The 459,080-nt window shown below is 39.7% G+C and overlaps 7 protein-coding genes and 1 long non-coding RNA gene across 57 annotated transcripts; 4 read left to right on the top strand and 4 right to left on the bottom strand.

Moving 5' to 3' along the window:
- Positions 1 to 8,857: 8,857 nt before the first annotated feature.
- SESN1 (sestrin 1) lies at positions 8,858 to 117,349 on the bottom strand. Of its 11 annotated transcripts, none has more exons than XM_081526769.1 (11): positions 116,242 to 117,349; positions 56,555 to 56,608; positions 23,584 to 23,649; positions 22,585 to 22,789; positions 21,530 to 21,705; positions 19,257 to 19,499; positions 17,110 to 17,257; positions 14,510 to 14,622; positions 12,227 to 12,417; positions 10,694 to 10,838; positions 8,858 to 10,030 (listed from the first exon to the last, which is right to left on the bottom strand). In XM_081526769.1, the coding sequence occupies exons 4-11, from the start codon at positions 22,757 to 22,759 to the stop codon at positions 9,944 to 9,946; spliced, it is 1,278 nt and encodes a 425-aa protein (XP_081382895.1). In that variant the 5' UTR covers positions 22,760 to 22,789; positions 23,584 to 23,649; positions 56,555 to 56,608; positions 116,242 to 117,349; the 3' UTR covers positions 8,858 to 9,943. The 11 variants fall into 11 exon arrangements, with proteins under 11 accessions (XP_081382895.1, XP_081382893.1, XP_081382887.1 ...); XM_081526767.1 differs by having other exon boundaries at positions 21,530 to 21,712; positions 22,589 to 22,789; XM_081526761.1 differs by lacking the exon at positions 56,555 to 56,608.
- A 271-nt stretch (positions 117,350 to 117,620) lies between these two features.
- On the top strand, positions 117,621 to 203,848 carry CEP57L1 (centrosomal protein 57 like 1). Of its 23 annotated transcripts, XM_081526791.1 has the most exons (13): positions 117,956 to 118,008; positions 151,186 to 151,392; positions 166,709 to 166,834; positions 170,852 to 171,017; positions 172,578 to 172,712; positions 175,547 to 175,668; positions 192,637 to 192,753; positions 196,735 to 196,812; positions 197,567 to 197,653; positions 198,595 to 198,672; positions 198,788 to 199,029; positions 200,027 to 200,171; positions 202,348 to 202,771. In XM_081526791.1, the coding sequence occupies exons 4-13, from the start codon at positions 170,855 to 170,857 to the stop codon at positions 202,564 to 202,566; spliced, it is 1,386 nt and encodes a 461-aa protein (XP_081382917.1). In that variant the 5' UTR covers positions 117,956 to 118,008; positions 151,186 to 151,392; positions 166,709 to 166,834; positions 170,852 to 170,854; the 3' UTR covers positions 202,567 to 202,771. The 23 variants fall into 23 exon arrangements, with proteins under 23 accessions (XP_081382912.1, XP_081382911.1, XP_081382913.1 ...); XM_081526786.1 differs by lacking the exons at positions 117,956 to 118,008; positions 151,186 to 151,392; positions 166,709 to 166,834 and adding exons at positions 117,621 to 117,791; positions 203,365 to 203,848 and having other exon boundaries at positions 172,578 to 172,757; positions 202,348 to 202,497; XM_081526785.1 differs by lacking the exons at positions 117,956 to 118,008; positions 151,186 to 151,392; positions 166,709 to 166,834 and adding exons at positions 117,621 to 117,791; positions 203,365 to 203,848 and having other exon boundaries at positions 172,578 to 172,757; positions 202,348 to 202,538.
- On the top strand, positions 203,365 to 378,074 carry LOC145520425 (uncharacterized). Its single transcript, XM_081526707.1, has 49 exons — positions 203,365 to 203,507; positions 203,889 to 203,981; positions 204,821 to 204,923; positions 231,286 to 231,449; positions 233,529 to 233,601; positions 233,985 to 234,095; positions 239,355 to 239,468; positions 241,957 to 242,151; positions 243,299 to 243,452; positions 244,785 to 244,942; positions 247,642 to 247,794; positions 249,598 to 249,699; positions 255,375 to 255,524; positions 262,824 to 262,936; positions 263,299 to 263,434; positions 263,683 to 263,886; positions 276,444 to 276,636; positions 278,411 to 278,538; positions 284,177 to 284,377; positions 285,093 to 285,214; positions 286,711 to 286,939; positions 290,229 to 290,431; positions 292,984 to 293,139; positions 295,407 to 295,500; positions 296,167 to 296,304; positions 302,976 to 303,133; positions 304,256 to 304,367; positions 305,835 to 305,884; positions 307,898 to 308,074; positions 313,552 to 313,669; positions 316,620 to 316,785; positions 321,450 to 321,588; positions 329,575 to 329,728; positions 331,418 to 331,513; positions 332,519 to 332,674; positions 336,553 to 336,782; positions 337,709 to 337,847; positions 339,006 to 339,126; positions 351,876 to 351,985; positions 360,399 to 360,548; positions 361,122 to 361,175; positions 361,848 to 362,015; positions 363,890 to 364,042; positions 364,288 to 364,419; positions 365,015 to 365,167; positions 366,378 to 366,587; positions 368,321 to 368,441; positions 373,741 to 373,865; positions 377,885 to 378,074. The coding sequence occupies exons 4-49, from the start codon at positions 231,313 to 231,315 to the stop codon at positions 378,008 to 378,010; spliced, it is 6,582 nt and encodes a 2,193-aa protein (XP_081382833.1). The 5' UTR covers positions 203,365 to 203,507; positions 203,889 to 203,981; positions 204,821 to 204,923; positions 231,286 to 231,312; the 3' UTR covers positions 378,011 to 378,074.
- A 5,141-nt stretch (positions 378,075 to 383,215) lies between these two features.
- Positions 383,216 to 395,856, bottom strand: CD164 (CD164 molecule). Of its 4 annotated transcripts, XM_081526810.1 has the most exons (7): positions 395,582 to 395,856; positions 392,353 to 392,427; positions 391,079 to 391,150; positions 389,594 to 389,629; positions 386,781 to 386,837; positions 385,614 to 385,709; positions 383,216 to 385,005 (listed from the first exon to the last, which is right to left on the bottom strand). In XM_081526810.1, the coding sequence occupies exons 1-7, from the start codon at positions 395,763 to 395,765 to the stop codon at positions 384,959 to 384,961; spliced, it is 567 nt and encodes a 188-aa protein (XP_081382936.1). In that variant the 5' UTR covers positions 395,766 to 395,856; the 3' UTR covers positions 383,216 to 384,958. The 4 variants fall into 4 exon arrangements, with proteins under 4 accessions (XP_081382936.1, XP_081382934.1, XP_081382937.1 ...); XM_081526808.1 differs by lacking the exon at positions 383,216 to 385,005 and having other exon boundaries at positions 385,040 to 385,709; XM_081526811.1 differs by lacking the exons at positions 383,216 to 385,005; positions 386,781 to 386,837 and having other exon boundaries at positions 385,348 to 385,709.
- A 339-nt stretch (positions 395,857 to 396,195) lies between these two features.
- LOC145520439 (uncharacterized) lies at positions 396,196 to 414,366 on the top strand. 2 transcript variants are annotated; one of them, XR_014064472.1, is made up of 5 exons: positions 396,196 to 396,266; positions 396,625 to 396,794; positions 397,059 to 397,140; positions 403,019 to 403,162; positions 413,765 to 414,366. It is a non-coding gene; the product is annotated as an uncharacterized LOC145520439 (long non-coding RNA). The 2 variants fall into 2 exon arrangements; XR_014064471.1 differs by lacking the exon at positions 413,765 to 414,366 and adding an exon at positions 404,405 to 404,765.
- Positions 405,257 to 440,960, bottom strand: PPIL6 (peptidylprolyl isomerase like 6). Of its 8 annotated transcripts, none has more exons than XM_081526806.1 (9): positions 440,571 to 440,960; positions 436,880 to 436,975; positions 433,038 to 433,226; positions 428,841 to 428,903; positions 428,596 to 428,743; positions 427,593 to 427,721; positions 422,203 to 422,259; positions 410,427 to 410,562; positions 405,257 to 405,458 (listed from the first exon to the last, which is right to left on the bottom strand). In XM_081526806.1, exons 3-9 carry the CDS (start codon positions 433,185 to 433,187, stop codon positions 405,347 to 405,349), a joined length of 795 nt encoding a protein of 264 aa, XP_081382932.1. In that variant the 5' UTR covers positions 433,188 to 433,226; positions 436,880 to 436,975; positions 440,571 to 440,960; the 3' UTR covers positions 405,257 to 405,346. The 8 variants fall into 8 exon arrangements, with proteins under 8 accessions (XP_081382932.1, XP_081382925.1, XP_081382926.1 ...); XM_081526799.1 differs by having other exon boundaries at positions 440,801 to 440,960; XM_081526800.1 differs by having other exon boundaries at positions 440,861 to 440,960.
- Positions 440,961 to 441,013: 53 nt separating this feature from the next.
- On the top strand, positions 441,014 to 444,371 carry SMPD2 (sphingomyelin phosphodiesterase 2). Of its 2 annotated transcripts, none has more exons than XM_081526797.1 (10): positions 441,014 to 441,580; positions 441,819 to 441,915; positions 442,015 to 442,091; positions 442,438 to 442,531; positions 442,671 to 442,760; positions 442,999 to 443,081; positions 443,211 to 443,343; positions 443,438 to 443,542; positions 443,716 to 443,869; positions 443,969 to 444,371. In XM_081526797.1, the coding sequence occupies exons 1-10, from the start codon at positions 441,531 to 441,533 to the stop codon at positions 444,355 to 444,357; spliced, it is 1,272 nt and encodes a 423-aa protein (XP_081382923.1). In that variant the 5' UTR covers positions 441,014 to 441,530; the 3' UTR covers positions 444,358 to 444,371. The 2 variants fall into 2 exon arrangements, with proteins under 2 accessions (XP_081382923.1, XP_081382924.1); XM_081526798.1 differs by having other exon boundaries at positions 442,999 to 443,085; positions 443,272 to 443,343.
- Positions 444,372 to 444,511: 140 nt separating this feature from the next.
- Positions 444,512 to 455,895, bottom strand: MICAL1 (microtubule associated monooxygenase, calponin and LIM domain containing 1). Of its 6 annotated transcripts, none has more exons than XM_081526714.1 (27): positions 455,616 to 455,895; positions 454,215 to 454,297; positions 454,009 to 454,079; positions 453,600 to 453,905; positions 453,299 to 453,506; positions 452,918 to 453,022; positions 452,474 to 452,578; positions 452,208 to 452,363; positions 451,474 to 451,574; positions 450,709 to 450,966; positions 450,323 to 450,438; positions 450,003 to 450,129; positions 449,732 to 449,813; positions 449,044 to 449,191; positions 448,428 to 448,618; positions 448,152 to 448,240; positions 447,970 to 448,011; positions 447,681 to 447,764; positions 447,408 to 447,561; positions 447,015 to 447,091; positions 446,445 to 446,721; positions 446,227 to 446,327; positions 445,851 to 445,964; positions 445,630 to 445,723; positions 445,361 to 445,460; positions 445,173 to 445,246; positions 444,512 to 444,787 (listed from the first exon to the last, which is right to left on the bottom strand). In XM_081526714.1, the coding sequence occupies exons 4-27, from the start codon at positions 453,855 to 453,857 to the stop codon at positions 444,639 to 444,641; spliced, it is 3,210 nt and encodes a 1,069-aa protein (XP_081382840.1). In that variant the 5' UTR covers positions 453,858 to 453,905; positions 454,009 to 454,079; positions 454,215 to 454,297; positions 455,616 to 455,895; the 3' UTR covers positions 444,512 to 444,638. The 6 variants fall into 6 exon arrangements, with proteins under 6 accessions (XP_081382840.1, XP_081382841.1, XP_081382839.1 ...); XM_081526715.1 differs by lacking the exon at positions 455,616 to 455,895 and adding an exon at positions 455,245 to 455,338 and having other exon boundaries at positions 454,215 to 454,292; XM_081526713.1 differs by lacking the exon at positions 454,215 to 454,297.
- Positions 455,896 to 459,080: the final 3,185 nt, after the last annotated feature.

The following is a 459,080-nucleotide window of genomic DNA, read 5'->3' as shown; positions in this document are numbered from 1 at the left end:
TCTAATAATTAGTGATATTGAGCATCTTTTCATGCCAGTTGGCCATCTGTGTATCTTCTTTGGAGAAGTGTCCATTAAGGGCTTCTAAATAGATTGAGCTGTTTATTTATTTTAATTAATTTTTTTATTGAAGGATAATTGCTTTACAGAATTTTGCTGTTTTCTGTCAAACCTTAACATGAATCAACCATAGGTTTACATATATCCCCTCCCTTTTGAAACTCCCTCCCATCTCCCTCCCCATCCCGCCCCTCTAGGTTGATACAGAGCGCTGTTTGAGTTTCCTGAGCCATTAAGCTGTATGAGTTGTTTGTATATTTTGGAAATTAATCTCTTGTTGTCACATTATTTGCAAATATTTTTTCCCATTCCATAGGTTGACTTTTTGTTTTGTTTATAATTTCCTTTGCTCTGCAAAAGTTTTTAAATTTAACTAGTTCCCATTTATTTATTTCCATTACTGTAGGAGAGGGATTAAAAAATATTGCTGCAAGTTTCCTCTAGGAGTTTTATAGTATCTGGTCTTACATTTAGGTCTGACCTTATGTCTTCAATCCACTTTGAGTTTATTTTTGTCTATGGTGTTAAAAAATGTTTTAAATTCTTTTTTTTTTTTTTTTTACATGTAGCTGTCCAGTTTTCACAGCAGCACTTGTCAAAGAGACTGTCTCTTCTCCATTGTATATTCTTGCTTCCTTTGTTGTATGTTAATTGACTACAGATGTTAGCATTTATTTCTGGGCTTTCTATTCTGTTCCACTGATCTATGTGTCTGTTTTTGTGCCAGTACCATACTGCTTTGATTAATGTAGCTTTGTAATATAGTTTAAAGTCAGAGAGTGTGATTACTCCAGCTCCATTTTTTCTTTCCCAGGATTGCTTGGTTATTGGAGTCTTTTGTGTTTCCACAGAAATTTTAAAATTTTTGTTCTAGTTCTGTGAAAAATGCTGTTGGTAATTTGAAAGGGATTGCATTGAATCTATAGATTGTCTTGGTTAGTATGGTCAGTCTATAACATTGATTCTTCCAACCCAAGAATATGGTATATCTGTCTATCTGTGTCATCTTCAACTTCTTTCATTAGCATCTTACTGTTTATGGAGTACAGGTCTTGTATTGGGTTTGCCAAAAAGCTCATTTGGGTTTTTCCATAAGAGGTTACAGAGAAATCAAAAGCTTTACAGACAAGCAAAAGCTTAAAGAATTCAGCATGACCAAACCAGCTTTATGACAAATTCTAAAGGAACTTCTTTAAATAGAAGAGGCTACATCAAGGGACCTCCCTGGTGATCCAGTGGCTAAGACTCTGCACTCCCAATGCAGGGGACCTGGGTTCAATCCCTGGTCAGGGAACTAGATCCCACATGCTGAAACTTAAGAGTTCACATGCTGCAATTAAAAGATTCTCTAGGCTGCAATTGAAGATCCTGCATGGTGCAACTAAGACTCAGTGCAGCCAAATAATTTTTTTTTTTTAAGACCACATCTAAAATCAAGAAAATTATGAAACAGAAAAGTTCACAAGTAGAGGCAGACAATACAGTAAAGGTAGAAAGTCAACAGACAAAGAAGTTAAGGAAACAGTTCCATATACTATCACATCAGAAAGAATAATTAAGAATAAACCTATCTAAGGAGGTAAAAGACCTATATTCTGAAAACTCTAAGATATCTATTTTTTAATCAAGCTATTTTTTTTTGTGGTAGTCATTGATTTAAAGGAGTTATTTATATATTTTGGATTAAGACTTTATCAGATACATGATTAACAAATATTTTGTCCCATTTTGTAGGTTACTTTTTTTTTTTTTTTTACTGTTGATCATGCCGTTTGGGTTTCCCTGATAGCTCAGTTAGTAAACAATCAGCCTGCAGTGCAGGGGACCTGGTTGGATTCCTGGGTCAGGAAGATCCCCTGGAGAAGGGATAGGCTACCTACTCCAGCATTCTTGGGCTTCCCTTGTGACTCAGCTGGTAAAGAATCCGCCTGCAATGCAGGAGACCTGGGTTCGGTCCCCAGTTTGGGAAGATCCCATGGAGAAGGGAAAGGCTACCCACTCCAGTATTCTGGCCTGGAGAATCTCATGGACTCTATAGTCCATGGGGTGGCAAAGAGTTGGACATGACTGAGTGACTTTCACTTTCATGCCGTTTGATGCACAGAAGTAAGTTTGATGTAGTTCTATTTGTCTGTTTTTTCTTTTGCCTTTTGGTATTATGTCCAGTAAATCATTGCCAAATCCAGTGTCCTGAAGCTATGCTGCCTGTCTTTTCTTCTAGGAGCTTTAATAGTTTTAGTTCTTACACTTAGGTCTTTAACCCATTTTAGTTAATTTTTGTGTATGTTTGTAAAATAAAGGTCTAACTTCATTCTTCTGCATGTGAATATCTAGTTTTCCCAGACAGTTCTTTTCTCATCGAATAGTCCTGGCATCCTTGTTGAAGATCATGAAGGCTTATTTCTGGGTTTATGTCTATGCAAGTACCGTACTGTTTTGATAATGTAGCTTTGGAAAATGTTTTCAAATTAGGACATTGTGAGACTTACAACTCTGTTCTTTTTCAGGATTGTCTTGGCTATGTAGAGTCTTTTGAGACCCCATGTGAATTTTTGGATGGATTTTTCTATTTCTGCAGGAGAAAAAGGCATTGAATTTGTAGATTGCTTTAGGTAGTATTGACATCTTAACAATATGAAGTATTCCAGTCTATGAACACAGAATGTCTTTCATTTGTTTGTGTCTTCTTTATTTCCTTATAATTATGTTTTGTAGTTTTCATTGTCAAGTCTTTCAACTCCTTTGGTTAAATTTATTTCTAAGTATTTTATTCTTTTTGATGCTATTGTAAATGGAGCTGTTGCCTTAGTTTTCTTATTTGATTGCTATTAGTATATACAAATGCAACTGATTTTTCTGTGTTGACTTTTATAGTTCCAGCAGGTTTTTTTGCTTTTGTTTTTTGGTGTGGAATCTTCAGGGTTTTCTAATATAAGATCATGTTATTTGCATACAGATATATAATTTTACATTTCCTTTCTATTTTGAGCAATTTTTTTTCTTGCCTAATTGCTTAGATAGGACTTCTGGTATACTATGAGTGGTGAAAGTTGATATTTTTCTCTTGTTCCTGATCTTAGAGGAAACAGTTTATCTTTCAGAGTATGATATTAGCTATGTGCCTTTTACATATGGCCTTTATTACACTGAGATGGTTTCCTTCTACTTCTGGTTTGTTGAGTATTTTTTTTTTTTTAATCATGAAAAGAGTACTGAATTATGCCAAATAATTCTTCTACATCAACTGATATGATCGTGTGTTTGTTTTCTCACCCATCATTCTGTTAGTGTGGTATATTACACTGATCAATTTTTATACACTGAATATATATACTTGCATTTCAGGAATATATCCCTCTTCATTTTTTTAAAAAAGTATTTTATTGATTTATTTATTTTACTTTTGGCTGCACTGGGTCTTAGCTGCAGCATGCGGGCTTAGTTGCCCTGCAGCATGTGGGATCTTAGTTCTCCAACCAGGGATGGAACCCACATCCCCTGCACTGGAAGGCAGATTATTAACCACTGAACTGCCAGAGAAGTCCCCCACTTCATTTTTTAAATGTGCTGTTGAGTTTTCTTTACTAGAATTAAGGATTTTTGCAACAATATTCATCGTAGATATTGGTCTGTAGTTTTCTTGCGGTTGCTTTGGCTTTGGTATCAGGATAATGCTGACCTCATAGAATGAGTTTAGAAACATTCCCTTGTCTTCAATTTTTTGGATGAGTTTGGTGTTGACTTTTCTTTAAATGTTTGGTATAATTCAGTGAAACCATTTAGTCCTGGGCTTGTTGAGTTTTTAATTACTGATTCCAGTCTCCTTACTAGTTACAGTTCTTTTCAGATTTTCTATTCATGATTCATTTTTGGTAGGCTGTGTGTTTCTAAGTTATCCAATTTGTCAATGTACAGTGTATAGTATTCTCTATCCTTTTTTTTAATATTGGTTGGGAATGTCTCATTTTTCATTTCTTTTTTTTTTTCTTAATGCAGTCAAAGGTTTGTCAATTTTGTTGATCTTTTCAAACAACTTTAATTTTGTATTTTTTCTATTGTGTTTTTTATTTATCTCTGCTTTGATCTTTCTTTCTGCTAGCTCTGGGTTTGGACTGTTCTGTCTAGTTCCTTGACAAATGAAGTTACAGTGATTTGAGATTGTTTTTGCTTTTATAGTCTAAGAGTTTATGGCTGTAAACTTCCCTTTTAGCATAGCATCTGTAAATATTGGCGTGCTGTGTTTTTACCTCAAGATATTTTCTGAGTCCATTTGTAATTTCTTCTTTGCAGTGGCCTTTTAAGAGTATGCTGTTTAATTTCTACATACTTGTGGACTCTCCAGGTTTTCTTTCTGCAATTGATTGTTAGGTTCATTCCATTATGATCAGAAAAGATACTTTGTGTGATTTCAATCTTTTAAAATTTGTTAAGGCTTGTTTTGTGGCTTAATATGTGGCAATCCTGGAGAATGTTCCATATGCCCTTGAGAAGACTATATCCTACTGTTGGAATTTTCTGTTTACGTCTAATAGATACAACTAGTCTGTAGTGTTCAAGTCTTCTTTTTCCTTGTTTATCTTATGTTGGCTCTATTCATTTTTGGATGTGAGTTATTTTTAAAAATATTTGGGTGCGTTGGGTCTTAGTTGCAGCATGCAGGATCTTTGTTGTGTCATGTGGGCTCTCTAGTTGTGGTGCATGGGCTCCTGAGTGCGTGGGTTCGGTAGCTGCAGCATGCAGCCTTAGTTGCTCCATGGCATGTGTGATCTTAGTGCCCCAGTTCAGTTCAGTTCAGTCGCTTGGTCGTGTCCGACTCTTTGCGACCCCATGAATCGCAGCACACCAGGCCTCCCTGTCCATCACCAATTCCCAGAGTCTACCCAAACCCACATCCATCGAGTTGTTGATGCCATCCAGCCATCTCATCCTCTGTCGTCCCCTTCTCCTCCTGCCCCCAATCCTTCCCAGCATTAAGGTCTTTTCCATGAGTCAACTCTTCGCATGAGGTGGCCAAAGTATTGGAGTTTCAGCTTCAACATCAGTCCTTCCAGTGAACACCCAGGACTGATCTCCTTTAGGATGGACTGGTTGGATCTTCTTGTGATCTTAGTGCCCCAACCAAGGATCAAACCTGTGTTTTCTGCATTGCAAGGAGTACTCTTAACCACTGGACCACCAGGGAAGTTCCTGGAAGTGGATATTGAATCTCTTACTACTATTGTGTTGCTGTATATTTCCTGGGCTTCCCTGGTGGCTCAGTGGTAAAGAATCTGCCTGCCAATGCATGAGATGTGGGTTTGATTCTTCGGTTAGGAAGATCCCCTGGAAAAGGACATGCCAACCCACTCCAGTATTCTTGCCTGGGAAATCCCATGGGCAGAGGAGCCTGGCAGGCTACAATTCATGGGGTCACAAAGAGTCAGACACGACCTAGCTACTAAACAACAACAAATCTGTTTCTTTCCAGGTCTATCAACATTTGTGTGACATGTTTAGGAGTGTTAGTATTTGATGCCTATATATTTAATAACTGTTTTATCTTCCTGGTGAATTGACCATTTTCTCTGATATTCATATAGCCACTTCTGCTCTTTTGGTTACCATTTGCATGGAATGTCTTTTTCTATCCTTTCACACTCAGCCTGTATGTGTTCTTAGATCTAAAGTTAGTTTCTTATAGACAGCATATAGTTGGATCCTCTTTTTTATTTTAACCATTCAGCCAATCTGAGTCTTTTGATTGGGAGATTCAATCCATTTATTACATTTGATATAATTAACAGGGAAGGACTTATTATTGCTGTTTTGTTTTCTGCAAGATTTGTAGCTTTTTTGTACCTCAGTCCCCCTCTTCCTCCTTTGTGTTTCATTGACTTTTTTGGAGTTACATGCTTTGATTTCCTTCTCATTTCTTTTTGTGTAAATTCTGAAGAGATTTTCTCTGTGGTTACCATGGGGATTATGTTTTAAAATGTTAAAGTTATGTTTATTTTGATAAGAAGTTGATTTGCATACAAAGCTCCATTCCTTTACAGCTCTGCACACTTCCTACTTTAGGTCCCCACAAGTCCCTTAGGCTCTCTTCACTTTTCATTTTTATCCCTGACTTGATAATATCAAATAACCTCTGAGGTTATTATTGATAATATCAATAACTCTCCAACGTCTTTCTTCCCTCTGATCAAATTGCTTGTTGTAGTCAATTTTTTCCTTATTCAGTTATTGTATTTTTCAGCTCCAGAATCTGATTCTTTTTACTCTCTTTGGTGATATTCTCATTTTGTTCATGCATCAGTTTCCTGATATGTCAGTCTTGTTCTCTCTTTCTCTTTAGTACACTGAGCATCTTTAAGACAATTGTTTAAAATCTTTTTTTTTTAAAGGTTTTATTGAATTTATTACAATACTGCTTCTGTTTTATGTTTTGGGAGAGGGTCTTGGCCCCGAGGTAGGTGGAATCTTAGCTCCCTGACCAGGGATTGAACATGCACCCTCTGCACTGGAAGGCAACTTCTTAACTATTAGACTGCCAGGGAAGTTCCTAAAATTCTTTGTGGGGTAATTCAAAGTCCTACATTGCTTTAGGGTTGGTTTCTGGGGATTTGTGTTTTAGATTTTGCCACATTCTTCTGCATAGATTTTGCCACATTCTCCTGCACGCACGCACGCACGCATGCACACACGCACACACACACCTTGCAAAGTTTGTTGTGATTTGGGCATTTGAAAAATAGCTACCATTTCCAGGGATGCATCTTCTTTGGACAAGTGTGTATGTTTTTATCCCAGGATATAATATCTGCTGTTAGCTGTCTTAATTTCCCTAAGAGGCTTGCCTCTTTCTTCTCAGGAGCTTCCTGTTCCAATTTCTGTTTTATTCCTATCTGTATTCTTTTGGATCCCCTGCACCTGCCTACATAACTGTAGATTCCCTGCTGTTCTAATGCACCTCTGTGCTCACTTCTGTGTTCAGTGATCTACAACCAGCATCCAAACCATTCTACCTCTCCTACTAGCGCTCCAAGTCAGATGAGATAGAATCCAGACCCTCAAACACAGAAGTTCACTGTTTTTCTTTCGGTCCTGAGGGAGAAGCTGGGAATTAGGAGTTTCCTCTCAATTGCTGTCATGCTGTACACCAGGTTAGGACAAGCAAAATGCCCCCAATTTACCTACACCTTTTGGTGCAGCCTCCTCATGGTTTGTGTATGCCTGAGCTGTAGCTTCCCAAGTGGTTTCTAGAGTCCTCACAAAGATATTTGGTCCTTACATTGTTGTTAGCTCAGTGTCTCCATTGGGAATAAGGACCTGGTACATCGTAAGTAATGTCACTCCCCATCTACCTGCTTTTGCTTTCCTTTGATATTCACTAGCCACAAATATGTAACAAAATTTCAAAGTATCTTAATGAGTGAAAAGTGCCTGGAAAACATTCTTATCCAACAAGTTTTATTTACTTATCTACCAATGGTCTGTTATCAAAGTAATTTGAAATAGGTAAACTGTTAAAAATTCATTTAAAAGCCAAGATTTTATTCCTCTAAGTTAAAAATATCATCAATATTTTTATGGAGTTAAATAACTGTGGTAAATATGTTTCGAATTTAATCTCATTCTTAAAGAGATACTGAATTAAGTGTTGCCTAATAAAAAAGTTCCCTAATTTTTACTAAAAAAGTGATCTAAAAAATTGAATCTTGGAAACCTCAACCAGAAATCTAGTCATGGTTATTTAAGAAAAAAAATTCCTCTTGTGGGGAAAAGTTTTGATATCCCATATTCTATTTTACCACCTTCAATTATTTTGGAAACTATTAGTTTCAAAGATAAGTAGCAATATTAAAAAAAACCCTGTATGTTTAGTTTTGAGAAAACATTAACAGGAAACACCTGTTAAATTGGAGGTGTTGAAACATCAACTTTGTATCACAGGCATGCCTTTATTACTTTAGGTACAAGCATACTTTCTTACTCATTAAAATTTTCATTTCATCTCATGATTTCTAAGTGGAATAAGATAATAAACTCAGTTTTTCTTGATCATCCTACTACTGATTAGAACTTCTATTAGAAATGTTGTGTTTTTAAGAGGAAGTGCCAAGAACAAAGAGCAGAAGCAGAATGAGTAAAAATTTATCCAGTGCAAACTTACTTGTTGGATTCACCTGTATTGCTATGATGAAATAACCCAGCAGCAGACAGAAAAGGGTAGAGGCATGATGCAAATTCAACAGGTAAGACCATTTGTATATTATTGTAAGCTAACTAGAAATGGGCTGATATATTTCTTTATAAAATATATTGAAGGCATTTTCTATCTAAGATGACAGTACTATCTTCTCACTAGGGTATGTAGCCATGAAGATAGCTATATCACCTCCATTCAAAATTATGCCTCCCAACTCCCACCCCACACTATAATTTTATAGGCACTATCTTGTTACTCATGAAAACATTTACTGAGCTCAGTTATCACAAAAGCTTTGATTAAATTTAAAACTAATTGTTTGACACTGTCATTTTTTGTTCTGTAGTGACTCCCTACTTTAGCCTGTTTCTCACAATTCTTAATAATTGATCTCTAAAACATCTCAATTCAAAATGGGCAAGGCATGGGACTGTATCAGTTATTTCCAAGATAAAACTTTTCTTTGTAGTTCTCAAAATGACTGCAAGAGTTTGCCATTATAAATAATAGTCTTACCTGACTACAGAATTATCTAAGTGTGATGGCTAATGAAAATCAATAGAAACAGAGAATAGTTACTGATAAGTCATGACTTTTTGAGACAGCAAATAAAATTGGAGAAAAATTATTCTTTATTGAAAAATACTAATAATACTGACAGACTTCAAAAGCAATTCACGCTTCCAGAGTACAAAGTACTTAATACATTTTTCAAGCCTGTTTGCATTTCAAAGTTAGCATTTTTGTAAATCAAATTTGATAACCTGACTAAAAATATTTTCCAGCTTTATTATTTAAGGAGCTGCACAATCTTTGAAGGGGGGACCATGAGGTGGGCAGGAGCAGAGGGGCAGAATGCACCTGGGACTGCGCAGCAGCTACACAGTATTTCCCATAACTTCGGTGCTGGAAACAAAAACACTACACAAGACAGCTGCCCTCCAGTGTCACAGAACCTTGGGAAACAGCATATCAAAAGGTAGCCAGCTTTTTCTTATAATTTATACATTTTTCATGTAAGATTGCTTTTTGAAGAAGTCTTTAAGAATGCCACTGTAATTTAATATCATCCAATAAGTGAATTAAAAGCTATATGAAAAAAATGAGCTGTTTCCATCAGAATGGTCTTTGCCGAGCTGTGAGTAATTTTAGATGCAAAAAAATTAACACCTATGTAAGTTTAATTTGAAACCACACAAATGTTATGTATGTATGTAGGCTCAGATAGTAGCAGTGTTCACCTTATTACTAATAGCTTAACCAGAACAGCCATTCTATTCATTCCACCAGCAGGAATAGCAGCACCAATATCTAAAATTCTTTATGTATAAAAGCTTACATCATTATCAAAGTCCCAGTCTTTGCATGCTCCAATTTTTATTTTTTTAACATAAAAGCAACAGGATTTGGAGAGATACTATTTGCTGTATTAAAACAGTTATACAGCATCTTGTACTGTCAAAAAGCAAAATACTGTGAACAGCAGCCCTCCTTCACAGCTCTAAACTTGAAGCTGCCAGCCACTCACTGCTTATGCCAGCAGTGGCGTTTCCACAGTAAAATAGCAGAAACTAAAGGAATCATGGCACAATGGATTTTGAATTCTTTTATCTACCATTGGTCCTGGGGCTGAGTACCTTCCCCTCATAGACTGTATCTGCTGATCATTCCATCATCTTTAATGGAGGAAAGGCATCAGGTCATATAGCGGGTAATGGCTCTCAGAGCATAAAGGAGTTCTGCTTGCATCCTAGCTTCTATAAGAAGCAGATTAACATGAACCTGAATATAAAACACAACATTATTTAAGATATGGTTATAAGCTTTTACAATCAGTTTCAATGCATTTAATAAACACCAAATATAAGTAATGTTTTATGTGTACCACTGAATAGCTTAACACAAGTCTTGGGTTTGTTGAACAGAATATCAATTTCTCAAAACAAAAGCCATCTGATCTTTCTTGGAAATTTGTTTTGAGCTTATATTTGATCACATCTCTTTTTGAAGGTTTGTTAGAATAATAAACTTTCCCGCCAAATCATCATTCAATAATATCTGTAAAGACAGTTCAAGGATTCTCTTCTTTCTCCTAAGCCTGCACTTTGAAAATAGGCCAGCAGATCTGTTCTCCCTGTCATTCTTCTTTTATGTTAAACCAACCTTTTTGGCATTGGGAGCCGATTTCTGCATGATTCAAGCTCGTTACATTTAATCTAATGCCATGCTGATCTGACAGCAGGTACCAGTCCCTGGCCTGCAAGTTGGGGACCCCTGCTTTAAACCATAATGAGGTTCCCTTCCAAGGCATATCTAAGACAGGTGTTGTGGAATGTTCTTCTCTGGGTCAGTAGAGGTGATGGAAAGGGCTGGAGACCCATTAGATTAGGTGAAGGAGAATAAGAACCACTGCTAAGTTACAGAGTAAACACAACAGGTACATACCTTCTCAGAGTGCTTGAACTGCCTCCAGAAGCTATCATACATTCTTTTGGTAACCTTTTCAGGAGTGCAAACAACAGTTTTGATATAAACTTTAAAGCTACGATCCAATAGCTGGTTAATTTCACCATAGTCATAGTCATCATATCTGTTAAAAGACAATATGAGAATTACTATATTTTTTGATGTTTAGTCTGTTTTCTTATAGAAGTACAGACATCAATAGTAAATGTTATATTCTTTTCTCCTCCTTATATAGGCAGTTGTCCCCTAAAATAAGAGCTTTATAATGTTTAATTGGGGGTGGATGAATGAGTGTAAAGGAATAAGAAATAGAGAAGTCAGGGAGATGAACAAAAAATGTGCTAGTGCCGAAGTATCAGTATATATTTACAATCATGAATAAGCAACCACACTGAGGAACAAAGTTTGGAAACAGTTTGAGTATTGATGATATTAATAAATTAACAAATTAGACAATAATAATGATATATCCCATGATATATAAATTAGCAACCACACTAAGAAATTTTGGAAACAGTTTGAGTACTGATGATATTAAGAAATTAACAAATTAGGCAATAATATTGATATATCCCATGATATATAAATTAAGAAATTAACAAATTAGACAATAGTATTGATATATCCTATGATATATAAATTATAATCTACTTGTATGAATAAATATTTTCTCATGTTTGCAGGAGTTCTTGAGGTCAGATGAGAAAAAAAGAGTAGAAATGTCTCAGAGGAAAGAATTGGTCTCTCAGATGGCCTCACAGTGTCTACACTTAGGCCATTCTGCTTTAGGCCAGGATGGTCACAGGCAGCAGCATCTGCTCTGCCCCACTGGAGAGTACTTTCTACAACATCCAAGGATCTTCAGTCTCCTATTTGGTTTTTAGTGGAAAAGGGAGAAGACTCTTGTAAAGTTGGTCCTATATAACCATTCGGGAGTCTAAAGTCAATAGTCTGGCTACTGAAAAAATGAATAACCAAGAGAAAGTCTGACTTTACAGCTAAAATAATCATAAAGGACCACAGTGTGGGTGTTTGTGTATGTTAGAAGGTGGTGTACAGTGTGTATAAATAGCATAATACTGATAAAGTTTAGCATAATACTGATAAAGTTTTGCATTTTATGAAGTATCATGGAGGTAGGTACTCTTTAGAAGGGCACTCTAAGAGTGCTAAGTTCCATGAAGGCAGAAGTACAAGTGTGTCAGGAGATAAAAATGATACAAACACATAAATGTTCAGAGACAAACTTTGCCTCTTCCTCCATGCTCCTGGACAACCTTGCTTGTCGTTTAACTCTTGTTCCTAACTCTCCCTCCTGTCTAGCTAGGCGAGAAGAAACACAGTAGGCTGCAAAAAGTCAAGTTTCTGAAGCATAAAAAGCATAAAAATAAGGTCTTAGGAAGGGGATGGTTCTGAGTATATTAACATGTATATCTGCATATGTGTTTCAAGCACCTGAATGATTTCCCTACAAGAAAATAACTCTTCATAAACATAAGAAAACAGACAAACCTGATTCCAAACATGCAGTGAATATAGTTCCAAATAGCCCGTCTGAGCATTGAGGTATCAACATCTTTGTGCATTGCCATTGTATTATACGTAAGATTGTAAGCAATGTGAAATTTTTCATCAATCAACTGTCCTACATCTGGATAAAGACGATTTACCAAAGAATAACCATGGTCTTCCCAACAATAGTCCTAAATACAGAGAACAGAACCAACGTGAATAATTAAAATGTGGTCAAATATAGTTCTATGTCTATTGCTCTGTGGTGCAGTGAGACTACTGGCAGTTGAAATCCACTCCCTTTCTAGAACATCCCTAGCTTTCTGTTTCATTTGCATTCCAGTTTGATGTTTTCAATTTCTATACTGCAACATGCAAAAGTTAAATTTTGCAACTCACCAAGTTTAAAAACCAGTGGAATCTCTTTGCCTTATACACACATCACCCGGATTCTGCTTTCTCTCACTGTTTGTTTCCCCTGTCAGCCTCCAGAGATGACTCATCTTGGGAGGCCACTCTCCTTTTATATTGCTGCAGGCATTCAAATGTCTTCAAATTGTGTAAATTTTTAATTCAACACATCCATCACTTATTCTTTTTCCTCCTAACCCCCCTTCCTCTTAGCTCTGTTAAGTCTTCTAATTAGTTTTCCTACGTTAAATCTGTTTCCTTTTTTCTATCTCAAACAAAACTTAATAAGCCTCTACTTCTACAAATATGCTCTCATATTTGTTTTCCTAAAACACCTCTTTGATATTATGCCATCACTGTGGTCAAAACCTACAAGTCTGATCAATTTTAAAGTAACTTCCAACTAATCAGAAAAATTCTTTGCTTGAAGCTTTCAGCAGCCCAGCCAGTTTATGATACCTTCCCTCACTCTGTCCTTCAACCTAGGCTCAATTATTGCCTACAGTCTTCTCTGCTTACAATGCTCATGCTTTTAAACTATTCAAATCCGTCAAATCCTAATCTGCCTCCAAAAAAATTTTCTAGTCCACATGATCTCTCCAATTTTAATTTATTATATTTCATGACACAACTTCACTACGAAGTAACATAGTCTTTATTTCTTCCTGTGCCTAATTTGCCTCCTTAAACAATGTCAGTTCCTTGAGCCAAGAAAAAAAAATCTCATAGTTCCCAAATATTTTCATAATTCTGCTAAAAGTTATTACTTAATACTAGCCCTTCACAATAATTGGGAAAGTTAGAACTATCAACTCATAACAGACTGTTTAAGAAATACATTTTAAATGCACTATGTGTCTACTGATGGATTGGAAGCAGTCTTAGAAAACTACAGCATAGAACAGATAAATATTTTGTTTCCTAATTGATAATCCTCAACTTTTATTCTGGAACTAGAAGATACAGCAATTGTTGTTCCTGCAATATATTTGCAAAGCACTTAGCTTCCTGCCAAAGCAAAAAGAGAGAAGGAGCCTGGTATCCTGGAGGATGACAAGGTCCCTAAGTTTCCATGGACTCAATATACACAGAATTGCACTGGGAATTTTTACTGTGTATTTAAAAGTCAATGATTATGGAACTAAACAAACTGGGTCTACCAACAATGATTTGACTCCCTACCTCACTGAAACTTTATTCTAAGAGATGGGCATTATTTAATTTTGGAATAAGATATATTTATATAAAAATCCTCTTCAAGATTTAAATTTGAAACTCTCAAAAATTCTCATTGCCTCAAATGACATTCAGTTCATATTTTACCAGGGAATTAGGTTATTGTAATCACCATGACTTATTTTATATATTTATAAGAACTCACCCAAATTAAAAGAAAACAAATTTGCTGTCCCTAAAAGTTCTAATTTAAGCACGTTTCACTCTGATTTTCTCATCCTCTTTCCTTCTACCCATACACACATAATGCCTGAAATGTTGTGAGGACATTTCTCTTGTCATAGAAATGGCCTCACTTTAACACTGATGCTCTGTTAAACAATGCTATAAATGCTAGCTAGGTTCAAACACCACTATTTACTGTTTAGTTATATTATGAACTTTGAGTTTTAGTATACCATCTGGGAACCTATTATTGTAATTTTGTTTTATGGGTGAATGTGTTTTGAATTCTGAGCAACTGATTTATGAACTTGAACAATATAATACATATATCTAAGGGACTGCATGTACATAGAAAAGTAAGTTATTTCTCTCTGCAATGCTTTCTGTTCTCAAATCCAGATGGTTCTTTCTAATTTTAAGTCAGATTGAGATATTTCTAACCAGTCATGTACATACAAGTTGTGATTTTACCTGGACTCGAAATGTTGGGACGTGCATTCCATGTCTAGAGAAGTCCTTATAGCCATAACTAGTATCCTCAAAGTGCCGTGATACATCTCTTGCTGGTGTAACTTCATCATCATCTGAAATAGTTTTTTAAAAAAGCTACTGAAAGCTTTTCAAAAACAGGATGCTAGTTAAAATTCATTTTACCTATAACAAGTAAAAATAGGATAACCCTTTTTCTGATACTTAGTAACCAATATCAACTAAAATAATGTCTTAAAACTTTAAAGAAATTGCTTAATAGTAAATGGAATATAAATATAAAAATAAAAAATATACTCATGGTTGCATTTACTGTGCTTTTCATTTCTCTCTTTCATAGATCCTCTCTTCCTCTGTGTTCCCTCTCTAGTTTATAGATGTTAGGTTCTACTTAAAACTATGTACTCCAAGTATGAATACCCTTTTGAAATTATCTTTATGGTACTAACAAATCAGCTGTATTCTAAACTTTAGCACTTGGACTATTTTTAGTTGAATATTAATGTCATACAATATGTAAAATGATCTCTTTAACAGCTTCCCTGATGCCTCAGATGGTAAAGAATCTGCTGGCAATGCAGGAGGACCTGGGTTTGATCCCTGGGTCAGGAAGGTCCCTTGGAGAAGGGAATGGCTACCCACTCCAGTATTCTTGCTTAGAAAATTCCATGAACAGAGGAGCCTGGTGGGCTATAGTATTCTTGCTTAGGAAATTCCATGAACAGAGGAGCCTGGTGGGCTATAGTATTCTTGCTTAGGAAATTCCATGAACAGAGGAGCCTGGTGGGCTATAGTCTGTGGGGTCTCAAAGAGTCAGACACAAATGAGCAACTAACACTAACAGTTCAAAGGTCTTAGAAACAATTCTGAAATGAATACAGGAAAGAGACTCACTACTCTAAGCCTTTTTAGATTATTTTCATGTTTAGGAGTTGATGAGATTATGGTTTCAAGTAAATAGAATCAATGACTTCTCCTCAGGCTAACATCAAACCTCCATTTCTACAAATTTGATTTTTTCTTTGCTATTAAGAAACTTGGTTTTAATATGTACTCTGTCCCACTGTATAATTGTCAAAATATATTGACACTATAACTTTTTTCCTTTAAATTACCTAGCTTACATATTAAATCCTATAGGTTACATTTGATAAAGGCCTAACAAAGGGTTTAAGCTGTTATCTAATAACAAAGGGTTTAAGTTGTTATCTAATAAGTAGCTCCTTTTCACAAATTATAGAATTTTAAAGCTGGAAGTACTATTAGGCCTTTATGAATGCAACTTCCTCATTTTAAAGAAAAAAAAAAGGAACACTCAATGCTAAATGACTTACATTCATAAAATTTATTAGCAGTGATTTTAGAACCTAAATCAAATATCCTTGCTCTTAGTCTATTTTCACTTTAACTTTCTTTTCTGGAAGTAGGACTACCTATGCAATAGCCTTTCTAAAGGGAAGACATATTCGAATTAAACTTAAAAGTTTTGCACAGCAAAGGAAACCATAAACTAAACAAAAAGACACCCTACAGAATGAGAGAAAATATTTGCAAACGAAGCAACTGACAAGGGATTAATCTCCAAAACATACAAACAGCTTGTGCAGCTCAATATTAAAAAACCAAACAATCCAATCAAAAAAAAAAAAAATTGGGCAGAAGAGCTAAACAAACATTTCCCCAAAGAAGACATATAGATGGCCAATAGGCACATGAAAAGATATTCAATATCGCTAATTATTAGAGAAATGCAAATCAAAACAACAGTGAGGTTATCACTTCACATCAGTTAGAATGGCCATCATCAAAAAATCTACAAACAATAAATGCTACAAAACTGTTGTTGGGAATGTAAATTCATGCAGTCACTCTAGATAACAGTACGTAGGTTCCTTAAAAAACTAAAAATAGAGCTACCATCTGATCCAGCAATCCCACTCCTGGGTATATGTCCAGAGAAAACCGTAAGTCAAAAAGATACACACACCCCTGTGTTTACAGCAGCACTATTTATAACAGCCAAGACATGGAAGCAGCCTAGATGTCCACTGACAGCAGTAATAAAGACGGGGTACATGTATCAATGGACTATTATTCAGCCATAAAAAAGAGTGAAATAATGCCATTTGCCACAACATGAATGGACCTGGAGATTACCATATTATGTAAAGTTAGAAAGAAAAAGGCAAATATCATACAATACAGCTTATATGTGGAGTTGTAGAAAACCTGTGGTTACCAAGGGTTTGGGATGCAGCTGAGGTTAGGGGGGAGGGGGAGGGGGAGGGATAAATTGGGAGACTGGGATTGACATATACACACTACTATATATAAAACAGATAACTAATAAGGACCTACTGTATAGCACATGGAATTCTACTCAAAACTCTGTATTGACCTGTATGAGAAAGGAATCTAAAAGTGGATATATGTATAACAGATTCATTTTGCTGTACACTTGAAACTAACACAACATTGTAAATTAACTGTATTCCAATAAGAAAAACTTATTTAAATTGTCTTTAAAAATTGGGCTCTTTTTTAAAAATAATAAACGCTGACTATTCAATGGTTGCTTTTACCTGAAGAGAAGACAAACATGCTCTCTCTTTTTTCTATTTCAAAACGTGAAGCCATCTCTTCCTGACTTGCCTCCTCTTCTTCTCGACATTCCTGTAACTGCTTCATCTTTTCCATGAGGGCTTCAACCTCAAAGAAGGAATCACTTACCTGAAACAAAAGTGCAGTTAAGGTTGTTACATATGTCAAACATGGAATGAATTTTATTAAGTCTATCTCATAAGAATTTGCATCTTAATACAATATAAGAAAAATAGATCTTATAACTTAAATGCACATGCATGAATCAAAAACAATTATTTTGGCCTATCATATATACAGATACATAAATTTTAAAATTTAAAACAATAGAAAAATTTTAAGAACACATTCTAATGTTTAAATTTTTATTTCAAAAGTTAGTAATATTATTAGTCATTAAATTTTAAAAATTAAAATTTAACACTACCTCTCAGTTTAAAACAGAACTGAGTTACACCTTTACTTGCTCAGTGAAACAAATAAGGTATACAAAATATAAAGTGGTTTTATATCAACATTGTACACTGGGCATATTGTCAATAAACAGGCATACCTCAGATATATTGTGGGTTCAGTTCCAAAGCATTAGAATAAAGAGAGTATAACAACAAAGCAAGTCAAGAATTTTTTTGGTTTTCCAATGCATATAAAAAGTTGTATTTATACTATACAGCAGTCTATTAAGTGTGCAGTAGTATTATGTCTAAAAAACAATGTACATACCTTAAAAAATTCATTACTAAAAATACTTAACACCTGGGAATAGAGAGCTTATCTACTAGAGAAGTTTTTTTAAAAATTGTATTATTTCACTATTATTTCATTTAATTGAGGGATAACTAGGAACAGTACTTCTTTTGCCTCATACTAAATCAAAGGTGGGGAAAGAATCCAATTCTCAGCATCCTAGCAACTGATGTACTCACCCTTAGTCCATCTTATAACCTTTAAACTTTGATAAATAATCAGTAGCCATATGCGGGCCTCTCACATGAACCCAGATAGCTCAAAAGAGGGTGAAACTGATGGTCTTGGGCCTTATCAGCACAGCACAGCACAGCCATCAACCTTGGGAAAATGATTTTCCTTCCTGTGCTAATCTCACCATATGTAAATGCTACCTCTTATTTAGTACCTGATAAATGCTAAGTACTGTACTGGGCCTTTTACCTCTCTAGAGACATTTAACTTAAACTTTGCAATAACCTTGTGTTTGATCTTTATTTAGAAATGAAAGAATGGGGGGTCAGGGAGGGTAGATAACTTGCCAACAGTCAAATAATATGTTAACAGTCAAGTATTTGTTAAAGTCAAACATATAAATTCAACCTGTCCAAACCTGTCTTAAAGGAATAATAAAACTGAGAAAATCTGTGTGAAGTATTGAGAAGGCTGTAATGTTGTTTCTACTTGGAAATATAAACCCTTGCTGTTTTACTACAGCTAAAGAATGCAGAGGGAATTTTGACACATCATATATAGGAGTTAAAACTTGCTTACAGAAAATTCAACTCATTGTGATCTGTTTCCAAGATTAACAAAGCTGAGAAAATATAATGCCAGAGAAGAGAAGGAATAGAGGTAAAAGCATTTTAATAAATTTACATTCACTTCTATATATATTTGTGAGAAGTTAAAACATGAAGAAAGTATTTTAAAAGTAGAAATTCCAGATCAAAGCTGATTAACTCTTCTAAAAGATAACAATTGAGATGACAGCCTGTTTCTTTTGTGCAAAAGGGAAGAATGGGATGTGATCAGCAGCAGGCAGTTTGTATCATGAAGTTCCTCTTTCCTCAGTCTTCCCTCCTCTCACATTCAGTAGCCATTCAATACTAGCTCGCTCTGGCACATCCTGGTGGCTTCCAATCCTGAAGTTATTCGAATGTAGTCTCCTGGAGGGTCTTACAATTATGTATAAGCCATATAATTTTGTATATGTCCCTTAGCATCAGACACTATAGTGCTCAGCTTTTGGAGGCAGTCAAATACTTGCTGAATGAATAGATCGGGGGCCTAATACCTTTTTGGACTTAACAGGGTAAATTTTCCTAAAAGCCAAGTAAAAAAATAATACAACAGCAATTACTGTGATTAGTCTTACGACAATCCTGTAACAAATACTTACCGAAACATTTCCTGCTGAGTTGACCTGCATCTCATCCACACTGTGATTGCCGTTTGTAATGTCACAGATGCAGTAGTTACTAACAGAAGGAGGTCTGAATGTGTGGCCACCATCACAATGAATTTCTGGACTGATTCCACAGCCAAATGTGAACGAGGCAAGAGAATGATAGTGTGTGAGTAGAACTACTGCATGTACCAGTTCTGCAAGGGACCAGCTATGCTCTTCAGCTTTTAAAAGTCCCTTGGGGAAAAAAATGAGAATATATTTTTATACTGGGGTATGGTGTTGGTGAAAGAATATAGTTCATCTTGGTATTTAATCTATTGAAAACAGGATTAGTTACTGTATAAAACTTAGGATAAAATGACAATTTGAGGCATGTAGAACTCAGAATTTGCTAATTTTTGTGAATATGTATTCAAAAATTGAGCTTAACATAATCTGATAATGACTAATTCATTATTATTTTGATTATCTGAAATCTTGATTTAAAAATGCAGTAGAATACCTTTTGTTTAAGGCAGTTGCTGTGTTTCAGACAATGGATTATGAATGCATTAACTATTTTGTTAGTGTGAAGTCTCAAACCAAATGTAATAAATTTGAGTTTAAAGTAGAAGCTACTGTGGAAGATATGTCTGTTTTTCTTTAATATCAGGCTTCCTCAAGGAATTTTTAAGATAGTGGTTTGAACAACTTGACTCTGAATATGTCTAAATCATCAAATTATATTTATTTTAAAAATTATGCTCAAGGTAAAGTCTACAATTCTTAAAAGTCTTACAAATCTGTTTCCATTCTGCTTCATTACCTATTTTATAGTATTGTATAATTTTATATTACTAGACAATATAACAGACATTGCATTAATCATATTCAAATCTTATATCTCCTTGAAAATAAGATGCTTAAATTATATAAAAGTATCTAAAATACTCTAGGGAATTCCCTGGCAGTTCAGTGGTTAGGACTCTGCACTTCCACTGCAGGGGGTACAGGTCTGATCCTTGGTTGGGGAGCTAAGATCCCACAAGCCTCGTGGCATGGCCAATAAATTATTAAAAAAAAAAAAGAAAATTTTAAAAATTTCTACTGCATGGCAGATTCTTTTAGAGAAAGTCAATCTACTTTTATTCTATAATCTTTATTATCAGAACAGTAAAGAATCTGCCTGGAATAGAGGAGACCTCGGTTCGATCCCTGATTTAGGAAGATCCCTGGGAGAAGGGAATGGCTACCCACTCTATAGTTTTCTTGCCTGGAGAATTCCATGGACAAAGGACCTGGTGGGCTCGAGTCCATGGTGTCACAAAGAGTCGGACATGAATGAGCGTTTAACACTTTCAATAAATAGAACCAGAAGAAACTAGTTTCAGATGGTATTTTGCAAAGATATACAAGATGCCACTTTACATCTATCAGAATGGCTAAAATCTGAACACTGATAACAGCAAATGCTGACAAGTATGTGAAGCAACAGCAATGCTCATCCATTGCTGGTGGGAACACAAACTGGTACAGCGACCTCAGAAGACAGTTTCACAGTTTCTTACAAAACTAAACACAGGCTTACCATACAATCCAGCAATCCCAGTTATTTACCCAACTGAGTTGAAAACTAATGTCCATCAAAAAACCTTCATGTGAATGTTTGTAGAAGTTTTATTCATAATTGCCAAAAACTGGGAGTAACCAAGATGTCCTTCAATAGGTGAATGGACAAACTGTGGTACATCCACACGTTGGGGTATTTTTCAGCAATAAAAAGAAATGAGCCATCAAGTCATGGAGGAACCTTAAAAGAAGCTAGTGTGTAAAGGTTATATACTGTATGACTCCAACTATATGACATTCTGGAAAAGGCAAAACTATAAAGACAATAAAAGGAGTAGTAGTTTCAGGGGGAAGGGAGAGAGATGAATAGGGGGAGTATAGGAGATTTTTAGGGAAGTGAAACTATTCTGTATGACACCATAATGGTGGATAACATGACATCATGCATTTGTCAAAACCCATAGAACTGTACAACACAAACAGTGAACCCCAAAGTAAACTACAGACATTATTAATTCATCAATTGAAGCAAATGTACTATGCTAATACTAGAAATTAGTAATAAAGAAAACAATGTGTGTGTGGGGGGGGTGGAGGGTTGAAGTGGGTAGAATATGGGAACTCCCTGTGCCACTTTTCTGTAAACCTAAAACTGCTTTAAAAAACAGTCTATTAATTAAAATAAAAAAGACACCCTAGATATACTCTCTGCTTACCTCAATATGTTCTTTGGTAATAAGCCAAGGTCTATGGGCTAACACTTTGTTAAGTTCTCCTAAATTCTGTAGTTTTTGAGGAGCATTCTCTAAACCATTAAGCCACTTGGGGTCTCCACCAACATGTAGGAAATCATTTACATGGAGATTCACTAAATAGGAGCACTGATGTCTTGCTGCAGCCTTAAGAGAAAACAAAAGATGATTCTAACTATACATATTAAAATCTTGAACAACTACAAGTCTTTTTTCTTTACAATGTGCAAAACAGTTAATTTTTTGATTAGTATGTTCTCAAATTTTCCATATACTACAGAAATGAGGTTTTCATATAAATATTCAAAAATTCACATATGCTATAGAAAGCACCTCAAAAATATCCCATGAACAAAAAATATCTGATAAAAGTATTTGAATTTTAGAAAAATTTTACACCTACTGTCAGAACCTGATTAAGAAGAAACTTCAATTAAGATGTCAACCATAAAACAATGGAATCTTATTTATAAATTGAACATGAGTAAAAACCATTATGTCAATCTGAACTATTTATATAGTAGTGAAATAATCTTGTTTTCTACTTTATTCTCTTATTTAGTTGAAAATGGTTCTCAATAAGGGCTTCCCTGGTAGCTGAGCTGGTAAGAATCTGCCTGCAATGCAGGAGACCCCAGTTTGATTCCTGGTTGGGAAGATCTGATGAAGAAGGAAATGACTACCCACTCCAGTATTCTTGGGCTTTCCTGGTAGCTCAGCTGGTAAAGAATCTGCCCACAACGCAGGAGACCTGGGTTCAATCCCTGGGTTGGGAAGATCCCCTGGAGAAGGGAAAGGCTACCTGGTCCAGTATTCTGGCCTGGAGAATTCCATGGACTCAACAAAGTGTAAATACATATTAGTTTTCCTATTATTTATAAAGAGGAAAAACAGATACTACGTAACAGGAATCCAATTAGAAGTTGGAATATAAGTATATATTCCTGTGTTTAAAGCATTAACCATATCTTAAAAAGATTAATAAAGCAGAGAGAAAGAATTTTTCACTGAATGTTTACAAACCATTATTCCAATGTAGTGCCGATAATGTAGGGGTAACGGCCCATCCATTTGCAGTAGATAGTGTTGAGTTTTTAAGAAACTTTCTAAATACTGTGGGTGAAAAACCATCACTAAGGTAATATTATCCAAACGACCCAAAGCAGCAAAAGAATCTGCAAATAAAGTATGCATCTGTGCGTCTTCACTCCCGACTTGCAGAATCTGTATGAAAGAGAGGAAAACCATGGTTACAGAAATTGTAGATCGGTGTTACAGAAAACACAGAAGGGGGAGAAATAAAGCATGCATGCACTGCATTCTGTGTGTCATTTAGGAAGCAGATTAAATTTGGCTTAAGAAAGGGAGGTTATAATTCTACAAATTTAACTCAACTGGTTGCAAGATAGAAGAATAAACAGTCACATATCATGTAGCAGGGGAGAAACAACAAAGGCCATCTAGATAGGCTGCTTGTAGGCTTGGCCAGAATCCAGATAAAGAAACAGATTTAGATTATCAAATTTGCAGAGCTTGCAGACACTAATGCCTTTCCTTTTAACAACACCTACTCTCCCACAATTTACAGAGAACCAAAATTAACTAACAGTAAACAATCCTTGTGAAAACAAAGCATAGAAATATTTACATATTTAGAATTAAAGATTTAAGCTAACATTGATACCCGCCTGTGGAGTTGGCCAAGACCAAGTAACTCAGCGTATGGGCACACTTAAACAACATCTAAATATAAGCAGGTGGCATATCATTGGTCAAAAACAAGTCTTGCCTTTGCTTAATTATGGGTGTTGGAAAAGTGTCATGAAATACTAGAAATCAAAGTGACTATAATAGCTTTCTAATCCCACAGATTCACTGCCAAAGCATGATGATTAACAATGATCAACTCTGTGTAAAGCATATTGTTGACCAACAATTGTTCAGATGCCAAGATGTGGGTCATGAAAGCTTTTCCTTAAAAGCATACAGTTCACTATGTACTTTCACAAACAACATACCTCCTTTTCTGGGATGAATCTGCTTGGTCCGTGTCCTAGTGGTCGAGGAATTCTAATTCCAAGTTCCTAGAAAAGAAAATTACACCATCTCAGGCCTCTAGCAGTAAACAACATGAACTGAGGCCACAGGCATGTGAGAGAAAAACAACCAGTTGAACAGAGCCTGGCTTGTTTTCATGGTTTGTCTTCATGACCATATATATATATATATCAGCTCCTCTTTTTGCATCACATAGCTGACAACAGTTTATAATAAGACTCTGGCTAAAAACAATAAAACCTGTTTCACTAAAACCAGAGTTTTGCATAAAGTACTTGGCAGAAAGTCTAGGACAGAAAGTTCAGTACATAGCAGCCAACCCTGTGGATTGTCAGTGATACAAAATAAGACCAATGTGTTTATACATCCAAAACCCAACCAACCAAAATATCAATCCCTGTGCATCTTGTCAGGAAATGAAAAAGTCATAACCTCTACCTAGATGTCTTAAAATGAAAGAAGTATAATTATTATTACATCTATAATACCTCACAAGAACAGAAATATTATGAAAAATAAAAATTATTTAAATCCACGAAAGAGAAAGTGCTGCAGGACATGGTTTCTCTGTGGTTGAGTAAAACAATTTTAGAGAAATTAATTTTGTGAGTTTTCCTTAAATTTTTAATTTATAGGATATCTTTGACTTCACTTATATTTTTGAGCTCAACTAATTAAGAAATAAACAGTTTTTTACCCTTTGACATAGGGAACCTAGAATTCTGTATTTTGTGTGACAATGTAGTATGGTTAACAAAAACTGACAATCTACCATACCAGCTTTTCCCTCAATGCAATATGCTTATAGAAACAAAACCAAAATGTAATTCAGCCTTTTTTTTTTTTGAGTTCATGTCCTATCTGTCTAGTCTCTAGGCAAACAAACCCCCACGTTCTTTAACAACTAAATATTAACCCTTGCTTATATAATTACATACAAATACTATTTCCACCCTCTCTTTACTGCTTCCAAAAGTCCTTCATGATATAAACCAGATGCTTTTCTTTCAAAGGAGAAAAAAAGTTTGGGGGTGGGGGGCGCAGTGATGCAGACAGAGAAGAACATATGGCAGTAATTCAAGAAATTTGGTCCAAGTGAATGGAAACCTTTTGAGCACAATTGATTTAGGCAGGCAGGAAAAAATCAAAGAGAATCTTAATCAGTAGGACTCGAGATTCAGATTTGAAGTAGGCTCTATTTGCAAACTAAATCTAAAATTTTATATAGGTTTCAAATAATTTTGTATTAGAGGTCAGTGATTTTTTTACTCTGATAATTACACACTCATACTGAAGATAGTAATGTCTAATAACCATATCCTTCACTAAGGAGGCACTAAATTTACTGGTCCAGCTATGTATGTGTCTCAATTTAATATCCTATAATAAATGTAAGGAAAAAAACCCACATTCCTTCTATTCAATACACAATCTTGGCACAAATGCAGCTATTTATATAAAATGATGACTCTGTTGGCGTTTCTAACTGCTGAATTTCTGATCTAATTACATACATTTCAAGTAAATATTCTGGGCAAGATTTCAAGGCTAAAATTAGTATTTACCATTTTTAATTTCTTTACTGTATTATTTAAACAAAATGCATTTTAGCAACACACCCCACTTTTCAGGGGTTTATTATTCATTTTATACATAAGACACTATTCTTGCAACTTTAGTATACAAAAAGATGTCATTTCAAAGGAAGAGAAATGGATTATTCAACAAATGATTTTGATACAACTGGAGACCCACTCAGAAAAAAGTGAAATTGGAGCCTTAAATCATACTTTACTCCATAATAAATCATATGTGAGTGAAAAAAAAAAAAACAGTATTAGAAGAAAATACATGTGGAGTTAGATCTAAAAATGCAACAAAACCCAGAAGTCACAAAATGTAAGACTGATAAGTTTGATGACATAAATATACTTTCATATGGAAAAAATAAACATATATAAAATTAAACAGAAAACTTGGAAATATGTTTGCAACTCACACAGACAAGGGCTTTTTAAAAAATACATAATGACAAATCACTAAGAAAACCCCCCAAGAACCTGATAGAAAAAATGAACAAAGGACATGAACAGTTCAAAGAAAAGGAAATATTACTGTCTGAAAAAATGATCAATCTTCACAAAACAACTGCTGTTCAACTACACTGAGATACAATTTTTCACCTAAAAGACTGCTTAAGATCAAAAAGTTTGATGATAGACTATGTTGGAGAGGGGGTGGAGAAATAGCTATTCAATACTTATACATCTCTGATGGGATTGTTTTGAAATCTAAGGAAAAAAGATCAAGAAATATATAAGAAGTACAAATTACTGCAACATCCAGGAGGGCAATCTGAAATACTGATCAAAATTTAAGAGTTACATACCCTAATCAATAATTCCATCCTAGATATTAACCTATGCTCACATTTTTGAAACGTCATATGTAAAAGTATAATCACTGTCACACTGTTTACAACTGTATAAGATATAAAACCACCTAAGTGCTCATCAATAGAGGACTGTTTCAATAAAGTTTATTATGACCATAGACTAGAACAGCATGAGGTCTTGACAAAGAATGAAGCAGCTGTATACAAATTGGCTTTAAAAGATCTCTAGGATATATTATGTAGGGGGAAAAAAGGCAAAATGTATATATTACTATTTTTAAGGAAGGAAAAAAATTAGAAATTCCATTTCTAGGACTTTATCTTACACATACATTAGCAGCATGTGGATTGTGTGTGTGTATTTTTTAAAATAAGACCAGATTGATAGTACACAGGCTTCAAAACAAAGAGGTTGAAGTATATTATTTTGGTTTTATTTCTATACCAAATAGATAGTTTATATATCAAACTATTAATATTACAACACTAGCTTTATAATTCTAAGCAAGTGCCTATCAATTTTTCAGAAATGGAATATTTTCCTATAGGTATGCCAAGGGTCTTTACCAGTGGTCCTACATAATTCTCAAGTCTTTGAAAGTCTATCCCTATAGCCAAATTTAGTAGCTTTATTGGTACCACTGTTTCCCCTCTTCTTTGCCTTCAAAGGTCAAATCTTTCCTTCCCAGTTCCTTTAGAAAAATTCTTAAGAGTGAAAAATTGTTTTAAAACACGATGTTAAGAAAAAGCAAACATTCTTAGGAATGGATTATAGACCTACTATACTAATAACCGGGCTTCCCTTGTGGCTCAACTGGTAAAGAACCGGCCTGCAATGCAGGAGACCTGGGTTCGATCCCTGGGTGGGGAAGATCCCCTGGAGAAGGGAAAGGCTACCCACTCTAGTATTCTGGCCTGGAGAATTCCATGGACTACAGTCCATGGGGTCACAAAGAGTCGGCCTTGACTGAGTGACTTTCACTTTTCATGCTAATAACCTCTCAGTGTTAAGATCACATTCATTCCTTGATGAGGTACCAGTCTAACAGGAAAGCAGGGGACAGAAAAGAAAAACTGAAGGAAAGGAATGGAAAGGAGTCTCTGATATTCAATACTCTAATTTCATTATTTTACTTAAGGCTAGTTCTAGGTAAAACAGAGTTTTATGAGCTCTGAGCTGTATCTCAATTTTTCCTAGTTCAGATTCTATCAGAAAGCAGATCATTGATTCCATGTAGCTTCCTGCTGCACACAAATTGTTCTCTTAACTTCTGGAAAAAGTAAACAGGTGACAATTATGTTGAAAACATCCATGAAGTCTGTTTCTAGAGTTGGTGTCTTTAATCACTCTCGAGAGTTTCTTTACGAGTTTTTGATACTTAAAGGTCCTTTTAGATACCACTGTTATTATACAATAGTATTCTCTACTTCTAAAAGGGTTACAAGTTTCAATTTTCTGGAAAACTCACTTTTGAAACACTTTTCCTGGTCACATGACAAAATAGTTGCTACCATGTTTTCTAGCAGGTGTTGATTTTTTTTTTTTAAAGGCACCATGAGTCTTCAATAGTTGGCTTATGGAAAGCCAAACCAAGTGCCTTTCATAACTTTCTAAAGGTTGCTTCAATTGTGCCTTCATATGTATCTAAGAAACTGAATTAAAGATTTAGAACAAATTTTGGCCATTTTAGATTCAAGGAGGCAGAAGTTGCCAACAGCTAATGACCTTGTTGTGAAGCAGATGTATATGCTAATCACAGCACAAAACCTCACTGGTTCTTGGTAAAGGGATGGCTGGGAAATCTAACATGGGAACTAACAGTCCTCTCCTCTCAACAGTCCTACTAATCCGCATCTCTGAGACAGCAACAGCTTCTGCCATCACAACATTTCTGCAAATCTCTGCCATGGTATCTGTTTCCTCTCCAGTGTATGATACTAACATACTAATTTTCACAACATGAAAATTCTCAGCAAATGTTGACAGTACCACAGAATGACTCATGTATGTAATATATTCACTGTGTAAATCTGTTTATGTACTGAATGTATTGTTCTAATCAGATTTTTCAAATTTGTCAGAGATAAATTTATGAATCTATATAAATATCTTTAAGCATAAGAATGGACAATTTGCCACAAATGGAAAATGAGAGCATTTATTGGCTTACACATCTATCCATTTGCAAAACTAGTTGAAAAGTAAAAACAATCAGATCTCTTGAATCATTTTATTTTTTCTCACTGCACTTGGTGCATTTTAAAACTATCTAGATGTCTTAATACTGATAACAGTAACAATGATGCTTTGATTTGTAAAACATTACAAAAGCAGTTCTTTTTGAAACACGTTTCAACAAGGCAAAAATACACTGTGTAAAAAAATAAGAGTTCCCATCCCACTCTCCCTTGTTTATGGGAGTCATTGCCTATAGCTGGGTGCTAGCCTTTTGACATTTGAAATTTTTAAATAGAAATGAAGAAATCCCAAAGCCTTATAAAGAAATCTCCCTATTATAACAAAATGTACTAGTGCTTCTTCTAAATTTGTCACTAACTCTTATAGGGAATTTAGAAATATTTAAAGTTCAGGTATCTCTTTTTTCAGTGTCTGGTCTTCTATGAACTATATCCTAAAAAAATAAAAACTCAACTGACTTCAAAGTACTGGATTTATAAGGCTGACTTAGGCTCTTATGTGTACCCTACACTTTAGTCAGGAGTTCCATTTCTGGAAGGTGTTTTAACTTAAAGGCACTGTCGAAGTTCGCTATTTGAAAGAGTTCTGTTATTAATTCTTTTGTAAAGTGAATAGTTTTCTTATAAAGCACTACTTCCTAATTTATCTTCCCACATGTTGGATGTTTAAAAAATGAAATACAACTACACAAAGCTTCCTGGTCTTCTGAACACAATCCCATTGGCTCTAATCAATGTGTAAGATAAAATGTATCTCTTTATCTTCCAGTTTACATGGCTATATTTAGAGATTCTAGATCTGGGCAAGAACCAGGATTCTACACACAAATACCACTAGAAAGAACAGATTCAAGCACAATCATGAGGCTCACTTCTCAAAATGATAAAAGATCTGTTATGGCCTGCAAACAGAAATTGTAAATGCTATTTCAACACTTTTGAACAGTTTTCTCTCTATAGTAAAGTTTCAAAGCAACAGCCATGAGACCATTTTTAGGTTGCTGTATTATCTGGAAACAAGGAGCACGCTATGTAAACATGAATGTTAAAATACAGAAGTGTTTGGTGTTCTACAACCTTCAGGAGAAAGTGTCTTCATTTAAGTTTACATGAATATATGTGGTATACTCATAGTGTAGACTCCATTTACAAAAAACATATAAATACTAATACAGTCATTTTAGTGGGCAATAGTGCAGAGAAATTACCTCGTATTTACATTTATTGAACTAAGTCAATACTTAAAACATTCTGATTTCAATTAAATTTTAATTACTATTTCTCTTTCTCCCTTGCTACCATTTGAATTAAAGGCTAAAATTTGAGTTAAAGTTGTACTAGTAACTTTCTGGTGCCCTATTTGTAACCACTTAGGAAAAATACAAAATGTCACAATTAAATACCTCTTTCTGAAGGCCAATTCAGACACAAAAGAAATGTTAATAAACAAGAGTAAACGCTGTGCATAACCTCATAGAGCTGGCAGTACATAGTTATTCTAGGCAAAACTGACTGAGATGCATTTTTTTCTTCTTTTTTAAAGTAAAAGGCAAAGAGTGAGGGTCACCGAATAATCTGTTTTGACGACATTGAGGGGGGAAAATCCACAGGCTGTTCTACCTCGGGACTTGAGTTTGTTCGGTTTCTGACTTGTGGAGACTTGTACAGAAGACAACGTTACTTACGTTTTGGAGACTTCCATTTAAATGATCCAGACAGCTTTCTCTTCCAGCCGTAGCACTTTCTGCCCGGGGACGACTCGCAGTGGCAAACGTCCCCCCAACCCAGTGGTGACTGGCCGTCCCTTCACCTGAGGGGCGCGGGCCAGCCCGCCACGCCCCGCCGGGCAGGGCGCCGGCCGGGCGGTTGCTCCAGAGGCGCCCTCCCTGGGGAGCGTTCTCCGAAGCTGTTAGGGTGCGAGGGCAGGGAAGCGACGCGACTCCATGCAGCCCAGACAGTCGGCTGCGTACCCGCCCTCTCGCCCGGTCCCTCGCCCGGGTACCTCGTCCTGGCCGCGGCTCCCACCACACTGCTTGCAGCCCAGCAGCTCCGAGACGGCCAGAGACGCTGTATACGCCTCGTTCGCGGCTGTAGCCAGGCGCATGTCGGCGCGGGGACAGTGGCGGACGCGCAGAGGAACCGCAGCAGCGCGGAGGAGAGCGCTGGGCTGGCGGCCAGCCTAGATCTGAGCTGCAGCCTCAGTCAGCACTGACTGCCGAGGCGGCGCGGGGCGGGACGGGGCGGTGCAAACAAACAAGCCACGCGGCCCCGCCCTCGCCGTCATTCAGCTCAGTCGGCGGCCGCGACCGCCAATAGGGGCCCTCAGCGCCGCGGCGCCCCGCCTCCTCGGCGCGGAGGGGCGGGCGCGGGCGGGGGCAGTCAATGCCGCCTGGCGAAAAACAACCTCTAGGGACCGACCATACTTCCCCCAAGGAGCTCAATCCTCTGGTCCCTAGTGGGCTTGGTCTGCCGGGATGTGAGCCTACAGTGTGGTGGAAGGTGCAGTCTGAACCGTCGAGCTTCAGTGAAAGAAAAATGTGTACCCCTGTCTCAGCATCAGCAGCCGAGAGCCTGCCCTCCATCCACCGTTCAGGTCCAATTACCTGCCAAAGGGCAACCAACCTCTAGGCTGACTCCGACACCACTGGGAGGAAATCAGATTTGCTTCACATTTTATGAAGTCTCGAAATTTCCCTTCTTTTTTTCCAAAAAATGCCCAAACAAAGCTGATTGGGCCATAAAGTGCAGAAACAAGCAGGAGACCATGACCTACATTCAGTTAAAAATTATTTTTAAGTAAGTATCAACTCTCCTACACAGATAATAAGGTTGGTAGCAGACCTCTGCTACCAATTTTCTTCTTCCCAAGTATATTCGAAAGCATTAAAATTTCTAATGTTTCCTCATAAGTGCCCTGGGTCTAAAGAAAGAATCTCTCTCTGAAACCCGATGAGGAACTTGAAAAAACAGATCATAAAGGAACACAACTGACATTGTTGGATCTGGAACACAAATCTCTCAAGTCTTCTGTCAACACTGTTTGCTTACAGGGCTCCATTAACTTCTTTAAAAAAAAAATCAACTCCTAAATTAGATCTCTTTTTGCATTGTTTGCCCTGTATTTTCAACCTTACATGCTCAGGTTAAAAAAAAAAAAGTTGGAACATTCTATCAGAAATAAGTGGAGTTTAAGTCAATGAATACTGACAGACACAGAACCAGGGCTCACAGCTGAATATAAGTTTCAGTCTGAGAAGAGAGGTTGTCTAGAATGTCTCAGAGAAGACTGAGTTACTTTTTTAGCCCTTAAACTGTCACATTTTAAAAGTAGAAGGTTAAAATGGTTACTTTTTATTTATCTTCTGCACATAAATAAGATTATATGTTCTCATATACTTTTTATAAATTGCCGAAGCACCCAAGTATCTGGTCAAGAAAAGCAATTGGAGGTTAATATTAATATAGAATAAAAGGCTACAGAGACTTCCAAGTGCAGAGTCACAAAACAATAACAACAAAACAGTATAATCTAATGCCCACTCAGCCACAAACAGGCAAAAATAAACACAGAAAATCATCCAATTTGCAGCAATATGACATACCCTCCAAGATAAACTGATTGTAGATGAGTAACTTGGAAACATAAATGACTTGATGTAGGGGTTGAGAGTGATAAAACTACTTAATGAGGGAAGTATGTGAAAAATGATGACTCTGGTTCTAGAAAAGTTGAGCTGTGATTTTATTTTCTGGAAAGAAAACAACAGTAAGGGTTAGTTGTCTAGTAGGGCATTAGCTTGTCTAGGATATTAAAATTATATTATTTGCAAAATGGAGAATGTTTGCCTTACTATTTTTTAATGAGAGGCAAGGGAAAAGCATGCATCTAGCTAATGCAAAAATGGTTTAAAACATTTAAATGCAAAGTAGAACTGCAAACTGTGTGTGTACATGTGTATATATTCATATGTATATATGTATACATATATGTTCATATCTGATACTTCATGCTTCATAAATTTTGAAGATACATATGTTGAAATTGAATAGGAAGCTCCCATTAGGATTTCCTTTTTTTTTTTTAAAATTTCAGTTTATTTTGATGCTGCCTTACATAAAAAGAAAAATAATTTTAATATATTCTAATTCAGTCCTACTGAGGCCCTTCAAGTCATGAGGTAGCACTAATTTTTGCTTTTTGATAGAGCAGTAACTGAATTAGTCACTCTCTTCTATAACATAAAAAGGTTGCCTCCAAATAAATCTAGTAACCAAGAGTTCCAACAACTGTATTGACCTGCAAATATTATGCAGATCTCATTTCTGAGATTTTTTACAAATCATTTAATAAAAAGTTTATATTTCCAAAGATTTCACTACTTGAGTAGGCCAGATATCCTGAAGGTGCTTCTTAATGAACTCCTAGTGACAAGCATGTAATAAACCTCCTGAACACCAATTAGTAATTGGAAAGGACTATGCTTTTGATATTTACCATAGGCTATCATTATAGGCTGACTCTTTGCAACTATTTACAAAGTCTGCTATTTAAACATTTCAACATTTTATTTCTTCAATGAAGAATCCTGACATCTAATCCAAGAAGTAATAGTAATCTGAATTTCTCCTTCTAAAAATGTTCTGGGAACTCCCTGTGGTTAAGTGGTTAGGACTACATGCTTTCACTGCTGAGAATGTGTGTTCAATCTCTGGTTGGGGAACTAAGCTCCTTCAAGCTGTGAGACACGGCCAAAAACTTACATACATAGATACATACATAAATGGGCTTCCCTTGTGGCTCAGTGGTAAAGAATCCACCTGCCAGTGCAGGAGACCAGGAGAAGTGGGTTTGATCCCTGCATCTGGAAGATCCCCTGGAGGAGGGTATGGCAACCCACTCTAGTATTTTTGCCAGGAAAATCCTATGGACAGAGGAGCCTGGCAGGCTATGGTCCATGGGGTCACAAAGAGTTGGACACGACTGGAGGGACTGAGCACACACATACATAAATGTCGGGGGTTAACCTACTCAACTCAACTGTATCAAAGTGAGGTTTTTCCACTTGACATTAGCAGTAGTGATCTCAATGCTAATTGCCCCAGAACAAGATGGTACACCCATGTAAAAAGCAACAGTGGTGTCAAATGACTTGATCTGAGCAGAGAACCATGAAGCATTAGAGTCCAGATTTGGAGTGGTGGTTCAAGATGGGCTTCCTGAAGTAAGTGATATCTGAGCTAGGGCTTAGAGGATTAATAGAGAGGCCTTGAAAAGAAAATTGGTGGAGTGTTTGGGAGAGTAAAGACAGAGTTCTAAGCAAAGAAACTAGCATTGTGCAAAGGCCCAGAGGCAGGGGAGAGGGAAGCTGAATAAAGGAAGTTCACTGGTGTCTGGTGGAGAAGGGAATGGCAACCCATTCTAGTATTTTTGCCTGGAGAATCCCATGAACAGAGGAGCCTGGTGGGCTACAATCCACGGGGTCGCAAAGAGTCGGTCACGACTGAGCGACTAACACAACAACAACTGCTGTCTGGAGGGCTTCCCTGGTGGCTCTGCTGGTAAAGAATCCACTTGCAATGCAGGAGACCTGGGTTTGATCCCTGGGTTGGGAAGATCCCCCGGAGAAGGGAACAGCTACCCACTCCAGTATTCTGGCCTGGAGAATTCCATGGACTGTATAGTCCATGGGGTCGCGAAGACTGGACACAATTGAGCGACTTTCACTCACTCACTCACTGGTGCCTGGAGCAGAGAGTATGGAGAGTAATGGATGGAGTTTAGGTCAAACAGTAAGGAGGGACCTTGTTTAAGATTCATTAAGGACAATAAATTTCATTCTTAAGAGTACTGTGGAATTACTAAAAGTTTTAAAGAGTGTAATGACATCAAATTTGCATTTCAGCTAAGGTTCAGGCAAAATTAGAGGTAGGAAGATGTGTTACAAACACTGTTGAGGCAACAGTGGCAAAGGCAAGATGGTGTTCTGAAGAACAATGGAAATGAAGCAAAGTGCAGGGATGAAGTAGATTTGTCTCTCTTGGGGCTACTCAGGTGGTACAGTGGTAAAGAATCCACCTGCCAATCCAAGAGATACAGAAGTCATGAGTTCGATCCCTGGGTCGAGAATATCCCCTGGAGTAGGAAATGACAACCCACTCTAGTATTCTTGCCTGGGAAATCCCAAGGACAGAGGGATCTGGCGGGCTATTGTCCATGGGGGTCACAAAGAGTTGGACACAACTGAGCACGCACCCACCACGCACTTGAGAAAGGAAATGATGCCTTATACTCTTGTTTTTGAAATTCAGGAGATAAATCTCAAATTGTGTGCTCTCCTGACCAAGTGGCTTCCCTAAACCCATTAGACTTTTAAAAATATAGTCAATTCATGAAAAAAAATAGATAAATTTTAATAGAATACTAGTCAAGGCAAAAGGTATAATGACACTTTCATTGGCCACATATTAAACCTTGAATTTTTTTTATTAACTAAAGAAATTGAAAGTGAATTAAAGTACTGTAGGTATGTAGATCTATTCTTCAGAATAGAAATATTTAATAATTGATTAGACACACATAACAATGATTTCAACCATTAAACCAAACAACTCCTTTAAGAATGGGAGTGGGATTTGTTAGATTTATGTAGTTTAAGCTCTTGAAAAAATGCCCTGTTGTCATTTAAAACATTTTTTATTTGGAATGAATTATGGTTTATAATATTACTTCTGCTTACTAATTTTGTCTAGATTTTCCTCGTCTAGTTGATATCTTCCTGTTTCTTATATATAGCTTGCCTGCTAGGCACTTTTTTCCTTTCAACATCATGTTTTGGGTACATTGAGATCCTTTCTCTTATTTGTCCTCTACTTTTTTCACTTCTTCAATTTAATTTTTAGAATTATACTACTTATAAAGAATCAAGAATGTTGACAAATCTTTGCTCTCTTTTCTCCTTTAGGGTTTCTTCTTTTAGAAATGCACAGTTTTAAATTTTTATATAGGGTTTTAGAAACAGACCAGCATTCATATTTGTAAACAAGTAATATTCCAAATAGTGTCAGTAGTTTTAAATTAGAAAATCACTTTCCTCCAAGAATAAGCATGCTAAGTCATGGTCAGGCTTTCCAGACTAATGACAGTAAGACCAAAATATCAGACACTAAGCATTTTACACATGTAAGGCAGAAACAATTATTTCTATTTTCAAAATCTGTAAAACAGAAACATAAAATATTGGTAATTCATCCAAAGTTGTAAAAGTGGTCAAACGTAGACTGAGTTTAGAACCTAGGTCTGTATGAATCCAAAGCAGCGGAAGCTAGGCTGCTGCTTTTAATGAATATTTAAAAAATTAGAATAATTGTGTGTTAGCCTAAGTTATTGATTCTGATAGCAAGAGAAGAAGGCAGGAAGAAAGAAAAATGTATCCCTTTTGTGAGATCTGTTTATCTCAGGGTGAGATATGGTTTTAAAAAAAAGAAAAGTAAAAAGCAATCATGGAATCAGTGGTCTTGGTCTTTGAGAGCTGCTTTCCTCTATTTCTCTATCCCTATCACTCGTCAGTGTCTTCCCAGACCTTTGGTGACTTCACGCTACCCCAAACTCCCCTACTACATAACTCACCTGAGCCTACCCAACCTCCTACCTGCTCCTCACATTACCACTATTTTTCTTAGAATAACTGGTAGGTGTTAGAAAGAGAATAGGTTTCTTAAACTAACTCATACATGTTATTGTGTAAGGGACTGACATCTCATGCTAATTTATTTAGTCTGTCTCAATAGAATGTAAAATTAGAATATTTGTCTTGTTCACTGCTGTATTTCCAACGTCTTAGTGCCCAGCACACAGTAGATCTTCAATAAGAATGTAATAAATGAATTCCACAGAGATGATTCCATTAACAAAGAAGTTTAACTCAACTGAAAGCTTAATAATGCATTTCAACATTCATACTATAAAAGATTTGGGCCATCAAGACAAACACTCTTGGAGGCTTTGGGGTCACTATTTAGGCAGGCAGGCAGGCAGGCTCTGCTTGGGAATCAGCTTGTCCTTTCCAGCTCTAACAGGCAAATTCTATTTTTCATTGTCTCTTCTCATCAGGAACCCCAGGTACTCCCAAGCTCCTTTGATTTTTCTGTTCCTTTTCTCCTGCACTACCAAGATAGAGGCTATGAAGGTTTGGGCAATGGTACACATGGCTCACTTGTTAAGTCAGGCAGGTACTTACAAGTCAGACACCGCCTGTATTCATAGCACTGTTTGACAAATTTATGAACATTTTAAAGCCCAAGTCTGGCTTTAAACATTCACAGGCTTATCTAAAGTGAAATAACAGGAAAGAAAGTGCCAGTTGAGATACCAACGTTAGATGGGAGAATTCATTCATTACAACTTTTAGAGGCTAATTACTTTTCAGCATTGTTTTGAGGTAAATAAGAAGGAATAGGTTTAACATGGAATAGGACAATGTTCAGGAAAAAGGTGAGTGTGGTGGGAAATTGAGAGTTAGGACTTTTTCCCATATGTTCTTAAGAGTTCAACTTGTGAACTTAAGATACCAACTTAAAAAAAAAAGAAGTAATGGAAGATGACATGTTCAAGTAGAAATGTTTCTCAGACTATGCATATATGTTATAGTTAAAGTAGTTTTTGAGGGGCCAGATTTCATCTGTACCTAAAAACATATGTGAAAATATTTTTTAAATTCTCAAAATGCTTCTGTTTGTGGGCACTAGGCAATAACTGGTTTAAATATGTAACCTATAGTTTTAAGTCCAAGGAATACATTGGTCTGGCATAATATAAAAAAATTATCTTTTCAAAACAGAATAAAATCAAACGTAGTGTCTTCAACTTATCCTGAGCCCACAGACTTTATGGAACTGAATTTACCCATAGTTAAAGAGCTGAGGCTAAATGCATATTAGTAAGTCATCAGCTTAATCATGTCTGAATTTTGAATGTTTTATTCATACCAGAGATAATTTTCATTCAAAGAAACAAAATCCTAACAACAATATTCTAAATCTTTTAATCAAGTTATGTTTTGTTTATAACAGCTATCCTGACCTCTCTATGCATGCCCCTTCACCATGATTAGTACTACCAAGCAGTGAAAAGAGTTCAATAATATATGTTTTTCTAACACAGCTCAAAGAACCCCCTACTCAGTTCCTTTGTGATAATCTTTAGTTGAAGGTCCTTTAATCCTTTAAATCACCTTTCTTTTCCTCCTTCTGAGATCTTCTGTTTTTCAAGAGGGTATTAAGTTGTAGATCTTTAACTTGGTCACAAAGTACAAGGCCACATCTACAAACTACTTGCATTGCTATTGAGTGTTTCAGAAATAATGGCATTTCACTGTACTTTCTCATCTGTTCTGCCCTCCAAAACCCTCACTGCACCTCTATGGGCCACTTCTGTTTCCCTTTGTCCAAAGGATGTGAGTACATTCAGGACATCATAGTTCAACAAATAAATTTATTTTCACGTGTTACTACTATCTTTCTGTTTAGCTAAAAATGCTCAAAAAAAGAATAATGCAACTTAAAAAAAATTTTTTTTACATGAGTTTAAGTTTGAACAGAATTCAAGATCATTTCATTTGTAGTGATAGAAAACCTGATTTTCCTAATCTTTGGCAAGTAATTGAGAAATATTAAAATAGGATTTTATTCAGATATTACAACTTGGAGAAGATAGTATTCTTTTTAAACTCATTATATCTCTAATTAAAAAAATATATTTGGGCATAGATTTATGTATGGATGTCAGTGCTGTTATTTTACCAATTAACAGAAATCTTAATACAATGTAAACACTTAGTATTCAGTCATTTATTATCTATATTTACTGAATGCCAACTATATGCATTTAGTTTCTTAAATCTGTGGGCAAGCAGAAATATCTTAATTTGAGATTGGACATCTATTTTATTTAGACTTAAACCTCTTGTGTAAGTCACACAGATTGGCAGATAGCTTGGGATTCTGTCAGGGAGCATTAAATAGGGAATCATCTACTTTACTGTCCAACTCTGGGGGGCGGGGTACCAAACAAATAAGAAAAACAAAAACCCAAAAGGTATGGCAATTTCTTAACAACCCTTCTAGTTTTAGTCTCCTCAAATTTAAAATGAAGGGCTCATGAACTTCATGAGCTCTCAAACTTTACTTCAGCTTTCAAGTTCTACTCTGTGAATATAATTCCTGATTTTATCAAGAATTATATGCTTTAAGCTAACCAGATCCTGGCCTCCTCCTATACCAGGCTTTTTTGTATATTACTAGTGATTTCAGAATTGTATTTCTTACAAGTACTTTAAAGATATTATAAAACATTAGATTTGAGCTTTTTTTTTTCAAGGTAACTTACAAACATATATAAACATTAAATGCACTGGGAACCATCAAAATAATAATTTGGATACTGGAGTAAATAAAACTTTTTCCATCTTCTCTGTGAGTATATGTTTGAACATTCTTATAAATTTGTCAGTGACAAGGAAGGGTCTAGTTTATGTGTTCTTGCCTTTAAAAAAAAATTCATGCCTGTCTGCCTCTGCTCAATGAGTAAAACGATAGTAGTAAGTGGGCTGCCACAGCATGTAGGTACTTTGCTGTATGAATACAGATTTCTCTGATATTATGAGTATAAGAAAATACAGAAATACTGTAACTATAATCCATAACTCTTTTATTTCAAATTTGCTTAAAACATAAGATAGCCTCATTGTTCTCGTAATTGGCTTAATAATGTAAATTATATGAACTTTAAAGAGATCATTTATTAGTAAAACACCAGTTTTAGATATTGTATACAAATCGGAATCCTAATAATATTGTTTCACTAAAGACTATGCTGACAAAAAAAAAAATCAGACATGTGAATATTACTTTTATATACATGCCACATCTCCTGTTCTGTACACTAGAACTCCCAGTAGGTTTAGAAAATCCATCTAGTCTGTAGCTCCCAATGTTGTTCATCCAAGGCTTGGATCAGGCTTTAAGGTTCAGAGAACGTTCCCAGGATTTATGCCAGTTCTAAAGGAGTACTAGGGGAAATCTAGTTCAAAGTCTCATTCCCGTCAATGCCAAATAGAGCCTTAGAGGAAAGGCTCTTATAACCACAATGGTTTGATTATGGTTTACTGAATGAAAAACCAAACCTGTCTTCCAGTAGAACTTTTATTTAGGCTGTCCTGGATTTGGTCTATAACTGAAAGGACCGTCAATCCTAGCCCTTCTCCAGAAACATGAATAAAGTCAGTCTTGCCCTTCAGTAACATACATGCCAATATGATCAATAGTAGTTTTTAACCTAAAACACAAAAAGTTGACCTACTAAATTTTTCAATGATGAACTTCGTAATTGTTTTTATTAACAATAAGGATATTATTGATCTCCAAGCTAATCTTTTGGGTTTGTGACAGGCAGGTCTTTAAATAGTGTATTTACTCTTTACAATGAGAACATGCTTTCTGACAGAAAATTCAACTTTCAAGTATTCAACCAGATTTAAAAAAATTAAACCATAGTAATTTGTGCATTATAAAGGTACAACTGAAATCTTAAAACCTTAAAATATAGAACACTAAATTTACAAATTGATGGGTTAAAAAAAATCTAAACTTCAAAAAATATCAGAAAAAAGCATATAGATCAGGAGGAAGGCAAAAGCAGAGTCAAAAGCAGCAGGATACAGTTCAAATAGGTCACACTCAACTTTTGACTTTCCCAAAGAACAAAAAAACAAGCTTAGCAACAGTTTTCAGCTGGTCAGAAAGCAGACTAACAGGTAAGGCCTCAACCACTCCAGATACCAAAGAAATCCAACCGTCAATGTGTCTTTTTTTGTTTTTAAATTATATAGTGTCAGAGCAGAGACAAATTATATAACAGATCAGACTGTCCTGGGTTAAAAGTAACATAAAGAAAGATAAAATCCTTTCATCAACCTGTAACAAAATATATCTGATTTTAATAATGTTGTGATAATTTCGTTTTCATTTTTATTGTGCCAGATACTGTATACATTAAAGTTATCTTGAAAATATTTTTGTATTTGTAATAGTATATAGAATTTTGTGGGAAATTTTCTTCCTTATTTGTAGATAGAGGATAAGGGTAAGAATATGTATAAGATTCTCTTTTTAAATTCCCTAATACTCAGTTTCTAAAGTTCATGAGGAGATTTGAGAGAGGGTATCTACCTAACAAGAAAATGCTGCAGTCCAGATCCAAAAATGTAAAATATGATTAAAAACAACCATATACAAATATAATCTTTGAAACAAGCAAGCAAACAACAAATTGTACAGTGGCATTCTATGTAAATTTTTTTCACTTCTATTACTCAATACATATCCTTGAGAGAAGAAAGTTTGAGGATTTAGAAGAAATTTTTCAGAGTTACAGATTTCACCATTGTAATGTTTAGATCAAACCTAAGGATTTGCTCAAATTGACAGTTACTTGAAGTAGAAACATAAAAACACAATGAAACAATAGTGAAGAATTTCCTTCATTCTGCTTTTGGCTTGCCAAATTTATAAAATATTCTAAGGCAGTTTCTAATATTTTCCCTAAAAATCTTCAAGAATGACTTTTTTGTTGTTGTTTTTTCCTTCAAGTACTGCTTAAATCATTTGCAAGTTTTAGTTCCCTAAAAAGATAGTTGCTTTAAATACATCAGCTTGACTTGCCATATCAGTTGTCTCCTAAACTTACCATGTACTAAACATAGGGAGATTTGCTACCGATAGTGTAGGGTGCTGTCGAAAATGTATATATGTATACTTCTCAATATTTCATTGTATTCTATACATCCCTAGGAAGTTAGAGGGAAATTAAAAAATGTTTGGAGACTAACTCTAGGTTTTGCTAAAGAATAGCAGAAAACAATAGAATGGGAAAGACTAGAGATCTCTTCAAGAAAATTAGAGATACCAAGGGAACATTTCATGCAAAGATGGGCTCAATAAAGGACATAAATGGTATGGACCCAACAGAAGCAGAATACATTTAGAAGAGGTGGCAAGAATACACAGAGGAACTATACAGAAAAGATCTTAATGACCCAGATAACCACGATGGTGTGATCACTTACCTAGAGCCAGGCATCTCTGAGTGTGAAGTCAAGTGGGCCTTGGGAAGTATCACTACAAACAAAGCTAGTGGAGGTGATGGAATTCCACTTGAGCTATTTCAAATCCTAAATGATGATGCTGTTGAAAGTGCTACACTCAGTATGCCAGCAAAGTTGGAAAACTCAGCAATGGCCACAGGACTGGAAAAGGTCAGTTTTCATTCCAATCCCAAAGAAGAGCAATGCCAAAGAATGTTCAAACTACCACACAATTGCACTCATCTCACATGCTAGCAAAGTAATGCTCAAAATTCTCCAAGCCAGGCTTCAACAGTACGTGAACCAAGAACTTGCAGATGTCCAAGCTGGATTTAGAAAGGGCAGAGGAACCAGAGATCAAATTGCCAATATCTGTTGAATCATCGAAAAAGCAAGAGAATTCCAGAAAAACATCTACTTCTGCTTCACTGACTACACTAAAGCCTTTGTGTGGAACACAACAAACTGTGGAAAATTCAAGAGACGGGGATACCAGGCCACCTGACCTGCCTCCTGAGAAACCTGTAGGCAGGTCAAGAAGCAACAGTTAGAACCAGATATAGAACAGTGGATTGGTTCAAAATTGGGAAAGGGGTACATCAAGGTTGTATATTGTCACCCTGCTTATTTAACTTATATGCAGAGTACATCATGTGAAATGCCAGGCTGGATGAAGCACAAGCTGGAATCAAGATTCCTGGGAGAAATATCAATAACCTCGGATACGCAGATAACACTACCCTCATGGCAGAAAGTGAGGAAGAACTAAAGAGCCTCTTGATGAAAGTGAAAGAGGAGAGTGAAAAAGTTGGCTTAAAGCTCAACATTCACAAAACTAAGATCATGGCATCCGGTCCCATCACTTCATGGCAAATAGATGGGGAAACAATGGAAACAGTGAGAGACTTTATTTTTGGGGGGCTCCAAAATCACTGCAGATGGTGATTGCAGCCATGAAATTAAAAGACGCTTACTCCTTGGAAGGAAAGCTATGACCAACCTAGACAGCATATTGAAAAGCAGAGACATTACTTTGCCAACAAAGGTCCGTCTAGTCAAGGCTATGGTTTTTTCCAGTAGTCATGTATGGGTGTGAGAGTTTGACAATAAAGAAAGCTGAGCGCCGAAGAATTGATGTTTTTGTACTGTGGTGTTGGAGAAGACTCTTGAGAGTCCCTTGGACTGCAAGGAGAGCCAACCAGTTCATCCTAAAGGAAATCAGTCCTGGGTGTTCATTGGAAGGACTGATGTTGAAGCTGAAACTCCAATACTTTGGCCACCTGATGCGAAGAGCTGATATTTGAAAAGATCTTGGTGCTGGGAAAGATTGAAGGCAGGAGGAGAAGGGGACGACTGAGGATGAGATGGTTGGATGGCATCATCGACTCAATGGACATGTGTTTGATTGAACTCCGGGAGCTGGTGATGGACAGGGAGGCGACATGCTGCAGTCCATGGGGTCACAAAGAGTTGGACATGACTGAGCTACTGAACTGAACTGAGTCCCCAGGGAAGCCCCTCAGAAACGAAAAACTGTGAGACAAAGAGGTTAAATAGCTAAGTTTACAGAGCAAACAAGGGTCTTGAGTGAAGGTTAGAATTTAAGTCTGTCTGCCTCCAAGGGCATGTTCTTTGTACTATACCATGATGATGTCTCATAGATTTATAGTATTCTTTTCACTGTTAATATTCCAGCGATTGCAATTAGGAAAGAGGTCAACGGACCATGAACTTTCCTCTTCATCTCTTCCTATCTTCCCTGTACTATTTTCTCTGCAATCTCTTTTGTATAACTGACTGTTCAGCCCACTCTCTGTGACCACCCAATTCATTAGAACATCATCCCTTTCCAGGAAATCTAGACTGACTCTCCACTGAGACTACTGCCAGAATAAAAATGCTCTATAACATCTAGAAAACATTATAGCATTTTATATAAAATGGAAAAATGAAAACATAAATGAAGACAAACTGGCACACTATCATTATCAGTCAGTATAAAAGACTTCAAACATAGGAGAATATGGTAACTTTTCTTAGTGGCTAAATATCGTATTGCCTACTGAAAAAAATGAAATATAGAATTCAGAGTGATTTATTTAGTAGGATTATATCTAGTGATTATTTATACATACACATCCCTTAAAATATTCTCTTCTACATTTGAAAATCAGTAATTCTGGCCAAAAAGGTGATTATTATAGACTATTGATACAGTAATATCTCTTTATACTTGAATTGACTTTTTTTGACAAGCTTGAGAATCTAGAATAAGCAAGAAAAAAGAAGTTAAACAGATGCCACAGAATATATATATTAATACCGAAGAGTATGTACTATACTCAGAGGAAAACCTTTGGTTTACCTTAGAGATAATTTACTTTTATTCTGTACAAAATTATAATTAGCTTATTTATTAGTTTCTAAGTCCACAGTAATTTAGAAGGAAGTAGGGACTACTGTTTGAACTGACAGAGAAAGAATGATAGTCAACCATTTGATCACAAGGCAATGGTCAGAAAAATTCTAAAAAGCAGAAATAAGAACGTGGGCAGCACAGTAGCAAGCCGTTTACTAAAAGTGCATTCTGACCTAAGCCTTAAAGAACTCTAATAGCACCACTCTCTGACAGATTGGGGTAATAACTAACCTCCAAAATAATGATTCTTTCTCATGTTGTACAAAACATCTACAAATATTTCTGTAAGAAATATAATTTAAAAGGTATAGCTGAACTGGCAAAGTAACAGAAATCTTCAGAAGTCAAAATTGACCAATATGAGGAATCCACGGAGATAAGGATTATTCATAGGCTGGGAGCTATAAATCCCCAGTAACCTAGAGCAGCAACATAGGGAACAGATGGCAAAGCCTAGGACTTGGGAAACTGGAGGGTGGGCAAGAGACCCCATCATAATGCCAACCTCAAAGGGCTAAACTATCATTGAAAGCATTAACTAAGAAAAACACCTCATCTACAAAAGGAAATAGAAAATTTTCCTGTTTAAACCTTTGTTCTTGATAGAAGGGGTGAAATCGCCCCTGAAAATTTACAAACACAAAGTGGCTCACACATGAGGAGCTGGGGCCTAAAATCCCTTTAGCTACCTGGACTGAAAACAAATGATCAAAAAAGGCAAGGATTCAGTTAAAGTGGATTGGTTATGTCCCCCAGGCTCCAGTCAGAAATGCAGATTATCTCTGAGGGAGATAAAATTCCAATGAATATGAGCTTATCATAATAAAACATACTGTGGAAAAAAACCATTATTGAGGTCTGAAGAAACAATGATCACCTGACAAACTTTCAAGACTTCAGGTATTAGAATTATAGATACAGAATACCAGTTTAATACATTTCTTAAATCTTTACAGGAAATGCAAAGTATGAGTGAGGAACAATAAACCATAAAAAAAGATGGATTTAAAAATGGATTAAATATAGATTTTATAACTGAAACAAAATTCAATGGATAAAGAGCATATTTATCATAGATGAGGAGAAAAATATTAATAAACTAGAAAATCTGAATATTCCAGAATGTAGCACACAGAGAGATGGAAAATATGAAAGAAGAAATTAAAAAACATGGAAGATGGAATAGAAGGTCTAATATAAATCTCACGAGTTCTTAAAGGAGAAAAGCAATATTCTAAGAGATGATGGTTGAGAATTTTCCAGAACTGATAAAGACACCAATCCTCATTTTTCCAGGAAGCACAATGAATCCCATGCAGAATAACTGAAAGGAAATATATATCTTTTGACAGAGTAAAATTGAAAAATTCCAAGAAAAAGGAAAGATCTTAAAGGTTATCCAAGAGAAAAGTCAGATTACCTACAAAGGAAAAACTAAACTGATAACCTAATTTTTAACAATGGAAGTCAGAAGATTGGGAAATAGCATCTTTGAAGCACCAAGAGAAAATGGCCATTCTTGAATTGTATTAACATATGAAACTATCTTTCAAGAAAGTGGATGCAAGAAACGCATTTTAAAAGAAAAAAAGTAAGAATCTACACCAGTAGATCCTCACTGAAGCAGCTTTGGTTCAGAAAGAAGTAAAGTGATCCTAGTAAGCAAAATGACCCTAGTAAGCAAAATGATCTTAGTAAGTAAACTATATGTCAACAAAGAAAAAACCTGTGAAATGAAAAGCCTTTCACCTAAGTAGGATAGTATATTCCTTAAAGATCTGAAATAGCCTTGTATAAATATATGTATTCATTTTCTTCACTTAGAGTGGAGTGGCCAGCTCATATAATAAGCAAGTGCATGTGTTAGTCGCTCAGTTGTGTCTGACTCTTTGCAACCCCATGGACTGTAGCCCCCTAAGGTCCTCTGTCCATGGGATTCTCCAGGCAAGAATACTGAACTGGGCTGTCATTTCCTTCTCCAGGGGATCTTCCCAACCCAGGGATCAAACCCGGGTCTCCTGCATTGCAGGCGATTCTTCACCCTCTGAGCCACCAGGGATGCAAGGAACTTCCAAACTGTTTTCCACAGTGGTTGTATCATTTTTAGGTTACTGCCAGCAGTGTACCAGAGAGTTCCAGAGGATTCATGTCTTCATCAACCCTTAGCATAATCAATATTTTTCATTTCAATCAAATGTATGTAGTGCAATAGTTCTTAACTGGGGGTGATTTTGCCCGGCTAGAGGACATTTGACAATATCTGGATACATTTTTGGTTTTCACAACTGGTAGGTAGATGGGCTGCCACTGACATGTACTTGGTAGAGGCTAAAGATACTGCCAAACCATCCTACAACACACAGGGCAACCCCTCACAACAAAGAATTACTGGGCCCAAAATGTCAAGTGCTGAAATTGAGAAGCCCTTATGTATAAGGCAAATTAAAATGTATTGTGATTTTAATTGGCGTATCTTGGATAACTATGTTGAACATCATTTCATATGCTTATTGGTCATTTATATATCTTCATTCATGAAGTGTCCGTTCAAATTTTTTGTTCATTTTTTAAACATTTGCCTGGGTATCTTCTTGTTACTGAGTTGAAAGTGTTCTTTATTTTGTATACAAGTGCTTTATCTGATATATGTGTTGTATATTCTTTCAGTCTATGTCTTGTTTTGATGATTTCCTGCTGCTGCTGCTGCTGCTGCTGCTAAGTCGCTTCAGTCGTGTCCGACTCTGTGCGACCCCATAGACGGCAGCCCACCAGGCTCCGCCGTCCCTGGGATTCTCCAGGCAAGAATACTGGAGTGGGTTGCCATTTCCCTCTCCAGTGCATGAAAGGGAAAAGTGAAAGTGAAGTCACTCAGTCATGTCTGACTCTTAGCGACCCCATGGACTATAGCCTACCAGGCCCCTCCGTTCATGGGATTTTCCAGGCAAGAGTACTGGAGTGGGGTGCCATTGCCTTCTCCCTACATTAACTCAATATGGCAAAAACTATAGTGATCTTTCTTCCAGAGACTAGAGCAGGCAGAAATTGGAGTAAGATTGGGTTAAGTAACACAGTTTTGCTTTTTAAATCCTTGGGTCATAAAAAAGCACTTCCTAAAAAGCAGTATTAGTTTATAACACATGGAAAATTGGGCAGCACATACCATAGGGACAAAGAATCTAATAATTAAAAATGATTCCCTTAATCCTAGGACCTGGGACAGAACAAACACTGGGGCATGTAAGCAGTATGTTGAACAAAGAGATACTTTTAAAAAGTCCCTAAACAATGGTTATTTGTATCAGAAAATAATACCACCAAAAATATTTCAAAAAACTCTGCAGATGAAGAAATGAAAAAATGGTACTGGAATGGCACAGTGGTGCCTATTGGCGGCATGAGAGAAGGCATCTTTAAACTGGGTTTGAAGATTACCTTGAAAATGTACATTGTCATATACATTTAGAGTCTAAATTCACTTGATAATCTAAAATTCTTACGGTTTCATGATTACTCAAACACATTTAGCATATGAAAATGATGAACTCAAGATACTTTCTATCCTCTCTGCTCAAGAAAATTATTTATTCTTAAACATGCACAATAATGTAAGCAGTAAATGGGGTACTAAAGTGGCAAAAATGGTCTTGAGTTCTATAAGGGATTTCAGAGGGCTACACTTCCTAAAGATTGCAAAGCTCCGTGTCCTAGGAAGATTTTTTTCCCCTAGCTGTTGATGACTAAAGACATTATTAGGAACAATGAAACCATGGTTTAAAATATAGTAATTGTCCAGTAGTCATGTATGGATGTGAGAGTTGGACGTGAAGAAAGCTGAGTGCCAAAGAATTGATGCTTTTGAACTGTAGTGTTGGAGAAGACTCTTGAGAATCCCTTGGACTGCAAGAAGATCCAACCAGTCCATCCTAAAGGAGATCAGTCCTGGGTGTTCACTGGAAGGACTGATGTTGAAGCTAAAACTCCAATCCTTTGGCCACCTCATACGAAGAGTTGACTCATTGGAAAAGACCCCAATGCTGGGAAGGATTGGGGGCAGGAGGAGAAGGGGACCACAGAGGATGAGATGGCTGGATGGCATCACCGACTTGATGGACATGGGTTTGGGTAGACTCCGGGAGCTGGTGATGGACAGGGAGGCCTGGCGTGCTGTGATTCATGGGGTCGCAGAGAGTTGGACACGACTGAGCGACTGAACTGAACTGAACCAAAAAGGTGGTCTCCAGACTAAGTGCACTTGATTCAGGGCAATTTTACTTTTTAGAAAAATTCTTATGAGCAGCAGGTTTGATTCTGCTTTATTAAATACTTTTGTTGAGAGTGAATTATTGCCTAAAATGCCATGAATGCTGAATTTTAAATGTTGCCATTTTTATAACACCTCCTCTCCCACTTAAACACTCCTTCTCCCCAATAATAAGCAGGTTTTTTAGTAAGGAAGGAAGTGTTCATTATTTTCCTATATAAATCTGCATTCAATTAAAGTCTATTTTCCTGAGCTTCTTCAATCCCCTCAGTAAAGTTCTTAGATATAATCAAAGACTGACAGAAAATATAAGCTCTTAGTAAGGTAACCAACATCAGTATGTTGGGTCCCTTCTTCCCCTCTAGTATTGTGGTAGGTAAAAATTAATAAAATGGCCTTTTAACTTGGCCACAGCTCTCCCTGACACTTGGGATTGGAGGCATGTGTCTGCTTCCTCGGATTCTGTCATTCTTTGGTCCTGCAAAAGCACAAACAAGATCCCTAGCTCTAGAACCCTCAGAATCTGAGCTTTAGTACCTGAAAAGAAGTTACTGAACCCTTTGATTTGAGAATCATCTGAGGAGATGCATAAAAATAAAAAATAATAATGGGTTCTGGGGAAGCAGGGATATCAGAAAAACTACTTAGGACTACGAATGCCCACAATGGCCTGAGCAGTGCTCTACGTCCAGAGCATTCATATAAAGGTGTGGATGCTAAGTAATTGGTTCTTATGCATGCAGTGTATGCTACGGGAAGAAGACAGTGGGAGATTTCATCAGTGTACTGATAAATTAGGAAACTGAACTTCTTCGTGTCTCAACCTATTTTCTTGGCTGCCTAAAGTGATTTCATCCGTAAGTTTGAGAACAGGGTAGAAACAGGTGAAAAAGAGAAAAAATAAAAATGGCCAGGACCTGGATTAGAAAGAAATCGGTCACAAAGGACATATTCGGGCTTCCCTGAGAGATCAGTTGGTAAAGAATCCGCCTGCAGTGCAGGAGACTCGGTTCAAATCCTAAGTTGGGAAGATCTGCCGGAGAAGGGATAGGTTACCCACTCCAGTATTCTTGGGCTTCCCTTGTGGCTCAGTTGATAAAGAATCCACCTGCAATGTGGGAGACCTGGGTTTGATCCCTGGGTTGGGAAGATCCCCTGGAGAAGGGAAAGGCTACCCACTCCAGTAATTCCCCAGAATTCTATGGATTCTACAGTCTATGGGGTCGCAAAGAGTCGGACACGACTGAGCGACTTTTACTTCACTCCTTCGTGTCACAAAGGAAAAATAACTGTCTGAAATTCTCAAGATCCAAAGTCTTGGAAGGAACCATAAAACCACACATTATATAATGACTATAACTCTATAGAACTGTGAAACAAAATGCAAGTGTATATAGTTATAGTCTATAAATTTCACATGGAGTGACTTGTGCAATTTCTCACAACAACCTTGTGAAATGGAGCTCATTATTCTTGTATTACCCAACAAGGAACCAGCCAACCTTTAAGTGGCAGAGATAGAGTCAGAGGTGGGTCTGTCTTACTTCAGGTCCAATGCCTCTTCCTTTCCCTTACTCAATAGTTTAAAATGTAGCTTCTGAGCCAGCTCTCAGGGAGCTTACAATCCAGTTGATGATAAAGACTCAAAACAATGAGGGCAACACTAGAAATATGCAGGAAGAGTGTCAGTGAAGGCTTGAAAGATGGGTAGAGGGGAATGGCATAGGGCAGAGAACAAGCTTGATGAAATCCTAAAGACTATAAGGAGACTGTCTTGTCCCTGGCAGGGGATATGAGTTGGCAAGCAGTGAGAAATAAGTTAGGGTCAGTTTTAGGGAGCCGACAAAGCCAGTGAAAGAGAAAACAAGAGAAAGCAAAAGGCAATAATGGAGCCCGAAAAGCTTTCTGAGTGGTGGCATGAAGTGGTGAAAGCAGTGTCTCTCATAAGTGTACAAAATGAGTGCAGGCAAAGGAAGCCTGTGCACATCTAAGGAAGAGGTAGTGAGACTAACCATCCCCTCCTTTAGCCTTACGACTTTACCAAACTTCATAGTCTGCCCACAGGGATCATTCCTAGACTTGTGCACATGCTCTTACCTCTGACTACAACTCTGTTCCCTCTAATCCAAGCCCAATTCTCACCATTAGTGTGAAGTTAGAAGTCACTGCCTTGGAGAAGGCTTCCCTGACCCCTCCATCCCTGGGGTAAAATATCTCCCTTAAATATTTCCCTTGTTAAAGCACTTATCTCTGAATTGTAATCCCTAGTGGGCTAGCCAGTCTCTCTTATTAAACTGAAAGTTCCAAGTGTAAGAAATGACCCATGTTGTCCAGCACTGAGTCCTTTGGCACATAATGAGTGAATTAGAGGAAGTAAGGAGGGATATAAGATCAAGAAACACATTTAGGGCTTACTGTCCCTAAAGTTTGGAGAAGGGAATGGCAACCTACTCCAGTATTCTTGTCTGGAGAATCCCATGGAGAGAGGAGCCTAGTGAGCTACTGTCCATGAGGTCGCAAAGAGTTGTACACGACTAAGCAACTAACACACACACATTTCCTTAAAGTTATATGAACAAGTAAGAAGACAGATACATGTATAGGCATGCTTAAATAAGGAAGAATGTAATTTGGAAGATAACCTCAATCTCAATAAAAGAGACATTCCAAGCCTTCTTTTCTTCTATCTTCCCAAACCCCTTAAGGAAGGAGAGGGTTGAATCAGGGTCAGGACAAAGGTAGGAAGAAGACACACTTTTTATAACCACTGCTAGAGGGAAACAGGCTGTAATTTTTTTAAAACCACATTTTGGCCTTAAAGGGAGCAAAGAATTTAACAACTTTCATTTAACAGCTCTCTACAGGGAGCACAGTGCTTTGCAAGAACCCACACAAGGTATTTCAGAGCATATTAAGATGAAAAAAACATAATTCCAGCCCTAAGGAGCTTTATAATCCAATAAAGAACTACATACGGTGGAATTAAGTTATAAGTAGTGCTATAGATTCAGATGAGGGGAAGAAGTCAAGAGACCATAAAAAAATCTGTCAAGCAGGGAGAAGAGATGATTGGTTTTCGATGTTAGAAGATCAGAAGCCTCTAAGATAGTCTGAGTTGTGAGGAGAAGCTAAAGGCAGGTAGACTTGAAGACAGTGTAATGGTCTAGTTAAGGGGTAACTGACACATAAGCCAGAATGATGAAAGTAGAAATGTAATGTAGGAAACATTCTGAAAGTCAAGAAGGCAGAATCTTAAAAATTGGTTATGAATGCCTTAAACTTATGAGTAAGGAAAATGAGTCAAAGTAATGCCTGAATTCTTACTGTTAATGTGAACTGAATTTTTGAGCAGGTAAAAATTCAGATTTTTATGTAGGGGGTCATCCCTAAGATGATGCCTCCTCAAAACTGGATTATGGAAAGAAAACATATCTCCAAAGAAACCTTTGCTTCTTTCCACTTTATAACTAAGCAAATACCATGTAAGACAAAGGTGGCATTCTCTAAGACAGTTTTGATGAGATGCTTAAGGATAGGATACTGAAGTTGCTTTTATTTGTGATGGTTCACTTATGAACAAATGCCTCCAGCTGTTTTTATTCCATAATATCTCTCTGCAATTATCTTTAGAACTTAAAGCAGTATGATTAAGTGAAAAGAATACTTTTTTTTTAATTAGTTTATTTTCTATTTTTTAACTTTACAATATTGTATTTGTTTTGCCATACATTGACATGAATCCACCATGGGTGTACATGACCCCCCCTCCCCCCGAACCACCTTCCTCCCCATCCCATCCCTTCAGGTCATCCCAGTGCACCAGCCCCGAGCACCCTGTGTCACGCATTGAACCTGGACTGGTGATTCGTTTCACATACGATAATTTACATGCTTCCATGCCATTCTCCCATATCATCCTGCCCTCTCCCTCTCTCATAGAGTCCATAATACTCTTCTATTTATGTGTCTCTTTTGATGTCTCGCATACAGAGTTATCTTTACTAATTTACTAAATACCATATATATGTGCTAGTATACTGTATTGGTGTTTTTCTTTCTGGCTTACTTCACTCTGTATAATAGGCTCCAGTTTCATCCACCTCATTAGAACTGATTCGAATGAATTCTTTTTAATGGCTGAGTAATATTCCATTGTGTATATGTACCACAGCTTCCTTATCCATTCGTCTGCTGATGGGCATCTAGGCTGCTTCCATGCCCTGGCTATTATAAACAGTGCTGTGATGAACACTGGAGTACACGTGTCTCTTTCAAGTCTGGTTTCCTCAGTGTGTATGCCCAGCAGTGGGATTGCTGGGTCATATGGCAGTTTCTATTTCCAGTTTTTTGAGGAATCTCCACACTGTTCTCCATAGTGGCTGTACTAGTTTGCATTCCCACCAACAGTGTAAGAGGGTTCCCTTTTCTCCACACCCTCTCCAGCATTTATTGCTTGTAGTCTTTTGGATAGTAGCCATTCTAACAGGCGTGAAATGGTACCTCATTGTGGTTTTGATTTGCATTTCTCTGATGAGTGATGTTGAGCATCTTTTCATGTGTTTATTAGCCATCTGTATGTCTTCTTTGGAGAAGTATCTGTTTAGCTCTTTGGCCCACTTTTTGATCAGGTCATTTCTATTTCTGGAATTGAGCTGCAGGAGTTGCCTGTATATTTTTGAGATTAATTGTTTGTCCGTTGCTTTGTTTGCTATTGTTTTCTCCCATTCCAAAGGCTATCTTTTCACCTTGCTTATAGTTTCCTTTGTTGTGCAGAAGCTTTTAATTTTAATTAGGTCCCATTTGTTTATTTTTGCTTTTACTTCCAATATTCTGGGAGGTGGGTCATAGAGGATCCTGCTGTGGTTTATGTCGGAGAGTGTTTTGCCTATGTTTTCTTCTAGGAGTTTTATAGTTTCTGGTCTTACATTTAGATGAGATCTTTTTCTATGTAGATACAAGATGACAATTAGATTATATTATTAAACATTTATAAAGAAGAAACAGTAAAGTATAATAACGAAAAGCACTGGCATTAGAGTCCAACAACCCTGGGTTCCAAGGAAAAATTAAATCTCTTTTAGCCTTGATGTCCTCATCTGTATAATGGGAATGATACTTCAGTGACTTTAGAAGGTCAGAGGATTACATGAAATCACATAACAGTGACTGGAATAGTAAGTCGTCAGCAAATATTAGCTTTCAGAACTACATAGTAAGAGCTACCAGAAGCCCTGTCTTATTGAGAATATAAATTAAGGGACTCTCCTGGTGGTTCAGTGGTTAAAATTCTACACTTCCACAGCAGGGGGGGGTGGGTTCAATTTCTGGTTAGGGAACTAAGACCCTGCATGCTGCACAGCATGGCCAAAATTTGTTTTTCAATGTAAATCATTAGTTAAATCACTCTTTAGCATGGCATTTGTGAAATACTCAAATTTATTCCTCTTTTTGGTGTTCTAGGCTAGAACAGGGTGTATTTAAGATTAAAATTACTAGGTATTGATACACTTTTAAAATTTAGTATCTGTAATGCTATGTTTCTTCTAATTGTAATGTTTACTAAATACCTGTAAATAATTTAACATCAAGCACAACCTATCCTCAACAATTTTACACATTAAAAGAGAATCTAGGGAGGAAATAATAGCAAACGAAGCAACTGACAAAGAATTAATCTCAAAAATATACAAGCAGCTCATGCAGCTCAATTCCAGAAAAATAAACGACCCAATCAAGAAATGGGCCAAAGAGCTAAACAGACATTTCTCCAAAGATGACATACAGATGGCTAACAAACACATGAAAAGATGCTCAACATCACTCATTATCAGAGAAATGCAAATCAAAACCACAATGAGGTACCATCTCATGCCAGTCAGAATGGCTGCTATTAAAAAGTCTACAAACAATAAATGCTGGAGAGGGTGCAGAGAAAAGGGAACCCTCTTACACTGTTGGTGGGAATGCAAACTAGTACAGCCACTATGGAGAACAGTGTGGAGATTCCTTAAAACACTGGAAATAGAACTCCCATATGACCCAGCAATCCCACTGCTGGGCATACACACTGAGGAAACCAGAATTGAAAGTGACATGTGTACCCCAATGTTCATCGCAGGACTGTTTACAATAGCTAGGACATGGAAGCAACCAATATGGCCATCAGCAGACAAATGGATAAGAAAGCTGTGGTACTTATACACAATGGAATATTACTCAGCTATCAAAAAGAATGCATTTGAATCAGTTCTAATGAGGTGGATGAAACTGGAGCCCATTATACAGAGTGAAGTAAGTCAGAAAGAAAAACACCAATACAGTATATTAACACATATATATGGAATTTAGAAAGATGGTAATGACGACCCTATATGCGAGACAGCAAAAGAGACACAGATGTAAAGAACAGACTTTTGGACTCTGTGGGAGAAGGCGAGGGTAGGATGATTTGAGAAAATAGCATTGAAACATGTATATTACTATATGTGAAATAGATCGCCAGTCCAGGCTCGATGCATGAGACAGGGTGCTCAGGACTGGTGCACTGGGATGACCCTGAGGGATGGGATTGGGAGGGAGGTGAGAGGAAGGTTCAGGATGGGGGACACATGTACACCCATGGCTGATTCATGTGGATGTATGGCAAAAGCCACTACAATATTGTAAAGTAATTAGCCTCCAATTAAAATAAATAATAAATTTTAAAACAGAGAATCTATATTTTAAAAACAATACAATGCTTCTTTTACAACTCTTTGTCCATCTTTTATTACTGATATTCTTCCAAGAAAATCCACTGGTCAATGTGGTAGAGATGGCTAGTTGTTCCTAGTGTGGATTCTCTGCTTCTTCTATGGTTAATAAAAACCCGTATCTTTAGTTGGGTATATTGCCACTCAGAATAAAGGTAAATTATCCAGTTTTCCTTGGTGTGACCAAGTTGGAAAGTTTTGGTCAATGTGATTATAAAGGAAAATGGAGTGTGCACAATAAATGTCACTAAAGTGAGGAAGCACATGCTTATTCTCTTGGTAAATTCTCCCTCTGTCTGGAACGTGGATGTGATTCTAGAGCTGGGGCAGCCATTCTGGACATCTGTCTTAAGAGATGGAAGCCACGTCTTGAGGCTGATGAAAAGGGCGCCTGACGATTATGTGAAGCTTCTAAATCAGTCCTGGACTACCTTCACTTATACGAGAAAATAAGAAACTGTCTTGTATAAGAATTCTTACATTGAATTTTCTAAACTGGCAACGTGATATAATCCAGTCCTAAAAAATACAGACAAAATGAAAGCCAAGATTTAAACTCACTTGTTTCCTTAACAAATTTGTTCTTATCTTATACATGCCTGGTCTTTTTATACCTCTTTTCTTCTTATTCCTTCTGTAAACTCCTGGACCCCTGTAGATATTACCTTGGATTCATTTCCATGGTGTGGATATTACCTTTGGTTCATTTCCATGGTGTTAAGGGAGGGAGGGAGAGAGAGTGAGTTCACTCGGTTGCTCTACCACCATCAGTTGTTATATTCCTAACCTGTCCCTTTAGTGTGGAAGCCTACCTTCTTTTCACCACCCTCAGTTACTATATTCCTTATCTATCCTTTAGTCTACCCCATCCACTCCAGACTCTAGTTTCCTCTTCATCCTAGAATTTCAACTCCATTAAAGAATTGTCCTCAGAAAGAGCATTTATTTGTTCACTATCCACTCAACAAATTTTGAGTATCTACTGTATTGTTAGTTGATGAATAAAACAGACCCAGACTTCAGAGAGCTAAGTCAAGCAATATCTTAAAATGCAGATTGAAATGTGTTTTATTATTTATGTATTATACCTCTATGGTCCCAAATTTTACAAAGGATCAAAGTGAAAAAGATAAGTTAATGTAAAAGATAGGGAGAAAGCAGATATATGGAGAGGGAGCAGGAAATAGGGAGGGATGGAGGAGAATTCTCAGGGACAAAAGCAAAGATGTAACTGTACAGCAAAGGAAGAAGGGAAAGGAACACACATTCACTGAATTTTACGGGGCTTCATATACCCTCACAACCTCTTTCATGTGTTAATGATTAACAGGGACAAGCTTATTGTTAAACTTCTGGAACCTTTAGAGCATAGCAACTGCTCTCCTTATTATATCTGCTGTGTGCATTGCTAAGGCAAAGACCTTCAGAAATCCTCAAAAGGCTCCCCATTATTGCTTCCCAATCCCAGCAACCTATTTAGAACTTCTATCCCTTCTCTCTTCTCACTGGAACCTTCCTCTGCCAGTGTGTCCTGAGGGAAGAAGTGATTCCGTAAAATGGGGAGGAAGTATTGTTGAAATCCCCAGTCAAAATTTAGGTTTGATTGGCTCATTCAAACGCTGCTAAAATAGAATGTAAACATCATTTTTGCTACCAACTCTTGTCTGGCAATAAAGCAGTTAAAATTGGCTTTTATGGGTTGTCTTTACGATTTGCCAGACTGAAAAAATAAGTTCAAAGTTTCAAATAATTAATATGAATTTTACCTTAGGACTGTCACCCCACTGTCAGATACAGAAAACCTGAAAATCATTCTTTGCCTGTAAAATAAAGATAGTACTATTGTTGGACACATGGTTCCAGAAACATGAAAAAACAAAAACAAAACACCAAGCAACTCAGCCACCAATGTTGGGATTTTGGTGCTTTTTGTTGCTGTTGTTATCTTAGGAAAAGTATATTTATTAAATACTACTAAACAAGTTTGTGACATTTAGTTCTTAATACTCTATAATATGACTTTATGAATTTTTTTCTTAGATTGTGGTTTTAACACTTCACAAGTAGTTTCTTTTCCTGTTAACTTTTCAGACCACTCTGCTTAAGCTTGAGCTAAATACCTGGAGGAAGTGCTACCACAATTTTAGCTTTTTTGTTTCCACTTGAGCAATATTATTCTCAATATTTCTCCATTTGTAAAGTATCATATGTTTACCCTCCAACCTAATAAAATTTTTTACAGTATATAAAAATTAATATGAAATAATTATGGTAAAATAATGAAACAATTATAAATCTGAAACAGAGAAAATAGGAACACTGTTCCACAAGTACTAGCAAAAGGCTTATAGGATGCTTTAAATTTTTCTTTGGCTTTTGTTTAGCACCTGAGTCAGGAAACTCTTACTGATCAGGGTCCCTTGCCTTTTTCTATAGGGCCCTTGTCCGTAACATGCAGCCAAAAAATAACAATTGTTATTAATATATTCCTGATACAGCATAAAAAAGCATGAAAACATTCTAAGTACTAAAGACAGTCTTTTCGTCCCCAATGGACAATAAGTTCAGAAAAACAAGTTTCCTTGTTTATGAACCATGCTATTTAAGACTCTGTGATGTGCACTGCTATTTTCTATAAAAATATTCTTTCAATGAAAATCTCAGCTCAAATGTTGGCCAGAAAAGTTTTGAAATCTAGTTTTGTTTTTTCTTATTCTTTCAAATTGGATTTAGGGAGTAGAAAAAAGTACGTCTTTATTTCACACAGTAAACCTCATTAGGCTCTAAAAACTATAAATCTCTACTAATTGGTATCTTTGCACAGCAAAAGTTATGGCAACCTTAACTCATGGGGATGATTTTGTAGTACTACAAGATGTTAAAATCTCCTCTGATTAAACAACACAATTGTATTCAACATCTAATCCACGTCTGATGTAATAATCATAGGTTTCAGAGGTAAAATAATTATAACCTGAACCCAGAATTGGAATTTGGAGAGTGTCTAAGTACAAACACTTTCATTCTACAAATGAAAAAATTGAGAACCAGAGGCAAAATACATAGTTTTAATGTTGAGGTATTTATCATATTATAGTTTTGGGAAAAACTGGGCACCTGTGTGTAAAATCAGGGTTGGTCTTTGGATTTTATAGAGTAAATGAGTGCTTACTTGGTGTAATTTTAGAAGTGCTATTACCAAAACAAAAACAAAAACAAAAACCCCAACCACATAAAAATGTGTCACCTAAATTTTCCCTCAAGATGAAAAGGGTAAAATGATATCTAGTTATCTTTCTTTTACATATTTAGTTGAGATTTAATAATTCTATAAGCAGATTAGTTCTATTAATTTCTATTAAAATGCAAATATAAAACTCATACAAAAGAAAAAACTCAAACTATATAATGGACTCAAACCTTACATAGACATGTAAGATGAAAATCATGTAGATAAAATTATCATTGAAAATCTCTTTAGAAGGTACCAGACTGAAGACAGATTAAACCACTTCTTACTAAGTCCAAAACAGGCAGTGTGTCCTTCAGCATTAGAGCTGATGACTGTTTATTTGGTTCAACACCTGCTGGAGTCATTGGTTTGTGTTTAGGAGCCTTCTATAAAAAAAAAGCCTCGTGTAAAAGATGTGTCTTTAACACTTGAAACACCCTCAGAATGGTCAGGTGCTCATTCTATAAGAAGTGAGCAGGAACTCAGACCAAGGAAGAACATAGCAGATTTCTACCTTTTATTTAATACTCACTCAGGAGTATATGCTCACTGAGTATCATGTTAGGCAGAATTGCCTATGATATTTATATTAAAATACATTCTGCCTCACATTGAAAATTCTTTTGATAAGTAAGAATAGTTATATTTACATAAGTTAAATGTATGAGTGATGTAATTCTATTTTAGGAGTCAGTTCTTTCCTTAAGACCAGGTTTTGATGGCCTATTAGGGCAACAGAGAAAAGAACAGGTTCTTCGTGAACAAGGAAAGATCTCATGGAGGGTGGATCTACTCCTTAGGAGTAGTAGTCAAAGGATCTACTCCTTTGACTGTGGATCTACCACAGTCAAAGGTAAATTTTGCCTACTTCACAAATCTGTTTAGAGTATAGGTACACATATGCTACATAAAGCTTTTAAGTCACAAGAGCTGACTAACCATAATACCCAATATTCTCAAACATGATAGATTACTGAGAATTTTTGCACACAGTAACTATTAGTGTGAATGTATCATCTTTATACTGGGGCTTCCCTGGTGGCTCAGATGGTAAAGAATCTGCCTGCAATGTGGGAGACCTGGGTTCAATCCCTGGGTTGGGAAGATCCCCTGGAGAAGGAAATGGCAACCTACTCCAGTATCCTTGCTTGGAGAATCCCCATGGACAGAGGAGCCTAGTGGGCTATAGTCCATGGGGTCACAAGAGTCGGACACGACTGAGCGACTAAGGACACACACACATCATCTTTATATTTTACTGTTTTCAGTTCAAGATGAGGTCCAATTTAAAAAAATCGAACTTGGAGGTGAGAATATCAAGTTTAGAAATCACAGTGTTGTCTTGTGGCTTCTCTATGGAGTACTGCCAGCAAGTGCTGGCTTCTTGCTGAGAGCTAACCACTGCTAAAGTGTCTGAAGAGGAGGGGTCATAGTCCTATCATTAGTAGTAAAAATCCTGTTACCAAATTAGATAAAGACAGTTTACATGTACAGATTCTAAACTGGTTGACCCAAAGAGCAAAATGAAGTTGACAGAAACGGGAAACAAGTATTTTCATGAATTTACAAACTAAGTTTCTATTAAGAGTTCTTTTGGCTACAAATTCAGTTCTTCAAGAAGCTTGTTGATAGTCCTCTTTTTTCTGAATTAAACTATTGTTCATGTAGAAGATAAATTCGTCAAGTGAATTATTATGGCTTCAAATCTAAAAAGGAAACCAGTGGCTTCCCTGGTAGTCCTATATTCAAGAGTTTGCCTGCCAATGCAGGGAACATGGGTACCATCCCTGGTCTGGGAAGACTCCATATGCCGTGGAGCAATTAAGCCCGTGTGCCACAACTACTGAGCCTGTGCTTTAGGCAACTACTGAAGCTTGTGCGCCCTAGAACCAGTGCTCCACAACAAGACAAGGCACCACAATTAGAAGCCCACACTCCGCAGCTGGAGAGTAGCCCCCCATTTACTGCAACTAGAGAAAGCCCACAGACATCAACGAAGACCCAGCACAGCCAAAAATAAATAAATAAATCCAAAGGAAACAGGGATGGGTAAGAGGAGAAAACACACTGAGAGGGATTATTTTGTGGCCATACACTGCACCATGGCTGTGACTGGGATTTCACAAATGCATATGTACCACATATGGCTGAACTCACTTAGGACCCATGATTGGGAAAATAACTACTGGAAACACATGACCAATTGATACCAGGTGTTATCTTTAGCATGAAAACCCCAGTTATGGGATTAGAGATTATTATGTGAATTGCTAGTCTTTAGCTACAGCACTAATGAAAATTATTTCAGCAACAAAAGTAACTCTGCCTTCCACAAAAGAAATAATTTGGTAGGTCTCCTATTTGATATCCTTTTTCATTGTACTCAGCTGAACTTCTTTAATTAGGCACAAAGGTATTAAACTGAAGGCTTTTTGTGATGGGTCTTCAGAAAGGATGAAAGGGTTGAATTTAATGTTCAAACTTCTGCTTTCTCTGTCAACTTAGTTGTTAAATGTGGGGAATTATTACAAATTTATCACTTTAGTAGTGCTACTTTATTCTTCATGTAAACATTTGTCCAAGGACTCTTAAAGCAACTCCAGCAAATTACATTAGGTGTTTTGCTACAATGATTAAATTAAAACAGAAGTCTTTGGTATCACTTCCTTGATTTTATTTTAGCTTCTTAAAAATAAATTAAAAAAAAAAAAAGTGGGGACTTTCCTGGTGGTCCAGTGGTTGAGAGTCTGCCTTCCAGTGCAGGGGATAAGGGTTCAATCCCTGACCAGAGAGCTAAGCTCCCGTAAGTCACAGGGCAACTGAAGCCATTACCACAACTACTGAGCCTGTGAGCTCTGGAGCCCGCACACCACAACTAGAGAGACACCCATGTGCTGTAGCTGAGACCCAACGCAGCGACATAAATAAATAAACACTTTTTTAAATGTTTAATAAAAAAATAATTTAAAATAAATAAATAAATGAAATGTTAAAACCACCTAAATGGCAAACTAGTATAAATTTTTTTTAAAATAACATATCCTCAGTTTGCAGTGTTCATTTTAATTTGAAACATAAAAATCTCAAACATTTTACCATTTCTTCCCTCTAAGGACAACCCAGCATTTACCCGTACAAGTACCTGTGCCACTAACAAGTAACTAATGATCCAAAAGAGGGATTTTGAGGGCAATGAAGACGTAGTAGTTTTCAGAACGTAAGAAATAAAGGTTCGATCACAAAATTCGTCATGTAATGGGAAAACAATAGAACCCATAATCAATATATGAATAACATAAAATACTTCAATAATGTAGCACTGATAAGTTCAGAATTGATTGCTTAACTAAGAATACTGGGATTTCTTCTCCCTTAAACATATCATAATTCCTGAACTATTTAAAAATTTCATAACAAAATATATCAATACAGCATTGAGAAATTATTTTTTAAATAACAGGAAAAAATGTGCTGACCTAAGTAACTTTGAAAACAAGTAGAGTTTGTAAGACTAAAGCAAAAGGAATTGTATGTAAGCACTGTACTGTCATTGCTAAAGTTGTTTTCCACATAATATGGGTCAACAATTCTATACTGCTATACATATATACTACAATTGAATAAGTAAATGAATTGTGACTGGTGTGAGCCAGATGTCCCACTGTTGGAGGAGGGAAATTACAGATAAGGGGAGAAATCTAGAATGGTCCATGTGGTAACTGATTAGAGTTAGAAATATCACTACAAACTCAAGTTTAGCTTAATACAGACATAGATGGTTATATACAGAAATATTTATAGATGTATATACATAGGGCTTTCTTGGTGGCTCAGACAGTAAAGAATCTGTCTGCAGTGCAGGAGACCTGGGTTCTATCCCTGGGTCAGAGGGTCCCCTGAAGAAGGGAATGGCTACCCACTCCAGTATCCTTGCCTGGAGAATTCCAAGGACAGAGGACCCTGGTGGGCTACAGTCCATGAGGTCACAGAGAGTCGGACAGGACTGAGCGACTAACACACACATACACAGGTGCGTACACACATATATATTTCCTTGCTCTGTCTGCCAAGAGGGCCTAAAAGCAATGAATGACACCCTAGTGGCAACAGGCACATCTCGCTGATGTCTCTCTGGTTATTTTAATAATCGGAAGCTCGTTCTTAAGTAGATTCTATAAGAAGTGACCATAGGAAATAGATTCTCTGAGGTTCTTTTCCCTTACATATTTATTTATTTGGCTGTGACAGGTCTTAGCTGCAGCATGCAGGATCTTCACTGCATCATGCAAGATCTTTCCTTGCATCATGTGGACTCCAGAGCCTGTGGGCTCAGTAGTTGCAGTACGCAGGCTTAGTTTTCCTACAGCACGTGGGATGTTAGTTCCCCAACCAGGGATCAAAGTCACATCCCCTGCATTGCAAGGTGGATTCTCAACCACTAGACCACCAGGGAAGTTCCAGCTCTGACACACTGAAAATGTTTGTTGTTTATGCTTAAAAGTTAGAAAATCCTTGGCTCACAATTTCTTTCCTAGAATATATTAAATATGCTGCTCTATTTTCTTTTGGTATTGCTATTGAAAAGTCTGATGATAATCTAACTTTTCCCTTATAAGTTAGTATGACTATGTCTTGGTAATGGTCATTCTGGGTTAATATTGTTAGGCATGCAATATATTCTTTCAATATGTAGCTTATTTCTTTTTAATTTCAAGAAAATTTTCTTGAATTGTACTTTTTAGTACTCATTTTTATGCCTTCCTCTGATTTTTTTTCCAGTGGCTATTATCTGTATGTTGGTTCTTCTGTCTACTCTTAATATCTGTCACTTTTCAAAATTCCTTAAAAATTTTTTTTCATCTCTTTTATATTTTTAAAGCTTCCTTATTTTTCACCTATTTCTCTTACGGTATTATTTATTTGGATTTATGTCCTTTCCAGTTTAATGCATTACTTCAAGTGATTTTTCTCTTTTTTGCAGAGTTATATTACCTCACTTCTGAGTTTTTCTAATTCTAATTTTTGTTGTTCTTTTTATTGTTTTCCTAATGTCTTTTGTTTTAAATAGTAGGTTACAGTATTTGACTAATCTTTCAAGTATGCTTTCATTGTCTATAGATAATATTCAACTCCTTATTCTTATTTATAACTTTATATGTTGCTCATTTTTATGTGAAATAAGCTTGAATGAGATAGGGTCAGAACAGATTTTTCTAACTACACAGAATTTTCTGTTGCTTCTGAGTAGTGTGACAACTTGCATTCTGCAATTTTGGGGGCTCCATTCTTCTCTCTCATAGACTTTCTTTTCCTTTTATCTCTGTTGTCCCTATTCTGTTTAATTGTTATTCCACTCCTAGCAACTGTTTTCCACAGAGGCATTTCTAATCTTTTAGGGGAGAGAACTCTTTCCATAGGGGATAAAGCAGTGACCAACCCAGGAGTAGTTGGCCCAAAGCAGGATAATTACTTATGTCAAACTTTGTATCTTAGTCCCTAATATAGCTATTCTTATTTTTAACCTAAAATAATGTTTAAAATTGCTTAACAGTTAAATTACCTATCTCTTGTTCAGACTAGTTCCCCCTGTAAATGCCATCCTACTTTAAATTCCAGGGAGATACATTGCATTTATTCTAGGTGGGAAAGAAGATATGCAGATTTCACTACAAGGTGCAACAGAAATATCATACTGGAGAGGATGGTATTGCTGGCATATGACTGGAAGTGGCACAATTCCAAGCATATGTTAGATGAGAGTACTTCATCTGGGAGAAACTTAAAATAATAATTTAAATGTTCATGAGGCAAACTAGGTTCCAACTTAAAACACTAAGAAACAGAACCATCAACGAAAAGGAAATCAATTGCCAAGTGTACCAAAAGGGTTGTAGGGTAAACAAGAGGAAAATTTGCATTTGTTGACATACAAATAGAAGTATTCTATAGGAGGTGCATTAATTATTAATGGCAAACCCTATAAACACAAAATAAAACCAGTATCACTGGTCACATAATTCAAAATTTACATGTAATAAAGGCAAGGCAATGGATTCAAGTTATAACTTGTCATATATATACTCCACAGACATATAGCCACATATCCTAGGCTGCAGTAATACTCCAATTTGTGAAGCTGAGAGCTATAAAAAATGAGGGGGTGAGTACTTAAAACATTTTAACTGTTTACTATTTTATCTCCTCCCCTAAATTGCTAGTCTCTTGAGGACAGGGGCTAGGACATAGTATTTCTCTTCCTTTTGCTTAGCATACTTCTCAGAGTTGCCTTTCAACAAACATCTGTAGAATGTATGAATGATTGAATGAATACGTGAATGATTGAATGAATACGTGAATGATAGCCAAAACGTCTGTAAAAATTGGAAAACATCTTGGCACATCAGAGCAGGAAACAGAGGAGAGTGGATATTTATTATTTATATTAACATGCTATACACTAATATTTAATATATAGTGTTTGAAGTCAATTATATATATTAACACATATTTTAATATAGAACTGAAAGGAAGTTAACTTACATAAGAACTTTTAATTTATTTTTTCAAGAAGAAAACTCCATCATAGCAATTAATATCTAATCAAGCATAAAGGGGAGAAAGTCTCAGGATGGCAGAGTAGAAGGACATGAGCTCACTCCTTACGAAAACACCAAAATCACAACTAACTGCTGAATAACCATTGACAAAAAAATGTTGGAACCTACCAAAAAAGATACCTTATATCCAAAGACAAAGAAACCACAATATAACTGTAGGAGCTGTGCAATCATGATAAAAATCAAATCCAATATGCACTGGGTGAGCAACATGTAAACTGGAAAATAATTATATCATGGAAGTTCTCCCACAGGAGTGAAAGCAAGGTTTGATCACAAGAATTCCACAGGATGGGGGGGCGCGGGCAGAAACTCTACTTTTGGAGGGTGCACACAAGGTCTCATGCACACTAGGACCCAGGGAAAACAGCAGTGACCTCATAAGAAAAGACCCTGATGCTGGGAAAGACTGAGGGCAGGAGGAGAAGTGGGCAACAGAAGATGAGATAGTTGGATGGTATCACTGACTCAATGGACATGAATTTGAGCAAACTCCAGGAGATGGTGAAGGACAGGGAAGCCTGGCATGCTGCAGTCCATGGGGTCACAAGGAGTTGTACATGACTTAGTAACTGAACAACATAAGAGACTGGGCCAGATCTATCTGCCAGTGTTAGAGGGTTTCCTGCAGAGGCAGGGGGCAGCTGTGGCTGACTGCAGAGACAAAGAGACTGGCAGTGGCAGTTCTATAGAATATTCATTGGCATAAGCCTTCCTGAAGGTGCCATTTTTCTCCCTAGGACCTAGCCTCAGCCAACAGCCTGCAGGCTCCTGTGCTGGGATGCCTCAGGCCAAACCACCAACTAGGCAGAAACACAGCTATACGCAACAGCAGACAGGCTGCTTAAAGTCTTCCTGAGCACTGTCCTGCCCAGCAGAGGGACAAGATCCATGTCAGCTTACCAGTGGGCAGGCATCAGTGTGCAGGAACCAGATACATACACACACACACACACACACACACAGAGGAAATCACACACAACACTAAAGTTAGTTTTCAAATCCCAAGAGAAGAGAACAAAAGAGGAAGAAAAAGGACCTACAGGAGCAAATCCAAAACAATTAACAGAATGGCAGTAAGAACACACATATCAGTAATTACCTTAAATGTAAATGGATTAGATGCTCCAACCAAAAGACACAGACTGGCTGAATAGATACAAAAACAATACTCATATATATGCTATCTACAAGGGATCCACTTCAGATCTAGGGACACATACACACTGAAAGTGAGAGGATGGAAAAAGGTATTCCATGCAAATGGAAATTAAAAGAAAGCTGGGGTAGCAATACTTACATCAGACAAAATAGACTTTAAAATAAAGACTGATTCAAGAGACAAAGAAGGACACTACACAGTGATCAAGGGATCAATCCAAGAAGAAGAGATGAGGATTGTAAGTTGTAAATATATATGTATCCAATATATGAGCACCTCAATATAGAAGGCAAATACTAAGAGCCATAAAAGGAGAAATTGACAGTAGCATAATAATAGTGGGGGACTTTAACACCCCACTTACATCAGTGGACAGATCATCCAGAAAGAACATCAGTTAACACAGGCTTTAAATGACACATTATACAAGATAGACTTAACTTATATTTACAGAGCAGCAAATGCACATGCTTTTCAAGTGCACATGTCCATTCTTTAAAATAGATCACATACTGGGCCACAAAGCAAGCCCCAGTCATTAAAGAAAATGGAAATCATATCAAGCATCTTTTTTGACCACAACACCATGAGATTAGAAATCAACTACAAGAAAAACACTGTAAAAAACACAAACATGTGGAGGCTAAACAATATGATAGTAAACAACCAATGGATCACTGAAGAAATCAAAGAGGAAATCAAAAATACCTAGAGACAAATGAAACACAAGCACAATGATCCAAAACATTTGGGACACAGCAAAAACAGTTCTAATTGGGAAGTTTATACTAATAAGATCTTACCTTAGGAAACAATACAAATCACAAGTAAGCAACCTAACCTCACACCTAAAGCAGTTTTAGAAAGAAGAATAAACAAAATCCAAAGTTTGTAGGAGGAAAGAAATCATAAAGATCAGAGCAGAAATAAATGAAATAGAAACAAACAAAACCAACAGAAAAGATCAATGAAACTAAAAACTGGTTATTTAAAAAGATTTTAAAAATTCATATATTTTTAGACAGACTCATCAAGAGAAAAAGGCCATAGGCTCAAATCAATAAAATTAGAAATGAAAAAAGAAGTTACAAAAGACACCACAGATATTCAGAGGATCATAAGAGACTACTACAAGCAACTATATGCCAATAAAATGGACAACCTGGAAGAAATGGACAAATTGTTAGAAATATACAATCTTCTGAGAATGAACCATGAAGAAATAGAAAATATTAACAGAACAATCAGAAGTAATGTAATTGATACTGTGATTTAAAAACTCCCAACAAAAGTCCAGGACCAGATGGCTTCATAAGCAAATTCTATAAAACATTTAAAGAAGAGTCAACACCTATCCTTTGGAAACCATTCCAAAAAATTGCAGAGAAAGTAATACTCCAAAACTCATTCTATGAGGCCACCACCACCCTGATGCCAAAATCAGATAAAGATAAAATAACAGAAAATTATAGGCCAATTTCACTGATGAACAGAGATATAAAAATCCTCAACAAAATACTAGCAATCTGAGTCCAACAATACATTAAAAGGATCATACACCATGATCAAGTGGGATTTTATTCTGGGAATGCAAAGATTTTTCAATATCTACAAATCAATCAGTGTGGCACAGCATATCAACCATATTAAGAATACAAATCATACTATTATCTCATTAGATGCAAAAAAAAGCTTTTGACAAAATTCAACACACATTTATGATAAAAACTCTCTAGAAAGTGGGTATAGAGAGAACATACTCCCAACATAATAAAGTCTATACATGACAAAGTGAAAGTGAAAGTCACTTAGTCATGTCCAACTCTTTGTGATCCCATGGACTAGTCCATGGAATTCTCCAGGCCAGAATAATGCAGTGAGTATATATGACAAACCAATAGCTAATATCAAACTCAATGATCAAAAGCTGAAAGCATTTCCTTAAAGTCAGGAACAAGACAAGGATGTCCACTTTCACCACTTTTATTCAGTACACCTTTGGAAGTCCTAACCATGGCAATCAGAGAAGAAAAAGAAACAAAAAGAATCTAAGTTGGAAAAGAAGATGTAAAACTGTCATTGTTTGCAAATGACATAATACTATACATAGAAAATTCTAAAGATGGTACCAGAAAACTACTAGAGCTCATAAATGAATCTGGTAAATTTGCAGGATACAAAATTAATATATAGAAATCTATTACCTTTCTATATACTAAAAACAAAAGATCAGAAATAGAAATTAAAGAGACAACCCCATTTACCATCACATCAAAAAGAATAAAATACCTAGGAATAAACCTACCTAGGAAACAAAAGAGTGGTACTCTGAAAACTATAAGATGCTAATGAAAGACATCAAAGATGATACAAACAGATGGAAAGATATGCCATATTCTTGGAATGGAAGAATCAATATTGTCAAAACACCTATACTACCCAAGGCAATCTACAGATTAGATGCAATGCCTATCAAATTATCAGTGGCATTTTTCACAGAACTAGAACAATCAATCTTAAAATTTATACGGAGACACAAAAATCCTGAATGGCCAAAGTGATCTTGAGAAAGAAAAACGGAGTTAGAGGAATCAGGCTCCCCAACTTCAGACTATGCTACAAAGCTACAATCATCAATACAGTATGGTATTGGCTCAAAAACAGACACATAGATAATGGAACAGGACAGAAAGCCCAGAAATAAACCCACACACCTATGTCAGTTAATCTATGACAAAGCAGGCAAAACCATACAATGGAGGGAACACTCTCTTCAATAAATGGCTGAGAGAACTGGACAATTACCTGTAAAATAATGAAATTGGAACATTCTTTAACATCATACAAAAAAAAAAAAAAAGCCACTCAAAATGGATTAAAGACCTAACTATAAGACTGGACACTATAAAACTCAGAAAACATAGGCATAACACTCTTTGACATAAAACTGCAGCAATATCCTTTTCAATGCATCTCCTAGGGTAATGGAAATAAAGACTAAAATAAATAAATAGGACTAAATTAATCTTAAGAGCTTTTGTACAGCAAAGGAAATCATAAACAAAATGAAAAGACAACCCACAGAATGGGAGAAAATATTTGCAAATGATGCAACTGACAAATGATTCATCGCCAACATTTACAAACAGTTCATGTGGCTCAGTACCAAAAAATAAAATAAAGGGAAGAAGACCTAAATAGACATTTCTCTAAAGAAGACATACAGATGGTCAAGAGGAACATGAAAAGATGCTCAATATTGCTAATTATTTGAGAAATGCAAATCAAAACTACAATGAGGTATCACCTCACACTGGTCAGAATGGCCATCATCAGGGTGTAGAGAAAAGGAAACCCTTCTACAGTGTTGGGGGGAATGTTAGTAGGTAGCCACTTTGAAGAACAGTATGGAAGTTTCTTAAGAAACTAAAAATAGAACTCATACATGATCCAGTAATCCCACTCCTGGGCATATATCCAGAGAAAAACATATTTCAAAGGGATTCATGAACCCCGATGTTGATTTCACCACTGTTTACAATAGACAAGACACAGAAGCAACCTAAATGTCCATTGACAAATGAATGAATAAAGAAGATATGGCATATATATACACAATGGAATATTACTCGGCCATTAAAAAGAATGAAATAACACCATTTGAAGCAACATGGATGGACCTGGAGATTATCACACTAAGTGAAGAAAGACAAATATCATATGATATTGCTTATATGTGAAATCTAAAAAAGAAAACAATACCAATGGACTTATTTATAAAACAGAAACAGACTCACAGACTTAGAGAATAAACTTATGGTTACCAGGGGGAAGGATGAGGGGTGAGGGGTAGATTGAGAAGTTGAGATTAACATGTACACACTGCTATATTTAAAATTGACAACAAGGACATACTGTATAGCACAGGAAACAATATTCTAACCTAAATGGAAAAGGATTTGAAAAAAATAGATACATAAATACATATAACTGAATCACTCTGCTGTACCCTGAAGTTAACAATACTGTTAATCAACTATACTCCAATATAAAATTTAAACAAAAAAACATAAATATCCAGAAAAGAGTACATATATAAATAAAACTACATGTCTGACTTTGGTTTGAAACCTAGGCAACAGCTTTAAATGAAATTTTGAAACGATGATTCATAAATAAAACAGTGTTGTAAAATACAACAAAAGCAAGAAAGGTAAGTATAGGAAAAGCTGATTTTTAAAAAAATTTTTATTGGAAGATAATTGTTTTACAATACTGTGCTGGTTTCTGCCACACATCAACATGAATCTGCCACAGGTGTACATATGTCCCCTTCTCCTTAAACCTCCCTTCCATCTCCCACCCCATGCCACCCCTCTAGGCTGTCACAGAACACTGGGTTGAGCTCTCTGTGTCACACAGAAAATTCCCACTGGCTATCTATTTTACATATGGCAATTTACATGTTTCCACGCTACTCTCTCAATTTGTCCCACCCTCTCCTTCCCATACTGTGTCCACAAGTCTGTTCTCCATGTCTGCATCTCCATTAAGCTTCTCTATATGTGAAGTAAAAATATTGGCCAATTCAGTGACAAAGTCAAATTGGTTATTAGGCATCTGACTTAACTACTTTTTCAATTTTCAACAGGTTTTGTGGCATGGCGCAATCTTTTTCTAATCACATGTTAGAGACAGCCAGTGGAAAGGAGAAACTTCAAATCTAAATGTGTCCAAATAAGAGTAATAACTGGTCCGCCCAAAGACTGATCAACTGTGCTATTAGCTGAGGTGGTGTCTGTCTGCAACAGTACTTTAGGTAGCAGTGAATACATCCCCAGCCTAGAAAAGACAAATGGATTTAAAAAAAAAATCATTTCAATTATAAAGACTCATAGATTTACCATCTTGCTAAAGAATAGAGACAGTATGGCAAGCCTTTAAATATTAAAAAGCAGAGTTTAAATTGCAAGAGGAATCAAGTTAGTTGGAATGATCTAAAAAATTGATGAGATGCACTTCCTAAGGGAAGCAGACAAATACAAAAGCAGTTTCCAACTTTCAAATACTCTGTCTATATAAGTGGGCAAGCAGTAGAAATAGGGGAAACACTGACTGAAACTGCCTACCCTGGCCAGGCACGAATAGTAACTATTTGCATGAGCTATTTTATGACAGGAGGTGAGGAACAAGGAACTGATAAGGCACCACCAACCAGAAGAGTTTGAGAAAGGTCAAAAGGAGATGCCATGTGTTCTACCACCTCCCAGAATCCTTGCTGTCATCCATCTTGGCTAAGCAATGCGTGCACCACAAGGACCCTGAGTCAGAACGACTGGCCAGAGGCAACCTGGAAACTAACCCCATCACCATAAACCCAAGACTGCAAGCCACATGGCAGAGCAGTCCTCCTGGGTTCCCTTACCCTCCTGCTCTCTGCCTAGGCGCTCCTTTCCAATAAAGTCTCTTGCTTTGTCAGCCCGTGTCTCCTCGGACAATTCATTTCTGAGCATTGGACAAAAGCCTGCCTGCTCTCGGGCCCTGGAAGGGGTCCCCCTTCCTGCAACAGTAGTAGTTCCCTCCCATCTCCCAAATCACCAACAGCAGACATACACAACCCTTAACCAAGGTTTCTAAGCCTAAGGGTAAATGCTCTGTCTTCCAGTTTCACCATAGGAAAAGCAAGTTTCCAAGAGAGCTATCTTCTTTTAGTAAGCATGTGGAATTAACAAAATACAAGTGTCAACAAATAATCACTCACCACTGGACTCCCTTCTTTTCCAAACCTTCTTTCATGTCTCTGTATCCTAGCCTAGAAAGGAAAGGGAAGAAGCAAAAGCACAGCTTCTATTGCCTAGGTAGGCGAGATGTGGTCCTCAAAACATACATTTCCATAGGAATAACGTAAGTGGTAGTTTGTTACGGTAAAATTGTTCAATTATCATAACTTTTCAAGTAAGAATGGGCTGAACACTTTGTGTGAGCTGATCCTTGAAACTAATCACCAAGTATTAATACCACTTATACACAGAAATATAAGGTGAGTCCTAAATAGCTGATTTACAAACTAGTTCCTGTTAAAAAACAGAGGAATTCATTTCAGAGATTAGTTTAACAGTTTAAAATTCTTTTGGATCAGTAGCTTTAAAGTTGGTTTTACGTAGTAGCAGGGTTTCAAGAAGTTTCAAAGAAAATTACATTCAATAGTTTTTTATTTACTGAACACTTGAACTGAGCCAGACTATAATGGGGCTACTTCAGTGCTACTTTAGTGATGATATAACAAATCAGCTGACCGTTTTTAACATTAAAGAAGTCAGATAAACTGCAACAGTGTATGCTAATAACTGAATGGATTCTTTGAAAGACAAAAGGTAACCCTTTAAGGAATGTTTAAATTGGGTCCTTCTTATCAACTTTACACAGGACTATTATTATGTCAAAGATAGGATTCCAAAGTATGAAAAACATTAGAAGGGTTGAAGAATTGAAAAAAGTTTAGAAATTGCAGTTATGGTTTTCTTTTTTTTTTTTTTTTCTGTAGCTGAATACAGGATGAAAATGATAAATCACTAATGTGATATCAGAAGTTTTTAGGAAAGATGTGAAAAATAAGTTTCAAACCAAAGCCACACAGATAGCTACGATATATCAGAATGGAAATTCCACAAAGACAAAGATTTTTGCTTATTCTATTATAAGCTCATCCACTTGGCTTAGAATAGTGCTTGGTACTTTGCACCTAACTCAGTAAATACTTGTTGAATAAACAACTGAATGAAAACTAATCCTCTACACATTTCAGAAATATTTAAGAAAGTTTTAAAGATAACTCTTGTTAATGTAAAGTTAATATTTTTGCTGTAAGAAAGTATAAAGTTATCTGTATGTACAAATATAAATGTTATTAAAACTGATCACAATTTAACTACTCAAACAAAGCTGCTGCCAACACACTGATATACTTACTCTCAGCTCTTTTTCCTATGCATATTTTTAGAGTTGAGATCAAACATTATTTAAACTAATCTATTTAGCCTTCCTCTTGAGAAATCTGTACGCAGGTCAGGAAGCAACAGTTAGAACTGGACATGGAATAACAGACTGGTTCCCAATAGGGAAAGGAGTACATCAAGGCTGTATATTGTCACCCTGCTTATTTAACTTATATGCAGAGTACATCATGAGAAACGCTGGGGTGGATAAAGCACAAGCTGGAATCAAGATTGCCAGGAGAAATATCAATAACCTCAGATATGCAGATGACACCACCATTATGGCAGAAAGTGAAGAACTAAAAAGCCTCTTGATGAAAGTGAAAGAGGAAAGTGAAAAAGTTGGCTTAAAGCTCAACATTCAGAAAACTAAGATCATGGCATCCGGTCCCATTACTTCATGGCAAATAGATGAGGAGACAGTGACAAACTTTATTTTTGGGGGCTCCAAAATCACTGCAGATGGTGACTGCAGCCATGAAATTAAAAGACGCTTGCTTCCTGGAAGAAAAGTTATGACCAACCTAGACAGCACATTAAAAAGCAGAGACATTACTTAACCAAAGGTCCGTCTAGTCAAAGTTACGATTTTTCCAGTAGTCACATATGGATGTGAGAATTGGACTATAAAAAAAGCTGAGCGCTGAAGAATTGATGTTTTTGAACTGTGGTGTTGGAGAAGGCTTTTGAGAGTCCCTTGGATTGCAAGGAGATCCAACCAGTCCATCCTAAAGGAAATCAATCCTGAATATCATTGGAAGGACTGATGTTGAAGCTGAAACTCCAATACTTTGGCCACCTGATGTGAAGAACTGACTCATTTGAAAAGACCCTGATGCTGGGAAAGATTGAAGGTGGGAGGAGAAGGGGACAACAGAGGATGAGATGGTTGGATGGCATCACCGACTCAATGGACATGAGTTTGAATAAACTCTGGGAGTTGGTGATGGACAGGGAGGCCTGGCATGCTGCAGTCCATGGGGTCACAGAGAGTCAGACACGACTGAACAACTGAACTGAGCTGATCTAGCCTTCGCCATACATTTACATTTTTGTAAGCCTTTTCTAATGATGAAAACAAGGGTCTTCTTTAACATTTTTAAAATATTATATTCAAAAAGAAGTGAAAACATTTTTTAGTGACAAGTAAGTTTTATGTAAGGTACTGGTACTAGCTTATTCTCTAGTCATTGGTGTTGACTTTGCGATTTATGGGCTTAAAAGCAAGATTATCCTACAGGAAACATTACCATCTAGTATGCTGTTTTGAGAGGAGACAAGATATATCTCCCATTCTTTCATTTGTTCATCCACTCAACAAATATTTATTATTGGCTTAGTCAGATTGACTATATTCTTTGTAGCTGAAGATGGAGAAGCTCTATACAGTCAGGAAAAACAAGACTGGGAGCTGACTGGCTCAGATCATTAGCTCCTTACTGCAAAATTCAGATTTAAATTGAAGAAAGTAGGGAAAACCACTAGGCCATTCAGGTATGACCTAAATTAAATCCCTTATGATTAAACAGTGCAAGTGACAAATAGACTCAAGGGATTAGATCTGATAGAGTGCCTGAAGAACTATGCACGGAGGCTTGTAACATTGTATAGGAGGTGGTGATCACAACCATCCCCAAGAAAAAGAAATGCAAAACGGCCAAATGGTTGTCTGAGGAAGCCTTACAAATAGCTGAGAAAAGAGAAGTGAAAGGCAAAGGAGAAAAGGAACGATAAACCCATCTGAATGCAGAGTTCCAAAGAACAGCAAGGAGAGATAACAAAGCCTTTTTAGGAAACAGTGCAAAGAAATAGAGGAAAACAATAGAATGGGAAAGACTAGAGATCTCTTCAAGAAAACTAGAGATACCAAGGGAACATTTCATGCAAAGATGGGCATAACAAAGGACAGAAACAGTATGAACCTAGATGAGGTGGCAAGAATACACAAAAACTGTACAAAAAAGGGCTTAATGTCCTGGATAACCACGATGGTGTGATCACTCATCTAGAGCCAGACAACCTAGAGCCAGACAACCTGGAGCATGTAGTCAAGTGGGCCTTAGAAAGTGTCACTACAAACAAAGCTAGTGGAAGTGATGGAATTCCAGCTGAGCTATTTCAAATCCTAAAAGATGATGCTGTGAAAGTGCTGTACTCAGTATGCCAGCAAATTTGGAAATCTCAGCAGTGGCCACAGGACTGGAAAAGGTCAGTTTTCATTCCAATCCCAAAAAAGGGCAATGCCAAAGAACATTTTCACTCATTTCACATGCTAGCAAAGTCATGCTCAAAGTCCTTCAAGCTAGGCTTCAACAGTATGTGAACCAAGAAATTCTACATGAACAAGCTGGATTCAGAAAAGGCAGAGGAATCAGAGATCAAATTGCCAACATCTGTCAGATCACAGAAAAAGCAAGAGGATTCCAGAAAAACATCTACTTCTGCTTTATTGACTACACTAAAGCCTTTGACTAGGTGGTTCAAAACAAACTGTGGAAAATTCTGAAAGAGATGGGAATACCAGATCACCTTACCTGCCTCCTAAGAAACCTGTATGCAGGTCAAGAAGCAACAGTTATAACTGGATGTGAAAAATCAAACTGGTTCCAAATTGGGAAAGGAGTATGTCAAGGCTGTATATTGTCACCCTGCTTATTTAACTTATATGCAGAGTATGTCATGCAAAATGCCGGGCTAGATGAAGCATAAGCTGGAATCAAGATTGCTGGGAGAAATATCAACAACCTCAGATATGCATATGATACCATATTAATGACAGAAAGCAAAGAGGAACTAAAGATGGCTCTTGATCAAAGTGAAAGAGGAGAGTGAAAGAGCTGGCTTAACACTCAACATTCAAAAAACTAGGATCAAGGCATCTGGTCCCATCGCTTCATGGCAAATAGATGGGGAAAAAATGGAAACAGAGACAGACTTTATTTTCTTGGGTTCCAAAATCATTGCAGATAGTGACTGCAGCCATGAAATGAAAAGATGCTTGCTCCTTGGAAGAAAGGCTATGACAAACACAGACAGCATATTAAAAAGCAGAGACATTATTTTGCCAACAAAGGTCTGTCTAGTCAAAGCTATGGTTTTTCCAGTAGTCATGTATGGATGAGAGAGTTGGACCATGAAGAAAGGCTGGTCACCAATGAATTGATGCTTCTGAACTGTGGTGTTGGAGAAGACTCTTGAGAGCCCCTTGGATGGCAAGGAGATCAAGCCAGTCAATCCTAGAGGAAATTAACCGTGATATTCATTGGAAGGACTAATGCGGAAGCTCTAATACTTTGGCTACCTGATGTGAAGAGCGGAATCACTGGAAAAGACCCTGATGCTGAGAAAGATTGAAGGCAGGAGGAGAAGGGAACCACAGAGGATGAGATGGTTGGATGGCATCACTGACTCAATGGATATGGGTTTGAGCACACTCTCGGAAATAGTGAACAACTGGCAAGTCTGGTGTGCTACAGTCTGTGGGGTTGCAAACAGTGTGACATGACTCTGTGACTGAACAACAACACTAGTGTAAGGATATAGTAAGCAAAACTAGAGTTACTGCTCCCATTGAGCTTATAAACTAGTTAATTAACCAATCAACAAATGAATTTAAAAGCACAATGGTGGTGAACTTTAAGTGTTAGGAATAAGACGTATATAATATGTCTCTACATATTAGCAAAAGAATTGGCCTAGACTGTTTGGTAGTGTGTGTGTATGTATCAGGAACTGGGAGTTAAAGGTGGGTTGGGAATACTTTTATCTACATTTATTGAGTACTTTATTCAATGTTAGACCCTAAATTGAGTACATTACATGGCTTATTCTCATTTTCTCATTTAATAATCATAATACCTTATGAGTCAATTATTTTCCCCCATTTTACAGATAAAGAAATTGAGTCTCAGGGAGAAGTCAAATGATTTACTTTATATAGGCAGGGACTTTCCTGCTGATGCAGTGGATAGGAATCCACTTGCCAGTGCAGGGGACACAGGTTTGATCCCTGGTCTGGGAAGATTCCACATGCTGTGGAGCATCTGGGCCCATGTGTCATAACTAATGAGCCCCTGCTGGAAGAACAGGCAGGACCCAGGCCGTGAAAGCCCTCACGGGCCACATTAAGAATACTGGCTTTAATCCTAAATGCTATGAAAAGGCACAAGACATTTTTATTTCTTTTATTTGAAACTTAAAAACTTAAGGGTGGAAAATTCACAAAGGCTGGATTAATGAAAGAAGGAATAGGACAAATATCTGCTCAGTTTTAAAAATATTTTCTTGTACCTATCATATCTGTATCAATAAGTCTGAATACTTTAGGAACAAAAGTAGGCTTTTAAATACTTTTAAAAATAAACTAAAATATGGACAAATTTAAAAGAGGTTAGTCTTTTTCCTTCTGCATCTGATGTACAACCAAAGAAAAGAATTTTATAAAGAGATACTACTAGAAAATGGCTCTGGTCTAGGTTGTAATAGATGAGGGTCAGTCAGCTGATACCTAATACAGAGGCATGTGGAGGCCCTAAGTCTGAGCTAGAAGCAGGGAAAAGTTGACACAGATTTCAGACTTAATAGAGTCAAGAAATGATGGTATCCAAATTATGAAAATGGAAACATACCATTGAGAATAGGCTGGAAAAACCTGGGCTATTCATCAGGTTGTGGGAAGTAGGGTAAAGGGAAAGTTAATAGTAAAAGGTATTTCCAAGATAAGTTTTAAAATACCCTCCCTATATGCCAACAATCTTAATATAACAAGATTGTATATCATATAGAAACTATATTACTTTCAATAAATTTGACCCTTGGATAATAAATCTTTTGTAATCTCCATTAACATGTAGATTAGTTGCTATATTCATTTACATAGTCCTTTGGATCCCACAGGTTCAGAATGTTTTGACTCTATCTTCTGAACTTTTATAAATTATGATGATAATAATCAATTTCATCTAGAGTATACTTTCTAAAGCAACTGAAGTCTATGAACAATTATCTATATAGTATAGTTACATTTGGATGAGATGGTTGGAAGGCATCACCAACTCGACGGACATGAGTCTGAGCAAGGTCCGGGAGTTGGTGATGGACAGGGAAGCCTGGAGTGCTACAGTCCATAGGGTGGCAAAGAGTCGGACACAACTGAGCAACTGAACTGATACTTACATTTTACCCAACTTTTTCAATTTCCTGAAATGACTTTCATTGAAATAAATTCTTTTACCATAAATTTTACAATGAAGATTTGATTCATCCATTAGATTTTTACAGTGTATTTTACAGCCTATTTTCTGAAGAGAGAAAATAGGTCTCTGGGTAAAACAGCATAGGATAACTCTGTTCCTAACCTCCCTTTAATTTACTTGGCATCCAGCTTCCTCCACCTTCCTCTCCAGTCCTTCCTGGGTCCCCAAGTTCAGATTCTACTCTCATGTTTTCAAGTTGTAGGGCATTTTTCAGGTGTTTAATTGGTATTAACTACTGAAAGAATATATGAAATACAACCATGGTTATTCCAATCAACAAAATGGTTCCCCCCAATTTAGTAATCAATAAAAAGGAAAAGATCACCAAGTGAAACAGTGCCTGGCAGAGATTACTTCAAATTTTCCAAAAATTTTATGTTACTAATCTAATTGTATATGCTATACGATAAGCCCTCAATGAATGTTTGTTGCAGAGAAACATTTATCTTTTTAGGTCTGAAAATACAGACACCAGGAATAATTTCAAATTTCAGAACTTTTAATGTCAGAACATTTTGTTCAAACAAATAAAAAACAATACAGAAGAGAAAATAACCTAAAATTTCTTCATAATAAACTTTGTTATGATTCATAATTAAGTACATATCTGATATTTTCTGGTAGCAAGCCACCAGTAAGAGCTTTATTTCTATAAAATTAAAGGAATCACTACATTAAAAAAAATTTTTAATTCTATAACCTTGTATGGTGATGAATGTCAACTAAATATATTGTGGTGATCATTTTGTAATATATTCAAATTCTGAATCATAACACTGTATATTTGAAACTACTATATAGCATGTCAAATATACCTCAATTAAAAAGTTCAAAAAAGTTTTTCAGGGTGCCACTTATTAACACTTTTATTGATTAAATCTCCTCCTGGAAAACTGTTAAACCTTAGAATAGGCAATACAGACAAATTAAAAGTAGTTACAGTCTTCAAATCTCCTGGTAGTGGCAGACAGTGGACATCAGGCCAGCCCAAATTCCATTTCTCACCCACTTCTCCCCTGGCTGTCTCTACAACAGAGGCTCTAAGAGCTAAACACTTGATTTCTCGGCCTCCCTCGAGAGGACCTGTTACACATTTCTGGCCAGTGAGACACAAACAGATGTCTGTTAGCATTGCTTCTTTCCTTTACTTTTTATTGACAGGAACATATTTGTGATGTGTAACAGGCAGCTTCGGTAATCCCTGTTTCTATTTATTCACACCTTTGTGTAGTTCCCTCCCATACTGTATCAAGGCGTGTGACCAACAGAATAAGGCAGAAGTGATGATATCTCACTTTCAAGTTGAGGTTATAAAAAGACTGCTCCCCTTCCCTTTTGGATCATTTGCCTTGGGGTAGCCCACTACCAGAGCTTCCCTGGTAGTTCAGTTGGTAAAGAATCTGCCTGCAATGCAGGAGACCCCGGTTTGATTCCTGGGTTGGGAAGATCCCCTGGAGGAGGGCATGGCAACCCACTCCAGTATTCTTGCCTGGAGAATCCCCATGGACAGAGGAGCCTGGCGAGCTACAATCCATAGGATCGCAAAGAGTCAGACATGACTGAGCGACTAAGCACAACACAGCACAGCCCACTGCCAAGTCCTGAGCAGCCCTATGACGAGGCCTTCGTGGTAAGGAACTGAAGTCTCCAGCCAAAAGTCATGTGAGTTCACTTGGAAGCAGATACCCAGCTCAGCCAAAGCTTAACTGGATGACAGTCCCAGCTGTTATCTGGACTGAAGCCTCATCAGAGACCCTGAGCCAGAACCTCCCAGAGAAACCACTCTCAATTCTCAATGCTCAGAAACTGTATGAGATGATAAATGTTTGTTGTTTTAAGATATGCTTTGGGGTAATTTGTTATGTGACAATAGATAAAAAAGCACAGTGATGCCTGAAAATATAATAGCTATTTGGTGACCTTGAGGATGAGAACCACATTCTATGGATGGTAGAGAGTCATCATTAATATAAGCACAATCATCAGCTCTGAACTACTTCAATTAAGATTTCTTACAGAGGAAGACCTCCATCTGTTTAAGCCACATGGTAAAGTTTTCTGTTATCTGCAGCCAAACACATTCCTAAGCAACACACTCAACAGTGCCCCAAACCCAATTATAATTTTCAAAGAGAGGTTCCTTTTCTTCAAAGTTATGCCTCTGCTCAGAAGTTCATACTTCTCTTATCTTCTGGAACCCAGCTGTTCATTCCCTGATCCAGAAAAAATATCCAGACTGAGTGGCAGATACTCCTAGTATCTGAAGGCAATGGTTAGAATTACCCCCTTCACTTAGGCAGTAATTACAGTTCTTTAGGTAGTATGCTAGTATGCCTAATCTTCAAGTAAATCTTTCCTTTGATGGATCCTTTTTAAAAATCCATTCAGCTACACCTCAAAACAGAGAATTCAGGAATGGATTCTATACTGCTGGATTCTATAATCCATAGGAACACTGGTTTCTCTTAGGATGCTCTGCTTCATCATATGAATTCTAGGACCACGTGTCAGCCAAAAAGTAGGGACTGTGCTGAAAAAGTGAGGACCAAGCTAAAACAAACAAACTCCTCTCCTAAACACCCCCATGCTCCCCTTTCCAAATGTAAGTTTCTTTCTAGATGCCAAAAGATACCCAAACTGTAACACATAACAGGAGGAAAGTTTCATCTGGCACAGAAGTGAAAGTAATTTAGATCCAGTGACCTTGCTTTTTCTTTCCAAGTGTAAAACTGCTCAGAGATAGGGGCAACACAGCCCCAGAAGAGGAAGAAAAATTACAGGAAATCCTGATTCACGCTTGTCCAAAATCAAAAAACCAGACAACCAGTATTCACTCATATGATAGCTTTTAAGTTGTCAGCAGTTCTTGGCAAATATAAGGACAGAAAGTAAGTTTGTCTACTGCCAACCACCCTGAACGCGCCCGATCTCATCTGATCTCGGAAGTTAAGCAGGGTCAGGCCTGGTTAGTACTTGGATGGGAGACAGTAGTATGTTCAACAACTCTGAGCTCTGAAAGGTTTAGCTTTCTCACAGGTCTCTTGCCTTTAAAAAAGGTAAAGCAGGGGAAGAACCCAAGAAAGGAAATTTAGCCAGAAAAGAAATCTTCTACTGTAAGAGAAAACATGATCCAAGATACTAGCATACTACATTTGAGGAAACACCAAATTTAGTTTCCCAAATTTCTTAAAATTTTATTTTAAGAAAATTTCATTTTCACTCTAAGATGTAAAAAGCATTCTAGGATGGTTGAAGCTAGCTGAAGTACATTCCTAGATTCTAATAGTATATTAGTGAAGTAAAGCAGGAACAAAATAGTGTTTCATAGACATGTGATAGTTACTATTTCAATGATCAGTAGATTTGCCTATAATGTTCATTCAATTGCATATGTTCAGAACTAATATGAAACAGATTGATTCCTTCATCCTAAAACATGATCACTTCTACAACATGTAAAAAAGCAGAATAGGCTGGCAAAATTTGAAATACTATTAATAATCCCCATTCCACACAGATCCACACAGCACTCCTTGTATTATACGTAGAGAAGCTATCTATTTATGCATATTTTTCCTTTTGATCTGTAAAATTTAGGGTTAAACTCAGTTCTAATTTTCATTCCCACCTATGCTGCCCCCATCAGTCCTGCCAGTAATTAATAACATACTATTCTAAAAAGTTACTTACGATAATTTTTTGAGATTCTTCTTCAATTTGATTTTTCTTCCATTAACAGGAAGACACATCTAGACCATAACAATGAAAGTGAACTCCAACAGAGGCAAGACAATATGAGTAAGCCTGGGGACTTCCCCTTTGCTATACCATGGTATTCTTTGACCTACTTTGGTTTTCTACAAATCACCCCTTTAGTTCTGAGCCTAAAAGCTCCCAAGCTAGGTTTCGGTTAAGCATTGCACATTAACAAAAGAGAACAACAACAACACACATGCACATTTATATTAAGGAGTCAATATCACCTAGTTTGTGAAAAAGCTCACACTACTAACAAAACATTAACAAAGTGTATTTTTTGAGTCTGTTTTTTTCCTGGAATAGATTCTAAAACAGTTAAAAGGAGACTTTTTAGGGAAGTATTATAAAGAAAGTTGTAATAGCATTTTCATACTAACATTTCATGTGTGGATTGCTGATTCGTAGATCCAATGTACGTCTACGTTCTTTTAATAAAGAGCCTGTTTATAAAACGTCACAATTTCTTAGTTCCCCAACTAGGGATCGAACCCTGACCCTTGGCAGTGAAAGTGTGAAGTCCTAACAACTGGACAGCCAGGAAATTCCCCAAACCTCACAATTTCTAATTGAAGTCAGAGAGGTCTGATCTGCCAAGTCTTTTTCTATGGGAGAAGATGCATTCTGCTTTTTCCATGGATTAGTTCAGTACTGTGGAGTTTTAGAAGGATTTTAGATAAGCGTCATGTGAAAATAAAGAGCAATAACAGTGAACTGATGTCTTTTAGAGGGAAAATCCTTGAAAGACAATTCCCTCCTTCATTTACCTTTTTAGCTCAGAAAAAGTAGGCCATTAATGACTATAATTAGTACAGTATCTGTTGGATGCTCCATCCTACTTTAATTACATAGAATACTTTAAATTATCTTATTTAAATTATGATTAAATGAGATCAGTACTAACTCTGTCATGGAGAAATTTAGTAAGCCTCAGAAAATTTGTTACTGGAAGGTAACAATTTTTCCTCCAAGACATGTGATCAAGATAATCAAAATTAATCACATGCTTTTCCTTCCCTCTTCATTAAATTTATGCCAGACACTTTCAATGTCTCAAAAGGGAAAGTATATACTAACTTCCCCTCCTAATTTTTCCATCAGGATAGACTGACTTCAAATCAAATAAATTTAAATAGTTGATTCAATAAATGTGCATGAGCCTTGATTTACTGTGATTAAAACTGCTATAACAAGAATAGAAAGTTAAAATTTTCTTTGAAATACAATCAGTTCTGAAATATTTTATACATATTATTCACAACTCAAATATGTAGCTGATTTTAAAATATGAATATAAAATCAAAGCAACAATAATTTTTTTTTAATTTAAAGTTTCCTTAGGAAAAAAGAACAATGAGCCAACTAGTTACACAGAGACTTGTGAGCCACATCTGAAGGCACAGATTAAACCTAAATAAATGAAAAGCATGTTATATAAGAAAAGAAACAGTCTTGAACCAAAAATTGTTTTTTCCAATAAATTTAAAGTCTTAGAACTTTTTATTTATGTATAACATAAAAATTCTAAAATTTTGGACACTTTGAATTATAAACCTAAATGTATTAATTATTTTAAAAATTAAATGGATATATCAGAATTGATTTTCCCTAAATATTTTGGGCTACATAGTAAACTTGACTTTGTCTTTCTCTTCCAAATTAATTAATCTAACAAATATTTATTTAACTTTTACTATGTGCCTAATGAGTGATGGATTTAGAAAAGGGAGAGGAACCAGAGATCAAATTGCCAACATTCATTGGATATAAAAAGCAAGGGAATTCCAGAAAACAATCTACTTATGCTTCACTGGCTAAAGCCTTTGACTGTGTGGATCACAACAAACTGTGGAAAATTCTTAAAGAGATGGGAATACCAGACCACCTTACCTGTCTCTTGAGAAACCTGTATCCAGGTCAAGAAGCAACAGTTAGAACCAGACATGAAACAACAGACTGGTTCAAAATTGAGAAAGAAGTACTTCAAGGCTGTATATTGTCACCCTGCTTATTTAACTTATACACAGAGTACATCATTTGATATGTCAGGCTGGATGAATCACAAGCTGGAATGAAGATTGCCAGCAGAAATATCAACAACTTCAAATGTGCAGATGATACCACCCTAATGGCAGAAAGCAAAGAGCCTCTTGATGAGGGTGAAAGTGGAGAGTGAAAGAACTAGCTTAAAACTCAACATTCAAAAAACTAAGATCATGGTATCCAGTCCCATCAATTCATGGCAAATAGATGGGAAACAATGGAAACAGTGACAGGTTTTATTTTCTTGGGTTCCAAAATCACCACAGACGGTGATTGCAGCCATGAAATTAAAAGATGCTTGCTCCTTAGAAGGAAAGCTATGACAAACCTAGACAGCATATTAAAAAGCAGAGACATCACCTTGCCGACAAAGGTCCCTATAGCCAAAGTTATGGTTTTCTCAGTAGTCACATGTGGATATGAGAACTGGACCATAAAGAAGTCTGAGCACCAAAGAACTGATGCTTTTGAATCGTGGTGCTGAAGAAGACTCGTGAGACTCCCTTGGACTGCAAGGAGATCAAACCAGCAATCCTAAAGGAAATCAACCCTGAATATTCATTAGAAGGACTGATACTGAAGCTCACTACTTTAGCACCTCATTAAGGTGAAGAGCTGACTCACTGAAAAAGACCCTAATGCTGGGAAATACTGAGGGCAGGAGGAAAGGGGGTGACAAAGGATGAGATGGTTGGATGGTATCACGACTCAAAGGACGAGTTTGAGCAGACTCTGGAAGATAGTGAAGGATAGGGAAGCCTAGTGTATTGCAGTCCATGGGGTTGCAAAGAGTCAAACATGAGTTAGCAAATGAACAACAACAACTGAGTGATGGAGAGATAAATGATGATAAAACCTGGCAGGATCTCTACCTACATGAAGCCTCACACTAGTGGAGGACAGACATTAATGGAAAGAAAGAAAGTGAAGTCACTCAGTCGTGTCCGACTCTTTGTGACCCCATGGTCTGTAGCCTACCATGCTCCTCTGTTCATGGGATTTTCCAGCCAAGAATACTGGAGTGGGTTGCCATTTCCTTCTCCAGAGGATCTTCCCAACCCAGGGATTGAACCTGGGTCTCCTGCATTGTAGGCAGATGCTTTACCGTCTGAGCCACCAGGGTGGGGAAAGGCCAGTAGGCTGCAGGAAGTAGACCAATTATTTGCCCCAATTCACCATGGGCCTTTCCCAGCAGGCAGTTCAATGACAATGATGGATGGAAGGGGATGAAGAGGATGTGGAAATGTTCATGAAGGAGAGGAGAACTATCAAGAGAAAGTTTAGGGAACTACTACTAAGGAACTCTCTATGCATCCTCACTCTCTTGCCATTTGCCTAATCTTTGAATTCTGAGGTCTCTGAGATTAATACTGCGACCACTGCTGTTTTCCCTTTGCATTTTTTGGGTGTACCTTTGCTGATTTAATCTTTGATGTACTTTTCATTGGGTGAGTCTTGTGTTATATCTTTAATCTGATTCTCTTCCCACCAGTCTGTAAATCCCTTATCAGGGGAGCTTTAGACATTTGTGTAGAAAGATATTCATTGTATATTGTGAAGTAAATAAAGCATTTTATGGAGGGGAAAAAAGAAACTTTCACATCTGGTATCTAAAAATACCTGAAAATAGTTATACTTTTAAAGAGGGAAAAAACCTTGAAAATTTTAGGTTTTCTCCTACTTCACCCTAACTTTCAACCTTTGGCTAAATTAAATAGAAGAAATAAGACAGAGCCATGTGCATAATTTTGGATCCAAAGGATTAACTGAAATTCACAACATGGAAATTAACAATGAATGGTCAAATCATCATGAAATAGTCTTAGGACCTTTGTGAACTAATATTTAGCCTGGTCATTCAACTGGCTTGATATCTGCAAACCTTTAGGATTCCTCTCCCGACCCCCTTTTTACCTATACGCTATGAACATTCCAAATAATTAAACAGCTATACCTTTATATTCTTGAATTATATGCTTAGAGTCAATAAAAAACCTAAAGGTGATTCAGGCCCTATATAAGGCTATACTTGGAGGTAGTATACTTGACCCCAAAGCATCATGGATTCAGCTATGCAGATAATACTCTGCCCCATGATGTACTAATTGCTAACAAAATGGAAAGTGATTTAAGGACAGCATGTAATACTTGAGAACAAAAGGCAAGATCTGAAAGCCACAAGCCATCATCAATCCCCAAATCAAAACATGGATCATAACCAGCTAGTTTTTTAACAAGCTTAGAGAATATCAGATATTAGAAAGAAAGAGAGGGAGGGAGGAAAGGAGGGAGGGAGGCAGAGGGAGAGAGAGAAAGAAAAGGAGAAGGAAAGGAAAAGAAAGCCAAGGAAAAAAGAAAACCACAGAGAGTATATCAAATGTAACAAATATGCATCACCGATAATATAATGTTGGCAAAATCTGTGTGTTCATAAACTAGTAACACTCTGTTCTCTACTTATGTAACAGAGGCAAAACAACAAACAGGCCTCTCTTTTATACTTCATACAACCATCTATCTGCAAACCTCAGATTACAAAATATGCTGTGACAATATAAAAAGTTACCAATAACAGTACTGCATGCTCTTAGTTTTTTCGTTAACTGTGACATACAGGTTACCTTTCACATATGCAACTGTGTTATTCGAGTAAGACACATGAATTAACTTGGGTAGTTTACCCTAATATGTATCCTAACAATTTCTGTTATTGAACCAATTTGCTCAGCTGCCAAACTTAATAGTTTATACTTATTTCAATATTTCTCCCTTTTCAGTCCCCAAAATTAATAGAGAATTAACCCTTTAAAATTTTCTTTCCCTATGATCTCTAATTTTCATATCAATTACCTTAATTTTCATAAGCTTTTATATTCCTTAACTATATAGACATATTTGAGAATCATTATTGGGTTGCCCAAAAACTTCATTCAGGGTTTTTGTACCATCTTATGGGAAAATCCAAAGAACTTTCTGGCCAATCCAACATTATCAGTGTTCTTACAGGTTTATAAAAATATTGTTTTCCCCTAATACTGTTATTATTTATTATACTGCCTCTCTCAGCCTTATAAGAGTGTTGGTATTTGGTAACTTCTTTTCCTATTTCCACTTACTCAATCTTCATAGACTTGTTTCTTTTTATTATTCAATTTAAAAATAGTAATCTACTGTGCTCTAAATAACTAAAATACAAACTCACTTAAGTTTTTAAAATCATTTAATTGACCCTCTCACACATTCCCTTCTCTATGATCATGGAGACAAGGGGAGGAAATTCTGAAGCAGAGTTGTTCCTTCTAAAGTAGTTTCAAAGGTAATATGAGATGACTAGAGGATTGAAAAAGAGAAAAAACAAGATTACTGGGCTTAACAGGGACAAGGCTTACAAACCAAAAAATAAAGTACATGTGTACTCAGGTGTAGAAAGGCTCTGAATCACACATTTGTCTTTCAGACATGTGTGGACAGAGTGATAGTAATTTTCTCAGCATCAAAAAATACTGTTCATTTATTAAAGAAATAAAAATATTAATAACAAAAGTTAAAAATATAATGTATTTTCTTTAAAATATACTAATACCTTTTTTCTAATACAAAATACTACCTATAATTATAGTCTAAAACCAAAACACTGAAGGTTTCTCATAAGAACTCCTTTTAGTCTAATGTAAGGTAAAGAGCCTAAGGTACTAAGAATGAGATTGCCCCTCAAATTCTGAACAAGACATTTTCCAAACAGATAAAAGAATTACTAATATATACAGAGTGGAAGGTAAAATTATGAAACTAAGATAATACTCTAGAAATTCTGCTTTTGCATTCAAATTAATTCTAATATTCATATTCACAGGTAATACTTTGTTAGATATCATATCTTGATTTTTAGGTTAATATATCTGTAAATTAATAAAAAGACACAAACCTACAATTTCTGTTCATATCTCTTTCTCCCTAGATCCTTTGCTGTAGCTTCCTAATACAGGGAAAAGCAAGCATAAGCCTGTTTAGGAAGCACAGATTAGTTACTATAGTTTTTTGTTGTTGTTGTTGTTTTGTTTTTGTTTTTAGGAGGGGGTAGAGGTTACTAGTTCTCTTTCTTCCCTGTAGTGAGGATAAGAAAGTCATGTGAAACCCTCTGGGATAGGATGAAAAAGAAAATAGGTATTATTCATATGTGGGTCTATTCTATTTCCCTTAGGAAAATTAAACCAATTTGGTAACTAAGATCTGGACATGTATCATAGCACTGAGATTATCTGATGGCCTTTAAAATTAATAAAAAATGAAGCCAAAGAAGTCAACTAGATAGTCTTCTATTTTCAGGAATGTGTGATATGATGTAAAGAAAATGAATTTATCTTGGAGGGGACTCTGAAAGAGCCACTAATGAAAAAAAAAAAAAAGACTCAAAGTGCTTAAATAACCCAGCAGCAGACTAGAAACCCAAGAAAATTATCAAATAGTTAATTTCAGGGGGAAAAAAAAAGCCAATGAGAATTTGATGTATGATGCAGGGAACTCAAAGCTGGTGCTCTGTGACAACCTGGAGGGACAACGTAACAAGATAAAATTGAGAATATCATATAACTCTGAAGAAGAACTAAAGAGTCTCTTGATGAAGGTGAAAGAGGAGAGTGAAAAAAAAACTCAACATTCAAAAAACTAAGATCATAACGTCTGGTCCTATCACTTCATGGCAAGTAGATGGGTAAAAAGTGGAAACTGTGGCACATTTCATTTTCTTGGGCTCCAATCAACATGGTGACTGCAGCCATGAAATTAAAAGATGCTTGCTCCTTGGAAGAATAGCTATGACAAACCTAGACAGCATATTAAAAAGCAGAGATATTACTTTGCCGACAAAAGTCAAAGCTAAAAAAAAAAAAAAAAAAGTCAAAGCTATGGTTTTTCCAGTAGTCATGTATGGATGTGAGAGCTGGACGATAAAGAAGGCTGAGCACTGAAGAATTGATGCTTTCAAACTGTGGTGCTGGGGAAGACCCTTGAGAGTCCCTTGGACTGCAAGGAGATCCAGGCTGTCAATCCTAAAGGAAATCAACCCTGAATATTCCTTGGAAGGACTGATGCTGAAGCTGAAGCTCCACTACTTTGGCTACCTGATATGAAGAGTTGACTCACTGGAAAAGGCCGATGCTGGGAAAGATTGAAGATAAGAGAAGGGAACGAGAGACGACGAGATGGCTGGATGGCGTCACTGACTCAATGGACACAAGTTTGAGCAAACTCAGGGAAATACTGAATGACAGGGAAGCCTAGTGTGCTGCAGTTCATGGGGTTGCAAAGAGTCAGACACAATTTAGTGACTGAACAACAATGTAACTCTAAAGTGGTTAACTTAAGTCTAAGGAACAAGTATTAAAAACTACCAAAAGGGGAACAGAGGTTGCAAGGGGTCCAAGAAGACATCTAAAATGGTGAAAGTTCTTAAACTCCTTGAATATCCAATAGATATAAATCAACTATTTTAAAGGATAAAAGAAGAAACAATGACTGCTTTCACAGGAAACACATTACAACAGTGAAACGGTGTTAAAAGTTTGAGAGTCCATGCAGAGAAAAATTGATTTCTTTGGGTCAAGCATCAATGAAGACTTGCAATACAGCAAACATAAATCACATATGTAGTAGTAAAAAGATACCAGAATACAAAACCAACAGATCTGGGGGCAGGGAACAAAAAGCTATTATCATCTCACCTCCTTGGACACAGTTATTCTGGTGCAATACTAAGAAAAGAAATTGTTCCCTTAGATAGATTTACTTAAAATATATTCTTTTAAATCTTCATCCTAATACCATTTAATCTAGCTGTGTTTCTGATGAATAAAAGATCATATGGCCACAAGAGCCTGCATTCTGGGTGTCCTAGCCTGCATTCTGGGTGTCCCACTGTCTTGCAGCCCTTATTATTCAACAAAAACTTGAATCCCAATGCCTCCCAAACTATGTAACTTCTGCTTCTCATCCACGGAGATCCAGTTTATCTGGGCACAAAGGAATTGCGTCACCTTTACTGCGGGCTCCTCCACAATGTGACACACTTCCTTGAGCTCTCATGGCCTTCCCCCTGCACAGTGCCCACCCCACCATCAATCTCCAAAACATCACTAACAGGTAGTCACTGAGTGTAAAAGTCTTGTAAGGATCGAGAAGCTCTCCTAAAACTAAATGCTAAATATGATTGTTCTCCAAATGCAAATAAGAATGAATGTAGGAAAGGGGAAAACATGTACACCCATGGTGGATTCATGTCAATGTATGGCAAAAAAAATTTTAAAAAAATTAAAAAAAAAAAAGAATGAATGTAAACACTTCAAAGGGATCCACTTCATTGGCAGACTTTCATTCCAATAGCTACATTCCAATCTTATCCTCCCTCTCTCTTCTCTTGTTTCTGAATCCTCAAATCTTAAAAAAAAAAAAAAAAAAAAAAAGCCTCCCAACTGCTCTCACCTTGACTATTCACCCGAACAACTTATTCTTGCTCCTGCCTTCTATCTTCTACCATTAAAAGATGCTTACTCCTTGGAAGAAAAGCTATGACCAACCTAGACAGCATATTAAAAAGCAGAGACATTACTTTACCAACACAGGTCTGTCTAGTCAAAGCTATGGTTTTTCCAGTAGTCATGTATGGATGTGCGAGTTGGACTATAAAGAACTGATGCTTTTGAACTGTGGTGTTGGAGAAGAATCTTGAGAGTCCCTTAGACTTCAAGGAGATCAAACCAGTCAATCCTAAAGGAAGTCAACCCTGAATATTCATTGGAAGGACTGATGCTGAAGCCGAAGCTCCAATACTTTGGCCACCTGATATGAAGAGTTGACTCACTGGAAAAGACCAATGCTGTGAAAGATTGAAGGCAGGAGGAGATGAGGACAACAGAGGATGAGATGGTTGGATGTCATCACTGACTCGACGGATGTGAGTTTGAGCAAGCTCTGGGAGCTGGTGATGGACGGGGAAGCCTGGAGTGCTGCAGTCCATGGGGTCGCAAAGAGTCGGACGTGACTGAGCGACTGAACTGACTGACTGATCTTCTACCACAGCACATCAGCCCAAAGTGCTACTCTTTTCACAGCCCCAATCCACCCATCAAGATGTCTGCCTAAACACCATGAAACTGATACAATATAGGCATGTCATATATTCTCTATTTGCCTCTCCAAATCATCTCTCTGACCTATGGACTATATCACTGAGGTTCCCTTGCCACCTGGCTTATAATTTCACTCTTCCAGTAAGAGGCACTAACAAATTGAAAGGCAGGGGGAAGAAGGTCAGGGTATTTATTCTTCCACTTACTCCCTGCCAAGCTGAGGGCTAGCAATGAATATATTCCTCTATGGAAGGCCACAATTCCTGTTAGGCGGGCAGACTTCTCCTATAGCTGTAAATTTCATGGAGTTCCAGTAACTTCTCCCAGACCTTGTCCCTTTAGGTTCATAGCTAGTTCAAAATGATTATCATCTTGTTGGTTTCCCTTAACTCTGCCCACACGTTCATTAAATTTTCTTCAGACACCCCATCTGAGTATGCCATCATTTCCTGCCAGAATCCTGGCTGATTCAGCAGGGAGGAAAAGAAACTAATTGAAAATTATATTGGCATCCTTAGAGAGATTATGGAGAATGAAATACTCATAATACAAGAAGCGGTTGTTCTGAGAAAGGAACAATCAGAGAATAAGAAAGAGTTCTTGAAAATTAAAAACATGACTACTGAATAAACAGGGCTTCCCTCGTAGCTCAGTTGGTAAAGAATCTGCCTGCAATGAAGGAGACCCGGGTTTGATTCCTGGGTTTGGAAGATCCCCTGGAGAAGGAAATGGCAACCCACTCCAGTATTCTCGCCTGGAGTATCCCATTGACAGAAGAGTCTGGCAGGCTACAGTCCATGGGGTTGCAAGAGTTGGACACAACTTAAGTACTAAACCACCACCACTGAATAAACACATCAGCAGAAGCATTAAAGAACAGAACCAGGCTGAAGAGCAAATTTATAATTTGGAAGACAAATTTGAGGGAACTCTCCAAAGTGTAGAGTAAAAAAGGACAAAGAAAAGGACATATGGGAAAAGATTGAGATGGAGCTCTAATACTTACCTAACAGTAGGTCCAAAAGGACAGATATAACAGAGATAATGAAGAAAAAGAATAGTTTGAGATTCAAATATCTATATTGAAAGACCTGAAGTGCAATAGATTAATAGTAAAAGATATGTAGAGAGAGACACACACACACACGCTCTAACATGTGAACGATTTGCTTAACGGTATACCAAGGAGAAAGTGAAAGTGAAAGTCACTCAGCCATGTCTGACTCTTTGCGACCCCATGGACTATATGGTCCATGGAATTCTCCAGGCCAGAATACTTGAGTGGGTAGCCTTTCCCTTCTCCAGGGGATCTTCCCAACCCAGGGATTGACCCCAGGTCTTCCGCATTGCAGGCGGATTGTTTACCAGCTGAGCCACAAGGGAAGCCCTTGCAATGATTAATAAAAAAAGACAGGTAGAGAGAGAGAGAGACACACACACACACACACACACACACACACTAACATATACTAACAGGATTTCAAAACTCTAAGGATAAAAAAAAAAAATCCTGAGTTCCCTGAACATCCTTGTCCTTAGGAAATATAGGATAAAGTATTTTAGAGGAGAAGTGCTTATAACTTTCAAGAAGTTCAGCAAAAGGAGAGAAAAAAAATTAGAGAAAGGCATTGTGGCAAAATGTTAATATATGAATTAAGGATACTTTGTATTTACTATATTATTCATTGATCTGTTCAAGAGTTGTTGTTTTTTTTTTAAGTTGGAGAAAAAGAAAAGGTTCCCAGAGAAAGGTAAAATAAAACAAACAAAAACAGGTTTCATTAAAAAAGAATGAGATTCAGACTGACATAAGATTTCTCACTATAAACACTAGGTGCTAGAAAATGATGGAACATCTCCACAGTTCTGAGAAAATGATTTTAGTCTAGTATTCTAATGAACCATAATAAAACCTGAGGGCAGAGTAAAAACACAAATAATCAAGGGTCAAAGGCTTAAGCCCAACACACTGCTGAAGAAAAAATAATACTGAGTTTATGCAATCTAAGCAACATAGCAGTGAAATACTCAAATGAAAAAGTAGTTGAAACTGCATCTTCATTACTATCCTGCAAGTCCAAGTGAAAATGAAAGTCACTCAGTCATGTCTGACTCTTTGCAACCCCATGGGTATAGTCCATGGAATTCTCTAGGCCAGAATACTGGAGTGGGTAGCCTTTCCCTTCTCCAGCGTATCCTCCCAACCCAGGAATCAAACCCAGGTCTCCCACATTGCAGGCGGATTCTTTACCTGCTGAGCCACAAGGGAAACCCAAGAATACTGGAGTGGGTAGTGTTTCCCTTCTCTAGCGTATCCTCCCAACCCAGGAATCAAACCAGGGTCTCCTGCATTGCAGGTGGATTCTTTACCAACTGAGCTATCAAGGAAGCCTGCTAGTCCAAAGCATTGTATCAGTTATTACTGAAACACTGCAATAGCTTTTTAACTGGTTTTTGTGCTTCCATTGCTATACCCCTCTTATCCATTCCCACACAGGAGCCCATGTAATTTTATTATGATTTAATATTCTATTTTATTTTTTAATGTAGATAATATATTCACATTGAGAAATACATTGAAAATAGAAGGTACAAAAAGGCATTACATCTTTGAGACCTAAACAGTGGTGTCCCTGCCCTTTAGAGGGCTCATTGCAGGCCTCTTTCAGGTGCACCCCTCCAGTAGGTGAAGAATACACAGAGTCAAGTACATATTCATCCAGACCATGCTCCAAGTACTTGAATTCTGGGACTCTCTGCCCAAATGGGCTAAGCCCTCTTCCAAGGCTTATGGCTTGTCCCCCTTTTGGCTGAACACAGGGCCCATCAGGACACCTCCAGGCCCAGGAAGTGGGCAAGTGGTAGCTATATGTGCAGTGTGCATAGAGTCCTGATATGAGGGCAGGTGTCTAGCCTTCATGGTATAAGTCAAAAGAGTGGAGTTGGGATAGAGTGAATCTGGGAAACAGTATACTGAAAAAAGCATCAGTCCCAACTCTGTGCCCAGTCAAAAGGTTTCCTTTTCCAAGACAAATACTGTTTCTGACCCAAGAGTGATCATTTTAAATAACAAATCTGAAAATGTAATCTCCAACCTAAAATGTAGGGGTTCTCCATTACTTTTCAGATAAAATCCAAAATACTTCATATGGTCAACATGGTGCTTCTTAGACTATAATATGCATTACAGTCACTTGGGGATTCAAATCTGATTCAGAAGGACTAGGGTGAGGCCTGAGATTCTGCATTTCTAACAACTTCCTCGATGACACAGATGCTACTGGTCTGTAGGCCAAGCAGAGGGCCTAAAGAGATTACTATTTCTTTTGAAGTTATAATTTCAGCTATGCCAGTTAGGGAAAGAGACATTCCTCCTGGTCTACCTACCTCATTTTGAAGCTGCAGTTGATATAGGCAGATGGGAGGGTAGACAGACATTGCCAGTTAGTAATAGTAGCCATTTATTCATTCAACAAATATTGGACATCTGTTTGTATGTGCTAACACTATCCTAAGGAGCCCAGAAATGAACAAGAAAAAGTTTCCATCTTCAAGGAGCTTACAACCTAGTAGGGCAGATAGAATCAACAAGTAAGCTTAAGTTAGTAACAATGTCAGGTAGTGTTTAGGGCTAAGAAGAAAAATAAATCAACATAAGGAGCTAGCAGGTAAGAAGACTCACTATTTTAGACAACTGAGTCATATACAAGGATAGATTTAATGTTTTTGCCATACTAAGTACTAAGGTAGGCACTATGCTGAGTACCTTAGAGATAAAGGTGCTATTATCTCACTGATATGAGGCACTATTGTCTTATTTTGCTGGTAATGAAACTGAAACCTAGAGATGTTAAGTAACTTGTCCAAGGTTAAACAGCTAGAAGAACCAGGATATGGACCCTGCCAGTATGACTATCTCCAACTTCTGTATTAATGAACATTTGTTGAGGAAAAGCACAACCCCCAAATTTCAGTGGCTGGCAACAGTGCTGCTGTGCTCAGCTGGGCTCACTGGGTCTTAACAGTGTTGACGCAAGACTTGAACTTTTAATGTCTAAACTGCCAGGTGTGGGTCTGCCCCAGTTTATGACAAACTTAAGTAACTCACATACCAATATCACCAGATACACCACAAGAGAATCAGCAGACCAAGAGGGATAAGCTAACATTGAATCAGCAAAATTTTCCCTTTGTTGGTTTAAAACTCCCAAATTTCAATCACTTGAACTTATCTCTAAAGTTTAAGAAAAACAAGTTTAATATGCAGTAGGTCACTTAGTTTTTGCAGTAGTTCTTAATCTTTTAGGGTTATAACCTCTTTGAAAATCTGATAAAACTTGGGCTCTCTTCCAAGAAATAAAGCTCATCAGTGTACACAGCTTTGCATTCAATCTTTGGGGCACACAGGCCCATAGAAAAGCCAAAATTCCCAATTTAAGAATCTGTAAACTGTAGCATTTGCCAAAATCAATCTCTTGTCCAAAAACTTCCACCTATTCCCTAGTGAACAACAGTGATTCTCTTTTACTAATTATTTCATTTAATTAAAAGATAGCGAAAATTATTAGCAATCAAAAACGTGTTATCATTAGTCATCAGTTGTGTCCAACTGTTTTGCAACCCATGTACTGTAGCCTACCAGGCTCCTCTGTCCGTGGGATTTCCCAGGCAAGAATTCTGGAGTGGGTTGCCAATTCCTTCTCCAGGGGATCTTCCTCACCCAGGGACTGAACACAAGTCTCCCACACTTCAGGAAGATTCCTTATTGAAGCCCAATCAAATCAAAAATACAATTTTGTAATCCAATACAGTTTTGCAGCAAAAAACAAAAGGTACCTCACTAGCTGTTAAGAACTAATTATTTCCACTTCCCTGAAGACAAGTTTTACTATCAATTATCTGTATATGAATTAGTCATCAATATTTTTATTCTGTGGTGGCTAACTTTCCCTCTACACTCAGTGGCTTACAATAAGTATGTTGTTAAATACAACTCTGGTCCTTCAGAAATACAAGTATAATTATAAATTATCCTAAGTTACATAAAATTCTTTTTATTAGAGGAAGGTAAATTTGCCCACTCCTCCCCAAAATCATGAAACTTTCATAGTGTACTGTTGGCCTTACTCTATTTTCTTTATCAACACAGTACTACTTAAATGTAAAACCAAATAGTGAAGTTGTAACTTTTGTCACTTGATGTCCCATGTTTCATTATACAACAATTGAATCACAATCTGATTAAGCTGTCATTAATACAACATATCCAAATTATTATATGGCAATACAGTTTAAAGTAAAGAGCTATAAAGATGCTTAAATATATGCTTCAACAAAGCCAGCTGTGTTTGTGACTTGATTGCTATTATCTTGAAAGAGAATTAATACTTTGATATTTGACCACAGAATCATTAAAAAATAGGCATTTTATTTAGCCCATTATTGTCAAATGGCAATATTTGAATTGGATAGATCTAGGGACAAATATGGGCTTCCCTGGTGGCTCAGATGGTAAAGAATCCGCCTGTAATTCAGGAGACATGGATTTGATCCCTGGGTTGGGAAGATCCCCTGGAGAAGGGAACAGCTACCCACTCCAGTATTCTTGCCTAGAGAATTCCATGGGCAGAGGACAAATATAAACAAACAGGTAAATTTATATTATTTACATTCAACAGAATTAATCATAAAATATTCTTTGGTTTTGAGAGTCAGAATAGTGTTGTGATGAATAAGCTTCAGAGACTTAAATGCTTGAATGTGAATTCTAGCTTTGCTGTGTATACTACTAGCCAGGTAAACAGGGGCAAGTTAGATAACCTCTTTGTGCCTAAGCTTCCTCTTATTCAACGGGTGAGGTAATGGATGAATGCAAGTACAGTACTTAGAATGGCACATGAAGAAAAAGTCCAAGCACTGAATGTAAGCTATATGAGGGTAGAGATTTTTAATCTCTTTTGCCCACTGATGTACATAGTGCTTAGAATAGTGCTAAAAACAGCAGGTGCTCAATAAATATTTGTGGAATGAAGGACTGATACCACTATTATCAACATGGTGATTTCTGGATAGATGAAAAAAAACAACTGAACTATTTAAGCTCAGCTACTTAAACTTGAAATTTTTCCCCTTCTCCCCAAACTCCCTCCCTCTAAAAACAAAAAGGAAACATAAGCATTCTTCAGTTGCACATCCAAGTCTTCTAAGGCTCACAGCACCAAAATATGATCAATAAGCTGGATTTCAGTTGAGTGAGAGTGCCATCTAGTGTTCATAAAAGCTACAAGCTGAGAATTCAGAGTACATTTTCAGTGTGAAGACAAAAAACCCTATAAATGCAAAATTCATTAAGAAAATCTGCTTTATCAACAGCCAAAGTCTTTAAAAGAAAGGTATTTCTATAGAAAATTAAAAAATTAAAGTTGTAAAACTTAGTATATACTATATTTGAAGAAACACTTCAGAGAGTATGCTCAAGTTCTACTTACCATAAAAGTCATCCTGCTATAAGTGGTGCATTGAGCTTATTTTCCTTTCAATGGCATGTGTTCACTGGTCTTATGAGAAGAAACAGAAGTATCCATCATAAAAATTTTGGAAAAATGTAGAAGAGTATGAACCACAGCCTAGAGGTAACTATTGTTAGCATTTGGAGATTTCACATATATATCCTTGATTTAAAATATACATGGAAAATATTTTAATTTTCATCAAATATTTGGCCAAAATATTAAAATATGAGAAAAATTATAAATAATCTTTTTAAACTTAAAATATTTCCCTACAATTAAAAATAAACAAACCTAGCCTCAACTTAACATTGTATTCAGTGGAGTACAATTTTTTAAAATTGCTTTCAGTTATGTAACCATTTTGGTCTGGTTTTACAATAGCCAAAATCTATAAGAATTGGGGCTTATAAAATGAAAAAAGAAATTATTTCATCTTTTCTCTTTCAGAAACTACAAAATTGATAGTAAAGCATACCAATTTGGATTTGGGAGATTTGAATAAAAATTTAGGTTTGCCATAATGTTTGTTATTAAATTAAATAATAATTATTTGTTATTCAATTAAATAATATTCAATAACAATATTCTTATTATTCAATTTGAGAATGCTCATAAAAGTTTTCTGAGAAACTGTATGCAGGTTAAGAAGCAACAGTCAGAACTAGTTATGCAACAACAGACTGATTCAAAACTGAGAAAGAAGTTAATCAAGGCTGTATATTGTCCACCCTGCTTATTCAACTTATATGCAGAGTACATCATTTGAAAAGCCAGGGTGGATGAATCCCAAGCTGGAATCAAGATTGCCAGGAGAAATATCAATAACCCAAGCTATGCAGATGATATCATTCTAATAGCAGAAAAAGAAGAGGAACTAAACAGCCTCTTGATGAGGGTGAAAGGTGAAAGTGGTGAGTGAAAAAGCTAGCTTAAAACTCAACATTCAAAAAACTAAGATCATGGCATCCGGTTCCATCACTTCATGGGGAAAAAATGGAAACAGTGACAGATTTTATTTTCTTGGGCTCCAAAACCACCATGGATAGTAACTGCAGCCATGAAATTAAAAGATGCTTGCTCCTTGGAAGAACAGCTATGACAAACCTAGACAGCATATTAAAAAGCAGAGACATCACTTAGCTGATAAAGGTCCTGTATACTCAAATCTATGGTTTTCCCAGTAGTCATGTATGGATGTGAAAGCTGGACCATGAAGAAGGCTGGTGTGTTGGTCACTCAGTCGTGTCCAACTCTTTGCAACTCCATGGATTGCAGCCCACCAGGCTCTGCCCATGGAATTCTCCAGGCAAGAATACTGGAGTGGGTTGCCATTTCGGCTGAATGCTGAAGAACTGATGTTTTCAAACTGTGGAGCTGGAGAAGACTCCCGAGAGTCCTGTGAGCTGCAAGGAGATCAAAACAATCAATCCTAAAGGTAATCAACCCTGAATATTCATTGGAAAGACTGATGCTGAAGCTCCAATACTTTGGCCACCTGATTAAGAGAGCTGACTCACTGGGAAAGATCTTGATGCTGGGAAAGATTGAGGGCAAGAGGAGAAGGGGGCAACAGAGAATGAGATGGTTGGATGGTATCAACAACACAATAATGTTCATGAATCTGAGCAAACTTTAGGAGACAGTGAAGGACAGGGAAGCCTAGCATGCTGCAGTCCATGGGGTCGCAAGGAGTTGGACATGACTGAGCAACTGGACAACAACATAAGTGTTTCTGGCTTTATTTTTAATTCTCTTTCCCCTCAAATCATAGACACAGCTGAGATTTGATTCATAACTTATTAGATAATCATTAAAAGATGAAAGAAAGCTGTCTGCCACTTTCTACCTTTTGGACAAATGCTGTTTTTATATTTAGGATAAAGAGTGGGAATCAGGGAATTTCCTAGGATCACACGGGAATAACAGGGTCAGAAGAGTCATGGGGTCTATTGAGATGGATGAAACTGAAGCCCATTATACAGAGTGAAGTAAGCCAGAAAGAAAAACACCAATACAGTATACTAATGCATATATATGGAATTTGAAAGATGGTAACGATAACCCTATATGCGAGACAGAATAAGAGACACAGATGTATAGGATAGTCTTATGGACTCTGAGGGAGAAGGTGAGGGTGGGACGTTCTGAGAGAATAGCATTGAAACATGTATATTATAATATGTGAAACAGAACACCATTGCAGGTTCGATGCATGAGACAAATGCTCAGGGCTGGGGCAATGGGATGACCCAGAGGGATGGGATGGGGAGGGAGGGGGGGTCAGGATGGGGAACACATGTAAACCCATGGCTGATTCATGTCAATGTATGGCAAAAACCAGTACAATATTGTAAAGTAATTAGCCCCCAACTAAAATAAATAAATTTATTAAAAAAAAAAAAGAAGAGTCATGGGGGAAGATGGAGGAAAAAAAGACCAAGAAGCTGCCAGAGAGAGGTGGGCGGGCCTCTCCAACTGAACATTGCTGGGCCTTGGGGTGAGGCTCCTTTATCTGGAGACTGGTTGCAAGGCTGAGGAGGGGGGCAGAGCCTGGCCTCATACTACCACTTGCTGGACTACACTCTCTTCTAGGCATTAATTACATTCCTGGACATATAACCTAAATCATAACTCTTCATAGTAGGCAGGGAGGTCAATTCTCCCCAGCATCTAGTTTAGGAGATAAGTTGTGGTGGCAGGTTGCTTTAAAATGACTCCCAAGGATCTGTGCCCTACCTCCTGGCATTCACTCTATTGTGTAATATGCTCCCCTTGAGTATGGGCTGAACTTGTGTTTTGCTTCTAATGAACAGATTAAGGTAGAAGTGATGGCATGTCTCTTCCAAGATTTGGTTACAAAAGACTGACTTCTGTCATACTGGGATTCATTCACTGGTACCTTGTCTCTGGCTCTTCTCAGGTGCTCTCTCTGAAGAAGCAAGTGGAGAGACCCACATGGCAAGGAACAGAGAGAGCTGCCAGTCAATTACCAGCAAGGAACTGAGGTTTTCAATCGACAACTCTCAAGGAACCGAATCCTTCCCATAGCATGTGAACTTGAGAACACATTCTTTCTCATTTGAGCCTTCAAATGAGACCATAGCCCTGGTTGACATATTGGCTGCAGTTTCGTGGGACACCCTGAAGCAAAGGTCCCTGCTAAACTGCAGCCAGATTACTGACCCAAAGAAATCATGAGATAATAAGTGTATTGTTTTAAAGCCACCAAATTTGTTATGAAGCAATAGATAACTAATTCAGCTGTTAAACAAAGAGACTGCTCAGGCCCACCTGAGAGACTATACCCTGAGAGTCTCTGTCGCTGGCTTATGGCAGCCTTGCTAGTCACACAAAAGCCTGGACCCGGCTTGTGCCTTTGGCACAATTGGGCACTTCTTTTGTGGGTTTACAGATTAGGTTCTCCTCAGTTCACCTGCTTGGTCTCTATTTCCCACCCAAGGGCTTGTGCACCTTCAACATCTGAAATAAATAACAGAACCTGAACAAACCTCCTAGCTCCATCTTTTAGTGACCAGACCAACTATGAATCCAAGGTGCATGGGTGGCTTTCTAAGACAAACACTCATCCTGACTATATATTAGTAGTTTTATTGCTTTCTGGAATTTGTTTACTATTTACCAACTAGTATGAAAATACTTTAGTGTTTTGACAAGTACTGCTGTGCCCGTGCATACTGACTGAACATCAGCTCTAGTTCATGCTGTAAGGTTAGATCATCAGATAATATTCAAGATCCTAGTTCTGTTTCCTTTAATGAGTTTTTAAACATAATTAATGTAGTTTTTACAACTCCTTTTAGCCAGCTCAGTCTTTATGTTATGATAGTATCACCACATGGAAACTGCCAAGCTAAAGGGGTTTTATTTATAATGCCCAACAGTATAGTGAGAATGAGCTTCGACAAAAGTCATAGTTACATATTCTTACATGCACTGACAGACAGCAAAGGGAAAAAAGGAGGGGGGAGCCACAAAAAGGAAACAAAAATGAGGCCAAAACTTAGTCTGTAGAAAAGAACAGTAGAACATTAGTTGCAGCCAGTCATGAGAGGTTTGGTTTGGGCATGTTGGGGATAGAAGCAGTGTGTACTTGTGTAAACAAACAGATAAGCTGAGAAGAAAAGTTAATTATTACATTAAAATTTATTTGCTCCACTAAGCTGTCTTTATGACCCAACACATCCTGATCTTTCCTTGCTCCGAATTGCTTTAACACTTTATATGTCATAAAATTTTTTCACATTGATTTTAAGTCATTTTCCAATATGAAAGTAATGTGAGCTCAAGAACAAAAACAAAAAAGCTATAGGAAAACAGATTAGTGCTTGAGGATGAAGAGTAAGACTTCACTTCCTGACTCTCAGTATTCACTACTTGAGTTAAGTTGCTTAATCTGTTTCCTCATCTATAAAATGTAAAACTCCCATCAGAGAATGGTTGTATCTACAAAACTAGATATTGCAGTGAAATGGCCCTTCAAGGGAAGTGCATGGGTAGTTTGTAAAAATTCTTCCAGAATGCGAATGTAAACTTCAAATACAAAAAGGCAATAATACAGTAAAAAGTGAGTTTTGCAGATCTGGTTTGACACAGGCAGTGTTACCAGCAGCTGCACCACCTTTAGGAGCACCAGCGGCCAGGGAAAGCAGCACCCAAGCTGGCTCTAAGTGCTTCTTCTCAATGAGAGAGCCTAGCTTTTGAGATGTTCCTGTTTTCTTAGCTAAATAAATCAGAAACTTAATCTAATCTCACAGCAAGCAGGGTATCCATATTTGTATATTTGTTTGGTTTGGGGAAGATAGCTTCCTAAAAACCTGTAACCCACTTGAAATCTTGCAAATGTTGTATGCCAAAAGCTTATAACAAAGGCTGGCATACAGTAAGCACTCAATAAAATTAAGTATTTATTAACGATTATTATAAAAAGAAAAAATTAAAACCTCCAACAATCCCACCTCTAAAAGAGAACCAGACTTTCAGTATCATTTTAGTACAAGCAGGTTTCCTGACATTTTCCCCGCTCTATAAATATATATATATATATATGTGGCCTGTTATTTTAAAAGTTGCTTTTCCACTTAAATATATGTATATATATTTTCTTTTCTTATACGTTCTAATGGAGAAGGAAATGGCAATCCACTCCAGTATTCTTGCCTGGAAAATCCCATGGACAGAGGAGCCTGGCGGGCTACAGTCCATGGGGTAGCAAGAGTCAGACACGACTTAGCGACTAAACCACCACCACCTCCATACGTTCTAAAACAACTTTCAATAACTGTTAAAGTCCTTTACATAGTGCACCATAGTTTAATAACTTAGTGATTGGATATTTAGGTTACCAACTTATATATAATAATGCATAAATATAACACATTTATATCATAAATGAGACTGTAGAGATTATTATACATAAACTTTAATTCAGATGATTTCTTAGATGTGGAATTGTTACTGTGCACATACAATCCCACCAAGAGTCACACTATTGTCAACACACTATCATAAAATTTAACATTTTTAGTGAAAGTCTTGATTTGTTCTTAATCTCTTTTCTCCAAACCATTGCAAAACTCTTGACAGTAGTGGTGTTTTCAACTTCTCTTTATATCTCATAACAGTGTTTGTTAGGCACAAAGAAAGATTTTAAATGAATTCTTACTTTAAAGAAGTATTTCCATTTCAGCTTTGAATGGAGAGGGAGGTCAGCTAGAGGTATACTGAGGTTCAGAAAAAAAAAATCCTGCTATTAATTATTTTATGAAAGGAAAAAGAACTATAATTTAGTTTCGTTCCAACAATAAAAAGCATTCAATACAAATATGTAGTACAGGTTTGACTTCACATTTGACTACTGACTACTTCCAAGTTCAAAGAAGAAGCCAAAGACAGGTATAAATTGGAATTATAATCTTAATCAGAACAATTACCACTAAGGATTTATTTATAATAATAAAATGCACTAAAGGAACTAATAATAATAATAAAATAAAGGTTAAAATACCGATTGCCTGATGGAAGGGCCAAACACAACTCTAGCTTGGAGTCGTTTTTGTTTAGAAATGTGTATGTTAGAATGAAAAAAGAAAGAAAAGGGCTTGCCAGACACCCATACTCCAATAGTCAGTACAGGCCCAATCACACAAGATTTGTTTAAATTTTCAGCATCTATGGAAGACGAAGTAAACTTTTAATGTAGCATTTAGGGGAAAAAAAAGCAAATGTAATCATTTGTTAGTAGTTGTCACACCAATGAAGGAAGTATAATATTTAGACTTTCCATCTTCTTTGATAAGATTTATTGCCATAATTATTATTTTCATCATGCTATACTGGGTTTTTAGTGCACATGCCATAGATACCAAAACTCTGACCTAATAAAGGGTATGCAAAAGTATACAAAATGGCACTTACTATTACAAGTTTGAAAATATTTTGTGCTTAACAGTAAAGTTATAATGGGGTTTACAATTAGAAAATATCAATGAAATATTTAAAAATCTAATTTATAACTTACAGGTAACAAAGAATGCCTAAACAATTATGTTAGTTTAAGTACACAGTTCAAATTGGGTAATTTCTTAAAATCATTTCATAACTCTAGTTCATAATTTGAGAAATCAAGATTAAAATGTTCCAATTCAATCAGATAAATGTTGAACTATGGAAAGGACAAGAAAAAAATACCTTTTACACTATTTAAACATAATCCTTAATGATTCTAATGATAATTTTCCAAAATAACTAAATAAAACAATCTAAAGACTTTAAAATATGCACATGAAACATACAAATGGAAAAATGATTTCTATTAATACATGAGCTCAAAGTAATGATATAATCTGGGCTTGATTTCTTAAAAAGACAATAGAGGCTCCTTTTCTTCTTAGCTGTAAACAACTTGCTGTATGACATGTAATGCAATACCATATTTTGGGAAATTTCAAACATTTATAATCCACGGGAAAAACACTCAACACTCCTACACTATTTTTTTTTAAGCCCACAATAGTGCAGTCTTTCAGCTACAAAGCCATAAGCCAGTTATAAAACCAGTACTTTTCCACTAGTTACTTGTGGGGCGGGGAAGGGGATGTTCAGCACTGCAAACATTAGGGTCTAAAATAAGATCATTGCAAGGAGTTACTACAACAGTTGCACTGCCAGCACTGTCATGGCAACAATGAACTAGCTAGGAGAATGCTCTTTTAACATTCAAAGCTAATCTTGAGTCTATTACCCATGGAAATATACCAAATTTTCCTTTAGGCAGTTCACTAAAGAAATCATCTTACTTGGTAATCTCTTAATGTAAAGATAAGCCTTTTATATATCATATTTCCAAGATCACAGTCTAGCACCTTCTTGCAATCAGTTGAAATTTATAATGACAACATAATTATGTGCCACAGTGAAACACAAAGATTCATCAGGATTCAAATACAATTTCAAGACGGGTCAGGGCTTAAATAAGAATTTGATATGCAATTTAATAATACCTGAAAAATGAGGTTTCACATTTCATTCTAAAGGAAAAATAATTTGGAAAAGAAAATATTATATATTTTTATTATTAGGAAGCTTATATTAAAGTTTTATTCAGATAATGCAGTATAACGGTGAAAAGCCTAGACTCTGGAGTCTCACAGCCTGGGTTTGAAACCTGGCTCCTCTTCTTACTAAGCTATGATACCTTGGGCAAGTTATTTAACCTATCTGAGCCTTGATTTTTTTTTTCCTGATGCATAAAATGGGGATAATAATACCTACTCTTACAGTGTGGTAAAGATTAAATGAAAAGGGTGAAGAATATATGAAGAGAGTTACGAAATAGGTTTCACATACAGAATGCCTATTCTTATTACATTCAAAAATATACATTCTTCAAAACTAGAAAGATTGAGATTGCTGAAGGAAAGATAACTTTGTGTCGATGTGTGGCAGAGTGTGGTGGGGAGCAGGTAATGGGAGCTCTGGAGGAACCTGAAAGACACCTGCCACACCCAATGAAGCAAATTCAAATCAAACAGGGTACAAAATCTCTTCAAGCCTTGTTACTTCTGGGGTATCTTTAAGGCAATGTAATCTTTGCTTAGTTACTTTGTTTCTAAAATCATATCAAGCTGTCTAGGCCGGGCCAGTTATCCCCCAAGAGTGAAAGGACTATTTGGGGGACTTTTTGGTTAATATCTCAAGCTCCCATTGAGGGATGCAGAGCAGGAACACTGATGGTGCAGCTTTAATCTCCTCAGTAGACAGACCTTCAAGGCAAGCAGTCTCTGCAGCAAACTTGCCTTAAGTATCAGACGTGAATGGACGAGGCACAGAGGATTCAGTTGCTTACTGACAGCACTGGCATACAAGCCATCATTTGCTTTTCTACATTTTATATCCTTGAAGATACATTGGAAGGTCAAATGTTCCTAAGTGAAATAATAAATGAGCATGATCTCAAGGGAGAAATCCAGTTCCCAAGAATGCTAAAGCAATATTTACAAAATCCTTACCTTGGTTCCTAGAGGTGTTATTTCTTCTAAGGTGTTATTCTATAGGGCCAAGTGCCCTGAAAGGTTAAAACTTTTCCAGTGTTCCAGAGACTTGGTCCCCTAAAGGGCAGATGGTACCAGAGGACTCAACTTCCCATCTCCTCCCCCCAATCACACTGTGAGGGCAGATCAGAAGACTAATAGTTAATATTCACTGAGTGCTTACTGAGTTACAGTAAACATTGCACATGTTACCTCATTTAATCCTCACAACTCTGTGAGGGGACTGAGGCTTAAGGAGGTTATATAACTTGCCCAAGGTCACAAAGTTTGGCAGAGTAGGATTTACAGCCAGGTCTGACTAACTCCAAAGCTCATGGTTTTGACCATTCTATTGTTGTACAGATATTAAAGCATAGGCCTTGGCAGTGAACCACCCGGATGACATGTGTAACTGCCTGCAACCCGTCCCTACTGGTGCCATGCTGACAAACTAGAATGGTAAAGAAGTCCAAGGAGGGGATGGATGCCACAGATCTGCCTCACTCATAAGGCAAACTTCTGGGTAAGTCTACCACTTACCCTGTGCAGTGGTTGGTTAGAAGCACTCTTGGGTAAAGTAGAGATCAGCATTAATCAGCTAATATATTAAAATTTACCATACAAAAGGCAATTAGAGGTATAAATACATGTGAACACAAAAGGTGGGATATATGATAGTCAATTACATAACAATCCTAAAGTAATGCCAGTCTGGAGTTTGACTCATGTTAAAAGACCTAGATCAAGTTCATCATCTTTACCTTCACTATCACCAATATTCATCATCATCACCACCAATATCTACTGAGCACTTACTATGAACCAGGCCCACTTCTACATACTTCATTGTTCACTTAATTCTTAAAACTACTGTGAGAGTGGTATTGTTATGTCCCACATATTGCAGATGAATAGTCTCAAAATTTATTTGCAATTAAGTTGGTACAGTATATTAAAGTTAACAAAATGCTTTACCAATATGATCTTTAATTTTTATAATCACATCATGAGGCATATATTAAAATTACGTCAGTTCACAGACGAAGAAACAGACTACAGAGGTTAATTTATTCATGAGCGTATAGCTAGTAAAGCAAATTCCTGATCTTTAAACCTTTTGAAGTAGTATCTCTGGTCAAAGTGAAACTCTTGTATATTTAAAATAGAAGATAAGAAAAGAAAAAATCAAGGAAAAGAAAGCAAAAGTTTCTCTTGTTTTTTAAGTCGAATCATTATTAAAATTAAGAGAAGCTTACAGCCTTTCCTCTGATATGTCAAAAGATAGATAAGCGCAGTGCTTGGCATATAACAGGTACACAGTAAATATCTCATGCATAAAATGAGAAGAAATCAGTCCTTAGGTTCAATGGTAAAATCTATACTGCCTCAATAAAATTTCAATTATTTCTTATACTCAGAATCTCTGTTATCAACAAAACTGAATATAGATTTTATCCTTTAAGTCTGTCAAATTATGCATTACTTGTTAGATGAAAAAAGAGACACACCTTAATTTGGTGAGGTGTAATCACTACTAATGACTTTGAGAGATCTTATTTTTTGAGAAAACCCATCTGCCTATCATTTAAATCACTTTTGAAAGGCTTCTCTTAAATATGTCCTTTAGTACCACTGAACATATCACCCTACCACTATTTTGCAAGGCTTGGTCTTTATCACATGATCGGAAGAATTTCTTACTGTGTTTAGGCTATGAATAGCATTTGAAAAATTACTCAGTTATAATTATAGACAGCTAACACCTGCCAACTTGCTAGAAAATGAAATCATGTAAAGTTTAAAGATGATTGTGCAATGCCTGTCAAACACTGAAGTGTCAAAACAGTAAATGCTCATTTTTACCAGTAAACTAAGATTCTAATTAGACTTTACTGAATCATTACACACAGAACTGACAAATTATCCTAGGTAACTTTTTAAAAAAACATACATATATTTAAGTTAAAACACTAATACTATTCATTTAATGAATATGTATATATGAAAGTTTATTTGGGTAATAAGACTAACAAAACTCACTTCATAAACTTTATTCTCCTTTATTCTCCTTTAGCAGGTTTAAAAGTTTAGGAAGTAGTTCGAAGGTAATTTTATAAGTAATAATTTATAAATCTATGAAGACCTTTCCTTTTTAAAATTAAAAAAGAGTAAAATTTAAAGAAAGCATAAAACTAAAAGTATCTCATTTTTTCCTAAGGTAATTCCATATTTCATTGCAGTCGAATTAGATTCTTTTAAGTAATTATATAAGAGATTAGAATACGAGAAGACAATTCTTTCACAGCCAAATTTCACAAGTTTTTTTCATATAAACTTTTCATGTCATAAATGGTGACAGTCCATTAGTAATGCACATGCTTTCAGCGATAAAAATGCCTACTGTGAAAATCCAATAAATGGTCCTAGCAGTCATTCTACAAAAACTCCCTAAGTATCTTCGGTGAAAAACCACTAAAAAAAAAAACAAACTGGAGTCTTTTAAACCACTTTTTTTTCTACACACAAATGTCATGGTAAATGTATCGTTAACAACATTAGTTTAACTTGCTATAGTAACCAACAGGAAAAAAAGCAAAGCATAAAATAATGTTCCATGTTTGTGTGTTAGCCACTAAGTCGTGTCCGATTCTTTACAACCCCATGGACTGTAGCCTGTCAGGCTCTTCCATCCATGGAATTCTCCAGGCTAGTATACTGGAGTGGGTAGCCATGTCCTCCTCCAGGGGATCTTCCTGACCCAGGGATCAAACCCGGGTCTCCTGCATTGCAGGCAGATGCTTTACCTCTGAGCCACCAGGGAAGCCCCAATGTTGCCATAGTTGACTTAAATTTCTAGTTTGCCCACTGCAGGCAGTAATACCATCATCAAATATTCTGAAGAATCCTCAGGTGCTCCAGAGTATACTGTGCCAGTGTCACTGAAGTACTAGGTCATATCATCAAGGTCAGTTAAAGTCTTTCTCTCTTAATGTAATAAATATGATCTAGAAAAGCTGGGTCAAAGTAAATCCTTTTTTCCATTGACTTCAATTAAAAAGCAAATATTTTACCATGGTGTGAAAAAAATAGACTGATTTGAGAAACTGTGACAAAGAAGATTATAACTTGTGGTGAGGCTTGCTCATACGAGCTGGACATACGAACTGATGTACGTCCAGTGTAACTTTCATCTCTTTATGAATTTTAGGTACTGCCTTCCCTTCACCAGCATCTCCCCTGTCCTTCCACAAATTTTAAAATTTCCCATGTCTCCGGTTCCTCCAGTACATGCTAATTTGCTACTTATAAGCACTGTTTTTAGATATGAAATTATTTATGATTAAGACATAACACCAAATAGGGCTCTGATTACTAACTCTTCATTAGACCCAAGAGTCTGCAGCTATTTTCTGTCACATGAAAGTTTCAACAAATGTTTAAGTTGGCTGTCTGAGTTATTATCTACTCAAATAGTTAAAAGATATCCTGCAAATTTCTAATGGCTTACCAAAAAGAAAATTAATATAACTCTAAAACAAAGAACAGCACATCTATTTGCTAAGTCTTTTACTCCATGAATGATCTGTACAGCACTTTAAGGGCACAAAGTGTTAAAGATAAAATAATTCTAATTAAGCTAAACTATTTTTTCAGGGAGTCCTCCTAATACAGACTATCCAAGAGCTTAAATTGAAATCTAATAGGCAAACGTTTAACATCCCCTTTTCCTACCAAACACTACATCCCATTTATAAACAAAACAATAACTATGTTAAAAAACTATTCTAAAAACTAATCATTCTGCCTTTTTGTTTCTATGCTAGAGACCATTTGCGGCACTAAAACAGGAATAAAATATTTGAAATCTGAAAACTTAAAGAATCCTTGTTAGTTTCAATCTTTCTTAAAAGTCAAAACAAAGAAAGAGGATAGGATGATTTATATATTTCAAGAGGACACTGAGGGTAGAGAGTGTAGATATTATTCATCCTTGTAAGTCAGTGGCTAAAAAAGCACAGGCTCTTCACTTTGTTTTCAAACCATTTAGGGAAAAAAGTTAAAGGTTTGCCTTTAATTTCTTTACATTTTTCATTCAAAGAAGTCCAGACAACCTGAGGGTAGATAGTGTTCTCTTCTGTGCTCAAAAGCAAAGAAAGTGGTCAGAGATAGGAATAAAAGGAAGCACAGAGGAGAGAAGCAAGCCAGGAGGCTTTCTGAGGGAAAGGGATTGAGTTCTCAGTGTATCAATAAAGTCAGTTCAGTTCAGTTCAGTCGCTCAGTCGTGTCCGACTCTTTGCGACCCCATGAATTGCAGCACGCCAGGCCTCTCTGTCCATCACCAACTCCCGGAGTCTACCCAAACCCATGTCCATCGAGTCGGTGATGCCATCCAACCATCTCATACTCTGTCGTCCCCTTCTCCTCCTGCCCCCAATCCTACCCAGCATTAGGGTCTTTTCCAATGAGTCAACTCTTCGCATGAGGTGGCCAAAGTATTGGAGTTTCAGCTTCAACATCAGACCTTCCAATGAACACCCAGGATTGATCTCTTTTAGGATGGATTGATTGGATCTCCTTGCAGTCCAAGGGACTCTCAAGAGTCTTCTCCAACACCACAGTTCAAAAGCATCAATTCTTTGGCGCTCAGCTTTCTTCACCGTCCAACTCTCACAACCATACATGACCACTGGAAAAACCATAGCCTTGACTAGACGGACTTTTGTTGGCAAAGTAATGTCTCTGCTTTTAAATACGCTATCTAGGTTGGCCATAACCTTCCTTCCAAGGAGTAAGCGTCTTTTAATTTCATGGCTGCAGTCACCATCAGCAGCGATTCTGGAGCCCAAAAAAATAAAGTCTGACACTGTTTCCACTGTTTCCCCATCTATTTCCCATGAAGTGATGGGACCAGATGCCATGATCTTAGTTTTCTGAACGTTGAGCTTTAAGCCAACTTTTTCACTCTCCTCTTTCACCTTCATCAAGAGGCTCTTTAGTTCTTCTTCACTTTCTGCCATAAGGGTGGTGTCATCCGGAAGGCCAAAAACCAGTGTATATGGAAGAGAGAAACTCAGTGTAGATATTGAAAGAGCACTGCCATATCTGCTGTGATACATAAGAGTCAGCAGTGAATGTTTCAGGTGGACTACCTTAAATGTGTGACTTTGACTAGTCACAGCAGTAAAACAGAAATAAAAACAAAATCATTTTAAAAGGCCAAATCTGCTTCTAGAATGTTCCCAGTCTGTTATATTGCATAGTATCATTATGAATTAGTTATATTCCTAATCTTACAGAATCTAAATTATAACTAGACCAAAGCAATATATTACCTAGTTAAGTGTAAGTTTTATTGACAGCCTCTAACTAAACCTATCTGCCATCCCTCTTCTTCCTCAAGAACAGAAATCTTTGTTCACATGATGGGGGCTCTCCCGGCTCTTAAGGGCTGGATGTGGATTAATCCAAACCAAAACCAGAAATGCCCAGTTTTGTTGCCAGTTACTGGCTTGGTAAAGGGCATGTGACACTGCTCAATAGAAATTGAGAAGTCTGCTGGAGGGTTTCTGGGGAAAGTGTTTCTTCCCTGATAGATACACAGGAAAAAACTCTCTTCCTCCTAAGCTGAAAATGTTCAATGACTGCACATGGTGCCTGGAACTGCTGTAGCAACCTTGCAACCATGAGCTAAGACAGCCCTTGCTACACTGAGCAAAGGTGAACAAGATGATAAAAGGCAAAAGGGTAATGTAGTTCAGCTAATGAATCAAACATTCAAGCTTGAAACAGCCCAACCTCCAGACTCACTATGTGAACAAGAGATTTATTAACCTCTATTGTTAAACCCACAAACTATATATTACCCAATGGATACCAACTGGATACTTCAACTGCAACTTTAACAACTATAAATGTGCACCATACTCAACAGTTAAAGTTTCATTTCTCCCTGGGCAGGTGGGGAGATGCTGGTAACAATCACTTCACTAAATGAAAGTCTCCTCCATCCCACATAACGAAGACAAATACTCTGTTGCATGGTCTAAATTTTCTACCTTAAGCCAAGTTACTTTCAGACAAAGTTCACTGCTGGCAGACATATAAGAAAATTTAAGTTTTCTTTTGTCATGGTACAGAAATGAAAAGGATCAAATGACTATTCTTGGAAAAGTACTTGGCTATTCCAAATACTCTTTATGACGTTTTGATGAATATATACACACACATTTTCTCCCTTAATTTCATGCATCATAAAGACCATAGCTCACAGGTAGACTATATTAGTAATAATGGGCCAGTCCGTTTCTTTGCTTAGGGAATCAAGCATATCCAAAAAGTATTATAGGTTTAAACAAACAGCACAACTCCTTCTATGAGAACAGAAGACCTTCTTCAAAAGCAGGGAATAAATCTAATTGATTTTTCACTCTTGAGCACACTGCTTGGCAAAGAAGAGCTCTCAAAAATGTGTTGAATAGATTTAAGTATGTTGACTTGAAATCAATAAATTGAGAACAGGAATACAAACAGAGAATGCTACTTCTCAAAGTGCCCATTTTTACACGTTTAATCATTTTGAGTTGAATCCATCCTACCATCTCTCCCTGACAACATGACCTATAGCAATTAAGAGCGCCATCAGGAATAGCTGCAAAAACTGCAAATACAGTTCAGCTTTTGCTGCTTACTAATGAACAACAGAAGGTCCTTGTGAAGCTAGTGTGAGAAGTGAAGATGCAGCATCAAGTACAGACCAGATGATGCTGGGCATTAAGAAGTTTAGATTCTAACCTAAGGGATTTTCAGGAGAAGAGAAACATGGTCAGATTTCTGTTTTAGATAAACAGCTCTGCAATTAAGTAGAGGATGGATAGAAAGGTGGAGGACGGGTTAAGTCTAGCAAAGTGAGAGATATCAATGTCAGAAGTAGAACAGTGGTGTCAGGGGCAGAAATCCCTTTAAGAGCTATTTCTAATCAGATTTATAAATCTCAACCTGTGTAAAACAGAACTCATCACTCCCCTAAATTAACCTTCTACCACTCTTGTCTCCTGAAATGACTTAATTATTCACCAAGGAGTTTAAGCTAGAAACTTTAGAGCCATCCTTCATTTTACTTCCTCATCTCCTATATCCAATTAAATACTATATCCAATGGTTTCTAAATCCTAACTACCTCCCAAACCTAGTCACCTTTTTCCACTTTGCCTACTACACCCTACTCCACCATTTTTGCTTTGGACTAGTGACCAACCTCCTTACTGTTGCACATTCAGTCTCGACCCCTGAAATCCATTCTCCAAATTTCTTCCAAAGTGATGCTTCTAATACACCATGTATCATGTCACCATCTTGTTCAACGCCCCTCAGTGGCTTCTCACTGTTCCTGGGATGAAGTCTGTAACTCTTAACATGGTCCTCTATTCTCTGGCTCCTGCCTAAAAACAGGAAGAATTCCTAGCTTTATGGTGTTTCTTATTTGCCAGGCACTTTGTAAGCATTATTTCATTTTATTCTCATTGTGAAGCAGGAACTATTCTCATCCTCATTCTGCAGATGAGGAAACTGAGTCAAAGAGAGATTATGTAATTTACCAAAGGTTGTAGAGTTAATAAAGTATTGGAGTCAGCTCTGACTCCTAAGCATGTATTTAAACTTTCACACTCTCCTCAAACTGCATTACTTTCCACTCCTCAATTCACCTGATCTCTTTTACCATGAGGCCTTCACATATACTATTCCCTACATCTGGAATGTCCCCCTCACAAACCCATTTTTGCCTGAATAATACTTATTCATTTCTGCTTAAGTGCCATCTATTCAGGGAAGTCTTCCTATATTATCTAAAATTACATTATTTGTTTACTACTTTATGGTCAGTTTCCCTTCAGGAGGATGTCAAAATTGTTACCACTGATTCTCAGTTCTTAGAATGGCATTCAGCAGGGGTTCAATTAACATTTGTCGAATGAAGGCAGGAATGAATGATGTAGGGATGGAAAATCCCTAATCTATTAATAGTAACTTCACCTATTCAGACTAAGATGTTTATTTAGTAGCTTGCAAGTCCCAGTCAATACTATTGAGAACTTATAGCCCTCCTAGGGGAGACAGACACATAAATATGTGATTATAACCCTATATAAGTAAAGTGCCTGTTAGAATTGTGGCTGGAATGATGTACAATAGATGCAGAGATGAAAATGAAGGTATAAATTGACAGGAAAACTTCATAGCAGAGATTCTTGATTCCTTTTGCAGAATGAATCAGTTTTAAAATACATATCACATAGTCCATGTATTTAATTTATGAAAGGGGAGAGGAAGGACTTCCCTGGTGGTCCAGTGGCTAAAACTCTGCATTCTCAATGCAGGGGGCCTGGGTTTAGGTACCTGTTTAGGGAATTAGATCTCACATGCTGCAAGGAAGATTGAAGGTCCTGAGTGCCACAATGAAGACCCATGCAGACAAATAAATAAATGTTTTTTAAAAAATAAGGAAGAGGACAGGAGCATCCATTACATATAGGGCATTTTACATCTCATTTGTAATATTAATTTACTATAATAACACACCTCTGTATTATTATACCCATTTTATAGATGTGGAAATCTAAGCTAAGAGAGGTCAAATAACTCATTCAAGCTTATACAGTATATTAATAAAGGAGGAAAAATCTGAGCCCAGGTTTGATACCAGTACCCATTTACTTACCATTATGTCAATCCTTTGACCTTGTAATCTCCAGAGCCTAATTAATTCAGTTTTCAATCTAACTGTTAACAAAATTGGCTATCTGGTTTCCCATTCTAGTGCTTTTTAAAAGTAGCAAAATAAAGCATTCAAGAAGAGGCTGAAATGAAGAATACTGACAGCAAGGGAAGGAACAGAAAAACTATAAAAATTGAACACACAAATTCAAAGTGGATCAGAGAGTCCTATACATACATTCCACCCTCAACTGTACAACAGTACGTACTTGATATGCAAAATGATGACCCCATTATGAAAAAAGAAATGGTTGTTGTAGTCACTAAAATAGAGAAATAACTTTTGATGCTTAAAAGGGTAAAATAAACTTCAAGTGCTAAAACAATAATTCCTCTCTAGTAACTCTGGATAAATAAATTGTAACAATTGTTTCCACTGTGTTTGTGAAAAGAAATATCCAAGATTTTAAAGAGTCTTTGTTTTATGCACATTATTATTTTTTTGTTGCTTTAAACTGAATTCAAACCAGAATAGAAAAACTGTTCATCTTAGCTTATATATATACATATATACCCAAGTAAATCATACATTTAAAAAACTTCTCGTACCATGACTTTGAACACATGTGAATTGAGTAATTTAGACAGAGAAACATAAAGAGCATTTCGACCGTTCTTAATTTCCAAAAAGCCTTATTCTTAAAAAAAAAAAACCTTCTAATAATAAAAAATAAACTGAATATGCACAAGCAAAAGGAAAACTGTAACATTCTTAATCTTTTACAACTTAAATAGAAATGTATGTGAGAAAGAAAACAATCAAACTTAGGCAAACACAGAGAAAGCTAGTTAAGTAATTGACCATAAGAATCTATCACTCACTCAACCTGGATCCAATTTTTCAATCTGCAGATGTCAGCTTCTTTACAACATGGGCTTTTATTATTTATATAATTCTTTCTTTCAGAAAAGAAAGGTTGCATTTAGGAAACAGATTCTGGGGGGTTTTGTTTTGTTTTTAAGAACAAGAGAAAATTGTTTCACCAGTTATCTCGAACAAGCTGACTAGGAAACATTTAATATCCTTTATCATTTTAGAAGCTTTTAAACGTGAAACCTTCCACATAGAACATTGCTTGTAACAATATGAAAAGCATACTGGCTACAGTTGCAACAACATGTAAAAATGAATGTAAAGAAAAGCAAGTATTTACTTGTAATTAACTGTAATTTTCACGTATTTTTCCCAGGAAGAATGCATTTCTGCTAAAACTCTCTAGAAAGAATAGTTATTTAGTTGTACTTGAAAAGTACTTTTACTTTAGTTCACCTTGTTCGATTTTAACCCCAAATTAAATGTTTTACAGAACACTCTAAATTTAAGGTAATTCAAATTATAACAACTTAAACTTACTTGAACCAAATACAAAGTGAATATCTGCAAGTAAACTTCACTGTACTAGATAAACAGTTGTACTTAAAATGCTCTTTCTTACCTGGACGCTCTTCAGAATAAACTCACTTTTCTCTCTTACATCTTTAAAGGGACACCTCTTAGAAAGCATAAGCAGATGAGCAAGAAGCTTATTCAATCCATCCAAAGAAACCGCATTTGAAAGGCCGTCTGCTGGACGATAAGGTGCCTCTTTCACCAAACGAAGACACTCGGTTTTTCTCACAATGATTTGCCTAATGTTTTCCAGAGCTGTCTCTCTAGTAGTTGAATCTCTACTGCACAGTCCATCCCATCTCACTTCATTCTCTCCTTCAGCCATGACAACGGTGGAGTTTTTCCTTTGCCGTCTTCAGTTAACTTTCAGCATGCCCCCCAAAGCACTTTATATTTTTAAAACGAGAAATGTAAGAATAAAATCAGAGAACTAGAATCGTCATGAAAAAATACGTCTGGGTGACATTTGGAACCAGAAGCGTCTCTTCGAGCTACAAGACAGAGCTCGCCCTCTCCTTCTAGCCGGAGGGGCAGTCTTCTGGCCAGAGACTGGAAAAAAAAAGTTGGCAAGTTGAAACCTTACAGCGCTGGCTTTGCTGCACAGCCAGTGTCGGGAAAGTGTTCTTCTGCGACCCGCGGGGTCAGCGGATATCCTCACGTTGGGGAGCTGTCAAACCCGTGCTCTGCCCAAAAAGGCTGGTAACAGTTGAACGCTCTCCAGCCATTTGGTGTTTTTTGTCAGTGCAGCCACGGTGTTCTCGGGAGCGTTCCCACCCCGCCCCTCCTCCGGCACCAGTCCCCGCCTTCCGCAGCTCCTCCCTCCCGGCCGGGCGCTGGCTGGGAAGGCTTGCCGAAGCCTGGCTCGCTGGCCGCCACGGCCAGAGACCCTGACGCTCCCGGGGGGCGGCAGCCTTGTGCAGCAGCTGTCTCGATAGCGTTGGAGGAAAAGCGTCTCCGGCCCTGTCGGTTCCGGGTGCCCTGGGCAGACGCCGCTTCTGTTCCAATCCTTGCGTCCTCGCCCACCGCCCTCCAAGCCAAACGGGCACAGGGCAGCCCCGCAATCCCCGAGCGCGGGGCTGGGCCGCGAAGCTGGCGGAGCGGCGGGGCCCGCGGCGCAGAGCCCGCCCCTTCGCCCAGCCTCATCTGTGGGGCTCGGCCCAGAGGGCGGGAGCGGGGAGGGAAGATGGGGGCCTTACCCCCCAGCCCCTCCCCTTTCTCCGCCCGGCACAAACCAGGAGCCGCCCCTGCCCCTGCGCCCTCTTCCCCGCCCTAGTAGACGCGACCCGCGGAGGCAAAGCCATTGGAAAAAGCCCCGCCCACCCACAGGCTACCTCCAGACCCCAAGTCCGCGCGCGGCCGCCAACTGCTGCCGGTTGCTACGCAAGCGTGACAGCGAGCAAGGCGCATGCGCCTTAAGAGGCACTTACTCTGCGCCGGAGAGCGTTTTCTATCCCCTGGCATTTGGATTCTTTGGGCCGAAAAAGGGGGAAAAAAGAAAGTAAGGGGAGGTTGAAGTACGCTATCACAGACAACACAAACAGGGAAAAGAAAGTGTGCACAGACGTACACCTGGGAGTGCCTGAATCTAAGTTTAAGGTCAGTCTAAAAATAAGAACGCTGTCTTTGTTACGCCAAACCCCAAATTTAAGGAAGCAAGGCGTGCTCCCATTGACTTCTGGGAAAGGTAGTTTGGGTGCTGCCTGCGCCTTTCGTTTGCGACAGAAACTACAGCCCCCAAGAGCCACTGCGACATTGCCTTTGGCGGCCTGCGAGCCAACGGTTAGCGCTGACAAAGATTGAGAGCGTCGGCTTGGTGAGCACTGTGGGCTTGGCTGCCACTTTACTTTGACAGGATTTTTTTTCCCTTCCTCCATTTCCTCTGGGATTTTAGAAACCGAGCCATCTAGGACTGTAAACCTTAGTCCAGGGACTTCTATGAGTAATCTACGTTGGGAAGGACTAGTCCGGGTGCCCAGTTCTTCCGCCTCGAGGCGAGAATTTGGGAATGGTCGCTATCCTGAGGGTCGGAGGGTGCGGCGTAAGGCTAGACAAGAGGGATGCTATGGAAACCGGTGCTCCACGGTGCTGCCTCTGCTTACGCCCTGTCAAGCGGACTCGCGCGTAATGGATTGGGTACCCCTGTGCAATTGCGGTCTTTGTTTGCCATTGTGCAGGGGTGTTCTGTGCTTTACTTGCTGAAATGACACCCCAAGCCATGCATTCAAAGAGAGCTGTCAAATCCATTTTGTATGAGACTGAAGGGGAAAGAATCCCTGGCATTCCTAAATATGAATTTTTGCAGGCCTTAAGGATACCTTTTGAAAAGAATCTCCAAAATTTAGTATGTTTAAAAGATTCAATCGTTTGTTTACAAATTACCATTTGAGTCATTCCTCTAGAGGAAAGTCAACGTTTGAAGGGTTGTCAGTGGTTGTTCAGTCGCTCAGTCTTTTTGACTCGGCGACCCTATGGACGTCTGCACGCCAGGCAATGGACTGATAACCAAATTAGATTTTAACTCTTTAAAGTTGCAGAATAGATGTGTCTCTAAACATTTAGCCTTGTTAGGTACTAAATATACAACAGTGGAAAAGACATCTAATTAATGGTTAAACACACAGTACACACATTAAACATACAGCACTATGACATTATTGGGATGGACAGAAAGAAGATCACTTAGCCAAGTTTTGGAAAGTTAGGGAAATCTTCATCTCGGGGAAAGAGGGCCAGAAAAACAGCATATGGTGAAGCCCTGAGTGAAAGAGAAGGTAATTTCAGAAAACTGCAATAAGCCGAAGTCATATATATTTTGGAAGATATACCTTTTTGTATATTGATGTATTTTCAAGCAGCAAGTAGAATGGTACTGTGAATTTTCCAGATGGTTTCTGAAAGTGACCTATCTTTGAAAAGATAGTTCTGATGAATTGGTTTAATTTGGAAAGCCTTCAACATTCTAAGATTACTGGTTTAAATCAAAATTTTTTAAAAATGAGAACTTATGAGTATGGTTCAGAATCCAAAAAAGCTGTTTTTTTCTCTTCTTTTTGAGGGACTCATCCTCCTTTGTCCAACCTACAAAGGGTAGGGTAGTTTCTTAACTCCAAGTCTCCTTTTTACTGTGTAATTGAATATGATCTCATTCGTAGCTGTGGTTTCACCACCACCTGTGACTCTTAAATGTATAGCTCCATCCAGCTTTACCTTTGAGCTTTGTTATATACATCTCCAAGATAGGTCTTGGATAGCTCACAAGCACTTCAAACGCAGCAGGCCTGAAACCAAATGCATGGTTATCACCTCTGATTGTTCTCCAGTGTTCCATATTTTACTTTAGGGTAACTCTAACTACTTGTGATGAAAATTTGAAATCTAATCTTTATTCTTGGTTTCTTAATGTGCTTCTGCCTCACTGTTACTCACTGTTTCACTGTTCACTGAACCCAGAGTAGGGAAGGCGCGAGCAGGAAAGCTGTAAGAAAGCTCAAGGAGCCATAGAAACTGCAGACATGTTTATTCTCTTTTAACTGGTGTAGCAACCATAACAGCAGACACACTGGATTCTCTCATGGTGGACCCAGTAGACACAGCTATACCATAGCTGCAATGGCTTTTCAGTTGGAGCTTATGTATGTTTACAGAGCAAAAGTGGCCAGTGGCCAAGCGGGTACATCTTGACGTGCATGCTCAGTGCTGTAAGTGATCTCAGCTGTTACATAACCATGTATTTACGAAACATGGGTCAATAGCAAGAGGCGTGGGGGCGAGAGAGCTTGACCACCACCATCTTGGTTAATTTGCTCCTACACCTTCATACATGTGTAGCCAGATTATTGTTAAGTCTTATCAATTTTATCTCCCAAACACCCATCAAATCCATCCTTTTCCTTGCATCTACATAAGCAGTCTTTTCTAAACTGCCATAATCTCTTGCCAAAACCACTGCAATAGTAATTATTCAGCCTGGGGTTTCTCCATTAATTCTCCACACACCAGCCAGAATAATCTTTTTGAAATGCAAATTTCTCTTCAAACTATGTAGTGATGTCCTATCTTAATCTTAAAGGCAAAATTTCTTTATAAAGCCTAATGTCATTTGGCCCCTTTCCACCACACCTAGCATACCACTCTCCAACTTTATGTGCTTCAGTCATGCAGATCTTTTAGTCACTGGTTCTCCTATTCCTTTTTATCCATTTGTTCACTCAACAAGTATCTGTTGAGTACCTACTATGTAATAGGACATTGATGTTATACTACTGAGCACAATATACAAAAGTTCTTACTCTCATAATTTTGCATTCTACTAAGGAGATATAGACAATAAATATGTGATATATTGGGAGTGAAGACAAATGTAGTGGAGAAAAAGAAGAACCAACTCAGAGTGGGAATAGAGAGTGCCAGGTTTTGGGGGGCAAGTTTCACTTTTAATGAGGTGGTCAGAGACGATCTAATCAAGAAGCAGACATTTGAGGGGATCTGAAATAGGAGAAAGTCATGCAGATGCCTGGAGTAAGAATGTTTCTATGAAGAGAACAGCCAGTACAAAGACCTGCAGGTCCTCACATTTGACAAATAGCAGTGTGGCAAGAGGGGAGAATAGCATGAGGTCACAGAGGAAGGAGGTCATGTAGATGACTGAAAGAAATTTTGACTTTTTTGATTGAGTCAGGAAGCTGTTAGAAGATTTTGAGCAGGTGGGTTGCATAATCTGACTTTTTAAATTGATTGCTTCTTTTAAATTGTGTTGATCGTGGACCACGGAGAAGCAAGGGTAGAAGCAGAGACACTTATTAGTAAGCTAAGATAATAGTCCAGGTGAAAGATGTTAGTGGGAGTGGGCCAGGGTAATGACAGTAGAGGCAGTGGGAAGAGGCCAGAGTCTGGATGTATTATGAAAGTACAGCCAACAGGTTTGCTGACAGATTGGCTGTGAGGTTTTGAGAGTACAAGAGTCAAAGATGATTACAATTTTTTAGCTTGAGCAACTAGAAGGAAGGAATTGCCAGTGTAATGGGAAAGTCTCCAGATTTGTGTTTGGGGGTAAATGGGTAGATCAGGAGTTTAGTTTGGCCATTTTATATTTGAGATGACTCTAAGATATTACAGTAGAGATACAGGGTAGACAGTTTGGTAAATGAGTCTGGAGATGAGGGTAAAGATCTGGCTATAGATACAATTTTGGATTTCACAGTAGTTCCCTGCCTGCCTGCCCCCCCACCCCCCGCCCATGCCAGTAGTGTTTTGATAGTAGGTAAAGACTGAGAATAGTTGATATCACAGAAAGAGGCACTCCATGGAGTCTGGGTCAATTTGGAGTTACCTGCAACTGATGACTATGCAAGAGTGGCCAGTGAACAGAGAGAAAAACCTAAAGCATGACATCCTAGAAGCCAAGTGAAAGTGGCTGAGGAGGAAGGAATGCTAAGTTATGTTAAATGCTGCTTTAAATCAAGTGGTATAAGGATAACTGATCCCTGCATACAGCAACATGGAGCTCACTGAAGATCTTGAAAGGCAGAAGGGTGTTTTATTTAAGAGAGAATAGAAGAGCTGGGCTTCCGTGATAGCTCAGTAGGTAAAGAATCCGCCTGCAATGCAGCAGACTGCACATCGTTTCCTGGGTCAGGAAGATCCCCTAGAGAAGGGATGGGCTACCCACTCCAGTATTCTTGGGCTTCCCTTGTAGCACAGCTGGTAAAGAATCTGCCTGCAATGCGGGAGACCTGGGTTCAATCCCTGGGTTGGGAAGATCCCCTGCAGCAAGGGAAAGGCTACCCACTCCAGTATTCTGGCCTGGAGAATTCCATGAACTGTATAGTCCATAGGGTCACAAAGAGTCAGACACAACTGAGCAACTTTCAGGAGAAGAGCTAGAGACACTGAGTATGGATGCAGCACCTCTGGTACCATTTTCTTTGTTCATACTAGTCTCTGACTCCTGTGCTGTAGATCTGTGGTAAAATATCACTTTCTCAGAGGAGTTTATGGGCTTCCTTGATAGCTCAGATGCTAAAGAATCTGCCTGCAATGCAGGAGACCTGGGTTTGATCCCTGAGTCAGGAAGATCCTCTGGAGAAGGGAATGGCTACCCAGTCCAGTAATCTTGGGGTTTCTCTGGTGACTGAGACCATAAAGAATCTGTATGCAATGTGGAAGACCTGGGTTTGATCCCTGGGTCAGGAAGTTTACCTGATTTGATTAAATGCCCCTGTTACATACTCTTACTGTGCCCTATACCTTTACTTGCTGCTGCTGCTGCTAAGTCGCTGCAGTCGTGTCCGACTCTGTGTGACCCTATGGACAGCAGCCCACCCGGCTCCTCCATCCACAGGATTCTCTAGGCAAGAATACTGGAGTGGGTTACCATTTCCTTCTCCACCTTTACTTGCTAGTAAGTTACAAATGTAGTTTTACAGTTGTTAATGTGATAATTTGATTGAAATATGTCTGCTTCTAAAGTGTTAGCAAGCAAGAGCAGCAGCTGTGCCAGTTTTTGCAAATCACCTCCAGCTGAGTACAGTACTGCACAGAATGAACTTTGTAAATATTTGGAAGAATGGAAGAAAAATGTTAATGTCAGAATTTTCAAAGGTGTTGCATATTTACCTGTTCACAAAAACATGAGATAATTAATGAATGGAAGAAGGTGTTTTATAATGAAACATTTTAGAAAAGTAGTCTTAACAGAGCAAACTTTTATTGCTAGTAAATTGTAGTGTTCACCCTTATGAAATTGGATTTGCTAATAATTTTTACCATGTTCCTACATATCTCATCCTGTTATAAGATAGTTACATGTATTTATAGTATAGAGTAGAGGATGGGGCTTCTCAGGTGGCCCTAGTGGAAAAGAATCCTCCTGCCAATGCAGGAGACACAAGGGATGTGGGTTCAATCCCTGGGTTGGGAAGATCCCTTAGAGTAGGAAATGGTAACCCATTCCAGTATTCTGGAAAATTCCGTGGACAGAGGAGCCTGGTGGGCTACAGTCCATGGGCTCGCAAAGAGTCCGGCATGACTGAACACAAAGTGGAGGATATATAGAGGAGTTCCTGCTTTAAATGAATAGTGCTCTAGTCAAGGAAAAGGCTGCTGGCTTTACTCCAACAAGAGGACTTCACTATGAAATTCATTGATGAATTAACTAAAAAACCACGGCTCCTAAGTCTTTTTTTTTTTAAACAGGTATACCTGTTTTTATTGTTCTACACAAGTAATGCTTTTTTTTGCAAATTGGACGTTTATGGCAACATTGTATTGGGCAAGTACATCTGTACCATTTTTTCTACAGCATTTGCTAACTTCATGTCTCTGTCACATTGTGGTAACTGTCTCAGTATTTAAAATCATTATTATTATATTTGTTATTCTAATCTGTGGTCATTGTTTTTTTTTAATAAATGTATTTATTTTAATTGTAGGTTAATTACTTTACAATATTGTGGTGGTTTTTGCCATACATCGACATGAATCAGCCACAGGTGCACATGTGGCCCCCCCATCCTGAACTCCCCTCTCACCTCCCTCCCCACCCCATCCCTCTGGGTTGTCCCAGAGCACTGGCTTTGAGTGCCCTGTTTCATGCATCAAACTTGCACTGGCCATCTGTTTCACATATGGTGATATACATGTTTCAGTGCTGTTCTCTGAAATCATCCCACACTCGTCTTCTCCCATATAGTCCGAAAGTCTGTTCTTTACATCTGTGTCTCTTTTGCTGCCTTGCATCTAGGATCGTCATTACTGTTTTTCTAAATTCCGTATATATGTGTTAAGATACTCTATTGGTATTTCTCTTTCTGCCTTACTTCACTCTGTATAATAGGCTCCAGGTTCATCCACCTCATTAGAATTGACTCAAATGCGTTCTTTTTTATAACTGAGTAAAATTCCATTGTGTTTATGTACCACAACTTCCTTATCCAGTCACCTGTCGATGGACATATAGGTTGCTTCCATTTCCTAGCTGTTGTAAACAGTGCTGCAATAAACATTGAGGTACATGTGTCTCTTTCAATTCTGGTTTCCTCGGTGTATCTGCCGAGCAGTGGGATTGCTGGGTCGTATGGCAGTTCTGTTTCCAGTGTTTTAAGGAATCTCCACACTGTTCTCTGGCTGTACCAGTTTGCATTCCCACCAACAGTGTAAGAGGGTTCCCTTTTCTCCACACCTTCTCCAGCATTTATTGTTTGTAGACTTTTTGAGGGTGGCCATTCTGACCAGCGTGAGATGATACCTCATTGTGGTTTTGATTTGCATTTATTTAATAACGAGTGTTGTTGAGCATCTTTTCATGTGTTTATTAGCCATCTGTATGTCTTCTTTAGAGAAATGTCCATTTAGTTCTTTGGCCTGCTTTTTGATTGGGTTGTTCATTTTTCTAGTATTGAGCTGCATGAGCTGCTTGTATATTTTGGAAATTAATTCTTTGTCAGTTGTTTTGTTTGCTATTATTTTCTCCCATTCTTAAGGCTGCCTTTTCACCTTGCTTATTGTTTCCTTTGTTGTGCAAAAGCTTTTAAGTTTAATTAGGTTCCATTTGTTTTATTTTTGTTTTTATTTCCATTACTCTGGGAGGTGGGTCATAGAGGATCTTGCTGTGATTTATGTCAGAGAGTGTTCAGCCTGTGTTTTCCTCTTAAGAGTTTTATAGTTTCTGGTCTTACATTTAGATCTTTAATCTGTTTTGAGTTTATTTTGTGTATGTTGTTAGCGTTCTAGTTTCATTCTTTTACACGTGGTTGACCAGTTTTCCTAGCACCACTTGTTGAAGAGATTATCTTTTCTACATTGTATATTTTTGCCTCCTTTGTCAAAGATAAGGTGTCCATAGGTGTATGGATTTATCTCTGGGCTTTCTACAAGGCTCCTAAGTCTTGTATACTTACAAACACAGTCTTGGTAAGTGCAAGATACACATACACACTTGACTGATGAATTCATTAGGATGCCAAATTATTGATATACTTTGAGATATTTGTCAAGTAGATAGCATACTGATTCTCTGACTAAGGGGTTTTCTCTATAGGAAAATTATATGAGAAATCACCAGGTTGCTTAGGAGCTTAGAATCGGAACAAAGGAAATTAGATGTATGTTGTGGTCACTTGATAGCATTAAGCTATGAGAACCTCTACAGCAGAACTTAAGATTGCCTCCAGTTTTCGCCTCTCTAGGCTGCTTTTTCCATTGTTTGACAACTCTTCTTTTTGATGAACACATTCTGTCTTTAAATATGTTGAAACATTTATATTGTAACCTAGTCTCTAGTCTTGGAGCCATTCTGTATCTATAAGCCAACTTTGCATATATCTGCTTTGGTCCATTATGTACGGATTGATAGTTTAGCCCTCAGAGGGTAATCTTATTTCTAAGTTTTCATAGGCCCCATGTGTCATATGGGGATACAGTGATTTTGAGCTCAGCAGTGAGGTCTGAGCTAGAGATGTATATTTGGAAATTATTAGAATATTTTGTTTTATTTTGCTTTTAGCCTACCATGTCTATGTGCTTCTATGTTTCAGGCACTATGTTAAATGCTTTGCACATATATTATTTTATCCTTACATAGCTTAAAAAAAAATGCTAGAGTTGATGCAAAGCTTACTCATAACCATTGTGTTAGTGTTATACTCTAACCATGGGAACAACTCAATTGGCTATGGTGAAAATGCAGAATAAGAGCCAGGATAGTCTGAAACTGGGCTTCCCAGGTGGCTCAGTGGATGCCCACTTTCACCACTACTATTCAACATAGTTTTGGAAGTTTTGGCCACAGCAATCAGAGCTGAAAAAGAAATAAAAGGAATACAGATAGGAAAAGAAGAAGTAAAACTCTCACTGTTTGCAGATGACATGATCCTCTACATAGAAAACCCTAAAGACTCTACTAGAAAATTACTAGAGTTGATCAATGAATATAGTAAAGTTGCAGGATATAAAATTAACACACAGAAATCCCTTGCATTCCTATACTCCAATATTGAGAAAACAGAAAGAGAAATTAAGGAAACAATACCATTCACCATTGCATCAAAAAGAATAAAATACTTAGGAATATATCTACCTAAAGAAACAAAAGACTTATATATAGAAAACTATAAAACACTGATGAAAGAAATCAAAGGGGACACAAACAGATGGAGAAATATACCGTGTTCATGGATTGGAAGAATTAATATAGTGAAAATGAGTATACTACCCAAAGCAATCTATAGATTCAATGCAATCCCTATCAAGCTACCAATGGTATTTTTCACAGAACTAGAACAAATCATCTCACAATTTGTATGGAAATATAAGAAACCTCGAATAGCCAAAGCAATCTTGAGGAAGAAGAATGGAACTGGAGGAATCAACCTGCCTGACTTCAGGCTCTACTACAAAGCCACAGTCATCAAGACAGTATGGTACTGGCACAAAGATAGAAATATAGATCAATGGAACAAAATAGAAAGCCCAGAGATAAACCCACGCACATATGGACACCTTATCTTCGACAAAGGAGGCAAGAATATACAATGGAGAAAAGACAATCTCTTTAACAAGTGGTGCTGGGAAAACTGGTCAACCACTTGTAAAAGAATGAAACTAGAACACCTCCTAACACCGTACACAAAAATAAACTCAAAATGGATTAAAGATCTAAACGTAAGACCAGAAACAATAAAACTCCTAGAGGAAAACATAGGCAAAACACTCTCCGACATAAATCACAGCAGGATCCTCCATGACCCACCTCCCAGAATATTGGAAATAAAAGCAAAAATAAACAAATGGGACCTAATTAAAATTAAAAGCTTTTGCACAACAAAGGAAACTATAAACAAGGTGAAAAGACAGCCTTAAGAATGGGAGAAGATAATAGCAAATGAAGCAACAGACAAACAATTAATCTCAAAAATATACAAGCAACTTCTGCAGCTGAATTCCCGAAAAATAAACGACCCAATCAAAAAATGGGCCAAAGAACTAAACAGACATTTCTCCAAAGAAGACATACAGATGGCTAACAAACACACGAAAAGATGCTCAACATCACTCATTATTAGAGAAATGCAAATCAAAACCACAATGAGGTATCATTTCACACCAGTCAGAATGGCTGCTATCCAAAAGTCTACAAGCAATAAAGGCTGGAGAGGGTGTGGAGAAAAGGGAACCCTCTTACACTGTTGGTGGGAATGCAAACTAGTACAGCCACTATGGAGAACAGTGTGGAGATTCCTTAAAAAACTGGGAATAGAACTGCCATATGACCCAGCAATCCCACTGCTGGGCATATACACCGAGGAAACCAGAATTGAAAGAGACGCGTGTACCCCAATGTTGATCGCAGCACTGTTTACAATAGCCAGGACATGGAAGCAACCTAGATGTCCATCAGCAGACGAATGGATAAGGAAGCTGTGGTACATATACACAATGGAATATTACTCAGCCATTAAAAAAAATACATTTGAATCGGTTCTACTGAGGTGGATGAAACTGGAGCCCATTATACAGAGTGAAGTAAGCCAGAAAGAAAAACAACAATACAGTATACTAATGCATATATATGGAATTTGAAAGATGGTAACGATAACCCTATATGCGAGACAGAATAAGAGACACAGATGCATGGAACAATTTTATGGACTCTGAGGGAGAAGGTGAGGGTGGGACGTTCTGGGAGAATAGCATTGAAACATGTATATTATCATATGTGAAACAGAACACCATTCCATGTTCGATGCATGTGACAAGGGCTCAGGGCCGGGGCAATGGGATGATCCAGAAGGATGGGATGGGGAGGGAGGTGGGTGGGGGGTCCAGGAGGGGGAACCCATGTAAACCCATGGCTGATTCATGTCAATGTATGGCAAAAACTCTTACCATATTGTAAAGTAATTAGCCCCCAACTAAAATAAATAAATTTATGAAGAAGAAAAAAAAATTAGCTATAAGCTCAGTTGTGTAAGCTTTAAAATTCATTTTGAGTAGAATCAGTTTCAAGAGAGGGTGTAAATCAACCCCAAACAAGGACAGCTCAAGAATTTCTCTATTGGATCTACTTTAAGGACTAGACAACTTGTGTTGCTTGCATAATAGACAACACTCTGCTTTTAATTTAAATATATGTGTGTGTGTGTGTGTATATATATATATATATTTATATATGACGTAGATATATTTATATTGTATGTGGGTATGGGAGGCCAACAAGGATTGTGAGTCATGCATGTGTGCATGCTAAGTCACTTCAGTCAGCCTGGCTCTTTGCAACCCTATGTACTGTAGCCTCCCAGGCTCCTCTGTCCATGGGATTCTCCAGGCAGGAATACTGGAGCGGGTTGCTATTTCCTACTCCAAGGGAACTTCTCAATCCAAGGATCGAACCTGAGTCTCTTGTGTTCCTGCATTTGCAGGTGGGTTCTTTATCACTAGTGTCACCATATTTATGTATAACATCGATATATAAATATTGTATGTGGTATGGGCTTCCCTCGTGGTTCAGTGGTAAAGAATCTACTGCAATACAGGAGACTAGCAGGAGACATGGTTTTGATCCCAGGCCAGAAAAATCCCCTGGAGAGGGAAGTGGCGGCCCGCTCCAGTATTCTTGCCTGGAGCATCCCGTGAACAGAGGGACCTGGTGGGCTGAGTTCATGGGGTTGCCAAGAGTCAGACACAACTGAAAGACTGAACAACAAATGGGAAGCCAATGAGGATCATGAGCCATGAGAATGTCTTAAAGGAAACTCCCTGATCTTTGGGCAGTACCATCAAATCTAGAACACAAGAAAACTGAATTTCAAGAAATGGATGTGATTAGAGTCCAGATGTTCAAGCTGTTTCTTTTTTTTTTTTAAATAAATTTATTTATTTTAGTTGGGGGCTAATTGCTTTACAATATTGTAGTGGTTTTTGCCATACATTGACATGAATCAGCCATGGGTTTACATGTGTTCCCCATCCTGAACCCCCCTCCCACCTCCCTCCCCATCCCATCCCTCTGGGTCTTCCTGACCTGCATGCAGGTTTCTCAGGAGGAGGGTCAGGTGGTCTGGTGTTCCCATCTCTTTCAGAATTTTCCACAGTTTGTTGTGGTCCACAAAGTCAAAGGCTTTGGCATAGTCAATAAAGCAGAAGTAGATGTTTTTCTGGAATTCTCTTGCTTTTTCAATGGTCCAGTGGATTTTGGCAATTTGATTTCTGGTTCCTCTGCCTTTTCTAAAACCAGCTTGATCAAAATCAAGCCAAGCTTGATCAAACCAGCCAAAATCCTCTGGACCATTGAAAAAGCAAGAGAGTTCCAGAAGAACATCTATTTCTGCTTTATTGACTATGCCAAAGCCTTTGACTTTGTGGACCACAGTAAACTGTGGGGAATTCTGGAGGAGATGGGAATGCCAGACCACCTGACCTGCCTCTTGGGAGGCCTGTGTGCAGGTCAGGAAGCAACAGTTAGAACTGGACATGGAACAACAGACTGGTTCCAAATAGGAAAAGGAGTACATCAAGGCTGTATATTGTCGCCCTGCTTATTTAACTTGTATGCAGAGTACATCATGAGAAACGCTGGGCTGGATGAAGCACAAGCTGGAATCAAGATTGCTGGGAGAACTATCAATAACCTCAGATATGCAGATGCCACCATCCTTATGGCAGAAAGTGAAGAAGAACTAAAGAGCCTCTTGATGAAAGTGAAAGAGGAGAGTGAAAAAGTTCCTAAACTGAGATACTGAGTCACATGTTATGTTCTTATACCTCTTTATTTGATCATATCCTTTTAGGCTCAAGTAAAGAGCTCAAATAATCACAAAAAAAAAAAAAAATGCTAGAGTTGATGCAAAGCTTACTCATAACCATTGTGTTAGTGTTATACTCTAACCATGGGAACAACTCAATTGGCTATGGTGAAAATGCAGAATAAGAGCCAGGATAGTCTGAAACTGGGCTTCCCAGGTGGCTCAGTGGTAAAGAATCTGCCTGCCAATGCAGGAGACACAGAAGACATGGGCTCGATCCCTGGCTCCTGCTTGGAGGAGGAAATGGCTACCCATTCCAGTATTCATAAACAGAGGAACCTAATAGATTACAATCCATGGGGTTGCAAAGAGCCAGACATGACTGAGCATGACACAAGCATGAGTGAGAGTCTGAAACTAACCAGAGAAGAAAGAGAATAACCCGGAAATGGGCAACCAGGAGTTTTAAAATTTCAAGAAGAAATGACTAGTCAGCTTGTAGAATGCTACTCACTTTTCTGCTGCAGCTGCTGCTGCTAAGTCGCTTCAGTCGTGTCTGACTCTGTGCGACCCCATAGACGGCAGCCCACCGGGCTCCCCCATCCCTGGGATTCTCCAGGCAAGAGCATTGGAGTGGGTTGCCATTTCCTTCTCTAATGCATGAGACTGAAAAGTGAAAGTGAAGTTGCTCAGTCATGTCCGACTCTTAGCGACACCATGGACTGCAGCCTATCCGTCCGTGGGATTTTCCAGGCAAGAGTACTGGAGTGGGGTGCCATTGCCTTCTCCGACTCACATTTCTAGAGAGCTAAAGTTGCTGAATGGTTTGACAGTAGGTAGTCTCTGTTATCCTGCAGTGTATGCATCTGGCACATATTCCCATAATAATATTGAATTATTAAGATTCAATATTGAGCTCAAGAAATATTGAGCTTCCCTGGTGGCTCAGTGGTAAAGAATCTGCCTGCAATGCAGCAGACACAGGAGATGCGGATTCAGTCCCTGGGTTGGGAAGATTGCTTGGAGAAGGAAATGGCAACCCGCTCCAGTATTCTTGCCTGGAAAATCCCTCAGGGTCGCAAAGAGTTGGACATAACTGAGCACGCACGCATGCTGAATTGAGATAAAGATTGATTGACTTGGGATGGCCTATAGGGTAAAACCATAGCAGCTCCCTGAATATAGGAGAGTCTCTCCTAAAGGACTGACATTTCCCTTGTTCAGCTCTTCCAAAAATGTAGGTTCCAGATCAGGAAAATACAGCTTGGATAAAATGATTTACCTAGGTGGGGATAGGTAACCCTGGATTCTTCTGGGCTTCTCTTTCCTAGGTTTAGTCTTTAAGGAGGGGTTATTGTAAGCATGGATTCTTATTCACCAGTTGTGGGTAGATCAGGAACTATCATAGAATAGGGCCTAAAAAGCCCAGAGAGAAAAATCCTAACTTTTAAGATTCACTGCCTGATTTCTTTTTTGATGTCTGTATTTTCTTCTCTTTTATTATCTTCTGGCCTTGGTAAAGTTTTATTTAAATATTGTAACTTTATCTTTGCTGTATCAAGATATATAAGGGAGTCATAATCGTAGATCTAACAAGGCACAAGCATTATAAGGGGAGCAACACTCTTCTCTCAACAAGGCTAGTGAAGAGGGACAGTGATAATGAGATCTCCAAGGGGAAAGTCAATATTGAAGACAAGAACTGGAGCTCATGGATTTAACTCATAAATTGCCTTTCTGCGTGTAGAGATTCTTCTTTCATTGTCAACCTTAGATCTCAGTTTTATTTATTAAAGAAGGCAATGCCATTTTCCTTCAGTGACCTTTTTCATTGTTAGGGAATGGAGGAATGAAAGCCCAGTATTTGCATTCATTTGTTCAGTCAACGAGAATTCGATCCCTGGATCAGGAAGATCCCCTGGAGAAGGCAATGGCAACCCACTCCAGTATTCTTGCCTGGAAAATCCCATGAACAAAGGAGCCTGGTGGGCTACAGTCCATGGAGTGGAAAAGAGTCAACATGACTTAGTGACTAAACAGCAGTTCAGTATTTATTGAAAACCTAATATGGCCACACTCTATGTTTGGCACTGAGTATACAGCAGCATGGGCTTTCCTGGTAGCTCAGCTGGTAAAGAATCCACCTGCAATGTAGGAGACCCCGGTTTGATTTCTGGGTTGGGAAGATCTCCTGGAGAAGGGATAGGCTACCCACTCCAATATTCTTGGATTTCCCTGGTGGCTCAGTCCAGAGAGTTGAAATAACTTTCCCCATAACACATAGCTAATAAATGGCAGGCCCAGGATGGAATCCATATCTATCTGCTTCCTGATAAAGAACTGTTAGTGGTAACTCTTTTCTCATTGCAGATTTTTTTTCTTTTTGGTCCTAAGTGTAGAGCTCAAATACCAAATTAGAGCTCAGATGTTCATTCAGCCTTCCCTGAAGAAAAACTTTCTGCTTTCTTGAGGTGCCACCTTATCAGTTCCAATTGTTTAGCCTCTTCTTTACAGTTGTGCTTAAAATGAAAGAATCATAACTTAAGCTGAGTTCTTTATCCCTTTGTACCCTTATTGTGTTTAATATCTCACTGTCAGAAAGCCTCAAGGGTCTTAACTTTTAATAGTAGCCCAGCTCAAGCTTTAACAGGGCTGAATTAACAACTTCTGATATCCATCACAGTGCAGTTTTTTTAATTTTATCCATAAAAACAGATTGCAGCTATGGCATGAGCTCTTCTTTTTTTTTGTAATTTTTGGCAAGTCTCTTGGTCTTTCTGGGCCTCAGAGACTTTGACTGTAAAATGAGGGGAGTTGGACTATATATTTTTTCTTTTTTTCTTAGCAAAGTCCATAATTTGCATTAGGGTTCACACTACATTTTATGGATTTTGACGAATGCATAATGTCATTTATCTATCATTGCAGTATCGTATAGAATAGTTTCACCACCCTAAAAATTCCCTGTGCTCCTATCTTTTCACACTTTCGTCTCTCTCCTTGAATAATCTGCCTGCAGTGCAGGAGACCTGGGTTCGATCCCTGGGTTGGGAAGATCCCCTAATAGAATGGAATGGCAACCCACTACAGTATTCTTGCCTGGAGAATCCCATGGACTGAGGAGCCTGGCGGGCTACAGTCCATAGGGTCTCAAAGAGTCGGGCATGACTGAACGACTAACACTTTCTCCCTCCCTAAACCCTTGGCAACCACTGATCTTTATACTATCTTTATAGCTTTGCTGTTTCAAAATGTCGTGTGGTTGGAATCATACAGTACGTAGCTTTTTCAGACTGGCTTCTTTCACTTAGCAAATATACATTTAAAGCTCCTCCATGTCTTTTCATGGCTTGATAGCTTATTTATTTTTATCACTGAATAATATTCCATTGTGTGGTTGTAGTTTATCTATTTGCCTGTTGAAGGACATCTTGGTTGCTTCTAGTTTTTGGCAGTCATGAATAAAGATGCTGTGAACATTTTGTGCAGGTTTTTGTGGACATAAGTTTTCACTTGTGCAGATTTTTTGTGGATATAAGTTTTTATTTGGATAAATAGCTAGGAGCATGATTGCTAGATTATATGGTAATCTTATTGTTGTTATTTTTGTTCAGTCACTAAGTCATGTTTGACTCTTTGTGACCCCATGGACTGCAGCATGCCAGGTTTCCCTGTCCTTTACTATATCCTGGAGTTTGCTCAAACTCATGTCCATTGCATAGGTGATGCCATTCAACCATCTCATCCTCTGTCGCTCCTTCTCCTTCTGCCCTCAATCTTTCCCAGCATCGGGGTCTTTTCCAATGAGTTGGCTCTTTGCATCAGGTGGCCAAAGTATTGAAACTTCAGCTTCAGCATCAGTGCTTCCAGTGAATATTCAGGGTTGATTTCCTTTAGGATTGACTGGTTTGATCTCCTTGCTGTCCAAGGAACTCTCAAGAGTCTTCTCCAGCACCACGATTCAGAAGCGTCAGTTCTTTGGTTCTAAGGCTTTTTTATGGTCCTATTCTCACATCCGTACATGACTACTGGAAAAGACCATAGCTTTGACTATATAGATCTTTGTTGGCAAAGTGATGTCTCTGCTTTTTAATATGCTGTCTAGGCATGTCATATCTTTTCTTCCAAGGAGCAAGCGTCTTTTAATTTCATGGCTGCAGTCACTATCTGCAGTGATTTTGGAGCCCAAGAAAATAAAATCTGTCACTGTTTCCCCTTTTCTCCCATCTTTTTGCCATGAGCAATGGTACTGGATGCCATAATCTTAGCTTTTGAATGTTGAGCTTTAAAGCCAGCTGTTTCACTCTCCTCTTTCACCTTCAACAAGAGGTTCTTTAGTTCCTCTTTGCTTTCTGCCTTAGAGTGGTATCACCTGCATATCTGAGGTTGTTGATATTTCTGCCAGCAATCTTGATTCCAGCTTGTGCTTCATCCAGCCTGGCATTTTGCATGATGTACTCTGCACATAAGTTAAATAAGCAGGGTGGCAATATACAGCCTTGAAGTACTCCTTTTCCCAGTTTTGAACCAGTCAGTTGCTCTATATCCAGTTCTAACTGTTGCTTCTGGAGCTGCATACAGGTTTCTCAGGAGACAGGTAAGTTGGTCTGGTACTCCCATTTCTAAGAATTTTCCACAGATTGTTATGATCCACAAAATTAAAGGTTTCAGTGTAGTCAATGAAGCAGGTGTAGATGTTTTTCTGGAATTCCCCCCCCACCTTTTTTTTTTCTATGATCCAATAGTTGTTGGCAATTTGATCTCTGGTTCCTCTGCCTTTTCTAAATCCAGCTTGTACATCTGGGAGTTCTCGATTCACGTACTGCTTAAGCTTAGCCTGAAGGATTTTGAGCATTCATTTGCGAATATGTGAAATGAGCACAATTGTACGGTAGTTTGAATGTTCTTTGGCATTGCCTTTCTTTAGAATTGGAATGAAAACTGACTTTTTCCAGTCCTGTGGCCACTGCTGAGTTTTCCAAATTTGCTAGCATACTGAGTGCAGTCCTTTAACAGCATCATCTTTTAGGATTTGGTATAGCTCAGCTGGAATTCCATCACCTGAACTAGCTTTGTTTGTAGTAATGGTTCCTAAGGCCCACTTGACTTCACACTTCAGGATATCTAGCTCTAGGCCACACCATGATCACTTATGGTTAGCTTTGTAATAATTTCCCAGCTATTTTCCAAAGTGACTCTTCCATTTTGCATTCCACCAGCAATGAATGAGAGTTCCTCTTCCTTTACATCCTTCTCAGCATTTGGCGTTTGTCATTGTTTTGGATTTTAGCCATTCTAGTAGGTAAATAATGATATCTCATTTTAATTTGCAATTCCCTAGTGAAATATGATGTTGAGCATTTTTTAATATGCTCATTTGCCACCTGGTATATCTTCTTGGTGAAGTGTCTGTTCAGGTCTTTTTAAAAGATTAGTGTTAAAACTGATTGGTTTGGTTTGTTGTTGTTGAGTTTTAGTAGTTCTTTGTATATTTTGGACACAAGTTCTTTATCATATATGTTTTGCAGATACTTTCTCCCAGTCCGTGGCTCATCTTTTCATTCCCTTGCCAGTGTCTTTTGTAAAGCAGAAGTTTTTAATTTTAATAGAGACAAACTTGTCAGTTTTTCTTTCATGGATTATGCCTTTGGTGTTGTATTTAAAAAGTCATTGCCAAACTCAGAGTCACCTAGGTTTTCTTCTGTGTTACCCTCTAGAAGTTTTATAGCTTTGTGTTTTACGCTACTGGTTTATGTTTCAAGGTAGAGTGTTTTTGGTGAAAGATGTGAGAGTCAGACACAACTGAACAACTTTTTTTTTTCTTATAAGATGTGTGCCTGATTCATTTATATTTTTATTGATAAAGTTCCTTCTGCTCTGAAATTATTCATTTTGATCAATAATATTAAACGGTGACAGAAATTTAGAAAGAACAAATAATATGCTGAATCTTTACAACTATGTAAGTTTTGTTCTTCCAAAGTATTCCTTGAGCAAGAGGCTTGAAGTCAACCCAAAGATGGGGTCAGGGGAAGCTTTATCTGGAACAATCAGGAGACTGGACTAACAGCTCCATTTCAGTACTCTACTGTTATATATTGTTAAGCTGGCTGAGTGGTGTATGTGCAGATTGTTTGGAAAGACTGCCTACAATTAGGAATATTTTGCTTCAATCAAACACCCCTGTTATTTGTTCATATTGAGATTTCTTTGCAACTTTGCCTAGTTGTCGTTTAGTCACTAAGTTTTGCAACTCCATGGACTATAGCCTGCCAGGCTCCTCTGTCAGTGGGATACTGGAGTGTTTTAAGGGTGAAAAGAACATAATTCAAATCACTCTTGTTTTAAACATATCTTCTCCAGAGGATTTTCCCGACCCAGAAATCATACCTGTGTCTCCTGCATTGTCAGGTGGATTCTTTACCATTGAGCCACCAGGGAAGCCCTTGCCTAGTCATATAGGCTTGCAAAAGCCCACTTGTGGTTTCTCTCCAGCAGTTTCACCTTTTTATACTGTGCAATACTGAAGCCATCTGAACCTTAAATATTATCTCTCTATATTTTGACTGACTTCAGTTTATGTTTTTAAAGGAAATTTTCCTAATCATCTATCATTTAGTAACATAAATAGATTTACTTCCAAATACTAGGTTTGTTTTTTTTTTTAATTTTCGCTTGTAGAAAAATAGTTTATCAACCATTTATTTATTATGTGTATGTACCTTGGTGTGTGTGTGTGTGTGTTGTCCAGATGGATCATAAAGGTTTTTAAATTTTGAATCTTTAGATTTTATTTTTAAGGTGTCTGTAACAAAATTGATTAGAATTCTTTCCTTAACAAGACTGATTTGAATTATGTTCTTTTCACCCTTGAAACACCTATTTCCTAAAACATTATCATACATACTATTCTTAGAAAAGCATTCCTTTTTCTTTTTTGTGTTATTTTGTTCCTATTTTTCAAGAATAAATGAATGAACCACTTAAATCAGATTTACTATTTCAGTACTTTTTTTCTTTTAGTATTTTCTCTAGTTCATCTGTCTTTGATGTTTACTATGCAGTATGTGTGAGTGCTTAGCTGTGTCTGACTCTTTGTGACCCTTTGAACTGTAGCCCACCGGGCTTCTCTGTCCGTAGGGTTTTCCAAGCAAGAACACTGGAGTGAGTTTCCACTTCCTTCTCCAAAGGATCTTCCTGACCCACAGATTAAGCATGCGTCTCCTGTGTCTCCTGCATTGGCAGACAGGTTCTTTACTCACTGAGCCATTGGAAAGCCTACCAGATTTACTGCAATATGTTTCAAATGTGTGAATCTCCTGTATTTCTGGCATACTTTAATAGATTTTTTTTTTAATTATTGTTTTTTTAAAAGTCTATATTCACTTTGCCCTTATTGAAATATTTGTGAGTCAACTCACTAGGCAGCTACATACAATTTATGACAAATTTTATAGACAAATTTCACTGTTGGTTTCATTTTTTTTTCTATTCTTGTTTTCCTTATCCAGATATTTTACTTGAATATATACATACGTAGAGGTAAGGTATTAAAAGTTTGTGTCATTTAAAAGCTAAATATTTCAAATGAAAAATAAGAATAGCATAATATTAATAAAACCCTTTCACCTACCTCTTGGAATGAAAAATTTGTTAACATTTGGTTTCATTTGCTTGTTGCTTGCCTCATCTTTTATTTATTTTCTTTTTTTATTGAAGTATAGTTGATGTACAGTATTATATGTTACAGGTGTACCATATAGTGATTCATATTTTTGATGGTTATACTCCATTAACTATTATAAAATACTGGCTTTATTCCCCATGTTGTACAATATATCTTTGTAGTTTATTTTGTACATAATAGGTTTACCTCTTAATTCTCTATCCTTATATTCCCCCATTCCCTCTCCCCACTAGTAACCACTAGTTTGTTCTCTATATCTTGAGGCTGTTTATTTTTTCTTATATTCACTAGTTTGTTGTAATTTTTAGATTTCATGTTTAAGTGATATCATACAGCACTTGTTTTTCTCTTGAGGTACATGTATGTTTTTGAATTTGTGCCTTTGTTTTATTTTTTTCAGATATATACCTAGGAATGTGGCAGTACTATTTTTAATTTTTTGAGACATCTCCATACTGTTTTCCTTAGTGGTTATACCGATTTACATTCCTATAACAGTGTATGATGGTTCCTTTTTCTCCATATCCTCACCAACACTTGTTTTTTGTGTTCTTTTAGTTGATAGCCATTCTGACAACTGTGAGGTAATATCTCATTGTGGTTTTGATTTGCATTTCCCTGATGATTAGCTATGCTGAACATCTTCTTTTTAGGAAAAATATCTGTTCATTCTTCTGTCCATTTTTTAATGGAATTGTTTGTTTGATGTTGAGTTGTATGAGCTGTTTATATATGTTGGATATTATTGGTCATATCATTTGGAGATATTTTCTCCCTTTCAGTAGGCTGTCTTTTTATTTTGTCAGTGGTTTCCTTTGCTGTGCAAAAGCCAAATATAATTTAAGGTTAAATCCTGGTTTCAGAGTAGTAGGATATATGCATTACATATATTAATGAATGTTTATTAATTATTAGATGTGTTTCATTTTATGTATTTCTACATTAATTGAATCACCGTAACAAATATTTACTGAATAACTATCATATAATAGGTCAGTGGATAATAGAAAAATAAAATGTCTCTGCTCTTAAGGAACTATAAAGGAAGGCAGATATGTCCAAATCTTGCTAAAATAAAGCTAAGTTTCTTAAAGCAACTTAAGTAAATTACACAAACTATAATTAACAAGTATGTTAAAGATAATGCTATATTATTGACAGTCGATGGCTTTGTAAAAGTTGAAAATCACCAATTAAACCATCTGTTGTTAATTTTTTTATTCTTTCATTGTTAGAGGCAGTTGGGGGCTTGGTGGGTAGGAGGGAAAAATGGAAGGAAATATTTATTTTTTGAGTATTTGTGTGTACTTTTTTTTAAAGGCGAGAATAGAATTTACTTTAAAGATATATTTTTCTCAGTTGTTATCTTCATAGTAGTATATTTGAAGGGAAAACAGTTCTGTTAGATAAAATGTTTGTTTTCTTTGGAAAAGAATTTGCAAATTGTATTATGCTCAGTCAGACATGTTTATGTGTGGATTTATACAAAGGAAAGGTGTTAACCTTAAGCTCGCATCTGTCTGCTCTCAACAGTTATATTAGGTACCTCCCCCTCCATTATCAGTGTGTGTACTCAGGGAATGCAAACTTATTTTAATATTGGCTCAAATAAATAACATTAGGAAAATCTGTTAATATTATTTGTGATCTGAGGACAAATATAGAGAAAATTAGATCATCTATGATTTATTGAAAGCAGTACAGAAACAGAAGGGCACCATATTTAGAGTCTGGAGACCTGATTTGAATACTGTTTTTACCATTTATTAGACAAGTCACTTAATCTTGCTTGTTTCTTCATGTATTAAAAAATAACTGTAATAAAAGTAGTGCCACTTTTTAAACTTGTTAGTACAGAATTTGATGTGTAAAGGCTTTGTAAATTATTGTAAATACTTTTCAAGTATTGCTTGATAATTTTTAGATTTTTGCCTTTTAGTACAGATATGAAGAATATATTATAAAAGACTATAAATATTCTGCAGAATTGAGTTTAGCAGTTTTGATTTATCTGTATTTATGAGTCCATGCAGTTGCAGAGAGTTGGATAGGACTGAATAACAACAACAATATGAGCTTTACTGTGAGTACATGCTCAGTCATCTGACTTTTTGTGACCTCATGGACTGTAGGCCTGCCAACCTCCCTTGTCCATGGAGTTTTCCACGCAAGAATACTGGAGTGGGTTTGCCATTTCCTACTCTAGGGGATCTTCCTGACCCAGGGATTGAACCCATGTCTCTTGCAGCCCTTGGGATTTCCTGGGGACTTCCCAGGTGATTTCCAAGGGGCTCTCTAGGTGGCACAGTGGGAAAGAATCCGCCTGCCTCATTGTAGTTTTGATTTGCATTTCTCTGATAATGAGTGATGTTGAGCATCTTTTCATGTGTTTAGTAGCCATCTGTAAGTCTTCTTTGGAGAAATGTCTGTTTAAGTCTTCTGCCCACTTTTTTGATTGAGTTGTTTGTTTTTCTGGTATTGAGCTACATGAGCTGCTTGTTTATTCTAGAGATTAATTCTTTGTCAGATGTTTCATTTGCTGTTATTTTCTACCTTTCTGAGGGTTGTCTTTTCACCTTATAATTTTCTTCATTGTGCAAAAGCTTTAAGTTTAATTAGGTTCCATTTGTTTATTTCTGTTTATATTTCCATTACTCTGGGAGGTGGGTCATAGAGGATCTTGCTGTGATTTGTCAGAGAGTGTTCTGTCTATGTTTTTCTCTAAGACATAGTTTTTATAGTTTCTGGTCTACATTTAGGTCTTTCACCATTCTGAGTTTATTTTCATGTATGGTGTTAGAAAGTGTTCTAACTTCATTCTTTTACATATAGTTGACCAGTTTTCCTAGCACCACTTGTTGAAGAGACTGTCTTTTCTCCATTGTTTATTTTTGCCTCCTTTGTCCAAGATAAGATGCCCATAGGTACATGGATTTATCTCTGGGCTTTCTATCTTGTTCCATTGGTCTATATTTCTGTTTTTGTGCTGGTACCATACTGTCTTGATGACTGAAGCTTTGTAGTACAGTCTGAAGTCAGGAAGGTTGATTCCTCCAGTTCCGTTTATTTTTCTCAAAATTGCTTTGGCTGTTTGGGGTCTTTTGTGTTTCCATACAAGTTGTAAAATTATTTGCTCTAGTTCTGTGAAAAATACTGTTGGTAGTTTGATAACAATTGCATTGAATCTATAGATTGCTTTGGGTAGTGTAGTTATTATCACTATATTGATTCTTCCAATCCAAGAACATGTTATATCTCTCCATCTGTTTGTGTCATCTTTGATTTCTTTCATCAGTGTCTTCTTATAGGTATCCTCTCACACCATTCAGAATGGCCATCATCAAAAAATCTACAAATAATAAATGCTGGAAAGAATGCTGTTGGTGGGACTGCAGACTGATACAAGCACTATGGAGAACAGTATGGAGATTACTTTAAAAAGCTAGGAATAAAACTACTGTATGATCTAGCAGTTCCACTACTGGGCATATAACTTGAAAAACCAGAATTGAAAAATACACATGTACCCCAGTGTTCATTGTAACACCATTTACAATAGCTAGGACATGGAAGGAACCTAGATATCCATCAGCGGGTGAATGGATAAAGAAGTTGTGGTACATATACACAATGGAATATTCAGTTCAGTTCAGTCGCTCAGTCATGTCCAACTCTTTGTGACCCCATGAACTGCAGCATGCAAGGCTCCCTGTCCATCACCGACGCTCAGAGCTTGGTCAAACTCATGTCCATTGAGTCGGTGATGCCATGCAACCATCTCATCCTCTGTTGTCCCCTTCTCCTCCTGACTTGAATCTTTCCCAGCATTAGGTCTTTTCCAGTGAGTCAGTTCTTCTCATCAGGTGGCCAAAGTATTGGAGCTTTAGCTTCATCATCAGTCCTGAATGAATATTCAGGACTGATTTCCTTTAGGATGGACTGGTTGGATCTCCTTGCCGTCCAGGGAACTCTCAAGAGTCTTCTCCAACACCACAGTTCAAAAGCATCAATTCTTCAGTGCTCAGCTTTCTTTATAGTCCAACTCTCACATCCATACATGACTACTGGAAAAACCATAGCTTTGACTAGATGCACCTTTGTTGGTAAAGTAATGTCTCTGCTTTTTAATATGCTGTCTAGGTTGGTCATAACTTTTCTTCCAAGGAACAAGCGTCTTTTAATTTCGTGGCTACAGTCACCATCTGCCGTGATTTTGGAGCCCCCAAAAATCAAGTCTCTCACTGTTTCCACTGTTTCCCCATCTAGTTGCCTTGAAGCGATGGGACCAGATGCCATGATCTTGGTTTCCTGAATGTTGAGTTTTAAGCCAACTTTTTCACTCTCTTCTTTCACTTTCATCAAGAGGCTCTTTAGTTCCTCTTCACTTTCTGCCATAAGGGTGGTGTCATCTGCATATCTGAGGTTATTGATATTTCTCCCAGCAGTTTTGATTCCAGCTTGTACTTCATCCAGTCCAGCATTTCTCATGATGTACTCTGCATATAAGGTAAATCAGCTGGGTAACAATATACAGCCTTGATGTACCCCTTTCCCGATCTGGAACTAGTCTGTTGTTCCATGTCCAGTTCTAACTGTCGCTTCTTGACCTGCATACAGATTCCTCAAAAGGCAGGATAAGGTGGTCTGGTAGTCCCATCTCTTTAAGAATTTTCCATAGTTTGTCGTGATCCACACAGTCAAAGACTTTGACATAGTCAATAAAGCAGAAGAAGATGTTTTTCTGGAACTCTTGCTTTTTCGATGATCCAACGGATGTTGCCAATTTGACTTCTGGTTCTTCTGCCTTTTCTAAATCCAGCTTGAACGTCTGGAAGTTCACAGTTCACGTACTGTTGAAGCCTGGCTTGGAGAATTTTGAGCATTACTTTGCCAGCGTGTGAGATGAGTGCAATTGTGCTGTAGTTTGAGCATTCTTTGGCATTGCCTTTCTTTGAGATTGGAATGAAAACTGACCTTTTCCAGTCCTGTGACCACTGCTGAGTTTTCCAAATTTGCTAGCATATTGAATGAAGCGCTTTCACAGCATCATCTTTTAGGATTTGAAATAGCTCAACTGAAATTCCATCACTTCCACTAGCTTTGTTCGTAGTGATGCTTCCTAAGGCCCACTTGACTTCGCATTCCAGGATGTCTGGCTCTAGGTGAGTGATCACACCATTGTGATTACCTGGGTCATGAAGATCTTTTTTGTATAGTTTGTCTGTGTATTGTTTCCACTTCTTAATATCTTCTGCTTCTGTTAGGTCTATACCATTTCTGTCCTTTATTGTGCCTATCTTTTCATGAAAGGTTGGGATGGAATATTACTCAGCTATAAAAAAGATTGCATTTTAGTCAGTCCAAATGAGGTGGATGAACCTAGAACCTATAATACAGAATGAAGTAAGTCAGAAAGAGAAAAGCAGATATCATATATTAACACATATGTATGAAATCTAGAAAGACAATACCAACAATCCCATGTGCAGGGCAGCAAAGGAGGCACAGACATAACAGACTTTTCAACACAGTGGGAGAAGAAAAAGGTGGGATGATTTGAGAGAATAGCATTGAAACATATATATTACCATATTTAAAATAGCCAGTGGGAATTTGATGACCTCCAAACTCCCAAGGAACTGAAAGCAGGTGCTCTGTGACAACCTGTAGGGTTAGGGTGGGGAGGGAGGTAGGAGGGGGGTTCAGGAAGAGGGGGACACATATATGTCTATGGCCAATTCATGTTGATGTACCGCAGAGGACATCACAATATTGTAAAGTAATTATCCTCCAATTAATATAAATACATAAATTAAAAATAATAGTCTGCCTGGAGGAGACACAGGTTTGATTCTTGGGTTGGGAGGATCCCTTGTAGTAGGAAATGGCAATCTGCTCCAGTATTCTTGCATGGAAAATCCATAGACAGTGGAGCCCAGCAGGTTATAGTCCATGGGGTCGCAGAGAGTTGCATGTGACTGAGCATACATGCACACATACGAGCTTTAGTTTTAACAAAGAAGGAAATTTGTTGTAGGTACTTTCTAGAATCTCATTTTCTCCTGTTTAAGCATTTTAGAGATACTTTTATTAACAATGTAGTAGGCAGATTGATATATATTACTCTATATATGTATAGTTTTTATTTTTTCTATTAAACTGATTTGTCATAAAGTTTTAATAAGAAGCTAACCAAGATAAACTTTGCCTAAAATAGAATATTATAAATTGGAGAAATAGTCTCAAGACATGGTGAGAATTGTGAACTGTAAGACTTTGTCTCAGTCTAAGCAACAGTAACCTCTTCATCTAAAATAGCCCCAGGCAATTTGACAGTATGTATCAGAAGCATCAAAACTGTCTTTAACTTAATACTATTTTCTAGACTGTATCTTAATGAACAAAAAAAGTAGTTTACATAAGTATTTATCTGCTGCTAAGTCACTTCAGTCGTGTCCGACTCTGTGCGACCCCATAGACGGCAGCCCACCAGGCTCCGCCGTCCCTGGGATTCTCCAGGCAAGAATACTGGAGCGGGTTGCCATTTCCTTCTCCAGTGCACGAAAGGGAAAAGTGAAAGTGAAGTCATTCAGTCATGCCCAACTCTTAGCGACCCCATGGACTGCAGCCTACCAGGCTCCTCTGTCCATGGGACTTTCCAGGCAAGAGTACTGGAGTGGGGTGCCATTGCCTTCTCCGAAGTATTTATCTACTGCTACTAAAAAAATATACTTTAAAAGAATATTTAATGATACAAGAAAATATTTATTATATATTATTAAGTAGAAAGGCAATTTACATAAACATGTTGTATTATATATACAATCCATGTTTAGAATCAAACCCCATACCCACCAGAGATGCTTGGAGGGCTCAAACAAAGCCTTGTGCACACCAGAACCCAGAGACCACACAGAGACTGAGCCAGACCTGCCTTTGAATGTTTGACTGTCTCCTGCAGAGGCACGGGTCAGCAGTGGCTTGCCACGGGGACAGGAACTCTGGCTGCAGCAGACCTGGGACACGCAGCGTGTGACATAAGCCCTCTTGGAGGAGGTCGTGATTAGTCCCACCATAGAGCCACCAAGCAGATGACCCACAAGCTACAGAACAATTATACCAAAGAAATTCTCGCACTGTTAAGAAAGTTCTAGGACCCACAACAGATTTCTCAACCTGGGGATCTGGCAAAGGGACTGAGAACCCCTAGGGAATTTGACTTTGGAGGCCAGTGGGATTTGATTACAGAACTTCCACAGGGCTAGGGAAATGGACTCTTGGAGGGCACAAACAAAACCTTGGGTGCACCATGAGAAAGGGGCAATGTCCTCACGAGACTGAGCCAGACTTGGCTGTGAGTGTCCAGGAGTCTCCGGCAGAGACATGAGTTGACACTGGCCTGCTGTGGGGTCAGAGGCACTGAATATAACAGTGCGGGCATAAGTCCTTTTGAAGGAGGTCACCATTACTGTCATTACCCCTACCATAGTTTAGCCTCAGGCCAAATTACAGGGAGGGAACACAGTCTCCCCAACAACAGAAAACTGGATTAAACATTTACTGGGTATGGCCCCGACCATCAGAACAAGACCCAGATTCCCCACAGTCAGTCTCTCCCATCAGGAAGCTTCCACAAGCCTCTTATCCTTATCCATCAGAGGGCAGACAGAATGAAAACCACAATCACAGAGAACTAACCAAACTGATCATCACATGGATCACAGCCTTGTCTAACTCAGTGAAACTGAGCCATGCCGTGTAGGGCTACCCAAGACAGACAAGTCATGGTGGAGAGTTCTGACAAAACATGATCCACTGGAGAAGGCAATGGCAAACCACTTTGGTATTCTTGCCTGGAGAACCCCATGACCAGTATGAAAAGGCAAAAAGATATGACACTGAAAGATGAACTCCCTAGGTCGGTAGGTGCCCAATATGCTACTGGAGAAGAGTGGAGAAATAACTCTAGAAAGAATGAAGAGACAGAGCCAAAACAAAAACAGTGCCCAGTTGTGGATGTGACTGGTGATGGAAGTAAAGTCTGATACTGTAAAGAACAATTGCTTAGGAACCTGGAATGTTAGGTCCCTGAATCAAGGTAAATGGGAAGTAGTCAATAGGAGACGGCAAGAGTAAACATAGACATTTTAGGAATCAGTGAACTAAAATGGACCAGAGTCAGTGAGTTTAATTCAGATGACCATTATATCTACTACTGTGGGCAAGAATCCCTTAGAAGAAATGGGTAGCTCTCATAGTCAACCAAAGACTCCAAAATGCAGTACTTGGGTGCAATCTCAAAAACAACAGAATGATCTCTGTTCTTTTCCAAGGGAAACCATTCAGTATCACAGTAATCCAAGTCTATGCCCCAACCACTAACGCCAAAGAAGCTGAACGGTTCTATGAAGACCTACAAGACCTTCTAGAACTAACACCAAAAAGAGATGTCCTTTTCATTATAGGGGACTGGAATGCAAAAGTAGGAAGTCAAGAGATACCTGGAGTAGCAGGTAAGTTTAGCCTTGGAGTACAAAATGAAGCAGGGCAAAGGCTAACAGAGTTTTGCCAAGAGAACGCACTGGTCATAGTAAACAACCTCTTCCAACAACACAAAAAACAACTCTACACATGGACATCACCAGAGGTCAATACCGAAATCAAGTTGATTATATTCTTTGTAGCCGAAAATGGAGAAGCTCTATACAGTCAGTAGAAACAAGACCGGGAGCTGACTGTGGCTCAAATCATGAACTCCTTATTACCAAATTCAGACTTAAATTGAAGAAAGTGGAGAAAACCACTGGACCATTCAGGTATAACCTAAATCAAACCCCTTATGTTTATACAGTGGAAGTAACAAATAGATTCAAGGGATTAGATCTGATAGACAATGCCTGAAGAACTATGGATTGAGGTTTGTGATATTGTACTGGAGGCAGTGATTAAAACCATCCCCAAGGAAAAGAAATGCAAAAAGACAAAATGGTCGTCTGAGGAGGCCTTACAAAGAGCTGAGAAAAGAAGAGAAGCAAAAGGCAAAGGAGAAAAGGAAAGATATATAACCATCTGAATGCAGACTTCCTAAGAATAGCAAGGAGAGATAAGAAAACCTTCCTCAGTGATCAATGCAAAGAAATAGAGGGATACAATAGAATGGGAAAGACTAGAGATCTCTTCAAGAAAAGTACGAAGGGAACATTTCATGCAAAGATGGGTACAGTAAAGGACAGAAATGGTATGGACCTAACAGAAACAAAAGATATTAAGAAGAGGTGGCAACAATACACAGAACTATACAAAAAAGATCTTCATGACCCAGATAACCACCATGGTGTGGTCACTCACCAAAGCCAGACATCTTGGAGTGTGAAGTCAAGTGGACCTTAGGAAGCATCACTACGAACAAAGCTAGTGGAAGTGATGGAATTCGAATTGAGCTATTTCAAATCCTACAAGATGATGCTGTGAAAGTGCTACACTCAATATGCCAGCAAATTTGGAAAACTCAGCAGTGGTCACAGGACTGGAAAAGGTCAGTTTTCATTCCAGTCTCAAAGAAGGGCAATGCCAAGAATGTTCAAACTGCTGCACAATGGCACTCATCTCACACGCTAGCAAAGTAATGCTCAAAATTCTCCAAGTGAGGCTTCAACAGTATATGAACTGAGAATTTCCAGTTGTTCAAGCTGGATTAAGAAAAGGCAGAGGAACCGGAGATCAAATTGCCAACATCTGTTGGATCATAGCAAAAGCAAGAGAGTTCAAGAAAAACATCTGCTTTGTTAACTATGCCAAAGCCTTTGACTGTGTGGATCACAACAAACTGGAAGATTCTTGAAGAGATAGGAGTACCAGACCACCTTACCTGCCTCCTGAGAAATCTGTATGCAGGTCAAGAAGCAACAGTTAGAACTGGACAAGGAACAACAGGCTGGTTCCAAATAGGAAAAGGAGTACGTCAAGGCTGTATATCGTCACCCGGCTGATTTACCTTTTATGCAGAGTACATCATGCAAAATGCCAGGCTGGATGAAGCACAAGCTGGTGTCAAGATTGCTGGGAGAAATATCAGTAACCTTAAATATGCAGATGACACCACCCTTATGGCAGAAAGTGAAGAGGAACTAAAGAGCCTCTTGATGAAAGTGAAAGAAGAGAGTGAAAAAGTTGGCTTAAAACTCAACATTCAGAAAACTAAGATCATGGCATCTGGTTCCATCACTTCATGGCAGATAGATGGGGAAACAATGGAAACAGAGACTTTATTTTCTTGGGCTCCAAAATCACCAAAGATGGTGATTGCAGCTATGAAATTAAAAAACTCTCCTTGGAAGAAAAGTTATGACCAACCTAGACAGCATATTAAAAAGCAGAGACATTACTTTGCTGACAAAGGTTTGTCTAGTCGAAACTAATGTTTTTCCAGTAGTCATGTATGGATGTGAGAGTTGGACTATAAAGCTGAGTGCCAAAGAATTGATGCTTTTGAACTATGGAATTGGAGAAGGCTCTTGAAAGTCCCTTGGACTGCAAGGAAATCAAACCAGTCCATCCTAAAGGAAATTAGTCATGAATATTCATTTGAAGGACTGATGGTTGAAGCGAATCTCCACTACTTTGGCCACCTGATGCAAAGAACTGTCTCATTAGAAAAGACCCTGATTCTGGGAAAGATTGAAGTCGGGAGGAGAAGGGAACAACAGAGGATGAGATGGTTGGATTGCATCACCAATTCGGTGGGCATGAGTTTGAGCAAGCTCTGGGACTTGGTGATGGACAGGGAAGCCTGGTGGCGAAATGCAGTCTGTGGGGTCACAAAGAGTAGGACGTGACTGAGCAACTGAACTGACTGAACTTTGGTTAAAATAATAAAGACTGATTTAATAGATACCAAAGAAAGTGAAAGTTGCTCAGTTGTGTTCAACTTTTTGAGACCCCCATGGACTGTTACCCGCCAGGCTCCTCTGTCCATGGAATTCTCCAAGCAAGAATACTGGATGGGTTGCCATTTCCTTCTCCAGGGGATCTTCCCAACCCAAGGATCAAATGCAGGTCTCCTGCAGTGCAGGCAGGTTCTTTACTGTCTGAGCTACCGTAGTTACCAAAATAGTATACAAATACCTTAACAGTCTTAGACTGCTTGAGTTTATAGTGATTGTTGTTTTCTTCTGTGAGTTCCAAATTTTGTAGAATGAGTATGTATTACTCTTGTAATCAGGGGGATAAAACAGTTTATGTGTTGTTTTTGGTTTTTTGTCAAACCTCTTTCCAGGTACTCTAATCTCTCAGCTAGCATCATAAAATATCATGGATTTATATATAATGTAATTATAAGAAGTTCTTAGCTATATTCATGTACATACTGCTGCTAAGTCACTTCAGTCGTGTCCGACTCTGTGCGACCCCATAGACGGCAGCCCACCAGGCTCCCCTGTCCCCGGGATTCTCCAGGCAAGAACACTGAAATGGGTTCCCATTTCCTTCTCCAGTGCATGAAAGTGAAAAGTGAAAGTGAAGTCACTCGGTCATGTCCAACTCTTCACGACGCCATGGACTGCAGCCTACCAGGCTCCTCCGTCCATGGGATTTTCCAGGCAAGAGTACTGGAGCGGGGTGCCATCACCTTCTCCGATTCATGTACATAAGAATGATATTGGTAATTATTTAACTTATCACTGCAAATAGTTTTGGCTGTGCCTTTTGGTTTTGCTGTGCTGCACCCCTTGTATATCTTTCAGTGAAATCTAGTTTGCAGCCAATAGAAAGTTTTTAGTTCAAAGATGAAAGTTTGTCATGTTAAAGGAAATTGAGTCTGTCTTAGGCAGAGCTCATTGAGCTGGACTGGCAAACCTGGTCAGTTACCACAATGAAAGCAGCATTGGAGGGTCAACCCCACATTTTGTGGGATGCCAGCTTAGTACTTCCCTTCATGGATCATAGCCTTGTCTGACAAAGGGTCTTGGGTAATTAAATGAAGATATAATCCATGCCGTGTACAGCTACCCAAAACGGATGGGTCTATATAGTGAAGAGTTCTGACAAAATGTGGTCCACTGGAGGAGAAAATGGCAAACCCCTCTAGTATTCTTGACAGGAGAACCCCATGAACAGTATGAAAAGGCAAAAAGGGCTTGGCGTGCAGCAGTCCACTGAGCCATAAAGAGTTGGACACAATTTAGCAACTGAACAACAACAACAGCTTAATACTAGCTTAGAGTAAGTTCAAAGGCCCATGTTGGTTCAGTTCAGTTCAGTCCCTCAGTTGTGTCCGACTCTTTGCGACACCATGAATCGCAGCACACCAGGCCTCCCTGTCCATCACCAACTCCCAGAGTTTACCCAAACCCATGTCCATCGAGTCAGTGATGCCATCCAATCATCTCATACTCTGTTGTCCCCTTCTCCTCCTGCCCCCAATCCTTCCCAGCATTAGGGTCTTTTCCAATGAGTCAACTCTTCACATGAGGTGGCCAAAGTATTGGAGTTTCAGCTTCAACATCAGTCCTTCCAATGAACACCCAGGACTGATCTCTTTTAGAATGGACTGGTTGGATCTCCTTGCAGTCCAAGAGACTCTCAAGAGTCTTCTCCAACACCACAGTTCAAAAGCATCAATTCTGCGGCACTCAGCTTTCTTCACCATCCAACTCTCACATCCATACATGACCACTGGAAAAACCATAGCCTTGACTAGATGGACCGTTGTTGGCAAAGGAATGTCTCTGCTTTTAAATATGCTATCTAGGTTGGCCATAACCTTCCTTCCAAGGAGTAAGCGTCTTTTAATTTCATGGCTGCAATCACCATCAGCAGTGATTTTGAAGCCCCCCAAAATGAAGTCTGACACTGTTTCCACTGTTGCCCCATCTATTTCCCATGAAGTGATGGGACCAGATGCCATGATCTTAGTTTTCTGAATGTTGAACTTTAAGCCAACTTTTTCACTTTCCTCTTTCACTTTTATCAAGAGGCTCTTTAGTTCTTCTTCACTTTCTGCCATAAGGGTGGTGTCATCTGCATATCTGAGGTTATTGATATTTCTCCTGGCAATCTTGATTCCAGCTTGTGTTTCTTCCAGCCCAGCGTTTCTCATGATGTACTCTGCATATAAGTTAAATAAGCAGGGTGACAATATACAGCCTTGATGTACTCCTTTTCCTATTTGGAACCAGTCTGTTGTTCCCTGTCCAGTTCTAACTGTTGCTTCCTGACCTGCATACAGGTTTCTCAAGAGACAGGTCAGATGGTCTGGTATTCCCATCTCTTTCAGAATTTTCCACCGTTTATTGTGATCCACACAGTCAAAGGCTTTGGCATAGTCAATAAAGCAGAAATAGATGTTTTTCTGGAACTCTCTTGCTTTTTCGATGATCTAGTGGATGTTGGCAATTTGATCTCTGGTTCCTCTGCCTTTTCTAAAACCAGCTTGAACATCTGGAAGTTCACGGTTCACGTATTGCTGAAGCCTGGCTTGGAGAATTTTGAACATTACTTTACTAGCGTGTGAGATGAGTGCAATTGTGTGGTAGTTTGAGCATTCTTTGGCATTGCCTTTCTTTAGGATTGGAATGAAAACTGACCTTTTCCAGTCCTGTGGCCACTGCTGAGTTTTCCAGATTTGCTGGCATATTGAGTGCAGCACTTTCACAGCATCATCTTTGAGGATTTGAAATAGCTCAACTGGAATTCCATCACCTCCACTAGCTTTGTTCATAGTGATGCTTTCTAAGGCCCAGTTGACTTCACATTCCAGGATGTCTGGCTCTAGGTGAGTGATCACACCATCGTGATTATCTGGGTCATGTTGGTTAGACATTGAGTTTATTTCCCCTTAGACTGTGATCTTTTTCTCTTTCTACCTCCATGTCTAGCACGAAATCTGGCACATTTAGGCACTTAGCAAATGGTGTTATAACTGAAGTGGAATGGAATCTGAAAATTATTCAGATTCCTAGCATTTGCTTTGCTAAAAAGTCATCTGAGTCTTAAGTGACTTATGTAGACACAGTCACAGGTGTGGGCTGTTTGGATGCAAGAAAACTTCTTAGGAACAATGAAGCTATTTTATGTTTAGCCATCTTAATAGGGTCTTCTCTATGCCTCTTGTACTTTGGCTGCTAGTGAAACATTGAGAGACCCTCAGCTCATCTACATTTGACTATATAGTTATAGTTAGCTAGAATAATATATATAGTTAGCTAGAATAAAGTATACACATTGAAAACTAATGAAGAATTGGAAATTTTAAGAGGAGGGTCATATAAATTTTCACAGATGTGTTTTAAGTAAAATGTATTTTGACATCTTAACTAAGCTTCTACCTCAGCTAGGCAGGAAAATCTGGTTTTGTCCTTTTGCCCTCTGTGTTATTCAGTAACATATGCTATTTCTCATGTTAAGACCTTAACAGTTGTGCCAACAAGTCCAGTTTGAAAAAAACATAAGGGCTTAATGGTGTCTCTTTACAGATTAGCCTGTCAACAACTCTGCCCTCAATAGATTACTTCAGCCCTTTAGAAGAGTTGTTCACTTCAGACATATGGGTTAAAAGTCGATGTGGTTAAGATACTGCAACTTGCTAATAGGAATAAGAACTAGAATTATGAATATTGAGCTCTGATGCTAAGGAGACAATCCTAGGTGTGTTACTTTTTGAAAGAATAACTCAGGCATTCCTGAGTCATTCAAACCCTCTTTTGTCTCAGTGGCATAGACATCGTCCTTTTACCTCATATTGAGATGACTTGTCAGTAGAATTTATCCTGGAACTCTGCATAGCTTTTAGGCTTTTAATTCATTTCAGTTTAGTAAGCATTTATTAGGTATTGAATTAGGTACTAAGGTCTTAAAGATGAATGAGACTTGATCCCTGTCCTCTCAGTTTTCAGTTTAATGGAGAGAACATAATCAAATTATTTCAATATAATATATTAAGCATATAGGTATGCAAAGGGAAAGCTTCATGGACAGATTAACTGATAAACTATGTCTTGCATAATAGGTAAGACTGTTCTAGGAAAAAGAACAATATGAACACTAGAAACATATGTTCATGCAGTATAGGCAGAAGAAAAGAACTTGATTGACAGAGAATGGGTTATGGAGGGCCCTGTATGCCCTGAGAACATGTATGATCTTTATCCTGAAAGCAGTGAGGAGTTATTGAAGTGTTTTAGACATTGAAGTGACATGGTGGTGGTGATGGTGATGGTTCGATCATTCCATCATATCTGACTCTTGAAACCCCATGGGCTGGAGCCCACCAGGCTCCTCTGTCTGTGGGATTTCCCAGGCAAGAATATTATAGTGGGTTGCCATTACCTTCTCTGAAGTGACATGACTGGATTATAATTTTAGATAGATCAGTCTAGAGGCAGAGAAGAGTATAGATTTAGAGGGACAAGATGAGTGACAGGGAAATCACTTTAGGAGGCCATTGTAGTCCAGGCAAAAAATGATGAAGGCCTAGGCTAAGACACCTAGTAAGTGGTGGTAAGAATGCGATGGTATAGATGATTCAAGAAGTGTTTTAGGTGTTGAAATCCTCAGGACTTGAGGGTTGAGGGGTAGGGAGAATGGTACCATTAAGTGAGATTAAAAACATAAAAGAAAAAGTTTCCAGGGGAATGATGATGTACTAAATTTAGATATCAGTTTGAGGTGCCTTTGGGACATCTGGGCAGATTTGAACTCTTAAAATTCAGAGAAATGGTGGTCAGTACTTGATAAGAAATAAATGATCATCTTGAGTAGAAATAAAAAACAAACATATTAGGACAACCCCCAAAGTAATATGGTTGTTTGAGGAGGACTGAATGTAGAGAAGGCTTTAGGTATAAAAATTGGATTTGTACAGCAGTATTGTAAAGTTACTACTATAAGTAAGTTAAATATTGTGGGAAATTCACTTTGTGAATTCACCTTGTGAAAAGTCATCTTATATACCATTTGTAGAGTACCTGTTGGCAAACTTCATAGTATGACATAATATTAGAATAAGATGGATATAGTTTAGGTTTTGATAGTTAAGAGGGATTTTTGGATTTTGTGGTTTCTCAGTATCATTATGGACATCAGTGATAATACTAACAAAATTTTAGATATAATATTCAAAATATAGAGGTTTTTAGATATCAATAACATTTATTGAGTGCTTCCTATGAGCCAAGCTGTATTCTAAGAACTTTGTATTGATTTATTACATATAATTCTCTGAAATAGGTATATAGACTTATTATTCTCATTTTATAGGTAGGGGAAACCATAGAAGATTTAAGAAACTTACCTCTGATCACACAGGATTCACCTCCAAAGAGTCTTGCTGCAGAACCCACCTCTTAGCCACTATGCCTTATTAAACAATACAGGTTATAGATACCTTTGCTCATTAGGGAGAATAGAAATGCATTGTATAAACAGAAGTCCCTATAAAAGTAATATTTCTAGAAATGTAAAATGATAAGAACCTTAGAACTAGTTTAGTGTCAAGACTATATATATATATATTTATATATATGTGCATATGTGTATGTATATATATACATACATGTATTAGTCAGGGAGAGGAATTACATTGCTAATTAGGGGCAAGGAAAACCTGACAAGTCAAAAAAATTTCTGAAATAGAAATACAGGAAACTCCCAAGAAAAGAATGATAAAGAGTTTATTATCACTGCTACTTCTACCACTGTATATTTACATAATATTTTATATTTTTCAAAGCTAAGAGAAAGGAAGTGACAACTAAGATTACTGGCTAGTTAAGTGTCAGAAACAGTAAAGAATCCAGGACATATGACTCAATCCAGAGCTCTTTCCATTACATATTCCTTAATAGAACCATGCAGATTCAGTCTTCAGATCCATAGAAATGGAGGGGGAAATGCCTAAGAAAAGAATTAGTCATCCTCATCAAATCCAAGAGTGTAGCATCAGCAACAAGGATGCAGTGTAAGGACTGAACCAGTAATAATATAGTTGAAAAGATGGCCAAGCTTCTAGAATCTGATGAATCTTTCCTGCTGATTGATGTATATGACAGGAGAGTCACAGAAAGAATAGTACTTAGGTATATGAAAAATATTTTTTCTTTCTGTTCTCAAGAATCTGCTATTGGTAGTTATCTTCAAAGAGGGGAAAGCAGTAAATGTGGTTGGGAATCAATGGTCCAGGAGTAGATTTTCTGTTGTGCTGTTTAAGTTTTGTTACCTGTGAACAGTATTACTTTAAAAAAAAAACATTTCCACAAATAGATGTAGAAACAGTATTTTTATGACATGGTTGGAATAGTAGTGGCACTATATAAAACCATTATTCTCTTTTTTCTGTGGGAAAGTTAATATTAAATTGTAGATAGAGGTGTCGGAAACTTCACTTTCTGCAGTCTTAGAAAATCCCTATATTCATGTACATACGTATATGTATACATTTGCTCTTGGGGAAGGAAGTAGCTTTCCTTAGTGAAAGTACTGTGATAGGGAGTGGCAAGAGTGAGAATCAGATTAGAATTCTTTTAGCAATTGCTCTAGATAGATTGCACTCTGAGAGAGATTTTTGAGGACCTTCATCTACTAAAAGCAGGGAGAAGGCAGCAGTTTGGCTATATAATTAGTGTATTTGTAAGTCACGCATTTGAATTGAGGGACTTCTCACAGTGATCAGTTAGTGCTTAACTTTCACTCTAAAGCCATTTAGTCCTCTAACAACCTATTTGGATGATATGCTTGCTATTCAATGAAATTGCAGTTTTATAAGATCCCAGAGCAGTCATGGGAAGTGATTTGTGCAGTGTTTTATACTATCCTTGGAAAAGATGAAAAGTGCATTGTCTGAACCAGGAATACACTCCTTTTCTGGAAAATTGTGAAAGTGCTAAAGAAATTTTTTTTCATGGTGGCTTTGTTGAGAAGTGATCAGCTTTTCTTAAAAGGGACCAGGATATTCTGGATATAATGAAAATATTAAGTTAGTATGTTTGTGGCCTGTGAGTGAAAGAAAGAACCCCGAGTGTTGGACTGGGACAGTAAATCATCTTCCTTGGCAGGAGCAAAGTTTTCTCTTCCTCCTGTCGTGTCTGGACAGTTACCAGGGCCTGTGGTGAATTTTGCAATCTAGTTCTCAAAGTTCCAGAGAATGTTGAAGCATTTACATGGACTCTGGGGTACAAGTTGTCTGATCTCACTTGTTGGTTGTTTGTTTAGTTTATATTTTTTTATGCATGAGACTTTTTATATTTAAAGGGATTATTAAAATGTTTGCTGCGATGGGGAGGAAAAGGATTTTTATAATTTTTAATAATCTTTTTTGGTAGTTCTTTTACAAACAAATCAACACCTATATGAAATTATGTGTGAAGTACGCTCGAGAGCCAGAAAGTAGCCACTCCACCGACACTCCACCCCAGAGTTTTTGGGCATTCGAAATAGTCCTTGGTTTACATTCCATTTACTGTATTTTAGTGATTCTAAGACATATTTTTTTCACATTTAAAACACTTCCAAAATAGGGGTACATCTTGTAGTCGTTATTGTCCTAGATTGAAATCAGATTTCTTCAGAAAGGACTTGCATTTGCCTTTAACAGTCATTTGCACTGCTACCTGCTGCTGTTGCTGCTAAGTTGCTTCAGTCATGTCTGACTGTGCGACCCCGTAGACAGCAGCCCACCAGGCTCCCTCGTCCCTGGGATTCTCCAGGCAAGAACACTGGAGTGGGTTGCCATTTTCTTCTCCAGTGCATGAAAGTGAAAAGTGAAAGTGAAGTCGCTCAGTCGTGTCTGACTCTTCACGACCGCATGGACTGCAGCCTACCAGGCTCCTCTGTCCATGGGATTTTCCAGGCAAGAGTACTAGAGTGGGTTGCCATTGCCTTCTCCGACTGATATCTAAAACTGTTTTAAATTAAATTCTCTGTTTGAGCATTACAGGTTTTTTTGTTTCATACCCTGCTAGTAGTGTGAATTCAGATCATAAACTTGTGTAAAAACTGTCTTTTGGATAAAATTCCCTCTAGCTGGTGCCCAGTACTTGAGAGGTAGAGACTTGAAAGTTTTCTTGCTGTCTCTTTTTGCATTGTGGTTTTAGTTTCCATGAATTCTACATTGTATTTGTTAGCCCTTCTGTTGTTCTGGCTTTACATGAGAGGTCTCCTATTTTTCTCTTCTTGTGGTATGTAAGAGACTAGTGCATCTTATAATACATGGTAGCTTAGATTTGATTAAAGAAAATGCATCAGATGCTTGCTTAGGCCCTTACTATACTTCTTCAGAACTTGTTTGCTTTCATTGTAGACATAGTTCTAATAAACTCAATGTCATTGTTACTCAGTTCTTTGCTCATTCCTATCAGTGATCTTCAAACTTTTGCATAAGAATCAATTGGAGAGTGAAAATTAATATTTCTGCATCTTATCCCAGAGATTATTTATATGGACCTAGGGGATGCCCAGGAATCCTCACTTTATAAAATATCCTCAGGGTGTTTATACCTAAGTGATTGAAGGACCATACTTGAAGAAAAACTGCACACTCTGTATCTAAGTGAATATTCATGGCTTGAGCTGCTATGTATACTGATGACTTTCAAATCCTATCTTTAGTCTAAGCCATTCTTCCTTGATGCCTCTATTAAAGGCAGAATACACTCTGATCTAGGATACATGGGCTTAAGTCCCAGCTCAACCACTTGTAACTGTGTGACCTTTGGCAAAGTTGCTTAACCTCTTAGTTGCCTCAAGTAAAATGAAATTAATATAAATACCTTATAGGGTTGTTTTGGTGATTCTGTGGATCAACACATGTAAATTTGACTAGTGGCTGGTATTAGCTCAGTATAAGTGGTAGCTGTTTTTATGTTGTTATTGTCCTACAAGGGCTTCGCTGGTGGCTCATATGGTAAAGTGTCTGCCTGCAATGCGGGAGACCCAGGTTCAGTCCCTGGATTGGGAAGATCCCCTGGAGAGGGAAATGACAACCCACTCCAGTACTCTTGCCTAGAAAATTCCATGGACGGAGGAGCCTGGTAGGCTACAGTCCATGGAGTCACAAAGAGTCGGACACGACTGAGCCCCTTCACTTTCTTTCTATTGTCCTACAAAGGGGGCTTCCAAGGTGGCTCAGTGGTAAAGAATCCACCTGCCAGTACAGAAGGTACAAACAACATGGGTTTGGTCCCTGGGTTGGGAATATCCCCTGGAGTAGGAAATTGCAACCCACTCCAGTATTCTTGCCTGGAAAATTGCCAGAACAGAGGAGCCTGGTGGGCTATAGTCCATGGGATCACAAAGAATTGCACATGACTGAGCGACTAAGCACGCGCACGCGCACACACATATACATTGTCTGACAAACACTTCAAACGTGTCTAAAATTAACCTTTTATATTAACCTTGACACCCCTAAAAATCTGTTTTCTGCTTTGACTAGAGCTATATTTAATTTCTCCCTATCATTAATTTTCCTCATCCCAGTCATGCTGCTAAGTCACTTCAGTTGTGTCTGACTCTGTGCAACCCCATAGACGGCAGCCCACCAGGCTCCACCGTCCCTGGGATTCTCCAGGCAAGAATACTGGAGTGGGTTGCCATTTCCTTCTCCAGTGCATGAAAGGGAAAAGTGAAAATGAAGTCGCTCAGTCGTGTCCGACTCTTAGCGACCCCATGGGCTACAGCCTACCAGGCTCCTCCGTCCATGGGACTTTCCAGGCAAGAGTACTGGAGTGGGGTGCCATTGCCTTCTCCACATCCCAGTCATACATTCTATAAATTCAATATCCTAATTATCTCTAATTTGTCCCTTTCTTTTCATTCCCACTTCTGTTGCTTTGGTTCAGATCTTTATTTTCACACATAGCATTCTAGAATAGTCTCCTATCTGGAAGTCTAACCTCTGGTTGTTTTTCTCCGTTCTGACTCTCAGAAATCTTTATCAAAGGCAATGTGATACTGCTACTCCTCTGCTGGGTGACTCTCATTGCCCATGGGATAAAATCCAAACACCTGTGCCTGGCTTACTAGGCTCCTCAGATCTGGTTTCTGCCCTCTCTTCTGCAATGCTTAGGCACATTTGCAATCTTCCAGCATTTCTTGTAGTAGCTCTTCCAAAACATCACATTCTCTCTAGCTTTCATAAAGGGAAGTCGCTCAGTCGTGTCCGACTCTTTGTGACCCCGTGGACTGTAGCCTACCAGGCTCCTCCGTCCATGGGATTCTCCAGGCAAGAATACTGGAGTGGTTTGCCATTTCCTTCTCCACTCTAGCTTTCATAACTTTGGATAAATAAGCAGTAAAGCATGGTGGTTAAAATTGTGAGGTTTAGAGTCAAGCTGCCCAAGTTCAGACTTTGCTACTTTAGTTGTGTTACCTTGCACAAAACAGTTTTTCATCTTTAAAATGAAAATAATTGTCCTCATAGAGTTGTTAGGTGGATTTTAGTAAATTAACCCCTCAAGTAATAAAGGTGAGGTATCATTATTTTTATTATTACCATGCTGTTTCTTTTGCTTGTACACTTGATCTTCCTTTCTATCCATTTTCTCACTTTCTTTTGCCTGTCAAATCCTACTTACTCATCCTTTGTTTTTCAGCTTAAGAACTAGCTCCTCCAGGAAACCATCTCTGAAACCCTCAAACTTTTTAGATGCCCATCCTCTGGGTTCCCATGGCACCCTTTTTAGTATAATTAAGCTGCGAATGTTTTAAGGACTGCCAGGGACTATGTTTTTCATCTTCGAATGGCTAATAAATGAAATGTGATTGTTTTATTGTTTCTTATTTGTTATAGGTTGGGAAAGTAATTAGAAAGGGAAAGGATATTCTACTTGCATCAAGTAGTTCATAAGAATACAGGAAGGGAAGAGATAGCAAGAGGTGAAAAGACAGAAAACAAAGCCTGTAACACTCTGGAACTTTCCAGCAAAAGAGCAAGGCAATTCAACAAATATCAGTGTGATTCTCTAAGTATCATCATGCATAATTAAAATGCTATTATGATATCCTTAAGTCATCCCAAAGGTTAAATTGTGTTGAGTATACTCTGCCTAAAAGGAAGAAAAATAGATTCAATATTTTAGAAATATTTCTTTTAAAACTAGTTGAAATAAATTTTGGCAATTAAATAGATAAGCTTTAGTTATTTATCATTGTCCAACAGCTCATTCCCCCTTGGGTTGCGTGGCTAATCGGTACTCCCATAATTAATTCCAAATATTGAGTGTGCTCAATCTGTGGGAGAGAAAAAAAGTAAAGGCCAAGGGAGGTTTATAGCAACTAACCTGAGTACTGTTAACTTTAAAATTCATTATTTGTTGACTCAATTTCTAAATTCTTTATACATTTAATAACTTTGCCATCAATCATTCTAAAGGGTGTTGACCCAGAAAAATAGACTGCCAGATATTTCTCCAGCAAAAATGGGTTTATTTGGGATCAGCACAAAATTACAATTTGGAGTCTGCAGTTGTGATGGGCCCTGTGCAAGTCTCAGCAGGGCAAGAGAAAGAGAACTCTTTTATAGAGGGGAAAAGGAAGTTGGGAGGGCTGTAGTAAACCAAGAGTCTGTGGCTTTTCATTGGCTGAATCCTTGCCAGGAAAGAAGAGTATTTTTCCTTCCTGTTGGACTTAGCCATGTCACAGAGCATGAGAGCTCCCTCTTCTGATCTCTCTATTTAATTGAAGTTTCTGTTAATTAACTTTTTAGAAGACAAATGATTAGAAACAAAGTTTGACAGATAAATATAATAAACATAAGAATGTTGAAACCCTTTCAAAATCACTTTTTTAAAAGAAAACTTTCTGAAGAAATATCACCAATAATACTTTAAAATTCTACACATGTACACCCATGGCAGATTCATGTCAATGTATGGCAAAACCAATACAATATTGTAAAGTAAAAAAATAGATAAAGAAGTTAAAAACAAACAAACAAAAAACAAAAAAAACTAAAATTCTAATAATTATGATTTACTTTCTTAAATAAAATGATATTAAATTAAACATTGTATGCAAAAGTATATACCAAGGTAAAGAATTGGACACGACTGAGCAACTGAACTGAATGTGTGATTTTTTAAAATGTAGGGCAGTATTTATAGAATTGTTCAGTTTAACTATGACAAACATTAGTGTAAGAAGGTAGGGAGACCTACCAAATTAGTTTCAGGGAATTCATTTTATAAGTATTTTTTGGATTTGGTCCTGAGAATACAGTGCCCTCTTGCAGAGCATGGAAGTTTAGATTGTAGGAACTCACAGAAGAAATAACATAACTGCCTTCCCTGAATTTATGTTGATTTAAGAGGCATAAGACCCTTAAAAATGAAAAGATATAAGTGCCTCCACAAATATCAATATAAACCATTGATTCTGTTTGTCTTCAGCTGTTTTCTACCTTTGCAGAAATCAAATTAAAAAGAAACTAGTAAATTTTGTTTCTTATTATAAAACTAATATGTATTTATTGTAGAGAATGTGTAAGAAAATAGAAATCAGTCAGTTCAGTTCAGTCGCTCAATCGTGTCTGACTGCAGCACGCCAAGCTTCCCTGTCCATCACCAACTCCTGGAGCTTGCTTAAACTTATGTCCATCATGTCAGTGATGCCATCCAACCATCTCATCCTCTGTCAAAATAACAAAATAAAAATCTGTTGTCCATTTAGTAACATTTAATATATTTGCAATTATTATTATTATATAATATAATGGATATTATTTGCTATTATTTAGTACATTTATAGTTTTTTATCTATGTTTATCTTTGTCCTTTTTAAAAATCGAGCTATAATTATATAATTTTATATCCTTTATTCACTTTATATTAAATCAGGAACATTTCTCCAAACTGAATATTCAAGATAAAGTACAGGTAAAGGTGATGGAGAGTCTAATCACTTACATAATCTCAGACATTGTTAAGTTTTAAACTTGCTGTATTCAAGTTCAGTAAGGAAAAATCTAACTTTCTACTTATTAGATAAAATGTTTGTAAGTCTAGATGTCTTAAATATACCAGTTGTTACATTTGCTTGGAAATTAGGTAGCACTTATATCATGGCATTGAGAATTAATTGTGCACATAACAATTAGGTGCTGTATTACAATTTATAAAAGATTGGCATTCCTTTGCACTCTTTAAAAAACTGGGTATTGTATTAATGTAATCATATTTCTTCTACTTAGACTCATTTAGGATAATTGAGTTGAAGAATGCTCAATAAAATTTTAATAATTATGAAATAAGCAAACTAATTTTATTGGATATACTGCTAGTGAACTTACCCCCTGTGTTTTGTCCCTACTCTCATTGTCTCTTACTCATCTTTTTTCAAAAGTGAGATTGCAGACTACTTGACTGCAGAAGCCATGCCCTGTTTGTTTTTTTCTACAAGGCATAGCATGTTACATGTGGATACTAAACAATTACCTATTCTTACTATGACTCTGTTACTACTTTCTCCAGCTTCTCCCCGCCGCCTCCATTTTTGCTCCTTCCTCTTTGATCTCCTTTGATTCTTCATTTGTCTCCTAAATGCTAGGTGGTCATCAGCATTTTGAGCTCAACTCATTTCTCTCCTAAATCTGTCATTCTTGACATTTTAAATTTTTGCCTCAACATGTCTGAAGGGCACCACAGTGGACAGATAACATTAGCTCTCTAATGGATAAAGGCATTGAATCTTAGCCACCCCTTTTCATGCATACACATGCTAATCTTTATGCTCTCCTTGGGTAATCTAATGGATAACCAAATCTATATCTCTAGATCTAGCCTAGACTGCTCACCTAAACTCCAAACCTGTATTTCAGTTCATTTGGTGGATAGCTCTTGTCTGTAAGCACCTCAAATTCAGCTATATCTAAAACAGAGTTTGTTGTTTTCATCAGACTTGTATCTCCTTTTATATTATTCCTTATTCCTGTTAATGCCACTACTATCTCTTTCCTTGCCCAAGTAAAATTTTGGAGAGTGTTTTTGATTTTTACCTCTCCTCCATTTCACATATCTAGTTGGTTCCCATGTCCTTTTGATTGTATCTTCCAAGAATCTTTCATGTTGATCTCACTTACTCCAGTCTTCATTCAGGCCTTATATTTTTCCTCATTTTACTTACTTCAGTAACCTCTTAATTTGTCTGTAATTTCTTCCCACTCAGGGCTATCTGAATAAATTTGTCAGAATACAAACCTGATCATGTTGTTCTCCTTTATTTCCCTTATTGCCTCCCCATTGCCTGATTCTATAAAACACAAACTCCTTGTGTGTTATACAGATCCTTTGTGGTTTGGCCCATATACTTTTTAGCCATTTCTCTCTCTCTTTATTTAATTGGCAGATAATTGCCTTACAATATTGTGCTGGCTTCTGCCATACATCAACATGAATTACCCACAGGTATATGTATGTCTCCTCCCTCCTGAATCCCCCTCCCATCTTCCTCTCCATCCCACCCCTCTAGGTTGTCACAGAGCACTGGATTGAGCTCCCTGTGTCACACAGCAAATTCCTACCTGCTATCTACTTTATATATGGTAATGTATAGGTTTCCATGCTATTCTGTCAATTCATCCCACCCTCATCTTCCCTCACTGTGTCCATAAGTCTGTTCTCTATGTCTGTGTCTCCATTGCTGCCCTGCAAATAGGTTCATCTTCCTAGATTCCAAATGCATGCATTGATATACAGTGTTTGTGTTTCTCTTTCTGACTTACTTCACTATGTACAATAGGCTCTAGCTTCATCCACCTCATTAGGACTGACTCAAAGGCATTCTTTTTTATAGGTGAGTAATAGTCCATTGTATGTATGTACAATAATTTCCATATCTATCTGTTGATGGACATCTAGGTTGCTTCCATGTACTAGCTATTGTAAATAGTGCTGCAATGAACTTTGGGGTACATGTGTCTACTTCAATTCTGGTTTCCTCAGGGTATATTCTTAGTAGTGGAATTATTGGGTCATATGGTAATTTTTTTTCCTAGTTTTTTAAGGAGTCTCCATACTGTTCTTCATAGTGGCTGTATCAATTTACATTTCCACCAACAGTGTGAGAGGGTTCCCTTTTCTCCATATCCTCTCTGGCATTTATTGTTTGTAGATTTTTTAATGATAGCCATTTTGGTCAGTGTGAGGTGATACCTCATTGTCTTTTTGATTTGCATTTCTCTTATACTGAGCATCTTTCCAGTGTTTGTTGGCCATCTGTGTATTTTCTTTGGAGAAATGTCTGTTTAGGTCTTCTGCCCATTTTTTTTTATTTGTTTATTTTTTATTGAAGGATAATTACTTCACAGAATTTTGCTGTTTTCTATCAAACCTCAACATGAATCAGCCTTAAGTATACATATATCTGCCCCTTTTGAAACTCCCTCCCATCTCCCTCCCCATCCCACCCGTCTAGGTTGATACAGAGCCCCTGTTTGAGTTTCCTGGGCCATACAGCAAATTCCCCTCAGCTATCTATTTTACATATGGTAATGTAAGTTTCCATGTTACTCTTTCCATACACCTCACCCTCTCCTCCCCTCTCCCATGTCCATAAGTCTATTCTCTATGTCTGTTTCTCCATTGTTGCCCTGTAAATAAATTCTTCAGTACCATTTTTCTAAATTCCATAAATATGTGTTAGAAATATGGTATTTATCTTTCTCGTTCTGACTCACTTCACTCTGTATAATAGGTTCTAGGTTCATCCACCTCATTAGAACTGACTCAAATGCATTCCTTTTTATGGCTGAGTAATATTCCATTGTGTATATGCACCACAACTTCTTTATCCATTCATCTGTCGATGGAAACTTAGGTTGCTTCCATGTTCTAGCTATTGTAAATAGTGCTGCAATTAACAATGGGATACATGTGTCTCTTTCAATTTTGGTTTCCTCAGGGTATATGCCGGAGAAGGCAATGGCACCCCACTCCAGTACTCTTGCCTAGAAAATCCCATGGATGGAGGAGCCTGGTAGGCTACAGTCCATGGGGTCGCTACGAGTCGGACACGACTGAGCAACTTCAGTTTCACTTTTCCCTTTCATGCACTGGAGAAGGAAATGGCAACCCACTCCAGTATTCTTGCCTGGAGAATCCTAGGACGGCGGAGCCTGGTGAGCTGCCGTCCATGGGGTCGCACAGAGTCGGACACGACTAAAGCGACTTAGCAGCAGTAGCAGCAGGGTATATGCCTGTAGTGGGATTGTAGGATCATATAGTAATTTTATTTCCTAGTTTTTTAAGGAATCTCCATACTGTTCTTCATAGTGGCTGTATCAGTTTACATTCCCACTAACAGTGCGAGAGGGTTCCCTTTTCTCCATATCCTCTCCAGCATTTATTGTTTGTAGATTTTTTTTTTAATGATAGCCATTTTGGTCAGTGTGAGGTGATACCTCATTGTCTTTTCGATTTGCATTCCTCTAATACTGAGCATCTTTTCATGTGTTCATTGGCCATCTGTGTATTTTCTTTGGAGAAATATCTGTTTAGGTCTTCTGCCCATTTTTTGATTGGGTTGTTTGTTTTTCTTTTATTGCACTGCGTGAACTGTTTGTATATTTTGTTGTTTGTCAGTTGTTTCATTTGCAATTATTTTCTCCCATTCTGAAGGTTGTCTTTGTTTTATCTTGTTTCTTGTTTCCTTTGCTGTGCAAAAGCTTTTAAGTTTAATTACGTCCCATTAGTTTACTTTTGTTTTTATTTCCATTACTCTAGGAGGTGGGTCAAAGAAGATCTTGCTGGGATATGTATCAAAGAGTGAACCGCCTACGTTTTCCTCTAAGAGCTTCTAGCCCTCTTTTATTGCCAACATTCATTTAGTGTGCTCCAACCAAATTCACTAGGATCTATCATGTCCCTCCTTGTTTATACTTCTGTCTCCAATAATTATGTATTTGCAAATTTTATATTCCTGTTAAGCCTCTTATTGTGTGCTTGTTTTGATCTCTGTCTTTCATATCTTTCCTCAATGTCTGGTAAGCCTTGGTTAAAGAACTTATATTTAAGAATGGAGCACTAAAAAACTTATTAGGAGACTTCCCTGGTGGTCCAGTGGCTAAGACTCTGTGCTGCCAATGCAGGGGGTGCAGGTTCAATCCCTGATGAGGAAACTAACATGCCATGTGCTGCATGGCATGACCAAAAGATAAAAAAATAATCATTTTTTAAAAATTGAAAACTCCAAATTCATCCAATCCATTCATATTGTTGTCTTTAGTATCTTTGTTAACTTGAGCTAGTCATAGTCCCTTGATAAGGACTTTCCTATCTCCACTTGGATGCGTAGACTACCAGTATTCTGTGAACTGAATCTTCCTGCTTTCAGTCTGGTTTCCCACCCTCACCTGTGCTGAGTGTCCCCCAATCCAGAGATACTCTAAAATTCCCTCTTTGTAAACAAAAAAACAAAACTAAACTTCTAATCTTCTTCCCAGATGGGGGATAAAGCAATCTCTGGTTATGTGGAGAAGCAAAGGGGATTTAGACATAATTTACTTCTAAACTAAACTTTCATCCTGTTCTCTAGTTCTCAGCCCTATCTTAACTTACAAGTTTATTTACAGTGCATGTGTGCATACTCAGTTGAGTCCAACTCCTTGCACCTCCATTGACTGTAGCCTACTAGATTCCTCTGTCCATGGAATTTTCCAGGCAAGAATTCTGGAGTGGGTTGCCATTTCCTACTCCAGGGGATCTTCCCAACCCAGGGATCGAACTCACTTCTTCTGCATCTCCAGCCTTGGCAGGCGATTCTTTACCACTGAGCCACCTGAGACTCCCATTACTTACAGCTGCTGCTGCTGCTAAATCACTTCAGTCATGTCTGACTCTGTGCGACCCCATAGACAGCAGCCCACCAGGCTCCCCCGTCCCTGGGATTCTCCAGGCAAGAACACTGGAGTGGGTTGCCATTTCCTTCTCCAGTGCATGAAAGTGAAGTCACTCAGTCATGTCCGACTCTTCGAGACCCCATGGACTGCAACCTACCAGGCTCCCCTGTCCATGGGATTTTCCAGGCAAGAGTACTGGAGTGGGTTGCCATTGCCTTCTCTGGTAGTATCTCTGATCGCTTCCTAAATGCTGTCTCCCTAATAGTCCTCTGGGATTATGCAAAGATGATGGCACCATCAGCTACCAGCAAGAACAGACATTGGTTGTTTAAACAGACCATTTTGGAATATTTGCTTCCCTCAAGAGCAAGTGAAAATGCTTTGCAGTTAAGTATTTGTGTCTAACACATTCTTCAGCTGGGGGATAGTTTCTTTATGCAGTGGTACCTCAGCTGCAGTCAATACCAAAATCAGGTTGATTATGTTCTTTGCAGCCAAAGAGGGAGGAACTCTATACAGTCAGTAAAACCAAGACCTGGAGCTAACTGGCTCAGATCATGAACTTCTTATTGCAAAATTCAGACTTAAGTGGAAGAAAGTAGGGAAAACCACTAAACCATTAAGGTATGACCTAAATCAAATCCCTTATGATTACAGTGGAGGTAACAGATTCAAGGGATTATATCTGGTAGACAGAGTGCCTGAAAAACTGTGGACAGAGGTTCATAATATTATGTAGGAGGCAGTGACTAAAACTATCCCCAAGAAAAAGAAATGCACAGAGGCAGAGTGGTTGGAGGAGGAGGCTTTACAAATAGCTGAGGAAAAGAAGAGAAGCAAAAGGCAAGGGAGAAAGGGAAAGATATACCCAACTGAATGCAGAGTTCCAGAGAATAGCAGGGAAAGATAAGAAGGCCTTCTTAAATGAACAATGCAAAGAAATAGAGGAAAACAATAGAATGGGAAAGACTAGAGATCTATTCAAGAAAATTGGAGATATCAAGGGAACATTTCATGCAAGGATGGGCACAATAAAGGACAGAAACGGTAAGGACCTAAATGAAGCAGAAGAGATAGCAAGAATACACAGAACAATTGTATAAAAAATGTCTAATTTACCCAGATAACCATGATGGCATGGTCACTCATCTAGATCCAGATATCCTGGAGTGGGAAGTCAAATGGGCCTTAGGAACCATTACTACAAACAAAGCGAGTGCAGGTGATGGAATTTCAGCTGAACTATTTCAAATCCTAAAAAAGGATGCTATTAAAGTGCTGCATTCAATATGCCAGCTAATTTGGAAAACAGCAGTGGCCACAGGATTGGAAAAGGTCAATTTTCATTCCAGTCCCAAAGAAGAGCAATGCCAAAGAATGTTCTGCCATACAATTGCACTCTTTTCATATACTAGCAAGTTATGCTCAAAATCCTTCAAGCTAGGCTTCAGCAGTACGTGAACTGAGAACTTCCAGATGTTCAAGCTGGATTAAGAAAAGGCAGAGGAACCAGAGATCAAATTGCCAACATTTTGTTGAATCATGGAGAAAGCAAGGGAGTTCCAGAAAAACCATCTACTTCTGCTTCATTGACTATGCTTAAACCTTTAACTGTGTGGATCACAGCAAACTGTGGAAAATTCCTAAAGAGAAGGAAGTACCAGACCATCTTACCTGCCTCCTGAGAAATCTGTATATATGTCAAAATACAACAGTTAAAACTGGACATAGAGCAACTGACTGGTTCCAAATTGGGAAAGGAGTAGACAAGGCTGTACATTGTCACCCTGCTTATTTAACTTCTATACAGAGTACATCAGCGAAATGCCAGACTGGATGAATCACAAGCTGAAATAAAGATTGCCAGAAGAAATATCAACAACCTCAGATATGCAAATGATACCACTCTAGTGGCAGAAAGTGAAGAAAAACTAAAGAGCCTCTTGATGAAAAGAGGAGAGTGAAAAAGCTGGCTTGAAACTCAACATTCAAACAACCTTAAGATCATGGCATCCGGTCCCATCACTTCGTGGCAAATAGAAGGGGGGAAAAAGTGGAAGCAGTGACAGGTTTTATTGGGCTCCAGAATCACCACAGACAGTGATTGCAGCCATTAAAATTAAAAGGCTCTTGCTCCTTGGAAGGCAAACTATGACAAACCTAGATTGCATATTAAAAAGCAGAGGCATCACTTTGCCGACAAAAGTCTATATGTTCTAAACTGTGGTTTTTCCAGAGTCACGTACGGATCTGAGAGTTGGACCGTAAAGAAGGCTGAGCACTGAAGAATTGATTCTTTCAAATTGTGGTGCTGGGAAAGGCTCTTGAGAGTCCCTTGGACAGCAAGGAGATCAAACCAGTCAGTCCTAAAGAAATCAACCCTGAATATTCATTGGAAAGACTGATGCTGAAGCTGAAGCTCCAATACTTTGGCCACCTGATGTGAAGAACTGACTCATTGCAAAAGACTCTGATACTAGGAAAGATTGATGGCAAAAGGAGAAGAAGGTAGCAGAGGATGAGATGGTTAGATAGCATCACTGACTCAATGGACATGAATTTGAGCAAACTCAGGGAGATCCTGGAAGACAGAAGAGCCTGGCATGCTATAGTCCAGAAGATTGCAAAGAGTCAAACATGACTTAGCAACTGAACAACAGTTTTTAAGCACTCGTTTATAATATAGGACTAGGTTGTAAGGCTTAAGCTGGAACACCTAGTACAGTGAGAACTCATGGCTCTTTTCTCTCATTTATTGTTTCCTTTCTTTTCATCATAACCTAGTGGGTTGTTATTCTGCTTATGCCTACTTTCAGATGTGTTTACACACTTAATTTAAATAAACTTTGGTCTAATTTTTAATTTATTGGTATCTTCTGAGTAAACATTTCATATACATTAAAACCTTTGAATTTGAAATTGTTGTTTAATTCATGCAAAAATTCATCTAGTAAAATAATACCATATTTGGGACAGAGGAAGCAGACACTCTTCCCAAGGACTTCAGTGTATAGTGACTAATCCAACATTTTATTCTTTTCATTATTGGAGAGACTCAACAGGAGCTGAAAACTAAATCAAGTATCTGTAACTCCAAGGTTCTTTGGATAGCTTTAAACACATCCCTCTCTCTGAAGATGTACAATCATGTTCAGAACATCTGCCCTTTGGGGCTCTACCTAACTTTGCTCTCTTATTTTTGAGGGAACAACAGTTTAGATAGATCCAGTCTCCCATGGGGAGCAGACAGTGTCTGAGGAGCAAGAACCCAGAGAGACAGAGACATGGTTAGTAAATGGTAGCCAGTGCTGATAACAGAAGAAAAATGATTGCCTTTTAAGATTTAAGAGCATCAAGTATTCTAGCAAAGCTTCCTAGGCTATATAACCTCTAATCTAGACTGATGAAGAATGTCCTTGAAGACAACACATTATGGCAGTGGCTAAGCAGAAAACCCCGTTGAGTGAAGTATGTTCCCTGACATCACAGAAAACAGTCATGGAAGTATCTTCCCTTGCCTTGTGAATTGGGAAGGAAGTGAAATCAATGAAAATTTGCAATTCTGAAAAATTAAAGTAGGTTGATTTATATAAAGAAATTCTAAATTTACATTTTAAAGCAACTTTATTTTTAAAAATTGTGCTGGTGAATTGTTTTATATATAAACAATTTTCTGTTTGTGGTTATTAATTAACATGACTATAATCTATTAAGTAGAATACATTTCTAAAATATTTAAATTACAGAAAGAAAAATAAAATGACTTAGGAAACTTTAAAAATTACCTGCTAAGATATTTAAAATGGCTCTTCAACAAACATACAAAAAAAACTCAAAATGGCAAGATAAAGCTTGCCATTTTTAGATTTGGAATCCTTCTAAACTAGCTGATTAGAATGCTAGTGCATTAAGTAGGGTTGTAGAATTCAAGGCTTAGATTCAGAAATTGATATATCCAAAATTACCCTTAAAAGTGCCTTAGGAAGTCATATTGAAGTCTAGAGAATCATATTATATGAGTGGCTTGTGTTTCAAAGCTATGTTGTCTTTTAGAATATGTACTTTATGTTTGAATGCTAGAGTCAAACTCTTTGTAGAGGAGTGCTCAGATGATGATCTTATAATCAAGTGAGAAACCAGCAAATTCACACCACTCATGTAATGCTCACTTCAGAGCATATACTCTTTGAGAATCAGGCAGAATTGTCTATGCTGTTTATAGAGTAAATCGTCATTTTTTACTGGTGAATTTATTATGGTTGAACTTGTGGTAATAAACTTATAAAGACACAATTCCACAGTATATGATTATATATTTATAAGTTCCACCTGAATTTTTTCTGATATTTTTGTTATTCACATAGGAAAAAAATGATGCTATACTATGTCTTTCCTTTATTCTCTACAGATAATGGATTCTGAATTAATGCATAGTATAGTCGGAAGCTATCTTAAACCTCCAGAAAGAGTGTGTGTTCCATCAGTCACCCAGAGTGATGAATCATCTCAGACTCACTGCCCTGTGAACTTAGAAGTTACATCTTCTAAAATGCTTCGTAGTCCAAATAGCCAAGGTAATGCTAATAAAAAATCGTATTTAAAATTAGGGGAATTAGGAAGCATGTTATATAAAATTTTTCATTTTTATGTAGAAAATAAGATGATTGTGTATTTAACTAATCTTAGTAAAAATGCTAATTTTGACTATGTTGCTTAAAGTTTCTGTAAATTTAAGTTACTTAACATTTTTTATTTTGGCTTCTTTGCTATAAGATGAAGATTAATATAACCAGCTAGATACATATTGCAGATTTATCATAAAAATGTCATTAAAAATAGGAAAATACCCTGAAGAATAAAAGGTCAGATTTGGAGAATCCTTCTAATGAATAAGATGGTTAGAATATTAAAGAATTAAGTTGATTTTAATCTTATTCAAGGATTAAATTCAGAAATTGCATATATCTGAAATTGCCCTTGAAAATTATTCATGAATCCAGGTCATTGGAGTAACTACAAAATACAAGTATTATAATTTTTAAAATATAAGTTTAGGAGAACCTTAAAATTGAATTAGAAAGACATTTATGATTCCAGGCATACCTGTACCATATGCATCGCTTTCTAAGATGCTGATAGTCATGTTTTTTAATCTTTTATAATAATGGTTGCCATTATAAATAGACTATAGCTTTGTGGAACAAAGCAACTACAAGAAATATTAATCCAAATCAAACAATAATCTCTAACAAACATCTTTCTAATTGGATATGAACTATATGAAAGTTAATCTTGAACATTTATTTATATTCCATTCATCTCTAGTTTTATAATTTAAAGTTGTAACTGAGAAGAAAATATAATATTTGAAAATTTTATAACTCGAACTTACCTGAATTATGAAGATATTAATATATTTGAATAAAAATCATAGTAGTATGTGTGTAACACAATCTTTCAAGCCTGACATCAGTTAAACCACTAGGTTGTAATTTTTTCTTAATGGAAGAAGCAATGTTCTACCTCATATGTCCTAATAATTAGCAGTTTATCTTGGACAAAGAAATAATAAATGTTTGTGATTTGACTGAAACTGAATACATCAAGAACTGAGAACAATTTTTAACTTTAAACCCAAATTTCCTTGTTAATTAGTGAACAGCATGTTTTAATTTTCCTTATCCATGCTCAGACTTGTATGCCTGAAACCTTCCCTCCTTTTTCCCTTCCTCCCTCTCTTCCTGCCTTCTTCACCCGTTTCTTCCCTTCCTCCCCACACTTCTGTCTCTCTCCCTCTCTCCCTCTCTCTATACACACACACACGTATACATATATATCTTTTTTGCATGTGTTTTGAACATATTTGCTTTGTTAAATTAAAATGTGATTATTAGCTTTCTCACATCTCAAATTTAGAAAATTACTGAATATAATCATAAATATATTATTTTTATAAGACATGGTAGAATTTGTCCCTCTTTAGAGTTTTAGTCATTTTTCTTTTTTATGAGGAATATAAATTACTTTTTTTTTTAACTTAACTAACAAAAATATACTGCTCACTTTTACATGCTGCTATGATTATAAGTGCTCAAAAATTCTCACTTAAAATATCAACCAAATTTTTTCAACAGCTCTTATTTTAGCATTAAAAACTCTTCAGGAAAAGATTCATCGTTTAGAGTTAGAGAGGACACAAGCTGAAGATAACCTGAACATTCTTTCCAGAGAAGCGGCACAATATAAAAAGGCCTTGGAGAATGAAACAAGTGAGAGAAATCTGGCACACGAGGAACTGATAAAGCAGAAAAAAGGTAAGAAAATTCAATAATTCTCAGAAGGAAGAGGTTACTAAAGTTTACAACTTGAAAATAAAAAGCTCAGTCTAAGAAGGTTTACTCAATATCTTTGTTCTTATATGCGTTCAATCCTTGCGGGCTTGTTCTCAGATATTTTTATATTTGCACTAAATGGATATAATTGTAAACTTGCCTGTATATTATCTGTTATCCCAGTTCATAAATTATTGTGATTAAAAGAAAAGTTAAGTTTTTAGGCAAGTTGTACTTAGGAATTATAATATTTTCAGAATACCAACAAAATTCCTATATTATTAGCCTGCAATATAATTAAAATGCTTCCTATTTTTATTAGTTTTTTAAAAATTTGAAAATACAAAGCAATACAGGTAGTTAAATAATATAAAAATAAAACAATAAAAATAACTTAAAAGATTAATTGGATGAAGTGGACAGGTAGGTGGTTTCTGAGGAAATTAGGAAAAGGACTTCTGGACACAAGTTTTAGAGATTTAGAACATAAGTTCTATATAAACTTCACTTCAAAACTGTGGCTTTTTTCCCCCCGTAACACTATATCACCCTCATAAACAAGATTCAAGTTTGTGTTTCAACTTAAAAATAGAAGAAAGGAGGAGGAAAAAAAAGTCCTGAGGTAACTGAATGAAAGTAGAATAAAGAGCCAAGGAAGGTAAAGAATTAGAATGAGGTTGCTTACATCTTAAAGAATTAACTATGTGATCAGTAGTTGAGAAATAAGGAAAATGGAAATGGTAGAATGCATATATCTGAGTTTTCTGAACGAGAAGAAATGTATTATTAGGGAAGAAACTTTCAGTCAGTCAGTTCAGTCGCTCAGTCGTCCCCAACTCTTTGCGACCCCATGGACTGCAGCACGCCAGGCGACCCTGTCCATCACCAACTCCCGGAGCTTACTCAAACTCATGTCCATAGAGTTGGTGATGCCATCCAACCATGTCATCCTCTGTCGTCCCATTCTCCTCCTGCCCTCAATCTTTTCCAGCATCAGTCTTTTTAGTTCTTCACATCAGGTGGCCAAAGTATTGGAGCTTCAGCTTCAGCATCAGTCCTTCCAATGATATTCAGGATTGATTTCTTTTAGGATGGACTGGTTGGATTTCCTTGCTGTCCAGGGAACTCTCAAGAGTCTTCTTCAACACCACAGTTCAAAAGCATCAGTTCTTCAGTGCTCAGCTTTCTTTATAGTCCAACACTCACATTCATACATGACTGCTGGAAAAACCATAGCTTTGACTAGATGGACCTTTGTTGGCAAAGTAACATCTCTGCTTTTTAATATGCTGTCTAGGATGGCCATAACTTTTCTTCCAAGGAGTAAGCGTCTTTTAATTTCATGGCTGCAGTCACCATCTGCCGTGATTTTGGAGCCCAAAAAAATAAAGTCTCTCACTGTTTCCATTGTTTCCCCATCTATTTGCCATGAAGTGATGGAACCAGATGCTACAATCTTAGTTTTCTGAATATTGAGTTTTAAGCCAATTTTTTCACTTTCCTCTTTCACTTTCATCAAGAGGCTCTTTAGTTCCTCTTCACTTTCTGCCATAAGGGTGGTGTCATCTGCATATCTGAGGTTATTGATATTTCTCCTGGCAATCTTGATTCCAGCTTGTGCTTTATCCAGTCCAACATTTCTCATGATGTACCCTGCATATAAGTTAAATAAGCAGGGTGACAATATACAGTCTTGACATACTCCTTTCCCAATTTGGAACCAGTCTGTTGTTCCATGTCCAGTTCTAACTGTTGCTTCTTGACCTGCATACAGATTTCTGAGGAGGCAGGTCAGAAGGTCTAGTATTCCCATCTCTTTCAGAATTTTCCACAGTTTGTTGTGATCCACACAGTCAAAGCTTTGGCGTAGTCAGTGAAGCAGAAGTAGATGTTTTCCTGGAACCCTCTTGCTTTTTCAATGATCCAGTGGATGTTGGCAATTTGACCTATGGTTCCTCTGCATTTTCTAAAACCAGCGTGAACAACTGGAAGTTCACCATTCACATGCTGTTGAAGCCTCACTTAGAGAATTTTGAGCATTATTCTGCTAGCGTGTGAGATGAGTGCAATTGTGCGGTAGTTTGAGCATTCTTTGGCATTGCCCTTCTTTGGGATTGGAATGAAAACTGACCTTTTCCAGTCCTGTGTCCTCTGCTGAGTTTTTCAAATTTGCTGGCATATTGAGTGCAGCACTTTCACAGAGTCATCTTTTAGAATTTGAAATAGCTCAACTGGAATCCCATTACCCCCACTAGCTTTGTTTGTACTGATATTTCCTAAGGCCCACTTGACTTCACATTCCAGGATGTCTGGCTCTAGATGAATGACCACACCATGTGATTATCTGGGTCATGAAGATCTTTGTTGTATAGTTCTTCTGTGTATTGTTGCCACTCTTCTTAATATCTCTGCTTCTGTTAGGTCCTTACCATTTCTGTCCTTTATTGTGCCCATCTTTGTATGAAATGTTCCCTTAGGTCCTCTGTTTTCCAGATGGTGTTATTTCCCAGGAATAGCCAGGTTTTTATTATCCCACAAGTCACTGACGTCCTTCCCTTTCAGAAGTATACTCTGTGGGTCTTTATGAGTCAATGTTAAATTAGTTATATATAATTAATGAGATACTCACAAAATGTATGTTAATAATTTCAGGAGAGTCATTATTTAGAAGTAAAGAAATTTTGAACTTCTGGCTTTTGATTGAATTCATATAATACATTTCTTGTGATAACTCTCTAATATGATTCATTATTACTTTTTCTTTTTCGTAGATATAAGTATGCAGTTAAGCTCAGCCCAGTCTCGCTGCATCCTCCTAGAGAAGCAACTAGAATATACAAAGAGAATGGTTCTCAATGTAGAACGAGAGAAGAATATGATCCTAGAACAACAGGTGACTATATTTTCTATAGTAATATAATATGTTTTTGAAGAATATTTAATATCATGGGAAAATTGTCATATTGTAATTTAAATAGGATATAAAGCTGTATATAGGAAATTTCCAGTTATAGTGATGCACACTAGGTCATTTGAGCCAATTTTTCTATAGAGGAAAACACAAACACTGGACAGAATATTAGAAAAGAGGGAAAGGGGGAGGGAGAAAGAAAGGAAGAAAAGAAAATACGCGGAAGTGTTGGAGAGTTAACAAGGTGATGAAAAGTCACCAATTCAGAAATCTGTGTGCATACTTAAATTCAAAGAAGATGACCTCCAGAGTGGTTGGTTTTGGGTCCCTTCCTTTTTAGGACATTTTAGATTCTAGAAGAGTCAGTTGAAAGGCTACATAGTGCTTTTGAAAGCCATCATTATGGGGCTAAAGAAGTTAAAGTAAGAGTTCAGGATCTGCCAAGGGTAGGAACCCTGGTAAATGTTCTGTGCTCTGAATGCTTTGTAATGATGAGCAAGAAGGAAAACAAGACAGATTGCAGCTCAGCTCTAGATTATCAGAGTAATCTAGAAAATCTTAGTCCCTGAAATTGGATTAAAGTGATCCTTGATGTCTAGTGTTACCAGGGCCCTCAAATTATTTCTGTAAATCTTTCTTCTACACAGTGAGAAACTTTTCAATGAAAGATAACCAGGCAGAAGGAGATAAAACACTATCAAAAGAAATAGCATACATAACAGACTATATATAAACACTCACAAGTTAGCTCCAGCTAGATCTTGGCTCTAGAAGATACAGACTTTAAAATAATTATACTTGCTATAATCAAGGAAATAGAAAATAGGATCAAAATTTTCAGCAGAACATTAGAAACCATAAAATGGCAGAGCAGATTTGAGAAAGAACCAAATAAAAATTTCAATATTGTAAAAAATACAATAAATGTAATTGAGAATTTAATGGTGCATCTAACAGCAGATCAGAAGAGATAATTAGTGAATTAGAAAATGAAACCATCCAGATCAATGAAGAGACAAAACAATGGTAAGTTTAGAAAAGAGAGCAAGAGGCATAAGTTAGAGTGAGGTCAAATTTATGTGTGATTGGAATTCCAAAAGGAAAAGAGAAAGAATAGGACGGAAACAATATTTGAAGAGATAATGGCTGGGAAGTTTAAAAAATTGACTAAAAAAAAAATCACACCACAGATTTAAGAAACCCTATAAAAACAAAGCAGGAAAAATAAAAAGAAATAAAATAAACAATAAGACAAGAATAAAATCCTAAAAGCTGCTGGGGAAAATAAAAGGGTTATGATCAAAAGGACAAAAATTAAATTGACAGCTGACTTCTCAATAGAAAATACTGAATCTGGAAGAAAACAAACTGATTATAATTAAGATATTAAAAGAAAATAACTGTCAGTCTAGAATCCAATGCCTGGTGAAAATATCCTCCAGAAATAAAGGTAAAGTGAAGACATTTTAAGACTGACCAAATCTGAGGTAGTTTGTTATTAGGAGATACATTTTAAAGGAAACACTGAAGGTATCATTCAGACAGAAGGAAGAGTATCTTAGATGGAAGGTCAGAGATGCAGGAAGGAATGAAGAACAATGAAGATGGTAAATATATAGGTAAATAAATACATAACATCAATGATTATGTTTTATTTTATATGTTTAAATATATATAAAGGATTAAAATTAATGAGAATAGTAACTTACAAATTAGGAACTGATAAATATAGTTTAAGTGTTCTAAGATCTTTGCTTTATGTTGAAAATGGGTAAAAGTACCAGTCAATACTGGATTTTACTGGGCCAAGTGTTTAATAGGTTTCCCAAGAAACTAGAAAAGTTGATTCTAAAATTCATATGAAAAGGAAAGGTCCAAAAGTAGCCAAGCTATTCTGAAGAAGAATAAGGTGAGGTCTTGCCCTATGACATATTGATACTATCAAAATTAACATGATATTTGTAGGGACTGACAGCCAGAATAAAGGAATAGGGTATAGTCAGACCCACTTATATGGAAAGTCAATATAAAACAAGGATGCCATTGCATAACATTGTTGAAATGCTAGACTTCAGTAAATGTTTGGGGGAAATTGATTATCTATGTGAGAAAAAGAAAAAGAAAGAAATTGAATCCCTACCTCACATCATACACAAAAATAAATTCCAGATGGATTAAAGACTTATATGTTAACTTTGGAATTTTTAGAAGCAAATACAGAACAATGCCTTTATGACCTCGGAGTTAAGAGAGATTTCTTAAGCAAGATACAAAAAGTACAAAGCAGTGGTAGGAAAATGGGCAAAGTTATGAAGAGGAATTTTGCAGGATAAAAGAAATCACAGGGAAATGCCAATTAAAAGCACAATATACTGCTTAACACCTAGTCATCTATTCACATTTTGTCTTATAAAATAATCTAGAAATTCCTATGCTGGCTAAATATTGTAGATGAGTGACTTTTAACCATTTTTAGAATGTTTTTATTAAATAATTTATAGCCAGTGAAATGCACTGGTCTTAAGTGTATCAGTTCAGTTCAGTCGCTCAGTCTTGTCTGACTCTGTCACCCCATGGACTGCGACATGCCAGGCTTCCATGTCCTTCACCAACTCCTGAGGCTTGCTCAAACTCATGTCCATCAAGTCAGTGATGCCATCCAACCATCTCATCCTCTGTCATCCCCTTCTCCTCCTGCCTTCAATCTTTCCCAGCATCAGAGTCTTTTCCAGTGAGTCAGTTCTTTACATCAGGTGGGGAAAGTAGTGGAGCTTCAGCATCAGTCGTTCCAATGAATATTCAGGACTGATTTCTTTTAGGATTGACTGGTTTGATCTCCTTGCTGTCCAAGGGACTCTCAAGAGTCTTCTCCAACACCACAGTTCAAAAGCATCAATTCTTCGGTGCTCAGCTCTCTTTATGGTCCAATTCTCACATCCATGCATGACTATTGGAAAAACCATAGTTTTGACTAGACAGACCTTTGTCAGCAAAATAAGGTTTCTGCTTTTTAATATGCTGTCTGCTGCTGCTGCTGCTAAGTTGCTTCAGTCATGTCCAACTCGGTGCGACCCCATAGACGGCAGCCCACCAGGCTCCCCCGTCCCTGGGATTCTCCAGGCAAGGACACTGGAGTGGGTTGCCATTGCCTTCTCCAATGTGCTGTCTAGGTTGGTCATAACTTTTCTTCCAAGGAGCAAGTGTCTTTTAATTTCATGGCTGCAGTCACCATTGCAGTGATTTTGGAGCCCAGGAGAATAAAATCTGTCAACTGTTTCCACTTTTTCCCCATCTATTTTCTGTGAAGTGATGGGACCAGATGCCATGATCTTAGTGTTTTGAATGTTGCATTTTAAGCCAGCTTTTTCACTCTCCTCTTTCACTTTCATCAAGAGGCTCTTTAGTTCTTCTTTGCTTTCTGCCATAAGAGTGGTGTCATTTGCATATCTAAGGTTAGTGATATTTTTCCTGGCAATCTGGAGTCCAGCTTGTGCTTCATCCAACCTGGCATTTCACATGATGTACTCTGTATAGAAGTTAAATAAGCAGGATGACAATATACAGTAGTTCAGTGATTATTGATAAATGAATATATGCTCATGTAATCTATAGTCCTACCAAATAACAGAACATTTTTATCACCCCAGAAATTTTCTTGTATCTCTGCCAAGTTATTCCCTGCTCTCTCCCCACCTCCCAACAGTGCAACTACTATTCTGATTTATTTTACTTCAGATTAATTTTACCTGTACTAGAACTTCATATAAATTGGATGATAGAAAATGTTCTTTTGTGTCTGGTTCTTTGGTTTAACATAAAGTTTTTTAGATTAATCTATGTTGTTATATGTATCAGTAGTTCATTCCTTTTATTGCTGTGTAGAATTTCATTATATAGATATGCCACAATTTGGTTATCCATTTTTCTTTTGATGGATATTTGACCTGTTTCCAGTTTGGAGGTGTAATAAGTAAAGATACTTCAAGCATTCTTGTACAAATTTTTTTGTGACCATATGTTTTCATTTCTCTTGGATAAATATCTAATAGTAGAATTACTGAACCACGGGGTAGGTATATTTTTGTAAGAAACTATCAAAGTATTTTCCAAAGTATTTTCTTCTAAAAACTCTTAATTTTCGTTTTGTTGTGTAATCCATCTGGGATTAATTTTGTATAGTGAGAAAAAATATTCAAGGTTAAAGTTTTTCCATGTGGATGCCCAGTTGTCCCAGCACCATTTGTTAAAAAATTTCTTTTCTTCCATTGAATTGATTGGGCACCTTGGTCAACAAACAATTGACAAAGATAGATCAAGTCTATTTCTGGAACTCAGTATTTTCTAGGGATTTCCTATATACATAATCATGTCATCTGTGAATAAATAAAGTTTTATTTTTCCTTTTCCAATTTTTATGGCTTTTATTTTTTGCACTTTCTTGCACTGGTTGTTGCAGCGAGTACAATGTTAATTAGAAGTGGTAAAGACTGACATCCTTGTTTTGTTTCTGATCACTGGAGAAAGATGCTAGTCTTTCACTAGACTATTATCTCGAGGTTTTTCATAGTTGTCCCTTATCAAATGTGGAAATTACTTTCTATTCTTAGTTTGCTGAAAACTCTTACTGTGAATGATTTTGCGATTTGCTTTTTATACATCTAGTGAAAGGGTCATATGATTTTTCTCATTTCTTCTGTTAACATGGTAAGTTACATTGTTTGATTTTCAAATGTTAACCAACATTGCATTCCTGATATAGGCCCCAATCGATCTTGATGTAGTATAGTTTTTCTATATTGCTTGATTCAGCTTGCAAAGATTTCACTTAACAATTTTTGTGACTTCGTCCTTAAGGGATCTTGGTTTATAATTTTCTTACAACGTCTCATTTTGGTATTATGGTTTTGTTTGACTTCATGAAATTACTTGGGAAGATTCCTTCTATTTTCTGAAAGACCTTATATAAGAATAGTGTTATTTCCTCCTTAAATGTTTGATAGAGTTCAAATTTGATAGTTGCTATCTGGGACTGAAGTTTTCTTTGAGTTCAGTTTATTTATAACAGAGATTTGGCTACTCAGATTATCTGTTTTTCCTTGTATCTTTAGAGATGTCCCCTCTTTCATTCCTGATACTAGTAAATTGTGTTTGTGCTCTTTTTAAAACTATCAACGTACATATCACTTTATAAATTTTATAGATTAAAAAAAATCTTTATAAAAACTTTTATTTTCTATTTCATTGATTTCCACTTCATCTTTATTATTTCTTTCCTTCTACTAATGTAGGATTTAATTTGCAATTTTTTCCCTAGCTTTCGATGTTGGAAACTTAGGTTATTGATTTTAAAACTTTATTATTTCTTTTTAAATGTAATATATTGTGATTAAAACTATCAAGTTCCCTCTAAACTGTGCTTTGCCTGCATCCCACAGGTTTTGCCATTTTATAGTTTCATTATCTTTCAACTAAAAATATTTTTTTAAGTTCCCTATTCCCTGGTGGTTTCTTCTTACATTTTGCTGACTTCTTTTTCTCCAGGTATTTTTCCCCTTCTCCTGTTTAGTAGCTACTGTATAGGTTAAAGTTATGTATTCTTAACTGACTACAGTCTATCATGAATTAGCATTAAAACATTTCACATGTAATATAAGCTTCTACTACATAATGATTCCATTTGTCGCCCTTTGTGCTACAGTTTTCATACATTTTATTTCTATGTGTGTTATGTAACTCACAATACATTGTTTCTGTTTCTCCTTTAAATGATCAATTTTCCTTTAAAGAAAATTAAGAAACAAGAAGTAATATATATTTATCCACATTTTTACTATTTCAAATCCTGAAAGATGATGCTGTGAAAGTGCTGCACTCAATATGCCAGCAAATTTGGAAAACTCAGCAGTGGCCACAGGACTGGAAAAGGTCAGTTTTCATTCCAGTCCCAAAGAAAGGCAATGCCAAAGAATGCTCAAACTACCGCACAATTGCACTCATCTCACACGCTAGTAAAGTAATGCTCAAAATTCTCCAAGCCAGGCTTCAGCAATATGTGAACCGTGAACTGCTAGATGTTCAAGCTGGTTTTAGAAAAGGCAGGGGAACCAGAGATCAAACTGCCAACATCCAATGAATCATCAAAAAAGCAAGAGAGTTCCAGAAAAACATCTATTTCTGCTTTATTGACTATGCCAAAGCCTTTGACTGTGTGGATCACAATAAACGGTGGAAAATTCTAAAAGAGATGGGAATACCAGACCATCTGACCTGTCTCTTGAGAAACCTGTGTGCAGGTCAGGAAGCAACAGTTAGAACTGGACATGGAACAACAGACTGGTTCCAAATATGAAAAGGAGTACATCAAGGCTGTATATTGTCACCCTGCTTATTTAACTTATCTGCAGAGTACATCATGAGAAACGCTGGGCTGGAGGAAGCAGAAGCTGGAATCAAGATTGCCAGGAGAAATATCAATAACCTCAGATATGCAGATGACACCACCCTTATGGCAGAAAGTGAAGAAGAACTAAAGAGCCTCTTGATGAAAGTGAAAGAGGAAAGTGAAAAAGTTGGCTTAAAGCTTAACATTCAGAAAACTAAGACCATGGCATCCTGTCCCATCACTTCATGGCAAATAGATGGGGAAACAGTGGAAACGGTGGCTGACTTTATTTTTCTGCGCTCCAAAATCACTGCAGATGGTGATTGCAGCCATGAAATTAAAAGGCACTTTCCCCTCAGAAGGAAAGTTATGACCAACCTAGACAGCATATTAAAAAGCAGAGACATTACTTTGTCAACAAAGGTCCATCTAGTCAAGGCTATGGTTTTTCCAGTGGTCATGTATGGATGTGAGAGTTGGCCTATAAAGAAAGCTGAGCGCCAAAGAATTGATGCTTTTGAACTGTGATGTTGGAGAAGACTCTTGAGAGTCCCTTGGAATGCAAGGAAATCCAGCCAGTCTATCCTAAAGGAGATCAGTCCTGAATATTCATTGGAAGGACTGATGTTGAAGCTGAAACTCCAATACTTTGGCCACCTGATGCAAAGAGCTGACTCATTGGGAAAGACCCTGATGCTGGGAAAGATTGAGGGCAGGAGGAGAAGGGGCCGACAGAGGATGAGATGGTTGGATGGCATCACCAACTAATGGACATGGGTTTGGGTGAACTCCGGGAGCTGGTGATGGAGAGGGAGGCCTGGCATGCTGCGGTTCATGGGGTCGCAAAGAGTCGGACACGACTGAGCGACTGAACTAAACTTATTATTTTTAGTGCTTTTTAAAGTATGCTGGGAATTCTCTTAGCATGTATTTGTCTGGAAAAGGCTTTATTTCACCATCATTGTTGAAGGATAGTTTTACTGGGTAAGAATTCTAGTTGATTTTTTTTTTTTTAGATTTATTTATTTACTTTTGGCTGTGCTGGGTCTTCTTGCTGTGCACGGGCTTTCTCTAGTTGTGGAGAGTGGAGACTACTGTAGTTGTAGTTTGTGAGCTTCTCATTGCAATAACTTCTCTTGTTGCAGAGCTCGGGCTCTAGGGTGCATGGGCTTCAGTAGTTGCAGTGCATGGGCTTAGTAGTTGTGACTCTTGGGCTATAGAGCACTGGCTTAGTAGTTGTGGTACATGGGCTTAGTTGCTCCGTGACATATGGAATCTTCCTAGACTAGGGATTGAACTCGAGTCTCCTGCATTGGCAGGCAGATCCTCAACCACTGGACCAGAGAAGCCTGATTTCATAGTTTCTAATGAGAATTGTTATCTTCATTCCTCTGTGCATAGTGTGTTATTTCTTAGGCTGTTTTTTCCCTTTTATCACTGGTTTTCAACCATTTGATAATATGCCCAAATGTGGTTTTCTTTGTATTCATTCTGCTTGGGTTATTTTTTGTTTGTTCATTTTAGATTCTTGAATCTGTCAGTTAATATTTTTCATCAGAATTGGAACATTTTTAGGGATTAACCTTCAAATAATTATTCTTGTCTGATTTCTCTCTCTTCTACTTCTGTAACTCCAATAGAATGTTAGACCACAGGTCACCAAAACTCTACTTATTTTTTGTTTCAGTTTTTTATTTCTAATAAACTATTTTTTAGAGCAGTTTTAAGTTTATAGAAGATTTGTCAGATAATACTGAAAGTTCTCATATACTTCTTGCCCCCTCACAGTTGCCCCGTCATTAACATCTCGCATTAGTGTGGTAATAAATACCATTACAAGACAATTCGTAGGTATGCATATATATGTGTAGAACTTCCCGAGTAGCTCAGCAGTAAAGAATCTGCCTGCCAGTACAGAAGACACAAGTTCAATCCCTGGATCAGGAAGATCCCCTGGAGAAGGAAATGGCAATTCATTCCAGTATTCTTGCCTAGGAAATCTCATGGACAGAGTGGCCTGGCAGGCTTTATACAGTCCATGGTGTCGCAGAGTTGGACACAACTTAGCAACTCAACCCCAACAAATATATATGTGTAACTTTCCTTTTCTCCAAGTTCTCTGTATGCTTTAGTCCTTTGATAGCTGCTTTTCTATGTTATAGTTAGAGAGAGGGTAAGTCAATAAGTAGGTTTGATCACCTTGTGAATAACACTTTGTTTATTTAATGTGTTTCACTGATAATGTTTTCCATAGTAGAAATGTTATATAAAGATACATAGAAGATTTTGTTCCATTGATCTAATATCTTTTTTTGCACAGTTTCTTTGTTTTTGAAAAGTATTTTATTTTCTTTTGTTTTTTGCTTGTTGCAGTACCTAAAGTATGTGCATGTTTGTTATGTGTTTCTTTTTTTTTTTTTTTCATTTTCTTGAAATTCTTTATTTTTTTTTTTTTTATTTTTTTAATAAATTTATTTATTTTAGTTGGGGGCTAATTACTTTACAATATTGTAATAGTTTTTGCCATACATTGACATGAATCAGCCATGGGTTTACATTTGTTCCCCTTTCCGGACCCCCCACCCACCTCCCTCCCCATCCCATCCCTCCGGACCATCCCACTGCCCCGGCCCTGAGCCCTTGTCACATGCATCGAACATGGAATGGTGCTCTGTTTCACATATGACAATACACATGTCTCAATGCCATTCTCCCAGAACGTCCCACCCTCACCTTCTCCCTCAGAGTCCATAAAATTGTTCCATGCGTCTGTGTCTCTTATTCTGTCTCGCATATAGGGTTATCGTTACCATCTTTCAAATTCCATATATATGCATTAGTATACTGTATTGTTGTTTTTCTTTCTGGCTTACTTCACTCTGTATAATGGGCTCCAGTTTCATCCATCTCAGTAGAACCGATTCAAATGTATTTTTTTTAATGGCTGAGTAATATTCCATTGTGTATATGTACCACAGCTTCCTTATCCATTCGTCTGCTGATGGACATCTAGGTTGCTTCCATGTCCTGGCTATTGTAAACAGTGCTGCGATGAACATTGGGGTACACGCGTCTCTTTCAATTCTGGTCTCCTCGGTGTATATGCCCAGCAGTGGGATTGCTGGGTCATATGGCAGTTCTATTCCCAGTTTTTTAAGGAATCTCCACACTGTTCTCCATAGTGGCTGTACTAGTTTGCATTCCCACCAACAGTGTAAGAGGGTTCCCTTTTCTCCACACCCTCTCCAGCCTTTATTGCTTGTAGACTTTTGGATAGCAGCCATTCTGACTGGTGTGAAATGATACCTCATTGAGGTTTTGATTTGCATTTCTCTAATAATGAGTGATGTTGAGCATCTTTTCATGTGTTTGTTAGCCATCTGTATGTCTTCTTTGGAGAAATGTCTGTTTAGTTCTTTGGCCCATTTTTTGATTGGGTCGTTTATTTTTCGGGAATTCAGCTGCAGAAGTTGCTTGTATATTTTTGAGATTAATTGTTTGTCTGTTGCTTCATTTGCTATTATTTTCTCCCATTCTGAAGGCTGTCTTTTCACCTTGTTTATAGTTTCCTTTGTTGTGCAAAAGCTTTTAATTTTAATTAGGTCCCATTTGTTTATTTTTGCTTTTATTTCCAATATTCTGGGAGGTGGGTCATGGAGGATCCTGCTGTGATTTATGTCGGAGAGTGTTTTGCCTATGTTTTCCTCTAGGAGTTTTATTGTTTCTGGTCTTACGTTTAGATCTTTAATCCATTTTGAGTTTATTTTTGTGTACGGTGTTAGGAAGTGTTCTAGTTTCATTCTTTTACAAGTGGTTGACCAGTTTTCCCAGCACCACTTGTTAAAGAGATTGTCTTTTCTCCATTGTATATTCTTGCCTCCTTTGTCGAAGATAAGGTGTCCATATGTGCGTGGGTTTATCTCTGGGCTTTCTATTTTGTTCCATTGATCTATATTTCTATCTTTGTGCCAATACCATACTGTCTTGATGACTGTGGCTTTGTAGTAGAGCCTGAAGTCAGGCAGGTTGATTCCTCCAGTTCCATTCTTCTTCCTCAAGATTGCTTTGGCTATTCGAGGTTTCTTATATTTCCATACAAATTGTGAGATGATTTGTTCTAGTTCTGTGAAAAATACTATTGGTAGCTTGATAGGGATTGCATTGAATCTGTAGATTGCTTTGGGTAGAATACTCATTTTCACTATATTAATTCTTCCAATCCATGAACACGGTATATTTCTCCATCTGGTTGTGTCCTCTTTGATTTCTTTCATCAGTGTTTTATAGTTTTCTATATATAAGTCTTTTGTTTCTTTAGGTAGATATATTCCTAAGTATTTTATTCTTTTTGATGCAATGGTGAATGGTATTGTTTCCTTAATTTCTCTTTCTGTTTTCTCATTATTGGAGTATAGGAATGCAAGGGATTTCTGTGTGTTAATTTTATATCCTGCAACTTTACTATATTCATTGATCAACTCTAGTAATTTTCTAGTAGAGTCTTTAGGGTTTTCTATGTAGAGGATCATGTCGTCTGCAAACAGTGAGAGTTTTACTTCTTCTTTTCCTATCTGTATTCCTTTTATTTCTTTTTCAGCTCTGATTGCTGTGGCCAAAACTTCCAAAACTATGTTGAATAGTAGTGGTGAAAGTGGGCATCCTTGCCTTGTTCCTGACTTTAGGGGAAATGCTTTCAATTTTTCACCATTGAGGATAATGTTTGCTGTGGGTTTGTCATATATAGCTTTTATTATGTTGAGATATGTTCCTTCTATTCCTGCTTTCTGGAGGGTTTTAATCATAAATGGATGCTGAATTTTGTCAAAGGCTTTTTCTGCATCTATTGAGATAACCATATGGTTTTTTTCTTTCAATTTGTTAATGTGGTGTATTACATTGATTGATTTGCGGATGTTAAAAAAACCTTGCATTCCTGGGATAAAGCCCACTTGGTCATGATGTATGATCTTTTTAATATGATGTTGGATTCTGTTTGCTAGAATTTTATTAAGGATTTTTGCATCTATGTTCATCAGTGATATTGGCCTGTAGTTTTCCTTTTTTGTGACATCTTTGTCTGGTTTTGGAATTAGGGTGATGGTGGCCTCATAGAATGAGTTTGGAAGTTTACCATCTTCTGCAATTTTCTGGAAGAGTTTGAGTAGGATAGGTGTTAGCTCTTCTCTAAATTTTTGGTAGAATTCCGCTGTGAAGCCGTCTGGTCCTGGGCTTTTGTTTGCTGGAAGATTTCTGATTACAGTTTCGATTTCCGTGCTTGTGATGGGTCTGTTAAGATCTTCTATTTCTTCCTGGTTCAGTTTTGGAAAGTTATACTTTTCTAAGAATTTGTCCATTTCTTCCAAGTTGTCCATTTTATTGGCATATAGCTGTTGGTAGTAGTCTCTTATGATCCTTTGTATTTCTGTGGAGTCTGTTGTGATCTCTCCATTTTCATTTCTAATTTTGTTGATCTGATTCTTCTCCCTTTGTTTCTTGATGAGTCTGGCTAATGGCTTATCAATTTTGTTTATCTTCTCGAAAAACCAGCTTTTAGTTTTGTTTATTTTTGCTATGGTCTCTTTTGTTTCTTTTGCATTTATTTCTGCCCTAATTTTTAAGATTTCTTTCCTTCTACTGACCCTGGGGTTTTTCATTTCTTCCTTCTCTAGTTGCTTTAGGTGTAGAGTTAGTTGATTTATTTGATTTTTTTCTTGTTTCTTGAGGTACGCCTGTATTGCTATGAACCTTCCCCTTAGTATTGCTTTTACAGTGTCCCATAGGTTTTGGGTTGTTGTGTTTTCATTTTCATTCGTTTCTATGCATAATTTTATTTCTTTTTTGATTTCTTCTGTGATTTGTTGGTTATTCAGAAGCGTGTTGTTTAGCCTCCATATGTTGGAACTTTTAATAGTTTTTTTCCTGTAATTGAGGTCTAATCTTACTGCATTGTGGTCAGAGAAGATGGCTGGGATGATTTCAATTTTTTTGAATTTACCAAGGCTAGATTTATGGCCCAGGATGTGATCTATCCTGGAGAAAGTTCCATGCGCACTTGAGAAAAAGGTAAAATTGATTGTTTTGGGGTGGAAACTCCTGTAAATATCAATTAAATCTAATTTGTCTATTGTATCATTTAAAGTTTGTGTTTCCTTGTTAATTTTCTGTTTAGTTGATCTATCCATATGCGTGAGTGGAGTATTAAAGTCTCCCACTATTATTGTGTTATTGTTAATTTCCCCTTTCATACTTGTTAGTATTTGCCTTATATATTGTGGTGCTCCTATGTTGGGTGCATATATATTTATGATTGTTACGTCTTCTTCTTGAATTGATCCTTTGATCTTTATGTAGTGTCCTTCTTTGTCCCTTTTCACATCCTTTATTTTAAAGTCTATTTTATCTGAAATGAGTATTGCGACTCCTGCTTTCTTTTGGTCTCCGTTTGCATGGAATATGTTTTTCCATCCTTTCACTTTCAGCCTGTGTGTGTCCCTAGTTTTGAGGTGGGTCTCTTGTAGACAGCATATATAGGGGTCTTGTTTTTGTATCCATTCAGCAACCCTTTGTCTTTTGGTTGGGGCATTCAACCCATTTACATTTAAGGTAATTATTGATAAGTATGATCCCGTTGCCATTTACTTTGTTGTTTTGAGTTCGTGTTGAAACATCCTTTCTGTGTTTCCTGTTTAGAGAAGATCCTTTAGCATTTGCTGGAGAGCTGGTTTGGTGGTGCTGAATTCCCTCAGCTCTTGCTTGTCTGTAAAGCTTTTGAATTCTCCTTCATATCTGAATGAGATCCTTGCTGGGTACAGTAATCTGGGTTGTAGATTATTCTCTTTCATTACTTTAAGTATGTCCTGCCATTCCCTTCTAGCCTGAAGGGTTTCTATTGAAAGATCAGCTGTTATCCTTATGGGGATCCCCTTGTGTGTTATTTGTTGTTTTTCCCTTGCTGCTTTTAATATTTGTTCTTTGTGTTTGATCTTTGTTAATTTGATTAATATGTGTCTTGGGGTGTTTCGCCTTGGGTTTATCCTGTTTGGAACTCTCTGGGTTTCTTGGACTTCTGTGACTATTTCTTTCCTCAATTTAGGGAAATTCTCAACTATTATCTCCTCGAGTATTTTTTCATGGCCTTTCCTTTTATCTTCTTCTTCTGGGACTCCTATGATTCGAATGTTGGGGCATTTCATATTGTCCCAGAGGTCCCGGAGGTTTTCCTCATTTCTTTTGATTCTTTTTTCTTTTTTCCTCTCTGCTTCGTTTATTTCCATCATTCTATCTTCTACCTCACTTATCCTATCTTCTGCCTCCGTTATTCTACTGTTGGTTCCCTCCAGAGTGTCTTTTATCTCCTTTATTTCATTATTCATTCTATATTGATTCCTTTTTATTTCTTCTAAGTCCTTGATAAACATTTCTTGCATCTTCTCAATCTTTGTCTCCAGGCTATTTATCTGTAACTCCATTTTGCTTTCAAGATTTTGGATCATTTTTATTATCCTTATTCTAAATTCTTTTTCAGATAGAGTCCCTATCTCCTCCTCTTTTGTTTGGCTTTGTGGGCATTTCTCATTTTCCTTTACTTGCTGAGTATTTCTCTGCCTTTTCATCTTGTTTAGATTGCTGTGTTAGGCGTGGCCCTTCTGTATTCTGGTAGTATGAAGTTCCTCTTTGTTGTGGAGGTTCCTCACTGCGGTTGGGGTTGGACAGGTGGCTTGTCAAGGTTTCCTGGTTGGGGGAGCTTGTGTCGGTGTTCTGGTAGGTGGAGCTGGATTTCTGCTCTCTAGAGTGTAATGGAGTGACCAGTATTAATTTTTGAGATGTCTATGGATTTGGTGTGCCTCTGGGCAGCCTGTATATTGATGCTCAGGTCTATGTTCCTGCGTTGCTGGAGAATTTGCGTGGTATGTCTTGCTCTGGAACTTATTGTCTCTTGGGTGGAGCTTGGTTTCAGTGAATTTATGGAGGCTATTGGATGGTCTCTTATTAATTAATGTTTCCCCTGGTTTTCAGTCTTATTCTTGCAGTAGCCTCAAGACTTCTCCTTCCATACAGCCTCAATAATAAAACTTTTAGGTTAATGGTGAAAAGATTCTCCACAGTGAGGGATACCCAGAAAGGTTCACTGAGTTACATGGAGAGATGAGGTGGGGGGGGTGGGTTGAGGTGACCAGGAGGGGAAGAGGGGAATTCAAATGTGGAGAGAGCAATCTAGCCAGTAAGCACTTCCCTCTGTGCTTTCCACAGTTTGGAACCCTCAGAGTGATTCACAGAGATACATAGAGAGGGGGGAGGAAGGTAACAGAGGTGAGCATGAGTAGAAAGGGAGGAATTAAGAGGGGAGAGAGAGATCTGGGCAGTATCCTGTTCCTAAAGTGTTCTCCGGTACCCAGAACACCCTCAGAGATTCACAGAATTGGGTTGAGAAGAGAAGGAGGAGGGTGGGAGATAGAGGTTCCCTGGGGGAGAAGAAAGAGCATCAATAGGGGGAGAGAGTGATCAGGCCAGTGATCACACTCCTGAGTAAAAATGGGTCCTAAAGATTGGGTTCTTAAATGTACAAAGTTGATATCAAATATGTAAAACAAAGATTAAAAATCTAGAGTAGAGGTCAGACTCTTATAAAACTTACAATCTAAAAAAAAAAAAAAAGAAAAAAGGAAACGGTGTAAAAAGAAAAAAAACAGTAAAACAGTAAAAAAAGAAACAGTAAAAAAATGTAGAACAGGAAAAAAACATTAAAAAAAAGAAAACACAAAAGGTATAAGATATATGTATGTAGTTTGCTTCAAAAATAGGTTTTTTTTTTTTTTTGCAAGTTAATAGTGGGTTATGAAAATGAAAGTTAAAGGTGTAATAGAGGACTTGAAGAAAAAGGAAAGAAGAGAAAAAAAAATTTTTTTTTAATTAAAAAAAATTAAAAAAAAAAATAATAATAATAGTAAAAAATATATATATCCCGGACTTTCTCTGGAGCTGTTGTGAGCAGTGTGGGATCTGCTCAGTTTTAGATAGATCCTTATTCCTGCTTATACTTTTCAAGATCTATAGGTCCTTTTTAATGCAGTCGGTATTAACTACAGGGATCTTAATCTGTTGGCCTGTCCCTTCCAAAGCGCTTCCCTCTGTTTATTTGGCTTCTGTTTGGAGATCTCTTCAGTATCTAATTTCCGCCCTGCAACAAAGCGGTGGAGGTGATCTCTTTAGGTTCGCTTGTTCAATCGTGCTGTGGGGAGGAAGGAACACTGCAATTCTGGCGTGTGTGTGGTAAGCTCGCAGTGTCTCGGCCGCACTGGGTTCGCCCCCGCTCACGGCGTGTGTGCTTTCCCCGTCTACCCTGCTCAGGCTTCAGGTTACTCGGCCGGGGAGCGGGCCCTGAGCTGCGTGCACTTCCCAGGTCTAAGCCGCTCAGGTTCAGGCTCCCGGTTACTCCACAAAGGCGCAGACTCGGTTTCGCCCGCGGCTTGTGCCGTTCCCGGTCGGAGCTGCCCAGGCGGCCAGGAGTTTGGCGAGGGCGCTGTCCCCTGTTGGGGCGGTGCGGCTTATCACCTCCCTGGTCCCCGCCTCGGTTTACGCGCGCGCCCGGCTCCGGTGTGCTTTGTGTCGGTTCTGGGGAGCTGGTCTCTGGCTGCGACCCTCCCGGCGGCTGTCGACCCTCTGGGATCTCAGGCAGTCTTTGCTTAGAAACTGGGAGCCTGTTTGCAGTTTGGTAGGGGGTGCCCTCTCTGGAGCCGAGTTTGCCCCTTTCCGGCTCTGGCGGGCCCCGCCTGCCCGCTGTGTCCGGCGGGGGATGGGGCGGTCCGCAGCCGGCTAGCTCTCCTCTGGTATCGCTCAGTCCTTTGTTCTGTGAGCGGGCCGGCAGTGCCTTAGAGTTGGGCTTTTCGCGGGATAGTTCTCTCTCTCTCTCTCTCTCGCTGTCCCACAGTTTAGGTTACTATCTCACGTTAGCTCCCTCAGATTGCCCTCGGGGCACTCGGGCCCGGTCCTTACCCTAGGCAATGCCGCCCGCTCCTCTCCGTTCAGCCCCCACTTGCTGGTGGCGGATGATGCGAGCGTCTGGGGTTCTTTGCTGGGAGTTGCTTTAGGCACGTAATCTGTGGATTTTATTTATTTTTTCCCTCCCAGTTACGTTGCCCTCCGAGAAAAAAAATCCTCCCCCACACCCGCCGATGAGAGGGTTTCCTGGTGCTTGGAAATTCCTCCTCTTTTACGACTCCCTCCCCGGGACGGGTCTCCGTCCCTAACTCTTTTGTCTCTCTTTTTATCTTTTATAATTTCTCCTACCTCTTTTGAAGATAATGCGCAGTTTTTGTGAAAGCCTGACGTCCTCAGCCAGCCTTCAGAAGTAGTTTTGTGAAGTTTGGTCAGCGTTCAGATGTTCTTTCGATAAATTTGTGGAGGAGAGAGTGGTCTCCCCGTCCTATTCCTCCGCCATCTTAGCCCCGCCCCCCTGTTATGTGTTTCTTATGACAATTTATATTGTGCTTTGAATACTCAGAAATTGTATTATTCTTGAGCAATTGGCTTCACTTGCCAAATTTAGGTTTTGTTTTTTTCCTTTCCAGGCCCAGCTTCAAAGGGAAAAAGAACAGGATCATATGAAGCTTCATGCAAAACTTGAAAAGCTTGATGTCTTAGAAAAAGAATGTTTTAAACTTACAACAACTCAGAAAACTGCTGAGGTAAGCTTCCACTTATTTCTTTCAAGTGGTGATACCAGGAATAAATCTTTAGTGTTATACGTAATTACCCTGTATATGAATATGCAATAAAATTAGATTTGTAAAACTTCATTAATAGCTTTTAGTAATCCAGATATGAGTTATTGCCTATAGATCACAGCATAAATGAGTTTGCTTTTTGATGTGAAATTGTAGTTTTACCTTCTTCTGCAGTGGTAGAATATTTTCGTTTGTTAGGTGATTTACCTAAAGGATATTGAAAAGATAGCCTTTCACCATTTGCAAGTAAATTATGCCTATTCTAGATCCTATCCTGGAATGCCCTCTCCTTTTCCAACCAAATCCTATCCATTTTGTTCAGTTCAGTTCAGTTCAGTTCAGTCGCTCAGTCGTGTCTGCCTCTTTGCAACCCCATGAACCGCAGCACACCAGGCTTCCCTGTCCATCACCAACTCCCTGAGTCCACCCAAAACCATCTCCATCGAGTCGATGATGCCATCCAGCCATCTCATCCTCTGTCGTCCCCTTCTCCTCCTGCCCTCAATCTTTCCCAGCATCAGGGTCTTTCCCAATGAGTCAGCTCTTTGCATAAGGTGGCCAAAGTATTGGAGTTTCAGCTTCAACATCAGTCCTTCCAATGAACACCCAGGACTGATCTCCTTTAGGATGGACTGGTTGGATCTCCTTGCAGTCCAAGGGACTCTCAAGAGTCTTCTCCAACACCACAGTTCAAAAGCATCAATTCTTCTGTGCTCAGCTTTCTTTATAGTCCAACTCTCACATGCACATGACCACTGGTAAAACCATAGCCTTGACTAGACAGACCTTTGTTGGCAAAGTAACGTCTCTGCTTTTTAATATGCTATCTAGGTTGGTCATAACTTTCCTTCCAAGGAGTAAGCGTCTTTTAATTTCATGGCTGCAGTCACCATCTGCAGTGATTTTGGAGCCCAGAAAAATAAAGTCAGCCACTGTTTCCACTGTTTCCCCATCTATCTGCTATGAAGTGATGGGAACGGATGCCATAATCTTACTTTTCTGAATGTTGAGCTTTAAGCCAACTTTTTCACTCTCCTCTTTCACTTTCATCAAGAGGCTCTTTAGTTCTTCTTCACTTTCTGCCATAAGGGTGGTGTCATCTGCATATCTGAGGTTATTGATATTTCTCCTGGCAATCTTGATTCCAGCTTCTGCTTCCTCCAGCCCAGCATTTCTCATGATGTACTCTGCAGATAAGTTAAATAAGCAGGGTGACAATATACAGCCTTGATGTACTCCTTTTCATATTTGGAACCAGTCTGTTGTTCCATGTCCAGTTCTAACTGTTGCTTCCTGACCTGCATACAGGTTTCTCAAGAGACAGGTCAGATGGTCTGGTATTCCCATCTCTTTCAGAATTTTCCACCATTTATTGTGATCCACACAGTCAAAGGCTTTGGCATAGTCAGTAAAGCAGAAATAGATGTTTTTCTGGTACTCGCTTGCTTTTTCGATGATCCAGCAGATGTTGGCAATTTGATCTCTGGTTCCTCTGCCTTTTCTAAAACCAACTTGAACATCTGGAAGTTCATGGTTCACGTATTGCTGAAGCCCAGCTTGGAGAATTTTAAGCGTTACTTTACTAGTGTGTGAGACGAGTGCAATTGTGTGGTAGTTTGAGCATTCCTTGGCATTGCCCTTCTTTGGGATTGAAATGAAAACTGACCTTTTCCAGTCCTGTGGCCACTGCTGAGTTTTCCAAATTTGCTGGCATATTGAGTGCAGCACTTTCACAGTGTCATCTTTCAAGATTTGAAATAGCTCAACTGGAATTCCATCACCTCCACTAGCTTTGTTTGTAGTGATGCTTCCTAAGGCCCCCTTGACTTCACATTCCAGGATGTCTGGCTCTAGGTGAGTGATCATACCATCGTGATTGTCTGGGTCGTGAAGAACTTTTTTGTACAATTCTTCTGTGTATTCTTGCCACCTCTTCTTAATGTCTTCTGCTTCTGTTAGGTCCCTGCTATTTCTGTCCTTTATTGAATCCATCTTTGCATGAAATATTCCCTCGGTATCTCTCATTTGCTTGAAAAGAGCTCTAGTCTTTCCCATTCTATTGTTTTCCTCTATTTCTTTGCATTGATCACTGAGGAAGGCTTTCTTATCTCTCCTTGCTATTTTTTGGAACTCTGCATTCAGATAGGAATATCTTTCCTTTTCTCCGTTGCTTTTCGCTTCCCATCTTTTCACAGCTATTTGTAAAGCCTCCTCAGACAGCCATTTTGCTTTTTTGCATTTCTTTTTCTTGAGTATGGTCTTGATTCCTGTCCCCTGGACAATGTCACAAACCTCCATCCGTAGTTCATCATGTATTCTGTCTATCAGATCTAGTCCTTTGAATCTATTTCTCACTTCTACTGTATAGTCATAAGGGATTTGATTTAGGTCATACCTGAATGGTCTAGTGTTTTTCTCCACTTTCTTCAATTTCAGTCTGAATTTGGCAATAAGGAGTTCATGATCTGAGCCACAGTCAGCTCCTGGTCTTGTTTTTGCTGACTGTATAGAGCTTCTCCATCTTCGGCTGCAAAGAATATAATCAATCTGATTTCAGTGTTGACCTTCTGGTGATGTCCATGTGTTGAGTCTTCTCTTGTGTTGTTGGAAGAGGGTGTTTGGTATGACCAGTGCATTCTCTTGACAGAACTCTATTAGCCTTTGCCCTGCTTCATTCTGTACTTCAAGTCCAAATTTGCCTGTTACTCCAGGTCTTTCTTGACTTCCTACTTTTGCATTCCAGTTCCCTATAATGAAAAGGACATCTCTTTTGCATGTTAGTTCTAGAAGGTCTTGTAGGTCTTCATAGAACTGTTCAACTTCAGCTTCTTTGGCGTTACTGGTCGGGACATAGACTTGAATTACCATGATATTGAATGGTTTTTCTTGGAAACGAACAGAGATCATTCTGTCATTTTGAGATTGCATCCAAGTACTGCATATCGGACTCTTTTGTTGACTCTGATGGCTACTCCATTTCTTCTAAGGGATTCTTGCCCACAGTAGTAGATATAATGGTCATCTGAGTTAAATTCACCCATTCTAGTCCATCTTAGTTCACTGATTCCGAGAATGTTGATGTTAACTCTTGTCATCTCCTGTTTGACCTCTTTCAATTTGCCCTGATTCATGGACCTAACATTCCAGGTTCCTATGCAATATTGCTCTTTACAGCCCATTCCTGCTTCCTCTGTGAAGCCTTCCTTGAGATTTCGAACACTCAGGAAGCTCTCCCTTTGAGATAGTACTGTCTTCCTATTCCAAACTATACCATGGATATAAGATGAAATACTTTTGTGTATAAGGTTATACATATATATTCCTGACCTGGGTCAAATCATTTTGTTTCATGTATATTAATCTTGTTTCCCTGGTGACTCAGATGGTAAAGAGTCTGCCTGCAGTGCGATCCCTGGGTCAGGAAGATCCTCTGGACAAGGAAATGGCAACCCACTCTGGTATTCTTACCTGGAAAATCCCATGAACAGGGGAGTTTGCAGGCTACAGTCCATGGAGTCGCAAAGAGTCTGACATGACTGAGCGATTTCACTTTCACTTTTCGCTAAGTACAGCATAGTCTTCTATTGTAAGTTGTCTATATTTTTAATGAAACATTGAGACTCAAGACTGTATTGTTTGACCTTCTAGACCTTTAAAACCTCCCAAATTTTCAGTATTATGGTTTTGTTAATGAAAATTAATAGAGCCTATGCATATGCATTCTTTGCTTCTCTTTGTCCTTCTTTTATAAAGTAGGTAAAGAATCATATGAAGAAAGCCAAGGAAAACTTGGCGTCTTTTGCCATTCCTTTTTCTTACTTTCTGCTTTAATTTACCAAACTATTAAGAATCAAGACCCTGAGGGCTCTATTTGGAAAAGGAATAAAAGATATTTGGCTCTAGGTTTTGTATAATAATCCCAGTTTTTCAATTCTTTTGTAGGACAAGATTAAACATTTAGAGGAAAAACTAAAGGAAGAAGAACATCAGCGTAAGCTCTTTCAAGATAAAGCTTCTCAGGTAAACAGAACACTGTGTCATCTGGCATTTTAAAATCACATATGTTTTATTATACTTTATTCGGAGAAGGCAATGGCACCCCACTCCAGTACTCTTGCCTGGAAAATCCCATGGACAGAGGAGCCTAGTAGGCTACAGTCCATGGGGTAGCTAAGAGTCGGACACGACTGAGTGACTTCACTTTCACTTTACCCTTTCATGCACTGGAGAAGGAAATGGCAACCCACTCCAGTATTCTTGCCTGGAGAATCCCAGGGACAGCGGAGCCTGGTGGGCTGCCATCTGTGGGGTCGCACAGAGTCAGACATGACTGAAGCAACTTAGCAGCAGCAGCATACCCTAGACTCTAATTTCTGCTTCCTAATATCAGTTTTGTCTTTTTTTGCTGTAATAATGAAATCTCAGTAAGTCAGCAAATATATTCATAGACTTGGATGTATTGCTAAAGATCTTTTGGTCTTTTGAAATTCTGAGAAACATATATATTCTCAGTTGAAAGAACTCATGCTATTAATTTTCAGTTTGAGATATATAAAATAACTCATTCTGCTATAAACAGAAAATGATTATAATTACCAATAGACTTGGTGACTTTAACACACAAAAAAATAATATTTGGGATTTTCTTTTCTTCTTCAAAAAAACATTTTTATCTTTATAAACTGATATATGATCCCTCATTATAATGTTTTTGAAGAAAAAGAAAATTTGTTAAAAGTCAAGTAATAGTAAAGGGTTTTTTTCACTATTATAGCTTCAAACTGGACTTGAAATTAATAGAATTTTAATGTCTTCAGTAACAAATCCAAGGCAGTTCAAGGAAAAGAAGAAATCTTCAAAGGTATGCAAATACTTTATTCTTATTTGCTAGTGCTTATTTCTTCATCCTTTTAGTATTTATACTTGTGCATTTCCAAAAAGAATTTGAAGATATTTATAATATAAGATATGAAATAATGCTATGAAATGGACCTAAAAAGTAAGTCAAGTAATGATGGTTTGGGGTGTGAGGACAGAAAATTCCATAAAGCCTAGGTTAAAGAAAGTAGCAACATTTGAGCACAAAACCTAGCTCTGAGTTTGCTTGACAACCAAAGCAAAAAGGAACATATAATGAACAATACATCTAAATTTGTGAAATAACAATAAGCATTCTAATTTTTCTGGAAAGGCAAACATATTACTTGTACTAAACTGTTAAAGAAATGTATTTTGGATACTTTATAAAAGAAGCACTAAACAATACAATAGATACAACACAACAGATTCTGGAAGCAGTTTTATATAATACATGCACAATAAAAAGACAAGATATACTATTAAATTATATTGTATTATAAATTATATTAAATTATAATTATAGTCATTTCTCTAGAGAAATTATTTATTTTTTATGCTGATGTCCTTTGGACTTGCCTAAAGATTGGGGAATGAGTATAGCTTTACCAAAAATAATTTGTTTTGATAAATTGATGTTTTGGATTTATTATATTAAACTTTTTTATTTATAATGGTAAAGAAAATGTTAGTCCCGTTTAATGTTATGATTCTGAAGTTATAGTTTTGATGACCATTATTACTGTTTATTCAATATGCGTGTAGTGTTTCTATGTGCTGGCCACTGCCAGCATTTGTTGTTGTCACTTTTTTCTTTTTTTACCATTCTAATAGGTATATAGTGATATTTCATTGTAACTTGCATTTCCTAATGTGTAATAGTGTTAATTTGATAAATGTGTTTTAAAATATTTTTTGTTTACTTTTTCCCTTGTCAATATTTAGAAAACTAAATGTTTAAAGAGAGGACCACCTCAGCAAATTTGTTCAAAATTTGGAACACTGCCTATTATGGCTGAGAAGGTGAGAAGGGAAAAATGAGGATACTTGTTGAGATAAATTCATGCTTTGGTGTAAGTGCTATTTAAATGCCATCAGTTATTTAAAATCGTTCTCAGCTATTTCTTTTCCCCCAAAGTCTGCCAGTGCAAGCCATTCTGCAAATGCAAGTACACAAAACCTCCAAACAGTGCAACATTATGGGCCACATATCCTTCAGAAACCAGCTGAAGTTACTGAGCTTAGATGTCTCTACAAGCCTTCTGGAACAACTTCTCAATGTAAAGCTGTACCTTCTGACTCGGAAAAGTCCATTTCTATTTGCAACAGTTTGTCTGAACTTCTGATGGCAATGCAAGATGAGCTGGACCGAATGACTATGTAAGTATTTATCACAAGAAGTATCAAGACAAATTTAGGTATCTTTTTTTCTTCTCAGTCTTTCAAACAATGTCACTTACAAATTCTTAAAAGCTTTACTTAGCCTTTTGAACTTATTTTGATCTGAAGATTACTACTTTTTTCTATTTAAAGTGTTTCTGTATTCCCAACATCTGAACTGATAGACAAATATTTCTGTCATTCTAACAAATGGGGTCTGTTGACCTTAAATTATAATTCACAAATGCTTTTCTAAGATAGATTCTCCTTTTGCTTTTTATAATCTTTTCAGTTAAGTGAATGATTTCATTAGACAAATAGGAATGCAAATTCTTGTTTTCCATTCTGGCTGGTCTGCATTGCATCTTTGAAGCATCCATATGCTTCAAAGATTCTGTATGGGATACATATTTTAAGCTTCAAGTTTAAATATCTTTTCAACAAATATTCCAGAAAATATGTGACTTGAGTGGCCAACTAGTTGAACTAAGACCTCTGTAGAAGATACAACTAGTTCTGTTAGCAGTGGTTTTTTCGAGCAGGCTATCACCAAATCTAGGAATTTCTCAGGCAAATACTTCTATAGCTGGAATTCTTCCAAAGATTCTACATTAAGAATTCCAAACTTGGAATGAAAAAGAGTCCCTTAATGCCTCTAGCTAAGGACATCAGAATATTTTACTACATTTAACTATGAACAAGTAAGAATTCAAACTTTTTTTAAGATTCTTTAAGATCCTAAGTCTGAGATATTTCTAAATATATCTAATCGCAAATCATAAGAGCCTGTTTATAATTACCATAGATTTAATTTGATAACTCTACAAAAAGAAGCTGTCTTTGAAGGTTAATATTTAACTCTGAAAAAAATTTATGATTGAGCAGAATATTGTTTAATTGTGACAAAGATTAATGTATAGTTTATATATATTATATGTATATATAGTTTGTATACTATAAACTGTAATAGTGCTTGATACTTGCTTTTCTTTCATAGGGAGTACCAAGACCTGCTGAATCAAATGAAAGAGACTGAAAGCCAATCAGTCTATGAAGATATAGAATGTGAACTAGAGCGTTTAGTCAAGAAAATGGAAATTAAAGGAGAACAAATTTCCAAACTAATGCAGCATCAAGATAGTGTAAGAAAGTTTTAGTAAAAAATTTTAATAAAAAGATAATATATCTGGGTTCAATGTTACGTTTCTCTAGACCTTCCAAATTTGAGGCCTGTATGTGTGGCTTAGTGAAAAGATGATAGATAGGAGTCACTTAGACTTATGATAAAATAGAGTCATCTGTACATTGAAATAACATGGTCTGCTACATAATTCTCAATATAATATAAAGAAAGGGGAACAGAGAAATTTAGTTATGGGGAATTCTCTGGCTGTCCAGTGGTTAGAGCTCTATGCTTTCATTGCTGGGGCCCGGGTTCAGTCCTTGGTTGGGGAACTAAGATCCTACAAGCCACACGGCACAGCCAAAGGGAGAGAAAAAAGAGAAAGTTTAGTTATGTATTCAGAAGTAACTTTGGGAAAATTAAGAGGTAGGCTAAATTTGCTTTACAGCTCTCCCAGCTGTCCTTTTAGCATTCTTTCCTCTTATCCCTCTCTTTCCTAATGCCTTACTGAAGCCCCTTAGGTCAACAGGTGTCTATCTCATATATAAACCTGGCTCCTCAAGCATACCCCCATCTCTAAAACCACTATTTCCAGTTTCTCAGAACAAGCCATGCTGTATTCCATTCCTTGGGGACCTATGCTTAGCTCACTCTAGTGGAGGTGATGAGGAGGACTCTATCCTTGTGTATAAATTCGTAATAACTAAGAATGGCATAATAGTCTTAATATTTTGACCAAAAAATCATGGAATATTATATTTTATCCCAAGACAATGAATTCACTCTTAGGACTGTTATGCTTCTAGAACAGAAAGCAGAGGGAATCTTTCCAGGAACCCTCAGGTCATATCATGTAGCTATCTGCTAATGGAATAATCAGCATTCATATAAGTTGGTAATATATTAACCTCACAATTAAGCCTTCCCCACTTTTATAGGAGAGTAATAAAGAATGCAGAATTTTACTGCCTTTATTCTTCTATAGCCAATAAAGAAAGACAGAAGGAAATGAAATTTTGAAGCAAACATTTTCACTTAACTGGCTTTTAAAGCTATAGTAAGTAAACTTTCTGTATGATTGTCTTAGGGTGAAAATTACGTAACTTGTATACTTTCTTAGAATCACATAGGAGAAACCTGAAAGGAATAGAAGAGTAGTCGTATTTTTTAAATTTAGGCAGTATGTACATAAATTATATTTTGAAAAATATTATATATATAATAGTTTATATAATATAATATATATATAATAGCTATAGAAGCAAATAGCTATAGAAGTAAAAATTTTTAAGAATTTTTAGGTAAACAGGACACCAGATACTTAGCCAATGTCTGGACCAGCTCTACAAATCAGGCTATGCTTAAGTGAAATAGATTAAGTAATGTGGGGAATTCCCTGGTGCTCCATTGGTTAGGATTCCACACTTCCTCAGTAGGGTACATGGGTTCCGTCCATGATTGGGGAATTGAGTTCCCACAAGCCATGTAATGCGGCCAAAATAAATAATTTTTTAAAAGATTCAGTAATGGACTAGACTTGGAAGAAAAGGGTTTAACTAGTTTATAGATTTTGTTTTGTTTAATTCCGTCAACCCAATCATTACTAGAAACTCCTCAATGAGATAAAGTTATTCCTTTGCCTTTAAAAACAAAATAAAACTGGCATTCAGTAGTACTTGAAATTCAGGAATACTTTAAAGAAAAAATATAGACTCTATAAACTTGATGTTCACTCCTAGCACCAAATTTTTGCTTTGTTGTTAATGTCACCAGAAAGGTCCTTCTCTCTCCTCCATGTTCTCCTGATTTTTCCCATTTCTTATCTTACAAAAACAAACATTTCCTTCTCTCAGATTCTCCAGCTCACATTGATCTTGTCCTTCTTTGTCCTTCTTAGACATACACTTTTTGTCCTACTCAAAGTTATTCTGGCTTGAATTATTCTCTAGTTGTCACATATGTGCTTTTTTTTCTTTAATAATAAGAACAATAAGCTCCTTGAAAGCAATGATTTTTTATTCATTATGTTTCTGTATAACTAGCACAGTGTTAGGTGTGCAATAAGTATTCAATAAATAAAGACTTACCAAACTTTTTAATTTCATGTAATCTTTAAACCATCAATCCTGTCCTCTATTATAAGGTATATTTTAAGTATATTTTTGACTGAAATATTAGATTTTTTTTCTTTCCAGGTCCACAAACTGCAGCAAAAAGTTCAGAATTCAAAGATGAGTGAAACTTCAGCTACTCAGCAAGAAGATAGCAACTGTAAAGGAACAAAGAATATAAAAAATAGCTCCAGAAAATGTTTGCTAACTAACTCACTTCAAAAGAACAGCAATGTTCGTCCAATACGAGTCCATAATCTTCAGATGAAATTGAGGCGAGATGATATTATGTGGGAACAGTAACACAATAGCCAAACTATCACCTTGAATGAACTTTGTCAATGAGATCTTGAACTGTCTAAAGTGGTTTTAATTTAATATACCTTTATGAAATTTTGAATTATGTTTCTAGCCTCTATAAAGTATCAAATTGTAGTATTTTATAATGACCTCCTAAGAAACCCAAATAATAAATGATTGCTTTCTTGTTCTTTTTTATTGACTAAAATACCTCAGCATACCATGTTTTAGAAACATTGTTCACTTTGCAGATACATTAAGCTAAGTTTAAAACATTATACTAGATTGATGATATTTAAAATTGAGTTGAATTTGAGATATAAGTGCCATTCCACTTTTTCATTTAGTAGGCTTGTAACCTTAAGAAGCTTATAAAGAACAAATATAAAATTAACAGAGTATGGACAGGTCTTTTAACTTTTCTGGTGCTTCTTTCCTGTCTTGTTTTAGAGCTGGGGAATGTTTTTCTTTTTTGGAAAGGGAAAAGCTTTATGAAGAGGCCTTTAGTCCGTTTTTAATGTGACAACTACAAATAGGAACTCATAGTTAACTACCTTTTAGATGACAGTAATCCAACTGTGAAAGCCTTTCTCTGCTATTACCATTTTCTTTTATAATAACTCTTGTTTTTTTTTTAATCTGACTCCTTTATAACTATATTTTTATGCTTTGATTAGTGATGCCATAAGATATTTCTTTGTACATATATGCTTTATAGTGAATTTACGTTTGTTGACCTGTCTTTCCAGAAACGTGTGGAAACTAGTACGACTCTACTGAACTTACTTTGTTTCTCACCAGAATCCTTTGGGGCAACTAGAGAATTGGAGTCATCACCTGAAGTAGAACTAGAAGACTGACACAAAAGGCAAAACAGAAGGGAGGAGCTCAGAAGATAGGATAGCAGTTTAAAAAATGGTGATTCCAAAGGGACAGATTTGGAGGTACATCTTTATCTATAGCTGGGGGATAGTCAAGCTATAGGTATGAAAGAATTAAAAGATCAAAATCTTGGGGAGCCAGGAAAAGCAATTTTTTAAAAGGTAGTCTTTATATCCTCTTAGGAAATCCCAAAGAGTATATGTAGGAGAAAGAGTAATTGTGAGCTCTCTGTGGGGGAAGGAGAAAAACTATGATAAATTCTTATGAAGAAAAAAAGAGGTGCTTCTCGAATACCTTTCCATACCTGAAGTGGAGATATGAATGAAAATGGGCAGATTTTTACTTGGATTTGTCCTTGAAAATAACTAATGACAAATAAACGTTTCTCTCCCTCTGGTTTAAATGTTGTCCTTCACCCACTTTCACTCCCTCTCCCCTTACAGCTCCTTCAATCCAAGAGATATTCCACAGACTGCTTCATCTAAACTCAGTTTCATCACCTTACCTATTTTTCAACTTTATCTTTTCTCAAGAATGTGAGTGCTGTAGTTTATACTTGGCAAAAAACTCACCAAGATATGCCTTTGTTTTCTGTGCACTTAAGACGGTGGCTGAATATTTTTAATTTATCAGTAGTAAAGTCATTACTTGTGGAAGTGTTTTACTAAAACAAATTACCATAAAAAATTAAAATCACTTAAGGAACACTTGAATATTTTAACTAAGAATTGTGAATTTTCTTGCAAAATCAGTGCAATGTAGTAGAAAAAACATAGATCTCAGAAATAGGAGACTTGGGTTCACATTGATTCTGCCACTTAGTAGTTTAGACAATCAAATAACTTTTTGGAACCTCTGTTTCTCATTTGTAAAGGTGGGATTGTATTACTACCTACCTCATAGGGTTGTTGTGAGATTAAATGAAATAACATGTCAAAGCACCCAGCAGAAGGGTTGGCACTGAATAAAGACTCAGTAAATGTTATATCTGAGCAGCCCAGAAGAGAAAAAATTGTCATAGATCCTGAGTTTGCAGGGGTTAAAGCCTGAAAGCAAGAACCAAAAGGTACTCTTCATAAAAGTGAGAATATTCTAAATTTACTTTTTTTTTTTTCTTTTTCTTCGTGCCTAGGATGAAATCGCTTTGGTTTGTTCCCTGGCTCAGGTTTCTAGTGGGGGTTGGGTAAAGAATACAATCCTACCATGATGTGGAAATATGTACTCACACAGCAACTTGATTTGAAGTTTGTTTGGGTTGTTGGGGTGACATGTACTAGGAAAGATGATAAAGAATGGTCTCCTGTTGCTCCGTCACAATTACTGAACTGAAAACGTGTCTCTGCTCACAGACTGCTGCTTACTTTTCACTCCTCAGGGGGTGGAGCAAATGATTTCCTTCCTGGATGGGGCTGTCTATGGTCAGTGTACAAGAATTGCTGTAGCAACCCTGAAGCTGTGCTCTGCCTAGCAGAAACTCGGTAGGATATCATAGATTTTGTTCACTTAAGTGAAAAACAGGTTTGTTTGTTTTTTATTTAATCAGAAATTGAAAAAAATGAAATTAGAACTTTTATCCAAGACAGGTCTCAACTTTAATGAAACTATGAAACTAGAAAGTTTGAGTGTTTGAAGCAGTAGGTATTGTGACTATTCTAATCCTGGAAATAGTAGTTGGAATCTTGAATTAACTGTGTCTGTGTGGGTCATTGGTAACATGACCATTTTTATTAAGTTGTAGCTAAAGATAGGAAGATTGAAGGGAAATGCCCTATTTTCAACAGTACAAGGTTAAAGGAGATATTTAATACAGTGTGCTAAATGGCTGGGATGGTATGCTTGAAAATTATTTTTTAGTTATGTGTAAAGCTTTCTTCCTTTAAAAATAAAATTTTAACTGTAGAGTAGTATTCTTAATCCATGATAAGACATCAAAATGTAAATCAAAGCTTGACTTGTGAGATATCAAACTAGGGGGAAAGGGTGGGTTGGTCATGAGCAATGGAAGGAGTGCTCAGTGTGGCCAAAAATGCACCAGCTGCTATTGTTGGTATAGTGTAAATAGTGAAACTCCTAATGGAGTTTTCCTGGAACTCTATTCATCTGTAACTAAAGCTGTACCTACAGAGAACATTTAATTGTATGTGAAGTTTAGATAAGTATAAGCTGACTCCCAGATGTACAATACAAACCTATCTAAGGCATAGCATCTTGAGATTTAAAAAAAAAACAACGAACTCTTTATGGGTACCATGACACCTTTTAATTAAAGTAAAATGAGGATAAATAAAAATAAGAATTGACTGTCACCGGTGTGAAAATAAATTCACTTCTTGGTAAATAGACCTTTCCAGTACCTCAGCCTTATTCTTCATAACCTGTGTACTTATTTAACTTTCCTCCTTTTTTTTTTTTTGGTGATTTGTTATATAAAGAGAATTAGATATAACAAAATGGTAAAGTTTAAAGTTTTAAAATATTGTCTTGACCAGAGTATATGTTGCTTCTTTTGCTTATAGTGTTTATGTAAAGAATCAGATCGATTTTTTCTCCTGATAGGTTTTTTTTTTTTTTTTTGCTACGCTGGGTCTTCATTGCTGAGAGGGCTTTTCCTTAGTTGTACCAAGTGGGGGCTGCTCTCTAGTTGCAGTGCATGGGCTTCTTGTTACAGTGGCTTCTCGAGTTGTAGAGCATGGGCTCTAGAGCACATGGACTTCAGTAATTGTGTCATGTGGATCAGTAGTTGCAGCTCCCGGGCTCTAGAACACAGGCTCGATTCTTGTGGGGTGCCTGGGCTTAGTTCCTCCACAGCATGTGGAATCTTCCCAGATCAGGGATCAAACCTGTGTCTCCTGCATTGCCAGGCAGATTCTTTACTGCTGAAACACCAGGGAAACCCTCCTGATGGGTTTTTGAGAGTGTTCTCCATACCAGTATAGTGTCATTGCGTCCTCAAAAGCCTATTAGATGCCATAGACAATCATTAAAATTATAAACTAGGACACCACCACTGAAGAAATGTATTTTTTGTTATATATGCATGATCTATTGTATTCATTGTATTATATCTGTTTAACAGTTTTAACAGAAAAAAAGTAAATTGATCTCTTATTACTTTACGCTCTGAGGTATTTTTTGTTTTTGTTTTTCAACCATGTAAGACTTATAAATGCCAGTTCGTCAGTTTGTAATGTTGAGAGACTGGATGAAGGCTGTAGGCAGAATGCTGGGCATTATGAATTTTCTATCAAAGAAAGATAAAAAAAAGTTATTTGGTATATTCAGCTTTCTAGAATAATCTTTTAAAATAAGTATGAAGTTATCCACCATACTTTCTGCCTAGATTTTGCTTATCTAGCTTCCCTTAATTCTTCAGATCTCAATTTACTGCTGCCTCTAAGAAACCCTCTTTAAGCCTCTTCTTCACATCCCTACCTGCTCCCAAATCTGGCTTAGCTGCCTTTTCTATGTACTTCCTCTGTCTTTGCACTTTGTACATTTTCTTGTTATCGTTTGTTTGTTTGTCTTCCCATAGATTGAAAGCTCCCTGAGGGCAAGATCATTTCTTGCTCACCACCGTAGCCAAGAACCTAGCATAGTACCTGGCCCATAAGTAGTCTCTCAATAAATATTTAATAATTACATTGCATGGAAATACATTAACCTTGCTTGGTGCTCTCATTTGGAATGAGCATATTGGATCAAGTACTGCTGTTTCAGGCACCAGTTCAGCTATTCTGCTGTTTCATCTTTTAAGGATATGTGACCATATTTTACATAACCACTAGTTAAGAATACTTAAGTATTTTATTATTTGTTTTTTTGGGAGCACAGACAACAGGCACTCAGAATGTTGCTTTCTTTGATATTATGATGCTAAGAGGAAGAGGTTTGAGAATCAAGGTAGTTCTTTACTTATATATTGGTGTGTTTGACATGTTCATTCAGCAAGTATTGATCTCTAATAATCAAGAATTTGTTGATCCTAGGATACTGTGCTAGTTGCTATAGAAGATTCAAAGAAATTATACATGAATTATGTCTTTAAGTTGCTTATAGTCTGATAGTAGAGATAAGACTTACACCTAAACATATAAGAAAGAAAACAGTAGGTGGCACAGAGGTATAATGATCAGCGCAGAGCAGATGCTCAAAAAATATTTGTCTACCAAACCTTTGTTTTCATCCATTCATAGATGAAGTCAGCCTGTTTGTATTTCTTTATTCTCTATCTTGATATATATAGCTTTCCTCTGCTTTATTTCCTCATGGAAGAATTGGTCTCAGATTCTTAATTTTCCGTAACTTATTGATTGAGGATACCAGTCCACCCAGTAGTCTCAAACAGGTACTGTCACATAACCAGCACTAAATTCAAAGACATGAGTCAAAAGAATGAGTGTGAAACCCTGAAGTATATGGGAAGAGAGTGGAGAGTCATTGGGGTGAAAGTCAAACATAAGGATTTAGACTGCAACAGAAAAATAATATAGTGGCAAGTTATATACTAGAGGCCAATTATTGATTTTCACAGAATTATGCAAGTAATTTCCAGTCACTTTCCTTATGAATTTAACCTTCTCAATTTCCTCATACTTCATCTTTTTTTATCACTTAGGACAAGTCAATGTTTTTCAAACTGTCGATCATATCCTATTAATGGATTGTGAAATCAATTTAGTGGGTCACTGTCAACATTTTGAAAATAATACAGAATAGCATTGAAACTGTCAGAGTGCTTCACACATAGAGAAGGTAGTGCTGTTTTATGAAATTTTGTGAGTACTAAATTATAATTTAAAATGCAAAATTATAATTTAAAATGTAAAATTATAATTTCTAAATGTTGTTTGGAAAAGAAAAAGCCAGATTTTAATAAATGTTCAAAGGGAATGAATTTGAAAAATGTTGTGGAGGAAAGTGAGATAGTCAGTATAAAATAGGAATACTCTCAAGTTCCCTACTATAACTTGTGGCAGTCTACTGTTGATCCCAGAAATACCATTTCAAACTTGTTTTGTATGTTCTACAGGTAAAAGTCCCACTTTAGTCAATACCATTACATCTGCAATGGCACCCCACTCCAGTACTCTTGCCTGGAAAATCCCATGGACTGAGGAGCCTGGTGGGCTACGGTCCATGGGGTCTCAAAAAGTCGGACATGACTGAGCGACTTCACTTTCACTTTTCACTTTCATGCATTGGAGAAGGAAATGGCAACCCACTCCAGTATTCTTGCCTGGAGAGTCCCAGGGATAGAGGAGCCTGGTTGGCTGCTGTCTCTGGGGTCGCACAGAGTCGGAGACGACTGTAGCAGCAGCAGCAGCAGCAGCAGCAGCAGCATTACATCTGCTAGTCTATAGAATACTCTTTTCAAACACTAGCCAACCTACATTAGAAAAGTGTTTTTCTAATGTGGATACAAATAAATATATTCACCATGAATTCCTTAACAAAAGGCCTCAATTATTCCTCAGCCATTGTTTCTGTCTTGTCACTGCCTCTGTGTGGAATCTAACCAAGCAGGGGTTTTATGATTAGGAAAGAAATCTTTTCTGTAGGTGCTTGAGACAGTTTTAAAATGCATAAAGAAATGAGATTTGTGAGAGGAAAAACTGTATGCATGTCTTGAATCTGAAATGAGCAAAGATTTATCCTGTGAGAAACCCTATTTGTCTGAGCATCAGCAGTCAACAACACTAAAAAAGTTTGAAACCTGAGATTCTACCAATAGGACACTCTTTAAAAGCATGTCATTTTACTGAACTGATAAAATATTTTGAAAAGAGTGAATGGAGTATATAAATATCTTATCTGAAAAACAGCTTCATTAAATGAAATAACTGCCAACTGAGAGGCTGTGTTTCTGTGACTTTTGATATCCTGTTCAACATGTCTCTTCAGGCCGTATCAGCTCTTGGCTGTGGTTAGAACATAGGAAGAAGTGCCATAAGGAAGCGAACATCAGAGTGATGTTCATTATAATAGGATTCTACTCACTTATAAAAGTTTGTTCACCACTACAAAGTATTAAAAGTGCTTAAATTGTTAAATAGATTTTAGTCTTTATGAAAAGAAGATTATAAAGTGAGCCAGACCTTCTAGTCATAGCTAAAATATTCTTTTGACCTAATTTTGCTTAATCTGATCAAGTAAATTTTAGCATAAGTTCTGAAAAACCTTGGAAGCTTTTCTTTGGTTAATTTTCTTTAAAGTTAAATGTACATTGACTTGTGGGATATTTCTTAGAAAAATCTATTACTGAACTAGTACAGAATGTGAATCATTTCTTGCTTGAAATGTAAGATTGTTGTTTACAAGGCAGTTGTCCAGAATCTTCTCGTTAAATTGGAAACTATTTCACTTTTCATCACTGTAGGTTCTTTTAACTTCACAACTGTGTTATTTAAAACATAAATCCTATTGGTACACAGGAAACCCATTTAAAATTAAATTTTAAAACACTCTTGAGAATTCCATGGAACATTTTTGGTTTTATAATTTCTAGCAAAAGAAAAAGTACCTTTAATACCTTAAAAATGTATTTTCAGAGATAGCTAAACCCAGCCTTTGTAACAATACATGTGAAAGAATAGCACTATTAATATCTTAAATATTGAATGCTTGAACACAGCACAAAATTATTACCTTCATTTTCCCCAAAATAAGCTAAGCCACAAATTTAAAACTGGGAAATTTAGTATCAGAATTAAAAGAAATATTTCTGGGTTAAGAAGTTCTACTTTTACTTTAATTTCAAAATGAACTTGTCTTTTAAAAGCTTATTCTGTGATTTTATGTATATAACTCTTTGATTTGATAAACTTGAAAGAATTTATATCAGTATTATATACTTTGCTTCTCTCTTGTGGCGTGATTTAAATATTGGACACCTAAGCCTAAACAAATTTCCAGAGAGGGTCATTTTCTCTTTGTTCTTTTATAGTATAGCTCTTAAGCAGAGTGAGAGCTTTGCCTTTGGTATTTGGATAGAATGTTTTCCTGTGATTTCTAATTCTCAGATCCACTTCTGAGCATTTCTATGAATATGCCACAAATAGTGGAATTTGATTCTCTTAACCAGTCTAGTAAAATACTACTGATACAAACTACCACTGGCTGAAGTAAAACATAAACCACTCAGAGATTAAAGCATTTAGAAAAGAAAAGGAGTTTATATGCCAATAAGATTTGTGAGGGAGTCCAAGATATAGAAGGATAGCTTTCACAAATTAAAGATATGACAAGTATTTGAAAGAAAAAAATAACTTACAAATATACCAAGCTCATCAAGTTTCCACTTAATCTTTTCAAGGTAGAAAACAGCAGCTTTTGGATATGACATATCCAAAAAGATCATCACATATCTTCAGACATTGGCATTGCCAAAATCAGGGATATTTTTGTTTCTATCAGGGAATATCTTATAGGAAGGACTCAAGGTTTCATATACTGAGGGAACAAGAATCAGACAATGTGACTGTTTTTGCTGATGTTACTTTATCTCGGTTGCAAATTTCCAAGGTCCCCAAGGTCACCTTTGGGCTCAGTGATTCACTGAAAGAATACATAGAACTCAGAAAAGCTATTACACTCATGGTTATAGTTTATTTCAACAAAAACATACAAATTTAAATCAGCACCTCAAAAAAGGACATAAGGTAAAGCTCAGGAAGCCTAGGGCTTCCCTAGTAGCTCAGCTGGTAAAGAATCTGCCTACAATTCAGGAGATCCCAGTTCGATTCCTAGGTCAGGAAGGTCCCCTGGAGAAGGGATAGGCTACCCACTCCAGTATTCTTGGGCTTCACTGGTGGCTCAGACAGTAAAGAATCCGCCTGCAATGCAGGAGACCTGGGTTTGAGCCCTGGGTTGGGAAGAGTCCCCTGGAGGAGGGCATGACAACCCACTCTAGTATTCTTGCCTGGAGAACAAGAGGAGCCTGAACAGAGGAGCCTGGTGGGGTACAGTCTATGCAGTCACAAAGAGTCAGATACTACTGAACAGCTAAGCACAGCACAGCAAAGTCCAGGAAACACCAGGCATGAACTACTACTTGTCTTCCAGTGAAGTCATGCAGATAGCACTTAATTCTAGCAATGATGTATGATATGCTTGGAGTATTGCTAACCAAGGAATCTCCTCTGAGCTTTGGTATCCAGTTTTTTTATTGTGGGCTTGTCACATAGCATGGCTGACTGCTCATGTGACTGACCTTCAGTCTCCGGTCCCTCTGGAGATTGTGAAAAAGTGAAAGTGATAGTCGCTTAGTGATGTCCAATTCTTTGCATTCCATGGACTGTAGCCTGCCAGGCTCCTCTGTCCATGGAATTCTCCAGGCAAGAATACTGGAGTGAGTAGCCATTCCCTTCTCCAGGAGATCTTCCCAGTCCAAGGACTGCTGCATTGCAGGCAGATTCTTTTCTGTCTGAGCCACCAAAGCTGGTACCAAATGGCTTAAAGCCCCATCATAAATCACATTGTTAGCGTAGACTATCTTGCAGAGCATGAAGCTCCTAGGTAAACTAAAAGTGTTTTTATCAGGCAGGCTATTCCGTGGTCTTAGAGGTTATCTCCCAGGAGTTCAGCAAAGGTGAAACCTTTCTTTGGAATGTGAAAGGTTAATCCTTTACAACACAAGGTTGTTGTATTTCATTTTCTGACTTTGGAATGTGATGTACATTTCTTACTCAGTTACAGTATCAATTTTGCCTTCAAATTTCCTCCTAAGGCATGACTTTGACTGCATAAATCTGTTTAGTGATTTTCTAATGCAGTATCATTACTTGGATATTTTGTTTTTATTATGTAAATGTGATGAAAGGTCACACCTATATACAAAAAACCTTCTTGTAATTTGGTTAATAAAATTAAAGTCACATGATACTAAAGGTTAGGAGTTATCTTTATCTGGAAACTTCGTAAAGCTCATAAGGTTGTCATTATTTTTAATGTAAAATATTGCTCTTATCAGCTCTTATACCAAGACAAGAAACCAACAACCATCCAGTTCATCTCAAGCAAGTTGCTTGGACCTTATTGTTTAATAATGGACTTTCTGTATGTAATTTAATGAGATTTGAGGCATAACCATGGTTACAAAAGCAATTATTAAATAACTGCCTTGCAGAAAGGAGAATATTTTTATTGAACCTATGTAAAGTAGCAAGGAAACATATGCACTATAGTCCATGGAATTGCAAAGAGTTGGACACAACTTAGCATCTGAATAGCAGCAACAATGTAAAAAAGCTACATGGCCATGAAAAGTAAAAGAGCTAAGGAAAGGTATTTTGTGTAATTTTAACCATTTTAACTATTTTGGGGTAGTTTTATATGTTTTCTCTAGAATCATAATTTTTATGTTTCTCCCTAACAATGTTCAAGCTACCACACAATTACACTCATCTCACACACTAGCAAAGTAATGCTCAAAATTCTCCAAGCCAGGCTTCAACAGTACATGAACAGTGAACTTCCAGATGTTCAAGCTGGTTTTAGAAAAAGCAGAGGAACCAGAGATCAAATTGCCAACATCCATTGGATCATCGAAAGAGCAAGAAAATTCCAGAAAAACATCTACTTCTGCTTTATTGACTATGCCAAAGCTTTTGACTGTGTGGATCACAACAAACTGTGGAATATTCTTCAAGAGATGAGAATACCAGACTACCTCATCTGCCTCCTCAGATATCTGTATGCAAGTCAAGAAGCAACAGTTAGAACTGGACATGGAATAGCAGACTGGTTCCAAATTGGGAAAGGAGTACGTCAAGGCTGTATATTGTCACCCTGCTTATTTAACTTATATGCAGAGTACATCATGAGAAATCCTAGGCTGGATGAAGCACAAGCTGGAATCAGGACTGCCGGGAGAAATATCAATAACCTCAGATATGCAGATGACACCACCCTTATGGCAGAAAGCGAAGAAGAACTAAAGAGCCTCTTGATGAAAGTGAAAGAGGAGAGTGAAAAAGCTGGCTTAAAGCTCAACATTCAGAAAACTAAGATCATGGCATCTGGTCGCATCACTTCATGGGAAATGGATGGGGAAACAGTGGCTGGCTTTATTTTTTGGGGCTCCAAAATCACTGCTGATGGTGATTGCAGCCATGAAATTAAAAGACGCTTACTCCTTGGAAGGAAAGTTATGACCACCCTAGATAGCATATTAAAAAGCAGAGACATTACTTTGCCAACAAAGGTCTGTCTAGTCAAGGCTATGGTTTTTCCAGTAGTCATGAATGGATGTGAGAGTTGGACTGTGAAGAAAGCTGAGCGCCGAAGAATTGATGCTTTTGAACTGTGGTGTTGGAGAAGACTCTTGAGAGTCCCTTGGACTGCAAGGAGATCCAACCAGTCCATCCTAAAGGAGATCAGTCCTGGGTGTTCATTGGAAGGACTGATGTTGAAGCTGAAACTCCAATACTTTGGCCACCTGATGCGAAGAGTTGACTCATTGGAAAAGACCCTGATGCTGGGAAGGATTGGCGGCAGGAGGAGAAGGGGATGACAGAGGATGAGATGGCTTAATGGCATCACCAACTAGATGGACATGAGTTTGGGTAAACTCCGGGGGTTGGTGATAGACAGGGAGGCCTGGCATGCTGCAGTTCATGGGGTCGCAAAGAGTCAGACATGACTGAACGACTGAACTGAAACAATTTTTGTTTTTCTGATTTTGGGTGAAGCAATCAATTTCACGAAGTCATCCGTTTCTGGATTTAAAGAATCCTAGAAATCCTGACTCTAATCATTTGGTAGTCTGACAGGTATCTCTTTGTCATCCTGATATCAGCTTACACTGAAAAGTCTGTTTCCATAGTCTACTCCATGTAGAGTCAACAGTTATGAGTATGATAAAAGTCTTTACTGAGGCTTTCACTATTTTCATGTTTCTGCGAGAAGACCCAATTTCTGGTCTTTGTAGCTCATAATAGGGACTTTAGACAGACAAATGTAAGGAAAAAGCAGAAACTGTCTATGGAGAAGACTCAGTGAAAGTGAAATTCGCTCAGTCATGTCCAACTCTTTGTGACCCCATGGACTATACAGTCCCTGGAATTCTCCAAGCCAGAATACTGGAATGGGTAGCCTTTCCCTTCTCCAGGGAATCTTTCCAACTGAGGGATCGAACCCAGGTTACCCACATTGCAGGCAGATTCTTTACCAGCTGAGCCACAAGGGAAGCCCAGAAAAGACTCAGTGACTCATGTTAATTTGTAGTAGCCAACAATGATAAATAAATGAAAAATAAAATCCCTTTTTTCCTGAAATAACCCATAATCATGTTATGAAGATTTACTTAATGATCACCTTGAGAGAAAAAATATATTCTGGACAGAGTAGGCAATAAGTAGTCTCCAGATTCTCTTTTTTTAAATTTCAGTTCAGTTCAGTCACTCAGTCGTGTCCGACTCTTTGAGACCCCACGGACTGCAGCACGCCATGCCTCCCTGTCTATCGCCAACTCCCGAAGTTTACTGAAACTCATGTCCATTGAGTTAGTGATGCCATCCAACCATCTCATCCTCTGTTGTCCCCTTCTCCTCCTGCCTTCAATCTTTCTCAACATCAGAATTTTTCAAATGAGTCATTTCTTTGCATCAGGTGGCCAAAATATTGTAGCTTCAGCTTCAGCATCTGTCCTTCCAATGAATATTCAGGCCTGATTTCCTTTAGGATGGACTGGTTGGATCTCCTTGCAGTCCCAGGAACTCTCAAGAGACTTCTCCAACACCACAGTTCAAAAGCATCATTCTTCGATGCTCAGCTTTCTTTATAGTCCAACTCTCACATCCATACATGACTACTGGAAAAATGATAACTTTGATGAGACAGACCTTAGTTGGCAAAGTAATGTCTCTGCTTTTTAATATGCTGTCTAGGTTGGTCATAGCTTTTCTTTCAAGGAGCATGTGTCTTTTAATTTCATGGCTGCAGTCTCCATCTGCAGTGATTTTGGAGCCAAAAAAAAAAGTCTGTCACTGTTTCCATTGTTTCCCCATCTATTTGCCATGAAGTGATCGGACCAGATGCCATGATCTTAGTTTTCTGAATGTTTTAAAATTTATTCATTTTTAATTGGAGGATAATAGTTTTACATTCTTGTGTTGGTTTCTACCATACAGCAATGTGAATCAGCTGTAGGTATATACATGTATCCTCCCTTTTGAACCTCCCTGCCACTTCCCATCCCATCCTACCCCTCTAGGTTGTCACAGAGCACCAGGTTTGAGCTCCCTGTCATACAACAAATTCCCACTGGCTATCTGTTTTACATATAGTAATGTATATGTTTCAATGCTGCTCTCTCAATTTGTCCCACCCTCTCCATCCCCCACTGTATCCACAAGTCTGTTCTCTACATCTGCATCTCTATTGTTGCCCTGCAAATAGGTTAATCAGTACCATTTTTCTAGATTCCGTATATATGTGTTAATATACAATATTTGTTCTTCTCTTTCTGGTATACTTCACTCTGTGTAATAAGCTCTGGGTTCACCCACCTCATTAGGACTAACTCCAATGCATTATTTTTTATAGCTGAGTAATATTCATTGTGTGTATGTACCACATCTTCTTTATCCATTCATCTGTCAATGGACATCCAGGTTCCTTCCATATCCTAGTTATTGTGAATAGTACTACAGTGAACATTGGGGTACATGTGTCTTTTTGAATTGTGGTTTTCACAGGGTATATGTCCAGTAGTGGGATTGCTGAGTTGTATGGTAGTTTTATTCCTAGTTTTTTAAGGAATATCCATACTGTTCTCCATAGTGGCTGTATCAATTTACATTCTGACCAACAGTACAAGAGGGTTCCCTTTTCTCCACATTCTCTCCAGCATTTATTGTTTGTATATTTTTTGATGATGCCCATTTTGAGCAATATGAGGTGATATCTCATTGTAGTTTTGACTAGCATTCCTCTAATACTGAGTGATGTTGAACATCTTTTCATGTATTTATTAACCATCTGTATATCTTCTTTGAAGAAATGTCTGTTTAGGTCTTCTGCCTACTTTTTGATTGAATTATTTGTTTTCTTTTATTGAGCTGCATCAGCTGCTTGTTATTTTGGAAATTAATCCTTTGTCAGTTGTTTCATTTGTTATTATTTTCTCCTATTCTGAAGGTTATCTTTTCACCTTGTTTGTAGTTTCCTTTGCTGTGCAAAAGCTTTTAAGTTTAATTAGGTCTCATGTGTTTACTTTTGCTTTTATTTCCATTACTCTAGGAGGTGAGTCATAGAAAATCTTGCTATGATTTATGTCAGAGTGTTCTGCCTACATTTTCCTCTAAAGTCTTACAGTTTCTGGTCTTACATGTATGTCTTTAATCCATATTGAGTTTATCTTTGTGTATGGTATTAGGAAGGATTCTAATTCCTTTCTTTTTCACGTAGCTATCCAGTTTTCTACTATTGTTGTGCTACTATCAATTTCCCCTTTTATGTCTGTATTTGCCTTATATATCGAGGTGCTTCTATGTGTTAGTTGCTCAGTTGTGTCCAACTCTTTGCAGCCCCTGGACTGTAGCCTGCCAGGCTCCTCTGTCCATGGAATTCTCCAGGTGACTGGAGTGGGTTGCCTATTCTTCCTTCAGGGGATCTTCCCAACCCAGGGACTGATCCAGCACCTTCTGTGTCTCCTGTATTAGCAGGTGGATTCTTTACCACTGAGCTACCTGGGAAGCCTCCAACAGATACATACTACCATATATAAAATAGGTAAGCAATAAGGATTTACTATAGCAAAGGAAACTATATTCAATGTCCTGTAATAACATATAATGGAAAAGAATTGAAAAATATATGTATATATGTATAACTGAATCACTGTGCTATACACCTGAAACTTAACTCAATATAGTAATTCACCAATTCTTCAATTAAAAAAAAATATTGCCACAGGATATTCACCCTAAAACTAGAAAAAAATATACCTCAAAGAACCCTTGAGTTGCTCCTCATGGACAATGCAGTTTACTTGGCTCTGGCTGATGAATACACCTCTGGTAGATAAATACATAAAATCCTGACAGAACCTCTAGAACTGTCAAAGGAATAGTCATATACAAGCATTTAGAAAAGTCTACTTCCAAGAAAAGTTTGCAAGAAACTCCAAGGATTTTTCTTTTCTTTTTTTTCTTTTTTTGGCTGTCCTGGGTCTTTGTTGCTGCACACAGGCATTCTCTAGTTGTGGTGTGCGGTCTACTCATTGCGTTGACCCCACTTGTTGTGGAGCACAGGCTTTAGGGCACATAGATTTCACTAGCTGCAATGCATAAGCTCTGGCGCGCATGGGCTCAGCAGTTTTGGCGCACAGGATTAGTTGCCTCACGGCATGTGGAATCTTCCTGGACCAGGGATTGAACCTGTATCTGCTGCATTGGCAGGTGAATTAACCACTGGACCACCAAGGAAGTCCAAAACTCTTAAGTTTTAGAAAAACTGGTTCATCAAATTAAAATATACAAAAAAGAGGGTGAAAACTCCACAAAATTACCAACAATACCAAGTTTGCAATTAGTCAGTCCATGGTAGAAGAGACAGAAATTTTCTCATACAGTTGTTATAGCCACAAAGATTATCACAGATCTTCAACTATCAATATTACAAAAAGTTGGTGACAAAGTTACTTTTTTTTTTTTAAGATTTTTTGATGTGGACCATTTTCAAAGTCTTTATAGAATTTGTTACAATATTGCTCCTATATTTAATGTTTTGGTTTTTTGGTCCCAAGGCATGTGGGATCTTATTAGCTCCTCAACCAGGGATGTCACCTGCACGCCCTGCATTGTAAAGCAAAGTCTTAACACTGGATTGCCAGGAAAGTCCCCAGAGTTACTGTTATTAGGAAGTCAGTTCTTATAAACAAAACCTAAGGATTCTTTTGTTTTGCAAAACTGTGCTAGACACAGTGACCCTGTTTGTGTTTGCTTATTTTAGTTCTCTCAGGGTACAGTTGTTTTATTTTCTGATTATGATAGACACATTTATTGATAATGGCAGTAAAGCATTTTGTCAGTCTTGCTTCCACACATGCTTCCTTTCTGCCTGGTCCTTGTACTTACAAATCCTTTCATGAACAAGTACTGAGGTGGTTTATTGTTACTTAAGGTGAAAAACAATAATACAGAGAGGAAAGCCAAAGTTTGAAGGAAGGTGCTTTAGATATGAGGGATCTCTTTTCTTGAAAGAAAATGTCATCTTGTGGACAAAATAATGGAAACTTAGAATGTAGGGGGTTAAAATACTAATGACCAAGACAAATCATAAGAATTTGATTTTGCTTGACAGAAAAGACTGGAGAAGGGGTAGAACAAAATTACATTTGCAGAATATTTCAGTAAGAAGGTTAATTCTATGCAAAAGCTGACCAGGTCATACTTCAAAGAAAAATATATGCAGAATTCTACACTTCAAGAATTTATGTAATATTAAGAGGATTGAAGTCCATTTAATCCATATCTATTAGATGAACTCTTCCAAACAGCCAGAGATCTATTGGTTTTTCCCAGAGATCTATTAGAGCAGTTTTTCTAAAAATGTAGATTATGATACATTAGTGGCTCCTAACATTGATTACTAGTGGGTTGTGACTAAAAGTTTGATTTAATGACATAGGATAGAAAAATCATAATACATTTGCTCACAAGTAAGTATTGAGACTTCTACTTCAGGTAAGATTTAGTAGAAAGGCCACATTCCCACTAAAACAGATAAATTACAAAGTCATATGTTTAAAGTCATTTGAAAATTATAGACACAATGAAAACTAGAAGAATGAAAATTCCAGAAAGGGAAGTGCCTTCCTGGGTCACTTGACAATCACGGTTTTATTTCTTAGAGCATTTACCAATTCTGGTCACAGTGACCCTGCTTTTGGCATGGGTACTCTCCTGGAACAAAGAAAAGCCAGGGGAGTTTTTGAAGGTCGTAGATACAGACATGACAGATTTGAATTTAAATTCTGAAAAGTACCACTGGTATTTGCTGAATGCTAGAGTATGAAAGAAACTGGAGAACTGTTCAAGAAAGTCAGAATAAGATCTGCACTCTCATGGTGAAGAGAAAGGCACTCTGCTAAAGAAAGGGCATAGACTTGGATTACTGTGATGTTGAATGGTTTGCCATGGAAATGAACAAAGATCATTCTGTCATTTTTGAGATTGCACCCAAGTACTGGATTTCAGACTCTCTTGTTGACTATGAGGGCTACTTCATTTCTTCTAAGGGATTCTTGTCCATAGTAATAGATATAATGGTCACCTGAATTAAATTCCCCCATTCCCATCCATTTTAGTTCTATTATATCTATTATACCATTATATCTATTACTAAGAATCCCTTAGAAGAAATGGAGTAGCCCTCATAGTCAACAAGAGAGTCCAAAATGGAGTACTTGGGTGCAATCTCAAAAACAACAGAATGATCTCAGTTTGTTTCCAAGGCAAACCATTCAACATTATAGTAATCCATTTTACTTCACTGATTCCTAAAAGGTCAGTGTTCACTCTTGCAATCTCCTGTTTGACCTCTTCCAATTTACCTTGGTTCCAAATAGGGAAAGGTGTATGTCAGGGTTGTATATTGTCACCCTGCCTATTTAACTTATATGCAGAGTACATCATGCAAAAGGCCAGGCTGGATAAAGCACAAGCTGAAATCAAGATTGCTGGGAGAACTATCAATAACCTCAGATACACAGATGACACTACCCTTATGGCAGAAGGCGAAGAAGAACTAAAGAGCCTCTTGATGAAAGTAAAAGAGGAGAGTGAAAAAGTTGGCTTAAAACTCACATTCAGAAAACTAAGATCATAGTATCCAGTCCCATCACTTCATAGCAGTATATGGGGAAACAGTGGAAACAGTGACAGACTTTATTTTGGAGGGCTCCAAAATCATCGCAGATGGTGACTGCAGCTATGAAATTAAAAGACGCTTGCTCCTTGGAAGAAAAGCCATTACCACCTATAGATAGTATATTAAAAAGTATAGACATTCCTTTGCCAACAAACGTCTGTCTAGCCAAAGTTATCGTTTTTCCAATAGTCGTGTATAGATGTGAGAGTTGGACTATAAAGAAAGCTGAGCACTGAAGAATTGATACTTTTGAACTCTGGTGTTAGAGAAGACTCTTGAGAGTCCCTTGGACTTCAAGGAGATCAAAACAGTCAATCCTAAAGGAAATCAGTCCTGAATATTCATTGGAAGGACTGATGCTAAAGCTGAAGCTCCAATACTTTGGCCACCTGATGCAAAGAACTGACTCATTGGAAAAGACCCTGATGCTGGGGAAGAGTGTAGGCAGGAGGAGAATGGGACGACAAAGGATGAGATGGTTGGATGGTGTCACCAACTCAGTGGCCAGGAGTTTGAGCAAAATTCGGGAGTTGGTGATGGACCAGGAAGCCTGACATGCTGCAGTCCATGGGGTCGCAAAGAGTCAGACATGACTGAGCGACTGAACTGAACTGAACTGAATTTACCTTGATTCATGGACCTAACATTCCAGGTTCCTAGACAATATTGTTCTTTGCAGCATTGGACTTTACTTTGAGCAGCAGACACATCCACAACTGGGCATTGTTCTGCTTTGGCTCAGCCTCTTCATTCTTTCTGAAGCTAATTCTACACTTTTCTCCACTAGCATATTGAATACCTAACATCTTTCAGTGTCACATGTTTTTGCCTTTTCATACTATTCGTGGAGTTCTCAAGGCAAAATGCTGAAGTAGTTTTCCATTCCCTTCTCCAGTGGACCACATTTTGTCAGAACTCTCCACTGTGACCCATCTGTCTTGGGTGGCCCTACTCTGCATGGCCCATAGTTTCACTGAAGTACACAAGGCTGTGGTCCATGTGATCATTTTGGTTAATTTTCTGTGATTGTGTTTTTCATTCCATCTGCCCTGTAATGGTTGTGGATAAGAGGCTGTACAAGCTTCCTAATGGGAGGGACTGGCTGTGGGGAAAACTGGGTCTTGCTCTGGTGGGCAAGGCCATCCTCAGCAAATCTTTAATCCAGTCTTCTGCTGATGAGTGGGTTTGTGCTCCCTTCATGTAGTTTGTCCTGAGGCAGCCCAGTTCTGCAGTATGTAGTCTCTATGGAAGGGCTATAGTCTCTGTGCTAAACCTAATGGCAACCTCCTCCAGGAGGACATGCCAACACACCATCTCCCAGGAATGCTGCTGCCAGTGAACCTGACCCTGAGCCATGCACAATGGACCTGTGCCTCTGCTGGAGACTTCCACTCACAGGCAAGTCTAACTCTTAATGGGGTCACTGCTCCTTTCTCCTGGATTGTAGTGCACACAAAGTTTTGTTTGTTCTTCCAAGAGTCTCTTTTTCTCCAGTCCTGTGGAAATTCTGTAACCAAATCCCGCTGACCTTCAAAGTCAGATTCTGTGGGGATTCCCAGTCCCTTTGCTGGACCCCCAGGTTGGGAAGTCTTGTTGTGGGGCCTAAAACCTTCACAACAGTGAGAGAAATTCTTTGGTGTAATTGTTCTCCAGTTTGTGGATCGCCAGCCCGGCAACTCTATGATGGGACTAATGGTGACTTCCTCCAAAGGACTTTGTCACACGCTGCGCCTCCCAGGACCACTGATGCCAGTGGCCTTGTCCCTGCATCAGGCCACTGCTGACCATGCCTCTGCAGGAGACCCTCAAACACTCACAGGCAGGTCTGGCTGAGACTCTAGTGAGGGGGTCACTGCTCCTTTCCCTGGGTCCTAGTGTACACAAGGTTTTGTTTGTGCCCTCTAAGAGTCTCTGGCAGGTATTTTGATTTTAAACATGATTGTGTCCCTCCTACTGTCTTATTGTGGCTTCTTCTTTGTCCTTGGACATGGCGTATCTATTTTGGTTGGTTCCAGTGTTCTCCTGTCAATTGTGCTTAGCAGCTAGCTGCAATTTTGGTGTTCTCGCAGGAGAAGATGAGTACACGTCCTTCTTCTCCACCATCTAGGTGGACAACCATTCAACATCACAATAATCCAAGTCTATGCCCCAACCACTAATGCTGAAGAAGCTGAAGTTGACAAGTACTATGAAGACCTACAAGACCTTCTGGAACTAACATCAAAAAAAGATATCCTTTTCATCATAGGGGATGCAAAAGTAGGAAGTCAAGAGATACCTGGAATAATAGGCAAGTTTGGCCTTGGAGTACAAAATGAAGCAGGGCGGAGGCTCACAGAGTTTTGCCAAGAGAACACACTGGTCATAGCAAACACCCTCTTCCAACAATGCAAGAGACAACTCTACACATGGACATCACCAGATAGTCAATATTGAAATCAGATTGATTACATTCTTTGCAGCCAAAGATTGAGAAACTCTATTCAGTCAGCAAAAACAAGACTGGGTGCTGACTGTGGCTCAGATCATGAGCTCATTATTGCAAAATTCGGACTTAAATTGAAAAAAATAGGGAAAAGCACTAGGCCATTCAGGTATGACCTAAATCAAATCCCTTATGAAAGTGACAAAGATTCAGGGGATTAGATCTGATAGACAGTGCCTGAAGAGCTATGGACAGAGGTTCATAACACTGTACAGGAGGCAGTGATCAAAACCATCCCCAAGAAAAAGAGATGCAAAAAGGCAAAATAGTTGTTTGAGGAGGCTTTACAAATAGCTGAGAAAAGAAGAGAAGCAAAAGGCAAAGGAGAAAAAGAAAGATATCTGAATGCAGAGTTACGGAGAATAGCAGGAGAGTTAAAGCCTTCTTAAGTGAAAAATGCAAAGAAATAGAGGGATACAATAGAATGAGAAAGACTAGAGATCTCTTCAAGAAAATTAGAGATACCAAGGGAACATTTGATGCAAAGATGGACACTATAAAGGACAAAAAGAGTATGGACCTAACAGAAGCAGAAGAGATTAAGTAGAGGTGGCAAGAATACACAGAAGAACTGTATAAAAATGTCTTAATGACCTGGAAAACCATGATGGTGTGGTCACTCACCTAGAGCCAGACATCCTGGAGTGTGAAATCAAGTGGGCCTTAGCAAGCATTGCTACGAACAAAGCTAGTGCAGGTGATGAAATTCCAACTGAGCTATTTAAATTCTAAAAGAGAATGCTGTAAAGTGCTGCACTCAATATGCCAGCAAATTTGGAAAACTCAGCAGTGACCACAGGACTGGAAAAGGTCAGTTTTCATTCCAATCCCAAAGAAGGGCAATACCAAAGACTGTTAAAGCTACCATACAATTGTGCTCATTTCACATGCTAGCAAGGCAATGTTCAGTATCCTTCAAGCTAGACTGCAACAGTATGTGAACCGAGAACTTCCAAATGTACAAGCTGGATTTAGAAAAGGCTGAGGAACCAGAGATCAAATTGCTAACATCCGTTGGATCATAGAAAAAACAAGGGAATTCCAGAAAAATACCTAGTTCTGTTTCATAAACTACGCTAAAGCTTTTGACTCTGTGGATCACAACAAACTGTGGAAAATTCTTAAAGAGATAGGAATACCAGACCACCTTACCTGCCTCCTGTAAAATCTATAAGTGGGTCAAGAAGCAACAGTTAGAACTGGACATGGAACAATGGACTGGTTCCAAATTGGGAAAGGAGTATATCAAGGCTATATATTGTCACCCTGCTTATTTAACTTACATGCAGAGTACATCATGTGAAATGCTGGGCTGGGTGAGTCACAAGCTGGATTCAAGATTGCCAGGAGAAATATCAGTAACCTCGGATATGCATATGACCCCACCCTAATGGCAGAAAGTCAAGAGGAACTGAAGAACCTCTTGATGAAAGTGAAAGAGGAGAGTGAAAAAGCTGGCTTAAAACTCAACATTCAAAAAAGTAAGATCATGGTATCCAGTCCCATCACTTCATGGCAAATAGATGGGGAAACAATGGAAAGAGTGACAAACTTTATTTTCTTAGACTCCAAAATCACTGCAGATGGTGATTGCAGCCATGAAATTAAAAGATGCTTGCTCCTGTGGTGTTGGAGAAGACTCTTGAGAGTCCCTTGGACTGCAAGAAGATCCAACCAGTTCATCCTAAAGGAGATCAGTCCTGGGTGTTCATTGGAAGGACTGATGTTGAAGCTGAAACTCCAATACTTTGGCCACCTGATGCGAAGAGTTGACTCATTGGAAAAGACCCTAATGCTGGGAAGGATTGGGGGCAGGAGAAGAAGGGGACGACAGAGGATGAGATGGTTGGATGGCATCACTGACTCGATGGACATGGGTTTGGGTAAAGTCCGGGAGTTGGTGATGGACAGGGAGGCCTGGCATGCTGCTATTCATGGGGTCACAAAGAGTCGGACACGACTGAGCGACTGAACTGAACTGAACTACTCCTTGGAAGAAAAGCTGTGGCAATCCTAGACAGAGTATTAAAAAGCAGAGACATCACTTTGCTGACAAAAGTCCATCTAGTCAAAGCTATTGTTTTTCCATTGGTCATGTACAGATGTTGGACCACAAGGAAGGCTTAGCACCAAATAATTGTTGCTTTTGAACTGTGGTGTTGGAGAAGACTCTTAAGGGTCCCTTGGACTACAAGGAGATCAAACCAGTCAAACCTAAAGAATATCAACCCTGAATATTCATTGGTAGGACTGATTCTGAAGCTGAATTTCAAATACTTTGACTACCTAATGCAAAGAGCCAACTCATTGGAAAAGACTCTGATGCTGGGAAAGATTGAGAGCAGGAGGAGAATGGGGCAACAAAGGAGTTAGATGGATTAGTGGCATCACCCACTCAATGGACACGAGTTTGAGGAAACTCAAGACATAATGAAGAACAGGGATGCCTGGCATGCTCTAGTCCAAGGGGTTGCAAAGAGTTGGACATGACTGAGCAACTGAACAAGAAAAAGGGACTGCATCAAACATATGACAAGTCACTCCTTCAAGTTTTTGCCAGATATTGAACTTGATGGAATGGGAGGCTAAGCCCAAAACTTTTGAAGGAGGGAATTTCAGGCATGAGAAGGAAGAGAAATGACCAGCTATGAATCAGAAGCCCTAGAAGGCCATATCCAAGAAATAAGGTGGACTGCAAAGTCATGGTGAAATCTATCCACAGTGCTTTGAAGACAAATTTCTACTAATGACAGAAATCAACATGAAACACTTGATAAATTTTCCTCTCAAGACTTTGCCAGATTTTCACGCTACATGAGGGTGGGAGGCTAATGAGCTAAACAAAACCTCCAAAAGGCAGACTGAATCTCCTATAATGTTTAAATGTTGAAAGGAAATAGACCTCCCAAGCTACCGATCAGAAATCCAAGTGAGCCACACCTTAAGAAAAAAAGCAAGAAGTAGGCTGAGTCTAACTAAGACTGAAACCCAGCACCAATTTAGTTCAGTTCCTTGTAGTATTAAGGTGATCAGCCCTTCAAATTATTCATCTAACAGAGGAAACGGAGAACCTTTATGAGGGAAAATAACATCATTACAAGTCCCGTTTGTTCATTTTACACCCAAAATATGGCATATAATAAATTACAAGACTTGAGAAGAGGCAAGAAAATGTGAGTGTTAAGAGAAAATGCAAATAATAAAAGCAGATCCACAGATGATCCAGATATTGGAATTAGCAGGCAGGGTTTTTAAAATAATTATGTGCAGGGAAGAAAAGGAAAGGATGGGACGAATGGATAAAATGATGGATAATTTTGACAGAATTGGAATCTATAAAAATTATTTAACATGCATTATAGATTTTAAAAATATAATAGCTAAAATTGATAATTCATTTATAGTTTTAACAATAGCTTAGACTGAGCGAAGAGTGAACTTGAGGACAGATAAGTTGATAATACATAAAACTGAAGCACAGAGACAAAAAGAATGGAAAGAATAAAACTAGTATAAGAGATATATGGAATATAGTGAAGTAATTAAATATATATTAATTAGAGTCATAGAAGGATAAATATTAGAGAAAGGGGTAGAAGCAATATATGAAAAGATAATAGTCAAGAAATTTCCAAAACTGGTGATGGACATCATTTCAAACATTAAAGAAGTTCAGTGAACCTTAATACACAGCAAAGGATTAAGTAAGTAATTTAGTGTATTGTAGCTGAACTGCTGACAAAGATAAAGTTTTTAAAGCAGCAAGAGAAAACAAGGCACATTACTTTATCACAAAGGAACAATAAAGCAGATGACTACTGTACTGAAATTATGGAAGCCAAAAGACATTTAAAGTGCTGAAAGAAAAAAAAATCTGTCAATTTTGTATCCAAATAAAATACCTTTGGAGATCATAGTAAAAATAAAGACTTATTCAGACAAATAAAAGTTGAGAGAATCCATCAACAGCAGACACACACTGTGGAAAATATTAAAGGAAGTTCTTCAGGGTAAAGGAAAATGAACTCAAATGGAAGCACAGATCTTCCAGAAAGAAGAACAACAGGAAAGACAAATATATGGGTAAAAATAACTGACTTTTGAAGTAGCAAGAATAAAATAGATAGTGGAGTTTTATGTAGAAGTATTTAAAGTAAACATTTGCATGAATTATAGGAAGGAGGTGTGTGGCTTAAATCATAAATAAGGTTTTCATTTGGATAGTAAAAGGGAGATTGCAAAAAAAAAAGTGCTAGCTTTAGAGTGGAATACAGCATGAATACAAAATTTTAAGGTTAAAGTAGGCTGTAATAAGGAATTATATTGGACTATAGAGGTGGTTGGTGTTCAGTTGCTCAGTCGTGTCCAATTCTTTGTAACCTTGTGGACTGTGGCACAAGCTTTCCTGTACTTCACTATCTCCCTGAGTTTGCTCAGACTCATGTCCATTGAGTCAATGATGCCATCCAACCATTTCATCCTCTGTTGCCCCTTTCTTCTCTTGCCCTCAATCTTTCTCATCATCAGGGTCTTTTCCAGTGAATAAGCTCTTTGCATTGTGTGGCCAAAGTATTGGAGCTTCAGTTTCAGCATCAGTCCTTCCAATGAATATTCAGGGTTGTTTTCCTTTAGGATTGACTGGTTTGATCTTGCAGGCCAAGGGACTCTCAAGAGTCTTCTTCAGCACCACAGTTCAAAAGCATCATTCTTTGGTGCTCAACCTTCTTTATGGTTCAATTCTCACATCCATATGTGACTACTAGAATAACCATAGCTTTGACTATACAGACTTTCATGAGCAAAGTGATGTCTCTGCTTTTTAATACACTGTGTAGGTTTGTCATTGCTTTCCTTCCAAAGAGTAAGCATCTTTTAATTTCATGGCTGCAGTCACCATCCAAAATGATTTTTGCAGTCCATGGAAATAAAATTTGTCATCGTTTCCACTTTTCCCCCATCTATTTGCCTTGAAGTGATGGGACTGGGTGCCATGATCTTAGGTTTTTGAATTTTAAGCCTGCTTTAACATAAATGCAAACATCCTAAACACCGTGGTAGCAAAGTGAGTTCATTTTTCTTTAAAAAAAAGATCATTACCATGTGGGATTTATTCCAAAAAAGCAGTTTTGCCTTTCACAATAGAAAATCTGTGAAATGCACCATATTAAAAAATGAAAGGAAAATCACATGGCAATCTCAATAGGTAACTCAGCTGTTAAAGAATCTGCCTGCAATGCAGGAGACCTCAGTTTGATTCTTGGGTCAGAAAGATCCCCTAGAGAAGGGATAGGCTACCCACTCCAGTATTCTTGAGCTTCCCTGGTGGCTCAGCTGGTAAAGAATCTGCCTGCAATGCAGGAGACCTGGATTCAACCCCTGGGTTTGGAGGAGGGCATGGCAACCCACGCCAGTATTCTTGCCTGGAGAGTCCCCGTGGACAGAGAAGCCTGGCAGGTTACAGTCCATGGGGTTGCAAAAACTGAGTGACTAAGCACACCACAGCTCAATAGATGCCAGAGAAACAATTAACAAAATTCAATACCCATTCAAGGAAAACAAAGCTCTTGGTAAACTCACTGGGAAAAATCCTGATGCTGGGAAAGATTGAAGGCAGGAAGAGAAGCAGGTGACAGAGGATGAGGTGGTTGGATGACATCATCAACTCAATGGACAGGAGTTTGAGCAAACTCTGGGAGATAGCGAAGGACAGGGAATCCTGGCATGCTGCAGTCCATGGGGTCTCAGAGTTGGACATGACTGAGCAACTGAACAACAACAACAAAAAAACTAGAAGTAGAAGCAGGTTAACCAATTCAGAACATCAAATATGTCTGTGTCCCTTCATCCAACTAAAGGTCATGTTCTATAGCCACACTAAAGAGAAAACACTAATATGTTTGTTTGAACAATGCCTAGGGGATGATGGCACTGACTTGGAAGGAACCAGGGTCATTGAATGTCCAAGAGGAGCAGACACATTATGTTACACACATTTTCCAAACACATTACATTAGACACATTTAATCAATTTTGTTCTTTAAGCCACTGATGGCTGTGACTTTTTGTTTTAACAGTCTTACTCCTACTGATCCAGAAGATGGCACATAATGTATAACAAGAGAAATTTCATCTGTACAGAGGAAGAACATGTTGATCAAAGATGACCAAGTATCAAAAGTGGTTTACCTAGGGAGATGAGTGCAGGTCTTCATGAAGAAGATTGAATTGCCCCATGGTGATACAGGAGAGACTTGCTTACAGTTTAAATTCTATTCTGGCACTTGCTAGAATAAAAATCATTGTTTTATTTTGGTACACATCACATTACCAAATGTTAGTGGCTTTAAAAATGTTCAAAACTGCTGATTCATATGTTTTGATAGATGGGCTTTAGCCATTTACATTTATCATAGTTACCAAAATATTTGACTTCATTTCTTACATACTTCTTTTTCTTTTTTTCTTTTTTCCTACCCTCTATTGGATTTAAAAGACCCATTTCCTATCCCTTACCGCCCCCACCTGCCCCACTAGCTTGGGAAGGTCTGTGTTGCATTTCCATTCTTTTTGTAGTCACTTTGAAGTTTTTGACATGCATTATACGTTTTCCTATAATACTCTAAAGTTACTAAGTATTTCTCTTCTAAACATCCCTGCTTTAACTCCATTGAAGCCCACTTTATGCACTGAACACCCTCACACCCTGCTCAAGCTAATCTTACCATCTTTTTCTTACAGCTTAGATTCTATCACTTTTTAAACACAGTTGATAAAGGGGATTTTGGTTTGTTTACAATTGATAGTTAGTTAAATGTATTTATTTTAAAAAAAAAACACTATTGAAACAATTCTTGAGAATCTTTTCTGAGACTTTAAATGAGAGCCCAGTGCCTGCCTCACACAGAGTAGGTGCTCAATGAAAGGAACCCACCTTTCCCCCTCCCAGAATAAACAGTTGTTTGTCTCTTTAACACTAGTCATGAGTGCTCAGCAGGCGTGGATTCCTCTGGGTTGGATGCATTTCATGGACAGTTGGCAATGACGAACCTCTCCTTCTGTTAATTTTGTGAATACTGTATTTGACTGTGTAGCAAGTTAAATGATGCAGGAATAAATGTTCTCATTTCTGAGCTGTGAAGTGTTGAAAATGGATCAGAAAATAAAAGCAGAATGTCCATCCTTTGGAAGAAAAATGTCAGTCTGTGTTGCTGCCACTCTTGGCCGCTAGTTGGAATGCAGCTGTTAAGGCAGCTGTTTAACTGTTTGCCCAACTTGAAAGGACACTCACTACCAACTGGCAAATATTTTTCATAACATTTTGCTTTTGCTGAGAACAACAACAGTGCATTTTATCGAGCTCCAGCAGTGTGCCAAACATGACAGATTTATAACTCCGCAGGTTCACAACCTCAACTGAACACAATGCTCATTTCCATTTTTAATATTTATGAAAAGAATATAGGCTTCCAAAGGTAGCCTCTACACACACAAAAAAACTTTATATCTTACATATTTTGAAAATCAAGCAGATTAACTTGAGGAAATACCTCTGAAAATGAAAAATGAAAATCTTAAAAGGAAGATTTAAAGATTTTAAACTTCCTTAAGGTGGCCCAAGATTGACTTTACCCCCTTGTCCAGGACAGAGGAGTGCAGCAGTAGCAGAGGAAACACATCATCTACTGAATCTCTTGTGATTGATATGTCTCATTCTGGGTCATGAAGTTAATCTATGTTGCTAATAAAAATATTGACACTAAGTACTTAGCATACAGTTGTATTGAATCTGACAGGCTGTGAACTGGGGTGGTGGTGGGGAGTAGGGAGGGGTGCAGTCATCAACTATTTTATTTATAAAAGCTATAGGACAAATATAAGCATTTAAAATTAAGAAAAAATTTTCATGTACATAAGCATGATTTTCTTCTGAGTCCAAAAATACATGGATCATGATCATGTTACATAGCTCTCCATCCACAGTCTATTCCCTCTGGTCAGAAGCTCATGCCTTCAAAAAAGTTATGGATATATGCTTTAGGCATGTAGAGGGATCCTGTACATACCTATTATTTGTTTCAGCAGAAGTGATAGAAAGCAGAAGTGATAGAAAGCAGAAGTGATGACCACTCAAACATTTAGTGTGTAAGCCCCACAAGCCTTTATGAAGACAATGGAGGTCAGGCAGGGGAGATTCAATCTCATTTAATAAACCCTCACAATCAAAGCTGGAATAGAGAGATTTCTAAAGGTGAACTGGGCTGAACAAAGATGATCAATGGAGATATAACCTATATTTTCTCTACTATTTACCAAACGGTGATTAACTCATAAATGATAGTCTAATCTAGCTGTTTCTCCAAATTACAAAAACATACATTTCCACAAAGTTGATGTGATTTCTTGGACAATGATAGACAAAGTCTTACACACTGGGTAATGGTCACCAAGGGAATCAGCCACGAGTTTTGTGCTCTTTTTTTCAGGGATCAGAAAATTAGTAATTGCAAACCATGGATGAAATTTATAAGATCGCTTCCACAGAAAGGATCCAGGTGTTGGAAAAAGAACTGGCTATGCAATTGACTGAACTGAAGTCTGAGATAGAAGAACGATGGACTCTCCAGGGGTCAGCTCATCAAACTTACAGGTAAATAGTGGCAGTGTGAAGGCACGGTCTTCAAGAGCTTCAACCCCTACTCACATCCCATAATCTCCATCAGAGCCCCCCTCTCCTTTTTACTTGGACAATTGGCATCATCTCAAGCTCAGGCTTGACTGCTGCCCCTAAGGCTTTCCTATATTCTAGAATCGTCAAGGCATTTAGAGGCAATGTGCTACCAAAGAAAATGAAAAAGTGCTCTTCCATCTCACAAATATCATTGTCTTAAGATTCCAGAAGCTATTATACAAACCACACTCAATGAAACTTTATTTTTTCCAATGATATTTTAACTGAATTGGACCTTGATTTTGATGAGGAATTTCAAATTGAAAATAATATGAAGTATTTGATAGTGAATTCTGCAAAGTGATGTTCTATTAGGAACTATTCTATAGGTAAATGCTGCCAATGATAGCAATCAAACTCTTTGGGTCATTCACAGACACTTTGAGGTTAACTGAGAGGAAAGGCATGATCTGAGCAAGAGAAAGTCAGAGAGCTGAACCCTGAATCCCACCCAAACTCCTAGCATGCCAAAAAATTAGAAGACAAGAGGGCAGGGAAAAAATGAGTTTCTTCTGTTTCCCTGACTGCCTGTTTAGTAGCTGGTCCCCTTTCTAGGTGATTACTGGTTTTCCATCTCTGTGAGGCTATAGCCAGGATACAGGTACCTAGTAATCACAGAAATTATACCTTTGATTTATTAATGCTTTTACCCTCAAGGCCCTTTCAAAATGTGTATCTTTTTTCATCAAAACCAAGACATGAGGAGATAAGAGAAGGCATTATTCCAACTGCAGTTGGGAATTCAACACAACTGGCTCATGGGTTGCTTAGTCCCGCATGATTGAGAGGCCTTCTGACTGTCAACCTGGTGTTCCTTTGAGAAACAGGACCATGATTCCAGTGGGGTGAACTGCTGACAAGTGTATAAACTAACAATCTATTTTCATCTTCCCTTAAAACTTATCCATGGAGGACTGATAAATGGTCACATGAACAATATTAATCTGATCTTTACTGACTACAATCCCCTTCAAATCTCGTTTCTCACATGCATTCCAGAACTATCTCCTGTGGTCCCCTTGCCAGTGTTTGCAGAGTTCTCTCATAATAAAGTAACATTTGCACCATGGTTGTAATGTTCCCAAAGCTGCCAAACCCTGGAGTGTATCTTACACCCAATGGGGAGAGGGCCCCTCTTTCTGACCCAGGATCCCACCTCTTATCAGGCCCCAGGGCAATGCTGCTTGTACTTCCTTATGTCAGAGTCCCTGATGCAAACACCTTCCTTATGGTTAGGCTTGGACAACAGTCAATGAGAGTGCTTAAGCAAGCACTTCTGTGGTGTTTTTCCTAGAGATGAATAAATTTTTTGAAGCACAAAGTTTGGTTAAAATAATTTCCAAAGTATTTCATGTTTGATATTCAAGGATCATTTTCAACCTCCAGATAACTGAGCTAGAACACAAAAGTAAAAACATTTTGTTTGAATAATACTGATTTTATGTGTCAAATAAAATCAATGAGATAGAGATCTGATAAGCACAGTAACTGTTAGAAATGAGATTACTGAAGGAACTATGGGTAGGGGTAAGAAACGTCCTCACCACTGTCCGTATTTCTAGAGAGATAAGTTGGGGTAAAAAGAAAGACTATGTATTTGTGAGCAGGAGAGGACAACTGGCCCAGGTTAAGGTTTAACAGGAGTGAGATGTAAAGAGAGATTCTGACTAAGACAGAAGCCTGTGGCCTTTACATGCCACCAATAATCCAGTATAATACATTTATTAAGAAATGAGCAGTTGTGGAGTTGCAGATTAATCAGGGAAGGAGGAGAAGTGGGTGACAGAGGATGAGATGGTTGGATAGCATCACTGATGCAATGAACATGAGTTTGAGCAAACTCCAGGAGATAGTGAAAGACAGGGAAGCATGGCACTCTGCAGTCTATGGGGTCGCAAAGCGTTAAGACTTGACTTAGCGACTAAACAATAACAACAGTCTTTGATCTGATTTATAATAGCTTCTATGATTACAACTTCTATTGCATAATTTCTGCAGCTCTGTTCGAATGCCAAAGGACATCTCTTACTTTAGAAGAGAAAGGGAACTGGCCCTAAAGAAAACTTTACAGGTGAGTAAAACACCTGTAATACACCTGGGCTATTTCAATACAACAGCAAATTAGGATTTGCTAAGTTGTTGGAAACTCTTGACAAGGAAAACTTCTTTTTGTAAACAAGCAGCTGATCTTATTGACAGTGTTTTCAAAGAAAAAACATTCAGCTCACTGCTGGACCAGAGAAGGCCAGTCCTTTGGAGAGATCTGATTTTTGTAGTGTGTTCAACTTTACAGTTCCTTGATTTATGATGTTAAAAATAATTATTTGAAATCTTAGGTATAACAGCATAACATATGAAAGCTATCAGAAATTGTACGTCATTTTCTGTCATAGACACTGATTGTTTTGTTTCCTTCTTTCCCTTTCTTTGGTTGCTCTGTTCTCTGGGGTTCAGGTGGCTGGGTCAAAGTCCCTTGTTATTCAACCAGATGTCATGCAGAGGGAGCTAGAGAGCTGCCTAAGGAGAGAGTACACTCCTGAAAATTTACCTTTGCTTCTGTTGCAGGTAAGAGTCATTTTGCAATTTGAAAAGCAGATTTGAAATTTAGTAGAAATGTATGAACAAAACTGGCTTTCTGGCATGTCCTCTGGCCAGGGTACAATCTTCTCTATATGTAGAGAATTTGCAGAATTTGGTTAATATAAATGCTCTTCTTTGCTAGAGACCCATGCCAAGCTCCAGGAAATAGTGAAGGACAGTGAAGCCTGATGTGCTGCAGTCCATGGGGTCACAAAGAGTCAGACATGATTTAGCAACTGAACAACAGTTACAACATGCCATTTAAGTTCAGCTTAGTTACAGCCACTAAACAATTGGCAAAGTTCCTAATAGTTACTCTTTGTGCTGGTATTATGAAGCAATACAACATTGACTAAGATAGTTGCAGACCTCAAAAACTGTTGGCTGACCTAGGGAAGATATTTCTGGAAATCTCTCTTAAGAAAATAGCTCACAACATGGGTATTGGGGGGAAGATATTCCATAAAGATCATTATTGCAGCGTTATAATAAAAGTGAAAAAATTGGAGTTGCCTAAATGTCTAATCATAGGAGAGTTAAGAAAAACAGTATGGTATTTGATAGATTATTGTTCTGCCTTTAAAGATTTTCTGCATAAGGAATTATTGTGTTATGTAATATAAGGTAACAAAAACGTGTGTGTAAGTATATTACAATAATGGTCATGTAGTGTACAGAAAAATCACTTGAAGAGCAGACATAGGCCAAAATGTTAGTAATTACTGTCTTTGAATGGCAAGATAATGAATTTCCTTATTTTGCTTCTATGTATTTTCTAAATTTTTTATAATAGAAATTATTTTTAAAATTTTATAATTTTTCTAAAATTAAAAAAAATTTATAATCATGTACTGTTTAGATTTTAAAAATTCATTGTTCTTTACTCTTGTGTTTTGAGTTACAACCTCACTATGCATACAAAGTAAATTATTAGCAACTAACTAATAAGTATTAAGTTAGCAATTAACTAATAAGTAAATCACAAAGAAAAATATTCAGATTTTGCTTGCAAGTCAAACTTATGTCATTATTTTCATCCAGGAGTCTCTTTTCCTAATATTTCTGGCACTCTTCATTCCTTTGTGTGTATCAGTGCTTCTCGTAGGAGAGAAGAGGAGGGGAGGGTGAAGGTTGGAGATGCTTGGCAAGACATTTTTGGCTGTCACAATTTGGGGAGGGGAGTGGGTTGCTACTGGCCTCTAGTTAGTAGAGGCCAGGGATGCTGCTAAACATCCTGCAATGCACAGGACCACCCCTTCACTGCAAAGAATTATTCAGTCCCAAACATCAATAGTGCAGAGGCTGAAAAAGCTTCAGTTCAGTTCAGTCGCTCAGTCATGTCCAACTCTTTGTGACCCCATGGACTGCAGCACGCCAGGCCTCTCTGTCCATTACCAACTCCCGAGGCTTGCTCAAACTCATGTCCATCAAGTCAGTGATGCCATCCAACCATCTTATCCTCTGCCGTCCCCTTCTCCTCCTGTCTTCAACCTTTCCCAGCATCAGAGTCTTTTCCAGTGAGTCAGTTCTTCACATCAGGTGGGGAAAGTAGTGGAGCTTCAGCATCAGTCCTTCCAATGAATATTCAGGACTGATTTCCTTTAGGATGGACTGGTTGGATCTCCTTGCTGTACAAGGGACTCTCAAGAGTCTTCTCCAACACCACAGTTCAAAAGCATCAATTCTTCAGCACTCAGCTTTCTTTATAGTCCAACTCTCACATCCATACATGACTACTGGAAAAACCATAGCTTTGACTAGACAGGCAAAAGCTTTGAAAAAGCTTGGTAGAATCCAAGTTTTCATATGTTATCATATATCTTCTGCCTAAAGAACTTAATTTAACATTTCTTGTGGTACAGATGTGCCAGGGACAAATTCTCTCGGTATTTGTTTGAGAAAAAAAAAGGCCTTTGTTTGCCTTCATTTTAGAAAGGTATATTTGTTCAATATGGTATTCTAGGCTGATATTTTTTCCCTTTTATCTCTTTAAATGTGTTGCTCTACTGTCTTTTCGCTTGCATTGTTTCCATTTCCTAATACTTTTTATTCTTTTGTTCTCTGGTTGCTTTTAAGATTTTCTCTTAATGGTTTTAAGCTATTTGATTATGATGTTTCTTGATGAGGTTTTCTTTGTGTTTCTCTTGCTTGGAGTTGGTTGAACTTCTGGATTGTGATTTTATCGTTTTCATCAATTAAAATTTTTTTCAACTGTTATTTCTCCAAATGTATTTTATATCCCTACTCGTCCTTCTGGGACTGCAGTGACATATATGTTTCGTTCGTGCATGCTTCAGTCGTGTCTGTTCTGCACTCTATGGACTGCAGCCTGCCAAGCTCATCCATCCATGGGATTCTCCAGGCAAGAATACTGGAGTGGGTTGCCATGCCCTCCTCCAGGGGATCCTCCCAACCCAGGGATCAAACCTGTTTCTCTTATATCTACCTGCATTGGCAGATGGGTTCTTTACCACTAGCATCACTTGAGAAGCCTGACATATATGTTAAATCAATTCATATCTTCCATAAGTCACTGAGGCTCTGTTAAATTTTTGTCTTTTTTTCCCTCAGTGCTTCATTTTGTATAGTATCTATTGCTATATCTTCAAGTTTATTAACCATTTCTTCTGCACTGTCTAATCTGCTGCTGCTCCTATTGTTGTTCAGTTGCTAAGTCTTGTCTGACTCTTTGTGACCCCTTGGTCTGTAGCATACCAGGCTTCCCTGTCCTTCACTATCTCCTGAGTTTGCTCAGATTCATGTCCGATGAGTCCGTGATGCCATCCAACCATCTCATCCTCTGTCGCCCCCTTCCCATCCTATCCTAAATCTTTCCCAGCATCACGGTCTTTTCCAATGAGTCAGCTCTTGCCGTCATGTGGGCAAAGTATTGGAGCTTCAGCTTCAGCATCAGTCCTTCCAATGAATATTCAGGACTGATTTCCTTTAGGATTGGCTGGATTGATCTCCTTGCTGTCCAAGGGACTCTCAAGAGTCTTCTCCAGCACCACAGTTTGAAAGCATCAATTCTCCTGCACTTAGCCTTCTTTATGGTCCAACTCTCACATCCGTACATGACTACTGGAAAAACCATGGCACTGACTATATGTGTATAGCAAAGTGATGTCTCAGCTTTTTAATGCACTGTCTAGGTTTGTCATAGCTTTCCTTCCAAGGAGCAAGCATCTTTAAATTTCGTGGCTGCAGTCACCATCCACAGTGATTTTGGAGCTCAAAAAAATAAAATCTGTCACTGTTTCCATTGTTTCCCCATCTGTTTGCCATGAAGTGATGGGACCAGATGCCATGATCTTAGTTTTCTGAATGTTGAGTTTTAGGCCAGGTTTTCACTCGCCTCTTTTACCCTGATTAAGAGGGTCTTTAATTCCTCTTCACTTTCTGCCATTAGAGTGGTATCATCTGCATATTTGAGGTTGTTGATATTTCTCCTGGCAATCTTGATTCCAGCTTGTGATTCATCCCACCTGGCATTTAGCATGATGTACTCTGCATATAAGTTAAGTAAGCAGGGTGATAATATACAGCCTTGATATACTTCTTTTCCAATTTTGAATCAGTCCATTGTTCCATGTCCAGTTCTAATCTGCTGTTAATCCTATCCAATGAATTTTTTATTTCATATATTATAGTCTTCATTTCTAGAAGTTCTATTTAATTTTTTGAAATATTTTTCATTTCTCTATTATGTTCACATTTTCCTTTCAATTCTTGAACATACTGAGCATAGTAATAAAAATTCTTTTAAAGTCCTTGTTTGCTAATTTTATCACCGGTGCCATTTCTGGGCCTGTCTCTTCATTAACTTTTCTCCTTCTTATGGATCATATTTGTCTGCTTCTTTGCATGTCTAGTAATTTTTCTGAACACTGGGCATTGCGGTTTTACATTGCTGAATGCTGATTTTTTTTTTTATATTCCTTTAAGGAAGTTATACTTCATTCTGGCAGGCAATTAAGTTATAGATCAGTTTCACACTTACAAGGTTTGGTCTTGGCAGGTTTAGAGTAACTTTTACTCCAGACATAGTTTATTCTTCTTACTAAATTGTCACCCCTCTTGTGTCTCTGCTGAACGCCCCAGGTATTTAGTGAGGACTTTTCACTCTGTCAGATTGAAACTTGAACATCTCCTAGTTCTGTTTGAACTCTGAGAAATGTTCAGTTTACAATTCCCTAGTTTGCTATTCTTTGCACAGCCTCGGATTTCCACCCTCTGCATGCAGTGCTTAATAGTCAGCAAAGAACTCAGAAATCTCTGTGTAGGTTTCTGGAGCCCCTTTTTTGCATAACTTTCTCCTCTCCATTATTCTGCCCTGCGAACTCCAGCTGACTCAACTTCCCAAACTTGATTTCTCTATCCTTAACTCAGAAAGACCATCATGCTCTGATTTCCTATTCTGGTTCAAAAACTGCCTTCTTCAGACAGAAAACCAGAGCTCATTTCATTTGTTTCCTTTCTCTCAAGGACAAGAGTCCTGCATTGCCTGTTGTTGCACATCAAAAAACAGTTGCTTCGTGTAATTTTCCCTGTTTTCTAATTGTTTATGATGGAAAGGTGCATCTGATACTACTTATTCCATCATAGCAGTATTATTTTTATCAGAAATAAATTTTTTTAAGAATTGGCTTATTTGACTACACTTAAGTATAAGTAAAATTCTTGACCTAAGTTTAAAAGGTATAATCATTTATAATGTTCTTTGTACTTTAGATTCATAAACTTCAGTTTTTAAAAAAATTTTAAGCTTAGCTTTAGATAATTTTATAGACTTTTATGTCACTGTTAAAACTTCAACAACTGATAGATGAAATTATAATCTGTTGGATTGACAAAATACCTATTTAAATTTGAATGGTATATTGAGCCAGGTTTCTTAATTTTATGACCTTCATGTAGAAAATATTGATAGATCCTTCCCAAACAGCCAAACTTATTTTCCTATCATATTTGTCCTTAAGGTTTAATCCAGTCTTCCCATGGTGCAGTTGGTAAAGAACCCACCTGCCAATGCAGGAAACATGGGTTCAGTCCCTGGGGTGGGAAGATCCCCTGGAGGAGGAAATGGCAACCCACTCCAGTATTCTTGCCTGGAGAATCCCATGGACAGAGGAGCCTGGCCGGCTACAGTCCATTGGGTCCCAAAGAGTCAGTCACGACTGGGAACACACTTCCTTCCTGTTATAATTGTATTCTAGTTAATTTTTATTGTTATTGTTGTTAAAGCATTATACAGAGAGAATTACCCAGCTGGCCCAGAGTAAATATTTACACATGCTTAGGTGGAAGAGATTTTGCCATCACAGTAAGATCATGGAGCAACTTTATCCTTTTTACAAGGTAGGAAGCCCATGAACAGAATCTATGGGCTATTTTCTATAATGAAACAAAATGGTCATTAAGCTTGTCATTGCTATTATTAAGTATAGTCATCATGCCTGTACATTATATCTCTAGACTTATTCATGCTACATAAACTGTAAATGTGTACCCTCTGGCCAACATCTCCCCTTTTCCCCTAAGCCCCAGCCCCTGGTTACCACTGTTCTATTCTCTGCTTCTCTGAGTTTGACTTTTTTTTTTTTTTTTAAGACTCCACATAAAAGGGATACCACACAGTTTTTGTCTTTTTCTCTGTCTGGTTTATTCCATTTAGCACAATGTCCTCCAGATTTATTCATGTTATTACAAATATTAGGATCCCCCTCCTCTTCATGGCTGAATAATATTCCATTATATGTATTTTTACCACATTTTCTTTATCCATTCATCCATCAGCAGACCCTTAGGTTTTCATATTTTGACTATTATGAATAATGCTGCAATGGAATATTGAAACACAGATATCGCTTCAAAATACTGATTTTGTTTTCTTTGAATATATACCCAAAAATGGGATTGCTGGATCATATGGTAGTTCTATTTTTTTTAATTTTTATTATTAATTGGAGGATAATTGCTTTACAATATTGTGTTGGTTTCTGCCATACAACAATAATCAGATATAAGTATACATATGTCCTCTCCCTCTGGAGCCTCCCTCCCAGCCCCTCATCTCACTCCTCTAGGTCATCCCAGAGCACCAAACTGAGTTCCCTGTGTTATACAGCAACTTCCTACTAGCTATCTGTTTTAAACATGGCAATGTATGTTTCAGTGCTAATCTCTCAATTCATTCCACCTTCTCCTTCCCCTACTATGTCCACAAATCCATTCTCTATGTTTTCGTGTTTATTCCTGCCCTGCAAATAGTTTCATCAGTATGATTTTTCTAGATTCTGTATATAAATATATGTGTTAATATATGATATTTGTTTTTCTCTTTCTGATTTAGTTCATACTGTGTAACAGATTTTAAGTTTGTCCTCCTCAGTTAAACTGACTCAAATTTGTTCCTTTTTTAATTGGTTGAGTAATATTCCATTGCATATATGTACCACAACTTCTTTTTTTTTTTAATTAGTTTATTTATCTGTTTTTTAACTTTACAATATTGTATTTGTTTTGCCATACATTGACATGAATCCACCATGGGTGTACATGTTTTCCCCTTCCAGAACCCCCCTCCCCCCACCCTCCCCATCCCATCCCTCTGGGTCATCCCAGTGCACCAGCCCCGATCACCCTGTATCATGCATCAAAACTGGACTGGCGATTCATTTCACATATGATAATTTACATGCTTCAGTGCCATTCTCCCATATCATCCTGCCATCACCCTCTCCCATAGAGTCCATAATACTGTTCTATTTATCTGTGTCTCTTTTGATGTCTCGCATACAGGGTTATCTTTACCGGTTAACTAAATATAGCCAGGACATGGAAGCAGCCTAGATGCCCATCAGCAGATGAATGGATAAGGAAGCTGTGGTACATATACACAATGGAATATTACTCAGCCATTAGAAAGAATACATTTGAATCAGTTCTAATGAGGTGGATGAAACTGGAGCCTATTATACAGAATGAAGTAAGCCAGAAAAAAAACACCAATACAGTATACTAACACATATATGTGGTATTTATTTAATCAGTAAAGATAACCCTTTATGTGAGATATCAAAAGAGACACAGATAAATAGAACAGTACCACAACTTCTTTATCCATTCATCTGTCGATGAACATCTAGGTTGCTTCCATGTCCTGGCTGTTGTAAATAGTGCTGCAATGAACAGTGGGGTATATATGTCTCTTTAAATTATGGTTTTCTCAGGATATATGCCTAGTAGTGGGATTTCTGGGTCATATGGTAGTTTTATTCTTAGTTTTTAAAGGAATCTCTATACTTTTCTCCATAGTGGCTGTTATCAGTATGGTAGTTCTATTTTTAATTTTTTGAGAAATTTCTATACTGTTGTCATATTATCATTAGATACACCAGTTTACATCTCCACAAACAATGTATCTTGTCAGTGTTTTAAGTGGTGGTTAAAGATGGGAAAGGAACTAACAGATGCCCTTACTTGCCATTTCTACCTGTGGCAGAAGATAATGGTACTATTTTTAAGAATGAGATTTGAGTGTGGCTTTATATTATAGAAAATTTATTTTTCTTCATAGGCTATAGCTAAAAAATCTAAGAAGCCAACTCCAGTTACTAAATTTCCTTATGCACTGACTCTTTGCTAGGGTCACTTTCCTTCAAAGTTGTGAGAATATGACTGATCGCTGTCCTTATCAGTCAAATTCAAAATATGGAAGAGTTTTAATATTACAAGAGCTTCTTATTTGGCTCCCAAACAGTAATACCCTATACTTGAAAACAAATGACACAAAGAATAAGGCTTGTGAATCATCAACTTCTGTCTTGGTATCTCTCGTAAACAGAAACAAGTTGTCTACATTATACAGGAATACAATGATGCTCTTCAGAGAGCTGATCGATTGTCTGTTGCACGAGAAAACTTCCTTATGGGAAAAAAGAATCCTCCTAACTTAGTGACACAGGAAGACCTGACTATTTACACAAATTGGTTAGTGTGTCACCTACACTCACTGAGGACTATTCACCACTATGTACAGGTACGTGAAACAGTTATATGGTGATGTAATGCCTTCCCAGAATGGTCAGGACATTGTTTTCTTCACACCTGTCACCTAATTTAGGGTTGTCGGTTTATGTATTCCATCTGCCTTACAAACGACAGGAAAAGAATGGGTCACTAGCTTTTTTCTTCGAGACCTTTGAAACTATTTTTCTTTTGGAACCTTGCTGTAATGAAATCACTCCATTTAGCTTTCCCAAAGATGTCTCTGTTACACTACTTTGTATTCACTCTATAATTTCTTGTTTTCAGCCTCTTGTTCTGGATTTATGCTCTCTAATGTAGATCCACTTTTTTATTCAGCAACCTCTAGTGAGGGTCTAATTTATGCCAGGGACATATCCTGGGCCATGTGGGGGTATATAATCTTTGCTGATGGTGAGGAACAGGGAGGCCTGGCGTGCTGTAACCCATGGGTTTGCAAACAGTGGGACATGACTTGGCGACTGAACAGCAGCAACAAAATGTGAGTCACAGGATGATAGCAAAAAGTGCAAGTAAATAGTCAACTTAAATACAATGTGATGAGTATAATCACAGAGTAAAGAGAGTCACAGAGGAGAGGCCCTACTGCAAGATACAGGCATCAGAAAGGAGTGATGTGACCACATTCTGTTTTAGAAAGATTGCTGTTTTGCCACCTAATGTTTTCTTACTCCACTACATCTCATCTTAGTGATACCACCAACCATGACTCCTGGCCATCATCGTGACATCATTCCTTCCCCAATCAGTCACTGTGGGGTCTACCTCTGAATCATCTCTCCCCTGTCACATGGCATAGTAATGATCTGCTCCTAAGTCCTGGTCCCCCACTAAACTGAACTCTTTGAATTTGGTCCATGTCTTACTTATTTTTGTATCTCTAGCCCCTCACACGATGCCCTGCTCATTATGGGTTATTGATCAAGGTAGGCCTGCCTGGATGTTAAGGTCACTTAGAGTTGGTGACAACACAAGATCCCTAGCTCCAGATTTAGCCCCTCATGATTGAGCAGATTACTGAGGCCCACCTCCACCTCCTTCCTCCTCTATCAAACCAAAGGGCTGCTCCTGAAACAAAGTCTGGAAGCTTCTTTGAGAACTGAATTGACACTTGGCCCCTTGGTTGTCCCCTTCTGTAGGCCCTCCAGTATTTACCCATCTCCAAAGCTCTGAGTGTAGCTGTTGACGAAGTCCCTGAGGTTGGTCAGGAAAATGAAAAGGCTCCTGTTAATGACATTGACCCTGACATACAGGGTTCTGCATCTCCAGACTCTATGAATACCAGTGTTTCAGGTAACAAGTCATCTTTCCCCTTGGGAAATGTGGAGAAAAGATTGTGATTTTGCATGTGTGCACCTGATCTTGCTTGAAATTTTTCTATGTACCAAAAAATTATATCTTTAAAAAAAAAAATTGGCCATGCCATGCAGTCTACAGTATCTTAGTTTCCTGGCCAGGAATCAAACCTAGGCCCTGGTGGTGAAAGCACCAAATCCTAACCACTGGACTGCCAGGGAATTCCCAAAAGTTTTATTTTCTTAATTAACAAATGTTAGTCTAATATTTTCTGGTGGAAAAAAATGACAAACACTTCTCTTAGAAATTATTATCTCCATCTTTATAGCTAGACAATTAAGAGAGGAGGAAAAGCAATAAACCTGAAATTGGCAGTCCTGGGCTCTAGGCCTATTCTGTTGTGGCCTCACTATGAGCCTACATGTTTAAGTCATTTCATCTCCTTGGGCCTCAATTTACTCATCTCCAAAATAAATCTTTTAGATTAAGTGATTGCTAAGGTCACCTTCATTTTTTTCCCCAGGGTTGAAAACTTTTCATTTCTATTTTTTTTTAACACCAAAAACATTTTGTATTGGGGTATAGCCAATTAACAATGTTGTGATAGTTTCAGGTGAACAGTGAAGACTTAGCCATACATAGGCATGTATCCATTCTCCTCCAAATCCCCCTCCCATCCAGGCTGTCACATAACATTGAGCAGAATCCCTTCGTTTTTAATTTTACATGATCTTTAAAGACGTCCCTTATCTGAATCAATTTAGTAGTCTTCTTACCCTTACCTTATGTTACAGATGACTCAGAAATCTGATCAGGTTTTTACTCTGAGTGAAGAATTTACCAGTTGCACCTGGAGAGGCAGCCAACCCAGTTGTGGGGAATCAGAGAAAGTATCTCAAATGGGAAGTCCAATCTGGGTGCTTAGAGATGAGTACAAGTGAGCCAGGTGAAAGGAGGTGAAGGTTCTCAGCTTCTCCTGATTTGTTTGTTAACTTGTAAGTCATATTCTTTGTTTACCCCAAAGGACTACAGGTAGTTCTGTTCTCACTAAGTCATTTCCCAAAGGGTCTGTTGGATTTCTCCTGCAGGCTACGAGAAGGGGAAGTCCTGGCTACCTCCCCCAAAAAACCAGCACCAGGAGTTTGTCAGATAGGCCTGGCTGAGTGTGTGCAGTCTACAAACTGTGGCAGAGAAGGCTGGGCATGGAGCAGAATGGCCCTCACCATCCATGGAAGAGGCCCTGTCTTCAGTTATCTCAAAGGACTCTCCTTTTTCCCTCTAAGACTGGTATTCATTGGTGTTAATGCTCTTGATTTTGGATATTTTCAGGGCCAATGAGAACAGAAACTGCTTTCATTCTGCCCCAACACACAACAGAAACAGAAGAACTGAAACCTCAGCTGAGGCTTCTGCTCTCCCATTTCAGTATCCCATATGACGTGGAAGAGCTGAGGGATGCTTCTAAGGAGACAGAACTTTTTGCCTTGGTACTTTATGGATTCTTTCTTAATGCAAATATAGGAATTCATGAAAGAAAATACTAGTATCTGCCATGAAGTTGGATATTCATACTGCCACAATTGTTTCTAGAGTAATAAAATATAATAGTAATAGGTGAGATTTAGACTAGCAGTTGAACTTTCTGTTAGAATTTCGAAACCCTTGAGTATCCAACCCAGAGGGATTGTAGGATCATTTTTCTGCAGAATTTAAAGAAAATGATAGGCTGTAGTCCATAATAGATGATGTAAACATAGCCAAGATTTGGCATTTTTTTAAATTAGTTGATTTTCTATTTTTTAACTTTACAATATTGTATTTGTTTTGCCATACATTGACATGAATCCACCATGGGTGTACATGTTTCCCCTTCTAGAATGGCATTTTTTTAGTATGGAGTTGTCTAGTGTCTAAAACCCTTAGATTCTCAGAAAGTGTACCAATAGCTCTTCAGTTGGCAAAATGCTTTATATTCAGTACAGTGTATATTGTGTAGTGATTTTTAAAGTCAAGCAGTCATAGTCTGCTATCTCATGGTGTTGCACTTCCTTGAATTAAAAAATCATATTATCAAAAGCCATATTAGAACTTGTTTCAAAGGGGAAAAAAATAGGATTATACATAGAGAACCTCAAATTTACAATAATAAACTTTTTAGCCAGAGTTTCAACAAAAAGATATTTTTCTAGATCTGGGTGGATAATATTTGTAAATGTATGTATTTTCTAGGTAAAAATAATAAGTTGATTAATCCAAAAAGGCAAAGATCAAATCTGTATGTTTTTGAACACCCTTTGTGTAAGAAGGAACCACTTACTTACTCACTTACTCACTCTATCACCATTTACTTTGACCTTGAAGTTTCACATCCATGTGTATTTGTTGCAACATTATTTTACTGGGATTATTTCTATTATTATGTAACACAGACTCTTTAAACTCACTGGAACCAGTGGCATCACATGTCCTCTGGTTTCTTTGAAGGTGAAAGCTTTTGTCTTTCTTTTCATATCAGTAGCAGCACTGTCTTCAGTAGAGAGTGCTTCTATGGGAGTATTCTCACCCTCATTCATTATCAGCAAGTATTATGATAGACCCAAACCAGAATCAGAACAAGACGGTGTTAAAAAGAGTCCAAATAAGTAAAGATAGGTTATGGCACAGTAGACTATCATCAGTGATAACAAAAGAACTTGAGGCTGCAGAACTTTCCCACAGAGCAGCCTCCTCCCCAAAGAACAGCTTGTCTTCTTCACATAGGGAGAGTTTCCACTTCTGATTTTCTTGTAACAGTATTATGTGCAGTGCTAATTGTGCTCCCAAGATAATCACATTACAACAAATTTTTTTTGTGTAGGACAAATTTCTATAAACAGGAAGAGTGTTTATTTTGGTTTTCCAAAGCCCTAGAGCAGGGTCAGCAAACTGCAGCCTGCAGCCCACCTCCTAGTGTTTGTTAAAGTAAAGTGTTATTGGAATACAGCCATGCCCTTTCATTTATGTACTGTCTATGGCTGCTTTCACACTGTAACTGCAGCACTGAGTAGTTGTAACAGAGACCATGTGGTTTGCAAAGTCTAAAATACTTACCATCTGGCCCTTTAAGAAAAAGTTTGCCACTCTAGCTTGGACTGGCACCATCTCATTGAACTTTGTGCACTGATGGGTATGATCTGTGTCTGTCTGATGTGGTAACCACTAGTCACATGTGACTGTGAAATATTGGGTAGTGTAAACGAGGAACTAAATTTTAACTTTTATCTAATTTTTATAAATTTGCATTTAAATGTTAAATAGCCACATATGGCTAGGAGCAATAGTATTGGATAGCACAGCCTGGAAAGTACCAGCATTAACTGGAAGAATCTTTAGCTCTGTGACTCAACACTGTGTCAGGTTCTCTCTCTCTCTCTCTGTAATTAAATATACATAAGATTTACCATTTTAACCATTTCTAAGTATACAGCTAAGTGGCAGTAAGAGCATTCACATTGTTTTGCAACCATCACCATGGGGGTAGATTCTTGAGATTCCCTCCACAAGCTCTCCTTGCACTGAGGAAGTCATGACGCAGGTGGCCGGTGCACTGATGAAGGCATTTGCACAGGCTCTGGAGGCCTGGGTCTGCCCGAGAAGGGAGGACGCAGTGTCTGCATCTTAGCAGTAGGCAGCTATATCATAGAAAGCACTGATAGCCTCAGTCTGGAACTGAGATGTGAGGGGTGTGACTGATGTACCATAAGGAGTTTTAACAGGTCCCAGCATCTGGACTCTTCTCTCTGGCAATATCGTGGTCAGGCTTCTGGGAGCAGGATTTATCTAGCCCTTAAATTTTCTCATTTACCAGCTGGTCAGGAAAAGGGAATGTATTCCCAAAGATAGACAGTCTACTGCCCATTGAGGATCCATTTAAAAATATATGTAAGTAAATATATTACATTATTTCCAGTCTTTGGAGCAGATATTCAGAACAAGTAACACACACATGATTATAGTAATAGACTGACTGAATGCATGTGCCCCTCAGGTATTTACATTTAAGTCCTATTCCTGTCACAGAATCATGTTTTATAAAATAGTTTGACTCCAAGACTCTTTCAGAGGCAGTCAGTACCTGTTCTTGAAACTGCCTCCAGCCTGAGACTATTTTTTTCCCCCGGGCTTCTCTTTTCTCAATCCTGTTTAGGTTTCCCAAAAATTTCAAAGCATCTTCATGGAGCAACAGAGAATGCAAACGTTTCCAGACTATAATGCTGGGCTAGCTAAAGTGGAAAATTTGGATTTGGCAGGACCTGGTAGGGCCTTGAAAAAGAGAGCCAACTGGACTTCCTTTATAAAGGTAAGGAGCCCTGTGGTGACGGTCACTTATGAATGATGTCAGCCATGTCACAAAGTGTCCTCCACGGAGGCCAGACAACCTGGCAGCATCAGGTCTGTCAGATGCCTATTATCCCGTCTCCTCAATGCCCTCAACAAACCGTGCCCTAGGAGCAAGGGTAGGTGCCTACCTGACTCAGAAGAGGTGGCTTAGAAAACCCGGCCTTGTGTACCACCATCCCCCAGCTCCTTCCTGCCTTGAGTCTGTTGAAGTTAGCCAGGCTGATCTACCTTTTCTGTAAGTTCTCACGTATTCCTTTGCCCCTCTCTATTGAGTCAGAGCTCCTTTCTTGTTGTTAGTGACCTAGGCTACTTGGCAAGAATAAAGAACATTCAAAGTTATAATTGAGTTGTGTAAATCCAGTTTTTTAGTCAAAATCTGTTTGCTGACTGCATTCTGTGTGTCATACATGGCCCTTGGTGCTGGATATACACAATGCACGATTATTCAAAAGTGAGTAGGTTAAATGAGTTGATTTGAGATAGTGGTAAATACAGTTGATTCTCATTGTTTGGGGGTAGTTGTGTTCTGTAACGTTGCCACAAACACTGAATTAACAAATCCTAAACCACTGCTCATAGGGGAAATAAAAGGTTATGTTCATCAATTGATCAATACGTAACTAGTTTTATGTGTGTTTCTATTTGAAGAGACTTTACTCAATATATGTTGTTGATTCATTAACATCAAACTCATGGCCAATAGCACTATAACTCATACCTGAACGAAGCTTTTTGAACACTTGTCCTTCTATAAGACACATCACAGCCTTCCTATACTTAGGAACACTAGATAGCTCTTCAGCCCCCTGTTGGAGGCCATTTTAAATAGTGAAGTTACTAATGAAAAGCACAAAAAGTATAAAAACCTGGCACTAATTAGGCCACAAAAAGAACATTTGTTTATAGTACACACTCAAATAAGTATTAAATAAGTGAATGTCACCTTGTTTGTCCTCAGCTGGGAATGTGGGGTTGGGTGACTTGAACTTTTTACCATTCTGTGCAATGTCCATGAATGTCCAGGAAAGTTCTGTATTGATTTGGGGATGACAAATAAGTTTCAGTGAGTAGGCAAATCCAAAAATACAAAATCCATGAATAATGAGGATCAACTGTGTCATGAAGGAAACATCTTATGTGATAAAGATGGGTGGAAGGAAAGCAGAGAAATCACAGATTGTTCCTAAATCTGGGGCTTGAGCAAATAGGTAGTTGGTGTAGGGAAAGCTGGACTTTCTGTTTTAGATTATTATACTTGCCATTCAAGTATAAATATCAAGGAGATAGTTGGATATAACAGGTTGGAGCTTAGAGCTGGATCTAAATTTGAAAGTTATGAGTACATTGAAGTATTTACAGCCATAGAACTAATTTTTGAAATACAGCTTGTTAATATGAAAGGTAAAGTTTTACATGTGGAGCCACAAGATTTTGTGGGCAAACTTTTCTTGCCCCATAAAGTTGGTGTGCAGTGCCCAGCACTGATGGATTTAGGGTCCCTTCTGCCAGCAAATGGTGCCATGTCATTCTAGATGGAGCTACTGCATCTCAAGCCAGGTACCAGCAGGAACTGCTGTTGCCCTCTCCCTCCACAGATCTGAGAATCCACACAGATCCTTTCCAAGTCTTCACATGCTCTAGAAAACTACCTAGCACTGAGGCCAGATCCCATTTCAGAAAGTCCTTGGTTCTCTTTATTTTCAACTTTTATTGAGAACCATTCTGTTATATTTAAGTTTGTATGTACGTGTTTGTCCACTAGATTAAGCCAAAACATGATCCTTGGCAAAAGAAGCTTTTGACCAAACTAAAAGAACTGAGAAGAATAGATGTATTAATGCAACTCCAAGCAAAGTTTCTGAAGGTAACAAAGTAACCATGTTTCCTTGTAGATAAAATTCTGTTCTCAGAAAATTGAATTCTTTCCACCTTTAAAAAATGTTAGCCATGGATTCGCTATGAAGGCTTTATTTGGAATTATCTAATCTAATTGCCAGGTTTTATATCCTGTTAGCTTTCATTAGTGACAGTTGTCAAAAGAGTTGGCTTTCACACTAAGTCTCTGTGTGATATTGCTCTAGTCACATACTTTCAGTTTTCGTTTCCTCATTTGTGAAACCAAACTGGTGGAGTAAACATTGAACTATCTTACTTTTACTATGGTAAAAAAATATATACACATAGCATAAAATGTATCATCTTACCCATTTTTAAGTGTGTGATTCATCAGTGTTCAGTATATTCACAGTGTTGTGAAGTAGATCTCCAGAACTTTTTCATCTTGCAAAACTGAAACTCTTTGCCTACTAAACAACTCCCTATTTCCTCTTCCTCCCAGCTTCAAGCAACCACCATTCTACTTTCTGTTTCTGAATTAGACTACTCTTAGATACTTCATATAAACAGGATATGCAGTATTTGTCCTTTTGTGCTGGCTTCATTTCACTTACCAGAATGTCCTCAAGTTCATCCATGTTATAGCATGTGACCAGATTTCCCTCCTCCTTGTTTTTCATGAACATTTATATCAGCTTTATTCACAATAACCAAAAACTGCAAACAACCTGGATGTCCCTTAGTGGGTGAATAAACTGAAGTAAGTTCATACCATGAAACGGCAATCAGCTGTAAAAAGGAACAAACTGTTGATATACCCAAAAACCTGGTTGAGTCGTCAGAGAACTGTGTGAATAAAAAACTCAACCCATAAAGACTGCATGAGTCCGTTTATACAACACTCTTCAGTTCAGTTCAGTCGCTCAGTCATGTCCGACTCTTTGCAACCCCACAGACTGCAGCACACCAGGCTTCCCTGTCCATCACCAACTCCCGAAGCTTGCTCAAACTCACGTCCATCGAGTCGGTGATGCCATCCAACCATCTCATCCTCTGCTGTCCCCTTCTCCTCCTGCCTTCAATCTTTCCCAGCATCAGGGTTTTCCAATGAGTCAGTTTTTTTTTTTGCATCAGGTGGCCAAAGTATTGGAGCTTCAGCTTCAGCATCAGTCCTTCCAATGAACACCCAGGACTGATTTCCTTTAGGATGGGCTGGTTTGATTTCCTTGAAGTCCAAGGGACTCTCAAGAGTCTTCTCCAACACCACAGTTCAAAAGCACCAGTTCTTCGGCACTCAGCTTTATCGCCGAACTCTCACATTCATACATGACTACTGGAAAAACCATAGCTTTGGCTAGATGGACCTTTGTCGGCAAAGTAATGTCTCTGCTTTTTAATATGCTATGTAGGTTAGTCATAGTCTTTCTTCCAAGGAGCAAACATCTTTGAACTTCATGGCTGCAGTCACCATCTTCAGTGATTTTGGAGCCCAAGAAAATGAAGTCTGTCACTGTTTCCATTGTTTCCTCATCTATTTGCCATGAAGTTATCGGACCAGATGCCATGATCTTAGTTTTTTGAATGTTGAGATTTAAGCCAACTTTTTCACTCTCCTCTTTCAATTTCATTAAGAGGCTCTTCAGTTCCTTTTTGCTTTCTACCATAAGGGTGGTATCATCTGCATATCTGAGATTATTGATATTTCTCCTGGCAATCTTGATTCCAGCTTGTGTTCATCCAGCCTGGCATTTCACATGATGTACTCTTCATATAAGTTAAATATGCAGGGGGACAATATACAGCCTTGACGTACTCCTTTCCCAATTTGGAACCAGTCTGTTGTTCCATGTCCAGTTCTAACTGTTGCTTCTTGACCTGCATACAGATTTTTCAGGAGGCAGGTAAGATGGTCTGGTATTCCCATCTCTTTCAGAATTTTCTAGAGTTTATTGTGATCCACACAGTCAAAGGCTTTGGTATAATCAATAAAGCAGAAGTAGATGTTTTTCCGGAACTCTCTTGCTTTTTCGATGATCCAACGGAGGATGTTGATAGTTTGATCTCTGGTTCCTCTGCCTTTTCTAAAACCAGCTTGAACATCTGGAAGTTTACGGTTCACGTATTGCTGAAGCCTGGCTTGGAGAATTTTGAACATTACTTTACTAGCGTGTGAGATGAGTGCAATTGTGCGGTACTTTGAGCATTCTTTGGCATTGCCTTTCTTTGGGATTGGAATGAAAACTGACCTTTTCCAGTCCTGTGACCACTGCTGAGTTTTCCAGATTTGCTGGCATATTGAGTGCAGCACTTTCACAGCATAATCTTTTAGGATTTGAAATAGCTCAACTGGAATCCCATCACCTCCACTAGCTTTGTTCGTAGTGATGCTTCCTAAGGCCCACTTGACTTTGCATTCCAGGATGTCTGGCTCTAGGTGAGTGATCACACCATTGTGGTTATCTGGGTCATGAAGATCTTTTTTGTATAGTTCTTCTGTGCATTCTTGCCACCTTTTCTTATTATCTTCTGCTTCTGTTAGGAATCAAACTGGGGTCTCCTGCATTGCAGTTAATCTTTATTAACTGAGCTATCAGGGAAGCCCTGCAAACTCTTAAAATGATAGAATTATAGAAATGGAGAACAGATTCATGGATTCTAGGGGTTAATAAGAGAATGGTGGGGAAGGAGATGAAGTATAATTATAGATGGGTAATATGAAGGATCCTTATGATGAATCTGTACTGTATCTTGACTGTCTCAATGCCAATATCTAGGTTGTGATATTGTACTATAATTTTGCAAGAAATTACATTGGGGAAAATGAAATGAGGGTTACATGGCATCCTTTTATATTATTTTTTCCTTCTCTTTCCTCAAATTGTGGTAAAATTATACATAACCTGAAATTTGCCATTTTAACCATTTTTCAGTGTACAATTCAGTGGTATTAATTAAGTTCATAAAGTTATACAACCATCACCAACATCCATCTCCAGAACTCTTTTCATCTGGCAGACTGAAACACTTTACCCATTAAATAATAACTCCTCATTGCTCTCTCCCTCTAAATTCTGCTCCTGCTGCTAAGTCGCTTCAGTCGTGTCCAACTCTGTGTGACCCCATAGACGGCAGCCCACCAGGCTCTGCCGTCCCTGGGATTCTCCAGGCAAGAACACTGGAGTGGGTTGCCATTTCCTTCTCCAGTGCATGAAAGGGAAAAGTGAAAGTGAAGTCGCTCAGTCGTGTCTGACTCTTAGCGACCCCATGGACTATAGCCTACGAGGCTCCTCCGTCCATGGGATTTTCCAGGCAAGAGTACTGGAGTGGGGTGCCATTGCCTTCTCTAAATTCTAGCAACCACCATTCTGCTTTCTGTTTCTGTGAGTTTGACTACTCCAGGCACCACATATTATGGAATTATACAGGATTTGTCTTTTTGTGACTGCTTATTTTACCCCTCATAATATCCTCAAGGTTCATTCGTGTTGTAGAATTTGTTAGAATTTCCTTCCTTTTTAAGGTTGAATATTTCTTTGTATGTATCCACCACATTTTGTCTATTCGTTTGTTGTTGAACATTTTGGTTGGTTTCACCTCATGGCTATTGTGAATAAGACTACTGTTAACATGGATATGAAAATAACTCTTTGAGATCCTGCTTTCAGTTCTTTTGTGTATAAACCCAGAAGTAGAATCTCTGGACCATAATATAATTCTATTTTTAACTCTTTCTGAGGAAGCGCCATGAGTATTTTCCATAGTAGTTTCAGCATTTTACAACCTCACCAATAGTGCAAAATGGTCCAGTTTCTCCATATCCTCATTAACACTTGTTATTTTCTTTCTTTTTTTAATATTAGTCATCTTAGTAGATATGAAGTGATGTTTCAATGTGTTTTTTTTTTCCTTTTTGAGTTTCTCTAATGATTAGAAATTTTGAGCACTTTTTCATATGCTTTTTGGCCATTTGTATATCATATTTGGAGAATTCCTTTGAAGTTCATTCTTTTTCCTTGAAGTTCTTTGCCTATTTTTTATTGAGTTATTTGATTTTTTTATGGTTGAGTTGTAGTTTTCTTTACATATTCTCGACATTACCCCCTTATCAGATACATTATTTGCAAATTATCCTCTCATTATTTAAGTTGCCTTTTCACTCTGTTAATTTTGTCCTTCAATACACAGAATTGTTTAAGTTTGATTGAGTCACATTTGTCTATTTTTTTTTTTTTTTGGCCTGTTCATTTTGTGTCATATCCAAGAATTTGTTGCCAAGTTCCATATCATGAAAATTTCTCCATTTTCTATTAAGACTTTTATAGTTTTAGGTCTTATGTTTAGATTTTTAATACATTTTGAGTTAACTTTTATATACGGTATAAGGATCCAACTTCATTATATTGTATGTGAATATCCATTTTTTCCCCAGCACCATTTGTTGAAGAGACTGTCCCTTCTCTTTTTTTCCTTAATTTATTTATTTTTAGTTGAAGGATAATTACAATATTGTGTTGATTTCTGCCATACATCAACATGGATCAGTCATAGTTATACATATGTCCCTAGTTCCTTCTCTTTTGCGTGGTGTTGGCATCTTTACTAAGATCATTTGATTAGGCACTCAAAAGTTTATTTCTAGGCTTGCTATTTTATTCCATTGGTCTGTATGTCCAATGTACACCAGTACCATGCCATTTTGACTAAGGTAGCTTTGTAATATGTTTTGAAATCAGGAATTTTGAGTCTTCCAACTTTGTTTTTCTTTTTCAAAGTTATTTTGGCTATTTGGGGCTTCCCAGGTAGCTCAGTGGTAAAGAATCCACCTGCCAGTGCAGGAGCCGCAGGAGATGCAGGTTCAGTCCCTGTGCTGGGAAGATCCCCTGGAGGAGGCAATGGCAACCCACTCCAGTATTCTTGACAAGACAATCCCATGGACAGAGGAACCTGGCGAGCTACAGTCTACAGGGTCACAAAGAGTCAGATATGACTGAACATGAGATCCCATATGCATTTTAGGATGAATTTTTCTCCTTTAGCCAAAAAAAAAAAAACCAACCGCTGAAATTTTGACAGAGATAGGATTAAACAATCTTTGAAGGTCCCTTGTGGTATTAAAATAATTGAAATATAGTAATATGTGTATCGCCTAAGTAGAAGTTCAGCTCTGGGACTGTTTGAGTTTTTACCTCTAGAGGAACATTTATTCAGCATCTACTATATGCCAAACGTTGCACCAATTCTGGGAGAGACTTCATTAGTGTTCTTATCCTGCTCTACATGAAAAGCCAGGATTTCAGCAGGAATATGAGCCCAGGGCTGTGTCCTTATAGAGCCTGTGCTTTTCTCACACTACCCAGCTGCCTCCTCCTCCATCTCCTGGCAACTTCCTAAGAGTAGACAAACCCAAAACTGATGAGAGTTTATCTTTTCATTGGTGCCACATGTGTAGGGGTGCTACTTGCTACTGTGTTTCAGGGGTTGTCACAGAACTTTTTAATTAGTTGCTTATGTATATTTGAATACTTAGTGTTCTTTGGAGGAACATGCCTCGGAGAACTATGATGTTTGAGTTTACTTTTATTTTTTTAATGAATAAAGTCCTACCTGGGACTTCTTAGTATTCATGTGTATGTGACCAAATTCTTGCTGAGAAGAAGGGAATAACCCTTCTCCCAACCATCTCTTCTCTGTGTTCCACTCGAGATTTCCAATCCTGAGAGAGTAATGCAAGTGCTCCAGGATCACGCTGCAAAGACGGTCTTGCTGGCTTCATCTCACCCACCATGTGTGGCTTCCCAGGGCAACTATGACCAAATTTGGGAGACTATTTATAGCAACATCAACCTCTACCAGGTACAAGAAGAAGAAATAACCAATATGCCTTTCTGTTCAACTCACCACCTGTTTGTAGACCTTAGAAATTTACTTTGGTAGGTTTTTAGAGATCCTCCCCCAAAAGAGGGAATATAATGAGGTGTAATACAATATGTTCTTGCTACCAGGGTTTATACTCAATGGATAAGTACCAATGCAGAGCTGCGCACTTTAGTCCTGAATACTAGTGAGTTGGACAGATGTTAAATATTGTGAGTGTTTAGAGGGAGTGTGGTCTTCACAGTGTTGGTTCTATTAGGGGAAATCTCTTGAAGGAGGAGGAAATTGAGCTGGGCTTGAAGGAAGCAGTCTTGCTGCCTTCATCTCATCCAACACATGTGGCTTCCCAGGGCAACTATGACCAAATCTGGGAGACTATTTATAGCAACATCAACCTCTACCAGGTACAACAGGAAGAAATAACCAACATGCCTTTCTGTTCAACTCACCACCTGTTTGTAGACCTTAGAAATTTACTTTGAGCCACTAGGGACTTCCCTGGTGGCTCAGATGGTAAAGCGTCTGCCTACAGTGCAGGAGATCCGGGTTCAGTCCCTGGGTCTGGAAGACCTCCTGGAGAAGGAAATGGCAACCCACACCAGTATTGTTGCCTGGAAAATCCCATGGATAGAGGAACCTGGTAGGCTACAGTCCATGGGGTGACAAAGAGTCGGACACGACTGACCAACTTTACTTTCACTTTCTGAAGGAAGCATGAGGCTTAGGAAAGTGGTGGTGGAGAGGGAAGTAGGCAGCCTATTCTAGAAGAGAAACTTGAGCAACAGTGCAGAGGAGATGCTGTATACGGAGTGTTCAAGCTCAGTTGGGTTGAGTGGAAGATTCAAGTGGAAATAGAGTGAAGAGAAGTTTTTTCAGCAGGGAGGAGAGAGAGGTACCTTGTGAATGCCCAGAATTCCAGACTAAGGAATTTGTGCTTAATCCTGTATATATATATATAGGAAGATTAATATGGCAGCTGGGTATTGGTTGGATTGAAAGAGGGAAAGACTGGAGGCAAGGAAGTCAGGTAGCTACTATATAGGATAGGCATGGAGTTTACAAGTGAAGAGAAGTTTCTATATAAGGCTAGTGGATACTTATCTTTGCAATGGAACTATAAGATTTTTTTTTAGTTTACTTATTTATTTATTTGGCTGTGTTGGGTCTTAGTTGCAGCATTCAGGCTCCAGAGAGCACAGGCTCTGTAGCTATGGCACTGGGGCTCAGTTGCCCTGAGGCATGTGAGATCTCAGTTCACGAATCAGGGATCGAACCCATGTCCCCTGCACTGCAAGGCAGATTCTTAACCATTGGACCACCAGCGAAGTGCCCCAGAGCTATAAGATTTTTTGAAGCTGTAATCAGCTATTATTTGTTTGTTGCTCTAAAAGAAGAGTTTTGTTTCGTTTGATATTTAAGATAGCGATACCAGTGTGTTTATAGTCTGAGTGGAAGGAGGAATGGAGAGAGATGAAAGACATGAAAGAGTAAATTTGAGAAGCAGATGACCCTGGGGAAAGAAGAGGGAATGAGATGAAGAAACCAGGCGGAGGTGTAATTTTGAGAAAGGGAGAATGGCGTCACTTCCCTTGAGGTGAATGAGGTACATAGAATTTTCAGGTGCAGAAAGGTAAGATACAGGAGCTTGTGAATGGCCCTGACTTGCTCAGAGAGAGGAGGAAGAGGTCTGCATTAGTAAGACAGAAGGTGTGAGTGACACGTGAGGAGGTGTGTCACTATGGGGAGGCCACAGAACACCAGTGAGAAAAAAATAGAAGGATGACAGTATAGTTCACAGAGCCCAGTCGAAGTAAGAGGGCATAAATTTATAGTGAGCCCATTCTGCATAATTATTACTTTCACCCCTAAAGATAATTATAGGGTGACTAAAAATTACACATAAAGTCACAGGTATAGAGAAGTTTAGTAAAATGCTAGAGAAAGAAGCACTATCATGGTCTACCATCTGGGGGTGGGCATGGGGGAAAAGTGAAGCCTGAAATGCATCTAATGAGTTGCAGGTTGACTGTAAGCAAACACAGCTGTAAGCATGCCCATGTCCACACACCCACCTTCTATACCTTTTCAATCTAGAAACTCTAGAGAATCTAATGAATAATGAGTTGGCCACACAGACCAGGAAGAGATGCAGCCTACCATATCATGGCTCTCCCTGGCCCCTGAATTGCCTGACAGGGTGTGCAGCTACCAGTGATAGCCCTTCCTCAGCTAATATCCTGCCAGAGTTGAGAAATTTGCCACAAGTTTCATATTCCATTGCCATTTCACACTGAGGTATATATCAGCATTCAAGAAGACCTTCTACTAACAATGGGACATTATAAAAACATCTGGCTCTTCTGCTTCTTGAACCAGACTTGTGAGGAAGGAGACAAGAAGTATGGAAGAAGGGAGTGGGGGTGAAGGCAGAGTCAGCTCAAGTATCTCTGAACAGGACCTCTGTTCCTAGGATCCTGGTAGTCAAAGATGCTGATGAAATTACCCAGGAAGTTCTGGTATTAACATTCGAGGGCCATCACCACAAATCTGTTTTCCTCCTTGGCTATGAGAGCAGGGGAAACTAAACTCCTGGGGGCCAATAGGATGAAAGGAGGGTGGAAAGAAGAGAAAGAATATCACTTTCTGTCTAGTTCAGTTCAGTTCAGTCACTCAGTTGTGTCCAACTCTTTGTGACCCCATGAACCGCAGCACGCCAGTCCTCCCTGTCCATCACCAACTTCCGGAGTTTACCCAAACTCCTGTCCATTGAGTCGGTGATGCCATCCAACCATCTCATCCTCTGTCATCCCCTTCTCCTCCTGCCCTCAATCTTTCCCAGCATCAGGGTCTTTTCAAATGAAAAGGTCTTTTCTGGCTAGTTACTAACTTGTAAAATTGTTCTTGAAATTGACCAAAGGAAGAGAAATGTGAGTGCTGTATTTTTAAGCTGATTTATGATAAATAGACCCAAAGAAACTTAGAATATCTATAGAGTCTAGAAGTGGAACATGGGAAGAAACATAACACACACACACACACATACACACACACACACAAATTACCCTACATATCAGTGTCATACAAGTTTTTCAGTTGCCTATTCATTTGTTCAGTAATAATTGCATGGGTACTGCTTTAATGCCAGGAATTGTGCTGGCACAAGAAGCAGAGGGCAGTGAGGTAGAGAGGAGCACCCTCTGGTAAGGAGATCAGCCAAGATCTTTCAAAAAAGGGGGCATCTGAGCTGAAATTTGATGAACAAGGAATCAGCCATGCACACAAGCTGGAAAAGAGGTATCCAAGTAGGGAACAGAAAATAGGACAGGGTTTAAAAAGTAAATCCTGAGGCAGCAACCAATAGGCAGCAGCCACCCTCCTTCATGTTTTCCTGTGGGTGTTACTTTGTGACCTCCTCCAGTATTTCTGCTTTGGTCAAGCACTTTATACAGTATCAGAGCATCAGTGGTAGTGTTGTTGCCATACTGAATGTTGAATACTAGTGAGATGAAATTAGGATTAAGTAAAAGGTGGCAATTGTGAATGTGGGTATGAATTTTAAAGCTCTGTTACTATTTTGCAAGCACATAGCAGTCAAGTATGAATATGCTTAGTGTATATATGCTGAGCAGCATCCTGATTCTGAACACTAATATTCCAAGAAAAATAACTTTCTTAAGGCCCTTCTGCATGAAGGAAGGCAAACCTCACAGGACTGTTCATTTTGACATTTCTGAGAGAATACAGGCCCTAACTGTACAGCAACTTCAGAACAGTTTTTGAAAAATTCTTAGTGAATACTGTTGGCCAATAACCTCTCTTTAGAGATTTTTTTTAATGTTGTGTTTTGTTTTGTTTTTTTAATGTTTGAGTAGTTTTAGGTATACAGAAAGGTTGCAGAGATAGTACAAAGAGTTTCCAAGTACAAAGAGTTCTCAGGGCACCACAATGCATTGGATTGTCACATTCCCCTAGTCTCCTCAGGTCTGTGTCTGTTTCTTAGCCTGTCTTTGTTTATCATGACCTTTACAGTCTTTAGCAGTACTGGCCAGGCACCCTGTAGAATGTTTCCTAATTTGAGTTTGTCAGATGTTTTTAGCGGTCACACTGGGATTATAGGTTTTAGGTAAGAACACCCCAGAGGTGAAGTGCCGTTCTCATCACATCATATCAGGGACAAACGCCATCAACAAGACATCACCGGGATGTTCATTTTGACCACATGGTTAAGCTAGTAATGTTTGCCAGGTTTCTTCATTGTAAGGTTACCATTTTTCTCTGTAAGGAGTTTCTAAAAAATCAACTTTAAACTACAAAAGTAAAATCTAAATGAACTAATAGGGACTCTAGTACTGGAGCCCCCTGTTTCCCTACCTCAGGTTTATACTGCTATTGTTTCAGGCCTTTTCAATGCATTTTCATCCATACATATGTCCCTATTTAAAGAATACATATATATATATACACAGTATAATTTTATATTTTAGTTTTCTATATGAGCCATCTGTCATATCCAATGGATATTTTTCTGCAATGTACTTTTTTCACCAAACAGTATGTCTTAGAGGCCTGTCTCTGCTGTTTTTTTTAATGGCTACATTGTATTTTCTTATATTCTATAGATCTCCCAGCCACCCTTCTATGGATGCTTGTTGTAATTTCCCCCTATTATTAATAGAAACCATGGTTACTGAATTTTCTTATTTATGCCTCCTGTGCAGAGATGTATCTCTTTTGCATAGATATTTAGAAGCTGATTTTCTAAGTTATAGAATGTGCACATTTGAAATTTTTCATAAATCCTGCCAAAGTGGTAATACCATTTTTACTAATTAGCAAGTTATAAGAAAACCTGTTTTCCCACATCCATTTTAACATTGAATATGCTTGTCTAAATATTGATGTTTGTCATGTTTCTATTACAGTGTAAATTGGCCTTTTAGGTAATATTAGCATGGAAGGCTGGCCACTCTTTTCTTTATAAACACAACTCTAATTCGACATTCATGTAAAGATCTAGGTTTGGGAGGTAAAGAAACAATATCAAAATTTCATGTCATTGTTAATTGACAAAAGTATATAACTAGAGATAATTCTGATCCAAATGGACTCCATTTTTGGATATTCTTTTGAAGAAAACTTAAAATAATTTAACTGTAGTCCTGATCAGAAGAAGAATCAGCTAGCCCTGCATGGATCCTCCCAAACCTATAATTGAGTCATTGTGTCCAATGCCGTTCTCTCCCAAAACACCTGTTTATTAAAATGGCTTTGTATGGACATTAAATACTGCTATTGATCATCATATTTATAAAGATATGGTTTAAATTGGTCACTGTTCTTTAACTTTATGGTAAAGTGGCAAAAAACACTGTATCCTTTGCTTCTTCTTTTGCTTCTTCTCACTGGCCACACCAAAGAGGGAGAAGAGGACAGCCATTTTCCCCTATTTATGTTCTTGCTCCCCTCCATCTCCAGCAATAATGTGTTACCATGAGTATGTGGTGTGCTCTCACAAAAGTGGTGTTGTATGTTCCCTGAACTTGTACAGGAAGTTCACGGAAACATGAAACACCTTTTTCCTGGCTTCCCTTATTAAGTTCAATAGAACATTTTAAAAAGAAACATTTTCTTATGACAATAGTGACATGTATTTATCACAGAAAATCTGGAAAATATGGAAAAGTTCAAGGAAGAATATACAGATCACCCATTATTTTATCACCCAGATATAACAACAGTATTGCTAGCATTTGGTCTATATCATCCTTCCAGTCTTTTTATTCTGTGGGTATACACAAGTAAACTGTAGAGATGTTTGGGCAGGTGGGAAATACTTAATAGGCTTACTTTCCCCCTAAATATTCCATCCACTCTACCTCCCACTCCACTGCCCCTGCCAGTTTTCCAGGAGAAAATGAGATTTGCAATCAGTGGAAATCTCAGAACTGTCAAATACATGAACTCAGCCATTCTGGCAAAGATCCAGACACAAGGTAGAGTAAATGTCAAAGAAGGTACCTACCCAGGAAGGGAGAAAGAACACAGTTGGTGGTGACGTCCTGGTTTCTCATCAGCCCTCTGCTAACCTGCTTTGTGTCCAGTTCTCTTAGGGAAATACACTTGTGGACTTTCAGTATTTCCCGAGCAGTTTGTTCTGTGGGCTATGGTTAGCTCATTGTTCCTGGAGGATGCTGGGCTCTCTGTCCTTACTCACCCTAGCCACTTCCTTTCTTCCCAGCCACCTGCCAGTCCAACAGTATTTTTGTAGTTTGTTCAGTCATTCCTTCGAAGTCATTCACTGTAACTTGACGTCACTTTCTATTCCTTCCTGTGTAATTCTGGGTAATTTTAGAAGCCTGAAAGAGTCACAAACCTATCACAAACCTATCCAGCCTACCCCCTGGAGCTTGGAAATGTCGTCTTTATCTGGGTGGCCATGTGCCAAAATAAATGTTCAAGTACTATGGGAAAAGAAGATGGATACTGGGGAGCAACCCAGTTTCTACCATAAGGACTTGTTGGAATTCTGAGAACCACTGTTAGAAAACAAGTAACCCAAGCAAGCCATTGACACTCAGTGTTTTCATGAGGATCAGTTCCCCTATAAAAGAGCACATATTATGAGAATGGGGTATATGCCCAGCGACAGGCAGAGAGGGCCTGCCCAGAGGGCAAGAGTGGGACCACACATCAATATCACCTTCTTCACAGTTTTCCTTAGGGCCTTGGGTTCATGACCTCACCCTTCTCGAAATTAGGAATGGTGACTGTGGAAATAAGTGTAAACCACAGGTTCTGTGATCAGTCCTACAGAGCTGACTGACTAATGCCATCCCTGGCCAGGAGAGAACTGGCATGTTCTGAGCACCTATGAGGTACCAGCAACCTATTTTCCAATTTTGTGCTATTTTATAAATGTGAAAAAAGGATCAGGACTTTAAATGATTAAGTCATATAGCTTAAAAGTAGAAGAGCTTAATCCACTGATCTCTGTCAGTCTGGGACAAGACTAGATTGGAGAGGTTCAGGGTTCCAAACATCTACAAATGCATGGGTCATCTTTTCATAAAATGAATCATAGTAAAAATAGTGACCTCTCGTTTATTTTAGAAACCCAGATTTTCATATTTCAGGTTGAAATGGATCATAATGCTCTTCTACTTGTTCATGTAAATATGCCTTGGATCAAGAGATTTACTTTTTTGATAACCCAACTTTGATTTTGTTAATAAGATTGCAAATGTTTATGTTATTCAACTAATGCTACTTTTTTCCTAGAATGAAAACACTAAGGAAGATGACCTTTCAGTGCAACGAGATGAAAATGACCCAGCACCAATAAATCTTAGCCAGTGTGCTAATAAGCCTATGAAGCAGAAGAAAGAGACAGGGTAAAATGAAATCATTTAATGGTGACTCAAGAAAATGGATTAAACACTGTGGAGAAAACTGAATGATTGATTAATATGTCAGTTACAAGTTAACTAAAAAATATTTAAGGCTGAAATAAAAGTAGTGTTACAGCCGACTAGATAACTAATGTTTCACCCTAGGACTGAATTTTTAATGAGAGTGATTGCTAAGAGAAATTTCTTTTAAATTTGTACATATAGAGGCATTATTTTCCTTCCAGTGGATTTTAAAAGAGTAGCTATTGTGAAATTAAATAAAATGACTTCAGTATGCTGTATACGAATTTTCTGAACCACTTTGAGGTAAAAGGTATTTGTTCTGTTTTTCCTGCCTGCTAAAGGTACAGTTATGCAGTGGCCCTACAGCTGCTGGGCTTGGATGACAGGACTGGGCCCAATGACAGGGATCCTGTCCTGATGAGGGGGACCTACTTGTCCTTTCTGTATCTACGTCACCTGAGGATCCGGGAGCTGCAGGTATGTGGGTGGTCTTGCATGCATCTGAATTGTTTGGTTGTCTGTAAAGGGGGCTTTCCTGCTGCTCCAGTAATGTGCATTTTTACACTTTGTTCTGATTCTTCCATGAAATCAGGCCTTTTGGAGGGTGGTGTGTTCCTCTCCCAGCAGTAGGGTTGACCTGCCAACTTCTGGGACCCCAGTAAGTTTCACTCTGTAGGGTGGGCCAGCAAAGGCAGGGTCATGACCCTATTCTTTCTTTGTTTCAGCGCATCTGCTTAGGAATTCTGAACTATTTTAGATCTGTTGAGCGAACGCTGACAATCAACACTTCAGGCCTTACCTTGGTTTCAGGGAGCCTGGTCCCTACCTCAGAAGACAGTTCCTGGGTAAAGAAAGCAAAAGGAGGCATGGGCGCCTCGCAAGGCCTAGATGCTCACCACTATGCCCACGGGACACCTGCTGAGCACAGGGTGAGGGTTGTGCTACGGTTTTTTTCCCTTGATTATCTTGTCTCCCAAGCCACTTCTTCTTAGCACCTGGAATCAGTTAAAATGATGAAGTAACAGGTGGGAGTTTCTAGGAAAATAGCTTTTTTGAAAAATTGCAGTGAAAAGGGAAATGGCTTTTTAACCACCATAAATACAGTGTCCACTTGAGAGCAGGACACTGGCAGAGAACACAAAGCCCTGGAAGCCACAATAGGAAGGAAGGCAGGCATTTCAGCTGCTGGTTTATCCACTTTATAGTGAACATACCAAGAGGAGCACTTTCAGAGAACCACATGTCCTTACAGAGGAATTCTTATAAGACCCTCCTTGACATTGCAGGAAGTACCTTTTTTTTTTTTTTTTGCCTCTTTTCTGTTTTCTAAGCCCCAGTTTTAAAAAAAATAGATTAAAAAACAAATGTAGAAAAAAAACTTGAAAGATTCAAACATTGAATTCTTCTATCCCTCCCAAAACCTGCTAGTCCCTTGGTGCTTTTAATAGCTCTTGGATATATTTTTATATAATCTAAAAAAAATTCATATTAAATCTCATATTAAATCCCTTTCTTTGGGAGTTGAAAAATATATTTTCTTGAAATATTGTAGACACTCTTGCAATATGTTCATCTTAATGTCCAGAAAGTTTATTCTTGATGGTAGGGTTTAATATGAATTTTTTATCTTCTTAAAAGATACTAGCTTGACAAATGTGAAAAATAATATCTAATATTTGTTCTAGGATGGGGTAGGGTGGAAAGGAAGGAGGAGAGGGGAGACAAATCCTATCCTGTCCCATTGATCATAGGAGGAGTTTCTCAAGGGTAATACAGTATTTCTTTCCTATGGTCTCACAAATGGTAGGAATAACATCACCCTTAAGAGACTGCCAGCAGCTACTACTTTAGTTTGAGAAACTCAAGGAGGTAGCCTTTCTTCGAGGTCTTTAATAGGACCATGTGGTTTAGCTGCACTCCTTGCATGTGGCCATGTCAGCATTTAATCTAGAATGTCCAGACTAACTATGTGATTCTTTCTCATGTAGAGGATGGAAGGAACAGATGCTAATCTGTTGGGTTGATCTTACCAGGCCAGGGCTGAGGCTACCTGGAGCAAGATTTTTGGGCTTAGCAGCCAGCGGAGGTAAAGAAGAAGCAACTGAGATGGAAACCCTCTTCCCTGGGCCCAGTGTGTTTGATCCTACAAGGAAAATCTTAGGCCAGTATTAACACATATTTGCTCAATGATATACCAAAAAAGGAAAGCCTCTACAACCTGTCATGGGCACTTTGCCACGTGCCTACTTTAGGCACGTGGAAGAGTAGAAAGGGCCCCAGAATGAGAGGCAGCAGGCTTCTCCTGGCTGTTTGACCTTGACCGTGTTTCTTCAGGTACGTAGGCCTGACACCTCATGGCCTGTTCAGATCTGCCGGGATTTGACATGCCGGTATCAGAGACTGTTGTAAGCAAGTAGTAGGAGATGAAGCTGCAGAAGAAAGGAGACCATGAAAAGCTAGGCTGTCCTCAGGATATGGGACTAATTCCAAGATTGGTGAGGAAGAGAGAATTTTAAATAAGAAAATGGCACTCCTCATTGCTTTATAAATTTCTCAAGATCTTTGCCCAAACATAATCATGTTTATTCCCTTGCTTGCACTGTTCATGAACTTTTCTATTCTCACAAGATAAAGTCCAAGCCCCTTGGTGAAGTTTACAAGGCTGGGTGCAAGCTGGCCCCTGCCAACCTCTCAGACCTCATTTCCCCCCTACTCTCCCTATACCTTCATTCTTACGGACCTGGGCCTGCCCTTCCTCTGAAGGGGCAGAGCTGTTCACGCCTCTGAGTCTTGTATATGACAGCCCTTTTGTCCCTCACCTCCTCTCCTTGCTAAAGGCTTGCTCTATTCAAGTCCATTCAAACATTACCTCTCTGAGAAGTCTTTCTTACATCTCTGTACAGAGCTTAGTGCTTCTTCCTCTGATTTATCTACCTACATTACAGCACATGACTCATTCCAAGACTGTTGGCTTATCTACTCCCACAGGCCATGAGCCCATCATTCATTCATTCTCCCATTCATAAACCCCACAAATGTTCTGACCAATAAATATACTAGGCACTAGGCATACAGCAGTAAACAAAACTGTCACAAATTCTTGCCATTGTGGGACTATTTAATGGAAAGAGACAGATATTAAAAAAAATAAGTGACATTGTAGAATGGCTAAAGGTTTGATACCAAAGTTTCTCCAGACATCCTAGGCCCTTGCAGTTGGGAGGTGCCAGTGGACTGTGAGCAGAAGTGACATGTGTCACTTCAGTCCAAAGCATGTAAGGGCTGACCCATGACCCTCCAGCTCTCTTCCCCTGTTGCAGCCAGTGGAAGGCATATGTCAAGCCACAAAATAGAAACATCCTATATCCTTGGGTCACTGCTAGAAGAGAGAAGCCTAGAAAGCAACTAGTCCTTCAGTGGGGTGTGCCTGAGTTAGAAATTAATTTGAAGTGTTGACTACTGAGCTTGTAAAGATGGTGATAGAAGCTGTGGTGAAAAATGAAGTAGGATAAGGGGATAGAGAGTTGGTGATAGGATATTGCAGGTAGAAGGGAGGTGCTCAGGGAAGGCCTTACTGAGAAGGTACAATCTGAGTAAAGACCTGAAGGAAATCAGGAAGCAGACCATGTGACTGACAGGGAGAAGAGTGCCAGGCAGAGGGGAGAGCCAGTGTAAAAGCCCTGAGGCAGAACTGTGTCCAGCAGTGTTGTAGGAACAACAAGGAGCTTAGTGCAGCAAATGAGGTTAGAGAGATTGGAACACATTATACAGGGCCTTGTGGATCATTCTGAGGACTTTGAGTGAGAAGAAGAGCCCTTGGAGAGTTTTGAGAGTGATATGATTTGACTTTTTTTTTTTTTAACATCTTTGCTGCTGTATTGGGAATAGATTGAAGGGCTGAGCAGAGACTAGCTTCTACATTGATCAAACTAGAGACACTACATCTGAGAAGATGCAGGATGAGAAATGGTTAGGTTCTGTATGATTTCCAGGCTGTTGGGATGTAGAATATGAGAGAAGTCATTGTTGATTCCAAAGTTTTGGCCTGAATATCTGTAAGTTTGGAGTTGCCATCATCTATGATGTGGTTAGTGCAAGTTTGTTGGGAAGATCAGGCTCTTGGTTAAGGGCATTGAAACTTTGCCATTCTTAATAGATGTACAGGTGGCAAAAAGCAAATAGAGAGCGGCATATATATCTTTTACCTAGTAGGTATCTAATAAATGTTTGTTGAACAAAAGAAAGACTGTTCATAACAGAATAGCTGTGAGGTCACAAAAAGTCTATGTAAATGAAAGTGCTTTGCAGAGTCTCTTATACTGTTCAAATTCAGAAAAAAATAGTTTTGATAAAGTATTATACTCTGTAAGTGAGGCAGAGACTAGGAGATATTTTTTGTTTTCCTTTTAAAAGATTTAAAATATTGAGCCTAAAGATTGAGTCATTCACCCAACAAAGTTTGATGAGTTCTTAGACTGTATTAATATTATTATTAGTAGTAGTAGTGTTTATTATTTGAAATTAATGAAAAGATGATTTAGGAAAAGGCAAGTTAGTCAGAGAAGTGTTGTCTACATTTCCAAAAAGCCTAAACTTTTTGTTAACAAGTGATAGCAAAAACCAATAGAGTGAAAAGAGTTATTGATGGCCACCAATTTTCCTATAACTACTATATTCATATAGTTATCTTGGCATCAGTAAATTTGCAGACTTAACAGCATATGAATTATCCCAAAAGTCAGATTATACCTTAGCCAAACAGGTAATTATTGCCTTCCTTTTCTTGCCACTCCTCCAAGAACAATATTGAAGGATCAACTTTCTACAACACAAAAAACATTAGAAGAAAGGTCTTTATATAGCCATGGAAGAAACTAAAATAAAAAGGAAATATTCTAATGACTGAGCCATAACTCTACATAAGGTAATTTGGCCATCTGGTCTTCAGGTTCATCTTCTATGGACACGAGCATACATTTCAGACACAGGAACTCAGGGAGGGAAAGGGAAAAATATGTATGTCTATCTAAAGGGCTCAAACAATGAGTTGGGTGTGGGGAAAGTGGGGGGAAAAAAAGACCATTTAAATAGCTGGTAGCATCAGAGTCAGCGTCTTGACTCTGTTATTGCTTTCCATCAGCTTTAGAACTTAATCCAGTAGAACTTAATTTCTTTAACGGCTCAGAAAATTGTGCTATACAAGGACGCTAAGAAAGAAAGGTCTCTTTCATCCAGTAAAGTGGATGAAGCATACCATATTACGTTGTCCCTTTTTTCCTCAGAGGAGAATTCATTTTGCATAACAGGCTTTAGGAGCTAAATGCCAATAGAAGTCAACATGTAAATCTAAGCAAACTGTTTAGTTTTTATATGTTACATGTAATTTTCTCAGCAGCATTTCTGTTTTCCACTGGTACCTATCATTTCACAAAAAACAATATGTTCACTTTTGGCACTCCTAGACAAAGGAAGCTCCTAATTATCAAAAAGTTTTTGCCTAAAAGAGTAGTAAAAAAGTAAACCAAAAGCAACCACCTACCAGAAAAATGTTTAACAATAAAATATCTTCTTGATGGAATATTATGAACCATAACTATTATTTAGAAATGGTCATAATTTTACTTATTAGAATATTTCTGAGTTTCAGCTTGAATATATAAAAATCTATAACTGAATGAGCAACTCATTAAAGAGGAGTCTTTTCAGGGACTTTAAATATTTAATTACCTGGTGTACTTAAAACAGGACATAAAAACTGATACAGAGCCAGGGTATCGAAAGACCCCACAGAGTACACTCCATCCCCCTTTCTGATACTGACAATTAACCCTCAACACAAGTAATCATCTGCCCTGTTTACAAAAAGTAAATGACACATATACTGACTGCTTAAAATTTATAGATAAATGGATTCTACCCAACAACTGATTACTGAACAAAGTTTTTATAAGAATGAATAGATAGGGAATAAAAGATTGGGACCCGTTGGTTCCATAGTTTAAATGACTCATGAACATAACAACTAAGAAAAAAATACATATATATATAAAATAGCAAATGTTGGTAAGGATGTTGAGGAATTGCAACTCTTGTGTACTGTTAGTGGTAATGTAAAGGTACAACTGCTTGTGTAAAACAGTATGGTGGTCCCTCAAAAAATTAAAAATAGAACTATCTTATGTCTAGCAATTATACCATATGACCAGCTATCCTATGACCAAGGGCAAAGGGAAGCTGCAACAAGATGATAGAAGGGGTGCAATCACATTTAAAATAAAACCTCATACCAGCCGGAGATGCTTGGAGGGCACAAACAAAACTTTCTGTGAACCAGGACCAAGGAAGAGGAGCAGTGACCCCCACAAGAGATGGAGCCACACCTGCCTTTGAGTGTTTGAGGGTCTCTTGTGGAGGCATGAGTCAGCAGAGGTCTGCCATGGAGACAGAGGCTCTAGCAACAGCAGTCCTGGGAGACACATCGTGTGACATAAGTCCTCTTAAAGGAGATCACTGTTAGTGCCACTGTAAAGCCGGGGAGGTGCCGGGGGTTGGGAGGGCAACTCACAAACTGGAGAACAATTATACCAAAGAAGTTCTCACGCTGCTGTGGAAGTTCTAAGCCACACAACAGACTTCCCAACCTGGGGATTTGGAAAAGAGACTGAGTATCCCCAGGGAATCTGACTCTGAAGGTCAGCAGGATTTGATTACAGAACTTCCAAGGAGAAACAGAAACTCTTGGAGGGCACAAACAAAATCTCATGCATACATGACCCAGGAGAAAGGAGCAGTGACCCCACAAGAGACTAAGCCAGACTTGCCTGTGTATGCTTGGGATTTTCTGGCAGAGATATTCTTCAACAGTAACCTGGAATGGGGTCAAGGGCACTGACTGCAACAGTCCTGGGAGTCCCAGCATGCTGGCATAAGTCTTTTTGAAGGAGGTTGCCATTGCCATTGTCCCTACCATAGTCTGGCCTCAGGCCAAACTACAGGGAGGGAACACAGCTCCTCCTATCTGCAGAAAATTGGATTAAAGACTTACTGAGCATGGCCTTGCTCACCAGAACAAGACTCAGTTTTCCCCCAGTCAGTCCTCCCCAGTCAGGAAGCTTGCACAAGCCTCTTATCCTCATCTATCACAGGGGAGACAGAATGAAAACCACAATCACAGAAAACTAACCAAGCTGATCACATGGACCACAGCCTTGCCTAACCGATGAAACTATGAGCCATGCTGTATAGGGTCACCCAAGATGGACAGGACATGGTGGAGAGTTCTGACAAAATGTGGTCCACTGGAGAAGGGAATAGCAAACCACTCCAGCATTCTTGCCTTGAGAACCCCATGAACAGTATGAAAAGGCAAAAAGATATGACACTGAAAGATGAACCCCCTAGGTCAGTAGTTGTCCAATATGCTACTGGAGAAGAGCAGAGAAATAGCTCCAGAAGGAATGAAGATGCTGAGCCAAAGCGGAAACAGTGCCCAGTTGTGGATGTGTCTAGTGGTGAAAGTAAGTCTGATGCTATAAAGAACTATATTGCATAGGAACCTGGAATGTTAGGTCCATGATCAAGGTAAATTGGAAGTGATCGAACAGGACATGGCAAGAGTGAACATTGACATTTTAGTAATCAGTGAACCAAAACGGACCAGAACAGGTGAATTTAATTCAAATGATCATTATATCTACTACTGTGGGAAGAATCCCTTAGAAGAAATGGAATAGCCCTCATAGTCAACAAGAGTTCAAAATGCAGTTCAGTTCAGTTCAGTTGCTCAGTCGTGTCTGACTCTTTGCGACCCCATGAACCGCAGCAGGCCAGGCCTCCCTGTCCATCACCAACTCCCTGAGTCCACCCAAACCCATGTCCATCGAGTTGGTGATGTCATCCAACCATCTCATCCTATGTTGTCCCCTTCTCCTCCTGCCCTCAATCCTTCCCAGCATCAGGGTCTTTTCCAATGAGTCAGCTCTTCGCATCAGGTGGCCAAAGTATTGGAGCTTCAGCTTCAACATCAGTCCTTCCAATGAACACCCAGGACTGATCTCCTTTAGGATGGACTGGTTGGATCTCCTTGCAGTCCAAGGGACTCTCAAGAGTCTTCTCCAACACCACAGTTCAAAAGCATCAATTCTTCAGCGCTCAGCTTTCTTTATAGTCCAACTCTCACATCCATACATGACCACTGGAAAAACCATAGCCTTGACTAGACGGACCTTTGTTGGCAAAATAATGTCTCTGCTTTTTATGCTGTCTAGGTTGGTCATAACTTTCCTTCCAAGGAGTAAGCGTCTTAATTTCATGGCTGCAATCACCATCTGCAATGATTTTGGAGCCCAGAAAAATAAAGTTAGCCACTGTTTCCCCTGTTTCCCCATCTATCTGCCATGAAGTACTTGGATGCAATCTCAAAAACAACAAAATGATCTTGGTTTGTTTCCAAGGCAAACCATTCAATATCACAGTAATCCAAGCCTATGCACCAACTAATAATGCTGAAGAAGCTGAAGTTAAATGGTTCTATAAAGATCTGCAAGACCTCCTAGAACTAACACCAAAAAAGAGATGTTCTTTTCATCACAGGGGACTAGAATGCAAAAGTAGGAAGTCAAGCGATACCTGGAGTAACAAGTAAGTTTGGCCTTGGAGTACAAATCGAAGCAGGACAAAGACTAACAGAGTTTTTCTCAGAGAAGGTACTGGTCATAGCAAACACCCTCTTCCAAAAATACAAGAGATGACTCTACACATGGACATCACCAGATGGTCAATACCGAAATCAAACTGATTATATACTTTGTAGCCTAAGATCGAGAAGCTCCATACAGTCAGCAAAAACAAGACTGGGAGCTGGCTGTGGCTCAAATCATGAACTCTTTATTGCAAAATTCAGACTTAAATTGAAGAATGTAGTGAAAACTACTAGGCCATTCAGGTATGATCTAAATCAAATCCCTTATGATTATACAGTGGAAGTGATAAATAGATTCAAGGGATTAGATCTGATAAACAGAGTGCCTGAAGAATTATGGACAGAGGTTCATAACATTGTACAGGAGGCAGTGATCAAAACTATCCTCAAGAAAAAGAAATGCAAAAAGGCAAAATGATTGTTTGAGGAGGCCTTACAAATAACTAAGAAAAGAAGAGAAGTGAAAGACAAAGGAGAAAAGGAAAGACATACCGTTTGAATGCAGAGTTCCAGAGAATAGAAGGAGACATAAGAAAGTCTTTTTAAGTTAACAATGCAAAGAAATAGAGGAAAACAATAGAATGGGAAGGACTAGCGATCTCTTCAAGAAAATTAGAGATAACAAGGGAATATTTCATGCAAGATAGGGACAATAAAGGACAGAAACAGTATGGGCCTAATAGAAGCAGAAGATATTAAGAAGAGGTGGCAAGAATACACAGAACTATACAAAAAAGATCTTAATGAACCGAATAACCACGTTGATGTGATCACTCACCTAGAGCCAGACATCCTGGAATGAGAAGTCAAGTGGGCCTTAGAAAGCATCACTACAAACAAAGCTAGTGCAGGTGATGGAATACCAGCTGAACTATTTCAAATCTTAAAAACAGATGCTGTGAAAGTGCTGCACTCAATATGCCAGCAAATTTGGAAAACTCAGCAGTGGCCACAGGACTGGAAAAGGTCAGTTTTCATTCTAATCCCAAAGAAGGGCAATGCCAAAGAATGTTCAAACTACCGTACAGTTTCACTCATTTCACATGGTAGCAAAGTAATGTTCAAATACCATCAAGCTAGGCTTCAACAGTGTATGAACATAGAACTTTCAGGTGTACAAGCTGGATTTAGAAAAGGCAGAGAAACCAGAGATCAAATTGCCGATATCTGGAATCATAGAAAAAGCAAGGGAATTAAAAAAAACCAAATGTTTCTCAACGTTGGCACTATTGACATTTTGTGCCTGATAATTCTTTGCTGTGAGAGACTGTCTTGTGCATTGTGGAATATTTGGAAACATCCCTGGCCTCTACCCACTAAATGCCAGTAGCACCTCCCACAAGTTATAATAACCAAAAAAGTCTCCAGACATGGACAGATGTCCTCTGAGGGCAAAATCACATTTGATTCAAAACCACTGGAAAGAGATAGGCAGGGAGCAGACCATGTAGGTCCTTTTATGGAGTTGTGTTTTGTACTATGAGCAATGGGAAGCCTTTAGAGGCTTTAGATGTTAAAGGGGAGAATGGATAATGTAATCTAAGCTCCATTTCTAAAAGATCCTCTGCTAATAGTGAATAAAATGGAGGGGAGAATAAGCCCATGCCAGAAGGAAAGTGGACAGACCATTAACAGGCTAAACCAGTTTAGAAGCTGCTAGACTAGTTCTAGTGCCAGATAGTGACAGCTTGGACTAGGGTGGTGGGTGGTGAAGATGCAATTGGATGGATTTGAGACATAGGAAGTAAAATCAACAGGACTTAGTGATAGATTAGACATGTAGGGTAGATAGAAAGAGACATCTGGAATGATTCGTGCTTGAGGAAGTAGGTGGGTGGTGGTGCTATTTACTAAATGGGGAAGCTGGAGGTGGCCTAGGTTTGTGGGGGAGAGCACATGATTTGACCATGTTAAATTTGAGGGGCTTTTGAGATGCCCAGGAACAGATGCTAAATAGATAATTGGATATGTGGGTCTGGAATTCTAGGAGGTCTAGATTGGATATATAAACTGGGGAGCAAATGGTCTAAAGATGGTTATCTCAGCTGTGAAAGTGTACAGTCTCCAAGTGAAGGACTATTTGAAGAAAAGATGGAAGTCCTAGGAGCTTGAGTGTGGGCCACTATTTGGTGACTTGATAAAGAAGAAATGGCTGAAAAATTGGTGATAGCAAGGAAAATGTGGAGTCCCAGAAAGCCAGCGCAGAAAGTGAGTCAATAAGCAGGGAATGCTAAACCATGTCAAATCTTCCTGAGAGATTACATAAAGATGACTTAGAAAGTCTACTGGATGGTCATTGTTGGTCTTTGTAAAAGTGGTTCGGTTGGCTTGATGGAGACAGGAGCTAGATGGGAATGGGTGAGGAGTAGGAGGTGAGGAGGAGACAGATGGTGTTTTAGGAGGGGTTGCCCTGTGAGAAGGAGGGACAGAAGGTGGGACCTGGGGAAGGGTGTGAGGATGTTTTAAAATAAGAGGGCCAGGAGCATATATCAGTGTCAGTTGGGAAACCTCTGGTTGAGATGAGTTGGATGTCCAAGGAGAAGAGATGCTTCAGAGCGGGAGGGAATGACCTTAGTGAAGGGGAGTGTAATAGGCCCCTACAGTGCAGAGGAAGCAGTAGAGGAGGGGCAAGCGTGTATGTGAATGGAGAGGTGGAGGGGCAGCAGCTGAGACTGAGGGAGGCTGGACCCTGGGATTGGGGAACAGGGTAGAGGAGTTTGAAATTATGAGAGTTATTATGAGACTAATGATTCCCAGGAAGCAATAGGCCTTTGGTCATCTAAAAATAAAATTATGATTGGACTATATATACAAAACTTGTGTTAGTTTCCTAGGGTTGCCAGAACAAATTACCACCAAGTGAGTGGCTCACAACAGCTGGGAGAGACATTTATTCTCTTAACGATTCTGGAAACAGTCCAAAATCAAGGTGTCAGAAGGACCATGCTGTCTCTGAAGGCCCCAGGGGAAAATCCTCGTTACCTCTCTGGCTTCTGGTAGTTGCCAGCAATCCTTGGTGTTCCTTGGCTTGTAGATGCATTACTCCAGTCTCTGCCTCTGCCTTCATGTGGCCTTCTCTCCTACGTGTCTGTTTCCAAATTTCCTCTTTTTATAAGAACACCAGTCATTGGATTGAGGCTCACCTTAATCCAGTATGACTCCACCTTAACTTTTGTACATCTGCAAAGACTATTTCCAAATAAAGCCACATTCACAAGTTTCAAGTGGATGTGAATTTTGGGAGGACACCAAGTCATGAGATTGTCTTAATACATCTTAGAAGTATTTATATGATTAAGAGAAATAGCTGATTATAGATCTCAAGGGCCTCGTATACATGTGAGGCCATACATACATGTATGGTATCATATGCAACAAACCTTGTAGTGTCTCCACTGTCCCCGTGTGATAGATGAAGAAATGGAGTCTAAAGTAGCTAAGTGACTTGCTTAAAGTGAGGTCCTGGCAGAGTGCATGCGTGCTCTGTTGCTTCAGTCATGTCAGAATCTTTGTGACCCTAAATGCTGTAGCCTGCCAGGCTCCTCTGTCCATGGGATTCTCCAAGCAAGAATACTGAAGTGGCCATGGATGGAAATGACAACCTACTGGAGTATTCTTGCCTGGAGAATCCCGTGGACACAGGAGCCTAGTGGGCTACAGTCCACGGGTTTGCCAAGAGTTGCACACGACTGAGCATGCATCATACATGATGATGAAGATGAATTTTCTATTCTTACTTAAATCCCCAACCACCAAAGCCATGCTTTTAATCTGGGTATCGAGTGGTACCTTATGCCACGTGGTGAGCCCTCAGAGAAGCAAGCAAATAATAAATTGCATTTCTTCTCCAAAAAAAAATAATGTTCCTTTTACTGAATTCACATTCTTCATTCAAAAAAAAAATTTTAAATCACGTATTTATTTTGTTGCCCTTACTATTGGAGTCAGATGTAAAAAATATTGCCAAGTGTGATAATGAGGAGTTTACCATATATGTTTTTTTAATAGAATTTTATGGTTTGTAGTCTTACATTTAGGTCTTTAATTTATTTTGAGTAAATTTTTATGTATAATGTAAAATAATGGTCCAATTTAATACTTTTGCATGTGGCTGTTCATTTTTCCCAATAAGGAAAAAAGAACTAAAGAGATTGTCCTTATCTCATTGTATATTAATGCCTCTTTTGTGGTCAATTAATTGGCCATATATGTGTTGGTTTATTTCTCAGCTCTATATTCTGTTTCATTTATCCAATTTTTTTATGACAATGTCATATTGTTTTGATTACTATAGCTTTCTAATATAGTTTGAAATCTGGGGGTTGGGGGGAAAAATACTGGAGTGGATTGCCATGTCCTCCTCCAGGGGATCTTCCAAACCCAGGAATCAAACCCACGTCTCTTACACCTCTTGCAATGGCAGGCGGGTTCTTTTACCACTAGTACCACCTGGGAAGCCCCAGGACCTAAACACAGGCACTCTGGCTTCAGAGACCACCTTTATCCCTTGTCTCTATTGTCTACCTTTTCCCAGATAATCCTAAATTAAGTATAAAATTTAATCAACTGGTTAATCTATCCATCTTCGGAACTACTCTTCCCTGTCGTTCTTTGTTGTTATCTTTTTCCCTAGATATAGCTAGCTCTTTATACATTTATCATGTCTACAGCTCCATGCTGACAGCCCACTGTGTGGGAACAGAAGCCTGCCATTTTGTCCATTTGAGCTGGTGAAATATTGCTTTCCCTGTTCTGGTAACTTCCAGGCTTGGCTTTCTTTCCCAGGTCCAGAGCATCCAATTCATGGAGTTCTCAGAAGTGGAGAACCAGGATGACTACTACAGCATGGATGCTGGTTACATCCACACTCAGGACCAGCAAGGAGTGTATGTCATGTATGATGAAGCCTTGAGTGATCTGAAGGACCTAGAGACAGAACTGCTGCTTGTGGCCAGCCATTACATTGAGAGAGAAAAAGGTCAGAAGTCAGATTTTTAAAAATCAACCAGGCAAAAATCAACCTATCCAAACAGACAAAAAACACTAAGGGTTCTATTTAACACCTCCCAACTTAAAATATAAACACATATATAATAGTATCGGAAAATTCAATAAGCATTTATACCTCCCCAACACACACCACTCTAGAAAAGATAAAGTTTTGTTTCCAGCTCAAGTCCCGCATTTGTTGGAAACTATAACTTGGTTATAGTTCTTATTATTGTTTAGACTCTACTTGTTGCCCAGTAGCATTTCTGCATTACGTATTAGGTGCAGGGCCCTGAGGGAAGCAAAGTAAGCAAGTGAAATTAATGACTTTTTTTTCTAAGTGACAAAAAAAGAAATAATTGACCTTGGGGAAACTGCAGTTAGAAGCAGAGATATTTCTGAGTTCCTAACAAAAAACCACCAGGATGCAAGAAGACCTGGCTAGGAAAATGTCAGACAAGCCCCAGAGGGAGAAATCATTAGTCAGGGTAATCAAATAACCCATAATCTATTCTCTCTTCCTTTTGGCATCACTCAAATTTATCCAGTTTTAGAAATCAATGAGGTAAGAATATTCCTATTGGAATAATATGATGGCATTAGTATTCCATTTGAAAAGAAGTTAGAGTTTCTAGATGAATTACAACACCTAGAAGGAAATTTAGCAAGAGATTGTGCTATTTTGTAATATATGTAGACTTTAATTAAGGATAATTCATGTCCGTATTGTTACAAAATGTTGCTCTAAGGTTTGACAATTAACCTTTCAGATCCCAGACAGAATTAATTTAGTATTAGATTGAATTCTTTGTTCTCCCTTTGCCACAGACCATTTAGGATCTGAATCATGGGATGCAGTGATGGCATCCAACATTCCAGGGCACCTAATTTCAACTTTTAACTTTTATCTTTACTGGTGATTCTACATACCAATGCATCATTTTTGCTGATGTTAATTTATAATATGATGTGACTGTGTTTAGCTACTAAGAACTTACTTTTACTGAAGTACTTAGTCACGTGAGCATGTCTCACTGAGCTAGTGAGTATACGGTCATTCATTGTGAAATGATTTCCCAACTGCTGCTAGAGAAATTCCTGACCAATGGCTTTCTATTGTTCAGTATCCATCATATACTTGATAAACACTAAACCTGAAAATCCCTTACTTTTTAATATTTTATTCTGAAGCAGACTGCTTAAAATTTTAAGCAATAATAATGCTGACAATGAAAACTTACAGTACTATTGTGGGAAAATATTTTAGCTGAATAATGGCAATGGTTACCCTTACTGATTTAAGTTAGTAATTAGCACAATTAAGAAATAGCTTAGAAATTTCCCTGAAAAGTTTTAACTTGGTTGGCACCAATTGATAGAGCAGTTTAAACTAGGTTTGTTGTTAAACCACCAGGAACCTGTTTTTACAGAGGAGAAATGTATGTTTTGCTCTTAAATTACAGGTTTGAGGAGATTTTAGTAAATCTTTCGTGTTAACTGAATTTTGGTTTATATTTCTAAAATTAGTCTTTTAAAACTAATAGTGAAAACAAAAACCTCTGTTGATCTAGAAGTCAGCAAGTATGAACTTAAGGCCCACCTAGTCTTGCCCATGTCTCTTTAGCCGATTCTTAGGAATCCCAGTTACCCATTCAGTGTTTTCATTCCTGAGAGGGAGCTGACAATTTGAGGGCTCCATTTCTAACAAGAATACCTCTGTAGTGAGGCCTGTCTCTAATCATTTTCATCCTTTTCTCTCCCAGGTCACAAAGAGGGCAGCGAGTCACATATTGACCAGGACTGGGGATGGACCCATGCAGGTGTGGACAGATTTGCTGTGCTGTATGACATGTGGACTTGGGAAGCAACTCTCCTAGAAAGCAAGTGCCAGGTATTTTTGCCTAGAAAACAAAACATCTATTAAAAACATTCTTATAAAACCCAATACATTTTTTAAAACCCCGTGGGTCTTTTAGGGCAACTCCCAATGAAGTGAATAAGTATTTTAAAAATCTTAGCTAGTTGTAAGTATATAATCAATTTTATGTTCTTTACTGTGGTTCTTTGTTACAAAAAACAAAATGTGAAAAATATGGCTTCAGCTTAAGGGAAATTTGTTAGAGGGCTGTATAATTTAGGCCCTTTTGTGACATGTATGCTTTTAGTGAGAATGCGTGATGATTCCATTCGTGTTCATTGTGCTGTCAGGGATAGGCCTCACTTTGCTAAATGCAGACAAACTGACAGACCTTATTATGGTCTTTAGAAGGGTAGGCCACATGTGGGTGGGTGAGAGCAGCTGGGCAAGGATTTCCAGAAATGGAAATGACAGGATTTGAAGACTAGATGTTGGCATCAGAGAATGAGGGTGGAATTAAAATGACTTCCTCAGGCTCAGGGAGGAGGCTGTTAACTGAAACAGAATGAAAGAAGAGGGGCCTCTTTAGAGGGAAAGGTTTTTTTGAGTCTAGGACACAAAGCATGTGAAGAGAGTTTGCTAAAACCCAGGTGTGAATGTCTTACCAAGTGGCACTAGTGGTAAAGAATCTGCCTGCTAATGCAGGAGACCTAAGAAACATGGATTCGATCCCTGGATTGGGAAGATCCCCTGGAGGAGGGCATGGCAACCCACTCCAGTATTCTTGCTTAGAGAGTCTTATCGACAGAGGAGCCTGGCAGGCTACAGCCCATAGGGCCGCAGAGTTGGACACAACTAAAGCAACTTAGCATGCATGCATGAATATTTTATGGGAGCTGTAGGCTTGAAGTTCAGGAGCAGGTATGAGCTGAGGTATAAATGTGGAAGTCATACCATAGTAATGTATCAAAATGAGTAGTAAAAGAAATGTCTGAAATGGGTTCCTGGGAACACTTACATTTAAGGGGAAGGTCATGGGACAAGAATCCATGAGAGGAATAAGGAGTAGCCAAAGAGACTGCAGCAAAAAGAAAAGGATAACATTAGGAAAGCCCACAGAAAGAAAAGAGTCTTAATTAGGAGAGGATGATTACCTGTGTGGAGAACAGTTGAAACATCAAGAACCGTGAGTCCTAAAAACCAGACAGTGGGGTTAGCCATCAGGCAGTCATTGTTAGCTTTGCAGGACTCTCTCAAAAGAGTAGCAGAGATGGAAACCAGGTTACAGTGCACTGTGATGTGGTAAGAGGATGTGGAAGTGGAAATGTTTCCTTTGAATTGTTTTTCTAGTAGAGAGTTTTACCATTTCATCTACTCTCTGGTCTGTTACTCATGGAGATGTAGATCATCCAATTTTGGAAAACAACTGGCTAGACTTACAGGGTGCAAGCCATAGCTTTGAAAATTGTTCCTCTTTCCAAAGACAACTGACCTCTAGAGTGTGCATCTGGACAGTTGATCTGTCAGTTAGAAGCTTACTGTGATCAACTGAGTAAATGGGAGATTTAGCCTCGTAGTATAGAAACTGGAGAGGCTGCATTAGATGTAAGTAATACAAAATCCTCAAACTCAACATGTTTATTGGTCCAGACATGAGTTGTAGGCAGTACCCCTTTTCTGTACTCTCCCCACCTCTGTTTTCAGTTCTTCTAGGCCTCCTATGGAGGACTTGATGGTAGAGAAGAACAGAAAGGCAGAGAGTAATAAATAAACAAACCAATTTCTCCTCACTTAGGCCTAGTGTTCATTCTGTGCTAAGTTACCAGGGCTGTCTACTAGTTTCTTCTATGGTACATGAAAATATTTTAACTTAAAGCAACCATTGAAAATAATCTCCCTCCTTTCTACCCTGAGAGTAAGTTCCCTATAGAAACTGACCTATCTGTGCCAAAAACTGGAAAATGTAGCCTTCCAAATCAATTTCTGGAGTTCCAGAAATTGTCAAAAGAGCCTATTTTTAATTGATAAACCAGACTTTTATCTAGAATACAATTGATTTTCCCCAGTACTGATTCTACTGCTAAGTGTCTTCAGCTGTTTTTGATTGTTAAATATATTAGAATCACTAAAGTTAAAAATTGCTCAAACACATTAGGTTGCCTTAAATCCTTCAAGTAACCATATTATATAAACTGCTCATAAAAAGAGAGCTGATATGAATTTAGGTAGATTAAGAGACTCAGAAGCCAGGCATCAGCTGTGCCAGTTCCTAAGTGACATTTATACCAATGGCTAATTCTCTCCACAGCCACCAGAGAACACATTTTCAGGATAATCTGAAGTAGTGTTTAGAGCACTAAAAAAGGCTGGGGGGTGGGGGTGGGGAGCAGAAAATTCTGTGACAAGATGTGTCTGACACTAATTTTCTCTTTTACACTTTCATTTGACCTAAAGTACTGTTTTTAAAAGTTTTTTTAAATCCAAGAAATAAAAAGAGGCTTAGGTTAAAAAAATGTTTATAAACACACTATGGTTTGAGATTATTCATTCTGGCTCTTTTCTATTTTCTCCAATATTTGATGCCTACCATCAGTGTGCACCACACATTATTTTGCCTGTAAGTTGGCCCTTGACATACACAGGTGACATTTGACAGCCTAGGAAGACTTCTTAGACAAATGCCAGTCCAGAGTTCAAATGGAAATGAGCCAGTTAGCAAACAGATAATAAATAGAACGTGTGAGGTGTAAAGATCACGGCCCTACCCCTGATGAGAAAGAATTCCTAATAAAATTATGCAAAGGGCCATCTGAGAGCTTTTCAAGGTGGAGGGCAAAGCTTGAAAAAAGGCTTTTCAATTTAAAAAGAGCCACATTTTCCTTCTCAACACCTGGGGGTGCCAGGTAAAATATGACAATATTTGTGACATACTAAAAAAAGTATTGGTTGTCTATCAACAATTCAAATTTAATTAGATGACCTGTATTTTTATTTGTTAAACTTGGTAATTCTACCAACAACAAAGTGATGATGGCAATTTAACACCTGCCTCTGCAACCTGGTATCACCAGATTGGAATCACTAGCAAGAAACCTCCCCACAATCTTCCCCTGCCAAATAACCAAACAATAGGGCTCATTGTATAAAAGCAGGTCACAGCAATACAAATTCTATAAACCAGCTCCTGGGATTGCCCCGGTCCAGTCAAAAAGGTTTAAATTCATTGAGAATGATTTAGGGAAGTTACTGTTTCTTTCCTAATCTTCCCCTAGGCTATTGAGTGACAGCCTTCTTACCCCATCACTCCTTTGTTCCTGTTTTGTCTTCTGCTATTTAATAACTGAATACTATAGAGTAGAGAGCTCTGTGGCTGGAATAAGATCATTTAGATCACACTGCTGGCTTCATTTTCCCTGAGGCTCATCTAAAGACAAGGGATCTGCACCTTTCTTCATTTCACACTCGGAGGTGTGTGAGTTTTTAACTTGTGGAGCACACTCTGTGTCCTAAGCTTTTAGCTTCTTCTGGTGTTATCCTTTGTATAGTAAGGTTGACCCAAGTTCCCGTGGACCAGCGTTTCCCAAAGTGCATCCTGGAAAACTGGATGCTGAATAAAGTGCCCCAGGCTCTCCCTCCTTGAGCCTTAGCATTGAATAGCCTTCAGACACTGGACATCTATTTCTAAGGCAGTATTTGATTCCTAGGCTTCTATTGATTCTCAAGTGTTTGCCTTCTTGGGAGCCTCAGGAGATATTATTGCAAGATGGAGACACTCCTGGCTTTTCCTCCCACTTGGGTTCCTTTACTTCCTCCTGAGCTGTTGCCACCTATATTCAAGCAGTGCTTACACCCTCTCAGTTCTTTCTGGTCTTTCATTCTTAGCTATGGACTCTACACAATGAAAGGTGCTCTTTATCTCCTTTTAGGAAATTCCTTAGTTTGTTAAGAAGTGGGCTGGCTCCCAGGCCTCAAACCACCAGGCAGACCACTACCCAAGGAAACAAAAAATGCTCTAATGCATCTCAAAGTGTGCTTGGCTATCAGGTTGGCAAAAATTGCAGACTCAACAATCCACTCCTTGCTGTCAACTAAATGAACTCACTGGGAACACCTGTGTCTTTGGTGCTACAGCCACCCTAGGAGCTGAGGCCTTTCAGAAGCATGAAGCCTGCATTAAAGGAGTGGGTCAGAGAAGACTGAGGAGGGGCATGTTGAGCAGAAACTCTAGGGATGATGCTGGATTATATGGGCAGAGGAAAGGAATCCATTGCATTGTGAGACTGGTGGGAGCAGAAGTTCAGAAGCTTTCAGCCAGAGTTGATTTTGTCCATCGGGTGATATAGACTCAGTGTTCAGGATCTAAAGGCTTTTCAGGGATCATTGGAAATATGTGCTATCTGAAAGAAAGAAAACATGCATTACATGGAAATACGAAAAGAAAATACAAAATAGATACCAATAAATGCTTAAATGATATGTCCATAAAATGTGAAAACTTTGAGTACTTGGAAACATCTCATTACATGTGAAAATAATTTATAGATCAGATTTTCTCACTTCATAAAAATCCTCAAGGAAATACTACCCAGAAATCAGTCATCTTTAATGAAATGTATTGCTCATAGCCAAACAATTTGAAAAACAAAATTATAAATATCATTTAACATTTTTACAAAAAAAATTGATTATGATATGAGTTTTAATATATTTGATATAGTATGGGACAGGGTCTCCAAAAGTAAGTGTGTCTAAGGCCTGTGCAAGTTTTAAAACAACCCAAAAAGAGTAACTACATTGTTCAGAACTACTTGCATATCAGCTCTTAGGTATCTGTTTAGGATTGCAGTCCAGTGAACTCTGAAGAGCTTTTTCTGATTAGCACCATGACTAATTATACACAAATAAAATTTACACGCAGAACAGAAACTCCCTAAGTTCATAAACAAATGTAAAAACAAAATAAAGAGCGTATCTTTCTGAGTTTCTTCAACAGTTAGTGTGGGGAAGGCTTCTTCAGTTTTTAGAAAAGACTTGTGAACTCCAGCAAAACAGAAGCTTCCCGGATGCTCTTGAGAGTTCTGTACATAGGCCCTTCCTAGTGGAGTCTGATCTGGAATAAATGCCTTTATATTTAGAGGGGACTTGCATCCTCCACTTGCCATTCTAAGCCCTCCCCCACCATTTCTACATATGTGAAACTTAAATAGGCAAGCTATTAAAGAGAAAGTGTCATAAATGGGGCTGATGATGTAGAAGAGGGGTGAAGGCTACTTGCCTATCTTTGGTAATAGAATAAAATAGGGGGAGGAGAGTGGGTCTGTGGAAAAAGGTGTTGAAGCTAAATGTGTTTGATGAAGTGACACTGAATGCACTGTCTCATTGGATCTTATAATTGTTAGATGTTGTATTATTCATGATATTACTCCCCTTTATGTGTAGAGAGCAGAGGAAGAGGGGACAGAGGTGCAATGAGTGCTTTTTCCCTCACCCTCCCTAACTTGGTCTGTGCTGCACTGGTGCTGCGGCTGCCCACCCAGGGCCAGTACCCAGAAGTGCAGAGCTGTCTCTCTCCTATTGATGGTGGAGGGCTTTCCAAAGCATGGAAATGGTTGGGAGCTCACCTCTCTTCCTTTGAGGGGCCCTGTCCCCTAACTATAAATCTTATTTACAGCTTCTTGACAGTTACTTTGAAGCCTACCAGCATGCATTGGACCCAGAAGAGAGGTTTGCCTTAGCACAAGTGATCACAGACATCATGCACAGGTGCCCAAGGTTTGACTTCAGTCATCCTTACTTCATTAAGGCCTACCAAGAGGAATGCACCTGCCTGAGGCTTCACCTGCAGCTGGTGAGGGGCATCCTCAACCAGCATGTGAGTATATTTGGGTTTTTTAAGGTTCCATGTGGGAAGGGGATGGAAAACACAGGTCAAAACTGAAAACTGTATTTTCCTTTCAGTACCAATTCAGAATCTGGGTTTCCTAGAACAGCATGTACACAATGTTTATTTGTAAGTTTATTTGCATTGTTGAATTCCAAACATAACTACAGTCTTAAAGGGAGGTTTCCAATCCTAATTACATTTAATGATCCACAAAGAATTGACAACATGTTTTCATCCAATCACAGTTTATCTATAGTGAAAGGACTAAGCCTACCCCTTTGTAAGACATTAAATGTGTAAAATTATATTTATTTTTTAAAAGGTTGCAACTATTTCTAGAACACTACAGGAAATGGTCACAGTCTATGACTTCCAGGGGAAAGCTAATACAGTTCCTTAGGCCTGCTTAGAATTTTTTCCTTGTAGTCAATTATTTTACGGAAAGAAGTTTTCTTGTGCCTCTTAAGATTGCCTAAAGCTGGTTGCCTTTGCTCTTCCTGGCTGATCCTTGCCTCAGACTAAAAAACAACCATGTCTCTGTGTGAGGGAATCCCTAAAACTCACTCACATCTGGGCGAAAATTAGTCAAGTAATGAAGATACACAAAGGGCTGACGTTCTGTTCTTCTCATGCCAAGGCTCATAACTCACATCCATGGGAAAGTTTAACTTTTCTAATTTTAACTTTTATGTGACATTTCTAGATAGAGTGTCAGCGTGAGTATGTCCAGAGGCTTTGGCAAAAAGGCCATCCAGATGCTAGCAATACATTTGGACTTCCCCTTAACATAATTTGCAAACAACTCATTTCCATCAACAATAGCTGGTAAGTTGGTGTTGTCTTTAGACATTTTACATTTAATTTTTGGATAATTTAGGGTATACTGTTAAGTATACTACTGTTCTACAAAGCACCTCTCAAGTATTTGGTGATGAGAGAAGTAAATATAAAAGGCACAGAAGAGGGATTCCTTTGTGAACTCGATATTGATTCACTTTGCAAATAAGGAATAGGAGGCCAGAATTTACGCTTATGCCCCTGGGTACAGAATCTTCATCCCCATGCTGCTGCTAAGCCCCCTCAGTCGTATGAGAAGTCCTAAAAAACCCAGTTGCTCTTAAAATGCTGTCAAAGGATTTATTAGAGGTGTCATACAAGTCAACATATATGAAACATGGATGTGCTTAAAATTTTTCAAAAAGGAATTTCTTTTTTCTAGCAAGTGTCAGCAGAAAGGTTTCTGCAGGCTCATCTTGTGACCCCCACCCCACCCCTTTAAGTAGTAGATTGAATTTCCTGAGATCACCCAGAGAGAGTACATAAGGTCACCTCCTTGATATGTAGTGTGATTCACCCTCACCTTGCCTTTCCAGGCTTTGAGGGTACAGAGGAACCAAGAAGCTGGTGACAAGCTCCAAGCTGGTCTGGAGCTTTAGTTCTTTGTAGGTATAGAAAGGCCCTTGACTTGACTGATACTATATCCTTTATTTCCAAAGGAATAACCCACAGACAAGTGTTTTACTGTTTCTGGCCTCATTCGTTTATAAAATATAACATTTTTATGGCAAACATGAATGATTCCAATAGTTGTATACAGAACTTAAAAACCATCTTCATTATCATTTTGGGAAGAAAAAGGGATAAAGAATCAGGTGAAAAGTAGAAATAGTCATGGAAGGTATTTGTTTAATATTTAGACACTTTGAAGTTATCTTGTTCTCAAATATTTGGCTAATGAAATGTTGACAGGTTTTCCATATACAATTTTAGATTTTTTTTTTAATTTTGTCGAGATACAATTGACATACAGCACTGTATAAATTTGAGCTTGCCAGGTGGCACTCATGGTAAAGAACCTGCTTGCCAGCGCAGGAGACATAAGAGATGCATGTTCAGTCTCTGAGTCAGGAAGATCCCCTGGAGGAAGGCATGGCAATTCACTCCAGTATTCTTGCCTGCAGAATCCCATGGTGGGCTACAGTCCATAGGGTCACTAAGAGTCAGACAAAACTGAAGCAGCTTAGCACTCACACATATATAAATTTAAGGTGTACAGGATAACGATGCGACGTACAATGAATCTTATTCTTACTGGCTTTTAGAGTAAACTGTGTCTTTAAAAACGTTCACATTAAAGCAAAAAGCATGTTGTGTAACCTGATGGGCTCCCTGGACAGCCTCTAACACCCTGTTGAGCTTCCAGTTTTTTATAATGCCCTGGATTGTAAGAGTGTTTTATTGGTCTTGAAAAATATAAGATCTGGAAACAGATTAAGTTCTTCATCATGTAAAATTGTCATTAATTGTTTCTTTTCATTAAGCTCGGCTTTGCAAAACATTTATCTTCTGGAGTTCCACCCGTCCCTGGGCCTGGCTTCCTGTATCCCCAGTGCACTGGAGCACCTCCTCAGGGAGGCCCGCCACACTTGCAGGCCCACATCAGCCAGTGCCCTCACCTTGCTGGAGAGACGTGTGCTGCAGCTGGCCCTGGATGTGTGGCTCACCCCGGCCAAGCCCGAGTCCTGGTACAGTGCTCAGCTCCAGAAAGATGTAGGTTCTCTGAAGGGGTTAGGTGGGTCCTTGGCAAAGAGAATGTTTCCTCCCAGATGTTACTACTTAGCTTTGTTTTTGTTTGGCTCTATTCCCCTCCTGTTTAGCCAGAGATAGATCATAGTCCTAGGGCTTGCCAACATTTTTATGGTTTTTTTTGTTCATTTTGGTCAACATTTCCAGTTTATCGGGGTGCTGCTACAGTTGTCATTTAAAGGGAAATGTACACAGGTAGGGGGAAAGTATTTTCTGGTTTGTTATAGTTTAACAATATATATTTTTTAATTAATTTTTTTTCTTTCTAAGGCTCTTATTAAAGTGTACTGTTTTGCCCTGAGCTAAAAGCTGGTAGAGAAGAGACAGCACTGAGTGAGGAGTCAGTGATTGGGACTAAGTTCAGCCCTGCCATTAACTTGGGTTTCCCTGATAGCTCAGTTGGTAAAGAATCCACCTGCAATGCAGGACACCTGGGTTTCTAATTTGAGCTTACTCTGTGTGGGTACTTGCTATAAGATAAAGGAAATTTCAAGGCTTCAGCTGCCAAAAATATCTGTTCCACTGGTCTATCTCAGCCACCTATCTTCTCCAGTTCAAACAAAAGTTTATTTTCTTTTAATTTTAAGTTGATCAAAAAATAGAATTCAGAATTTTACCAAAAGAGGAAAACAGAAAGTTACCCTAAATATAACCACTCAGATGCATTTATAATCATTATTTTTCTGAATTCAAGTATTCTTTATATACATAATTCTTTCTAATCACATCCTTCATATACTATCTCCTGTTTTTCTCAGTTGCATCATATTATATATTCTTCCATGTTGCTAATAGTCTTTATACTTAACCTTTATGACCACAAAATTCCTTTAAGTGGTGAATGATAATTTATCCAACCATTTCCCAATCGATGGGCATTCAAGTAATTTCCAATGTTTTATTACTATTAAAAATTCCATAAGATACATCTCTATGCTCACAGATTTTACCATATTTTGAATCAGTTCCTTTGGATAGATTCTTGGAATTGGATTTACTGAAACAAAATTTAAGTCTTTGGATACATGTTGGCAGATCACTTTCCAGATAAGTCATGGCAAACTGTAATACCACCAATAGTGTCTAAGGGTACCAGTTCTGCAATACTCTACAGTGTTAGGTGTAAGCATATAATGTCTGTGCTAATATATGCATATGATATATAAAGGTGGCATTACACTGTTAATTTTCTTTCCTTGCTATTTGTTGAGATTAAATATTCTTCCAAATGTCATGATACTAGCTGTATTTTTTATGAATTTTCTGTCCTTCCCCTTCGTTTATTGTTCTCTTGGAATCCTAATATCATTCCTATCCACTTACATGAGCGCTTCTTGAAAAAACTTTAACCATTTGTCCATAATATTTTCTGCAACTATTTTCCCCAATTTATCTTTTTAAAATTTTTAACAGAAACTTATTTTCATATAGTCAAATCTGTTTATCATTTCCTTTGTGATTTCTTCTATCCTAAATCCAGAAAGCCAAACTTCCTCCAGATGTTTCATATTTGTCTTCCTTTATTCTAACTCCTAACTTCTTTAGGTTTTTATTTTATTTCAAAAATATTTAACTCCTTTTAGTATTCCACCTGGAGTGTGTGTGCATGTGTGTGTATATGTGTATGAGTGAGTATGTGGTGTAAGATATGCCTCAAAACAGAATTTTTCCCCACATTATTACCCATGTAGCCTACTACCATTTATTGAGGATTATTTTCACACTGTATTATGGTACCAGGGTTTCCCTGGTGGCTCAATAGTAAAGAATCTGCCTGCCAATCCAGGAGACCCAGGTTTGACTCCTGGATTGGGAAGATCCCCTGAGAAGGAAATGGCAACCGGTTTCAGTATTCTTGCCTGGGAAATCCCATGGAGAGGGGAGCCTTGTGCACTGTTGTTGGTTGCAAAGAGTCGGACACGATTTAATGACTAAAATAGCAGCAATTATGATACCAGATTTTTAAAATGTATTTTTAGTTCTCTTAAAAATTGTAGTGAATATCTGGGCTACCTATTTAATCTCTCATTGATGCCACACAGTTTTATTTTTTATTGATTGATGGATTGTCACACTGCATGGCTTTCAGAATCTTAGTTCCCCAACCAGGGATTGAACCCAGGCCCTCAGTAGTGAAAGCACCGAGTCCTAACCACTGGACCACCAGAGAATTTCCCATACAGTTTAAATTTTTTTTTTTTGAAATATGTTAAAATTGAGACCTAGAAATGATAAATATTCAGATTAATCTTTTGTACTGGGACAGAAAATGGGACAGGTATGGCACTCAGAAGACAAGCAGGAAATTAATAAATCTCTTTATCACTTTGGAAGACTTCAGTTGTCTGGAAATTCTATCCTTGAGTAGGCAAGGCCTTTGGTAGATAAGTCTGTCTACTCTTGGGGAGCCAAACCAGGAAAGACAGACTAGAGGTGGTCCCCAGACTTGGTCCTTGCTGGAAGTGGTATATTAGAGGCTAGCAAAAATGTCAGAGCAGAGGAGGTGACCAAGGCAGGAGGATGTTAAAGAACAATGTAGTAACTTCACAAATCACCCAGAGCTTGGGTGACTTGAGCAGAGGAGCACTGAAGAGGCAGCTTGGTATAATCGAGAACTACAGCTTGGAACTAGGAAAACTAAATTTATTCTTGATACTGTTGTCTGACCTTAGAAAATTGCAGTGTTGCTTCAGATCCCTAACTGATAAAATGGACATAATAGTGTCTGTGATTCCTAAATCATGGGAATCTTGTTAAAATAGAAATGAGTTAATATATATGAAAATACTTGAAAATTTTGAAACTTCAATTAGAGTTTATAAGAAATTATCATTATTATCATTGGTCACTAAAATACTTGAAGTATATCAGAGACTTCTATTTAGGTCATCTTTGTCATTTCTCTCTTTATTTTGGCTTAAAACATTTATAATAATGATAATAGCCAATGCTATGTACCAAGCACTTTTGCATATATTTAACTCAACCCTCTCAACAACCCTATGATACAGTTATGATTTATTAGTTCCTGTTAGGTGCTGTTATTATCCTTACTGCCACTTTACAGATGATGAAACTGAGAGACAGTTAAATTGAGTGAATTGCCCTAAATCTCACAGCTTGTAAGTGCCAGAGCTAAGACTCAAGCCTAGGAACTCTGAATCCAGAGTCTGTGCTGCTGACAGATTTTTCTTAATATGTTCAAATTTCTTTCTTTATTTTGTATTTTAAAAAGTATTCTGTTTTCTTTCAGCTATTTTCAGCTAAAGTGATGGGTGATCCCTTTCTTGTGGGGGAGACAGGCCTGCTTGCATTCAAATCTGCAGCAGACCAAGGACAGAACCAAGGCCATGATTCCCAAATGCTGCTCCTGGAGATGTTTTCTAAACTTTTGGAACTCTTGACCCTCCGGCATAGGCTGATAGAGATGAGTCTGGAGAGTGTACAATTGGCACGGTCAGTAGGGGGACTCACGATTCACATGGAGGGTAATAGACTGTGGATCTTCCTACAGCAAGCCTTGCCCCATCTGTGCCCCCAGAGTAGCCAGAGTGAGCTTTCTAAATGACTGAAATGATGACCCCCCTTCCACCTTTCCTCCCTCCCTGTTTCTCTTCTCAGGTCTCCCAACAGGCCTCTCTGACTACTCAGCTAGTCTGGGTTCTCCTCTAAGCACCTGGGCTTTTTCTCCATTCAGCCATTGCCTTTTAATTAGGTGCTTAATGTTGGTTTATTAGTTTTCCTGCTAATGTAAGCTCCCTAAATGTAAAAGCTCTGTCCATGTTGTTTTCCATAGTATCCTATTGGGTATGAAGACTGACCCTCATCAAGCACCCAATGATACTGAGTGCTCATATGTAATGAAGTTGAATAGCAGAGAAGAACCAGTGGAGGGCCTTCAGAAAGGAAAGAATGAGTCAGTGATAGCATCCAGGTCTAGTGGAAGTATGAAATGTTCAGCAGGTAGAGGGAGAGAATGCTTGGTGAGTTCTGTTTTTGCTTTGAGCATGAGAGGATGGTAAGACATTTAAGTGAACATGTTCCCTAAACGGGAAAAATATGGAACTTGAGGATTTGTTGCAAACATATATGAGTTTTGTTGTATTCTGCCCCATGAGAGTCCCTGAAAACACAGAGAGTCCAATTATCCACCATAAACCATGATCTAGGGCCTACTGTATCCAGGGTCTATACTGGGAACTTTCCATGTATTAGTTCATTTAATTCTCAGAATATTCTTATGTTATAACAGATTAATGATGTCCTTATGATATGATAGCTTGCAAACATTTTTCCACCAAGAAAGTAGAGGCTCAGAAAAGTAATTTTCCTAAGATCACATAACCAGGAAGTAGTAGAAGCAGAAATCAAACTATGGACCAAGATAATATTAACCACTATGATACTACCTCCTCATAATTTCTGATCCTTGTTCTCAGGGAGTTCACAATGTAAAAGTTACCCCTAGTAAAGTTTAATATGATATTCTAGTCATATGAACAAAATACTATGGGAGCACAGGAAGTGGAGTATTTCATTCTTTCTAAGTGAGTCAGAGAAAGCTCCACAGCAGAAGGCCTAGGGATTATTGTGTACCTCCAAAATTCGAATGTTCAAGCCCTAAGCCCTAGTACCTCAGAATGTGTCCGTATTTGGAGATAGAGTCTTTACAGAGAAAATGAAGTTATTAGAGTGGGCTCCTATGTAGTATATCTGGTGTCCTTCTAAGAAGAGCTGGTTTGGACACAGATATATCCAGAAGGAAAACTGTGTGAAGCCATAAGGATGAGATGCACATCTATAAGACAGGGAGAGAACGTAGGACAGATCCTTCACTCAAAACGCTCAGAAGGAACCAGCCCTGCAACACTTTGATCTTGGACTTCTGTCCTCCAGAACTGAGACAGATTTCTGTTGTTTAAGCACCACCACCCCCAAGTTATGGTACTGTTTCACAGCAGCCTAGCAAACTAATGTAGGTGCCATTTGAACTCAGCCTTAATATACCAACTTCTCAAGATGAAGAAATGTGTTAAAATGGGGATAAGAGAAGAAAGGAAGGAATTCTAAATACAGAAGGCTGAAATGCCACAGCAACATCTGAATGGAGCCTGGCTGCAAGTCATGGGGGAGTAGGGTTCAGAGATGAAGGAGGACAGAGATGGGGTCACAGGTTCTTACACAAAGGGGAGATAGTAATGGCCCAGAGTTGAATGACAGACTTCCCAAGGAGGACATGGGGAAGGTGAGAAGAGGACTGGGTTTGGAGCCCTAGGAAACACCAGGAATTTGAAAATAAAGAGGAGAAGCCAGAAAGCAGTGGCAGCAGCAGTGGCGGGATGTGGACAGTGGTGCTTGGCCCCCCCAGCCAGGGCCCTGGCATGGCATGGGTGTAGCTCTTTGAGGTCCATCAGAGCAATGAGCAACAGTGTCATCAACAGCCTTGAGGGAGCGGTTGGTGGGTGTCCCTTTCCAAGCCATCTGGGTGACCTGCACGGGGTCCTGCAGGGTGTCCAACAAGGCCAATGGCATGGCATTGGTGGTGGGGAAGGGCTGCTTCAAAAAAAAGAAAAAAAAAGGAGAAGCCAGTGAAGACAGAGTGGTTATGAGACAGAAGCATAGAGATCCTGGATTCAGGAGAACAAAATGGTTCAAGAAGCAGACAGGCCAGCCCCGAGGATCTCTGAGAAAAAATGGTCAACTTTCTACTGAGAGCAATACTGGTGACCTCAGCAGCGCTCAGAAGACAGAAGCCAGCTTGCAGGAAATGAGAGTTGGGGAAGTGCCCAAGCATATCTCCTCCTACCTTAACTACTATCTTTAACCATCATAGCTGAGGGCAGACTCAAAACCTTTGTGACTCATTCATTTCACACCGGACTTGGCTTACTTTTGTTTTGACTTTTGCTTTGTGCTTATTCAGATGGCTTGGTTTTCTTACCACTTACTTTCCTTTTAGGGAAAATAACAGCAAATGTTCTTGGATTTTTTTTTTTTTTCTCTTTTAGTCTCTATAAGGATTTGGCGTGTGAGATGGGTTTTGAAGAGTTCCATTTGTATCTCAGGCCTGTTCACTTTGAATCTGCATCACACAAGGACAAGGTGGTCCATCCACCTCCTATCTTTATAACCTCTCTGCTGGAGGACAGTGACCGCGTAGACAGGTGAGCCTTGAGAGGGTCAAAGTAAAAATAATGAAACAGTAGAATGGCAGTGAAAAATAATTTCTATCACCACCACAAATGCAATCGCATCCTAAATTCTCTCCCTTATAATCTATCTGCCATGATGTCAATATTTTCTTTTCCTTTCTTTTGTTTAATAGGATGGGAAAAAATAAGATCTCAATCAAGGGGGATAATTGGATTAAAAACATCGAATAACTGAAAAATAGAAGAATCAGATTAGAGAGCTCAAATGGATGGAATCATAGGCTCAGCAACTGCCCAGGGCGACCATGTTGCTTCCAGATAGAAATGGGTGTGAGGGTTGTTGGTCTGATGGGGCAAGAATCATGGATCCCTGCCCAGGTCCCTGCTCTTACTTTCCCTGGGACCAGGAAAACGTCAGTCAAGGTTTTTGAGCAACTGTTTCCTCAAAACTCTAATGCAATGTATATCTAACATGTATGGCAATATTTCTGTCAGGCTCTTTTGTTTGCCAATAAAAGAAGCCAACTCAAACCAGTGAAACCTCTTTTTCATGCCCCATAGGGTTAACCCATTACCCAAAAGAAAACACTCTTACTAGTAACAGACCAGAATCTACTCAGTCGGGGAAGGGAATCTTTTTCCCCCATACAAAGTCAGTCTTTGATGTGTACCAGGGATAAACTCGTCTCCCTCTTCTTTCTTTGTCTGTCTTCCCCTGAGGGTCTTAGATTCCTGGTATGAGTACCACCCCAAGGAAGGCAGAGCTGACTCGTAAGGAGGGAAGGTCACCTTTGCTTTGCTATTGTGTATCACTGCTCAAAGTATAGCAGTATGCTAAAGGAGAGAGCATAGGCTGGAATGAAGGGGTTAGGACCACAGAATGAATTTCTCAACCTCAGAAATTTGAAATTTGAGGTTGGAAAACTCTTTCTTGGAGAGGGCTGTTCTTTACATCAGAGGTAGTTTAATAACATCCCCAATCTCTACCTACCAGATGTCAGCAGTATGCCTTCCCTCATTTGTGATGATCAAAAATGTCTCCAGCCATTGCCACTTGTCCCCTGAAAGCAAAATCCCCCATGCTCTAATCCTGTCATATAACCTAAACCAAAAAGGTGATTTATTGTAAAGATACAAAGATATCTCACAGAAGCTGAAGGCAGGAAATGTGATTGGGCCTCAAATGAGGCTAGGTCTCCAACCTGGAACCAAGCTGTTCTCTGGATCATCAAGGGCCTCCTGCCAGAGCTGGTGTTTCACACTGCTGTGCAATAGGCCATATTTTTGTTCAGCCAGAATCAACCAGTCAGCACAAACTGTCTGAATGTTCTGTGGCCTGGCCAAGTGGTAATAGGTCCTCCCAGTGATGACCCAGAGATCCTTCAAGATCTGAAGCACTTTCTGAATTACCAGGGGAAGGTTTTTACATCCAAGGAACTTATATCTTGAATTTGCATTTGTTTTATGTATGTTAATTCCTTCAAGTTATCACTTTGGAGGGCCATTACAACAACATATACCAAACATGAGCATTATTGTTGTTGTTCAGTCAGCATTATTGTTGTTGTTCAGTCGCTAAATCAGATGAAACTCTTTGTGACCTCATGGACTGCAGCACGCCAGGCTTCCCTGTCCTTCACTGTCTCTCAGAGCTTGTTTAAACTCATGTCCAGTGAGTCGGTGATGCCGTCCAACCATGAGCATAGTGACTTACATTTTGAGAAGCACATTCATGCATATTGTCTCCATTAAGATAGGTGATATTTCCACTTACAGATGAAGAAACCAAGATTCCTAGATATTAAATTACTTGACAAAGTCTTATAGTTATGGATGAAGGACCATGTCCCAAAGCAGAAACATGGCTGCAAAGACCATTTAGATGATTGTTGGAGCCATGGGAGAGAGTGAGAATGAGATAGCATTTAGGAAGTGAATAAACGGGGCCAAGTCAGTGAGGGGCCTGTGCAAATGAGGTGAAGAAGGTAAGAGGAAATATGGAAGAGAGCAAAGGAATAGTGATCATGAGAAAAGAATTTCAGAAGGTCTGAGATAGATGGTTACCACAACCAAACTGCAAGAAGATTGAGGCCAATAAGGGCTGAAAAAACCCTGGAGCCCTTCAGCTTTTGGGTGGAAATACTAAGTCTTGTGTAAATTCTGTCCTTGCTGTTACTGCTGGTATTTCAGAGCTGATCCCGTCACTCTGTCCCTTCAGAACAGGCATCTCCTGGCTAACTGTATGGCACATCAAAACAACATCATGTTTCTTCTTGCAGATATTCTCCTGCTACTCTTGTCTTAGCTATCTCTGAAGTGGATGATAACCAAATTGGCAGATTTAGTTTTTATACAAAGGAAGCCATTCTTAAGGTAAATTATTTTTTTTCTAAAACAGAAACTAAAGTAAAATTAAGCAACTTGTTTGCGTATTTCTTAAAAAGTATAATGTTTAATTCATATTAGTTTGACCCCATATACAAGAAAAGGTTCCACCTTCATAAATAATGATAATGGCTTGCCTTGTCTGACATATAATACCTCTTGAGATAACCTCTGTTCGGTATTAAAAAACAAACCCATGTTGGGACTTCCCTGGCAGTCCAGCGATATTTTCAAACCTGGTGTTAATTTTCTCTGCCACTCAGATGGACTTCTTTGCTTCTGTATGTGTATGTGCAGGTTTGTATTTGTGTGTGTATGTTTTAAACATTAATCTAATGTTGGCAGTTTTACAAGAGCCTGCCTTTGAGCGTATGTTTGCTAGTTCATCAGAGCCTAAGCATCCTGTATCTGACAACAGGGGAAACCTGATGGTGTCCAGATACAGAGCAATTAGGCCTAGAGCCTACCTTCATAGGATGAAATACTGCTTAGGGAGAAACCAGCTTTAGGCTTGTCGCTGAGCAGCAAGGGTCTCGGCAAATCCAACAGTTTGATCCATGTATTTACTTGAGTGAGTGGTGATTCCCCACCCTCAACTTAATCTCTTTCTGTATGAGAGAAATTCCTAATTACTTTCACATTTTCTTCCTTTAGCTCTTGTGCCATTCAGGAGTGGAAAATATGCAAGTGACCCTAGCATGCCAGGCTACTCAGAAGAATGCTTTAATGGTGGCTGTCCAGCAGGCATCCTTCTATCACACTCCCCGTGGGAGCTGTCCTGCTGATGTGAAGGTCAGCTGTAAGAGAAGCCTGAGGCATGCTACCACCACTGTCAGGCTGCCCCATTCTCCCTCCATCCCCTTCCCCTCCCTCACTCTGACACTCCTCCCTTTCTTCCCATCCTTCCATTTCCCTCCTTCTCTTTCTCCCTTTTTGACCATTTCCCCCTATCTTTTTATTTTCTTTCCTTCCCTCTTCCCCTCCCTTTCTCCTTTCCTAATACATAGTAACACATGATCAGATTCTTACTGGGTCTCTTAATTTACAGAGGTTTTCTAATAATTTTAATTTTTCCATTGTATGTAATGCTGTAATATTGACTAGCTAGAATTAACCAGCAGAAAATAGCCTGTTCCTCCACTCCTACCCTTTGTAGATAAATGATTCCATTGTTTTCTGTTTTATCATTCCTGTATTTCTTTTTGCAAAAGTAAGTATACATTTGCCCTTATTTTTGTCACAAAAGGTAGCATAAAATATATTCTCTTGAACTTTTTAGTTGTTATTGAGATATAATTCACATAACATAAAATTCACCCCTTTAACATATAATTCGCAGGATCATACCATCATCACCACCATCTAATTCCAGAATATTCCCTCATTCTCAAAAAGAAATCCTGTATCCACTAGCAGTCAATCCCCATCCCCCACTTTCCTCATCTCCTAGCAACCAGTAATCCACTTTCTGTCTCTATAGACTTCCCTATTCTAGACATTTCATATAAATTGAATCGTACAACATATGGCCTTTTATGTCAGAATTTTTTCACTTAGGCACAGCGTTTTCAGGTTTCATCCATGTTGTAGCATGTACCAGTACTTTGTTTTCTTTTTGTTTTGTTTTTTACTGATGAATAGTATTCTAGTATATGTATATACCACATTTTATTTATCCATTTATCAGTTGACAGACTTTGGGTTGTTTTTTACTTTTTGACTATTATAAATAATACTGCCATGAACATTTAAGTATAAGTTTTTCTAAGGACATATGTATGTTTTGAGTTTGCTAACACTTATTATTGTCTTTTAATTTTAGCCACTCTAGTAGGATAAAATGATATCTCATTGTGGCTTTGATTTGTATTTTTCTAATTACTTATGACATGATATTGAGCATATTTCCATGTGCTTATTGGCTATTTGTATATATATATATTAAAGAAATGTCTAGTCAAATCCTTTGCCTTTTGGATTTTTTTGTTACTGAGTTGTAAGAGTTATTTGCATATTCTGAATACAAGTTCCTTATCAAGTATATGATTGGCAAATAGTTTCTTTTATTATGAGGATCATCTTCTTACTTTCTTGATGGTGTTCTTTGAAACAGAAGTTTTTCATTTTGATGTGTCCAATTTATCTGTTTTTCTTTTTTCACTTGTTTTTTTGGTATTATATTAATATTGAAGAAACCATTGTTTAATCCAAAGTCACAAAAATTTACTCCTGTGTTTTCTTCTAAAAGTTTTGTAGTTATAGCTCTTACTTTCAGGCCTATGATTCATTTATAGTTAATTTTTATATGTAGTATGAGATAGGGGGTTCAATTTCATTCTTTTGAGTGTAGTTATCCAGCTGTCCCAGTACCATTTGTTGAAAAGACTCATCTTTCCCCATTGAATTGTCCTGGCACCCTTAACAGAAATCAATAGACCATAAATGTAAGAGTGTATTTCTAGACTCTTAATTCTATTCCACTGGTTTATATGTTTGTTTTCATGCCAGTACCAGTGTGTTTTGATCAGTGTAGAGTTGTGATAAGTTTTGCAATTAAGTACAAGTCTTCCAGCTTTGTTCTTTTTCAAGATTGCTTTAGCTATTTCGGGTCCTTTGCATTTTCACATGAATTTTAGGATCAGCTTGTCAATTTCTAAAAAAATAAAGCCATTTGGGACTTTGACAGGGATTGCATTGAACCTGTAAATCAGTTTGAATACTATTACCATCTTAACAATATTAAGTCTTCTGATCTATGAACATGGGAAGTCTTTTCATTTATGTCCTCTTTAATTTCTTTCAACAATATTTTATAGTTTTCAGTGTACAGGTTCTATACTTCTCTTGTTAAATTAATTCCAAAATATTTTATTATTTTTATATTATTGTAAATGGAATTGTTAGTTTCATTTTCAGTGTTTATTATTAGTTTATAGAAATAAAATTGATCTTTTATCTTGCAACCTTGCTAAGCTTGTAAATTCCTTAGGATCTTCTATGTAAAACAGTATGTCTTCTGCAAATAGAGATAAATTTAACATTCTCTTTTCATTCTGGATGACTTTTATTACTTTTTCTTGTCCAATTGCCCTAGCTAGACCCTGTAGCACAAGGTTGAATAGAAACAGTGAGAATGGATATTATTATCTTATTCCTTATCTTAGGAGGAAAGCTTTCAATCTTTAACCATTACGTATGATGTTAGCTGTGAGTTTTTCTTAGATAATTTTTTTACCAAGTTGAGGACATTCCCTTTTATTCCTAGCTTTTTGATGATTTTATCATGAAGGGGTTTTCGATTTTATCTGTATATAATACTCTAAGGCACTTTTTTCCACTTAACAGTATATTTCTAAAAACAACTGTATATATAGTTCTCTCTTATGTGTATATAATTGTGAATATAATTTAGGTGCAAAATTAAATATAACTTTAGGAAGTCAACTTTTCAGATGGTCTTAAACATTCTTTAAGCCTTATGAATTCTATATTATTGTTGTTCAGTCGCTTAGTCATATCCGACTCTTTGCGACCCCATGGACTGCAGCACTCCAGGCTTCCCTGTCCTTCACTATCTCCCAGAGTTTGCTCAAACTCAAGTCCATAGAGTCGGTGATGCCATCCAACCATTTCATCCTCTCACCTGCTTCTCCTCCTGCCCTCAATCTTTCCCAGCATCTATAATCTTGATATATGAATTCTATACAGCTTACCACATTTTACCCCTTAGCACATTTCTCTATTTTCACTCTTTGTATTAATAAAAGGGTATACATTCATAAATATGGCAAGAATATTCAATCTTCACTTCTACTGCCAAATACTAATTCCCATAGAAATCAAATACTGAAGTAGAAAATAGGGATAGAGTAAGTTACATTGATTTTTAAAAATTCAACCCCTCAAGTCTTAATTCAGTACCTACTTTAAGTTAGGCTCATCAGATAATACTGAGGTCTGATTCATGAAGTGAAAATGAAAGTGTTTGTCACTTAGTCGTGTCCAACTCTTTGTGATCCCATGGACTGTAGCCTGCCAGGCTTCTCTGTCCATGGAATTCTCCAGGCAAGAATACTAGAGAAATTATATCTGGTGTATAAAATGGGGACAGGCTCATAAGTGGTTCAAATACAAGGAATAATAAAAGGTTCAACAAGCTATAGAATTTTTAAAAAAGAGAGGTCACATCTGGGGAACTAGAAAGGGCAGCACACACTGGGGACATTTGGAAAAACTTGAAGGATGAGTGTTTTGACTGGCATAGATGACTATGTGATCATTTTGAGTAGAGAGAAGACCTTCTGATGCTCAAGCATAGTATGAAAAGACAAATGAGTACTAGGAAAAAATGGATGCCCAGCTTGGCCCCACCTGTGGTTTTCATGCATAGTTGACATATGGAATCTTTTCTTCAATTAATTTTATGAAGAATACCAATACGTAAAACAGATATAAATGGGGTTTTCCAGGTTGAGAGGCTTTTAAGTCACTTCCTGTGATTTCTCCAGGAAGTAAGTGGTGAAAGTCACCAAATAGGAAGATAGAACAGGGGTGGGAAGGCATTTAGAGTAATAGCCTGAAAAGACATAGCACAAGGAGGGGTAGAGAGGCACTAGGGTTATATATGTGTATGAATACATGAATATATATAGTAATACATGTGAGTTCTATATATGTGTGTGTGTGTATATTTATATACTCTTCTACAGATGTGGGACAGGAAGAAGTCTAATGATATAGTAAGGAAGAATAAATGATGGAGACATTGAGAGGGAACAAGCGAAAGGAAGGGAAAGGAGGAAGGAAGGAAGGAAGGAAAGAAACAGAGAGAATAAAACTGTTTCTGTGTCCAAGCCGAAGATGAAGAGTGTTTCAAAAAGAAATGAGTCACCAAAGAAGATGAACAGGTGACAGATAAACACATAAATAATGTTCAACCACATTAATTATTAGAGAAATGCAATTAAAACTCCAGTGAGCAACCCCTGCATACCCACTAGAATGGGTAAAATTTAAACTAACTATTCTGAGTCTTGTCATGACATGGAGGATCTGAAACTCATACACTGCTGATGGGAATGCAAAATGGTTACCTTGCAGAACAGCTTGGCAGTTTCTTAGAAAGTTAAACGTATACTTACCACATGATTCAGCCATTTCACTCCTAGGTATTTACTTATGAGAAATGAAAGCACATGTCCATACAAAGACATACGTAAATGTTTATAGCAGATTTATTTAAAACAGCTAAGAGCTGGAAAAAATCCAAATGTCCACCACCAGGTGAATAGATAAATAAATTGTGGTATATTTTACAGTGGAATATTGCTCAGCAATACAAAGAAATGAGTTGTTGACATATACAATATGGATGAAGACAAACCAAAAAAAGAATATATAACTGCATGATTCCATTTATATAGAATTCTAGGAAATGCGTTCTAATCTATAGTTGGAGAAAGCAGAGCAGTGGTTGCTTGAGGAAGTGGGCTGGGTAGGAGGGATGGCTATGGTCTTTATTTTTATTACAGTAATGGTTTCACAGTTGTATGCTTATGTCCAAAGTTATCTAATTTACTTTATACTTTAATTTACTGTATACTTTGTGTGTTGTTTACTGAATGTCAATTATACCTAAATAAAGCCATTATATTTTAGGAGGAGGAGGAAGAAGTTGAATTAAATGTAGAGGGAAGAACAAGAAGAGCAGGAATTAAAATTAGGCTATTTTACATTCTCAGAAGTTCATTGCTGACTCTGAGGGAGCTCTTCTAATGGGGTTGGAGTGAAAGCCAGACTACCAGAGTAGAGAAGTAAGAGAATGATAGAAATGTAGAAACAGAGAATATTTACAGTTTCTGCATTAGCCTGCTAGGGAAGCCATACCAAAATAGTATTGCCTGGTAGCTTAAACAACAGAAATTTATTTTTTCACAGTTCTGGAGGCTACAAGTCCAAGATTAAGGAGCCAGCATGTCAGTTTCTAGTAAGAGTTCTCTTCCTTGCAGATGGCCACATTCTCACTGTCCTCACAAGGCAGAAAGAAAGAAAGTCCTGGTGTCTCTTCTTCTTCTTATACCAGCTTTACCAGCCCTATCAGATTAGGGTCCTGCCCTTTGACATCATCTAACCCTAATTGCCTCCCAAAGGCCCCATTTCTAAATACCATCACATTGGGGGTTGGGGCTTCAACATAAGAATTTATGAGGAGACGCAAACATTTAGTCCATCATAATTCTTTAAGAAGTTGGGTCAGAATTAAAAAAGAAGCTTGAGGGGTAGGAGAATTAAGAATAAAATAGATATAATCATATTTATAGGAAGGGACTGGAAAAGAAATTGAGGTTAGAAACAAAAGATCATCATAGTTGGGATTTTCAATGCAGTTGAGGGAGTCAAGGAATTGAGGGTTCAATTTAGCAGTTTCTATTGTCCAGGCATGGTGGTGAGCTAAATGATGGATGAGCCTGGACTCATGGAATACTCTGAACAGCCCTAGGAGATAGAGGACATTACCCTTTCTTTCCAGGTAAAGAAACAGGCTGATAGGTTAAGGGACAGAGCCAAGATCACCTGCTGAGGGTCAGTACTGGGCTCTGATTACTGAGCTTGTTTTCTTTCCTCTTAGCTCACTCATATCCTTTATAAGGCCCCTTGTGTCTTCTGAACTAGTATATTCTACTATTTCCAGGAGACTGGGATAGCCCAAGAGTCTTCAGAAAAAATCAAGATGGAAACTTTAGACTTTTTAACTCAAGATTTTTTTTCTTTTGCCTCATTTTCCTTTGCTTCAGTAATTCAGCTGTGGAAAACTTTCTTTCTTTGAAAAAGAATGGGCTTTCCTTTGAAGGCTTAATGTTTTTCTTTTAGTTAGTATTTTAGAAAAATGTAAAGGAATCCCATCTATCTTTCCTTGCAGTTCCATAAATAATAGGAATATTGAAAGGTACACATTTCCCTTTTTTTCTTTCCACTCTTCCTTCCCCTCTTCCCTACCATCCGTCCACCTCTCCCTCCTTCATTATTACATTGTACAGGACCACCTCCACATACAGCCCACCTCCATCTGCTTAGGCTGTACCAGAATGGCACCCTCAGATGATGTTTCAGATCTTGTACCCTGAAGTTCATCAGCTGTATTTCTTGAGAGGCCCCTATACAAAGCACTCCAACTAGCCAACTTGTAAGATGGAGAAATTTTTCTGAGAGCACCGTAGACAACTCTATTCTGGAAATAGTCACACTTAGTGCCTCACCCTTTCATTGTACAAAGTGGTGTCTCTTCCATGCGCTCCCATACTTTTTCTCTCTTCTTCTCTCCCTTCCACTCTCTCTCACCCCTAGGGTACCCAGCCATTTACATGTATTTGGGATCAGTTGTGGCTGTTAGATAATTTTACTGTCAGTACCACAAGACTTACAAATTCAGCAAATTTAATTCACTTTGGTTTGAAATATTATAGGAAATAAGTTCTGGTCTGAGAAATCATAGTGGAATGGGTCCAACCAGAAGAAGAAATTCCAGAATTGTGAATGGCATAGAAGGCATGCTGTTAGCCCCAATTCCAAAAGTCCCAGATGCTCTTACTCATCCTTCAAAAAGATTCCAGGCTACCAAAAGGTACTGCACGGGGGTAGCAGTGGGGAGTTGTTTATAATAACAAAAGTATCCTCTTTTAAGTCATTTAATACAAGTATTATGGGACTGAAGGATGCCTAAACTCCCAGAGTGACCAGCATGTGTTAAAATTTTTAAGACCTTGTCTGAAAACTTTGTATGAACACTAAGAAGGCTTAGCTTCTTCTAATATGCTCCAGTCTATGAAGGAGAGTCAACAGTTCCCAATTTCAACCTCTTTTCTCTTCTCTCTCTTCTCCTTTATCTTTCTCTTCCTGTCTTTCCCTCATTCCCTCTCTATTTTTCAAACTCCAAAGAAGGTAGAACATAAGGAAGAAGAGTATGAGCATGTCCAAGTTTTCCACTTCTATTTTAAACAGAAAAGGACAGAACTACCCTCACTATCCTACCAAGGGTTTTTCCATCGCTTAGAATAATAGAACAGTAACTGTCAGAGAGTCAGGGCCTCTACAGATATGTATCTATAAACTAGGGACATCCTGTTATATCCTGATCTCGCCTCACTGTGACAAAGAAAGAGATTTGTATTCTGTAATAATTACAAATACTCTGAATAACTGAGGCATACCAGTGACACTCTAGTCTAATCCTGGCAAATTTAGAATGAAAAAGAAAATGACAGGCAAAGCTTCTCTACTCCTCAAGATGCCATTAATCTGACACATGGCCAGAGTTCAAGTGTCCTAAATCCACATTTCCAATGTGTGGATGGGAGATTTAAGACCAATGGGTCTAGTCAAGAGGACCCTTACAAGGACACATCAGTCCAGGGACCCCTACAGTTCAGACCAGGAAGGCACAAAGGGACACTGGGAGTACAAACACTGGGCCAGGCTATGAAGTTTGGGAATGGGGAGGGACTGCTGATGTATGCTTTAGGCACAGTGTGGTCCCCAACAAGGATGGTGACACAGTAGCATGCCCAGTGAATATAACAGAAACACTTAAGTGAGGACCACAGAAGCAGAGTTACCTGCTCGCCAGCTGCAGTGCCCAGTTTGCAGCCCCAGGTATTCCTGTCAGTCAGAAGTTCTCAAGTTGTCTTCTTGTTGTATGTGCACTCATCTCCTGCCTTGGGCTCACATGCCTCTGTTCACTTGTCAGGGCTCCAGAAGCTTTCGTGTCTATTCAACTAGAAAAGGTGGGGCTGCGGGACATGATGCTGAATGCCTTCCTCCTCAGGAAACAAGCCATGGCTGACAGAATGAAAAACCTTGTGAGTATAGTAAGAAGGGCTCCCTAAAGATCTCATCATCTTTTACATTTGAGCAAGTAAGAAATCCTTAACTTGGAACCTGTTGGCTTTCAGCCTATTTGGATAAAACCATTGAAAATATAAAGAACTGAAAAAGAGAGTTCAATAAGAAATAGGAAGGAAGTCAAGCTAATTGCAGTCTAGTTTTTAAAATATGTACATTTTTCCAAGGGCACATTATGCTTTGTCACTTTCTAAACAGAAAGAGTTTCAGCACCTACTTGGAAACATTTGATGGTTCCTGAGTGACCCACAGGTGCTTAGGAGGTTTAGACAACGTGAGCAAGGGCATTTACCATCTATAATTCACCTGTTAGGTTGGTGACATATCCACTGTGTTTTTCAGACACTACGACCATGTTTCTATTTAAGGGTTTTATACTAACCTAACCTTTGGGTTGCCATTTCCTTCTCCATAAAATTTAAACCTTTAGTCAATTAAAAGTGTTGCTTAATTTTATGAATATTATTTCATTGTTCATTACTTTTATGATGAGGAAGTCCTTAGGCTAATATATAGTTATTTGGGGATGAAATGACGAGGTTTATAATCTCTAGGCTTTGTCCTTTTATGACTGAAAAGGAAGGACTTCAATTTACCTAATCCAGTTCTACAAATTGGATATGATGGAAGCTAGGCCTTCTAGATTACTGTTCAGCAATGATGTGGGCAGACGACTCCTTCTGATAATTACTTAAGTAAATTACTTTGATACATAAATTACTCTTTATAATATTAAAAAAATACTGACCAAGTGAAAATGTATTAGCTCATTAACTGCCCTTCAGGAATATCTAATGCCTATCAGATTAGAAAGGATTCAGGCAAGATAATTGTCAGTTTTGTCAAGGTCTGGGATTTTAGCCTACTTATAAGCTAATAAGGTAGCCTATTACTGCCCTGAGGCTGCTGACAGAGAACACTAGACTCTTAGGTCAGAGAAAAAGAACTTTGTTACTCACAGCAGAGCCAGCGTCACGAGCCTCATGTTTGTGTCATTTCCGTCTGCCTCCCAAGTCCCACAGGGGCAACATGGAGGAGCCGAGGTTATACACAGTTTTGTGTCACAGTTGAAGAATATTGAGTTTAGGAATCTACTTCTATTATAGCAAACTTGCTCTATTTCCTGGAGGGAGACATTGCCTCATCCCTCCAGACTGCTCTCTGCAAATATAACCCTGAGAAATGGTTCAGGTAAAGAATGGTCAGGGTGTTGAATTCTTGGTGTACTCACAAGATGTGCAGGAGTAGAAAAGACCCACAGGGGGAGTACCTCCCAATAAATAGGCTGACCTTCAGAAAGAACATCTCAACTGTGTGACCTTCTCCCACTTAAAATTGGCTGTAAGTTTGTGCACATGTATTAGCTTGGGGAATTCTTATAGCCAATTGTCTAACAGGAAAACTGTCATTCTCTTTTATCACAGGATGAAATTGGGAAAGTCAAGAGAGATGTTATAGTTGAATATTGCCAGAAGTGAGTATAGTATATGTAAACTATACATTCTGACTTCTGACTCTGAACTCAATAAACAGCAGTATTATATAGAAATCTGGACAATTAGTTAGTGGGTTTGTGTTTAGATAAGCTTATTTAATGGTCCTATTGTTGTTGTTCAGACGCTAAAGAAAAGAAAAGAAAGAAAGTGAAGTCGTTCAGTCATGTCTGACTCTTTGCGACCCCATGGACTGTAGCCTAGGTGGCTCCTCCATCTATCCACGGGATTTTCCAGGCAAGAGCACTGGAGTGGGTTGCCATTTCCTAAGTCATGTCCAGCTCTTTGCAACTCTATGGACTGTAGCACAGTCCTTCACCAAGCTTCCCTGTCCTTCACCATCTCCCAGAGTTTACTTAAACTCATGTCCATTGAGTTGGTGATGCCATCCAACCACCTCATCCTCTGTCGTCCCTGTCTACTCCTGCCCTCAGTCTTTCCCAGCATCAGGGTCTTTTCCAATGAGTCAGCTCTTCACATCAGGTAGCCAAAGGATTGAAGTTTCAGCTTCAGCATCAGTCCTTCCAATTAATATTCAGAGTTGCTTTCCTTTAGAATTGACTGGTTTGATCTCCATACTGTCCAAGGGACTCTCAAGAGTCTTCTCCAGTACCACAATTCAAAAGCATCAATTCTTCAGTGCTCATCCCTCTTTATGTCCAACTCTTACATCCATATATGACTACTGGAAAAACCACAGTTTTGACTAGACAGACCTTTGTCGGCAAAGTGATGTCTCTGCTTTTTAATATGCTGTCTAGGCTGGTCATAGCTTTTCTTTCAAGGAGCAAGTGTCTTTTAATTTCATGGCTGCAGTCACCGTCTGCAGTGATTTTGGAGCCCAAGAAAATAGTCTGTCACTGTTTCCACTGTTTCCCCATCTATTTGCCATGAAGTGATGGGACCAGATGTCATAATCTTAGTTTTTTGAATGTTGAGCTTTAAGTCAGTTTTTTCACTCTCCTCTTATACCTTCATCAAAAGGCTCTTTAGTTCCTCTTTGCTTTCTGCCACTAAGGTGGTATCATCTGCATATCTGAGGTTATCGATAATTCTCCCAGCAGTCTTGATTCCAGCTTGGGCTTCATTCAGCCCGGCATTTCACCTGATGTACCCTGCACATAAGTTAAATAAACAGGGTGACAGTATACAGCCTTGACATAATCCTTTCCCAGTTTTGAGACAGTCTGTTGTTCCATGTCTAGTTCTGACTGTTGCTTCTTGACCTGCATACAGGTTTCTCAGGAGGCAGGTAAGGTAGTTTGGTATTCCCATCTCTTTAAGAATTTTCCAGTTTGTTGTGATCCACACAGTCAAAGGCTTTAGTGTAGTCAATGAAGCTGAAGTAGATGTCTTTCTGGAATCCCTTTGCTTTTTCTATGATCCAGTGAATGTCTACAAGTTGATCTCTGGTTCCTTTGCATTTTCTAAATCCAGCTTGTACATCTGAAAGTTCTTGGTTCACATACTGTTGAAGCCTAGCTTGAAGGATTTTGAGCATTATTTTGCTAGCATGTGAAATGAGTATAATTGTGTGGTAGTTTGAACTTTTTTTGGCATTGCCCTTCTTTGGGATTGGAATGAAAACTGACCTTTTCCAATCCTGTGGCTACTGCTGAGTTTTCCAAATTTGCTGTCATACTGAGTGCAGCATTTTAACAGCATCATCTTTTAGAATTTGAAATAGCTCAGCTAGAATTCCATCACCTCCACTATCTTTTTCATAGTAATGTTTCCAGGATGAAAGCAAATTGAACTGTCCTCTGACACACGGAGGAAGCAGCATCAGAAATGACAGATAAGAGGCACTTGGAAGAGGTTCATGCCTGTGTGTTCAGGCAATAGCAATCTGACCAAGTCAAAAGTTTCTTCTTGACAGAAGTCCTCTATTCTCTTTGAAAAGTCTCCAGGGGGACTTAGATCCTTGAACTTCTGTGAGAGATTAAACAACTTGAATTCACCTCTGCACATTATCTCTCCTTCTGACTTTTCAGGTTCAACCGCCATATGTCTCACTATGCTCTTCGGGGGCAGATCATAGCATACTGCAACAGCCTGAGAGCCCTACTGGATGATTTCCCTACCATCAGAGATACTTTTTTCATGGTGGGACAACGACAAGAAAAGAAGGGGTTGAGGGACTCCAATGATGGCCTCAAGACTGACCCCAGGTGGGTAATTTTCTTTCAAGCTTGTTATTCCCCCATCCCCTCCCCACTCCTCCCAGGGGAGAGATTTATTAAGTTTGGTATTTAACCTTGATCTTCTGTCCAGAAGGGCAAAAGAAAGAGTTAATACTCTAAAAATAAGAGTATCTTTGTATTTGAATGCAGAAGGAGTTCTTTGTTTATGGGCTGTATGACTGCTTTTTCAATCTATGAAGTTTTGTTTTCCCCTGGAGTACCCAGAAATTTTCATCAGTCACACCCTTTTACATATGCCAGAATCTAAAATAAGCAAACAAATAAGTAGACATAATCTAGAGCTGTTGTGGCTTTAAATATTTTACTCGGTGGAGTAGAAGAAATATTCAGGAAAAAAACTATACTTCAGTGCTTTGGGTAAATCAGTGTCCTTCTGTACTTCTCTGATAGAGAAATATATATATATATATGTATATATATATATATATATACATATATATATATATGTATGCTGCTGCCACTGCTAAGTCGCTTCAGTCATGTCCAACTCTGTGCGACCCCATGGACTGTAGCCTACCATGCTCCTCCGTCCATGGGATTTTCCAGGCAAGAGTACTGGAGTGGGGTGCCATTGCCTTCTCCGATATATATGTATAGAATGATATTAAGTGATAAGAGTAGAGCTGCTTCTGTACTTCCTTAGCATTCCTTATCCAGTTTTCCAAATGTTCTTTAATTCAGCCTACCTAGAGTTCACTCACTTGGATGGAGGAGTTAGCATACGTTTGTTGTAAGTGACCACATTTCCTTTAAGGAAAAGAAGGGGGTATTACATAGTTACATATCCTCCAAGAGTGAGCAGAAACACCCTATAGGGTGAAGTTGCCTCCCTCCTTACTCTTTCCCTTATGGCATGGCACAGAGTTTAGTGCTGAGTAAGAGTAATACTTAATAAATATGACCGCAGAACAGAAAGATAGAAGGGAATTGAAAGACCGCTTGTATCAGACCACTCTTTTGCTCCCTTATCATTCATGGATTATTCAACCATTGTTTGTTTAGTGCTTACTTAGTATCAAGCACTTTGCTATGTATACTGGAGTTGCAAAGGTAAATATGTCATTGACTCTGGTCAAGATTAGCTAAAGATGAAGGGACAGAGTTGAGGAATGAGGGTCATGGATAGAGGTCCTTGCCTTATTCCTAAAATAAGGAGTTGGGTTATATTAAGAATAAGAAATATTTTATTTTAAATGTAGATTCCAACAACGTATTAGTGTCCTGCTGAGGATTCTAAGATACCCCAAGCTTGTGAGATTGTTGTGATTGATTGGCATGACCATAGTCAAGGAAAGGGAGAAAGGAGGCCTCCCTGCTTGTGTTTGCCATCTCCTTGACTAGAAGAGTCCCATGTATTCTATAGGTTTAAAATTCTAAGATGGTACTTAATCCTTAAAGGGCTGAAACATACTGTTTAATTTTAGCAGAGACACCATGCCCCTAAACCAGAACCTAAATAGAAGAGGGGCCAGGGGAAGCTCTCCTCCAAAGAAGGATGCCCCTTGAGGGCTCTGTGCCCTTCATGGCTCTAGAGGAGACTTGTGTCTGGAGACTAGGCTGACACTTGGCCATACTCCCAGGAGCAAGGAGTAGTGGTGTTGGCTGATGGGTGATTGAAGAAGGGACAAAGAGAGGACACTAATACTCAAGCCCTTACTGTATGACAGGCAGATCCACCACTCTCCCACACGGCTGCTTAATGAGGATTATAAGAAAGTACTGTTTCCTCTAGGCAGGGGTAGTCCCATGCCAGGGTGCAGGATTTGGCAAGTCAAGTATAGGCTGGATTTTAGCTACTGCTCACTGAACAATGGTACATGGTAGCCTTGGTGCCAAGAGCTGTATAGCAATGAATTAAACATGATTCTTGCCCTTCAGGCAAGGGGAAATAGACAATGACCAAACGTTGTGATAAAGAATAAAATTAAAGTATAATGAAAGAACCCACCAGGAAATAGTCAATATTATCTGAAGGATCAGGGAGGTGGGGATGAAGTACTAGGTGGGCTTCAGGGAAGGGGGTACACTTAACCTGGATCTTCAAAAGACTAGTGTTTCAGGTGGACAAGGAAAAAAATTCAGTTCAAGCTGGGAGACCCACATAGATATGAAACAGCATATCTCATGATATGAGATAGCCATGTGGACCTCCCAGTGGCTCCTGTTCCAGGGTATATGAGGATGAGTTGGGGAAGCAGAATGGATAGTGCAACAGGCAAGATCCAGAAGTCTGCTCTTTGTCCTTCAACAAACAGGCTTCCTTGGTAGCTCAGATGGTAAAGCATCTGCCTGCAATGCAGGAAACACAGGTTCAATCCCTGGGTCAGGAAGTTCCCCTGGAGATGGAAATGGCAACCCACTGCAGTATCCTTGCCTAGAGAATTCTGTGGACACTGGAGCCTGGCAGGCTACAGTCCATGGGCTCACAAAGAGTCGAACATGACTGAATAACTAACACTTTCACTTTCAAACAAGGAGAAGGGGGGCAAGATGATTGTTGGTGACCATTTAGGAACCTACTGAAACTGCACAGACAGGAGATGTTTAGGGAAGTTAAATCAGCTAGGTGCTAGATTTAATGCAGAGCTGAGTGAGGAGAAGGAAGAGGAATCTAGGATGTTACCCAGAGTCTCTGGCTTGTGAATAAAAAGATAGTAGTCTTGTTGTTGTTTAATGGGTACAGAATTTCAGTTTTGGAAGATGGAAAAAAATTTTTTTCTGGAGATAAATGGTGGTGGGTTGCACAACAGTAAAAATGTACTTAATGCCACTGAAATATACACTTAAAAACAGCTAAAATGGTAAATTTTATGTTATGTATGTTTTATCACATTTTTTTAATGGGGGGAAAAAAAGAATGGTCATGCCATTAAGAGAAGAGATGTGGAGGGGGAGATAATGAATCACAGCTCAGAGGCACCAGCTATGAACTTCTTCCCTTGGTCTCCCAACAAGTCTCAGACTTTTCTTATTCTAGATGTTCTCCACTTTCACATACTTCCATTCCTCCACACACCCATCACAGCATCATGCTTGCAGGTCTAGCTGCCTCTGGAATGTAAGATCCTTGAGGGCAGAGCCTATCTTCACTTCATACCCTGGGTGTGTACCTCTGCCTTGGACGTTGGTTTGAAAGAGAGGATAGGGAGTGGGGAATGAGCCCTCAGGAAGTGGAGGCAGTTCCAACCCCTTTGATTCAATTATGAAATAATAGACCATGTCATCATCTGCTGCTAGGAATCTGGTATGAAGCTTAAGGAAGATGTGGAGTTACTGAAAAAAGGAAACGGACATGAGAGCTGATCAAAGGAAAGAAACCCAATTTTTCCTGGCGTGACACAGCTCAGACTGGAAACGATTTATTTGTTGCATCAATAAAATTAGCGGTGTGATTTCCTCCAGCTGTGCTCAGCAGCATGCGACTAGAAGCAGAAAGCAGACTAGCTAGAGGGATCCAGAGTTGGGGTTTCACTAGATAGATGGGCTGTAAGTACAAAAAAGTAAAGAATTGAAAGTCCCGGTGTAGTTCATGTGATCGGCTGTGCTCATTGTTGATTGTCAGTGTTTCTTTGGAGCACCTTTGAACAAATAACAGAGATACGACGAGATTAAGCTGGTTTTGATCTACTCCAGGACAGGATAATCTGACTTTTTGATGGCTGAAATAAGAGAAGTTCTCCAAGCTAATACCACTATGCTTTGTTTCTGAACTTCAAATTACCTGATTAAGACCCTGAGGCTTGAGACTAACCCAAGTAGAGTTTTAGAAATTTTAAATTTCATATTCAGAATGTTTGATATGGAAGACATTAGACCTCAGTTAAAATGAATTACATTTTATTTTAGGAAATGAAATGGGTCATCTGAATCTCTCCTAAGGACCCAGAAATAATGACAATCAAAAAATGCCCCAATGATTTCCAAAATGCTCTCTAGAAGGTGAAACCCTCTCATTGAGAGTCCTTGCTATAGACAATGGAGTGTGAATGGAAACTGCACACAAGAGAGCTATGGGGTCAGTAGGACCTGAAGGGTACAGAAGGAAGCATCTAAAAACCCTGGATTCTGGTTTTGAGGACTTGGAGGTTATGGTTCTCCTAACACAGGATGAAGCCCAGGATCGGGCTGGGGGTGGGGGTGAGGAGTTCAGTTTTTGCCTTTTTTGACTGAGGTGGTCTGAGGCACTGCCAGCCAAGGTGGAGCAAGTTGGGACTGAGGAACTGTGTAGGGGCTCCAGAGGAACTGGCCATGTTCTATACCCCAGGCCAGGTAGTAGGTAACTGGGCTTCTGTGAATCCTTAAACCAGACATATATGAATTATGTTTGTAACAAAAAAACTGCTATAGTGGTGCCTAAGAAATGATCAAGTATTGAGTTGGCCAGAAACTTCATTCAAGTTTTTGTAACATCTTACGGGGAAACCTGAACCAACTTTTTGGCCAACCCAATATTTGAATAGGGGCTTCCCAGGTGGCAGCTAGGGGTAAAGAACCCTCTTGCCAATGCAGGAGACTTAAGAGATGTGGGTTTGATCCCTGGGTCAGGAAGATCCCCTGGAAGAGGGCATGGCAACCCACTCCAGCATTCTTGCCTGGAGAATCCCATGGACACTGGAGCCTGGCAGGCTACCGTCCATGGGGTCTCAAAGAGTCTGACACAACTGAAGCAACTTCGCACAATATAGGAAGGAGGAGGGAAAAGAGGGCCAGAGTCTGGAGAACTTGACAGGAATCTAGCGGAGAAGGAAGGAAGACAGAGGCTGGTCTCCGGAGCCTGAATTCTAGAACTGGACAAATCTGTGCTTAAATCTCAACTTCTTCTCTTACAAGTTGGTTAGGCAAGATCTTTGTAACCTGGTCAGTCAGTCAGTCAGTTCAGTTGCTCAGTCGTGTCCAACTTTTTATGACCCCATGGACTGCAGCACACCAGGCCTCCCTGTCCATCACCAATTCCAGGAGTTTACTCAAACTCATGTCCATTGAGTCGGTGGTGCCATCCAACCATCTCATCCTCTAATCCGGTAGGGCCTCCGTTTTCTCCTCTGTGAACCAGGAACAGCATAGGAACATCCCAAGGTTGTCATAAGAATTAAGTGGGAAAATTGTCACCCCTAGAATGGTGTCAGCACCTAATTCATGCCCTCTCTGCTTCCTTTCTTATCACACCTTTCCCTGCATCTGTGCCCACACCTTCCTCCCAACACAGCTGAGGCTAAAACCAGCCCAACTGCTCTTCTCCGGGTGAGTTATTTATAACTGTGTCCCCTTGTGAGCTGCCTGAAAAGGAGTCTTGCTGCCCTCGGGCTTAGACACTGGATTTGTGTGTCACTGCAATGCGGGCTCTGGCGCTGCGGCTGTAGGGTGGAGGTATAAATAGTTCACACCGGGTGCCCCTTTTAGAGAGAGAAACACTGTACTACCGGAGCTCTCTTCTCATACCGCAGGAGTTTTCAGCCCCGGCCACGACGTTTGCTGTCTGCTGATGGGAAAGTCTTCCTCAACTTATGGTTCATACCCCATCCTTCTGAAGTGCTGGTTATGTTCAAAACTCTGCCAGAAAAGGTTTGTATTTTTTTATGTGTGCCAGAATGGAAACTGGCTGTTTTTATGTCCCACAGTTAAACATGTCAGTTTCAGAGAATATCTCTTGTTGGGTTTTTTTCCCAGGAACATTTAATAACTGAAATCTCTCAGCTTCTCATATTTTTGCTTGCTTTATTATAATTTCCCTTGTGCCTCGTTATTTCATAGTTCTGCTTCTCCGTGGTCATTACTGAACACTAATGGAGCTTCTGAGACTCCTTATTAATCCTTAATTTCCTCCCCAGCTCCAAGAAAACCCCACCCTGATGTGCTGAAGCTGAAGCGAGGTTGAGATCACACTTAATCACAGTAATTAGCTGGTTCCTGTTTTTTGAGGAGTTCCTCTAAGTACCTCATTTACTGATAAAGGGTTAACCATTAAAAAGAATTGATATAGAAATACATAATGCATTCAAGTATTAACTAAATAAAATGCAGTGTTGAAAATGGCAATTTGGGAACATTCTGATTTTCCTTTTAAGTGAAAACCTGTTCAGCAATCTAGGTTTCTCACCCTTTCCCCCCACCCCCAACTTTTTTGAGGTGTGGGGCTTCCCTGGTGGCTGAGATGGTAAAGAATCTGCCTGAAATGCAGGAGATCCTCCTTCAGTCCCTGGGTCGGGAAGATCCCCTGGAGAAGGGAATGGCAAGCCACTCCAGTATTCTTGCCTGGAGAATTCCATGGACAGAGGAGCCTGCATACAGTCCATGGGGTTGCAGTCAGACATGACTGAGCAACAAATACTTGCTGCTGCTGCTGCTAAGTCGCTTCAGTCATGTCTGACTCTGTGCGACACTGTAGACGGGAGCCCACCAGGCTCCTCTGTCCCTGGGATTCTCCAGGCAAGAATACTGGAGTGGGTTGCCATTTCCTTCTCCAATGCATGCAGGCATGCTAAGTCACTTCAGTTGTGTCCGACTCTGTGCGACCCTATGGACAGCAGCCCATCAGGCTCCTCTGTCCACGGGATTCTCTAGGCAAGAATATTGGAGTGAGTTGCCATTTCCTTCTTCCAACTAATACTTATTGAGGTGTAATTAACAAATGAAATTGTATATATTTAAATTGTACAGCATGATGATTTGATATACATTATAAAATGATTACCACAGTTAATACATTCATCACCTCACATAGTTACTTTTTTTTGTTTTTTGGAGGTGAGAATGCTTATCCAACTCTAACAAAATTTCAAGTATACAACACAGTGTTATTAACTATAGTCACCATGCTGTACATTAGATCCTCAGAACTTATTTATCTTATAAATAAAGTTTGTACCTCTTGACCATATCGCACATTTCCCCCATCCCTTACAGAAAGGTAACCACCTTTCTGTAAGTTTGACCTTCATTTTTAGATGCCACATATGAGTGAGATCATACAGTGTGTCTTTCTCTGTGGCTTAGCATATTGTCATTCAAGTTTACCCATGTTGTTGTAAATGGCAGTTCTTTTTTATGTCTGAATAATATTCCTGTGTGTGTGTATGCTTGTGTGTATGACATTTTCTTTATCCATTTATCCATACACTGGACACAGGTTGTTTCCATATCTTGGCTATTGTAAGTAATGCTACATGGAAGTGCAGATAATCTCTTTAATATATTGATTTATTTCCTTTGATATATCCCCAGAAGTGGGTTTGCTGGATCATATATGATAATCTTACATGCAACAGAATGAAACTGGATCCCTGTCTTACACCAATCACAAAAATTAACTTCAGGTGGATTAAAGACAACTGTTAAGACTGGAAACTATAAAATCTTAGAGGAAAACCGGGAAAAAACTCTTTGACACCAGTCTTGGCAATGATTTTTTTGGATACAACAACAAAAGCATGGGTAACAAGAGCAAAAATAAACAAGTGAGATAATATCAAACTAAAAATCTTCTGCTGGCAAAGGAACAAATCAATGGAAGGAGAAAGCAACCTACATAATGAGAGAAAATATTTGCAAACTATATATACCTAAAATATGCAAGGAACTCACATAACTCAATAGCAAAAGCAAGAACAAAACAAAGAAAAAAATTTTAAACTAATCTGATTTTAAAATGGTCAAAGGACCTGAATAGACATTTTTCCAAAGGAGACATACCAATGACCAACACATAAATGAAAAGGTGTTCAACATCACTGATCATCAGGGAAATGCAAATCAAAACTGTGATGAGATATCACCTCACACCTGTTAGGATAGCTGTTATTAAAAAAGACAAGAGAACAGCTGTTGGTGAGGTTGTGGAGAAAAGGGAACATTTGTGCACTGTTAGTAGGAATGACGATTGGTACAGCCATGATGGAAAACAGTGTGGAGATTCCTCAAAAAATTAGAGATAGAACTACCCTTTACTTCATTTATTCACCATGAAAAATTTTTTAGGGCTTTTAAAAAATATAAAACTGCTACTTTCTGCAGTTAAGTCATAATTTTTCTCTTTTCCTTTGCTGAATGTTGATATTTAAGATCCATTGTTTGTTTTTTAGTCTTGTGTTTAAACTATGTTGATAAGTAGTTATGTTTTCCTTACAGGTAAGAAGAAATAACAGCCCTCAGGGCAATGTTGTCTGAATATGAGTCCCTGCTAGGAATTTAGTTGTGAACTTTGTAATTCGTTGATCATTGGTAATACAATCATATTTTGATGTGTGGCCACTAATGGCTTTAAAGAAAGAGAAACACATTGTTTTAATTCCCCAGCAGGAGTTACCTTGTCAAAAGACATATATAACCCGAGTTCATGAAAAGCTTGTTGTTCATTTTTTCAGATACTATCCTGTAGCTATTATCATGTATTATTCTGTGAAAACATTTATTTAAAAATTCTTAAATATATTGTCCCTAATCAATGCTCATATATTTTTTGTACCCCCTTAGAAATTTCTTGAAACTTATTTCTTTGTATTGATTTTACCCACAGGCAGCTTTTAGAGCCTTAAAGCTAACTCTCCAGCTGATAGCCCCTCTCCATGACATTGTGGCCTACCTTTTCAGTTTTGCTAAACTTGGAAATTGTCCAGCATGTTTTGAATTTCTTCTGAGTCCTAACCCTCTGAGAGGTGACTGGGGAGGAACTGAGGGTATTGGTAAGTGATTAAAGGTGATTAAAATTGCCTTCAATATTCAGTTGCAATTCCATGACGCCCCCCCCCTTTTTTTTAGCTTTATTGAGGCATAGTTGAAGAATAAAATTTGAGTGAACAATGTAATATTTGATATACATATACAGTATACACTGTGGAAGGACTTCCCCCATCTAATTAATTACTGTGAAGCCCTTAATGCTCAGAAAGAGAGAAAGAGAAGTCACTCAGTCACGTCCGACTCTTTGTGATCCCATGGACTATAGCCTACCAGGCTCCTCCATCCATGGGATTTTCCAGGCAAGAGTACTGGAGTGGGTTGCCATTTCCTTCTCCAGGGGATCTTCTCAACCCAGGGATCTAACCCAGGTCTCCCGCATTGCAAGCAGACACTTTATCCTCTGAGCCACCAGGAATGCTCAGAAAGACAGGACTAAAATATTTCCTCATAAATGACAGAATGGCAAAGGGAAAGTCCCATCATATACTGTCTCCAAACTGATTGATTCCACATTTGTTGGCTAAACCACGAAGTATGCCAAGTCAGAATTTGGGGGCCTGGGGTTTTGCCCTGCCTCTGTCACTTAGATTACTGGAAGCTGGGCTCTTTACTCTCTGGGTCTCTGTTGTCATCTGTAGAATAAGGGTGATGATACCTGTCTTAGAAGGTTGTTCTGTGGATTAGAATCTGTAAAAAGTTTAGAAGGATGTACAAGTACCCTTTAAATACTAGTTTGCCTTCATTTCCTTTCCCCTCCTGGTCTTCCTGAACTAGTATGGCAAGGTCAAAGCCAAATATTCACTGTCAAAAGCTTGCAGACAGCCCTTAGATAGCTAACAATGACCCGGTTGGTAGTCCTGTTAGTAAGAACTATTGAGGCTTTAGTTTTATCTGCCCACTGCTAATCCAGGAACTCCAACTCAGCACGATTTCTCAGATAAACACATGAGATAAAGACACTGAGATGGTTAGTAAACTGGATTTATCAAAAGCAGTGAAACTAATCTTACTATTTTAATAATTTGACTCCCATCCAAACTATTTCATTAGTCATGTAAATATTAATTAATTGATAGCAATATATTATAACATAGTAGCCAAGGATTTTAAAGTGTGAGAAGAGCCAAAACAATGAGGTAACATGCCTATTTAAACCTAAGCGATCTTAAAACAAATGTGATATAATTTGAATCTATTCCTCTCTGGTGAATGCATTGAGGAAGTGTTTGTGGGAGATTCTGACTTGTTCCAGGAGGAAGATTGATGCCTATATCTGAGGAGAGCCAGCGTGAAGGAATGGGGTTGGTGCTGCCCCAGAAAGAAAGCTCAGAATCACTGCAGGCCTACTAGCAAGTCTTCAATAAGCATCAAGAAATTACAGAAGTTCCAAAGCACTCTTAGCTCCTTTCCTTTTGCTAATCTGGGGACTGTTGTAAAAGAGGTTTACTCAGAAAATAAACTAAAATGTTCTCAGTAGAGTTGGATGTTGGGAGGGTATGGAGCTGGACGTTAGTTGAGGAAAAGAAGAAAGGAAGATAGGCCAGGAAAAATGCCACCCTCACCTCGAGAAGGGGAGACAGGTGTTATATGGAGATGAGAAAGAGCCAGAGCTGTGTTTCCAGAAGTCCCTGCATAGGAAGTTCTATAGCAGCTGGGAGGGGAGAAGCCCACAGGGAACATGATCTGAGAGGACCTGCCCCCACTTGAATCAATGAAGAAAAATAGGAGGGCTTGTCCTGGAGGAGGACAAAAAGAGGATGCTGGCGAAGGTAACAGGCAGGACTACACGTGGCCAGTCCAGAATGATGAACCCACCAGTGCAACACTGAGGGATAGTAGGAAATAAGGCCCAATTGTTGAGGACCTAGAATTGAGGAGGAAGGAAATTGTTTTCTTACTATTTATATGCTTATGAACTGGAAACCATTGAAATATCTGGGGGTCCAGGCTTTCCAAGGTGTGCAATTAGAGACCTACATGTTGTCATGTTGCCAGTAAAAAACATTTGTGCTCCAGGGAGAATGTACAAAGTTTTACATACTTTGCTTTGCTGAAAATAGATAAAGAACAAACTGAACTAAAATAAATTCCACTGTAAGATAATCATCTTTTTTAAAGGCTAGGCTGCTTAGTTCCTGGCCTGCTTCCCAGAGGAGGCAAGGAGAACTAAGGTGAAAAGATGAGATGGATCTGTTCATATACTCACCCAACTCCCTTTAGCCATTTCAGAATTATTTGAAGTTAGATAAAAGGACTTAGGTAGATTTATGTACTTAAAAAAATTATTTTTAAAGAAACACTTCAAATTTCCGCTGTGGTCCTCCCGCTTGACAGAGGAAGCAGCTCTTAGACACTGTGGACTAGTTCTGTGGACCCTGCCAACTTCTCTCCTTCCCTGAAGGCCAGCAACTAACTCCCTTTGGAGTCAATGTGAGACAGAGGATGTAATCAGAATGTGGGAGTTTACATTGTGATTTCCTTGTAAAGGATTAGGAGACCAAAGAAACCCAGACACTACACACTGAACTTAGGGCTTCAGGAACAAAAGGTACTGGCTTTGAGTATTCACATGGAGGCTGGGCCACCATGATTCTTCTCTTTCTGATTTCCCACACAGAACCCTCCTGTGGAAAGTCACAAGAAAAGGCTCATTTGTTTCCTAGTGGAGGGTCTCCTCCTTCCCCCACCACCACCTCCCTCAGTGACCACATGCAACCACCTGCCCCATCCTCACAGACAGGCTGCCTTCCCTGCCCATGCCCACCATCCCTGCTCCCTCTGAGCAGTGTGACCCCACAGAAAAAGGCCCAAATGAGGAGTATTATCAGTGTGTAACTAAGAAAAGGTAGGCCCTCCTCCATACCTGTATTTTAATGATAATGCCACCGGCCAGCACATAACAGTTTTGCTGAGATGTGACCATGTAAAAGTGCACACACAGCATTTTATAAACAATAATGGAATTAATGAAAAGAGAAAAATCACGCATAATCCAACTATTCTAACAAGTGAAATAATTTTACTTTACTTCCTTCTAACCCTTGCTCAAATACATTTTACAGAGCTTTAATCACAGGATATGTGCAACTTTATATTCTTTTTTCATTGTCATTGCAGGGGATTATAAACTTTTTCTCCTGGTTACTGCATAGCCTGACAGAGTGTATGGCTTGTAAACCAAGCACATTAGACCTTGAACAAATAAGGCTCACTGACTACCCCTCCTCCCATCCACCACAAAATTCTTTGAGTTCTTGTACAATTTGCTGTGACTCCTCTTCTGGTGGAAGTTTCTTTTCAGCCCGATATGACCATCAGATTTATAAAGGATTCATAAAATGTCTAATGATTGACCCCAATTCTTTTGTGGTTGGAAAAATACCCCCAAAACATTCTTCTGTTATGTGTAAAACATCAAATGGGTATGAAATCTGGACTGGTCATCCTTTTCTAAAGCCAGGAGCCCATATTGCAAGTACATGTTGGCAACCATTCTCAGACCTGGTTCTGCCTTGATCAGGCTCTCGTGGACAGCCTCCCTGTTCTCAGTCACCTGTCTTCCATGCCAGAAACATAGAAAGAGTTCCAATACCAGGCCAGTTAGGGTACAAGGCTGCTCAAGTCTGGGTAAGCTGTTTGTATAGCGTGACTTTGGAAATGCTTCATAGGTCTCCCATCTCACTTCTGCCTTGGGCTACAATCAGGGATGGTGATCAGTTTCCACAATGCTTCTCTTAGCATAGCAGGGATGTCCTCTCAAGTAGAAAACTATTACTGTCTCCACAGGGAGCTGATGAGCATTTCATATCAGCCGACATTCTGTAGACCTGGAAATAGGGCCCACCCACCCATCCCACCAGTACTCCCTAAGGACCATGATTTTTTTTTTTCTGTGCTTTCCCATTCTGAGTGGCTCATTTCCTGAGCCAATAATAGAGATGCTAGTACAGCCATCTAGACCCAGGCCAGGTTCCTCAAACCAGTATTGAGTACTGTAAAAGGCCCCTAGCTTAAATTTCCATCCTAAACACATATAAATCCTTTAGGATAAGGGTCCAAGAAATAAGCCTATTTAGCATCTCTCACATCTACTCCTGAAATGATGTGAATCTCCTAGAAGGATGTATGTTTGTGTATACATATATGTATATGTATTTTTGCCTCCTTGGATGGTCTTGAGTCTTCTTTAATCCATGAGCCATTGACAGTATGAGTCTATGCCAGGGTTGCTTTGAATGGTAGGGCTGTAAGAAATGGCCACCGGTTTATAATAATTTCAAGCCCCTAACAGATTTACTGAGACGTATACCTTTCCCATTCCTTGTAATTTCTCTTTTCCAATCTACTTAGAGTCTATAGCCTTGTATACTTTGAAACTTACCTTCAGCAGTATGTTCTTATTCTGCTGAAAAGCAATGCAAGTTACTATATTCCTGAGGGAGGGAGGAAGGAAGGAAGGAAGGAAGAAAAGATAAATCAGGCCTTGGGTTCTAGAACATAAGGCTTTGCTGATCTTGCAAAATATTTAATAAGTATACTCACAAACAAACAAACAGAAGCCGATTTAGGTAAAAAGTTAGCTTTGGAAGTGAGATGATGGTTCACACGTTAGCTAGGGTAGCCTGTATTTCAATCTGTTTGACTTAAAATGTCATCTATCTTCTAGGATCTGAACTTCAAGAGCTGCAGAAAATGATTGACAGCCTCCAGAGCCCCCAAGACCCCACTCTGGTGTCCCAGGTCCTTCTCCTCCAAAGGGAGGTTATGTTTCTGCAGTTTGACACTGCAGTGAGGTACCTCATCCGGTAAGGGCTGGAGGGCTATTCCTGTCTAGTAAATTCTGTGGGGCAGGTGTTTCTGAGTGCTCATGGAGAGAGGCCACTCTTGGCATGATTAGATAATGAGCTTAAAATAGTCAAGGGCACAATCTGATCCAGAGTACTGCGGCTACCAAATGTGTTCTGCTGCAAAGGCTGTCCAGGTGGACTGTGTTCTTGTTAGATAATAATATTCTTGATTTTGTTAAATGTGATTCCAGTGTAGTTAGTTTGCATAGCAGACTGTTTTATGGGCAATCATATTTTTTATACTGCTGAAGATTATTCTTCCTACCAAGTTTTATTTTTTTCAGCCCTTAATTACCTTTCTGAAGAACAGAATTTTCACTGCACATCTAAAACCAACAAAATTGACTACCTGAGTTAAATTTATAAATAACTTAATTTACCTCTGGCCTTGTAGGTATTAAACACTCTGCATCAAAAAGAATGTTTGTTAGTTAATGAGTCATGATTGATGACAAAAACAGTTTGAATTAAAAATCACAATGTTTCCTGTATAAATAATAAGTTGTACATGGGAAGGGAAGAGGTTAGACCTGAGAGTCCCTGCTTATTCTTAAATTGTCAAAATTAGCTTCATCTGATAAATTCTCAGTGTGAGTATTTAGGGGAATTGAGAGGGTACCTTGGAGGGCAGTACTCTTATCTGTGGATTATAATCATTTCCAACCATTTGGCATGAGTGTCCACAGAGAATAGAAATGTGGAGTTTATGCTTAACCTAATCTTTTCTCTTTCTACTCTGCTTTTTCTTTACTCTGAGCATCAGAGGACTCTGGATTTAGAATACAAACTCAGCAGGACAAAAAAATCAGGCTATTTGTTTTTTTGTTTGTTTTTTTTATTGACAGATTGCTTTGGGAGCTATAGCTTTGTCAAGCAGGTAGGATATAAAGGATCTGACTAATTGTCAGGATGGCCATTCATTAGCCCTATGGGCTCTGAAATCTCAAGTCAGAATTTGCAAGGAATTTACATAGATTGAAGAAACAGGACTATACTCCAAAAATTCTTTTTGAATTTCAGCTCCATGGAGTTCATCTTGCTCCTGTTCTCCCAGGGAAACCACTCTGCTTCCCCTAGGAATTCCTTTTTGGAGCTTTCTCTGCCCTGGCATACTCAGTCTGCAGGAATGGAGGGTCATATGTCCTATGTCTGGTTTCAGTATTATATAGTCAGTATATTTTTCAGAGGACCTCAGAAGGAACCAGGAGTCCTTCATTTACAGCATTTCCTCCAGCCCTTTTTTCTTCAGAGCCCTTTGGGTTATGTGTGTGTTTGGAGTCACACAGCTAGTAAGCAGCAGACCAGGATTAGAACCTAGATGCATTTGACTCCAAAGCCTGAGAACTAGTATGGATGCCAGACAGCAGCAGGATGGATGGAAAGGGAAACTCTGAAGAGAAGACAGGAGGCAGGAGAAAAAGAGAAGTGAAAGATCAGTGTCATTCTACTTGAGGATTTTATTAATACTTTGTGCTTAACCTGCTAGCAATAAGTCCTTAGATAACCAAAAGAGACAGAAAGCTTGAGGAAGTTCCCTTGCTCTTCCCAGAGCTCGCCAACTCTGGGTAAATACGACTTTTATTCCAGGAAACTTTTTTCTTATGTAAACTGAAGCCTTCTCCAGAGTTTGTAAAGAAGGAGCTCTAGCCTGAAATGAAAGCAGGATACTTCCATAGACCAGGGGAGGAGAGGCAGGATATAGCTCAAGACAGTGGCCCCATGGAGTCCTCTTTACCTGGCACCTGCTTCACTGTGGCACAGACCGGCTTAGGTTGCCAGAAAGATACATATTTCTAAGCACAAAAGTTTCTCTCTGCCCCTGTTGCCAAGCTCAAGCAAGAACCTGATGCAAATTGGTGTGTCCTCTAATGGTGTCAGAATCACATTGCCTAAGGCCTGCCATTCACCTCTGGTCATGTCCACCACCTGTAAAAGTTATTTATTAGCCAATGCAAGAAATGCCTGAGGATTGAGTTTATGTTTAATTTCAGGTGAATCAATCATTTGTGCCAAAGGTAAATGCTTGTGTGGTAGAGTGGTTTTAGTCAATATCATCTGTTTAAGTTAAGAATCATAGGCCCCTGCTTGATTTTGTAAGGCCTGTGGACTAAGGATGGTGTTTAAGTGGTTGAGGTGGGGGGAATTCAAGAGTAGTATTTTGTGACACATGAAAATTCTGAGGAATTCAAGTTTCAGTGTCCAGAAATGGAGGGTGTTTTTGGGAACACAGCCTTGCCTATTCATTTATGGATAACCTCTGGCTGCTCTCACGTTACAACCACAGAGTCGAATAGTTGCAGTAGAGATCATATGCTTCATGAAGCTGAAAATATTTACTATCCAACCCTTTAAGAAAGAGCTTGCCACTCCCTGATTTAAAGGATTGAATTCCTTTGAAATTCAAGAATGGAGCGAAAGAAGAAAAAAAAAAAGTTCCTCAGAGGAACTCTATAGGAATAAAACATATGCCTTGAAAAGTGCCACTAATCTGAATGTGTTATTGATGTTCAGAGTGATTACTGTAAAAAGGAGGAGTTTGAGGAAATAAATCAAAGGTGCATTAACTTCCTGCCATAAGCCTTATTTAGGAGTACATCAAGGGATCTCTTGGAGAAGGCAATGGCACCCCACTCCAGTACTCTTGCCTGGAAAATCCCATGGACGGAGGAGCCTGGCGGGCTGCAGTCCATGGGGTCACTGAGTCGGACACGACTGAGCGACTCCACTTTCACTTTTCACTTTCATGCCCTGGAGAAGGAAATGGCAACCCATTCCAGTACTCTTGCCTGGAGAATCCCAGGGACGGGGGAGCCTAGTGGGCTGCCATCTATGGGGTCGCACAGAGTCGGACACGATTGACGCGACTTAGCAGCAGCAGCAGCAGCAAGGGATCTCTGAAGAAGCAACACCAATGTTTTTAGTCCTTGAATTTGTGTTGGTTTTCTCTTCATTTTTCAATTTATTTTTATGCTCATCTATTTTAAGTGTCTCTGAACACAGAGATATTAAAGTGTGCTTCAGAGTTATCTGGAGATTTCTGGGAGATACAGAGAAGCCCTCATGTTGTCCTGGTCTCCAGCGTCTGAGAAGTGAAGAGCCATAACTTTTTCCTGGCCTCCTCAGGACTACTTTGCAGCTGTTTTTTGGGTTTTGTTTTCTTTTATATATCCTTGCATCCAGGAAAAAACCTAGCACGTGCTCCATGAATTCCCTGCTCCCTGTGACTAGAGCCAGTTTACCTGGGATCACACTATGGGTAACTCACACACAAGATGACTGGCGTTCCAGGAACCCTTGACTGCTTGTGGACAGTAAAGCAACTGGAGTGTGGCAAAACCATTCGGAGAATGTGAGGCATCTATATTTGTATTTTAGTGGGCTGCTGGGAAGACCAGACTTTACTGGGAGCTGGCAGTTGGCAGGTGTACCACTGGCACAAGCAACAAATTGATCTTTCATTCCTATGGGTTTCCCTCTATCTTGAGTGCTGCTGGCAAGCTGCACTGATTAGAGCTACCCCAGCAGAAGGTGCAGGCCAGGGTTTACCAACTGAGGGTCTGAGTAAGCTATCAGAATAAGCTGTTTTCAGTATTTCTAAAGGCATGATGAAAAAGACATATTTGTCCAAAAGTTTTGCAGTAGAGAGAATGTCACATTTCTTTCTTTTTTAAACTGGAATCATAGGAATGAGTAAGATAAGGAGGAGAGGAAACTTGCTTTGGTTGAATAGGGAGAAGTTGCATGACTGCCCCAGGGTCACATGCTTGTTGTAGCAGACCTTACATTAACACAGTTTGTCAGATTCCAAAGCCCTGTTCTTTCCTTTATATCATATTTCTTTATCTCTTCCTGCAGCTCAGAGCTTAGGCTAGGTGCTTTTGTGGCTTTGAGTTAAAAACAGGAGAATGTTTAATTTGGTTTTAAAAAAAAAAAAACTTTCAAAATATGGGGTCCATGGAGAGGAAGGAAATAAAAGAGGATATAGTGCTAAAAATGTTAGGTATCATCTTGAGACTCCTTTCTTTACATGGCATTATTTTGTTCAGCTTCCTAATAAACAGTTCTATTGATAAAGGGGAGGTGGGACCTACCAAGGACAGTGATCTTGACTGAAGAATTAAGAAAGTGGGAATAGGATAATGAATGATTTGATCAGTAGTGATGCCTAGAGTCTGACTGACTCTGGTCTCTCCAGACAGTGTATCATATGCTATGATTCTTTCACTTAGAGTAGCAGTCATATTTACATCTGAACTGTGTTATTTTTTAATAGTCTCCAAGTACGTATAAATTAATAGACCTTGTATGTGTTTGGGGCTCTAAAACTCTCCCAAGAATTGTGGTTGTTTGTGGCCCTTAGTTAAAAACTGCACAAACTTAGCAAGATAAAAGAACAAGTCATTGTTCTGTGTTCTTTTATGTGATAATCAATCTAGTGCAATCACAGGACGAGATACAGGAGAGACTCAGGGAAATAAAATTATATTCAGTTCCTAGACACATCCATCATGCCACGTTGCACAGGGCCATGGGTCAGGAGCAAAGAGAGTGCTTAGGCCATGGCCTGGAAAGGCAAGGCAGAGCAGGGAAACATTTTAAGATCTGCTAGTTTGAATAATTCCAGCAGGCTTTGGGCTGTAGGGTTGGTCTCTGTTCTATTCTTAATCGCTCAGTCATGTCCAACTCTTTGCGACCCCATGGACTATAGCCTGCCAGGCTCCTCTGTCCTTGGAATTCTCCAGGCAAGAATACTGGAGTGGGTTGCCATGCCCTGCTCCAGGGGAATCTCCCTAACCCAGGGATCAAACCCAGGTCTCCCACATTGCAGCAGTTTCTTTACTGTCTGAGCCACCAGGGAAGCCCATGTTGGTCTCTAGTTGTCTGTTAATTAGCCCTAGGATGATTAAATGAGAGGAGTATTGCCTCCTGGGTTGCAGGGATCAGAGGAGGTGTGGCTCAGGCTGGTTTGTTTGGGTATCAAAAGCATGCTAGTGGGTGGGACGTTCTGGGAGAATAGCATTGAAACATGTATATTATCATATGTGAAAAAGAACACCATTCCATGTTCGATGCATGTGACAAGGGCTCAGGGCCGGGGCAATGGGATGATCCAGAAGGATGGGATGGGGAGGGAGGTGGGTGGGGGGTCCAGGAAGGGGAACACATGTAAACCCATGGCTGATTCATGTCAATGTATGGCAAAAACTATTACAATATTGTAAAGTAATTAGCCCCCAACTAAAATAAATAAATTTATTAAAAAAAAAAAAAAAGCATGCTAGGCCTTCAGCTGTCTTTAAGAATTGGCTACAGAGGGAGGAACAGTCTCTCCCCAGCCAGCAGGGTTTTTTTTGTTTTTTTTTTTAAAGATGTTAAAACATCATAATAAACAAAAAAGAAATTTTAAAATATGAGCAATACAGTCAAGGAGTAAACAATAAGATGTGAACACAGCTGGGCCCAAAGGCTGAGAGAGAGAGAATTGTGTGGATTGGTGGGAGAGAAGCACAGGAGTGACATTGAAGGAGTCAACCAGGGAGAGGTTTATTGGAATACTGGGCTTCTGTGCTCTGATTTTGGACTGAAAAGAAATGTTTCCATTAGAATACTCTGCTTTTTAGCACCACTGACTAAAGAAAATGGCACAGCTTAAAGGTTGTAAATGTTTTATTCTGGAACCTTACTGAAGACTATAGCCCAGGAGACAATGTGTCAGATAGCTAAGGATCTAATCTGAAGAAGTAAGGGAGGAGCTAGGATATAGAGGAGTTTGGGCCAAACAGCAACAATAACAAAAACTCATGTGATCAAACATCAAAAGATTACTGCTAATCACAAAAGACAGACATCACAAGTTAATGATTTTAGTGCTTTTCTATGTATGGGGAGATGTAAGAATCTGGATTCGTTAAAATTATTTCTTAGCTACGCATCTTATCGAGATCCAGTATCCTGTGTTTTCCTATCCTGAATCCCCGTCAGAGTGCACCATTGGAAGGCAGCTGCATTTGCTGATGGCTTGGTGGCAGGCAGCATTCTCTGTTAACTGGTACGGCAGGCAACATTTTTTGTCTGTGTAAGAAAATGGCACCCCACTCCAGTATACTTGCCTGGAAAATCCCATGGACGGAGGAGCCTGGCGGGCTACAGTACATGAGGTCACAAAGAGTCAGACACAACTGAGTGACTTCACTTTCACTTTCAACATCATTTTAGGTAGATATATACATCCTGTAAGGGAGGTGTATCTGTAGAAAATGCCTTAGGAGTTTAGAGGAAGCTCAGAAGCAGCTAAATAATGAGCTCGGCCTCACTGGGCTCTACTGAGCTGGAAGGTCAGATTCATGTGGGACCCATCTTTGTATCTCAGTTCCTGACACAGTATCCTGTACATAGTAGATGCTTGATGCATCACTGTCACACGAGTGTTGAGCGAGTCATGGGTCCCTTGGCAGGGCGCATTGTGAATCATGAGAAAGCACGTGAACAATATGAGAAACAGGAGAAAATGGTTATATCCACTGATGAGCATCTCTAAGTTCCATCCTTGAGCTATCAGGATAAATCAGTGTTTTTATTCAGCGTCTCAGTATATAATTGTATGCAACTATCTTTTGTTAATTCTCACAAAGATGTGAAAAGGGTGATACGATTTTTGCACTAGTACAATGGTTTGATATGCAAATATAGAGCTGTCTTTATCTGTCTTTGAACTTAAGTTCATAAGCCCCTACTTCTTTTTTCAATTCCATGTCATTCAGCCATATTTAGAATATAAAGTGGTGAATTTGAGATATAAAATCAACTACTTCAAGATCATCCCCCTTTACCTTTGTTTTAAATGCCTCGTTTTCACCTTGTTGGTGAGGGAAGGATTCTGCCCCAAGATTATGGGGATGACCAAATACTGGACAAATGAGATCAACAGCAGTTTACTGATTACATATACTCATGGCCAAGGGGAATGGAACATTGCATGCCATGTAAGGCCACAGAAGATTTGTACTTGTGAACAGAGTGAACAGCTAGGGGCTTGTGAAGAGGCTTTGAGTATCAAGAGGTTGTGGTGCCTGTTGGTTCCCATAGGAGGAAGAGCTTGGTTCATTCGAATAATTTTGTGGTCTGGCAGGGAACTGGAAACCACTGCTTGTGGATGGATAAGCAGGAATTATACTTGGTCCCTGTGATAAGGAAGGTAAATTAACATAGGTCCCTATGTTTGACTAAGGGACCTTCCCTCCATGGGGAGGGAAACTTGTAGTTAGGTCATTCAAGGCCCCCCCAGTTTTACCAGATGTCAAGGCAGCGCTAATAATGGACCTTAACTTAGGCCCTTATACTACACCTTCTCCTCCTTTATGCTTCTCAGAGGTGATCTAAGTTCTGGGGTGCTTATAAGTCATCCTAGCAGTTGACGAGGAGTAGTACCTCACCCATCTCTATTCAACCCCAGATCTCTTCTGGTTGGCCTGCTGCTCAGCACCCCACTTGGACACTGCCTTGTGGGGTCTTAGGCACTCCCCAGGTCTTTCCCCAACACTTGATTATCTGCTAATCTCTGAGAGACTGCCTCACTCCCATTGGTGATAACATCTCCCTCAGTCATTGCTAATCTATTTTTTGATGTCTCTTTATGCATGACTTGATCCAAGTCTGTGGAAGATTTAGGCAAAAGATCCCTTTTGTCCTGAGGACCTTTTGGATCCCCTCAGCTTATCCTGTTAGACAGCACTGGTCTAGAGAATAACTATCTTTCCCTTGAGAGCTGTGAATTGTGAGAGTGAACGGCAGTGGTAAAGAAAAATGAATGAGGAATGCTGTTGCCGAAGAAGAAACCTGTTGACATCTCAAAATGTTATCTTGCTACAATAGCCTTGAAGAGAGTTTTGAGCTTTAGAAACTTGAGTAACTGCTTTTAATGAGATTGCTTTCCTGTTTTGGTAGACGAACATTTTTGGCAGCTGGAAATGCTTCTGCCTACCAGTCTGTCACAGACGGCATGTACCATGGGTTGCCATCACTGAGCAACTCTCTCGTGAAGAGCATTTTTGCTTCACAGCTCAGCCTACCACAACCACTGGATCCACAGAGCCTCCAGGTGTGTTGAGAGCTATTTTTGTACTGAGATGTGTTGAGAGCACATTTTGTAATAAAATGTGCATTGTGCATAGGAGACTCTTCATGCCGAAATGCCCATTGGCCTTGGTAAGCTCCCCTTCACTCATACAGTGGAGAGGGCCCCTGTGGCTTGCTGTTATTCCTAGTCAGGAGCTCTGTCTCCAAACCGCTTAACAGGCTAATTGGGATAACAGCTTATCTGCTCACAGCTCATAGCAAAACCAACACCTGATCTCTTTCATGTAATAAATCATAATGATAACAATTATGATACATAAATTAGGTCAGCAGCTGAGTTTTGAACAGCCCAATAACAATATGTATTATCAAATGTAATCCTGGCAACTATTATTGCTCCTAGGCACCAACTCTATTACCTACCTGCTACAACTAAAGAGTTGGAGGTTCAGGAAGGCTAGAGATCAGACTGCTATGCAGTCCTGGCAACACTAGGTCACAAACTGTATTAGTTTTTTATGGCTTCAGAGCAAATTACCCCCAAATATAGCATATTAACACAATAGACATTCATTATCTCATATAGTTTCTGAGTCTCAGGAGTCTGGGTGCAGTTTAGCTGGGTAGTTCCAGCTCACAATCTCTCATGAGGCTGTGGTCAAGATAAAGGTGCTCCACCTCTTAGTGGAAAGAGAATCAAAGAATTTGTGGACACATTTTTTTTTTTGGTTACCATGCTACATGGCATTCAGGATCTTAGTCCTCTAACTAGGGATCAAACCCACACCCCCTGCAGTGGAAACTCAGAGTCTTAACCACTGGACCTCCAGGGAAGTCCCTGTGGACATATCTTTAAAATCACCTCAAAAGCCCATATCTTTTCCAAAACCTCCAACTTAATGTTTTTATGTTACAAAGCTAAGGCAAGTAATGCCAGCATCAACCCCATGTAAGTCTCACACTTCTACCTTCCCTAGCTATAAGACAATGACTCTTGGCCCAAGCCTTGACCCTCATGAAGACCTGAAGACAGGGTTGGATTGTGACTACTGGGCCTGCTCCTGCTGCCTTTGGGCATTGCTTGGCATTAAGTAGTTGCAGGTGTCCTGGCTGCCTGCCACCTGCATCAACTCCAACTTTGAGAATTGTCTGAAGCCATTACCAGGTCTGGAACTGTAGAATGGGATCAGATGGACAGGCCCACTCTATCCTGGGCTGCATGTCATGCCCCAGGGAGTAGGGATGTCTTGGCTTTTAAATAGTGATGTGGAAAAGATGGAGGCCCATGTGTAATGTCATAGCATTGGTTTTGAGTTGTTGCCTAGAATTGGAGCACAGGGGTGATAAAAGACAAATATTTAAGGTTTCTAATACTGAAAAAAATTGAGTAAGTTTACTTTTGTTGATTACAAATATGTATCATTGGTTTTATACTATTCTGGGACTTCCAAACATTAGTGCTAACTATTTACACTGAAACCTTAAGTACCCTTCTATGTTTACTTTCTGAAAAATCAGTTTAAAAAACAAGATTATTACTCTCTCCTCTGCATTATCAGAGACTATTCATCAAGAACTATTTCTATATAATAGAGAAGTAATCCATAGTGTTTTAGTGTACACATGGAAGACATCTTATTCATATACAAATGCCTATTACTTGTGGACATTATTATGCAGCATTATTATATTTATTATTTGATTATTTTAGGCATTTGTGCTGTTCCCTTGGAGAGCATTTCTGGAAGATGGAGGACCATTTCCAGTTACAAGTAGCAGCCCAGATACCCTAGAATATCACATGCAGGTAAGATAGTTCTTCCTGCTTGTCACAGAGAGAACTGAATACAGACTGCAAAGCAGATGTCGCTGCATCCATAGGTCCAATCCTTCATACTCAAGCCAGTGGTTAATAATTTATTAATATGAGATAAGCAAGGTGTTTGATTATGAAGCTATAAACCCAGTGCTGCAGGGTGAATCATGTGTTCTTATGACAGAAGAAAATCATGTTTGCAGCTGGTATCAGATTTGAATCAGCTGAAATTTTCCTGGCTAATAATGATCTCGGGGAATGGTCATCCATTTCCAGTCACTCTCTGGGCCTCGTAGAGTAACTTCCAGATTGGCAGTTCAGAGATGTGTGACTTGTGACCCACCTACAGTGGTAGGAAGAGAACTCCTTAAGCAGGACTCAGAAGGAGAATTTCTTTCAATTGTAGGTTTCCCTCTGATTGTTTAAGCAAGTATTATTGTGTTTTCATTTTTTTTAATAGAAAATACTCTTAAAAGTATTATAAACAACGTGAAAATCAATGATACATTTGCTTCAAAATAATGTGGAGGTGAGGAGTGATGAGGATGGGACAGAACTGGCTATAGGTTGGTGGTTTTGGGGACTGAGTGATGGGAACTGTTCTGTTTGCCTTTGCATATGCTCAAGATTTTCCAAAAGTAAAATAGTAAAAATGGTTTAAAAATATTAATCAGAGTCCCCCACTTTGGTGTATGGTTACAGATCATATTGGTTTTTCTCCTGTGTTTTCCCTGTGCATACGTGTATCACACTATTCATACAACCATATACAGACACCACCATAAGGTTTGGGGAACTTGGACTTCCATACAGAGCCAAGGAGGACTTTGAACTAAAAATGTTACTCTGATTTTTATGAATTTTTAAAATAATCGAGAGCATGGGGCTTGTAAACACGACTACTCCTAGTTTATTCCCCCAGGACACATGTAAAGGAGACATAGAAATGTTCAAAATTGGATGTTTTGGTTTGGTTTTGTTCTTTTTTGTTTTTAGCTATGCCTCTGTGGACTGAGTGGCCATGACCTCAAGGTGGCTCATGGAGAGCTGGCAGGCATGCAACTGCTAATGGAAGATGTTCTTCTGAGTAACTATCATATGATCATGGAGGGTCCCCCAGGACAGCAAGCCACACCAGACAAAAATACACAGGTATTCTTGGTGAACAGTCTACATACTTGACCAGTGATGTGTTGCACTGAAGGACCTTTCTGTTTGGGAGATGGACTAGAGAGCTTCATCTGTCCCATAGCCTCTCCCAGTGTCCCAGGACTGTGCTAATGCCACACAGGAGCAGCAATGAAGCAGCAGTAGCCAGTCGGACCCTCTCCAAAGTGCTTTCTTTCACAGTAAATCCCACGATCAATGGTATATCAATTTCTTTTAATTTTAAAAGTACAACAGACATTGAGGAGGGGTGGTCCATCAAAACCAGTTTGAACAAATACTCCAACTGGCTGCTTTTCCTAGTGAGTCACACATTTAGGACTGTAGTTGGAAGGGTATGATAGAGGCTCCAAGTGAACAGCTCCAGCCTGGCTCCTGTCTTCATCACTCACCTAGCTCATGGACTCCTAGGCAAGCATTCCCCTCTCAGACTTGTCCATCTAAAGCTATAAGGTACCAGGAGCCTGTAGTCCCCCTAGTATTATAGCTTGAAACAATTCTGCATGTATCTGGACAGACAGATACTTGTGTGGACACAGGGTAAACTCACCACCATCTCATTTAAAGACCCCCCTTTTCAGAGCCAAGTTCTGTACCAGCCATTTCCATGTCCTTTTCTTCCATCCATTCCTTAGAAACTGCCCTCTGCCTTCTTCCTCATCTCACCACTGAGACTGCTCTCCTTAAGAGCACCATGGTCCTTGCCACTAAATCCCAAAGATACGTTTCAGTCCCCTTCCAACCTGACGCCTTAGCAGCATTTGAAACAGTGTGTCCTTCTTGAAGCCTGTCTGCCCTTTGCTTCTAAAGCACAGCTCTCTCCAGTCTTCCTCTGACGTCATGGGCCATGCCTTCTCTGACTTCTCTGTCAAGTCCCCTACCTCTGCCAATCCTGAAAATGTTATTTATCGGATTCTGGCCCATTTTCCACTGCCAGGGCTGCATTTTGACTTACATGACTCCACTTTTGCCTTTGAGGGCTCATTTCTCCATTAAAAAACGTGAAGAGTTACAGTTTATAATTGTGTTAATATAAAGAAAAACATTAATATCATAAATTGTAGCATTTTATTCAACCTAAATGTTCTTTTTTCTTATTTTAAAAGAAATTAAAACATTTTGTGGGCCCTAAGTGTTTTTGTGTCTAGTCAATAAGTTGGCCCTGAACACTATTAATAGAACATTATTAATTAATAATGTCTATGATTGAGATCTATTCAGAGTGCTTTATTAATTTCTTTAATTCTCACAGTAATCCCATGAGGTAGATACTATCATTATTCTCATTGTATAGATAAGAATACCAACTCACAAAGGTTAAATGATATGCCTAACGTCACTGGCCAAGAGAGAAAAGAAACCCAGGTTCCAGCCTAACAGTCTGGCCCTGGAGATCCCTCATATTCAGCTTCTTTCATTTTGTCAAATGCACCATGCTCTCTCCTCAGTACCTTCATGCAAACCAGCCTCCCTGGTGGAAAACTTCCCTCTCTTCCCACTCTCTACTTCTTCATCTGATTAACTCCTATTTATCATTCAGATTTCAGCTTCCAAACACACTTTTAGAAGTTTATCTGATCTTCCACCTTTGGGCCAATGCCCCTCTGTGCCAGTAAGGGTGCACCTGCTGTAAGTAACTAGTCATGACTTAAACTACAAAGTGTATTGATCTTTCAAAGCAAGTCTAGAAGGAGGCAGTTTACATTGGTGGAGGCACCTAGCTGTGCCATCCTGGGTGTGTCAGCAGAATGTCTCCCTCATCCTTGTAAGGTGAAGATAGGAGTGAAAAAGCTTTCCCCTTAAGGGGCTTTGTCTGTTTGTCAAGGAGGGAAGTCTTTTCCAGACAACTTCCAGTAGACTTTTCTTGTCTCTCACTGGTTAAAACTGAGTCACAAGTACATATCAGGCCAACTAGTGGAAAAGGAAGTGTGTTTAGATGTGCCATCTGAATTCCATAACAGGATTCAGTGCTTCTCCTAGAAGGAGCATTTACAAAGCTGGATATAGATCAAGTAATCCCAAGACCAAGAAGCATGCTAGGCTCTTTGGTCCTTCTATTTTCCCTCTTTTGGCCCTGTGTCTGATGGATTATCATCTTTCCCTGACCTCCTAGCCTCCTCTGCCTTGTTCTTTATCCTGTCTCCTGTTCCTTCACTCATTCTGCAAAGCTTAGGAAGAGATGATTTCTCTTAATAGGAGGTAAGTTTGCTTTAAAAGTATTGTTTATTTTACTTAGTTTTATTTTATGATTGGTTCTATTTAATAGCATTTCAATGTTCATAGACAATGGGCAGCACTGAAATTTATACTGCCTATGACCTAGGACTCGAGGTTTCCTGTCCCAGCTGTGTCACCAGTTCTGTGACCCTTTAGACTTCCATCTCTAAGACGTCCAAGTAAAGGGGATGGATTAGTTCAGGGCCTTTATTTTACTTTGTTAAATATTTATTTATTTGGCTGCATTGGTTCATGTGATCTTTGCTGTGTCATGTGGGATCTTTTGTTGCAGCACATGGACTCTAGTTGTGGCACGCAGGCTTTGTTGCTCCACGGCACATGGTATCTTAGTTCCCTGACCAGGGATAGAACCAGCATTCCCTGTACTGCAAGCCAGTTTCTTAACCCTGGACCACCAAGGAAGTCCCAGCTCAGGGCTTTTAAACTGGTGGCAGGAGCTTGGGGCTTTTTGAGTGGAGGGGTCCAACTATGTGGCTTGTAGGCTGCCCCCTCCTTGTCACAGTGCTTGGCCTTGGTCTGTTGGATATCTTGGGTCACTGAGTAAGATTTCATTTGCTATAAGTTTTTGAGGATAAAATAAATCCAGAAGTGCATGAATTAGCTGATTGTTGAGGAGGTAGACTACTAGGTGGAGGGGTTGCCAGATATTGGCAGGAGTTCACTCTCCCCTGGGACTTGCCTGTCAGTTCTTCTTCTGACCAACTCTCTTTCTGGCAGCCGCACATCCACCCCACCCCATATGTTAATAGCACTGATCTAGGGTCCAGTTACATCAGGTGGTGGTTCTTCCTGTTCATGGCCAGGAAACTTGAGCATCCAAGGTGCAGTTACCTGAATGTCCTCTGGTCCGGGTCTGCAAAGGAAAGCTCCTTTCCCTGTAACTGAGATACTGTCTTCAGGCCAAGGGTGAGATACAGGTTCCCATTCTGTCTGTCATTCTCTAGGTAGCCCTGGCCTTCGTATCACTGGTGTAAAGGAGATCAGGGATCTGGAAACCTTGTTCCCTCCACATCCTCCAAGGCTCACAGCAGCCCTCAACCAACACTTGTTTAAGGAAACACCAATGAATGAATGAACAAATCATGATTTTAAAGTAAAATTGCCTATTGAATCATAAATTCAAATCAAGTGACATATTCGCTGCCTAAATTTTAGAGGACAGGAGGAGGAATAGGAAATAAGATAAACCTAAGTTTCCATTTCCTTACCCATAAAATGGATAAAATCTTCAATTTAAGATTATAATATAGCTCTACCACAACAGGCTGTTAAATCTTGAGTGTGTTGAAGAGTGCTTTTCAAAATGCAGAGGCTAAACATGAAAGGCTCAATTTTTCAAAGGCAGATAAAAATGTTAGCACCCAAGTAAAAGAGTTTTAAAAGTCAGTGGTTCATGACTCAAGCAGAAATTTGAAATGGAGACATTTCTCTCCTTGCTGAATACTCCCTGTGTTCAGGAAGGATGCTTATCCTCCCTAAGCTCTGCATGTGCTATTGGCCTGTAAACCATTCCTCCTGGGGTGAAGAGTCATTCTCCCAAGACTTCACTGTGCATGAGCTGCATGTAGAAGGTTATCTTGTAGTGGTCTATGATGAATGAGGAAGAATTTCTATAATGCTTTCAGCCAGATTTGTCCAGAGTGCCAGGACTCAGAAGTCAGTTCCAAAGCAGCCCAAAGGCCTCCAAGCTGCTGGGGGGCCCGTGTGATGCAGTGATGTCCCTTGCTTTGCTGAGATCATTTCTGGTGCTGTGGAAGCAACTAGAAGTGCTAAAGGAGCACTGGGGCCGACTCAAGCTACAAGTCCAGGACATCAACTCTCCCTCTCTCCACAAACAGTTCTCGGAGCTCTATGGGTGAGTGTTGCTCAGGGGGAAATTCATGTGGAGGAGTGGACCTTGGGGTCTGGCAGATTACTGTCCTTGCTCTGAGGGTGACATTTGGTCCTTGAATCTGGTATGCCTAGCCCCACTGATCGCCAAGGAAACTGGGCAGTGTGTCTGTACCAACAGTGCTTTCCAGGAAAAGCTGAGTTCTGTAGTCTGCAGGCATAGCACTGGATTCCACTGAGCAACACTGTATATCATTTACCCAGAGTTCTGGCCCTGGAAACGGGTGCTTCTGAAGTGTCCCGTTGGTACTGACTCTAAGCATTTTAGCTCGTAGGATCCCAGTAAGTACTGAGTAGGGAGTGCTGCTGCTGTGACCTCCTCCCCACTCTCTGCCATGTTGGACTTATGTCTAATGAGTCTCTGAGAGCTCCAGCATCACAGCCGGGGTACAGTATGGTGCAGCATGAGGTGTTCGGTCTGTGGTCCATGTTGTTTTTTCAGCTTCAAGAGCTGGCTGGGATGCCTTAGCTGGCAGGAAAGACAGGTGGCTTCTGCCATGTGTCTGTTACTAAACAAGCATTCACTAAGCACCCACCTGCCACGCTGGACCTCACTGAGGACCCTAAGGCCCATTTTGGTGGCCTAATCCAAATTATCTCTCTTATGAGTTATGACAGTCAGCTTTCCTGGTAAACAGAGAATGAGAAGACATGTCAATATTTTGAAGAACAAAGAAATTAAGTGTGCCAATGAGAAAAGGCCTTGGGATTTAATATTGACTAAGGGAGTGGCAACTATGGTGAATTTAGATGTTTATGTGAATGTCTATGACAAGTTGGGAGGTTTATGCATGATGACAGGAAACAGAACGTGAAGGAAAAGAATTGTCAGAGAATCCAAAAGAGAAAAAACATGTTTGTTTGCTAATTTCTGTTGCTCTTCTTTAATAGAACTGACATTCTCTACCCCAGCATGAAAGCTATAGCTAGGCAGATGGGGAAAGAAGATGAATTTGAAGAAATTTTAATAACTAGTCAGTCTATTCTTCCCCCCAAAGGAGCTTCAGAAATCGAAATAAAAACTCAACAGGTATGTAGAAGCTATTTTGAACTTGGCTTGAAAATCTGCTTTATGGCATTAGCATGTAAAACTATGGCTATACCCAAGTGGTGTTTTTCTTCTAGAAATTAAGTGTAAATTGAGGGTTTGTAAATCGTTGAACAGACTCTAAGGAAGCTTAAGTGTTTAAAGGTATGTGGGGCTTTGATTAAGCAAATAGCTAACCTTAATGTCTCAGTTCTGTAAGTCTAGGTTTTCATATTCTTATTTTCCTCAAATTAAAGTGCACCCACCACAAAAAAGACAATAGAAAACATAACCACTAGCATCTTAAACATAAAGTTCAGCACACAAGTGTCCTCTCACCCCAACACACGCTCACAGAAATAGAATATTTAAAATAGCTTCTTCGATTGTTTTTCTGAGAATAAGACAGCACAATTTATGTACTAGTCTATTTGGTGTGTGTTGATGGTGTGTGGAGGGGTTGTTTTTCCAAGTGTTTGTTCCCTTTGGTCCTGGGACACAGGTTGTCCCTGGCTGTGCTTATTGTAACAGGAAGCAAAGACTCTAGCTGCATGGGTTGTAAGTACAGAGATGCATGTCCCGCTAAGCATCCAGGAGAACTCAGCACCGCCCCTCTTCCACACACACCCCAGTCCCATGACCATTGCTTACCCTTTTGAACTCTGCTTCCTCTCTAGCACCAGGGGTCCTCTGACAGGGAGAAACATGGGCTTTGCAAGCATAAAGGGTAGAGTAAGGGCTCATAGGTATTGGAACAGAGTTTTCTCGTGGTCGTGTATGGATGAATATCTTCTCGTGAAATCCTTCTTGGTATCTAAACTGAGTTTCAGACCTTCGTGCTTTTTATAAAACAGGTCATGAAATTCCTGGCCATATTTAGAGACTCCAAAACTTAAGAGGTCACTTCAGACACTGAGTACTTTGCAATTTAGCAGAACCTGGTAAAAAGGGTTGTATTTTATCAATTGAGATATGAGCCAGGAAGAAGAGATATTTGTCTCCAAAAAGATGCCTCTACCCCACTTCAAAAAAAGAATCCTTTCTTTTTCCTCAGGAGAGAGTAGCTAAAGACAGGACCCAGCCCAAGGCCCTTATGTAAGAATTTAGGAGCCTGGAGTATAAACTAATAGTGAAGAGTGACTCTCAAACTTCTTACTCTAGCTTCAGAAACTTCTGGAAAATCTTGAAATTCATATGATCCAGGAGGTATTAAGGAAAGTTAACAGAGAGATAACACTGGTTGTATCAGAAAAGTCCAAGGAGCAGCATATTCTCCCTACAGGTAAAGTATGTTTATTACTTTAGAAAATAACATTTTAATTATTTTTCCTAATTATAACAGCAATCCATGTATCTATCCATATTCATGGAAAAACAAAAACACTACAATGCCCAGAAAATAGTATCCAAAAGTTATTTATTTATATTATTTTTGGCTTCCCTGGGTCTTCATTGCTGCGGGAGCTCTAGTGGTTTCGGCTTGTAGGCTCCAGAGTGAGAGCTCAGTGCTTGTGGCTCACGGGCTTAGTTGCTCCACAGTATGTGGGATCTTCTTGGACAAGGGATCAAACCCATGTCTCTTGCATTGGCAGGTGGATTCTTCATCACTGGGCCACCAGGGCAGTTCAAATAAGTACTTTTTTAAAAAAGTTTTTTATTCAAGTATAGTTGATTTACAATGTTGTATCAGTATCTGGTGATTCAGTTATGTATATTCTTTATCAGATTGTTTTCCATTGTAGTTTATTACTAAATATTGAATATAGTTACCTGTGCTCAGAAAGGAGTACTTTTCATGTTTTGAAGAATATATATTCTTCACTTAGAGGGCTTTTAAATAGAGAACATCTGTAAACTTCAGTCTCTTCTGATTAACTCCTAACTGAAATAAAGAATAAGGTTGAAATGGAGGAAATACATGAAGCTTTTTCTTATATATATATAAATGTATATAAATATCTGTCTTAGAAATACACATACTTGGGGTGGGAAGGCAATCAAAATTGTTTCCTTTCATCTGAGGTCCAAAGTCAGGAGGACTTCGTGGGCAAGTGACCCGTGCACTCACATAGGACTCCTGGGGCACATGGGGTTTAACGCTCTGTTGGTGCCATCCTGACACTCTTTATTTTAACCTAGAATTTGTATTCAGTCAGTGGTGTCCAGTGAACCAATGGAGTAAGCACCAAAAACTTGGTGCCTGGGCTCACAGTCCCACTTCCTGCTGCCTCCCCACCTTGCCAGGAGGAGTTCTCCCTGCCTAATCCTCTGCTCTCTGCCACCCCAGGCACCACTAACCTCCCCCTCACCATACCCATCCTCCCCACACCAGCGGGGGCCTGAGCATGGTGAGGGCATGTGTGGGGCATGAGTACCTGGCAGCATCTCAGGGACTCCAGATTGACAGCACTATGGTTTGTTTGATGGGCGACTTAGTGAAAGTGAGCTTGCTACCCATCCCTGTGTACCTAGAATATCCCAGGGCAGAGGATGCAGTACCCTTGGGGTTGCCCATCCACGGTGGATAGGAGCAATGGGCCGGTGGGAAGAGGAGACACCTGGCTCAACTTCTTTGCCCCTGGCTAGGGCATGAAGCCTTGGTCCAGTAGCTGGTAGACCATGTGTATTCATGCCCCCCTCACAGGGCAGGGCCCCTGATGACTATGAAGGTTGCACTTGCCCTGCCAGCAACCCCAAGCCTGGGAGTTCAACATTAAAACAAAAACACCGTGACAGATCAAGAGAGAGACCGCAGAAGAAAGAAAAATGCTTTATATTTTAGTACCTTTAATGGTACCTTTTTCCTGTGTTTTGAACAAGCCTGAATTTTTATTTTTCATGGGGCACCATAGATTGTGTGACTGGTCTTCTCTGAACTACAGTGTCTGTTCCTAACTCCTACTAATTCTGTAGGAAAATCCTCAATCTTTGAGCTAAGAAGAATTGTCTGACTGACAAAATTAATTAGGGTTTCCTTTTGAGACAAGGTCCACAGACCTTGTAATGTTAATTAATAACCTCTGTCCTCACTAAGACACTGTGGTTTTATCAGTGTTTTGAGTAACTGAATTCTGCAAGCAGGACTTTGGGGAAAGGCTGTGCAGCAACAGGGGAAGCCCCACCAACTGAATATCTCTGAACGTCACCAGAGAGCCAAGTGTGATTGAGCTCCAGTTACAGAGCATTTAACAAGACACAAAGTCTCTGTTGTTTATGCTGTGTTTGCTGCATCTAGGCAGCTTCCTTCTGAGTCCTTGGAGAAAATCCACAAGCATACAGCAGGTGCAACCATCTGCATGATTTAGGGCCGTGGTTCTTATGAGATGGCCAGGTGGGGGCCCAGGGGAGGAAGTGTCTTTGCTTTGTGGCTGTGCTGTGTGTTGCCTTGTGCAGGGTGCTCATCAGCTGTGCTTAGAAAGGGCCTTCAGTAAGGAGCTGATGGGAGTCAGGCAAAGGGGAGGGGTAGAGTTATTTTTAATGGTGGTAAGGTTGATGTTACCAAACCTTACTCTGGCTAGAATATACTGGCCAATTCTAAAGTTTTGTTCAGATTCTGTACTCATAAGATTTTTAAAATAAACAGCAGTAGTGAGGGTGTTTTGTTATTGCTGGTTTTGTTTGGGGTCTGTTCAGCATGCTTTGGTGCAGAGGCCTGGGTCTCCTCCTCTGCTGAGTGTCCCCCAGTACAAGTGATGGAGTCCCCACTATGTACCGGGGTGCTTTTATATTCTTTGATTTCGTCTTCCTGAGACCTCTGTGGGTTGGGTCTCACAGAGGAAGAGGATGGTAAAACCTTGGAAATCTCACTCACCTATTGCTCATCTCAGCAGTAGGAAGCAGCTAGTGAATTGGGGCTTCCAACAGGGCCTGCTTTTTTATGCAGTGATCACCCTTTGTGGTCAAGGCTAGCTTGGGGCTAGGGGTTTCTCCAGAGGGAGCTGCAAATAGAGAGTATTGAGAACAGGGGACATCACAAGCTTGAATATTTCTCCTGTTTACTTCCCTCCTCCCCACTTTGTCGTGGAGCTTCATCTTTTTATAAGCTTCTGAATGAGCTTCTAGTTTGTCCGAGAGCATCTGAAAATGTCACAGCCACACCTAGTTCTAGGTAGTTTGTGTTCCCTGAGAGCAATCAAAAGCAGCCCCAGGTATCCTCGCTCAGCCTCAGGGCTTGCTTAACAGAGAGATAGGCTCCACTGATTCAAAGAGGCTCTGCATTCCCCATCTTTGATGTTTTGGTATTGAAGTAATTTTTAATTGACTTTCTCAATTTCTCTGAGCAGTTATAAGACCAGCAGTCTCCAGAATACAGACATATAGCCCAGGGATGGGGGAAGAAAGTACTAGAATTTCTGAATAGATTAAGTCCGTACATAAGAAATCCATGTTACACTCTATAGTAAGGTGTCCTAACGTGACCATGGGGAGGCAGTCCACAAGAGAATAATAAGAAATAATAGAGTTGACAGTTTTAATCCTAGTACATGCTTGTCTTCACTAACATTATGAGGTTTAAAAAGATAAACTAATCACATCTAAGAAGTCAGACAAAAATTTTCTTAAGTCAAAGAAACTATTGGGAATGTGGATTGAGATTCACTCTCACTCTCACTCTTGTTGCTGAATCTCACCCTATGTACAGCATGTTTTGCAATATTAGCCAGTGATAGTACTGGAGGTAGTTATGAATGCATAAACAGACCTATGTTAAAGGTGAGTCAACAAAAATGCTTTTCTTGAAAGAAGCACAATCAAAACATCTGGGAGAACATGGGCTGAGTCAGCATTTCCCCAGCGTGTGCCCTAGAATACTAACTCCTCAACATGTTAATGCAGTAGTTCTCCCAACCGCAGACTCATGGACTACCTGAATCTTTCCATTTTCTTACTAATACAAGCCAGCAAGGTGCTCACTAATTACAGCCTTTGGGTTGCATATGTTTACCTAGCATCTCTGATCATTGTTTGCTGCAAACCTGTTTGTGCCAGTTTTACTTGTCATTGTGTTTGAGAATTTAATTATTATGTAAACTAATGAAATAGTACACAAAGAAAGATCTGTTCTATAAAAACTAAATTGAAATAGATAAATTGTGGTACATCCAGTCAATGGAATATTACTGAACAGTAAAAAGAAATGAGTTATCAAATCATGAAAAGACATGAAGGAAAGAAACTTAAATGCATATTATTAAGTGAAAGAAGTCAACTTGAAAAGACTACATATTGTGTGATTCCAACTATGTGACATTCAAGAAGAGACAAAATTATGGAGCCAGTAAAAAGGTCAGTGGTCGATAGCAGTTGAGAGAGGAGAGAAGAAGGAATAAACAGAGCACAGAGGATTTTTAGGGCCATGAAACTATTCTGTATGATACTATAATAGTGGATACATGCTATTATACATTTGTTCAAATCCACAGTTTCACAAGAGTGAATCATAACGTACACTATGGACTTTGGATGACAATGATGTATCAGTGTAGGTTCATCAGTTTTAGCAAGTATACCCACTGGTGTGGGATGTTGATAGTCAGGGAGGCTGTGTGTTTTGAGTGAGGGTGCAGGGGATTTATGGGAACTCTCTGAACTGTCCAATTATTCTGTGAACCTAAAACTTCTTTAAAAAAACAAAAAATGAGGCATTTGGGTTGTTTCATGGTCTTTAAGATTTATCTCCATAAAAAGAAACCAAAACACACACACACATACACACACACACACACGAAATTGTAGACCACACACCTTGTATTATGACTTATGGTACAGAATTCCAATGAGTGGGTGCATACAAAGAAAAAGCCTAGAGTCTATGTTAGAAGATTGGCAAATGTTTTTATATTTGTGAATTTTTAATTCAAAATTTTTTAGATAGTGCATGTCATTTTTAAAGCATTCTCTGGTTTAACAGACTTTTTATGATTGACCAACCAACTCTTAGTCTTGATTGCCTTGGACAGGAGGATTTCTACCTGCAGGGGTTAGGGGAGAAGGTGAGGGTTTTATTACCTTTTTAAAAGTGTTTGGGAAACTGAGAGTAAATAATGTTAGAAAGGTCCCCTTACTCCAGACCTTCTCAGAGCCTTTACTGTCCTACTGTGTATTGTGACTCTCCAGAGAGAGCGTGAAATGTTCTTTGAATTTATATGACCACAGAACCTTGGGAATATCTTTCATCAACTCAAAGAACTAGTGTTCTGGGCAGCATTTTGAGAAGCAAAGGAGTACAGAATTCATACATATGCTTGAAGCAATAAGGCTTTCAACCTACCCGCTCCCCACCAAAACCACCCTGCTGGTCAAGAAAACAAGCGTGATTTTTGGCAGTTGTGTGCCTTCAGTTCTGCCTTGGCTTAGGATACAGGGGCTGCTCAGACACAGTGAATTTGTGGTTGTGTTAGAGAAGTTCTGTGCTGTGTGCTTAGTCATGTCTGACACTTTGCGACCCCATGGGCTGTAGCCCATCAGGCTCCTCTGTGCATGGGATTCTCCAGGCAAGAATACTGGAGTGGGTTGCCATTTCCTTCTGCAGGGGTTAGAGAAGTGAAGTACTGCCAAATCAAGGTGCCCTTCCTAGAGGAAGGGTGCTGTATGGGGGGTGGAGCAGGTGGGGTGTTCAGAGAAGAGAGGGGAAGTGGTTTGGCCACCAGGAGGTCTAAGTTTCCTTCAGTCAAATGACCTGGAAACAGAGTAAAAGGGAAGAAAAAGCCCTAATTGAACCCCCAGTATGCTATCTCCCTTCCACCTCCACATTTCTTAGAGAAGCCATGGCCACACACACACACCAAAAATAAAACACATTTGGAGACCACGAACACCACCTGGACAGGAAGTGCTTCTCTTGGATGAATTCTACTCACCCTGACTTCCCCTGACTCCTGCACGCAGATGCATGTCTGAACTTGAACTCAGTAGTAAGAAGCATGCTGGGAAGATTTCCCAATCTTTTAGTAAATAGAATATTTCCCCCTCAGCTAAGCCCATAGCTAAACCCCAAACCATCTTTGTAGGCATTTGGCAGGGGAAGGTCTCCAAACTAGAAGTGTGTGGCCCCTAGCCAGGCTTGTCTGTGAGCCAGTGACCTGCCAGGAGAGTACCCTGGAAGAAGAACTCTATACAAACTTCCTTATCGGAGAATTTCTGAAGCGTACATGAGCTCTGTCCTATCAAAGTTTACATTTGTGAAAGTCTTAAACTTCTTAGAAGCATGAACTTCTACTCACAACATTAATTCTTTTGGATTTCCTACTTCAACTGTGTTAGGAGAGTGGCGATATGTCTGTTTACTTTCATTATCCTAAAGAAAAAAACAAAAATCAGACTTATTTGTTTATGATGGAAAGTAGCCAATTGTCGAAAAAATGTGGAATCCCATTTTGAAAACCAGGACCCCCAATAAATAACAGTAAATGTAAATACCAGAGGCTCCTGCTCTGCCGTATCACATTTCTGGGAGGATTTTGCTGGATGGTTTCTCTTGTGTGTACTGAGTCTCTTGTCAGAAAAATGGAAGTATGAGTAGGAAATCTCATCTAAAATTAGAAACAGCCAGGCGCAGAGAGAGGCCCTGTGGGTGCACTTGTTGATGGCCAGCCCCACCCCCAACAGAAAAGGGAGCAGAGGAAGGGGGCTTGGCTCCTACCTCTGACGCCATAGGTCTCTCTTAGTTTCAAGACTCCCCTGGAGTGGGAAGAGGAGAGAATAGGTGAGGGAGGTTAAGAGGTACAAGCTTCGAGTTGTAAAATAAATGAATCACAGGGATGAAATATACAGCATAGGGAATATAGTTCATAATATTGTAATAAGTGTGTATGGTGACAGATGGTAACTAGACTTATGGTGGTGATCATTTTGTGATGTATAGAAATATTGAATCACTATTTGAACCTGGAACTAACACAATGTTGTAGGTCAATTATACCTTAATTAAAAAAAAAAAAATACTCTCCTGGCACCATGCACAAGGAAATAGGCCCCATCCAGCATGATTACCATGCACAGGTACTTTTTGCTCTCCCACATGGAAGTTGGAGTGTTGACATACTTCATTGTTGCAGCACTGTCATATATGTAACTTGATTTTATTTTTTTAACAGATAATGCATTCACCTGGTTCAAAGCTCAAAATGACACAAAACATATATTTAGAAGGTTCATTGCCACCCCTACATAATCACCTTTTTCAGTTTTTAATGTATCCTTTCAGTGCTTTTTATACATATATTAATTCAACCTTTTATTCAATACCTATTTCCTAAGCACCTGCTATTTTCTCAGCTATATATTATAAGCACTGTTTTGGGCATATAGTAGTCCCCTTTTCTGTGGAGAGCATGTTCCAACACCCCTAGAGGATGCCTGAAACTGGGGATAGTACCAAACCCTACACACACACATACACATACACACACGTATATATACTCAGTTGCTTCAGTCATGCCTGACTCTCTGGGACCTCATGGACTGTAGCCCACCAGGCTCCTCTGTCCATAGTATTCTCCAGGCAAGAATACAGGGGTGGGTTGCCATTGCATGCTCCAATACACTCTATACTATAGCAAACATAGTGTGTGTTTTTTCTATACATACATACCTATGATAAAGTTCAATTTATAAGTTAAGCACAGTAAAAAATTAACAATAAAGTGAAGTGAAAGTCACTCAGTCATGTCCAACTCTTTGCGACCCCATGGACGGTAGCCTGCCAGGTTCCTCTGTCCATGGAGTTTTCCAGGCAAGAATACTGGAGTGGGTTGCCATTCCCTCCTCTAGGGGATCTTCCCAACCCAGGGATTGAACCAAGGTCTCCCATATTGCAGGCGGATTCTTTACCATCTGAGCCCATGGTTGCCATTGCCTCCTCCAATAAATATATATACATATTTGTACTACAGTAAACATAATGTCTTTACTACATATATGTACATATATATATATAGTATACTATGATTTTTTCCATACATACATACCTGTGATAAAGTACAGGGATCAAGACCATCCCCATGGAAAAGAAATGCAAAAAAGCAAAATGGCTGTCTGAAGAGGCCTTACAAATAGTTGTGAAAAGAAGAGAAGCGAAAAGCAAAGAAGAAAAGGAAAGATATTCCGATTTGAATGAAGAGTTCCAAAGAAGAGCAAGGAGAGATAAGAAAGCCTTCCTCAGTGATCAATGCAAAGAAATAGAGGAAAACAACAGAATGGGAAAGACTAGAGATCTCTTCAAGAAAATTAGAGATACCAAGGGAATATTTCATGCAAAGATGGGCTCAATAAAAGACAGAAATGGTATGGACCTAACAGAAGCAAAAGATATTAAGAAGAGGTGGCAAGAATACACAGAAGAACTGTACAAAAAAGATCTTCACGACCCAGATAATCATGATGGTGTGATTACTCACCTAGAGCCAGACATCCTGGAATGTGAAGTCAAGTGGGCCTTAGAAAGCATCACTGCGAACAAAGCTAGTGGAGGTGATGGAATTCCAGTTGAGCTATTTCAAATCCTGAAAGATGATGCTGTGAAAGTGCTGCACTCAATATGCCAGCAAATCTGGAAAACTCAGCAGTGGCCACAGGACTGGAAAAGGTCAGTTTTCATTCCAATCCCAAAGAAAGGCAATGCCAAAGAATGCTCAAACTACCGCACAATTGCACTCATCTCACACGCGAGTAAAGTAATGCTCAAAATTCTCCAAGCCAGTCTTCAGCAATCTGTGAACCGTGAACTTCCAGATGTTCAAGCTGGTTTTAGAAAAAGCAGAGGAACCAGAGATCAAATTGCCAATATCCACTGGATCATCGAGAAAGCAAGAGAGTTCCAGAAAAACATCCATTTCTGCTTTATTGACTATGCCAAAGGCATTGACTGTGTGGATCACAATAAACTGTGGAAACTTCTGAAAAAGATGGGAATACCAGACCACCTGACCTGTTTCTTGAGAAACCTGTATGCAGGTCAGGAAGCAACAGTTAGAACTGGACATGGAACAACAGACTGGTTCGAAATAGGAAAAGGAGTGTGTCAAGGCTGTATATTGTCACCCTGCTTATTTAACTTATATGCAGAGTACATCATGAGAAACACTGGGCTGGGAGAAGCACAAGCTGGAATCAAGATTGCCGGGAGAAATATCAATAACCTCAGATATGCAGATGACACCAACCTTATGGCAGAAAGTGAAGAGGAACTTAAAAAGCGTCTTTATAAACGTGAAAGAGGAGAGTGAAAAAGTTGGCTTAAAGCTCAACATTCAGAAAACTAAGATCATGGCATCTGGTCCTATCACTTCATGGCAAATAGATGGGGAAACAGTGGCTGACTTTATTTTTGGGGGCTCCAAAATCACTGCAGATGATGAATGCAGCCATGAAATTAAAAGACGCTTACTCCTTAGAAGGAAAGTTATGACCAACCTAGACAGCATATTAAAAAGCAGAGACATTACTTTGCCAACAAAGGTCCATCTAGTCAAGGCTATGGTTTTTCCAGTAGTCACATATGGATGTGAGAGTTGGACTGTAAAGAAAGCTGAGCGCCGAAGAACTGATGCTTTTGAACTGTGGTGTTGGAGAAGACTCTTGAGAGTCCCTTGGACTGCAAGGAGATCCAACCACTCCATCCTAAAGGGGAGATCAGTCCTGGGTGTTCATTGGAAGGACTGATGTTGAAGCTGAAACTCCAATCCTTTGGTCACCTGATGCGAAGAGCTGACTCATTGGAAAAGACCTTGATGCTGGGAAGGATTGGGGGCAGGAGAAGGGGACGACAGAGGATGAGATGGCTGGATGGCATCACCGATTCGATGGACATGAGTTTGGGTAATCTCCAGGAGTTGGTGATGGACAGGGAGGCCTGGCATGCTGCGATTCATAGGGTTGCAAAGAGTCGGACACGACTGAGCAACTGAACTGAACTGAATAATAAAATTGAAAATTTACAATATATTGTAATAAAAGTTATGTCAATGTAGTCTCTCCCAAAATAGTGTACCGTCCTCACCTTTCTTTGTGTAATGGTATGAGATGATGAAATGCCTACGTGATGAGAGGAAGTGACGTCGGCACTGTGATTTAGCATTCTTCAGGCTTCCATTGAGCTTCTATGATAGGTCAGAAGGAGCATCAACTGCTTTGGGTGATCCTGGATCATGCAGCTGTTGTGATATCCGTGCTTTGATGCCAGGAGAAGACTATGTTAGTGGTTGGGGATCCCAAGTGGGGTGAAACATAGCTGAATGGCAGGAGATTTCATTGTGCTACTCAAAACAGTGCTCAATTTAAAACGTATGAGTTGTTTATTTCTGCAATTTTCCATCTAGTATTTGCAGACTGCAGTTGACCACAGGCAACTAAAACTGAAGAAAGCAAAACCTCCCAAGGGAGGACTGTTGTACATCCTAACTGTCATGGAGCAAAAATCCTTATTCTTATGGAATTTATCATCTTGTAGGGGATAGACAGACAATGATCAAGGCACATAAGAAATAAGAAAATAGTGGAGTGAGGAGGATGGTGGTGTGGTGGTTTAAAGGGACACAATGTCATTTTAAATAGGGAGGTCAGGATAGACTTTCCTGAGAAAGTGACATTTTGAATGAAATTGAAGGTGAAGGAGTTAGCTATGGGGGTATCTGGAGGAATAGCATTCCAGACAGAAAGACAACCCACACAAAGCCCTGAAGCAGAGCATACCTGTCATGTTTATGCAACAGCAAAGACCCAAGTGTAGCTGCAGTGGAGAGATTGAAGGAGAGCAGTAGGAGATGTCAGAGAAGAAACAGAAAAGGACAATATCATGTAGGATCTCGTGAGGACTTCGGCGTTTACTCTGAATGTGATGGGGAGCCTGTCCCAGATTTTGAGTGGCATGATCTGATTTATTTTTGAATAGAATTTCTCTGGCTGCTGTGTTGGAAAGAAAAGGTGGAAGAAGGGAGAGATTGGTTTTGAGGCTATTGCATTAATCCAAGCAAGAGAAGGTGGTGAATCAAACAAAGTTAGGAGCAGTGGAAGTATTAAGTGGTAAGATTCTGGGCATATTTTTGAGGTATTCATTAATGGATTGGGTATAAGTTTTGGAGAGAAGAGAAGAGTCCATGATGACTCCAAGATTTTTGACCTGAGCATTTGGGAAAACTGAATTGCCATCTGCTGAGATGGCAAGTTAAGGAGGGAAGATCAGAAGTTTAATTATGCACAAGTGAAGTTTGAAATGCCTTTCAGACATGCAAGAAGAGATGTCAAGTGGGCATTTGATCTAAATTTGAGAGTTGTCAGCATATAGATGGTATTTAGCCATGATACTAGATGAAATAGTCAAGGGGGTGAGTATAGATAGAAAAAAAATAAAGGAAAACCAAGGGCTGAGTCCTAGGACACTCTAATGTTAAGAGCTGGGTGGGGCTGGGGGTGTAGAAGGAAAACCAGAAAAAGGAGCCTAGAAGGAACAGTGAGGTAGAGGAAAACTAGGACAGAGAGGTCTCCCAACGTTTGGTGATGGAAGTTTCTCAAGCAAGAGGAAGTGGCAAATTGTGTGAAATGTTACTGGAAGTCAAGTAAAAACACTGGCTTTAGCCATGTTGAGGTCACTGGTGTTTATGACAGAATCACTTTCAGTGGAATGGTGAAGATAACAGCTGGGTGAACAGGTCTAAGAAGGATTTTGAAAGAAGTCATAGACAATAAGTGTAGACTTATTGTAGACTCTTTTGGAGAGTTTTGCTGAAAAATGAGCAAAGGACTGAAGCAAAGGCTGACATGGGAAATGGGGTCAGGTGGAAGATTTTTATGAGGTTGAAGAAATAATGTGTGCTATTGTGAAGGATCCAGGGAAACAGGAGAAATGAGTATATCAGAGAAAGCCAAATTTTTGGAGCAATGACCTTGAATAGGCTTGAGGGGATGGCCTCTCCTTTTATTGTATTTACTGTATCTTTCTTATAAACGATAGGATTTTATATCCTCTGTTCTACACCTTGCATTTTCCACCTAACAATCTATAATTCTTTTCACATCAGTACATGCAGAAATTCTTCTCTTTTTTTTTACAGTTTCATACTATCCCATTGGAAGGATATACCACGGTTTGTGTGTTGTTTCTAAGTTATTGATGTCCTAAACAATGCTACTCTTAATATTTGTGTATATGCCTTATCACATCCTTCCTTTGTGGCTCAGCTGGTAAAGAATCTGCCTGCAATGTGGGAGACCTGGGTTCAATTCCTGGGTTGGGAAGATCCCCTGGAGAAGGGAAAGGCTATCCACTCCAGTATTCTGGCGTGGAGAATTTCATGGAGTATATAGTCCATGGGGTAGCAAAGAGTCGGACACAACTGAGCGACTTTCACTTTCACTTTTTCACTTATCACATGTATGTCAGCCTTGTTGCTGCTTCAGTACAGGAGCTAAAGTTCATATTCTGCAGCTCTCCATATTTCTAATCTGTGACTCTTTCTTCTTTCTTTTGAATTTCCTGACCTTTTAAAATTAACTCTGTATTCAACTTACTTGAATTTGTAACACTTAAATGTACTTAAATAGATAAATATAATAGCTCTTCATTTATTTCTGATAGTTGTGTTAGGTCAAAATAATTGTTCAGTTACATGTAGAGACTTTATGAAAACAGCGACAATAATTATAAGGTCAATAATTACATTTGATTTGGGATATTTAGTTATGGTAACAAAATATTGTCCACTGGGCTTCAGAGGTGCTTTTCCAAATCTTTTCTTAGAAATCTTGTTCGAGATCTTCCTTATTCCCATGTTCTGGAGGATCCTGTATCCTCAACCACCACCTCCCCCCGCCTCACCCGTTAGTTTTTGTGTATTTGGAAATGACACCTTGTGTTATGTCTTGGACAGTTGCCAATTTGTAACTGTTAATAGTTGTTCAATGTTTCCTGATACTATTATTGGTGTTTCTTTCCCTAGACCTTTGGAAACACCAAGTCATGGAAGAAAACTTTTCAATTATCATTAATAGTTGTTCAATGTTTCCTGATACTATTATTGGTGTTTCTTTCCCTAGACCTTTGGAAACACCAAGTCATGGAAGAAAACTTTTCAATTATCAGACCGCAAATAGTTGAAAATTTTGTACAGAGATTATTGGAGAATTACCAGGATGGTGGATTAGAGGTATGAGGTGAAAATTAGTCATTCTAGAGTGTCATTTGCTTTTTTTTTTTAGACATAAACGCAAATAAGAAAGACTTTCTCTTCAATACATCTCCTAATGCTTCCCTTACTCCCTTAAAGTGAAGATATGAGAACTGAGCCTGAACTCAAAGTAGAAATCACATGTTACCATTTTAATTTTGGAAAAAGACTGATTTCTAGTTAAGATGGGAGAGTAATTATCATATGCGTGTTGGCTAATTTCAGATTTGGCCAATTTTTAATGTAACCTTGGAGCTTATTTATGGATGAGTTATTTTTAGCAACATTTCCTGTTGTTGATTTTTTTAGTATAAAAAATTTAAGAGAAAAACAAAATAGCCTATGAAAACACTACCTAGAAAACATTTTTAAATGAACAATATGAAAAAAACAACAGCTCAAAAAGGTAGCATTTTCACGTGTTCTCTGCTCCATCATCTCCAGTTTCCTCTCCCAAAGGAAGCCAGTATCAATAATTTGTATGTATTATTGGTATTTGAATTCATAACAACTCTATATAGTATGTATATAACAATAATATATAGTTAATACATACAACAGTCATACATATAGTCCTTGGAGTTTTGAACTGTTTACTATTGACAGAAAGTACCTTTCTAAATCAAAAGAATCTGCTGACTGAACTGAATTGAAGAGGGACAAGTTTTCCATTCAGTGGGCTACATCCTTTGGAGGGCAGTGGCCAGTGTTTGATCACTTTTTGACAGGAAAGCCTGTCCTGCACTCAAATTCTTTGGTTGTAATTTCCTTTCCTCAAGAGATCTTGGAGGGAGTGTTTGGTACAGGTGGATTTTTGTTTATTTAGTGTTAATATGAGAGGAAGGAAAAGAGACCCACAATTTTGTCCCTTTATAAATGTTGTTTTTAAAAGATTAAAAAAAAAAAAAAAAAGAATCTGCTGAAAGGGCAGGATAGGAGAGCATATGTAGATGTTTGTCCATAACAGAGTTTTTAGGATCTTTAACAAATTAAGCCAAAGTGCAGTAAGTAGCTATGAATCTAGTTTCCTTTGAAATTCAATCATTTTTAAAGCATGCCTTAGCAAAATGTGCTCAGTTTTTTGAAACACTTTCTCCATATTTACATTTTTCTAAGCTCTTCAAATATTCTCCATAATTTTATAATAAGCATTTCAGTTCTTACTTGTAAGGTAGAGAATTCACACGGTTGGTTAGAGGTACACTCTTCCTCAGAATTCACATGTGATTTACATGTATTTGCTTTAAGCTTTCAGTTATACCCAGTGTAATATTATGTATTCTGATGAGGGGGTAAAGTGTTTCTTCCTGGGTCCCTGCAGGTCAGCAGTTCTCAGTCAGAGATACAGATGTGATTAAGGTGGGGCATGTGCAGAAAAATGTTTCAATCAAAAAATTTTATGACTTTCCTTAAAGGGAAGGAAATTCTTACACATGCTTCATCATGGAAAACATTCTATTAAGTGAAATAAGCCAATCACAGAAACAAATGCTGTGTGATTCCATTTATGTGAGATATCTAATGTAGTCAGATTCAAAGAGACAGAAAGTAGAATGGTATTTGTCAATGTATAGGGTTTCAGTTTTGCAACATGGAAAGAGTTCTAGAGATTGATCACACAACGGTGTGAATGTACTTAATGCCACTGAACTGTGCACTTAAAAATGGCTAAAGCAGCAAATCCTGTGTATATTTTACCATGACAAAAGCAAAAAAAAAAGTTTGTGGCTCAAGATTTGCTTGTCCTTTATCTATATACTTCACCCCAACATTGAAGACAGGATCTTCTAGGAAAGAAATAAGGGTGTTAATAAACAGGGGAAGCCCACATTAGGCACAGCTGAAACTCAGGGTGCACTGATGAGGCTGGTATCAGCTGACAGTTGTCCAGGAAGTTAGGTCTCTCCAAAATCTGTGCCTGGTGGGCCTCAAGACTCTTCTGGATCATCTGTAGTGACGGGGAATGCACTCTCTTTCAGTGCCACCCCCCACCACCCATTCTTGGCAGCTCCTGTTTCTGGCAGCTCTTACTGAGCTGAATTTGGCCTCCCCACCATCTCCACCATGGATCCTAGTTCTTGTCCTTGGGACACCACAAATCATGGTTCTAACCCGTCACAACAAGTCTTTAAATAACTGAGGGCAAGTCAGTCAGAGAAGCTCAGTTGGCGCCATTGCTAGCACGTGTGAATCTTCTGTAAAATTACAAGTGGGATGGGCTCCAGGAGGACACACCCAAACAGGTGTTTCTCTGGGTGGTGGGTTACAAATTGTTACCCCTTCCTCTGGGCAGTGCAGCCTATACCAGGGACACAGACATGGAAATGAAGCAGGCATCGTGGTCACCTGTCCTGGGTGCCCCTGTGCAGAGCAGACCACACTAGTGTGCAAGGAAAATCCAAGCCCTGCCTTCCTTCCTTCAGACTACACCAGCCTCCTTTCCTACAATCTCTCTATAGGAGCGCCCCACCCTCCTGCTCAGGCTCCTCTAATTTCATGGTTGTCTGACCAGCCTAGAGTGCCCTTGTCCTGGGTGCTGTGCTTTGATTAGCGCCCATGAGTGTGTTGGATTTTGTCATAGCTGACTCATTAGACTAATAGCCACCTGAAGCCCACACAAGGCCTTCAGGCATCCTGCTGCTGCCACATCATTAGTCTTGTTCTTTTTCAGCCTGGTTCACTCTTTGAACCCCTCGAAATCTTTAAAAATCTGGATTTATCATCTAGCATAGTCTGTCACCCTCCCGGGTTCACATCAGCTTGCCCTCGGTATCCTCATTCAAGCTTCTAATGACAATGTATGACAGATGGGTCCCAGTGCAGCGCTACCCACTCTGGGTCCCCTCCACACTGAACAGTGGCTTCGGGCACAGTCGTGCACTGACCAGAAGTCCATTTGATTGTCCTGTCACTCAGCTAATGTTCTCCATTTGTCCAAAAGGACATCATGAGAAACCTTCTCAGATGTCCTGCCAAAACCCAGACACACTGCATCTGCTGTATTTCCTCAGGGAAAAGATTGATCTGATCTGACTATTCTTGAACCCATGTTAGTATCTCATGATTTTTGCTTCCTTCTCCAAATTCTAGAACACCAGACTTTCACAATCAATTCTAATATATTGGCCAAACTTTATACCAAACACACTGGCCTGAAGTTAGAGACTGACCTTTTTTGGAAATCAGAACTGAAATAGTCTATTTTGTGGATTTCAGAACCATTTTCATTCATATGCTGAAAGTCATTCCCTCATTCAGCAAGTGTTTATGGATCTCCTTTTTTTTCAAGCACTTTATTATAGATATAACACCCTCTGTGTGCCTCTTGATGAAGGTGAAAGAGGAGAGTGAAAAAGTTGGCTTAAGGCTCTGGTCCCATCACTTCATGGGAAATAGATGGGGAAACAGTGGAAACAGTGTCAGACTTTATTTTTGGGGGCTCCAGAATCACTGCTGATGGTGATTGCAGCCATGAAATTAAAAGACGCTTACTACTTGGAAGGAAGGTTATGGCCAACCTAGATAGCATGTTTAAAAGCAGAGACATTACTTTGCCAACAAAAGTCCGTCTAGTCAAGACTATGGTTTTTCCAGTGGTCATGTATGGATGTGAGAGTTGGACGGTGAAGAAAGCTGAGCGCCGGAGAATTGATGCTTTTGAATTGTGGTGTTGGAGAAGACTCTTGAGAGTCCCTTGGACTGCAAGGAGATCCAACCAGTCCATCCTAAAAGAGATCAATCCTGGGTGTTCATTGGAAGGTCTGATGTTGAAGCTGAAACTCCAATACTTTGGCCACCTCATGCGAAGAGTTGACTCATTGGAAAAGACCCTAATGCTGGGTAGGATTGGGGGCGGGAGGAGAAGGGGACGACAGAGGATGAGATGGTTGGATGACATCACCGACTCGATGGACATGGGTTTGGGTAGACTCTGGGAGTTGGTGATGGACAGAGAGGCCTGGCGTGCTGCAATTCATGGGGTCGCAAAGAGTTGGACATGACTGAGCAACTGAACTGAACTGAACTGAAATGTAAAGAGCACAGTCCTTGCCCTGAAAGAACTTATAGAAAAAGTTAGGTGAACCAGTGATGTCCAGAAAAGGTACTTCACATTAGGCACTTTGATAGAGGCACAAATAGGGTGCTGTGTTAGCTCAGAGAAGGGGGAACACAACCTAGCTAGGGGGAGGAGGGATGGGAAGTAGTTAGGGAAGAATTCCTGGAGGAGATATTATTTGAGCCAAGTTATAAAGCATAAATCAGGATTGGCCAGATGAAAAAGGGCAGGGGAGCGAAGGCAGCAATCTAGGAAGGGGGTTCTAGCAGAGTTCAGAGGAGGACGTTGTAAAAGTAAGCAGGGCCAGATACTGAATGGCCTTGTGTGTAAGCCTTATGAGTTTGGATTTCATCCCAGAGTCAGTGGGAAGTCATTGAAGCATTTTGTCAGCAGAGGTAGGTTTTAGAAATATCATCAAAACACCGTGTGTGTGCCTGATGTTAGATGGATTGCTATGAGAAGCACGGTTACAGAAACACAGTTTGTTCCAGCAGGGTTAGACTTTTGCTATAACAAGGCCTGGCACCTGCCATCCTTCACCCAGGCTGGGTCTCCAGAAGAATCCACGGGACACTGTGATGCTCTTCCAGCTCGTGCCATCTGACACAGTTCAGGTTTAAGTGTTGGTGACACCTGGAGAGCACCAGGCCAACGGTCATCATTCTGGTTCTTGTGGAACCCAGGAACCTGCCTTGGAAAGGAAGTTGGCAGATGAAGGCCCTTGGTGCTACTCTTTGACACTGAGCTGACTCTTAGTGACCAAGGAAGGCAGGGATGAGTTGCAGAACAACTTTTGAGAAGCAAATTGCTCTGAGACCTCATAGAAGGACTGTGCCAAGAGAAGCACGTAGGCTGCAGCCCCACAATAGATGTTTCTCTGGCGGCTCCACTGCTGCTCTGAGGGGCTGGGCACCATCTGCAGAAGCAAAGGTCATGTGCAGAGAGGGACTGCTGGGAACTGGGAGTCTCCCTGTACCTCTCTGTCACCTGTCAGCCATGGCAGCCTGTCTGCCTCGCTCAGACATGGTCCACATTCCAAGTGCCCACTGCAGATGTGCTGGTGGGGTCCTGACCTCTCTCCCTGCCTGCACACTCACCCTCTGTGTGCCATCCCCTTGAGCTGATCTTTCAGCCCAGGCTCCTAAGGCCTTAGTTGAGCCACTGAGGGAAGGAGGCAACACAATTTCTCTGGCCTCTGGAGATGCTCTGGGGAGTCCTGGCCATTCTCACTTCTCTGGTATAACACGGACTCACCCAAGGCTTCCTTAACCTGGGCTGGTTCAAATAGCATGCTGGCTAAGAGAGGATGGCAGAGGGCCATGGTGGTTCGAACCTGCGTTTCTGTTTGTTTGGGATCCTGTATCTGCAGTGGTTATGGAGGGTTAGTTTGAGAAGTGTGCCCTGCTGAAGAGGTGTGGAGGCCCTGTTGGCACACTGGCACTGCTGCCCAGGGTGGTGAGGGGTGAGTCAGTTGTGGCTGACTCCAAGCACTGGGCCCTACCCACCTGGCTGAGGTCACTGGCCACACCCTGCTGGCCTCCAGGGCAGTCTCATGACTTCTCAAGGCTTCAGGCTTTCATTGTACTCAGTCCAAGAAGTGTTTCCTTTGTGGATGCTAATCCATGTAGCCTTGGCCCTGTCACCGAAAAGAAGACAAGGTCCAGGGGATGGAATCTTGGTGTCCTTTGCCTTGGAGGCAGCAGCTGACTCTGGCTGTCCTACTGCTCACTTGCCAGGGGCAGGATGGATTGCTCTCACCACCCTCAGCTGAGGGACCTCCTTGAGGAGGCCCTGGAGAGTGAGGGAGGGAGGCTGAGCACCACCCCTGACTGCCTGGCTCCAGCTCATAAAATCCTCCAAGACATTCCATTCTACGTGTCTTGAGTGCATTCCTGCCAAGTTGCTGCAGTTGATAACTTTTACCAAAGCTTTGCTATTTTTTAATTAGTATATATGTTTTATTAATACATATATTTTATATCTAATTATTTTAATTATATATACATTTTGTGAGTATATTAGAAAATAGGAATATGTATTAGGAAATACACTCATTAGCTTACCCTCCTCATTGATAACCACTATTGTTATTTTGGTGTTTTTCCTTCCAAGCTTTATTTGTAACTTTTTAGAATTCATGTACTTCTTAAACAAAATAAGATTATTCTATATGCCTTTCTGTTATGGTGTACTTGACTATATGTTATAAATATGTTTCCTTGCCAATAAACATACATCCACAGCACAGTTTTTGGTGGCTGTTTAGTATTTCCCTGTATAGATGAATGAGCAGATTCAACCTGTTTTCCATTATTAAGCACTTTAGGTTGTTTCCAATTTTCTTTTCTGTTGGAAGGACTACTATAAAGAACATCTGTTAACATATATTTTTTGTGTATAACTTTTATCATTCTCTAAAAATAAATTCCTAGAAGAGGCATTGCTAGGTCAAAGAGCATGAATATTTTAAAATCTTTTCATAGCCGCTTCTAGTCCACCCTCCAGAATACCTTGCTGATTTCCCCTCCCATCAGCACTGATGAGCAAACCATTCTCCTCACTCCATCGGTACTGGGTTTCATCACTATGTGCCACCTCTGTTAATCTGCCTCAACAACTCAGCTGACAAAGGCTGTCTCTGCTCTCTCTGGAGGTCAATGGCACGGAGGTTGCACTGATGGGTCAGTGTCACCAGGATAATCAAATCAGAGCCGGGGGAACCAACCCAGGCTGGAAGGGAACCTAGTTTCTACAGCAGACTTCCAGGGAGCCTAGAGATGTCCTGACACTAGAGGTGTCACAAGTAGAGCTCATCAAGTGAGCAGGCTGAATCTTGGAGTGGGCCCCACACACACGAACACACTTGCTGATACATGTAGAGGGACACACACAGACACATAGAGTATATGGATACTCACAGATGGAAACATACACAGAGAGGTACAGACACACACAGACATGCACTTGTGAATACAGACACACACACAAATGGACACAGACACACTGGCTGATATAGACACACAAGCACTCCCGTGGACATGCAGGTGCTGGTAAGGTAGATCTGCCTTACTGCCCACATATTGGCTCCTATTTCTCTTGGAACCTAAAACTAAGTCTGCCTTGAAGGGGTAGGCTTTTCATCTGTTCCTTAATGGCCATTTCTTCAAAAAGGTGTTGAAAGGGAAGAAATGGGACAGCCTAGAGAGTGAGCACTATGGCCCTTTGACCAAGGCAAGAGGAGCCCCTGTCAGATGCCCCACTTCAGAGGCCCCTCTGGCTGTGCTCCAGCCCCACTGTTCCCCACAGGAAAACCCCAAAGCCAAGGGGATGCACCCACTCAGATCCCTGGCCTCCCTTCTGGACCATGCTCCAGATACCTGGGGCCCTGGGATTCCCTGAATCCAGGGCCTTGTCCCCAGATCACCCTCTCCAGAGAGAGAGTGGACCTCACCACCTGTGTGCACACTCGGGCCTGTGGCGCAGCCGAGGACAGCTGTGCAAGGGCAGGGACAGCTAGGGTGTCTGTTTACACATATACAACCCTCCCCCCAACTAGTCCCACAGTGTGATGTGAGGGCAAAGGTAGGGAGCGAAGAGGGTCAAACTGTAAACTATGCGTTGGGGCCTACTTCTCCCCCAAGTAACCATATCTCAGCACTGAACTCAAGAGTTGTCCGAGAATGATAGAATCAAACCTGGTCTCCAAAGTCATTTGAAGGTCTGTTTTTCAAAGTGGAAGAATTAAACATTTTCAGTTTAATAGTTAGTTTGATTTATAACTGTTAAATATTTAAGACACTTAGACATCCAGAATGTGAGCCTCCATTTGTACTTTTTTTTTTAATTGAAGAATAATTGCTTTACAGTATTGTGTTGGTTTCTACCAAACATCAACAGGAATCAGCCATAGGTTTACCTATGTCTCCTCCCACTTGAACCTCCCTCCTGCTTCCCTCCCCATCCCAACCTTCTATGTTGTTACTGAGCCCCAGTTTGAGTTTCCTGAGTCATACAGCAAATTTCCATTGGCTATCTATTTTATATATGGTAATGTATGTTTCCGTGTTACTCTCTATACATCCCACCCTCCCCTTCCCTCCCCCCACCCAGCCATGTCCATAAGTCTGTTCTCTGTGTCTCATTTGTACTCTTATCCTTGACCCTGCAGATGTTAGGACCAGACCTGAAAGAGAAGCTTGCAAAGCTGATGCCAGTGTTTTTCTATGGAGGCTGAATGGAAGTGGGTCTGTGAGCCAAAGCAATGTGTGCCATGAGCACTCGTGTGGTGGTGCTGCCCTGGGGGAGCTGTTGTGAGGGATGCCCCTTCCCTTTCAGGTCACTTTCAGGAAAGACCACCTTGAGGCCTGCCTCCTTTCCCTGGGTTGTGATGTGATGGCCAGAGAACGCAGCAACTTCGAGAGCTACTCCATGTGTTACGAGCATATATTGGAGCACGTTAGACAGAAACTCTGCCAGAAGGAGCAAGTATGTTCCCAGACGGATGAGAAATACACTGGGAAAGGTGCGGGTAGGGAGGCCCAGGAGTGACTCCACAATGCAAGAGGTGTTCTTAATGTAAGAATTGAGGGTCAATGGTACTCTCCAAATTTCTCTTCTTATTGGCTTATTTCCTTGGGCTCTGGTCTTCTCAGCTGGGATGGTGATGGCCCCAGCAACACTGGGTTGCATGCTTTGGAGGCTTCTAGTGGGGAATATAAGAGGTGAACAACAAGGCAGCTGGCCCTTTGGGGAAGATCCTCAGCTGACCTTCCCACTCTCAACAAACACAGGGGACTTTGTGCTGTTCCTGGTCCAGCAAGAAGCCAGGATCCCTGAGTAAACTGTCTTCAGGATGTACATCGTGGGTCTCACTGATGAGACCATCTTAAAATGAGATCCTATCCCAAAGTGCAGTGGGGCAATGAGTACAGTCCAGGCTCCAGTTGGAGCTTGAGGATCTCAAAATAAAGCACCAGTGACACAAACAAGAGAAGTCTGGAGCATGTTGTACTGAATAAATGTTTTGAGTTTGGCGGTGCACTGTTTTTTCCTCTTCAGGAATTAGACATTATACGAAGAGGTCAAAGTCCACCTGAAGACAAGGCTGGTCAGGTAGGCCAGTTATTACTCTCAAAGCTTTCTTTGTTACTCTAAAAGCTTTCTTCTCCATTTTTCAAATCCACAGTCTCAGCAGTAGCGAGACATGGGACATGCTGCTGTCATCTTCTTGTGCCTCTTCCTGTAGAAATCCTGTCAATGACTGGTCCCCTGCAAAGACATCCAAAGAGTGTGTTTGTACTTTTTAAGCAATGAGACTTTTTTCCCTTAGTTTTTTTGGTGACTCTTGTTATTTTTTATTGTTTTGTTTTTTCTTTTTGTTGTTATTGGTTGGGGGGGGGGGCGTTGTTTTCTTCTCAGGTCAGCATGCCATCTGAGGAAAAGGTAGTTAGGCTAACGTGTCAAGGGAAGGCCAGTTTGAAAATGGAAACCAAGACAGTTGAAGTATTTTCTCCATATGAAAAGTGCTTAAGTAGCATTTCTTCTGGGTTCATTCATTCGTCAACCATTTACTGAGCACCTACTATGTGTCTGGGACTGTTCTGGGACCCTTAAACCTTTCTTAGCTTCTTCTGCCTGTACTTGCACAACAAGATATTCACCTTCTTCATTGGGCCCAAAGCAGAATGCCAATTCAACACTGATATGCAAAGAACTCTTTCTGTAGTGGCTGTTTGGAATTCCTGAATTATTTCCCATTAAGAAAAAAAATATTTCTGCCACTAGGTTGCAGAACTCAGTCACAATATGATCATGGAAATCACTGCCCTGAGAGCCCGACTCACAGATTTGGAGGAGGAGAATCTAAATCTCAAAAAGCAAATTAGAAAAGAAGTCCAAGAAGAATATGAAGCGTTAGTCCAAGCTTTGTTTGTGACATGTTTGCACATCAAAGTAAGTGACCTGGGTGGGATGTCTGGACAGTCCCATGGAGACCCGGGTATACCTGACTCCCATGGTGGCTGTACAGAGGGATCAATAACAGAGTGGGCTTTGTGACAAGAGATTGTTGGGTTCAAGAATGCTCCAGCTCTAGGCTTTCACTGAAGAGAGTGAGTCAGCGATGGGTGATCATTATTTTACCAAAAGAGACACTGAATTTTAAATAATTTAGATATTTGCTATTTTCCTCACTCTACTGCCTTGTTACCATCTGATTTCTGTTGAGGCAAGGGGGAGTCCTTCTTCTCCCAAACCCCAACAGTTTTATGTTATTCTTTTGTCTACTGAATGACCATCCAAAACAGGAGAGGGCAGTGCCCTGGGCCAGGCCAAGCCCCAATGTCGGTAGCAACAGCTACATCCTAGAAGCTCACTGGGAAGATTCAGAATTTGAATCAGCTTTTGAAAGTTTTACAACCCTCAAAACTCTCACTAGCTGGGCATCTACAGTACCAGGCAACTGCTGACCTGTCAGTAAAGGTCCACTCAGAAGAGGAGTGATGGGTGCACGTGTGCCCACAGCACCGTGGAAGCCTGTCACTGTCTTATGACTTCTGAACAGCTGTAAGATGGAGACCCATGCCTAAAACAGGCCATCGTGGAGCCTGGTCCAGCTGCCCCCAACAAGTGAGAATTTCAGCACAGCCATACCTCTCCCAAATTTGCCCCCTTCCCTGCTATCAGATGTTCCCAAGCCAGCCCCATGTGGGTCCTTCCATCACTCCCTCCTCCCAGGGGATTCCACGGTGGTTCCTGGACTTGTTCCATTGAGAGGAGTTTCCACTGAGCCTCTCTGCCTTGATATGGTTATTCCAGAGTGGATTGAACATTGCTTCTTACTGTGAAGTGTCCATAAAGTACAAGTGCTTACAAATATTAAGGGATCTAAACCAACTTGCATTGGGCGTGGCACTGCAGCAAAGTATAAGCAGACAATGAAGTCTAGAATTTACTAATCCATCTTTCAGGTGTGAAATTGTTAAAAAATTTCTTAGGTTCCTTTTAGCTTCTATCAGATTCCAAGACAAGAAATTCTCTACTTCTCTCAGACTCAACTAGTTGCACAAGCCCCTGGAGGTAGGGAATCCCTGTTTTACCCCAGGGTCCCAAGAAGGTGGTGAAGCTTTTGCTGTGTGGTCACTAGCCAAGCTTTCTGCTGTGGCTCCCTGGCACTAACCTCCTGGTTCCTCTCCAGGGAAGTGGTTCAGAGGTGACAGGACACCCCACAGTCACTCCTTACCCAAGGATACTGGGTCTTCAAGTTGTACTAAGCAGTGAGCAAGCTGTTTCACCATAAGGTGTTAGCCACAGCCACTCAGAACAAACGGGCTGTTTGATAATGAGATTTCTACTGGAGCCTAAAGAGGAAGGCAGCCGGCCTGATTCCTTCCTCTAATGTGTCTATTTTCATGGAGTTCCTTGTTAGTGGCTCATGGATAGTGTCTTATCTGCTCAGATTCTGCTGAGTAAACCTGATAGCAAAAATCCCTAGGTTCAAATTCCCAAGTAACTCTTTGTGTGTGTTTCTGGTCCCGGGGGGGTTGGGGGGGACTAGGAGGGTGATTTGATTTTCCACCTATGACATCCCATTCTTCTGCCTCCTTGGCATCTGACAACCACAGGCTCTAAGATGTGCAGATGATGAAGCCCTGCAGATTGAGGACAACACTAAAGGGGCCACGAGTGACACTTGCAGACAATACCCAATGGAGTAATTGTTTGGTGGATGACATTTCAATGTGAGATCATTCCTGAAAGTTGGGTTTTAGAAGGCAAAATGACTCTTCCTCAACTGCCCTTCCTGAACCTGAGTCTGCACTTTGCAGGAGAAGTTGGATGAGAATCAGCTTAATTTGATCCAGAAAGTGTGTGAGCTCATCGGCGAAGTAAGAACAGAAGGGATTGACAACATGAAAAGCCTAAAGAAGAAGTGGGGCTCCGCCAGGCCTGATGAAGAAATGAAAGAAAATCCAGCCAAAGTATGTGATTTCACTTAGAGTGGGGTATCAGCACTTCATCCTAGCGTCTGACTCTGCCGCTTGCTTGGGTTGCATTCCTGTTCTGTTTCCCAGAGAAAGCCTGTGTCAGGCATTTTAAAAGGGCACTGAGGCTCACTGCACAATTGTCTCATCTTCTGGAAGGCATGTTTCTGACGTTAGGATTTATGTCCTTCCTGAGAAAAGTGCTGGGGGCAGCCTTTTCTGAAAGTGAGCCTTCTAAGCAGGAGCAGCTGCAGACCTTGGAGCAGGACAACTGCAGCCTGGCCGCCCTGGTGCGCAAACTGAGGAGCCTGGGCCATTGGAGGCTGGTGGTGCAGCAGGCACACTTCCGGGGCCAGCTGAGCAGGGCTGAGAAGGTGAGCGCTGGGGGAGGGAGGCCCCGCCCGGCCAGGGGGAAGGGTGGCACTGGCCCCCCTGGATGCAGCTGCTGCACTGGTGTCAGGTAGCAAGACCGACCAACCATCTTAAAGAATCTGACAGTCGTGGATTTCCTGGGAACTGGCAATATCAGAGCCTGGGGAGGAATAGGAAAGAGCCAAAAGCAAATGGCAAAGAAACAAATGAGAGGACAGATCAGAGAGTTTAGCACAGGAAAGGGAAAAGATGGAGTTGGCAAACTTTGTCAAAGCACTGCAAATCTTTGGGTTTCAAACATGATTATCGGTGGGAAATGCACTAACAGCAAGTTGAAAATCTGTTTTAAGAAAAATTGAAACCAAAGCACATATCAGTAGTGGTTTGGAAACTTTGACTTACTGTTTCCGAAAGTCTTTATTTACTCTGATCTGTCCCACTGTTCTTAACTGAAATTAAGGAGGCAGTGGCCAGGGGGAGCTCTATGCTTCCAGAAATTTCAAAGAATGATGGATGATGGTTCAGAGACTGCTTGTGAAACTGAAAATGTGGAAAGGAAGCTCATATCCTACCTTACTGTGTTTGGGATGTTCACAGGAAGCTGTGCAAGCTAAAAAAGAGTGTTTGAACATCAAGCTAATGGCAGAACAAGAAGTGGTTTTATTTCGTCAACAGCTATTGGCTCTAAGGCAAGCCCTGGCTAGGGCTCAGGCAGACAATGTGAAGATGTGCAGGCAGCAGGAAAATCAGGTATATGAGCTCAGAACCCCTCTTCCGCCCTCTCTGTGAATACGTTCTGGCCAGGAGACACGGCACTGAGCTGCCTGTAGCAGTCACCAGAGTGCCGCAGTGTGAAGCTGAGCAGACGGCACTGCTGGAGAAAGATGGCCTGGACCCCAGCTTCCTTTCTCCCTCCTTTCCAGCCCAGAGACCAGGGGCAGTGGCCAAAAGGCTTTGGTTGTTATTCATATTTGGCTAAAATGGTGAAATACTGCTCATATGTAAGATTGATCTCTCTCTCTCTCTCTGTATGTTTCTCTGAGTATTTTTTTTACCTGGAGAGCATCTAGGGGTCTGAGTCTCTGCCTCTAACACCTTCCTTTCATGCTCCAAGCATGTTTTCTATGAGTGTGGTCCAGCCATCAGCATAATGCCCCAAACAGAGAGTCTTGGTTCCTTTCCTGGTGACCCACACTAAGTCTTAATTTCAGAAGTTACTGCTGCTCTAAAGAACTGGCACCAAAATAAAGGCTTTTTAAAATCTAAGCTCTTAATAACTGTGCCAACCCTCTGAGCATAAATGAAACAGAGACCTTAGGTTTAAAGAGACAACAGCTGAGTTTAAATAACAGCCTAGGAAACAGCCTGGGCATATTTTAAAACACAAAATATAATCTGTTCCTTTTGGACCCTAATTCCTCCATTATGGTGTGCCAGTGAGTTATGGTGTATAATTATGTGAGGTCACCCTACAAATATTAATCTTCATTATTAATATAGTATTATAAGTGAGGATCGACCTTCTGGTAACTGTTGATTAGAAAAATTTCAGAACAGAACCAAATTATAACTGCTCTTTTTCAACCATCTGCAACCTGGCTTTTCCGAGGCTTTTTTGGAAGTCAAAACAGAGGCAAGATTAGTGCCTCCCTTGCCCATTCTCTGTACATATTGCATTACCCTGTTCTCCCCAGGTCCAGCCCTTCCATTGCTATCACATGATAAAGGTGTAGTGACACGCACATGCAGTCTGTAGTAGGTATGACTGTTTGGTCTTGCTGATGGTTGGCACAAGACAGGACAGAATGGCTGGGAGGTGGTACCTGAGCCCAGGAACACTTCACACAATTCTGCCCCTGGGTTTTAATTGAGGGGACAGTTGTGTTGGCCAACGTCTCATTCCCTCTGCTGAGAAAGACCATGTGCCTTTCTCATTTCCTTCGGCTGTTTCCTACTGCAGGCACAATTGCTGAAAGAGTTAGAACACAGAGTGACCCAGGAAGCTCTCCACAGGCAGCAGCTGCATTTAATGAAAACCTCCAGCATGGAGAAGCTCTTAAAGGATGTGGAGCAAAAAGAACAGCACCTGCAGCTCCTTGCTGAAGATGCCAAGAGGGCTTCTAAACTGGGCCAGCTGCAGCAGAAGAAAATTCAGAGAGAACTCCGACAGGTAACTCCAGTGAGAGGTAGCAAGTCAGGGCACACCAGCCAGAGTGGTTTCTTTCTTGTCGTCCTCTCCACACCTCTCTTGCCTCCACAGTGGTTTTCCTTACCTTGGTCACTCCTAGAAACAGCAGGGAAATGGAAATATCTATACCTGGGTGATTGTTCAGGCTGCTTGTGTGCAAAGATGATGGCTTGAGTGCCATGAGGCCCAGAATCTTGGCATCTTTGTCACCCACTTGGAAAGCGTATTTCCACATGGCTCTAATCTTTGAGCTAGGAGGGATCTTTTAGAAAATCCTGACAAGTAATCTGGAAAAGCAGCAAGTATTATTGTAAGGGAATTTTATTCATGGTGTTTCTGGAATTGTAGAAATGAAAAAGGAAAAGCTGAAGTGGTTTCCAGACCCAGTATGTTCTTCTTCAATATACCCCACAGCAAAAAAAAAAAAAAAAGAAAAGGAAATAATGTACATGTGGACTAATGCAAGTTCCAACAAAGGGGACCACAGAATGAAATTCAACACAAAAGAAAAAATAAAAAAACCAAAACAGCACTTTCTGGGGCAGGTGTTTCACACATATTCATTGAATAAATAAGTCAATTAATTCCCCAGATATATTAGGAAACAGAAATCAGAAGGTTAAATGATTGACTGTTTTAAGTGCTCAAGGAAGTCAGTAAGGGGAATTTTACATAAATGACCAAAAAAGGATTAAAAAATGTATCCTCTCACAGGTCAGAAGGCCGGAGTCTGAAATCAAGTTGTGGGTCCCTCCAGATGGCTCGGGCAGAACCTGCTCCAGGGCCCCCTTGGCTGCTGGCGGCTGCCCTCAGTCCCTGGTGTCCCTCCCCGGGCAGCTGCAGCTCTCCATTCAGCCTTCTTCCCTGAGTCTCTGTGTGTGTGTGTGTGTCTGTGCTTGCTCCACTGTTTATAAAGTCATCAGCATTCGATTTAGGGCCCTCCCTTTAATCCAGTATGACTTTATCTTAACTTAATTACGTCTACAAAAACTATTTTCAAATAAGGTAACATTTTGAGGTTCCAGGTGTCCATGACTTTGTGGGAGACACTATTCAACCTGTTACACTATTACTTTTTCATAATTAAAAACAATCAGGAGATGATAAAAAATAAATTTAAAAAGAAAAAAAATACCTGTGATCTATGCAAACGAGTCACTTTGGACATAGAGACTCTCTGGCCAGGGGACTCTGGGTCAGGGGTGCAAGGGGAGAGCAAACATGTTGTCTTATGGATGTGGGCCTTGTGTCAGGCCTGGAGATGGTGCTCAGTGCATTCCCTGCAGATGATTAGTTGAACTTAGAGGTCTGGGAGAGAGATCAAGTCTTTGCTTGAAGCCATCCAGGGGTCCCACAGGCACTGGGGCTCGGCCTACAAGGTCCTCTGTGAACTGGTTCCTCTCCCCTCCCCGCTTCTCCTCTGATAAAAGATAACTTTTGTGAGTAAACTTCTATTATAAGGGGATAAAGTGTTCAAAGGCTGCCTCTGTTCCTTGCTGATTAAGTTCTTGACCTTCCTGGTGCTCCTGATTTTCATAAGGCTCAGTTCAGCCTGACCAGGAATTTTTTGAAAACTTGTATTCCTGGGATAGCTTTGGACCCACACTCTCCCTGGCAATCCCCCTACCCTACCCTTCACAGTGAACTGATGGAACAGTTTACAGTGAAGTGTGCACCAAAAAGCATTTCTGCTTCCCATGCACTTTTCCACTCAGGTGAGAAGCCGGCTTGCCCATGAGCGTAGTGTGAAGCTGGATGCTTTCCAGTGGGTAGAAGAGCTACAAAGTCAGCTTAATGATGCTGAGCAATCCTCCACCCAAAAGAACTCACATGGTGGTAAGGATACCCTCTCTCTGGGTAGAATAAGCTCCCAGGGTCTTGGGTGGGGATTGAAGGAGGGTCCTGGGGACTAATGATAACAATCCAGTGGCTATTAAGGGAGTGCTTCATATTTGTTGAATGAATGAATGAACATTTATTCTCATTTGCAGTGAGCACTTTCTATTTTAGTTCATCTTGGAGTATTGATATGCTGTATTAAAAGGTTTCAATCATAAAAAGTAGTTCAAGCTGAAATATGTCACCTAAAGAAGACTGAGTGCATCACTAGATTTTGAAGCAAGCTAACACCTTAGGAGAATAGAGGAGTAGAATTTGCCATCCTAATGTGTCTCTTTGGCATAAAGTTTTAAGCTGATTATTTTTGAGAAAAAGCAGACATGGGAAGGGAGTTGCCCTTTTGTAAGAAATGTTTACAGTTTTAACAGTATCTCTTTCTTCAGTACACGGAAGAAAAGGATGACCAAATCTCTAGAAATTTATCTATGGAAAAGACAAATCTGTGTAACGTTACCCTTATTTATTGTGCTTTTCCTGGTAACCTCTCATAACTGACTTTCCTCCATCCTCAACATCCTCTTCTGTCTTTAGCTGAGGATGGCATTTAAGTTGAGAGCCTCAGTAATGCTGCCAAGTTACTCAGTTTTCCTAGGTCTCTCCCATGTGTTTGTTGTTGTTCAGTCACTAAGTCATGTCTGACTCTCTGTGATCCCATGGACTGTAGCCCACCAGGCTCCTCTGTCCTCCACTATCTCCTGGGGTTTGCTCAAATTCATTGAGTTGGTGATGCTATCTAACCATCTTATCCTCTGCTGCCCTCTTCTCATTTTGCCTTCAGTTTTTCAGAGTCTTTTCCAGTGAGTCAGCTCTTCACATCAGGTGGCTAACATATTGAAGCTTCAGCTTCAGCAATAGTCCATTCAGTGAATCTTCAGGGTTGATTTCCTTTAGGACTGACTGGTTAGATGTCTGGCAGTCTAAGGGACTCTCAAGAGTCCTCCAGCACCACAAATGGAAAGCATCAGTTCTTCAGCCTCAGCCTTCTTTATGGTCCAACTCTCAAATCCATATATGACTACTGGAAAAACCATAGCTTTCACTAGACAGAACTTTGTTGGCAAAGTGATGTCTCTGCTTTTTAATATGCTATCTAGGTTTGTCATAACTTTTCTTCCAAGGAGAAAGTGTCTTTTAATTTCATGGCCGCAGTCACCACCTGCAGTGATTTTGCAGCCCAAGAAAATAAAATCTGTCACTGCTTCCACTTTTTCCCCTTCTATTTGCCATGAAGTGATGGGTCTGGTTGCCATGATCTTAGTTTTCTGAATGTTGAGTTTTAAGCCAGCTTTTTCACTCTCCTCTTTCACCCTCATCAAGAAGCTCTTTAGTTCCTCTTCACTTTCTGCCATTAAAGTGGTATCATCTGCATATCTGATGTTGTTGATATTTCTCCCAGCAATCTTGATTCCAGCTTGTGAGTCATCCAGTCTGGCATTTCTCATGATGTACTCTGCATATAAGTTAATTAAGCAGGGTGACAACATACAACCTTGTCGTACTCCTTCCCAATTTTGAACCAGTCTGCTGTTCCGTGACCAGTCCTAACTGTTGCTTCTTGACTTGCATGCAGGTTTCTCAGGAGACAGGCAAGGTCTCTAAGAATTTTTCCACCATTTGTTGTAATCCACACAAAGTCTTTAGTATAGTCAGTGAAGCAGAAATAGATGTTTTCTGGAACTTCCTTGCTTTCTCCATGATCCAACGAATGTTGGCAAATTAAACTGTTGTGTGATTTTCTGCTGTTAATCTTGTATCAATTGAATTCTTAGACCAGCCAAAAGAACCTGGAAGGGTAAAGGAAAATTTCTTCCTTCCCGACAGGATACTAGTGACCACATTTCTCCAATGTTATTCATAAAGTACATTATGATTGTTGGGTCCTAGGGGCTTGAGGAGTCCTATGGAAATGGCAATCAAAACAGCACTCTGGACAACACAGTCATGAGCAGCAATGGAATGGAGGCCAGAACCTGGGATGTCTCTAAACTAGCTTCGTCTCCTGTAAGATGAGGACTAAATAAATTCCAAGTGCTCTCCTAGATCCATCAAAAATATTACCCAATCAATAGCCACAATCAGCCTATTGTTAAGGTCAGCTAGGCCTTTTCTTTCTGTTCCATAGCACAGCCTGGTAGTTGACAATATGGACTTTGAATTAAGACAGCCAAGGTTCAAATCCTGCCTCTGTCACTGCTAGCTGTGTGACCCTGGACAGGTTATTCACCACTCTGTAAAATACCCACCTCAAAGATGTATTCTGAGGACACTATGAAACAGTGTGTGTCTGCCACAGAGTATAGTAACACTAGGTCATTGTGCAAATGTTTGTTATTATACTTTTATACATGTGTGTCCTCCTTTATCTGTGTTTTCTTTTGGCCACTTACAGTGGTGTGAATGATGTGAGGAAACACTGTCAGAAGCAGAAAGATCATTTTCAAAGGTCAAGATAGTTTGGGTTTTCTAAGAAAAGGGCTGGGCTTGTTGGTAAAGCCCAGGGGTACCCCCTCCCTGCCCATGCCTGCTGCCTGGGCCCTAACAGTGGGGACTGGCGTCCCCCACCCAAGCCCAGATCCAAAGAGGAAGAGTGTCAAGAGCACCCAAGGGCCCTGTTTTGACCACTCACCCTGAGTGATTCTGTACCTTCCACTATCCTCTACAGACTCCCTGGGGTTTTCTGTTTCTCCCTTTCCCCTCTGCCTCCATATGCCTCCAGTCTAGCCAAACATCTTTTAAATCCTTCTCCGAGTTAACAGTCCAATCAAACTGCCATCTGTGTCCTCTAAGACCTGCGCATTTACAAAGGAGGACCAGAGTCAGGCAGGAGGCATATGGGGAGAGAACCCTAATTACCAGGATAGGAATGCAGCAGGAATGAAAGAGAAGCCTCTTTTTCAGGAAGCAAAGGTAGAAGTTACTCACAGGTCTCAGCCCCCATGTGTCCCCTTCTGCAGTGATGGGAGGGGCTTGCTCAGGACTTTCTACATGTTGTCTGTTGAGGAAGAAATGCACAACCTAAAAGTTGTGATTAAGTTTTATTTGGGGAGCCTACTAGAGTTTTTGCTGAAAAAAATCATGTAGTTGAACATAATAAGATTACTGCTAATCACAAAAAACAAGTTAATGATCTTAGTGTTTCTCTATGTATGGGAAGATACAAGAATCTTATTAATAACTGAGTAGTATTTCATTGTATGTATATACATATACGCCACATCTTCTTTATCCACTCATCTGTTGATGAGCACTTAGATTGCCTTCATGTCTTGGCTGATGTAAATACTGCTGCTATGCTATCTTTTCAAATTATAGTTTTCTCTGTGTATATGCCCAGGAGTGGAATTGCTGGATCATATGGCAACTATTTTTAGCTTTTCAAGGATCCTCCATACTGTTTTCCATAGTGTCTATACCAATTTACATTCCTATCAATAGTGTAAGAGGGTTCCCTTTTCTCCATACCCTCTCCAGCATTTATTATTTGTAGACTTTTTGATGGTGGCCATTCTGACTGGTATAATACCTCAGTGTAATTTTGATTTGTATTTCTCTAATAATTAGCAATGTTGAGTATCTTTTCATGTATTTGTTGGTCATCTGTGTGTCTTCTTTGGAGAAATGTCTATTTAGGTCTTCTGCCCGTTTTTTTTATTGGGTTGGTTTTTTGTCATTGAGTTTATGAGCTGTTTGTATATTTTGGAAATTATGCCCTTCCTTGTCACTCATATCATTTGCAAATATTTTCTCTCAGTTTGTAGGCTGTCTGTTTTATGGTTTCTTTTGCTGTGCAAAAACTTAGTTTGATTAGGTTCTATTTGTTTATTTTTATTTCTGTTGCCGTGGAAGACTGACCTAAGAAAACATTGCTATAATTTCAGAGAATGTTTGACTATGTTCTCTTCTGGGAGTTTTATGGTGTCATGTCTTATATTTAAGTCTTTAAGCCATTTTATTTTTGTGTATGGTGTAAGGGAATGTTCTAATAACTTCATTGATTTACATGTAGTTGTCCAGCTCTCCCACCACCACTTGCTGAAAAGACTCTTTTCTCCAATGTATATTCTTGACTCCTCTGTCAAAGATTACCTGATCATGGATGCGTGAGTCTATTTCTGGGCTCTCTCTTCTGTTCCACTGATTCATATGGCCTTGATTAAGGTTTGTTTCTTGACTGATTTGTCTCTGCATCTCTGGGCCCTGAGCATGCTGGAAGCAGACAGGAAGTAGAGCCCCTTGGGAAGCAAGATGTCTGTCACCTCTGTAGCTTCCATCCTTTGTTCAAGCTCACATGGCAGGAGTGGGGAATGGAGAGGGAACTGGGCTGACTCAGGTCATGTGACCAATTTTGAACAAATCACTGAAGCCAGAGACTGAGATGCCTGGTGGGCTTAGGCCCAGCTCACGTGTTCTCCTGGAGCTGAGGGGAAGGTCAGCTCACCCTCTCCTCCTCTTCACAGCAACTATTTTATCTTATTTATTCTTAATTTAAGTATTATTGATTTACAGTATCATATTAGCTTCAGATACACAACATAATGATTCAGTATTTTTATAGATTATACATTTTAAGAAGTTATTCTAATACAGCGACTGTTTTAAATCTGCATGGTCTCTGCAGACACTGTCCTCCTCCTCCCCTATCAGATGGGAACTCCCTCTACTTCTGTCCCCAGCCTACCTAAACCTGAACTCAGCTGCTTCTCCTTCCTTCCTGTTAAAATGGAAAAGGTGCTCCTTTTCCTCCCTGGGACAATTACTGTGATCAGCATCCCATGGGCTTCTATCGTCTCAGGGGCCTTGAGCTAATCTTTGTCTACTTCCTCTCCATACACTCATATTTCCCACTCATCTATCCTGATCTTGCAATGAACAATGACTTGTTGAGCATGTATGTGCCATCAGCATAAAATCCACCATAAAATTAACATCTGATCAGTTGCGTGAGCCAGAAATCTGAAAGCTATTCTTCCTTATGCTGCAAACGCAACTAATTACCAAGTCCTATTAATGTGAATATCTCAGTCTGTCTACTTCTACACACAGGTGCAAGTAGCCCATCATCTCTTTCACTTGGTCATAGACACTCAGGCAAAAGACACTATCCATGTTTTGACATCTTCACTCAAAACTAATGAAGCTGAATCAGATACCCATTTTAAGCTCTAAAATTTTATGAATTAAACCTAGGCCTGTACATTGCAACCAGAGATATAATTTAACATTTTTCACATTACAGGCCTTATATCCCAAGCTCACTACTCCCTAAGTTCTGCTTCCACATCATCCAGATACACCCAGCAACACCTGTTAAAGACTCAACTCATGGGCAGCAAAATAACGAGGATTCAAAGGCCAAAGACTGTAAGTAATGATAAATTTGATTATACAAAACAATGAAAAATGTAAATATGAAGTCATGGATTTAGGGTCACTTCAAACTTACATTAAAAAAATGTGTATCAAGATCTTATCTCAATGGTTGGGTCTTAGAAAATAATATTGTGGGTTTCTCACTAAGGGAATTTGTCCATGAATTATTGCTGAATCAATGTGTTCCTTTGGGAAGGAGGGTCTAGGATTTCCTATTCGGTCATCTTGATGGCATCACTCCTCAATAATAAAATTCTAATATTGAAACAAGCCCAAAAGCACTTCAGTTCAGTTCAGTTCAGTTGTGTCCAACTCTTTGAGACCCCATGAATCGCAGCACACCAGGTCTCCCTGTCCATCACCAACTCCTGGAGTCTACCCAAACTCATGTCCATCGAGTCGGTGATGCCATCCAGCCATCTCATCCTCTGTCGTCCCCTTCTCCTCCTGCCCCCAATCCTTCCCAGCATCAGGGTCTTTTCCAATGAGTCAAATCTTCGCATCGGGTGGCCAAAGTATTGGAGTTTCAGCTTCAACATCAGTCCTTCCAATGAACACCCAGGACTGATCTCCCCCTTAGGATGGACTGGTTGGATCTCCTTGCAGTCCAAGGGGCTCTCAAGAGTCTTCTCCAACACCACAGTTCAAAAGCATCAATTCTTCGGCGCTCAGCTTTCTTCACCGTCGAACTCTCACATCCATACATGACTACTGGAAAAACCATGGCCTTGACTAGATGGACCTTTGTTGGCAAAGGAATGTCTCTGCTTTTTAATATGCTATCTAGGTTGGTCATAACTTTCCTTCCAAGGAGTAAGTGTCTTTTAATTTCATGGCTGCAATCACCATCTGCAGTGATTTTGGAGCCCCCCAAAATAAAGTCTGACACTGTTTCCCCATCTCCCCATCTATTTCCCATGAAGTGATGGAACCAGATGCCATGATCTTAGTTTTCTGAATATTGAGCTTTAAGCCAACTTTTTCACTCTCCTCTTTCACTTTCATCAAAAGGCTCTTTAGTTCCTCTTCACTTTCTGCCATAAGGTTGGTGTCATCTGCATATCTGAGGTTATTGATATTTCTCCGGGCAATCTTGATTCCAGCTTGTGCTTCTCCCAGCCCAGTGTTTCTCATGATGTACTCTGCATACAAGTTAAATAAGCAGGGTGACAATATACAGCCTTGACACACTCCTTTTCCTATTTGGAACCAGTCTGTTGTTCCGTGTCCAGTTCTAACTATTGCTTCCTGACCTGCATACAGGTTTCTCAAGAGACAGGTCAGATGGTCTGGTATTCCCATCTCTTTCAGAATTTTCCACAGTTTATTGTGATTCACACAGTCAAAGGCTTTGGCATAGTCGATAAAACAGAAATAGATGTTTTTCTGGAACTCTCTTGCTTTTTTGATGATCCAGCGGATGTTGGCAGGTTGATCTCTGGTTCCTCTGCCTTTTCTAAAACTAGCTTGAGCATCTGGAAGTTCACAGTTCACGTATTGTTTAAGCCTGGCTTGGAGAATTTTGAGCATTACTTTACTAGCGTGTGAGATGAGTCCAATTGTGCGGTAGTTTGAGCATTCTTTGGCATTGCCTTTCTTTGGGATTGGAATGAAACCTGACCTTTTCCAGTCCTGTGGCCACTGCTGAGTTTTCCAAATTTGTTGGCATATTGAGCGCAGCACTTTCACAGCATCATCTTTGAGGATTTGAAATAGCTCAACTGGAATTCCATCATCTCCACTAGCTTTGTTCGCAGTGATGCTTTCTAAGGCCCACTTGACTTCACATTCCAGGATGTCTGGCTGTAGGTGAGTAATCACACCATCGTGATTATCTGGGTCGTGAAGATCTTTTTTGTATAGTTCTTCTGTGTATTCTTGCCACCTCTTCTTAATATCTTCTGCTTCTGTTAGGTCCATACCATTTCTGTCCTTTATTGAGCCCATCTTTGCATGAAATGTTCCCTTGGTATCTCTAATTTTCTTGAAGAGATCTCTAGTCTTTCCCATTCTGTTGTTTTCCTCTATTTCTTTGTACTGATTGCTGAGGAAGGCTTTCTTATCTCTCCTTGCTATTCTTTGGAACTCTGCATTCAAATGGGAATCTTTCCTTTTCTCCTTTGCTTTTCGCTTCTCTTCTTTTCACAGCTATTTATAAGGCATCTTCACACAGCCATTTTGCTTTTTTCCATTTCTTTTCCACGGGGATGGTCTTGATCCCTGTCTCCTGTACAATGTCACGAACCTCTGTCCATAGTTCATCAGGCACTCTATCAGATCTAGTCCCTTAAATCTATTTGTCACTTCCACTGTATAATCATAAGGGATTTGATTTAGGTCATACCTGAATGGTCTAATGGTTTTCCCTACTTTCTTCAATTTAAGTCTGAATTTGGCAATAAGGAGTTCATGATCTGAGCCACAGTCAGCTCCCGGTCTTGTTTTTGCTGACTGTATAGAGCTTCTCCATCTTTGGCTGCAAAGAATATAATCAGTCTGATTTCAGTGTTGACCATCTGGTGATGTCCATGTGTAGTCTTCTCTTGTGTTGTTGGAAGAGGGTTAGCACTTACTCAATTACAATTCAGTAAATGGGTGTGAAAGTCAGTACAACACCTGGACATGGTCTCTCAATTTTTTTTTTAATCATCTGCAGTAATTAACTAGCAGTGCCAGAGCCTTTGTGTTCCCTGGCAGAGCAGAAATAATTTCAGAAGTCAGCCTTAAAGCATGTGAGCAATGCTTGGAATGCAGATCAGGTTGAAGTATAGCACACATTTGAAGAATTTTTTTTTACTGTATCAGCTCTTAGTTTATGTTAAGACCACTTGAATCCTCGTTTCACCACCTTCTCTATACTACTTTAATAAGTATTACACTCTTTGCTCCATTGTTTTTCAGAATCCCCTCCAGAGACGTATATATCTAATCAACAAACTTAAGAATTCCTCTGCTCTTACCTTGAGAAAAGAGGAAAAAATACAATGTCAGAGAAAATATGCCATCCTAAGGCCTCTTTTGAAGCCAATGGTCTAGTTATTGGACCAAAAATTTGTTGCAGTATTTCCAGACATACAGTTAAGGGAGACACAGAGGCAAGCAGCAGGTCAGGAACATACCCAACTGAGAACCTTGACCAAGTAGGGCCACATTATCAATGCCTACCTTTTGCTTGACCCACCAGTCTCTGTGCAATCGTCTTTCACGGAAAGGTAAAGTTCTACTACATGTCTATTTGCTTCTGCAAAAGCCCTTTCCAAAAGGAAGCAATGTTCTGTTGATCTGTATGGGACCACATCGGCTTTTAAGATTTACTCTATCCCCATTTCACTCCCCAAAGCAAACGGTCCTTATGGGGCAGGTTGCTGATCACAACTCTTATGGTTGAGAAAGCTGCTAAGGAGCTAAGTACATTAGCGGAGATGCGCTAGGTTTCAGATTTAGAAGGGTGATGGTCTAAGACTAATTGTTGGCTACATTACCTTATTAAATAAGTAAACTGTAATAAATTAGGAAGCATCTTGTGGGCCCATTGGCTTGTGTGTAGTAGCGACCACAGGCAAAAAACCTGAGGTCCAGGAAAGCCACAGAATCATCTGGCACCTCTTCAAATCTGTCTAAGGTCTGACTTCTTAAACAAGGTCTATGAGACAAGTCAGATAAATAGACTGGGAGGAATTTATAGAGGGCTGAAATATAAGACCACTGATTTTCTTTTAAAAGTAGCACTGCACTAACAAATGATAGACATTAAGGAATTTATTGATTTCTCCAAATATGAGATATCTTTCCTTCCTTAGCTGGATATGGCTTTCCATTAATGGATTCATCCCTGACTAGTTCCCTTTATAAACAAGAGGCAAAATATGTATGTCAAAGCACACTAAATGATCTAACCCAGACTTAACCAATGATCTTGGTCTCATTATTAACAGTGACTTGTAATGATGCGATAATTATTCATCATCGTTTTAAAAGGCTCTAATACCTACTTAATAATTATTTTGCAGGTACCTATTAAACACAAAAAAAGAACTGACCATGTCTTCCTACCCAATGTGGCAGATACTGTTCAACTTTCAGCTTTTCAAGTTAAAACGGCTCCATCCAGAATCCCATTTAGACCTGATTGGTAATCATATAGCCTTTTTCCAAGTTTTATTTCTGTGAGCATTTGAATAAAAATGATTCTAAATTCCATTAAGCCTTTTATCTAAATTTTACCACATGTGAAGATAGTATGGAAGGACTGAGATGATTATATGTTGAATGTCCCAAGTGAAGTAGGGTTTGACCCTAAATTTTAAAATGTTAACAGTTGATTTGCATTTCTACATCTAGGCCTTGCCTCTGGTCAACCAGCAGCCTCTTAATATAGGTTCTAGTTACTGATTAGGTGGGAGAGCCGAGAGAGAGGGCATTGCTGGCCAGACAGCATTTATTAACAAGTGAAAAACCAGGTCAGAGACTAATCTAAGTAAATTTCAAAGCACTTATTTCTATTTGTTTCACTTAAGAACACCATTCTCTCACGTCTTTTTATTCTTCCTACGAACAGCAAAACCCTCTTCAGACTTTTGTAAAGTCCTAATCCAAGTCTTTTTGTTGAGACAGGAAAATTTATTTTGGGTAAAGGAATAAACAAACATCAATAGATAAGTGGAACAGAACAGACCAGAGAAACATATTTACAGACATACTTATGTATTAAATATCTAAATGCACACACACATGCAAATTTATTTCTGAAATAGGATATTAAAAACAAAAGGAAGGTTGATGACTGAGATCAAAACTAAAAAATCAGCATGACCAGGTAAGATACCACTTAGGACTTAGGCTTCTCAGGTCCAAATTCACCTTTTTTTTTTTTTTATTAAATAAATTTATTTATTTTAGTTGGGGGCTAATTACTTTACAATATTGTAGTAGTTTTTGCCATACATTGACACCAATCAGCCATGGGTTTACATGTGTTCCCCTTCCTGTACTCCCCTCCCACCTCCCTCCCCATCCCATCCCTCTGGGCCATCCCATTGCCCCAGCCCTGAGCATTTGTCTCATGCATCAAACATGGAATGGTGTTCTGTTTCACACATGACAATATACATGTTTCAATGCTATTCTCCCAGAACGTCCCACCCTCACCTTCTCCCTCAGAGTCCATAAGACTGTTCTATGCATCTGTGTCTCTTATTCTGTCTCGCATATAGGGTTATCGTTGCCATTTTTTAAATTCCATATATATGCATTAGTATACTGTATTGCTGTTTTTCTTTCTGGCTTACTTCGCTCTGTATAATGGGCTCGTTTCATCCATCTCAATAGAACTGATTCAAATGTATTCTTTTTAATGGCTGAGTAATATTCCATTGTGTATATGTACCACAGCTTCCTTATCCATTCGTCTGCTGATGGACATCTAGGTTGTTTCCATGTCCTGGCTATTGTAAACAGTGCTGCGATGAACATTGGAGTACACGCGTCTCTTTCAATTCTGGTTTCCTCAGTGTGTATGCCCAGCAGTGGGATTGCTGGGTCATATGGCAGTTCTATTCCCAGTCTTTTAAGGAATCTCCACACTGTTCTCCATAGTGGCTGTACTAGTTTGCAGTCCCACCAACAGTGTAAGAGGGTTCCCTTTTCTCCACACCCTCTCCAGCATTTATTGCTTGTGGACTTTTGGATAGCAGCCATTCTGACTGGTGTGAAATGGTACCTCATTGTGGTTTTGATTTGCATTTCTCTAATAATGAGTGCAAATTCACCCTTCATTGTCTTCTATCAAGTAATGAATCTAGACACTGCAAACATGTCTTCTTTACCACCAGGCAGGATGTTAAGCTTTGTCAGTAGAGGGTGCTGGAGGAAGAAGGGTTTCTCTTGGGTTCTGGGCTCCTCACCTAGGCAGGCACCTGCAGCTTTTTCCGGGCCGAACTCCAGTGGTGCATGCAGGTTCCTGGTGGAGTGCCACTGGCATAGCACCTCCTGTGAAGGGGCTCCTCCCTCCCCCGCCCCACCCTTCACAGCTTCAGTGAACTCCTCTGCCATTCAGCCTAGGCCACACCTTCTCCAATGAAGTGTGGATATAAGCTTAGGAGGGCAGTGAGACACAAGGGTACTGATGAAATAACAAGTGCTAATAGTAAGTGGAAGGATAAAGAAAACATTCTGATATCTGCTAGTAGGAAATGGAAGGCAATCTCTGTGTTAAAAGTTTCAAAGTGGAAACCCTGGGCGCAGGTGTCCACTTCTGTTTGCTCTAGAGAAACATTCACACATATAAGCAAGATGGCAGGTATCAAGATATTCTTTAGAAAACAGTAAAATCTACAAATTACAAACAACCTAATTGTTCTTCAGTATGTAGATACTTACAATAGTCATACTACATATACCAACAGAGAATTTAAGAATTTGGCATAGCTAATGAGTGAAAAAAAGTTGCAGGATAATACTAAAATAAAAATCCACATCATTTATTTTCTAAGGGTATATTTAATTGTGTGTATATAAATGCTGAGGGGGAGAGTTTACCACCAAACCAGTTCCTAGCAATTATCTCTGGAAAGTGGAGAAGGACAAAGATGGCAAAGGGACTGGGATGATCAAAGCAGACTTTACCTGTAATAGTTTAAGAAAAAAAAGAATATGTATTCATTACTTAAATAATTAAAAATGAAGACTTTAAAAGTCCTATCTTGAACTTTTACTTCTGGCCAAGATAAAATGAGAGACTGGTATACGCTGAAACAAATGAAACACAAGGCAAAACACAATAAACAGTGGTTTCCAACACACTGGACTTCAGCCAAAGGACAGTTCCTTGAAGGAAAGGAAACCACCAACCCAGCTTACTGCCTTGAATTTCTAAGACATGATGCAGGAAGGCAACATCTAGGCAAAGGTCAGTGAACTTCCCTGACTTGAGGAGATGGGAGCTGAGAGTTAAAGGAGATGAAAGCAGATAAGAGTTCCCGGGGCAGAGGACCAGGGAGGAGAGAACTACACAAAGGAGAACTCCAGAGACCTGCAGAGGATACCCCTCAAGTATTCAACAATGTATTGGTCAGGACATGTACACGATGAAACTATCCAAGGCTGGGGGAAGGTTTAGAGGAAATAGTACTTGGAACGCACACAAGGCCAGGAATAGAGGCTACTTCCACTAACCCAGACCAGAAAGCCTCTTAATCCAGGGAGCACTGGGTAGATAATTAGCCAGTGCAGAACTGGGGAACAATTAATCCTAGAACAAATGTTCTGCTCTCTTAACAAAGCTTAAAAAGCAAGATCTGAAAGGAGCCAACTGCTGTCAAGAAATTTAACTATATCCCAGAACAAAAATAACACCCAACGAGTTAAAATTTACATCTGGCATGCAATAAGAAACTACCAAGCATACAAAGAAACAGGAAAGTTATGACCTATAGTGAGAAAAAAATCAACAGAAACTGACCCAGATGTTAAAAATTGTTACATGTTCAAAATGTAAACCTGGAATATGTGGAAATATAACACCCAAACTGAACTTTTAAAAATGAAGACATCTGAAGTGAAAAGACACTAGGTAAGATTAACAATAGATTAAACATAGTAGAAGAAAATATTAGTGAATTTAAAAGATAGTAATAATCTGACACGAAGTAGAAAAAGATTTTTTAAAAACCAAAACATTGCATGGGTAAATTTTAAGTCACCTTCTAGCAGCCTCTGTGGAACTGAAGTCCCCAACACAGAGAATGGAAAGGACAGAAAAAGATATCTGAAAAAATAGCTGCAAGTTTTCCAAATCTGATGAAAAACCACAAATCCAAGACACTCAACAAACCTCAACCACAAGAAACAAAACAGCATCAGTTCAGTTCAGCTCAGTCGTGTCCGACTCATTGCAACCCCATGGACTGCAGCACACCAGGATTCCCTTCATCACCAACTCCTGGAGCTTGCTTCAAGTCATGTCCATGGAGTAGGTGATGCCATCCAACTATCTCATCCTCTGTCATCCCCTTCTCCTCCTGACTTCAATCTTTCCCAGCATCAGGGTCTTTTCCAATGAGTCAGTTCTTTGCATCAGGTGGCCGAAGTATTGGAGCTTCAGCTTCATCATCAGTCATCCCAATGAATATTCAGGACTGATTTCCTTTAGGATGGACTGGCTTGATCTCCTTGCAGTCCAAGGGACTCTCAAGAGTCTTCTCCAACACCACAGTTCAAAAGCATCCATTCTTCGGCCCTCAGCTTTATGGTCCAACTCTCACATCCATACATGACTACTGGAAAAACCACAGCTTTGACCAGACGGACTACAGCACAACACATTACAATCAAAATGCTCAAAAAAAGTGATAAGGAGAAAAATCTTGTAAAAGCAAGAGAAAAAAAAAGACATGTACTGAGGAATGAAAGATAAAGATGAGATTTCTCATAGGACACAATGCATGTGAGATGTTGGATCAACATTATTAAAGGGCTAAAAGCAAAAATGTCAACCTAGAATTCTATATCCAATGAAATCATTCAAAAATGAAAGCACATAAAAACTGTAAGAACTCATAACCCGTATCTTTACCAACAAAACTAGAAATGTTGAAGGTTAAAAGACATCCTTTAGTCAGGTGAATACCAGCAGCAACATGTTATCTACACAAATTAAGGAAGAGCACACAGATAGTAACTACATGGGTAAACACACAGGACTTTAATCATTAAAAAATTAAAACAAAACACCCCACCTACTGTGAACACCATTCTCATCAAAATAACAGTTTGTCTTTGGCAATGTTCACGAGTCTCTAATCCACTCTTCTGGGCTTTAAGGCTGATAGAAGAGTATCTATTCTCTCTTTTTAGTCCAAGTTCTGCGATTTCATATAGAATGTAATTTTGCCGAAAACATGGGCCTACAGAATCAGATTTCACATACCAGCATGTGGCTTGATACTAAATATTTATACCAAAGACTCTGAACAGAAACCCAATTTTACTTTACATGCAATCTAAATAAGGCAGAGAGTCACAAACAAGCTTTCAGATATCTAACAACAGATGGTATTCTCATAAATACTTGGTATACTAGCACGTAAGTAGATGATTTCTATTTGAGGAAGATCCACTTTGTCAACAGCAAGGCAAACCAAGTCCTCCCTCCAACTATCCTTTCTAAGGCTCTGTTCTCCACTGATAAAGACATCCCTTGGCTACTATCTGCTGGTCTTGAGGAGCAATGAAACACTGAGTAGACAAGCCATTTCCAACAAGACTAAGGTAAATCCACTAGCATTAAATTTCACAGTCAAAATATAAATGCACACTTTAGTTAATAAAAAAAAAAGAGCAGATTAACCCAATAAACATGTAGATTTATTTTAGATCAGTTTGGTACATGATACAGATTGGTTTTGCAGTTTTTAATGAACTGAAATAGAAATTTCTAAATACAGCAATGTCTGCCTGTGCAACAATTACCTGTAAGATAAGATACGGGATTTTAATAGAACTACAATCTGCATGAACAAATCAGGTGAAAAATCTGAACATGTTTCTACATACCTTTTGGATTAAAAAAAAAAACAAACCCAAATCATTAATGGCTCAAGATACTAAACTGCTAAAGAGGGGAAAAGGCTGTGAGTTCACTGTAAGAGCTCTTCTTGTAAAATCTAGTTCCATATTATGATTCTGTTAGGGCAGTATTCAAAACTACAGAAGGTGAGAGGCTTCATCAGCTACATTTTCACAGAAATAGCTATGGCGTTAACATTAATGTGTGGCAAGGTATTCGTATCTAAGTAAATGACAATTACACCACTGTAGCTAATTTTTACCCCTTTGGGAGAATGGAAATTCTTTGTATTTTCAACTGAATTTTCTATCTTAAAGCAATCACTAAAAGCTAACAGCCATGGCACCATAATAAAAATTTTTGTGAGGTACCTAAGAATATCACTACTGAGGGAAACACAAAAATGTGAGGTAAGCCTACCTTTTCCCAAAAAACCTTTGAAGCCAGAGATTTTAAACAATTAAGGCACTTGAAAACATTAGGTATATGTACAAATGTGCAAGTAAAACAAACTTTAGCTGTACCAGCAAGTAACAAAGAAACAGTAAATCTTCATTTTAAGAACCTTTAATTATCTAAATACAAGGAATTTTGGCATATGAAATGGACCAAAGCAACTTGTCTTTTACTATAAAATATTGAAAACCAGTACTAAAATCGGCCCCTATTGGCTAAAGAAACTAGAACAAAACATCTTAATGACCTAGAAAAGCAAAAGTTCATTTTAAACTGATTTAAGCCCCTGAACTAATCCAATGTGTCAAAGGCAGGGAAGAAATATCCCTCAACCTGAAAAAAACTAGTGCTTCATGAGGAAACTAAAAAATAAAAGTATGCTTTTCCTACAACAGGAACTGAAACTAAGAAGAAAGGCTGGGAAAGGAGAAACAAAAAGTTCAATCTGTTTATCCAGGGCAATTATCAATAAAAATTTAGTCACCTGATCAACTAAAATTTTTTCTGAAATTATACTGCTCACATTTGCTATCTCAAAACTTAAAATGACTGTCTCATTTAAAGAGTTAATAAATGATTCTAAAACAACTTATTTCTTCCTTGCCTTATAAAAGCTACTTTTCAAGAAAGCTAGGTGGAAATCCTTTTAAGGTACAACAGTGTTAGGATACTTTTTTGAAGTACAAAGGAAAACATAATTAAATCAACTTTATACTTTTTAACAGCCGTAAGAAAAATGGTGGGAGGTCCAATAGATGAAAGCTTTCGACTCTGTAGAACATCATTTAAGTTACTCAGCCTTGAAATAAAGTAGGTAAGTTTTCAATTAAATACTAACAGTATGGTATCTAAAAGCAGGTTTACTACTGCTCACATCAACAGTTACATCCTCAGACCAACTTTTCCCTTCATTAAGGTAAAAGAACAAATCACCACCATTTTTTAAGTTACAGCCTACCTTTCAGTCTGTCTTTTAAGGCACTGTTCTTTATTTTCTCACTGATATAAGGTGCTTTACAAGTATGAACAATAACCTGCTATACTTTTCATGTTTTGTATCCTCTCATTTCTTTAAATCTGGAATGTAATTCCCTGTGTGGCATCTTTTTTCTAATGTAGAAAAAATAACTTATCAAGCGCAAAATTTTACTCTAAGGATACTAAATTTATAAATTTATTCCACTTTTGAAATGATAGCCAAAAATCCACCTGATTGATGCTCATTTGGCACATTCTTCTCAATTCTGGTCACTAAACTACATCCTGAGTTAGGATGAAAATAATGCAGCTTTCAGGCTTAAAATGACTACATTTAAATTGCCAAAAGAGTCATGAGGTTGTCTGCGCAGGACAATGTTTTCCATCACTTACAGTTACATTTGGCATGTCAAGAAAAGAGAACATAATCCCACAGCAGCAGCCATTTAAAATAAAAGAAGACAGCCACAAGGATTCATGCAGCATATTTTAAATATTCCCGTTGAGCAAAATGATTTAACTGATTTTTCTTCAAGGGTGATGCTCCTATATACATCCTTTGAAAAATTAAAGATCCTAGAACAGCGTCTTCCATGTGGGACATCTTGAAAGATAATATTTTGGTTTCAGTGAGTTACACGCCAGTCCTTGTTAATTTAGTGGGTCTGTTTACAGAGTGTGGTAGTTTCGTTCTTTAGATTTGCAGAATTTATAGAGAAAGAAAATTACAGCCTGCAGACCCAAGACAAGGACAATTCCTCCAATGAAACTGGCTGCATCAAAGGTAGACTTCCGCACAGGTTGTATAGTTGGAGTTAAAGTGGTATTAGTTGTACCTGGTTAAACGATAAAAGAAATAACAAACCTTAGTAAGTCTCATGATCCTCTATAATTCAAGACTCATCTGAGCCACTTTTTTGCCATGTGTTTCTATAAAGTATTTCCTCTTGTGTCAACAGCTTCCTAATTGAGGAAGACAACCATTTATCAATCCCATTCTTCATTCTATCCAACAACATCAAGTGGTCAATGGTGCTAATATAATTTCAAATATGAAAACAAAAATTATTCTCTTGGCACATTACACCCTGTGAACATATTAAGCACTTTTAAAATTTGCAGTTTCTTCAGACTACATATCATAGTTAATTGCTAGAGTAAATATTAATATTTGTGTTTAAAATTCATACAACTTTGCATTTTTCTAAATTTATAAAAGGTAAATTAAAATTTGATTACAGGTTTTCAAATTACAAAAATGATAAAGCCAAAAAATTCACAGAATCAAAATTTTCAGTATTATAAATATGGCTGGAGGGAAGAGTTCCTAACCTATGTGCATCTACAGTGTCCTGTGGCAAAACCTAAATATGACTTAGTTAATAACACGTAAAAACATTAGTTAATAAACTTTACTTTCATACATACTATCAAAAGTTATAAAGGAATTATAAGAAATGGTAAGAAATATGAATGAGGTGTACATTGGGTAGTTATCTCGGCTTTTAAGACCTAAAAGTAAAAAGGATGGCTGTATTATCTTCACTCAAATTGACACAGTCTAATACAGCACACAACCAATTTCTAACAGTAATCAGTATTTAATTTTTAAGTTATAGGAAATTAGATTTTACCTACAGATTGTACTAAAAGGGTTTTGGAAAACCATTACCATTTAATTCTAACATGTCACGCCAAATGTGATTACAATTTTAAAATGTATTAGAGGACTCTCAGCAAACCTATCCTTATTGCTTTAACAGCCTACTACCTTGGTCTTCCAAATCTAAGAGGTGAATTTCAGTTCCTAACTATTTATGAATAAAATTGCAAAGTGACAACAAATAGTAAAAGCTAACCCTACACACACATCCCATCTCACTGTTAGTTTTAAAAACCACAATTACCTGATGTAGTAGCTGTGGTGGAAGTTGTAGTAGTGGAAGGCAGAGTTGTGGTTTTAGCTGGAATGCAAATGAAATGTATTAAAACCTTAAATTTCTCACTTATCTAGCATCTATCTTTTAAAAACACAACTACCACTTCAACATGCTTCCAGTTGTTTTTTTTTTTACAGAATAAAGGCCAAATCTCAGTTAATGGTTTACTAACATATCTACACATTCAGAACATTAGCTTTGAAGTGTATTCTAAAACATTAAGCAATCATAAAGTTGTATATATGTTAACATCTATGTACATATGTAAGTATAAAAATTTATATATACACCTGGATACCATTTACAAAAAGACACACAGGTGGGCAAGAATTTAGGTGAGGGAACTATTGGTTCTTTCTCAATAATCTTGCTTCTAAGACAAAAACCATTAACTTAGTAAGTCATGGTAATAAACAAATACAATTCAGTATTTCTTAAAGTAGATATCAAGGTTTATCTTCTTCATTTCAGGGGTTTGGCAAACTTTTCTTAACGAGGCAGACAATAAACATTTTAGACTTTATGCACTATGTAATACACAAGCAGCCAAAGACAACAAGCAGATGAATCCACATGGCTGTGTTCCAAAAAATTTTATTTATAAGAACAGGTGCCCCGAGGCCCTAATTTCCCTCACCTAAACGATGTTAAAAGCCCAAGGGTAAGCTCTCCTCTACTGTAGCACATGAGTTCAAATAATTATCTGCTGGTGTTTCTAAAGAAATGCACACTCACGGGAAGACTAAGTTTGAATGTAAATACATTTTAGGAACTACAGCACTATATTAAGAGACTTCAGATAGTATCAATACTACCAATAAACATTAGTAAACACTATGATATGTTCACACACTTATTTGTACTCCTTTCTCTCTCATTGTAAGCACTGTGGTCCTGCTCTTGGTTGGACAGTTAGGTCATCTTTCATTTCTCCAAGCTATGAACATCTCACAGGGAAATATTTGATCTCCTCTCTGATAGGACAGATTCTTTTACAGATTCCCTAGATTAGAGGGTATGGTTATTTTAAGACTCATAATCCGTTCAAAGTTTTCCTTGCTTGTACCTTCTGTGAAACCACAAAAAAAAATGCTTTATAAATTAAACATGTATCAAATCCTTTACAATGCTAAAATACTATTACTAATTTTATCTGACAACACTGGGAGAAAAAATTCACAAATTTGCCATTTGTTTCTCACTATTCACCCTCTGAACATGGCAAAAAAATTACCTTTTAATTTGCACTGGTTTCAATCTCTGAAGCACTAGAAGCCCACTACATAATCAAAGACAGAGCTATGAGGTTTAATTTTCAGACACTTGTAGAAGTTGCCCTCATTTTTTAAAACAGTTCTCTAGAATTACCACAACAGAATACCCCATCTGTGTTCAATCTTGCCTCTTTCCAAAAGCCTCTCCACACAGAATAAGTTATTATAATGCAAATCTCATCATATGATCTACATGCTTCAAACATACCAGCAAGGCATACAATGGCACTTCCCAGTCTGGCTCTTGACCTGTTGATTGACCTGCTTAACTTGTTCTCATCTTGTTACTGGATACTCCAAATGCAATTCCCTGACTTTATTATATTACACTCTCTCACCTCTCCTTCACATGTGCTGTCTGCCCTGCTCCACTTGGGAAAATTCCCCTCTTATTTTACCAGGTAACTTCAAGACTCAGTCTGTCAACATCTCCAGGAAGTTGTCACCACATATTACTCAAACACACCTTCCTACAAATCCCCCAACACACTGTGCTTCCTGACCTTTCATAGTTCCTACAAGAGACAAAATACTATCTTACTTCTGTTCCTATATCCCTATCTTCTAACCTAGTACCTGTCCTGGAGTAGACATTTTTATTTACTCTATTAAACTGGTAAAAATTTATACAAGGAGATAATATTTAATGCTGTTGAAGTGAAGTGAAAGTCGCTCAGTCGTGTTTGACTACTTTGCAACCCCATGAACTATACAGTCCATGGAATTCTCCAGACCAGAATATTGGAGTGTGTAGCCGTTCCCTTCTCCAGGGATCTTCTCAACCCAGGGATCGAACCCAGGTCTCTTGCATTGCAGGCAGATTCTTTACCAGTTGAGCCACCAGGGAACGCTGTTGAAGGTGTGGTTTAAAACCTTTCCAGTTTCTGGAAAGCAATCAGTATTAAGAGTCTTAAGATAATCATATCTTCTGACCCAGAATGCTGTTTGAATTAATCCTACCAGAGACGACAGCAAGTATCTTCCTGTAAGATATTCACTGCACAGAGAATGAAAGATGACCTATCCAACTAAGAGTAGATGGATAAGGTGCATACAACTATGTGTGCAGTAAGAAGGGAATTCAAATGTGCATGGGCATATCAACCAATTTCCTAATAAGTGTATTTATTAGGAATCTATATATAAAAATATATTTAGTTAGTTCTGAAAGAACTGACAACTTTTTGGTGTACCTATGGATGAAAAGAATTAATTTCCTTTAGGCTTCTGTATTTCCTTAAGAGTTACACAAAATCCACAAAACGTAGTTTCAGACTCAATGTACAAAACTACAAATCTGTTCACATTCAATGAACGTGAAACACTATAGTTATGTGTCTGTCACAAACAGTACACATTAATGTAATTATTGCAGTCCAAGACTAAATATGTCTACTCATTTTTAAAATTAAACTAATGATTTTAGGTATTAATTACTAAAGTTACTCATCAACAAAAGTTTGAAAAACCGTCAAAGGAGGAGAAGAGTCAATTATCTTGTATTACCTGTAGAATTGGTTGGCGTTGGTATGGCAGTGGGCACTATTTAAAAAACAAACATGTAAGTCAAAGCTGTCTAAAATATTGTAATCAAAGCTGCTAAAATATCATAATCTATAACACTGTTTTCCAACATGCAGTCATTTGAGTACTTTTACAATTTTTTCATTTTAGTGCCACCTATGGAGTTAGCAGCAGCAGCAGCGTGGAGGAGACAAGAGAGTTGCTCTGCCCCAATACTGGTCCTCCACTCTTTAGAAACAGCACCAATTTTTAGCGACATCCTCCCCTGCAAAAAACATTTCTTAAGTTTCCCCTGCAGCTAGGTAGCCATGTGTAACTGCTAGAAAGCATCTGTAAGGTAGATACAGGTCTCTCACTTTCCCTTCCTCTTCCTGTTGGCAAAAAAACCATTCTGATGGCCGGAACATGAGCATTCACCTTGGAGAATAAGGGCAAAGCCATTTCTGAGGAATGACACGGTAAAAACATAGAAAGAGCCTGGGTCTCTAATGATGCTCTGCAGATGCTACTCTAGCCCGCTAGCTACCCTCAAGCCCAGATTTCCTTTACATGAGAACCAAATTAATCTACCAATTAAACCACTTTAATTTGGAGTTTTGTGTCCTTGATGGCCAGAACTAATTGTTACATCACCAAATGAATAGAATTACTTATTCAATTTTTCCTTAACATATTTTAAAATTTTATACTCTTATTTCTAAGCATTATCATAAAATTACATTAGATACTAAGACTGTTCATTTATTTACCACCTAAACCATATTATGGACTCTATGTAGGGTATAACTGATCTCATACTAAGGAGAGTTTCAGTTAGAAAGTTCAAGTCGGGGGGAGGGGAGGGAAGGGGAAATGACTACTGAAACTAGATACAGGTAGACTTGAAAGGTTCTTTACTCCAGAAAAATCTTTTATTCTATTTAATTATTATCTATATACCAAATTAGGAATTTGACTTTCCCATTAATTTATAATCTTGTTAGAAAAACCAGCTTTCACCCAGGAATTTTAACTATTTCCTGGGCAAAGATGAAAGGTTAAACCATCAAGTTTCTCAAACTAAAATACAGAAAACAGATGAATAAAGCAGGGATTCATTTAATCACAGCACAAACTAAGCTGCAGACTGTGATAATCACCAGTACCATAATAAAGAAAGTGACAGAACAATGTTGTTCAAGCCTGTAAAATGCGAACAGAGAGGGTCTAAAATTCAGTGAGTATCTGGAAGAGGTTAAAGAAAAATAAAGTAGAGGAAGAGATATCTGTACTTACACCATTCCACATTATGTACCACCAAACAACTAAATCAAGCTTCAAAGCAATGAGTATGAATATGCTATTCAGATCCAAATTTCTTACAAGATTAGAATTATGGAAATGCTTCAAACCAAATATTGAAATAAGGTTTCCTGAGACAATGATCTTCCTCATCTCCTCTTCTCAGATACCAAAGTGAACACTTACCAGAACAGGATCCTGTGGTGTTCACCACCTTGCAATCACTAACTGTTGAATTATCTGAACAGTAGCTTTTACCTGTTATGGGGAGTGAGGGTGGTGTGGGATGGAGGAAAAAAAAAGAATATCAATTACTCACTTATGTTATCTCTGACTTTGTTACTATGCTCCAGAGTTCCTCCCAAAAATAGAACTCAAGTACAAACTCTCTAGAAGTCCACAAATACTTCATTATTACTTTTCCCCCATTGCTTTAAACATACTACACAGGATCTCTCCAAACATCCTTCTAAAATCCACATGAACATACTGAACAGATAAGTCAGAAACACATAGACCTCAGAACTGGGGTACAACGAAGGTTGCTAGAATTCACAAGAGGGCTGAGTCAGTAGGGAGAAGTGCTTAGAAACTAATAAAGGCTTAGTAAACATGGGAGGTGCCCCAGAGCAGCAGCTCTGTTCCAGACCTCTGCTTTAGTTTTCTACACTTTCTAAAACTGCTTTCCTGGATGGGAAGATGTGTAGCCAAGAGTAAGAGAAAGTTTTCCCCAACATATTCAATGGTAAGGCATCCAATCTCCAGAACTTGCTGATCCTGTCATACAAGAGGAGAGGGGAGCAATCTTAAATTTCATTTCATGACCTAAAGAAAAGTGACCCCTATATAACAAAAGAGTTAATTCAATTCAAACTTAGGCTAATTCCTTATTTTTAAATGGGGTTTTTAAACTTTCTTACATAGTGATATAATTTACAGAGCTCTTAAATTTTTCAATGAAGAATAACAAAGCTTAACACCATGTAGCTTTGGATTTTTCTTTACATAAAAAGGAAACCTGAAAGATTGTTTTACCGATAAGAAAAAAATTCAACCATCTTAAGCTTGCAGAAGATAAATATGCCTCAAACATTTTTCAGGGCAACAGTTTTCAGGGGAAAGTCCCACAACTTTCTTTCATGGCTAATTTTAGTGTATTAGTACACTTAACCTAACCATAAAGGTCTAAAATTTTTCTTTCTTTTAAAGCTATTGAGCCTTAATTATCAAGTCTAAGAAATTAAAGGGGGTAGCATGGGAGACAAGGAAAGATTTTAGGGGCAGTATTAAGCAACTGGTATTTTAAAGGACGAGTATTTGATTTGCAAAACAAATAACACCCACCATCCTAAATGTTTTACATTTCCAAATATTCAAGAATACCTTGCAGCAATTTTTTAAAATGTTGGACTAAAACAATATAGCATTCTCAAAATTAAAGCAAACCCAAAGATTCTTACCTTTACATTCTATCCAAAAGCAGGTAGCATTACCATCAACACAGGAAATACAACTGTTTCGGTTTCCACAAATATCTAGGCGTGGGGGTTAAAATATATAAAATCAATCAATCGGTATCTCATTTTGAGTTTGTATTACTTACCTCTGTTAAACAACAGCAAGCACTGCATACATTATCAGACTTACTTATTTAGAGAAATGGCAAAACTTATAACTCATTCACAGATGAATGGATAAAAATGTGCTACACAATCGAATATTATTCAGCCATTAAAAAAAAAAAGAAATCCTGTTATACACTAAAACATGGATGAACCTTGAGGACATTATGATGAATAAAATTATCCGATCACAAAAGGACAAATACTGCGTGACTCTACTTATATAAAGTATCTAAAACAGTCAAAGTCTGAAGCAGAAAATAAAATGGTGATTGTCAGGGGCTGGGAGAGGGGAAAGGGAGGTTTGCTGTTCAATGAGTACAAAGTTTAAAACAAGATGAAAACTTCTGTTTTTAGTTTATATGGTACAGTACACTTAAAAATCTATTAAGAGGGCTTCCCTGTTGGTCCAGGGGTTTGGAATCCGCTTTGCAATGCTGCAGTTACCAGTTCCATCCCTGATCAGGGAAGATCCCGCATGCCTCAGGGCAACTAAGCCCCTGCCATCAGAATGGCACACCTAGAGCCTGTGTTCTGAAGCAGGAGAAGCCACCCCACCAAGAGAGGTCGCCCCGCTGGAGGAAACTAGAGAAAGCTGGCACCTAGCAACGAAGAAGACCCAGCATAGTCAAAAATAAAGAATAAAAAGATATTCTTAAAAAAAGCTATTAAGAGGGTAGATCTTATGTGTTTTTAAACCAGACATGTTAAAAAAAAAAAAGTTTACTATAAAACAGTTTACTAAAAAATTCTTTCCAATCATTATAAAAGACTTATGAAACCAGAAGGCGACTCAAGAGAAAGGGGGAACAAGGCACAAGCTGGTGGTTAACGCTCAGTACTTCATGGTACCTATCTAAACAACCCCTTTGTGCACAGCAAGAATTTCAGATGCTCAGTTTCTTGAGGCATCTTAAAAAAAGAAAAATATTGGAAAAAAGGCTGTCAGAAGGTCAACACTACACACAGGGAAATCACTGCCCCCAAACATCAGATGTGAACTGGAATTTTTAATAGTAATAAAGATTTATTATAGGTTGAACCCAAGCTCTGATGATGTCTATTCTGAAAAACCTGAGATCATGAACTCACAAATGATCCATGCTTTCCGGGGTTTTCCATGAGAGGATAACAGACAACACACCTGGAGGGGGCTACATTCACAAAATTTAACAAGTTAGCATGGTCTTTGTCAATAATTTAAGACAAACAGCTCTGAGACAGAACATCGAAGAAGGCTCAATACAATTCAGTGTCTGGACTATAGAACTGGGCTCTACACATTTTCCTAGAAGCTGCTGCTGCTAAGTCACGTCAGTCGTGTCCGACCCTGTGCGACCCCATAGATGGCAGCCCGATTCTCCAGGCAAGAATACTGGAGTGGGTTGCCATTTCCTTCTCCATTCCTAGAAGCTAGGTGCCTCCAAAAATATTCTCATTTGCTTTCCCCCTGCCTAAAAAAGAGTTCTGCAAAGAGGAACTGCATTTCAATATTTATCAGAAATTGGAACAAATACAGTACTTTTTTCTGGGTAGGAAGAGGATCACAAAGTAGAAATAAGTTCAGAAGTTTGTATACACCTGAAAAACGCTAGTTGTTTAAAATCTTTTGTGCTTGATGATGAACGTTTGGTTAGCATAGTGTGTGTTACTTACAACGAACTAAACTGCTGCCTTTCAGACTGCAGTTTATCCAACCACCACTTAACAGAAGAGACTAATCTCCTTTGCACTCATTTCAAAATACACAAATGCAATTAACGTGTCTCCAAACCTCTCTTCAAACACACACACACCCTACCAAAAAAAAAAAATTCTGGGAGGAAACTACCAAAAGGGCACAGAACAAATTCTGCTCTATCATCTTGGAAATAGTGCAGTTAGAATCTCCAGTATTGTATTGTAATTTACTTTCCTCATTAAAAGATGTTTAAAATCTTTCATTAGATATTTTATTTAAACCCCTATAAAACACAAAAACTAGAGAAGATATTTTCAAATACGACCGGCCTGGGGGGAAAAAAAAAGGTAAAAATTCTTACACCGCAGCAATTCTTAGCTCAATGTGTTACTCCTTACCCAGTATTAACTAGGATAACCAACCAAACTGGACTCCAAATTTTAAATATCTAGGGAGGGTCTTCACTTTAGTAACTCAAATTTATCTCCCCCTCTGTTGCGCGTGTTGTCAGTGACTTTTCTGCTTTTCAGCGTACGTTTCAACCAGTCCCCAAAAGGAGTCAGAGCTTAACAAAAGGTCCCGATCGGGTTCTGAAAAACCGATAGACCTGGGTTCCAATGTCAGCTTCACAATCTAAACACAGGGTTCTAGTGGAATTACTTTATCTCCATCCAGCTCCTAGGTACCTATCTTCCGGTTTAGCCTAAAGCACTAAGAGATATATGCGAAACATCGGGTACACAAATGGGTACTTTTCCTCCTTCGCACACAGCACCGAGTATTAAGTTTTAATTAATTAAATGCTCAAACCTCAGATATAATCCTGCAAAATCTATGTAATTAAGTCCCAAGCGACTAATTTTTTCAAACCGAGGACTGAGACACCAGCGAGTATTTTTGTCTCCCAGCGTCTCTTTCCTCCTTTTGCCAACTCCGGGAGAAACCTCCCTTCGAAAAGACGACCTGGGTTGCCCGGGTGGACACAAACGACTAACCTCGGGGAGAGGGAGTTGGGTCTCATCGCCAACTTTGGAGGCGGTCGCCTCGCCCCACAGTCAACCTCACTGCCGCCACCGCAGAAGGAAGCCACGTCCCCTCTTAAGAGCCTGAAGTGAGGCTGGGAACTACGAGGCGCTTTTAAACAACACCTCGGCGAGGAACACTGTGGGGTCGCAATCAACCCTACGCCCCCGAGGCTCGACTTAGCCTTCCAACCAGGCACTCCGCAACCGCGGCCACCTCGGCCCGGCCCCAACCGGACTCGGACGGGCCGCCATGTTGCCGGACCGCGGCCCGCCCCGGCCCGCGCGCACCAGAGACAGGGAGGGCGGCTCGGCCCGACTGGCGGGCGGGCGAATGCAGAAAGCCCGTTGGGCCGGCGCCCACCTGGTGCTGGAGTGGTGACCAGCGGCGGAGTCGTCGTTGACACCGGGACTGTCGTGGTGGTGGGCCGTGGAGACGAGGGTGTAGTCACGTTCGGGGCCAGGGTGGTGTTCTGAGCCGCGGTGATCACGCAGAGGGCGGCCAGGCAGCCGGCGGCCACAAGCAGCGGGCGAGAGAGCCCAGACATCGCGTCCTCCGCGCCGGCGCTAGAGCGAAAGCTACGACACCCTAGGCTGCGTCCGTCCCTCTGTCCACTGCGGCGCCGCCTCCGAGACTCCGCTCCTCCAGCGGGAGCGCGCCGGCGTCACAAGAGGGCGGTGTGCGAAGGCGGGGCGCCGGCGATACCAAGTGGAATCCTGCGGGAGGGGGGAATGGAGGAACCGAGAGGAAACCGAGGAAAGCTTTTCTCTCAGGTGACTGTACTGGCCAATAGAAGAAACTGGCCAGATACAGGAAACTCTTTCCTTTGCCCTCAGGTTGCCACACAGGGCCCGGCAGGACTTTTCTCGTTCCTGCAATAGAGAAGGATCCCACTTCGGCTCAGATGGAACAACCTACATGACGTGGCGACGACGTCCTCGCGAAAGACTTGTTAGGCCCCACGTGACCTTTGGGGCGGTGCCTTCCCGGACGGATTCGCGTTGGGCGGAAGTTGTTTCCGAGCGTTTCGCTTAGAGCCCCGGCAAGAGTTAAGTTTTTGCTGTCCTCCGGAGTTCCCAGAGTGCTTGCATAGGTAGCCTTCGTAGGACTCCTTGAAAGTCGATTTCGCTGAAAGTAACCTTGTGTTTGGACACCCCAGGGAGATGGAGACCCCACGCGTTTAAGGAGTTTGTGCTCCGCCGCCCACGTAGTGAGAGCGGCTGAAACACCGAAAGCAGTCTGCCGCTGCCGCACACTGTGTACTCTGTCAGCTTTCCCACCATGACTTATCTTGGGGATTTCAGCTAGCGGTAGAAACAGCTAGTCAGTGCCACCTTTGTAGTCGAAGAATCAAAGACAGTATGGGTTGGAGAGTCATCCGGTCTGTTCCCACCCCCACTTTACAGGTGAAAACACCGAGACTCAAGAGACTTGACCGAAAGGCGCAGTTGCTTAGCCTCAGGGCTGTGTTTCAGAAAAATGCCTATCACTGCTCAGCCTTTTAGTGAGGATGAGCGCCATCTGATGTCCAGTCTCACAAAAATACTTACAAGTGCAGCCATGCTGATATCAAATGGTAAAAATTCGGTCATAAAAGCTGTATTTAACTCTTATTTTCAACTATTTGTATTTATCATCTAATTTTAATTACAAACATTAACCCTTTAAAATAATAGGACATCAGTTGCTTTTGTGAGATCTGCTTTGCTATGCAAATCCCGAAAATGACTGCATAGGCACTTTTTAAAAAAAATCTAAACTTGAAGTCTTTCCTAACCCAACCCTAAAATCTAATCAGTACTCTCATGACTATGAACATTTGTCCCATCAACTACGCTAGTTGAAGATTTGCTTGGATGTAAAGGAGAAACTCGGTTTTTGACTGATCCAACCAATGGCAAGAAGCGTCAGAGTACAGCCAAGTAAGTGAGGTCTCATCAGTCTTCAAACAAAAAAAGGTATCTCTTCTCTCAGAATATCCGTCACACGGTGTTTATTTAGCGCATAACCAGACTCGAGAGCAAATGAAGGCCACTAGTCAACCGTTATTATTTTTAAGATTAAAAATATAAATTCTCTTTTCTTCCAATAGCTCGATAGATTATCTTGTTTACAAGCTAAAATGAACACACCTCACTGTGGAGGCCATTGTTTTACAAGTTGCCATCTTGGTGTTTACCTCTTGTCCTCAAATTTTTGTTAGTCTTCTTAGGGGGACATTTCACTCTCAAATTAAGACTAGAAAAGCATCACCATTTTTTTTTTTTTTTAATTTTTTTTACATGGCATCTGTTGAGCTAGATCAAGAACTTCAAAAGTTTTTTTCACCATTTCAGATCAAGGACTGGCATCTAAAATACCGGATTTTTAAAAATTGAAATCTAGTTGATTTACTGTGTTGTGCTTTTTCGGGGTACAACAGAGTGATTCCGTTATATATATACACATATGTATCTTATTTACTCTTTTCCATTATAGTTTGTTACAAGATATTTTTTATAGTTCGCTGTGCTATACAGTGAGTTCTTGTTTATCTCTTTTACATGTAGTAGCGTGCATGTGTTAATCCCATACTCCCAGTTTATCTGCCCAAACCCCTTCCCCTTTGGTAACCATAAGTTGCTTTTCTATGTCTGTGAGTTCATTTTGTAAATAACGTCATTTTTAGACTCCACATGTAAGTGATCTCACATGATATTTGTCTTGGCCTGACTTCATTTAGTATGATAATTTCTAGGTCCATCCATGTTGCTGCAAATGGCATTACTTCATTCTTTTTATGGCTGAGTAATATTCCATTATATTAATACATCTATGTACCACTTCTTCTTTATCCACTCCTCTGTCAGGGGACATTTAGGTTACCTCTATGTTCTGGCTGTTGTGAATAGTGCTGCTCTGAACAATGGGGTGTATGTATCCTTTCTAGTTATAGTTCTCTGCAGTTATATGCACAGGAGTAGGACTGCTGAATCTTATGGTTATAATTTTTAGTTTTTTAAGGAGCCTCCATACCATTTCCATAGAGGCTGTATCAGTTTACTTTCCCACCAACAGTGTAGGAGAGTTCCCCTTTTTCCCTTTCTAGCATTTGTTATTTGTAGACTTTAATAATGGTCATTCGGTATGAGGTGATACCTCATTGTAGTTTTGATGTATGTTTCTCTAATTCTTAGCATTGTTGAATGTCTCTCCAGGTGCCTGTTGTCCATCTGTATGTCTTCTTTGGGGAAATGTCTATTTAGGTTTTCTGTCCATTTTTTGATGCAGTTGTTCATTTTTTTGTTATTGAGTTGTACGAGCTGTTCGTAGATTTTGGAAATTAAGCCCTTGTTAGTTGCTTCATTTGCAAATATTCTCTCCCAGTTCATAGGTTGTCTTTTTGTTTTGTTTATGACTCCCTTTGCTGTGCAAAAGCTCATATGTTTGATTAGGTCCCATTTGTTTATTTTTGCTTTTATTTCTGTTGCCTTGGGAGACTGACCTAAGAAAACATTGCTACGGTTTATGTCAGAAAATGTTTTGCCTGTGTTCTCCACTAGAAGTCTTATGGTGTCATATCATTAAGTCATTTTGAGTTTATTTTTGTGTATGGTGTGAGGGAGTGTTCCAACTTCATTGATTTACATGCATATAGTACAGGTTTAACATGTTTTAAACCTTAACTAACTTTCAACAAAGTTTGAGAAGGATTGTAATAAGTCAAAGATTAATAGTGAGCTAAAACCGTATATTCAGATTCTTAAAGTTAACACTGTGATTAGGGTTGGTGATAAAAGACTAGAGATGCTCTCCACTTTGACTATGGATATTGCTTTGATAATTGTTCCAGGGTTTTCTTAGGGAAGCATTACATTTTATAGCAGTTGTTCTCAACCTTGGCTGCACAGAATAACCACCAGCAAGTTTTGAAAAGCAGTGATGCCTGGGTACTGATTTAATTTGTCCAGAATGAAGATTGGGTATCAGGAGTTTTAACAGCTCTGTAGATGTTTTTATTCCGCAGCTTAGGTTGCAAACCACTGCTTTACTCTTGCTTCTCAAAGTGTGGCTCATGAACCTATACCATTCATAGCCCTTGAAGACTTGTTATAAGTGCAGAATGTCAGGCCTCACCTCAAACCTCCTGAATCACAGTCTGCATTTGATCCATATGCAGATCAAAACATACGCCTATTAAAGTCTAAGAAGACTGCTTTACAGTTTAACCCATGGAGAACTATTCTACTCTCCTAAGTGGCTGCAATACTTAGTGGTAAATCCTCTACAAAATTACATCAAGCAGGACATGTTGTGAAGTTGTGTTCCTTTGTTTGGGTTTTTACTTGTTTTACAAATGTATGTAAGGTTGGGGTACAAACAATACAAAACTCCTGGATGTGCACGCATCTTGGAGCCCAGCCTAGGTTCCCTGTAGACTGGCACTTGAGATGCATTTATTTTTATTTCTATACTGCTTTAAATCCTGGGCAGGCTAGAACTTTTCCCATTATATCTCTCAGTCCTTTAGGAAACAAAGAAAGTCTTGTTAATAACTCATTGCTTAGGAACAACCCCAAAGTTGAAGCTGAACTATACCCAGGCAGCTTTCTGATACCCAGCATTACTTGCTGCGTCCCCCTGTGCCCAGGCATCTTTGTGCTCCTCCTAACCAAACCAGTCAGTGGTAAAGGAAATCAGTCCTGAATATTCACTGGAAAGGAGTGTTGCTGAAGATGAAGCTCCAATACTTTGGCCACCTGTTTTGAAGAACTGACTCATTGGAAAAGACCCTGATGCTGGGGAAGATTGAAGGCAGGAGGAGAAGGGGATGACAGAGGACGAGGCAGTTGGATGGCATCACCAACTCGATGGACATGAGTTTGAGCAAGCTCCGGGAGTTGATGATAGGGAAGCCTGGCGTGCTGCAGTCGATGGGGTCGCAGAGTCAGACACGGTTGAGCAACTGAACTGAACTAACCCTATTTTGAAGTGCTGCTCTTCAGCCGCAACACACCCTGATGAATATTCTTCTTTTTAAAAATACTCAAGTGATTCAGTTCTGAATGGTGAAGGGCACCACCCTGAGCAGCCCAAGCCCCCCCCCTCCTCTGAAACCCCAGACTTGGCCCCGTTGCCTCTCCAGCAGCGGAGGGCTCACCTCCAACCCAGCCAAGAGGTCCAGGACCCTGCATCAGGCCTCTAGTTGCTGTCCCTTGTGATTGGCCAGTGTTTGCATACCTCCCTCTGCCTTGATGAAATCAGTTTCTTGTCTTGTCATTTTTCTTTCTTTTCTTTGTGTGTGTGTGTGTTGTTTTGGGTTTTTTTGGCCATGCCACTCGCAGGATCCTAGTTCCCTGACCAGGGATCAAACCCCGACCCTCCGCAGTAGAAGCCCAGAGTCCTAACCACTGGACTAGCAGGCAATTCTCCTCATTCTTTTCTATTGTCACACTTCAGTGTTTAGTAACTTTTATCTTTGTTCTGCATACTTGTATGCCCCAAGTCTCTCATGTATCTATGACTTCAATACATTCCAGTGGTTCTTTTTTTTTAATTAATTAATTTTTATTTTTGGTTGCACCAGGTCTTTGTTGCTACGAGTGGGCTTTCTCTAGTTGCAGCAAGCGGGCTACTCTTCATTGTGGTGTGCAGACTTCTCATTTCAGTGGCTTCTCTTGTTGCAGAGCACAGGCTGTATGTGTGCTGGCTCAGTAGTTGTGGTGCACGGGCTTAGTTGCTCTGTGCCATGTGGAATCTTCCTGGACCAGGGACTGAACCCATGTCCCCTGCTTTGGCAGGCAGATTCTTATCCACTGTACCACCAGGGAAGTCCCCAGTGGTTCTTAATGTGTGGTCTCCAGATCAGCATCACCTGGAACATGTTAATGCAAATTCTTCAACTCACTCCAAATCCACTGAACCAGAAACTGGTGTGAGGTCCAAGAACCTGTGGTTTAATAGGCTCAAACATTTTGATGCACCTTTGAAGAACCTATGATTCATCACATTTTCAAAGCCCCCTTTCAAGTGTCAGACTTTATGTTGTGTTACTACTGAGTTTGTTACAAATATTTTGTATGATGTATAAAACTTACTGGAAATATGGACTGACTAGATTTGCTAGTTTAAGTCATGATTCCATTTTGGGAAGGGTAGTGGATGGTATAAGCAATATACTAGTTTAAAAAGTGAGTTTCCATGAGGGAGAGAGTATCACTAAGTTGATAGAGATTAATTTTAATTTTGAGGATATACCTTTGAATTAATTCAGTCAATTGGAAATTAGTATGTTAGTGAGAATAGCTAACACTGAGTGTAACAGGGGTGTGTTGTTCTTGAAATGATAATAATGTTCTGTCAGTGGCAGTTTCTCTGGTTTTTGTGGGTTGACATTCCAGAAGGGAAACCAACGTTCATTGAATTTATGCTTTATGTCAAGCATCATTAGAGGTATCTTCACAAATTAGCTCAGTCCTCAAGCCGTTATGAGATGTGCCCCTATTTTACTAATGAAATTGAAGCCCAAAAGTAAATTATAGTGTTGTTATTGATCGTATAAATTTACTCAGAGAACCACCACAGTATTAGCGCCAGAGGGAAGCTGACAAGCTTCTTTACTTCTTTTAAGAAATGAAGAAAATGCAAAGTTAAGTGATTTGGCCACCATTTTGCTAACTAGCCAGAGAAGGCAATGGCACCCCGCTCCAGTACTCTTGCCTGGAAAATCCCATGGACGGAGGAGCCTGGTAGGCTGCAGTCCATGGGGTCGCCAAGAGTCAGACACGACTGAGCGACTTCACTTTCACTTTTCACTTTCATGCATTGGAGAAGGAAATGGCAACCCACTGCAGTGTTCTTGCCTGGAGAATCCCAGGGACGACGGCAGAGCCTGGTGGGCTGCTGACTGTGGGGTCGCACAGAGTCTGACACGACTGAAGCGACTTAGCAGCAGCAGCAGCAGCAGCAGTTGCTAACTAGCTGGGACTAAAAGAAACACACCTGATTTTAAATATGTATAAAATGTAAATACTCTTTGAGTATGGAATCCTGAGGTTGCCAGCCTATTCATTCATTAACAAATAGCTGGCATTGTTTGGAGTTGGGGAAAACATGTTCTTTAGATAGAATTTTAAACATTTATCTCAAATTTCCCCCTCCAAAATGAACAGATGAACAAATGAACAAAATGAACACACTCTGCTTATCAACATGGCTTGCTGTAAGATAGAGCATATGTACTTGCCTTTGCCATATCAGCAATTAGGACAAGGTTGTATAACTAGCATTTTGTATAAATCATCAGAATGCCCTCACGCTTGTATTTGTGGACTTGGAAAAATTTAGAAATCCTTCTGTTTAACCAAATCAAAATCTTTCAGTTTGGTTAAATCAAAGTCTTATATTTAGAGTTAGTTGGATAAGCTTGTGTCCTTTGTAACAGTTTCTCCAAATGTTATGGTTAAACATATAAATCATTCTAAGATAGAATATATTCTAATACAGAAATATCAGTGTGTATACCTTTAAATGATGATAATAAGAACCACTGCATATATAGATCTGTGATTAAAGTTTCTACACACCCTGAAAGTGGGAAGTGAGAGCAGACAAAGGGACCGTGAACTTGCTATCCTTTAGATGGTCAGTGGAGTTCTACCTTTACATTGCAGCTAAACTGAAAAATAAAGAGTTTCTTTTGTCCACGCCAGTATCCCAGTTCTTTAACAATATTAGATAAATGCTTAATTCTCACTATTAGTAAGAATTGTTCTGCTGCTTCTTATTACATGACTAATTCTTGTAATTTGTTTTAACCAGGATTTTTGCAAAGCGTCAGTTTGATTTATCACATGCTTCAGGAGTTGCTGAGACTCTCTGTGGCAAGCTCAGCACCCCTTTGTTTGAGGTGTCGCCAGTGTGACCGGAGGAACCCCTCCAAGTACGAAGAGCTGGGCTTCTGAGGTAGGGTACAAGTCCTCAGAGTAGAGGAAAAGGAGATACTTCCTCTTCAGTGTTTTCCAAAAATGGCTGTTAATCAGTCATTGAGGAATTTTTTAAAAATGCAAATTCCTCGACAACACTCTGAAGGTCATACACCAGGAATTTATCAATCATACATATATTGAGCACTTACAGCATAACAGTTTGTATTCTAGATCCTGTCTGCAAAGGATTGATTCCCTGAACCCTCAGAGCAGCCCTGTGTGGTAGGTACTACTGTTTTGAGATGAGGCAATAAAGACAGCGAAGTTCTTGCCTACGTTCATGCAGCAAGGGAAGAGTAGAGCCAGGACTCTTAACTTTGGCTGTCTGGTTCCAGAACACACGTTCTTAATACTCTGCAGCCTCCAGATCATAGAGTGTGTGACACAGGCAGTACACTTCATCCTCATCCACCTCAGACCTGAGGATGGAACCATATCACAGTAGCAATGAAGCGGTTATTAGAAAGGAAGAGAGGGAGGAAGTGAGACAGATGGATAGATACTGGTTGGCAGGAATTGGGGACGGCGGGAAGCAGGGGAGTAGGTGTAACTGTGAAGGGCTAGCCAAGTGAGGTCTTTGTGGTGCTGAAAAAGTTCTGTGTCTTGATTGTGGTGCCAGTCGTGCAGATCTACACAGGATAAAATGATAACTCTGCTACTGTCAATTGCCTGGTTTTAATATTGTGCTTTAGTATAAGATGGGCTTCCCTGGTGGCTCAGATGGTAAAGAATCTGCCTGCAATGTGTGAGACCCAGGTTCAATCCCTGGAGAAGGAAATGGCACCCACTGCAGTATTCTTGCCAGGAGAATCCCATGGACAGAGGAGCCTGGTGGGCTACAGTCCATGAGGTCGCAAAGAGTCGGGCACAACTGAGCATCTTTCACTCACTCATAAAGATAGGACCTCTGGGGAAATGGTGATCAGTACACAGGATGACTCTATTTTTGCAGTTTTCTGTGAATCTATAACTATTTCAAACAAAAAAATTTTTTTTTAATCCTTTGCCTTCCTTTGGCAAGCCCCAAGTCAACTAGAGGGCTGTCTCCTGAAGATTGGCTCAGAGAGAGAAAAACCTTCACTTAAGCACAAGAAAAGTGTGGTGGCTCTGGGCAGAGCAGCAGTGTGGCAGCAGTGGTGGTGAAAACACAGTGGTCACCACCAACACAGACAACCATGCACTCAAAAGGGGGCTGAAACTTGTTGCTTGTGTCTTGCAGTGATTCCCAAGTGACCAGTGCTCAGGTGACTAAATAAGAACCTCTGGGGAGAGAGCTGGGTGAATGCCAAGAATCTGTCTCCCACGTTTAGAGACTCTGTGGCTCAAGGATACGTTCCAGCCATCTGTGTTGAAAAAGTTCCCTAGTTGATACCTCTTAGCTTAAGGAGCAGCTGGTAAAACTGGATCCCAATAGCATCTCAGGAATCCACCACCGTAGGGACTGTAACTCAAGCCCTTGGTTTTCACGTGGTTGGTATGACTCAGAAACAAGCATTCTACTCATAAAAACATCCAAAGTGTATACCCTTTTCTGAATGCTATGTATAAACAAATATTACAATGAATTTTTTTCTAATGCCTCTCATCTTTGATTATTTACCAAGCTTCTTATGGAAGAAATACAAACAGCAACATAATTCTATTATAGTTACAAATGTTTTAGGATTCAAGGCCATTAAGTATTGCTGCTAAGTTAAGAATGGTTTTGGCTACAAGTAACAAAATAACCAACCAACAAACAGTAGTCTATTTGTCTCATATAGTAAGAAGTCGAGACATAGGTAGGTGCTGATATCGGTCCTTACCGCTCAAGAACTGGAGCTAATATCTTTGTTGTTCTCTTGGCCTTTCCTTCATGGCTCCAGCCTCTCTGCATTCAAGACTGGATAGAAGGGAAGGGGCAGGACCACTGGCATTCTGCTCCTGTCTGACTGGCCGAAACAGTATCCCATGGCTACTCCTAACGCAAAGGAAGCTGAAAAATTGTGTATTTTGCTTTAGATAAGAAAGGAAAATGGGGAGGGATTGGGTATTGAAGAGCTACCCTACAGCGTCTGCCACAGCTTTCAAATTAAATTTTATCAAGCACCATTTAATTAAATCTAGAAACAGCTGATCAGATATATAATAATAAAACTGTCAGAAAATACTGATACGAAAGTTAGGCATAAAGGTCTCCACTGTCAGTAATTACACAATTTTGTATTGGTCTTTCATTCTCTGTTGGAACTGATTCTAGTTGATGAAGAACATCTGTTCCTTCAATCAGTTGCCTATATCGGAGAAAAAAAATGGAAAAAAAATTGTCAAGTTTCACATATACCTCACATTCCTAAATTGAGTCCTGTCTAGCTTAGCTAAGGCTACAAATTAAATTAACCTCAGTCATAAATATCTTTAATTTCTCTAGATGTGTGTACTCTGTCACACTCCTCCACACCTTCTCCGGGACTCTTCCAGTCTGTTATCCTCACTGCCGCCAGAGTGATCTTTTAAAAATGCTAATGTAGTCTCACCTCCCCACTTCAATAATTTCCCATTATCCTTAGGATAAAGACTGAAGGTCTCTACCATCACCCACCTCCCCGCTCCCCTTGAGGGCACCCTGCAGCACGCTCCGTTGTTCTTGGCTTCAGCTGGACCAGCTCGCAGCACCTCAGCCACCCCACGTGCCCTTCCTGCCACAGCTGTCTGCTTTGCTCTTGCCTCCCACTCCCTCTGCCTGGTCACCTCCTTGCCTTCCTTCGGATCTCACTCAGTCATCACTTCCTTGGGGGATGTTTCCTAGACACTACCCCGCTTCCCCACCCTACGTACATCAAGTTCCCCTTCTTTATAGGACTGATCAGGGATAAATTTGACACTTATTTCTATGCTTCATGAGTTAATTTCTGATTCTCCCCTGAGGGCAGAGATCATGCTATCGCTTAGTGCTACTCAGTGCCTGGCACAGAGTAGGCACCTCATCAGCATCCGCTGAACACATGAATTAAAGGCAGCCCAAAGCCGTACTAGTTTGAGTCTCTGTACTCATTCAGTGGCCACAAGCCAGAACTCCCTGAGTGGAACTAGACTTCTGATGGTTCTCGCCACAAAAAAAAGGCATCAGGGGCCAGAGAGCCAGCCCTAAAGATAGGACTATGCCCCCTGCCAGGGTTTGGGTTGAAGCAGTGGTTGAGGAGAAGGTGTGATTCCCATTTCATGATCCTTTACGGGGACACGGTCAGTGCTGACACTGACCATATGCTAGTCATCTCTCTCTTTTTTCTTTTGGTGGGGGGGTGGGGAAGGGGCTGTATTTTTTCCATCCCAATTAGAAAACATGACAGAGCAGGACAAAAAGTATATTCTCAGGATAGACAGCAGGGAAGAAATGGACAGACTCATCTTTGTCCAAAGAGGATGTGAAGCCTATTCTCCAAATTGGTTTCATAGACACTGAATGAGCACCTACTGTATGTACCTCTCCAGGTGTTAGGGCATAAGATAAGTGAGACCCAGTCCCTATTTCCAGTTGTTCACACTGTGCCAAAGAGGACAAGGAAGCAGTTTGATTTTGGTAGTTGGTGGGGATTTCTGACCTAAGCCCTGAATGGGATTTTGGCAGACTGAAGGAAGGCAGAAAGTAACAAGACAAGCAGAGGCCCAGAGGCTGTTCTGGGAGGGATGGTACTCTGGGTCTGGCTGCAGCTCAGCTGCCATGTTGAAAGCTTCCAAATGTACATCTCCAGCCCTGGCCCAGCTTGAATCCCTTAACTTCTGGTATTGAGGAGTTGGCCACTGGCCTGTCATAGAGCTATCTTCACTCGAAACATAACTTTGTCTATCTTGAATTCATGGTCTTCTCTCCCATATCTTCCTTTTTGTATTTTCTGCTGAAGTGAATGGCACCAACCATCCAACCAGTTCCAAACTCCTTGTAGTTCCTCCAGCTCTTCACTGCCCAGTATGGTAGCCACTAGTCACAGGTGGCTGTTTACGTTTAATTAAATTTAGTTCCTCATTTACACTGGCCACATTCCAGCTGCTCAGTGGCTCTATATGGCTGGGGCTATCATATTGGGCAACACTGATCCTACTATTTCCATCTCTGTGGAAAGTTCTACTAGGTATCATTGCTCTAGAATTTTCCCATAACCTCACCACCAGCATCTAAATAGTCATAAAGTCTTGTTGAATCTAAGTTCCAAATATCTCTTGAATTTGTATTTATTTATCCCCTGCTCATATGTACTTCCAGGGCCTTAGATAAAGACTTCATGGCCTGCTGTTACCATCACTTGTTAACTGGCGTCTCTCCCTTCATTTTCATCCTTTGCTAATTAATTCCACTTCTGCTAAAAAGATACTATTTTCAGAACGAGAACCTCGTCATGTTGCTCCTAATTTAAAATTCTTCCATGGCTTCCCAGGGCCTTCAGGTGGGGGTCCATGCTCAGCAGCATGGCACCCTCAGCCCTTTGAGAGCTGGACCCTGGCTATCTCATCTTCTCCAGCTGCCGCTCTCTCCGTTTCCCCTGGGCACTAAGCTCTAGCCAGAGCTTAGTGACTGGTAGATAGGATAGTCTCCTTACTCCTCAGGTCCCTCTGCAAAGGCTCTTCACTCCTTCCAAAATTGATTGTACTCATTTTGATTTCCAGTGCTCTCTAGTTGCCTAACTTCTCTATGACTTTCAGTCCTCATTTCACCTTCTCACGAAACTTTCTATGACTCCTCCCCACTTTAGGGGTCCCTTAGAGTGAAATTAACTCCTCCCTAGCACTATCCCCAGCATATATCCCTTCTACCTTTGTGTGAATGGACTTGTATTTTGATATTCTTTCCCCGTGAAACCACTGGACAAGGGCATCAACAAGACCGGCTGTGGGTTGACACAGCCTCCCCAAAGGGCATTCCCAGTGTTATCCTTCTGAAGACAAAGCAAGGTAATGTACCAGAAACGAGGGCTTGGATGGATGGTCTGTCTCAAATAGGAGAGGAAATTTCTGTATCTCTCTGGACTTTGCCAGCCCTGTCTGAGCTTCTGGAAGCTCAGATGAAGCTGGGGGTGCTCTGTGATGACAGGGAAGAAAAAGCATCTCCCACTAGAGGCAGCCCCACAGCAGGGAAGGAGGATATCTCTGAAGGAGTTGGTTCTGTTTTGTCAGATTATCTAGTTGCCTACTATGGTATTACTTTTCTGCTTCTCCCTTAACCTTCTGCAAGGTCTTGTTTAAATAGTTCAGCCCAGACTCAGCTGTTATTTGGAGGCTTCAGGGGGAAAAAAATGAGATTATACTTGGGCTAGAGCAATAAAACGGTGCAACTGCCTCTCTGAGGCCAATGTGTTGGTGATAATGATTCAGTGGGAGAGATTCCCCCAAAGATGAATCACATGGGAAAAGCAATCATCAAAAGGAGACCAAGCACTCCTCTACTCCACTACCATCCTGTGAGGATCTGCGTTGGCTTTTACTAGGGAGCTGGAGGGTATTTATTGCCTTGCCCTCCCTCCTGTATTCCCAGTGCACTTTTTACAGGGCTTGCTGTCTCATGGCTCACTGTCTCACAGTTGTTGGGTTTTCTAACATATTATAGGCTCCCTGAAGGCAGAAATTGTGTCTCATCACTCTTTCCCCAGGACTGAGCACAGGGACTAGCATTTGGTGGGAGCCTAATAAAATGCTAGTTGAATGAATAGGTCAGAAGGCCAGCAGCAGTGAAGGCTGAAAAAAGATGGGGGGCCAGAGGGCAGAGGACCTAAAATGCTACTCTGAACTCCAGGCTGTATGCATCTGGGGGTGGAGATGGTGAAAGAGGCATTAAATGTTGCAAAAGTCAGTTTGTGTTTGAAAAAGGTTCTTTTCAGAACGATATAAAGAATCATCTAAGTATATGGTTGAGGGCAGTGATACTACCAGAAGGTGACAGGAAGATATTTAAAAGATCTAAGAAATTGTGAGAATTATTTGGACTTAAAAAATATTGAAAAATGCATTTTCAAAATCAGAATATAGTTTATTAAGTCCAGGGAAGATGGAGGAAAATGCATTATTTCAGCTTATGTAGCTGTTAAAATTACCTCTTTAAAGAAATCTCCTTTGGCTGAAAATATATTTTATGCTTTTTCAACCTGGAAATATCATCCACATTACCCTGAAGGAATAATTGTGCTTAAAATTAAAATTGGCCTGGAAGTTTTTCTTGGAATGAAGGGTCAGTAATTATCCCTATGGAGTAGCTGGAATAATCTAAATATTCAGAAACGTTCTGACACTTGATACATCATTTCAGGAAAGACTAAGTAAGCTTCAACTTATACTCATTTCAGTAATCAAATAGAGATATGAAACACAGGAGTGATGGATAGTATCACCATTCATTTTAGGTCCACATGCCTATATGCATCTTGCTAATAATATTCTAATAATTATTACCTGAGACATTTCTATATTTTAAGGGCTTTCCTGGTAGTTCAGATGGTAAAGAATCTACCTGCAATGCAGAAGACCCAGGTTCAATCCCTGGGTCAGGAAGATCGCCTGGAGAAGTGAATGACTACACACTCCACTGTTCTTGCCTGGAGAATCCCATGAATGGAGGACACTGTCCAGCTGCAGTTTGTGGGGGTCTCAAAAGAGTTGGGTGGACATGACTGAGCGATTAAGCATGCATGTATGTTCCACAGTTTAAATTGCTCAGTAACAAAAAGTTACTTGTAACTTGGATGACTGTCATCTCTCTCTTTACAGTGTTCATGGATAGTTACTTAAATGGCTTTGCCTCACTTCTGCATCTAAATATATATACATTATTAAGAGCTATGGTATTATTCATTTTAATTGACAATATCCTTGAGGCTAAAGATCCACAGAAGGATGGATGATGGATGAATGGATGCACAGAACACTGTAATGGCTAAATAGTTTCTGTGTTTTTAATAGATAGCAAGCGTCTTGTGTGTTCAGTCGCTCAGTCATGTCTGTTTTTTTTGCGACCCCATGGACTGTAGCCTGCCAAGCTCCTCTCTCTACAGAATTTTCCAGGCAAGAATACTGGAGTGGGTTGCCATTTCCTTTTCCAAGCAAGCTTCTTATGAAATACTTATTTCTAAATGTATTTGTCTATAGTATTTGTATTACTTTTGTTTTTTAATTTTTTTCAGTTTATTTGTAGACTATGTACAATACTCACCCAAATATTTTTGAACCACATTTTAACATATATAAATATTACATAGACAAACTTAAAATGCACATACCCAAAAGCCACATATTTTTTATCTAGATACGGAGTAGCCTGTAGTGTGATATAGAATTGTGACCCATTGCTGTGACGGCCTTTGTTGACCATTCCAAGAACTCCCCTTTTATTATGAGGAACTGAGAAGTTTTCATCTAGAAAAGACAATACATAGTAGGTCATTAAAATATTTATTTTCTTGACTGATTGTAACAGAGCACAAACAGAATGCTTGGTTACAAGGATTCTCAATCATATTTATTGATATATTCCAAATTGTAAATATTCTATTTGTTTCATATAACTTTCACTCAACTGGGCTGTTAAAAAAGATACGCTGGAAAGTCTTATTAGAACTATTTGAACATTTACCTTTAGTTTATCATTAACATCGTTAAAAACAAGTGTGGTAAAATTGATAACGTAAAAGGAAAAATTTGAAATTAAAAGTGTAAAAGGAAGTGCATACCTTTTTTAGGAATTAAAGTCAGTAAACATTCTTGTATTGTTTTGACAGTGATATTTTATTCAAACTACCAACGTGATTATTAAAAATGCCTCCTTGGAGACACTTTTCATGGACAGACCCTTCCCCTCACAGCATCTTCTACAGGCCTCTATTGTAGTCTTTAAAATACTCTGTAATTGTTCACAGGTTGTTTCCTGTTTGTGAAGGCAGGGACTTCATCTCATCATACCTTTTATCCCCAGGGCCACCTAGCACATTACTTGGCACATGTGTGGCCTTAAATACTGATGAAGAAAATAATTTATGCTTATTGTTAGTAGTCTTTAAGTAAATTTTCATCTCAAACCTTACATGGATTGACCAAGATTTTGTGGAAAGTGATTTTTTTTTTTTAGCAGAAGATTTAACAAGTAAAAAGAATTATACAGTGATTATCAAACCACTATTTTCAGGAAGAACCATTTCCAGCATGAAATAAGATTTGCCTCCAAACTCAAAAACACAGAAGAAAGTAATAGAAGAGAAATTCAGTAAAAGTTTTCATTTAGGAACTTAATGAAATTCTGGGGATAATTGAGAGATGAATATTAACTGTCAAGATTTTCCTAAACTGCAGTTGCTGACTATTCTTATTTTAAGTTTCAAAGCTAAGTCAACAAAACAATTAAGCCATACCCATGGTGGTTACTTTTAGCTTGTTAAACTGTACACTGAATAAAGACCTGAAATCTTATGAAATGCAAATAAAGCATTATTGTGTAAATGTATCTTTATAATTACATTGATACTCCATATTCATTTTGGTGGAATGGAGAGTAATACATTAATTTCACAGAAAATGTCATGGCATAAGAAATCTGCCCAAGCAAAGATTCAGAGAGTTTTAACAAAATGATATTTGTCATTGCTCTTAGATATTATGATCAATTTTTCTTAAAATCTGGAATTAGTTGGAAAGAAAATTTATAGCGTTGTAACATTTTTACGAAAAATTCTGTGATTATGGGAGAACTTTTAAAGCATTAAAGGTGTAACTTTGTTTGAACTAGAAATCAGAATTCAACTGGCGATGAAAATCAGTTTCTGATTTTAATGTAAAACTCATTCTGATGTTTGTAATGAAAGCAACTATTCCTTTACCAGGTTTAGAGAAATTGCCTTGCATTCTCTCTGGTAAGAAAATAATCAGACAGTTCAGGGGCATTTCCATATAATTTTCTGAAGACAGTAATGTCAAGTAGAAATTGGACTTGAATCCTGCAACATCAATTTTTTAAACCTACTGCTCTAATTTTACCAGCATCTTTAAATAATAATAGATATTCACTAATTATTTATTGTTATATAAAAGTAAAGTAGGTGTGCTACCTACCATTTTTAAACTGCTGCTTTAATGATTATTTTTTATATTTTTAAATAAATTATAGTTGATTTAAAGTATATTAGTTTCAGGTGTGCAGCATAGTGATTCAGTATTCTTACAGATTATATTCCATTAGAAGTTATTACAAGAAAATGGCTATAATTCCTTGTGCTATATAATATATCCTTGTTGTTTATTTTATACATAGTGGTATGTATCTCTTAATCCTATACCCTACCTTGTCCCTCCCTGCTTCCCTCCCCTCTCTGGTAGCCACTACTTTATTTTCTATATCCATGAGTCTGTATCTGTATTGCATATACACTTGTTCGTATTAATTTTTAGATTCATATATAAATGGTGACATACAGTATTTGTCTTTCTCTGACTTATTTCACTAAGCATAATACTCTCTAGGTCCATCCACATTGCTGCAAATGACAGTATTTCATTCTTCTTTATGACTGAGTGTGTATTGAGAGATGAATATTAACTGTCAAGATTTTCTAAACTGCAGTTGCTGACCATTCTTATTCTAAGTTTCAAAGCTAAGTCAACGAAACAAGCCATATCCATGGTGGTTACTTTTATGGTTACAATATTCAAAATGAAATATTAAATATATGTATATATACACTACATAAACACACACACACATATATATACTACATCTCTTTATACACACACACACACACACACACACTACATCTTTATCCATTTATCTGTTGATGGATACTTAGATTGCTTCCATATCTTGGCTATTATAAATAATGCTGCTTTGAACACTGGGGTACATGTATCTTTCTGAATTAGTGTTGTTTTTTTTTCTGGATATATACCAAGGAGTGGAATTGCTGGATCATGTTGTAGTTCTATTTTTAGTTTTTTAAGGACCCTCCATACTGTTTTCCATAGTGGCTATACCAGCTACATTCCCACCAACAATATGCAAGTGTTCTTTTTTCTCCACACCCTCTCTAACATTTGTTATTTGTAGACTTTTTGATGATGGCCATTCTGACTGATGTGAAGTGATATCTCAATAAATCAATCACTTTGATTTATATTTTATAGCCCACCAGGCTCCTCTGTCCATGGAATTCTCTAGGCAAGAATACAGGAGTGGGTAGCCATTCACTTGTCCAGGGGACCTTCCTGACCCAGGAATTGAACCCGCTCCCCTCATTGCAGGCAAATTCTTTGCCGTCTGAGCCACCAGGGAAGCCCCAGTGATTAGTGATATAGAGCATCTTTTCCTGTGCCTGTTTGCCATCTGTATATCTTCTTTGTAAAAATGTCTATGAAGGGCTTCTACCCATTTGATAGGGTTGTTTGGGGTTTTTTGAAATTGAATTGTATGAACTATTTACATGTTCTGGATACTAACCCCTTGTCAGTCATATCATTCGCAAATATTTTATTCTATTCAGTAGGTTGTCTCTTTATTTTTGTAGATGGTTTCCACTGCTGTGCAAAAAACTTAAGTTTAATTAGGCTATTTTCACTTTTATTTCTTTTGCCTTAGGAAACAGATACAAAGATGCAAAGCAACCTACAGATTTAATGCATTCCCTATCAAAATACCTATGACATTTTTCACAGAATTAGAAAAAATTCTGTGGAACAACAAAAAATTTTACAGAACCACAGAATATCCCAAATTGCCAAAGCAACCTTGGGAAAAAAAGAATAAAGCTGGAGATATCACCCTCTCAAACTTCAAACTATACTATAAAACTACAGTAATCAAAACAGCCATGGTACAAGTGCAAAAACAGACACATAGATCAATGGAACAGAATAAAGAGCCCAGCGATAAATCCATGGTCAATTAATCTATGACAAAGAAGGCAAGAATATACAATGGAGATAAGAAAATCTCTTCGATAAGTGGTGCTGGGAAAACTGGACAGCTATGTGTAAAACGAGATTAGAACACACCCTCACGCCCTCAAATTATATACAAAAATAAACTCAAAATGGATTAAAGACTTCAATGTAAGATCTGAAACCATAAAACTCCTAGAAGAGAACATGGGCAGAACATTCTTTGGCACTGAAATATTTATTTTAAAACATGTTGACTGTGTGCATGACATTAGGAATAAAAAGCCAAGTGTTCATCAATACATGAATGGATAAATTCTTTAAGAATATTCGTAATATTAAACCAGGAAGATGAGAGAATTCTAGCTATAGACAACATGGATAAATTTCACAGGCAGTGATGAACAAAAGAAATGACACAAAGAACACCTGCCATATGAGTCCATTCATTATTGTTATTCAGTTGCTAAGTCATGTCAGACTCTGCAACCCCATTGACTGCAGCACGCCAGGCTTCCCTGTGCTTCACTGTTTCCTGGAGTTTGCCCAAACTCATATCCATTGAATCAGTGATGCCATCCAACCATCTCTTCCTCTGTCGCCCCCTTCCCCTCCTGCCTTCAGTTTTTCCCAGCATCAGAGTCTTTTCCAGTGAGTCAGCTCTTCGCATCAAATGGCCAAAGTATTCGAGTTTCATCTTCAGCATCAGTCTTCCCAGTGAATGTTCAGGGTTGAAGTGAAGTGTTAGTTGCTTAGTCATGTCTAACTCTTTGTGACCCCATGGACTGTAGCCCTTGGGCTCCTCTGTCCATGGAATTCTCCAGGCAAGAATCCTGGAGTGGGTAGCCATTCCCTTCTCTAGGGGATCTTACCCCCCAACCCAGGGATTGAACCTGGGTCTCCTGCATTGCAGCCCAATTCTTTGCCATCTGAGCCACAAGGGAAGCCCAAGTTCACTTCATATAAAGTCCAAAAATAGGAAAAACTTAATTTTGTTATTTGGGGATTTATGCATGAGTGATTGGAGAATCCCATGGACCAAGGAGCCTGGCAGGCTACAGTCCATGGGGTCACAAAGAGTTGGACACGACTCAAGCGACTTAGCACGCATGCACGCATGAGTGGTAAAACTAACAAGAAAAGCAAGGAAAAAGTTAGATTAGAGGTTACCTCTAAGAGGGAGATGGAGTTATTATTGAAGATGGACAGATGGGGTGCTTCTGGCATGCTGGTGGTTCTTTCTTGACAAGGATGGTAATATGCTGCTGCTGCTAAGTCGCTTCAGTCATGTCCAACTCTTTGTGACCCTATGGACTGCAGCCTACCAGGCTCCTCCATCCATGGGATTATCCAGTCGAGAGTATTAGAGTGGGTTGCCATTGCCTTCTCCATGGTAATATGGGGGGTTGCTTTATAATTACTTTTAAATTGTATGTATGAAATTTATATATATATATATATGATAAATCTCAGAATTTAAAAAAATAGCCCTTAAATGGCTACCCAGCCATATTATCTTCAGTTCTTAATTCTACCAAAAAATACTTTCATACAACTTTTAGTTGCATTATTGAATATTAACAGTGTATCAGGCTCTCTGCTTTTTGGTTAATGTCTACTTTCATTTAAAGGAAATCTAGGAATTAGACAAATGGACTTTAAGTGCTGTATCTGTTTGTTAATAAGCACATGCTAATATTAAGAAACTGGTCTACTTAAAGTAATAAGGATAATCCAGTATTTAAATACATTACTGACTTCCCTAGTGGCGCAGTGGTTAAGAGTCCACCTGCCAATGCAGGGGTCACGGATTTGATCCCTGGTCCAGGAGGATTCCACATGCTGCGGAGCAGCTAGGCCCGTGCGCCACAACTACTGAGCCTGTGCTCTGGAGCCCATGAACTACAACTGCCAAGCCTGCACGCAGCAACTGCTGAAGCCTGCATGCTTAGAGCCCATGCTCTGCAACAAGAGAGGCCACTGCAATGAAGAGTAGCCCCTGTCCACCACAGCTAGAGAAAGCCCTAGCAAAGCATCAAGGACCCAGCACAGCCAAAATGAATAAAATTATTTTAAAATATATATATATATCCTTTCTTTTCTTCTGCTTTTCACATAAATAGCCTTTTTCTCTAGTCAGCCCAAGCCATGGAGTCACCAATCCTTTGAGAGTGGGAAGGATTAGGGATATTATACAAGGAATACAAAGCAGGGGAAGAGTTGATATTTAGCTTCTAACATTCACAACAGGACCTGAGAAGACAAAAAAAGTTGTGATTCAAAATAAAACAAGGCTTCCCTGGTGGCTCAGTGGTTAAGAATCTGCCTGCCAATGCAGGAGACACAGCTTCAATCCCTGGTCCGGGAAGATCCCACATGCTGTGGAACAGCTAAGCCCACGTGCCGCAACTACTGAGCCTGGGCTCGTGACTACTGAGCCTAAGCCCCACAACCTGCTGAAGCTCGCACGCTCTAGAGCCTGTGCTCTGCAACCAGAGAAGCCACCATAAGGAGAAGCCTTCATGCTGCAACTAGAGAAAAACCCACGCAGCAACTAAGACCCAGCACAGCCAAAAATAAATCAAACACTATTCAAAATAAAGCAAAACAGACTTGCCTCAAGTTAAAGACTAACCAATTTATAAAACAACAGTTATATAAAATTTATTTCATTATTTTAAATTCACTGTGTTAAGCTTAATGAAAGTGATTCTTGTGGTTATAACTTTTTAAGAAGCCCTGGGTTTTAACTGCATCTCATGGAAATACCGTCCAGTGAGAGAACGTAGAAGTTCTGGCTGTCGATGTATTAACTAACATTCCATGGGGCCGGGGGAGGGTGAGTCTACATGAAGAGGGAATCCATGCTGTAGCTGTTTTGAATACTGGCCCCACATTCTCTCTTTCAGCCATTTATCTTTCCTTTGGGAGCATCTCTTTTCACTTGACAGTGTACTGAATTCCTGATTCTGCACTGCCAGACAAACTGAGGAATGAAAGCTTCCCTAAGCCCATTGGGCTCCCTGGGCACCAGAGCAGCCAGGCCTCCAGCTGGAGAGGAAATCCCCACAGTATCTAATGGGAGTGAAGGGGAATGGACGGAGGCATGGGGATGTGCAGAGGGACAAGTGAGGAGATGAGCCAAGAGATCGATCTCCTGGACAGAAGACCCAGACTCTGCCTGGGACTGCACTTCCAAGCAGAAATAGTTTGGGTGATCTGATAATGGCCATGGGGTGGAGAAGTATGGTGGACCCTCATTGGAGATTAAGGATTTCAGGAAAGCTGCCCAAATGCCCTTTCCTTGTCTGCAATGTCTTATTTTAAGACCTAGCTCAGAGCTGCTCTGGTCAGCACCCTCAACTCTCCCAGGCAGTTGTTCTTTCCTGCCGCATTGGCTTCTTCCTCTGTAAAGGCACTGGGCACTGCGCCAGTACTTTTATCTGGTTAAATATCTGGGCAAAAACACTGAAATCCTTAAGGGTGGAAAATTGGTCATAACATCTATGTTTCCTAAGGTCCTAGCACCATGTTGGCACCTAAGAATTTAAAGTTATATGAACAAATAAATAAATGAGTGGTGTCACTTGCATGATTTCATTTGATAAAGCTGTCTCCGCATGAATTTAGAAGGAAAACTAGCTCTTACTTTTCCTGTTCTCTTTGGCCATTGATTCAATATGATTTTTTCTTTAAACTTTTCATTCTATTAAAATATAGACACAAAAAGCCTTGTAAAACTAATGTATAGTTAGAGTTATTGTTAAGGTTATTATAAAGCAAATACCCTTTTAAACACCATTCAGGCCAAGAAAAAGAACTTTGCCAGCCTTCCCCAGAGCCTCTTGTCAAGTCCCTCTCCCCCTCCAAAAGCACTTACTTAATGTTTTATGTAACTCACGTAGAGTGTTACCATCCAAGTATGCCTCCCTATGCAGAAGGCAATGGCAACCCACTCCAGTACTCTTGCCTGGAAAATCCCATGGACGGAGGAGCCTGGTAGGCTGCAGTCCATGGGGTCGCTAAGAGTCGGACACGACTGAGCAACTTCACTTTCATTTTTCACTTGCATGCATTGGAGAAGGAAATGGCAACTCACTCCAGTATTCTTGCTGGAAGAATCTCAGGGATGGGGGAGCCTGGTGGGCTGCCATCTATGGGGTCGCACAGAGTCTGACATGACTGAAGCGACTTAGCAGCAGCAGCAGCATGCCTCCTTAGGCACTATGGTTCAATCTCTCTCATTTTAACGGACTTGTTAATGCCTTTTAAATCTCTCTTAATCCACAGGTTTTATCTCTGTCCCTTTCTTTCCTTGCACTGTGTCTGTTACTGAACCTGAGCTGTTTCACCTTTAAGATGTCTCCCAGGCTGGAGTCTGCTGACTGCATACACTCAGTGCAGTTCAGCAGGTTTCTCTTGTTCCCTGTCCTGTCAGTTCTGTGTTAATGCTTGTGTTGAAGATGCATGTTGCTTCACTTTGATTGATATGTGAGGGAGGGAATGACTTGAGCATGATGAAGCTCACCCCTGCTTTAATGTGCTGTTCCCTCCAGGAGAACCACCAGGTAACTGTAGGAAATGGCCTTCACTGAACTGAGCCGGCTGCCCAGGAGCACAGACACCTCAGACGTGACCAACCACCTTGGTCACCACATGTGAGCTGCAGCCACCCACGTCTGGAGTTACAGCTTCCCTCCGACTGCAGAGAACGCGCCTTCCGCCACCTCCAGATCACTCACAAGCTGCAGCTCTTCCCACACCGCCTCCACAGATATCAGGGGCTTTTCATTTTCAGGGTAAGGTGCCTTATTTATTATCACACTGATGTGTTTCTTGACCACATAAAACATACAAAACTATGTTACTGTTTTTATTATATTGCAAACTTATTTTTTATTATGTCACTGAGGGAGTTTTTTTTACCTCAGTTTTGCCATCAGTCAGCCCTGTGGTTTTTACTGGGTGGTTTGACAAAGCACAGAGATCTTTTAAGAACATAATACTAGCAGAACTGGTTGCATTTCTCGCAAACTGGATGCTGGGTCCAAAAGCTTCATCAGGCTCATGTTCTATCCCTTTGGTAGTGCGTCCTCTCAGCAGAAGGCCCACACTGTCTGACTGTCCCTATTCTTGTGAAGGCAGTAGATACTGATGCAGCAAATGCCCACATCCATTATTTCACTGGGGGCAGCAAAGTGGTGACATTCTGATTTCCTTTTCACTGTTAATTGGAATACTTTTATAACAAGATGTTTCCCCTTATCTGTGATTTAGTATAGTTCCTATAGGAAAGGCAAGAGAAATGCTTGATTTTTACCTATATTTATCAGTTTTCAAGATAATGAATTCATTTCCTATCATTTCCCTGAAGGTAAACAAGTAGGATTTATTTTACAATATCATTATGAACTCATGGATTTAAAATCTTTGTTGGGTTTCAGTTAGCTGCAGTTACCACTCAAATTACTCCATCTTTGACCAGTGAGAGACTCTTCAAATTGACTCCTGAGCCCTTTGTCATGACCCCAGTAAATTTTTAATAGTGCTCTTGGGTAGGTCATGATAGCATGACTGAACATGAGCTTCCATGCTCATTTTGAAATTTCCTGTCTCAAAACTGGAATCTGCCATGTTTTCCGAAGACCCTGGTTTCTTTAAGCAAGAAATGACATTTCAAAACAGCAATCTAAATTCTAGGAGAATGTATCACTACTGGGCTGGTCACTGTAGATAAATTCCATGGCCAGAACTAAGATATAGATACGATACTTCTTGAGTTTAACAGGATATTTCCAATTCAAATTCAGGACTATGGAATATTTTACTTATTAACCTCTATCAAATTTCATCTGTATTTCCTTTCTTCTACAATGAAGATTCTAATTCTCAAGGACAGGAAATTATAAAATTAGAATATCTCATAATTATTTGATTTTTCCTACATTGTATATACAACAATCTCAGTATAATACAACTATCACCAGTAAAATTTAACTAAAAGTTTAAAATTTTGCATATATTCTCCCCATTTCTTTCATTTTTAAAAAATTGTTAGACTAAGCTTATAGTCATTATATATCATACTCTCACCCTTTTATTCCTCATTAAATTTTAGTTTTATAAGTAATTATATGATTAATGCTCACCACCAATTCTTCTGTCAGGATTCCTCTTGTGATCTGGCTGAATGAAACTCATTCTGCAATCATTGATTCCTCAGGAACGACTCATGATAACACTATTTCCTGAAGTTTCACATATTGATAACTGTGTGCCTTTTAAAATTCACATTCAGTTTGACTGGATATAAAGCCCCCAGGTCACATTTCATTTTAATTGAGCATCATAAATATATTACTCTGTTTTCTTCTGGCATAAGAATATGATAATGTACTTTTCTTTCCCTTATAAACCACTTACTGTTTTTGTCTAACTGCCCAAAGATTCTTTTTTCTTTTTCTTTAATATCTAATGATATTAGTAAAATATGTCTGGTGTTGGTTGTTCTGGTTCAGTATTGTCAGGTAGCTGTCTGTTCTTTCAGTAAGTAGTTTCAAGTTTTTAAAAAGATATTTTTACTTGAGGTGTGAACATGCAGTAAAATGCATATATTTTAGATGTTTGGTTTGATGCATTTTGACAGTTGGGTACAGTTGTGTAACCACCACCCAAACAAAATACAGAATATCAGATCCTTTTTTATTTTAGGAAAGCTTTTTAAAATTATGATTCTTAGTATCTGTTCTGTTTCCTTCTATTGGTTTAATTCCTTAAGGATACTTATCTGTATGCGGGATCTTTCTATATCACTTTCTTGTAAATCCTTTTCATCTTTATTCATCTCGTTTTGGTTTAAAAAATGTTTTTCTCCTTCTGTCTTTTGCTTCTTTTAATACACATAGCAGTTGTTTTTATTTGGTCTTGTGTTCCTTATAATTAGTTCATTTCTGGAATTTTCTTTTATTGTTAATTCTTTTATTCAGTTATGTAAACAACCTCATATCTAAGGTTTTCTAATTCTGATTTATGAGTTCTTTCCTGTCATATCATTTTATGTCTTTATTTTGAAATCAGTTTGACCTGTGAGCTTTCTTTTTATGGTACTTTCATTATCTGTAGTTATATGACTGTGCACCTTTTTTTTTTTTTCAAGAAAATTTCTGCTGCTTTCTAACGCAACTTTATTTTTATGTAAAATTAGTCTCTCTCAGTGTTTAGAAGGAGGTGTGGCTTTAGAAGGAAGGTAGTTTCCCAACTTCACAAACTCCCTCTAGTGCTGTTTTCATGTGTTGTTCGTCTGCGTGGCAGCTTGGTTTCTGGGATTCCTGGCTCTGGTCCCTCTCCCTCTTCATCACTGTTATCCCAACACCTGCATAATTTTGATTCCGTTCCCCACACTTCTTCCTCAGTGTGTGCCTGTCCTGGAGCAGAGGGCTTTCACATTGGTTTTGAGAGTTCACAGAGGTTTGACTGCTCTGGCCTCGAGCTTTATGAGGGGTCCATGCACTACCCTGCTCTTGCCTATTGTGGGGTTTTATATCCTCAGCTCTGACAGAAATGTCCTGCTTTCGCTCACATCCATGCTGATACCATGCCGATTGTGTGACTGTTGGTAGTTTGACCTCACCTGTTTATATTTGAAATTCGTGTAGATACCTTGCACGTAGTTTTGTTGTGTTATCCATGGGTCTTTAGTTTTCCCATCTAGTTTTTTGTCTATTTTTAGGTTGGGATTTCAAAAAATTAAAAAGTATGCCACTACCACTACCATCTTCCCAGGATCCCCAGTGGCAGTCTTAGTAGTATGGTTATCAGGTACCAATTCTAAGTATGAGCATAGCAAAGTACAAGCCTTAAAAATATAAATTCCCTTCTACTCTTACAATCCTAATTCTAGAAACTTATTCTAAAGAAATAATACAATGAGGCAAGTGAAAGATTGTATGTACAAAGCTGTTCTGAACTGAGCTGGGGTGCCTTCCCACCTATCCCATTTTCAACTCCCACTTCTAGCAGGTGTCCTTGTAGTGTGTTACTCCAAACGCTATCTTATTTGAGATCGTGAAATTGTCCAGTCCTGTTAAATTTGAATAATCAATTAAAATATGACTGACAAAATTTAAAAACACATACCTTCAAATGTTGGTCCATAAATTGACTCTCCATTATCTCCTTTTCCAGCAACTATATCTGAGAAATAGCAGTAAATAAACATTAAAATTCTGAAACTAAAAAAGAGATAATGGCAGGGGGAAAATGCTTTAAATTATGATTCCATTTATAACAATAACTAGAGTAAGTGACCTAATTGTTCAGTATTTATACCATGAAAATAGTTCTATAATGATTTCACTTGTATTTTGTAAGTATTTCAACATTCATGATCCCATATTTTTCCCCTCGTAACTCCCAAGTAGGCAAAATTTAATGTAAAACATTTGAAATGATGAAGTATTAAATTATATTTGTGGCCAGACTTTAAGTGTGTTCATATAGGTTCACCTTATTTCACAAGTTATTCCATGGTCGATCTTACTTTTCAGAAAAAAATGGGAAGATTAAGCTGAGGATGCAACAGGAACAGTGAGGTCTTTTTAACACAAGAATGAAAATAGATGCTCTAGAAAGAATTAATGTTCAAATTTTTATTCTTTGGAACTCTATAGTGATAACTCATTTATCTGGTGTTTAGAACTGAAGTTCCTTTGCAATATAAAGAGATTTTTTTAATGGTTAGAGATACCAAGGGAACATTTCATGCAAAGATGGGCTCGATAAAGGACAGAAATGGTATGGACCTAACAGAAGCAGAAGATATTAAGAAGAGGTGGCAAGAATACACAGAAGAACTATACAAAAAAGATCTTCACAACCCAGAGAATCACGATGGTATGATCACTCACCTAGAGCCAGACATCCTGGAATGTGAAGTCAAGTGGGCCTTAGAAAGCATTACTACGAACAAAGCTAGTGGAGGTGATGGAATTCCAGTTGAGCTATTTCAAATCCTCAAAGATGATGCTGTGAAAGTGCTGCACTCGATATGCCAGCAAATCTGGAAAACTCAGCAGTGGCCACAGGACTGGAAAAGGTCAGTTTTCATTCCAATCCCAAAGAAAGGCAAGCCAAAGAATGCTCAAAGTACAGCACAATTGCACTCATCTCACACACGAGTAAAGTAATGCTCAAAATTCTCCAAGCCAGGCTTCAGCAATATGTGAACCGTGAACTTCCAGATGTTCAAGCTGGTTTTAGAAAAGGCAGAGGAACCAGAGATCAAATTGCCAACATCCACTAGATCATCGAAAAAGCAAGAGAGTTCCAGAAAAACATCTATTTCTGCTTTATTGACTATGCCAAAGCCTTTGACTGTGTGGATCACAATAAACTGTGGAAAATTCTGAAAGAGATGGGAATACCAGACCATCTGACCTGTCTGTTGAGAACCTGTATGCAGGTCAGGAAGCAACAGTTAGAACTGGACATGGAACAACAGACTGGTTCCAAATAGGAAAAGGAGTATGTCAAGGCTCTATATTGTCACCCTGCTTATTTAACTTATATGCAGAGTACATCATGAGAAACGCTGAGCTGGAAGAAACACAAGCTGGAATCAAGATTGCTGGGAGAAATATCAATAACCTCAGATATGCAGATGACACACCCTTATGGCAGAAAGTGAAGAAGAACTAAAGAGCCTCTGGATGAAAGTGAAAGAGGAGAGTGAAAAAGTTGGCTTAAAGCTCAGCGTTCAGAAAACTAAGATCATGGCATCTGGTCCCATTACTTCATGGGAAGTAGACGGGGAAACAGTGGAAACAGTGTCAGAGTTTATTTTGGGGGGCTCCAAAATCACTGCTGATGGTTATTGCAGCCATGAAATTAAAAGACGCTTACTCCTTGGAAGGAAGGTTATGGCCAACCTAGATAGCATATTTAAAAGCAGAGACATTCCTTTGCTAACAAAGGTCCATCTAGTCAAGGCTATGGTTTTTCCAGTGGTCATGTGTGGATGTGAGAGTTGGATGGTGAAGAAAGCTGTGCGCCAAAGATTGATGCTTTTGAACTGTGGTGTTGGAGAAGACTCTTGAGAGTCCCTTGGACTGCAAGAAGATCCAACCAGTCCATCCTAAAGGAGATCAGTCCTGGGTGTTCATTGGAAGGACTGATGTTGAAGCTGAAACTCCAATACTTTGGCCACCTCATGCGAAGAGTTGACTCATTGGAAAAGACCCTAATGCTGGGAAGGATTGGAGGCAGGAGGAGAAGGGAATGACAGAGGATGAGATGGTTGGATGGCATCACCGACTCTATGGACATGGGTTTGGGTAAACTCCGGGAGTTGGTGATGGACAGGGAGGCCTGGTGTGCTGCGATTCATGGGGTCGCAAAGAGTCAGACATGACTGAGCGACTGAACTGAACTGATAGAACCTGTTTCACATTATATGCATTATATGCATATTTTGGCTTAGGCAATGATCCTGCTATAAAACTCCTCTATGCACAGCTACAACAGAAGCAAAGCTAACTCTAGTGAAATAGAGGTCTCCGAGTTCTGTGTTCTCCCCATCACCCCCTTTCCTTCTTTCAGCTCTTTAGACAGCCCTCCTCGAATAATGTGCAATAAATAAATGTTGAAGAACTGGCCCATTTAAACTCAGTATGAGCGCTTTATAATAAAAGTGTCTGTGCTATTTAAGGAAATCTGATGCAGCAGCAAGCATGTGAAGAGAATTTATGCAGGAAAGGGGCATATAGCATTTAAATTATACTACTCATAAAGCTGGTTCAAAAGTTAACTGATAAACCTTAAGTCTTCAACCTACTCTGCCAGATATATACTTCCTTCCTGCCACCCCCACCCCATTCACCACACAGCCCAAGGCTATTCTCAGAAGTCTGCTGCAGTAGCCACAGGCTAAATCCGGGTTTGGAGAAGTTGAATGTCCTCTAGCACCAATTCCTTCCTGTCCCAGAGTTTGCTTTGCTTGGTGAACCTGCCCAGGTGATTCCCGTCTGCTGACTTATGTAAACACCAGTGACACTCCCTTGCTTTCTCTCTCCAACACTTGCCACTACTCTTGCCCTTTGCTTCTGATCTCCCAGGTGAATATTTTATATTGACACCATGTCAGTCAGTATTTAATATTTTTTGTGGCCATAACCCACCCCTTTGCATTCAGCTCTGGATATCTTCTATACTTCTGATAACAGATTCAGCAATGCAGAACAATGGTTAAAAGTAAACTCCAAAGTCAGATGATTTTGATTTTGACCTTGATGTTGGTTACCTTTCCCAACGCTGTTTCCTCATCTGCTATAGATAGCAGTGATGGGAAGTGCCTCCCAGGTAGTTCTGAGGGTGAAATGCAGTCATGTAGGGAGAGCACATGTATGGTGCCTGGCAGAGTACCACGCTCCTTCGTTAGTGGCCAGTATTATTGTGCAGCATCACACACTTATGGAATGCATCTTCTCATTGTCATTTTCACCATCATTCTGATGACCATGATGATGATAAAATATATTAAACTAAATCTCAAGAGATCCTTCTCAAGGCAGTAGGCCTTGTGGGAGCCACAAAGAGGATCCTGCCAAAGTGGCTTAACAACTTGGTATCTTCATTAACTTCAACTTTAGAAACGAACAGAGTGTATGTTTCCTGTTTATCTATTCATTCATTCATTCTTTGAACAAACTTTTAAAAAGCATCTACTAATACTGTATGCTAGGCACTGTTCTCTAACTTGAGAATGTAACAGTGAATGAAATAGATAAAAATCTCTGCCCTCATGGAACTTATATTCTATTGAAAAGAAACAGACAGTTAACAAAGAAGTATTAATAGTATGTCCTGCGGTGAAAAGTGCTAGAAAGAAAAATACAGCTAGGTAAGGGGACAGGAGAGCAGCCCAGAAAGGGGTGAGGAGAGGTATATGGAGAAGAAGGTGGCAGTTTTTGAATAGGGTGGACAGGTAAGTCCCTCCTGAGATAAACTCTTAGCAAAAACCAGAAAGAGATCAGGGGGTGATGCAGGGGGATATGCAGAGGAATAGCTGGGTGTACATATCTCCAGCAAAAGAAACAATGAAAGACCTCAGGGCATACATATGCTTGATATACTTAAGGAACAGCAAGGAGCCCTATGTGTGGAGCAGAGTTAGCAAGAGGGAGAGGTCAGATGATGAGATGGGGTCGAGGGAGGAAGAAGACTTTATAGGGCCTCTTGGTCCCAGAGAGCAAGCAGTAGTGCTTGGAAGCATCCTAAGGCACAACACCAAACCACAGTCAGTTCCTGTACTCCAAAATTCTACCCAAAGCCCTCTGAGAATCTGACATCTGAAGGAGGAGGGTGCTTACGGAGCTTAGCAGTTTCAATATACCATGTCCTTGAACCCTCACCATATCCTATAATATTATAATTATCCCCATTTTGTGATTAGGAAACTGACTCAGAGATGACAAGTTCCTTATCCAATATGGTACAACTTATATGTGTCAGTTTGGATCTGAATCTATTAACCAGAATTTTTTTCCAAACTCCTTAAACATCATTGCTTTGTTATCTAAAAACATGAATTGAGACCTATGCACTTTTTGGAAATTTTACTTCACATAAATAAATATCATGGTCTACTTTCCCCAGATCCTGCTCTGGCTCACAGGGGTGAGAGGAGGTCTAGCTAAAAACAAAACAACACCGCATCTGGAAGATCAGTAACAACACTGAACTAAGTATCAGGAGACACGGATATGGGCCCTCTTGAGGATTATCTTATACTAACAAAAAAATCAAAAACAGTCTAAATGTTCACCAATGGGAAACTACTTCAATTAGCATAGCAATATGATGAAAAACTAGGCAGATCCTAAACATTTTATATGTCAATACACATAACCACATAAAAATTTTAGGGGCTTCCTTGGTGGCTCAGATGCAGGAGACCTGGGTTTGATCCCTGGGTTGGGAAGATCCCTGGGGGGAGGGCATAGCAACCCACTCCAGTATTCTTGCCTGGAAAATCCCCATGGACAGAGGCACCTGGCAGGCTACAGTCCATGGGGTTGCAGAGTCGGACACAACTGAGTGACTAAGCACAGCATAGCACAATTTCTCATCATATCGCTATGCTGATTTAATTAATTTCCCATTGGTGAACATTTAGACTGTCTTTCATTTTTTGTTAGTATAAGACAATCCTCAAGAGGGCCCATAAAAATTTTATGTGTACTGATGTGGGCTTCCCCAGTGGCTCAGGGGTAATGCAGGAGACTTGGGTTTGATCCCTGGGTTGGGAAGACACCTAAGGGGAGGAAATGGCAACCCACTCCAGTATTCTTGCCTGAAAAATCCCATGGACAGAGGAACCTGGTAGGCTACAGTCCAAAGGGTTGCACAGAGCCAGACATGACTGAGTGACTAAGCACACACACACACACGCACACACACTGAGCACACGCACACACACACACTGACATATAACCGGGCTTCCTAGGTGGCGCTAGTGGTAAAGAACCCACCTGCCAATTCAGGAGATGTAAGAGACATGGGTTCGATCCCTGGGTTGGGAACATCCCCTGGAGCAGGGCATGGCAGCCCATTCCAGTATTCTTGCCTGGAGAATCCCATGGACAGAGGAGCCTGGCAGGCTACAGTCCATAGGGTCGCAAAGAGGCAGACACGATTGAAGTGACTTAGCACACACCATAAATATTAAGTAGAAAAACAACTGGATTAGAAACAGTACTGGTGATATCTCATTTTGGAGAAACTGATTTACATACAAGAGCTTATTTACATATAAGATACTTGGATTAAATCTATATTTTTCTCATCATCAGCCTGAGAATGTTCCAGATTGTAGAAAAATAATGAAACATTATTAATTTAAGCCTTGGCATATTTCATCAAGTTCAAGAAAATCTCCTTCTACACTAAGCCAATTATTTTTAAATTGCTGCCTGATTGCTCCCTATGGGATAGCTCCTAAAAGGCCTCTAAAATTGAATTTTGTGTTGCTAATCAAGGTACCTCCTTTGTGTAATGCCAAAGAATTGACCTGGAAAGAAGCAAAGATGGAGATCAAAATGCTTTTGATCTTATTTCAGTTGTAACAGTGTAACATCTTTGGTGAGAAATAAGCTGTTTTTCATTTATTGTGTTTTCAAATTCCTACCTTTAGTATGTTTCTTAAAAGCACTGTATTTTCTATATACTCTATTTTTAGGTGAGCATTTAAAATTACCTTTTAGTTAAAAAAATGTTACCCATCCTACTTTCTTATATCACTTTTTAATCTGGAATATTCCTGGTAACACACTTTAGATTTATTTTGATAATGATGGAATTTTTAAAAAGAGTATTAATATCTTAATTCATCATTTGACCATCCTTTAAATATATAACATCCAATGTTAAATGTGACAATGAATTCTATATGAATTTCAAAGAGGCAGACAAACAGAAGTTTGGATATTCGGATTTGATGTTGCAACTAAGTTGTATTTAAGGTTTCAAACTCACCTCCTCCTTGTACCCAGCCGTTCCGTACCACTCGATGGAAAATGGAACCTGTGTAATGTAGCTTGATGCCACTTTGGGAAAACCCTGCTTTTCCTGTGCACAAGATCTGAAAATTTTTACATGTTTTGGGACATGTATCAGAATATAGCTAGAAATAAAGATAAAAGATTTCAAAGATTAAACATTTTGACAGAGATTCTCACTCTCCCCAACTTATTGAGAAACAACCACCAAAATCCTCTTACCTCAAAAATCAATCTTCCAATCGGATAAAGATCAATAGAAATGTCCAAGAACACAAAATTATGCTATTAAAATTAAAGAGAAGAAGGTAATGCATGTCAGTGTTTTGGAAGAAAGTTTTAGAAGTGACCAAAACTATAATAATGTTTTCAGTGTTAAGATGACTGACAGCATTAACATAGATGATGTAACAGCAAAATTAAACGAATGACTTTAAAAAGTTTGTTTCATTTTATTATACTACATGGAGAAGCAATGGCACCCCACTCCAGTACTCTTGCCTGGAAAATCCCTTGGACGGAGGAGCCTGGTAGGCTACAGTCCATGGGGTCGCTAAGAGTTGGACACAACTGAGCAACTTCACTTTCACTTTTCCCTTTCATGCATTGGAGAAGGAAATGGCAACCCACTCCAGTATTCTTGCCTGGAGAATCCCAGGGACGGCGGAGCCTGGTGGGCTGCCATCTATGGGGTCGCACAGAGCCGGACACGACTGATGTCACTTAGCAGCAGCAGCAGCAGAATTATACTACAGTTTTACAACCTAAATAAGATGCTTTTTAAAACCTTTCAGTAGTAAATCACATTAACCTATCATACAAAACTAGAACACATGGCCTAGATAGCAACCACATCACAAACTGGGTGTGGAAAGGAACACTGATCAGTCAGTCCCTTTGGGAAAAAGAGCAGACTGGGAAGCCTTTTCTTTCCTAAGTAATTCTGGAAAAAGATCCACATGAGCCCATAGATTTGGTTACTGTGTGTTCTGGATTTTCAAAGACTGCACAGATCAGCTAAGCAGAGCCAGGCCACAGTCTTTCTGAGTGGAAAAATAAGGCCACTGTATGCATAGGTGCTATGCCAGGGGTAGGGAAGAGAGGATGCTGTACTTTTTAGTTCTTTCTTTCATGACCTAATACTCACAGATGCCCCAAGCTCTTATTTTCAATTGACATCCTTTCTGGTAGAGGCAGCTAACATTTGTGAGCCCTTGTCTAGCCCTACAAAGAGGCACCCAAAATGAAAACACTGTTCTCCATCACAGTGGCATTCATTTTGGTAGCAAACCACATCTAATGGAATACATTGTAACTCTTAGGCACCATTCTCCTACATAAAAATGCTGCCTGATTTAACAAGTACATAATTTGCCCTGCACTATTTCTTAAGAATCTAGGAGGCATAAATGAAATCACTTTTAAATGTATAACTATCATTATTTTATGTCTCTAAGCTCTTTTTTTAATTAAAGACTAAGATAGTATTATAATACCTGGTATCCAGTAATGAAGTATTTATATCCATACTATTAATAATTATGATTATGTTTCTGCCTCTCTAAAGAGCCTCTTGATGAAGGTGAAGGAGGAGAGTGAAAAAGTTGGCTTAAAGCTCAACGTTCAGAAAACTAAGATCACGGCATCTGGTCCCATCACCCCATGGGAAATAGATGGGGAAACAGTGGAAACAGTGTCAGACTTTACTTTTTTGGGCTCCAGAATCACTGCTGATGGTGACTGCAGCCATGAAATTAAAAGACGCTTACTACTTGGAAGGAAGGTTATGGCCAACCTAGATAGCATGTTTAAAAGCAGAGACATTACTTTGCCAACAAAAGTCCGTCTAGTCAAGACTATGGTTTTTCCAGTGGTCATGTATGGATGTGAGAGTTGGACGGTGAAGAAAGCTGAGCACCGCAGAATTGATGCTTTTGAACTGTGGTGTTGGAGAAGACTCTTGAGAGTTTCTTGGACTGCAAGGAGATCCAATCAATCCATCCTAAAAGAGATCAATCCTGGGTGTTCATTGGAAGGTCTGATGTTGAAGCTGAAGCTCCAATACTTTGGCCACCTCATGCGAAGGGTTGACTCATTGGAAAAGACCCTAATGCTGGGTAGGATTGGGGGCGGGAGGAGAAGGGGACGACAGAGGATGAGATGGTTGGATGGCATCACCGACTCGATGAACATGGGTTTGGGTAGACTCCGGGAGTTGGTGATGGACAGAGAGGCCTGGCGTGTTGCAATTCATGGGGTCGCAGAGAGTCGGACACGACTGAGCGACTGAACTGAACTGAACTTCTGCCTCTCTGCTTCTGTACTACAAGTTCTTAATTATAAAAGAATATTATAACTTTAAGAGGCATAATATGGTAAGCTTCACAGGTTTATGAGGAAAAAGAGGACATATTGGAAGTTATGATTGACTTCTAAAATGAGTGAGTCCATTCAGGCATTATTAAACTTCCCTGGGCATCAATATATTATCTTTTTGTGGTTGTCAAGAGTAGATAATTCTAGAAATCCTAATGAAAACAGAGCAAGTGACTTTTAACACAAGGTAATGTCACCTATCAGCCAAACCTAATTATCTACTCTATCATTCCAAATCAGAAGTAAACAAGTCTCCCTGGGTTTAACTCAGCATGAAAAATCTAGCCTCTGGGCAAAAAATCCAAGGATTTTCTCTAGACTCTGGTTCCTCTCTCCTCACCTACTAATTAATTCAGGCTGCCATTATTTCTAGCCCGCACTACTCCAGTAGCTTTCCAAATGGCCACCCTGCCATCAAGCTTTTCCCACTCCACCCTGTTTGGCCTCAGCCCTAAACTTTTTTCTAAAACACCAAAGAAGGTTATGTCATACTTCTGATGAAAAATTCTGTTGGCCTGCTTTCTTCTAGATAAAATCTAACTCTCTGGTTAAGAATAGATAGTAAGTTCAATCTTTTTTTAATGGATCTGGTTTTGGGGTTTTTCTGTTTTTTGTTTTTGTAAAACAAAAAAGTAGGAAAGAAAAGCACCTTTCCTATTTGGGAAACTCCTCCCAGGGTTGCACCAGCCTCTGCAGAACATTCTCTCTTTCCCCACCATGTGAGAACCAGGGTGTGGGCACACAACCTGGGCTTGACTAGTCAGGTGCTTCTGCCTGGGGCCTTCGATCTCTGGGGAGCAACACAGACCCAAGGAGAGCAGAGGTTATGCTCAGTGAAGGCGGCAGGGAGACCCAAGGGCTAGCAGGCACCCATGGCAGCACCCTGGATGCACTTTCCTGGGGCGTGACTCTGGCCATGTTTTCCTGCTGCCAGGTCTCCCTTGCTCCTGACTGCTTTCCAAAGCTGACTCTCCAACTTTACTGTCAGTTGTGGATTTACCAACATCCCTTCAGTACATACTTTTTCTCCTTAAGTTAATCAGAACAGCTTGGTACTGTTGGCACCAAGAATCCTGACTGATACTCTCATTTCCCCAGCCTCCTTTACCACTCATTTTGGCCTCCTTCCTGTCCTCTGCCATCCCCAGAGTACACCATGTGCTTTGAGACTCTTGGCCCTTTGGGCATGAACTGCTATGAATGTTAAATTCCTCTCCACACCTTAGAGTTTAGAGCATTTCGCAAGTGTACTGTTTATTCAACAAAATATTCACTGAGCACCTCCTGTGTTTCAGGTTCTGTTCAAGGCAGTGGTTGAATAAGGGTGAATGACACAAGGTTTTTGCCATTGCATGGCTCAGATCCTAGCTCTGGGTCTTTGTGTAGGCACAGGCCACCATGGGCATGACATGATTTTCAGCATGTGACAGCTGTTGCTGCAACAAGGTTCCTGAGGAAAATTGCATGCATTTACCACCCTCACGGAGGGTGCCCATTCCACCCTGATGTCTGTCTCTTGCTCTCTGGACCTCAAGCTTCATGACTGTCCTCTGCCATTGCAAACCCCCCAGTGCCATAGCTTGTCTCCTCCTCTTGCCACCTGTGTGTCACCTTTCTTTTCAAACTTGCCAGTGTCTCAGTGCAGTAGCTCCCACTTAGGTGTTACAACATACTAATCAAAATATTTCATGCTCAAAGTGAGTAAAGGATAGGTTTGACTTTGTCTGAGGGAGAAGGTCTTAATATTTTTAAATAGATGCCAATTAACGCACATAAGCTTCTCATGGGGAGTCGAAATGTTTGAACAGGGATGCTCTTCTGCCTGTGCTGGCTACCCACTGTGAGATAGGCTGGCTTTACACACCACCAAGCCAAACCCCACCAGTTCTTTGCAACTAGAGATCACAGGTTCATTGAGAACTTAACCTAGTCCTCTATGCTTTTATATTCCCTTTGCTAGGTTTATCAGTAATTAGTGCCTAATCAATATAAATGCTCAAAGATTCCACTATTTTCCTTTTTAAAAAAATTAGTGTAACTTGCCTTGGTGTCTCTTAAGAATTTGGCCGAATAATCCACAGTAAGTGCTTCATAAAGTGCAGGAGGCTTAAAATCAACTATATCCCACACTTTGTGGGCCCATTTCTGTAGATCAAGTGCATCACCCAGGAGCTTATCATTAATAAAACACATCACATAGGAAGAATATTCCCAGACTTCATTCTTAAGTTCCTGTAAAGGAAAAGGACCAAAAAAAAAAAAAAAAATTAATGGGGCATGGGGGTGAGGGGTGAACCTTGCTAAACCCACAAGCCAGAGCTGCTATCAATCCCAGGACTGAACCTTTAAAAAAATATATTTTTTGCCATCTTTCAGAATTTTGCTCTCAAAGGGAGTTGAAGAACATTTCAAAACTCTGAAGGTGCTGAAATCTATGATCTAAAGTAATCTTTAAAATGGTACAGTTGTAGAAAATAGATGGTAATCTGGTAATAAAAGTCAGTGTGCATAGCATACTTGTTATATATGAATGTAAAAACAAAATGCAGTCCTTTAGGCTTCATTTCTGGAGCACATTTTACTGTATGCATACTTGGTTGCTGCTAACTCGCTTCAGTCGTGTCCGACTCTGTGCTACTCCATAGATGGCAGCCCACCAGGCTCTACCGTCCCTGGGATTCTCCAGGCAAGAACACTGGAGTGGGTTGCCATTTCCTTCTCCAATGCATGAAAGTGAAAAGTGAAAGTGAAGTCGCTCAGTCGTGTCCGACTCTTTGCGACCCCATGGACTGCAGCCTACCAGGCTCCTCCGTCCATGGGAGTTTCCAGGCATACTTGGTTAGGGGTCCTAAATAAGACATGGTTTTCAATGCCAAGGATGGAAAGAGTGCTTTTTGATGGAGGGAAGTCAGACCAGGTGAGGAAATGCCTCCTGAGGCCCAGCAGGGTTTCTCGGACACATGAGGGGCCATGAGGAAGGGAACTCACCTTCTTTAACACTTTTAAGTCCTAAGCCCTTTAAAATTAAGTGTGTGTTTTCATCCATACAACAGTGACGGCCAGTGTGCTAAACCTCAGTGTGTGGCTGCTGAGTAAGGTCACCCTGGAGGAGATCTGGTTTATTATTACCCAGTGCCAGTCCTGGCAAAACCATGCATCATCTGGGACAGCTGTTCTCCAGTTTTATTGGGCAGTCAGAATCACAGATTCCTGAGCCTCACCCCAAGTTTCTGATTCTGGGATGGGGCCTGAGACTGCATTTTTTTTTTTACCAGCATGCCATGAGATGCTGCTGCTGCTGGTCTGGAGACCGCACTTGAAGAAATGCCAGTTTGGGGAACGGTGTGCCTTTTGCTGCCAACATGCTCCATTCCCGGCTCCTGTCTCAGGAGGAGCTCACTCCCAGTTCCTTGCTTGTTTATGCTGAACTGTCAGTCACTGAGACAGCCCCTGGGTCAGTACTTCCTGGAATGTTTACATTTATCAGGGGTCTCACATTTTACAGGACACAAAACTTGAAAAAGGAGAGGAAAAGTTTAACTGTGGATATTTTAGTTAGCCTGGTAGGAGAAATGCAGGAACACATAGACTTTATTAGGAAGCTGAAGGTTATTACATGCCTTGTCTGGGTGTCTTCTACATATAAGGAGCCCTCATCACCTGCCTCAAGATAGCAGCCTGGACCCGATGGTTTCTAGGGCTTCCCAGCACTAAGATGTATGATGCTCTCTTTTTTGGAGGTGGGGGGAAAGGTCTTCTCGAAGGTTCAGAAGCCATCCCTCAGAGTTGGCGTTACATTCTGCTGAAGCATAAGGCCAGCTCAGACTAACCTTATATGTGCTAAGAAGCACTACATATAACATAAGACAGTGCTCTTTTTAAAAAAAATATTTATGTATTTGGCTGTGCTGCATCTCAGTTGCAGCACACAGGACCATTTAGTTGTGGCATGCAAACTCTTAATTGCAGCACATGGGGATCTAGTCCCCTGACCAGGAATCAAACCCAGGCCCTCTGCACTGGCAGTTCGAAGTCTTAGCCACTGGACCACCAGGGAAGTCCCATGACAGTGCTTTTGTAGGAGAACAAAAGACTGAAGAGGAAGAAGAGGTTAAGGTGGCAAGTATCCAGGAGATGAGGGTCAAGTGGAGGTGGAGAAAAGAAAGACAAGAGTTAAAGGGTATGTGGGAAGCAGCAGCAGTGATGACCTAGGAAGCCTCATTCAGCCCCCGTGAGAAAAGCAGAAGAGAACACAAAACATCTCAACGTCAGCAACCCAGACTGACATGGGTCAGAAACTGCAGAATGGAACCCACGCCAGTCTTCCCAGTATGGTGGGAATATGGAAAAGAATGGGTGCAAACCTCGAAGCATGAAATCATGTAGGTGGAGAACACAGTATGATAGGCAGTTTAGGAAGTTTGATGATAAAAATTGAGAAAAACACTGTTTTATGTTAGAGTGCCCAATGGTCTGGGTTTGCCTCAGACCATCCCAGCTTAAATCAACCCTGTATATTCATTGGAAGGACTGATACTGAAACTGAAGCCCCAATACTTTGACCACCTGATGCAAAGAGCCAACTCATTGGAAAAGACCCTGATGCTGGGAAACATTGAGGATAGAAGGAGAAGGGGACAACAGAGGATGAGACGGTTGGATGGCGGCATCGACTCGATGGACCAAACAAACGCCAGGAGATAGTGAAGGAGAGGGAAGCCTGGCAGGCTCCAGTCCAGGGGGTTCACCGAGTCAGACACGCCTTAGCAACTGAAGAACAACAACAATCCCAGCTTTAGCAATGAAATTTGTGCATCCCAGCAAACCCCTCCAATCCAGGCAAACCAGGACTATTGGTCACCATAGCTGTTGTAATGATTAGAGTTAATATTTATAGAAGTCATTAGAATAGAGCCTGGCATATAATAAGCACCATAGGTTAAGTGTTTGTTATATTTCTATTTGAATTACAATGAAAATGTACTGTGGCTGTGAAAATGGTATGAGACTCGTTTACAGTGATCTTGTAAAGCAACACAGTCTGCATGATAATCACAGGACATCCTCGTGCAGTCAAACACGGGACAATCAAAACTGCTCTGGTCAGGAGAAATGCGATCTCATCAGCCACTGAGAGATGGGGTGGGGCAGGGAAACCAGGACTGGGACTCTCTACAGGACTGGACCAGAGGTGATAAGCAGATGTATCCATTCCAGTCTGCCCCAACACGAGCTGTAACAGAGCCAGGATGCCACCTTAGACTCCTTCATATCACACGTTCCAGGCAGCACTACCAGTTAATTAGGGTTGGCACTCAAGAGGAAACCAGTCTGCCATTTCTGGATAATCTCTGCCAACCTTAGGATCTGGGGTCCTTAAGGGGTACTATTATCAGGGAGAGTGCAGAGAAGGAAGCTCCTATTTGGACATGGTTATCCTGTGGGAAGCTGATGCCTGCCCTCAGAGCTCCCCTGAAACCCCACATGCTCTCCTGCTGTATCTGTGCTGGACACCACTGAAACCTTCCTGAATTCGGGCCTAAAAGAGTGCCAAGCCACAGTAACCTGAGTGCCAGGGTGTCACAGGAAGGTAGGACTAGGTGATATGCAGGGAAAGGGGTGGTCATCAGCAAGAGTAAATAGCAGCATTGACAGTGTCAAACTTACCTTTATTGCTTGCCTTCCAAAAGAAAATCCTGGAAGTGTTTTACCTTTTCTTAATATCAGCTTGGTAAAATGACTGAAATAATTTAGGAAAAGTGCATAATTTAGAGAAATAAAATCTAGTTGTATGAAAATTACTGCTTCAGTTTTTCCAAAGCAATGCATAGGTAAATAATTCAGGCAAAACTTTGCTCATTTCCCATACCCCAAATATCCTTTACCCTTTTTATCTCTTGTATATACTGATCCCATGCAAATTCTTGAACAGGAACTATTATAGGATCTTCAAATTTGGATGGATAATTCCTCTTCAGACTCTAGGTTTCAAAATAGAATATTATATTAGAGTATATTCTCTTTTAAAGTAGAAATCATTCCCCCTGATTTTTATGGAGTCTTCAGGAAGTTTTACACAGTGTATACCCAAGTCTGGCTTAGATGCCCCTTGCCAGCTCCCAGAGGGGCCTGTGCTTACCTCTATTAAGTCCCTCCCCAGGCCACACTTGTCTCTCATCTGAAGGAAATAAGCTCCTTGAGGGCAAAGACTATGTCTTAGTTTCCCACTGGCCTCAATATCAGGTACATAGTAGACCATCCACACATAGCAACTGCATAAACAAGTGAACAAATGAGTTTGTACCAACAGTTTTGTGATCTGCCATGTTCTTTTAGAACCAGTTTTTCCCTCAGTGGAGGGAAAAAGGCTCTACACCTTTTAGAGGTGTAGAGTGAGGCTCTACACCTCAGTGGAGCCATGGGTACTTTTAACTAAAAAAAAAAATGTTATTACTTTAATTCACTGACATGGAGAATAACCAAAGATATGGTTGTGGTTATAGCCTCTGGGGAAAAGAGAAGTAAATATTAAATATGTTTTGGTCTAGATACTGAGCATGTATTGACTTAATGTACTTTGTTTTGTCTGTATGAATCAGAAAATTCTTTCTGATTAACAATACCTGTTAAAAAAAAAAGTTTTTTTAAATGTTAATGCTCCTTTTAATGTTATAGTTTGTCTTCTTCTAAAGCAAGAGAAGGCAGTTGAGGCAATAACATTTAGGCAACACTTTTCTGAGCAGGTCTGAGGAGTAAATGAACCAACAGGGAAAAGTGTCAGCTGGCTGCTTCTGTCATAGTCTAAGGGGACACTGGCTTACCACACTTCCTCAAGGGTGGATAGTCCAAGGCAGAGAAAGCCAGGACATGAGTACCCTGCCTTGGGACCAGGGGTAGCAGAAGAGGGCAACAGCAATCTGGCCATTGCCTTCCTAGACCACTGTACCCAACCAACAGCTGATGTGTCCTTTTTCTCAATTCTAGTGTCTGTGCTCTGTCTGAGGCAGTCATGCAAGATGACTGCTGTTTCTCACTGAGGGACCACCTGGTATAACTAATAAGCCCAAGAGTTTTCAAATTAAGCATACTTAATCATACTTTCTTCATAATTTGTTCCAGAATGAACTATATTATGTAATACTACTCTTTATAAATCTAAATCTTTCAGTTAATTAGGTATCGGAGATTGCCTGCAAGTGATCACGTTGGAAAGGATTCTTTCCATTCAAGGATCCTTTATTAACACAGAACTAACTGAATTTACATTGATATATTTTCATACTCAAATAGAGCTACTGCTTATTTAACTTACATGCAGAGTACACCAGAGAAACGCTGGGCTGGAAGAAACACAAGCTGGAATCAGGATTGCCGGGAGAAATATCAATAACCTCAGATATGCAGATGACACCACCCTTATGGCAGAAAGTGAAGAAAAACTAAAGAGCCTCTTGATGAAAGTGAAAGGAGAGTGAAAAAGTTGGCTTAAAGCTCAACGTTCAGAAAACTAAGATCATGGCATCTGGTCCCATCACCCCATGGGAAATAGATGGGGAAACAGTGGAAACAGTGTCAGACTTGATTTTGGGGGGCTCCAAAATCACTGCAGATGGTGATTGCAGCCATGAAATTAAAAGACGCTTACTGCTTGGAAGGAAGGTTATGACCAACCTAGATAGCATATTTAAAAGCAGAGACATTACTTTGCCAACAAAGGTCTGTCTAGTCAAGACTATGGTTTTTCCAGTGGTCATGTATGGATGTGAGAGTTGGACGGTGAAGAAAGCTGAGTGCTGAAGAATTGATGCTTTTGAACTGTGGTGTTGGAGAAGACTCTTGAGAGTCCCTTGGACTGCAAGGAGATCCAACCAGTCCATCCTAAAGGAGATCAGTCCTGGGTGTTCATTGGAAGGACTGACGTTGAAGCTGAAACTCCAATACTTTGGCCACCTCATGCGAAGAGTTGACTCATTGGAAAAGACCCTAATGCTGGGAAGGATTGGGGGCAGGAGGAGAAGGGGACGACAGAGGATGAGATGGTTGGATGGCATCACCGACTCTATGGACATGGGTTTGGGGAAACTCAGGGAGTTGGTGATGGACAGGGAGGCCTGGCGTGCTGCAATTCATGGGGTCTCAAAGAGTCGGACACGACTGAGCAACTGAACTGAACTGAGGCAAAAGCTTAAGAAAGTGAAAAACAACATTACTAATATAATATAATATAATATAGACATTGTTTTCTTGACTTAGTGTCCTCTCTGACAAGGGTTGGCAAACTGATCAGCGGGCCAAATCTGGACCACTGCCTGTTTTTGTAAGACTTGAGAACTAAGAATGATTTTTAGATTTTTAAACAGTTAAAAAAGAATCACAAGAAGAATCACTTCACATCATGTGAAATTATATACAAGTCTAATTTCACTGTCCAGAATAAAAGTCTTATTGGAAAACCACCATTCATTTACAAACTTTCTGTGGCTGCTTTTGCACAAGGACAGAGTTGAGTAGTCATGACTGAGAGCCTGTGGCTCCAAAGGCCTAACAATTTTATGTATGGACTTTACAAAAAACGATCTGCCAACATCTTCTCTACAGTATGAAGAAAACATTCTCCTTCAGATAAGGAGCTAAGAAAAAGCAAGAGAAAAAAATCCCTACAACTCATTAAATACAGTTGTGGGCCATATAACTTTGCTGATCCCATCAGCCCAGCTAACACAGACTATTTTCAGACTTCTCATCACTTGTTCTCTTCATCTTGAGACTTCACCTATTTCACAAATTAGTCACTATTTCCTGATTTGATATAAACTCAAAACTGTAACTCTGTGGACTTGGAGCAGGCAAGAAGTTAGGAATTTCTTAAGATTCTTCTATTTGGGAACATTTTGTGTCAAGTGATCCAGCTGGGTACTTTGGGAGATACAAACTTTAATAAGGCATTGTCCTGTAGTCTAGTGTAGTTTTGAAGGAGAGAAGCTTGGCCTAATCTTATAACAGCATTTCTGGAGCAAACCCCAAAGACCTGCTAAATTTTATATTTCAACATTTCACATACTTCCACATTTCTCCTGTGTTCAGGTTATAGGAGTGCTGCAGCATTGCAGACCTGGCCAAATTCTTTCAGTTACTTAAAGTGTTTTTCATTTTACAATGTTCTGCATGTTTACAAAGAAATGTCTGGATTCTCCAGAGCACTTGGGAGTCATTTGTTAAGAAATCCCTTAAGCAGCTAATTCGACTGGGATGAAGTGACTGCTATAGAAAATTTAAAGAAAAACAAAAAACAACTCCCCCCAAATGAATAGCTTTCAAAAATCATTTGGGGAAGGAATTTGTAAAAAATCAGCTAGTTATATGGAAATATTTTTTTCGATTAGAATATTTTTAATTTAGTATAAATAGTAGATATAATCAACTGTGTTTTCAGTGACATTCAATTAATGATAATGTTGCTTGTTAAGTATTTTATGAAGTTATATGGTAATATTTTTTCCACGGAGTTTCAAAAGCTATAATTTCAATTAAAAATTAATGTGGGATAAAATGTGTTAATGTATAGATAGGAATCACCTTTAATTCCCAGCAAGGGTCTGAACGATTCCTTCACTCGAATCTCCCGTTAAAGGCAGCCCTTCTCGAAGTGGAACTCCTGCCCAGACCGGCACTTGCCACCTGCACGCTCCGATCCATCCTGACACAGCCAACCCCAGCCGGGACAACCCCTCCCTGAACCTCGACCCCCGCCCCCAGGTGATGCAAGACCGGGAAGCGGGTCGCACTTGAGGTTTCTTCGCAGTTACCTCAGCGGCGCTCTTCGCGATCTGAAAGCTGGAGCTCTTGAAAAGCCCCACCACCTTCACCTGAAGCGGCTGCTCGGGTGGCGACCGCGAGATGCACGGAACCGACTGCTGCTGGCTCGCCATGCCTGCGCGTGGGGACTCCTCAGATCACAAACACTGCGCGTCACCAGGGCAACCACTGCGCGGCCCCGCCCCCGCCTATCGAGGGGAAGAGGGGGCGGGGCGGTCGGTGAAGGCCCGGCCTTTCATCAACTTTGCTCCCGTTGCTGTTGAGCCGGCGGAGAGGCGGGAGAGGACCTGTAGGCGGCCGCCACCAGGGAAGAGCTTCGGAGAAAAGGAACGCGGAGCCCACGTCCCGCGTGCCTCAGTCCGGTTCGCCGCTCCCCAGAACCTCCTCTGAGAGCGGCCCCCGTCCCCGCCTCTGGGATTCCTCTGCCCCCGCCCAGGGTCTTCCAGCGCGGCCGTTGCCTCCGGTCAGCGCCAGACTTCACGGCAGAGCGCCTTTCCGGGTTGGCGCGCCGCCAGATTGGGCCCCCGCCGGCCTGTTGCCTGGGTAACGCGGGAATCCGCCCCCAGGCGCGTGCATTAGGGCGCCGCGGCCTTCCGGGGAGCGCGGGAGCCGGGCGGCCACCTGTACGCAGTGCCCCGGGAGGAGCGCCGCCCGCCCGTGTCCCCGTCGCGGCCGTCGCTCTGGAGGCGGAACTGTCCCGCGCCGCCGAGAGTCCCCGCCATGAAGCCCAACTTCACCTTGCGACTGAGGGTCTTTAACCTCAACTGCTGGTAAGTGCGCCCCCCTGACGCGGGTCTGGGGCCGCGTCCCGCCCACACCCGTATTGTCAGAGGAAGGAGGCCTTCCTCACATCCGGGCCACGGCCCTCCCCTGCCCTAAGCTTCGGGATGCTGGGGGCAACCCGCACCTCCACGGCCGGTCCCTGGCCCCAACTTCGGTACTGCCCCGGAGCGCCGAGCGTCGAGCGCCCGCAGCTGTCACCTCCCCTCTTGCGCTTCTCGTCCTCAGGGGCATTCCCTACCTGAGCAAGCATCGCGCCGACCGCGTGAAGCGCCTGGGAGACTTTCTAAACATGGAGAGCTTCGACCTAGCTCTACTGGAGGAGGTGGGGCCGTGCGGAACCTGGCTGCAGGGGCGGCAGCGGGGATGGGGGCGCTCTCCCAGGGGGAAGGGCCGGGAAGGTATCTTTAACCCCTTCCCCCAGGTGTGGAGTGAACAGGACTTCCAGTACTTGAGACAGAAGCTGTTGCCCACCTACCCAGCTGCACACTACTTCAGGAGGTGAGCAGCCAATTGTCCTGGAAGCCTAGATTCAGACCTTGAGGTGCTTGGCCCTGCCAGCTCCTCCTCCCTATGCTGCCTGCACCCTGCTTCCTCTCCCCCAGCATCCTCTTCTCTGGGTGTGGAAGCAGGAGAAGGTGGAATGAGGAACATCTAGCTCTACAGCTCATCAGACTTACTATCAGGCCGTCCTATCACCCCACACAAGCAACTAACACATGAGCTTCCATCAGCTGCAGAAAGAGAAAAAAAAGTAGCTGATAAGAGCTGGGAGACAAGGGGAGGGGGGGAGGGCTGGGTATTTCTCTTCTGCTTTTGTGACTGCTAACCAGGATTTGGGTTTCAGCGGCATCATTGGCAGTGGTCTCTGTGTCTTCTCCAAACACCCAATCCAGGAATTCACCCAGCATGTCTTCACCCTCAATGGCTACCCCTACATGGTGAGCCTGATCTCTGAACTCTTCCACCACCCTCCCCCCTCCACTAACACATAGTAAAGGAGGTAACCTTCTAGGATTGCAAGGGATGGGCAGAAAGAGGGTGGCAGTGCTCTGAGTTCTGTCCTACTCCTGCCTGCAGATCCATCATTGTGACTGGTTCTGTGGGAAGGCCGTGGGGCTGCTGGTATTCCATCTAAGTGGATTGGTGCTCAATGCCTACGTGACCCACGTGAGTGAAGCCCACAGTGCTTAGGGCTGGGAGAGGCAGCCGGGTTCTGGGAGGGAGAGAGGGGATGCTTTTGGTGGAGTCACCTTGGGGTAAGTTGTGGGGGCAGGATTCCTAAGGCCAGTAGGCAAAGTTCACACGTATTTTACCAAGCACCATGCCAAGTGACAGACAAACTTGATTTACACCTGTTCTTAGGACCTTGAGTCTCATCTGTTACTGTCTCCTCTATCTTGTGCAGCTCCATGCTGAGTACAATCGACAGAAAGACGTCTACCTAGCACATCGTGTGGCCCAAGCTTGGGAACTGGCCCAGTTCATCCAGTGTGTGAGCCTGGGCTTAACAGGGGAAATAGGGTGGGATCCAGGGACTGAGGGGTGGCTGTAAGGTCCCACTTTTAGGGCAGAACTGATGAGGGAAGAATTCCTGCCTCACCATCTTGGTTCCTCCAGCCACACATCCAAGAAGGCTGATGTGGTTCTCTTGTGTGGGGACCTCAACTTGCACCCAAAGGACCTGGGCTGCCGGCTGCTGAAGGAGTGGACCGGGCTGCATGATGCCTATCTGGAGACCCGGGACTTCAAGGTGAGAACCTGTCTAATTACTTCCCCACCTACACCCTCAGCCTCTTTCCCTCCTCCTTCCCCTGCATCCTCACTCAAGCCCACTCTTCACCTAGGGTTCTGAAGAAGGCTGTACAATGGTACCCAAAAACTGCTACGTCAAGCAACAGGAGCTGGGGCCATTTCCCTTGGGCATCCGCATCGACTATGTACTTTATAAGGTCAGGCCTCTCCCCGTGGCACCCACTGTGTTTCTTCATCTCTCACCAGCCTGTGCTGATCCTTTGTCCAGCTAGTCTAGTCTTATGTCACTGATAACTGGAGAATGGATAGCCAGGAACTGGTTCTCTGGACACACTTCCAAATAGAAGTTTCTCTTCGGCCGTTTTCCTAGGCAGTGTCTGGGCTATACATCTCCTGTAAGACTCTGAAAACTACTACAGGCCATGACCCTTACAGCGGCCCCCCCTTCTCTGATCATGAGGCCCTGATGGCTACTCTGTGTGTGAGACACAGCCCCCCCCAGCACAAGCCCAGCCCTACCCATGGTGAGTCATCCGCATCCTTCTCTTTGGCCCTTCCCCACCACAGGTACCCCCTCCACTCTGACCCTTATTCTGCCTCCCCACTGTCCTGCCTTGTTGTAGGACCAGCAGAGAGGTCACCATTGACCAGTGTGCTAAGGGAGGCCTGGGCAGAAGTGGACCAGGGCATGGCTCAAGCTCGCTGGTGGGCCACCATGGCCGGCTATGCAGTTGGTCTAGGGCTGCTTCTCCTGGCGCTGCTGTGTGCCCTGGCGGCCGGAGGATGGATCAAGGAAGCTGCTCTACTGCTCTGGACCCCCAGTGTAGGACTGGTGCTGGGGGCAGGTGCCTTCTACCTCTTCCACGTGCAGGAGGCCAAGGGCTTGTGTAAGACCCGGGCCGAGCTTCAGCATGTGCTGGGAAGGGCAAGGGAGGCCCAGGATCTGGGCCCAGAGTCCCAGCCAGCCCTGCTCCTAGGGCAGCAGGAGGGAGACAGAGCTGAGGAACAATAAAGCTTGACACTTTTGTGGCTTGGCCTTTTTCCTTGTAGAAGCAGTGACTGGGGCCAGGGGTCAGCGTGACTGTCACAGTGTAGACCTTTGGGCTCCCACTCGTCTGCCCTCCCTGCTCAGTCCCCACCTCATCTGCAGCTAGCCAGAAGTCCTGTTTATGTCAGAAACTTTTTATTTTAAACACTGAGGCCGTCTCCCAGGCAGCCCAGATGAACAGAGGGTAGTGCTGTCCTGGGGTAAGGCGGTCTTCCTGGCAGATAAGTCAGGCAGCCTGCCCTCTTCTAGCCCTGGACCCCCGGCTCTGAGGCCAGCTCACTGAGCCTGCGCTCTTCCTGGAGCCGAATGAGGGCATCTCGCTGGTTCACCACATCCAGTAGCTTCCTCAGGACCTGGTCCTCAGCCTGCCGATCGGCAGCTGTCTTTAGGGTTTCTGAAGGGAGGATATGAAGCTTAGAGGACAGAGGATGTGGCAGAGAGGCACAAGACACACAGCCTAATCCTGCCTGTGTGACTTCTGCAACCCCTGCTGTTTCCCACCCTGTGAAACTGGCTCATCAACACTAATGGTTTTCTAGCATTGTTTAGCTGCAACATCATTCTTAAAGGAAATCTGGTGTAAAAGCTCAGTTGGGCAGCTCTGACCGAAGGTGCAGAGTAGGGGCTTGGAGCCCCATCCTCTGGCGTCCTTCAGTTCAAGAGGCAATTCAGGAGGCATTTCAGCCTTCAGAGGTACTCAGACTGGAGAACTGTTGCTGGGCAATATCTGCAGTCATGAGGCTTGTGCAAATACCAGCCTCTCCCCACATCCTGCCTACCTTCCCGGTTCATGTAGGTTCGCAGCTCTTGGTCCAGCTGCCACTGTTTCTCCTCCAAGTTCAGCTCCTGCACTCTGTGGAGGGCAGGAATAGAAAAGGCACAGATGCCTAGGATGGCCAAAGACCTGGCTGGGGCCTGCCTGACTCAATGCCACTGTCCCCCACTCCCCATCCCTGACACCCCTTACGTGATCATGAGCTCAGCCTCCTCGGCCACCAGGCTGTTTTTCTTCTGAACGAGCTGTAGCAGCTGTTCCACCCATAATGCCTTTTGCTCTTCAGGGGAACCTGATAAGAAAGGGGGCCAGTCAGGCCTCCAGCCAGGATCATAGGAGTCATGGCAAGAGGAATAGAGCCTGCTGTGAGCCAGACCTAGCAGTTTGGGGGTTGCTGGGGGCAGAACACAGTGCCAGGAGGCAGAGGTCTCCTGGTTTATCCCTCCCCTGTCTTCACTCACTGCTCTGGCTCCTCAAAGCCAGCTCCAGCTTCGTGCCCTTGGCCTCCAGCTCCCTTAGAGCAGCCTCGATCTCATTTAGTCGCCGCTGGATGGCCTGAGGAGTACAAGACAGAGGGACCAGGAGTCTGGTCGTTGCTCAAGAACAGAGTCCCAGAGGAGCTCTGATCCCCAGTCTCAGGATTCTGACCCCATCAGGACCTCTGGGAACCCTGAGGCCGCACCTGAGCCTTGCAGAACCGCTTCATCTCCTCCTCCTTGGCCCGGCGCAGCAAAGTCCGACGCCACGTTGGATAATTGTTCATGGTGCCTGAGTTCTTAGCCAAGTTCCACAGAAACTGTGACAGAGTCAGGTGAATAAGGGTTGGGGAAGCTCTATTTCAGAGGAACCAGAAAGACTCTAGGCTGGAAGTGGGGTAAGTTCTGATAGAAAAGGTAGAGGCTTAGAGACATGAAAGAGACCAGATGAGAAGACATTTGGAGACATTTGGGTTCAGAAGAGGCTGGGTGCTGTGGGTTTCTCCTGGGTGAGGGGAGGGGTGTGTTTAGTGGATGTGTGCTGGCTTGGGCAGAATAGGTGGCCAGGTTCTTCCCACTAACCTGTTCCATGTCTGAGTCCAAAGGCACATCTTCCTCTTCCTCTGCTTCCTCTTCACTGGACGAGGAACTCTCTTCTTCCCCCTTTTCCGTGGCTTCAAGAACTGAGCATGACGAGGACATGGGCTGGAATCCCCACGACCTCCCTCCCCATGCCCCACATCCCTGTCCCAAGAATCCAAAAACCACCCACCCCATCCCCACCCTGAGCCAGCAGGTACCCTGAGGACTCTGGACAGGCATTCCCCAACCCTTGAAGCTTGCTTCCAGGGCTTGGCGGGCCAAGACAGAGCAGCTTCTGGGGGGCTTGGGTGGAGGCTCCATTTCCGGGTCAGGGGTGAGATGAAGGGAGGATAAACGCTGGCGTTCTGGGCTGGAGAGGCGGATCAGTCGACGGGTGGGCTGGCTGGGGCTTGGGACAGGATTGGTCCCTTGGTGGAGGGCCACGGGAGTTGCGGGGCCTGATGGCATGTTATTCTCACTCGGCATAGGAAGGTCCTAGAAAATCCACCAAATGTTGTGGTCAGTGACCTGCCCAGCGTGGGCTGAGGCTGCCCGTTGAGACAGATGTGGGCCCTGGCATTCATCCATTTGTGCCGTTTACTGAACAGTGTCAGGCAGTGTTCTGGATACTTGAAATATGTCAGTAAGTAAAACAGGACAAAGATCTCTGCCATCATGGTGTTTACACTCTAGTGGAGGACATTCAGTTTCCCCCCATGCAGTCTGCTGGGCCGGGAGAGCCCTTTCCTCCTCCTCACCCCGCCACCACACACTTCCACAGCTTTTACCTGACTCTCAGGATCTCTATCGCTGTCATCCTCTTTGTGGCCTGTCTGAGGCAGGTGCTGGAGGCAATAGAAATATCCTGGGAAGGTGGGAGAGGGAAGGAGGCATCAGATGTAGGCAGACCAAGGATCAGATACTCAGTCTATTAGGGAAGGTGGAGGTGACAAGACTACATTTGCTGGTGAATTTCTACCAGCCTCCTGGTTCCTCAGGACCCCACATCTGGGGCTTTGGAGGGGACAGAGAAGACTGAGCTTGGGAGAAGAAAGCTTTATCTTCAGCTTGTTTTTCTGCCTCATGCCCAGCACCCTGGTTCCTCTCCACTTTCAAGTTCCTGACCCCGCCCGGTAGGGCCAAACGCAGAGTCCCTCTGAATGCCTCCCAGGCCCACTCACCATCTGGGTGCTGCCTATAGCCACCTGGCCATAATGTGGCCTCACAGATATGACAGCGGAAGCAGCTCCGGTGGAAGAAACGGCCATCAGCACAGAGGCGTTCCAGGATATAGAGGTGTTGCCCACAAAGTGCACACAGATCCTCAGCACTGGCCTGCAGTGACCCCCAGGTCCCAGGTCAGCTGGAGTCAAAGCCAAGGTCTGCCCTTCCCCTGAAACACACCTCCCTGCCCTTCCCAGGCCTTTGCCTGCAGACAGGGCCCCTGTGCTCACGTCCTGCTGCTCGGATGGCGGTGTCATTGGTTCATCAGGCTCTGAGACAGGTGGCTCCTCAGTACTTGGGGTCTCAGCCTCTACCTGAAAAGGTAAGTGCTCAGGCCTAGAGGTAAAGGGACAGGGTCAGTTAGGGAGTCATGTGTGCAGATGAAAGAACTGGAAGGGAAAGGCAGTGAGACTGGATGGGGGGTTGGGTACAGGAGCTTGGGTAGCAAGCAAGACCTGGGGGACAGGACATGGGAGAGTACCTCAGGGAAGGGACTGTCCAGCCCCTGCGTGCATTTACCTCCAGGCGAGGCTTCTTGCTACCAGCATCCTCCCCATTTTCCTGCAACAAGTCCTACATTCTAAGCATTGCCTCTGAGCCCCCACTTCTCCCTTTCCTCCCATTCAGGATGTCATCCTCATCACCTCAGGGACCCCCATAAGAACCCCACTGCCCAGCCCAACCCCACCCAAACTCTCCACCTGAGTCCGGGTCCGTTGCAGGGTCCTCTGCAGTTTGCCAAGGAACAGTACAGCGCTGGCAGTGCCTGGGGAGCCTTGGCTGACCGAGCCTGTGAGGAGAGTTATGGAGATCAGGGGCGATACTATATCCCCAGAAGAGATAGCTATGAGCCAGCCCAGAAGGATAAAGGATACCTCTTCCAGGATGTCCCTTATAGGGCGCTCTCTTGCTCGCTGTCTGTCCCTCTCTCTCTCACACACACACCCTTGTCGTCCCACCCTAGTCTTGCAGCTCACCTGGGTTGTGTGGTATGCTCTTGAAGGCACTATGGAAGTGGCTGAGGTAGGCAATGAGGCCCAGTGGGTCACTCCCTGCCACCATTGCCTGTGCGGACAACACTGGTGTGATGCCCAACTCATGCTCTGCCATCTTCAGCGCCCAAGAAGTAGCTTCCAGAGCCCCCATTCCCTGGAGCTCAGCGGGTTCCCTATGGGGCAGCAGGGAGAAAGGTCAGTGGGAGACCAGAACGTGACCCCACGGAAAGGGGAGACAGCAGCAGGGGAGGAATAACGGGAAAGGGAGGCGAGGACAGGAAGGGTTTTTATTCTCCGCTGCACACCCACCACCACCCACCCAATGACAACAGCTTCTGGCCTTGGGGGGGCCTCCACCACTCACAAAGCTCTCCCTATTGAATGCATGCTTATGGGCAGAGGAGCAGGAGTACTATCTCTAGGGAGGTGAAGCAACTAGAGCAGGATTATTAGCAAGTGATGGTGCTGGGATGCAGTGGCTGTGCCACCTCCTACATGGTGATCCCCTGCGATTCCACACTGCCTGGAGGGGGAGGCGCAGAGGCATGGAAGAAAGGGAGGGTCTGTCAGGGACCGCCAAGCCCAATCCCTGACTCACAGTAGGGCGGGCCGCAGCCGGTGCACCAGGGCGCACAGAGCCAGCCCGTCAGCCCAGGAGGAAGACAGGTCGGTGACATGGACACCTGGGTACCCAGCCGTCTGCTCCTGGCACCAGCGCAGCAGCTCCTCCTGGGAGCCCGCCGCCCCTAGGAAGAGGAGGTTGCGCTTGTACCCAGCACTCCAGCCTGCAGAGAGAGCCCAGCTGCTGGCTGTGGGGTCTGTACGGGAGCCAGAAGCAGGGACCCAGTGCCCAACAATGTGAGCAGCACGTCCTTCATCCCCATTTTCTCATTCGAAAAAAAATCTTTTGGGGGAATAAAGTGAAATCACTGCTAGCCACAGAGAGGCCAGCAGGCTATGAACTGAGGGGCAAGGGTAGCCCAGAGGCTAAAAGGAGAGGCAGGCTTGGGGTCTGCCAGGTGGGAAGAGGCAGGACAGCTGAGAACAGTGCAGCGTGGCGTGGCTGCCATCCAGTGATCCAGCACTGGTTAAAGTGCTGAGATACTCCACACAGGCTGCCAAACGGCTGCTGCCCTGTGCTCTCCGGGACGCCCCCAATCTTCCCCCCAACCCAGCAGGGCTCCAGCACCCTGCTCCATGCTGCCAGCGGCTGCAACTGCTGTCGGTGCTTACGCATCACTGTTCGGTCAATGTTTTAGACATGGCCCTGGAGGAGGCCTGCTCACCAGTGGCTGGCTTTCCGGAGTCTGTCTTGTCACTAATCCTCCGCACAGGGTCCTTGGCCTCCACATCGTACAGGTCTCGTACCTACGGCAGCCCCTTTCAGGTCTCCAGGCGGGCTGACCACACACCTGCTCAGCCCATGGGGGAGGGCTGCCTGGGTGGGGCTCACCCAGAGGGACAGTGACTGCGTGGACCAGGAGGCAAGGCCTGACCTGGGGTGGGGCAGCTGCCCTGGGAAGGCTTGGGGTGGAGGGTGATGCCAGGAGTTCTGACCTGATTGGGGGTCACAGCCCGGAGGTTCAGGTTGGGGTAGCGGGTGGCGGGGTCCAGCCCATACTGCGCCACATTGCGGTGCATGTTCTCTGGGGATGTCTGTGACAGGAGCTGGTACAAACTCTCTCTGGGGGGATGAGGGTGAGGGACAGGCACGAGCAGGAGAGCACCATTAGCGCTCACCCTCAACAACCACCAGGCCTTTGCCTTATTCTCCTTTATCCACTCCCTCATCTATTCACCCAGCATCTCCAAACCTATTCCTGAGTCTTGTCCCACATCCAGCCCTGCCCCGCCCCACCCCCCAACTCAGGCCTCACCGCTCCGCCAACACTTCTAGGGGCCCAGCGCCCTCTGCCCACCGCTTCACCATCCAGGCGGCATCAAAGGCTGCCAGGAAGCCCCGGGCCACTCCAGTGCCCAGGGGCCAGAAGGGCTGCAGGGTCAGAAGGACAAGAAACAGCTCAGTTAGAGTCCAACGGAGGGCCCGCCCCAACAGAGTTGCCCAAGCCCACATGCCCCCAGGGCCAGAGCAGGGGGTGCCCCCTGACACCACCGAGCCACCCTCAGCTCCTTTACAACAGTAAACCTTTTATTACCCTCCCCTTCCCATGAGGCCGCTTCTTCCCCCAACCAGGGAACCCCCATGCCTCCTTACACGGAACCTAGAGAGCCACTCCCCAATCAGGGAACACTGAGCCCTCACCTCCACCAGGCAGTCCCCGACCAGCCCCAGCAGCAGGCGGGTGCCGTGCCTCTCCTGCACCCGAGCAGAACTCTCTGCTCGCATCATGCTTGTGAAGTCAAAGGCAGAGACGTCCGGCCGCCCATGGGCGTCCTGGGCAAACTCCAGCTTCCCAAGCTTGCCGTGGGTGGCAAAGTCGGCAGCTGCCCGAGCAAAGCGCTGCAAAGCCTCGGGCACCACGTTGGCACTGCCCAGCAGCCGTTCAGTATCGGGCCAGTCCTGCATGGCCAGCAGATCAGAACCATCGGTGTCCCGTTCCCTTAGGTATAGCAGGTACACATCCTGAGGCCCCAGGAATGGGCTTCCCCAGATTACACAGCAGTTGGAGGCTGAGCTGGGACTAGACTTTGAACATCCTGCCTCCCAGGCCCAGCATCATTGCATGTGTTCAACTAGTTCATTCAGCAGATAACTTCAGGGTGCTTACTACATAGCAGGCACCATTCTAAGCTCTGCGATTCATCAGCAAGGAAGAGACAGACAAAACCCCTAGTTGAGCTTAGTCCTCATGGAGTGCAGTGCTGTGACTGGTATATGGTGTTGAGCCCAAAATAGGATTCAAGTGGCCATGTAAGTCTCAGAGGAGAAGAGCTTATTGAGGTAGAGAAAGTGCCACTGCAGACAGGATGGACTGCCTCCACACCCAGGGAGAGACCATGTCCAGGCCTGGACCCTACCTCCCAGGGTCCACCATTCAGTCCCTCCCTGCCTGGGCCTGGGCCCCACCTGATGCAGCACTCCCAGCCGTAGCAGGCACTGCTTCTTGGCTGTCATCACGAAGTAGTGGGTGTCATCCTTGTAGTACACGATATTCTCCAGATCAATGCCTGTGGGGTCAGGGCAGGGTGCAGGGGATGTGTCTCCTCTCATTATGTGTCACTTCTCCAAATACCCCAGACATGCCTGACCTCTGAGCTGGGATCACAGCTTAGCCTGCACTGGGTCCTTCCTACACAGGGACCCATGAGTTCTGGTGGCATCATGGACCATCTATCTCAGGCCCAGCAGATGGAGGAGCAAAGAGAGAAACCTGGGTGGAGTGGCAGCGGGGAGATGTGTACCACACAGTCACAGGCTTGCAGAGGACAGCCTGGCTTCTCCAAATGAGATGCATATACTCCAAAGGGAGTGGTAGTGTGAAGCCAAAGAAAACCTAGAACACCTTCTGAAAGTACCACTTGTACTTTGAATTTATGTCACTTTTATATTAAAGCCTATGTACAGAAGCACAAAGCAAAAGCCCATGCATTTGGCAAGAGATTTCTAAGACTTGTCATGCTGGGTGGCCAAGTGCAGTTGTGCCTGCTGACTCCCTGGGGGCTCAGGTTCTTTGCTGCCAGGACCACAAAGATGGACAAGTCTGGGATTCTTTGGACTGTGGACAGGTCTGAGAGGGAGAGTTGGGAGCTAGGCCACAGTCAGGCACTCGGAAGGGAAACCCTGTGAGGAAGGGCCCTGACCTGTAGCTTTGAGCAAGCTCTGGAAGAAGCTCTGGTTGTAGATCCTGGCCACACCACTGATCTCGGGCACCTGTGTCTCTTCCACGGTGCGCCCATTCACAAAGTTAGCCGTGATGCCAATTGCCAGTTTGCCGCGCATTTCTCGCACTGTGAAGCCTACAGGTGGGGACAGGTGGGTAGTGGCCGGAAGATGAGGGGTGTAACAGCCTAGAAAGGCCCAGGAGGAGCTCAAGATGCTGGCTTCTTCAAGGGAAAGGATCACTCACCTTCAGGGATGAATTTACCTCCAGCCGCAGAGATGAGGACATCAAATTCATACTTGGCCAGTTGGGCTGAGGGGCTGGGCTGGAGCTGGGCACGCCAACCACTCCCTGGGGCAGAGGATGTGAGTGGCACAAAGATATAGAAAACTGAAGGGGTGTCTATATTCCCAGGACAATCCAATGAAATAAACATTTAAATGGTTTTTTGGTTTACAAAGCAGTGATATGCTGTCTATCAAATGACACCTTCACAACAGCCATGGAAAGGAGGTGAGGAAAGAAATACTTCACATTTTACAGAAGTCCAAAATGAGGCTCAGAGGGGTTTGCAAAAGGCCAGGCTGTGAGAAAGGGAGTCTCAGCTGACTCCCAAGCCCACCCTTTTTCTTTTGCAAGGCCAGGGTATCCATGGTACATGGGGGTTCTCAACAGCAGAGAAGTACTTACCCTTTTTGGGAGGAGGCTGCAGGCCAGTGAAAGTGATGCCCCAGTGGATTTCCACCCCTAGCAGTAATGCCACTTTCAACAAGAGGAGCTGCAGTTGCCGGATGCCTGGAAGGGAGAGGACATTAGCGACAGGGACTCCAGGATCCTACAGCCTCCCCAAACACCAGTGTGTACCTGGTCCGGGTTGGAGACGGTCTTAGAGCTCACTCAGTCCAACTGCCCGTTTTACAGGTGAGGGACCTGAGTCCTGACAGCCATCTGACTGCAGTGAATCTTGACCATCCTGCCTCTGGGCTGGCCCAGCAGTCCCCCACCCCCACCTACTGGCCTGTCTCTAGGCCCAGGCTCATCCGCCCCTCCAGGCCACCACACGGTGCTCACTGATGTGGTCCAGGGAGCCTGTGCAGAAGCGCCCATAGAACTTCTTGGCGCCGAGTGCCCGTAGGTCGTGGATAGTGAAGGGCCAGAGGTGGAGCACGTTGTGGCGAGAGAACTTGGTGCGCTTTTCCACCAGCACCACTCGGGCCCCCAGCATCGCCAGCTCCACAGCAGCCCGCAGCCCACAAGGTCCCGCACCCACCACCAGGCACTGCAAACACACAAGGCAGCACTGGCATGGCGTGGGCCACCTCCTCTGACTCCGCCCCCTCTCCAAGCCCCACCCCAGGCAATGCCGACACACCTTAGTGCTGGTGCAGGCCCGGCCCTGCTGGTAGACTGGCTGGCTCGCTCGCTTGTCCAGCTTGGCCCACAGCGACTTGGCACTCCAGTAGTTGAGCTGGGCCTTGACCTTGTGGTACTGGGAGAGCCCCCCACCAGGCTCCAGCCCCAGAGCCCCGCATAGCCCTTGGAAGCTGCTCAACACATCCTGGCACAGCTGGGCCTGCAAGAAGCTCTCAAAGTGGGCATGCGCTGGGTTGGTGGAGGTGGATGAAGCCATGGAGACCCCTGGGAGGGGATCCTGGGGAGGGGCAGAGGTGCGTGGTTGCTGGAAAGAAGAAAGGAAGAGATTGCAAGAGGCTGGAGAAAGGAGGAAGGGAAAAGGAAGAGGAGGAGGCAGTGTGATATCCCCAGGGAGCTCCAGGTCCTACCCGGATAGGCTCCGCTCCTCTCTGCCAGCTGCTCCACAGACAGCCTCAATCCCTTCCACTTCAAGTGAAATCTGCCAAGTTTGGAAAAGAAAAATCAGCAGTCCTGAGCCCAGGGGGCCTGCAGGAAGCCAGGGAGCCTCCAGCTCAGGCTTCTCGACCAGGAATCTCCAGGCCCTACTCCATCCCTAGGGGACAGGAATTCTTACCCAGCCTTCAGCGAGGCCCTGCAAGCAGGCTGGAGGAATTTCTCAGACATGAAGACGGCAGGGTGCCAGGGAAACGGGCTTTCCTTGCAGTACAGACAGGGACAGATCTAATATCTGCAAACCCAGCTGCCAGGCACACATACTGTCTCATCTCACCCCATGCCTCCCTGTGCCCGGAACCCCTCAACGGACTCCATGTGCCGTTGGGTGTGGTGTGTCTTATGCCAGGGGCAAAGTTTTCCTCCTTAGCACTCGCCATTGCCTCTTGAAGGGGAGGTGGTGGTGGTGGTTTAGTCACTAAGTTGTATCTGACTCTTGGGACCCCATGGCTGTAGCCTGCTAGGCTCCTCTGTCCACGGGATTCTCCAGGCAAGAACACTGGAGTGGTTTGCCATTTCCTTCTCCAGGGGATCTTCCAAACCCAGGGATCGAACCCAGGTCTCCTGCAATCCAGGCAGATTCTTTACCAACTGAGCCTCGAGGGAAGCCCCTTCTCTAACCACGTAGGATCCACTTCCCACGACCAAACTACCTTAAAAGACAGCCCCAGGATGTTGCATCTGTCTGGTGACAAACAGCTGGGTCTATTTCTGACTCACTGTGGTCAAAATACTTCCCCTGTGACTTGCTACTGCTCCAGTGGGCCACAAGACCGTTAGGGGGTTGGAGGGGGGGACAGGGCAGCAGGATTCGCTCCGCCCAGCTTCTCTTATTCCCATAGGCACCCCGCCCCATCCCTGCTCTCTCTCCCAGGAATCTCTCCAGACAAGGCCTCTCTTTGTCCCCTTCTCCCTCGCTCGGGCACCCACGCAACTTGAGGGGTGGCAGAGCTTTCTCACGTTGGGACCAGGAGGAATCAGAGGGTACGGGGATGTGGTTGCCCACGGGGGAGTTAAGGACGGTGGTGGCGTAGACGGGGGAAGACCCCTGAGCTGATCCCCCTGACCCCGATCAGTCGGCTCACCAGTCCCAGCCCCGAGCCCAGCAGGGCAGACCCAGGAAGGAGATTAAAATCACCGCCGCAGGTCACCTGGACTAGGCGGACTGAAAGTAAGAGCAAAGGTTTCTCTTGGAAGGTAGAAAGGAGGAAGACCTCAGCGAAGTGGGGAGAGGGGCGACCCAATCTGGAAACATCGGGACAAAGAATAAGCGAGCGGTTGGGCGGTCCAGAAGGATGGAGGGAGCTGGACCACTGGCAGCGGGCGGTTGGGAGTACTCACACTTCGGACCGTAAAGTTTGGGAGGGGCTGGGTAGGACGGAGGCGCAGAGAGACGGCGCCGGACGGGCCAGGCGGGATTCACGAGGGCCTCGAGCCACATTTCCCAGGAGGCGCATCCCTACCCCCACCCCGGGACCCCGCGGGCCGAGGGGCGCACATTTGGCGCAGCTGGACAACTTACCCGGGGCCTCAGGAGCCCGTAGGGGTCTCTTTCTGCCAGGAGGGCGTCCCAGTCCGGGCGGGTTGGGAGGCGGGGACAGAGGAAGGGGGTGGAGGAGGAGGAGGAAGAAGGGGTAGGAGGCAGAGGAGGCGCGGACCAAAACCCGGGGTTGAGGGCTGCAGGCCGGTGCGCCCGGCCGGAGAGTCTAGCTGGGCGTGGGCTTCGGCCAAGCACGCTCGGCCGGCAGACTTTATTGGAGCCTCATTAGCATCTCATTAGCCGGCGATCCCCGGCTAGGGGCAGCCAGGGGCCCGCCCACGGCTGCAGGGTGACGCCCGAGGGCGTGGCGCCGCAGACGCAGTGTTCGGGCTAGGGGCGGGAGACCCCGGGCCAGTCTAGCCGGGTCGCTTAAGCTGAGGGTCGGAGGCTCCAGGAGCCCGGCAGCACACCAGCGGCGGAGGCTCCGGGAGCCCGGCAGCACACCAGCGGCGGAGGCTCCGGGAGCCCGGCAGCACACTAGCGGCCTCCGGCTCCATTCCAGAGCCTGCGCCTAGAAGCTTGTCCTTCCTAGGCGGGCGAGGCAACGCGCCCTTGCGCAGTACCTACTGAGCTGCCACCTCCGAGCCCTGGAGTTCGCACTGAGCAAGAAGTTTGCAGAAGCTGTTGGGTAGCGCCGAAGCATCTGCGTCCTTTTCACCTCTCCTACGAGGAGATTCACGGCCCGGGCACTCCACGATGGATCCAAGCTCGGTGTCCACCTACCTTTCAACCAATCTGCACTTAGACCCGGGCTGAGGGCATCCGGCACGGACTCAAAGTCCTGGAAACTCGGCAATCTGCAGCTTCCACAGCGGCAGAAATGAGAGAGCAAGAAGGTCTTGGGGTGGGGCTGGGGGTGTTGGACCACTAAGACAGGCGGAAGTGAGAAGGGTGTAAATGAGAGGCTGGTTCCCCAATATTCAAGAATGCCTTGGAGAAAGGACCCACAGAACTGTCTCAGTGCTTTTGAAAAAGGGCTCAAGAGACCTTTGGTACCAACTTCCTCATATTCCCAATAAGGAAACAGCTGAATGTGAAGGCAGTCTTCCAAGGTCATTCAACTAGTTAATATTAATAAAACATCAGTTTTCCTTTATTAAACGTCTACTATGAATATTAATCTCAATGATCACAAATGTCCCGTTTTACTGAAAAGGAAACCGAGGGTCACCCATGGCAAAGTTACACAGCAGGTGGCAGAGCTGGTATGGGACCCAGGTCTATCCAACACCACACCAGTGTTGATCTAATGTGACAAGTGAAAGGCTGGCATCCTGAGAGACTGTTTCTTGCTTAGAGGGAGTGACACGTTACACTGGAAACACTCACAAAACAGAGAAATTAATGGGACTGGAAAGAGCTGGGGACCCTATGGCTCTCTCCTTCTCTTTATTCTCACTTTGCATTGTCTGGAAACCCTCTGAGACCCAGTAAGACCTGTATACACACCGCTCCCAGCTTGAGATGAGAAGCAGGCAGGGAAGGGGAAATGCCTTCTTTCTGCTGGCAGGGAATTGAGCCAGGTCCAGCTCAGGAAACCAGGGCAGCCTCCAGGCTGGGCCCATCCTAGCCCTTGAATATAACTAGTCATTTGGCTTGAAATCAATTTGCCAAATATGAGTAACACCCATATTTAAATACATTGTGTCAGAAGGATTCTAAGTCCACTCTGAATGGGTTACCTGTTTTAGAATCATTCCATTTCCCTTTCATTAGTACAGGGTAAATAACCAGTGGCTCTGACTTTGAGGTTAGCAGAGGCCCAGCACGGTCTGGCTCTTGACTCAATGACTTGCATCTCAACCAAACAGGGGTTTGTGGCTCTCCAAATGGCAGAAGGTAAAATTTGTCTTTAAAAAAAGATCACAGAATAATGACTTTATCAATGCTTAAAAACAACCGCTGACATGGAGTTTCACTCTATGTTAATTAAAGATACACAGTGGAGCAAAGAGCAATGGGGAATGGTGTGTAATCTAGAAGATCTGGCCAGATGGCAGCTTTACTTCACATGAACTTAAGTGACCTTGAAAAGTCACCAACCACTATGTTTCAGTCTCAGCTCTAAATGGAGGCACTTTAATTATTGAACTTCTTCAACTCATTTTGATTCTAAAATCCTGTTACTCAATGTTGGTGATTCTAAGAAATGTACAGTTTAGTAGGCCCAAAACAAACTCTATTTTAGACTTTGTTCAAAGACAGTCATGATCCACATTATTGAGTTATGATCCATATTACATGTGTATACAAAACTAAAAATACTGGCACAAACACACTGGCTAATTTATACTGGGTCAAATAAGTGGCTGATACATGAAAAGTCAGGTTTTTTGTTTGTTTGTTATTGGCCACGTGGCACATGGCCTGTGGGATCTTAATTCTCTGACCAGGGATCAAACCTAAGCAGTGGATGTGCTGAGTCCTAACCACTAGCTGCTGCTGCTGCTAAGTTGCTTCAGTCGTGTCTGACTCTGTGAGACCGCATAGACAGCAGCCTACCAGGCTCCGCCGTCCTGGGATTCTCCAGGCAAGAATACTGGAGTGGGTTGCCATTTCCTTCTCCAGTGCATAAAAGGGAAAAGTGAAAGTGAAGTCGCTCAGTTGTGTCCAACTCTTAGCAACCCCACGGACTGTAGCCTACCAGGCTCCTCCGTCCATGGGATTTTCCAGGCAAGAGTACTGGAGTGGGGTGCCATTGCCTTCTCCTCCTAACCACTAGACTGCCAGGGAATTCCACAAAAAGTCACTTTTAAAAGAATCCCAGGACTTCCCTGGTGGTTCAGTGGTTAAGAACCTGACTCTCCAACTGGCAGATGGTAAAATCTGTCTTTTAAAAAATATTACAGAATAATGATCTGACTGCCAATTCAGAGGACATGGTTCCATCCCTGGTCTGGGAAGATCCCACATGCCGTGGGGCAGCTAACTCTGTGGGTTACAGTGACTGAGCCTGCGCTCTAGAGCCTACAAGCGGCAACTACTGAAGCCTGCGCACCTAGAGCCCATCCTCTGCAACAAGAGAAGTCACCACAATGAGAACCACCCCCCCCCCACCGCAACTAGAGTAGTCCCTGTGTGGCAACAAAGACCCAGTGCAACCAAAAATAAATAAATACACATTTTAAAAAATAATAAAAGAATCCCATTCTAATGTATTTGCAAATAATCACGCGAGTAGTGGCCTAGGTTAAAAACCTGAGCCATTAAAACAGGGTTCCCTTCCTCTAATTTACACCATGTTGTCTTTCCGCAATGCCATCCTTACCTCACCTCCCATCCTTTCATCTCCTAAACTGGGAGTCAGAAACTGGGTCCCTAATACTGCAGGTGATGGTTCTAAGCCATCCTACATATGACTTTACACCTGTAGGTCAGTGTGTTCAAACGCCACACCCACAATCCTGGGTCAGGAGCCACAGCTGCCGTCTAACCAGGCAGACACGG

Source organism: Giraffa tippelskirchi, chromosome 9, assembly GCF_054371585.1.
Source record: "Giraffa tippelskirchi isolate mGirTip1 chromosome 9, T2T-mGirTip1v1.2.pri, whole genome shotgun sequence".
Lineage (NCBI taxonomy): Eukaryota > Metazoa > Chordata > Mammalia > Artiodactyla > Giraffidae > Giraffa > Giraffa tippelskirchi.
The sequence above is the reverse complement of the archived record's forward strand: the minus strand, read 5'-3'. Positions and strand labels throughout refer to the sequence as shown.

Bases quoted from the DNA above. Each gene is read 5' to 3' on its own strand.
- SESN1 (XM_081526760.1), bottom strand. From the start codon at position 116,520: ATGGCTGAAGGAGAGAATGAAGTGAGATGGGATGGACTGTGCAGTAGA. The intron at 23,650-116,241 runs GTAAGAAAGAGC...TTTCTTTTCTAG, and splicing joins TTATTCTGAAGAGCGTCCAG to GAACTTGGAATTAGAATTCC. The intron at 22,790-23,583 runs GTATGTTGTTTG...TCTTTCATACAG, and splicing joins GATTCATCCCAGAAAAGGAG to ATTCTGCAAGTCGGGAGTGA.
- CEP57L1 (XM_081526772.1), top strand. From the start codon at position 149,152: ATGTCCAACTCTTCACGACGCCATGGACTGCAGCCTACCAGGCTCCTC. The intron at 196,813-197,566 runs GTAAACAGAACA...TCACTATTATAG, and splicing joins TTCAAGATAAAGCTTCTCAG to CTTCAAACTGGACTTGAAAT. The intron at 197,654-198,594 runs GTATGCAAATAC...GTCAATATTTAG, and splicing joins AAAAGAAGAAATCTTCAAAG to AAAACTAAATGTTTAAAGAG.
- LOC145520425 (XM_081526707.1), top strand. From the start codon at position 231,313: ATGGATGAAATTTATAAGATCGCTTCCACAGAAAGGATCCAGGTGTTG. The intron at 293,140-295,406 runs GTGAGCCTTGAG...TTCTTCTTGCAG, and splicing joins GACAGTGACCGCGTAGACAG to ATATTCTCCTGCTACTCTTG. The intron at 331,514-332,518 runs GTAAGATAGTTC...TTTTGTTTTTAG, and splicing joins CCCTAGAATATCACATGCAG to CTATGCCTCTGTGGACTGAG.
- CD164 (XM_081526808.1), bottom strand. From the start codon at position 395,765: ATGTCTGGGCTCTCTCGCCCGCTGCTTGTGGCCGCCGGCTGCCTGGCC. The intron at 389,630-391,078 runs GTAAGTGTTCAC...TTTTTTAAATAG, and splicing joins CACCACAGGATCCTGTTCTG to TGCCCACTGCCATACCAACG. The intron at 386,838-389,593 runs GTAATACAAGAT...TTTGCATTCCAG, and splicing joins AACGCCAACCAATTCTACAG to CTAAAACCACAACTCTGCCT.
- PPIL6 (XM_081526799.1), bottom strand. From the start codon at position 440,923: ATGGCGAGCCAGCAGCAGTCGGTTCCGTGCATCTCGCGGTCGCCACCC. The intron at 410,563-422,202 runs GTATGTGTTTTT...TGTCTTTTCTAG, and splicing joins TTATGGACCAACATTTGAAG to ATGAAAACTTCTCAGTTCCT. The intron at 405,459-410,426 runs GTATGTGCATTT...TCTCCGATATAG, and splicing joins AAAAAATATGTGGCTTTTGG to GCAACTGATTGAAGGAACAG.
- SMPD2 (XM_081526797.1), top strand. From the start codon at position 441,531: ATGAAGCCCAACTTCACCTTGCGACTGAGGGTCTTTAACCTCAACTGC. The intron at 441,581-441,818 runs GTAAGTGCGCCC...TCTCGTCCTCAG, and splicing joins GTCTTTAACCTCAACTGCTG to GGGCATTCCCTACCTGAGCA. The intron at 443,082-443,210 runs GTGTGTGAGCCT...TGGTTCCTCCAG, and splicing joins GAACTGGCCCAGTTCATCCA to CCACACATCCAAGAAGGCTG.
- MICAL1 (XM_081526714.1), bottom strand. From the start codon at position 453,857: ATGGCTTCATCCACCTCCACCAACCCAGCGCATGCCCACTTTGAGAGC. The intron at 453,507-453,599 runs GTGTGTCGGCAT...GTGTGTTTGCAG, and splicing joins GGGCCTGCACCAGCACTAAG to TGCCTGGTGGTGGGTGCGGG. The intron at 449,192-449,731 runs GTGAGCAGGCCT...TCCTCTTCCTAG, and splicing joins CTCCGGAAAGCCAGCCACTG to GGGCGGCGGGCTCCCAGGAG.